Source organism: Pseudophryne corroboree, chromosome 10, assembly GCF_028390025.1.
Source record: "Pseudophryne corroboree isolate aPseCor3 chromosome 10, aPseCor3.hap2, whole genome shotgun sequence".
Classification (NCBI taxonomy): Eukaryota; Metazoa; Chordata; class Amphibia; order Anura; family Myobatrachidae; genus Pseudophryne; species Pseudophryne corroboree.
Window position 1 is genome coordinate 234,189,578 of NC_086453.1, and position 484,294 is coordinate 234,673,871.

Genomic DNA, 484,294 nt, shown 5'->3' on the forward strand with positions numbered 1-484,294 from the left:
ACACAGGCTTCCCTTAAATAGCAAAGGCAGGCCCAAGCCACACCCAACCAGTAATTGCTACAGGAAGTGCCTCAAAAAAGGCACTAATTCCTACATATAAAAGAACTGTGAGAAAAAACAGAACAGGACAAATGTCCCTAACTGTTTATCTTCCGGCGCTGATAATAATTAGTATGTTAATAGTGAAACTAAAGCAGCTGAGTAAGACAACTAGCTAGGTTGCCAACAATATGGAAAACAAAAAGAAATATATACTCCGCGCTTTATGTACACTGTATCAAATTATATCAAACTATAGTGTGCAGTCTGTCATGTAGAATAATTGACTCAGTTAAACGTCACAGATGCGTATAAATCAATTTATATTCAATAATCTTTAAAAATGACAAAATTTAAACAAACAAGCAGCATGTAGTTTGCAACAAATTGCTATTAAGTATTAACCACAGTCGGTGTAGCACACTAATTCCTACACACAAACAACTATCTTAACAAGGACCTAAACCCTATACGGGCAATAGTACTATGATGTGGCTCAAATCCTAATACCTCTACCTAGAACGTCACAAATGACTCAAAAACAAACAAAACACGGCCGCGGCCGGAAGTACCATGCGTTCCACTGGCTGTGGAACGCAACCCGACCGGAACCGGAAGTGACGGCCGGGACCAGAAGTGGCGTAATACGCGTCGAAAGAGCTCATAGTTCTGTTAAAAATCAAGTGGGAGGTGGTACAAACTTAGCAAGCCACACTCCGCCCTCTTGGTAAATACATCACCATGGTAACCAGCCACTATATATATATATATATATATATATATATATATATATATGGAAGTAATGGATACTGGCTTATTCTGTCACAAAAATATATAGTAAATATAGACATTAGTCTAGCTGGGCAGTTATTATGAGAGTGTCAAGTGCTGCAACCTCACCTGTAAAAGGGAAAAGCCTGGGGACAAACACCACACAAAACAAATACTTACAAAAATACCAGGAACTGCTTATACGGGGCAGACAAAGTCTGACCCCCAACCAAACAGCACCCGATACAACAAATGAACTACCATAACAAAAAATTAATCCTAACAATTAACTGAAAATAGAAAAAATAAAATAAAAAATATAACAAATGAAAAAAAAAATATATATAGAATGTATGTCATACATTCCTCAGATTGGAAATCCTCGGGTCCCTACCTTCCCCTAACGAAGAAAAATATTGTATGGATTGTGTTCATTTAGACCACGAGGGAACAAAGTGTCCAATTGGTATATCCAACGTGATTCACGCTGACGCAGCAATTTATCACGGTCACCACCGCGTAGAGGCATAGGAATAAAGTCAATCAGCATACACTTCAGGCTTGAGACTGAGTGGCCCATTGTTAGAAAGTGCTTAGCCACTGGCTTATCCATCTCTTTAGTGGCCAGTGCTGTACGGATGGAGTAACGATGGTTTGCCATCCTATCCCGAAAGCAACGGGATGTCATACCGACATAATATAAGCCACACGGGCAGATGATTATATATATTACATAGTCCATTTTACAATGGAGTCGATGTCAGATGTTGATTCTTTTCCCACTATGGGGGTGTGTGAAGTATGTCCCGGTCTGTAAGGATCTACATGTGGTGCAGTATGGACACCTGAAGCAACCCTTCCGTCTAGTTCGTAGGCAACACGCAGGTGCTCCACTCGGTTGCACGGTAGGTCTCATCAATAATTGATTCAAGTTTGGCCCTCGTCGGTAAGCGCACATAGGTGATTGTGCACTTAGAGCCTTAAAAGCAGGATCCGTAGAGATGATCGGCCAATGCCGCCTGATGGTCTTCTCAGAATAGATAGATTTAGTATCATATGTAGAAGTAAAGATCATTCTACCTGCGTTCTTATTTATTTGTGAGTTATCAACCTGTTGTGCATATCTATTTCTAGCCCTGGTGAGGCATCTGCAAATAGTCTTTCGTGAATAGCCTCTGTCAATGAACCTCTCTGTCATATCTTGAATCTGTGCCTCCGTATTGGTGGGAGATGTATTGAGCGTAATATCCGTATAAACTGCAAAATCGGCAAGCTGTCCTTAAGTCTATTGGGGTGGTGGCTTCGAGCGTGTAACAATGTATTCCGATCTGTCTCTTTTCGGTAGAGAGTAGATATCAACTGGTTATTTTCAAAAGAAATGGTTACATCTAGAAAATTGAGTGAAGATTGACTAATCTGATATGTGAACCGTATCGGGCTAGGTAGTGCATTCAGATACTCAACCATTGCCATGAACTCAGCCTCGGTGTCACCCCAAACAAAAAATAAATTGTCAATATATCTCCCAAAATATAGTATTTTATCCCCATACTTTGGTAGTATGAATGTATTCTCATACTGTTGCATGTAAAGATTTGCATAGGCGGGCGCCAGGTTAGACCCCATGGCTGTACCCGCTACTTGCATAAAGTAATCTTTACCATACAGAAAATAATTGTTGGTCAAGACCAGCCTAGCCAAATTTACAAGAAACTCAGTAGGGGGACCAGTATGTGGACTTGAAATCAGTGCTAGCCTCATAGCTTCCAGACCCTCATTGTGCGGTATAACCGTATATAATGACTGTACATCCATAGATGCCAGCCATACATTAGTGGGCAAAACACCCAAAGATTTAATCTTGTCCAGGAAATCTGGAGTATCACGTATGTAGCTATGCATCTGCTGGACGTATGGCTGTAGAAGCTTATCCAAGAACACTGGATTATAGACCAGTTAGTCTTACATCTATAGTGGGGAAAGTATTGGAAGGTATTCTAAGAGATAGTATTCAGAAGTTCCTTGAAGTCAATAAGGTCATTTAAAGGAATCAACATGGGTTTATGAAGGACAGATCCTGTCAAACCAACTTACTTGGCTTTTATGAAACAGTAAGCGCAAACCTAGATCAGGGTAAAGACGAGGATGTAATCTTTTTAGACTTTGCCAAAGCGTTCAATACTGTACCACACATGAGACTTATCTACAAGCTACAAGAATCAGGGCTAGGAAGCACAATATGCACTTGGGTCAAAAACTGGTTAGATAACAGGGAGCAGCGCGTTGTGGTTAATGGATATTTTTCAAGTTGGACTGAAGTGCTAAGTGGTGTGCCGCAAGGCTCAGTATTAGGACCGCTATTGTTCAATATTTTCATTAACGACCTAACAGAAGGTCTAGAGAGCATGGTGTCAATTTTTGCAGATGATACCAAATTGTGTAAGGCTATAAATACAGAGGAGGATGCCGAGTCTCTTCAGAATGACTTAGTTAAATTAGAAGCATGGGCAGCCAAATGGAGAATGCGCTTCAACACAGACAAGTGTAAGGTAATGCACTGTGGTAACAAGAACAAAAATTACACCTACCTACTAAATGGGGTAAAATTAGGGGATTCTGTACTGGAAAAGGACTTAGGTGTCCTCATAGATAGCAAGCTAAGCAGTAGTACCCAAAGTAGGACTGCAGCAAAGAAGGCTAATAAGATATTAGCATGCATAAAACGGGGTATTGATGCTAGGGACAAGAGTATTATACTCCCGTTATATAAATCACTAGTGAGGCCACACCTTGAATACTGTGTACAATTCTGGGCACCGTACTACAAAAAGGATATCCTGGAGCTTGAAAAGGTACAGAGGAGGGCGACCAAACTAATTAAGGGCATGGAGACGATGGAATACAAGGAAAGGCTTGAAAGACTAGGCATGTTTACATTGGAAAAGCGGAGACTAAGAGGGGATATGATCAACATCTACAAATATATAAGGGGACAATACACAGAGCTTGCGCGGGACCTGTTTATGGTTAGATCAACACAGAGGACTCGTGGACACTCGCTCAGGTTAGAGGAAAGGAGATTCCGCACAATACGGCGTAAAGGCTTTTTCACGGTAAGGACAATACGTGTTTGGAATTCCCTGCCCGAGGGAGTTGTAATGGCGGAATCTGTCAACACCTTTAAGAATGGGTTAGATAAATTCCTAATGGATAAGGATATCCAGGGGTATGGTGCATAGTCATGCATTATAGTTACTATAAATAGGGATAAAATGCAACGGCTGACAGCAGCATCAGTCAGAAATTTTAGTCAAATCATCATGCATAGGAGACCACAAATAGGTTGAACTCGATGGACAATTGTCTTTTTTCAACCTCAGATACTATGTTACTATGTATGTTACTGCTACTGGCTGAAGAGTCGAACCCCTGGCCGAAATGATGGGACGGCTAGGTGGGTCAACCAGAGTCTTGTGGATCTTGGGAAGTGTGTATAATATGGGGCACAAGGGGTGTTCAACCTTCAAATAAGCACTAATGCTATCATCTAACCAACCGTGCTGTGCACCCATATCTATAGCAGAATCTACCAATTTTTTAACTTTGACAACTGGGCTAGCATGCAGTTTATGATAGGTATTAGTATCGGCTAGTTGGCGGCGGATTTCACGATCATAAGCGTGCCAGTCCTGAACGACAATGGCCCCGCCCTTGTCCGCCTTTCTGATCACCAAATTATCGTTGTGCATTAAATCACGCAAAGCCTTCCGTTGTGGAGCCGTTAGATTGTCATAGCTAGGCTCACTATTTATGGTAGACATATCATGTTCAATCAATCTCAAAAAAGATTTAATACTAGCATTAGAGGTTTGAGGGTCAAAAGAACTGGGTTTGTTGAGATTAAATTCGGTATTAGGAACAGATTCCTTATCAGCAAAAAATTCTCTCAATCTGAGTTTTCTACCGAATTTATACTGATCTACTGACCAACCAAAACTATTGTGGTTAATTCTAGGCACAAAAGACAAGCCGAGTAAAAATAATTCCATTTCATCAGGCGTAAGTATGTGACTAGAAAGGTTAAACACTGCCGTATCTAACGTTTGCTCCTCCCTCTTCTTCTTGAATTTGCCCCTCCGCGTTGGGTACCTGACCCGCGATTTCGGGATGGATTGGTGGTATTCCTGGTTGTTCGCCCTAAAAAAGATGGGGTAGGCACTGAACCACTTGGGGGACGATTATCAACAAATTTACTGTCTGAATTGGACTGAGAAGTGGAGGTGTCATCAGTATATGTGGTCCTAGATCTAGGATGAGGAATATATCTCCGCTGAGGGAAATTCCTAGTTTCTCCTCTAAGCCATCTATATACCTGATTGTTAGTATAATCCGAGTTTACTACAGTAAGTTTTTTTCACTTAAAAAGCCACCAATTCTTGCTGGTAAGTGTTGATCTGGTCACCCAAATTGCTCAGCCAATCCTTGGTCTTATCACCAGATAATGTAGTTAAATGTAAAGTGTTGAAAGCGGTAATATCCTGGCGTACCTGTTTAAGCTCATTGCCCACCTCCTCGATAACCAGAAGGATGAGATCGAGTGAGCACTTGTTTAAAACACCGCACCATTTGGTGCAAAATGTTAAGTTGTTCCTACCAATAGTGGGTACGATATGTACGCGAAACCCCTTTGGAATTTTTTTATTTCAATAATAATCTGATAGAAATTGTCCGTGAAGGGTTAAATCCACTTCACGTCGTCGTAATCTTGGAATTTTGTGAAATAAATCAATTGGTGTCTCATCGGGGAGTTTGGAAAATTCGGTGTGATCGAAGAGAACTTTTTCTGCGTCATCATCGGTCAGTGAGACCAAAGTACTATGAGCAATTTGAAAAATTGCTTCATCAGCAATCTGCACGGTATCCGTGGACATGACCGGGCAAAAATGGGGGACCAGACCAAACACAAAGCTTCTAGTATGTGGTAAAACACACAATTACACTAATAAAAATGAACATCAAAATTAGCAGAAATAGCAAGGAAATAACAAACAAAACATTATACTGTAATAACCAAAAAAATGATGAGGCGACAACCGAGACAGCGCCAAGGCAAGGTCAGAGAAACCAAATGCAATTAGGGCCCGAGGAATCCAAGAAATATATTTAAAAACAAGTTACATATTTAAAATTGATATTTTTCTCACTTTTTCTTAAAAAGATCCACAACTCTTAGATGTGATTAACGGGTGGAACAAGTGAATAGGTGTCCATCAGACATAGGCCTTCCAGTGGAAAAAAGACTTCATCCAAATAGAATTATAAACTAGTGCGGGTGCTGGACCAAGGAAAACAGCCAAAGAAGACCATCCTCCATATACAAATACGGTAAAGTCCACACTCCAGACTTGATAAAATCAACGACGGGGTGCTCCACAAAGGCCCATAGGCCAGTATATAGAAATTTGGGTATGCAGGCACTCACCAGTAGATTCCAACAGGTATTTATTAATAACTCACAGAGACATAAAGACGGTGTGTCGACGTTTCGGTCATCACGTGACCTTCTTCAGGACATCATACAGGGACATCAGGAAGACAACTGTCCAGTGCATCACCATTCACCATATGTCACACAGGCTTCCCTTAAATAGCAAAGGCAGGCCCAAGCCACACCCAACCAGTAATTGCCACAGGAAGTGCCTCAAAAAAGGCACTAATTCCTACACACAAACAACTATCTTAACAAGGACCTAAACCCTATACGGGCAATAGTACTATGATGTGGCTCAAATCCTAATACCTCTACCTAGAACGTCACAAATGACTCAAAAACAAACAAAACACGGCCGCGGCCGGAAGTACCATGCGTTCCACTGGCTGTGGAACGCAACCCGACCGGAACCGGAAGTGACGGCCGGGACCAGAAGTGGCGTAATACGCGTCGAAAGAGCTCATAGTTCTGTTAAAAATCAAGTGGGAGGTGGTACAAACTTAGCAAGCCACACTCCGCCCTCTTGGTAAATACATCACCATGGTAACCAGCCACTATATATATATATATATATATATATATATATGGAAGTAATGGATACTGGCTTACTCTGTCACAAAAATATATAGTAAATATAGACATTAGTCTAGCTGGGCAGTTATTATGAGAGTGTCAAGTGCTGCAACCTCACCTGTAAAAGGGAAAAGCCTGGGGACAAACACCACACAAAACAAATACTTACAAAAATACCAGGAACTGCTTATACGGGGCAGACAAAGTCTGACCCCCAACCAAACAGCACCCGATACAACAAATGAACTACCATAACAAAAAATTAATCCTAACAATTAACTGAAAATAGAAAAAATAAAATAAAAAATATAACAAATAAAAAAAAATAAAAAAAAATATAGAATGTATGTCATACATTCCTCAGATTGGAATTCCTCGGGTCCCTACCTGCTTCTAACGAAGAAAAATATTGTATGGATTGTGTTCATTTAGACCACGAGGGAACAAAGTGTCCGATTGGTATATCCAACGTGATTCACGCTGACGCAGCAATTTATCATGGTCACCACCGCGTAGAGGCATAGGAATAAAGTAAATCAGCATACACTTCAGGCTTGAGACTGAGTGGCCCATTGTTAGAAAGTGCTTAGCCACTGGCTTATCCGTCTCTTTAGTGGCCAGTGCTGTACGGATGGAGTAACGATGGTTTGCCATCCTATCCCGAAAGCAACGGGATGTCATACCGACATAATATAAGCCACACGGGCAGATGATTATATATATTACATAGTCCATTTTACAATGGAGTCGATGTCGGATGTTGATTCTTTTCCCACTATGGGGGTGTGTGAAGTATGTCCCGGTCTGTAAGGATCTACATGTGGTGCAGTCTGGACACCTGAAGCAACCCTTCCGTCTAGTTGGTAGCCAACAAGCAGGTGCTCCACTCGGTTGCACGGTAGGTCTCATCAATAATTGATTCAAGTTTGGCCCTCGTCGGTAAGCGCACATAGGTGATTGTGCACTTAAAGCCTTAAAAGCAGGATCCGTAGAGATGATCGGCCAATGCCGCCTGATGGTCTTCTCAGAATAGATAGATTTAGTATCATATGTAGAAGTAAAGATCATTCTACCTGCGTTCTTATTTATTTGTGAGTTATCAACCTGTTGTGCATATCTATTTCTAGCCCTGGTGAGACATCTGCAAGTAGTCTTTCGTGAATAGCCTCTGTCAATGAACCTCTCTGTCATATCTTGAATCTGTGCCTCCGTATTGGTGGGAGATGTATTGTAGCGTAATATCCGTATAAACTGCAAAATCGGCAAGCTGTCCTTAAGTCTATTGGGGTGGTGGCTTCGAGCGTGTAACAATGTATTCCGATCTGTCTCTTTTCGGTAGAGAGTAGATATCAACTGGTTATTTTCAAAAGAAATGGTTACATCTAGAAAATTGAGTGAAGATTGACTAATCTGATATGTGAACCGTATCGGGCTAGGTAGTGCATTCAGATACTCAACCATTGCCATGAACTCAGCCTCGGTGTCACCCCAAACAAAAAATAAATTGTCAATATATCTCCCATAATATAGTATTTTAGCCCCATACTTTGGTAGTATGATGTATTCTCATACTGTTGCATGTAAAGATTTGCATAGGCGGGCGCCAGGTTAGACCCCATGGCTGTACCCACTACTTGCATAAAGTAATCTTCCTCCACTTCTCAGTCCAATTCAGACAGTGAATTTGTTGATAATCGTCCCCCAACAACCAGGGCGAACAACCAGGAATACCACCAATCCATCCCAAAATCGCGGGTCAGGTACCCAACGCGGAGGGGCAAATTCAAGAAGAAGAGGGAGGGGCAAACGTTAGATACGGCAGTGTTTAACCTTTCTAGTCACATACTTACGCCTGATGAAATGGAATTATTATCACTCGGCTTGTCTTTTGTGCCTAGAATTAACCACAATAGTTTTGGTTGGTCAGTAGATCAGTATAAATTCGGTAGAAAACTCAGATTGAGAGAATTTTTTGCTGATAAGGAATCTGTTCCTAATACCGAATTTAATCTCAACAAACCCAGTTCTTTTGACCCTCAAACCTCTAATGCTAGTATTAAATCTTTTTTGAGATTGATTGAACATGATATGTCTACCATAAATAGTGAGCCTAGCTATGACAATCTAACGGCTCCACAACGGAAGGCTTTGCGTGATTTAATGCACAATGATAATTTGGTGATCAGAAAGGCGGACAAGGGCGGGGCCATTGTCGTTCAGGACTGGCACGCTTATGATCGTGAAATCCGCCACCAACTAGCCGATACTAATACCTATCATAAACTGCATGCTAGCCCAGTTGTCAAAGTTAAAAAATTGGAAGATTCTGCTATAGATATGGGTGCACAGCACGGTTGGTTAGATGATAGCATTAGTGCTTATTTGAAGGTTGAACACCCCGTGTGCCCATATTATACACACTTCCCAAGATCCACAAGACACTGGGAGACCCACCTGGCCGTCCCATCATTTCGGCCAGGGGTTCGAATCTTCAGCCAGTAGCAGTGTTCTTGGATAAGCTTCTACAGCCATACGTCCAGCAGATGCATAGCTACATACGTGATACTCCAGATTTCCTGGACAAGAATAAACTTTGGGTGTTTTGCCCGCTAATGTATGGCTGGCATCTATGGACGTACAGTCATTATATACGGTTATACTGCACAATGAGGGTCTGGAAGCTATGAGGCTAGCACTGATTTCAAGTCCACATACTGGTCCCCCTACTGAGTTTCTTGTAGATTTGGCTAGGCTGGTCTTGACCAACAATTATTTTCTGTATGGTAAAGATTACTTTATGCAAGTAGTGGGTACAGCCATGGGGTCTAACCTGGCGCCCGCCTATGCAAATCTTTACATGCAACAGTATCAGAATACATTCATACTACCAAAGTATGGGGATAAAATACTATATTTTGGGAGATATATTGACGATTTATTTTTTGTTTGGGGTGACACCGAGGCTGAGTTCATGGCAATGGTTGAGTATCTGAATGCACTACCTAGCCCGATACGGTTCACATATCAGATTAGTCAATCTTCACTCAATTTTCTAGATGTAACCATTTCTTTTGAAAATAACCAGTTGATATCTACTCTCTACCGAAAAGAGACAGATCGGAATACATTGTTACACGCTCGCAGCCACCACCCCAATAGACTTAAGGACAGCTTGCCGATTTCGCAGTTTATACGGATATTACGCTACAATACATCTCCCACCAATACGGAGGCACAGATTCAAGATATGACAGAGAGGTTCATTGACAGAGGCTATTCACGAAAGACTACTTGCAGATGCCTCACCAGGGCTAGAAATAGATATGCACAACAGGTTGATAACTCACAAATAAATAAGAACGCAGGTAGAATGATCTTTACTTCTACATATGATACTAAATCTATCTATTCTGAGAAGACCATCAGGCGGCATTGGCCGATCATCTCTACGGATCCTGCTTTTAAGGCTCTAAGTGCACAATCACCTATGTGCGCTTACCGACGAGGGCCAAACTTGAATCAATTATTGATGAGACCTACCGTGCAACCGAGTGGAGCACCTGCTTGTTGGCTACCAACTAGACGGAAGGGTTGCTTCAGGTGTCCAGACTGCACCACATGTAGATCCTTACAGACCGGGACATACTTCACGCACCCCCATAGTGGGAAAAGAATCAACATCCGACATCGACTCCATTGTAAAATGGACTATGTAATATATATAATCATCTGCCCGTGTGGCTTATATTATGTCGGTATGACATCCCGTTGCTTTCGGGATAGGATGGCAAACCATCGTTACTCCATCCGTACAGCACTGGCCACTAAAGAGACGGATAGCCAGTGGCTAAGCACTTTCTAACAATGGGCCACTCAGTCTTAAGCCTGAAGTGTATGCTGATTGACTTTATTCCTATGCCTCTACGCGGTGGTGACCGTGATAAATTGCTGCATCAGCGTGAATCACGTTGGATATACCAATTGGACACTTTGTTGCCTCGTGGTCTAAATGAACACAATCCATACAATATTTTTCTTCGTTAGGGGCAAGTAGGGACCCGAGGAATTCCAATCTGAGGAATGTATGACATACATTCTATTTTTTTTTTTTTCATTTGTTATATTTTTTATTTTATTTTTTCTATTTTCAGTTAATTGTTAGGATTAATTTTTTGTTATGGTAGTTCATTTGTTGTATCGGGTGCTGTTTGGTTGGGGGTCAGACTTTGTCTGCCCCGTATAAGCAGTTCCTGGTATTTTTGTAAGTATTTGTTTTGTGTGGTGTTTGTCCCCAGGCTTTTCCCTTTTATAGGTGAGGTTGCAGCACTTGACACTCTCATAATAACTGCCCAGCTAGACTAATGTCTATATTTACTATATATTTTTGTGACAGAGTGAGCCAGTATCCATTACTTCCATATATATATATATAGGGGCTGGTTACCATGGTGATGTATTTACCAAGAGGGCGGAGTGTGGCTTGCTAGGTTTGTACCAACTCCCACTTCATTTTTAACAGAACTATGAGCTTTTTCAACGCGTATTACGCCACTTCCGGTCCCGGCCGTCACTTCCGGTTCCGGTCGGGTTGCGTTCCACAGCCAGTGGAACGCATGGTACTTCCGGCCGCGGCCGTGTTTTGTTTGTTTTTGAGTCATTTGTGACGTTCTAGGTAGAGGTATTAGGATTTGAGCCACATCATAGTACTATTGCCCGTATAGGGTTTAGGTCCTTGTTAAGATAGTTGTTTGTGTGTAGGAATTAGTGCCTTTTTTGAGGCACTTCCTGTGGCAATTACTGGTTGGGTGTGGCTTGGGCCTGCCTTTGCTATTTAAGGGAAGCCTGTGTGACATATGGTGAATGGTGATGCACTGGACAGTTGTCTTCCTGATGTCCCTGTATGATGTCCTGAAGAAGGTCACGTGATGACCGAAACGTCGACACACCGTCTTTATGTCTCTGTGAGTTATTAATAAATACCTGTTGGAATCTACTGGTGAGTGCCTGCATACCCAAATTTCTATATACTGGCCTATGGGCCTTTGTGGAGCACCCCGTCGTTGATTTTATCAAGTCTGGAGTGTGGACTTTGCCGTATTTGTATATGGAGGATGGTCTTCTTTGGCTGTTTTCCTTGGTCCAGCACCCGCACTAGTTTATAATTCTATTTGGATGAAGTCTTTTTTCCACTGGAAGGCCTATGTCTGATGGACACCTATTCACTTGTTCGACCCGTTGTAAGAATAATAAAAAGTACTGTAGGGAATATAGGGCCCGAGGGAATATGGGGCCCGATTCAGACCTGATCACTGTGCTGCAAATTACACTGTCCTGTGATCAGATAGTCACCGCCCAGGGGGAGTGAAAATTTGCCCGTGCAAGTGTGCGAATGCATGTGTTTGCTGTGCGAAAATTCCCCTCAGTCAGCAGTAGGCTGCAAAACCGTTCACATCACACTCACCATTGAATGTTTTTCCCATTCTGTGCACTGTGTGCAGTCTGTGCGTAGCTCAATACGTACTCCTCCAGTGCGAAGAAATCAGGCCGATAGGGGCTGGAGCTGACGTCACACACCCTCCCTGAAAATGCTTGGGAACGCCTGCATTTTTCCTGACACTTCCAGAAAACAGCCAGATACCACCCCCAAACGTCCTTTTCCTGTCAATCACCTTACAAATGCCTGTGCAATCTAAATTTTCATACCATCCTGATGCTGTTTGGTGACGCGCCTGCGCATTGCGGTGCATACACATGCACAGTAGTTCAATAATCATGGCAAGGGTTGCAGAGGCTGCGTGTGACATTACGCAGCCACCGAAGCGCACCCCTCAAACTGTCCAGACACAAAACGCAGCATCGACGCCCCGTTCCGGCCCCCTCCAGGTTTTACACTTTGTTCTGAAGGGAACGCAGTGTAAGACCTTACACATGCACATACCAGCGTATGCGCATGTGCAAATGTGCAGAAAACGCTTCAAAGCAATTTTTGTACATCAGCGTCAGGGTCTGAATCGGCTCCTCAGGTTCCCTGGCCAGACAGGTCCATCTGATGTGCCTGGAGATTTCAGAGATTTTAGGGGTCATTCCGAGTTGATCACTCGCTGCCGTTTTTCGCAGCGCAGCGTTCAGGTGAAAAAACGGCATTTCTGCGCATGTGTATGACCTGCAATGCGCACGCGTGACGTACGGGTACAAACCTCTTTATGGTTGTGCTGAGGTTCTAGCAAAGTTTTCCCTCGCGCTGGCAGCCACAAGAATATTGACAAGAAGGGGGCGTTACTGGGTGTCAAATGACCGTTTTCAGGGAGTGTTTGCAAAAACGCAGTTGTGTCTGAAAAAACGCAGGCGTGTCTGAAAAAACGCAGGCGTGTCAGAGAAAACGCAGGCGTGGCTGGGCGTTCGCTGGGCGGGTGTATGACATCAAATCCGGACACTAATAGGCTGAAGTGATCGTAAGCGCTGAGTAGGTTCGGGAGTTACTCTGAAACTGCACAAACTGTTTTTGTAGAGCTCGGCTGCACATGCGTTTACATTTCTGCGAAGCTAAAATACACTCCCCAGTGGGCGGCGGCATAGTGTTTGCACGGCTGCTAAAACTAGCTAGCAAGCGCGCGCTAGCTAGTTTTAGCAGCCGTGCAAACGCTATGCCGCCGCCCACAGGGGAGTGTATTTTAGCTTAGCAGAAGTGCGAACGCTTGTGTAGCCGAGCGCTGCAAAAACAGTTTGTGCAGTTTCAGAGTAGCTCTGAACCTACTCAGCGCTTTCGATCACTTCAGCCTATTCCTGTCCGGATTTGACATCATTCACCCGCCCAGCGAACACCCATCCACGCCTGCGTTTTCTCTGACATGCCTGCATTTTTGCAAACACTCCCTGAAAACGGTCAGTTGACACCCAGAAAAGCCCCCTTCCTATCAAACTTCTTGCGGCTGTCAGTGCGAAGAAAAACTTCGCTAGAACATGAGCACAACCACAAAGGGCTTTGTACCTGTACGTCACGTGTGCGCATTGTGGGGCATACGCATGCGCATAAATGCCATTTTTTCACCTGATCACTGCGCTGCGAAAATCGTCAGCAAGCGATCAACTCGGAATGACCCCCACTGTGCGTATGCACACAGCGGCTATTTACCACTGCTCTGCTAGGCAGAGCGGTGATTGACAGGAGCCTCCCAACTGTCCTACCCCCACCATGGTACAGCAGGACAGTCCCAAAAAAATGGGACTGTCCCGCAAAAATCAGGACAGTTGGGAGGTATGCATTACTTCATAAGTTCAACAGCCGTACAGCATGCCGGCCAAATTTGGACGTTTCTTTTAAGGGGCAATCATCTACAAAATATATATCTATATCATATAGAGAGGGATTGTCTATCACCACAATTGCCCACATTCTGGTGGGATCAGCTCCCTCCAAGGAAGAAGAAAACAAGGCCTGCACATTCTGCACCTGCAGTAGAGATTTAAAACTCTGCCCTTCCTGGATTGCACAGCTGCAACTGGAAAAACAAAAGTCTGGGTTTTCCAGCACTCACAGAGACAGCAGGGAATCAGAAGCAGGAGAGAAGTTTAAAAGTCCATTTCACCTAGAGTTCTGTGCACTGATGCCCATTAGGGGCCAGTGAGTAGGATGCAGTTTTATTGTATCAGTGTCTGATGACATTGGCTGTGCCAGGAGAGCATGGTGGACTGATTGCTGAGCAGAAAGAGTGCTGGGACATTTATGTTTGTTTGTTTGTTTGTTTGTTTGTTTATTTTAAGTTATATATCTGTTTGACCAGGCCCAAGCCTGTTTATGCTATGCACAGTGTCTGATGCCAGAGAAGAATTTTCACAGGAAATCCTCCCTACCGAGTCCCTATTTCAAGTACCCATTTTACATTTGGTGGCCTGTACGGAGACAAATTGGCCTGCTGAGTCGCCGTGCAACAGCCAGACTCCTCCAGCGTGGCCAAGGATTTAAAGGCATACATTCTGGATTATGTGAGTAACGGTTGGCGGACCTAAATAACCGTAGTTATATTAAAGCACTGAAGCATATATATAGCATAGAGAAATCAGCAGCACTCAAAACACTTTGTGTTTCAAAGCGTACTGAAACACATAGTTAAAGAAAAACTATTTGGAGCTTAAAACGCCGAACCTTGACAAAGGGGCATTTTAAACCCTGAAACGTTATTTATTCGTAACTATGTGTTTCAATAAACTTTGAAATGGCCTTCAGTTTTTGCACTGCTTCCATACTAGTGTTAACAATTAAGATACTGCATCTGTGGCGCTGATACCTTTCCTAGTACACATTCTTTTTCTGGTATTACTGTTTTCAGCTGCCTGGAGGAGGTCAGTATCATACACAGCATGTTTGGAACAAAGGAACGCACTAACAAAGGCAGCACTTTATGTCAAAAAATTTTCAATGAAACCACCATTCCTGAGATTGAACATAACAGCAACAATCTCGATGACATGTTCTGGAGTGTAGAAAGACTCCTAACAAAGGAAGTCAAAGCATGGTGGGATATCAGGGGCCTTGAGCACTATGTTAGCATTAACAGGATCCCCAGAGGCCTTAGGATATCGAAACAGCCTATCTTTGGCCTGGACAATCAGGAGTTTATGAAGGAGTGGGACAACACATTACACAACTGTTCAATTAACCTCATGAGAATAGCGGAAAAGAAACGCATTATCTCAGGCCTAGAAATAGAGACAAAGGAGGCTGAGAGTAAAATGGAGGCGCATAAGGACAAGGAGGATTTTAGAACTAATGAAAAAGTTCTTAATAAAAAACTGGAACGCATAGAGGAGGAAGTGATCAGGAATAAGGAAAGGAAATTTGCTAGAGACAGACAGGATTACGAGAGTAATACGGTAAAAAACTGGAGCCGGTTCAACGGAGGAGGACGACAGGAGCCCAAAGGAAACAGGGACTACTGGCAATCCATCCCCAAAAAACCGAGAGGCTCCCAGACTAACATGAGGGGAAAACAGATGAACCCCATCAGAACTACCAACAGATTCTCAACATTACAGAGATTGGACTCCAACACAGAGGAGTCTTTTTTATCACCAAGCACATCCCAGCACCACCGAGATACGACAAAGGCAACCGAAAGATGGAGAACCACCAGTACATCTCCACGGAAAAGAAGGTTCGAAGAAGAAGAGGATGCCGTGGGAGTAGAAGGGAAAAACTTGTTCAAAAGACGAAACCTACAGTAGAACCCCCAACATCAAAAGGCATCTTCAACCTCTCGAGCCATGTACTGACGAACCATGAAACCACTTTACTAAATAAAGGTCTATCTTTCGCACCCACGAAGGGTATGAACAAGTTTGATGTTTTTATAGACCTGAACAAATTCATACGGAAAATCACTCTCAAACGCCACTTCCTTAAAAAGGAAGATGCGATCATACAAAATTATGAACAATCGAAATCTGGCTTAAAACCCACTTCAAAGTTCTACCCCCTTGAATCTAAGGGACATAACGTGGGCCTGTTCTATGAACTAGTAAATAAGGATCTCTGTGATGCTACCATCACACCAATTAAGGAAAGAAACTTCACGAATAGGGAAACAGAAGCAATTAAAAGACTACAGGAAAACTAGAATATAGTCATTAAAGCGGCTGATAAAGGGGGGGGGGGGGGGTTGGTCATTATGGATAGGTATATATATATGCCTATACCATAGAAGCAAATAGACTACTGGGTGACAGATCATCATACGTTCCACAACCCAACGACCCTAAGGAGACTTTTGTGGAGGAACTCAGACTAATGCTTTTAAAGGGTTTTAGACGTGAAATAATCACCAATGAGGAATATCAGTATCTTTTAAATTCCAACCCCACTACCCCCATATTTTACTTTCTCCCAAAAATACATAAATCCCTTGAAAATCCCCCGGGAAGACTCATAGTGGCCGGGATTGATTCCCTGACCTCACACCTCTCAGAATATGTAGACATATTTTTAAGAAAATATGTGATGGAATTGCTGGCTTATCTGAAGGATACTACATCGGTTCTCAATCTGATGGAAACTCTCCAATGGAAGGATACGTATAGATGGGTCACAATAGACGTGCAATCTTTATATACTTGCATAGAACACGACAAGGGGATTGAGGCTTGCAATGACTTTCTCAGCAAGGACCTTTTAATTACAGAGGACCACAGGGTTTTTTTATGCGAAATCATGGACTTCATTTTGAAACACAATTATTTTAAGTTTTTAGATGGGTTTTAGCTCCAGATCTGTGAAACAGCGATGGGGACTATTTTCGCACCCAGCTTCACAAATCTTTTTATGGGACAATGGGAGAACAAGTATATTTTTACAAATAATCCGTACCAGCACAACATTATTTTTTATAAATGTTATATCAACGACATTTTAATTGTGTGGGAAGGAGATCAGTCGAATTTTAAAGAGTGTTTAACACACATTTCGAACAACAACATGAACCTCAGCTTCACAGCCGTAGATGATACTGAAAGAATTGAATTTCTGGACCTGGTCTTGACACACTCAGGTAATGAAATCATCACGAGCAATTTTATTAAGAAGGTAGACATGAACAGCTATGTGCATTACAGGAGTAATCACCGACAACAGTGGAAAGATAATATTCCTTTCTCCCAGTTTAATAGAATAGCACGCAACTGCAAGAGTAATGAAGACAGAGATCTACAATTGGAGGTTTACAAAGAAATATTCAGGGAAAAGGGGTACCCTGTACAACTCCTGGAAGGAGCTACGGCTAAAACTAAAGGTCTAGAAAGAAGAGAACTCCTGAAGTATAAATCCAAGAACAATAAGGAGGATACCGTTAAATTTATCACAACATACAACAGGCATGAGAATCTCATCAAGCAAACACTTAAGAAACATTGGCACATTTTACTAATGGACCCCATTTTAAAAGAGTACCTCACCAAAGAACCCAAACTGGTGTTCAGAAAATCACAGAGCCTGAAAGACCTTGTGGCACCCAGCATGTTAAGAAATCCTGAAGCAAAAAACACCATGCCGAAATGTGTGGGCAGTTTCAAATGTGGCAAATGTAACATCTGTAAGTACCTTCACCAGAATAGAAAATCATTCCACAACACCTCTACCAATAAAGAATACCGGATCAAACAGTTTATAAACTGTAATACAACATCAGTGATATACCTTCTGGAGTGTCCGTGTGGTTTGAAGTACATTGGTAAAACCAAAAGAGCCCTGAAACTTCGCATCCAAGAACACATCAGGAATGTAAAGAACAAGGTTCTCACACATGCAGTATCAAGACATTTTCACCAATGCCATAATTCGGATCCTGAGGCATTAACCTATAAAGGCATCGAACTGGTATCCCTGGGAGAAAGAGGAGGAGATCGTTCCAACCTCCTCTCTAGGAGGGAGATGTTTTGGATATATGAACTGAACACCCTTCACCCTGATGGCTTCAATGAAGGATACGAGATAGCACCCTTCTTGTAATGTAAGCCGTTCCTCATTTCATTTATCCTCCTTCATCTACCCCTTCGCCCCTTCCCCCTTGCTCTCCCTCTTCCCTATTGAAGATGTATGTCTGCCTCATTATTACAGCCATACCACGCTAGACATGCCCAACTCCGGCCGATCTTGGAAGCGAAGCAGTGTTGGGCCGGGCCAGTACCTGGGTGGGTGACCTCCAGGGAAGACAAGGTGCCTTAAAAAGATTTTACAGGAGACTTGAATTCTAGGGATACCCTATTTCAAGTTCACATACCTTCCTGCACTCTTCACTGTCACATTTATCTCTTATAGAAAGTCCCACATATTCTGGGCCTGTGACCTAACGTTCTGTTCTAACCCAGCTGCAAGTTGTAATGGAACCAATAAAGGGGATACCAGGTTCCTTTGATAACTCACTACACACATGGATATTTGAGGGTTCTCCCCATGATTTCACACCAATATTACAATCATACCGGCCTGGGGACGCCCAATGCCGTCTGATCTTGGAAGCTAAGCGAGGCCGGGCCCAGCCAGTACAAGGATGGGAGACCTCCTTGTAAGATCGGGTGTTGTAAATGCAAGGATGTTGGAGGTTGGCTCCAGATAAAAATGTGTGTATGTACCGTGTCGTAAATTGTTCCCTCGGACGTCCCTCCTTTCTCTATTCACTTAAACTAATTTGCATCTTCAGGGATCTAAGCTTCCATTGCGGACTCTGATCCCAGATGTCCGCTCATCTATATTCTATTTTTCGTCTTCACTCTCTTACTTTGTAGATCTGAGTAACATATACTCATATACATCTATTTGTGATCCCTTTTTTTTATTTTACTTACTATTTCTTCATTTATAGCCTGTATGTGCTTTGCCATTTATATTTGACTTTCTGTGTGTTCGGATAATGTGTATCCGAAGTCCCATATAATATGTATGAATACCTAATGAAAACACTTCTATACAGTGGATGTTTGAATTATAATAACCTAATCCCTGATCTCATCCTCTCATTTACATTTGACATGAAGAGAACGATTAATCAAAGAAGTGGATCTAAGCGACAAGCGCCTATCACGATAATCTCCTAAGTAATGTATTCAGACTCCTAAAACATGGCCGCCGTAAGAACTGTGGATCTCGATCTAATAAGAAATGGCCGCCGCTGGACCCGGCTGCAGCACAGACAGGAGACTAACACGCCAGCCGCGCACCTACTTCCGCCACACGGGACCAACGCATGCGCAGTATGACGAGCCGGATACCGGACGTGGGGCGGACATGACGTCGCGGCTCAGCGCATTCTTTACGATTTACTGATGTTGTACTGTACATTTCATTTTACTTCTACATGTCCCAAGATGCCTATTAATATAATTACATTTACCTGTTACATAATATGTATTTTGGATACATCTAACCACTTGTGCTAATTGATCACAGGAAGTGATGTGCACATCACTTCCTTTCAGTTTGAGTATATATACATGGTCTGTCTCTAGTTTCAAATCACCCCTTGATGAAGTCCAGATGGAACGAAACGCGTTGGATGCTGCTTTGATCTAACCTCACTCACCACAAAGTTAAGCTACTCTTTTCCTCTTTTTATCCTTTTGATTGCTATTTTTTATCTTTGTAATTTTTTATCGTTTAAGTCAAATACCTTTTTATGAGCCCTATATGTTTTTGTATCAGCTCGTATGCTTTTTTAATCAGTCCTGTTTAGTGCTTTCCATTGCAATAAATTTTTATATGTCTCTTATACTACAGCCCTGCTTCTAGTATTGTTTGGCACCATTGGTCGCTTCTTAGTACCTCACTCTTTTTCCATATATATATATATATATATATATATATATATATATATATACACAAAAGCACTAATCCATGGCACTCACCTATTCCTAGATGTGGGGTGCAACATGGTTTGTGACTACATTGTTTCAATAGTTTCAATAGAAACTAGAAATAGTTTTACAATAGTTTCAATAGAAATCACAAGGGCTCTGCACTCACTATATTAACTAACAATAATAAAAAGTGGACTTTGGTGAGACAGATGCATTGATAAATAGATGAACTAAATAAAACTCCATTATTTTATTTAAACATGTGGTCACATACCATGTTGCAGGCCAAATGAAGGAATAAGTGAGTGCCGTGGATTAGTACTCTTTCTCTCTCTCTATTTCTCTCTCTCTCTCTCTATAATACAAAAAGGGCCAGGAGCGCCTCCTAGTGCAAATAAAATATTGCCAACACCACAGTGTACATATATGATACATAAAAAGTATTTTCTCAGGATCTTTCAATGATCCACATGAAATCACCAAACATGAAGTTTCAGGATTTTTTAATACAGATCCAGAATACATAAATTATAAAATGCAAACACAAACATAGGGGGTCATTCCGAGTTGTTCGCTCGTTATTTTTTTTTCGCAACGGAGCGATTAGTCGCTAATGCGCATGCGCAATGTCCGCAGTGCGACTACGCCAAGTAAATTTGCTATGCAGTTAGGTATTTTACTCACGGCACTACAAGGTTTTTTCTTCGTTCTGGTGATCGTAATGTGATTGACAGGAAGTGGGTGTTTCTGGGCGGAAACTGGCTGTTTTATGGGTGTGTGCGAAAAAACGCTACCGTTTCTGGGAAAAACGCGGGAGTGGCTGGAGAAACGGATGAGTGTCTGGGCGTACGCTGGGTGTGTTTGTGACGTCAAACCAGGAACGACAAGCACTGAACTGATCGCAGATGCCGAGTAAGTCTGGAGCTACTCAGAAACTGCTAAGAAGTGTCTATTCGCAATTCTGCTAATCTTTCGTTCGCAATTTTAATATGCTAAGATTCACTAACAGTAGGCGGCGGCTTAGCGTGTGCAAAGCTGCTAAAAGCAGCTTGCGAGCGAACAACTCGGAATGACCCCCATAGTGTAATCCAATTTACATTAGAAACACAGGAACATTAAACAAATGCCTGTACATAAATTTAGAGATATAGGGCTAGATGCATCATCGCTTCGAAAGTGATAAAATGGTGAGTGAAAAAGTACCAGCCAATCAGGTCCTACCTGCCATGTCACAGACTGTGTTTGAAAAATGGCAGTTAGGAGCTGATTGGCTGTCACTTTTTCACTCTCCATTTTATTACTTTCCAAGCGATGATGCATCTAGCCCATAGTAGCTGATCTGAATACCAGTAGATATCACCCAATGCGTTTCATCTTGGAGGAGCTGTGTCTCATCCTTCTGACTTCCTCAGGGGTGATGGCCTTGATATATATATTGGCTCCATATTTCTTGAACTCTTTAGAATGTTTTAGTAAATGATGGCACTGATTTCACTTTGTCTTAATAATTTCAGATTAAGGGGCTGCATTATGACCATCCGCATCTGATTATGCGGATGGTGATAAGTTAGCCCCTTAATCTGATGATGAGGATGACAGGTGATAATATCGGACAAGCTCGTAATGCGATAATTGAGTTCATCGCATGGATGTATCAATTTTTCTGCTGCGGGGTACACTGGGCTCCACAAGGATGGACAATGGGGTATAGAGTAGGATCTTGATCCGAGGCACCAACAGGCTCAAAGCTTTGACTGTTCCCAGAATGCACCGCGCCGCCTCCTCTATAACCCCGCCTCCCTGCACAGGAGCTCAGTTTTGTAGTTGGTGCTGCAGTAAGCAGGCACATAACAGAGGGGCTGCTCCAGGCAGCCCTAATTAGAGCTTTTTTTGAAGAAAAAAGTGAAGACTTCAAGGGCAGCAGCGGTGGTAAATGTCTTGTGACATTCACTGCTGCAGCTCCAGCTCTCCCCAGCGGCGCTGTACACTCCCGAGCCCTGGTTGCCGGGTAACTACAGCAGGAGGCTCCGGTTTTCTTCACGTCAGGCACACACGACGGGGGCTCTCCGGGATCATGTGGCCGCGCTTTGGGAGGCGGTGAGTGGGTCCCGCTTGCGGGACCCCGTCTTTATCGTGATCCAGTGCGGTCAGTGGGAGGTGGGCTGCGTGCGCTGGCGGTGGACACTGTGGCAGTACCGGAGATCCCACTAAATCACCAGGGCATTAGTGATGAGCGGGTTCGGTTCCTCGGAATCCGAACCCCCCCCCGAACTTCACCCATTTTACACGGTTCCGAGGCGGACTAAAATCTTCCCGCCTTGCTCGGTTTACCCGAGCGCGCCCGAAAGTCATCATCCCGCTGTCGGATTCTCGCGAGATTAGTATTCTATATAAGGAGCTGCGCGTCGCCGCCATTTTCACTCGTGCATTGGAGATGATAGGGAGAGGACGTATGCAGCGTTCTCTCAGTTGTGTTCAGTGTGCTGAAAATATCTGTGCTCAGTGTGCTGCAAATATCTGTGCTCAGTGTGCTTGCAAATATCTGTGCTCAGTGTGCTGAAAATATCTACGTTCTCTGCCTGAAAAACGCTCCATATCTGTGCTCAGTGTGCTGCAAATATCTATGCTCAGTGTGCTTTATTGTGGGGACTGGGGACCACCAGTATTATATAGTAGGAGGACAGTGCAGAGTTTTGCTGACCAGTGACCACCAGTATTATACGTTCTCTGCCTGAAAAACGCTCCATTTCTGTGCTGCATTGTAGTATATAGTGGGAGGACAGTGCAGAATTTTGCTGACCAGTGACCACCAGTATTATATCAGTACGGTACAGTAGTCCACTGCTCTACCTACCTTGTGTCGTCAAGTATACTATCCATCCATACCTGTGGTGCCTTTAAGTTTTGCGCAGTATATATAGGAGGACAGTGCATCATTTTGCTGACCACCAGTATATAATATATAGCAGTACGGTACAGTGGGCCACTGCTCTACCTACCTCTGTGTCGTCAAGTATACTATCCATCCATACCTGTGGTGCATTTAAGTTTTGCGCAGTATATATAGTAGGAGGACAGTGCATAATTTTACTGACCACCAGTATATAATATATAGCAGTACGGTACAGTAGTCCACTGCTCTACCTACCTCTGTGTCGTCAAGTATACTATCCATCCATACCTGTGGTGCATTTTAGTTGTTGAGCGCCGTAGTAGGATGACAGTGCATACTTTTGCTGACCACCAGTATATAATATATAGCAGTACGGTACAGTAGTCCACTGCTCTACCTACCTCTGTGTCATCAAGTATACTATCCATCCATACCTGTGGTGCATTTAAATTTTGCGCAGAATATATAGTAGGAGGACAGTGCATAATTTTGCTGACCACCAGTATATAATATATAGCAGTACGGTACAGTAGGCCATTGCTCTACCTACCTCTGTGTCATCAAGTATACTATCCATCCATACCTGTGGTGCATTTTAGTTGTTGTGCGCAGTAGTAGGAGGACAGTGCATAATTTTGCTGACCACCAGTATATAATATATAGCAGTACGGTACAGTAGTCCACTGCTCTACCTACCTCTGTGTCGTCAAGTATACTATCCATCCATACCTGTGGTGGATTTAAGTTTTGCGCAGTATATATAGTAGGAGGACAGTGCATAATTTTGCTGACCATCAGTATATAATATATAGCAGTACGGTACAGTAGGCCACTGCTCTACCTACCTCTGTGTAATCCAGTATACTATCCATCCATACCTGTGGTGCATTTTAGTTGTTGTGCGCAGTAGTAGGAGGACAGTGCATAATTTTTCTGACCACCAGTATATAATATATAGCAGTACGGTACAGTAGGCCACTGCTCTACCTACCTCTGTGTCGTCAAGTATACTATCCATCCATACCTGTGGTGCATTTAAGTTTTGCGCAGTATATATAGTAGGAGGACAGTGCATAATTTTGCTGACCACCAGTATATAATATATAGCAGTTCGGTACAGTAGGCCACTGCTCTACCTACCTCTGTGTAATCCAGTATACTATCCATCCATACCTGTGGTGCATTTTAGTTGTTGTGCGCAGTAGTAGGAGGACAGTGCATAATTTTGCTGACCACCAGTATATAATATATAGAAGTACGGTACAGTAGGCCACTGCTCTACCTACCTCTGTGTCGTCAAGTATACTATCCATCCATACCTGTGGTGCATTTAAGTTTTGCGCAGTATATATAGTAGGAGGACAGTGCATAATTTTGCTGACCACCAGTATATAATATATAGCAGTACGGTACAGTAGGCCATTGCTATTGATATATTACTGGCATATAATTCCACACATTAAAAAATGGAGAACAAAAATGTGGAGGGTAAAAAAGGGAAAGCTCAAGATCCACTTCCACCTCATGCTGAAGCTGCTGCCACTAGTCATGGCCGAGACAATGAAATGCCATCAACGTCGTCTGCCAAGGCCGATGCCCAATGTCATAGTAGAGAGCATGTAAAATCCAAAAAACAAAAGTTCAGTAAAATGACCCAAAAATCTAAATTAAAAGCGTCTGAGGAGAAGCGTAAACTTGCCAATATGCCATTTACGACACGGAGTGGCAAGGAACTGCTGAGGCCCTCTCCTATGTTCCTCATGACTAGTGGGTCAGCTTCACATGAGGATGGAAGCACTCATCCTCCCACTAGAAAAATGAAAAGACTTAAGCTGGCAAAAGCACAGCAAACAACTGTGCGTTCTTCTAAATCGCAAATACCCAAGGAGAGTCCAATTGTGTCGGTTGCGATGCCTGACCTTCCCAACACTGGACGGCAAGAGGTGGCGCCTTCCACCATTTGCACGCCCCCTGCAAGTGTTGGAAGGAGCACCCGCAGTCCAGTTCCTGATAGTCAAATTGAAGATGTCACTGTTGAAGTACACCAGGATGAGGGTATGGGTGTTGCTGGCGCTGAGGAAGAAATTGACAAGGAGGATTCTGATGGTGAGGTAGTTTGTTTAAGTCAGGCACCCGGGGAGACACCTGTTGTCCGTGGGACGAATATGGCCATTGACATGCCTGGTCAAATTACAAATAAAATCACCTCTTCGGTGTGGAATTATTTCAACAGAAATGCGGACAATTGGTGTCAAGCCGTGTGTTGCCTTTGTCAAGCTGTAATAAGTAGGGGTAAGGACGTTAATCACTTAGGAACATCCTCCCTTATACGTCACCTGGAGCGCATTCATCAGAAGTTGTTGACAAGTTCAAAAACTTTGGGTGACAGCAGAAGCAGTCCACTGCCAACTAAATCCATTCCTCTTGTAACCAAGCTCCTGCAAACCACACCACCAACTCCCTCAGTGTCAATTTCCTCCTTAGACAGGAAAGCCAATAGTCCTGCAGGCCATGTCACTGGCAAGTCTGACCAGTCCTCTCCTAACTGGGATTCCTCCGATGCATCCTTGAGTGTAACGCCTACTGCTGCTGGCGCTGCTGTTGTTGCTGCTGGGAGTCGATCGTCATCCCAGAGGGGAAGTCGGAAGACCACGTGTACTACTTCCAGTAAGCAATTGACTGTCCAACAGTCCTTTGCGAGGAAGATGAAATATCACAGCAGTCATCCTGTTGCAAAGCGGATAACTCAGGCCTTGGCAGCCTAGGTGGTGTTAAACGTGTTTCCGGTATCCACCGTTAATTCACAGGAAACTAGAGAATTGCTTGAGGTACTGTGTCCCAGGTACCAAATACCATCTAGGTTCCATTTCTCTAGGCAGGCGATACTGAGAATGTACACAGACCTCAGAAAAAGAGTCACCAGTGTCCTAAAAAATGCAGTTGTACCCAATGTCCACTTAACCACGGACATGTGGACAAGTGGAGCAGGGCAGACTAAGGACTATATGACTGTGACAGCCCAATGTGTAGATGTATTGCCTCCAGCAGCAAGAACAGCAGCAGCGGCACCAGTAGCAGCATCTCACAAATGTCAACTCGTTCCTAGGCAGGCTGCGCTTTGTATCACCGCTTTCCATAAGAGGCACACAGCTGACAACCTCTTACGGAAACTGAGGAACATCATCACAGAATGGCTTACCCCAATTGGACTCTCCTGGGGATTTGTGACATCGGACAACGCCACCAATATTGTGCGTGCATTACATGTGGGCAAATTCCAGCACGTCCCATGTTTTGCACATACATTGAATTTGGTGGTGCAGAGTTATTTAAAAAACGACAGGGGCGTGCAAGAGATGCTGTCGGTGGACAGAAGAATTGCGGGCCACTTTTCGTCATTCAGCCACCGCGTGCCAAAAACTGGAGTACCAGCAAACACTCCTGAACCTGCTCCGATATCATCTGAAGCAAGAGGTGGTAACGAGGTGGAATTCAACCCTCTATATGCTTCAGAGGATGGAGGAGCAGCAAAAGGCCATTCATGCCTATACAGCTGCCTACGATATAGGCAAAGGAGGGGGAATGCACCTGACTCAAGCGCAGTGGAGAATGATTTCAATGTTGTGCAAGGTTCTGCAACCCTTTGAACTTGCCACACGTGAAGTCAGTTCAGACACTGCCAGCCTGAGTCAGGTCATTCCCCTCATCAGGCTTTTGCAGAAGAAGCTGGAGAGATTGAAGGAGGAGCTAAAACAGAGCGATTCCGCTAGGCATGTGGGACTTGTGGAGGGAGCCCTTAATTCGCTTAACCAGGATTCACGGGTGGTCAATCTGTTGAAATCAGAGCACTACATTTTGGCCACCGTGCTCGATCCTAGATTTAAAACCTACGTTGGATCTCTCTTTCCAGCAGACACAAGTCTGCAGAGGTTCAAAGACCTGCTGGTGAGAAAATTGTCAAGTCAAGCGAAACGTGATCCGTCAACAGCTCCTCCTTCACATTCTCCCGCAACTGGGCGCTGCGAGGAAAAGGCTAAGAATTCCGAGCCCACCCGCTGGCAGTGATGCACGGCAGTCTGGAGCGAGTGCTGACATCTGGTCCGGACTGAAGGACCTGCCAACGATTATGGACATGTCGTCTACTGTCACTGCATATGATTCTGTCACCATTGAAAGAATGGAGGAGGATTATATGAGTGACCGCATCCAAGTAGGCACGTCAGACAGTCCGTACGTATACTGGCAGGAAAAAGAGGCAATTTGGAGGCCCTTGCACAAACTGGCTTTATTTTACCTAAATTGCCCCCCCTCCAGTGTGTACTCCGAAAGAGTGTTTAGTGCAGCCGCTCAACTTGTCAGCAATCGGCGTACGAGGTTACTTCCATAAAATGTGGAGAAGATGATGTTCATCAAAATTAATTATAATCAATTCCTCCGTGGAGACATTCACCAGCAATTGCCTCCAGAAAGTACACAGGGACCTGAGATGGTGGATTCCAGTGGGGACGAATTAATAATCTGTGAGTAGAGGGATGTACACAGTGAAAGGGGTGAGGAATCGGATGATGAGGAGGAGGTGGACATCTTGCCTCTGTAGAGCCAGTTTGTGCAAGGAGAGATTGATTGCTTCTTTTTTGGTGGGGGCCCAAACCAACCAGTCATTTCAGTCACAGTCGTGTGGCAGACCCTGTCGCTGAAATGATGGGTTTGTTAAAGTGTGCATGTCCTGTTTATACAACATAAGGGTGGGTGGGAGGGCCCAAGGACAATTCCATCATGCACCTCTTTTTTTCTTTAATTTATCTTTGCGTCATGTGCGGTTTGGGGACTATTTTTTAAATCTGCCATCCTGTCTGACACTGCAGTGACACTCCTAGATGGGCCAGGTGTTTGTGTCGGCCACTTGGGTCGCTTAGCTTAGTCACACAGCGACCTTGGTGCACCTCTTTTTTTCTTTGCATCATGTGCTGTTTGGGGACTATTTTTTGAAGTGCCATCCTGTCTGACACTGCAGTGCCACTCCTAGATGGGCCAGGTGTTTGTGTCGGCCACTTGGGTCGCTTAGCTTAGTCACACAGCGACCTTGGTGCACCTCTTTTTTTCTTTGCATCATGTGCTGTTTGGGGACTATTTTTTGAAGTGCCATCCTGTCTGACACTGCAGTGCCACTCCTAGATGGGCCAGGTGTTTGTGTCGGCCACTTGGGTCGCTTAGCTTAGTCATCCAGCGACCTCATTGCACCTCTTTTTTTCTTTGCATCATGTGCTGTTTGGGGACTATTTTTTAAATCTGCCATCCTGTCTGACACTGCAGTGCCACTCCTAGATGGGCCAGGTGTTTGTGTCGGCCACTTGGGTCGCTTAGGTTAGTCACACAGCGACCTTGGTGCACCTCTTTTTTTCTTTGCATCATGTGCTGTTTGGGGACTATTTTTTGAAGTGCCATCCTGTCTGACACTGCAGTGCCACTCCTATATGGGCCAGGTGTTTGTGTCGGCCACTTGGGTCGCTTAGCTTAGTCATCCAGCGACCTCGGTGCAAATTTTAGAACTAAAAATAATATTGTGAGGTGTGAGGTGTTCAGAATAGACTGGAAATGAGTGGAAATTATGGTTATTGAGGTTAATAATACTATGGGATCAAAATGACCCCCAAATTCTATGATTTAAGCTGTTTTTGAGGGTTTTTTGTAAAAAAACACCCGAATCCAAAACACACCCGAATCCGACAAAAAAATTTCAGGGAGGTTTTGCCAAAACGCGTCCGAATCCAAAACACGGCCGCGGAACCGAATCCAAAACCAGAACACAAAACCCGAAAAATGTCCGGTGCACATCACTACAGGGCATGGGTGCAGGTCAGGTTTTCTCTCTAAACCATTTTCAGTAGCCCATAGTACCCGGTGGTTTTGCCAGCAGGGGGATAAGGCTTAGATCTGAAGCCCCTCCCCCAGCCCCAGGGCGCCATTTCCCGCAAATGTTCCCGCCCTGGAGCTGCATATCTGTCTCTCCCTCACGCCCTGTCAGTGTCTGGGCGCCATTATCTCTCAGCTTCACTGTTCCTGGGACTGCTTGGGCAAATCCTCCAGTGTAAAGCCGCCTGGTTGTCAGTGCTGTGACTTTACATGACACTTAAGTATTCTATCTGCCTTTTTAGACAGTGCTAGTTAACAAAGAGTGCATTTAGTCAGGGTTTTCTAGTACAATTACCCTGTGATATACATCTAGTTCTTACTGTGCAGTGTTATATCTATTGACTATATAGCTATATATATATATAAGCTAGTCCAGTGCAGTATTATTGTTAGTAATAACCTCTGCATTGTACAAACTGTGACTATCTGTGTGTGCATTAGATAGCTGAGTGGTGTCCATTTCGTGTCTTTCACTCAACTTGCTATCCCTATATTCTATAACCTGAGGGGGCTTGGTGCGTCAGGTTTTATATTGATATAGGATTTTCACAAAGATATACTTTAATACGTATTTTTCTCTGTGATTTAGTCACCATATCTCTCCATTATCTCTGCTAGTGCTGACTACACTGTGCAGGGGTTTAGGTAAGAGGTATTGTGCTGCTGCCAATTGTACTGTGTTACCTGATACTGCAAGTTATATCATGTCTGCTTCTGAGGGTAACGGTTCTGGGGCTGAACACACTGCCGGTGTTGCTGAAGTCACAGATCCCTATGAGGGGAATATAGCAGCTGTGGGCTCTGGTTCTGGGGGCTCCTTGCCCCCCAGTGGTACTGTGGCAACGGAGGTACATAATGACCCACGGTGGGCCCCTTTTTCCACACTTCTGCATACGCTAGTTCATAAACTAACACCCCCTATGGGACCCCCAATGCCGGTACAACCGTATGTGGTCCCTGCAGCTAACCCGCCGTGGGCGGACGATTTATCTGCTCAATTGAAGAAGTTGAACCAGTCCCTGACTACAAAAAGTCTGACCATCGCTCGCCTAAGTCCAAGGGGTCCTCTAAGCGAGCGCTTGTCTCCTCACAATCCACTGCTGTCACTGACACCTCGTCTGATGAAGACGGCACTTACACTGACCCCACAGGTTCAGACTCAGATACTGCTGATGGGGAGGGTTGTTCACATGTGGATGTTCCTGATCTTTTGGAGGCTATTAAATTAATTCTAAAGATTACGGATGATCCCGAGTCATTCGTCCCTCCTAAGAAACCAGATAGGTTCAAGCGTCAGAAGGTGGTTAAACAAGTTTTACCTCACTCTGATCACCTAGTGGATATACGTCAGGAACCCTGGGAAAACCTGGGTACGAAGTTTGTGCCTCAAAAGAAGATGCTGGCTCGCTATCCCCTCACGCCAGAGCTGTCTAAGAATTGGGAAACGCCTCCTCCAGTAGACTCACATGTGGCTAGGATGGTGGTTTCCTCAGCTCTGCCTGTCACTACCGTCACGTCTCTAAAAGAGCCTACGGATAAACGTGTGGAGGGTTGTCTTAAAGCGATTTACACCCTCACGGGTGCTGCACAAAGGCCAAATATTGCAGCAACATCGGCTGCAGAGGCTATTGAAGCTTGTGCCTTGGAGTTAGAAGCTGAAATCTCTTCTGACCATGCTAGACAATGCTTGTCATATATTGTCACAGCTTCTCGCTATATTAAAGAGGCGGCTTCTGATGCCGGTATCCTAGCAGCCAAGGCCTCTACTACGTCAGTCCTGGCTCGCCGGATATTGTGGCTGAGATCCTGTTCTGTGGATCTGGACTCTAGAAAAACCCTGGAGGTACTCCCTTTCAAGGGAGATATTCTGTTTGGGGAGGAGTTAAATAAGATAGTGGCTGACTTGGCTACTGCCAAAACTGCCTGTCTGCCAAGTACTGCTCCTTCCGTGTCAAAGGCTAAAGGTACTTCCTTTCTCCCCTTTCGTCCTTCAGGTAAAGCAAAAGGTCAGGCGTACAACAAGCAGGACCGCACTTCCAAACCTGGTAAGCCAAAGCCAAAAAGAGCCTGGGCGGCCCGTCAGCCAGCTTCCAAGGCCGATAAGCCTGCCGCATGACGGGGCGGGCCTCCCCCTGGGGGATCCCAGGGTGGGGGGCCGGCTTCTAGGGTATACCCAGGAATGGTTGAAAACCACTTCAGATGCCTGGGTACGGGAAGTCGTCACTCGAGGTTACACCATAGCCTTCAAAAACCAACCCCCTCATCGATTTTGCCAGACAGACGTCCCGTCGGACCAGACAAAGGCAAACACTCTGCATTCGGTGGTACAGACCCTCCTGGATACAGGAGTCGTAGTACAGATGCCTCTTGCGCAGAGGGGCTAGGGGTACTATTCTCCGCTGTTTCTAGTCCCAAAAAAGAATGGGTCCTCCTGGCCCATTCTCAACCTCAAGGCATTAAACAAGTTTGTGAAAGTTTCCAAGTTCCGTATGGAAACCCTTCGCTCTATAGTTCTGACTTTGGAACCTGGGGACTACATGGTCTCCCTGGACATACAGGATACTTACCTGCATATTCCTATAGCAGCGTCACATCAGCAATACCTGAGGTTTGCTATTGGCAACCTCCATTAGCAGTTTCAGGCGTTAACTTTTGGTTTAACAACGGCTTTGCGAGTGTCACAACTGAGGGCCTGAGCTGACGGGAGGCAGCCTCAGTTGTAGGGGCTGAGATGTAACGGAACCTGGGAGGTTGTATCAGACCCCTAGACATGTAAGTAACATGTAGAATAACTGCCCGAAGGCGTGACCACGACAACCAGGATAAAAGTCAATGATGTTTATTATGACAAACTCCGTAACACAGCAGCAGTAAAGGAAACATAAAAGTCAACAGAGGATAAATACAATTCCTGGGTACTACAGGGTGGCAAGGGCCACAGGCACTGGTAGAGTGAGACAGTTCTAATAATCTTCTAGTTGGAAAGTCCTTACCAGGCCTGACTGTAGCAATGGAGAGAACCCAGGATCGTACCAGCTGGTGTTCCAGGAAAGGCTGGGTTGCTGAAGATAAAACGGCTGCTGTGGATACTGGCTGGAACCAGACTGTTGTTGGTACGGAGTGGATACTGGCTGGAACCAGTTAAATAATAAACGAACTTGAGAGCGATGAAATAATAATGAAGTTTGGAGTTTGAGAGCGGTGAAATAATAATACCGGTGGAGAGTGGTAAACTGCAGAAAGGACACCGGCCCTTTAAGAGAAGCTGTACACTGCTGGAAGCTGGGCTGGAAGCAGGTGATTGATGAAGTTTGGAGTTTGAGAGCGGTGAAATAATAATACCGGTGGAGAGTGGTAAACTGCAGAAAGGACATCGGCCCTTTAAGAGAAGCTGTACACTGCTGGAAGCTGAGCTGGAAGCAGGTGATTGTTGTAACTGGAAACAGATGAATCCACAATGGATTGGAGAGTCAGGCTACACCGCAGATGGAATGCTGGTGCGGGTCTCTATAGCAGAAGTCTGGAGACAGGAGCTGGAACCTGGAAGACAACCACAGGAGAGAGACAAACTGGAACTAGGTTAGACAACCAAAGCACTGACGCCTTCCTTGCTCAGGCACAGCTTACTTATACCTGCAGCAAGGAAGGGGTTGGCTAGGCAATTATGCAAATCAACAATACAGACAGCAGATTGGTGGAAATGCTCAGATGACAAAATCCAAGATGGCTGCGCCCATGCAGACACTTGGAGGGAAGTTTGGTTTGTAATCCATGTGAGAATTGAAACAGTAATGGCGACGCCGGCCACAGGAGACAGGAGACGCCAGACTGACAAGCGCACATTTAACCATGCGGGCACAGCGGAGGCCGCGGCTAATGAAATCACCACTCTGACATTCTGCATGTGGAAACTCAGGAACAGCGGGATCCGGACCTGGAACGCTGAGCCAGCCTTAGGAGGCATCTGAAGGGTAAGTAATGGCGTCCAGATACCCGGATCGTGACAGCACCCCCCCCTTTAGGAGTGGCCCCAGGACACTTCTTAGGCTTTAAAGGAAACTTTGCGTGGAAATTTCGGACCAAGGCAGGAGCATGGACGTCTGAGGCATTGGTCCAAGTGCGTTCTTCAGGACTATAGCCCTTCCAGTCAATGAGGTATTGTAACTGACCGTAACGGAAACGTGAGTCCAAAATCTTGGCCACCTCGTACTCGACTCCCCGTTGAGTCTGAACTTTGGGAGCTGGAGGAAGTGCGGAATGAAACCGATTCAGGATCAGCGGTTTCAACAAAGAAACATGAAATGTCCTGGGTATTTTCAAGAAGGATGGTAACTGTAACCTGTAGGCAACAGGATTGATGACTTGTTCAATCTTGAAGGGTCCGATGTAGCGAGGTGCAAATTTCATGCTGGGAACTCTCAACCTCAAATTCTTCGTGGACAGCCACACACGATCACCCACCTTGAGAGCAGGAACCGCTCTACGCTTTCTATCGGCAAACTTCTTATACCTGAATGAGGCTTTAAGCAGGGCTGCGCGGACGTTCCTCCAGTTATTTGAAAACTGACGCAAGGTGACAGCCACTGCTGGAACAGAAGTTGCGGGAAGCGGTTGGAATTCTGGGACTTTAGGGTGGAATCCATAATTAATGAAGAATGGTGTAGAAGAAGATGAGGAATGGTATTGATTGTTGTGGCTGAACTCGGCCCAAGGAAGGAGTTGAACCCAGTCATCTTGAGAGGAAGACACATATATACGGAGGAAGGCCTCCAAGTCCTGATTCACCCTCTCGGTTTGACCATTGGTCTGAGGATGGTAAGCCGTGGAAAACTTTAACTTGACTTGGAGGGCTTGACACAAACTTCGCCAAAATTTGGCTACAAATTGTACTCCACGATCCGAGATGATCTCTTCAGGAAGACCGTGAAGTCGGAAGATCTCTTGTATAAACACTTGAGCCAACTTGGAAGCTGACGGAAGACCGGTGAGAGGGATGAAATGTGCCATCTTGGTGAACCGGTCAACTACCACCCAGATGGTATTAAACTTGTTGCAGATAGGTAGATCGGAAACAAAGTCCATCGACAAATGGGTCCAAGGTCGACGGGGAACAGATAATGGAACCAGTTGCCCCGCAGGCGACTGGCGGGAGACTTTGTGTTGGGCACACTTTGGACAGGAGGCAATAAATTCCATAACGTCCTTCTTCAGAGTTGGCCACCAGTAGGACCTAGAAATAAATTCAAGGGTTTTCTGAATGCCTGTATGTCCAGCAAAACGGGAAGCATGGGCCCAATGCATGAGCTTCTTCCTTAGAACTGGCTTAACAAAACTTTTCCCTGGTGGAGGCGTAGAGTCCATCCCTACCGTGGAGAATGCCAACGGATTAATAATAGGATGCTTGTCTGCAGACTCGGACTCATTTTCTTGCTCCCATGAGCGGGAAAGGGCATCGGCCTTACGATTCTGAGAACCCGGACAGAACTGGAGTTTAAAGTCAAACCTAGAGAAGAAAAGTGCCCATCTGGCCTGACGAGGATTCAGACATTGTGCGCCTTTGAGATATAAAAGATTTTTGTGGTCGGTAAGTATGGTGATTGAGTGGGAAGCTCCCTCCAACAGGTATCTCCACTCCTCCAGAGCGAGCTTGATGGCTAGCAACTCCTGATCGCCAATGGCATAGTTGCGCTCAGCTGGGGAGAACTTCCGGGAGAAGAAACTGCAAGGATGTAGATGTGCATCTTTGGCCCTCTGGGATAACACTGCTCCTACTCCAACGGAGGAGGCATCTACCTCTAAGATAAAAGGAGAGTCGGTGTCGGGCTGTTTCAGAACTGGTGCAGAGATGAACCGTTGCTTCAGAAGGTGAAAGGCCTGTGTAGCTTCCTCGGACCACTTGGACGGATTAGCACCTTTCTTGGTTAATGCAGTGATAGGCGCCACAATGGTGGAAAAGTCTCGTATAAATTTTCTATAATAATTGGCGAACCCTAAGAACCTCTGGACCCCTTTGAGGCTTAAGGGTATAGGCCAATTCTGGATTGCTTGGAGTTTCTCAGGATCCATCTCTAGTCCGGAACCGGACACAATGTAACCTAGAAACGGAATGGTTTTAACTTCAAACACACACTTCTCCAATTTACAATAGAGGTGATTGACACGGAGACGGGAAAGAACCTCTTTTACCCAGAAACGATGATCTTCGAGATTATTAGCAAAGATGAGGATGTCGTCTAGATAAACCACGACATGGCGGTACAAGATGTCCCTGAAAATCTCATTCACGAAGTGCTGGAAGACTGCTGGAGCGTTGCTCAATCCGAAGGGCATGACGAGGTACTCATAATGTCCGTCACGGGTGTTAAAGGCGGTCTTCCACTCGTCACCCTCACGGATTCGGATGAGATTATAGGCACCCCTCAAGTCCAGCTTTGTGAAAATAGTTGCACCACTAACTCTATCAAAGAGCTCGGTAATCAGGGGTAAAGGGTATCGGTTCTTGACGGTAATGTCGTTCAGACCTCTGTAGTCGATGCACGGACGCAGACCACCGTCTTTCTTCTTAACGAAGAAGAAGCCTGCGCCGGCTGGAGAAGAAGATGGTCGGATGAAACCCTTCGCCAGGTTCTCTTTGATGTACTCTTCCATGGAGTGTGTCTCAGGCAGAGACAACGGATAAGTTCGGCCTCGCGGTGGAACCTTCCCTGGAATGAGGTCGATTGGGCAGTCCCATTCTCTATGAGGAGGAAGGATATCAGCAGAGGCTTTACTGAACACGTCCGTGAAGTCTTGATATGGAGGAGGCGGAACATCAGATGACCTGGGGAAGGAAGAACAAACAGGAAGAACTTTGGCTAAACAAGTCTCAGCACAGGAGGAACCCCATGCCAGTATTTGCGTAGTCGTCCAGTCAATTGATGGGTTGTGGAGACGGAGCCATGGTAGGCCTAAAACCACTAGATGTGTGGCTCTTGGAATCACTAAAAAAGAAATATACTCAGAATGAAGAACTCCCACTCTCAGACGAACTGGAAGAGTCCTTAAGGAAATGACTGCGTCAAAAATCTTGCTGCCGTCCACGGCAGTCAAAGAGATGGACGAGGACAGTCTCTCGGTGGGTAGGGACCACCGTTTAACATAAGCTTCGGTTATGAAATTCCCAGCTGCTCCGGAATCAAGGAGGGCAATGACGTTCCTGTAACGTTGAGCAATTTGGAGCGACACTGGGAGGTTACAGTCATGAGGAGATGGAGAGGAGATCATTACTCCTAGCCGGCCCTCTCCTTGGCGAGCTAGGATCTGGAGTTTCCCGGACGTTTGGGACAGGCATTGATAGTGTGCGACGGAGCTGCACAGTAGAGACAGAGAGACTCAGAGAGACGTCTTCGGCGCTCAGCGGGAGATAGACGGGAACGACTAATTTGCATAGGCTCATCCTTGGATGGAGATGGTTGACGAGGAGGAGGAGCAGAAGATTTAGGAGTAGATGATCTTCCTCGCTCAGTTGCTCTCTCTCTGAAACGTAGATCAACTTTCGTGCAAAGAGAAATTAGCTCATCCAACTTAGAGGGCAAGTCTCTGGTAGCTAACTCATCCTTGATGCGTTCTGATAAGCCATGCCAGAATGCAGCATACAGGGCCTCGTCGTTCCATGCCAGTTCGGATGCCAGGATTTTAAACTGTATAAGATACTGTCCCACAGTACGTGTTCCCTGGCGTAAATGGAGAATCTCAGATGAAGCAGATGTTATCCGGCCTGGCTCGTCGAAGATGCGCCTGAATGTAGCTACAAAGTCAGTATAGGAGGATAGCAGGGGATCAGACTTCTCCCATAAAGGTGATGCCCAGTCAAGGGCTGAGCCACTGAGAAGGGAGATGATATAGGCAATTTTGGTACGGTCACTGAAGAAATTGCCAGGTAGAAGCTCAAAGTGGATTTCACATTGATTGAGAAATCCCCTGCAGAACCTTGGAGATCCATCAAATTTTGCTGGCGTTGGAAGATGAAGATGTGGACTGGAAATGGGTAAGGTGGGTGGGGTTACAGCTGGTGTCACTGTAGTGGACGCACCGGACGTGCCAGGTCCACGGAGGGTCGTTTGAATCCCATCCAGCCGTGTAGAGAGATCCTGGAGACAGCGGATGATGTGGCCCTGTGCAGCCTCCTGATGTTCAAGTCGGGCTGCCAGTTCTTGCATTGGCCTGGCCGGTTGATCCTGGTCTCCGGCTGGATTCATTAGGTCAGTGCTTACTGTCACAACTGAGGGCCTGAGCTGACGGGAGGCAGCCTCAGTTGTAGGGGCTGAGATGTAACGGAACCTGGGAGGTTGTATCAGACCCCTAGACATGTAAGTAACATGTAGAATAACTGCCCGAAGGCGTGACCACGACAACCAGGATAAAAGTCAATGATGTTTATTATGACAAACTCCGTAACACAGCAGCAGTAAAGGAAACATAAAAGTCAACAGAGGATAAATACAATTCCTGGGTACTACAGGGTGGCAAGGGCCACAGGCACTGGTAGAGTGAGACAGTTCTAATAATCTTCTAGTTGGAAAGTCCTTACCAGGCCTGACTGTAGCAATGGAGAGAACCCAGGATCGTACCAGCTGGTGTTCCAGGAAAGGCTGGGTTGCTGAAGATAAAACGGCTGCTGTGGATACTGGCTGGAACCAGACTGTTGTTGGTACGGAGTGGATACTGGCTGGAACCAGTTAAATAATAAACGAACTTGAGAGCGATGGAATAATAATGAAGTTTGGAGTTTGAGAGCGGTGAAATAATAATACCGGTGGAGAGTGGTAAACTGCAGAAAGGACACCGGCCCTTTAAGAGAAGCTGTACACTGCTGGAAGCTGGGCTGGAAGCAGGTGATTGATGAAGTTTGGAGTTTGAGAGCGGTGAAATAATAATACCGGTGGAGAGTGGTAAACTGCAGAAAGGACACCGGCCCTTTAAGAGAAGCTGTACACTGCTGGAAGCTGAGCTGGAAGCAGGTGATTGTTGTAACTGGAAACAGATGAATCCACAATGGATTGGAGAGTCAGGCTACACCGCAGATGGAATGCTGGTGCGGGTCTCTATAGCAGAAGTCTGGAGACAGGAGCTGGAACCTGGAAGACAACCACAGGAGAGAGACAAACTGGAACTAGGTTAGACAACCAAAGCACTGACGCCTTCCTTGCTCAGGCACAGCTTACTTATACCTGCAGCAAGGAAGGGATTGGCTAGGCAATTATGCAAATCAACAATACAGACAGCAGATTGGTGGAAATGCTCAGATGACAAAATCCAAGATGGCTGCGCCCATGCAGACACTTGGAGGGAAGTTTGGTTTGTAATCCATGTGAGAATTGAAACAGTAATGGCGACGCCGGCCACAGGAGACAGGAGACGCCAGACTGACAAGCGCACATTTAACCATGCGGGCACAGCGGAGGCCGCGGCTAATGAAATCACCACTCTGACATTCTGCATGTGGAAACTCAGGAACAGCGGGATCCGGACCTGGAACGCTGAGCCAGCCTTAGGAGGCATCTGAAGGGTAAGTAATGGCGTCCAGATACCCGGATCGTGACAGCGAGTCTTCACCAAAGTAATGGCGGTGATGATGGTGGTACTCCGCCGTCAAGGGGTCAGGATACTGCCATATCTGGACGACTTGTTAATCCTGGCACAATCCCCAGAACTTCTCCTACGTCATCTAGATATGACGGTCCAGTTTCTACAAGCCCACGGGTGGCTCATCAACTGGAAGAAATCCTCCCTGATCCCTGCTCAGAGCATGTTGCATTTGGGAGTGCTATTGGACACTCACAACCAGAGGTTGTTCTTGTGTCAGGAGAAAGTCCTGAAGCTTCAGGACAGGATTTGTTGCTTCCTTTCTTGTCCGCAAGTGTCGATACATTTGGCGATGCAGGTGCTGGGCCTCATGGTATCAGCATTCGACATGGTGGAGTATGCTCAATTCCATTCTCACCCCCTCCAGAGGCTGATTCTAGCCAAGTGGGATGGCCTGCCTCACCGGATCAGGTCTCAAATGATATCATTGACTCTGGAGGTCCGTCTGTGGCTGCTCTGGTGGCTCCAGGACCAACAATTGTGCAGGGGCCGTCCCTTCTGGATATCTAACTGGGTTCTGTTGACGACAGATGCCAGTCTAAGAGGTTGGGGTGCGGTGCTGGAGCAACAATCCCTTCAGGGTCAGTGGACCAAGGAGGAGTCCCTCCTCTCAATCAGCATTCTGGAATTGCGGGTGGTCTTCAATGCATTGAACCTAGCCCAGCATTTAATTCACAACCGTCCTGTTCAAGTGCAGTCGGACAGTGGCTTACATAAATCATCAAGGCAGCACTCGAAGCCGTCTGGCAATGAAGGAAGTCTCATGGATTCTACATTGGGCGGAACGCCATCTACCGGCCATATCGGCAATCTTCATTCCGGGAGTCCTGAATTGGAACGCGTACTTTCTCAGTCGTCAGGACATGCATGCCAGCGAGTGGGGCCTCCATCCACAAGTGTTTCAACTCCTAGTGGAAAAGTGGGGTCTTCCAGACGTAGATCTGATGGCGTCTCGACACAATCACAAGGCTCCGGTCTTCAGAGCAAGGACAAGGGATCCTCAAGCAGCATTCGTGGATGCGCTGGCGGTTCCGTGGAGGTTTCGGCTGCCGTACGTGTTCCCTCCGGTGTCACTCCTGCCCAGGTTAATTCAGAAGTTCAAGCAAGAAAAAGGAATTCGTCTTCTCATAGCTCCAGCGTGGCCCAGACGGCACTGGTTCTCAGACCTGCAGGGCCTATCGTCAGAGCGTCCAATTCTACTTCCACAACGCCCAGACCTTCTCGTTCAGGGCCCCTGTGTCTACCAGGACCTAGCCCGGCTGTCTTTGACAGCGTGGCTTTTGAAGCTTCCGTCTTGAGGGCTAAAGGGTTTTCTGAGGCGGTCATGTTGCGGGCCCGGAAACCGGCTTCTGCTCGGATTTACTATAGGGTCTGGCATTCTTACTTTGTTTGGTGCGCATCTAACAATTATGACGCTTCCAAGTATAGTACAGCCAAGTTATTGGCCTTTCTTCAGCAGGGCTTGGACTTAGGCCTGCGTCTGGCCCCCCTCAAGGTTCATATTTCTGCCTTGTCGGTGTGGTTTCAGAGAAAACTTGCGACTTTACCTGATGTTCATACTTTCACTCAGGGTGTGTTGCGTATACAACCTCCCTATGTCCCGCCTGTGGCTCCTTGGGACTTGTCGTGGTTTTGGAGGTGTTGCAGGAGCCTCCGTTTGAACCCCTTGGTTCAGCTGATCTTAAGTGGCTTTCCCTTAAGGTGGTGTTCTTGCTGGCTATTGCCTCTGCTAGAAGAGTGTCGGATTTGGGTGCCCTTTCCTGTAGTTCTCCATATCTGATTTTTCACCGTGACCGGGCGATACTTCAGACTCGTCCCGATTATTTACCGAAGGTGGTTTCCTTGTTCCACCTTAATCAGGAGATTGTGGTTCCGGCCTTTGTCTCTCCTGACTTGTCTTCCAAAGAGCGGTCTTTGGATGTGGTACGGGCTCTCCGTATCTATGTGAAGAGAACTGCTTCTATTCGAAAATCTGATTCTCTCTTTGATATTGCCGCTTCCCAGGATGCTTCCTTTGGACGCCGGGTTCTTATGCCCGCTACAGTGCGTCCCCTCCCATAAGGAACTACTTTAGGACATCCCCATTGTCCATCCTTGTGGAGCCCAGTGTACCCCGCAGCAGAAAATGAGTTTTATGGTAAGAACTTACTATTGTTAAAACTCTTTCTGCGAGGTACACTGGGCTCCACAAGGTGCCCACCCTGACACACTTAGCTTCTTTGGGTTGGTATGGCATTAGCCGCTGTTGTGAGTGTGTGGTGTATGTGGCTACTAACAGTTGTCGTCTCTTTTCCTGCTACTGCATTGGGCTGGTTAACTAAAAACTGAGCTCCTGTGCAGGGAGGCAGGGTTATAGAGGAGGCGGCGCTGTGCATTCTGGGAACAGTCAAAGCTTTGAGCCTGTTGGTGCCTCGGATGAAGATACTACTCTACACCCCATTGTCCATCCTTGTGGAGCCCAGTGTACCTCGCAGAAAGAGTTTTAACAACGGTAAGTTCTTACCATAAAACTCGTTTTACATGCAGGGACAGAGCTTGCAAGAAAGCTCTGTACCTGCGATGCCAATCTGCAGCATCATCAGGGTATTTTTTGTATAAAGTACCACGATGTCCTGCTGCTCATGCACCACCATCTGTCACTACCGCCAGGATCCACCCCTGTTGCAAACACCACCACCCCCCCACCCCCAGAGGTTTAATATTTACCAGTCCAAGTAGCTGGTGCCTATTGCTTCCAGGAGGCTGCTGGGTGCCGGATCCTGCTTCTGTGCTGTGACCCCCACACAATGATGTAACTAGAAATTTTTATCTACCAAGCCCAAAAAAATTCTCACACACCGCAGTGTCTGTGATACATTATGCCACACACCGCAATGCCTGTTATACATAATGCAGAACACCGCAATGTCCGTGATATGTTATGCCACACACCGCAATGCCCATTACACATTATGCCCCACAGTAAGGCTTCTAATTACTTTTAAATTATCTGCTCCTTGCCAGGTGTTTCATGCTCTTGGTTCAATGCTCATTGTCAGGGGATTTATGCGCTGGGTGTCATGCCTGTTGCCAGGGGGTAGTGCTTGCTGCCAGGGGTTTCATGCGCTAGGTGTCATGCTCGTTGCCAGGGATTTTATGCGCTGGGTGTCATGCTCGTTGCCAAGGTATAATGCTTGTTGCCAGGGGTGTCATGCGCTGGGTGTGTAGCCAAGGGGTTTTCATGCTTGTTGCCAAGGGTGTAATGCATGTTGCATGTGGTGAATGGCATGTTTACAACTTTATGTACAAACAATAGAACAATATATTTATTTTTCACTTTGCAGCTCAACTCACACTGCAGCAATTCAGAGAGCTTTTATATGTACGTTAATAATAAACACACAGGGGTACAGTGCACCAGAACAGTACAAACAATAGAACAATATAGTTATTTTTTACTTTGCAGCTCAATTCACACCACAGCAATTCAAAGGGCTTTTATATGTACATGAATAATAAACGTACAGGGATACAGTACACCAGAGCAAACAGTACAAACAATAGAACGATGTATGTTTTCATATATTTTTTTTACCCGCAGTTCAGATCACACTGAATGGAGTCAGATCATTTTTTTTAAATAAGTACTTGAAATGAGTACAGCGCACACAGAGAGTATAAACCTAAAATATCTTTTTCATTTTCTCTATTTTTTTAACTTTTAACTTTTTAAAAAACTTTTTTAACTTTTTGCAATTGAGAATACACAGTGTTGTGCTTATACTGTATGTTAATGCAGTGGGTAGAGTATGGCTTGCATATTCAGTGCAACACCACTGTGTGACAGAATTAGACTGGGGACTGGACACACTACAGCAGTTGTGCATTGACACAACACTTGTGAATGGACACAGCACAGACACTTCTGGATGAACACAGAACAGTCACTTAATGGACACAGACACACCACAGCCACTTTAAATGGACACAGCTCAGCCACTTGTATGGACACAGCACAGCCACTTGTGTGGAGTCTATAAACGGCAAAGCCACTTGTACAGTATGGAGTTCAGACAGAGCAGAGCCACTTGAGCCAGCAGGTCACATCGCAGCACATAGCAGCGTGCCTGAGAGCAGAGTGAAATGGCACTGAGTGACTGTCCTTATATAAATTCCAAAATCTGTGAGAATCTTATGCCAGGAGGATAATGTTTTGCCTCAATTTGGAATCAAATATACTCGGATTCCTAATATCCGAACCGCTCATCTCTAATTTTAATATCATTTCGGTTGGAAATAAGTTATATAGGCACACACCAGCAAATGACTCAAACTATGAACAACCCAGTTACTTAACCAGTGGTGTAGGTTTTTTGAAGAAAAGCAGGTACAGCCATTTTCACTGTGATACATACTGGAAGATGGAGCCAGGGAGTGTATATTTAATATGGGTAACAGTGAATAGATGCAGGAACAACTTGTGGATTGCAGGTAATCGCAGGTCTCTCTGGAGTCCTACCATGTCACATTACGGTCTAACACAGTAAAACCCAAGATGGCCCCTGCACATGCCCAGTAGAGATCTCAAAAGCCATTTTTGGATAGAGCATGAAATCCTCCTTGAGGCAACAGGAAGACTGGAGTCTGCGCAATAGTGCACTCCTCTTTCAACAACTTCATCTTTATGTACGTACTGTACGTAACCAAAATAACTGTTTATTGAACGAACAGAGAATGCAATTTGTACAATAACACTAGAGGTGCATAGTTGTGAAATATTTATATATATATATATATATACACACACACACACACACACACACACTATATATATATAAACAGGATTTTAATACCTACCGGTAAATCCTTTTCTCCTAGTCCGTAGAGGATGCTGGGGTCCACTTCAGTACCATGGGGTATAGACGGTTCCGCAGGAGCCATGGGCACTTTAAGACTTTTCTAGAGTGTGAACTGGCTCCTCCCTCTATGCCCCTCCTCCAGACCTCAGTATAGGAACTGTGCCCAGGGAGACGGACATTTTGAGGAAAGCATTTACTTTTAAATTAACGGTGAGATTCATACCAGCTCACACTTCAACAAAGCCGCACAACATGGCATTCAACAGAACACATGCCAACGGGCATGAACATTACAGCAACCGTGCTGAAAACATTTTTAACAAAATAACAACTGCAGGTAAAATATGCACTGGGCTTGGTGCCCAGCATCCTCTACGGACTTGGAGAAAAGGATTTACCGGTAGGTATGAAAGTCCTGTTTTCTCATACGTCCTAGAGGATGCTGAGGTCCACTTCAGTACCATGGGGTTATACCAAAGCTCCAGTACGGGTGGGAGAGTGCGGATGACCCTGCAGCACTGATTGACCAAACTTGAGGTCCTCATCGGCCAAGGTGTCAAACTTGTAAAACTTAGCAAACGTGTTTGCCCCTGACCAAGTAGCTGCTCGGCAAAGTTGTAAGGCTGTGAGCCCCCTGGCAGTCGCCCAGGATGAGCCCACCTTTCTAGTAGAATGGGCATTCACCGAATTCGGTATCGGCAATCCTGCTGTGGAATGAGCATGCTGAATCGTACCTCTGATCCAGCGCGCAATGGTCTGCTTAGAAGCAGGACACCCAATCTTGTTGGGAGCATACAGGACAAACAGAGCCTCTGTTTTCTGTATCCAAACTGTTCTTGCTATATAAATTTTCAAAGCTCTGACCACATCCAGAGACTTTGACGCAGCGAAGGTGTCAGAAGCCACTGGCACCACAATAGGTTGGTTTATATGGAAAGAAGAAACCACCATCAGAAGAAATTGCTGACGAGTTCTTAACTCAGCCCTATCTTCATGGAAGATCAAGTAAGGACTCTTGTGAGACAAGGCCCCTAACTCAGACACCCTCCTTGCGGATGCCAAGGCCAACAGCATGACCACTTTCCAAGTGAGAAACTTCAACTCTATCTCCTGTAGAGGTTCAAACCAATCCGATTGAAGGAACTGCAACACCACGTTAAGATCCCATGGTGCCACTGGAGGTACAAATGGAGGTTGGATGTGCAGAACCCCTTTCACGAACGTCTGAACTTCTGGAAGGGAGGCCAATTGTTTCTTAAAGAAAATTGACAAGGCCGAAATCTGGACCTTGATTGACCCCAATCATAGGCCAGCCTCCCCACCAGCCTGCAGAAAATGGAGAAAACGTCCTAACTAAAACTCTTCCGTAGGAGCCAAGACACAGTGGTAATGTTTAGACGTTACTCCTTTCCTGGCCTGAATCAGAGTGGGAATGACTTCTTTGGGAATACCCTTTCGGGCTAGGATCAACAGCCATGCCGTCAAACGTAGCCGCGGTAAGTCTTGATACACGCATGGCCCCTGCTGCAGCAGGTCTTCGCGAAGAGGAAGAGGCAGAGGATCTTCTATGAGCAACTCCTGAAGATCTGGATACCAAGCTCTCCTTGGCCAGTCTGGGACAATGAGGATCGCTCGAACCCTTATTCTTCTTATGATCTTGAGCACTTTTGGTATTAGTGGAAGTGGAAGAAAGACATACACCGACCGAAACACCCACTGGGTCACCAGTGCATCCACTGCTATTGCTTGAGGGTCTCTCGACCTGGAACAATATCTCTGAAGCTTCTTGTTGAGACGAGATGCCATCATGTCTACTTGAGGAACTCCCCAAAGACCTGACACCTCTGCGAAGACTTCTTGGTGGAGGCCCCATTCTCCTGGATGGAGATCGTGTCTGCTGAGGAAGTCTGCTTCCCAGTTGTCCACTCCCGGAATGAAAATTGCCGACAGAGCTCTTGCATGTCTTTCTGCCCAGAGGAGGATCTTTGTCACCTCTGCCATTGCCGCTCTGCTTTTCGTTACACCCTGATGGTTTATGTACGCAACTGCTGTTACATTGTCCGACTGGATCTGTACGGGTTGATCTTGAAGAAGATGCCCCACTTGTAGAAGGCTGTTGTAAATGGCTCTCAACTCCAGAACGTTTATGTGAAGACAGGTTTCCTGACTTGACCATCTTCCTTGGAGGCTTTCTCCCTGTGTGACTGCACCCCAGCCTCGGAGACTTGCATCCGTGGTTACTAAAACCCAGTCCTGAATCCCGAACCTGCGTACCTCTAGTAGGTGAGAACTGTTTAGTCACCACAGGAATGAAATTCTGGCTTTGGATGACAGGATTATCTTCCAGTGCATGTGTAGGTGGGATCCCGACCACTTGTCCAACAGGTCCCACTGGAATACTCTGGCATGGAATCGGCCAAACTATATGGCCTCGTAGCCCGCTACCATCTTTCCCAACAACCGAATGCATTGATGAATCGACACTCTTGTTGGTTTCAGAATTTGTTTGACCATTCTCTGGATTTCCAGAGCCTTTTCTACTGGAAGAAATACCCTCTGAACTTCTGTGTCCAGTATCATCCCCAGAAAGGACAATCTTGTCGTCGGTTCCAACTGTGAATTTGGAAAATTTATGATCCAACCGTGTTGTTGAAGTACTGTCAGGGATAGTGCAATGTTTTGCACCAACTTTTCCCTGGACCTCGCTTTTATCAGGAATTATATTGACTCCTTTCTGTCGAAGGAGGACCATCATCTCCGCCATCACCTTGTTCAACACCCTCGGTGCCGAGGAGAGTCCAAACGGCAACGTCTGAAATTGGTAATGACACTCCTGTATCGCGAATCTCAGATAAGGTTGATGTGAAGGATAAATGGGAACATGTAAGTAGGCATCCTTTATGTCCACTGACACCATGAAATCCCCTTCCTGCAGATTGGAAATCACTGCCCTCAGAGATTCCATCTAGAACTTGAACCTTTGCAGGTAGAGATTCAGAGATTACAGGTCTAGAATCGGTCTGACCGAGCCGTCCGGAACTACAAAGAGGCTTGAATAAAACCCTTCCCCTTGTTGTGACAAGGGAACCAGGACAATGACTTGATCCTGACATTATTTTTGTATTGCTGCTGCTACTACTTCCCTGTCTGGGAGAGAAGCTGGTAAGGCCGATTTGAAAAATCGTCATGGGGGAACGTCTTGAAACTCCAGTTTGTACCCGTGGGACACAATTTGTTAATTCCACGGGTCCAGGCCAGATTGAACCCAGAACTGACTGAAAAGTTTTAGACGTGCCCCCACCTGAGCGGACTCCCGCAAGGGAGCCCCAGCATTATGCTGAAGATTTGGCAGAAGCAGGGGTTGATTTCTGCTCCTGTGATCCTGGAGATGCTGCAGACTTTTTTCCTTTTCCCCTTCCTCTACCCGCAAAGGAAGGGGAACCTTTACCCTTTTTGTATTTATTGGGCCGAAAGGACTGCATCTGAGAGTGATGTTTCTTTTTCATCGGTGCAGGAGCATAAGGCAAGTATGTCGACTTACCTGCTGTAGCCGCAGAAACTAAAGTATCCAGCCCATCTCCAAACAAGGCGTCACCTTTATACGGGAGAGCCTCCATATTCCTTTTGAAATCTGCGTCAGCATTCCATTGGCGAATCCACAACACCCTCCTTGCTGAAACAGTCATGGTAGCGACTTTTGATCCCAAGAGCCCAATATCTTTCATGGCTTCTAGAATATACGCAGCAGCGTCTTTGATATGACCCAACATTAGAAGAATCTCGTCTCTATCTATTGTGTCAATCTCTGATGACAAGTTTTCTGACCACTTTTCAATAGCACTACTCACCCACGCACAGGCAATGGTAGGCCTGAGTAGTGTCCCATTGGCCACATAAATAGATTTTAACATAGTCTCTAACTTGCGGTCTGCCGGCTCCTTTAGGGTAGCCATGCCAGGCGCAGGGTGAATCACCTTTTTTGTTAATCGTGACAGGGCACTGTCTAAAATGGGGGGTGACTCCCACTGTGATGTTAGTGTATTAGAATGCTTAATATTTGTAGACACTCCCTTACTAATCTGTGTAAGCCTGAATCTTCAGTGATGGTCCCTGGGACCAGGGGGATGTTGGGAAGTGGGTGGTCCAGTGTGCAGTGTGCCTGGAGTTGGTGAGGGAATAAACAGCACAGCAGTAAACTCACATGTCTCTGTGTCCTGATGACTGGATTTACAAAAGTATGAACAAAACATGGTGTCAGAAGAAGTTTAACTTGGACTGCTAGTGCTCTCAGAGTGTGAAAGAATCTTGCAGAAGTCTGTGGCTGTGATACTCTGTGTCTGCAAAACCTGCTGTGTGCTCCTATCTTCAAACAGTGAGTAACCATGGATAAACTAGCTCCTCCAACCGGCATGCTGATATCTGGTAACTTGTCTGAAAACTTGAAAAGATTTAAGCAAAGGTTTAATATATATCTTGCTGCATGTGGAGCTGATTCAGAGGCTGACAAAACGAAGGCATCCATTTTCCTCCATGTGATAGGAGAGGATGTGCTGGACATTTATAATAGTTTTCAGTTTAATGAGGGGCAGAATATGGTGCTATCTTCTATAATGCAAAAGTTTGAAGATTACTTTGTGCCAAGGAAAAATGTGACATATGAAAGATATAAGTTTTTCACATGTGATCAGAAGTCTGTAGATGGATTTGATCAGTATGTTACAGAGCTGCAATCACACAGTAAAACCTGTGAGTTTGGTGATTTAAAGGATTCACTGATTTGAGATCGTATTGTCTGTGGAATACCTGATAATGGACTCAGAGAGAGATTGCTGAGAGAGCAAGACCTAACACTAGAAAAGGCAGTGACTATGTGTAGATCTGCAGAAATAACTAGATTTCAAGCCAAAAAGTTACACAAGGAAGCTGATGTGCATGTAGTGCAGAAAACAGAGCCATGAAAACCTCCATTCTCAAGAATGAAGCAGTCTAAGCCACAGTCTAATAAGGAAATGTGTAGTAGATGTGGAAATGCTCACAATCCTAAACTGTGCCCTGCTTATGGTAAAACCTGCATGAAATGTGGTAGACTTAATCACTTTGCTAAATGCTGTAAAATGAAAAGTAAAACAACCAAAGTGCATGCTGTTAAACAAACAGATGAATTCTTTGTGGATTGCATTGAACTTTGCAGTGCAGATAAGAAAGAATGGATTGTCCCTTTAACTGTGAATGAGATTGTCATTCCCTTTAAGCTTGATACTGGTGCACAGGTGAATTTAATATAATTTCAAGACTATAAGACTTTTAGAGTAAAACCTAAAATTCACCCAGCCAAAGTGAAAGTTACAGGGTACACTGGGGAGGAAATTCCTGTGAAAGGTACATGCTTAGTGACACTGAAATATAAGAGACAACAGTTTAAAACATCTCTACTGATTGTGGATAAAAATGTGCAACCGATTCTAGGATTAAGTTCCTGTGAGAAACTAAGCTTGCTAAAGAAAGTTTTTATGGTGACATCACAAGTAGAAGATGACTGCAAATCGATGTTTACAGAATACAGAGACTTGTTTGAAGGTCTAGGTTGTTTGCCTGGAGAGCATAAAATAAATATAGACACGCAAGTTTCTTCAGTGATACACCCCTGTAGAAAAGTGCTGTTTGCGCTGAGAGAAAAACTGAAACAAGTGTTACATCGCATGGAAGCCTTGGGTGTGATACAGAAAGTTGATGAGCCTACTGAATGGGTAAGCTCCTTAGTAATTGTTGAAAAGAAAAATGGACAACTCAGAATATGTCTAGACCCCAGAGATTTAAACAAAGCTATTAAACGAGAACATTTCAAACTACCAACCAGAGATGAAATCATGTCGCAATTTGCGGAAGCAAAATGGTTCAGTAAATTGGACGCATTTTCAGGATTCTGGCAAATGAAGCTAGATGAGGCCAGCTGAAAGCTTTGTACATTCAATACACCACGCTCTGTACGTATAGTATAAGATCTTGGTGCTACTTGTGCTTGCACAATACCTTTCTGCGCCCAAATACCTTGCATGTGATCTCTGAGACGGACTTGGTCACCCGATTTTAGATCAGATAAGCTTTTTGCTCGCCTGTCATGGAACAGTTTCGCCTGTTGACGTTCCTTACTCAGTCTGACCAATGCTGAGTTATGTTTATTAAGCAGTTCATCATGTATCGGGAGATATGCTCTAATCCTCCTTCCCATCAGCATTTGTGCAGGAGAAAGTCCATTCTGTAAAGGTGTACTGCGGTAGATTAAAAGACTTTTGTAGAAATCTTCTTTACCTTCTTGAGCTTTTTTCATGAGACTATTTACAGTTTTTACTGAACTTTCCACCAACCCATTTGAGCATGGATAGTGGGGACTTGACGTAGTATGGACAAATTCCCACTCATCAGCAAATTGTCTAAATTCAGCACTGGAAAACTGAGGACCATTGTCAGTGAACACTTCCATAGGAACACCATGCCTTGCAAAGATTGACTTCATGCAATTGATTACGGCTTTACTAGTAGTTGTATGTAGTGTCTTCACCTCAGGGTAGTTAGAGTAATAATCAGTCACGACAATGTATGTTTTCCCATTACAATCAAACAAATCTGCGCCAACTTTCTGGTACGGTCTCTCTGGCACTGCGTGAGGACTCAGTGGCTCGACTTGTTGTTTCGGTCTATACGTAAGACATAATTCACATGTAGCTGTAGTCTGTGCTACGTCTTGGTTCATTCTTGGCCAATACATAACTTCACGCGCTCTCCGCTTACATTTTTCTTCTCCTAAGTGGCCTTCATGTATTTTGCACAGCATAGTTTTTCTTAGTCGTGCAGGTATGACAACCTATTGCCTTTGTAAATAATACCATCGACAACTGTAAGGTCACTGCGGTACATCCAATAATCATGGATAGACAGCGGGCACGCATGTTTTTCTGCTGGCAAACCTTTCAGAATGATATCTTTCAACACTTTCATTGTGTCATCTGTCTCAGTTTCTTTCCTAATCTGTTCTTGTCTTGCAGGAGACACTGGTAGAGAAGCTACGATCAAATTAACATAGGCTTCTATCTTTTCATCCATCAGACTTTTGGAACCTTCACTTTTGTCCACAGCACGAGAAAGTGTATCAGCAATGTACATGTATTTGCCGGGACAGTACAGCAAGTGTACATCATATTTCTGTAGTCTGATAAGCATTCGTTGAATTCTCATGGGACAGTTATGTAATGATTTAGTCATGATAGCTATCAATGGCTTGTGGTCAGTTTCCACTGTAAATGTTTGACCATACACAAACTGATGAAATCGCTCACATGCATATGTGATCGCTAGAAGTTCTTTTTCTATCTGAGCATACCTTGTTTCAGCACTTGTCAGTGCTCTTGATGCATAGATTACTGGTTGCCATGTATCCTCATGTTCTTGTAACAGCACTGAGCCTAGGCCAAATTGTGAAGCATCTGCTGAAATTCTTATTCTTTTCGCAGGATCAAAGAATTTTAGCACTGGTTGCTCTGTAATGATCTGTTTCAAGTTTTGCCAACTTTCTTCTTGTTCATGTGACAACATCCACTTGTTATCTTTGTCCAACAACCATCTAAGCGAGGCTGTTCATTCAGAGAGTTGAGAAATAAACTTTCCTAAGTAAGTAATCATTCCTAGGAATCTTCTGACGTCGTCTTTGTTGTTAGGATGTTCCATGTTCACTATGGCTGATATTTTCCTTGGGTCTGGTTTTACACCTTGATCCGAGACCATGTAGCCCATAAAGGAAAGTGTATTCACGCCAAATTCACATTTGTCCTTGTTTAGCTTTAGATTCACTTTCTTGACAAGTTCCATTACTTGTCTCAATCTAGAATCATGTTCTTCCTTTGTAGATCCCCAGACAATAATGTCATCCATCATTGTTTCAACACCTGGAATATGTTCAAAAATCATGTGTATCTTTTTGTGATATACTTCTGGAGCAGACATGGTGTATTAAATGTACAAAGCTTTGAGCTGGCCTCATCTAGCTTCATTTGCCAGAATCCTGAAGATGCGTCCAATTTACTGAACCATTTTGCTCCCGCAAATTGCGACATGGTTTCATCTCTGGTTGGTAGTTTGAAATGTTCTCGTTTAATAGCTTTGTTTAAAGGAATGGAAGTAAGAAGAAATCGGGTGGATTTAAGATCTCAACCTAACCATAATGAAGACAACATGACTGAAGAATACCCTTCATCTGACATGTATGATGATCCTGATAATGGTGAACAAACCACGATTCTAAAAAGGTCCAACATGGTCGATGAAACACAGACTGTGTATGAAAGACCCAAAAGGGAAATACGCAGACCTGAGAGACTCATTGAAACGTGTTAGATGATGTTCTTAATATGACGTTGTTAATTGTTGCATTGAAGCGTACAGGGCTTATCTTTAAAGAAAAGAGGATGTGATGTTAGTGTATTAGAATGCTTAATATTTGTAGACACTCCCTTACTAATCTGTGTAAGCCTGAATCTTCAGTGATGGTCCCTGGGACCAGGGGGATGCTGGGAAGTGGGTGGTCCAGTGTGCAGTGTGCCTGGAGTTGGTGAGGAAATAAACAGCACAGCAGTGAACTCACATGTGTCTGTGTCCTGATGACTGGATTTACAAAAGTATGAACAAAGCACCCACCTTTTCCTGTCCTCTGCCGGGAAAGGATAAGCTGCCTGAATTCTTTTGGGAATCTGAAATTTCTTTTCAGGGTTTACCCAGACTCCCTCAAAGAGAGTGTTCATCTCATGAGATGGAGGAAAAGTTATGTTAATTTTCTTTTCTTTATAAAAGTAAGCCTTCTCCTGAGGTAAAGGAGGGGGCTCCGTAACTTCTAAGACCTCCTTTATAGCAACAATCATGTACTGAATGTTTTTCGCTAATTTTTGATCTATTCCCCTGGAATCACTAGTGTCGACACAGGAATCAGAGTCCGTGTCGGTATCAGTTTGTACTATTTGTGCAAATGACATTTTATGTGACCCAGAGGGGTCCCCTGTGGATGAAAAGGCAGAACTATTAAAAGTCACATCTTCCACGGATTTTCTCCAGGTTTCTGCATGAGATTCAGACTTATCCAATCTCTTACTGATATGATTCACACTATCACGTAATTCTTTCACCCATTAAGGCTTGTGGTGTGTCGGCAGCGCCACCACATTACAACTCTGTGTCCCTAAAATGGCTCCCTCAGGGGAAGAGCTCCCTGCCTCAGACATGTCACACACGTGCACAATCACACCACAGACACTCTGGGGCTTATAGGGGACAGACCCACAGTAAAATCTGTCAGAAGGACACAGAAGGGATTTGCCAGTTCACAACTTAGCGCTAATGACTAAACTACCTGTGTAACATAAAATGTCTACAAAGACCTGTAGCGCTTTTATAATGCCAAATTAACAATACAGCACCACTGTACACTGTGCTCCCCCCCCCCCCCCCCCCTTTTTGCTCCCTGATACTTGGTTCAGAAGTGGAGGAGGACCAGCATTTCTTCCCCTGCAGCTTGCTTGGAGAAAATGGCGCTGAGCAGTGTGCTGGCTGACTGAGGAGGAAGCCCCGCCCCCTGTAATGGTGCGTATCCCCTCAGAATATCTGACTAAAATATTTATACTGGCATGGATGTAGGATTGTGCCACGGCCCAATATGCTACCTTTTTGCCAGTCAGAGTAGGTTTTTATGCTGCCCAGGGCACACCCCCACCACGCCCTGTGTATGGATAGCATGTCCGCGCAGCAATCCCGCTCGCTGCGGGGTACCTTGAGCCGTCACGATGACCGGTGGTCCCTCTTGCAGATCTCCGGTAATAATACTCATGCGTCTTCTGACTTCTGGCTCTGTTAGGGGGGTGACGGCGTGCTGTGGGAGTGAGCGTATAGCCGCAGCTAGTGTTCAGTACCCTTCAGGAGCTAATGGTGTCCTGTCAGCAAGAAGCAGAGCCATGAAACTCTTTAGGAAGTTGGCTCCTACTTCTTCCCCCTAAGTCCCATGAAGCAGGGAGACCGTTGCCAGCAGTCTATATATATATATATATATACAAACTGTGGTCTTCTAGAGAGGGGTGTGCCTCAACCCACTCTCAATGCTGAAAGAACCAGGCGGCACTCCGAGGACTAGTGAAAAACGTGAATAATGAACAAGTCAATCAAACAAGTGGCATAAATCAGCCAATGTTTCAGCGCCACGCAGGGCGCTTTTCTCAAGGCTGTATGCTATTAACACAAAACAAAACCAAAACAGTGTAGAAAACGTACCTTTTGTGTGAGTGAGGTTGAGACCGCGCAATGGAGCTGCGGAAGCTGGCGTCCGGTGGGGCTTCCGGTGGGTGCGCCTATCACGTTACCAGGAAGTGAACTAGACTGGTAACTAGGTAACCGCGGGCGTCCCGGCCACCGCTGTTAACCCGCTGTTCCTGGCGGAAGGAAACTAATTCTCTGAATTTCTATTACCAGATAGATTTGCACCCTCCCCCCTGTCTGTTTGTCTGTGACCCCTCCCCCTTTCCAGCACCTGATACATAATTATTTCCAGGAATGACCGAGCAACTACCAATGTTTGTCTGCATATATAAAAGTATGCAAAGGATATATATATATATATATATATATATATATATTATATATATATATAAATACAGATATACACCCGGCACTCAAAGGGACAGCGTCACCCTACTATAACTTCCTGGGGTGCCCTCCATGAGATGATGAATCCCCAATGCATAATAGAAAGAAGAGGCGGCACTCCCAGCGTTTTAAGGTGAAAAAAATGTTTTAGTCAAGAACGACGTTTCGGATCAGGATCCTGATGACGGGGTGAGACCCCCCGAAACGTCGTTCTTGACTAAAAGATTTTTATCACCTTAAAACGCTGGGAGTGCCGCCTCTTCTTTCTATTATATATATATAAATAGGGTGTAGTATGGTATGCCGGCGGCCGGGCTCCCGGCGACCAGCATACCGGCGCCGGGAGCCCAACTGCCGGCATGCCGGCATGCTCGCTGCGCTCGCCACGCTGCGGGCACGATGGCGCGCTACGTGCGCCACGCTATTTATTCTCCCTCCAGGGGGGTTGTGGACCCACACGAGGGAGAATAACTGTCGGTATGCCGGGTGTTGGTATACTGTGCGCCGGGATCCCGACATTCGGCATACTGAAGACCACCCATATAAATATATACTGTGTGTGGGAAGACCAATCATCTCAGCCCGGGGGTCTCTGTGTGAGCCTATTGCAATCTTTCTTGACGCATATCTGCAACCGTGCATACAGGATACATTTATGCATCTAAAGGATTCTAACACATTGCTGAATAAATTTCGGTCAGTGTAACAAATTCCTTCTGACATTACACTGGCCACTATTGATGTTTCCACGAACAGGGGATGCAGGCTGTTAGACAGTAAATTACTGGTAATAAACTTTATGCAGGTCCAGACATTGATTTTTTTATGTCCCTACTAAGGTTCACCCTCTCTCACAATTTTTTCATCTTTGATAGCAAGTACATTAGGCAGCGAGTACTTACCCAGGAGCCACCCCCAGGATCTTCCATTGGCACTACAAGGAACAGCATGCCTTCCAAATACTGATCCCATTCAATGCCTCTAGCACACAAGCAGACAAACATTGGTAGTTGCTCGGTCATTCCTGGAAAAATTATGTATCAGGTGCTGGAAAGGGGGAGGGGTCACAGACAAACAGACAGGGGGGGGGGGGTTTCAAATCCCACCCCTACATTTCCCTTCAGCACACTGAAAAATTACCTGTAACCATACCTGAACCTATCTGGTAATAGAAATTCAGAGAATTAGTTTACACGTTTGCAAACACATGTTTAAGCTGCTGAGCCACTTTCAAGGCTTCTCTGATGTCAGCAGTCCTAACACTACATGATAGCAGTGCCCACATAGGGCCATGTAATTTGTCACAGTAGGCCTCATGATAAAGGAATGACCGAGCAACCACCAATGTTTGTCTGCTTGTGTGCTAGAGGCATTGAATGGGAGCAGAATTTGGAAGGCATGCTGTTCCTTGTAGTGCCAATGGGAGTCACAGAATCGATTCATGGGTGGTCCTGGGAAATAGCTGAGGTCTGGCTTGACACACGCAGACATGTCATGGTCAGTGATTGCGTCTAAAGATGCAGTTGCACTGACCTAGGTGGCCATGTTCCAATGGATATTCTGCTCCTCCATAAGGTTGGTGCATAGTCCAATGGTACGACAGGTGGTGCATCTTTGTGCACACTGCGACAGGTTAGCACTGCAGTTGGTAGGCGTCTCAGTATGAAGCCCATCGGTTACATCGCTAGCATAAAGTTGCAGTTGCGCTGCTCCAAAAGTCATGGCTGCAACTGCAGTCACCTCTGACAGAGGCCCACTATGCGGCTCTTGGTACATTAGGGAGACATTTTGGAAACATCTCCAAAAAAATTTAAGTACTTTGACACCTTTATAGAGTAGTGATACTTTAGAGGAAAAAAGATTAAGAAACTTTATTGTGGCAATATAAACAAAAACTGACAAAGGACATAAAGGATTTCATCCATACTGTAAAATACAGGTAAACAGAGGCAGTGTGTTGCATAGAGACAGTATAGATGTACATAGCAACAGGATTATAAACGATAATCTTCATAACTCTGAAAAAGAAAAGTTCTCAAACCAATGTATCAACTTTATATGAAGGATTTAGAAGTTAAACACGTTGCTGTGTACAGACCAGGGGGTTATGTAGTGAATGTGATTTATGTGCAGTATAAAATAGCGCGTAACTGGAAAGCTGTTACTACCCCTGACAAACAGGAACTATTGAACAGCATCTGGTTCATATCAAAGATGGAATTTATTACCAGTCTACAAAATAATACGGTACTAAAATTTCACTCCATATGGCTCCCTTGGTATAGGCTTCACAATACTCCTCGTCCAGGTCTTAGCTAAGGTTTTGATCCCTTCCAGTTCTCTCCTACCCCTTTCTTTATTTTGTTTTCATTTTTACCCCGACCTGTCAGGGGCCTTCAAGTTTTCATCTTTCACTGTTACCCCTCCCCTTCTACTCCTCCTTACTCTCATCTATTCTTCACGTTTATAGGGGGTAATTCAGAGTTGATAGCGGCAGCAAATGTATTAGCAGTTGGGCAAAACCATGTGCACTGCAGGTGTGGCAGATATAACATTTGCAGAGAAAGTTAGATTTGGGTGGGTTATTTTGTTTCTGTGCAGGGTAAGTACTGGCTGCTTTATTTTTACACTGCAATTTAGATTTCAATTTGAACACACCCCACCCCAAACTAACTCTCTCTGCACTTGTTATATCTGCCCCCCCCCCCCCCCCCCTGCAGTGCACATGGTTTTGCCCAACTGCTAACAAATTTGCTGCTGCAATCAATTCTGAATTATGCTCATTCTGGCTATTTCAGACCTGATCGGTGCTGTGCGTGTTCGGCTGACGGCTGTCTTTAGCTAGCGATCGCCTCTGCCTGATTGATAGGCAAAGGCGGTCACTGGGCGGGAGGGGGAGGGATGGAGGCATTAAGCCGCCGTTTAAGGAGCGCGGTCCGGCCAATGCAGGCATGGCTGGACCATGCCGGGGGCGGGCCACGGCAGCTGCGTGATGTCACATGCAGCCGCTGTGACCCGGGCAGCGACGAGTAGCTCCTGGCCAGTGCACAGGAGCTGCGCTAGCCGGGAGCTGGCCCTGTGCTGGGCGTCGCCCTACATGTCAGTGTGCCTGATCTTAGCTGTGCTAAATTTAGCACAGCTATGATCAACTCTGAATCACCCCCATAGTCTCTCTCTAAAAAATGTTTATAGTTGTCCTTCAACAAGCCTTTCAGGCACTTTTTCTCTACAAGAGCTCATGTAAGTTAGCAAAGTCTCTTTATAGATGGGCCATCATTGTTTACTTGTTAAATGCGTCTTTTTGGTCTACTTTCTGTGTTTTACACTTCCTTTTTTGTACAGAGATGTTTTATGTGATGAGATAAAATATCTATCTATCTATCTATCTATCTATCTATCTATCTATCTATCTATCTATCTATCTATCTGTCTATATATATAGATCCCCTTGATGAAGTCCTGTTGCTGACGGACGAAACGCGTTGGGACTACCTGCGGACATCTCCTTTTATGGACAGATAAGCTTCATACAAATTTCAATTCTGTACGCATGCTTTCCAGCCATTTATGGACAGATAAGCTTTATATATCTTTTTATTTTGTACGCATGTTATTCAGCTAATTTTATGTATTTTTTATGTTATTATTTGTATTAAATTTATGTATTTTTAATATGTATACTGCTCAGGCTGCCTATTGATTCCAATTGGGAATAAGCTGGTTCCCTAATTAGGCCTGTGAAATTATGCAGTGATATAATATGAAATTGTAAACAGTACACACTATGTTTGCTCATCTTTTTCATTTTACATGTATTAAGCCACAAAAGAGTGCTGCTTGAGCAAAGCTTCTCTTTTACCAGATAAGAGATCTAAGCCAATTTTTTATCATCCCCTTCCCTATACCTTCGCTTCTCTTGATATACTCATTACACTCTTGGGCGCTTGTATTCACCAATTCTTACAACAGATTATATGTGCATGCCAAGCACATTTCTACGTATTATAAGCTGCCACTCATATAATATACTGAGAAGTGTTTTTAATTTTCACATGGGTTTTATTTATATATTTATGGTATAGATATCACAAAGTTGCACCTAAGCGCCATAGTCTCTATTTATATATATAAATATATATATATGTATATATATTAGAGATGAGCGGGTTCGGTTCGTCGAGATCCGAACCTCCCCGAACTTCACGTGGTTTACACGGGTCCGAGGCAGCCTTGGTTCTTCCCGCCTAACACACAAAACCCGAACAGGGGAAAACGTCATCATCCCGCTGTCGGATTCTTGCGAGATTCGGATTCCATATAAAGAGCTGCGCGTCGCCGCCATTTTCACTTGTGCATTGTCGATTGAGCGGAGAGGATGTGGCTACGTTCTCTGCCTGAAAAGCTCAATATCTGTGCTCAGTGTGCTGCATTGTGGTGACCACCAGTATATAGTAGTAAAGTACAGTAGGCCATTGCTCCGGGTCAGACTCAATTCTAATATCCTGATCAGTGCTCAATATCTGTGCTGCATTGTGGTGACCAGTATATAGTAGTACAGTGCTGCATTGTGGTGACCACCAGTATATATTAGTACAGTACAGTAGGCCATTGCTGTATCTTGCAGCTCCGTGTCAGACTCAGTTCTAGTATCCTGATCAGTGCTCAATATCTATGCTGCATTGTGGTGACCAGTATATAGTAGTATAGTGCTGCATTGTGATGACCACCAGTATATAGTAGTACAGTACAGTAGTCTATTGCTGTATCTTGCAGCTCCGTGTCACTTCTAGTATCCTGAACAGTGCTTAATATCTGTGCTCAGTGTCAGTGCTACATTGTGGTGACTAAAAGTCCAGTGTCTTGTGCTGTGTCTTGCTGCTGTAGGGTGCTGTGGTAGTGTCCTGTCACTGTGCATAGGTCATCATCATTCCAGTCACAGTGGTATCTGGTATCTTTCTAGTGGTATCTAATTCCAGACATTACTGCCGTCTAATTCCAGATATATATATATATATGGCATATAATTCCACACATTAAAAAATGGAGTACAAAAATGTGGAGGGTAAAATAGGGAAAGATCAGGAGCCACTTCCACCTAGTACTGAAGCTGCTGCCACTAGTCATGGCAGAGACGATGAAATGCCATCAACGTCGTCTGCCAAGGCCGATGCCCAATGTCATAGTAGAGAGCATGTAAAATCCCAAAAACAAAAGTTCAGTAAAATGACCAAAAATCTAAATTAAAAGCATCTGAGGAGAAGCGTAAACTTGCTAATATGCCATTTATGACACGGAGTGGCAAGGAACGTCTAAGTCCCTCTCCTATGTTCCTCATGACTAGTGGGTCAGCTTCACATGAGGATGGAAGCACTCATCCTCCCGCTAGAAAAATGAAAAGAGTTAGGCTGGCAAAAGCACAGCAAAGAACTGTGCGTTCTTCTAAATCACAAATCCCCAAGGAGAGTCCAATTGTGTCGGTTGCGATGCCTGTCCTTCCCAACACTGGATGGGAAGAGGTGGCTGCTTAATTTTCTCCCGCCACTGGAACTGCCAGAAAAAGGATAACATTTCCAAAACCACCCGCTGGCGGTGATGCAGGGCAGTCAGGAGCAATAGCTGACATCTGGTCCGGACTGAAGGACCTGCGAACGATTACTGACATGTCGTCTACTGTCACTGCATATGATTCTGTCACCATTGAAAGAATGGTGGAGGATTATATGAGTGACAGCATCCAAGTATGAGAAAAAAGGGGACACTGTCACTAAGTGCTCAGGTGAGTGAAACTGCAATATGATTGTCAGCAGCCTCTTATAAAAGGGAATTGCCAATCCCTTAACACACAGAAGTACCAAAGAAAACCAAGTGGTGCTTAACAATCATGTAATATGACACATTTAATAAAAATAAAATACAATACAACAACCTCCCGGGGGTGTAGTACAATATTAAAACATCACAATAATATTGATAGACAATGTGATATATCTAAACATCTGGGGGTATATTTACAAAGATTCGTGTTTTGGCCGTTTTGAAGGGTGTTTGAACTCGAATGGTATCGGGTGCATTTTACTGCAACTTTTTGAATCCTGATACGATCATTCACTAAGCTGCCGAGTTTTGCACAATCGTTTTTTCCTATGTCGATGTGATTCGTAATATCAGGCAGTGTTCTACGGGAGTGATGATTAAAACACTGCCTGACAAAACACAAGGAATCCCGTCCGGATCTGTGAGATCCGTGCAGGGCTTCATTGTGTACCTTAAAAAGTTGATTAAAGTCTTAAAAATTCTGAAAAAAATTGCGTGGGGTCCTCCCTCCTAAGCACAATCAGCCTCGGGCTCTTTGAGCCGGTCCTGGTAGAAAAAATATGGGGGGAAAAATGACAGGGGTTCCCCCATATTTAATCAACCAGCACCGGGCTCTGCGCCTGGTCCTGGTTCCAAAAATACGGGGGACAAAAAGCGTAGAGGTCCCCTGTATTTTTGAAACCAGCACCGGGCTCCACTAGCCAGGTACATAATGCCACAGCCGGGGGACACTTTTATACTGGTCCCTGCGACCCTGGCATTACATACCCAACTAGTCACCCCTGGCCGGGGTACCCTGGAGGAGTGGGAACCCCTTAAATCAAGGGGTCCCTCCCCCTCCAGCCACCCAAGGGCCAGGGGTGAAGCCCGAGGCTGGGGGGGGGGACCAGTGGCCTTCCAAGGAATACAGGACATTCTATGAGGATCGATACCGCTGTGTACGTTTATCCCCCATTAGAGCCGACAACGGGAATCCAGATTGACCGCTGTGGCTTGGAGATCCCAGCCCGCAGTTTCTCATCCATACGGCTCCACTAACAGCTGCTTCTACACTGCCCAACAGCACGAACGACAGGCGGGCCACTGGTCAGTGCATTTGGCCTGACCTTTGTCATCACTCCGGCTCCAACAGTTGTCGGTCTCTGTGCAGGGGGGACACGGAGCTCTCGGATGCGGCAGCGTCTCGGTGAGGACGGCTAAACCAAGCTCTTTGTGCACCGCAGCACCGTTTTCCATTCATCGCTGAGGCTCTGGTGTTCAACATCTCCCTGGCCAACGGGACAGCACCAGGGAGCAGGCATCGAAAGCTCCTGCCCAGCGATAACAGGTGCATATATTTCCATTTATTATAACATTTGTTCATATTGGCTGAATAACGCATTTAACCCGGGCTACGGGTAAAAATCTGTGAGCACACAACTGTGAGCCATTCATTTGGAAAATATCCTGCAGCTGTACATCGTAGTGTATACATTGAACATTGTACAATCTGGGACTCCCGTGGTAACATTGGTAATTTAATCCTCATTATCTGTTTTTAACTGGTGCTATAATTAAACACCAGGGGGGTCATTACGAGTTGTTCGCTCGTTATTTATTTCTCGCAACGGAGCGATTAGTCGCTAATGCGCATGCGCAATGTCCGCAGTGCGACTGCGCCAAGTAAATTTGCTATGCAGTTAGGTTTTTTACTCACGGCATTATGAGGTTTTTTCTTCGTTCTGGTGATCGGAGTGTGATTGACAGGAAGTGGGTGTTTCTGGGCGGAAACTGGCCGTTTTATGGGTGTGTGCGAAAAAACGCTACCGTTTCTGGGAAAAACGCGGGAGTGGCTGGAGAAATGGAGGAGTGTCTGGGCGAACGCTGGGTGTGTTTGTGACGTCAAACCAGGAACGACAAGCACTGAACTGATCGCAGATGCCGAGTAAGTCTGGAGCTACTCAGAAACTGCTAAGAAGTGTCTATTCGCAATTCTGCTAATCTTTCGTTCGCAAATTTGATAAGCTAAGATTCACTCCCAGTAGGCAGCGGCTTAGCATGTGCAAAGCTGCTAAAAGCAGCTTGCGAGCGAACAACTCGGAATGACCCCCCAGATGTTTAGATATATCACATTGTCTATCAATATTATTGTGATGTTTTAATATTGTACTACACCCCCGGGAGGTTGTTGTATTGTATTTTATTTTTATTAAATGTGTCATATTACATGATTGTTAAGCGCCACTTGGTTTTCTTTGGTACAGCATCCAAGTAGGCACGTCAGACAGTCCGTACGTATACTGGCTGGAAAAAGAGGCAATTTGGAGGCCCTTGCACAGACTGGCTTTATTTTACCTAAGTTGCCCCCCTCCAGTGTGTACTCCGAAAGAGTGTTTAGTGCAGCCGGTAACCTTGTCAGCGATCGGCGTACGAGGTTACTTCCAGAAAATGTGGAGAGGATGATGTTCATCAAAATGAATTATAATCAATTCCTCTGTGGAGACATTTACCAGCAATTGCCTCCAGAAAGTACACAGGGACCTGTGACGGTGGATTCCAGTGGGGATGAATTAATACTCTGTGAGTAGGGGGATGTACACAGTGAAAGGGGTGAGGAGTCAGATGATGAGGAGGAGGTGGACATCTTACCTCTGTAGAGCCAGTTTGTGCAAGGAGAGATTGATTGCTTCTTTTTTGGTGGGGGCCAAAACCAACCAGTCACTGCAGCCACAGTCGTGTGGCAGACCCTGTCGCTGAAATTATGGGATTGTTAAAGTGTGCATGTCCTGTTTATACAACATAAGGGTGGGTGGGAGGGCCCAAGGACAATTCCATCTTGCACCTCTTTTTTATTTTATTTATCTTTGCATCATGTGATGTTTGGGGCCAATTTTTTAAAGTGTCATCCTGTCTGACACTGCAGTGCCACTCCTAGATGGGCCAGGTGTTTGTGCCGGCCACTTGGGTCGCTTAGCTTAGTCATCCAGCGACCTCGGTGCAAATTTTAGGACTAAAAATAATATTGTGAGGTGTGAGGTGTTCAGAATAGAGTGGAAATGAGTGAAAATTATGCTTATTGAGGTTAATAATACTATGGGATCAAAATTACCCCCAAATTCTATGATTTAAGCTGTTTTTGAGGGGGTTTTGAAAAAAAACACCCGAATCCAAAACACACCCGAATCCGACTAAATTTTTTAAGGGAGGCTTTGCCAAAATGCGTCCGAATCCGAAATACAGCAGCGGAACCGAATCCAAAACTAAAACACAAAACCCGAAAAATGTCCGGTGCACATCCCTAATATATATACATATATATTATTACTAAACATTTGTCTAACCAATTACTCAGTTTCTTTTGGCATATGTTTACTACCGATTAGACCGTCACTGTCATATCTGTATCTGCTTGTATTCTCAATAAAAACTTTGTGATTTAATTTTTTTTTAAATAATTGGTGTATCTACGTTGGGTGCAGAGTATGTGGTTCATACACCTCTGTGGGACCAGGGGGCCCACAACACACTCCCTGCACCCATATAATTGTACTTACTTCTCTGGATTTGTCCGGTGCTGCAGACAGAAGTCACAGTAAAAATAGAGCTGCAATTATTTCCACAGAGAGTTGTGTAGTAGTAAACTGGGAACATTGTGCCTTATAGCCAGATTAAGGGGGGGATTCAGGGCATACTGTACCCCAGGCCCCCCTTTGTCAGGGGGACCCCGGCCAGAGCTCACTGACATCACTAGCTTTCCCTCTTAAGCAGCAGCAGAACCAGCAGCCAGAATGTGAGCAGGACAGTATGCAGTGCAGGCAGAGACACAGGAATATCATGTTTCATGAACTACTGACAGAGCTTTCTGACCAGAGGAGAGATAGGAGGATGGAGAGAGCTGTAAGTGACACAGGGATACTAGCTTCTCCTCCTCCTCCCTTCCTGGGTGTCTGAGTCCTGTGTAAACAGTTATGCAACTAAACTATTTGGGTCTAGAGGCACACACAGAGAATCCGCCTGAGTCCTGTCCCAGTGTGTAAGTAGTACAGAAGCTGCTGCTATTCTTGCATGTGACAAGATAAATTATTTTAGTTTTTTATGTGTATTTTAAGGTTAAGTTGTCTCTGTTCCCCTACAAGAAAAGTTTCTAAATAGTTGTATTTCAATTAGGTGGAGCTATAAACAGTACCCAGGCATATTTAAACTATTAGTTAAAACTAATATACAACATTATTTAAATTTAATAAACACAATCTATACCTCCCACCATGATAAATTCCAGGAGGGACAAAATGCTCTCTCCCTGGACTTCCCTTTTAATTTATGATTGCAATCACCTGTTTTGAAGTACCTTTCTTATCAAATAAATAGTTCAACACAGCAAGTCCAGGTAGAGTGGGAATTCCAGGTAGAGAGCATTTTGTCCCTCCTGGAATGGGACATGTTGGGAGGTATGCACAATTTATACATCCCCACCTTCCATCGGGGCCCCTCTGTATTAAGTGCCCCGGGGACCCCCAAGGCTTAATCCGGCCCTGTGGTTCCTACACCATGTCCCTGGAAACCTGCACCTGCATATAGACTCTGGCACAAAGCCAAAGAGGAGGGGGGACGCATGAAGCCTGCACATGGGACCTGTCTTCACTTAAAATGCCTCTGTGAAAAGGTTTTACTGTTGTCTAGTCTACATACTGGTCCTTATTCAGGTGTGTTAGCAAACCAATAAGCACACTAATGGGCAAAACCATGCTGCATTGCAGCTGGGGTAGATGTAACATGTGCAGAGAGTTTTAGATTTGGGTGGGGTGTGTTCAAACTAGAGATGAGCGGGTTCGGTTCTCAGAGAACCGAACCCTACCGGACTTTGCCTTCCGAGTTCGGTTCCGAGCCCAGCTTGGGTTTTCCCGCCTGACTCGGAAACCCGAATGCGGCAAAACGTCATCATCCCTCTGTCGGATTCTTGCGGGATTTGGATTCCATATAAGGAGCCGCGCGTCGCGGCCATTTTCACTCAAGTCTCGGGGAGTGTATTGAGAGAATGTGTCCTCAGTGTTCAGTGTCTGTGTGGGGGCGGGAAAGTGGGGTGGCGAGTCTTGTGCTGTGTTGTGCTGCTCAGTCCAGTCCAGTGTAGTCACAGTGTTGGTGTCCTCTGCTGCCATATATCCAGTGTAGCTGTATAAAGTGGTGCTGTGTTGTGCTGTCCGGTCCAGTGTAGTCAGTGTATTGTTCTGCTTCAGTCCAGCCAGTCACAGTGTTGGTGTCCTCTGCTGCCATATATCCAGTGTAGCTGTATAAAGTGGTGCTGTGTTGTGCTGTACAGTCCAGTGTAGTCAGTGTATTGTGCTGCATCAGTCCAGCCAGTCACAGTGTTGGTGTCTTCTGCTGCCATATATCCAGTGTAGCTGTATAAAGTGGTGCTGTGTTGCGCTGTCCAGTCCAGTGTAGTCAGTGTACTGTGCTGCATCAGTCCAGCCAGTCACAGTGTTGGTGTCCTCTGTTGCCATATATCCAGTGTAGCTGTATAAAGTGGTGTTGTGTTGAGCTGCATCAGACCAGTGGTAGTGTCCTGTCTCATCAGTCATTCCAGTGACCAGGCAGTCACAGTGGTATACGCTGCTGCTAGATGTCCACTGCTCCCGTATAATAATAACAACAACAAGTCCCTTACAGTGTGGCTGTGTTTGTGCTGCATCAGACCAGTGGTAGTATCCTGTCTCATCAGTCATTCCAGTGACGAGGCAGTCACAGTGGTATACGCTGCTGCTATATGTCCACTGCTGCTGTATAATAATTATAACAACAACCACAAGTCCCTTACAGTGTTGTTGTGCTGCATCAGACCAGTGGTAGTGTCCTGTCTCATCAGTCATTCCAGTGACCAGGCAGTCACAATGGTATACGCTGCTGCTATATGTCCACTGCTGCCGTATAATAATAATAACAACAACAACAACAAGTCTCTTACAGTATTGTTGTGTTGTGCTGCATCAGACCAGTGGTAGTGTCCTGTCTCATCAGTCATTCCAGCGACGAGGCAGTCATAGTGGTATACGCTGCTGCAATATGTCCACTGCTGCCATATAATAATAATAATAATAATAATAATAATAATAACAACAACAAGTCCCTTACAGTTTTGCTGTGTTTGTGCTGCATCAGACCAGTGGTAGTGTTCTGTCTCATCAGTCATTCCAGTGACAGTATACGCTGCTGCTATATGGCCACTGCTGCCGTATAATAATTATAACAATAACCACAAGTACCTTACAGTGTTGTTGTGTTGTGCTGCATCAGACCAGTGGTAGTGTCCTGTCCATCAGTCATTCCAGTCATTCCTGTGCCGCATATTGTCTCATATAACTCCCAAGAAATAATGGAGAACAAAAATTTTGAGGATAAAATAGGGAAAGGTCAAGTAGGGACCACAATCTCCCGGTACCTTAAATGGGGGTCCAACGCTGACGCCACTGTTGGGAAAGCGCAGCAGAGGTTGTTCTTACTCAGGCAACTAAGGAAGTTCAACATCCCACAGAAGCTTCTGCTCCTCTTCTGCTCCGCGATTGTGGAGTCGGTACTGTGCTCCTCGATACTCGTATGGTACAGCTCCGCCAGCGCGAGGGACAGATGCAGGCTCCAAAAGGTGGTTAGAACCGCAAGAGAAGATTATCGGGGCCGACCTTCCCTCAGTCCAGGACCTGTACCTGTCCAGAGCTAAAAAGCGGGCAATGAAGATAGGAAAAGACCAGCTACACCCTGGCCACAACATGTTTAACTTGCTTCCTTCAGGCAGGCGTTAAAGGGCCATCCCTGCCAGGTCCACCAGAAGCCTCAAAAGTTTCTTTCCCCAAGCGGTCCGCCTGTTGAACTCCTGAACATTGACTGACTAGACATACATGTAACTAACTTGTGTCCCTACGGTATACCTATCTGTGTGACTTTACTTGCCCCCCCCACACCTGCTTATCTGTTACCTATTTGGCTGTTGTATAGCAAACCGAAGACAAATTCCTAGTATATGCAAGTATACCTGGCCAATAAAGCTGATTCTGATTCTGAAGAACCACTTCCTCCTAGTGCTGAAGCTGCTGCCATTAACCATGACATAGATGATGAAATGCCATCAACGTCGTCTGCCACGGCCGATGCCCAATGTGATAGTAGAGGGCATGTAAAATCCAAAAAGCCAAAGATCAGTAAAAAGAACCAAAAAAAAGAAATGTAAATCGTCTGAGCAGAACGTAAACTTGCCAATATGCCATTTACGACACGGTGTGGCAAGGAACGGCTGAGGCCCTGGCCTATGTTCATGGCTAGTGGTTCAGCTTCACATGACGATCGAAGCCCTCATCCTCCAGCTAGAAAAATTAAGAGTTAAGCTGGAAAGAGCACAGAAAAGAACTGTGCGTTCTGAGATAGTATCACAAATCCCCAAGGAGAGTCCAAGTGTGTCGGTAGTTGCGATACCTGACCTTCCCAACACTGGAAGGGAAGAGGTGGCTCCTTTCACCATTTGCACGCCCCCTGCAAGTGCTGGAAGGAGCACCCACAGTCCAGTTCCTGATATTCAAATTGAAGATGTCACTGTTGAAGTATACCAGGATGAGGATATGGGTGTTGTTGGCGCTGAGGAGGAAGTTGACGATGAGGATTCTGATGGTGATGTGGTTTGTTTAAGTCTGGCACCGGGGGAGACATTTGTTGTCCTTGGGATGAAAAAGCCCATTGTTATGCCTGGACAAACTACCAAAAAAGCCACCTCTTCGGTGTGGAATTATTTCTCCACAAATCCGGACAACAGGTGTCAAGCCATCTGTTGCCTCTGTCAATCTGTAATAAGTAGGGATAAGGATGTTAACCACCTAGAAAATCCTCCCTTATTCAGTGTCAAGTTGTGGAACTTTGGGTAAGAGCGTAAGCAGTCCACTGACATCTAAATCCCTTCTTCCTCCTGTACCCAAGCTCCTGCAAGCCACACCACCAACTCCCTTAACGTCAACTTCCTCCTCAGTCAGGAACGTCAGTAGTCCTGCAGGCCATGTCACTGTCAAGACTGAGGAGTCCTCTCCTAACCGGGATTCCTCTGTAGGATCCTTAAGTGGTATGCCTGCTGTTGCTGCCGCTGCTGTTGTTTCTGCTGGGAGTGGATCGTCATCCCAGAGGGGAAGTCGGAAGACCACTTGTACTACTTCCAGTAAGCAATTGACTGTCCAACAGTCCTTTGGGATCAAGATGAAATATGACAGCAGTCATCCTTTTGCAAAGCAGATAACTGAGGCCTTGACAGCTATGTTGGTGTTAAACGTGCGTCCGGTATCCGCCATTATTTCAGTGGGACTTAGAGAATTGTTTGAGGTACTGTGTCCCCGGTATCAAATCTCATCTAGGTTCCACTTCTCTAGACAGGCGATACCGAGAATGTACAAAGACGTCAGAAAAAGAGTCACCAGTGTCCTACAAAATGCAGTTTTATCCAGTGTCGACTTAACCATGGACATGTGGACAAGTGGAACAGGGCAGACTAAGGACTATATGACTGTAACAGCCCACTGTGTAGATGTATGGCCTCCAGCAGCAACAACAGCAGCGGCATCTCACAAACACCAACTCGTTCCTAGGCAGGCTACGCTATGTATCACCGCTTTCCTTAAGATGCACACAGCTGACAACCTCTTACGGAAACTGAGGAACAATCATCGCAGAATGGAATCTCCTGGGGATTTGTGATATCGGACAACGCCACCAATATTGTGCGTGCGTTACATCTTGGCAAATTCCAGTATGTCCAATGTTTTGCACATACAATTAATTTGGTGGTGCAGAATTTTTTAAAAATGACAGGGGTGTGCAGGAGATGCTGTCGGTGGCCCGAAAAATTGCAGGCCTGTTTTGGCATTCTGCCACTACATGCCGAAGACTGGAGTGCCAGCAAACACTCCTGAACCTGCCCTGCCATCAACTGAAGCAAGAGGTGGTAATGAGGTGGAATTCAACACTCTATATGCTTCAGAGGATGGAGGAGCAGCAAAAGGCCATTCAAGCCTATACATCCACCAACGATATAGGCAAAGGAGGGGTAATGCACCTGACTCAAGCTCAGTGGAGAATGATTTCTGTCTTGTGCAAGGTTCTCAAACACTTCGAACTTGCCACACGTGAAGTCAGTTCAGACACTGCCAGCTTGAGTCAGGTCATTCCCCTCATCAGGCTTTTGCAGAAGCAGCTGGAGAAATTGAAGGAAGAGCTAAGACGAAGTGATTCCGCAAAGTATGTGGGACTTGTGGATGGAGCCCTTCATTTACTTTGCCAGGATTCAAGGGTGGTCAATCTGTTGAAATCAGAGCACTACATTTTGGCCACCGTGCTCGATCCTAGGTTTAAAGCCTACGTTGTATCTCTCTTTCCAGCAGATACAAGTTTTCTAGAGGTGCAAAGACCTGCCAGTTAGTAAATTGTCAACTCAAGCGGAATGTGACCCATCAACAGCTCTTACTTCACTTTCTCCCGCTACTGGGGCTGGGAGGAAAAGGATAAGATTTGATAGCCCATCCACTGGCAGTGATGCAGGGCAGTCAGGAGCGAGTGCTGACATCTAGTCCGGACTGAAGGACCTGCCAACGATTACTGACATGTCTACTGTCACTGCATATGATTCTGTCACCATTGAAAGAATGGTGGAGGATTATATGAGTGACAGCATTCAAGTAGGCATGTCAGGCATGTCAGTCCGTATGTATACTGGCAGTAAAAAGAGGCAATTTGGAGGCCTTGCACAAACTGGCTTTATTTTACCTAAGTTGCCCCCCCTCCAGTGTGTACTCCGAAAGAGTGTTTAGTGCAGCCGGTAACCTTGTCAGCGATCGGCGTAGGAGGTTACTTCCACTAAATGTAGAGAAGATGATGTTCATCAAAATGAATTATAAATTCCTCCGGGAAGACCTTTACCAGTAATTGCCTCCGGAAAGTACACAGGAACCTGTGATGGTGGATTCCAGTGGGGACAAATTAATACTCTGTGAGGAGGAGGATGTACACAGTGAAAAGGGTGAGGAATCGGAGGATGGGGTCGACATCTTGCCTCTGTAGAGCCAGTTTGTGCAAGGAGAGATTGATTGCTTCTTTTTTGGTGGGTGCCCAAACAAACCAGTCATTTCAGCCACAGTCGTATGGCATAGCCTGTTGCTGAAATTATGGGTTTGTTAAAGTGTGCATGTCCTGTTTATACAACGTAAGGGTGGGTGGGAGGGCCCAAGGACAATTCCATCTTGCACCGCTTTTTCTTCTTTGCATCATGTGCTGTTTGGGGACAAGTTTTTTTAAGTGCCATCCTGTCTGTAACTGCAGTGCCACTCCTAGATGGGCCAGGTGTTTGTGCCACACACTTGTGTCGCTTAGCTTGGCCATCCAGCTACCTCATTGCACCTCTTTCTTCTTTGCATCATGTGCTGTTTGGGGGCCTATTTTTTAAATCTGCAATCCTGTCTGCCATTGCAGTGCCACTCCTAGATGGGCCAGGTGTTTGTGTCGCACACTTGTGTTGCTTAGCTTAGTCATCCAGCTACCTCATTGCACCTCTATTTCTTCTTTGCATCATGTGCTGTTTGGGGCCTATTTTTTAAATCTGCCATCCTGTCTGACACTGCAGTGCCACTCCTAGATGGGCCAGGTGTTTGTGCCGGCCACTTGGGTCGCTTAGCTTAGTCATCCAGCGACTTCGGTGCAACTTTTAGGCCTAAAAACAATATTGTGAGGTGTGAGGTGTTCAGAATAGACTGGAAATGAGTGGAAATTATTGTTATTGAGGCTAATAATACTGTAGGAGCAAAATTACCCCCAAATTCTGTGATTTTAGCTGTTTTTATAAAAAATCATCCAGATCCAAAACCAAAACCAAAACACGAAAGGGTGGTTTTGGCAAAACCAAGCCAAAAACAAACACAAAAGTGGAATTAGAACCAAAACACAAAACACGAAACGTGCCCGCCGCACATCTCTAGTATTCATACACACATACTGAATGAATGTAGTTTATGCAGAGCCTCTAATTTGCATATTAACAGATGTTCACATGCTTGCTGTCCCAGGGTGGTTGAACAGGTTCATTAACATTTCAATTGAGCAAGCAGAGGGTTAACAAATCCTGGAAAAAAATAAAAAACTTTTTATATCTGTGTGTAATTCTTACATCAAGTATTCATCTCACTATTACTATTACTCTCACTAGGCCCAATTGAAACACTATTTGCAACTGACTATGGCATGGGTTAGTTAAATTCATAGGTAGCTTTTATATGGTGTTGGATTTGTACATATATATTGTTTATTTGTGACAAAGGAAACAGATTGTTTAACAAACTGAAAGTCAGCTGTTAGCTAAGTCGATAGAGAGTGGCCTTACGTAAAATGGCCACTGCTCCTCACCCTTCCCAAGCCATGTGCATGGACAAAATGTTGGTCACACCATGCGGCCAGAATACCATGCGGCTAGCTCTTTTGTCACAAATAAATCCCAATTTATACAAGAACCGGAAGTTGCCCTAATAGACAATTCCCACTGCATGGTAACAACGCTTCCACACACGTTTCAGCGCGAACAAAGCTTTGCTGCTTTAGGCCTATGTTAGCAGTATGCGAATAGGCCTCAGCATGCTAACACAGCTATATCATACCTATACACCAACTTTTAAATGCTCTTTAAATTTACTTAACAGATAAACAATCCAATCTGAATCAAACACAATATGACTTATTGAAACTTCGTTTAGCAACAATAAAAATATGCTGTAGCATTTCAAATATTGTGCATTTTTTTGTCAAACTCACACAACAAAGAAATATATTGTCCCTTGATTCATATCAGCGCCCTACTGATAACACAAAAAAACAAACGGCATGCGGTTCAGAAGCATCTAGATGCGTCCATCCTTAGCTGGTAGGCCACAGCAGCGCTTGTACTGCGCATCATTAAGTACGTGATATCACGGACGGAGCCCACAACTGTAAATTCTGATTTATTTCTAATAAATATTTAAAATGCCAGCGTTAATATATGCTGCAGACGCAAGGCGCATCTTATTACCATATACGATAAAAGTACGCTCTACGTCGCAAACACTACATCCCTTAAGAGAAAGCAAGCACTCGCACACATAGGCTGAGGCTCAACGCGCAGAGATATATATTTGATATTAAAAGGGTATGCATACAATATAACATATGTACAGTATATCATTAGGTATAACATGTATATATATGGTTACAGAGTTACAATTACATGAGAAGCAGATACAGCCAACATACATCACCCTGTCCCATAGAACTTTCCTCCATCTCAGCAAGCATCTAACTAATGATATCTTAGAAAAACTGCCTATATCAAAACAGTGGGAGTTAACAGGTTGTTGTTTTCGGTCTCCTTCCATTGTTACAGGAGAGGGAGGTCTCTCATTCCTTGTGTGTTATTGATCAGTGTGAGGGCTTTTGTTCTAGGTTGCTGGCCCATATGTCTTCAGGAAATCCTTTGTTCACTTTAGAATTGTGGCTTCATATTCATACATTTGGTCATAACTAATCTTTGCAATGTGCTAAAATCTTCCCACAGCTATCAAATTAACACACTCATTCCCCTGATTATTTTGACACCGAGCATGACATGTTTATCTTGTTCTGTTCCAATAATACATATATATCTGATGTTATAACTCTATTATATAAATACATTATAATGTCTAGTGCTTGACATGTTTTGTCTATGTGTAATTTATGTGTTGTATGAAATATGTGTTGAATATCTTTGTGGCTTGTCTGTGTGAATGCGTATGCTACCATATATCGCTGTGCACGCTGCGTGTATGCGTACACACAGAGACCCATCTGTTTGGAGTTTGTATGTGGTGTGTATGTAATATTTTTGACTTCGACATTGGCGACTTCAATAATGTTATAGACCCTGTCCTGGATAGATTTAGTTTGTCTTCTACTAATCTTACTGTACGCCAAAGTAATTTTGTATTGCTGCTGGAAGGTTTGCGTCTGTTTGATGTATGGAGAGTATGTTACCCAGGTATATGTCAATATTCTTGTTCTTCCACCATATACTCATCCTTTTCCAGAACCGACTTAGCTTTAATTACTAAATGTTTATTTCCGAGAGTTACAAATGTCCAAGTTGACACTAGGATATTTCAGACCATTTGCCGATAGTTTTGAGTTTGGATGTGAGAGATAGCAGAGGCCAACTATTTTGGAGGTTTAATTGCTCTTGGCTGAAACAACTGGGCACTGGAGCAGAGCTGGATCAGATGTGGAATAAGTTTCTGGAGTAAAATAAGGGTTCAGCGTCCGTCCCTGTACTCTGGGATGCTTTTAAGGCATATTTACATGGAACACTGGTTAAGGCGATGGCAACCTTAGAATCTGATTATAAACATCAAGAACAGGAATTAGAGGCAGCATGCAGAACGTTAGAAATACAGTATCTAACTGTTAGTCTTAGTACTACCAAGGAGACAAGGTTGCATGCTCAAGCTGAGTTGCGTAATTACTTAATACATAAAGCTAAATATTATCTTCTTTACATACAACACACTTACTATGCAACTGGAGATAGGCTCGGAAGTTTTATGGCAAAACTGGCAGGAACTGATAGGGTCTCTAATATGATGACAGCTATACTTCCGAAAATGTGACCCATTCAAAGACTACTGAAATTGTGGAGGAGTTTATAACATTCTATAAAAGTCTATATAGTTCCAGCTTAGTATATAATAAATTCTGGATTACATAGATAAGATTTCTTTGCTTTTATTATCTGCTGAAGCAGCTGAATTTTTAGACTCTCCCCTGACACTAACTGAACTAGAAACTGCGATTAAATCATTCCCTGGAAGGAAAACCCCTGGGCTAGATGGGATTCCATTAGAACTATACAAAAAGCATTTAAGTTTTTATGGCCCCAAACTTCAAACAGGAACCTTGCCCAATTCTATGTCAGAAGCCCTAATTATTGTCCTGTTGAAACCAAAGACCAAGAAAAAGTAGAATCTTATCGCACAATTTCCCTGCTAACTACAGACATCAAAATTTTAGCTAAAATATTGGCAACTAGATTAAGTTCAGTGATCACACAACTAATTCATGAAGACCAGACGGGATTCATGCCGTGCTGGTCCATTCTACTTAATCTAAGATGCCTTTATACTCACAGTCCCCTTGCGTGGACTCCTGCTCCTCAGTTATTGTCTCTCTTGATGCTGCTAAAGCATTTGACTCGGTGGAGTGGGAGTTCTTGTGGGGGGTACTGGATAGATTTGGTATTGGACCAAAGTTTATAAGGTGGGTCAAATTACTTTATTCGGCTCCCACAGCTCTAGTCTCTGTGAGCGGACATGTGTCTTCGGCCTTTCCCCTGAAAAGAGGTACGAGACAGGGTTGTCCTCTGTCTCCAATCATCTTCGCTATTGCAACAGAGCCATTAGCTTGTATTATTCTGTCCTCCCCGTGGGTGGCGGGTTCCAGCTGGGCAGCAGGATGGACAAAATCGCTCTATTTGCAGATGACATTCTATTATTTATATCTGATTATTCAAATACTATGAATCATGTTTTGGATATTTACCTATGGTGGATATTATGGATTATCCATTAATTGGGATAAATCTTGTATCCTTCCTTTCAGAGGCTTATGTCCTGCTGACCCAGTTGGAGCTCTGCCACTTTGTTGGGTGGACTAACTTAAATATCTGGGTATTTGGGAAACCAATAAATCTTCACAATTTATCACATTAAATCTACACCCAAAATTAGATTATTTGCAATCACATATTGGAGTGTGGGGGAAACTACCACTTACTGTCACAGTTAGAATTAACCTCATCAAAATGGATGCACTACCTAAATTACTTTATATTACAACATTCCCCTATATATCTTCCTCAAAAAATATTTGATAGGATTGATGGTCTTTTGTCTTCGTTGGTTTGGTCTAATCGCGGAGCTGGAATTAAATTAGATACTTTGACAAGATCTTGTGACTCGGGTGGTCTGGCTCTTTCTAAATTCAGACTATATTACTTGGCAGCTCACTTGTCACATATGATACCCTGGGTTAATGATGCCAATGGTGTTAATTGATATCTCAACTTTTGATTAACAAACGTACTGGTCTCAGCCCAATACAGTTATTATTGAGCTGTTATGTGGCTGTTCTTGCCATGCCGCTTGTTAAGCAAGCAATCATGATATGGAAACAAGTTCATCACATGTTGCAGGGAGAGGGTTGGGATACTGACACACCTTCGACTTATACTCGTGCCTATCATGAATTTGTTTCTCAATTGGGTCAGTATGGGGGTGCTGGGGTATATGATCAATTGGTCAGTTATACTTATGGGGAACTTTTCAAACTTTTGAACAATTACATACAGACTTTTTAATTTGCCTGTGTCACACTTTTATCGATATCTCCAGTTTCGTCACGTATGCTCCTCTCAGTTTGGCACTTCACCACCCACACTCCAAACCTCTCCTGGAAATTCACTCTTAATGTCCACTAGACAATACAGAGCCATTCTGTGCTTTAGTCTGCTCTGCTCAGTGCCCATCAAACTGGAACACTCCCTTGCCTAAAATCCAAATGGGAATCTGATTTAGGACCTATCTCTTCAGATATATATCGGAGGAAGCCTTGGGAGCATCTCGTACGGCAACCACCTCTGCTTGTTTCCAACAAATACATTTATTCATCTTATATCGATTATATATCACTCCAACCCAATTATCTAGAATAGGAGGAAGAAGTGATTCTAAATGCCCAAAATGTGATTCGTTAGATGGTACCTTTTGGCATTTGCTATGGTCTTGTCCTACGGTGAGGGCCTTTTGGCAAGCAGTGATAAGGATAATTATTTCTACGGGTATACCATTGGATATTCTTAAACCTACTTTATGTATCCTTGCAGTAATTGATGAAGAAATATTAGATGCAAATTCTTGACGATATAATGTTAATCCATGTGCTCTTGCGAAAGTGTTGGTAGCACGATACTGGATGGCACATATGGGCCCTAATGTAAATTCATGGATACCCCTGGTGAATTCAGTGGTGTCACATGAAAAGTTTGTATAACATCTCCAGAAAAGGGCCTTCCTATATCTATGGAGTAACTCAGTTTAGTAAAAAGGTTAAATATAATATATAATACAGTGTACTAAGCTATATGCAACTCCAAGTTAATTTAAGTAGGGTGTCCATATTGTCCCTTTTACCTGGGATGCTCATGGATTATACAGGTTCTGTGGCTGGCTGACTTTAAGCCTACATTTCAGATGGTTTTAATCAGCCACAGAACCTGTGTAATCCATGAGTGTCCCAGGTAAAAGGGATAATCTGGTCACCCTAATTTAAAGATAGTATAGATTGAGTAGATATGTATCCATATTTCATATTAGCATTTCATCTATGATAAATGTTCACTGTTAACCACTGTTAACTACCCAATACTCTAACCTGAAAAGAATGAGATCACACCAAGGACTGTATACATATTTTCTATACATTTGTTTTTATTATGTAATTGTTTGTTTATGCATACATGATATGTTTTATACCTTCTGATGTAACAAAGCATTTGAAACCAAATAAAAATTACTGAGTTAAAAAAAATATACACTTATTTGGTATATGCCTCATATATGCCTAGAACCTGCTTCTCTCTGTTACAAGATCCATGCTGCTGCTGCTGCTGCTGCTGATGATGATGATGATACACACGATGGAGCTTGCTTATAAGCAATTAAGTAATTGAAATGTTTTTGGGGTAAACTGAAACCACTCTGCATATGTCTTCACACTAAGGGGTTAATCATATTAAATATTCTGCACTTATGGTACCGTTAGACTCACAGATTTTTGTATACAGCCCTATAGGGCTACGTACAAAAATCAGCAATTCTGGGGTAAAATCAGGCGCGACTGGGGGCGTGAATGGCGCCGTTGCTGGCATTTCTACGTAGCTGCGACGGCAACTCACTCCCTGCACGGTTACTTGGAGTGACCTGTAAGGGGGGAAATCACACTGAATCCCCACGAAGGGTGCGAGTTGCCATTGCAATTGTCATTGCAGCGGTATGTAAATGCTGAAACGGCACATGAACTTGCACCACTTGTGGCCCCTTCTAGTGCCATACTTGCACATTTTTGCTTGCAACCCTATGGGGTATCTACATTTTTCAATGTAGGCTCAAATGTCTAAAAACTCAATGGCTAACTATTGCTGCCTGTACTACACTAACTCACCCATCACTGAGCATTGCACAGATCACCATTCTTAACAGAGAGCATCAGTGACCATCATACTAAACAGAAAGCAGTGACTGCAGTTGATTGCAGGGAGCTTCAGTGACCACCATATAATGCAGAGAACATCACAGTGACCACAAGATAATGCAGATAGTATAACAATAATTGCATAAAAAAGCATTGAACATTGCAGTGTCCGCCGTATAATTTAGAGAACATCACAGCACCATCCAGATAATGCAGAGCGCTTTGCAATGACTACCATATAATACAGAGATTATTGCAGGGACTGACATATTTTGTAGAGAACATTGCAGTGACCACCATATAAAACAGACCATCTGTGACTGCCATATAATGTAGAGAACATCACCACAGTGACCACCATATGATACAGAGAACACGGCATTTATCACCATTTAATAGAGAACATTGTAGTGATCGCCATATAATACAGAGGCCATCGGTGACAGCCATATAATGCTGAGTGTCACAGCAACCACCATATAATGCAGAAAGCATCACAGTGAACGCCATATAACATAAAGAGCATTGCAGTGCCCACCATATAAAGCAGAGATTATCACTGTGACCACCATTTAATACAGAGATCATCTCAGTGACATCATAAAATACAGAGCGCATCACAGTGACCACCATATAAAACAGAGAGCATCACTGTGACTTCCAAATAATTCAGAGAGCATTGCAGAGACCACCATATAAAGCAGAGAGCATCAGTGACCACAATATATTACAGAAAAATATTGTGTTGACTACCATTTAATGCAATATCATGTTGACCACCATTTAGAGCATTATAGTAACTGTCATATAATACAGAGAGAATTACAGTGACCACCAAATAATACAGACAGCACCACAGTGAGCACTATATATAAAGCACAGAATTGCAATGACTGACATATAATAAAGATAGCCTCAGTGACCACAACATAACACAGATAACATTGCAGTGACTGACAAATAATTCAGAGAGAATTGCAGTGACCACCATATAATACAGACAGCAACCCAGTTACCACCATATAATACAGAGATTGTCACAATGCTAGCCATATAATGCAGAGAGCAATGCAGTGACTGTTATATAACACAGATACTGTAATATGAATACACCGCTCACTCACACACATACACACAATATTACCACACACATCACACACACATTAATGCACCACCTCCCCCACAAACAGTATTAACCCCCCATTCCCCATAAAAAAAACAGAAACAAAACAAACAAACAAACTCCATTGCATAAATTTATCACCCTAGATAACATAAAAGCATTATTTACAACTCCACTGGATCTTATGTGCCCAGAAGGAGTATCTGTTTTGCCTCGTCCCTGTGGAGCTCAATAGTGTACTGCAATGTGGAAGTACTGTCCCACCAAAATCAGGATGGTTGGGGGGTATGTTACTGAACTAGACATCTAAAATCTGACATGCGAATGCATGATACAGCTCACTTCTTCTTTTGTATATTATACTGTCAAACACAGTAACTGTGTGGTAACACATCGCATGGTTGTACCAAGTACAGTGGTGTGTGGCTACAGGGTGCTGATCACTAATACCCCTTTCACACCAGCCTATTTTCCGGGGATGATCCCGGCAACAACCCGGGTGTAGCGCTGGTGTGAAAGGGTCCAGGGACAGAATCCCAGGAACCATGCCCCTGCATCTCAACCCTGCTTTCTTCCAGGGTTGGTCCCGGGTTCTTCCCGGGACCCTGGCCAGTATGAACGGTGCAGGGACATGTCCTGCCTTCCCGGGTTGCCTTTGCTGATGCTAATTGGCTATTCAGGGCACTTCCTGGTGTTGTGATTTTTCAGAGGCGCGCAGAGGCATCACACAGCGTGGAGGCAGGTACTTTGCAGCTCTGTGGTACAACAGACCCCCGCAGCGCTTTTTAACCCCTGCAGCCCTGCAATGTCTTGGACAAATGAGGAGGTGAGCTTTTAAGCATTAGAGGGGAAGAGGAGATCAGGCACCAGATCACAGGTACAGGTACTGTAAAGGATGCCCAGATATACCACAACATAGCGAAGACCCTGGCCTCGCGGGGCATCATCCGTTGCCAACAACAAGTGGTGAATAAACTGAAAACACTAAAAAAACAGTTTAACCGCATCCATGACCACAACCGGAACAAAAGTGGGGCTGCAAGGCGCAACTGGATGTTTTATGAGCAATGTGCATCAGTTTTTGGCAACACTGCGCTCAGTGACCCCATCAGCCTGTCATCCTCCAGCTCTGCCACTCCCTCACCCTTTGTGGCTGCTGAGGAGAGTGAGTCCAGCATGGAAAGTACCCAATGTGGGCGAACAACATCATCCCCCATACTATTTGAAGATGATCCTATCCACCCCGATCTGGACTCATCCGCCAACCCGACTGAAGACAGTTTACCCGGCAACAGTGCGGACGCTATGACTGTCCAGGAAACAGATGTGGGCGCGGCCCTCCAGGCAAATCCCCCTGTGATGCGCACCAATAGTAAGTATTTGTCCTTGCTTACCATTACTTCTGTTCTAAACACCCGCATTCCAATAAACATGAATTCTGCACTATATGCCCCCATAACCGCCCGCCATATAGTTCCTGTCGCAGTGTGTATCTAGTGCAGGTGGGAGGATGCCACAAACACGTACGATCACATCACTGCTTTTTCTTATATGCCCTTTTTTCCTTCTTACTCCCCTTGCAGTATTTTCAGTTCCCAAACGGAAATGCAAAGTCAACAAAGTGGAGCTTGCTGCACGGGCAATGACAAAGGTGCTGGTTGAAGAACTGCGCGACATGGACAACAACATGCAGCAACAGGAGGATGCCCGCCAACTCCGTTTTATAGAGGCGGAAAGAGAGCTGCAGCAATCCTTCATAACGCAGATAATGGGACACCAAGAACGCATCTTGTGCGACTACCAAGACCGGCAATTTCAGTTCCTGGAACGCATCTTGCCTCGCATTCAGGGTACCCATATGTACCCAGCTATCCAGGCCCCTCCTGTCCCCGAGCAAAGTTATCCTCCGTATTCTAGAGGTCCCTACTATGACCCCCCTAACCCAAATCCATCTCCAGATTACAAAGTGTATAGACAATTGCCATAGGCAGTGTATGCCTAGGACTGTGTATTTAACTTTGATAGTTTGGCCCAGTTATATGCTCCCAATTTTCATGTTTGGAAGGGGGGAAGGGTGGGATTGGGTTTTTGGGGGATTTTATATTAATATGTTTGCTATGTATTCACCACGTTATCATTTTATGCCAAGCTTTACTATATATATATATGCCTGTGCATTTAACCGATTGGTTTTGTGCAATTAAAACAAAGGATAAAACAGTGCAAACTTTTTGTTCATGTAAAATTGTAAACATTATGAATTATTTTAACATCTCGTTAAGGTTGGTACAAATGGCTTCCCTAATGAGTTCGGCACTAGAGGAATGTTGACCACCAGACACCTCCAAATCTACACTAGAGGGTGTCACTTCAGGGTCCTTCACAGTCCACTCCTCTGGAAACTGTTCCTTCTGCAGTTCACATATGTTGTGAAGGACACAGGAGGCCGCTACTACATGGGGCATAAATTTGAGGTCAACATCATTCCTCTTCATGAGGCAGCGCCAACGTCCTTTCAGGCGGCCAAAGGCATTCTCCACCACCATCCGTGCCGAACTCAGAGTGTGGGTATATGCCACTTGGATGGGAGAAAGCTGCAAATGCTGGGTGTATCCCTTCATTAGCCAGTGGCGTAAAGGGTAGGCTGCATCCCCAATGATGTGGACTGGGATGTCCACCCCATCCACTGTCTTTGATTTCTGAAAAGAAATACAAGAGTATGAGTATCACTTGATTGCTGAAACAGGTATGGGGGTGAAGCAGGTGACAGCAATCTACAGGGACTCCTATTTCAATAAACCTTTTACAAAGAGAAACACTACAGGCCACACATATTCCATCACAACTGACAACCAAAAGTGAAATCTGGCAAACCCTTTAAATAAACATTGGAGGGGGTGGGGGGTGTGAATAATAAATATATATATATATATATATATATATATATATATATATTTATTTATTTATTTTACCTCTCTGGGAAAAAGCCATCCAGCCTGCTTGTCCTCCGCAATCTTGTACAAATCGGAGTTGGCAAGAACACGAGCGTCATGTGCTCGCCCAGGCCAGCCAATATATACATCAGTGAAGCTAAAAGAAATTTTTTAAAATTTTTTAGAAAAAATAAAGGCACACTGCATTTAAAAAAAAAAAAACACTGACAAATTTACTAACCAGTATTTATGGTCAACCACAGCCTGTAAGACAATGGAATGCCATCCCTTGCGGTTATAATAATCCGCCGGGTTGTCACATGGGGCAATGATGGGGATATGGGTCCCATCGATGGCACCGGCACACTGAGGGTACCCACGTTGCACAAAGCCTTTGATGGTGTCATCTAGGCGCTGCCCTTGCGGTAAGCAGATAAACCTTTTGTATAGTGTATCCAGTATAGCCTTCGTCACCTGGTGTATAACACTGCAGACAGTGGAGATCCCAACACCGAACAAACAGGAGATTGTGCGGTACTCTCCTGGCGTAGCATACCACCACAGCGCAATCACCAACCTCCTCCTTGGCAGGATGGGTGTCCGGTAGTGGGTGGTCTGCATAGTAAGTGCAGGGGTGAGTAGGTCCAGCAGGTATTGGAACGTTGGACGTGACATGCGAAAGTGGCTCATCCACTCCTCATCTTGATAAGCCTCCACAGTCTCCATGAAAACATCACCATGAGGGCGGTCTCTGGTCCACATTCTTCGCTCGGACGCGGTACTAATTCGCATAACAGAAGCCAGAGTCTCCGAAATCAGGGTTCTCCTCCTGCGCAAATCCTGGCGCCGAGTCCTGGCCCTCTCTGCCAAAAATAAAGCTCTCCGCCTCCAGGTAGAACTCTGCACTATAGAGCACAAAGTCAGAAGCTGCATCAGACTCTCACTTGCTGGGTCAAACAGCAGTAAAGCCCAAACAATCAGGAACACAGGCATACACAGTGGTACTCCGTCGGCCATGATTGCTGCAATGAGGTGAGCAGGCCTGCCCTCCCTTCCTCTCTCCCTCCCTCTCTGTAATGACCTCATATTTCTGGGCCATAAAAAGGGCCATTTCTAATGACATTCTCATAAAATGCAGGGCCATCCCGGGTTCAGTATGAAAGGTGCCGACCCGGGATGTCCCGGCTCCAAATGCTGGTATAAACGGGGCCCAACCCGGGAATGTCCCTGCATGATCCCGGGACCGAATTCCTGGGATAGACCCTGCATTTTTGGTCTGAAAGGGGTATAAATCTTCCCCCCCTCTGGATTTGCCTAAAGATTATCTGTAATTGGGCCCTGCAGATCCCTTGGGGCGCCATATAAATAAAGCATAATAATTAGAGATGAGCGGGTTCGGTTCGTCGAGATCCGAACCACCCCGAACTTCACCTATTTTACACGGGTCCGAGGCAGCCTCGGATCTTCCCGCCTTGCTCGGTTAACCCAAACGAGGCCGAACGTCATCATCCCGCTGTCGGATTCTCGCGAGATTCGTATTCCATATAAAGAGCCGCGCGTCGCCGCCATTTTCACTCGTGCATTGGAGATTGAACGGAGAGGATGTGGCTACGTTCTCTGCCTGAAAAGCTCCATACCTGTGCTCAGTGTGCTGCAAATATCTGTGCTCAGTGTGCTGCAAATATCTATGTTTTCTGCCTGAAAAGCTCCATGTCTGTGCTCAGTGTGCTGCAAATATCTGTGCTCAATATCTGCTGCATTGTTGTGTGACCAGTATATACTATATATATTATATATAGTAGTAAAGTGCAGCATTTTGGTGACCACCAGTATAGTAGTACAGTACAGTAGTCCATTGCTGTATCTTGCAGCTCCGTGTCACTGCAAGTATCCATATCTGTGCTGCATTGTTGTGAGCAGTATATATAGTAGTACAGTGCTGCATTTTGGTGACCAACAGTATATAGTAGTACAGTACAGTAGTCCATTGCTGTATCCTGCAACTCCATGTCACTGCAAGTATCCATATCTGTGCTGCATTGTTGTGAGCAGTATATATAGTAGTACAGTGCAGCATTTTGGTGACCAACAGTATATAGTAGTACAGTACAGTAGTACAGTGCTCAGTGTCAGTGCTGCATTGTGGCATACCTCCCAACTGTGCCGATTTTCGCGGGACAGTCCCGTTTTTTTGGGACTGACCTACTGTCCCACCCGCGGGCCGCAGTGTGTGTGTGTGTGGGGGGGGGGGCAGTTGGGAGGCTCTGTCTCTCGCTTAGCAGAGCAGCGGTGAAAAGACGCTGTGCGCATGCGCACAGCGTCTATTCAGTGGAGACAGGAGGAGAGGGGACATGCCAGCTGCTCACAGAGCGCTGGGCATGCCCCCTCAGTGACGAAAATGGGGCTTGCGATTGCGGGTCCTCCGTGAAGCCACGTCCCCTTTTGCACAGGTCACACCCCTTTTCTGGAAGCGCGCGCGGCTTCGCTGCGCGTGTGTCCCTCCTTGGGCCAGGACAAAGTTGGGAGGTATGTTGTGGTGACCAGTATACTACAGTACAATAGTCCAGTGCTGTTCTCGCTGCTCAGTGTCAATTCTCCGTAGTATCATCAGTGCTCAGTATAATCAGTGATTGATCAGTATAATCAATTCTCAGTATAATCAGTGCGCTGTTAGACGTGCGCCCGTTTTCCGCCATTAGTGCATTGGGATTTAGACAATTGATGAAGTTATTGTGTCCCTGGTACAAAATCCCATCTAGATTTCACTTCACTAGGCAGGAGATAGCGAGATTTTACCAATTAATATCAGTGATTTATAATTAATTATTAATTACAGTGATCTTGCCAAATGATTCCAGTGATTTTGTCATTTTCTTCCAGTGATTTGGACCAATAATACCATTGATTAGAATTTAGAACAAATTATTCCTGTGATTTTGTCATTTTCTTCCAGTGATTTGGACCAATAATACCATTTATTAGAACGAATAATTCCTGTGATTTTGTCATTTTCTTCCAGTGATTTGGACCAATAATACCATTGATTAGAACGAATAATTCCAGTGATTTTGTCATTTTCTTCCAGTGATTTGGACCAATAATACCATTGATTAGAACGAATAATTCCTGTGATATTGAGGTGTTTGTGTCGCTTAGCTTAGCCATCCAGCAACCACAGTGCACCTCTTTTTCTCTTTTCTTTGCAGCATGTGCTGTTTGGGGCCAATTTTTTAAAGTGCCATCCTGTCTGACACTGCAGTGCCACTCCTAGATGGGCCAGGTGTATGTGCCGCCCTCTTGGGTCACTTAGCTTAGCCATCCAGCGACCTCGATGCAAATTTTAGGACTAAAAATAATATTGTGAGGTGTGAGGTGTTCAGAATAAACTGGAAATGAGTGAAAATTATGGTTATTGAGGTTACTAATACTATGGGATCAAAATTACCCCCAAATTCTATGATTTAAGCTGTTTTTGAGGGGTTTTTGGCAAAAAACACCCGATTCCAAAACACACCCGAATCCAAAACACACCCGAATCCGACAAAAATTTTTAAGGGAGGTTTTGCCAAAACGCGTCCGAATCCAAAACACGGCAGCGGAACCGAATCCAAAACCAAAACACAAAACCCGAAAAATTTCCAGTGCACATCTCTAAATAATAATAATAATAATAATAATAATAATAATAATAATAATAATAATAATAGTTTACACAGATACTCCCACTGTCCTGACTTCTGTGACCAATGTTAATTTTTTACAAAAAATACATACTGTGTGTGTGTACTAGTGCATACAGTTTGTGTCCCTGCTGCTGCTGCTGCAAGCATGCAGGAGAAATGTTTAGGTGCATACAAAGGCTATAACAGCAGAGTGAACGGACACTGGGACTTCATGTTGTAGTTGTTGTTGCCCCCATACAGTATGGTTTCCAGCCAGCAGTTGCTAGGGAACAGACTGTTTAAAGGGAACGGGGGATGGGGCTGTAGACAGTGATCCACCTTGTCAAGCCAGAGTTGTGGAACACCCTTTGGTGTCCTGGCAACCAAAAGCTGCCTCTGTGACATAAAATATGACTTCCTGCATTGAACGAATCATTCACTGGCAAACAGGTAAAGCCATGTTAGTGCTTGTGGGGACAGAGTGCCAGGAGTACAGAGATTTGGGGGAGGGGGCAACTGCCGCTAAACAGCCTGCTGCTCAGTAGGATCTGCAAGAGTAAGGGGAGAAAATGAAGAGCAACAGCTTGTTTGTCTAGTCCTCCTAATATCATTCATCATTTTTTATATTACACAAATTAAGGAACACCAGAACCAAAGGAGCGTTAAGTAATCTATGTGTTTTGAGATACAGGTAGACTGTGAGCTTTTGAGGCAAGTGGAAAAAAATGCTACTGTTTATCCCACATTTTATTTCTTCCACAAAATTGTTGATTGCAAGCTCATGGAGAATATGAGGCTGCTTGACATGTTATGCAAATTTATTTTATCAGATCAAGTAGAACATACACTGACTGAATATATATATATTAGTACATAATTATACTGCAGGAGCAAATTATAAACTACTACAGCAAAAAAAAAAAGTCAATGGAAATATATTTTACTAATGAACTGTTATTGCAATAATTTTATTATAGACAGATACAAATTTAGCAAAAATACAACACGAAAACCTGTTCTATACAAATACCAACGTACATACTGGTGGTCAAATGTTTCCTTTAATATGTGTTAAACGCTTAGAAATCTGTTTATCAATTAAAATCATTGCAAATGACACAGTACATTTTCCCATGCGCTTATCTTGTGTTGTACTGCCATGCAGGTTTTTGTATGTATACATTTGTGTGACATGCATCAGTACTGATCAGATGTTATGTTCTCCTCAGTAAGAGTACTTTGTAAATGCAATAAGGAGCTAAATTCAGATGCCATCACAACTGAGTCTCATGACACAAAATATTGATGTTCGGTACTCATTAGATTGATAGCCTTCAGCCCTTTGGGGTAGGGAGGGCTACATACAGGAGGCGTCTTTGGAAAAAAGACACCTCCGCTATGCAGCATACATACTGATTTAACGCAACATTGGATCACCATTGCGCCCACCATAGCATCCCTCACCCATCTGTGTAAGGCTGGGTACCTGTGGTGGCTCCAGAGGTGAAGAATTTCAAATAGGAGAGTCACACCAACTGCCATCCCAAACTGACTCACTGGCAGTTGGTGTGACTCCCCTATTTGAATTTTGGCCTGTGCTGCAGCCCCAGCTCTGGAGCCGCCACTGCTGGGTATACACCGTAATGACTTGATGGCGGACCCGCTGTCGCGCAGATGGAGTAGACGATCCAGGCAAGACTGGTCGGCCACTCGATGTGATGGTCAGGACTCAAAGCTGGGCGGGCATTTGAATTTGGCCACCTAGGTGGGACGTCAGTACCAGTAACAAGTGTACTGGTGGTCAGCAGTGCTGCACACCTAATGTGACAGACATATTGGGTATATACATCCACCGACCAACTAACGAACGGCCAATAATTGCCTATTGTTTACCCAGCATTAGCAGTGGGAACTCACCTGCCAGGGCCAGGACGTCTGATCTGACGTTTTTGTAGAACAGTCCCCGGCGCCACTTCCCTAACTCACAAGTGTAGCTTTGAGCGATCATGTAGGACTGGTATGGAAATCATTGGGTTTACATACATCTCTGAATCAGGCCCTCTGTTAGGTGCTTTCTTTGTTGCTTGTACATTTAATGTTTCTTTTTTTTAAGTGTATTTTTACTGATGTTTGTTTTTTTGCACATGAGGAGAGTTGTGTATGTTCTATTGAACCCTAACAAATGCGTATTTCACAAGCAAAACAAATGGTTATAAACATGGTTAAAAATGGGGGTGCAAGCTGTGAGGTACGTATCTTGTACATAAACTTGTGTCACGTGCTACTTGTAGAAACATAACTTGTAGTTGTCACTTTGTATATGCCTGCAAGTGCTGACTGTAGTTCGGATGCATTTGGTGGCGGTGTGGTATGCTCGCTGAACTCGTCACGCTGCGGGCTCGTTGGCGACCTGTGGTCGCCACAGGTTCTATTCCCACTCTATGGGTGTCAAGTGGTAAAATTACCTGATGGTCGGCATGCCGACCGGCAGGATTGTGAGGGGGTGGACTGCAGGGGGAGGTTATGTGACCGTCGGTCTCCTGACCGCCGGTCACATGACTACGTCCCCATTTGCTGGTATTAGGTGCTCTATCCTGGAATGAAAAGCACTCATTATTAATATCATTAATGGGAACACCCTAGGTTATAAAAGTGAGAGCACAGCTACATAAATTACGGTTTGTTGTTTAACTTATCTCATACTGACTCACCTAAATTTAGGTTTAGTTGTTGTTTTTTTAATTAAAATTTATGGTGGAACTCTCTCTTAAAATGGTGTCACGTCTGTTGATGAAATCAACCGTGATATGAAGCAACCATTATTTTCCTTTTATTTTATGTTGTAAAAGAAAACAAACTTCTATATAAAGAAAACACAGCTCTTATAGAACAAAGTGATGACCCTGTAGCGCTTTCCGTTTTTGGTTTCCATTAATAGACCCTGAAAGAGAAATCTGATTTGTGTGAGAAAAAGGAAAACTGGTGTGTCTGTCTATAGATGTGATATCAGGAATTGACTCATTGACCTCTTTCCTGTGATCATATAACACCTTTGTTATATGTATTCCTCTCCATGGGTTCTTTTATTGTATATGTTGGTGCTAATGTCTATTTTTATAGCTAGTTGTACTTGTTTCTGCAGCTATAAAAGCTTGGCAGAATTGAGGCACATTTATGTACTTGGCCATAATAATTGCTCTTCAGCAGCATTTGTAGAATTAGACCATAACATGTATAGGGGTGGGGCTGTGTTACCGATGCCGGGATCCCGGCCGCAGAATGCCGGCGGTGGGGGGCGAGCGCAACAAAGCCCCTTGCAGGCTCGGTGGCGAGCTGCAGTCGCCACAGGTTCTATTCCCACTCTATGGGTATCGTGGACTGTCGGGATTTTCAGGGTTCGGGATGTAGTGGTCAGTATTGTGACCAGCGGTCTCCTGACCTCCGGTCACATAACTGCATCCCCATTTATAGAGGGCCTAATTCAATTCAAGGTTGATTACAAAACAGCATTGTCCTCTAATGGGCAAAACCATGTGCACTGCAGGCAGGGCTGCCATCAGAAATTGTGGGGCCCGGGACTGACAAAATAGGCGGGGCTTCCCCCACACCAGAAAAAAATAAATAAATATATATATATATATTCTAAAAATAAATAAATAAATCCTGCGAACTTATACGTGCCTCCAATAGTAGTGCCGCACCGCTTACACATAATGACCACACACATACACAGATACACACACACACATACCTCCCAACTGTCCCGATTTCGGCGGGACAGTCCCGTTTTTCACGGTCTGTCCCGCTGTCCCACCCGCGGGTCGCAGTGTCCCGCGGGTGGGGGGGCAGTTGGGAGATCCCTCCTGTCACTCGCTGCTTTGAGCAGAGCAGCGGTGAATAGATGATGTGCGCATGCGCACAGCGTCTATTCACGGCAGAGAGCGACAGGGGGCATGACCAGCAGCTCTCACAGCGCTGTTCATGCCCCCATAATGATGAAAACGTGGGCGTGGCTTGCGATTGAGGCACTTGCTGCAAGGCCACGCCCCCTTTCTGGTAGGCCACGCCTCTAAAATCGGGCACACGCCTTCGGCACGCGATAGTGTCCCTCCTCGGATGAGAGAAAAGTTGGGAGGTATGCATATACACACACACACACACACACACACACACACACACACACACACACACACACACACACACACACACACTTTCTCTCTCTTACCCACTCTCCCTAACTTACCTATCACAGGAGCTGTTGCAGAGCATTCTCCTGTGATCTGTGGTAGCAGCCAGCCTGGTCCCGTGTAGCCCCGCCCCCTCCATTCTGATAGCCCCCGCCCCTTTTCATACCCGAGTTCTGACACTGTGACAGGAGGGGGGGAGAGGATGCTGCAAACTTCAGTTGGAAACGTCCCTCCCAAAATGGCTGCCGCCTCAGAGGAGACAGTTATTAAAGATACTGGAGGAGCCTATGAGGCGGCGGCCATTTTGGGAGGGACGCTTACAATTGATGCTAGCAGCATCCTCTCCCCCTTCTGTGACTGTCAGATCTCGGGCACGAAAAGAGGGCGGGGCAAAGCAGCGGGCAGCATGAGCGGCCCGGGCCCTGTTAGAGAGGCTTGTGTCGGGACTACTGTGCCCGCAGCACCCCCTTGATGGCGGCCCTGACTGCAGGTGGGGCAGATATAATATGTGGAGGGAGAGATAGATTTGGGTGGGATGTGTTTAAACTGAAATCTAACTTGCAGTGTAAAAAATAAAGCAGCCAGTATTTACTCTGCACAGAAACAATATAATTCACCAAATCTAACTCTCTCTCTGCACATGTTATATCTGCCCCACCTGCAGTGCACATGGTTTTGTCCATTAGAGGACAATGCTGTTTTGCACTCAACCTTGAATTAGACCCAGACAGAGGTGTAGCTAGGCACTATGGTGCCCGGAGCAAGGGAATGTATTGGCGCCCCCCTCCCCTGTACTGAATTGGGGGCCTAGTCAACATGTGGGTGCATGTTACATATGAAAATAAACAAAATGGAAAAATCTTAAATTGGTGGCAGGGTCGGTTCTAGACCTTATGGAGCGCAGGGCAACAGATTCCTTTGGGTGCCCACCATGTTTAAAATAGGGCCAGTGCATGCCGAAGACTTGCAACAACAATATAGGGGCAGGGCAGTATGGATGGTGTAATGGTTAGCATTACTGCCTCAAAGCACTGAGGTCATGGGTTTGATTCCCACCATGGACCTAACTATGTGGAGTTTGTATATTCTTCCTGTGCTTTTGTGGGTTTCTTCCAGGTACTCCGGTTTCCTCCCATAATACAAAAATAATGGTAGGTTAATTGGCTCCTAACAATAACACTGATGTGTGTGTGTGTGACAGTGGGCAGAGCTCCGGCATTTGTCAGTGTCAGTGTCAGTGTCTCCTACTGTCGCCTCTGGCCTGCCCTGTTCCCTACCTAGTCTCCGAGTCAGTGTGCACCCCCTCTGCTTCTCCTCCTCCTGCTCTGCGGCTGCCAGTACAGTGGCCCACGGGAAGGAGGGGTGGCAGACGGCAGCGCGCCCTCTAACTTTTTTGGCGTTTGGAGCTTGCGCTCCACCGGAGCCACCCTCGCTACACCCCTGGATCTAGAGTATAGTATCTTGCAAAAATGTGAAGTAATTTAGGTGCCAGGGACTGTAATCTAATATACTGCTCATCACCTGATTTGTATCACTCTACATAAGAAAATTAAATGTAAACCAGTGTATGCTAAATTAAGACTGGGTGCATGTTACTGTATGTCCTATTCAGGTGGCGACTGTATAACATAGTCAAGGCAACATGATCATAATACAAATCTGTTACATTTTAAATGCTGGTTTTCAATATATGACAACCTATGCAACATACAAAGTATGCAAAGTATGGTACGGACAATGTGAATCGCATACACAGAAAACGTATTACACAACAGTCTTCATCGTCTCTCTAAACTGGAAGATAGCAAGGGAAGTCGTACTGTGCAGTTGGATAGCATTGAAAACCCTTACATTGCTGAGAACTGATTTCTGATTTGCAGCAGCAATGTACTACAGCAATTCAGCATTGCTCCAGTTTTGGAAAAGCATGTGTCCTTGATCCCTTAAATACACACTTTGAAACCTTATTCAGTTTCAGTTGCAGTATTGGTATCACATGCTGGGGGTCACCCAGTACAGGGCAAGGCTGTCCAGCATGCAAATACCCATCGCTGATTTGTGGAAGTCCCCTGCCTCAGCAGCCAAAACCCTCCACTGTTTCCCACGCCACGCCCACCCAGCACCGAGTTGATGGCCCTGCAACTCTGGGTCGCCGCCCCTTTCTGCCCCACGAACGCAGGTAGAGGCGTTAACAGCAATGCGATGCGATAGCATTACCCTGACCGCGCATGCGTAGAGCGTGACCTGCGTGTACACTATGGCCATAGTTGCCGACTTCTGGGCTGCTCTCTCCGGGAGAGAGCAGCCCGTCGGCTCAGCAGGGGGGGCGGGCAGTGAGGTGACGTGACAGGGGGGCGGACCAGAGGCGGAACGGAGGCGGGCCAGAGGCAGAACGGGGCATGGCTACTGGACCGCGTCATTTAAGCCACGCCCCCCGCTGTGTAATGCCGCGATTACCTGCATTATACAGCAGGGGGCGTGGTTACGATGACGCGATTCAACAAGAATCACGTCATCGCCTGCCCGGACCGCCCTCTTTACTCGTTAAGTGGGCGGCGGGCAGGGGGTGACCCGCGGATATCGGGAGACTTGCCTGCTCTTCCGGGGGGCCGGGAGGGTCACCCGTTTTTCGGGAGCCTCCCGGCCATTCCGGGAGGGTAGGCAAGTATGACTATGGCCTCAAAAATGGGAGAATGCGGTTGCGATGCGACCTGAATAAGGTCCTTTTGCTGCTTCTAATACCCCTTTCAGACATACTCTAAAATCCCAGGTTTTTGTGTGTGAACGTGCATCAGCCCGGGATTTCTGTATGTCTGAACGGTACCAACCCGGGAACACATTCCTGTGTCGGCGCCCCTGCTATTGACCAGGGTTTTTCCCGGGACTTTCGTCTCGGGTAAATAACCTGGGATGAGTGTGAAAGTGATATAAGTAGCAGAGAGAGTTTACCGTCAGCAGTGTTAAATTAGGCATCAAGCTCCAAAAACTTTCCATTTTGAATGGCACAAATGACAGGCTTCCCGACTTTCAGGCTGCTCCCTCCGGGATGATGAATGGCTCAATTACACAAAACATTGTGAAACAACTTTTCTGCATGTACGAGGGGGAGATTGCTAAGTACCCTTGTTTGAAGACAGATGGCGCCACTGACGTCAAACCTTTATATCATCATTTAGTGTCATCTGTCAAACAACGACTGTCAGAATTTCAGATAAATTCATAGTGTACATTTGTTTTGATAGCTGTTGGAAGTGAGCAGGTTTGAGTTTTTTCTAACTATGGAGAAAGTGCAGTACCGATCGGTGAATAGATTCTTGTTTTTGGATAGGAAGACGTGTGAGGAAATCAAAGAACAGTTGGAAACCATTTATGGGGACCTTTCACCTTCGATGACAACCATTAGAATTCAAGCGTGGTCATACATCCATTCTCGATGAAGAGGGTCCAGGTCGCCCAATTGAGGTGACTACCGATGAAATGGTCAACAAAATCCATGATATCGTATTGGTAGACCGGCGAGTGAAGATCAGAGAGATTGTTGAGATCGTAGGCATCTCATTTGAACGTGTTCAGAATATCCTACATGAACATTTGGGCATGACAAAGCTATCGGCAAGATGGGTGACGCGTTTACTCACTGTGGACAACAAGCGAAATCTAATGACCACTTCGAAGCAGTGTTTGGATCTGTTTAAGTGCAATCCGAAGGAGTTTTTGCACCATTTCGTGACTGTTGATGAAACATGGATCCATCACTACACGCCAGAAATGAAGGAACAGTCAAAACAGTGGACTTCACCTAGTGAACGTGCACCAAAGAAGGCGAAGGCGGTTCCATCGGGCGGAAAGGTCATGGCCACCGTTTTCTGGGATTCGAAAGGCATAATCTTCATTGACTATTTGGAAAAGGGAAGAACTATCACAGGGCTTTATTATGCTCAATTATTTGACAGATTCGACGACGCATTGAAGAGAAACGGCGCCACTTGGCGAAGAAAAAAGTGCTGTTCCACCACGACAATGCGCCGGCACACTCGTTCCACATCACCACAGCGAAATTGGTGGAATTGGGCTACGAATTGCTGCTGCATTCACCGTATTCTCCAGATTTGGCCCCCTGGGACTACTTCCTGTTTCCAAACATGAAAAAATGGCTCATGCGGAAAGAGATTTGCATCGAACGAGGAGGTCATTGGCGAAACTGAAGCCTTCTGTATTTTGTAGAGTTCGACAAATACTATTTTTTGGGAGGGCTTGAAATTGTTGTAATATCGTTGGGCCAAGTGTATTGAGCTAAAAGGGGACTATGCTGAAAAACAAATCAAAATTTTCCCAATAAAATATTTTTGTCTTGCCTAACACGGGTACTTATCAATCACCCCTCGTTTAACGAACACAATTCACCTTGATGAAGTGTTCCGGCACTATATTTCTTAATTGTCTCTCTTCAAACTACATTTTGCAATATCACAATGTGCACATATTTTGTGGTATCTGGTTTCTAGGTCGAAAGTCTCTAGGTCGACAGTGTCTAAGTTGACCACTATTGGTCGGCAGTAACTAGGTCGACAGGGTATCTAGGTCGACAGGGTCTCTAGGTTGACATGTTCTAGGTCGACAGGTCAAAATGTCGACATGAGTTTTTTTTCTTCAAAAAAATCTTTTTTTTTGAACTTTTTCATACCGACTGATCTACGCGGACTACGATTGGAAATAGTAACCTGCGCCGACCGCAGCGAGGCACCTTGCCCGAAGCAAGGCGAGTGGATACGGTGTACTTATTGGAGTTCCCGGTCACTCTACGGAGAAAACGACACCAAAAAAACTCTAAAACTCTCGTCGACCTTTTGACATGTCGACCTAGACCATGTCGACCTACAGACCCTGTCGACCTAGTTACTGTAGACCAATAGTGGTCGCCCTAGACCCTGTCAGCCTAGTTACTGTCGACCCTCCATACCACACCCTATTTTGCAATATTAATGAAAGTTAATTTCATACAAACTAATCGCTGTTTTCATAAACAGAATGTAATAGTTTCCAATTTGGCGAAAGTAGAGATTTTTCAGTAATGGTGTTTTACATCTTCTATTATGACCTTAAAAGATCCCTAAATGGGATCCAGGTGTGTAGCTATACCTATGGGGGAGGTGGTGAATATCCCGTGTTGGGTACGGTATCCCGGCAGTCAGGATGCTAGTAGACATAATTACCGGCCCTGGCATCCCAACTGTTTGAAATGCCGACAGGGCTGCAGGAGGCATCTAAGCCTAATCCTTTCATCCCCTTAACCCTCCCTCCCCTCAGCGTAAACCTAACCGACAGTTCCCGCAGTCTAACCCTAACCTCCCCTCCCTGCAGCCCAACTCTAACCCTTCCTCCCAACAGCCTAAACCTAACCTTACCCCCCCCCCCCCCCCCACAGCCTACACCTAACCCTCCCCCCACAGTCCAACCCTAACCTCCCCAGTATACTTCCGTTCGGTATCCCGCATGTCGGGAGGCTGGCGTTGGCATTTTGACAGGTGTCAGAATTCCAGCGCCGGCATTCTGACAGTTGGGATCCCGAGCATCGGGATCCCAACTACATCCCAAAATCCCATTAGAAATGTGAAGCATTTGGACACTTGTTAACTACTGTCATTCTGAATTTTACCAGTAATTACAAAATATTTCCACTCTTGAGTGGAGTATAGTAAATATGTATACATAGTTAAAACAAAGCTGAAAATCCTTCCCCCCAGGTAAAATCCGGCACCTCAGCTCAGTGTCAGTGAAGCCAGATGCAATCTGTGACTGCACTGACTTCACTGTGACTGGCAGTGACTTCCTATTGAAAGTCCTACCTGTCAGTCATAGACACACAAGGCAGTCCCATTGGGAGGTGTTTCCTCCCTCTGAGACTGCCAGACCGTGCTGTGATAAGAAGAGAGCTGGCTTCTTGTAGGAAGCCTCTCCCTGACTTTGGCGCAGCACAATCCAATCCGTCTTCTATGGACTGCAGCCAATTCAGTCCATAGAAGCCGGTGGTTTGTGCGTGCACATTCACATCGTGGTGTCTGCACATGCGCTGGTCCCAGCTCCTGCCATTTCCATTGCGCAGGTACCTGGTCCCGGAGCTGACCATCTCCGGGCTCGGGGCCAAGCGACAGCCCCCCAACTAATTGTGAGTAGGAGCCACTGCTGGTTTCATTATTATATTAAACTTACAATCATCAAATGAGGGTGTATAATGAATCAGTGAAAATAACACATTTGAGCGCGATGTGCGCTACATAGCGAGGTCTAATCTCACCTACTACTCCCTGTGGGAGGCTTTTTATTTATGCTGCAGGCACATCTGCTGTCCCGGCCGGCTCAGTCTCTCCTCGCTTATGCTGGGAGAAGATGTGACCATGGTCCGGGGATACCTCCTGCTGAGAATGAAGAAGCCACCCACGGGGCTCAATATGTGGGCCCCTGCCTAATAGCCATATACAGGGTCGGACTGGCCCACAGGGTACAGGGGAAACCACCAGTGGGCCCCACTGCCTTAGGGCCCATTCCTTCCTCTAGGGATCAGGTTCCAGCCTGTGCACTTGTATTATACATGGTAGATATGTTGCATTATACAATAGTGTATTTCAAGTCTCTGTAGAGGCTGGCCACTCCCCCGTTGTAGGCTGGCCACTCCCATAAATATGGGCACCTATCACTGCATTCCCCCGGTGGGCTCTTTATGCCCCAGTCTGACTCTGGCCATGTAACTAGGTGCAGGAGGAGGGTCAAACCCCAGAAGAGGCCCGGGCCCTGTAGTAACCGCAACCCCTTCACCTACTATAGCCATTCCTCCGAACTTTGCACACTGTAGCCTGGGACGTACTGAAAAGAGGGCTAGGCCTTGGGTGGGAGGGGGTGTGGTCTCTGAGGGGGCATGGCCTTGTGGCACAACCCTGTTTTTACTATTTTGGGGTGCGTGCCCAGTACTCCTTGAGCAACTGGGCAGCCCCCAGCTCACCTACCTGTGCTGTATACATACAGCGCGCATCTATTCAGGGATCACTCACTGTTTTGCAGAAGAGAACAGTGGGTGATCAACAAAGGCTCTCCCATCATCCTGCCATCTGCAGGACACTGTGGCCCGAGGGTAGGACAGCTGGACAGTGTCCGAATAGCGGGACAGTTCCGCTGGAATTGGGACAGTTGGGAGGTATGCTATAGCTATGCTGTTGCCCTAAACTTATTGTTATTCACAACATTCAAAAATAACTGTATATATGTAGAAGGTTTATGAGCTTACTTAAAATAAGTAGAGATCAAGATGTAGTTGTGGGGCAAGATTTCCCCCTACACCTCCAGGCTTTATTAAACAATAAAAAATAATTAAATCTCTCCAAGCAAGTTGATCAGAGAATCAAACTGAACGCTAAATGTTCAAAATCTACACCCCCACCTAAGTCCTAAAATTGTTTGCTGACCTGAAGGTATATTTACTAAAGTGTCGATTTTGTTTGTTTTTGTTCGATTTTATATCAATGTTAAATCGACTTTAATCGATGTTGGGCTTCCAGGGTTAAAACTAGAGATGTGCACCGGAAATTTTTGGGGTTTTGTGTTTTGGTTTTGGATTCGGTTCCGCGGCCATGTTTTGGATGCGGGCGCGTTTTGGCAAAACCTCCCTGAAATTTTTTTGTCGGATTCGGGTGTTTTTTTTCAAAAAAAACCCTCAAAAACAGCTTAAATCATAGAATTTGGGGGTAATTTTGATCCCATAGTATTATTAACCTCAATAACCATAATTTCCACTAATTTCCAGTCTATTCTGAACACCTCACACCTCACAATATTATTTTTAGTCCTAAAATTTGCACCGAGGTCGCTGGATGACTAAGCTAAGTGACCCAAGTGGCCGGCACAAACACTTGGCCCATCTAGGAGTGGCACTGCAGTGTCAGACAGGATGGCACTTAAAAAAATTGGCCCCAAACAGCACATGATGCAAAGAAAAGAGAAAAAGAGGTGCACTGTGGTCACTGGATGGCTAAGCTAAGCGACACAAACACCTCTTTGTAAGGGCTTGTATTTTAAAGTGCTGATTGGATTTGTAAGTGTGAGTTGGTAACAGCAAAAGCAAGGGCTGTAAGCCGAGTGAAAAGGAGGTGCAGTGAGCTGGAACAACTGCAACTGCTAAGTAGAGTATCAGTGCCGCAGGAGAGAGTACTACGGCTGCATAAAAGTGGAGGACCAAGAACAGCACAAATATAGATAAGTATAAGCCAGCTTAATTATTGTATAAGTGTATAAGTGAGATTGTTTGTCTTCTACTTTTTCTTTTTGCTTCTTTTTGAGAGTAACAGGGAGTTAGACCTTACAAACAATATGGGAGGGGCTGTGATTGGGGAACTCACTCAGTGCATGTCGTGCAAGATGTATGCACACCTGGAGCTACCGGCCCAGTGTGATTACATCTGCACGAGGTGTGTGCGAACGGTTGCCCTGGAAGCCCAGGTAACTGATCTAGAGCAAACCGTTACGCGACTGAGGGTGATTAGACAGAACGGTGGAGGATATGCGGGAGGGGTCACTGGTAGAAAAGGATGATGATCAGGTAGCCAGCTGGGTCACAGTTAGAAGGAAGAAAAAGAGGGGGAGGCTCGACATCTCCGAACTATCAAACCTGAACAAATTTGCACGACTGGACAAGGAATTGGAGGATGATAGTGAAGAAATGACGGTGCCGGAGGAGACTGCTCCCTCTAGCATCCAGAGGAGCGGTCCCTCTGGCGCAGTTGGGATAAAAGATAGTGAGGTACCTAGTCAGATGGTGGTGGTAGGGGATTCTATCATCAGGAAGGCAGATAGGGCAATCTGCTACCGGGACCGTGATCGCCATACAGTCTGTTGTCTCCCGGGTGCTCGGGTACGGCACATCGCGGACCGGGTAGATAGATTGTTGGGAGGGGCTGGAAAAGGCCCGGCGGTCTTGGTGCACGTTGGCACCAATGACAAAGTTAGCGGAAGGTGGGATGTCCTTAAGAAAGACTATAGGGACTTAGGAAAGAAACTTAAGGCAAGGACATCTAAGGTAATATTCTCCGAAATATTACCCGTGCCACGCGCTAGTCCAGGGAGGCAGAGGGAGATTAGGGAGGTAAATGTGTGGCTTAGGGATTGGTGCAGGAAAGAGGGGTTTGTGTTCCTGGAACACTGGGCGGACTTCTCAGTCAGGCGCCATCTCTTTTGTCGTGATGGATTGCACCTGACTGAGGAGGGGGCAGCGGTGCTGGGGGGAAGGATGGTTAGAAGGTTGGAGGAGATTTTAAACTAGGAGCCTGGGGGGAGGGTTTAGCTAGAAACTACAGGGCGTGCAGTGAGAATAGTGGGGATGGCGGTAGTAAACGAAATGGGGGAGAAGTTGGGGGGAGGGTAAGAGCAGGCGGTAAGGTTACTAACATGGGTACTAAAAGAGATTTTACCAAAGCACTAACCAATGACGATTACAGGTCATCATTGCTACATAAGGTGAAAGATGTCCCTAAACGCAAGGGAAAATTCTTATCTTAGTTGTATGTATGTAAATGCTAGAAGCATTACTGGTAAAAAGGGCGAACTAGAAATACTTGCAGCAAGCAAACAGTATGATATTATAGGCATTACTGAAACTTGGTGGGACGAATCTCATGATTGGACAGTCAATCTAGAGGGCTATACACTGTTTAGGAGAGACAGACTAAATAAAAAGGGTGGAGGGGTGTGTCTTTACGTAAAGCCGTTTTTAAAACCAGATATACGGGAAGATATTCAGGAGGGTACTGTAGACACTGTCGAGACATTATGGGTAGAAATTGCATGCGGGGAAAAAGGAATAAAAAAGTTAGTATTGGGTGTATGCTATAGGCCGCCTGGTATCAAAGTATCTGATGAGGAATTGTTACTAAAGCAAATTGAAAGAGCAGCAGGAGTAGGAGACATAGTAGTGATGGGAGATTTTAACGATCCAGAGATAAACCTGAAAAACGATTCATGTGATACTGCTAGGGGCAATATGTTTTTAAACACACTTAATGATAACTACTTAGTTCAACTAATTGAGGAACCAACTAGGTACAATGCAATCTTAGACCTGGTATTAACAAACAATGGGGATTTGGTATCAGGTATTATAGTAGGGGAACCCATAGGAAACAGCGACCACAATATGGTCACATTCAATATCAGTTTTCATAAACAGCCCTATACTGGCTCAACTAGGACTCTAAACTTTAGCAAAGCGAATTTTGAAAAGATGAGGGTATTTTTCAGGGATATTGAATGGGAAGGTTTGTTTTTAGGAAAAAATACTACGGAGAAATGGGAGGTACTAAAATTCCTGCTAGCTAAAAATACACTCAAATTTATTCCTACGAGCAGCAAAAAAAGGAATAAAAATCATAAACCGATGTGGCTTAACAAAAAGATAAAGGAACTTATGGGCAAGAAAAGGCGAGCATTTAAAAAATACACATCTGACGGGGAAGCAGAGTCATTTCAGCACTATAAGGAATGTAATAAAGTATGCAAAAAGGAAATAAGAGCGGCTAAAGTAGAAACTGAAAAACTAGTAGCAAAGAAAAGCAAAGCGAATCCCAAAAAATTATTTAAATACATTAATAGCAAGAGATTAAAGAAGGAGAGTATAGGCCCTTTAAAAGACAAGTTGGGAGTCTTAAGCAAAACTGATAATGACATAGCGGACACACTAAATTAGTTTTTTTCAACAGTATTTACTAGAGAGGACACAATTCAGGGACTAACACATAATCTCAATAATGAGAATATCCCACTGATAGGTACTTGTTTAAGCGAGGAAGTAGTCTGTGACCGATTAAAACATTTAAAGATTAATAAGTCACCAGGTCCCGATGGTATTCACCCAAGGGTTCTAATGGAGCTTCACTCTGAACTTGCAAAACCGCTATTTTTGATCTTTAAGGATTCAGTAACATCAGGTTTGGTTCGCAAAGACTGGTGTATAGCGGAAGTAGTGCCTATATTCAAAAAGGGAAGTAAAGCTGAACCAGGTAATTATAGACCAGTTAGTCTTACATCTATAGTGGGGAAAGTATTGGAAGGTATTCTAAGAGATAGTATACAGAAGTTCCTTGAAGTCAATAAGGTCATTAAAAGGAATCAACATGGGTTTATGAAGGACAGATCCTGTCAAACCAACTTACTTGGCTTTTATGAAACAGTAAGCGCAAACTTAGATCAGGGTAAAGAGGTGGATGTAATCTTTTTAGATTTTGCCAAAGCATTCGACACTGTACCACACATGAGACTTATCTACAAGCTACAAGAATCAGGGCTAGGAAGCACAATATGCACTTGGGTCAAAAACTGGTTAAATAATAGGTAGCAGCGCGTTGTGGTTAATGGATCTTTTTCAACTTGGACTGAAGTGCTAAGAGGTGTGCCGCAAGGCTCAGTATTAGGACCGCTATTGTTCAATTTCTCTGACGTCCTAAGTGGATGCTGGGGACTCCGTCAGGACCATGGGGAATAGCGGCTCCGCAGGAGACAGGGCACAAAATTTAAAAGTTTGACCACTAGGTGGTGTGCACTGGCTCCTCCCCCTATGACCCTCCTCCAAGCCTCAGTTAGGTTTTTGTGCCCGTCCGAGCAGGGTGCAATCTAGGTGGCTCTCCTAAAGAGCTGCTTAGAAAAAGTTTTGTTAGGTTTTTTATTTTCAGTGAGTCCTGCTGGCAACAGGCTCACTGCAACGAGGGACTTAGGGGAGAAGAAGTGAACTCACCTGCGTGCAGGATGGATTGGCTTCTTAGGCTACTGGACACTAGCTCCAGAGGGACGATCACAGGTACAGCCTGGATGGGTCACCGGAGCCGCGCCGCCGACCCCCTTGCAGATGCCGAAAAGAGAAGAGGTCCAGAAACCGGCGGCTGAAGACTTCTCAGTCTTCATGAGGTAGCGCACAGCACTGCAGCTGTGCGCCATTGCTCTCGGCACACTTCACACCAACGGTCACTGAGGGTGCAGGGCGCTGGGGGGGGCGCCCTGGGCAGCAATGAAAAGTACCTATTCTGGCTAAAATACATCACATATAGCCCCTGGGGCTATATGGATGTATTTAACCCCTGCCAGGTTTTCAGAAAAACCGGGAGAAGAAGCCCGCCGAAAAGGGGGCGGGGCCTATTCTCCTCAGCACACAGCGCCATTTTCCTACACAGCTCCGCTGCTAGGAAGGCTCCCAGGCTCTCCCCTGCACTGCACTACAGAAACAGGGTAAAAACAGAGAGGGGGGGGCACTTATTTGGCGATATTAATAATATTTAAGCTGCTATAAGGGGAACACACTTATTTAAGGTTGTCCCTATATATTTATAGCGCTTGGGTGTGTGCTGGCAAACTCTCCCTCTGTCTCCCCAAAGGGCTAGTGGGGTCCTGTCTTCTATCAGAGCATTCCCTGTGTGTCTGCTGTGTGTCGGTACGCGTGTGTCGACATGTATGAGGACGATGTTGGCGTGGAGGCGGAGCAATTGCCTGTAATGGTGATGTCACCCCCTAGGGAGTCGACACCGGAATGGATGGCTTTGTTTATGGAATTACGTGATAGTGTCAGCACGCTGCAAAAGTCGGTTGACGACATGAGACGGCCGGCAAACCAGTTAGTACCTGTCCAGGCGTCTCAAACACCGTCAGGGGCTGTAAAACGCCCTTTACCTCAGTCGGTCGACACAGACACGGACACCGAATCCAGTGTCGACGGTGAAGAAACAAACGTATTTTCCAGTAGGGCCACACGTTATATGATCACGGCAATGAAGGAGGCTTTGCATATCTCTGATACTGCAAGTACCACAAAAAGGGGTATTATGCGGGGTGTGAAAAAACTACCTGTAGTTTTTCCTGAATCAGAGGAGTTGAATGAAGTGTGTGATGAAGCGTGGGTTACCCCCGATAGAAAACTGCTAATTTCAAAGAAGTTATTGGCATTATACCCTTTCCCGCCAGAGGTTAGGGCGCGCTGGGAAACACCCCCTAGGGTAGATAAGGCGCTCACACGCTTATCAAAACAAGTGGCGTTACCGTCTCCAGAGACGGCCGCCCTCAAGGATCCAGCTGATAGGAGGCTGGAGAATACACTAAAAAGTATATACACACATACGGGTGTTATACTGCGACCAGCAATCGCCTCAGCCTGGATGTGCAGTGCTGGGGTGGCTTGGTCGGAGTCACTGACTGAAAATATTGATACCCTGGATAGGGACAGTATTTTATTGACTATAGAGCATTTAAAGGATGCATTTCTTTATATGCGAGATGCACAGAGAGATATTTGCACTCTGGCATCAAGAGTAAGTGCAATGTCCATATCTGCCAGAAGAAGTTTATGGACGCGACAGTGGTCAGGTGATGCGGATTCCAAACGGCATATGGAAGTATTGCCGTATAAGGGGGAGGAATTATTTGGGGTCGGTCTATCGGATTTGGTGGCCACGGCAACAGCCGGGAAATCCACTTTTTTACCTCAGGTCACCTCCCAGCAGAAAAAGACACAGTCTTTTCAGCCGCAGTCCTTTCGTTCCTATAAGAACAAGCGGGCAAAAGGACATTCATATTTGCCCCGAGGCAAAGGAAAGGGTAAGAGACTGCAGCAAGCAGCTCCTTCCCAGGAGCAGAAGCCCTCCCCGGCTTCTGCAAAGGCCTCAGCATGACGCTGGGACCTTACAAGCGGACTCAGGGGCGGTGGGGGGTCGCCTCAAGAATTTCAGCGCACAGTGGGCTCACTCGAAGGTGGACCCCTGGATCCTGCAGGTAGTATCTCAGGGTTACAGGTTGGAATTCGAGAAGTCTCCCCCTCGCCGGTTCCTAAAGTCTGCTTTGCCAACGTCTCCCTCCGACAGGGCGACGGTATTGGAAGCCATTCACAAGCTGTATTCTCAGCAGGTGATAGTCAAGGTACCCCTTTTACAACAGGGAAAGGGGTATTACTCCACGCTATTTGTGGTACCGAAGCCGGACGGCTCGGTAAGACCTATTCTAAATCTGAAATCTCTGAACCTGTATATACAAAAATTCAAGTTCAAGATGGAGTCACTCAGAGCAGTGATAGCGAATCTGGAAGAAGGGGATTTTATGGTGTCCTTGGACATCAAGGATGCTTACCTTCATGTCCCAATTTGCCCTTCACACCAAGGGTACCTCAGGTTCGTGGTACAAAACTGTCATTATCAGTTTCAGACGCTGCCGTTTGGATTGTCCACGGCACCCCGGGTCTTTACCAAGGTAATGGCCGAAATGATGATCCTTCTTCGAAGAAAAGGCGTATTAATTATCCCTTACTTGGACGATCTCCTGATAAGGGCAAGGTCCAGAGAACAGCTGGAGGTCGGAGTAGCACTAACCCAAGTAGTGCTCCAACAGCACGGGTGGATTCTGAATTTTCCAAAATCCCAACTGATCCCGACGACAAGTCTGCTGTTCCTAGGGATGATTCTGGACACTGTTCAGAAAAAGGTATTTCTTCCGGAGGAGAAAGCCAGGGAGTTATCCAAACTCGTCAGGATCCTCCTAAAACCAGGGAAAGTGTCTGTGCATCAATGCACAAGAGTCCTGGGAAAAATGGTGGCTTCTTACGAAGCGATTCCATTCGGCAGATTCCATGCACGAATTTTTCAGTGGGATCTACTGGACAAATGGTCCGGATCGCATCTGCAGATGCATCAGCGGATAAATTTGTCGACAACAAGGGTGTCTCTGCTATGGTGGTTGCAGAGTGCTCATCTGTTAGAGGGCCGCAGATTCGGCAAGGATTCTTCGCTGGGCAGAAAATCATGTGATAGCACTGTCAGCAGTGTTCATCCCGGGAGTGGACAACTGGGAAGCAGACTTCCTCAGCAGACACGATCTTCACCCGGGAGAGTGGGGACTTCATCCAGAAGTCTTCCACATGATTGTGGTCCATTGGGAAAGACCAATGGTGGACATGATGGCGTCCCGCCTCAACAAAAAACTGGACAGGTATTGCGCCAGGTCAAGAGACCCTCAGGCAATAGCTGTGGACGCTCTGGTAACACCATGGGTGTACCAGTCAGTGTATGTGTTCCCTCCTCTGCCTCTCATACCCAAGGTACTGAGAATTATACGGCAAAGGTGAGTAAGAACGATACTCGTGGCTCTGGACTGGCCAAGAAGGACTTGGTACCCGGAACTTCAGGAGATGCTCACGGAAGATCCGTGGCCTCTACCTCTAAGAAGGGACCTGCTTCAGCAGGGACCGTGTCTATTCCAAGACTTACCGCGGCTGCGTTTGACGGCATGGCGGTTGAACGCCGGATCCTAAGGGAAAAAGGCATTCCAGAAGAGGTCATCCCTACCCTGGTCAAAGCCAGGAAGGAGGTGACTGCACAACATTATCACCGCATTTGGAGAAAATATGTTGCGTGGTGTGAGGCCAGGAGGGCCCCGACGGAGGAATTTCAACTGGGTCGATTCCTACATTTCCTGCAAACAGGATTGTCTATGGGCCTCAAATTGGGGTCCATTAAGGTTCAAATTTCGGCCCTGTCGATTTTCTTCCAGAAAGAATTGGCTTCAGTTCCTGAAGTCCAGACTTTTGTAAAAGGAGTACTACATATACAGCCCCCGATTGTGCCTCCAGTGGCACCGTGGGATCTCAATGTAGTTTTGAATTTTCTCAAATCCCATTGGTTTGAGCCACTCAAATCGGTGGATTTGAAATATCTTACATGGAAAGTAACCATGCTACTGGCCCTGGCTTCGGCCAGGAGAGTGTCAGAATTGGCGGCTTTATCGTACAAAAGCCCATATCTGATTTTCCATTCGGACAGGGCAGAACTGCGGACGCGTCCTCAGTTTCTCCCTAAGGTGGTATCAGCGTTTCACCTGAACCAGCCTATTGTGGTGCCTGCGGCTACTAGCGATTTGGAGGACTCCAAGTTGCTGGACGTTGTCAGAGCATTAAAAATATATATTTCAAGGACGGCTGGAGTCAGGAAGTCTGACTCGCTGTTTATACTGTATGCACCCAACAAGCTGGGTGCTCCTGCGTCTAAGCAGACGATTGCTCGTTGGATTTGTAGCACAATTCAACTTGCACATTCTGTGGCAGGCCTGCCACAGCCTAAATCTGTCAATGCCCACTCCACAAGGAAGGTGGGCTCATCTTGGGCGGCTGCCCGAGGGGTCTCGGCATTCTGCCGAGCAGCTACGTGGTCAGGGGAGAACACGTTTGTAAAATTCTACAAATTTGATACCCTGGCTAAGGAGGACCTGGAGTTCTCTCATTCGGTGCTGCAGAGTCATCCGCACTCTCCCGCCCGTTTGGGAGCTTTGGTATAATCCCCATGGTCCTGACGGAGTCCCCAGCATCCACTTAGGACGTCAGAGAAAATAAGAATTTACTCACCGGTAATTCTATTTCTCGTAGTCCGTAGTGGATGCTGGGCGCCCATCCCAAGTGCGGATTGTCTGCAATACTTGTACATAGTTATTGTTACAAAAATCGGGTTATTATTGCTGGGAGCCTTCGTTTAAGAGGCTCTTTTCGGTTATCATACTGTTAACTGGGTTCAGATCACAAGTTGTACAGTGTGATTGGTGTGGCTGGTATGAGTCTTACCCGGGATTCAAAATCCTTCCTTATTGTGTACGCTCGTCCGGGCACAGTATCCTAACTGAGGCTTGGAGGAGGGTCATAGGGGGAGGAGCCAGTGCACACCACCTAGTGGTCAAACTTTTAAATTTTGTGCCCTGTCTCCTGCGGAGCCGCTATTCCCCATGGTCCTGACGGAGTCCCCAGCATCCACTACGGACTACGAGAAATAGAATTACCGGTGAGTAAATTCTTATTATTTTCATTAATGACCTATCAGAAGGTCTAGAGAGCATGGTGTCAATTTTTGCAGATGATACCAAATTGTGTAAAGTTATAAATGCGGAGGGGGATGCTGAGTCGCTTCAGAACGACTTAGTTAAACTAGAAGCTTGGGCAGTGAAATGGAGAATGCGCTTCAATACAGACAAGTGTAAGGTAATGCACTGTGGTAACAAGAACAAAAATAACACCTACCCACTAAATGGGGTAAAATTAGGGGATTCTGTACTGGAAAAGGACTTAGGTGTCCTCATAGATAGCAAACTAAGCAGTAGTACCCAAAGTAGGACTGCAGCAAAGAAGGCTAATAAGATATTAGCATGCATAAAACGGGGAATTGATGCTAGGGACGAGAGTATTAAACTCCCATTATATAAATCACTTGTGAGGCCACACCTTGAATACTGTGTACAATTCTGGGCACCTTACTACAAAAAGGATATCCTGGAGCTAGAAAAGGTTCAAAGGCAGGCGACCAAACTAATTAAGGGTATGGAGACGCTGGAATACGAGGAAAGGCTTGCAAGACTAGGCATGTTTACACTGGAAAAGAGGAGATTAAGAGGGGACATGATCAACATTTACAAATATATAAGGGGACAATATGCAGATCTTGCGCAGGACCTGTTTTTGGTTAGATCAACACAGAGAACTCGTGGACACTCGCTCAGGTTAGAGGAGAGGAGATTCCGCACAATACGGCGTAAAGGTTTTTTTACGGTAAGGACGATACATGTTTGGAATTCCCTGCCTGAGGGAGTTGTAATGGCCAACTCAGTCAACTCCTTTAAGAATGGGTTAGATAAATTCCTAATGGATAAGGATATCCAGGGTTACGGGGCATAGTCACGCACTATGGTTATTATAAAAAAAAAGGGGTAAAACGTAACGGCAGTCATCAACTTCAGTCAAAATTTTATACAAAATAATCGTGCAGGGGAGACCACAAATAGGTTGAACTCGATGGACAATTGTCTTTTTTCAACCTTAGATACTATGGCCCTCATTCCGAGTTGATCGCTCGCAAGGCGATTTTTGCAGAGTTACACACGCTAAGCCGCCGCCTACTGGGAGTGAATCTTAGCTTCTTAAAATTACGAACGATGTATTCGCAATATTGCGATTACAAACTACTTAGCAGTTTCAGAGTAGCTTCAGACTTACTCGGCATCTGCGATCAGTTCAGTGCTTGTCGTTCCTGGTTTGACGTCACAAACACACCCAGCGTTCGCCCAGACACTCCCCCGTTTCTCCGGCCACTCCTGCGTTTTTTCCGGAAACGGTAGCGTTTTTTCCCACACGCCCATAAAACGCCGTGTTTCCGCCCAGTAACACCCATTTCCTGTCAATCACACTACGATCGCCGGAGCGAAGAAAAAGCCGTGAGTAAAAATACTATCTTCATTGTTAAATTACTTGGCGCAGTCGCAGTGCGAATATTGCGCATGCGTACTAAGCGGAATTTCACTGCGATGCGATGAAAATTACCGAGCGAACGACTCGGAATGAGGGCCAATGTTACCTCAATATCACAGGAATTATTTGTTCTAATCAATGGTATTATTGGTCCAAATCACTGGAAGAAAATGCCAAAATCACAGGAATTATTCGTTCTAATCAATTGTATTATTGGTCCAAATCACTGGAAGAAAATGACAAAATCACAGGAATTATTTGTTCTAAATCAATGGTATTATTGGTCCAAATCACTGGAAGAAAATGACAAAATCACTGGAATTAAATGGCAGTAATGTCGGGAATTATTTCAAATGGCAGTACCACTGGACATATACGGAAGTGTCAGACAGGATGGCACTTAAAAAATTGTCCCCAAACAGCACATGATGCAAAGAAAAGAGATAAAGAGGTGCACTGTGGTCACTGGATGGCTAAGCTAAGCGACACAAATACCTCAATATCACTGGAATTATTCGTTTTAATCAATGGTATTATTGTTCCAAATCACTGGAAGAAAATGACAAAATCACTGGAATTATTCGTTCCAATCAATGGTATTATTGGTCCAAATCACTGGAAGAAAATGACAAAATCACTGGAATTATTAATTCTTATCAATGGTATTATTGGTCCAAATCACTGGAATTATTTGGCAAGATCACTGTAATTAATAATTATAAATCACTGATATTAATTGGTAAAATCTCGCTATCTCCTGCCTAGTGAAGTGGAATCTAGATGGGATTTTGTACTGGGGACACAATAACTTCATCAATTGTCTCAATCCCACTGCACTAATGGCGGAAAACGGGCACACGTCTAACAGCGCACTGATTATACTGAGAACTGATTATACTGATCACTGATGATACTACGGAGAACTGACACTGAGCAGCGAGAACAGCACTGGACTATTGTACTGTAGTATACTGGTCACCACAATGCAGCACTGACACTGAGCACAGATATTAAGCACTGATCAGGATACTAGAAGTGACACAGAGCTGCAAGATACAGCAATGGCCTACTGTACTGTACTACTATATACTGGTATTCACCACAGTGCTGCACACTGAGCACAGATATTACCAGGTGTATCTCACACATCGCTCAGTACAGATTACAGGATGTATAATCACCAGGTGTATCACACGCCGCACAGTACAGTATACAGGGTGTATAATCCCCAGGTGTATCTCACACATCGCTCAGTACAGTATATAGGGTGTATAATCATCACCAGGTGTATCACACGCCACACAGTACAGTATACAGGGTGTATAATCCCCAAGTGTATCTCACACATCGCTCAGTACAGTATACAGGGTGTATAATTATCACCAGGTGTATCACACGCTGCACAGTACAGTATACATACTGGTCACTACAATGCAGCAGATATTGAGCACTGATCAGGATACTAGAAGTGACACAGCTGCAAGATACAGCAATGGCCTACTGTACTGTACTATATGTATACTGCTGGTCACCAAAATGCTGCACTGTCCTACTATATACTGCTTACAATAATGCAGCACAGATATGAATAGTAGACTTGACACAGAGCTGCAAGATACAGCAATGGCCTACTGTACTGTACTACTATAATTATATATTGGTGGTCCCCAGTACCCACAATGTAGCACACTGAGCACAGATATTTGCAGCACACTGAGCACAGATATGGAGCGTTTTCAAGCAGAGAACGTAGATATTTGCAGCACACTGAGCACAGATATTTGCAGCACACTGAGCACAGATTACGGAGCTTTTCAGGGAGAGAACGCAGCCACGTCCTCTCCGTTCAATCTCCAATGCACGAGTGAAAAGGCGGCATTGCGCAACTCTTTATATAGAATACGAATCTCGCGAGAATCCGACAGCGGGATGATGACGTTCGGGCGCGTTCGGGTTAACCAAGCAAGGCGGGAAGATCCGAGGCTGCCTCGGAACCGTGTAAAATAGGTGAAGTTCGGGGGTGTTCGGATCTCGGAGAACCGAACCCGCTCATCTCTAGTTAAAACACACATTTACTTGCAGATGATTTTTTTATATTAATTTTTAAATGTTACCAAATCAAAGGAAGTTTGTCCTAGTCAATGTTTAATGTGCTAAGCACTTGCCTAGATTGCCTATTTGCATATCTCACCGATCTTTTGTGCCAGTGAAGTGCACGATTACATTTCATATTGCCGTCGGTTGTTGTCATTAGTATATAACAATCGGTACTAACATAATGAAGAAAGATGGCTACTAGCCAAATATAGAATTTCACCTATCTCTGCTGCATTGTGGGACATAAGGTCACTTCATAGTCTAACCCAGTGGTTCCCAAACTTTTTTGAATCACGGCGCCCTAGAGTATCAGAATTTTTATCACGGCACCCCTAGTCCAAAAGTTTCTAATTGGGAAATTTATAAAAATTATGAAATTAAGTTAATTATGTTTATATGTCATACTTAGGTTCAGTTATGTGGTGAGGGACAAGATTTGCTTCTGTTTGTACACATATTTTATGACTGGCAGCCACAAGTACTAGTTTTTCCTATTACATGGATAATAAATATTTTGAATTGGTCCTGGACCACCAACCCGAGGCACCCCTGCAAGTGTCCCGCGGCACCCCATGGTGCCACGGCACACAGTTTGGGAACCACTGGTCTAACCAGTATATGAAATTTCATCTAAGAAAACACCACAAACACTTTTTGTTGCTCTCTTCAAGTGCACGAGATCAGTTTCTGGCAAGTGCATAATGTTCCTGCAGATTAGAAAGTTATGAGCCATCGGCTGCTTTTTGTATTCATTCAATGCAGCGGCTTTTTTTTTTTTTTTTTTTTTAATAAGTAACTTGGCATGACAGTGCTCTTGTTTCCAGAGTAGGTAGATTGGATTTCATCCATTCATTGTCTTTTCTCTTGTATTCACACTTGCCCTTTTCTGGGTTTACAATGACCTGCAAAGGAGCAGAACAAGAAATCAGTGAGATTATTCCACCAAGAGAGGCACAGCGCTGCTGCCAAGGCCAGCGTGTGAAAAAATCACTTGTAGGAGGATCTGCAGCATGCTTTGGTGACCTGCAGCGCTCTGGCTGTGATTAAACTGCATATCCTATAAGTAAAGAGAGGTTAAAAAAAACAAAGACTTTGTGGATTTAACAGAGGTGTACACAGAATTCATTACAACTTACTTGAGAGCCTTCCAAAACAGGGATTTCATATAGTTCAGAGGATCTCCACCATCCTGGGTAAAGAAAAAAGAAGTCATCTCGTTTAGTGGTATATTTATGGAGATGTGTGGGCAGTCCTTGGATATTAAGAAGCGTTATCACTAGAGATGAGCGGGTTCGGTTCCTCGGAATCCGAACCCCCCCGAACTTCAGCCTTTTTACACGGGTCCGAGGCAGACTCGGATCTTCCCGCCTTGCTCGGCTAACCCGAGCGCGCCCGAACGTCATCATCCCGCTGTCGGATTCTCGCAAGGCTCGTATTCTATCGCGAGACTCGGATTCTATATAAGGAGCCGCGCGTCGCCGCCATTTTCACACGTGCATTGAGATTGATAGGGAGAGGACGTGGCTGGCGTCCTCTCCGTTTATAGTTACTGTTAGTAGTTAGTTGATCTGATTGCTGCTTAGCTTATTGTGGGGAGGATTGGGGAGAGCTGTTAGGAGGAGTACAGTCAGTGCAGAGTTTTGCTAGTTTTTTTTAATCCGTTCTCTGCCTGAAAAAAACGCTCCATACCATATCTGTGCTCAGCCTCAGTGTGCTGCATGATATATCTATGTATATCTCTGACTGTGCTGAGTGCTCACTGCTCACACAGCTGAATTGTGGGGGAGACTGGGGTGCAGTTATAGCAGGAGTACAGTGCACACTTTTGCTGCCAGTGTGACTGACCAGTGACCACCAGTATATTGTCTGCCTGAAAAAGTTAAACACTCCTGTGGTGTTTTTTTATTTATTCTATAAACGCATTCTGCTGACAGTGTCCAGCAGGTCCGTCATTCATTATATTATATAAATATTTACCTGCAGTAGTGTTATATTTTTTTTGTTCATCTCTATCATATTTATCATCTCTATATTAGCAGACGCAGTACGGTAGTCCACGGCTGTGGCTACCTCTGTGTCGTCAGTGCTCGTCCATAATTGTATACCTACCTGTGGTGGGGGTTTTTTTTCTATCTTCTTCATACTAGTAGTTTAGGAGTCTGCTGACAGTGTCCAGCAGGTCCGTCATTATATTATATATACCTGCAGTAGTGATATATATATATTTTTTATATCATTATCATCTCTATACTAGCAGACGCAGTACGGTAGTCCACGGCTGTAGCTACCTCTGTGTCGTCAGTGCTCGTCCATAATTGTATACCTACCTGTGGTGGGGTTTTTTTTTCTATCTTCTTCATACTAGTAGTTTAGGAGTCTGCTGACAGTGTCCAGCAGGTCCGTCATTATATTATATATACCTGCAGTAGTGATATATATATATTTTTTATATCATTATCATCTCTATACTAGCAGACGCAGTACGGTAGTCCACGGCTGTAGCTACCTCTGTGTCGTCAGTGCTCGTCCATAATTGTATACCTACCTGTGGTGGGGTTTTTTTTTCTATCTTCTTCATACTAGTAGTTTAGGAGTCTGCTGACAGTGTCCAGCAGGTCCGTCATTATATTATATATACCTGCAGTAGTGATATATATATATTTTTTATATCATTATCATCTCTATACTAGCAGACTCAGTACGGTAGTCCATGGCTGTAGCTACCTCTGTGTCGTCAGTCACTCGTCATCCATAAGTATACTAGTATCCATCCATCTCCATTGTTTACCTGAGGTGCCTTTTAGTTGTGCCTATTAAAATATGGAGAACAAAAATGTTGAGGTTCCAAAAATAGGGAAAGATCAAGATCCACTTCCACCTCGTGCTGAAGCTGCTGCCACTAGTCATGGCCGAGACGATGAAATTCCATCAACGTCGTCTGCCAAGGCCGATGCCCAATGTCATAGTACAGAGCATGTAAAATCCAAAACACCAAATATCAGTAAAAAAAGGACTCAAAAATCTAAAATAAAATCGTCGGAGGAGAAGCGTAAACTTGCCAATATGCCATTTACCACACGGAGTGGCAAGGAACGGCTGAGGCCCTGGCCTATGTTCATGGCTAGTGGTTCAGCTTCACATGAGGATGGAAGCACTCAGCCTCTCGCTAGAAAAATGAAAAGACTCAAGCTGGCAAAAGCACAGCAAAGAACTGTGCGTTCTTCGAAATCACAAATCCACAAGGAGAGTCCAATTGTGTCGGTTGCGATGCCTGACCTTCCCAACACTGGATGTGAAGAGCATGCGCCTTCCACCATTTGCACGCCCCCTGCAAGTGCTGGAAGGAGCACCCGCAGTCCAGTTCCTGATAGTCAGATTGAAGATGTCAGTGTTGAAGTACACCAGGATGAGGAGGATATGGGTGTTGCTGGCGCTGGGGAGGAAATTGACAAGGAGGATTCTGATGGTGAGGTGGTTTGTTTAAGTCAGGCACCCGGGGAGACACCTGTTGTCCGTGGGAGGAATATGGCCATTGACATGCCTGGTGAAAATACCAAAAAAATCAGCTCTTCGGTGTGGAAGTATTTCAACAGAAATGCGGACAACATTTGTCAAGCCGTGTGTTGTCTTTGTCAAGCTGTAATAAGTAGGGGTAAGGACGTTAACCACCTCGGAACATCCTCCCTTATACGTCACCTGCAGCGCATTCATCATAAGTCAGTGACAAGTTCAAAAACTTTGGGCAACAGCGGAAGCAGTCCACTGACCAGTAAATCCCTTCCTCTTGTAACCAAGCTCACGCAAACCACCCCACCAACTCCCTCAGTGTCAATTTCCTCCTTCCCCAGGAATGCCAATAGTCCTGCAGGCCATGTCACTGGCAATTCTGACGAGTCCTCTCCTGCCTGGGATTCCTCCGATGCATCCTTGCGTGTAACGCCTACTGCTGCTGGCGCTGCTGTTGTTGCTGCTGGGAGTCGATGGTCATCCCAGAGGGGAAGTCGTAAGACGACTTTTACTACTTCCACCAAGCAATTGACTGTCCAACAGTCCTTTGCGAGGAAGATGAAATATCACAGCAGTCATCCTGCTGCAAAGCGGATAACTGAGGCCTTGGCATCCTGGGCGGTGAGAAACGTGGTTCCGGTATCCATCATTACTGCAGAGCCAACTATAGACTTGATTGAGGTACTGTGTCCCCGGTACCAAATACCATCTAGGTTCCATTTCTCTAGGCAGGCGATACCGAAAATGTACACAGACCTCAGAAAAAGACTCACCAGTGTCCTAAAAAATGCAGTTGTACCCAATGTCCACTTAACCACGGACATGTGGACAAGTGGAGCAGGGCAGACTCAGGACTATATGACTGTGACAGCCCACTGGGTAGATGTATTGACTTCCGCCGCAAGAACAGCAGCGGCGGCACCAGTAGCAGCATCTCGCAAACGCCAACTCTTTCCTAGGCAGGCTACGCTTTGTATCACCGCTTTCCAGAATACGCACACAGCTAAAAACTAGAGATGAGCGCCTGAAATTTTTCGGGTTTTGTGTTTTGGTTTTGGGTTCGGTTCCGCGGCCGTGTTTTGGGTTCGAACGCGTTTTGGCAAAACCTCACCGAATTTTTTTTGTCGGATTCGGGTGTGTTTTGGATTCGGGTGTTTTTTTCCAAAAACACTAAAAAACAGCTTAAATCATAGAATTTGGGGGTCATTTTGATCCCAAAGTATTATTAACCTCAAAAACCATAATTTACACTCATTTTCAGTCTATTCTGAATACCTCACACCTCACAATATTATTTTTAGTCCTAAAATTTGCACCGAGGTCGCTGTGTGAGTAAGATAAGCGACCCTAGTGGCCGACACAAACACCGGGCCCATCTAGGAGTGGCACTGCAGTGTCACGCAGGATGTCCCTTCCAAAAAACCCTCCCCAAACAGCACATGACGCAAAGAAAAAAAGAGGCGCAATGAGGTAGCTGTGTGAGTAAGATTAGCGACCCTAGTGGCCGACACAAACACCGGGCCCATCTAGGAGTGGCACTGCAGTGTCACGCAGGATGGCCCTTCCAAAAAACCCTCCCCAAACAGCACATGACGCAAAGAAAAAAAGAGGCGCAATGAGGTAGCTGTGTGAGTAAGATTAGCGACCCTAGTGGCCGACACAAACACCGGGCCCATCTAGGAGTGGCACTGCAGTGTCACGCAGGATGGCCCTTCCAAAAAACCCTCCCCAAACAGCACATGACGCAAAGAAAAAAAGAGGCGCAATGAGGTAGCTGTGTGAGTAAGATTAGCGACCCTAGTGGCCGACACAAACACCGGGCCCATCTAGGAGTGGCACTGCAGTGTCACGCAGGATGGCCCTTCCAAAAAACCCTCCCCAAACAGCACATGACGCAAAGAAAAAAAGAGGCGCAATGAGGTAGCTGTGTGAGTAAGATTAGCGACCCTAGTGGCCGACACAAACACCGGGCCCATCTAGGAGTGGCACTGCAGTGTCACGCAGGATGGCCCTTCCAAAAAACCCTCCCCAAACAGCACATGACGCAAAGAAAAAAAGAGGCGCAATGAGGTAGCTGTGTGAGTAAGATTAGCGACCCTAGTGGCCGACACAAACACCGGGCCCATCTAGGAGTGGCACTGCAGTGTCACGCAGGATGTCCCTTCCAAAAAACCCTCCCCAAACAGCACATGACGCAAAGAAAAAAAGAGGCGCAATGAGGTAGCTGTGTGAGTAAGATTAGCGACCCTAGTGGCCGACACAAACACCGGGCCCATCTAGGAGTGGCACTGCAGTGTCACGCAGGATGTCCCTTCCAAAAAACCCTCCCCAAACAGCACATGACGCAAAGAAAAAAAGAGGCGCAATGAGGTAGCTGACTGTGTGAGTAAGATTAGCGACCCTAGTGGCCGACACAAACACCGGGCCCATCTAGGAGTGGCACTGCAGTGTCACGCAGGATGTCCCTTCCAAAAAACCCTCCCCAAACAGCACATGACGCAAAGAAAAAAAGAGGCGCAATGAGGTAGCTGACTGTGTGAGTAAGATTAGCGACCCTAGTGGCCGACACAAACACCGGGCCCATCTAGGAGTGGCACTGCAGTGTCACGCAGGATGTCCCTTCCAAAAAAACCCTCCCCAATCAGCACATGATGCAAAGAAAAAGAAAAGAAAAAAGAGGTGCAAGATGGAATTGTCCTTGGGCCCTCCCACCCACCCTTATGTTGTATAAACAAAACAGGACATGCACACTTTAACCAACCCATCATTTCAGTGACAGGGTCTGCCACACGACTGTGACTGATATGACGGGTTGGTTTGGACCCCCCCCAAAAAAGAAGCAATTAATCTCTCCTTGCACAAACTGGCTCTACAGAGGCAAGATGTCCACCTCATCTTCACCCTCCGATATATCACCGTGTACATCCCCCTCCTCACAGATTATCAATTCGTCCCCACTGGAATCCACCATCTCAGCTCCCTGTGTACTTTGTGGAGGCAATTGCTGCTGGTCAATGTCTCCGCGGAGGAATTGATTATAATTCATTTTAATGAACATCATCTTCTCCACATTTTCTGGATGTAACCTCGTACGCCGATTGCTGACAAGGTGAGCGGCGGCACTAAACACTCTTTCGGAGTACACACTTGTGGGAGGGCAACTTAGGTAGAATAAAGCCAGTTTGTGCAAGGGCCTCCAAATTGCCTCTTTTTCCTGCCAGTATAAGTACGGACTGTGTGACGTGCCTACTTGGATGCGGTCACTCATATAATCCTCCACCATTCTATCAATGTTGAGAGAATCATATGCAGTGACAGTAGACGACATGTCCGTAATCGTTGTCAGGTCCTTCAGTCCGGACCAGATGTCAGCATCAGCAGTCGCTCCAGACTGCCCTGCATCACCGCCAGCGGGTGGGCTCGGAATTCTGAGCCTTTTCCTCGCACCCCCAGTTGCGGGAGAATGTGAAGGAGGAGATGTTGACAGGTCGCGTTCCGCTTGACTTGACAATTTTGTCACCAGCAGGTCTTTCAACCCCAGCAGACCTGTGTCTGCCGGAAAGAGAGATCCAAGGTAGGCTTTAAATCTAGGATCGAGCACGGTGGCCAAAATGTAGTGCTCTGATTTCAACAGATTGACCACCCGTGAATCCTTGTTAAGCGAATTAAGGGCTGCATCCACAAGTCCCACATGCCTAGCGGAATCGCTCCCTTTTAGCTCCTTCTTCAATGCCTCCAGCTTCTTCTGCAAAAGCCTGATGAGGGGAATGACCTGACTCAGGCTGGCAGTGTCTGAACTGACTTCACGTGTGGCAAGTTCAAAGGGCATCAGAACCTTGCACAACGTTGAAATCATTCTCCACTGCACTTGAGACAGGTGCATTCCACCTACTATATCGTGCTCAATTGTATAGGCTTGAATGGCCTTTTGCTGCTCCTCCAACCTCTGAAGCATATAGAGGGTTGAATTCCACCTCGTTACCACTTCTTGCTTCAGATGATGGCAGGGCAGGTTCAGTAGTTTTTGGTGGTGCTCCAGTTTTCTGTACGTGGTGCCTGTACGCCGAAAGTGTCCCGCAATTCTTCTGGCCACCGACAGCATCTCTTGCACGCCCCTGTCGTTTTTTAAAAAATTCTGCACCACCAAATTCAAGGTATGTGCAAAACATGGGACGTGCTGGAATTGGCCCAGATTTAATGCACACACAATATTGCTGGCGTTGTCCGATGCCACAAATCCACAGGAGAGTCCAATTGGGGTAAGCCATTCCGCGATGATCTTCCTCAGTTGCCGTAAGAGGTTTTCAGCTGTGTGCGTATTCTGGAAAGCGGTGATACAAAGCGTAGCCTGCCTAGGAAAGAGTTGGCGTTTGCGAGATGCTGCTACTGGTGCCGCCGCTGCTGTTCTTGCGGCGGGAGTCCATACATCTACCCAGTGGGCTGTCACAGTCATATAGTCCTGACCCTGCCCTGCTCCACTTGTCCACATGTCCGTGGTTAAGTGGACATTGGGTACAGCTGCATTTTTTAGGACACTGGTGACTCTTTTTCTGAGGTCTGTGTACATTTTCGGTATCGCCTGCCTAGAGAAATGGAACCTAGATGGTATTTGGTACCGGGGACACAGTACCTCCAACAAGTCTCTAGTTGGCTCTGCAGTAATGATGGATACCGGAACCACGTTTCTCACCACCCAGGATGCCAAGGCCTCAGTTATCCGCTTTGCAGTAGGATGACTGCTGTGATATTTCATCTTCCTCGCAAAGGACTGTTGAACAGTCAATTGCTTACTGGAAGTAGTACAAGTGGGCTTACGACTTCCCCTCTGGGATGACCATCGACTCCCAGCGGCAACAACAGCAGCGCCAGCAGCAGTAGGCGTTACACGCAAGGATGCATCGGAGGAATCCCAGGCAGGAGAGGACTCGTCAGAATTGCCAGTGACATGGCCTGCAGGACTATTGGCATTCCTGGGGAAGGAGGAAATTGACACTGAGGGAGTTGGTGGGGTGGTTTGCGTGAGCTTGGTTACAAGAGGAAGGGATTTACTGGTCAGTGGACTGCTTCCGCTGTCACCCAAAGTTTTTGAACTTGTCACTGACTTATTATGAATGCGCTGCAGGTGACGTATAAGGGAGGATGTTCCGAGGTGGTTAACGTCCTTACCCCTACTTATTACAGCTTGACAAAGGGAACACACGGCTTGACACCTGTTGTCCGCATTTCTGGTGAAATACCTCCACACCGAAGAGCTGATTTTTTTGGTATTTTCACCTGGCATGTCAACGGCCATATTCCTCCCACGGACAACAGGTGTCTCCCCGGGTGCCTGACTTAAACAAACCACCTCACCATCAGAATCCTCCTGGTCAATTTCCTCCCCAGCGCCAGCAACACCCATATCCTCCTCATCCTGGTGTACTTCAACACTGACATCTTCAATCTGACTATCAGGAACTGGACTGCGGGTGCTCCTTCCAGCACTTGCAGGGGGCGTGCAAATGGTGGAAGGCGCATGCTCTTCACGTCCAGTGTTGGGAAGGTCAGGCATCGCAACCGACACAATTGGACGCTCCTTGTGGATTTGGGATTTCAAAGAACGCACAGTTCTTTGCGGTGCTTTGCCTTTTGCCAGCTTGAGTCTTTTCAGTTTTCTAGCGAGAGGCTGAGTGCTTCCATCCTCATGTGAAGCTGAACCACTAGCCATGAACATAGGCCAGGGCCTCAGCCGTTCCTTGCCACTCCGTGTGGTAAATGGCATATTGGCAAGTTTACGCTTCTCCTCCGACAATTTTATTTTAGGTTTTGGAGTCCTTTTTTTACTGATATTTGGTGTTTTGGTTTTGACATGCTCTGTACTATGCCATTGGGCATCGGCCTTGGCAGACGACGTTGCTGGCATTTCATCGTCTCGGCCATGACTAGTGGCAGCAGCTTCAGCACGAGGTGGAAGTGGATCTTGATCTTTCCCTAATTTTGGAACCTCAACATTTTTGTTCTCCATATTTTAATAGGCACAACTAAAAGGCACCTCAGGTAAACAATGGAGATGGATGGATTGGATACTAGTATACAATTATGGACGGGCTGCCGAGTGCCGACACAGAGGTAGCCACAGCCGTGAACTACCGCACTGTACTGTGTCTGCTGCTAATATATAGACTGGTTGATAAAGAGATAGTATACTCGTAACTAGTATGTATGTATAAAGAAAGAAAAAAAAACCACGGTTAGGTGGTATATACAATTATGGACGGGCTGCCGAGTGCCGACACAGAGGTAGCCACAGCCGTGAACTACCGCACTGTACTGTGTCTGCTGCTAATATATAGACTGGTTGATAAAGAGATAGTATACTCGTAACTAGTATGTATGTATAAAGAAAGAAAAAAAAACCACGGTTAGGTGGTATATACAATTATGGACGGGCTGCCGAGTGCCGACACAGAGGTAGCCACAGCCGTGAACTACCGCACTGTACTGTGTCTGCTGCTAATATATAGACTGGTTGATAAAGAGATAGTATACTCGTAACTAGTATGTATGTATAAAGAAAGAAAAAAAAACCACGGTTAGGTGGTATATACAATTATGGACGGGCTGCCGAGTGCCGACACAGAGGTAGCCACAGCCGTGAACTACCGCACTGTACTGTGTCTGCTGCTAATATATAGACTGGTTGATAAAGAGATAGTATACTCGTAACTAGTATGTATGTATAAAGAAAGAAAAAAAAACCACGGTTAGGTGGTATATACAATTATGGACGGGCTGCCGAGTGCCGACACAGAGGTAGCCACAGCCGTGAACTACCGCACTGTACTGTGTCTGCTGCTAATATATAGACTGGTTGATAAAGAGATAGTATACTCGTAACTAGTATGTATGTATAAAGAAAGAAAAAAAAACCACGGTTAGGTGGTATATACAATTATGGACGGGCTGCCGAGTGCCGACACAGAGGTAGCCACAGCCGTGAACTACCGCACTGTACTGTGTCTGCTGCTAATATAGACTGGTTGATAAAGAGATAGTATACTCGTAACTAGTATGTATGTATAAAGAAAGAAAAAAAAACCACGGTTAGGTGGTATATACAATTATGGACGGGCTGCCGAGTGCCGACACAGAGGTAGCCACAGCCGTGAACTACCGCACTGTACTGTGTCTGCTGCTAATATATAGACTGGTTGATAAAGAGATAGTATACTCGTAACTAGTATGTATGTATAAAGAAAGAAAAAAAAAACCACGGTTAGGTGGTATATACAATTATGGACGGGCTGCCGAGTGCCGACACAGAGGTAGCCACAGCCGTGAACTACCGCACTGTACTGTGTCTGCTGCTAATATATAGACTGGTTGATAAAGAGATAGTATACTCGTAACTAGTATGTATGTATAAAGAAAGAAAAAAAAACCACGGTTAGGTGGTATATACAATTATGGACGGGCTGCCGAGTGCCGACACAGAGGTAGCCACAGCCGTGAACTACCGCACTGTACTGTGTCTGCTGCTAATATATAGACTGGTTGATAAAGAGATAGTATACTCGTAACTAGTATGTATGTATAAAGAAAGAAAAAAAAACCACGGTTAGGTGGTATATACAATTATGGACGGGCTGCCGAGTGCCGACACAGAGGTAGCCACAGCCGTGAACTACCGCACTGTACTGTGTCTGCTGCTAATATATAGACTGGTTGATAAAGAGATAGTATACTCGTAACTAGTATGTATGTATAAAGAAAGAAAAAAAAACCACGGTTAGGTGGTATATACAATTATGGACGGGCTGCCGAGTGCCGACACAGAGGTAGCCACAGCCGTGAACTACCGCACTGTACTGTGTCTGCTGCTAATATAGACTGGTTGATAAAGAGATAGTATACTCGTAACTAGTATGTATGTATAAAGAAAGAAAAAAAAACCACGGTTAGGTGGTATATACAATTATGGACGGGCTGCCGAGTGCCGACACAGAGGTAGCCACAGCCGTGAACTACCGCACTGTACTGTGTCTGCTGCTAATATATAGACTGGTTGATAAAGAGATAGTATACTCGTAACTAGTATGTATGTATAAAGAAAGAAAAAAAAACCACGGTTAGGTGGTATATACAATTATGGACGGGCTGCCGAGTGCCGACACAGAGGTAGCCACAGCCGTGAACTACCGCACTGTACTGTGTCTGCTGCTAATATATAGACTGGTTGATAAAGAGATAGTATACTCGTAACTAGTATGTATGTATAAAGAAAGAAAAAAAAACCACGGTTAGGTGGTATATACAATTATGGACGGGCTGCCGAGTGCCGACACAGAGGTAGCCACAGCCGTGAACTACCGCACTGTACTGTGTCTGCTGCTAATATATAGACTGGTTGATAAAGAGATAGTAAACTCGTAACTAGTATGTATGTATAAAGAAAGAAAAAAAAACCACGGTTAGGTGGTATATACAATTATGGACGGGCTGCCGAGTGCCGACACAGAGGTAGCCACAGCCGTGAACTACCGCACTGTACTGTGTCTGCTGCTAATATATAGACTGGTTGATAAAGAGATAGTATACTCGTAACTAGTATGTATGTATAAAGAAAGAAAAAAAAACCACGGTTAGGTGGTATATACAATTATGGACGGGCTGCCGAGTGCCGACACAGAGGTAGCCACAGCCGTGAACTACCGCACTGTACTGTGTCTGCTGCTAATATAGACTGGTTGATAAAGAGATAGTATACTACTAATATTATATACTGGTGGTCAGGTCACTGGTCACTAGTCACACTGGCAGTGGCACTCCTGCAGCAAAAGTGTGCACTGTTTAATTTTAATATAATATTATGTACTCCTGGCTCCTGCTATAACCTATAACTGGCACTGCAGTAGTGCTCCCCAGTCTCCCCCACAATTATAAGCTGTGTGAGCTGAGCAGTCAGACAGATATATAATATATATAGATGATGCAGCACACTGGCCTGAGCCTGAGCAGTGCACACAGATATGGTATGTGACTGACTGAGTCACTGTGTGTATCGCTTTTTTCAGGCAGAGAACGGATATATTAAATAAACTGCACTGTGTGTCTGGTGGTCACTCACTATATAATATATTATGTACTCCTGGCTCCTGCTATAACCTATAACTGGCACTGCAGTAGTGCTCCCCAGTCTCCCCCACAATTATAAGCTGTGTGAGCTGAGCAGTCAGACAGATATATAATATTATATATAGATAATAGATGATGCAGCACACTGGCCTGAGCCTGAGCAGTGCACACAGATATGGTATGTGACTGAGTCACTGTGTGCTGTGTATCGCTTTTTTCAGGCAGAGAACGGATTATAAATAAAAGTGGTGGTCACTGGTCACTATCAGCAAAACTCTGCACTGTACACTACTGAGTACTCCTAATGCTCCCCAAAATTAGTAAATCAAGTGTCTAAACGGAGAGGACGCCAGCCACGTCCTCTCCCTATCAATCTCAATGCACGTGTGAAAATGGTGGCGACGCGCGGCTCCTTATATAGAATCCGAGTCTCGCGATAGAATCCGAGCCTCGCGAGAATCCGACAGCGTCATGATGACGTTCGGGCGCGCTCGGGTTAACCGAGCAAGGCGGGAAGATCCGAGTCGCTCGGACCCGTGAAAAAAAACATGAAGTTCTGGCGGGTTCGGATTCAGAGAAACCGAACCCGCTCATCTCTACTAAAAACCTCTTACGGCAACTGAGGAAGATCATCGCAGAATGGCTTACCCCAATTGGACTCTCCTGTGGATTTGTGGCATCGGACAACGCCAGCAATATTTTGTGTGCATTAAATATGGGCAAATTCCAGCACGTCCCATGTTTTGCACATACCTTGAATTTGGTGGTGCAGAATTTTTTTAAAAACAAGAGGGGCGTGCAAGAGATGCTGTCGGTGGCCATTCAAGCCTATACAACTGAGCACGATATAGGAGGTGGAATGCACCTGTCTCAAGCGCAGTGGAGAATGATTTCAACGTTGTGCAAGGTTCTGCAACCTTTTGAACTTGCCACACGTGAAGTCAGTTCAGACACTGCCAGCCTGAGTCAGGTCATTGCCCTCATCAGGCTTTTGCAGAAGAAGCTGGAGACATTGAAGGAGGAGCTAACACAGAGCGATTCCGCTAGGCATGTGGGACTTGTGGATGGAGCCCTTAATTCGCTTAACAAGGATTCACGGGTGGTCAATCTGTTGAAATCAGAGCACTACATTTTGGCCACCGTGCTCGATCCTAGATTTAAAACCTACCTTGGATCTCTCTTTCCGGCAGACACAAGTCTGCAGGGGTTCAAAGAACTGCTGGTGAGAAAATTGTCAAGTCAAGCGGAACGCGACCTGTCAACATCTCCTCCTTCACATTCACCCGCAACTGGGGGTGCGAGGAAAAGGCTCAGAATTCCGAGCCCACCCGCTGGCGGTGATGCAGGGCAGTCTGGAGCGACTGCTGATGCTGACATCTGGTCCGGACTGAAGGACCTGCCAACGATTACGGACATGTCGTCTACTGTCACTGCATATGATTCTCTCCCCATTGAAAGAATGGTGGAGGATTATATGAGTGACCGCATCCAAGTAGGCACGTCAGACAGTCCGTACGTATACTGGCAGGAAAAAGAGGCAATTTGGAGGCCCTTGCACAAACTGGCTTTATTCTACCTAAGTTGCCCTCCCACAAGTGTGTACTCCGAAAGAGTGTTTAGTGCCGCCGCTCACCTTGTCAGCAATCGGCGTACGAGGTTACTTCCAGAAAATGTGGAGAAGATGATGTTCATTAAAATGAATTATAATCAATTCCTCCATGGAGACATTCACCAGCAGCAATTGCCTCCACAAAGTACACAGGGAGCTGTGATGGTGGATTCCAGTGGGGACGAATTGATAATCTGTGAGGAGGGGGATGTACACGGTGATGAATCGGAGGATGATGATGAGGTGGACATCTTGCCTCTGTAGAGCCAGTTTGTGCAAGGAGAGTTTAATTGCTTCTTTTTTGGTGGGGGTCCAAACCAACCCGTCATTTCAGTCACAGTCGTGTGGCAGACCCTGTCACTGAAATGATGGGTTGGTTAAAGTGTGCATGTCCTGTTTATACAACATAAGGGTGGGTGGGAGGGCCCAAGGACAATTCCATCTTGCACCTCTTTTTTCTTTCATTTTTCTTTGCGTCATGTGCTGTTTGGGGAGTGTTTTTTGGAAGGGCCATCCTGCGTGACACTGCAGTGCCACTCCTAGATGGGCCAGGTGTTTGTGTCGGCCACTTGGGTCGCTGAGCTTAGTCACACAGCTACCTCATTGCGCCTCTTTTTTTCTTTGCGTCATGTGCTGTTTGGGGAGTGTTTTTTGGAAGGGCCATCCTGCGTGACACTGCAGTGCCACTCCTAGATGGGCCAGGTGTTTGTGTCGGCCACTAGGGTCGCTTAGCTTAGTCACACAGCTACCTCATTGCGCCTCTTTTTTTCTTTGCGTCATGTGCTGTTTGGGGAGTGTTTTTTGGAAGGGCCATCCTGCGTGACACTGCAGTGCCACTCCTAGATGGGCCAGGTGTTTGTGTCGGCCACTTGGGTCGCTGAGCTTAGTCATCCAGCGACCTCGGTGCAAATTTTAGGACTAAAAATAATATTGTGAGGTGTGAGGTGTTCAGAATAGACTGAAAATGAGTGGAAATTATGGTTATTGAGGTTAATAATACTTTGGGATCAAAATGACCCCCAAATTCTATGATTTAAGCTGTTTTTTAGGGTTTTTTGAAAAAAACACCCGAATCCGACAAAAAAAATTTGGTGAGGTTTTGCCAAAACGCGTTCGAACCCAAAACACGGCCACGGAACCGAACCCAAAACCAAAACACAAAACTCGAAAAATTTCCGGTGCACATCTCTAGTTATCACAGCATACTGTATCTCAGCAATAAGGCTTCTTCTTATGCTTCGATGTATCAATTTAAATAACTTGGACATGGGCTACGCTAAGAGCCCGCAGGGCCAGCCTTAGGCATAGGCAATTTAGGCACTTGCCTGAGGCAACCCAGCTCCAGAGGGGTGCGCCCACCATAGGCAAAACTACAGGGTGATCCGGATGTGCACAGAACTAATGCCCAGTGTCATCTGAGGTTGTCAACTGTCATGGGCCCTACACACTGGGCGATAATACTCAACGATATGAACGATCTCGTTCATTAATGAACAAGATACCGTTCATATCTTTCAGTGTGGGGCACCAGCGATGAACAATGCGCGGCCCCTCTCTTGTTCATCGCTGGTGCCCCGTTGCTTGTGCATGCAGGCCAATATGGATGATCTCGTCCATATTTGCTTGCAGTGCTATGGAGCGGAGTGACGGGGGAGTGAAGAAACTTCACTCCCCCCCCGTCACTGCCCTCCCCCCACACCACCCGGGTCGCCCGTCGGCCATATCCGCCGTCGGGCAGCTCGGCGGCGGATCTGCCAGTGTGTAGGGCCCATTAGACATTGGAGCACTTGTCCCCCTGTAGTTTATTGAGGGGATCAGTGTAGGGGGTCAGTGTGATCTGGAAAGGGGCAGTATTAGGGGTGAGTGGTGGGCAGTAAGGAGGGTCAGTGGGCAGTGTAAGTAGGCAGTATGCAAAGAGTGGGGGCAGTGAGGAAGGACAGTGAGCCGTGAGTGTGATCTGTGAGGAGGGCAATGTGAGCCGTGAAGGGGGCATTAAGCTGTTAGTTGGGACAGTATGAACGTTGAAGGGGCAGTGTGAGAGGTGAGCGGAGCAGTGAGAGCTGTACGGAGGCAGTGAGAGCTAGAATAGAGAAATGGTACCCCCAATTGCACAAAGTAGGCTGTACATAAATGTGCCAAGTGTCACCCACATTCAATAATGAGAAAACATAGAAAATATGCAAATTTCTATATTGGCACTATACTGCGGGTGGGAGAGGAAAGCTATAAACTTGGCTTGGGCCGGCTGTGGTAACCCGTCCCTGCAATCAGGTAGTGTCAGCCCACGGAGCAAGATCTGCAAAGCTTGGCTTTACAAATCTTGTTAATTATCCAAATAGAGGCCCTCATTCCGAGTCGTTCGCTCGTTCTTTTTTTTCGCATCGCAGTGAAAATCAGCTTAGAGCGCATGCGCAATGTTCGCACTGCGACTGCGCTAAGTAATTCTGCTATGAAGAAAGGATTTTTACTCACGGCTTTTTGTTCGCACCGGCGAACGTAGTGTGATTGACAGGAAATGGGTGTTACTGGGCGGAAACACGGCGTTTTATGGGCGTGTGGCTGAAAACGCTACCGTTTCCGGAAAAAACGCAGGAGTGGCCGGAGAAACGGGGGAGTGTCTGGGCGAACGCTGGGAGTGTTTGTGACGTCAAACCAGGAACGACAAGCACTGAACTGATCGCACAGGCAGAGTAAGTCTGGAGCTACTCTAAAACTGCTAAGTTTTTTTTGTTCCCAATATTGCGTAAACTTCGTTCGCACTTTTAAGATGCTAAGATACACTCCCAGTAGGCGTAGACTAAGCGTGTGTAACTCTGCTAAATTCGCCTTGCGACCGATCAACTCGGAATGAGGGCCAGAGTACTATGGGATGGCTGCTGCAAGAGCTAGTGGATAGAAACAAGCCAACGATATCTCTGATACCTCCTACTTTCTGTATTGTTACATACCAGCAGCACTTCATTCTGCCCCTAAATATGTGCAAACAGCAGTTTCTGCATATTTTTACAGCATAATTGATTTTTAAATATGAACCTTAATGTTGTAGGTTTTCTAGTTTACAAAATGGTTTGCCTTTTTGGACTAGTAACATAGTAATTGAAGTTGAATAGAGGCAAACTGCCCATCGTGTTCAACCTGTAACCTGAATACCATATTATTCCTACACATTGGGGTAGATTCAGTTGTGGGCGGGAAATAAAAAAACTCCATGATTGCTATTCAATTAGGGGACTGAAAATGTGTTGCAATGACTTCTACAGAAATCACTGCATCTTTAGGAAAAATCACTGGGACTTGCCCTGGCAGCACCCCCCACCCTCCCCTGTGGACTAATTAAGGAATTGGAAGTTTCCTGAAGTCTTCTGCAGTAGCCTTGAGTACAGAGGCGTATCTAGGGTAGGGTGAGTGGGGCACGTGCCCTGGGCGCCTTGGCAGGCCCAGGAGAGGGGGCGCCGCCGGCGTCCAGGGCATCATGCCCCACTCGCCCCCGTCAACCCTAAATGTGAGGGGAGGAGAGCGCAGCGTCTCTCCCTCCCCTCCCCGCCGCTGCCAGCACTAGCAGCGCTGCCAGCAGCGCTGCTTTGTCCGGTCTCCGGCGTTAGCCAATCAGAGCTTGTGGACCGGCTCCTGATTGGCTGCCGGTCCGCGAGCTCTGATTGGCTAGCGAACCGGCGCCAGACAGCCGCCGGAGACCTGGAGCGGCGAGGGGAAGGAGAGGCGCTGCGCTCTCCTCCCCTCACATAGCAACAAAAAGCCACCGGCCGGTAAGTGACGGGGGGGGGGGGGGGGGGTCCGGCGGCACGGGGGGGGGGGTCCAGCGGCACAATGGGGCATGTATCTGGCACCAAGTGGGGCCTGGCACTGTGGGGCATGTATCTGGCACTGTGAGGCAATGTATCTGGCACTGTGGGGCATGTAACTGGCACTGAGTGGGGCCTGGCACTGTGGGGCATGTATCTGGCACTGTGGGGCATGTATCTGGCACTGTGGGGCAATGTATCTGGCACTGTGGGGCATGTAACTGGCACCAAATGGGGCATGTAACTGGCACTGAGTGGGGCCTGGCACTGAGGGGCATGTATCTGGCACTGTGGGGCATGTAACTGGCACTGTGGGGCATGTAACTGGCACTGTGGGGCATGCCCCACTCGCCCCCGTCAACCCTAAATGTGAGGGGAGGAGAGCGCAGCGTCTCTCCCTCCCCTCACCACCGCTGCCAGCACTAGCAGCGCTGCCAGCAGCGCTGCTGTGTCCGGTCTCCGGCGTTAGCCAATCAGAGCTTGCAGACCGGCTCCTGATTGGCTGCCGGTCCGCGAGCTCTGATTGGCTAGCGAACCGGCGCCAGACAGCCGCCGGAGACCTGGAGCGGCGAGGGGAAGGAGAGGCGCTGCGCTCTCCTGCCCTCACATAGCAACAAGAAGCCACCGGCCGGTAAGTGACGGGGGGGGGGGGGTTCCGGCGGCACAGGGGGGGGGGGGGGGTCCAGCGGCACAGTGGGGCATGTATCTGGCACTGTGGGGCAATGTATCTGGCACTGTGGGGCATGTAACTGGCACCAAATGGGGCATGTAACTGGCACTGAGTGGGGCCTGGCACTGTGGGGCATGTATCTGGCACTGTTGGGCATGTAACTGGCACTGTGGGGCAATGTATCTGGCACTGTGGGGCATGTAACTGGCACCAAATGGGGCATGTAACTGGCACTGAGTGGGGCCTGGCACTGAGGGGCATGTATCTGGCACTGTGGTGCATGTAACTGGCACTGTGGGGCATGTAACTGGCACTGTGGGGCATGTACCTGGCACTGTGGGGCAATGTATCTGGCACTGTGGGGCAATGTATCTGGCACTGTGGGGCATGTATCCGGCACTGTGGGGCATTGTATCCGGCACTGTGGGGCAATGTAACTGGCACTGTGGGGCATGTATCTGGCACTGTGGGGCATGTATCTGGCACTGTGGGGCAATGTATCTGGCACTGTGGGGCATGTATCCGGCACTGTGGGGCAATGTAACTGGCACTGTGGGGCATGTATCTGGCACTGAGTGGGGCATGTATCTGGCACTGTGGGGCATGTATCTGGCACTGTGGGGCATGTATCCGGCTCTGTGGGGCAATGTAACTGGCACTGTGGGGCAATGTAACTGGCACTGTGGGGCAATGTAACTGGCACTGTGGGGCAATGTATCCGGCACTGTGGGGCAATGTATCCGGCACTGTGGGGCAATGTAACTGGCACTGTGGGCCATTTTCAGTGGCCACACCCCTTCTGGAGCGCTCGTTTTTTCGTCGCGCGCGCACATGCTTCTTTTTGTATGTTTTTTTTTTCTTTGGGGGGGGGGGGGGGGGCGCCATTTTCCATCTTGCCCTGGGCTCCGAAAACCCTAGTTACGCCTCTGCTTGAGTATGCATACCTCCCAACACTTCTGTTCCATGAATCAGGACCCTCACATGTCGTATGCCTGCGTGACCTGAAAATGGGGCATGGCCTTGGGTTGGAGGGGCGTGACCTCTGCTAAAAGGGTGTGGCCTCACAGCATGGACCCATTTTCATTGAGCAGCTGAGCAACCACCTGCTCACCCTTCTGTATTGTTTAGATGCGCACGACATCTAAATATTAACATCTAATACAGGGGTGGCCAACCAGTCAGTGACAAAGAGCCAGAAAAGATCTGTAGTCAAGGGTAAGAGCCATATCATGCGCGCGCTGAAGTCGCAAGAGCAAAAATGGGGGGGTGGCATAGTTGTCACAAAGCCACACCCCATTTTTTGCACACACCTTTCGGTTTGACGTTAGTAGGAGTATGAGCTTGTGTCATAACCCCATTTTTAGTCGTGTTGTACAGTGCCACATACAAATAAAGCCCCTGTACAGTGCCACATACATATAAAAACACCAAAAAAATAGGTGTCTCCACAGTGCCAAATACATATATGCTCCCACAGTGCCAGATACATATATGTTCCCACAGTGCCAGATACATATATTCCTCCACAGTGCCAGATACATATACTGTATGCCCCCACAGTGCCAGATACATACAGTATATGTCCCCATAGTGCCAGATATGTCCCCACTGCCAGATACACATCTCCCCAGTGCCAGATATGCCCCCAGTGCCACATACAAATGTCCCCCCCAGTGCCAGATATGCCCACAGTGCCAGATACACATGTCCCCTCAGTGCCAGAAATACCCACAGTGCCAGATACACAAGTACCCCAGTGCCAGATATGCCCCCCATGCCAAATATGCCCTCCGTGCCAGATATGCCCCCACTGCCAGATACACGTCTCCCAGTGCTAGATATGCCCCCAGTGCCAGAAACACATGTCCCCCCAGTGCCAGATATGCCCCCAGTGCCAGATACACGTCCCTCCAGTGCCAGATATGTCCTCAGTGCCAGATATGTCCCCACCACCAGAAACACCTGTCCCCTCAGTGCCAGATATTCCCCCCAGTGCCAGATACATGTCCCCCCAGTTCCAGAGATGCCCCCAGTGTAAGATACACATGTCCCCACACTGCGCCCCCCCCAAGTGCTGCTCACCGCCGCGCTGCTGCACTGCTCAGTCTGCTGCTTGTGAGGGGAGGAGAGTGCAGCGTGCGCCTCTCCTGCTCCTCAGTCTCCACTCTCCGGCGGCATTGATTCTCTCTAATTAGGCGCCGGTCCGTGAGCCAATCAGAGTTCGCAGACCGATAGCTAAGACTCCTGATTGGCTGCCGGTCCGCAAGCTCTGATTGGCTCATGGGATGGCGCTGGGCACTGCAGACTAGGGCACCGGGAGGCGACACGGAAGCTTACAAGCCGCATGCAAAGATAGAGCCGCATGCGGCTCAAGAGCCGCGGGTTGGCCACTGCTGATCTAATATCTAACATCTAAATATAACACTCCTGAGATGGCTGTATCACACCTAAACCAGACTCTAGAAATAGCCCTTGATGAAGTGGCTACAGCTACCCATCACACTCCACGTAGGCCTAGATGTCAACCGTGGCACTCTAAATTAACCAGACACCTACAAAAACTGTCACATAAAGTTGAATGCCAGTGGCGTAAATCTCGTATTCCAAGTGACTTCCTCACATATAAGACTATCTACCACTCTTATCATAATGCCCTGTACACTGCCAAACAAACATATTTCCAAACTCTCATCTCTGCTCAAGCTTCTAACCCTAAATGACTTTTTAATACATTTAAATCACTTCTCAACCCTCCCTCACCCAACCAACCAACCAACCAACCAACCAACCCTCCAGCCACTTTCAAGGCACAAGACCAAGATTTATAAGATCCAAGATCAAATGGTATGCTCTTCCTCAGCCATTGACCTACTCAATCCCCTACCTGAACCCTCTGGCACTTTCTCTTCATTTGATCCCACAAATGAAGATGAAGTATTTTCTCCTCCTGCTACTCTACTACCTCTCCTCTTGATCCTATACCATCACAAATAAGTAAGTCTCTGTCTCCTGTGCTCATCCCAACCTTAACTAACATCTGTAATCTCTCTCTCTCTCTCTACCGGTATCTTTCCTTTACTGTTCAAGCATGCAGTGATTACTCCCATTCTGAAAAAAATAAATAAAAAAATTCTAACCCTATTCTCAAACTACCGTCCGATCTCTCAGCGCCCTTGCCTGTCCAAGCTACTTGAGAAACTTGCCTACACTCACCTCACACACTTTCTTAACTTGCACAACTTATTGAACCCACATCAGTCAGGCTTTCGTTCCCAATACGCCACACTCTTCTAGATCTCTCTGCTGCTTTTTACATTGTTGACCACTCTCTTCTCATACAAACACTACAATCCCTAGGTCTTCTGGACATTCCCTTTCTTGGTTCCTATCCTACCTATCTAATTGCTCCTTCAGTGTCTGCTTCTCTGAATCCACCTCCTCTTCGCTACCTCTTTCAGTTGGAGTACCACAAGGCTTACTCTTAGGTCCTCTGATTTTCTCAATCTATACCTCATTTTTTGGTAAACTAATCAGCTCTTTCGGATTTCAGTATCTTTGTACGCAGATGATACTCAAATCTACCTATCTTCCCCAGCTTTGTCTCTGTCTGTATAGGTCCGTGTCACTGAATACCTCTTTGCTGTTTCATCGTGGATGTTATTTCACTACCTCAAATTTAATATTTCCAAAACAGAGTTAATTATATTTCCGAAATACACTGTTTTGACCTATTCAATGGGTCTGGTTTTCTTCCAACAAGTCGGGAATTCCTGACATGTCAGAAAACACGTGGATTGTCGGAATCAACTTTTAAAAAAGTCTGATGACATTGTCGAGAACTGGGACGTGGCCTGGCAGGCAATGAGTGCAGACGTACCCCATCAGAGCTCCCGACTGGCGTCCACTTAACCCGTACCGCCAGAGCCACGGGATCCTGGACCTTCCCTCACCCTACCCACCCACCACGGCCTTCTACCTGCTGAGCTGCTCGGGCTGGGGAGCGGACCACTATTACAGATGGAGAGTGGTGCTGTGTCCTGGCGGCCGTGACCGGAAGTACCGGTGCCTGCCTGCTGATCTCTTCTCCAGAGCTGCTTCTTGTCTCATGCTCTGGCTACTACTGCTCCTCTGTCACTGGGCGCTGGCTGATTTGCACCCGGTGTCTGGTGGCTGAGAGGTGTCTGTCTGTCCCTGCTTCTGGTAAGGAGCTCTGCAGGAGGTGGGTGCACTCCCCTATGGCCAACTCCAAAACCTGTCGAGTTTGGCCGAGTCAGTTGAATACTCAGATGTCGGATCCTTTCCAACGGAAATTGAATATACCCCTATGTTTCATTCACTCAATGCTATTATATAGGTGCACTCTCATCAGTGATCACAGAGTTGTATTCCATTCATTGCTGTCTACTATCATACCACACTGTATACACCCAATACCATTAAATCTTGGAAGCTAAGCAGTGTTGGGCTTGGTCAGTACTTGGATGGGAGACCACCTGGAAATACCAAGTTTAGTAGAATCACAGTAGGTACCATACTCTGTGCCCAACGCTGACAGCAGTATCACCACTTGCCTGTCTTTCTTTCCTGAATCCCTTTAAATATGATTACCCAGTAGAATTTTACTATACTATAATCATGTTGTGGTCATACCCTACACTAGGATTCATTTGGATTCACGGAGCCTCAGTAAAAATTAGAGATTTTTCGGGTTTTGTGTTTTGGTTTTGGATTCGGTTCCGCGACAGTGTTTTGGATTCGGACGCGTTTTGGCAAAGCCTCCCTTAAAAAAATTTGTCGGATTCGGGTGTGTTTTGGATTTGGGTGTTTTTTTTTTCTAAAACAGCTTAAATCATAGAATTTGGGGGTAATTTTGATCCTATAGTATTATTAACCTCAATAACCATAATTTCCACTCATTTCCAGACAATTCTGAACACCTCACACCTCACAATATTATTTTTAGTCCTAAAATTTGCACCAAGGTCGCTGGATAACTAAGGTAAGCGACCAAAGAGGGCGGCACAAACACTTAGCCCATCTAGGAGTGGCACTGCAGTGTCAGACAGGATGGAACTTATAAAAATTGGCCCCAAACATCACATGATGCAAAGATAAATAAATAAAAAAAAGAGGCGCAACATGGAATTGTGCTTGGGCCCTCCCACCCACCCTTATGTAGTATAAACAGGACATGCACACTTTAACAAACCCATCATTTCAGCGACAGGGTCTGCCACACGACTGTGGCTGAAATGACTGGTTGGTTTGGGCCCCAACCAAAAAAAGAAGCAATCAATCTCTCCTTGCTCAAACTGGCTCTACAGAGGCAAGATGTCGACCTCATCATCATCCTCCAATTCCTCACCCCTTTCACTGTGTACATCCTCCTCCTCACAGAGTATTAATTCGTCCCCACTGGAATCCACCATCTCAGGTCCCTGTGTACTTTCTGGAGGCAATTGCTGGTGAATGTCTCCATGGAGGAATTGATTATAATTCATTTTGATGAACATCATCTTCTCCACATTTTGTGGAAGTAACCTCGTACGCCGATCGCTGACAAGGTGACCGGCTGCGCGAAACACTCTTTCGGAGTACACACTTGAGGGGGGGCAACTTAGGTAAAATAAAGCCAGTTTGTGCAAGGGCCTCCAAATTGCCTCTTTTTCCTGCCAGTATACGTATGGACTGTCTGACGTGCCTACTTGGGTGCTGTCACTCATATAATCCTCCACCATTCTTTCAATGGTGACAGAATCATATGCAGTGACAGTAGACGACATGTCAGTAATCGTTGGAAGGTCCTTCAGTCCGGATCAGATGTCAGTTTTCACTCCTGACTGCCCTGCATCACCGCAAGCGGGTGGTTTTGGAAATCTGATCCTTTTCCTGGCAGCACCAGTGGCGGTAGAAAATAAAGGAGGAGCTGTTTGCGGGTCACGTTCCGCTTGACTTAACAAGTGTCTCACCAGCAGGTCTTTGAACATGTGCAGACTTGTGTCTGCCGGAAAGAGAGATACAACGTAGGCTTTAAACCTAGGATCGAGCACGGTGGCCAAAATGTAGTGTTCTGATTTCAACAGATTGACCACCCGTGAATCCTGGTTAAGCGTATGAAGGGCTCCATCCACAAGTCCCACATGCCTAGCGGAATCGCTCCGCTTTAGCTCCTCCTTCAATCTCTCCAGCTGCTTCTGCAAAAGCCTGATGAGGGTAATGAACTGACTCAGGCTGGCAGTGTCTGAACTGACTTCACGTGTGGCAAGTTCAAAGGGTTGCAGAACCTTGCACAACGTTGAAATCATTCTCTACTGCGCTTGAGTCAGGTGCATTCTCCCTCCTTTGCCTTTATCGTAGGCAGATGTATAGGCTTGAATGGCCTTTTGCTGCTCCTCCGTCCTCTGAAGCATATAGAGGGTTGAATTCTACCTCGTTACCACCTCTTGCTTCAGCTGATGGTGGGGCAGGTTCAGGAGTGTTTGCTGGTGCTCCAGTCTTCGGCACACGGTGGCTGGATTCCGAAAGTGGCCCACAATTCTTTGGGCCACCGACAGCATCTCTTGCACGCCCCTGTCGTTTTTAAAAAATTCTGCACCACCAAATTCAATGTATGTGCAAAACATGGGACGTGCTGGAATTTGCCCACATGTAATGCACGCACAATATTGGTGGCGTTGTCCGATGTTACAAATCCCCAGGAGAGTCCAATTGGGGTAAGCCAATCTGCGATGATGTTCCTCAGTTTCCGTAAGAGGTTGTCAGCTGTGTGCCGCTTATGGAAAGCGGTGATACAAAGCATTGCCTGCCAAGGAACGAGTTGGCGTTTGCGAGATGCTGCTACTGGTGCCACCGCTGCTGTTCTTGCTGCGGGAGGCAATACATCTACCCAGTGGGCTGTCACAGTCATATAGTCCTTAGTCTGCCCTGCTCCACTTGTCCACATGTCCGTGGTTAAGTGGACATTTGGTACAACTGCATTTTTTAGGACACTGGTGACTCTTTTTCTGACGTCTGTGTACATTCTCGGTATCGCCTGCCTAGAGAAGTGGAACATAGATGGTATTTGGTACCGGGGACACACTACCTCAAGAAATTCTCTAAGTCCCTGTGAGCTAACGCCGGATACCGGACGCACGTCTAACACCAACACAGCTGCCAAGGCCTGAGTTATCCGCTTTGCAACAGGATGACTGCTGTGATATTTCATCTTCCTCGCAAAGGACTGTTGGACAGTCAATTGCTTACTAGAAGTAGTACAAGTGGTCTTCCGACTTCCCCTCTGAGATGATAATCGACACCCAGCAGCAACAACAACAGCGCCAGCAGCAGTAGACGTTACACTCAAGGATCCATCGGAGGAATCCCAGTCAGGAGAGGACTCGTCAGACTTGCCAGTGACATGGCCTGCAGGACTATTGGCTTTCCTGTCTAAGGAGGAAATTGACACTGAGGGAGTTGGTGGTGTGGTTTGCAGGAGCTTGGGTACAAGAGGAAGGGATTTAGTTGTCAGTGGACTGCTTCTGCTGTCACCCAAAGTGTTTGAACTGGTCAATGACTTCTGATGAATGCGCTCCAGGTGACGTATAAGGGAGGATGTTCCTAGGTGGTTAACGTCCTTACCCCTACTTATTACAGCTTGACAAAAGCAACACACGGCTTGACACCAGTTGTCCGCATTTCTGTTGAAATAATTCCACACCGAAGAGGTCATTTTTTTTTGTATTTTGACCAGGCATGTCAATGGCCTTATTCATCCCACGGACAACAGGTGTCTCCCCGGGTGCCTGACTTAAACAAACCACCTCACCATCAGATTCCTCATTGTCAATTTCCTCCTTAGCGCCACCAACACCCATATCCTCATCCTGGTGTACTTCAACAGTGACATCTTCAATTTGACTATCAGGAACTGGACTGTGGGTGCTCCTTCCAGCACTTGCAGGGGGCGTGCAAATGGTGGAAGGAGCCACCTCTTCCCGTCCAGTGTTGGGAAGGTCAGGCATCGCAACCGACACAATTGGACTCTCCTTGGGGATTTGTGATTTAGAAGAATGCACAGTTCTTTGCTGTGCTTTTGCCAACTTAACTCTTTTCATTTTTCTAGCGGGAGGATGAGTGCTTCCATCCTCATGTGAAGCTGAACCACTAGCCATGAACGCAGGCCAGGGCCTCAGCCGTTCCTTGCCACTCCGTGTCGTAAATGGCACATTGGCAAGTTTACGCTTCTCCTCAGACGCTTTTAATTTAAAATTTTGGGTAATTTTACTGAACTTTTGCTTTTTGGATTTTACACGCTCTCTACTATGACATTGTGCATCGGCCTTGGCAGACGACGTTGATGGCATTTCATCGTCTCTGCCATGACTAGTGGCAGCAGCTTCAGCACTAGGTGGAAGTGGCTCTTGATCTTTCCCTATTTTACCCTCCACATTTTTGTTCTCCATTTTTTAATGTGTGGAATTATATGCTAGTAATATTATTATATCAATAGCAATGGCCTACTGCACTGTACTACTATATACTTCTCACAACAATGCAGCACAGATATGGATACTTGAAGTGACACGGAGCTGCAAGATACAGCAATGGCCTACTGTACTGTACAACTATATACTGTTGGTCACCAAAATGCTGCACTGTACTACTATATATACTGCTCACAACAATGCAGCACAGATATGGATACTTGCAGTGACACGGAGCTGCAAGATACAGCAATGGCCTACTGTATTGTACATCTATATACTGTTGGTCACCAAAATGCTGCACTGTACTACTATATATATACTGCTCACAACAATGCAGCACAGATATGGAATGCATACTTGAAGTGACACGGAGCTGCAAGATACAGCAATGGCCTTCTGTACTGTACAACTATATACTGTTGGTCACCAAAATTGTGCACTGTACTACTATATATACTGCTCACAACAATGCAGCACAGATATGGATACTTGCAGTGATACGGAGCTGCAAGATACAGCAATGGACTACTGTACAACTATATACTGTTGGTCACCAAAATGCTGCACTGTACTACTAATATACTGCTCACAACAATGCAGTACAGATATGAATACTTGAAGTGACACGGAGCTGCAAGATACAGCAATAGACTATTGTACTGTACAACTATATACTGTTGGTCACCAAAATGCTGCACTGTGCTACTAATATACTGCTCACAACAATGCAGCACAGATATGGATACTTGAAGTGACACGGAGCTGCAAGATACAGCAATGGACTACTGTACTACTATACTGGTGGTCACCAAAATTCTGCACTGTACTATATATATATATATATATATATCAAACGTATAACCGGCACTCACACTTCTGTTGTCATCCTGCCGAGGTGCACATTGGTAAAAAATCAACATGTAATCCAAAGGTACGGCACTCTACGGACTTATTCAACCAATTAAATGATTCAAATAGTCTTGCTTATCTTAGCAACGTTTCGGCTTTTTTATTAGCCTTTTTCAAGCAGCATTACAATCAAACAGTGCTCATAATGTTTCTTAAATACCCTTACCTCTCCACGATGTCCCGGGCTCCAAACCGCGTCTGTGCACGTCACTGCCGGCTTCCTGGTGCAGCCTGATTCTCACTCCGCGTGTGGAACACCAAGCGTTCCCATGGCAACCCGCATCTACGGCCCGTGATCTTTGTTGCCCAGGTCTCTGCACGGCGCCCACACATACAGAGGGAAAAAGTCCCCCAGGCCCACACATGCAGTGACATAACCTCATACGGGTCCATAGGAATCCGGGCATCTGAACAGGAAAAAATAAACACCCATTAGAAAAAGTGCATGACAATACATTTAAAACCATGAATAAGACATATATATAAAAACAGATGAACTCCAACTCACATAGCGGTTCTAACAGAATCTAATGCAATAAACTATGTCAATAGAGATTTCAGAGTGATGATGTAATACGGAAAATAGACAAATCATGCCTCAAACATTTGACAGCATTATTTATATGAATATATTCAAATTCAGTTGCTCATTCAATCCTCTTGGTTTGACTGTATCCAATACATAAATCCATCTGGCTTCACATTGAAGGAGCCTTTTATGTCGATCACCATGTCTACCATCATCCGGTATGTGGTCAATCACCATATGGCGTAAATTAGCCATACTATGTCTTGCTTCCCTAAAGTGCCTTGCTATAGGTTGGTCAGATCCCTTGCCACTCAGAGAGGCTCTAATAGCCGATCTATGTAGGGCCATCCGCTCTCGACAAGTGCGGATGGTTTTCCCCACATAGCAAAGTCCACAGGGACACTTGATGAGGTAAATGATGTACGAACTCGTACATGTGAGAGAGTGTCTAATCTCATACCTACGACCCATGTGAGGATGAAAGAAATATTTACCCGCTATCATGTGGCTACAAGTGGTGCAACCTGTGCATTTATGGCACCCGTTAATGCGTCCGGTTACACCATCCTTGATTCTCATTTGTTTTGTGATGTCAGAGTGTACAGTCCAATCACGGATGTTCTTCCCCCTTTGATAGCAATGTCTAATTTTGGTGTATTTAAGATCTTTGATATCATTCTGCACTATAGGCCAGAGATTCGCACTACTATCTCTAATCTTCTTGTGTGCTACTGTATATCTATGCACCCAATTAAGTGATTCCTTAGACCTGTCAACCGTACCTTTAATGAATGTACTGTCTCGTGATTTAGCCATGACCTTACTCCTGGCTAATCTCACAGTTGCATCCTTGTAGCCCCGTGACCTGAATTTCTTAGACATAATGTTTAAATTCTTTTCCAACAAGTTTTCATCACTCGTGATCCTCTTAACCCTTAGCAATTGGGAAAACGGTAAGCTGTTAATGGTAGCTTGAGGGTGAAAGCTATCAGCCCTCAACAAGGTGTTTCTGTCAGTGCTTTTAGAGTATAAATTGGTATTAATTTTATTGTCCTCATCCAGTGTGATTCTAACATCTAAGTATGTGATTTCCTCACGGCTAATGGTATAAGTAAACTTGATGGAACAATCCAAACCATTAACCCCTTCAATCAATTCTACTAGATGGGAATACGGGCCACTCCAGAACATAATGACGTCGTCAATATAGCGCTTGTAAAACACTATATTGTCACGAACCTCACGATTAAAGAACAGTTGTTTCTCCAGCACTGACATGTATGTATTGGCATATACCGGTGCCACGGGAGAACCCATGGCACAACCTGAACACTGATTATAGTATTTGCCATTAAAGTAAAAATAGTTGCGCTTAAGTACCAGTTCAAGTAATATAAGAAAAAATTCCACATCTGGACCTTCATACAATGGATTGTCCCTAATAGTGATAGCAACAGCCTCCAACCCTCCCTCGTGAGGAATATTGGTATAGAGGCTGCTGATATCCATGGTACACATCCAAGTATTACGGGGCAATTCACCCAAATCCTTCAATTTAAGCAATAAATCAGTAGTATCCTTAAGGTATGTGTCTCCCGCCTGTACACAGGGTTGCAAAAAATGGTCCAAAAATTTGGATATATTGCTATAAAGCGAATCCCTGGCTGAAACAATAGGTCTTCCAGGCGGGTTACTCATACTTTTATGGATCTTAGGCAGAGTATAAAGCAGCGGAACCCTGGGTTGATCCACCTTTAAAAAATTACATATTTCAATATCAATGATACCATCCTGCGTTGCTCTCTCCAAAATCAAATCTATTTCAGATTTATATACATCAGTGGGGTCTGTGGGTAATATCATGTAGACATTTGTCATTGCTAACTGGCTGTAAATTTCAGCACAGTACATTTCTACATTCATCAATACCACCCCTCCCCCCTTGTCCGCAGGTCTAATCACGATGTCATTGTTATTACTCAAATCTTTCAAGGCTGCCCATTCAGCTTTAGTCAGATTATTCTTATAAGGTTTAGGTGTTTTTTGATCATTCAAAACCTGTGAATCAAGCGCTCTCAGAAAACTCTGGATAGCCACATTGTTCGAAACAGGGTCAAATTGAGACTTTCTTTTGAAAATAGAACCCTCATCAGATCGTTCTCCTTTGTCCTGTTCAGAAAAAAATTCTCTAAGTCTCAATTGTCTACCCAGTCTAAACTGCTCCACCTTCCATTCAAACGCATCGAATGGTGTGGTGGGCACAAAACCTAAACCTTTACTGAGTACAGCTTTCTCAGCATCTGACAACACATGATTAGAAAGATTAAAGACAACCTCTACTTCTTCCCCTTGTTGTTCTTTTTTCCTTTTCCTCCTGCATTGGCCGCCCCTTCTCGTGTATTGCCTTTTCCTCCGTGCCCAGCACGGGTTTTCACCCCTAAAGGGGGCTTTTCTTTAGATGTTGAGGGACCATCAGCATCGGTGGAATCATCACCTGAGGATGAGGGAAAATCGCTGTAGGCGGACCGATCTCTGGTACCCCGGAATCTCTGATTTCTCTGCCATCTCCTTCCAGTGTGGTTGGTATCTTGGCTCCCTGCAAGCCACCGGTATACATTCATCTCCTCATAGTCCAGATTGACTCTATCGAATTTACGTCTCTTAAATGCTATTAATTCTTTTTTATATAGCATAACCTGTGAATTGAGTTTCTCCATCCAGTCACAGGAACGATCCTGTACGAGTTGCTCTTTAAACTCCTTTTCCGTTACTTCAATCTTACTCCTAATCAACTGTAGTTCCCTAGCAGATTCCTCCACTACCAGTGTCATTAGGTCTAGGGAACACTTATTCAATATGGCAATCCAACGGCGTACAAATTCTTTGTTGTACCGCCCTATTGTGGGGGTGTTGCGCACCCTAAAGCCTCTGGGGATCTTCTTCTCCCTCACATATTCCGATAATGTAATCCCGTGCATCAGGAAATCAATTTCTTTCTTTTTGTGTTTTAACAATGTATTGTATACATCATCATTAGAGGTAGACCCCTCTGTGTCAGCAAACCTCTCTTTAAATAAAGCAGCTTCCATTTCACTCTCAGAGAAAGAAAGAGTTTCCCCCACAGGGACATCAGTCCACGTAAAACCACTGGCTTGATCCATATTCAATAATTAGCAACTCGTTCTGAATCAGACACTTAGGCCAGACAGAGACTGTTTATAAACGCTGTTCACTTCCTCCTCCACATAGTGTTTGTAAAGGATATGATAAAAAAGACCGTGGGTGCTTCAGGTTTTCCGGGTTATCTATCAGATAGATCTGAACAAACCCCATGCAGCAAACGTATAACCGGCACTCACACTTCTGTTGTCATCCTGCCGAGGTGCACATTGGTAAAAAATCAACATGTAATCCAAAGGTACGGCACTCTACGGACTTATTCAACCAATTAAATGATTCAAATAGTCTTGCTTATCTTAGCAACGTTTCAGCTTTTTTATTAGCCTTTTTCAAGCAGCATTACAATCAAACAGTGCTCATAATGTTTCTTAAATACCCTTACCTCTCCACGATGTCCCGGGCTCCAAACCGCGTCTGTGCACGTCACTGCCGGCTTCCTGGTGCAGCCTGATTCTCACTCCGCGTGTGGAACACCAAGCGTTCCCATGGCAACCCGCATCTACGGCCCGTGATCTTTGTTGCCCAGGTCTCTGCACGGCACCCACACATACAGAGGGATCAACCCAGGGTTCCGCTGCTTTATACTCTGCCTAAGATCCATAAAAGTATGAGTAACCCGCCTGGAAGACCTATTGTTTCAGCCAGGGATTCGCTTTATAGCAATATATCCAAATTTTTGGACCATTTTTTGCAACCCTGTGTACAGGCGGGAGACACATACCTTAAGGATACTACTGATTTATTGCTTAAATTGAAGGATTTGGGTGAATTGCCCCGTAATACTTGGATGTGTACCATGGATATCAGCAGCCTCTATACCAATATTCCTCACGAGGGAGGGTTGGAGGCTGTTGCTATCACTATTAGGGACAATCCATTGTATGAAGGTCCAGATGTGGAATTTTTTCTTATATTACTTGAACTGGTACTTAAGCGCAACTATTTTTACTTTAATGGCAAATACTATAATCAGTGTTCAGGTTGTGCCATGGGTTCTCCCGTGGCACCGGTATATGCCAATACATACATGTCAGTGCTGGAGAAACAACTGTTCTTTAATCGTGAGGTTCGTGACAATATAGTGTTTTACAAGCGCTATATTGACGACGTCATTATGTTCTGGAGTGGCCCGTATTCCCATCTAGTAGAATTGATTGAAGGGGTTAATGGTTTGGATTGTTCCATCAAGTTTACTTATACCATTAGCCGTGAGGAAATCACATACTTAGATGTTAGAATCACACTGGATGAGGACAATAAAATTAATACCAATTTATACTCTAAAAGCACTGACAGAAACACCTTGTTGAGGGCTGATAGCTTTCACCCTCAAGCTACCATTAACAGCTTACCGTTTTCCCAATTGCTAAGGGTTAAGAGGATCACGAGTGATGAAAACTTGTTGGAAAAGAATTTAAACATTATGTCTAAGAAATTCAGGTCACGGGGCTACAAGGATGCAACTGTGAGATTAGCCAGGAGTAAGGTCATGGCTAAATCACGAGACAGTACATTCATTAAAGGTACGGTTGACAGGTCTAAGGAATCACTTAATTGGGTGCATAGATATACAGTAGCACACAAGAAGATTAGAGATAGTAGTGCGAATCTCTGGCCTATAGTGCAGAATGATATCAAAGATCTTAAATACACCAAAATTAGACATTGCTATCAAAGGGGGAAGAACATCCGTGATTGGACTGTACACTCTGACATCACAAAACAAATGAGAATCAAGGATGGTGTAACCGGACGCATTAACGGGTGCCATAAATGCACAGGTTGCACCACTTGTAGCCACATGATAGCGGGTAAATATTTCTTTCATCCTCACACGGGTCGTAGGTATGAGATTAGACACTCTCTCACATGTACGAGTTCGTACATCATTTACCTCATCAAGTGTCCCTGTGGACTTTGCTATGTGGGGAAAACCATCCGCACTTGTCGAGAGCGGATGGCCCTACATAGATCGGCTATTAGAGCCTCTCTGAGTGGCAAGGGATCTGACCAACCTATAGCAAGGCACTTTAGGGAAGCAAGACATAGTATGGCTAATTTACGCCATATGGTGATTGACCACATACCGGATGATGGTAGACATGGTGATCGACATAAAAGGCTCCTTCAATGTGAAGCCAGATGGATTTATGTATTGGATACAGTCAAACCAAGAGGATTGAATGAGCAACTGAATTTGAATATATTCATATAAATAATGCTGTCAAATGTTTGAGGCATGATTTGTCTATTTTCCGTATTACATCATCACTCTGAAATCTCTATTGACATAGTTTATTGCATTAGATTCTGTTAGAACCGCTATGTGAGTTGGAGTTCATCTGTTTTTATATATATGTCTTATTCATGGTTTTAAATGTATTGTCATGCACTTTTTCTAATGGGTGTTTATTTTTTCCTGTTCAGATGCCCGGATTCCTATGGACCCGTATGAGGTTATGTCACTGCATGTGTGGGCCTGGGGGACTTTTTCCCTCTGTATGTGTGGGCGCCGTGCAGAGACCTGGGCAACAAAGATCACCGGCCGTAGATGCGGGTTGCCATGGGAACGCTTGGTGTTCCACACGCGGAGTGAGAATCAGGCTGCACCAGGAAGCCGGCAGTGACGTGCACAGACGCGGTTTGGAGCCCGGGACATCGTGGAGAGGTAAGGGTATTTAAGAAACATTATGAGCACTGTTTGATTGTAATGCTGCTTGAAAAAGGCTAATAAAAAAGCCGAAACGTTGCTAAGATAAGCAAGACTATTTGAATCATTTAATTGGTTGAATAAGTCCGTAGAGTGCCGTACCTTTGGATTACATATATATATATATATATATATATATATATATAGTATATACTGGTCACACAACAATGCAGCAGATATTGAGCACTGATGATCAGGATACTGTCTAGAATTGAGTCTGACATGGAGCTACAAGATACAGCAATGGCCTACTGTACTGTACTACTATAATTATATACTGGTGGTCCCCACAATGCAGCACACTGAGCACAGATATTTGCAGCACACTGAGCACAGATACGGAGCTTTTGCAGGGAGAGAACGTAGCCACGTCCTCTCCGTTCAATCTCCAATGGACAAGTGAAAATGGCGGCGACGCGCGGCTCTTTATATGGAATACAAATCTCGCGAGAATCCGACAGCGGGATGATGACGTTCGGCCTCGTTGGGGTTAACAGAGCAAGGCGGGAAGATCCGAGGCTGCCTCGGACCCGTGTAAAATAGGTGAAGTTCGGGTGGGTTCGGATCTCAACGAACCGAACCCGCTCATCTCTAGTAAAAATCCATATCATTATGGTATAATTTGTCCTACATTACCCAAGTGTCTTTTCAGAATTGACCTATATATAAGTCCAGCACAGAATTCTATTCAAGATTGATTTGATTGCCTAGGGCAGGCATGTCCAAACTGCATCCCTTCAGCTTTTGAGAAGCTACACATCCCAGCATGCCCTGACACAGCTTTAGTATTCTCTGACAGCAAAACTGTGTCAGGGCATGCTGGGATATGTAGTTTCGCAACAGCTGGAGGGCCGCAGTTTGGACATGCCTGGCCTAGGGTACACGATAAATAGACCATACCTATAGGGCAGGTCACGTGTTCCCTATTTAAATAGGCTCAGGACTCATATCTTTTTTCTTCTCTAGATAAATGTGCTTTATATGTTTTATGTTTGTCTGTCCTGTATGCACTTCGACATGGTTTTATTGAATAATAAATAAAAGTTATATTTTATGTCCCATTAGTATTACAATATTTTCTTCTAACTAAGAGTGTGTCATGACTGTGGTTTTGTGAACCCGGTGTTAGTGAAGTCTGTGCGGGCAACTGGAGGACTGTGTGAATATTAGGCTGGTCTGTAGGAATCAGTGAGAAGAAGGAGTAATCCCTGACCGGGGATCGAACCCGGGCCTCGGCAGAGGAAGCCGTATCCTGACCACTGGATCACCAGGGACTTTGATAGCAGGATGATGAATGTATGGGTAAGACTGTACTGGATATAGTGTCACAGGAGTAGGTGCTTATGTACACAAGGTTACTGGCAAGATAGTAAGACGGACTGCTAGGAGCTTAGGAAATAAAATCCCAGAACTAAATGCAATAATGACAAGGGATGATCTAGACATTGTGGCAATTACAGAGTCATGGTACAATGAAAATCATGACTGGGACATAGCTATACCGGGATATACTTTATTTAGGAAGGACAGAATTGGAAAAATCGGAGGAGGGGTAGCAATGTATGTAAAAAATGCCATAAATACTACATTAATACAAAGTATTGAAGAAAAAACTGAGGCCCTTTGGGTGACCATAGAAACAGGGGAAAAGTTGATTATTCGTATTGGCGTGATATACAGGCCACCCGGTCAGGAAGAGGAACTTGACAAGAACCTATTGCAGGACATAACTAAAATGGCATTAAAAGGAGAGATAATAATCATGGGAGACTTTAATCTTCCTGATGTAAACTGGGAGGTGTCTGTTGCTAGTTCCACTAGAAGTAGGAACATTTTAAATTCCCTTCAGGGAGCATCCCTCCACCAATTGGTGAGGGAGCCCACTCGGAAAGACGCAATATTAGACTTAATACTTACAAATGGAGACAGATTATCGGACGTAAAAGTGGGTGAAAACCTGGGATCCAGTGATCATCAAGCAGTATGGTTCAGCATTAAGACAGAGACTGACTCATCCCATACAAAAACAAAGGTGTTGGATTTTAGGAAGGCTGATTTTGTAGGGATGGGAAAATGTGTAAGCGATTCTTTGGCAGAGTGGAGGAACTTGGAAACAGTGCAGGAGAGGTGGGAAACATTAAAATGTGCAATATTGAAGGCAACAGACCTTTGTATCAAAACTGTTAGGAAAAACACAAGGAAAAGGAAGCCAGTGTGGTTTGCAAAAGAAGTAGCAAATATTGTGAGAGCAAAAAAGATGGCTTTTAGGAAATATAAGCAGACACAAAATAATGAAGACAAAAAGATATATCTTGTTAGACAGAAGGAGACAAAGAAGCTAATCAGATGTGCAAAGGCACAAGCTGAGGAGAAAATGGCCCAGTCAGTGGGTAAAGGAGGCAAAACTTTTTTTAGGTATATAAGCGAAAGGAGAAAAACAAAAGGCGGAATTATAAAACTAAAGACGGACACTGGGAGTCTTGTTGAAGGAGACAATTTAATAGCAGATCATCTTAATGATTATTTTTGCTCAGTATTTACTACTGAAAGAGAGGGGAAGGGGCCACAGTTAAGTTGCAGGGATATTCAGGAAAATGAAACAAGTACATTTACAGAGGAGAAGGTCCTAACAGAACTCTCAAAGCTGAAAGTGGACAAATCTATGGGGCCAGATGGGATACATCCAAGGATACTAAAAGAACTTAAAGAGGTGCTGGTAGCACCATTGACAGAATTATTCAACCAGTCATTAGCTACAGGAGTAATTCCAGGGAACTGGAAAAGAGCAAACGTAGTCCCACTGCACAAAAGTGGAAGCAAGGAAGAGGCAAACAACTACAGACCAGTGAGTCTTACATCAGTAGTAGGGAAATTGATGGAAACAATCTTAAAAGAAAGAGTTGTAGATTATCTCAAATCCGGCAATTTACTGGATCCCAAACAGCATGGATTCACTGGGGGGAGATCATGTCAAACAAATCTTATTGACTTTTTTGATTGTGTGACTAAAGTGATGGATAAAGGTGGAGCCATGGATATAGCTTATCTAGACTTTAGTAAGGCTTTTGACACAGTTCCACATCGCAGACTGCTAAATAAACTTGAAAGTTTGGGATTGGATATTAGGATTATTGAATGGATAAGATCTTGGTTGAAGGATAGAAAACAGAGAGTTGTGGTAAATGGAGTGCATTCACAGGAGGGAAATGTTACCAGTGGAGTACCCCAGGGATCTGTACTTGGACCAGTGCTTTTTAATATCTTTATTGGTGACATTGCAAATGGCATTAAAGGGAAAGTATGCCTTTTTGCAGATGACACAAAGGTATGCAACAGGGTAGACACACCAGGTGGGGTAAAACAAATGATTGAGAATCTAGGTAGACTAGAGGAATGGTCAAGAGTCTGGCAATTACAGTTTAATGCCAAAAAATGCAAAATCATGCACTTGGGTCTCAAAAATCCTAAAGCTAAATACAGTATTAATGGCACTATACTGGAAACTACTGAGGAGGAAAGGGATCTAGGAGTCACTATTTCAGATGACTTAAAGGCAGGTAAGCAATGTAACAAGGCAATGAGGAAGGCTAGTCAGATGCTTGGCTGCATTGGGAGAGGAATCAGCAGCAGAAAGAAAGAAGTAATAATGCCACTGTATAGGTCATTGGTACGGCCTCATCTAGAATACTGTATTCAGTTCTGGAGGCCATATCTTCAAAAGGATATTAATACATTAGAAACTGTACAAAGGAGGGCAACTGAAATGGTGCATGGCCTACATCACAAAACATACCCAGAAAGACTAAGAAATCTCAATATGTATAGTTTGGAGCAGAGAAGGGAAAGGGGGGACATGATAGAAACTTTCAAATATATCAAGGGTTTTAACAAAGTCCAGGAGGGAAACATTCTACAAATGAAGAGAAGCAATAGGACACGAGGACATGCACTGAGACTGGAGGGGGGGAGGTTCAGGGGAAATTTGCGGAAAAATTATTTCACAGAAAGGGTAGTGGACAAGTGGAATAGCCTCCCATCAGAGGTGGTAGAGGCTAAGACAGTAGAGCAATTTAAACATGCATGGGATAGACATAATGATATCCTTACAAAGAAATAAGGATCAAATAAGGTTAGAGATAAAAATAATATAAAAAAAAAAAAAGGGGCAGACTAGATGGGCCAAGTGGTTCTTATCTGCCGACAAATTCTATGGTTACTGGTGAGACTGGGATGCAACTGTAATGCGGGCTGGTACCGGATATAACTGGAAACGCAACGGAAAGTAGAACGATGACTGTGGCTATAACTCCAGTACGAGGCTGAAGAACCCTGCGGCTGTAACGGTAGAATACTGCAGCTGTGGTATTCAGTTGAGACTGGAATACTGCGACTGTACCTTTAAGATGAAACACTGCAGCTGTGTCTTTAAGTTGAGACTGTGGAATACTGTACTGTGCCTTTAAGATGAAACACTGCAACTGTGCCTTTAAGTTGAGACTGTGGAATACCGTACTGTGCCTTTAAGATGAAACACTGCAGCTGTGCCCTTGAGACTGTGGAATACGGTACTGTGCCTTTAAGATGAAACACTGCAACTGTGCCTTTAAGTTGAGACTGGAATACTGTACTGTGCCTTTAAGATGAAACACTGCAGCTGTGCCTTTAAGTTGAGACTGGAATACTGTACTGTGCCTTTAAGATGAAACACTGCAGCTGTGCCTTTAAGTTGAGACTGTGGAATACTATAATGTGCCTTTAAGATGAAACACTGCAGCTGTGCCTTTAAGTTGAGACTATGGAATACTGTACTGTGCATTTAAGTTGAGACTCGTGGAAATACTGGATATCAATGGCAACACAAATGTAATCCAAACTGGGTAACAAAGGAACAGAGTTTTTACAGGAACTAAAATACAAGGGTTACCTTTAGGGAGCTCAGCTTCAAAGCTCACACAGAGCTGTGTGTGACACGAGGAACTGGCCCAGTTTCCAACTCAGTCTCCCGACTTATACTTCCTGGTCCTTGGTGATTGGTGAGCAGTGTCAGGTGATGCAGAGAGTCTCAGGCTGGCAGAGGATTGGACAGCTCTGGGTCAGGTGAACAGTCACTGTCATGTGAGTACTCTAGACTTCGCTGTGATGTGGAGTGAGGCCTAGCAGGCCGAGAGAACACTGAAGCCTGAACTTCTGCAAAACATAGGATGCTGGCTTTTAGGCCTAAACTTCAGATTGCTGAATTCAGACTCACACAGGAGATCACCACAGGTGGAGCTCGTTAACTATTACCTTCCAGGCAAAGAACTCAGGAAACTCATGGTGCTGACAAGCTGTTTATCTCAGTGAGGAAAAAGGCACAGGATCCGGGACAGATGGCAGGGGTAAGTCACCAAATACGAGAACTACAGTCAGGATCGTGACAAGAGTGCACCCAAACAGGAGTCTTCTTTCTCTTCCCACAGTGTATTTCTGTTATACCCACTGACTCTGGGTGCACCACCAACTAGATAGTATCCGGGAAACCCCACCCACTACTGATTAATCTTGGTTCTTTCGTATACTTCTTGCATATATTCTTAAATTGGTGCGGTGTCAGTTTCCTTTTGTTCAGTTAATTATATTTCCAGCAGCCAATAGTAGTTACTAGTTACCAACCTGATATCTCTATAACTGTTGAGAACTCGACAATCAATCTTACACCACAAGCTCGCTGTCTAGGTGTCATCCTTGACTCTGAACTGTTCTTTGTTCCCCACATTCAATCTGTCTCAAAATCATGTTACATGCATCTAAAAAACATATCCAAAATATGACCATATCTTACACAAGACACTGCAAAAACTCTAATTCATGCTCTCATTATCTCCCGCATTGATTACTGCAATAGTCTTCTTACTGGTCTTCCCAAAAAGAGACTCTCACCACTACAATCCATTCTGGATGCAGCTGTGAGGCTAATCTATCTTGCTAGATGTTCATCGTCTGCAGATCCACTATGTCAGTACCTCCATTGGATACCTGTAGTGTACTGTATTCAATATAAAGTACTTCTACTCACACACAATGCCATTAACCAAACTACACCTACAAATGGGTCCACCGTTATCTTGAGTAGTTTTCTGTGCCTAGTCACAACATGATTTATTAGCATAAACCCTTCATCTATTGTTCTCAACTGCAATACAATACAGAGAACAATACAGCAGGGGATTAAGTCATTACAGAAGGGGCTTAAGTCTAACTGGCCAGTCACAGTTAATCCTATTAACAGTCAAGATAAATGTGGACCCATCTGTATGTACATCTCTTCGCTTATCTTAAAGAACTTTGTCTCTCATCCACACTTATTACTTGCTCCCATGCACGATTTCAGGACTTTCACACACTCTGTGGAATGTCCTACCACGCACAATAAGACTCTAGTGTCCAACCCTTCACGCCTTTCCTGAAACTCACCTCTTCAGGCAAATTTAACAAATTCCGCAACCGCCCACATAACCTTCATTAGCTTTCCTATATAATTATATCCCCACTGTACAGTCCACATATATCCTCACATATTTTCTGTTTCTTCACTTTCCCTTCCTCCAGACCCTGGTTCATCATTGCAATCTGGTGGAAAACTACGCAACAGATAGCACCTATCCTTGTGTATGAATGCCAATTTCCCTATAGATTGTAAGCTTGCGAGCAGGGCCATCCTACCTCTATGACTTTGTTATTACCCAGTTTTGTTATATCATTGTGTCCAATTGTAAAGTGCAACGGAATTTGCAACGCTATATAAGAAACTGTTAATAAATAAATAAATGTGTACTGTATTTGCATGAGTGTGTGTGTGTGTGTGTGTGTGTGTAAGACCCCACTGTCCAGTGTCACACCCATGTAGCCGGTTGCTGGGAGAACTACATCTCCCAGCAGTCCTTGCACCTCCCAGCAGCAGCCCCTGGGACTCCCAGCAGCCTCCTCCCCAGTTTAAAAATCTTTGCTGCGGAGACCACTGGAGACCTCTGGATGGGTAACTTTTTTTTTTTAACTCGCAACGCTGGATTTTCAGCACTGAAAACCCTGCAACCATGTTTTTTAAATTGGATACCACAGGTATCGGGGGCGCGCACACCCACAGTAATACAAACTTGGGCACGAGGAGGTAAGCAAGGCTTTATGTTTAACATAACGACAATTATATTTAAAAAAAATTGCATTATTATGTTAAGTGCAGATTGTATTTTTAAAACTTTGTGTAGAATCCTGCTTTTTGCGAAGTAAGCACCACAAAGTATATCGATGTATATCTTTTTTTTTTTTTTCCCCTGGAAATATCTAAGTAAAAACATGCAATAAAAAATCACTCTTATCACTTTTTTGTAATAGGAACCTTAACGTACAAACATGTGCTTTGTGCCATTTTCTTTTTTTCTGTCCATCTGTAGCCACTCCTTGCCTCCAGGGAACATAAATATAGGGTATATAGACTAGAGTGCTTTACTCGGGTTCCAGTATTAAAAGAGATAACCTGCTTTAATGCATTATGATATAAAGACTCAGAGAAAGCTAATACTGCATCTCTTCAGGGTAAAAGTATAATACTACACCTGTTCAAGAGTTGGAGTTGGTCATACAAGAAAGAAAAGTCTGTTGATTGTTAGTAGAAATAGTAACTGCTAAACATTAGTTCATTATCATAAGTATAACCATAGATCAACACATAGACTGTAATGAATAAATATATATTAGTGTTCCGCTAGGATGCGGGAAGGGCAGGGCGCAGTGGTTGTGTGTTTGGCGAGCGCGTGCATGAATAGGGGGTGCGGCCAGCTGGGGAGGGTGAGCAGCCTCGCTGGCATCACTATTGGGGGCGGACTAGCCCCCCTCGATGTCACTGATGGGTGCGTACATCAGCCGTCGGGGTCACTGATGGGAACATGCCCAGCACTTATGGAGGTGCTGGGCATTCCACCAAGCTCCCCCTTTAATGTGAATAGCATTTTGCTCTTTAAAAATTGGGTAGGGCGTAGTGGCCTGCTAAAGCAGCCTAGCCTAAAAACGATATCTTCTGAGGGACATTGCTAGATTGAAATCATTCATACATCACTCCTAACATGTGATATTATATATATGGGCTAATTCAGACCTGATCGCTGCTGTGCGTTTTCGCGCAGTGGGCGATCAGGTCTGAACTGCGTATGCACCGCAATACGCAGGCGTGACGGACGGGCAGCGACGGGATGGTGCGAAAATTCCGAACGCACCGGCGATCGCAAGGAGATTGACAGGAAGAAGGACACTAATAAATTACACAGGTCCTGTGGCTGGCAGACTTCAAGCCTGCATTTCAACACCCCCCTTCCGTTACAGGCAGCATCTGAGAAGAGACTAGCCGCCCCTAGACACGTGCCTAGTTGGAAATCCACCACAGGCTGTAGCAGCCTCTCTCCCAATCTCAGCACTCAGGGGGAAATGTAGTAAAAGAGTGGAGAAGTGAGCCAGTGGAGAAGTTGCCTATGGCAACCAATCAGCTGCTCTGTATAATTTTATAATATGCTCCAGTCATAATAAATTGGGTAGTAAGAGCTGAGGGATTAAGGGGGAGATGTACTAAGCGGTGAAAAGAATGGAGAAGTAAGCTACTGGTGAAGTTGCCCATGGCAACCAATCAGCTTTGAAGTAAAATTTCTAATTTGCATACTATAAAATTATACAGAGCAGTTTCTTGGTTGCCATGGGCAACTTCTCCACTGACTCGCTTCTCTGCTCTTTTCACTGCTTAGTGCATCTCCCCCTGATGAGTCCTTTCTCTTTCTGCATGATGTCCAGCGGGGGAGGGGGGGAGCGATCGCACTCTCCACTGCCCGCCGGATCTGCCACTCTCGCTCCCCATATGCTGTGTGCACACCCGCTTTCTGGCTGCACATAAAATGTCAATTTTAACATTTTATAAGGAGGGGGCCTGGCCACACAGGGCCCAGCGGAGCTGTCGGCACCCCTGACTACATGTACCCAATTCAAGAGGACCACTAAATATAACCATAATACAAATTATATTACAATAGTAAAAGCTTAATTTGAAAAGCAAATGTTGACCAGTCTGTATATTTCATAAATAAAATGCACTGTTGTTGTTTTTTTAAACCAGTTTAATTGAACACTTTCATTTTGTACAGAGCTACAAAGCCACATAAATAAGTGTGTTCATGTTGTGAGTGACCATTATATCTGTAAGATACACATACTGTACATGTGCTTTTTCTCTACAGAGAAATGTCATTGCAGCCTATTGCATAGCCAAAATGACCGATGATCACGACTGAAATACATCCGCAATCTCACAAAATGCAGTTAAAAAACAGCCCAACTGAGTCACAGCACAGGCGGTGTGATACATCAAACCAGGTTCCAGAGCCAGCGGAAATAAAGCAACATGGAATACAAAGTATGACAAACGATACAGATGTGAAAGAAAGGACGCAACCTGCAACTGACGTTAGCAATGAAGATAGACAGGGAGATGCTCTTTCCCCAGAAAAGAGTCCTACTGAGCCCTCAAGCAAACGGAGACTGAGAAAGATCTCAACTTGTTCAAGAAAAGCAGCTTTATCAGCAAGAGGCAAAAAGAGATGTCAGTTCGGCACAGGTTCACAGGTTCTACCCAGTATGTCCAAAGGTGAAACCTCATAATATTATTACAGATAGAATATTTTGTGTATCATAAAATAGGTTACTCTGCAGATTCATAAAATGTAAATCACCAGCGCTCTGGCATAGAAATAGTGGCAATAGTATCCTAAGAATATGACTGTCTCCATAGTTTGTGCATTGATAGGAATAAACCACTAATGAGGGCACTATGGGGGTAATTCCAAGTTGATCGCAGCAGGATTTTTGTTAGCAATTGGGCAAAACCATGTGCACTGCAGGGGGGGGGCAGATATAACATGTGCAGAGAGAGTTAGATTTGGGTGGGGTGTGTTCAATCTGCAATCTAATTTGCAGTGTAAAAATAAAGCAGCCAGTATTTACCCTGCACAGAAATAAAATAACCCACCCAAATCTAACTCTTTCTGCACATGTTATATCTGCCTCCCCTGCAGTGCACATGGTTTTGCCCAATTGCTATCAAAAATCCTGCTGCGATCAACTTGGAATTACCCCCAATAAGCCAATGGACATAATACTGCCCTAATACTGCAATGTTTAAAATTGACACTGTTTGCCCATGGCCTTAATATATTGAATTATTTACCCCTTTCACATTGAGCGTCTGACCCGAGATATTGCCAGGGCAACTTGGGTCCTTGGTGTAAAAAGGTAAATGTGGGTTTTGTGCCCCGGGAGTTCAACCCTGGTCGATTCCTGGGACGGACTCAGATAAGCTGCAGTGTGAAAGTCACAACCCAGGTTATCTCAGAATCAGAATAATCTTTATTGGCAAGTATATCGGTACATAATACACAAGGAAATTGTTTCCGATAACCACAGCTCTCAGACAGATAAAAAGAAAGAGAAAAGGAAGAAAAAAAGAAAACAACAACGTGACATAAACATAGAGAAGGGAACATAACGGATTCTTGAATACATGGTTTGAGTGCGAAAATTAATAGACTGAGCAAGTGTTGAGTTGACCAAGATAGTCGCTTGGGGAAAGAAACTGTTCCTGTGTCTAGCAGTTCTCACGAGCCACAGGCTGTATCGCCTTCCAGATGGCAGCTGCCGGAACAGGTGATGAGCGGGGTTGGAGTGGTCATCGATAATCCTTTCCGGCCGTTTCCTAACCCTAGCCCGGTAGATATCCTCGTTTGCCGGGAGATTTGTCCCTATGATTTTTTTCCGCTGTCCTTACTATTCATTGTAGTCTATTCCTGTCGTGAGTTGAGGCCAAGCCAAACCACAATATTATTGAGGTGCAGAGAACAGATTGTATGGTTGCCGAGTAGAAGAGGATCAGAAGTTCCTGCGGCAGATTGAGCTTCCATAGTTGGCGTAGGAAGTACAGTCTTTGTTGTGCTTTTCCCGCAATGCGCTCTATGTTAGTCTTCTATCTCAGATCCTTGGCGATCGTGGAGCCTAAAAATCTGAAGGATTGAAGGATTCTACCACAGCTACTGTCCGCCATTGTGAGTGGAGAATGTGTAGGGGGAAGCTTCCTAAAATCAACGATCATCTCAACCGTTATCGATGTATTTAGCTGAAGATTGTTTGTACTGCACCAGGTAGTTAGCCGCTCGACCTCCCTTCTATAAGCGGACTCCTCTCCGTCCGTAATAAGTCCAATCAGCGTGGTGTCGTCGGCGAATCTAACCCAGGTTACGTTTAAAAGCTACTGATTGACTGTGTATGGAGAGGCCCACCTCAAGGGAGTGACATGCAGAGCAGACTTGGGTGCAGTGTAAAGGCGACGACCAGGGATAACCCGGGTCCAATGTGCAGTGAGAAAGTGGTGAGAAAGCAGCTGTGACACGGCTATAAACTGTGTTCACTTTACCCATATCGGACCTGAAAGGGGTAATTATTAGTCACCTTGGTAAACTCCCTGGACTGCAAGTGGTTTCTATAAGCCTCTGTGCAGGGACAGCCCTAGGAATGCTGGGATGCTAGGTCATGTCTGGCCAACCTGTGGCTTTCCAACTGTTGCTAAACTACAAGTCCCAGCATACCCACCCAAGGATCAGCTGAAAGCCAATGCTTTCGCTATCAATTCACTATCAATTCCACTAATAAGAAAAGTTTAATAGTAGATGAAAAATGAAAAAAAAAAAGAATAAAATTGAAAACTGTTAGCTATTAAAAAATGTTTTCTTCAAATAAATCTGCATTTTTTTTAATTATTTTTTTCTGCTATCACCATTTCATGTCTCCCAACCATCCTACTTTTGAATGGTCAGTCTCTATTTGGGATGACTCTACCGCTATATGACAAACAGGATGTTGGTTCCAATTTGCAGGAAGGTTGGGAGTTATCACCCACTCCTAAAACATTCTTGTGGTTTTACTTAAAACACCAACCAAATCATGGCTGTGGGGGTTATTCAGATCGGATTGCAAATTCTGCTAGAAAGCAGAATTTGCAATCCGTTCTTTTGCATGCTGGGGGCTACCCATTGCAGGGCAAGGCCACCCAGTATGCTTAATGGCGGCCACCAGCTGTGACTGCAATTTACATTGTGGTCGCAGTAATCGTGAACGACCCCATGCAGCCGCAGTTAGGCCATTTTTCCAGTCGGAGCAGCTGGGTGTGATGTCACGCAGCCACCCCGAAAACACGGCCTACCCCACCCCCATTTTCCCCAAGTCAGCCGCATAAGCGTTCACACCCGCTGCAACCTAAACGCATTTGTCAGTCATGCTCACGTAGGACGGTACCTGCGTGTGCGCACTGCCGCCAAGGACAGGGATATTGCGGTTGCATCACTTAGCGATGCAACCTGAATAAACCCCCAATGCAGGCCCCATGCTACCCGCTCAGCAAGGGGAGGCAGAGCAGGTAGGCACTAGGCTGGAGAGGCACTCTCCCTGCTCTGCATCCCTGCTGCTGCGCCGCCCTGTCCCCAGTGACAGGCAGCGGCAATGAAGTAGCCTCCACCCCAGGCTCCCCCCCTCTGGTGACAGTGTTATAGAAACACTGAAAAGTGGGCAGAACTATACGGGTGAAGGGGGTGGGGCTACATGGGGGGAGGGCAGTGACGTGCGGTGGGGTGAGGCAGAGCCTTTCCTGTCATACTAACATTTGTGCCAGAGTTTTGACTGTATAAAGTATATGAAAAATACAAAGATATGTTTGAAATATCTTCTCTGTATTATTCTAATCATTTTTATAGCTAAAACTCTGGAGTAAAAAGTCTATGGCAGTGCCTCACCTGATGACCTTTTCTGCACTTCTCAGATCAAAACTCACCAAATTTCCAGAAGTTTATACTGCTGCCCCTGTGTATATTGTCCAGATGTACCCTTTAGAGATGAGCGCCTGAAATTTTTCGGGTTTTGTGTTTTGGTTTTGGGTACGGTTCCGCGGCCGTGTTTTGGGTTCGAACGCGTTTTGGCAAAACCTCACCGAATTATTTTTGTCGGATTCGGGTGTGTTTTGGATTCGGGTGTTTTTTTCCAAAAACACTAAAAAACAGCTTAAATCATAGAATTTGGGGGTCATTTTGATCCCAAAGTATTATTAACCTCAAAAACCATAATTTACACTCATTTTCAGTCTATTCTGAATACCTCACACCTCACAATATTATTTTTAGTCCTAAAATTTGCACCGAGGTCGCTGTGTGAGTAAGATAAGCGACCCTAGTGGCCGACACAAACACCGGGCCCATCTAGGAGTGGCACTGCAGTGTCACGCAGGATGTCCCTTCCAAAAAACCCTCCCCAAACAGCACATGACGCAAAGAAAAAAAGAGGCGCAATGAGGTAGCTGTGTGAGTAAGATTAGCGACCCTAGTGGCCGACACAAACACCGGGCCCATCTAGGAGTGGCACTGCAGTGTCACGCAGGATGGCCCTTCCAAAAAACCCTTCCCCAAACAGCACATGACGCAAAGAAAAAAAGAGGCGCAATGAGGTAGCTGTGTGAGTAAGATTAGCGACCCTAGTGGCCGACACAAACACCGGGCCCATCTAGGAGTGGCACTGCAGTGTCACGCAGGATGGCCCTTCCAAAAAACCCTCCCCAAACAGCACATGACGCAAAGAAAAAAAGAGGCGCAATGAGGTAGCTGACTGTGTGAGTAAGATTAGCGACCCTAGTGGCCGACACAAACACCGGGCCCATCTAGGAGTGGCACTGCAGTGTCACGCAGGATGTCCCTTCCAAAAAACCCTCCCCAAACAGCACATGACGCAAAGAAAAAAAGAGGCGCAATGAGGTAGCTGTGTGAGTAAGATTAGCGACCCTAGTGGCCGACACAAACACCGGGCCCATCTAGGAGTGGCACTGCAGTGTCACGCAGGATGTCCCTTCCAAAAAACCCTCCCCAATCAGCACATGATGCAAAGAAAAAGAAAAGAAAAAAGAGGTGCAAGATGGAATTATCCTTGGGCCCTCCCACCCACCCTTATGTTGTATAAACAAAACAGGACATGCACACTTTAACCAACCCATCATTTCAGTGACAGGGTCTGCCACACGACTGTGACTGATATGACGGGTTGGTTTGGACCCCCCCCAAAAAAGAAGCAATTAATCTCTCCTTGCACAAACTGGCTCTACAGAGGCAAGATGTCCACCTCATCTTCACCCTCCGATATATCACCGTGTACATCCCCCTCCTCACAGATTATCAATTCGTCCCCACTGGAATCCACCATCTCAGCTCCCTGTGTACTTTGTGGAGGCAATTGCTGCTGGTCAATGTCTCCGCGGAGGAATTGATTATAATTCATTTTAATGAACATCATCTTCTCCACATTTTCTGGATGTAACCTCGTACGCCGATTGCTGACAAGGTGAGCGGCGGCACTAAACACTCTTTCGGAGTACACACTTGTGGGAGGGCAACTTAGGTAGAATAAAGCCAGTTTGTGCAAGGGCCTCCAAATTGCCTCTTTTTCCTGCCAGTATAAGTACGGACTGTGTGACGTGCCTACTTGGATGCGGTCACTCATATAATCCTCCACCATTCTATCAATGTTGAGAGAATCATATGCAGTGACAGTAGACGACATGTCCGTAATCGTTGGCAGGTCCTTCAGTCCGGACCAGATGTCAGCATCAGCAGTCGCTCCAGACTGCCCTGCATCACCGCCAGCGGGTGGGCTCGGAATTCTGAGCCTTTTCCTCGCACCCCCAGTTGCGGGAGAATGTGAAGGAGGAGATGTTGACAGGTCGCGTTCCGCTTGACTTGACAATTTTGTCACCAGCAGGTCTTTCAACCCCAGCAGACCTGTGTCTGCCGGAAAGAGAGATCCAAGGTAGGCTTTAAATCTAGGATCGAGCACGGTGGCCAAAATGTAGTGCTCTGATTTCAACAGATTGACCACCCGTGAATCCTTGTTAAGCGAATTAAGGGCTGCATCCACAAGTCCCACATGCCTAGCGGAATCGCTCCGTGTTAGCTCCTTCTTCAATGCCTCCAGCTTCTTCTGCAAAAGCCTGATGAGGGGAATGACCTGACTCAGGCTGGCAGTGTCTGAACTGACTTCACGTGTGGCAAGTTCAAAGGGCATCAGAACCTTGCACAACGTTGAAATCATTCTCCACTGCACTTGAGACAGGTGCATTCCATCTCCTATATCGTGCTCAATTGTATAGGCTTGAATGGCCTTTTGCTGCTCCTCCAACCTCTGAAGCATATAGAGGGTTGAATTCCACCTCGTTACCACTTCTTGCTTCAGATGATGGCAGGGCAGGTTCAGTAGTTTTTGGTGGTGCTCCAGTCTTCTGTACGTGGTGCCTGTACGCCGAAAGTGTCCCGCAATTTTTCTGGCCACCGACAGCATCTCTTGCACGCCCCTGTCGTTTTTTAAAAAATTCTGCACCACCAAATTCAAGGTATGTGCAAAACATGGGACGTGCTGGAATTTGCCCATATTTAATGCACACACAATATTGCTGGCGTTGTCCGATGCCACAAATCCACAGGAGAGTCCAATTGGGGTAAGCCATTCCGCGATGATCTTCCTCAGTTGCCGTAAGAGGTTTTCAGCTGTGTGCGTATTCTGGAAAGCGGTGATACAAAGCGTAGCCTGCCTAGGAAAGAGTTGGCGTTTGCGAGATGCTGCTACTGGTGCCGCCGCTGCTGTTCTTGCGGCGGGAGTCCATACATCTACCCAGTGGGCTGTCACAGTCATATAGTCCTGACCCTGCCCTGCTCCACTTGTCCACATGTCCGTGGTTAAGTGGACATTGGGTACAACTGCATTTTTTAGGAGACTGGTGAGTCTTTTTCTGACGTCCGTGTACATTCTCGGTATCGCCTGCCTAGAGAAGTGGAACCTAGATGGTATTTGGTAACGGGGGCACACTGCCTCAATAAATTGTCTAGTTCCCTGTGAACTAACGGCGGATACCGGACGCACGTCTAACACCAACATAGTTGTCAAGGACTCAGTTATCCGCTTTGCAGTAGGATGACTGCTGTGATATTTCATCTTCCTCGCAAAGGACTGTTGAACAGTCAATTGCTTACTGGAAGTAGTACAAGTGGGCTTACGACTTCCCCTCTGGGATGACCATCGACTCCCAGCGGCAACAACAGCAGCGCCAGCAGCAGTAGGCGTTACACGCAAGGATGCATCGGAGGAATCCCAGGCAGGAGAGGACTCGTCAGACTTGCCAGTGACATGGCCTGCAGGACTATTGGCATTCCTGGGGAAGGAGGAAATTGACACTGAGGGAGTTGGTGGGGTGGTTTGCGTGAGCTTGGTTACAAGAGGAAGGGATTTACTGGTCAGTGGACTGCTTCCGCTGTCACCCAAAGTTTTTGAACTTGTCACTGACTTATTATGAATGCGCTGCAGGTGACGTATAAGGGAGGATGTTCCGAGGTGGTTAACGTCCTTACCCCTACTTATTACAGCTTGACAAAGGGAACACACGGCTTGACACCTGTTGTCCGCATTTCTGGTGAAATACCTCCACACCGAAGAGCTGATTTTTTTGGTATTTTCACCTGGCATGTCAACGGCCATATTCCTCCCACGGACAACAGGTGTCTCCCCGGGTGCCTGACTTAAACAAACCACCTCACCATCAGAATCCTCCTGGTCAATTTCCTCCCCAGCGCCAGCAACACCCATATCCTCCTCATCCTGGTGTACTTCAACACTGACATCTTCAATCTGACTATCAGGAACTGGACTGCGGGTGCTCCTTCCAGCACTTGCAGGGGGCATGCAAATAGTGGAAGGCGCATGCTCTTCACGTCCAGTGTTGGGAAGGTCAGGCATCGCAAACGACACAATTGGACTCTCCTTGTGGATTTGGGATTTCAAAGAACGCACAGTTCTTTGCGGTGCTTTTGCCAGCTTGAGTCTTTTCAGTTTTCTAGCGAGAGGCTGAGTGCTTCCATCCTCATGTGAAGCTGAACCACTAGCCATGAACATAGGCCAGGGCCTCAGCCGTTCCTTGCCACTCCGTGTGGTAAATGGCATATTGGCAAGTTTACGCTTCTCCTCCGACAATTTTATTTTAGGTTTTGGAGTCCTTTTTTTTCTGATATTTGGTGTTTTGGATTTGACATGCTCTGTACTATGACATTGGGCATCGGCCTTGGCAGACGACGTTGCTGGCATTTCATCGTCTCGGCCATGACTAGTGGCAGCAGCTTCAGCACGAGGTGGAAGTGGATCTTGATCTTTCCCTAATTTTGGAACCTCAACTTTTTTGTTCTCCATATTTTATAGGCAGAACTAAAAGGCACCTCAGGTAAACAATGGAGATGGATGGATTGGATACTAGTATACAATTATGGACGGACTGCCACGGTTAGGTGGTATAAAAAAACCACGGTTAGGTGGTATATATTATAATAATAATACAATTATGGATGGACGGACTGCCTGCCGACTGCCGACACAGAGGTAGCCACAGCCGTGAACTACCGCACTGTACACTGGTTGATAAAGAGATAGTAGTATACTCGTAACAACTAGTATGACACTATGACGACGGTATAAAGAATGAAAAAAAAAACCACGGTTAGGTGGTATATATTATAATAATAATACAATTATGGATGGACGGACTGCCTGCCGACTGCCGACACAGAGGTAGCCACAGCCGTGAACTACCGCACTGTACACTGGTTGATAAAGAGATAGTAGTATACTCGTAACAACTAGTATGACACTATGACGACGGTATAAAGAATGCAAAAAAAACCACAGTTAGGTGGTATATATTATAATAATAATACAATTATGGATGGACGGACTGCCTGCCGACTGCCGACACAGAGGTAGCCACAGCCGTGAACTACCGCACTGTACACTGGTTGATAAAGAGATAGTAGTATACTCGTAACAACTAGTATGACACTATGACGGTATAAAGAATGAAAAAAAAACCACGGTTAGGTGGTATATATTATAATAATAATACAATTATGGATGGACGGACTGCCTGCCGACTGCCGACACAGAGGTAGCCACAGCCGTGAACTACCGCACTGTACACTGGTTGATAAAGAGATAGTAGTATACTCGTAATAATTAGGATGACACTATGACGGTATAAAGAATGAAAAAAAAACCACGGTTAGGTGGTAGGTATATAATAATAAATAATACAATTCTGGTCGGACGGACTGCCTGCCGTGTGCCGACACAGAGGTAGCCACAGCCGTGAACTACCGCACTGTACACTGGTTGATAAAGAGATAGTAGTATACTCGTAACAATTAGGATGACACTATGACGGTATAAAGAATGAAAAAAAAACCACGGTTAGGTGGTAGGTATATAATAATAAATAATACAATTCTGGTCGGACGGACTGCCTGCCGTGTGCCGACACAGAGGTAGCCACAGCCGTGAACTACCGCACTGTACACTGGTTGATAAAGAGATAGTAGTATACTCGTAACAATTAGGATGACACTATGACGGTATAAAGAATGAAAAAAAAACCACGGTTAGGTGGTAGGTATATAATAATAAATAATACAATTCTGGTCGGACGGACTGCCTGCCGTGTGCCGACACAGAGGTAGCCACAGCCGTGAACTACCGCACTGTACACTGGTTGATAAAGAGATAGTAGTATACTCGTAACAATTAGGATGACACTATGACGGTATAAAGAATGAAAAAAAAACCACGGTTAGGTGGTAGGTATATAATAATAAATAATACAATTCTGGTCGGACGGACTGCCTGCCGTGTGCCGACACAGAGGTAGCCACAGCCGTGAACTACCGCACTGTACACTGGTTGATAAAGAGATAGTAGTATACTCGTAACAATTAGGATGACACTATGACGGTATAAAGAATGAAAAAAAAACCACGGTTAGGTGGTAGGTATATAATAATAAATAATACAATTCTGGTCGGACGGACTGCCTGCCGTGTGCCGACACAGAGGTAGCCACAGCCGTGAACTACCGCACTGTACTGTGTCTGCTGCTAATATAGACTGGTTGATATTTAAAGAGATATTAGTAGTATACAACAATACTATACTGGTGTCCCCAGTGACAGGCAGCGGCAATGAAGTAGCCTCCACCCCAGGCTCCCCCCCTCTGGTGACAGTGTTATAGAAACACTGAAAAGTGGGCAGAACTATACGGGTGAAGGGGGTGGGGCTACATGGGGGGAGGGCAGTGACGTGCGGTGGGGTGAGGCAGAGCCTTTCCTGTCATACTAACATTTGTGCCAGAGTTTTGACTGTATAAAGTATATGAAAAATACAAAGATATGTTTGAAATATCTTCTCTGTATTATTCTAATCATTTTTATAGCTAAAACTCTGGAGTAAAAAGTCTATGGCAGTGCCTCACCTGATGACCTTTTCTGCACTTCTCAGATCAAAACTCACCAAATTTCCAGAAGTTTATACTGCTGCCCCTGTGTATATTGTCCAGATGTACCCTTTAGAGATGAGCGCCTGAAATTTTTCGGGTTTTGTGTTTTGGTTTTGGGTTCGGTTCCGCGGCCGTGTTTTGGGTTCGAACGCGTTTTGGCAAAACCTCACCGAATTATTTTTGTCGGATTCGGGTGTGTTTTGGATTCGGGTGTTTTTTTCCAAAAACACTAAAAAACAGCTTAAATCATAGAATTTGGGGGTCATTTTGATCCCAAAGTATTATTAACCTCAAAAACCATAATTTACACTCATTTTCAGTCTATTCTGAATACCTCACACCTCACAATATTATTTTTAGTCCTAAAATTTGCACCGAGGTCGCTGTGTGAGTAAGATAAGCGACCCTAGTGGCCGACACAAACACCGGGCCCATCTAGGAGTGGCACTGCAGTGTCACGCAGGATGTCCCTTCCAAAAAACCCTCCCCAAACAGCACATGACGCAAAGAAAAAAAGAGGCGCAATGAGGTAGCTGTGTGAGTAAGATTAGCGACCCTAGTGGCCGACACAAACACCGGGCCCATCTAGGAGTGGCACTGCAGTGTCACGCAGGATGGCCCTTCCAAAAAACCCTCCCCAAACAGCACATGACGCAAAGAAAAAAAGAGGCGCAATGAGGTAGCTGTGTGAGTAAGATTAGCGACCCTAGTGGCCGACACAAACACCGGGCCCATCTAGGAGTGGCACTGCAGTGTCACGCAGGATGGCCCTTCCAAAAAACCCTCCCCAAACAGCACATGACGCAAAGAAAAAAAGAGGCGCAATGAGGTAGCTGACTGTGTGAGTAAGATTAGCGACCCTAGTGGCCGACACAAACACCGGGCCCATCTAGGAGTGGCACTGCAGTGTCACGCAGGATGTCCCTTCCAAAAAACCCTCCCCAAACAGCACATGACGCAAAGAAAAAAAGAGGCGCAATGAGGTAGCTGTGTGAGTAAGATTAGCGACCCTAGTGGCCGACACAAACACCGGGCCCATCTAGGAGTGGCACTGCAGTGTCACGCAGGATGTCCCTTCCAAAAAACCCTCCCCAATCAGCACATGATGCAAAGAAAAAGAAAAGAAAAAAGAGGTGCAAGATGGAATTATCCTTGGGCCCTCCCACCCACCCTTATGTTGTATAAACAAAACAGGACATGCACACTTTAACCAACCCATCATTTCAGTGACAGGGTCTGCCACACGACTGTGACTGATATGACGGGTTGGTTTGGACCCCCCCCAAAAAAGAAGCAATTAATCTCTCCTTGCACAAACTGGCTCTACAGAGGCAAGATGTCCACCTCATCTTCACCCTCCGATATATCACCGTGTACATCCCCCTCCTCACAGATTATCAATTCGTCCCCACTGGAATCCACCATCTCAGCTCCCTGTGTACTTTGTGGAGGCAATTGCTGCTGGTCAATGTCTCCGCGGAGGAATTGATTATAATTCATTTTAATGAACATCATCTTCTCCACATTTTCTGGATGTAACCTCGTACGCCGATTGCTGACAAGGTGAGCGGCGGCACTAAACACTCTTTCGGAGTACACACTTGTGGGAGGGCAACTTAGGTAGAATAAAGCCAGTTTGTGCAAGGGCCTCCAAATTGCCTCTTTTTCCTGCCAGTATAAGTACGGACTGTGTGACGTGCCTACTTGGATGCGGTCACTCATATAATCCTCCACCATTCTATCAATGTTGAGAGAATCATATGCAGTGACAGTAGACGACATGTCCGTAATCGTTGGCAGGTCCTTCAGTCCGGACCAGATGTCAGCATCAGCAGTCGCTCCAGACTGCCCTGCATCACCGCCAGCGGGTGGGCTCGGAATTCTGAGCCTTTTCCTCGCACCCCCAGTTGCGGGAGAATGTGAAGGAGGAGATGTTGACAGGTCGCGTTCCGCTTGACTTGACAATTTTGTCACCAGCAGGTCTTTCAACCCCAGCAGACCTGTGTCTGCCGGAAAGAGAGATCCAAGGTAGGCTTTAAATCTAGGATCGAGCACGGTGGCCAAAATGTAGTGCTCTGATTTCAACAGATTGACCACCCGTGAATCCTTGTTAAGCGAATTAAGGGCTGCATCCACAAGTCCCACATGCCTAGCGGAATCGCTCCGTGTTAGCTCCTTCTTCAATGCCTCCAGCTTCTTCTGCAAAAGCCTGATGAGGGGAATGACCTGACTCAGGCTGGCAGTGTCTGAACTGACTTCACGTGTGGCAAGTTCAAAGGGCATCAGAACCTTGCACAACGTTGAAATCATTCTCCACTGCACTTGAGACAGGTGCATTCCATCTCCTATATCGTGCTCAATTGTATAGGCTTGAATGGCCTTTTGCTGCTCCTCCAACCTCTGAAGCATATAGAGGGTTGAATTCCACCTCGTTACCACTTCTTGCTTCAGATGATGGCAGGGCAGGTTCAGTAGTTTTTGGTGGTGCTCCAGTCTTCTGTACGTGGTGCCTGTACGCCGAAAGTGTCCCGCAATTTTTCTGGCCACCGACAGCATCTCTTGCACGCCCCTGTCGTTTTTTAAAAAATTCTGCACCACCAAATTCAAGGTATGTGCAAAACATGGGACGTGCTGGAATTTGCCCATATTTAATGCACACACAATATTGCTGGCGTTGTCCGATGCCACAAATCCACAGGAGAGTCCAATTGGGGTAAGCCATTCCGCGATGATCTTCCTCAGTTGCCGTAAGAGGTTTTCAGCTGTGTGCGTATTCTGGAAAGCGGTGATACAAAGCGTAGCCTGCCTAGGAAAGAGTTGGCGTTTGCGAGATGCTGCTACTGGTGCCGCCGCTGCTGTTCTTGCGGCGGGAGTCCATACATCTACCCAGTGGGCTGTCACAGTCATATAGTCCTGACCCTGCCCTGCTCCACTTGTCCACATGTCCGTGGTTAAGTGGACATTGGGTACAACTGCATTTTTTAGGAGACTGGTGAGTCTTTTTCTGACGTCCGTGTACATTCTCGGTATCGCCTGCCTAGAGAAGTGGAACCTAGATGGTATTTGGTAACGGGGGCACACTGCCTCAATAAATTGTCTAGTTCCCTGTGAACTAACGGCGGATACCGGACGCACGTCTAACACCAACATAGTTGTCAAGGACTCAGTTATCCGCTTTGCAGTAGGATGACTGCTGTGATATTTCATCTTCCTCGCAAAGGACTGTTGAACAGTCAATTGCTTACTGGAAGTAGTACAAGTGGGCTTACGACTTCCCCTCTGGGATGACCATCGACTCCCAGCGGCAACAACAGCAGCGCCAGCAGCAGTAGGCGTTACACGCAAGGATGCATCGGAGGAATCCCAGGCAGGAGAGGACTCGTCAGACTTGCCAGTGACATGGCCTGCAGGACTATTGGCATTCCTGGGGAAGGAGGAAATTGACACTGAGGGAGTTGGTGGGGTGGTTTGCGTGAGCTTGGTTACAAGAGGAAGGGATTTACTGGTCAGTGGACTGCTTCCGCTGTCACCCAAAGTTTTTGAACTTGTCACTGACTTATTATGAATGCGCTGCAGGTGACGTATAAGGGAGGATGTTCCGAGGTGGTTAACGTCCTTACCCCTACTTATTACAGCTTGACAAAGGGAACACACGGCTTGACACCTGTTGTCCGCATTTCTGGTGAAATACCTCCACACCGAAGAGCTGATTTTTTTGGTATTTTCACCTGGCATGTCAACGGCCATATTCCTCCCACGGACAACAGGTGTCTCCCCGGGTGCCTGACTTAAACAAACCACCTCACCATCAGAATCCTCCTGGTCAATTTCCTCCCCAGCGCCAGCAACACCCATATCCTCCTCATCCTGGTGTACTTCAACACTGACATCTTCAATCTGACTATCAGGAACTGGACTGCGGGTGCTCCTTCCAGCACTTGCAGGGGGCATGCAAATAGTGGAAGGCGCATGCTCTTCACGTCCAGTGTTGGGAAGGTCAGGCATCGCAAACGACACAATTGGACTCTCCTTGTGGATTTGGGATTTCAAAGAACGCACAGTTCTTTGCGGTGCTTTTGCCAGCTTGAGTCTTTTCAGTTTTCTAGCGAGAGGCTGAGTGCTTCCATCCTCATGTGAAGCTGAACCACTAGCCATGAACATAGGCCAGGGCCTCAGCCGTTCCTTGCCACTCCGTGTGGTAAATGGCATATTGGCAAGTTTACGCTTCTCCTCCGACAATTTTATTTTAGGTTTTGGAGTCCTTTTTTTTCTGATATTTGGTGTTTTGGATTTGACATGCTCTGTACTATGACATTGGGCATCGGCCTTGGCAGACGACGTTGCTGGCATTTCATCGTCTCGGCCATGACTAGTGGCAGCAGCTTCAGCACGAGGTGGAAGTGGATCTTGATCTTTCCCTAATTTTGGAACCTCAACTTTTTTGTTCTCCATATTTTATAGGCAGAACTAAAAGGCACCTCAGGTAAACAATGGAGATGGATGGATTGGATACTAGTATACAATTATGGACGGACTGCCACGGTTAGGTGGTATAAAAAAACCACGGTTAGGTGGTATATATTATAATAATAATACAATTATGGATGGACGGACTGCCTGCCGACTGCCGACACAGAGGTAGCCACAGCCGTGAACTACCGCACTGTACACTGGTTGATAAAGAGATAGTAGTATACTCGTAACAACTAGTATGACACTATGACGACGGTATAAAGAATGAAAAAAAAACCACGGTTAGGTGGTATATATTATAATAATAATACAATTATGGATGGACGGACTGCCTGCCGACTGCCGACACAGAGGTAGCCACAGCCGTGAACTACCGCACTGTACACTGGTTGATAAAGAGATAGTAGTATACTCGTAACAACTAGTATGACACTATGACGACGGTATAAAGAATGCAAAAAAAACCACAGTTAGGTGGTATATATTATAATAATAATACAATTATGGATGGACGGACTGCCTGCCGACTGCCGACACAGAGGTAGCCACAGCCGTGAACTACCGCACTGTACACTGGTTGATAAAGAGATAGTAGTATACTCGTAACAACTAGTATGACACTATGACGGTATAAAGAATGAAAAAAAAACCACGGTTAGGTGGTATATATTATAATAATAATACAATTATGGATGGACGGACTGCCTGCCGACTGCCGACACAGAGGTAGCCACAGCCGTGAACTACCGCACTGTACACTGGTTGATAAAGAGATAGTAGTATACTCGTAACAATTAGGATGACACTATGACGGTATAAAGAATGAAAAAAAAACCACGGTTAGGTGGTAGGTATATAATAATAAATAATACAATTCTGGTCGGACGGACTGCCTGCCGTGTGCCGACACAGAGGTAGCCACAGCCGTGAACTACCGCACTGTACACTGGTTGATAAAGAGATAGTAGTATACTCGTAACAATTAGGATGACACTATGACGGTATAAAGAATGAAAAAAAAACCACGGTTAGGTGGTAGGTATATAATAATAAATAATACAATTCTGGTCGGACGGACTGCCTGCCGTGTGCCGACACAGAGGTAGCCACAGCCGTGAACTACCGCACTGTACACTGGTTGATAAAGAGATAGTAGTATACTCGTAACAATTAGGATGACACTATGACGGTATAAAGAATGAAAAAAAAACCACGGTTAGGTGGTAGGTATATAATAATAAATAATACAATTCTGGTCGGACGGACTGCCTGCCGTGTGCCGACACAGAGGTAGCCACAGCCGTGAACTACCGCACTGTACACTGGTTGATAAAGAGATAGTAGTATACTCGTAACAATTAGGATGACACTATGACGGTATAAAGAATGAAAAAAAAACCACGGTTAGGTGGTAGGTATATAATAATAAATAATACAATTCTGGTCGGACGGACTGCCTGCCGTGTGCCGACACAGAGGTAGCCACAGCCGTGAACTACCGCACTGTACTGTGTCTGCTGCTAATATAGACTGGTTGATATTTAAAGAGATATTAGTAGTATACAACAATACTATACTGGTGTCCCCAGTGACAGGCAGCGGCAATGAAGTAGCCTCCACCCCAGGCTCCCCCCCTCTGGTGACAGTGTTATAGAAACACTGAAAAGTGGGCAGAACTATACGGGTGAAGGGGGTGGGGCTACATGGGGGGAGGGCAGTGACGTGCGGTGGGGTGAGGCAGAGCCTTTCCTGTCATACTAACATTTGTGCCAGAGTTTTGACTGTATAAAGTATATGAAAAATACAAAGATATGTTTGAAATATCTTCTCTGTATTATTCTAATCATTTTTATAGCTAAAACTCTGGAGTAAAAAGTCTATGGCAGTGCCTCACCTGATGACCTTTTCTGCACTTCTCAGATCAAAACTCACCAAATTTCCAGAAGTTTATACTGCTGCCCCTGTGTATATTGTCCAGATGTACCCTTTAGAGATGAGCGCCTGAAATTTTTCGGGTTTTGTGTTTTGGTTTTGGGTTCGGTTCCGCGGCCGTGTTTTGGGTTCGAACGCGTTTTGGCAAAACCTCACCGAATTATTTTTGTCGGATTCGGGTGTGTTTTGGATTCGGGTGTTTTTTTCCAAAAACACTAAAAAACAGCTTAAATCATAGAATTTGGGGGTCATTTTGATCCCAAAGTATTATTAACCTCAAAAACCATAATTTACACTCATTTTCAGTCTATTCTGAATACCTCACACCTCACAATATTATTTTTAGTCCTAAAATTTGCACCGAGGTCGCTGTGTGAGTAAGATAAGCGACCCTAGTGGCCGACACAAACACCGGGCCCATCTAGGAGTGGCACTGCAGTGTCACGCAGGATGTCCCTTCCAAAAAACCCTCCCCAAACAGCACATGACGCAAAGAAAAAAAGAGGCGCAATGAGGTAGCTGTGTGAGTAAGATTAGCGACCCTAGTGGCCGACACAAACACCGGGCCCATCTAGGAGTGGCACTGCAGTGTCACGCAGGATGGCCCTTCCAAAAAACCCTCCCCAAACAGCACATGACGCAAAGAAAAAAAGAGGCGCAATGAGGTAGCTGTGTGAGTAAGATTAGCGACCCTAGTGGCCGACACAAACACCGGGCCCATCTAGGAGTGGCACTGCAGTGTCACGCAGGATGGCCCTTCCAAAAAACCCTCCCCAAACAGCACATGACGCAAAGAAAAAAAGAGGCGCAATGAGGTAGCTGACTGTGTGAGTAAGATTAGCGACCCTAGTGGCCGACACAAACACCGGGCCCATCTAGGAGTGGCACTGCAGTGTCACGCAGGATGTCCCTTCCAAAAAACCCTCCCCAAACAGCACATGACGCAAAGAAAAAAAGAGGCGCAATGAGGTAGCTGTGTGAGTAAGATTAGCGACCCTAGTGGCCGACACAAACACCGGGCCCATCTAGGAGTGGCACTGCAGTGTCACGCAGGATGTCCCTTCCAAAAAACCCTCCCCAATCAGCACATGATGCAAAGAAAAAGAAAAGAAAAAAGAGGTGCAAGATGGAATTATCCTTGGGCCCTCCCACCCACCCTTATGTTGTATAAACAAAACAGGACATGCACACTTTAACCAACCCATCATTTCAGTGACAGGGTCTGCCACACGACTGTGACTGATATGACGGGTTGGTTTGGACCCCCCCCAAAAAAGAAGCAATTAATCTCTCCTTGCACAAACTGGCTCTACAGAGGCAAGATGTCCACCTCATCTTCACCCTCCGATATATCACCGTGTACATCCCCCTCCTCACAGATTATCAATTCGTCCCCACTGGAATCCACCATCTCAGCTCCCTGTGTACTTTGTGGAGGCAATTGCTGCTGGTCAATGTCTCCGCGGAGGAATTGATTATAATTCATTTTAATGAACATCATCTTCTCCACATTTTCTGGATGTAACCTCGTACGCCGATTGCTGACAAGGTGAGCGGCGGCACTAAACACTCTTTCGGAGTACACACTTGTGGGAGGGCAACTTAGGTAGAATAAAGCCAGTTTGTGCAAGGGCCTCCAAATTGCCTCTTTTTCCTGCCAGTATAAGTACGGACTGTGTGACGTGCCTACTTGGATGCGGTCACTCATATAATCCTCCACCATTCTATCAATGTTGAGAGAATCATATGCAGTGACAGTAGACGACATGTCCGTAATCGTTGGCAGGTCCTTCAGTCCGGACCAGATGTCAGCATCAGCAGTCGCTCCAGACTGCCCTGCATCACCGCCAGCGGGTGGGCTCGGAATTCTGAGCCTTTTCCTCGCACCCCCAGTTGCGGGAGAATGTGAAGGAGGAGATGTTGACAGGTCGCGTTCCGCTTGACTTGACAATTTTGTCACCAGCAGGTCTTTCAACCCCAGCAGACCTGTGTCTGCCGGAAAGAGAGATCCAAGGTAGGCTTTAAATCTAGGATCGAGCACGGTGGCCAAAATGTAGTGCTCTGATTTCAACAGATTGACCACCCGTGAATCCTTGTTAAGCGAATTAAGGGCTGCATCCACAAGTCCCACATGCCTAGCGGAATCGCTCCGTGTTAGCTCCTTCTTCAATGCCTCCAGCTTCTTCTGCAAAAGCCTGATGAGGGGAATGACCTGACTCAGGCTGGCAGTGTCTGAACTGACTTCACGTGTGGCAAGTTCAAAGGGCATCAGAACCTTGCACAACGTTGAAATCATTCTCCACTGCACTTGAGACAGGTGCATTCCATCTCCTATATCGTGCTCAATTGTATAGGCTTGAATGGCCTTTTGCTGCTCCTCCAACCTCTGAAGCATATAGAGGGTTGAATTCCACCTCGTTACCACTTCTTGCTTCAGATGATGGCAGGGCAGGTTCAGTAGTTTTTGGTGGTGCTCCAGTCTTCTGTACGTGGTGCCTGTACGCCGAAAGTGTCCCGCAATTTTTCTGGCCACCGACAGCATCTCTTGCACGCCCCTGTCGTTTTTTAAAAAATTCTGCACCACCAAATTCAAGGTATGTGCAAAACATGGGACGTGCTGGAATTTGCCCATATTTAATGCACACACAATATTGCTGGCGTTGTCCGATGCCACAAATCCACAGGAGAGTCCAATTGGGGTAAGCCATTCCGCGATGATCTTCCTCAGTTGCCGTAAGAGGTTTTCAGCTGTGTGCGTATTCTGGAAAGCGGTGATACAAAGCGTAGCCTGCCTAGGAAAGAGTTGGCGTTTGCGAGATGCTGCTACTGGTGCCGCCGCTGCTGTTCTTGCGGCGGGAGTCCATACATCTACCCAGTGGGCTGTCACAGTCATATAGTCCTGACCCTGCCCTGCTCCACTTGTCCACATGTCCGTGGTTAAGTGGACATTGGGTACAACTGCATTTTTTAGGAGACTGGTGAGTCTTTTTCTGACGTCCGTGTACATTCTCGGTATCGCCTGCCTAGAGAAGTGGAACCTAGATGGTATTTGGTAACGGGGGCACACTGCCTCAATAAATTGTCTAGTTCCCTGTGAACTAACGGCGGATACCGGACGCACGTCTAACACCAACATAGTTGTCAAGGACTCAGTTATCCGCTTTGCAGTAGGATGACTGCTGTGATATTTCATCTTCCTCGCAAAGGACTGTTGAACAGTCAATTGCTTACTGGAAGTAGTACAAGTGGGCTTACGACTTCCCCTCTGGGATGACCATCGACTCCCAGCGGCAACAACAGCAGCGCCAGCAGCAGTAGGCGTTACACGCAAGGATGCATCGGAGGAATCCCAGGCAGGAGAGGACTCGTCAGACTTGCCAGTGACATGGCCTGCAGGACTATTGGCATTCCTGGGGAAGGAGGAAATTGACACTGAGGGAGTTGGTGGGGTGGTTTGCGTGAGCTTGGTTACAAGAGGAAGGGATTTACTGGTCAGTGGACTGCTTCCGCTGTCACCCAAAGTTTTTGAACTTGTCACTGACTTATTATGAATGCGCTGCAGGTGACGTATAAGGGAGGATGTTCCGAGGTGGTTAACGTCCTTACCCCTACTTATTACAGCTTGACAAAGGGAACACACGGCTTGACACCTGTTGTCCGCATTTCTGGTGAAATACCTCCACACCGAAGAGCTGATTTTTTTGGTATTTTCACCTGGCATGTCAACGGCCATATTCCTCCCACGGACAACAGGTGTCTCCCCGGGTGCCTGACTTAAACAAACCACCTCACCATCAGAATCCTCCTGGTCAATTTCCTCCCCAGCGCCAGCAACACCCATATCCTCCTCATCCTGGTGTACTTCAACACTGACATCTTCAATCTGACTATCAGGAACTGGACTGCGGGTGCTCCTTCCAGCACTTGCAGGGGGCATGCAAATAGTGGAAGGCGCATGCTCTTCACGTCCAGTGTTGGGAAGGTCAGGCATCGCAAACGACACAATTGGACTCTCCTTGTGGATTTGGGATTTCAAAGAACGCACAGTTCTTTGCGGTGCTTTTGCCAGCTTGAGTCTTTTCAGTTTTCTAGCGAGAGGCTGAGTGCTTCCATCCTCATGTGAAGCTGAACCACTAGCCATGAACATAGGCCAGGGCCTCAGCCGTTCCTTGCCACTCCGTGTGGTAAATGGCATATTGGCAAGTTTACGCTTCTCCTCCGACAATTTTATTTTAGGTTTTGGAGTCCTTTTTTTTCTGATATTTGGTGTTTTGGATTTGACATGCTCTGTACTATGACATTGGGCATCGGCCTTGGCAGACGACGTTGCTGGCATTTCATCGTCTCGGCCATGACTAGTGGCAGCAGCTTCAGCACGAGGTGGAAGTGGATCTTGATCTTTCCCTAATTTTGGAACCTCAACTTTTTTGTTCTCCATATTTTATAGGCAGAACTAAAAGGCACCTCAGGTAAACAATGGAGATGGATGGATTGGATACTAGTATACAATTATGGACGGACTGCCACGGTTAGGTGGTATAAAAAAACCACGGTTAGGTGGTATATATTATAATAATAATACAATTATGGATGGACGGACTGCCTGCCGACTGCCGACACAGAGGTAGCCACAGCCGTGAACTACCGCACTGTACACTGGTTGATAAAGAGATAGTAGTATACTCGTAACAACTAGTATGACACTATGACGACGGTATAAAGAATGAAAAAAAAACCACGGTTAGGTGGTATATATTATAATAATAATACAATTATGGATGGACGGACTGCCTGCCGACTGCCGACACAGAGGTAGCCACAGCCGTGAACTACCGCACTGTACACTGGTTGATAAAGAGATAGTAGTATACTCGTAACAACTAGTATGACACTATGACGACGGTATAAAGAATGCAAAAAAAACCACAGTTAGGTGGTATATATTATAATAATAATACAATTATGGATGGACGGACTGCCTGCCGACTGCCGACACAGAGGTAGCCACAGCCGTGAACTACCGCACTGTACACTGGTTGATAAAGAGATAGTAGTATACTCGTAACAACTAGTATGACACTATGACGGTATAAAGAATGAAAAAAAAACCACGGTTAGGTGGTATATATTATAATAATAATACAATTATGGATGGACGGACTGCCTGCCGACTGCCGACACAGAGGTAGCCACAGCCGTGAACTACCGCACTGTACACTGGTTGATAAAGAGATAGTAGTATACTCGTAACAATTAGGATGACACTATGACGGTATAAAGAATGAAAAAAAAACCACGGTTAGGTGGTAGGTATATAATAATAAATAATACAATTCTGGTCGGACGGACTGCCTGCCGTGTGCCGACACAGAGGTAGCCACAGCCGTGAACTACCGCACTGTACACTGGTTGATAAAGAGATAGTAGTATACTCGTAACAATTAGGATGACACTATGACGGTATAAAGAATGAAAAAAAAACCACGGTTAGGTGGTAGGTATATAATAATAAATAATACAATTCTGGTCGGACGGACTGCCTGCCGTGTGCCGACACAGAGGTAGCCACAGCCGTGAACTACCGCACTGTACACTGGTTGATAAAGAGATAGTAGTATACTCGTAACAATTAGGATGACACTATGACGGTATAAAGAATGAAAAAAAAACCACGGTTAGGTGGTAGGTATATAATAATAAATAATACAATTCTGGTCGGACGGACTGCCTGCCGTGTGCCGACACAGAGGTAGCCACAGCCGTGAACTACCGCACTGTACACTGGTTGATAAAGAGATAGTAGTATACTCGTAACAATTAGGATGACACTATGACGGTATAAAGAATGAAAAAAAAACCACGGTTAGGTGGTAGGTATATAATAATAAATAATACAATTCTGGTCGGACGGACTGCCTGCCGTGTGCCGACACAGAGGTAGCCACAGCCGTGAACTACCGCACTGTACACTGGTTGATAAAGAGATAGTAGTATACTCGTAACAATTAGGATGACACTATGACGGTATAAAGAATGAAAAAAAAACCACGGTTAGGTGGTAGGTATATAATAATAAATAATACAATTCTGGTCGGACGGACTGCCTGCCGTGTGCCGACACAGAGGTAGCCACAGCCGTGAACTACCGCACTGTACTGTGTCTGCTGCTAATATAGACTGGTTGATATTTAAAGAGATATTAGTAGTATACAACAATACTATACTGGTGGTCAGGCACTGGTCACCACTCCTGCAGCAAAAGTGTGCACTGTTAATTAATATAATTGTACTCCTGGCTCCTGCTAACAACCTGCAGTGCTCCCCAGTCTCCCCCACAATTAATTATAAGCTTTTAATTTATACATTGATGACTGTGCAGCACACTGGGCTGAGCTGAGTGCACACAGACTGAGTCACACTGTGTGACTGACTGTGCTGTGTATCGTTTTTTTTTTCAGGCAGAGAACGGATATAGCAGAGAGAAGTGAACGGATATATTATATTAAATAAAAGTTAACTAGCAACTGCACTGGTCACTGACTGTGGTAAACTAACTCTGTCTGCGACTCTGCACAATCTCTCTCTATCTAATCTATCTATCTCTATTCTAATGGAGAGGACGCCAGACACGTCCTCTCCCTATCAATCTCAATGCACGAGTGAAAATGGCGGCGACGCGCGGCTCCTTATATAGAATCCGAGTCTCGCGATAGAATCCGAGCCTCGCGAGAATCCGACAGCGTCATGATGACGTTCGGGCGCGCTCGGGTTAACCGAGCAAGGCGGGAAGATCCGAGTCGCTCGGACCCGTGGAAAAAAAAGTGAAGTTCGTGCGGGTTCGGATTCAAAGAAACCGAACCCGCTCATCTCTAGTACCCTTTGGCTCATATATTGTGTTTAAATCTGGCTCTGGTGCTAGCCAGTGCCTCCTGAGCCATTTAGCTCACCGCACGTCCCTGGAGGAGGGGGAGGAGCTACACGGGACCAGCAGGCTGCAGTGCCACAGATGAGGACATGCTGCTCCAGATCCTGCCAACCAGACTGGGATAAGTAAGTGAAGGGTGAGTGAGTGAGTGATGATAAAGCTAATTATTTATCTTATAACATTCACTATATATTGGTAAGAGACTTAGTACGCAATGGGCGTACGGGGTACCGTAATGGTACGCACTTAGCGTAGCAGACGCTAGGCCGTGGTCGAGACGCACGAGCGGCACGTTCGCTCACGGCTTACGCTGGGTATCGAGCACGCTATAGGCGGCCTGAGCACCGTAATGCTCCGCTACTAGCGTAGCGGACGCTGTGTCCACGAGAGGAACACGAGCGGCGCAGACGCTCACAGGATGACACACAGTAAACCTTGTATGCAACACACTGAAAGGCTAAGCCTATACTGTAAACCTTGGTCTTGTAATGTTAACACAATGTAACGCTGATTAACCTCTATTATATAAAAGCTGATTGAGCGATTGAGACGCTCAGAAACCCTCTATACTAGCTAGAGAAACACAGACACCTTGCTGAGGTTCCAACACCTTTACTAACGAGGTTTAGCTATGTAAAAAAAGGAAAACAGTTAACAGCTTATACACTACAGCACTAACATAAAACACCTAAACAGAATAACTGGACATAAATATACAATAGCGTCTTAATCCTAAACAATAACAGTGAGAGAGAGAGAGAGTATGGCAAATACAGACAGAGAATAAGTTGGCCACAGAGAACTTACACACGTGGGGAATGATCGCTAGCGCAGTCCTGGAACCAGCTCTCTAGTTAGTCAATGATGAAAACCTTTGTGGAGAGAAGACTGAGCTGGCCCAGGCTGGCTGTTCTTATATACACAACATACAGTACACTACAAAGGGCCCTACAATCTCATTGTTCATTGGACACAGGAATCTGTCTTCACATTATAACGAAAGGTCATAGGTTGATTCGAACAGGTGGGCTGTGACTATTTCAAACTGCTCAGGTGGGAGGGAATCTCAGGTTTCCCGCCGCATGGATAATGAACTGCAAATACAGTAAATGTCCATAAACTTCTTATAAACATAACTATACGCAGGAGCGATTAATCTCTCTCAAACTAACACCGGAATGTTACTAATAATATACTCTTCCGTTGCATACTGTTATGATTCCCGTACTCCAGACCAGAGGAGATCTTTATGGCAGAGGTCTGAGTACTGGAAGGATATGCTGGTACGGGAGCAGGAAAGCCTAGTAACCCCTGGCGCCCTAACTCCGTTGTCTCGCCCGTGTTATCAGAAATCCCCTGCGAGACTATGGTTGCTTGAGCCCATGGCAGCCGCGTTCGAAGGGCGGATTATGTCTGCCCAACCCCGATGCCCCCTCAGGTCTTAATGGGAGACAAAGGGAAATCCGAGACAGGGTGATAACAAGGGGCCCTCTGACTAAGCAACCAGGCCAGGGGTTACAAGCTATCTAACTTAAACCAAAAGTATGTGCGGACAAACCGCCAGGGAAAAGGACAACCAAAGATCCACTGATCCGTTACTCCTATCCAGCACCGCTGGATACCAGAGTGGATTTGTGGGAGCGGAATCCTCCGCAAAAGCTCCAGAACACAATAAACTAAATAATAAATAGTAGCGGTCAAGCCGCAACACACGGCTACGCCGCGACTCACGAACACCACAGGATGTTAAAGGTGCTCGGTCGGACTCCAGGAATAGATGACAAATTCCGAGTACTGGATCACTGAGGACAGGAACAACCGGGTTGAGCAGGACTGGAAACTCTCTGTAACTGACACAGCAAACAGGAAGCTATCACCGGCGTCTGTGAGAAGTCCTGAGAGTGCTTAAATTTGGGAGCCCTCCAATCATGATCCAGACAGGGTAATCACATAATGATGCCGTGCAGCTGCATGCTGCACGGCCAGAATACACAAGCACTGATTAATTAAGACCCAGCAACGGGGAACGTGGTCTGACCGTGGCGTCCCCGTTGCTAGGGTCTGAGCGGCTCCGTGCGCCCGGCGTCTAGCGTTGCTAGGGAGCCGGCGGCTGTCTGCCTGCGGCGTCCCTAGTTGCTAGGCGCCGGGCCGCACTGACGGGCGGACCCTCGGCGCCTAACAGTACCCCCCCCCTTGAGGAGGGGTCAAGGAACCCCTAAGGCCAGGTTTCTGAGGAAATTCTCGAAAAAATGCCCTTTTGAGCCTCGGGGCATGGAGATCCTCATCCAGGACCCAAGACCTTTCTTCTGGACCATAACCTCTCCAATGTACCAAAAAATAAAGCCGACCCCGGGACAACTTGGAATCGAGAACCTTCTCCACTAAGAACTCCTGCTGACCCTGTACATCTATTGGTGATTTCCCCTGAGAGATCTTGCGAGGAAATCTACTGGACGAAACATATGGTTTTAACAAGGAGCAATGGAAGGTATTTCCGATCCGTAAAGTTTTTGGTAAACGTAACCGGAAAGCCACTGGATTGACTTTTTTGATAATATGAAATGGTCCAATAAATTTAGGACCCAATCTGGCTGAGGTTTGTCAAAGTTTAATGTTGCCAGTCGACAACCATACCCTATCTCCAACTTTAAAAGTGCACGGCCGCCGGAGCCTGTCAGAAAAAATTTTCTCCCGAAATGCCGCTTTTCTGAGAGCCAGGTGCACTTTTCTCCAAATGAGTTTGAGATGAGAGGTCAAGGTCAGTGAGGAGACAGAGGAATGTTGAAATAAGGAATTAGCTCTGGGGTGAAAACCAAAAACTGTAAAAAATGGAGATACATTGGTGGAGGAATGACAGGCATTGTTGTAAGCAAACTCTGCAAACGGAAGAAACTCAGACCAGTCATTTTGGAGTTTGGCCGAGTACAAACGCAAATATTGTTTTAATGATTGATTAACTCGCTCAGTCTGCCCGTTGGATTGGGGATGGTAGCCAGACGTTAAAGATAATTTCATCTTTAATGAGGCACAAAAAGACTTCCAAAATTGTGCAATGAATTGTGGACCCCGATCAGAAACAATATCAGTGGGTAACCCATGGAGTCTGAAAACATGGCGGAGGAACAAGACTGCCAATCCCTGGGCAGATGGCAATCGGGGAAGAGCAATGAAATGGGCCATTTTGCTAAAACGGTCCACTACCACCCATATGACTCGGCATCCGGCTGACAGAGGGAGGTCCACCACAAAATCCATGGAAATATGAGACCATGGCCTAAGAGGAACATTCAAGGGCATAAGTTGACCGATAGGCAAGGAACGGGGAACCTTATGCTGTGCACAGACCTGACAAGAAAAAACAAACTCCTTAATGTCTTTGGAAAGACCAGGCCACCATACCGAGCGGGAAACTAATTCAAAAGTTTTAGCGATCCCCGGATGCCCGGCAACCTTGCTATCATGAAACTCCGTCAAAACCGTTGCTCTCAAAAACTCGGGGACAAAAAGACGACCAGCAGGAGTATTTCCAGGAGCTTGATGTTGAAGCTGCTTTAACTGGGTAAATAAATCTTGTGTGAGACCTGCCCGAATGACTGAAGACGGAAGTATGGGAGTAACAGGACTGTTGTCTTGAACTGGAAGAAAACTGCTTGACAGGGCATCTGCCTTGGTATTCTTGGAACCTGGCCTGAAGGTGATAATGAACTTGAAACGAGTAAAAAATAAAGCCCAACGAGCTTGCCGGGCATTCAGCCGTTTAGCTGATTCAATGTATTGAAGATTTTTGTGATCAGTCAAAACTGAAATGGTATGAGTGGCTCCTTCAAGCCAATGCCTCCACTCCTCAAAAGCCCATTTAATAGCCAGTAATTCCCGGTTACCAACATCGTAGTTGGATTCAGCAGATGAGAATTTCCTGGACATAAAGGCACAAGGATGTAATTCCAGGGAATCCGGATCCTTCTGAGATAGGATAGCCCCTACTCCAACCTCCGAGGCATCAACCTCAACAATGAAAGGCAATTCTGGGTTGGGATGTCTGAGGACCGGGGCTGAGACAAAGGCTTGTTTCAAGGCCTGAAAAGATAACTCCGCTTCACGTGACCAGTTGGTAGGATCTGCTCCCTTTTTAGTCAGTGCCACAATGGGAGCAACTAGGTCAGAGAAAGAGTGAATAAATCTTCTATAGTAATTCGCAAACCCTAAAAAGCGCTGAATTGCTTTTAAATTGGTGGGTTGCGCCCAACTAAGGATGGCTTGGAGCTTCTTTGGTTCCATACAGAATCCCCGAGGGGAAATAATGTACCCTAAAAAGGATACCTCCGTGACATGAAATTCACACTTCTCCAGCTTGGCATATAGGTGATTTTCACGTAATTTTTTTAGAACCTGACGCACCTGGGTAACATGTTGTTCAATAGAGTCAGAATATATAAAAATATCGTCTAAGTAGACTACAACGAATCTTCCAAGAAATTCACGGAGCACATCGTTAATGAGATCCTGGAAAACTGCCGGAGCGTTGGACAGGCCGAATGGCATAACCAGATACTCATAGTGGCCTGATTGAGTACTGAATGCAGTTTTCCACTCATCCCCTGACTTGATTCTGATGAGGTTATATGCTCCTCTCAGGTCAATCTTAGAAAAAATCACAGCCGAACGTAGCTGATCAAAGAGGACAGAAATCAGCGGCAAAGGGTAAGTATTCTTTACTGAGATTTTATTCAAGGCTCTAAAGTCAATGCAAGGTCTGAGTGATCCATCCTTCTTCTCCACGAAGAAGAAGCCTGCACTTAAAGGGGATTTAGATGGCCTGATAAATCCTTTCCCTAGGCTTTCTTTAACATACTCATTCATGGCCACAGTTTCAGGTCCGGACAATGCATATAACCTTCCCTTAGGCAAAGTGGCACCAGGAATTAACTCGATAGCACAATCATAAGGCCTATGGGGAGGCAGAATATCCGCATTGCCCTTGGAAAATACATCAACAAAATCCTGGTATTCCACAGGAATGGGTGCGGGAATGACAGCAGCTATTCTGATGGGAAGCGTAATACATTCCTTATTACAGATGGTACCCCATTGTAAGATCTCCCCCGACTGCCAATCAATGATGGGATTATGAAAGGCCAGCCAAGGGTGACCCAGAACCACAGGAACTGCTGGGCAATGGGTAAGGAAAAACTCAATCTTTTCAGAATGCAGAGCTCCTACCGAAAGTAGAACAGGAGGTGTACAGAGAGAAATAACCCCATTGGACAAGGGACTCCCATCTAAACCATGCATGGTGATACACCTACCCAAGGCTAACTGAGGAATACCTAAGGCCTTAGCCCATGTTAAATCCATAAAGTTCCCTGCGGCTCCACTGTCCACAAAAGCCGAGACCGAGGAACAGAGGCTGCCAAAGGAAACTTTAGCTGGAACCAACAGTGAATTATTTGAGGAGATAAGCTGCAGACCAAAGTGAACCCCCTCACAACTCACTTGGTCGAGGCGTTTCCCGACTTGTTCGGACAACTACGGGCAAAATGTCCCTTACCCCCACAGTATAAACAAAGACCAGAATTTTGCCTTCTGGTTCTTTCTTCAGGAGACAGTTTGGAGAGGCCTATCTGCATGGGCTCCTCTATGTCCACAGGAATGGAAAAAACACAAGGAGAAGACCCGACAGATGCTCCTTTTTCAGCCCTCCGCTCTCTGAGACGACGATCAATCTTAATAGAGAGCTCCATGAGTTTATCGAGAGTCTCAGGAGCGGGATACTGAAGGAGACTGTCTTTTATAGACTCGGATAAGCCGAGGCGAAACTGACTGCGCAGGGCTGGGTCATTCCATCCACAGTCGTTCGACCAACGGCGAAACTCCGTACAATAAATCTCTGCGGGATTCCTACCCTGTCTGAGAGCACGCAACTGACTCTCGGTGGATGCCTCTCTATCAGGGTCGTCATACAATAGCCCTAAAGACCCCAGAAAGGCGTCTACAGACAATAAAGCCGGATCGTCTGTCTTTAAGCCAAAAGCCCAGGTCTGAGGATCCCCCTGTAGCAAAGAAATAATAATTCCTACCCGCTGAGATTCCGTACCTGAGGAGACTGGTCTTAAACGAAAATACAGTTTACAAGACTCTTTAAAATTAAAAAACTGCTTTCTATCCCCAGAAAAACGGTCAGGCAGATGCATTTTTGGTTCAGGAATGACCCTCGGGGAAGTCCGTAACAGATCTTCCTGTGACCTCACCCGAAGGGACAGATCTTGAACCATCTGAGTAAGCTCTTGAATCTGGCTAACTAAAAGATGGCCAGGATTTGGCCCAACACCGGAGGGATTCATGAGGCTGACAAATCTCCCAACAGAATAAGGGAAAAAATTAACTCCTGTTTAATTTTAAATTTTAGTTAGGCCGGTGATAATGTTATGATTCCCGTACTCCAGACCAGAGGAGATCTTTATGGCAGAGGTCTGAGTACTGGAAGGATATGCTGGTACGGGAGCAGGAAAGCCTAGTAACCCCTGGCGCCCTAACTCCGTTGTCTCGCCCGTGTTATCAGAAATCCCCTGCGAGACTATGGTTGCTTGAGCCCATGGCAGCCGCGTTCGAAGGGCGGATTATGTCTGCCCAACCCCGATGCCCCCTCAGGTCTTAATGGGAGACAAAGGGAAATCCGAGACAGGGTGATAACAAGGGGCCCTCTGACTAAGCAACCAGGCCAGGGGTTACAAGCTATCTAACTTAAACCAAAAGTATGTGCGGACAAACCGCCAGGGAAAAGGACAACCAAAGATCCACTGATCCGTTACTCCTATCCAGCACCGCTGGATACCAGAGTGGATTTGTGGGAGCGGAATCCTCCGCAAAAGCTCCAGAACACAATAAACTAAATAATAAATAGTAGCGGTCAAGCCGCAACACACGGCTACGCCGCGACTCACGAACACCACAGGATGTTAAAGGTGCTCGGTCGGACTCCAGGAATAGATGACAAATTCCGAGTACTGGATCACTGAGGACAGGAACAACCGGGTTGAGCAGGACTGGAAACTCTCTGTAACTGACACAGCAAACAGGAAGCTATCACCGGCGTCTGTGAGAAGTCCTGAGAGTGCTTAAATTTGGGAGCCCTCCAATCATGATCCAGACAGGGTAATCACATAATGATGCCGTGCAGCTGCATGCTGCACGGCCAGAATACACAAGCACTGATTAATTAAGACCCAGCAACGGGGAACGCGGTCTGACCGTGGCGTCCCCGTTGCTAGGGTCTGAGCGGCTCCGTGCGCCCGGCGTCTAGCGTTGCTAGGGAGCCGGCGGCTGTCTGCCTGCGGCGTCCCTAGTTGCTAGGCGCCGGGCCGCAATGACGGGCGGACCCTCAGCGCCTAACACATACTAAACACCACTGCTCAAAACCTGTCTGACCCTTCGTATCATGTAAAGAGGGATCTCTCTGTCCATGAACCAGTTACACTAAACAAACTTACTGATATTATTAAGGGGACCATAACCTATAAAATACACTATTTAGATTAACTATGTAACGATCGAGTCACCCGCCAGACGCACACAAACTCTACCGTAAATGCGCATACCACGCGCCTGAGCGCACGACCGTGGAGGCGCCGTCACGCAACTGCGAATATGCGCACGCACGGGAGAGAATGTGCACGTGCAGCGGGCAAGCGCATGGGGTTAGTACAAGGCATCATAGGTCGCTATATTTTTCGACTTTGACAGTCCACCCTTTGGCAGTCACCAAATAACTGCCACTTCCTAAACAGTTCAAACAGAAAAATATATGTCATCATGTATATACCTTTTTATGATTGGGTAAAGGGAGAAGAGGAGAAGGTGGGAAAAGTATGACCTAGTGAGACAGTAAAAGCATGTGTGTATGAAATCCATGTTTGAGGGGTCATGTATCATCGTGCCGTTCGTGTTCTAAATCAAGCTTCGAGGTATTGCGAAGTATACATTTGAATCCTTCTTATCCCGTATTAAGGGTCTGTGGATGGGCTGTCAAACTCTACCGAGCTCTTTTCGGCTTTTGGTTGCAACAAATGGGGGAGCACATTTAGTTGATGATACATGAATGGGGAGATTATGTGGATGCTAATATGGGAGAATCACCTGTCGACTATGTGAGATACTACCTGGAGGTTGTAGAGATGAAGATAAGAAATAATCGTTATAAATGCAGTCGTAAACTATGTGAGTTTAAATAAACAGTCGCCGATTGAGGTCTTGTCTGATGTCTTGTCTGATGTACATGTTGTCTGATGTCTCTCGGTGCTTTTGTTGTAATTGGCGAACAAAAGCTGTTCCAGTGTCCATAAAATTATAGTCTCTAAAGTATTGGGTTTCCCGTAGATAGTTAAAGTCACTAAAAGTATTGGGTGTCTGTGACACAGTTCATCAATGGTCTGTATAAAAGAGGTTGTCAAATTCTTCTTCCAAGTGGATGTCTTTGTGCCTTGGAGGAAAACAAAGGAGAAACGGGTGAAAGAAACGGACCGTGGAATCACATTTTCATCACAACATTGTCTCTATCGTTGGGTCATAAATCAAATTAGTTGTTGTTATTACAGTGTCCTCGCTCCTCAGACTCATCATTCTGGTACTACCTTTACACTTCGTTAAAGTCCGAACGCATCTAAATATCAGACCAACCAATATGACGACTCCCAGAATACACAAGAGAAATTTCCCTACATCCATTATCCTATGCTGAACCAGCTCTGTTTTGTAGGCTTGTAACTCTCTCCCAGTGTACCTGAACGTGTCGTCATACATTTCGGTGATATTGTCTAATAAGTTTGCTAGCGCAGATATATATCTATAATTTATCACTCCTCTGGCGGTACGAGTGATATCTAACGCGAGTAGGAATTGAATCCCGGTGGATTCATGGATCAGATCAGAGGCCGGATGCTCTGTCTTCTCTATCAGGTGCCGTTTAACGACGTGCTCGTAATGAGTGTGAGTATAAGGAGCTTGGGCACCGCGGTGAATGTCTTTCATTTTGATATGGGATACAGTCATTACTTCAGGCAGTACTTTTCCAATGTAACACAATCCCTCTGAGTTTGGGGCAAGGAACCTATACGCCTTTCTCCCACATATGAAATTTGAATCATCGGGGAGAACATATGGGACGGAGTATGACATAACCATGTTACAAACTTTCCATGTGAAATCTCCTAACCCTAATTCTCCCATCTGTCTAGCACACGTATCCGGTTGTACGATATGTGCATAGTATCCTGGTGATACTTCTCCAACTCGCATGGTCCTACTTCCTAGAGTGTACCTATACCGGAAGTATCTTCCACTGTTGGCTATCTGGCGTATAAGTTCTGTGTCTATGGGCATTCTGTCGGCTCTGTGTGAAAAGGTCATGTTTTGATTACTCCATGACACTTCCCAATTTCCCGGCTTTCGGGGATTGGAAATGTTAAAGCATACTAACGACCTATCCACATGATACTGGTGGAGCTTCAAACTAGGAGGACTAGAGATATTAAACCTCTTGTCCACCGGCCTCCCACCACTTAACTCAAGTACCTCTCCTACAGTTAAAGGGAATGGTACTAGTCCTGATTTGCTATGACCTTGAGGTACTTGAGAGCATACCCAACAGTCTGTCTGGTTTAACACTTTACCCACTAAGGAGTGATAGTCACTCAATGGATGCCGGTCCATGTGGATATTAAAACTGGACTGACATTTCTTGATGCACCCATCCTCAACTATATTGTCACAATGCCTACAGATGCAGTTCTCTTCAGCTAACAATCCTTCACAATTCCTTCTATTGTCAATGCTACCAGATCGTTTTCTGATACTCGCCTTTACTCTGTGATTATGTTGCTCTTGGAAATCTACGCCTCCATCCTGGTCATCAGAACCCATTCCAGATCCCTTCTCGACCTCCATGGTACTCTCACCGAAACAGACTGCTCTGGTCAACATCATGGTCAACAGGAAAATCCGGATCACAGTCTCTTGGGGCAAGTCCATCTTACAGGAGGAGAAGGAGAAATTTGTAATGGGGGTACAAAAAATAATTTGAGGGGAAAGAAAAATGTTACGATGCTTTTGTCCTCTAGTCTTGTTGTTCTTCTTGCTCTGTTGTCATCTTAAAGGTGCTGTCTCTCAGTCTTCCAAACGAACATTCCGGTGATACAATATTCCTTCCAAATCTGCGATCTTTCTGTAAGGAGCAAAAATCTTGCATTACCATTTGTCTAACTGATGTGTGACATACCATCTGTAAAGCATGAGAACATGAGAGAGAAGAGAAAAAAACAAACAAAGGAGAGAGAGAACAATTCATATATATGTTACATAAAACAACAAACAAAAAAAAACATTGTCAGATCTTCCGTTCACCATCAGGCTGTCACACCATCACATCCATTGGTATCTTTGCGCAGTCTCCCCCACCAGTATTTCCACACTCCACCCTTTTGTGCCTGGCCAGGACACACCGATGTCGGTAGGTCACACTGGGGTTAGGTAGACTTCTGCAAAGACCAAGTAGCTATGTGATGTTTGAGTTCTGCCGATGAACGTCAGAGATGGGGAAAAAGAAACATTTACAGATAAATTACAAAGTTTACCCGGCCGTTCCTGTGTCTACAAGGAACTGACCTCCCAATATCATTAACTGTAACCTCAGGTTTACTACCAGTCCTAATGATCAACTTTCCTGACTGCATATTACAGGTGCGGCCCAAACTTCTTCCTAGGTGATTCCTGATTACAATTTCGTGTATCATGACTTTGCTCATGTTTTTGTCTAGGGGGTTTATCTACCTTGTGTGTATCTTCAAAACCTACAATTTCGTGCAAAATGACCTTCCTTCTGGCAATTATAACATCTTATCACCTTTGACTTACCCACAGGGATCTGAGGCTTCTTACCTCCCTGTGCTTCCCTGTTTCTTTGGATATCATGGTCATGTCGTTGTCTAGGGGGTTGATATGACTTTTGTATATTTTTTGATCTACATTCCCTTGCAAAATGTCCCTCTTTGTGACAATGATAACAAACTATCACATTTGAATTTCTCACAGGGGTTTGGGGCTTAAGCTGGTGTGGCTTCGTTGTCAGGGCTTGTCTACTGATTGTCATTTGCTTACTGCCCTGTGACTCCAGGTGTCTTTTGATGTTCCATTCATGGTTAATAGCAGACTCTCTCAAAACAGCCACGAGACACCTCTCCAGTTAGGTAGAGAGGTCTGTACCCTTGTTCTCAACACTTCCTGTAGACCATCCATTAATACCTTAACCGCTATATCTCTATGCTGTGCATTTCTCTCAATGTCCGTGATCCCAGTGTCTCTAGCCATTACTTGCAGTGCTCGATTGAAATAATTAAAAGTACTTTCTCCTCCTCTTTGTCTTATGGAGAAGATTTTGTTCCACTCGACAACGGCTGGGAAATATACTCCTAACTGTCGGTTGATCTGCTTAATACATTCCTGATTGTGTTCCTCCGTACGAGGTACTTCTGTGTTTAACTTACAATCAGTAATAAATTTCGCAGGGTCAACACTGGAGAACAAACATGCCCTCAGCACTGTCCGCCAATCTTTGTTGGTGGGTTCTGTGGAGTTTCCTAGTTCTTTAATAAACCTCTGACATGCAACTAGATCTTTCCTAGGATCAGGGAATTCAGACATAATTGTCCTTAATTCTGTCCGGGACCAGGGACGGCGCATTGCACTGTCCCTGGCGGGAATGATTCCCTAAGCGTCAGTCTTCCCATTGGGGACTGTGATCACCCTGACAGGATTAAATTCAACCACATCATCTTGTGTTGGTTCTACAATATGAGATACATTTGTTTGTGCGTGATATATAACACCGTACGTACCTGTGGACACGACCTCACCTGACCCTCCGTTAGGGGGTTTGACTACTGCCTTTACCGATTGGGTCGCGTCCACCTGGATGTCTTGTATGATGGCTGCTGGAAAAGGTGCCGACATCGTGCTGGGCTCACTTTCTTGCTTGTAATCCTGAGGGAAGTTTAACATGGGGTGCAACTTGCACGGGTTCACAGTTGTACATTTAACAGTTTTACTTTTATCATTGTTACATTTGTTACAATTATTCTTATCATCAATATTACAGTTGCTAAGTGCACAATTATCATATACCAGTGTGCCATTCTCTGTAACCACTTTCTCTCTTGTTGCCATATTTTTCTTACCAAAGTGAGAGTCAGCTGTGTAAGCTAATCCTCCTTCTATTTCACTTTCCCGTTGCCATAACTGTAAACAATCATAATGTCGGATCCGCCTCTTCGCGGACTTAATTAGACATATCCTTTTCTTTAAATTTTGTAACACCTTGGGACTAAAACTGCCTACCCGTGGGAACTTTTCCCCGTCATGCACAGTCATTCTTTCCCATTCATTGAAAACCTTTGTGTGTGATTCATCTCGGACCTCCTGGTCTGTATCACACGTTATATACCTTGCCGACCTTATGGGCCGGTTTACTAAATCAACCTGAACCAGGGTTGATCGTCCCTTACCTGAACAACTGGCCTCCATCTTTGCAGGTGTTGCTTTCACTACCTCTGACCTTCAAATCAGGGTCTTCAGCGAACCCTTACAAAAACCAAGTTGCCCGGGGTAAGCCGACGGTGAAAGTTCGACCGAGTGCTTTCACCCACTCTTCGCCCACGTTGGCCAGTACTTCAATCACTGACTCAGAGCTGCTGTACCCAACCTAGGGCCCCTATAAACCTTTATTTACTGGGGCGTTGTGGGAGTAGGTTACCCGTCCCCAGCAAGTATCGGTTGTTAGAGAATTCCTGAGTGACCAGCGAACCTCCCTTAAAATACATTTTTTTTACACAAATCACGTTAGAATGTACAAATAGCGTTTATGACCCCTCTAGCGTACGCAAATGGTACTGGGTCAAGTTACAAACTAATGCACACAATTACATGCGGTACAATCGTACTGCACATAAGCAACTAATCTTATGTGCGGAACGACCAACGGAATCGAAAATTGTGGCTGCGAATTCCTTCAGCCAGAGCTTAATGGCCTATATGGTACCGCACCAACCCTCCTGGGGTTGTGCTTCTTGACTTTATCTTATAGCGGACTTCCTAGTCTGCTGCACCTAGACCTCCTGGTCTGTCTCTGGACCTCCTGGTCCGTGACCTCCTAATCTGCTATCTGGACCTCCTGGTCCGTGACCTCCTGGTCTGTGTCTACAGTAGACCTCCTAATCTGCTATACTCTAATGCTCTTATTTCAATATTTAACAAGGGATGCCTCCCAAGCCACCACGCGCTGTCACTTTCATGGATGTACCTCACGAGAACTCGACTTCCGGGGGTTCCAACCAAAAATGAGAAACATATATATGCACACACTCTTTCACCTCATATACTCTTTACTTTCTTTTCTGTACAGAAATTCCTTTAATTCAGTATCGCAGGCTAATCCCAGAGGAGTTGCAACTAGAGAAGGATCTTTTACGCTAAAATTTAGGACACTGAGATTAACTTGCGCTATTATCGCGTTGCTTCCGTATCGCCTACTAAAACAATACTATCGTGTGATTTGTATTATGTGGGCGTACCCATACGCTCTGTTGCGTAATATACGCTACGTGTGTAAGCCCTTGCGTCGCGTACGCTTGTCCCGCCCTTTGTTAGGGACACGTGTACACAGGCCAGACACGTCCACAGTAACACAAGTAACACGTTTCTATCAATGCAAATGATATTTAACTGTAATCATTTACCGAGCACCACACAGAACTTCCTTGTATCTTAGGCAAAGCCGTGTGCGTGTTTTACAAATTACTTCCTTACGTATTAATTTTTACTTTTAACTACCAATAGCAACAAATCTTTCTCAGCCCGTTATCAATGATAAATGGCAAACAGGAAGGCGAGATGTGAAAATACCAATGAAAATACAGGTGTGTGCTTGTGTTGCGTATGCAATGTGTACCAAACAGAAATGAAACAGTTTAAAAAAAAAAAAACAATAGCGTACTGTTCTTACCTTCCGGTTCTGGATTCCACCAGCACTCCTACAACGTAGAGATGCAGACGCTTATCTAGTCAGCACTACCGTATCCCCCACCACCAACACAGATACGAAGGGATACTACCTTCCCGCCCTTTGCTGACAGATAAAGTCTGCTTGTGTTCGCTAGAGCGGATATGTGGAGGACGGACGAGCCGCCAATTGATAAAGCTAATTATTTATCTTATAACATTCACTATATATTGGTAAGAGACTTAGTATGCAATGGGCGTATGGGGTACCGTAATGGTACGCACTTAGCGTAGCAGACGCTAGGCTGTGGTCGAGACGCACGAGCGGCACGTTCGCTCACGGCTTACGCTGGGTATCGAGCACGCTATAGGCGGCCCGAGCACCGTAATGCTACGCTACTAGCGTAGCGGATGCTGTGTCCACGAGAGGAACACGAGCGGCGCAGACGCTCACAGGATGACACACAGTAAACCTTGTATGCAACACACTGAAAGGCTAAGCCTATACTGTAAACCTTGGTCTTGTAATGTTAACACAATGTAACGCTGATTAACCTCTTTTATATAAAAGCTGATTGAGCGATTGAGACGCTCAGAAACCCTCTATACTAGCTAGAGAAACACAGACACCTTGCTGAGGTTCCAACACCTTTACTAACGAGGTTTAGCTATGTAAAAAAAGCAAAACAGTTAACAGCTTATACACTACAGCACTAACATAAAACACCTAAACAGAATAACTGGACATAAATATACAATAGCGTCTTAATCCTAAACAATAACAGTGAGAGAGAGAGAGAGTATGGCAAATACAGACAGAGAATAAGTTGGCCACAGAGAACTTACACACGTGGGGAATGATCGCTAGTGCAGTCCTGGAACCAGCTCTCTAGTTAGTCAATGATGAAAACCTTTGTGGAGAGAAGACTGAGCTGGCCCAGGCTGGCTGTTCTTATATACACAACATACAGTACACTACAAAGGGCCCTACAATCTCATTGTTCATTGGACACAGGAATCTGTCTTCACATTATAACGAAAGGTCATAGGTTGATTCGAACAGGTGGGCTGTGACTATTTCAAACTGCTCAGGTGGGAGGGAATCTCAGGTTTCCCGCCGCATGGATAATGAACTGCAAATACAGTAAATCTCCATAAACTTCTTATAAACATAACTATACGCAGGAGCGATTAATCTCTCTCAAACCAACACCGGAATGTTACTAATAATATACTCTTCCGTTGCATACTAAACACCACTGCTCAAAACCTGTCTGACCCTTCGTATCATGTAAAGAGGGATCTCTCTGTCCATGAACCAGTTACACTAAACAAACTTACTGATATTATTAAGGGGACCATAACCTATAAAATACACTATTTAGATTAACTATGTAACGATCGAGTCGCCCGCCAGACGCACACAAACTCTACCGTAAATGCGCATACCACGCGCCTGAGCGCACAACCGTGGAGGCGCCGTCACGCAACTGCGAATATGCGCACGCACGGGAGAGAATGTGCACGTGCAGCGGGCAAGCGCATGGGGTTAGTACAAGGCATAATAGGTCGCTATATTTTTCGACTTTGACAGTGAGAAAGTCTGCGTGCATGTATGTATGTATGTGTGTGTGTGTATTTATGTATGTGTACGGGGGTGTGGGGGAGGCAAAATGTTAATAAAATGCACTTCTGTGGGCATTATGTGTAAGTGGCGCTACTATTGGGGGCGTTACGTGTAAGCAGCGCTACTAATGGGATCGTTATGTATAAACTGCACTACTACTGGGGCGTTATGTGTAAGCAGCTCTACTACTGGGGCATTATGTGTAATTGGTGCTATTACCTGGGGGCGTTACATGTAAGCTGCGCTACTACTGAGGCGTTATGTGTAAGCTGCGCTACTACTGGGGTCGTTATGTATAAGCTGCACTACTACTGGGGTCATTTTGTGTAAGCGGCGCTACTAATAGGGTCTATATGTGTAAGCAGCGCTACTAATGGGGTCGTTATGTGTAAGCTGCGCTACTAATGGGGTCGTTCTGTATAAGCTGCGCTACTACTGGGACGTTATATGTAAGCAGCGGTACTACTGGGGCATTATGTGCAAGCTACGCTACTACTGGGGTCGTTATGTGTAAGCGGCGCTACTAATGGGGTCGTTATGTATAAGCTGCGCTACTACTTGGGCGTTATGTGTAAGCGGCGCTACTACTGGGGCGTTATGTGTAAGCTGCGCTACTACTGGGGCGTTATGTGTAAGCAGCGCCACTACTGGGGGCGTTTTAAATGGTACTATTGTATAGTCATGCCCCTTCCTTGTGAGACCACACCCCTTTTTCAATGTGCACTATTCCTTTGTTAAGTATGGGAGGGCGCAAATTTATAGTTTGCATGGAGGCGCCGACCACCCTAGCACCGGCCCTGCCCTTATGTTAAATATAATTTAGAAGTGATAGTGAGTGCCGTAAATATATACAAGGTGGGGATGAGGTGGGATCATTAAATATTTAATCTGTGGGGGATCATATGTAAGGGATGGGGTAATCATTAAATATATAAGGGGCTGATGTGCTGAGAGTGTGTGTGAAGTCCGTATATGTGTCTGTGTATATGGGTGTGTGTGTGTGCGTATGTATATATATATATATATATATATATATACACACACATATATGGACTTGGACAGACTTTACAGACACATATATATATATATATATATATATATTAGGATGGCTTGGGGACATATAGTACACATAATAGAATATATATATATATATATATATATATACATACATACAGGAGAGGCGGCACTCACGGCTTATAATGAAGAAAACACACAATGCCTTCTGAGACAGCTTTGTACTGTTGTTACTAGAGATGAGCGCCTGAAATTTTTCGGGTTTTGTGTTTTGGTTTTGGGTTCGGTTCCGCGGCCGTGTTTTGGGTTCGAACGCGTTTTGGCAAAACCTCACCGAATTTTTTTTGTCGGATTCGGGTGTGTTTTGGATTCGGGTGTTTTTTTCAAAAAACACTAAAAAACAGCTTAAATCATAGAATTTGGGGGTCATTTTGATCCCAAAGTATTATTAACCTCAAAACCCATAATTTACACTCATTTTCAGTCTATTCTGAATACCTCACACCTCACAATATTATTTTTAGTCCTAAAATTTGCACCGAGGTCGCTGTGTGAGTAAGATAAGCGACCCTAGTGGCCGACACAAACACCGGGCCCATCTAGGAGTGGCACTGCAGTGTCACGCAGGATGTCCCTTCCAAAAAACCCTCCCCAAACAGCACATGACGCAAAGAAAAAAAGAGGCGCAATGAGGTAGCTGTGTGAGTAAGATTAGCGACCCTAGTGGCCGACACAAACACCGGGCCCATCTAGGAGTGTCACTGCAGTGTCACGCAGGATGGCCCTTCCAAAAAACCCTCCCCAAACAGCACATGACGCAAAGAAAAAAAGAGGCGCAATGAGGTAGCTGTGTGAGTAAGATTAGCGACCCTAGTGGCCGACACAAACACCGGGCCCATCTAGGAGTGGCACTGCAGTGTCACGCAGGATGTCCCTTCCAAAAAACCCTCCCCAAACAGCACATGACGCAAAGAAAAAAAGAGGCGCAATGAGGTAGCTGACTGTGTGAGTAAGATTAGCGACCCTAGTGGCCGACACAAACACCGGGCCCATCTAGGAGTGGCACTGCAGTGTCACGCAGGATGTCCCTTCCAAAAAACCCTCCCCAATCAGCACATGATGCAAAGAAAAAGAAAAGAAAAAAGAGGTGCAAGATGGAATTGTCCTTGGGCCCTCCCACCCACCCTTATGTTGTATAAACAAAACAGGACATGCACACTTTAACCAACCCATCATTTCAGTGACAGGGTCTGCCACACGACTGTGACTGATATGACGGGTTGGTTTGGACCCCCCCCAAAAAAGAAGCAATTAATCTCTCCTTGCACAAACTGGCTCTACAGAGGCAAGATGTCCACCTCATCTTCACCCTCCGATATATCACCGTGTACATCCCCCTCCTCACAGATTATCAATTCGTCCCCACTGGAATCCACCATCTCAGCTCCCTGTGTACTTTGTGGAGGCAATTGCTGCTGGTCAATGTCTCCGCGGAGGAATTGATTATAATTCATTTTAATGAACATCATCTTCTCCACATTTTCTGGATGTAACCTCGTACGCCGATTGCTGACAAGGTGAGCGGCGGCACTAAACACTCTTTCGGAGTACACACTTGTGGGAGGGCAACTTAGGTAGAATAAAGCCAGTTTGTGCAAGGGCCTCCAAATTGCCTCTTTTTCCTGCCAGTATAAGTACGGACTGTGTGACGTGCCTACTTGGATGCGGTCACTCATATAATCCTCCACCATTCTATCAATGTTGAGAGAATCATATGCAGTGACAGTAGACGACATGTCCGTAATCGTTGTCAGGTCCTTCAGTCCGGACCAGATGTCAGCATCAGCAGTCGCTCCAGACTGGGCTCGGAATTCTGAGCCTTTTCCTCGCACCCCCAGTTGCGGGAGAATGTGAAGGAGGAGATGTTGACAGGTCGCGTTCCGCTTGACTTGACAATTTTGTCACCAGCAGGTCTTTGCACCCCAGCAGACTTGTGTCTGCCGGAAAGAGAGATCCAAGGTAGGCTTTAAATCTAGGATCGAGCACGGTGGCCAAAATGTAGTGCTCTGATTAATTGTTAAGCGAATTAAGGGCTGCATCCACAAGTCCCACATGCCTAGCGGAATCGCTCCCTTTTAGCTCCTTCTTCAATGCCTCCAGCTTCTTCTGCAAAAGCCTGATGAGGGGAATGACCTGACTCAGGCTGGCAGTGTCTGAACTGACTTCACGTGTGGCAAGTTCAAAGGGCATCAGAACCTTGCACAACGTTGAAATCATTCTCCACTGCACTTGAGACAGGTGCATTCCACCTCCTATATCGTGCTCAATTGTATAGGCTTGAATGGCCTTTTGCTGCTCCTCCAACCTCTGAAGCATATAGAGGGTTGAATTCCACCTCGTTACCACTTCTTGCTTCAGATGATGGCAGGGCAGGTTCAGTAGTTTTTGGTGGTGCTCCAGTCTTCTGTACGTGGTGCCTGTACGCCGAAAGTGTCCCGCAATTTTTCTGGCCACCGACAGCATCTCTTGCACGCCCCTGTCGTTTTTTAAAAAATTCTGCACCACCAAATTCAAGGTATGTGCAAAACATGGGACGTGCTGGAATTTGCCCATATTTAATGCACACACAATATTGCTGGCGTTGTCCGATGCCACAAATCCACAGGAGAGTCCAATTGGGGTAAGCCATTCCGCGATGATCTTCCTCAGTTGCCGTAAGAGGTTTTCAGCTGTGTGCGTATTCTGGAAACCGGTGATACAAAGCGTAGCCTGCCTAGGAAAGAGTTGGCGTTTGCGAGATGCTGCTACTGGTGCCGCCGCTGCTGTTCTTGCGGCGGGAGTCCATACATCTACCCAGTGGGCTGTCACAGTCATATAGTCCTGACCCTGCCCTGCTCCACTTGTCCACATGTCCGTGGTTAAGTGGACATTGGGTACAGCTGCATTTTTTAGGACACTGGTGACTCTTTTTCTGAGGTCTGTGTACATTTTCGGTATCGCCTGCCTAGAGAAATGGAACCTAGATGGTATTTGGTACCGGGGACACAGTACCTCCAACAAGTCTCTAGTTGGCTCTGCAGTAATGATGGATACCGGAACCACGTTTCTCACCACCCAGGATGCCAAGGCCTCAGTTATCCGCTTTGCAGTAGGATGACTGCTGTGATATTTCATCTTCCTCGCAAAGGACTGTTGAACAGTCAATTGCTTACTGGAAGTAGTACAAGTGGGCTTACGACTTCCCCTCTGGGATGACCATCGACTCCCAGCGGCAACAACAGCAGCGCCAGCAGCAGTAGGCGTTACACGCAAGGATGCATCGGAGGAATCCCAGGCAGGAGAGGACTCGTCAGAATTGCCAGTGACATGGCCTGCAGGACTATTGGCATTCCTGGGGAAGGAGGAAATTGACACTGAGGGAGTTGGTGGGGTGGTTTGCGTGAGCTTGGTTACAAGAGGAAGGGATTTACTGGTCAGTGGACTGCTTCCGCTGTCACCCAAAGTTTTTGAACTTGTCACTGACTTATTATGAATGCGCTGCAGGTGACGTATAAGGGAGGATGTTCCGAGGTGGTTAACGTCCTTACCCCTACTTATTACAGCTTGACAAAGGGAACACACGGCTTGACACCTGTTGTCCGCATTTCTGGTGAAATACCTCCACACCGAAGAGCTGATTTTTTTGGTATTTTCACCTGGCATGTCAACGGCCATATTCCTCCCACGGACAACAGGTGTCTCCCCGGGTGCCTGACTTAAACAAACCACCTCACCATCAGAATCCTCCTGGTCAATTTCCTCCCCAGCGCCAGCAACACCCATATCCTCCTCATCCTGGTGTACTTCAACACTGACATCTTCAATCTGACTATCAGGAACTGGACTGCGGGTGCTCCTTCCAGCACTTGCAGGGGGCGTGCAAATGGTGGAAGGCGCATGCTCTTCACGTCCAGTGTTGGGAAGGTCAGGCATCGCAACCGACACAATTGGACTCTCCTTGTGGATTTGGGATTTCGAAGAATGCACAGTTCTTTGCTGTGCTGCTTTTGCCAGCTTGAGTCTTTTCATTTTTCTAGCGAGAGGCTGAGTGCTTCCATCCTCATGTGAAGCTGAACCACTAGCCATGAACATAGGCCAGGGCCTCAGCCGTTCCTTGCCACTCCGTGTGGTAAATGGCATATTGGCAAGTTTACGCTTCTCCTCCGACAATTTTATTTTAGGTTTTGGAGTCCTTTTTTTTCTGATATTTGGTGTTTTGGATTTGACATGCTCTGTACTATGACATTGGGCATCGGCCTTGGCAGACGACGTTGCTGGCATTTCATCGTCTCGGCCATGACTAGTGGCAGCAGCTTCAGCACGAGGTGGAAGTGGATCTTGATCTTTCCCTAATTTTGGAACCTCAACATTTTTGTTCTCCATATTTTAATAGGCACAACTAAAAGGCACCTCAGGTAAACAATGGAGATGGATACTAGTATACAATTATGGACTGCCTGCCGACTGCAGACACAGAGGTAGCCACAGCCGTGAACTACCGTACTGTACTGTGTCTGCAGCTAATATAGACTGGTTGATAAAGAGAAGATGTCTATGTAACTATGTATGTATAAAGAAGACTGAAAAAAATCCACGGTTAGGTGGTATACAATTATGGACGGACTGCCTGCCGAGTGCAGACACAGAGGTAGCCACAGCCGTGAACTACCGTACTGTACTGTGTCTGCAGCTAATATAGACTGGTTGATAAAGAGAAGATGTCTATGTAACTATGTATGTATAAAGAAGATAGAAAAAAAACCACGGTTAGGTGGTATACAATTATGGACGGACTGCCTGCCGAGTGCAGACACAGAGGTAGCCACAGCCGTGAACTACCGTACTGTACTGTGTCTGCAGCTAATATAGACTGGTTGATAAAGAGAAGATGTCTATGTAACTATGTATGTATAAAGAAGAATGAAAAAAATCCACGGTTAGGTGGTATTACAATTATGGACGGACTGCCTGCCGAGTGCAGAGACACAGAGGTAGCCACAGCCGTGAACTACCGTACTGTGTCTGCTGCGACTGGATGATAAATGATATAAAAAATATATATATATCACTACTGCAGCCGGACAGGTATATATTATATATTATATAATGACGGACCTGCTGGACACTGTCTGTCAGCAGAATGAGTTTTATTTTTATAGAATAAAAAAAAAAAAACACACAAGTGAAGTCACACGACGAGTGTTTAACTTTTTCAGGCAATCACAATATAAGTATACTACTAACTATACTGGTGGTCAGTGTGGTCAGGTCACTGGTCAGTCACACTGGCAGTGGCACTCCTGCAGCAAAAGTGTGCACTGTTTAATTTTAATATAATATGTACTCCTGGCTCCTGCTATAACCTATAACTGGCACTGCAGTAGTGCTCCCCAGTCTCCCCCACAATTATAAGCTGTGTGAGCTGAGCAGTCAGACAGATATATATAATATTATATATAGATAATAGATGATGCAGCACACTGGCCTGAGCCTGAGCAGTGCACACAGATATGGTATGTGACTGACTGAGTCACTGTGTGTATCGCTTTTTTCAGGCAGAGAACGGATATATTAAATAAACTGCACTGTGTGTCTGGTGGTCACTCACTATATAATATATTATGTACTCCTGGCTCCTGCTATAACCTATAACTGGCACTGCAGTAGTGCTCCCCAGTCTCCCCCACAATTATAAGCTGTGTGAGCTGAGCAGTCAGACAGATATATATAATATTATATATAGATAATAGATGATGCAGCACACTGGCCTGAGCCTGAGCAGTGCACACAGATATGGTATGTGACTGACTGAGTCACTGTGTGTATCGCTTTTTTCAGGCAGAGAACGGATATATTAAATAAACTGCACTGTGTGTCTGGTGGTCACTCACTATATAATATATTATGTACTCCTGGCTCCTGCTATAACCTATAACTGGCACTGCAGTAGTGCTCCCCAGTCTCCCCCACAATTATAAGCTGTGTGAGCTGAGCAGTCAGACAGATATATATAATATTATATATAGATAATAGATGATGCAGCACACTGGCCTGAGCCTGAGCAGTGCACACAGATATGGTATGTGACTGACTGAGTCACTGTGTGTATCGCTTTTTTCAGGCAGAGAACGGATATATTAAATAAACTGCACTGTGTGTCTGGTGGTCACTCACTATATAATATATTATGTACTCCTGGCTCCTGCTATAACCTATAACTGGCACTGCAGTAGTGCTCCCCAGTCTCCCCCACAATTATAAGCTGTGTGAGCTGAGCAGTCAGACAGATATATATAATATTATATATAGATAATAGATGATGCAGCACACTGGCCTGAGCCTGAGCAGTGCACACAGATATGGTATGTGACTGACTGAGTCACTGTGTGTATCGCTTTTTTCAGGCAGAGAACGGATATATTAAATAAACTGCACTGTGTGTCTGGTGGTCACTCACTATATAATATATTATGTACTCCTGGCTCCTGCTATAACCTATAACTGGCACTGCAGTAGTGCTCCCCAGTCTCCCCCACAATTATAAGCTGTGTGAGCTGAGCAGTCAGACAGATATATATAATATTATATATAGATAATAGATGATGCAGCACACTGGCCTGAGCCTGAGCAGTGCACACAGATATGGTATGTGACTGACTGAGTCACTGTGTGTATCGCTTTTTTCAGGCAGAGAACGGATATATTAAATAAACTGCACTGTGTGTCTGGTGGTCACTCACTATATAATATATTATGTACTCCTGGCTCCTGCTATAACCTATAACTGGCACTGCAGTAGTGCTCCCCAGTCTCCCCCACAATTATAAGCTGTGTGAGCTGAGCAGTCAGACAGATATATATAATATTATATATAGATAATAGATGATGCAGCACACTGGCCTGAGCCTGAGCAGTGCACACAGATATGGTATGTGACTGACTGAGTCACTGTGTGTATCGCTTTTTTCAGGCAGAGAACGGATATATTAAATAAACTGCACTGTGTGTCTGGTGGTCACTCACTATATAATATATTATGTACTCCTGGCTCCTGCTATAACCTATAACTGGCACTGCAGTAGTGCTCCCCAGTCTCCCCCACAATTATAAGCTGTGTGAGCTGAGCAGTCAGACAGATATATATAATATTATATATAGATAATAGATGATGCAGCACACTGGCCTGAGCCTGAGCAGTGCACACAGATATGGTATGTGACTGACTGAGTCACTGTGTGTATCGCTTTTTTCAGGCAGAGAACGGATATATTAAATAAACTGCACTGTGTGTCTGGTGGTCACTCACTATATAATATATTATGTACTCCTGGCTCCTGCTATAACCTATAACTGGCACTGCAGTAGTGCTCCCCAGTCTCCCCCACAATTATAAGCTGTGTGAGCTGAGCAGTCAGACAGATATATATAATATTATATATAGATAATAGATGATGCAGCACACTGGCCTGAGCCTGAGCAGTGCACACAGATATGGTATGTGACTGACTGAGTCACTGTGTGTATCGCTTTTTTCAGGCAGAGAACGGATATATTAAATAAACTGCACTGTGTGTCTGGTGGTCACTCACTATATAATATATTATGTACTCCTGGCTCCTGCTATAACCTATAACTGGCACTGCAGTAGTGCTCCCCAGTCTCCCCCACAATTATAAGCTGTGTGAGCTGAGCAGTCAGACAGATATATATAATATTATATATAGATAATAGATGATGCAGCACACTGGCCTGAGCCTGAGCAGTGCACACAGATATGGTATGTGACTGACTGAGTCACTGTGTGTATCGCTTTTTTCAGGCAGAGAACGGATATATTAAATAAACTGCACTGTGTGTCTGGTGGTCACTCACTATATAATATATTATGTACTCCTGGCTCCTGCTATAACCTATAACTGGCACTGCAGTAGTGCTCCCCAGTCTCCCCCACAATTATAAGCTGTGTGAGCTGAGCAGTCAGACAGATATATATAATATTATATATAGATAATAGATGATGCAGCACACTGGCCTGAGCCTGAGCAGTGCACACAGATATGGTATGTGACTGACTGAGTCACTGTGTGTATCGCTTTTTTCAGGCAGAGAACGGATATATTAAATAAACTGCACTGTGTGTCTGGTGGTCACTCACTATATAATATATTATGTACTCCTGGCTCCTGCTATAACCTATAACTGGCACTGCAGTAGTGCTCCCCAGTCTCCCCCACAATTATAAGCTGTGTGAGCTGAGCAGTCAGACAGATATATATATAATATTATATATAGATAATAGATGATGCAGCACACTGGCCTGAGCCTGAGCAGTGCACACAGATATGGTATGTGACTGAGTCACTGTGTGCTGTGTATCGCTTTTTTCAGGCAGAGAACGGATTATAAAGTAAACTGCACTGTCCTCACTAGTAAACTCTCTCCACTCAGTCTCTACACTTCTACAGTAACAGTACTCCTCCTAGTCAGCTCCAGTAAATCTCTCTCAGTCTCTTATAATCTAAATGGAGAGGACGCCAGCCACGTCCTCTCCCTATCAATCTCAATGCACGTGTGAAAATGGCGGCGACGCGCGGCTCCTTATATAGAATCCGAGTCTCGCGAGAATCCGACAGCGTCATGATGACGTTCGGGCGCGCTCGGGTTAACCGAGCAAGGCGGGAAGATCTGAGTCGCTCGGACCCGTGAAAAAAAACATGAAGTTCTGGCGGGTTCGGATTCAGAGAAACCGAACCCGCTCATCTCTAGTTGTTACTTCCCCAGCCTGTGTTTTTGTACACTTCCCGGGTTGTCATGGTAACGGGTAGTGACCACGCGCGCCAAGTGTGCGATGACGTCATCACTGGGTGCCGCGACCGGGATGCCGGGACCGAGCTGCGGCTCACACGTGTGCACGGTTGGTGAGGGGACATAAGGTGAGCGTTTTTGATTGTCTGTATGTATGTATCCTGACGAAAATTCGAATGAATTGAAATGTTGATAACCCGCTGTGGTATCGTGTGTTTTCTTCATTATAAGCCGTGAGTGCCGCCTCTCCTGTATGTATATTCATGCCTTTTTGCTGTTGAGGGCACCGGGACAGTTCATTATTTGGTGAGTGCCAGTCAAGTAATTTTGAGTTTTATATATATATATCTATATATATACACTGCTCAAAAAAATAAAGGGAACACTAAAATAACACATCCTAGATCTGAATGAATGAAATATTCTTATTAAATACTTTGTTCTTTACATAGTTGAATGTGCTGACAACAAAATCACACAAAAATTATCAATGGAAATCAAATTTATTAACCCATGGAGGTCTGGATTTGGAGTCACCCTCAAAACTAAAGTGGAAAAACACACAACAGGCTGATCCAACTTTGATGTAATGTCCTTAAAACAAGTCAAAATGAGGCTCAGTAGTGTGTGTGGCCTCCACGTGCCTGTATGACCTCCCTACAACGCCTGGGCATGCTCCTGATGAGGTGGCATATGGTCTCCTGAGGGATCTCCTGTCAGACCTGGACTAAAGCATCCGCCAACTCCTGGTCAGTCTGTGATGCAACGTGGCATTGGTGGATGGAGCGAGACATGATGTCCCAGATGTGCTCAATTGGATTCAGGTCTGGGGAACGGGCGGGCCAGTCCATAGCATCAATGCCTTCGTCTTGCTGACACACTCCAGCCACATGAGGTCTAGCATTGTCTTGCATTAGGAGAAACCCAGGGCCAACCGCACCAGCATATGGTCTCACTAGCGGTCTGAGGATCTCATCTCGGTACCTAATGGCAGTCAGGCTACCTCTGGCGAGCACATGGAGGGCTGTGCGGCCCCCCCAAAGAAATGCCACCCCACTCCATTACTGACCTACTGCCAAACCGGTCATGCTGGAGGATGTTGCAGGCAGCAGAACATTCTCCTTGGCGTCTCCAGACTCTGTCACATGTGCTCAGTGAGAACCTGTTTTCATCTGTGAAGAGCACAGGGCGTAAGTGGCGAATTTGCCAATCTTGGTGTTCTCTGGCAAATGCCAAACGTCCTGCACGGTGTTGGGCTGTAAGCACAACCCCCACCTGTGGACGTTGGGCCCTCATACCACCCTCATGGAGTCTGTTTCTGATCATTTTAGTAGACACATGCACATTTGTGGCTTGCTGGAGGTCATTTTGCAGGGCTCTGGCTGTGCTCCTCCTGTTCCTCCTTGCACAAAGGCGGAGGTAGCGTTTCTGCTGCTGGGTTGTTGCCCTCCTACGGCCTCTTCCACATCTCCTGATGTACTGGCCTGTCTCCTGGTAGCGCCTCCATGCTCTGGACACTACGCTGACAGACACAGCAAACCTTCTTGCCACAGCTCGCATTGATGTGCCATCCTGGATGAGCTGCACTACCTGAGCCACTTGTGTGGGTTGTAGGGAGGTCATACAGGCACGTGGAGGCCACACACACTAATGAGCCTCATATTGACTTGTTTTAAGGACATTACATCAAAGTTGGATCAGCCTGTAGTGTGTTTTTCCACTTTAATTTTGAGGGTGACTCCAAATCCAGACCTCCATGGGTTAATAAATTTGATTTCCATTGATAATTTTTGTGTGATTTTGTTGTCAGCACATTCAACTATGCAAAGAACAAACTATTAAATAAGAATATTTCATTCATTCTGATCTAGGAATTGTTATTTTAGTGTTCCCTTTATTTTTTTGAGCAGTGTATATATATATATATATATATATATATATATGCATAAAGATGACCGCTTGCACTCTGCAGACATCCTATATTCCTATGTTTCGGCCTTGCTCCCGTTATCAATCAAAATATTGTGCCTGACGACGGATGCAAGCCCTAAATGTAGGAATAAAGGACGTTTTTAAACTGTTAACAAGTCTGCAGAGCGCAAACTGTCATCTCTATGCATGTACTAGGGCTACCAACCCTATGAGGGCACCGTAGCAAGTATACCTGTCACCGTTTGTGAGTGCCAGACTCATGGAGTGGTGTGGTACTGATGTGAGGGAGAAGCCCTCATATCTCAGGTGCCCCAGGCCCCTCAAAGACTTAATCCGGCCCTGCTTCGTTTTCTCTTCTCTGGCCCCTCTGTACGGGATGCTCCCCCTCCTGGCCTGTTTGAATTGAGACACCCAAGCCACGCAAGGAGCAGAGGTGTGCTGCAGACCAAGGAATGGCTGTACGGAGGGGTGAACGTGAGCCTGGCCAGCAATGGGGGGACCGGAGTTGGAGTAACCGGAGTGAGCGTCCTTCCTGCCCGCATGGTGTCTCTGTGAAAAATCGCAAAGGGGAAGCCAGATGACGAAGAACTAGCGGCAGATGCTGCCCGACCAGATATCATGCACAAGAACCTGCTGCTGGTGGTGCTCTTCCTGATGTTTGGCATGGAGGTCAGCTTTAAAGTTGATACAAAGATGTAATTTACCTGCTGAACCTCTGTCATCTAGTCACCATGTTGCAGTTAATACTTATAATAGTAATGCCCCCACACATCTTCCTGTCATATACCTGTTGAACCCCTGTCCTGTGTTTACGGGTTGGGGCTGATATGCCGGTGTTCGGGATGCCATCAGTCATCCCAATGGTTAGAATCCTGACGGGAAGAAAAGTATGTTTACCCTACCCCTCAACCCTCCCTTTTAGCAGCCTAATCCTAACCCCTAACCCCCCCAACACGCTGCAGCCTAACTCTAACCCTCCCCGATGGTGCCTATACCTAACCCCCCTCCCCAAGCCTAACCCACCCCACCCCGCAGCCTAACCCTCCCCAGGCTGCCTAACTCTAATTCCCCCTTTCCTGCAGCCTAAACCTAACCCCACCCCTGCCAAGCAGCCTAACCTTCCCCGGTGGTGCCTAACCCTAACCCCCCTTCCCGCAGCCTAAACCTAACCCTACCCCTTGCAACCTAAACCTTTCCTCCTCCAACCCCCCACTTTCACCCTCTGCAGCTTACTTCTCCGGGGGCCCAGCACACAGACATCCAGGATCCTGGCGGTCGGTATTCCGGCGCCGGGATTGTAATCCTATTCGGAATACCAACACCAGCATTCCGAGCTGTGTCGGATTCCAGCGTAGGTATTTTGACCACCGGGATCCTCACCGGATCCCGTGCTTACCATGGGGGTCATTCCAAGTTGTTCGCTCGGTAAATTTCTTCGCATCGCAGCGATTTCCCGCTTAGTGCGCATGCGCAATGTTCGCACTGCGACTGCGCCAAGTGAATTTGCTATGCAGTTAGGAATTTTACTCACGGCTTTTTCTTCGTTCTGGTGATCGTAATGTGATTGACAGGAAGTGGGTGTTTCTGGGCGGAAACAGGCCGTTTTATGGGCGTGTGGGAAAAAACGCTACCGTTTCTGGGAAAAACGCGGGAGTGGCTGGAGAAACGGAGGAGTGTCTGGACGAACGCTGGGTGTGTTTGTGACGTCAAACCAGGAACGACAAGCACTGAACTGATCGCACTGGCAGAGTAAGTCTCGAGCTACTCAGAAACTGCACAGAGATGTCTTTTCGCAATATTGCGAATCTTTCGTTCGCAATTTTAAGAAGCTAAGATTCACTCCCAGTAGGCGGCGGCTTAGCGTGTGTAAAGCTGCTAAAAGCAGCTTGCGAGCGAACAACTCGGAATGAGGGCCCATGTTGCTGATAATGCTAGTAATCATAATGATGCACCTATGTATGCCTATTATGTGACAGTGTGCTGGAAAGCTAGGGGCGCCAAACTCAGATTTTCTCTAACGTCCTAAGTGGATGCTGGGGACTCCGTAAGGACCATGGGGGAAGATTTTTGATCTTGGGAATTGGCTGTCTGGTGCAGCTTTTTTCCTTCTTCCCTTGTCTCTGTGCAGAAAGGAAGCGCCTTTGACCCGCTTGCTTTTCTGAAGCCGAAAGGACTGTACCTGAAAATACGGTGCTTTCTTAGGCTGTGAGGAAACCTGAGGTAAAAAAATTTCTTCCCAGCTGTTGCTGTGGATACGAGGTCCCAGAGACCATCCCCAAACAATTTCTCACCCTTATAAGGCAGAATCTCCATGTGCCTTTTAAGGCAGCATCACCTGTCCACTGCCGGGTCTCTAATACCCTCCTGGCAGAATGGACATTGCATTAATTCTGGATGCCAGCCGGCAAATATCCCTCTGTTCATCCTTCATATAAGACGACGTCTTTAATATGCTCTATGTTAGCAAAATATTATCCCTGGCTAGGGTATTAATATTATCTGACAGGGTATCAGACCACGCTGCAGCAGCACTATTTATGCTGAGGCAATTTTAGGTCTCAGTATAGTACCTGAGTGTGTATATACAGACTTCAGGATAGCCTGCTTTTTATCAGCAGGCTCCTTCAAGGTGGCCGTATCCTAAGACGGCAGTGCCACTTTTTTTTTTTTGACAAACGTGTGAGCGCCTTATCCACCTTAGGGGATATCTCCCAACGTGACCTATCCTCTGGCGGGAAAGGGTACGCCATCAGTAACTTATTAGAAATCACCAGTTTCTTATCGGGGGAACTCACGCTTCTTTACACACTTCATTCACTCATCTGATGGGGGAACAAAACACTGACTGCATTTTCTCCCCAAAAATAAAACCCCTTTTATGTGGTACTTGGGTTCATGTCAGAAATGCGTAACACATTTATCATTGCCGAGATCATGCAACGGATGTTCCTAGTGGATTGTGTATATATATCTCAACCTCGTCGACACTGGAGTCAGACTCCGTGTCGACATCTGTGTCTGCCATCTGAGGTAACGGGCGTTTTTTTTTTTGAGCCCCTGATGGCCTTTGAGACGCCTGGGCAGGCGCGGGCTGAGAAGCCGGCTGTCCCACAGCTGTTACGTCATCCAGCCTTTTATGTAAGGAGTTGACATTGTTGGTTAATACCTTCCACCTATCCATCCACTCTGGTGTCGGCCCCACAGGGGACGACATCACATTTATCTGCCTCTGCTCCGCCTCCACGTAACCTTCCTCATCCAACATGTCGACACAGCCGTACCGACACACCGCACACACACAGGGAATGCTCTGACTGAGGACAGGACCCCACAAAGTCCTTTGGGGAGACAGAGAGAGAGTATGCCAGCACACACCAGAGCGCTATATAATGCAGGGATTAACACTATAACTGAGTGATTTTTCCCCAATAGCTGCTTGTATACATAATTTGCGCCTAAATTTAGTGCCCCCCCTCTCTTTTTAACCCTTTGAGTCTGAAAACTACAGGGGAGAGCCTGGGGAGCTATCTTCCAGCTGCACTGTGAAGATAAAATGGCGCCAGTGTGCTGAGGGAGATAGCCCCGCCCCTTTTTCGACGGACTTCTCCCGCTTTTTCTGGAATACTGGCAGGGGTATTTTTACATCTATATAGCCTCTAGGACTATATATGATGTAGATTTGTCAGCCAAGGTGTCTTATATTGCCCTCAGGGCGCCCCCCCCCCAGCGCCCTGCACCCATCAGTGACCGGAGTGTGAGGTGTACATGAGGAGCAATGGCGCACAGCTGCAGTGCTGTGCGCTACCTTGGTGAAGACCGAAGTCTTCTGCCGCCGATTTTCCGGACCTCTTCACTCTTCTGGCTCTGTAAGGGGGACGGCGGCGCGGCTCCGGGAACGAACACCAAGGTCGGGTCCTGCGGTCGATCCCTCTGGAGCTAATGGTGTCCAGTAGCCTAAGAAGCCCAAACTACCACCTGTTAGGTAGGTTCGCTTCTTCTCCCCTTAGTCCCTCGCTGCAGTGAGTCTGTTGCCAGCAGATCTCACTGAAAATAAAAAACATAAATATACTTTCTTTCTAGAAGCTCAGGAGAGCCCCTAGTGTGCATCCAGCTCAGCCGGGCACAGTATCCTAACTGAAGTCTGGAGGAGGGTCTTAGTGGGAGGAGCCAGTGCACACCAGTAGTCTAAAGCTTTCTTTATAGTTGTGCCCAGTCTCCTGCGGAGCCGCTAATCCCCATGGTCCTTACGGAGTCCCCAGCATCCACTACGGACTACGAGAAATAGATTTACCGGTGAGTAAAATCTTATTATATCTTGCCCCCCCAACCTAAAAACGTTTTGACACCCCTGTTGTCTCCATATGTGCTGCAGTGACAAGAAATATGGGGGGTCATTCCGAGTTGATCGCTAGCTGCCGTTGTTCGCTGCGTAGCGATAAGTGGAAAAAAACGGGTAATCTGCGCATGCTCCGCAATGCGCATCGTATGGGTACAAAGTCCATTGTGGTTTTGCTTTGGTTCTAGCGACGATTCCAATCGCACAGACGGCCGCAAGGTGAATGAAAGAAAGAGGGCGTTTCTGGGTGTCAACTGACCGTTTTCAGAGAGTGCTTAGAAAAACGCAGGCGTGTCGGGGAAAACGCAGGAGTGGCTGGGCGTTCGCTGGGCAGGTGTGTGACATCAAAAGCCGTCCCTCCGTCGTTAGAATCAACGAACAGGATAAGTAACTACAGGGCTGGTCTCGTTTTGCACAAAAAGATTTTGCAGGCGCTCTGCTACACAAGCGTTCACACTTCTGCAAAAGCAAAAATACACTCCCCAGTGGGCGGCGACTATGCGTTTGCATGGCTGCTAAAAACTGCTAGCGAGCGATCAACTCGGAATGACCCTCATGGCCTACTAGAGTGCAGTGACGTGTGGTGAGGTAAATGGCTCAGGAGGCACTGGCTAGTACCGGACCCAGATTTACACATAATCTATGAGCCAAAGGGTTCATGTGGGCAGGGATGTATCTAGGGGTCCGGGCGCCCCTGGCAAAGTAAGGGACTGGCGCCCCCCATATTTGAAATAGGGAAGGTGCATGTGCAAAAAAGGGACATGATCTTGTGGGAAAGGGCATGACCATACAATAGTTCCCCCAATTCAAATTACGCTATACAGTAGTAACCCTTATACACATCATGCCCACACAGTAGCAGTTCCATTTACACATTATGCCCACACAGTAATTCATATAACACTGAGGAGACATCAGCAGTACCTGGCCTGGCTGAGGAGGCAATGCCACCCAAGGCCAGGTAGTATAATCAAATAGTAGTGCAAAGAAGTGCAGTGCAGCGCACTACCCAGTGGTGCAAGTAGAAAAAAAATCTTAGTTGCACTGTGTGCGCGCGCCTTCAGCGCGCTCATGCCAAAAAACTGGGTGTGTCCACAAGCCACATGGGGCGTGGCCAATGAAAATGGGGGCATGATACACATATGACCCCAATAGTGCAGTGCCAGATACACATTTGCCCCCAATGGTGCCAGATACACATATGCCCTCACAGTGCCAGATACACATATGCCCCCACAGTGCCAGATACACATATGCCCCCACAGTGCCAGATATGCCTCCACAGTGCTTGATATATCCCCACAATGCCAGATATACATATGCCCCAACAGTCCTAGATATGCCCCCATGGTGCCAGATACACATATTCCCGCACGTTGCCAGATATGCCCCCATGTTGCCAGATATGCCCCCACATTGCCAGATAGACATGCCCCCACAGTGCCAGATATGCTCCGCAGTGCCAGATATGCTTCCAGCAGCGCAACTCACCGTTGTTGATTCTGCTGCCTGGGGCTGGCACTGTCTGCTGCTGCTGTCGGGGAGAGGAGAGTGCAGCACATGCCTCTCCTGCCCTCAGTCCGGTCTCCTCCTGCGTCGGCGTCCTGTAGCTCAGACTCTGGTACTGGTCCGTGAGCCAATCAGAGCTTGCGGTCCGGCAGCGGCGGCTCCTAATTGGCTGCCGGTCCGCAAGCTCTGATTGGCTTACAAACTGGCGTTTGAGTACACGCTGCCACAGCCGTCGGACTCAAAGGGGGGGGGGGGGGGAAACGTAGGTCTACAAACTGAAGGGGCACTCCTCTTTCCATGGTGTCTGCAAAGTGGCGGACCAGTGGTAATGCGTACCGGCTGGGAATTTCTTACCGATACGCAGTACCGCCATACTTGCAGCACTGGCACTACGTAACTCTCCTATTCAAATGTACATAGCCGTAGTCCTCCCTCAGAACATAGTCATAGCCCCCACCAGAACACAGTACGTAGTTACATTATTTCCCCCCTCCCAGCACATAGTCATAGTTCCCATCCCCCTCCCAGCACATAGCCATAGTCCCCTCCCAGTAAATAGCCATAGCCCCCACCTCCCCAAGCAATAACCGTAGTCCCCCCAGCACATAGCCATAGCCCCCACCAGAACACAGCACATAGTTATTTCCCCCCTCCCAGCACAGTCATAGTCCCCATCCCCCTCTCAGCACATACCCATAGTCCTCTCCCAGTAAATAGCCACAGCCTCCCCACCTCTTCAAGCAAAAGCCATAGTCTCCACCTCTCCCAACACAGTCATACAGTAGTCCCCACCCCCCTCCCATCACATAACAATAGTTCCCTGCCAGCATAGATAGCCATAGTCCCTGCACATAGCCCCACACCTCTCCAAGCACATAGCCATAGTCCCCACCCCCCTCTCAGTACATAGCTGTAGTCTGCCCTTAGCACATACTGTAGCAGTAGTCTTCCCCACTCCTAGCACATACATAGCCTCCGCACACAGCACACAGCCCTAGTCTTCGCTCCACAACATCCCAGCAGATAGCCGTAGTGTCTGGCAATACCTGTTTTGCCGTGTTGCCTGGGACGGAGGGTGGAAGATCGCTCTGCAGGCAGGTGTCCGGCACTGCACCAAACTGCATGAAGAAACAGAAAATAAACTACAGCTCCAAGCAGCCCTTGACACTGGGAGCTCACGACAGCAAGGATTGCTGGGAGTTGTAGTTTATTTTCAGTTTCTTCCCTGTAGTGCATTGTGGTGACAGATACCGGCGCCAGCTCCTAACTGCTGAGCGATCCTCCACCCCCCCCCTCCCAGACAGCTCGGCACAGCAGGTATGGCCAGGGACTATGGCTTAAGAGATTTCACCCAATGGCCGAAGGTGGCACCGCTGGGCGGCGCCCCCTGCTTGGCTGGCGCCCCTGGAGAATGCCATCTTGGCCAATGGGTAGATACGCCCCTGCATGTGGGCATTATACACAGGTGCAGCAGTATATACTGCTGGAAATTTGGTGAGTTTTGATCAGAGATGTGTATAAACTGCCATAGACTTTTCACTCCAGAGTTTTGATATAAAAAAATAAGAATTTACTCACTGGTAATTCTATTTCTCGTAGTCCGTAGTGGATGCTGGGGACTCCGTAAGGACCATGGGGAATAGACGGGCTCCGCAGGAGACTGGGCACTCTAAAGAAAGATTAGGTACTATCTGGTGTGCACTGGCTCCTCCCTCTATGCCCCTCCTCCAGACCTCAGTTAAGGAAACTGTGCCCGGAAGAGCAGACATTACAAGGAAAGGATTTTGGAATTCAGGGTAAGACTCATACCAGCCACACCAATCACACCGTACAACTTGTGATAACCTTACCCAGTTAACAGTATGAACAACAACTGAGCATCACTCAACGGATGGCTCATAACAATAACCCTTATTAAGCAATAACTATATACACGTATTGCAGAAAGTCCGCACTTTGGACGGGCGCCCAGCATCCACTACGGACTACGAGAAATAGAATTACCGGTGAGTAAATTCTTATTTTCTCTAACGTCCTAGTGGATGCTGGGGACTCCGTAAGGACCATGGGGATTATACCAAAGCTCCCAAACGGGCGGGAGAGTGCGGATGACTCTGCAGCACCGAATGAGCAAACACAAGGTCCTCCTCAGCCAGGGTATCAAACTTGTAGAACTTTGCAAAAGTGTTTGAACCCGACCAAGTAGCCGCTCGGCAAAGCTGTAAAGCCGAGACCCCTCGGGCAGCCCCCCAAGAAGAGCCCACCTTCCTTGTGGAATGGGCTTTCACTGATTTTGGATGCGGCAATCCAGCCGCAGAATGAGCCAGCTGAATCGTGCTACAGATCCAGCGAGCAATAGTTTGCTTTGAAGCAGGAGCACCCAGCTTATTGGGTGCATACAGAATAAACAGCGAGTCAGTCTTCCTGACTCCAGCCGTTCTGGAAACATATATTTTCAAAGCCCGGACTACGTCCAGCAACTTGGAGTCCTCCAAGTCCCGAGTAGCCGCAGGCACCACAATAGGTTGGTTCAAATGAAACGATGATACCACCTTTGGGAGAAATTGGGGACGAGTCCGCAATTCTGCCCTGTCCATATGGAAGATCAGATAGGGGCTTTTACATGACAAAGCCGCCAATTCTGACACACGCCTAGCCGATGCTAAGGCCAACAGCATGACCACTTTCCACGTGAGATACTTTAGTTCCACGGTCTTAAGTGGCTGAAACCACTGGGATTTCAGGAAATCCAACACAACGTTAAGATCCCAAGGTGCCACTGGTGGCACAAAAGGGGGCTGAATATGCAGCACTCCCTTAACAAACGTCTGAACCTCAGGCAGTGAAGCCAGTTCTTTTTGAAAGAAAATGGATAGGGCCGAAATCTGGACCCTTATGGACCCTAATTTTAGGCCCATGGACACTCCTGACTGTAGGAAGTGCAGGAATCGACCCAGCTGGAATTCCTCTGTAGGGGCCGTCCTGGCCTCACACCAAGCAACATATTTTCGCCATATACGGTGATAATGCTTTGCTGTCACGTCCTTCCTAGCCTTTATCAGCGTAGGAATAACTTCATCCGGAATGCCTTTTTCCGCTAGCATCCGGCGTTCAACCGCCATGCCGTCAAACGCAGCCGCGGTAAGTCTTGGAACAGACAGGGCCCTTGTTGCAGCAGGTCCTGTCTGAGAGGCAGAGGCCATGAGTCCTCTGTGCGCATTTCTTGCAGTTCCTGGTACCAAGTCCTTCTTGGCCAATCCGGAACAATGAGTATTGTTCTCACTCCTCTTTTTATTACAATTCTCAGCACCTTTGGTATGAGAGGAAGAGGAGGAAACACATATACCGACTGGAACACCCACGGTGTCACTAGCGCGTCCACAGCTATCGCCTGAGGGTCCCTTGACCTGGCGCAATATCTTTTTAGCTTTTTGTTGAGGCGGGACGCCATCATGTCCACCTGTGGCAGTTCCCATCGATATGCAATCTGTGTGAAGACTTCTTGATGAGGTCCCCATTCTCCCGGGTGGAGGTCGTGTCTGCTGAGGAAGTCTGCTTCCCAGTTGTCCACTCCCGGAATGAACACTGCTGACAGTGCTTGCACGTGATTCTCCGCCCAACGAAGAATCTTTGTGGCTTCCGCCATTGCCACCCTGCATCTTGTGCCGCCCTGGCGGTTTACATGGGCGACCGCCGTGATGTTGTCTGACTGAATCAGCACTGGTTGGTCTCGAAGCAGGGGCTCCGCTTGACTCAGGGCATTGTATATGGCCCTTAGTTCCAGTATATTTATGTGCAGACAAGTCTCCTGACTTGACCACAGCCCTTGGAAGTTTCTTCCCTGAGTGACTGCCCCCCATCCGCGGAGGCTTGCATCCGTGGTCACCAGGACCCAATCCTGTATGCCGAACCTGCGGCCCTCGAGAAGATGAGCACTCTGCAGCCACCACAGAAGAGACACCCTGGCCCTCGGGGACAGGGTGATCAGCCGATGCATCTGAAGATGCGATCCGGACCACTTGTCCAACAGATCCCACTGAAAGATCCTCGCATGGAACCTGCCGAAGGGAATGGCTTCGTATGAGGCCACCATCTTTCCCAGGACTCGCGTGCAGTGATGCACCGACACCTGTTTTGGTTTTAGGAGGTCCCTGACAAGAGTCACTAACTCCTGGGCCTTCTCCTCCGGGAGAAACACCTTCTTCTGTTCTGTGTCCAGAATCATGCCCAGGAAGGGCAGACGCGTCGTAGGAATCAGCTGCGACTTTGGAATATTCAGAATCCAGCCGTGCTGTCGCAACACTTCCTGAGAGTGTGCTACGCTGATCAACAACTGCTCCCTGGACCTCGCCTTTATGAAGAGATCGTCCAAGTACGGGATAACTGTAACTCCTTGCTTCCGAAGGAGTACCATCATTTCCGCCATTACCTTGGTAAATATTCTCGGTGCCGTGGACAGGCCAAACGGCAACGTCTGGAACTGGTAATGACAGTCCTGAACCACAAACCTGAGGTACTCCTGGTGAGGTGGATAAATGGGGACATGCAAGTAAGCATCCTTGATGTCCAGAGATACCATAAAATCCCCCTCTTCCAGGCTTGCAATGACCGCTCTGAGCGATTCCATTTTGAACTTGAATTTTTTCATATAAATGTTCAAGGATTTTAAATTCAGAATGGGTCTTACCGAACCGTCCGGTTTCGGTACCACAAACATTGTGGAATAGTAACCCCTTCCCTGTTGAAGGAGGGGGACCATTATTATCACTTGCTGGAGGTACAGCTTGTGAATTGCCGCCAGCACTACCTCCCTTTCCGTGGGGGAAGCTGGCAAGGCTGATTTTAGGTAACGGTGAGGGGGAGTCACTTCGAATTCCAGCTTGTATCCGTGAGATACAATTTGTACAGCCCAGGGATCCACTTGCGAGCGAACCCACTGGTTGCTGAATTTTCGGAGACGCGCCCCCACCGCACCTAGCTCCGCCTGTGGAGCCCCAGCGTCATGCGGTGGACTTAGTGGAAGCCGGGAGGACTTTTGTTCCTGGGAACTAGCTGCATGGTGCAGCTTCTTTCCTCTACCCCTGCCTCTGGCAAGAAAGGATGCACCTCTGACCTTCTTGCTTCTCTGAGAACGAAAGGACTGCATTTGATAATACGGTGCTTTCTTAGGCTGTGAGGAAACCTGAGGCAAGAAATTCGACTTTCCAGCTGTCGCTGTGGACACGAGGTCCGAGAGACCGTCCCCAAACAATTCCTCACCCTTATAAGGCAAAACCTCCATGTGTTTTTTAGAATCGGCATCCCCTGTCCATTGCCGAGTCCATAAGACCCTCCTGGCAGAAATGGACATTGCATTAATTCTAGAGCCCAGCAGGCAAATGTCCCTCTGGGCATCCCGCATATATAAGACGGCGTCTTTTATATGGCCCAGGGTTAGCAAAACAGTATCCCTGTCCAGGGCATCTATGTCCTCTGACAGAGTATCTGTCCATGCTGCTACAGCGCTACACATCCAGGCTGAAGCAATAGCTGGTCTCAGTAGAGTACCAGAGTGTGTATACACTGACTTCAGGATAGCTTCCTGCTTTCTATCCGCAGGATCCTTTAGGGCGGCCGTATCCTGAGACGGCAGGGCCACCTTCTTAGATGAGCGTGTCAACGCCTTGTCTACCCTAGGGGAGGATTCCCAACGTAACCTGTCCGTTGGCGGGAAAGGGTACGCCATCAGTAATTTTTTGGAAATCACTACTTTCTTATCAGGGGAACTCCACGCTTCTTCACATAACTCATTTAATTCATGTGACGGGGGAAAAGTCACTGCCTGCTTTTTCTCCCCAAACATATACACCCTCTTGTCAGGGACAGGGTTAACCTCTGAAATGTGCAATACATCTTTCATTGCAATAATCATGTAGCGGATGGCATTGGTCATCTTAGGCTGTAAATGTGCCTCATCATCGTCGACACCGGAGTCGGACTCCGTGTCGGCATCTGTGTCAACCATCTGAGATAGTGGGCGTTTATGAGACCCTGACGGCCTCTGAGTCGCCTGGGCAGGCCCGGGTTGAGACCCCGGCTGTCCCAAGGCTGCAGCGTCATCAAACCTTTTATGCAAGGAGCTTACATTATCATTTAAGACCTTCCACATATCCATCCAATCAGGTGTCGGCCCCGACGGCGGCGACACCACATTTATCTGCACTTGCTCCGCCTCCACGTAACCCTCCTCATCAAACATGTCGACACAGCCGTACCGACACACAGCACACACACAGGGAATGCTCTGACTGAGGACAGGACCCCACAAAGGCCTTTGGGGAGACAGAGAGAGAGTATGCCAGCACACACCACAGCGCTATATAACCCAGGGATTTTCACTATAAAAAGTGATTACCCAATAGCTGCCGATTTTATGTATTTTGCGCCTAAATTTATGTGCCCCCCCTCTCTTTTTTACCCTTCTTGTACCTGGATACTGCAGGGGAGAGCCTGGGGAGCTGCTTCCAGCGGAGCTGTGAAGAGAAAATGGTGCTGGTGTGCTGAGGAAGAAGGCCCCGCCCACCCAGCGGCGGGCTTCTGTCCCGCTTTCTGTGTGAAAAAAATAAGAATTTACTTACCGATAATTCTATTTCTCGTAGTCCGTAGTGGATGCTGGGGACTCCGTAAGGACCATGGGGAATAGCGGCTCCGCAGGAGACTGGGCACAAAAGTAAAGCTTTAGAACTACCTGGTGTGCACTGGCTCCTCCCCCCATGACCCTCCTCCAAGCCTCAGTTAGGATACTGTGCCCGGACGAGCGTACACAATAAGGAAGGATTTTGAATCCCGGGTAAGACTCATACCAGCCACACCAATCACACCATATAACTTGTGATCTAAACCCAGTTAACAGCATGATAACAGAGGAGCCTCTAGAAAAGATGGCTCACTACAGCAATAACCCGATTTTTTTTGTAACAATAACTATGTACCAGTATTGCAGACAATCCGCACTTGGGATGGGCGCCCAGCATCCACTACGGACTATGAGAAATAGAATAATCGGTAAGTAAATTCTTATTTTCTCTGACGTCCTAGTGGATGCTGGGGACTCCGTAAGGACCATGGGGATTATACCAAAGCTCCCAAACGGGCGGGAGAGTGCGGATGACTCTGCAGCACCAAATGAGAGAACTCCAGGTCCTCCTCAGCCAGGGTATCAAATTTGTAGAATTTTACAAACGTATTTGCTCCTGACCAAGTAGCTGCTCGGCAAAGTTGTAAAGCCGAGACCCCTCGGGCAGCCGCCCAAGATGAGCCCACCTTCCTTGTGGAATGGGCTTTTACAGATTTTGTCTGTGGCAGGCCTGCCACAGAATGTGCAAGCTGAATTGTACTACAAATCCAACGAGCAATAGTCTGCTTAGAAGCAGGAGCACCCAGCTTGTTGGGTGCATACAGAATAAACAACGAGTCAGATTTTCTGACTCCAGCCGTCCTGGAAACCTATATTTCCAGGGCCCTGACAACGTCTAGCAACTTGGAGTCCTCCAAGTCCCTAGTAGCCGCAGGCACCACAATAGGTTGATTCAGGTGAAATGCTGAAAAACCACCTTAGGGAGAAACTGAGGACAAGTCCTCAATTCCGCCCTGTCTGAATGGAAAATCAGATGAGGGCTTTTACAGGATAAAGCCGCCAATTCTGACACGCACCTGGCCCAGGCCAGGGCCAACAGCATGACCACTTTCCATGTGAGATATTTTAACTCCACATATTTAAGTGGTTCAAACCAATGTGACTTTTGGAACCCAAAAACTACATTTAGATCCCAAGGTGCCACTGGAGGCACAAAAGGAGGCTGTATATACAGTACCCCTTTCACAAACGTCTGAACTTCAGGGACTGAAGCTAGTTCTTTTTGGAAGAAAATTGACAGGGCCGAAATTTGAACCTTAATGGACCCCCATTTCAGGCCCATAGACACTCCTGTTTGCAGGAAATGTAGGAATCGACCTAGTTGAAAATTCCTCCGTCGGGGCCTTACTGGCCTCGCACCACGCAACATATTTTCGCCAAATGCGGTGATAATGTTTTGCGGTTATATCTTTCCTGGCTTTGATCAGGATAGGAATGACTTCATCCGGAATGCCTTTCTCCTTCAGGATCCGGCGTTCAACCGCCATGCCATCAAACGCAGTCGCGGTAAGTCTTGGAACAGACAGGGTCCTTGCTGGAGCAGGTCCCTTCTTAGAGGTAGAGGCCACGGATCCTCCGTGAGCATCTCTTGAAGTTCCGGTTACCAAGTCCTTCTTGGCCAATCCGGAGCCCGAATATAGTGCTTACTCCTCTCCATCTTATAATTCTCAGTACCTTGGGTATGAGAGGCAGAGGAGGGAACACATACACTGACTGGTACACCCACTGTGTTACCAGAGCGTCTACAGCTATTGCCGGAGGGTCCCTTGACCCGGCGCAATACTTGTCGAGTTTTATAAACATGTGGAAGACTTCTGGGTGAAGTCCCACTTGCTGACAGTGCTATCACATGATTTTCCGCCCAGCGAAGAATCCTTGCAGCTTCTGCCATTGCCCTCCTGCTTCTTGTGTCACCCTGTCTGTTTACGTGGGTGACTGCCGTGATGTTGTCTGAATGGATCAACTCCGGGTGACCTTGAAGCAGAGGTCTTGCTGAGCTTAGAGCATTGTAAATGGCCCTTAGCTTCAGGATATTTATGTGAAGTGATGTCTCCAGGCTTGACCATAAGCTCTGGAAATTCCTTCCCTGTGTGACTGCTCCCCAGCCTCGCAGGCTGGCATCCGTGGTCACCAGGACCCAGTCCTGAATGTCGAATCTGCGGCCCTCTAGAAGATGAGCACTCTGCAACCACCACAGGAGAGACACCCTTGTGCTTGGTGACAGGGTTATCCGCTGATGCATCTGAAGATGCGACCCGGACCATTTGTCCAGCAGGTCCCACTGGAAAGTTCTTGCGTGGAATCTGCGTCGTAGGAAGCCACCATTTTTCCCAGAACCCTTTCATTGATGTACTGAGACTTGGCTCGGTTATAGGAGGTTCCCAACTAGCTCGGATAACTCCCTGACTTTTTCCTCCGGGAGAAACACCTTTTTCTGGACTGTGTCCAGGATCATCCCTAGGAACAGACGACGAGTCGTCGGAATCAGCTGCGATTTTGGAATATTGAGAATCCAATCGTGCTGCCGCAACACTACCTGAGATAGTGCTACACCGACCTCCAACTGTTCCCTGGATCTTACCCTTATCACGGAATCGTCCAAGTAAGGGATAACTAAAATTCCCTTCCATCGAAGGAGTATCATCATTTCGGCCATTACCTTGGTAAAGACCCGGGGTGCCGTGGACCATCCATACGGCAGCGTCTGAAACTGATAGTGACAGTTCTGTACCATAAACCTGAGGTACCCTTGGTGAGAAGGGTAAATTGGGACATGAAGGTAAGCATCCTTGATGTCCCGAGACATCATGTAGTCCCCTTCTTCCAGGTTCGCAATCACTGCTCTGAGTGACTCAATCTTGAATTTGAACCTCCGTATGTAAGTGTTCAAGATTTTAGATTTAAAATCGGTCTCACCGAGCCGTCCGGCTTCGGTACCACAACAGTGTGGAATAATACCCCGTTCCCTGTTGCAGGAGGGGTACCTTGATTATCACCTGCTGGGAATACAGCTTGTGAATGGCTTCCAAAACTGCCTCCCTGTCAGAAGGAGACATCGGTAAAGCCGACTTTAGGAAACGGCGAGGGGGAGACGTCTCGAATTCCAATTTGTACCCCTGAGATATCACCTGAAGGATCCAGGGGTCTACTTGCGAGTGAGCCCACTGCGCGCTGAAATTCATTGAGACGGGCCCCCACCGTGCCTGATTCTGCTTGTAAAGCCCCAGCGTCATACTGAGGGCTTGGCAGAGGCGGGAGAGGGCTTCTGTTCCTGGGAACTGGCTGATTTCTGCAGCCTTTTTCCTCTCCCTCTGTCACGGGGCAGAAATGAGGAACCTTTTGCCCGCTTGCCCACGAAAAGACTGCGCCTGATATACGGCGTCTTCTTATGTTGAGAGGCGACCTGGGGTACAAACGTGGATTTCCCAGCTGTTGCCGTGGCCACCAGGTCTGAAAGACCGACCCCAAATAACTCCTCCCCTTAATAAGGCAATACTTCCAAATGCCATTTGGAATCCGCATCACCTGACCACTGTCGTGTCCATAACCCTCTACTGGCAGAAATGGACAACGCACTTAGACTTGATGCCAGTCGGCAAATATTCCGCTGTGCATCACGCATATATAGAAATGCATCTTTTAAATGCTCTATAGGCAATAATATACTGTCCCTATCTTGGGTATCAATATTTTCAGTCAGGGAATCCGACCACGCCAACCCAGCACTGCACATCCAGGCTGAGGCGATTGCTGGTCGCAGTATAACACCAGTATGTGTGTAAATACATTTTAGGATACCCTCCTGCTTTCTATCAGCAGGATCCTTAAGGGCGGCCATCTCAGGAGAGGGTAGAGCCCTTGTTCTTACAAGCGTGTGAGCGCTTTATCCACCCTAGGGGGTGTTTCCCAACGCACCCTAACCTCTGGCGGGAAAGGATATAATGCCAATAACATTTTAGAAATTATCAGTTGTTATCGGGGGAAACCCACGCATCATCACACACCTCATTTAATTTCTCAGATTCAGGAAAACTACAGGTAGTTTTTCCTCACCGAACATAATACCCCTTTTTGGTGGTACTCGTATTATCAGAAATGTGTAAAACATTTTTCATTGCCTCAATCATGTAACGTGTGGCCCTACTGGAAGTCACATTTGTCTCTTCACCGTCGACACTGGAGTCAGTATCCGTGTCGGCGTCTATATCTGCCATCTGAGGTAACGGGCGCTTTAGAGCCCCTGACGGCCTATGAGACGTCTGGACAGGCACAAGCTGAGTAGCCAGCTGTCTCATGTCAACCACTGTCTTTTATACAGAGCTGACACTGTCACGTAATTCCTTCCAACAGTTCATCCACTCAGGTGTCGACCCCCTAGGGGGTGACATCACTATTACAGGCAATCTGCTCCGTCTCCACATCATTTTTCTCCTCATACATGTCGACACAAACGTACCGACACACAGCACACACACAGGGAATGCTCTGATAGAGGACAGGACCCCACTAACCCTTTGGGGAGACAGAGGGAGAGTTTGCCAGCACACACCAGAGCGCTATATATATACAGGGATAACCTTATATAAGTGTTTTTCCCCTTATAGCTGCTGTATTTTTAATACTGCGCGTAATTAGTGCCCCCCTCTCTTTTTTAACCCTTTCTGTAGTGTAGTGACTGCAGGGGAGAGCCAGGGAGCTTCCCTCCAACGGAGCTGTGAGGGAAAATGGCGCCAGTGTGCTGAGGAGATAGGCTCCGCCCCCTTCTCGGCGGCCTTATCTCCCGTTTTTCTGTGTATTCTGGCAGGGGTTAAATTCATCCATATAGCCCAGGAGCTATATGTGATGCATTTTTTGCCATCCAAGGTGTTTTTATTGCGTCTCAGGGCGCCCCCCCCTCAGCGCCCTGCACCCTCAGTGACCGGAGTGTGAAGTGTGCTGAGAGCAATGGCGCACAGCTGCAGTGCTGTGCGCTACCTTGTTGAAGACAGGACGTCTTCTGCCGCCGATTTTCCGGACCTCTTCTGTCTTCTGGCTCTGTAAGGGGGCCGGCGGCGCGGCTCTGGGACCTATCCATGGCTGGGCCTGTGATCGGTCCCTCTGGAGCTAATGTCCAGTAGCCTAAGAAGCCCAATCCACTCTGCACGCAGGTGAGTTCGCTTCTTCTCCCCTTAGTCCCTCGATGCAGTGAGCCTGTTGCCAGCAGGTCTCACTGAACATAAAAAACCTAAAACTAAACTTTTCACTAAGCAGCTCAGGAGAGCCACCTAGTGTGCACCCTTCTCGTTCGGGCACAAAAATCTAACTGAGGCTTGGAGGAGGGTCATGGGGGGAGGAGCCAGTGCACACCAGGTAGTTCTAAAGCTTTACTTTTGTGCCCAGTCTCCTGCGGAGCCGCTATTCCCCATGGTCCTTACGAAGTCCCCAGCATCCACTAGGACGTCAGAGAAATGGCGTTTTTTTTTTTACATATATACAGTGCCTGACTGTATATATGTATTTTATGCCAAAAAGGTACTTCAATTGCTGCCCAGGGCGCCCCCCCTCCCCCCCCAGCGCCCTGCACCCTACAGTGACCGGAGTGTGAAAGTGTGCTGGGAGCAATGGCGCACAGCTGCGGTGCTGTGCGCTACCTTAAATGAAGACAGGAGTCTTCTGCCACCGATTTCGCCGTCTTCAAGCTTCTGTTCTTCTGGCTCTGCGAGGGGGACGGCGGCGCGGCTCCGGGAACGGACGATCGAGGACAGATGCCTGTGTTTGAACCCTCTGGAGCTAATGGTGTCCAGTAGCCTAAGAAGCGCTACCTAGCTGCCGTGAGTAGGTTTGCTTCTCTCCCCTCAGTCCCTCGTAGCAGAGAGTCTGTTGCCAGCAGAAGCTCTCTGAAAATAAAAAACCTAACAAATACTTTCTTTTACTAGCAGGCTCAGGAGATCCCACTAGGAGCACCCAGCTCTGGCCGGGCACAGATTCTAACTGAGGTCTGGAGGAGGGGCATAGAGGGAGGAGCCAGTGCACACCAGATAGTACCTAATCTTTCTTTAGAGTGCCCAGTCTCCTGCGGAGCCCGTCTATTCCCCATGGTCCTTACGGAGTCCCCAGCATCCACCAGGACGTTAGAGAAATTAAAAATTATAAGAATAATAGAATAATACAAAGACTATGGGGGCTATGTACTAAGTCTTGGAGAAAGATAAAGTGGACAGAGATAAAGTACCAACAAACCATTTCCTGTCATTTTTCAAACCCAGCCTTTTAACATGACAATTAGGAGCTGATTGGCTGATACTTTATCTCTGTCCACTGTATCTTTCGCCAAGGCTTAGCACATAGAACCCTATATTTTTTTTTATATATTCTATTTTTCATACACTTTATAAACTCTGATGTATAAGTTAGTATGACAGGAAAGGCTCTGCCTCACCTGCCTCACCCCACTGCATGTCACAGGTCTAATTACATTTCATCTTGTGAGCCAGTGTTCCTGGAGTCTGCAAACACAGATTGCCTTGCACTCAGCACAAAAAGATGAAAACAAGGCAGCTCTGTCTATCTCCTAATATCAGACAGCAATACATTATCATAATAAATAGTGATAGGATATTATTCTAAATGAGCCAACTGTTACAATTCATTTTCTTTAAAATAATTATTAAAATATATGATTGTGAAGACATTAACAAAATATAATTCATAAACTAAACTGACTGAAATGGGAAATGTATAAACATGTATTCTAGTTATGCAGATATAAACACAATCAGATGTTCTTTAGGGATATGCTGTATGTCCCGGTTGGGCATGAATCTAATAAAGCAATTGAAGGAATAAATGTTTAACTCCTGCATTGAGAGCTAGGAGTATGATGTGGAGAAGACTATGGGGGTCATTCTGACCTGATCGCACGCTGCTGTTCATCGCAGCACATCAATCAGATCAGAAGTGCGCATGCATCGGCGCCGCAGTGTGCCGGTGCATGCCAGACAGCCGACGGCTGTCATAGCCCAGCGATCGCCTCTGCCTGATTGACAGGCAGAGGTGTTCGCTGGGCGGGAGGGGGCGGCCAGGCGGCGTTTGGCTGCCGTTTTGTGGGCGTGGTCCGGCCAATGCAGGCATGGCCAGACCGTGCGCGCGGGGGGGGGGGGGGGGGGGGCGCAGCAGCTGCGAGACGTCACACGCAGCCGCTGCGACCATAACAATGAGTAACTCCCTGCCAGCACGCAGGAGCTGCACTGGTAGGGAACTACTCTTCAAGTACCAAAGCATCGCCGATGTGCGATGCTTTTGTACTTGTGCGGTGGGGCCGGTCCTGACGTGCGGGGCATCCCCCGCATGTCAGTATGGATGATCGTAGCTGTGTGAATCACCCCCTATGTATTACCAGTTCATATCACAGTGGGGCTGATTCAGAGGAGGTCTTTGTATGCAGCAGCTGTGTGACAATATGCAGTTGCTGCAGGAGCTGTCATGTGTAAATCGATGCCTCCTGCCAGCTTCTGATACCGGCTTCTCCATCCAATGCAGCCATCAGATCATCTGCATGACGACCACTGGGCGTCTGAGAAACATTCAGGTTACTCAGGATGTCCGGTGAACTCACGCTGCTGGAGCCAGTGAAGCTGCATGTCCGAGGTCACAGCCACTGGCTTTGGCAGGGACAGAAAATGGGGCTCAGCTTTCTGAAATGCTGCCAGTCACTGCCCCCTAAACACCAGTAGTACATCAATCATGCTGCAGCGTTTGGGAGCTCCAGTGTCAGGCTCCCGGGTGCGACCCGCCTCAGGCGGTGTGAATGGGGTGTTTCTGGAAAAGCTCCTACTAGGGAGGAAGCTTTGTTATCTAACCTACTTCAAGGTTCTTTATCTATATTACTGTACTACTGAATTTAGACAATGGATGACTGAATTAAATGTAGCTGCTATAAGGCATCAGTACCAGAGAGGCCTAAACAATTAAGAGACATATACCCCTTTTACACCGGCAGCATATAACACGGGTAATTGCACATGGACGTGCATAACCCGTGTTGCTGCTCGGTGTAAAAGGGTAGAGCTGGAATAATCCGGGTCGAGTGACCCGGTATTCCAACTCGGGTAGTTTGCGGGGTTGAACACGTGTTCAACCCGGCAAACTGTTTACAGTGTAAACGGGAGCCGTATCGCACGACCCGGCTTCCCGTTTACACTCTATGTGTGGGCGCACCGGGCAGCGCTTGGAGATCATATGATCTCCAAGTGCCGCCCCTGTCACGTCACCGACAACGTCACCAACCCGGCAATACGCCGAGCTGGTGACACCGGTCTAAAAGGGGGCTGATGCAGGTCACAGCCGGGTAGCACCCGTGTCAGGGCTCCCGGCCACGACCCGCTATATTGGTCTAAAAGCGGTAATATTGACCTATATGGAGCTGGCATTAGTTCTAGAAGAATTAATGGAGCACTGAATCACCATTAACCTGTATAATACATGGAGGTACAAATACCTCCCTAAATTATTCACTATGCATGTGCCTGGGGCCCTGGACCCAGAATCTATGCAGACTGAAGAGGTACAGGGTCTCCTCTCTTCTCAAGAAAAACCCATTGAGAAGTTATGTTAATATTATGTTAGACCTGCACATTTCCTAGATGAACCTTACATTGAAAAAAATAAATAAATCTCCAATTCTTTAAATAGGAGAAAGGGATATGGATCATGAGCTCTACATAACAAAGGTCTACAGTCATTAGGTAGACCATTATTGATTGACATGCATTAGGTCGACAGGGTCAAAAGGTCAACACATGAAAAGGTCAACCTGACAAAAGGTCGAAAGTAGGAAAGGTCGTCAGGGTGAAAAGACTGACACATGAAATGGTCGACACAAAAAAGGTAACACATCATTGTTAGGAAAACATTTTGTGTTGTCTTCATATATCAAAACACGTGGAACCCCAATTAGTGTACCGCGTCCCCCAGCATAGTGAGCAAAGATGCCTAGTTCCACTACCGCTGCTCTTAGCACAGGTTACTATTCCCAATGGTAGTCCACGTGGATGGTAAAGTATGGAAAAGTTGTTTAAAATGCTAAAAAAAACAAAAAGATGTGTATCCAATCTCTGCAAAGTTTGGGTGGTGGCAAGCTGCGCTCAGCTCTTTCTAGGTATTGGATACAAAGTAGCTGCTATTGGAAATATAGGGTTGTCAGGGGTACTCCTTCCCCTAAACGATATGTACACTATAAAAAGAGAAAGATTTCCAGCGCTTCACTTTGTATGAACCCAATAAACTTTTTGTTATAAACAGATTTTATAAATATATTCCTTTTATTGTTGTCACAGATTATAAACACTTTAACAAATAAAAATTGTTTTTTTAAAAATTGTGCTTGTGATCACAAGAAAGCATTTGTTTAAATATTTGTAAAAATGCTTTGTGCAAATTTCAGTACATTTGCTTAACCCACATGGACAATACACATACACATACAGACATTTAGACACATGTATCTATTACTGGTAACTGTCAGAGGGAGTTGACACACTTTGTAGCGGTTTACTCTACTCCCCTGTATTATAAGGAATGTTTCCAGCTTCCAAATGTCAATTTTTGCTGGTTTAATTTGGTGTTAGTATTAGTATCCTAATTCACAGTCTGTTAATAGGTAAGTTCAGGAGATGTGTCCCGTGATATTTCAATATCAGTTCAAAGTCTTATTTGCTGTTCCGCAATGTAATTGATTTAGTCTGCCGGCAGACTTTGACACTCGCTTACCGCGTCGTCCTCCTCCTTGGTCCTGGGCTCCCCGTTTACGGTGTCCGGCGTCAGGTGAGGGTTTGCGGGCTCAGCGATGGTCCGTGCTCTCTACGAATAATAAAAGGAATATATTTATAAAATCTGTTTATAACAAAAAGTTTATTGGGTTCATACAAAGTGAAGCGCTGGAAATCTTTCTCTTTTTATAGTGTATCCAATCTCCCCAATGTCTTTCTTTTGTGTCATCACATAATACTACTGTATATGCAGTAAGAAACAACCCCATAACTTTTCTTCCACATCATTCTTATGACTGTCCAATAGACTTGTTCATATGGGCCCAGACTTCCTTTGGGCGCATGTATTCTTTATAAAAATTTAAACTTAAAACCCTTAAGGACTATATTTAAGATGACTTGTCTCATGGATATATACCACCAGCTGGAATGCCAATTTTCACGCTCAGGGCCTGATTATGATTTGGGAATAAAGGGGGTCATTCCGAGTTGATCACTCGCTAGCAGTTTTTAGCAGCCGTGCAAACACTATCCCGCCGCCCACTGGGAGTGTATTTTAGCTTAGCAGAAGTGCAAACGGTTGTATCGCAGAGCGCCTGCAAAAAATTTTTGTGTAGTTTAAGAGTAGCTCAAAACCTACTCAGCGCATGCGATCACTTCAGACTATTCAGTTCCGGATTTGAAGTCACACACCCGCCCAGCGTTTGGCCAGCCACGCCTGCATTTTCCTTGGCACGCCTGTGTTTTTCCGAACACTCCCTGAAAACAGTCAGTTGCCACCCAGAAACGCCTACTTCATGTCAATCACTCTGCAGCAACCAGTGCAACTGAAATGCACTAGACCCTGTGCAAAACTGCATTGTTCGTTGTGCCCATACGTTGCGCGTGCGCATTGCGCCGTATACGCAGAACTGCAGTTTTTCAGCCTGATCGTTGCGCTGCAAACAGATGCAGCAAGCGATCAACTCGGAATGACCCCCAAAGTGAGAAAAAGCAAGTACATAACTGTGCGCCTGGGCAAAATCATGTTGCTGTAGATGGGTCAGATGTAAAATGTGCAATGAGATTTATATTTGAGAAAGGCATGTCCAAACTCAAATCTAAATTGCGGTGTAAGAAAAAAGCTTGAAAAAAATGTTTGTATGTGCAACCGTTGTATTGCAACATGGGGGGTAATTCCAAGTTGATCACAGCAGGAAATTTTTTAGCAGTTGGGCAAAACCATGTGCACTGCAGGGGGGACAGATATAACATGTACAGAGAGAGTTAGATTTGGGTGTGGTGTGTTCAATCTGCAATCTAACTTGCAGTGTAAAAATAAAGCAGCCAGTATTTACCCTGCACAGAAACAAAATAACCCACCCAAATCTAACTCTCTCTGCACATTTTATATCTGCCTCCCCTGCAGTGCACATGGTTTTGCCCAACTGCTAAAAAATTTCCTGCTGCGATCAACTTGGTATTACCCCCATGGTTTGTCCAGCTACAAAGTTGTTTGCTCTTTCTTACTTTATTCCCAAATCAAAGCTTAAATATTCACTCACGGGCATATTCAATTAGCTGCAGCCATCCTATTCAATTAGTGGAGATCCCTGATGGTGGACTGAACCTAACAGCTTCATGAGCTATGAGGAACAGTCTGCGAAAAAAACAACTAAGTCAGAGGTTCTCGCAGCTTACGCAGAGTCACTGGGTTTTCGCACACTAATACCCCTTTTCCACTTACGAGCACGGGTCGCAGCCGGGAGCCTGACACGGGAGCTGCCCCCTGCTGCTACCCGTGCTCGGCCCCTTTCCCATCAGCAGTCACAACCCGGCATATGCCGGGTTGGTGACGCTTCTAGTGACGCGGCAGGGGCGGCGCAGGGAGATCACATGATCTCCCAGCGCCGCCCTTCCATACAGTGTAAACGGGAGCCGTGTCGCATCGACACGGCTCCCGTTTACACTACAACCCCACCCGGATCATTCCCGTGTCCTACCCAGGTAAATAGCCGGGTAGGATTCACGGGTCACTTGATCCGGGTTTACCCTTTTCCACTTGCAGAAAACACGGGTAAATGCGCGCCCCCGTGCATTTACCCGTGTTTTTTGAGCTAGTGGAAAAGGGGTATAATTCACTATTTTATGCAGGGATTTTAGCTGGGTAAGCCCAGCAGCTAATTGAATATGCCTGATAGTTGCATTTGAGAGGTGCCTACAAATTAATCAGAATACGTATGCATTTGTGATTAGTGGAAAACTGGTTTCCATACCTAGAACATAGGGGGTCATTCCGAGTTAATCGCACGTAGCAACTTTTTGCTGCTCGTGCGATCAACTTGACGCCGCCTATGGGGGAGTGTATTTTAGCATAGCAGGGCTGCGATCGCTTGTGCAGCCATGCTATGCTAAAAAAGTTTTGTGTAGAACAAGACCAGCCCTGCACCTACTTACCCTGTGCGACGGATCCAGCGATGAAGGTCCCGGTTGTGATGTCAAACATCCACACTCCAAACGCCTGGACACGCCTGCGTTTGCCTTACCACACCCGGGAAACGGTGAGTAGATGCCCCAATCCTCCTTCCCGCTGCCAATCTTCTTGCGATCGGACCTGCGATTGCTTTCTTTGGTCCTGGCGTCGTTGCCCGGCGACTGCCCTCGCTGGGCAACTACGTGCGTGCGCAATGCGGGCGCCACAGTTCTGACCCGTTCGCACCATAGCGAAGAACTGCTGCTGTGAATGGGTCGGAATGACCCCCATTGTTGGAACTGTAGTTAGTTAGGTCATTTGCAGTGGTTGCATTGGCGTCACTAGGGTGGTGTTGGCCGCACCCAGGTATCACCCGCTGAAGGCTGACACCAAAATGCTGGTTCCTTGTCAGTGACAGGATCCGGGTCCTACACTGTAACATTACGTGCAGCACCCGGTTCCTATGTAGGAGCTGGCACTGCAGCCACAGCTGTCTCCGGGGATAGTCCGCATCTCCTGGACCCTCAGAGTGACAAAAATGGGGGTTGGTATGCAAACACATGACCCTCCAGTTAAGCCACACCCTTCCCTCAAAGCCACACCCCCTTTAGACTGCTTAGAGATGCAACAGGTGTCATCGGAGTAACATCGGAGGCCCTGGACATGTGGTTTATTTATACCCCTTTCACATCGCCAAAATAACCAGGTATATTGCCGGGTCGACCCGGGTGGAGGTGCGATTTGAAAGGGCCAGGTTGAAATATTCCAAAAATGAGTAAACCGGTATTAAGGAGGGTTTTACACAAGTTATTCCCGTGTCAGGTGCGGTGTGAACAAGTTAGCTAGGTTGATGCGATTTGGGTCCCGTTCACACTATGGAGAAGGTGGCACACGCTGTTTCCGCCCCCGATGACATCAGCACCACCCCCTGATGGCAACCTGACCCGGCATATTCAACAGTATTCCAAGTCATTTTATGTTAGATTATCTGATCTCTAGATGATATGCTTGTTTATTCATGGAACCTTGGTGAATACTGTGGCCATATCAGGAGAGTGAAAGAACATTTGGGCCTGGTTCAGAGGTGGACACAGTTGAGAGAACGCATGCACATCCAGGAATAAATCCTTACTATGCACACGCACAAAAACATATGGTATACGTATTTGCATACAACAACGCTAATGAGACAGCTTCTGCGAACCATGGATGGTTAAGGGTGGAGAATGGTAGGTGACCTATTGTCTTTGCAAAAAGAGTAACTGTCATGGGTGTGATTCAGTATGCGGCTGCGATCTCATTCACCACAATGGCCACATTCTAAGAAAGTGAGCTTGTGAGCAGGGCCTTTCTAGTTTCTACCTCTGTGACTGTTGTTATGACCAGTGGCAGATACAGTGGTGGGGCTGAAGCACGGTCCAAAATTCAAATAGGGGAACCACACCAACTGCCACCCGAAACCCTGCCAAATATCACTGGCAGTTGGTGTGGCTCCCCTATTTGGATTTTGTACTATGCTGCAGCCCTACCTCTAACCTCCAAAGGAAACTACCCAGTTTTGTTTTATCACTATTGTTTTCAAATGTAAAGCGCAATGGAATTTGCTGTGCTATGTAAGAAACTGTTCATAATAATAATAATAATAATAATAATATTACAAGGGAGACACTGCTCTAGACAGGGACTGCTCTAGGAATCAATGTTGTAACCGATGGTACATCGATGGTGAAGATATTTGATCCACCAGCGAACTTAAGCATTGCTCGAATAAGCAAAGTGGGTGTCACAGGGTTGTCTCAGTCCATGGCATGGAAGTACACAAGATGAACCCTGTATCCAAAAGCGATAGCGCAACTGGCAGGTTTAGAGCAACTGTGAGAAATTAATGGCTACTAAGTAACATAGTTAATGAGGTTGAAAAGAGGCAAAATGCCCATTGGGTTCAACCTGTATTGTGTATTAGCTGAGTTCATTACAATGTCCCTGCTGAAGTAATGTTTTATGTCTAGTTAACAACTATAAATCATGTTCTTCCTAGATTATCAATGTCAATATTTTAAATGCTATAACCTTGGATATCTTTTTCAGTCAGAAATGTATCCAATCCGTTATTAAATACACTTACAGAGTCCGCCATTACCACCTTCTCTGCCCGGGAATTCCAAATTCTTATTGCCCTAACAGTGAAGAACCCTTCCCTGCATTGCGTATGTAATTTTCTCTCCTCCAGCCTCAGCGGGTGCTCTCGTGTCCTATAGAGAGTTCTTTTGAAAACAATTCCTCTGATAACTCTTTGTAATTGTTATGCACACCAGTGCCAGCAGGAAAGTACTGGTGTCAGAACTGTTATGCACTCCAGTGTCTGCAGGAATGTACTGGTGTTTGAACTGTTATGCAAAACAGATGGACTCACAGACAAACTGGGGGATATGACATAACGTACACAGAAGGTGATAGGGTAACAAAATACACACAAAGTGAACAGAGAAGCCCAGAGGCTGAGGAACTGGGTATCTCCCTTGTATTAGAACTGCTAAGATGGAAAAAGCAAGATGTTGTGTTTTAATACGTAGAGTACCCGAAATGCTGTTGCTAAGGGCAACAGCAAAACCCTAAAGGGTTACCAACGGGTGTGGCAGTAAACTCCTTGGTCAGAGATGGAATGATAGACACAAGGAGAATCTCCACAATCCAAATTCTCACTTGCAGTGCACAGGTTTTAGCTTACTGCCACTAAACTGACCCCTGACACCTAGCACAGTGACACAGGATTAGACAGGCAAGTCTTAGAATACAGCCGCAAACTTGCTAAGTTCACAGGGTAGTAACAGAACCCCAGCAAGCTAAACGACTGACTCCAGTCTTACTGCTAGGTCTGGATTGGCAGAGTGTAATACCAAATTCCCAGGCCTATTTGCAGTAAGCAACAAACAAATACAAAGCTACACAGTACTGGCTAACGTTCATGAACTGACTAACCAACAAAGATTCAGCAGCATCTGCTTACCCTGAAAAGAGGCTTTATAAAGCAGGTGCTGTCCACGCCCCACTCAGACCTCACAGACTGTGAGCACAAAAACCAGCACCGGATCCCCTGCCGTGCACAGAGCCTATAACCACTGCACAGCAAAAGACCCGAACCGGAGTATCAGCTGCGCTCAGGTTACTCCACTAGCACTTGTCTCCCGGTTGCCATGACGACGTGGCAGCACAGGGCAGGAGACCCTAACAGTACCCCCCCTCTGACGAGGGGTCAAAGAACCCCTACCACCGGGTTTATCGGGGAACTGCGAGAAGAAAGAGCGTATCAGTCTGGGGGCATGAAGATCACAACTGCGCACCCACGACCGCTCCTCCGGGCCATACCCCTTCCAGTGCACCAAAAATGACAGCCGACCCCGAACCACCTTGGAGTCAAGAATCCTTTCAACAACAAACTCCCTCTGGCCACGTATCAGAAGAGGGGAAGGTCTTCCACTGGTAGAAGGATTACTAATCGCCCGTTTTAAAAGGGAACAATGAAATGTTTTATTGATACCCAAAGAACGGGGCAGATCTAACTGAAATGCCACCGGATTGATAACCCTGGTGATCTTATAAGGGCCGATGAACCGGGGCCCTAACTTATGAGATGGCTGTCTCAACTTCAAATTCTTGGTAGACAACCAGACGAAGTCTCCTAATTTGAAGCTGCAGGGTCTTTTCCGCTTATCAAAAACCCTTTTGGTCACTAATGACACAGACACAAGGGCTTTCTTCACTTTCCGCCAAATGCCTCTAAGGACCGAAACCACAGAGGAACCACCAGGCGTGGAGTCCACGGGGTCAAAAGAATTGGCCTTAGGATGATGCCCATACACACAAAGGAAGGGAGAGATCCCTGTAGCAGAGTGAGCCGCGTTGTTATAGGCAAACTCCGCCATGGACAGATGAGCAACATCCGCCCCTTTCTTAGTGAGTGCCACCAAGGGCGCCACTATAGACGAAAATCCAGCGATAAATCGTCTATAAAAATTCGCAAAGCCCAGGAAACGCTGAAGCGCCTTCAAACTAGTGGGCTGCACCCAATCCAGGACTGCCTGTACCTTGGAACCCTCCATTTGGAAACCTTCTGGGGAGATAATATATCCTAGAAATGCGATTTGCTGAACTTCAAATTCGCACTTCTCCAGCTTTGCCCCAAGCCGGTGGTCTCTGAGTTTCTGGAGGACTAAGCGTACATGCTTCCGATGTTCCTCCAGGGAATGGGAGAAGATTAGGATGTCATCTAAGTATACAACTAAGAATCTATCCAAATATTCCCTGAGCACATCATTCATGAAATCCTGGAAGACTGCCGGGGCATTACAGAGCCCAAAAGGCATCACCAAATATTCATAATGCCCTGAGTGGGTATTAAAGGCAGTCTTCCATTCATCCCCCTCTCTTATTCGGATTAGATTGTACGCACCGCGTAGGTCAATCTTAGAAAAAATGGTGGCAGTACGAAGCTGGTCAAACAAGACCGAAATGAGAGGCAGTGGGTATGAGTTTTTAATCGTGATACGGTTCAATTCCCTGAAGTCGATGCAGGGTCGCAACGAACCGTCCTTTTTACCCACGAAGAAGAACCCCGACCCAACTGGAGACTGTGAAGGTCTGATAAATCCCTTAGCCAAGTTCTCCTGAATGTACTCTGCCATAGCCTGAGTCTCAGGACGTGACAGGGAGTACAACCTGCTCTTGGGAAGCTTAGCATTTGGCAACAAATCAATGGCACAGTCATAGGGGCGATGGGGAGGTAGTACCTCTGCAACTTTTTTGGAGAACACGTCCGCAAAATCTGCATAACACCCTGGCAATCCTGGCAAACTTAGCTGCGAGAGCCTGACTGGAAGGCTCAAGCAACTCCTGAAACAATCAGTACCCCAACTAAGAATCTCCCCAGAGACCCAGTCAAATTGAGGATTGTGGGCCCTTAACCAGGGTAACCCCAACACCAATGGGGCAAAAGTACAGACAGTCACATAAAAGGACAATTTTTCAGAGTGTGTGGCTCCAATAAACAAAGAAATCTGGCTAGTGCAAGAGGTAATTTTACCTTGGAATAATGGTTCCCCGTTTAACCCACAAATCTCAATTTCCGATGCCAAGGGTACTAAGGGAACAGAGTGTTTCAGGGCGAATTGGCGGTCCATAAAAACCCCGTCGGCCCCACTGTCCACAAAGGCCTCAGTCTTGACAGTTTGACCGAGGATCTTCAAGGTCACCGGAATGATAAAAGTCTTCTTGGGAAATTCTGACTTCTGGCCTGACAGGATATTTCCCATCACCCTCAGGCCCTGAAGTTTTCCGGCTTTTCTGGGCATGATACTACCACATGACCTTTATTCCCACAGTACAAACACAACCCCTGCTGTCTCCTCCGCGTCTTCTCACGCGAGGAGAGGCGGGTAGCCCCAATCTGCATAGGCTCCTCAGAAAATTCCTCAGAGTCTGAGGTTCCCTTGGGAAGGAAGGAAATCTCAGTCTCCCTTTCAAGCCTACGCTCTCTCAGCCGTCTATCCACCCGGATGGATAACTGCATGAGCTGATCCAAGCTATCAGGCAAGGGATATTGTACCAGTTGGTCCTTTATCTGGTTAGAAAGACCTCTTCGGTACTGGTGTCTCAGGGCTGGGTCATTCCACTGGGTATCATGGGCCAACCTCCGAAACTCCGTACAGTAAACCTCAACTGGCCTGCGCCCTTGCTTAAGGATCGAAATCTGAGCCTCGGCTGAGGCCGTCTTGTCAGGGTCATCATACAACATGCCCAGTGCCGTAAAAAAAGCATCAACACTTTTAAGCGACGGACAGTCAGGCTGCAACCCATATGCCCAGACCTGTGGGTCTCCTTGTAGCAAGGAAATCACTATGCCCACCCGCTGAATCTCCGACCCAGAAGACTGAGGCCTAAGCCGGAAGTATAGCTTGCAGCTCTCCTTGAAACAAAAGAACTGCGAGCGATCTCCAGAAAAACGATCCGGGAGATTTACTTTCGGCTCCTTAACCCCTGCAGGTGCTGCTGCTGCGGGAGCTCCGCCAGCAGCCTGGGAGGTGTGCATTTTAATGGACAAATCATTAAATTGTCGAGTCAGGACCTGCACCTGATCGACCACCTGTTGCAACGTATTTTGAGGGGTATGCTCCATATTCCCACAAAATTTCAACAGGAGTATTAGGCTGCTGAATATGTTATGCACACCAGTGCCAGCAGGAAAGTACTGGTGTCAGAACTGTTATGCACTCCAGTGTCTGCAGGAATGTACTGGTGTTTGAACTGTTATGCAAAACAGATGGACTCACAGACAAACTGGGGGATATGACATAACGTACACAGAAGGTGATAGGGTAACAAAATACACACAAAGTGAACAGAGAAGCCCAGAGGCTGAGGAACTGGGTATCTCCCTTGTATTAGAACTGCTAAGATGGAAAAAGCAAGATGTTGTGTTTTAATACGTAGAGTACCCGAAATGCTGTTGCTAAGGGCAACAGCAAAACCCTAAAGGGTTACCAACGGGTGTGGCAGTAAACTCCTTGGTCAGAGATGGAATGATAGACACAAGGAGAATCTCCACAATCCAAATTCTCACTTGCAGTGCACAGGTTTTAGCTTACTGCCACTAAACTGACCCCTGACACCTAGCACAGTGACACAGGATTAGACAGGCAAGTCTTAGAATACAGCCGCAAACTTGCTAAGTTCACAGGGTAGTAACAGAACCCCAGCAAGCTAAACGACTGACTCCAGTCTTACTGCTAGGTCTGGATTGGCAGAGTGTAATACCAAATTCCCAGGCCTATTTGCAGTAAGCAACAAACAAATACAAAGCTACACAGTACTGGCTAACGTTCATGAACTGACTAACCAACAAAGATTCAGCAGCATCTGCTTACCCTGAAAAGAGGCCTTATAAAGCAGGTGCTGTCCACGCCCCACTCAGACCTCACAGACTGTGAGCACAAAAACCAGCACCGGATCCCCTGCCGTGCACAGAGCCTATAACCACTGCACAGCAAAAGACCCGAACCGGAGTATCAGCTGCGCTCAGGTTACTCCACTAGCACTTGTCTCCCGGTTGCCATGACGACGTGGCAGCACAGGGCAGGAGACCCTAACAGTAATGTCCCTTTACATATTTGAAGATATTAACGATGTCTCCTCTTAGACGTCTCTTTTCCAGTGTATACATATTCAACCTAGTAAACCTTTCTCCGTAATCCAGTCCCTCTAGCCCTTTAATCAATTTAGTAGCTCGCCTTTGAACCCTTTCAAGTTCACAGATATCTTTTTAATAATGTGGTGACCAAAATTGAACACAATATTCCAGGTGCGGACGTACCAATGATTTTTTATTGTGGCAGGATTACATCCTCATCCCTTGTCTCAGTTTCCCGTTTTATGCATGCTAGCACTTTACTTGCCTTCTTTGCTGCATTTTGACATTGTATACGGTTATTAAGACCATTATCAATGAGTACCCCCAAATCTTTTTCCAATACTGTTATCCATAGATTTTCCCCATTTAATGTGTAGGATGCAAGTTTGTTTTTAGTCCCAAAGTGCATAACTGCATTTTTCTATATTGAACCTCATTTTCCATTTAGACGCCCAGATTTCAAGTTTAGATAAGTCATTCTGTAGAGACTCCACATCTATTTCCGAATTAATTACCCTACCCAGTTTAGTATAATCTGCAAAGATTGACACTGTGCATTCCAGGCCTATTTCTAGGTCATTGATAAATATGTTGAGCAGTAGTGGCCCGAGTACGGACCCTTGCAGTATTCCACTGACAACTGGTGCCCAGCTGGAGGACATCCCATTGACCACTACTTGCTATACCCTGTTATCCAGCAAGTTACTTATCCTTGTACAAATAGAACCCTCGGGTGAAGTCCATCTGGGCCAGGTGATTTATTAATCTTAATTTTGCTTAGTCTCTCCTGGACTCATTTCTTCACTTAAACAAGTATCTAGCCACGAATCATCACTGTCACTATCGTTATGCACTACTACCACCATCAGTTCTACTCTAGTGAACACTGATGAAAAATATTTGTTCAGTATTTCCGCTTTTATTTTGTTATCATTTATCAATACTCCAAATTCATCTTTTATTGGACCTACATTTTCCTTCTTTAACCTTTTACTGTTTATGTATTAAAAAAAACTTTTTAGGATTTTAAATACATAGCGATTTGCTTTTCATTTTCAATTTTAGCTGCTCTTATTACTTTTTTGCATCTTTTATTGCATTCTTTGTAGTACTGGAATGACTCCTCCTTTCCATTAGATTTAAATGCTTTGAAAGCATGCTTCTTTTTATCCATTTGTTCCTTATTAAGTCACATCGGTTTGAGTTTATTACTCCAATGTTTACTGCCGATGGGAATGAATTTGTGAATATTGCTATCTAGCAACCCTTTTAAAGCATCCCACATTTACGTAGTGTTTTTGCCATGAAAAAAAACTTCCCAGCCAATGTCATTTAGTGCACACTGAAGTTAGCTTTCTAAAGTTAAATGTTTTGGTTGATCCCTTATAGCTATGCTTCTTGAATGTTGAATGTGATCATATCATGATCACTGTTACCCAGTGGGTGTAGGCTGTAGGTGATGTGCAAGAGAATAGGGCTGTGAGAACAGGAGGGAGGAATACCCTGCTCATAGGAGCATACAGTCTAAGGTCAAGGACAAACAGATGACATGAATAGTGAGCTAGTGAATGGGTACCTGAGGGCAGGAAGTTAGCGAGGTACAGTAGAGATAGCTGTGACAGGAGGGCGGAGTGAGCTGCAGATGTGTCCAGTTACATTGTGGCTGCAATGCACACAAGTCATGGCATAGCGGGTCGCATGCATGTGCATGCTTCCCTTATGCATTCTCTTCTATGGGGCTGCCGGGCGATGCGTTTGCACGCATGTGCATTGCGGTCCCACTACAGCACGCTTCTATAGGCAGCAAAGCTGTAGCAGGACACTTATGTACATGGTGACATATTTATGTTGTGGAAGGGTATGGTTTCGTGGGTTTTCATTGACCGTTTGAAGGTATGCAAAGAGGCAAATGAGGGAGCTTGTTCCAGTGTAGGGGAGAAGAACAAAAGAAATCTTGTTTTCGGGAATGAGATGCAGTAACAAGGGTAGAGGTAAGGTGATGATCATTGGCCAACCGGAGAGGTTGGGAGGGAGTATGCGGGGAGATGAGGTTGGAGATGTATGGAGAGGGCCTTGTATGTGAGGGTGAGGAGTTTGAAGTGGATTCTGTAGGGGAAGGGGAGCCAGCGCCAATTTTGGCAGAGGGGAGTGGTGGATGTGCAGTGTCGGACTGGGGGATGAAGGGCCCACTGGGGGGATGCAGTGGTAAGGACCCATGTTTGGGGGTGTGGCCAGTCTGCATAGGGAGTGTGGCCAGCCACCACAGAGGTTCAGCTAACCATTAGCGAGTACACGGTCTGGTCCCCTTGATAAATGCCTGTTAATGTACTAGATTAATAACAGCAATGCACTGTAGAAAATCAACCTTAGTCCTGTGTCGTATAAGGTAACATATGCATAATGTATAATTCAAGTGCACAGTCTGGAATCTGTTTCCTAAAGGAGGTGGTGCCCCAGGCTTTGGGTCTCACCGGTGGTTTCTCCTGTGGGCCAGTCCAACCCTGTGGATGTGGAGAAGCGGGAGAGGAAGATATGTCTAGCTGCAGCATTGAGAACAGATCAGAAGGGAGCAAGATGGGAGCGGGGGAGGTCATTAAGGAGAAGGTTGCAGTTGTTGTGCCGAAAAATGATTCATTGATGAATTTATAATAAGTTTATTAGCATCCTGGGAGAGGAACGGTCTAATGTGAGTAATATGTTGGAGCTGGAACTGACAGGATTGAGCAAGAGATTGAATGTTGGGGGTAAAGGTTAGGGAGGATTCAAGAGTGACACCCAAGCAGTGGAGATGTGGAACAGGGGACATTATGGTGTTGTCAACAGTGATAGAGAGATCAGTGGAGGAGAGACTATGGATGTGGGGAAGATATTGATTTTGGTTTTTGCCATGTTGAGCTTCAAAGAGTGCTTGTAAATCCAGGAGGAGATGGCAGAGAGGCAGCTGGATAACCAAGAGAGAAGGGAAGGGGAGAGGCCAGGAGGAGAGATGTATAGTTGGCATAGAGATGATATTAGAGGAGGAAGGAACTGATGAGTTCACCCAGGGCAGAGGTATACCTAGAAAAGAGCAGAGGGATGAGGACAGAACCCTGAGGGTATTAATGGGAAGGAGGATAGAGGTGGAGCCGGAGGCAGAGACAGAGAAGGAATGGTTGGTGAGGTAAAAGGTGAACCAGATGTGAATGGTGCTAGAGAGACCAATGGTCTGAAGGGTGCAGAGCAGGAGAGTCAACTTAGCAACAAGATCAATGGTACCTTATTTTTCACCCACTTCAATTTTGTGGTTACTTGCAGGCCTGGTTCCCAAAACAATAAATCTGATGCAGGTTGAAGTAGTCATTAGGTCGACATTCACAATGTTGACAATCATAATGTCCACGTGACAACTTCTACAGTTAGGATGTTGACATTGAAATGTCGACAGGCAACATGTGAAAATCCTCTGAATGTTGACATGTTCACGATGTTCACATCGAAATATTGATATCCAAAAATCCAAACACTTTTAGAATATCAGCATTAGGGTTAGGCTACATGACGGAAGGATTAGTGTTAGGTACTGGGGGAGGTTAGGGCTAGGTTAGGTTGGGGTTGGGCACTAAAGGGAGGATTAGGGTTGGGGTAGAAATTAGGTCTAGAGATGGGAAAAAATAATCACCACTCCACCTGTGACTGCCGGGACCTTGAAGCTGCAACTACCATTGGAAGCATCAGGATCGGTGTGTTGACATTGCGTCATGTCAACATTCCCGCACTGTCCCCACAGTGAATGTCGATATGGTGAATGCTGATATGCTAAGCATATCAGCATGCAGCATGTCAACATTTCAACCATGTTGACATGGCGAATGTTGATGTTTTATATTACACCCCTCACTTGCCAATTTGAGACCCATTTCAAGTGGATCTACTTAAGTTATTTTACTATCTAATACAGTGTTAGTAGTCCTTACACCTCAGACTTTGAGAAAATGCATAGCTGGGACTGCTGGAAAGATAAAGGCCTCTGTTAGAAGTAGATTGTCAGCTTCAAGGGGCCAAAACTTGGAAGAAAACCTCACAGCTTTTTGTTCCAAATCAGGTTCTGCAAACAAGTGTCTTACAGCAATATCCTGACTCCCATACTGCCAGTCATCCTGGAATCAATAAACTTTGGAGTTAAGCCCTGTACACACGGGGAGAGATGTGTGCTGAACGATCTAGCACAGACTGCTCAGCACACATCTCTCCCCCGCTCATTACACAGCGCAATGTTTGCAGACCCCCCCTTTACTGTAGTGTTCTGACAGTTTAGGCCTTTGGTGGTCATCTGCTAATCAGCATGCCAGAGACTGGTCAACTTGTACTTAACACAAGCCTTCTAACTCCCATCCAGCAAGACTTATTATAATTACTGCGTGAACTAAAAAGCATTCCTTCTTTGCATACTGCTTGTCTGTGTCTCAACATTTTACAGAACCTTTGTACCTGTATTCCAACATTAAATATACTCTGCAGTAGCACCTGTCTGTGTGGATCTTGCTAATAAAGCATTTGTCACCTCTGACACCACCTCTGACCAGCATAATGTCCTTTGTAACAGAGCTCCAGCATTAGAGATCTTCCTGAAATCAGATTACGATAGTCCATCTACTATAATAATGTGACGGTGGTGCAGTTCTTACAGTGGGGATGCGGTCAATTTACCTACAATCAAAATCCCGATGGTCAAAATCCCGACAGCCATTGACCGACAGTCAAAATCCCGACAAGGTCAAAATACCAACATGGTCAAAATACTGACATTTAAAATACTGACAAGGTCAAAATACCGACATTTAAAATGTCAGCAGGTCAAAAAGTCGACATTAGTTTTTCATGATTTTTCAATTGAAACTGACTTGTTCAAACTTTACCATCCCAGTGGACCTGGGGGGGAATATAATAGTGTGCCCAAAGCATGGCAAGCGCAGCGAGCCATGCGAGGGGACGCGGTACACTTATACGGTGTCCATGTCGACCTATGTCGACATACACACCAAAATAATAATAATGGAAAACTCATGTCGACTTTTTTTTTACCCGTCGACATTTTAAATGTCGGTATTTTGACCTTGTCGGTATTTTAAATGTCGGTATTTTGACCTTGTCGGGATTTTGATAGTCGGTCAATTGTTGTCGGGATTTTTTGACCGCTAAGAATTCGATTGTAGGTATTTCATACTAAAACCCTTACAGAGTGCTCTTTGATCTGGCTTTACGTAATGAGGGGATCAGGGGGACGATGCAAATTGGCTGACATTGGGGTTTATGCAGATGGGGGGGGGGGGGATATGCAGGAAGCTATTGGGTATATGCAATAGGCTATGTGCAATTGTGGATATTTCCATACTAGTGAATATGTGTATTGCGCAATGAAGAATCCTGGCAGGGATGTGTTTTGTGCAAAGTTTATGGCAATGGAGTCTGTGCTTTGAAAATCCTGTACAGTGGGGTGGTCTCCTCTACCCTAAAGGCAACATGTATTAAATCCCAGAGCAAAACCACTGACAAAATGCAGTTGAGTCAATTTACCAATAAGTATCTGCCAATTGCAGGTCAGTACATAGTGAATGCCAATGGAGCCTGTTGGGGGAATACTCAGTCTGTCATGAGTTCTGCTAACATTGACATCTTTTTTTTTGGGTTGTGATATTTTTACTTCCTGTGGTGTCATTTGGTAATATTCCAGCTCTGCAAGCATTATTCACACAACACTTACCTCCCAACTTTGTCTTGTGTGGAGAAGGGACACACGCGCGGCGAAGCCGAAAAGGGGGGCGGCCTATAAAAGGGGGCGTGGCTTCGAGGGAGGACCCACGATCGCGAGCCACGCCCCCGTTTTAATCACTGAGGAGGCATGCCCAGCGCTCTGTAAGCCGCTGGCATGCCCACTCTCCCTCTGACTCCAGTGAGCGTCTATTCACCGCTGCTCTGCTAAGCAGGGCAGCGAGAGACAGAGCCTCCCAACTGCCCCCCCCCCCCCCCCCCCCCCACCGCGGGACACTGCGGCCCGTGGGTGGGACAGCGGGACAGTCCCCAAAAAACGGGACTGTCCCGCGAAAATCGGGACAGTTGGGAGGTATGCAGTACTGAATAGTATTTTAAATGCCATCCAATGGCTTATCTACAATGGGCACAGGGTGTGCAGGACACAAAGGCTATTGAGTCAACAGGGCTCTGCATAACATGCTGCGTACCAAGGGCTGGGCCTCACGTGTGGCTGCCAGTATTGATGGTCGGGTCCTCCATGAGCAAAGCAGAGCAGAAGATCAGGGAACCCTTGCTGAGTCCAGGAATACTAGCTGCTCGGATAGATCCTCTGACTTGTCTAAGGCCAGAATATGGGGCAAAAGCTGAGGAGATGCTGGGGAGTGAGTGAGACTGAGTGAGGCTAAATAGTATTTAGGGGGAGATGTGCTAAGCCTTGAGCCTTGGAGAATAATAACGTGGAGAGAGATAAAGTACTAGCCAATCAGCTCCTAACTGCCATGTTACAGGCTGTCTACAGAAAAGACGAAAGGGAAAGAACTATCTTTTGGGGGCACAGAATCCTTTTGTACTGTATATATATCTACAGACATAACGTTTATTATTTCACGTTAAATGTCACCTAGAGCATAAGCTAATGGGCTCAGGGTGACTGACATAATAGAACGCACAAAATAAACACAGTGTCAAACACAATCTCAAAAACAAGCAAAATAGATTGGCTAAATGTTTGTAATATTGGACAAATGTCACAAACAGTAAATATAATTAGGATGGGCAAAATTGTGAACAACATGCAATCGGTCACAAACAGTAAGTTAATATAGAAGTAACTGAAATTCTAATTAAAAAGTAATGTAATCACATACGTCCACCTCTATTACAATATGACTACAATAATCTGTTACATTGTTTTAACTAAAAATGTTGGTGTAGAGTTTATACTTGTCTCTGTTTTTTCGCAATCTCAAAACCATTCAAAATAGATATAGGGATATACACTTGGCGCTGTGACCTACAATGTGAAAAGCCGATAGTCTCGGGACACTGATCCCAGTTGTCCCAAGAGTTAAAGAAAACCAAACAAGAAATGAGACAGCGCTATTTCACGTTGTATACAGAAAATAACTTTTACTTTATATTTTGCACAGAGTACATATAAAAATTTTTACACATATACATAACACACTATGACACCGGCCAGTATCAATAAATCTAAAATATATACTGTATTAAGAACAATTCCACATTAAGAAAAAATCATCCAATTATGGGGGTCATTCCGAGTTGTTCGCTCGCAAGCTGCTTTTAGCAGCATTGCACACGCTAAGCCACCGCCTACTGGGAGTGAATCTTAGCTTCTTAAAATTGCGAACGAAAGATTCGCATTATTGCGAAAATACATCTCTGTGCAGTTTCTGAGTAGCTCGAGGCTTACTCGGCATTTGCGATCAGTTCAGTGCTTGTCGTTCCTGGTTTGACGTCACAAACACACCCAGCGTTCGCCCAGACACTCCTCCGTTTCTCCAGCCACTCCCGCGTTTTTCCCAGAAACGGTAGCGTTTTTTCACACACTCCCATAAAACGGCCAGTTTCCGCCCAGAAACACCCACTTCCTGTCAATCACATTACGATCACCAGAACGAAGAAAAAACCGTGAGTAAAATTCCTAACTGCATAGCAAATTTACTTGGCGCAGTCGCAGTGCGGACATTGCGCATGCGCACTAAGCGGAAAATCGCTGCGATGCGAAAAAATTTACCGAGCGAACAACTCGGAATGACCACCTATATCCTCTCCCCTCACATATATGTTACAGGCTGTGTTTGAAAAATGACAGGAGCTGATTGGTTAGTACTTTGGGCTAGATGTACTAAGCCTTGAAAAGTGATACATTTCACGGTGATAAAGTACCAGCGAACCAGCTCCTAACTGTGATTTTTCAACTGTGACATGGCAGCAGTGGTGCAAGTAGAAAAAATGTCTCACGGGTACTGTGTGCGCGCGTGCCAAAAAATGGGTGTGGCCAAATGCCACATGGGGCGTGGTCAATGAAAATGGGAGCGTGATACACATATGGGGGGAGGGGCAGATACAAATATGACCCCAATAGTGCCAGATACACGTTGCCCCACAGTGCCAGATATATATTGCCCCACAGTGCCAGATATACATTGCCCCACAGTGCCAGATATACATTGCCTCACTGTGCCAGATACACAAATGCCCCCAGAGTGCCAGATACACATTGCCTCACAGTGCCAGATACACATTGCCCCACAGTGCCAGATACACAAATGCCCCCACTGTATCAGATATACATTGCCCCCCAGTGCCAGATACAGAAATGCACCCACAGTGCCAGATACACATGTCCCCCCATTGTCAGATATGCCCCCAGTTCCAGATACACATGTCCCCCCATTGTCAGATATGCCCCCAGTTCCAGATACACATGTCCCCCCATTGCCAGATAGGCCCCCAGTGAAAGATATCCCCCAGTGCCAGATATGCCCCCAGTGCCAGATACACATATTCCCGCAGTGCAACATATGCCCCCAGAGCCAGATACACATGCCCCCGCAGTGCCACATATGCCCCCCAGTGCCAGATACACATGTCCCCCCCTTTGCCAGATATGCCCCCATTGCCAGATATACCCCAGTGCCAGATATGCCCCCAGTGCCAGGTATACATGAAGCTCGCCCCCCCTGCTGCTCACCGCTGCTGCTGCTGTCTTGTGTGTGTGAGGGGAGGAGAGCGCAGCCTGCGCCTCTCCTTCCCCTCAGTGTACGGCGGGTGCGGGTGGCTCAGTTCAATTCAGCGCCGATCCGTGAGCCAATTAAAGCTGCCGGTCCGTGAGCTCTGATTGGCTCACGGGCGGCGCTGAATTAAACGAAGACACTGAGGGGCAGGAGAGGCGCAGGCTGCGCTCTCCTCCCCTCACATCAGCGGTGGTGCAGCGGTGAGCGGCGGGAAGCGGCAGTGAGCAGCAGAGGGAGGGATAGACGGGGAGCGGCGAGGAGCGGCGGCCCGTCGGTGTGGGTACGGCGTACCCACGGCTAAATTCTTAAGGGTATGCCGTACCCACTCGTACCCGCACACTTGCACCACTGCATGGCAGTTAGGAGCTGACTGGCTGGTCATTTATCACCGTGAAATGTATCACTTTTCATGGCTTAGTACATCTCCCCCTCTATGTCTCTCCACTTTATCTCTCTCCAAGGCTTAGTAAATAGACCCCATGGTCACTTTCTCCGTATGTACGGGTTGTGGTAAAGGGGGCACATGCACAGAACTAGCACATGGCTCCCCTCATTTCCTAGAATGCCCCTAATGCTTTCAATTGTTAACACTTTACTAGGAAGTGTCATCCTGCACAGTCTCTTTTAGTCTCCCAAATCATATACATTACTAAGGGGTATATTTACTCAGGGGTGTAGCGAGGGTGGCTCCGGTGTAGCGAGGGTGGCTCCGGTGGAGCGCCAGCTCCGGGCGCTGGAAAAAGTTAGAGGGCGCGTCACCTGCCCACCCCCTCCTTCTGTCCGCTATACCGAGAGCCGCTGTACAGGCAGCTGCAGAGCAGGAGAAGAAGCAAAGGGGGTGAACACTCAGCGCGCACTGTTCCCAATGGCGTTTCTATAATGGGTGCAGTGTGTGCGGTGCACACGGGCCCCTGAGTCCAGAGGGGGCCCCCACCGCACACACTGCACCCATTTGTAAAATACTTACCCCTCCGAAGTCCAGCACCGGCAACCGCAGCACCGCTAGAACACAGTGAAAATTGCCCAGCGGCCATTTTCACGGCGTTCTGCGCATGCGCAGTAGAGAGATCTCAGGGAAAATGGCCGCCGCGCCCTTTTTCCCGGAGATCTGCGCATGCGCAGTAGAGTCTGAGCCCTCTAGTGCTCAGACTCTACAGCGCTCCGGGCAGAGAGGAGGGGGCCCGACAGAGGAGGCTGAACACGGGCCTCCTCCTCTCTTAAAACGCCCCTGACTGTTCCTGTTTTAAACATGTGGGGTGCCCAAAGGAAACTGTCGCCCTAAGCTCCACAAGGTCTAGAACCAGCCCTGTCACCAATTTAGAATTTTTCTATATTTTTTCTTTTCAAATATAACATGCCTCCAATTCAATACAGAGGAGGGGGCGCCGAAACATACCCTTGTTCCAGGCACCATGGCACCTAGCTACACCTCTGTATTTACTAAAGGCCAGTTTTCCTCAATTCAAATAATCTAAATTGGTGTTATGTCTCTGTGGCTAAAATGCACATTTACTAACATTTAAAAATCAATATAAAACCTAATCTGTTAGTAAATGTGCTTTTTAGCCCCTCAAACACAACATAATTTCGTTTGATTAAATAAAAACTGACCTTTAGTAAATATCCCCCTAAGTGTTGCCTAGATTTAATTTCTGAGGACAACTCAGCAAGAAACACATAGGGGGGCATTTATAAAAAAATCGCATTGATCTAATCGTAATATTAGCACCCAAGATCGCATTGCAGGATGCAATTCTTGTGGCAGGATGTACAGTGTGAAAGAACACTGCAGGAACAGGGGCTCCGAAAGGACCCCGTACCTGCAATGTTCTCTGAGTGCTGCCGGGGCTCCTGCGCATGCACGGCCCTGCTGACCACACTTGTGCGTGGTCATTGGTAGGGAGGGTTCCGGAAGTTGGTAAATATGGCAGCATTGCTTCCCCCATACAAACCTATAGAGTATGCGGCTGCCGGCGGGAATGGAGGGTCCCTCTGTCACACATTCGGGGGATACTAAATATTTACAGTTACCTCCTGAAAGTAGGTGTATTTGGGGAATAAGCCACCAATATTTATTGATAAATGGGTTCCATAGTATTATGCAACAGTGAGCTCTAATCAACCTTAACCTTGACAGTAACCTTATCCTGCTAAGCACTCAGATAAGGAAAGTTAGAGGTCAAAATGGGTGTTCAGGCTAGATTATGGTGTCTCTACTGCATTCAAAAAATACAACTATTTCTAACCATGTGTAAATCAGAATGCGCTTTTAAAGGCGGGTACACATAAAAATGATGTGCTTCCTGGCAGGCAACAGGACCAATATAACAATACTGTATATCAGTCAGCCCTACAGACTGAACGATATATTGCACGCCCGCACGATACAGTATATCGTTCATAGCCATATTCACCTGCATGCTGTCATTACCAGGATCGTCCTATTGGGTGTGTATGATTGGGGGTACACACTAGATGACAGGGACGATATATAGCTTTGATCCGCCTCAGAACGATTTATCTTCTAATGCAGTAATCTCAAACCCGTAGCTCGCCGTAGTTTTTTCGGTAGCTCACAGAGTGCACGGGCTTGGGCAGTCACTGGCACTCCTCCTCCCTTCCTTTTTAATATGGTGCCAGCCGTCAGCCAATCAGAGCTCGTGGACCGGTAGTGGCGGCACCTAATTGGCTGCCGGCCCGCGAGTTTTGATTGGCTCACTTACTGGCACCATATTTTAAATGCCTGCCGCCGCCGGAGACTCTGTCAGCCTCACCGCAGCCGCTCTCCGGACTTCACAGGAGAGGAGCTCTCCTCCCCTTCCGTCCCTCATACAGGAGGAGCAGCACCGGTGGCAGTAGAAGAAGCCAGCAAGTGTTAGCACTGTGTGGGGCACTGTATCGGACACTGCGAGGGGGCATTTTATCTGGCGCTGCGGGGGGCATTTTAAATGGCACTGCGGGGGGAATTGTATCTGGCACTGGTGGGGGCATTGTATCTGGCACTGCTGGGGGGCATTATTTGTGTATCTGGCGCTGCTGGGGGCTTTATTGTGTATCTGGCACTGCTGGGAGGCATTATTTGTATATCTGGCACTGCTGAGGGGCATTATTTGTATATCTGGCACTGCTGAGGGGCATTATTTGTGTATCTGGCACTGCTGTGGGGCATTATTTGTGTATCTGGCACCATGTGGGGGGGCATTACTTGTAGTTGTGAGGCCACACCCACTTTTGTGAGGCCACACCTACTTTCACAGGAACGCACTCGCATTGGGGGGAGGGGGTAGCTCCTTCAGAGGTTTTATTTTCCGAAAGTAGCTCACACCCCAATTAAGGTTGGAGACCACTGGTCTAATGTGTACCCAGACTTAGTTTGGGGGCTTCAGAATGAATAAGTTCTTAGAAGAGATAAATGTGTAGCAATGCTGAAGAAAATCCCTCTGCATCATTATAATGTTTAATGATCGCAGTAAACAACAACACCAAGCAGTGGAATAGTTAATATGCATTCTATTGCTCTGTGCTGAGGGAGCTATTAAAACTGGAGAGATAATAATGAAAACATCACTATCTAGTGAAGTGTTAAAGGAGAATGCCAGGAAAAGAAACCAGTTAATCAGCTTTTCAGCAAGTAAAGCTCGTTATTTCTAAGTCCTCTGATTAAAAACAAGGGGAAAAAAAGCTTGATCTTCCTCATTATGCAGCAAGGTGAGTCATCCCAGAGACCACTGGAGCCAGCTTTGCAATGCCCTAGATATGTCTATTTTTAGCCAGTGTTGCATTTCATTCACATTTCCTGTTGGTAGCTCGTCAGCCTTGTCATTTTAAATAGTCTCCTAGGGCTTTTTTTTTTTAGTCGTGTGAGTTGCACAATAAATATGATTGATGTTCTAGTCAAAGGTACAAAAACATTTAAAAAATGAAGGTTACAAAACACATTTAAGGGCGTTGAAAATAATTCTAGTAAAAGTGTCCTTTGTGTGATTTTCGGTATCCGGACTCCAGGTCGAAAACAAAAAGGTCGACACACCTTAGGTCGAGCGCAAATTGGTCGAAACACCTTAGGTCGACATGGACAAAATGTCGACAGGAACAAGGTCGACATGGAAAAAGGTCGACATGGAAAAAGGTCGACATGGAAAAAGGTCGACATGAGTTTTTTTTTCTCGAACCTTTTCATACTTAACGATCCACGTGGACTACGATTGGAACGGTAATCTGTGCCGAGCGAAGCGAAGGCACCACGAGCCATGCGAGGGGACGCGGTGCACTAATTGGGGTTCCCGGTCACTCTACGAAGAAAACGACACCAAAAAAACATAAAAAACTCATGTCGACCTTTTTCCATGTCGACCTTGTTCCTGTCGACCTTTTGTCCATGTCGACCTAAGGTGTGTCGACAAATTGGCGTCGACCTAAGGTGTGTCGACCTTTTTTGTTGTCGACCCTGAGTCCCAGACCCGTGATTTTCAACACCAGTCAGAAAAGATCAACTGAGCAACCTAGTCATGGAATCTCTACCTACAGTACAGGTGGGTACACAGCGGGATATGTGTGCTGAGCGATCTATCACAGACCGCTCAGTACACATCTCTCTCCCCGCTCAGCACTCAGCGCGATTTGTGCTGAGCAGAGGGGAGGCCGCTCACTTCACACAGTGGTGAAGTGAGCGACCTGACTAGATTGTGCCTGCATGAAGGCACAATCTAGAACCGGCAATAGTGATGCGCGGGGGCTGCGCACAGCTATCGCTATGGGGCATACACACTAGAGATGAGCGCCGGAAATTTTTCGGGTTTTGTGTTTTGGTTTTGGGTTCGGTTCCGCGGCCGTGTTTTGGGTTCGACCGCGTTTTGGCAAAACCTCACCGAATTTTTTTTGTCGGATTCGGGTGTGTTTTGGATTCGGGTGTTTTTTTCAAAAAACCCTAAAAAACAGCTTAAATCATAGAATTTGGGGGTAATTTTGATCCCAAAGTATTATTAACCTCAAAAAACATAATTTACACTCATTTTCAGCCTATTCTGAACACATCACACCTCACAATATTATTTTTAGTCCTAAAATTTGCACCGAGGTCGCTGTGTGAGTAAGATAAGCGACCCTAGTGGCCGACACAAACACCGGGCCCATCTAGGAGTGGCACTGCAGTGTCACGCAGGATGGCCCTTCCAAAAAACCCTCCCCAAACAGCACATGACGCAAAGAAAAAAAGAGGCGCAATGAGGTAGCTGACTGTGTGAGTAAGATTAGCGACCCTAGTGGCCGACACAAACACCGGGCACATCTAGGAGTGGCACTGCAGTGTCACGCAGGATGTCCCTTCCAAAAAACCCTCCCCAAACAGCACATGACGCAAAGAAAAAAAGAGGCGCAATGAGGTAGCTGACTGTGTGAGTAAGATTAGCGACCCTAGTGGCCGACACAAACACCGGGCCCATCTAGGAGTGGCACTGCAGTGTCACGCAGGATGTCCCTTCCAAAAAACCCTCCCCAAACAGCACATGACGCAAAGAAAAAAAGAGGCGCAATGAGGTAGCTGACTGTGTGAGTAAGATTAGCGACCCTAGTGGCCGACACAAACACCGGGCCCATCTAGGAGTGGCACTGCAGTGTCACGCAGGATGTCCCTTCCAAAAAACCCTCCCCAATCAGCACATGATGCAAAGAAAAAGAAAAGAAAAAAGAGGTGCAAGATGGAATTATCCTTGGGCCCTCCCACCCACCCTTATGTTGTATAAACAAAACAGGACATGCACACTTTAACCAACCCATCATTTCAGTGACAGGGTCTGCCACACGACTGTGACTGATATGACGGGTTGGTTTGGACCCCCCCCAAAAAAGAAGCAATTAATCTCTCCTTGCACAAACTGGCTCTACAGAGGCAAGATGTCCACCTCATCTTCACCCTCCGATATATCACCGTGTACATCCCCCTCCTCACAGATTATCAATTCGTCCCCACTGGAATCCACCATCTCAGCTCCCTGTGTACTTTGTGGAGGCAATTGCTGCTGGTCAATGTCTCCGCGGAGGAATTGATTATAATTCATTTTAATGAACATCATCTTCTCCACATTTTCTGGATGTAACCTCGTACGCCGATTGCTGACAAGGTGAGCGGCGGCACTAAACACTCTTTCGGAGTACACACTTGTGGGAGGGCAACTTAGGTAGAATAAAGCCAGTTTGTGCAAGGGCCTCCAAATTGCCTCTTTTTCCTGCCAGTATAAGTACGGACTGTGTGACGTGCCTACTTGGATGCGGTCACTCATATAATCCTCCACCATTCTATCAATGTTGAGAGAATCATATGCAGTGACAGTAGACGACATGTCCGTAATCGTTGTCAGGTCCTTCAGTCCGGACCAGATGTCAGCATCAGCAGTCGCTCCAGACTGCCCTGCATCACCGCCAGCGGGTGGGCTCGGAATTCTGAGCCTTTTCCTCGCACCCCCAGTTGCGGGAGAATGTGAAGGAGGAGATGTTGACAGGTCGCGTTCCGCTTGACTTGACAATTTTGTCACCAGCAGGTCTTTCAACCCCAGCAGACCTGTGTCTGCCGGAAAGAGAGATCCAAGGTAGGCTTTAAATCTAGGATCGAGCACGGTGGCCAAAATGTAGTGCTCTGATTTCAACAGATTGACCACCCGTGAATCCTTGTTAAGCGAATTAAGGGCTGCATCCACAAGTCCCACATGCCTAGCGGAATCGCTCCGTGTTAGCTCCTTCTTCAATGCCTCCAGCTTCTTCTGCAAAAGCCTGATGAGGGGAATGACCTGACTCAGGCTGGCAGTGTCTGAACTGACTTCACGTGTGGCAAGTTCAAAGGGCATCAGAACCTTGCACAACGTTGAAATCATTCTCCACTGCACTTGAGACAGGTGCATTCCATCTCCTATATCGTGCTCAATTGTATAGGCTTGAATGGCCTTTTGCTGCTCCTCCAACCTCTGAAGCATATAGAGGGTTGAATTCCACCTCGTTACCACTTCTTGCTTCAGATGATGGCAGGGCAGGTTCAGTAGTTTTTGGTGGTGCTCCAGTCTTCTGTACGTGGTGCCTGTACGCCGAAAGTGTCCCGCAATTTTTCTGGCCACCGACAGCATCTCTTGCACGCCCCTGTCGTTTTTTAAAAAATTCTGCACCACCAAATTCAAGGTATGTGCAAAACATGGGACGTGCTGGAATTTGCCCATATTTAATGCACACACAATATTGCTGGCGTTGTCCGATGCCACAAATCCACAGGAGAGTCCAATTGGGGTAAGCCATTCCGCGATGATCTTCCTCAGTTGCCGTAAGAGGTTTTCAGCTGTGTGCGTATTCTGGAAAGCGGTGATACAAAGCGTAGCCTGCCTAGGAAAGAGTTGGCGTTTGCGAGATGCTGCTACTGGTGCCGCCGCTGCTGTTCTTGCGGCGGGAGTCCATACATCTACCCAGTGGGCTGTCACAGTCATATAGTCCTGACCCTGCCCTGCTCCACTTGTCCACATGTCCGTGGTTAAGTGGACATTGGGTACAACTGCATTTTTTAGGACACTGGTGAGTCTTTTTCTGACGTCCGTGTACATTCTCGGTATCGCCTGCCTAGAGAAGTGGAACCTAGATGGTATTTGGTAACGGGGGCACACTGCCTCAATAAATTGTCTAGTTCCCTGTGAACTAACGGCGGATACCGGACGCACGTCTAACACCAACATAGTTGTCAAGGACTCAGTTATCCGCTTTGCAGTAGGATGACTGCTGTGATATTTCATCTTCCTCGCAAAGGACTGTTGAACAGTCAATTGCTTACTGGAAGTAGTACAAGTGGGCTTACGACTTCCCCTCTGGGATGACCATCGACTCCCAGCGGCAACAACAGCAGCGCCAGCAGCAGTAGGCGTTACACGCAAGGATGCATCGGAGGAATCCCAGGCAGGAAAGGACTCGTCAGACTTGCCAGTGACATGGCCTGCAGGACTATTGGCATTCCTGGGGAAGGAGGAAATTGACACTGAGGGAGTTGGTGGGGTGGTTTGCGTGAGCTTGGTTACAAGAGGAAGGGATTTACTGGTCAGTGGACTGCTTCCGCTGTCACCCAAAGTTTTTGAATTTGTCACTGACTTATTATGAATGCGCTGCAGGTGACGTATAAGGGAGGATGTTCCGAGGTGGTTAACGTCCTTACCCCTACTTATTACAGCTTGACAAAGGGAACACACGGCTTGACACCTGTTGTCCGCATTTCTGGTGAAATACCTCCACACCGAAGAGCTGATTTTTTTGGTATTTTCACCTGGCATGTCAACGGCCATATTCCTCCCACGGACAACAGGTGTCTCCCCGGGTGCCTGACTTAAACAAACCACCTCACCATCAGAATCCTCCTGGTCAATTTCCTCCCCAGCGCCAGCAACACCCATATCCTCCTCATCCTGGTGTACTTCAACACTGACATCTTCAATCTGACTATCAGGAACTGGACTGCGGGTGCTCCTTCCAGCACTTGCAGGGGGCATGCAAATAGTGGAAGGCGCATGCTCTTCACGTCCAGTGTTGGGAAGGTCAGGCATCGCAAACGACACAATTGGACTCTCCTTGTGGATTTGGGATTTCAAAGAACGCACAGTTCTTTGCGGTGCTTTTGCCAGCTTGAGTCTTTTCAGTTTTCTAGCGAGAGGCTGAGTGCTTCCATCCTCATGTGAAGCTGAACCACTAGCCATGAACATAGGCCAGGGCCTCAGCCGTTCCTTGCCACTCCGTGTGGTAAATGGCATATTGGCAAGTTTACGCTTCTCCTCCGACAATTTTATTTTAGGTTTTGGAGTCCTTTTTTTTCTGATATTTGGTGTTTTGGATTTGACATGCTCTGTACTATGACATTGGGCATCGGCCTTGGCAGACGACGTTGCTGGCATTTCATCGTCTCGGCCATGACTAGTGGCAGCAGCTTCAGCACGAGGTGGAAGTGGATCTTGATCTTTCCCTAATTTTGGAACCTCAACTTTTTTGTTCTCCATATTTTATAGGCAGAACTAAAAGGCACCTCAGGTAAACAATGGAGATGGATGGATTGGATACTAGTATACAATTATGGACGGACTGCCACGGTTAGGTGGTATAAAAAAACCACGGTTAGGTGGTATATATTATAATAATAATACAATTATGGATGGACGGACTGCCTGCCGACTGCCGACACAGAGGTAGCCACAGCCGTGAACTACCGCACTGTACACTGGTTGATAAAGAGATAGTAGTATACTCGTAACAACTAGTATGACACTATGACGACGGTATAAAGAATGGAAAAAAAACCACGGTTAGGTGGTATATATTATAATAATAATACAATTATGGATGGACGGACTGCCTGCCGACTGCCGACACAGAGGTAGCCACAGCCGTGAACTACCGCACTGTACACTGGTTGATAAAGAGATAGTAGTATACTCGTAACAACTAGTATGACACTATGACGACGGTATAAAGAATGGAAAAAAAACCACGGTTAGGTGGTATATATTATAATAATAATACAATTATGGATGGACGGACTGCCTGCCGACTGCCGACACAGAGGTAGCCACAGCCGTGAACTACCGCACTGTACACTGGTTGATAAAGAGATAGTAGTATACTCGTAACAACTAGTATGACACTATGACGACGGTATAAAGAATGAAAAAAAAACCACGGTTAGGTGGTATATATTATAATAATAATACAATTATGGATGGACGGACTGCCTGCCGACTGCCGACACAGAGGTAGCCACAGCCGTGAACTACCGCACTGTACACTGGTTGATAAAGAGATAGTAGTATACTCGTAACAACTAGTATGACACTATGACGACGGTATAAAGAATGAAAAAAAAACCACGGTTAGGTGGTATATATTATAATAATAATACAATTATGGATGGACGGACTGCCTGCCGACTGCCGACACAGAGGTAGCCACAGCCGTGAACTACCGCACTGTACACTGGTTGATAAAGAGATAGTAGTATACTCGTAACAATTAGGATGACACTATGACGGTATAAAGAATGAAAAAAAAAACCACGGTTAGGTGGTAGGTATATAATAATAAATAATACAATTCTGGTCGGACGGACTGCCTGCCGTGTGCCGACACAGAGGTAGCCACAGCCGTGAACTACCGCACTGTACACTGGTTGATAAAGAGATAGTAGTATACTCGTAACAATTAGGATGACACTATGACGGTATAAAGAATGAAAAAAAAAACCACGGTTAGGTGGTAGGTATATAATAATAAATAATACAATTCTGGTCGGACGGACTGCCTGCCGTGTGCCGACACAGAGGTAGCCACAGCCGTGAACTACCGCACTGTACACTGGTTGATAAAGAGATAGTAGTATACTCGTAACAATTAGGATGACACTATGACGGTATAAAGAATGAAAAAAAAAACCACGGTTAGGTGGTAGGTATATAATAATAAATAATACAATTCTGGTCGGACGGACTGCCTGCCGTGTGCCGACACAGAGGTAGCCACAGCCGTGAACTACCGCACTGTACACTGGTTGATAAAGAGATAGTAGTATACTCGTAACAATTAGGATGACACTATGACGGTATAAAGAATGAAAAAAAAAACCACGGTTAGGTGGTAGGTATATAATAATAAATAATACAATTCTGGTCGGACGGACTGCCTGCCGTGTGCCGACACAGAGGTAGCCACAGCCGTGAACTACCGCACTGTACACTGGTTGATAAAGAGATAGTAGTATACTCGTAACAATTAGGATGACACTATGACGGTATAAAGAATGAAAAAAAAAACCACGGTTAGGTGGTAGGTATATAATAATAAATAATACAATTCTGGTCGGACGGACTGCCTGCCGTGTGCCGACACAGAGGTAGCCACAGCCGTGAACTACCGCACTGTACACTGGTTGATAAAGAGATAGTAGTATACTCGTAACAATTAGGATGACACTATGACGGTATAAAGAATGAAAAAAAAACCACGGTTAGGTGGTAGGTATATAATAATAAATAATACAATTCTGGTCGGACGGACTGCCTGCCGTGTGCCGACACAGAGGTAGCCACAGCCGTGAACTACCGCACTGTACACTGGTTGATAAAGAGATAGTAGTATACTCGTAACAATTAGGATGACACTATGACGGTATAAAGAATGAAAAAAAAAACCACGGTTAGGTGGTAGGTATATAATAATAAATAATACAATTCTGGTCGGACGGACTGCCTGCCGTGTGCCGACACAGAGGTAGCCACAGCCGTGAACTACCGCACTGTACACTGGTTGATAAAGAGATAGTAGTATACTCGTAACAATTAGGATGACACTATGACGGTATAAAGAATGAAAAAAAAAACCACGGTTAGGTGGTAGGTATATAATAATAAATAATACAATTCTGGTCGGACGGACTGCCTGCCGTGTGCCGACACAGAGGTAGCCACAGCCGTGAACTACCGCACTGTACACTGGTTGATAAAGAGATAGTAGTATACTCGTAACAATTAGGATGACACTATGACGGTATAAAGAATGAAAAAAAAACCACGGTTAGGTGGTAGGTATATAATAATAAATAATACAATTCTGGTCGGACGGACTGCCTGCCGTGTGCCGACACAGAGGTAGCCACAGCCGTGAACTACCGCACTGTACTGTGTCTGCTGCTAATATAGACTGGTTGATATTTAAAGAGATATTAGTAGTATACAACAATACTATACTGGTGGTCAGGCACTGGTCACCACTCCTGCAGCAAAAGTGTGCACTGTTAATTAATATAATTGTACTCCTGGCTCCTGCTAACAACCTGCAGTGCTCCCCAGTCTCCCCCACAATTAATTATAAGCTTTTAATTTATACATTGATGACTGTGCAGCACACTGGGCTGAGCTGAGTGCACACAGACTGAGTCACACTGTGTGACTGACTGTGCTGTGTATCGTTTTTTTTTTCAGGCAGAGAACGGATATAGCAGAGAGAAGTGAACGGATATATTATATTAAATAAAAGTTAACTAGCAACTGCACTGGTCACTGACTGTGGTAAACTAACTCTGTCTGCGACTCTGCACAATCTCTCTCTCTCTATCTAATCTATCTCTATTCTAATGGAGAGGACGCCAGACACGTCCTCTCCCTATCAATCTCAATGCACGAGTGAAAATGGCGGCGACGCGCGGCTCCTTATATAGAATCCGAGTCTCGCGATAGAATCCGAGCCTCGCGAGAATCCGACAGCGTCATGATGACGTTCGGGCGCGCTCGGGTTAACCGAGCAAGGCGGGAAGATCCGAGTCGCTCGGACCCGTGAAAAAAAACATGAAGTTCGGGCGGGTTCGGATTCCGAGGAACCGAACCCGCTCATCTCTAATACACACGGAACGATGTATGCTTCTTTAAACCTCATATAGTCTGAGGATTGTCCGTAACATAAACCATAACATCTTAACACTTAATTATAATAAATAAAGACACGGAGACTTGAATTTGGCAGAAAATGTTAGCTATTTATTTAAGTGAACGATTAACTGTGAATAATTAAACTAAAGTATGGTGGCCAGAAAGAACGGCTAAACAACCCTATCCCATAAACAAACTATCTCATAAAAAACTGATGTAAACCTTCCAACAAACAATAGGTATCCGCTCAACCTCCATCCTGACTACCCACCCGTGAAGGTGATGAGGCTGCCACCCGAGAAGGCGGTCCAGCAGATGTAAAACCAGTCAGCGAAGGAGAGCGCACCTAAAAATCAAACACCAAACGACCGCCAATCCACTCTTTAATACAACAAATGTTAACTTGCCGTTCTTTCCCGCCACAACCAAACCGTGACAACCCACATCACGAAAATAGCCAACGCAACAGCATAAAACAAACACCACCAGTAGGGAGGGAGGGTGGGACGACAAAAGCAGAAGAGGCTGACCCAGCCCCTTTCCCAGGCTTAAGAACCCATTCCACCTACCCCCAACATTCATTCCTATTGGCTAACCATAAAACTCCCATAATGCCTTACCGTCCTGCCCCCAGACTAGCTGAGGTTTATCCCACTCCTCTCCTATTCTGTCAATTCGTTCTCCTAAACCTCATATAGTCTGAGGATTGTCCGTAACATAAACCATAACATCTTAACACTTAATTATAATAAATAAAGACACAGAGACTTGAATTTGGCAGAAAATGTTAGCTATTTATTTAAGTGAACCATTAACTGTGAATAATTACACTAAAGTATGGTGGCCAGAAAGAACGGCTAAACAACCCTATCCCATAAACAAACTATCTCATAAAAAACTGATGTAAACCTTCCAACAAACAATAGGTATCCGCTCAACCTCCATCCTGACTACCCACCCGTGAAGGTGATGAGGCTGCCACCCAAGAAGGCGGTCCAGCAGATGTAAAACCAGTCAGCGAAGGAGAGCGCACCTAAAAATCAAACACCAAACGACCTCCAATCCACTCTTTAATACAACAAATGTTAACTTGCCGTTCTTTCCCGCCAGCAGCGAAGTTCTGTTCCACAGAAACTACGCACCGCCACCATACCCCTAACCTACCGAACCAACCACTGAAAACAGATCCTCCAGAAATATAGATAGTCCCTGTCCTATCAAGTGCACCCCATCAAGTCTAAACAAGTAGAAGTACCGGAACTTGATCCGCTGGTGCCAAACTACCGCACCGCCATGGGCCACCACAAACTTAGCAACCGCGGCATTCACCTTCCGGCGAGCCACATCGATCGCCCGACAATCCCCCACTCCACGCTAACACAACCGCACTATACAAGACCAGATAAGCCTACAGCCTGGCCAAGCGCCCGTAATCACTTGCAAATCCTGAATAATGGCCAATCGAAGATTCACCGCCTTCCTCTTACCCAGGTCGTTCCCTCCTAAGTGAATCACCAACAGTTTGGGGATGCCAAACCGCCGAACCTGCTCCATAAGCCTCGCTTTCAGGTCATGCCAAAGCATACCCCGAACACCTATCCACCGTACGTCATCCGATCCAACAAAGCAAGGAGCCCCTTCCGCAGCCAGAAATTCGGCTGCCCAATAAACATAGGAATGACCAATCACCCACACACCACACACATCCTCCCGTCAACCTATAAGGGGAAAAACAGATAACCAAATGTGAATATGTGAGGTAAAACCAAACCCAGCCCAGAACAGTAACCAACTACCAAAACGAGGATCTGTCAAAAAGAAAAATTGAATAGAGGACTATAACTTTCCTCTTGGACAAGCTTTAGGCCAATCGAAGCAACAGAAAGAAACAAAAGGAAAAGCAAAATAATAAAAAGGGGGGGGGGGTTAGAGTTGGGGGGAGGGAGGGTGTGTGTGTAGGGAAACACAGGATAACTCGGCTGGAGGTGAAACGTAAAAACCTGCTGAGGAACTTGTAATTAGATGCCAATTAGCCGAATTGAATGAATTAAGCCAAATCAGTTCGTCAGTTCAGGTAAAAAATCGCGAAGCACTCCAGACCCCCACTGCCAGCAGTGGCGAGTAGCTAGCCATCCGAGTAGGGAGGACAGGGGAGACAAACAATACAGCATGAACACACTGAACTGAACACACAATGCAGTAAACGAACAACATGTTAGTAGAAACAAACTCGCTTACGCAACAACGGGCCGAATGTAATGCTTATAAGCCGCCGACTTCCAGCGGCCCAAAGCCTTAATTTCGTCCACAGCGCGCCCTGCAGATGCTGCGGAAGTGGCGGCCCCGATTCTAAAGGAATGTGAAAGTCCCTAGGTGAGAGGCTCAAACTGGACAGGCAGCGCAACATCATCCATGTAAATTGGTACTTCGTCAATGGCGACCCATCGTAATGCAGCAGCCAAGACCCCTCAGACGAGGGCCTGACCTCCGCATACCGACCAGCCAATGCCACCGGACAACAGTCCCCACCACCCGATGGTGCCAAAGTGATCCAATGACCTCTACACATCTGATCAGTCTTGGAGCGGCGCAGCCTGCACAGCACGGACCCCACACCCACGACAACATCCGCGCGCCGCATCATGGCCTCGGACTTCTTAGAAGCCGCAACCAGCTCAGAAACCCTGAACGCGCCATGGAAAGCCATGGAAAAAGTCAGCCGAAACAGGAGCGCTTCAAAACGGGAGTCCGCCATCCCCGCCACCGCCCCTAAGAGGGAAGAGAGCAGGGACGCATCAATAGGGCGTCGGCCATCAGGAGGCACCGGTGCCGAGCGCGCCCAACCTCTAAGCGCCCTCGCCAGCAAGAAACCCTTCGTAAAATCCGGCATACCCTTCAATTTAGAATAAAAGGATATCCCGGCGAGGTATCGAGACTGATAAAGCCGGTTATCTTTACAGGAATGAATGCTATACCTTAAACACACAGTAAATACACTTTAAACCTTTAGCCACTGCGGCCGTTATACTTAATATACACTCTACGCACCTTTTACGCTATTAGCGTACAGAGTCCCGTACAGTGTACGGACTTTGCGTACACACGCCGCGCTGACGGTACAAAGTACTTACAGCGCGTACACACCCAGAGATACACTTTAAACCTTCTACAGCAATGCAATGATAACACACTTTTAACCATAGCAGGGCAATGAGGACACAACACCAATTGTGATTTTACCGCTGGGTTCCGACACCACAGTGGATTATTTCTGAAAGGGGGTTTACAATACAAATTATACACTACAATACAATACAATATAATATAACAGAATAATGGCTACAGTCAATGTACATACGTGAGTATATTCGCGTGCGCTTCCCGGTCCGGTCCTCCGTCATCAAATAGATAACGTTGTGAGTCTTGTGTCAGGCCGGGCTGCAGCAGGCTTTATTTATACAATCCTTCCAAAAGCAATACAATGGATACTGTAATCCCTTTGTCCATTGGACACAGAGATGCACTTTTACAGTACAGGAGAGGTCATAGGTTGATTTGAATAGGTGGGCGATGTCTTTCCCAACTGCTCTTGTGGGTGGTCTCCTCTGGATTCCCGCCGCATACATAATATACAGTAAATACAATTTATATCTATATTCTGCTTCTGCACATAACTATCCGCAGGAACATGCGATCTTCCGCAGACCAACACCGGAATGTTACCCTTAAAATACCCTACAGCTGGATACCAAACACCACCTTATAAACTCCTGTCCCCTCTTATCCTGTAAAGGTGAATCCCTTTGTTCTGCAACCATTTAAACAGCTATAACTTTCTCATGTGGTGCAAGGAGACTGGGTACATTGTGCGCTATTTGGATTAAATATGTAATGTGTTCTGATGGCCCTCCATGCGTTCACAAACTCTGCTGTAAATACCCATACCACGCACCGATGCGCAGGACCGCGGGAGTGACCATACGCAAATTGCGAGTATGTGCACGCACGACAGAACAAATGCACATGCAGTGGGCATGTGTGTGTAGTTTGTACGTGATGTGTGTTCTGCAATATTTTTCGACTTTGACAAGACACCACGGCCCTCGATCTCCCCGTTACGAAGAGTTGCCAAACAAAGTCTAGAAACAAGCTCTGACCCCTCTTACCGCTAGGCCCTTGGTCACGGGAAAAGTCTTCCCACTCCTTCCAGGCCCGACGGTATCCAGCGAGAGTGGACGGAGCCAAAGACAGCTCTGCTAGCCCTTCCAATCTGCAATGATGACCTGCCAAACATAAGAAGGGCAGGGCAAACCTACCGAATCAGCCTCCGGGGCCAACAAACGGAACCTATCCCACTGCCCCCTGGACAATGCATCTGCGATCCCATTATCTACCCCGGGGACGTGTTGCGCCCGAAACAGAATATTGCAGCGCATACAGGTTAGCACGAGCCGCGACAACACCCGAAGGACCCGGAGGGCCGTAGCTCTTTGGTTGTTAACCGCGTGCACGACCCCTAAGTTATCGCAGCGGAAGAGAATACTGCGATCGCGAAGTCGCTCTCCCCAAACCTCCAAGGCTACCATGATGGGAAAAAGCTCCAGCAACAACAGGTCGCCGGTCAGCCCCTCCCTCGACCAAGACTCGGGCCAAGAGGCCGCGCACCAAGCCCCGTCCAGATAACAACCGAACCCCGATGAGCCCGCCGCATCCGTAAACAACTGCAGGTCGAAACTGTCAACGAGCCGGGCCATCCAGATCAGCACACCATTGAGATCCGCCAGAAACGAAACCCACATAGCGAGGTCCCGCCTAATCTCCGCCGAGAAATGGACAAAATGGTGCGGCCTGGATACCCCAGCCGTGGACCGTTCCAACTTCCGACAAAAAACCCTGCCCATGGAAATCACCCGACAGGCAAAGTTCAACAGACCTAGGAGGGGTTGAGCCTCCCGCAACGTCACCTTACGCCGTTCCGAGCACTGCGCAATGGACTCCCGAAGCTTCGCAACCTTGTCCTGAGGCAGCTGGCAAGCCCCCGCGACCGTATCGATCTCGATACCTAAAAAGGACAAACAGGAGAGGGGCCTCGGCCACAGGGACGCCAAAATGCCCCAACAAGGCACGCAGCGAGTACAGCAGGAAACCACAGCGAGGAGAACCCTCGGGCCCCATGCACAAAAAATCATCCAGGTAATGTGCAATCCCGCTACCTCCGCAAGAAAACTCCACACACTAATGTAAAAAGGTGCTGAACTTTTCGAAAAAGACACACGAAACGGAACACCCCATAGGCAGACACTTGTCTACAAAGTATTCCTCCCTGACGCGGAAACCCATGAATCGAAACGACTCCGGGTGCAAAGGGAGCAAGCAAAAAGCCGATTCAACATCCAGTTTAGCCATGAGGGCCCCGGGGCCACAGCCCCGGACCATGCCCAGAGCATCCTCAAAGGACTGATACACCACCGAACAATATTCCGGCGAAATTGCATCGTTCACCGAGGACCCAGATGGATAAGACAGATGCTGAATGAGCCGGAACTTACCCGGAGCCTTTTTGGGCACGAACCCCACTGGGGAAATAATCAAATCCTCGACAGGCGGCAGCGCAAAGAGGCCCGCCATTCTCCCCAGGCGAACCTCCTGCTCAACCTTTTCCCGAAGCACGTCGGGGAAATCCCGAGCAGACTGCAGGTTCCTGGCGGCCCGAACTTAAACCTCCCCCACCACTGGTAAACGAGAACCCGACGCAAAACCCTCCCGCAGAAATCTTGCGTCGTCTGTGTTTGGGTACCACCCCAACCATTTTAGCATGGCCCCCAAACGAAACCGGGGTCGGCGCCCTAACTAGCGGCAAGCCCCCCAGTAGTTTTTCCGGCTAAGCCCGCGGCCGCCCTGGCACCCGGTCACCCCGCGCGGAAGCAATGTGGGATCCGTTACATCGTAAGCAAAGGTGGCGAAAACGACACCGTTGCCCAAGGGGGCACGTGGCATTGTTGAACGCGAAACACTTCCCCTTCGCCGTCACCTGCTGCGGAGAACGGGCCGCGGTCCAAGGGCGACGTGGCGGAGCCTCCACCGCGGCCCGAAACTGACTCGCCACCGCGGCCTGCGCCACCGACGCCTCCTTAGTCACCAGCTTCATATCCTGCGCTCGCGTGACCCGAAGCCATACCTCCACATCTTTGCATCCGAAGTCAATGATGTGCAGGCAATCGTGCTTCTGACGGAACTGCTTGTCATAATGCAGCCACGAATCGTCCTTAGACTGACGCTGCATGTCATGCACGAGGTGAATATACCTGATGACGTTCATGTGTTCACCAGGGCGATCCTCCAAGTAGCACGCCGCGAAGACACAGAAACCCGCCAACCAGTTGTCATACGAGCGGAAGGCCTCCGCCCCTCGCAAGCGCTTCCTTACCTTCCCTCTTGGTATCCTCCGCTAACGTAAAAAGGTCGACGTATTCCCCCTGTCTAATCTTCCTCCTGCAACTCTCACGCAACCCTCGCAGACTGCCGTGTACTCGCAGCGCACCACGCCCGGCAAATTACGCCTCCTCCTTTCCCGACGAGAACTACTACTACTCTTCCGAGACCGCTTATTCCGGTGCCGCACCTCACGTCGCGCGTACTTGATAGCCCGCTTCCTAGCCTTCGCGGTGCTACTAACCGCAGACTGGCACGATGAAGAAGAAGATCTACTTGATGTACTACCGTACGAGGAAGAAGGGGATCCCAGCGACATAGCAACTGTATCGTCGTCCCACTCACCGGCAGGCCCGCTTCCGGAAGGCGAAACGCCCTGATCGCCATCCGGATCCGCACCTGAAAAAGAAGGGACAACCGCTCCTGGAGCCGAAGCCCCCCCCCGGCGGGAATGAAAGCAGACGCCCCTGCGGGCGATGGGGTAGCGCTACCCAGCAACGCAGCGGCGGAGCCCAGACTGCGACACGCCTGTAGAAACTGAGTCATGGTGGGACCAGAAGCACCCGGGAGAACGGCCGCGTCGATCGAAGCGGGAACCATAGAAACGCCTCCCGGGGACAAAGTCGACAAAAATGGTGCAAACGCCGCCGTCATGGCCGACATTGCCGCCGCAACGGCGGAGGGATGCGGTGCCGCAGCCGTAGCTCCAGTGGTCCCCCCCGGTCCCCGGGTCCGAAGAAGGGATGGCTCCAACCGCGTCGTCACGCCGCCCAGGCCGGCCCCGCCTGGGACCGGCGCAAGCCTCCCTAAGAACCCCCGTTCTATCCTGCGGTGAACCACGAGCCACAGCGCCACCCCGGCCCCCACTGGCCTCGCCCCCCGGGAGAAACCGCTGACCCCCGCCTCCAGACATCACCCCCCCTCTGGCCCCATGCCGACACCACCAAATGCCCCCGGGAGCCCCCCCCGCTAGAGCGGGGAGAGCGCCCAGGGAGTCCAGCAGCCTCACGGGCGCGCGCGCACGCCCGCGAAACGGAACCCGCCTGGCGTAAGGGACGGCCAGTGTAAGAGCCACTGGCCCCATCCCTACATGCAGTCCCCTCATTCTCTGGGGAGCCGCCGGTGACTCTCAGCGGCAGAGGGCGCAGGGAACGTGCGCACGCGCGTCCCCGCGCCGCAGCAGCCGGCGGGGGATTCACACCAGCGGGCACCCCGGCCGGCTACCCCCGTCGGCCGCCCGATCCAGTCCGCCGCCGGCCTGTCCCTTGCCAGCCGCCGCCGCCACGCAGGAGGGATCCCCCAGCGCCGCACGCGCCCGTGGACGGGTGCCCGCAGCAGCGCCAGCAGGCTCAGCCCCGGCCGTGAGCAAAGTGCTCCGGCCCGGGGCACCGGACGCCGGCTCCCGAGCAGGAGCCGCATCAATGTAGCGGGCAGGGGGGCCAGAGGAGCGGCGGGGACGGGGCATGGCAGGCCACAAGTTAATCCAAGGTAATGGGGACAGAGGGGCACAGTATAAAGCACACTGTCACAGCAGCAGCACACCTAAATTCAACAATGGCAAGCAGCACAGCAAGGAGACAAAGGGGGGAAGAGCACTCACCCTCACCAGGACAAAAGCAGAAGAGACTGACCCAGCCCCTTTCCCAGGCTTAAGAACCCATTCCACCTACCCCCAACATTCATTCCTATTGGCTAACCATAAAACTCCCATAATGCCTTACCATCCGGCCCACAGACTAGCTGAGGTTTATCCCACTCCTCTCCTATTCTGTTAATTTTGAAATTAAGCAAAAATCACTCCGTGTGTACCCCCTTAACATGGGGGTGATTCAGAGATGGATGCATATCGCTGCATATGCAGCCAGATCTGCGTTCATCTCCTCACATGCTGGGGGCCGCCCAGCACATGGGAAGGCCGTCCAGCATGTGTGAGGAACCACCTCCCGATGCATACGTAATTTGATTACGGATGCATCAAACTAAGGTTGGCCTCTGGCAGCGCAGCCTGGCTGCCAGCCGACGTTTTTTTAATTGGAGCGGTTGTGTGTGACGTCACGCAGCTCCCCCGAAAACAGTCACAGCACGACCCCGTTTGTGTGCGTGTGCGCAGACCAGATGCTGCATCATAGTTACCGACATTCTGGCTGCTCTCTGCGGGAGAGAGCAGCCAGGTTGGCTCACAGGGCGGGCAGGGGAGGCTGTGACGAAGAGGAGGGGGTGGGCCGGAGGCGGGACGGAGGTGGAGCAAGGGCGGGCGGGGGGCGGATCAAGGGCGGGGTCACAATGACACCTCATTTAAGCCACGCCCCCACTCTGTAATGCCGCGATCACCGGCATTACACTGCAGGGGGCGTGGCTATGATGACGCGATTCAGCAAGAATCGCGTCATCGACTGCCCGGACCGCCCACTTTACACACTAAGTGGGCGGACGGGCAGGGGGGACCCCGCGAATCGGGAGACTTGCCTGCTCTTCCGGGGGGCCGGGAGGGTCACCTGATTTTCGGGAGCCTCCCGGCCATTCCGGGAGAGTAGGCAAGTATGTGCTGCATTCATCTCTGAATCAGCCCCCATGTAATTACATTATCTTGAAGTGTAGCTGCTGTACTCCTACTGGAGATACACTACTTGAAAAATGTAAGTAAGTAAATATGTAATGGGATTAATGGTGATAATCGTTCTTACCCTTCGCAGAAAATGCAATGAATAAATGTTAAAGCTATTTTATGACATCACCCAGGGTGAATGACTTGTCCTGCATTTCTTCCATTGTTATAAATGTTTCATTTATTAGTTGTCTGTCCCCAAATCACTATATGTACTCCTATTGTATACATCGGAATATACGTCCCATAAGTTGAGGCTACTGTGTTATACTTTGAAGTTCTTTAATGCTTGTCATTATGTTCTGTGTGTCACGTTTAGTAGTTTTTATCTTTTTTCTGTTTTGTGTTTTTATTTTTACATTTGCACTAAGCCTCTTCCCTTACTTGCACCATTTGCCCGTTATAAATTGGTTGAGGTGCTTGCCTTTATTCTGTTGTAGCACTGATCCCAAAACTCGCCTTATACCTTGACAAATTCCTTATGGCATCAGTGGGTTTTGCTGTTTCTTTTTGATTTATTTGGCCTTTGACAATTTTCTACTAACCCCTGAATGTTCTCCTTTATGTGGAACACTGGATCACTAGCACGTCTTGATTAACATTGTTCCAAAGTGACTATGATGCATTTTTGTCAATGTTGCTCTTGTGTAGACCCTGAGGAGTCACTGTCATGTCACTCAGAGGTACAGTATGGTACATTTCAGGGCTTAATGTGGTCCTGGAAAGGTGGTGGAACCCCCTCCCTTTGGTGGAATCCAGTGCTAGGGTTTTCGGCACCTTGCTGGCTGGAAAACAATGGGTGTGGTCTTACAAGGAAGGGTGTGGTCACATAATAGTACCTCCAATTCAAATTATGTCACTCAGTAGAACAATTTATTCACATTACACCACAGTTAGTGCCCCTGATTCATATTACACCACACAGTAGTGCCCCTTATTCACGTTACGACACACAGTAGTGCCCCTTATTCACATTACATCATTCAGTGGTGTCCCTTATATACAATGCCCACAATAGTTGTGCTCCTTACACATAATGCCCACAATAGTAATGCCCCATACACATAATGCCCACAGTAGTGCACTTATACACATAATCCCAACAGTAGTAGTGCCCCTTATATGAATAATGCCCACAGCAGTGCCCCTATACACATCTCTGCCTCTGTCACTCCAGCAGCTCACTGACAGGGTCCCTCCAGCAGCTCCATGTCCTGTGTCCCTCCAGGAGAATCCCTGCCTCTCTGTGTCCCTCCAGCAGATTCCCTGCCTCTCTGTGTCCCTCCATCCCCATTTCACCTTGTCTTCAGCATGCGCAGAGCTTGCTCCTCTTTGTGGCTCTTCTTTACTTCAGTGGCGGCGATGGCATGACACCACACGTGCCAGAGAAGGAAGCCACTGGGACCTGAGGAGGGGATGAACGCCCTGCGACAGACACAGCATGCGTGAGTACTAAGAGAGACGGGCTACAGGCAGAGGACAATGGAGCTGCCAGGAACTGAGGAAGGGGTAGGTAGCTGCAACTCGTTAGTGACACTAGTGCCATCCGCATCATCGATTGACAAGGGTGGTGGGGCAGGCTTTTCTGTTGGAATTACTGTGCAAGGCCATGGAGGAGGTAGAACTAGTTCCACCTGCCATTACAGGTGGTGGAACTCACCCGTTCCCCCACACTTTAACCCCTGGTGCATTTACCGCTGACAACAAAGTTTCTTGACATTACTTTACAACCATCCTTCAAGCATTATCTGCATTATTTTCTTGAGCCCCTCATCCTCAGTTGTTACCTGTCATATGGCTTTCCAAGTGACATCTGTTACTGTAAGGTGTGTTACCGTACTTGTTCCTCCAGATCTGTTTCCTCAGGTCATCCTTTATGGCTAGGAATGCTCCCTATAATTGGCTATGAATCTCTTTGAAAAGTTTAAAGTGTTAGTCTGGTTACACATCAGAACGATGATTAGCTGGTCGATCCGACAATGCAGGGGGCGGCAACGCAATCTAATATGCCATGCTGTATTCGGCAGCATGACATCGTTAGCATATCTTTTTGTTGGCCGTGCATCACGACCGACCAGAAGATAATGCATGCATCTAGCCTCAGTACGTCATGCAGCGCAAGATACCCATCATGAGTGAACTGACAAGTCCCGTGCAACTCTGCTAGTGTTAGGTAGTTTTTTTTTTGCCAAAATTGCGGCTTAGATGCAACGCGATATGACTAGGATGCAACAGAAACTCTGCTGATTAATTTAATATGTGACACTTGTATGTAATGAGGATGATATGTCAGCTGGCAGTATAACGACAGCGGCATCCCACCTGCCGGTATACTGGCAGCGAGTCCCCTCCGCTTAGGTCCGCTTAGGGCCCGGTGGCAGTTTCTGATCCCACTCGGTTGCTGGCGTGGACCCACCAACCGAGTGGGAATTACGGGCGGGTGTCAGCATTTCAACTGCCGTTAGTATGTCAGCTGTTGGGATTTCGGCGCCGGGCTTCCGAAGGCAGGGAACCCAACAGCCGGCATTATAACTGCAACCACTTGTATATTGTGTAGAGATGTGCGCTGACCACTATGTTTTGGTTTTGGATCTGTATTTGGTTTTGCAAAAACCGACTTTGTGTGTTTTGGTTTTGAATCTGTATTTTTAAAAATAATAATAAAAACAGCTAAAATCACAGAATATGGGCCTATTTTTGTTCCTACAGTATTATTAACCTCAATGACATTCATTTCCACTAATTTCAGTCAATTTTGACCACCTCACAGCTCACAATATTGTTCACCAACATGGGCCAAAGGCTGGCTGGCAGCAGAGCAGCGGCACAAACGTGTCCAAATTAAAAATGTTTTGCAAATTAGTAATGTATTAGCAATAACCTATCAAAGCAACCCTCTGTGCGGGTGTGCCAGTGGTGTCAGCAGTGCGGGGAAGCCGATTGTGTCCTCTGTGCAGGGATGCCGGTGGTGTCGGCAGTGCGGGGGTGCCAGCAGTGTGGGGGTGGCGGCAGTGTTCTCTGTGTGGGGGTGCCGGTGGTGTCCTAGGTGTGGGGATGGGGCAGTGACGGCAGTGCGGGGGGTACTAGCGGTGTCCTCTGTGCAGGGGTGTCGGTACTCATATCGCCCCAGATCCCCTATGTTTGGGCGAGTCCAGTTCTCAGAGAACATTCCATATCACTGACAAATGCTCCAGATTCTTTCTAACAGTAGGGCCCCTCGCCCTTTCCTAAATACACTCCTTAGTTCCATTGTCTACATCGTTTGCAGTAGTTTCTTCCATCTCATCAGATTTTCTGAACTGTATCTGTATCTAGGTATCTAGGTTCACTAGATCAAAGTGTTTAAAATTTTGGGCTGTCAATGCATGGAAAGAATTGGGTACAGGATCCCGACAGTCAGAATACCGACAGTGGCATGCCAACAGTCAAAATCCCGACACCTTTTGGTAAGTACTTTGGGGTCTATTTACTTACTTTGGATGGCCTAACTGTAACCCAAAATCCTAACTCTAACATTGACCCTAATACTTACCTTCGGGATTGGGAGCGCAGGGATTCTGCAGGCGGCATTGTGAGCGCTATCAGGATTCCGATGCCAGTATTTTAACTGCTGGCATCCTGATTGTTGGGATGCTAACTACATCCCGTATGGAAAACACCACTCCTCATAGCATGTACTGTATTTTTACGTGAATACTCAACAGGGGGAAATTTAGGACTTACTAGTAGGTTCAAACCATCAGATTTTTTACCGAGTGGATGCTCCGGCCAAGGCAAATCTATTCATATTATTATGATATTGTACAACAATTATTATTAATTACGTGTGTGTGTGTGGGGGGGGGGGGATTATATAAAAATTATAAGGGAATATTAAAATGATTATTAAAAAGTGGGCACCAGTTATGATTATTTATTATGAAGGGGACACACGGTCCAGGGCAGAGCCGTAACTAGACTTTGTTGTGCCCTGTGCCAGAGAGAGACTTGGCGCCCCCCATTTTACAGTAGGGACATAAGGGGCATGTCTCGTGGGGAAGGGGCATGACAAGATTGATCCCAGAGAAAGCCCATGCTAAGTGTGTATATATATATATCTCCAATGGGGGAGCCCCGCACTCTCATCAAATGTTCATCTTTGGGGTGCTTTACACAAATAATCTCCTAAATGGGTAATTGTGATGTATATAGATTCTAGCAAGTAGGCACTCTCCAGTCTATAAATTGTGCTTGAGGAAGATTTATTATATCATACTCACAATGATACAAATGCAAGGCTTCATTACATGCATGTAGACAGAGGTGTATCTAGGTGCCATGGTGCCCGGAGCAAGGGTATGTTTCTGCGCCCCCTCCCATGTACGGAATTGGGTGCATGTTACATTTGAAAATAAATAATATTAAAAAATCCTAAATATTTGACATGGCCGGTTCAAGACCTTGTGGAGCTCAGGGCGAAAGTTTCCTTTGGGCACCCCCATGTATAAAACAGGGACAGTGCGTGCCAAAGGCACACAACAAAAATTTTGGGCGAGGCTTAATAGGTAAGGGGCGTGGCCACAGAATAGTACCATTTCAGATTACAGTATTGTCCATTATTCACATTACACCATACAGTAGTGTCCATTATTTACATTATACAACACAGTAGAGCCCCTTATACTTGTTACACAACACAGTAGAGCCGCTTATACATGTTATGCCACTGTAGAGTTGCTTATATATGTTACACTACAGTAGAGCCGCTTATACAAGTTACTCCGCAGCTTCTAATGCATAGAGAGGTGCTTGTCACAACTGAGGGCCTGAGCTGACGGGAGGCAGCCTCAGTTGTAGGGGCTGAGATGTAACGGAACCTGGGAGGTTGTATCAGACCCCTAGACATGTAAGTAACATGTAGAATAACTGCCCGAAGGCGTGACCACGACAACCAGGATAAAAGTCAATGATGTTTATTATGACAAACTCCGTAACACAGCAGCAGTAAAGGAAACATAAAAGTCAACAGAGGATAAATACAATTCCTGGGTACTACAGGGTGGCAAGGGCCACAGGCACTGGTAGAGTGAGACAGTTCTTATAATCTTCTAGTGGGAAAGTCCTTACCAGACCTGACTGTAGCAATGGAGAGAACCCAGGATCGTACCAGCTGGTGTTCCAGGAAAGGCTGGGTTGCTGAAGATAAAACGGCTGCTGTGGATACTGGCTGGAACCAGACTGTTGTTGGTACGGAGTGGATACTGGCTGGAACCAGTTAAATAATAAACGAACTTGAGAGCGATGAAATAATAATGAAGTTTGGAGTTTAAGAGCGGTGAAATAATAATACCGGTGGAGAGTGGTAAACTGCAGAAAGGACACCGGCCCTTTAAGAGAAGCTGTACACTGCTGGAAGCTGGGCTGGAAGCAGGTGATTGATGAAGTTTGGAGTTTGAGAGCGGTGAAATAATAATACCGGTGGAGAGTGGTAAACTGCAGAAAGGACACCGGCCCTTTAAGAGAAGCTGTACACTGCTGGAAGCTGGGCTGGAAGCAGGTGATTGATGAAGTTTGGAGTTTGAGAGCGGTGAAATAATAATAAAAACAAAGGGTAGAGGACTGCGCTGTCGTGCTATCCTGATCTGTTCAAGCTGCTAGGGAGCAAACAATGAGGATTTCCACTATCCCCACAAAGATACTGATAAACGAAAAAAGAGACGTCTCCCAGCGCTAAAAATAATCAGGTTTGGAGTTGATTAGATATCACTAATTATAATCAACTCCAAACCTGATTATTTTTAGTGCTGGGAGACGTCTCTTTTTTCGGTGAAATAATAATACCGGTGGAGAGTGGTAAACTGCAGAAAGGACACCGGCCCTTTAAGAGAAGCTGTACACTGCTGGAAGCTGGGCTGGAAGCAGGTGATTGTTGTAACTGGAAACAGGTGAGTCCAGAATGGATCGGAGAGTCAGGCTACACCGCAGATGGAATGCTGGTGCGGGTCTCTATAGCAGAAGTGTGGAGACAGGAGCTGGAACCTGGAAGACAACCACAGGAGAGAGACAAACTGGAACTAGGTTAGACAACCAAAGCACTGATGCCTTCCTTGCTCAGGCACAGCTTACTTATACCTGCAGCAAGGAAGGGGTTGGCTAGGCAATTATGCAAATCAACAATACAGACAGCAGATTGGTGGAAATGCTCAGATGACAAAATCCAAGATGGCTGCGCCCATGCAGACACTTGGAGGGAAGTTTGGTTTGTAATCCATGTGAGAATTGAAACAGTAATGGCGACGCCGGCCACAGGAGACAGGAGACGCCAGACTGACAAGCGCACATTTAACCACGCGGGCACAGCGGAGGCCGCGGCTGATGAAATCACCACTCTGACATTCTGCATGTGGAAACTCAGGAACAGCTGGATCCGGTCCTGGAACGCTGAGCCAGCCTTAGGAGGCATCTGAAGGGTAAGTAATGGCGTCCAGATACCCGGATCGTGACAGCACCCCCCCCCCCTTTAGGAGTGGCCCCAGGACACTTCTTAGGCTTTAAAGGAAACTTTGCGTGGAAATTTCGGACCAAGGCAGGAGCATGGACGTCTGAGGCATTGGTCCAAGAGCGTTCTTCAGGACCATAGCCCTTCCAGTCAATGAGGTATTGTAACTGACCGTAACGGAAACGTGAGTCCAAAATCTTGGCCACCTCGTACTCGACTCCCCGTTGAGTCTGAACTTTGGGAGCTGGAGGAAGTGCGGAATGAAACCGATTCAGGATCAGCGGTTTCAACAAAGAAACATGAAATGTCCTGGGTATTTTCAAGAAGGATGGTAACTGTAACCTGTAGGCAACAGGATTGATGACTTGTTCAATCTTGAAGGGTCCGATGTAGCGAGGTGCAAATTTCATGCTGGGAACTCTCAACCTCAAATTCTTCGTGGACAGCCACACACGATCACCCACCTTGAGAGCAGGAACCGCTCTACGCTTTCTATCGGCAAACTTCTTATACCTGAATGAGGCTTTAAGCAGGGCTGCGCGGACGTTCCTCCAGTTATTTGAAAACTGACGCAAGGTGACATCCACTGCTGGAACAGAAGTTGCGGGAAGCGGTTGGAATTCTGGGACTTTAGGGTGGAATCCATAATTAATGAAGAATGGTGTAGAAGAAGATGAGGAATGGTATTGATTGTTGTGGCTGAACTCGGCCCAAGGAAGGAGTTGAACCCAGTCATCTTGAGAGGAAGACACATATATACGGAGGAAGGCCTCCAAGTCCTGATTCACCCTCTCGGTTTGACCATTGGTCTGAGGATGGTAAGCCGTGGAAAACTTTAACTTGACTTGGAGGGCTTGACACAAACTTCGCCAAAATTTGGCTACAAATTGTACTCCACGATCCGAGATGATCTCTTCAGGAAGACCGTGAAGTCGGAAGATCTCTTGTATAAACACTTGAGCCAACTTGGAAGCTGACGGAAGACCGGTGAGAGGGATGAAATGTGCCATCTTGGTGAACCGGTCAACTACCACCCAGATGGTATTAAACTTGTTGCAGATAGGTAGATCGGAAACAAAGTCCATCGACAAATGGGTCCAAGGTCGACGGGGAACAGATAATGGAACCAGTTGCCCCGCAGGCGACTGGCGGGAGACTTTGTGTTGGGCACACTTTGGGCAGGAGGCAATAAATTCCATAACGTCCTTCTTCAGAGTTGGCCACCAGTAGGACCTAGAAATAAATTCAAGGGTTTTCTGAATGCCTGTATGTCCAGCAAAACGGGAAGCATGGGCCCAATGCATGAGCTTCTTCCTTAGAACTGGCTTAACAAAACTTTTCCCTGGTGGAGGCGTAGAGTCCATCCCTACCGTGGAGAATGCCAACGGATTAATAATAGGATGCTTGTCTGCAGACTCGGACTCATTTTCTTGCTCCCATGAGCGGGAAAGGGCATCGGCCTTACGATTCTGAGAACCCGGACAGAACTGGAGTTTAAAGTCAAACCTAGAGAAGAAAAGTGCCCATCTGGCCTGACGAGGATTCAGACATTGTGCGCCTTTGAGATATAAAAGATTTTTGTTGTCGGTAAGAATGGTGATTGAGTGGGAAGCTCCCTCCAACAGGTATCTCCACTCCTCCAGAGCGAGCTTGATGGCTAGCAACTCCTGATCGCCAATGGCATAGTTGCGCTCAGCTGGGGAGAACTTCCGGGAGAAGAAACTGCAAGGATGTAGATGTCCATCTTTGGCCCTCTGGGATAACACTGCTCCTACTCCAACGGAGGAGGCATCTACCTCTAAGATAAAAGGAGAGTCGGTGTCGGGCTGTTTCAGAACTGGTGCAGAGATGAACCGTTGCTTCAGAAGGTGAAAGGCCTGTGTAGCTTCCTCGGACCACTTGGACGGATTAGCACCTTTCTTGGTTAATGCAGTGATAGGCGCCACAATGGTGGAAAAGTCTCGTATAAATTTTCTATAATAATTGGCGAACCCTAAGAACCTCTGGACCCCTTTGAGGCTTAAGGGTATAGGCCAATTCTGGATTGCTTGGAGTTTCTCAGGATCCATCTCTAGTCCGGAACCGGACACAATGTAACCTAGAAACGGAATGGTTTTAACTTCAAACACACACTTCTCCAATTTACAATAGAGGTGATTGACACGGAGACGGGAAAGAACCTCTTTTACCCAGAAACGATGATCTTCGAGATTATTAGCAAAGATGAGGATGTCGTCTAGATAAACCAAGACATGGCGGTACAAGATGTCCCTGAAAATCTCATTCACGAAGTGCTGGAAGACTGCTGGAGCATTGCTCAATCCGAAGGGCATGACGAGGTACTCATAATGTCCGTCACGGGTGTTAAAGGCGGTCTTCCACTCGTCACCCTCACGGATTCGGATGAGATTGTAGGCACCCCTCAAGTCCAGCTTTGTGAAAATAGTTGCACCACTAACTCTATCAAAGAGCTCGGTAATCAGGGGTAAAGGGTATCGGTTCTTGACGGTAATGTCGTTCAGACCTCTGTAGTCGATGCACGGACGCAGACCACCGTCTTTCTTCTTAACGAAGAAGAAGCCTGCGCCGGCTGGAGAAGAAGATGGTCGGATGAAACCCTTCGCCAGGTTCTCTTTGATGTACTCTTCCATGGAGTGTGTCTCAGGCAGAGACAACGGATAAGTTCGGCCTCGCGGTGGAACCTTCCCTGGAATGAGGTCGATTGGGCAGTCCCATTCTCTATGAGGAGGAAGGATATCAGCAGAGGCTTTACTGAACACGTCCGTGAAGTCTTGATATGGAGGAGGCGGAACATCAGATGACCTGGGGAAGGAAGAACAAACAGGAAGAACTTTGGCTAAACAAGTCTCAGCACAGGAGGGACCCCATGCCAGTATTTGCGTAGTCGTCCAGTCAATTGATGGGTTGTGGAGACGGAGCCATGGAAGGCCTAAAACCACTGGATGTGTGGCTCTTGGAATCACTAAAAAAGAAATATACTCAGAATGAAGAACTCCCACTCTCAGACGAACTGGAAGAGTCCTTAAGGAAATGACTGCGTCAAAAATCTTGCTGCCATCCACGGCAGTCAAAGAGATGGACGAGGACAGTCTCTCGGTGGGTAGGGACCACCGTTTAACATAAGCTTCGGTTATGAAATTCCCAGCTGCTCCGGAATCAAGGAGGGCAATGACGTTCCTGTAACGTTGAGCAATTTGGAGCGACACTGGGAGGTTACAGTCATGAGGAGATGGAGAGGAGATCATTACTCCTAGCCGGCCCTCTCCTTGGCGAGCTAGGATCTGGAGTTTCCCGGACGTTTGGGACAGGCATTGATAGTGTGCGACGGAGCTGCACAGTAGAGACAGAGAGACTCAGAGAGACGTCTTCGGCGCTCAGCGGGAGATAGACGAGAACGACTAATTTGCATAGGCTCATCCTTAGATGGAGATGGTTGACGAGGAGGAGGAGCAGAAGATTTAGGAGTAGATGATCTTCCTCGCTCAGTTGCTCTCTCTCTGAAACGTAGATCAACCTTCGTGCAAAGAGAAATTAGCTCATCCAACTTAGAGGGCAAGTCTCTGGTAGCTAACTCATCCTGGATGCGTTCTGATAAGCCATGCCAGAATGCAGCATACAGGGCCTCGTCGTTCCATGCCAGTTCGGATGCCAGGATTTTAAACTGTATAAGATACTGTCCCACAGTACGTGTTCCCTGGCGTAAACGGAGAATCTCAGATGAAGCAGATGTTATCCGGCCTGGCTCGTCGAAGATGCGCCTGAATGTAGCTACAAAGTCAGTATAGGAGGATAGCAGGGGATCAGACTTCTCCCATAAAGGTGATGCCCAGTCAAGGGCTGAGCCACTGAGAAGGGAGATGATATAGGCAATTTTGGTACGGTCACTGAAGAAATTGCCAGGTAGAAGCTCAAAGTGGATTTCACATTGATTGAGAAATCCCCTGCAGAACCTTGGAGATCCATCAAATTTTGCTGGCGTTGGAAGATGAAGATGTGGACTGGAAATGGGTAAGGTGGGTGGGGTTACAGCTGGTGTCACTGTAGTGGACGCACCGGACGTGCCAGGTCCACGGAGGGTCGTTTGAATCCCATCCAGCCGTGTAGAGAGATCCTGGAGACAGCGGATGATGTGGCCCTGTGCAGCCTCCTGATGTTCAAGTCGGGCTGCCAGTTCTTGCATTGGCCTGGCCGCTTGATCCTGGTCTCCGGCTGGATTCATTAGGTCAGTGCTTACTGTCACAACTGAGGGCCTGAGCTGACGGGAGGCAGCCTCAGTTGTAGGGGCTGAGATGTAACGGAACCTGGGAGGTTGTATCAGACCCCTAGACATGTAAGTAACATGTAGAATAACTGCCCGAAGGCGTGACCACGACAACCAGGATAAAAGTCAATGATGTTTATTATGACAAACTCCGTAACACAGCAGCAGTAAAGGAAACATAAAAGTCAACAGAGGATAAATACAATTCCTGGGTACTACAGGGTGGCAAGGGCCACAGGCACTGGCAGAGTGAGACAGTTCTTATAATCTTCTAGTGGGAAAGTCCTTACCAGACCTGACTGTAGCAATGGAGAGAACCCAGGATCGTACCAGCTGGTGTTCCAGGAAAGGCTGGGTTGCTGAAGATAAAACGGCTGCTGTGGATACTGGCTGGAACCAGACTGTTGTTGGTACGGAGTGGATACTGGCTGGAACCAGTTAAATAATAAACGAACTTGAGAGCGATGAAATATTAATGAAGTTTGGAGTTTAAGAGCGGTGAAATAATAATACCGGTGGAGAGTGGTAAACTGCAGAAAGGACACCGGCCCTTTAAGAGAAGCTGTACACTGCTGGAAGCTGGGCTGGAAGCAGGTGATTGATGAAGTTTGGAGTTTGAGAGCGGTGAAATAATAATACCGGTGGAGAGTGGTAAACTGCAGAAAGGACACCGGCCCTTTAAGAGAAGCTGTACACTGCTGGAAGCTGGGCTGGAAGCAGGTGATTGATGAAGTTTGGAGTTTGAGAGCGGTGAAATAATAATACCGGTGGAGAGTGGTAAACTGCAGAAAGGACACCGGCCCTTTAAGAGAAGCTGTACACTGCTGGAAGCTGGGCTGGAAGCAGGTGATTGTTGTAACTGGAAACAGGTGAGTCCAGAATGGATCGGAGAGTCAGGCTACACCGCAGATGGAATGCTGGTGCGGGTCTCTATAGCAGAAGTCTGGAGACAGGAGCTGGAACCTGGAAGACAACCACAGGAGAGAGACAAACTGGAACTAGGTTAGACAACCAAAGCACTGACGCCTTCCTTGCTCAGGCACAGCTTACTTATACCTGCAGCAAGGAAGGGATTGGCTAGGTAATTATGCAAATCAACAATACAGACAGCAGATTGGTGGAAATGCTCAGATGACAAAATCCAAGATGGCTGCGCCCATGCAGACACTTGGAGGGAAGTTTGGTTTGTAATCCATGTGAGAATTGAAACAGTAATGGCGACGCCGGCCACAGGAGACAGGAGACGCCAGACTGACAAGCGCACATTTAACCACGCGGGCACAGCGGAGGCCGCGGCTGATGAAATCACCACTCTGACATTCTGCATGTGGAAACTCAGGAACAGCGGGATCCGGTCCTGGAACGCTGAGCCAGCCTTAGGAGGCATCTGAAGGGTAAGTAATGGCGTCCAGATACCCGGATCGTGACAGTGCTACAGCAACAGCTGGTGCAGAGAGAGGTGCTGCAGCATCTATGTAGAGAGAGGTGCTGTAGCAGCCAGGTGCACAAAGGGGTACTGCAACAGCTGAGGCAGAAAGAGATGCTGCAGCAGCCGAGGCAGAGAGGGGTGTAGCATGACTACTGCACAGCTACAATACAAGCAGACAGACATATAAAGAAGGCGGTAGAGCTCCGGCATGTGCTGGCTGTCAGTGTCTACAGCTGTCACCTCTGGCCTGCCCTGTTTCCTACCTATTCTCCGTATTAGAGTCAGTGTGCGCCCCTATGCGTCTCATCCTCGTACTCTGCTGCTGTCTGTATAGCGGCCCGCTGTAAAGTGGCCTGTGGTGGTGGTGGGGGCAGGCAGCAGCGCGCCTCTAACCTGACTGGCGCCCGGAGCTCGCGCTCCACTGGAGCCACCCTCGCTACACCCCTGCATGTAGACAGAACAACAGCGACGTTTCGGTCCATCCGGACCTTTGTCAAGCATGTCACCAATACAAGCCACCAACGTAACATTACAGCAGAGTTATTGCAGAGTTATTGCAGTATCCTTGTGAGTATGATATAATAAATCTTCCTCAAGCACAATTTATGGACTGGAGAGTGCCTACTTGCTAGAATCTATATCCATCTATATATATTGGGAGGGGGGGGGGGTCAAGGCACAGGACTGCACTGCCCTGTATTGGGCTAGGGCCGTGGACGGAGTGGAAGCACGGGGATGGGACTACACGACACTCACTGCCAGGCAGCCCAGCAGCATGGAGGAGAGGGAGAGAGGGAGAGAGGACATTGAGCTACTAAAGTACATGCAGTCAGCGTACCCTGTCTGTAATATGGGGGGTGAGGGGGATACTTTATAGTCTGTCTGTATGTGTGTCTGTGACTGAATGTATGTATGTGTGACTATGTATGTATGTATGTGTGTGACTATGTATGTATGAATGTATGTTTGTGTGTGTGTATAAGTATCTACTGTATTTATGTATTAGTGTGTGACTATGTATGTGAATAAGTGTGTAACTATGTACAGTATGTATGGGACTGTATTTGTATATACTGCATGTGTGACTGGACTGTATATCATATGTACTGTATGTGTTTTGTGTGTGACTATGTATGTAAGTGTATATGTCTGTGCCTATGGGCAGGATCAGATATACTAATGGCAAATGTGGTTTGACAGCATTCCTCATATAAAATTAGGAATATATTTATTAGCACTGGTCCACATTTCCACTTTCTATTTGCATTCCCCATATGCCCTTTATAGACTGTTTTCTATAGGGGTATGACTGTGTGGCGTAACGTGAATAAGAGACACTACTGTGCGTTGTAATGTGAGTAATGGACACTACTGTGCGGTGTAATGTGATACTGGGCGGGATGTACTAAGCGGAAAATGCGGTAAACTCTCTGTTTACCGCATTTTCCTGATGTACTAACCGCCGGCCGGCAGGACAGCGCCGCGGGCGTACGTCCATAGAAGCCTATGGGCTTCTCTCCGCGTCGCTGTGTGAGGGATCCGATCGGATCCCTCCCAGCATGCCCTGCGGCCGCCCCCGTCACCCCGCGCATGCGCAGACTGACTCCAGAAGCCGAATCCCGGAAGTCAGGCTGCCGCTGCGCATCGCGGAGGACAGCTCTTATCGGAAGAGCTGTCCTCCGCAATGCTGATCGCATATGTTAGTACATATGCGATTAGCATCGTGGCGCAGGGCGGCGATGTACATTAGTACATCCCGCCCTCTGTGTGGTATAATTTGAATTAGTACTATTGTGTGGCCAAGCCCCTTCCCCACAAGGCCACATTAATTTTTTGACACGCCACCCTTATTTCAAATATATGTGTGTGTGTCGGGGGGGCAGACACTTTGCCAGGGGCGCTCGGACCCCTAGATACACCCCTGTATACATGGGTTATTTCCTCCGCCCTAGGTGTTACTAAGCACAGGGATGCCCCTGAGTGGGTTGGATACAACTGGTGCTGCTAATTGTCCTCCCGCATGTGCCAAAGAGCGTGCTGCCCCCGGACTCTGGCAGGACTGCCAGTCCCTCCTCAATGATAGGAGCCAGGGGCTGAATATCACAGTACAGCACATGGCTCCATATCACTGCACATGAGCTGGCATGTGGTGTCATCACCTGGAAGGGTGACACCCAGGTGTGGTCCACACCCCCCTTGTGACATCTCTGCCAACTGTCATAGCACTCACTCTGCATCAGTCTTGCTGAATCTTGGTGCCATGGACATTTAGTACACCCCCATAAAACTTTACTAAGCTTTATCAGTGTGTAATATAAGTAGAGTACTAAGGAAACAAGAGATTGGATAAAGGGGCTGGGGGTAGTGTCAGTGGTTATTTTCTTCTGCTTTGATGCTTATGGGGCCCACACACGGTACAATTATCGCATGCTATTTGATCTTTTTAGTTCAAATAGCATCGCACCTAGGGGGTCATTCCGAGTTGATCGCTAGCTGCAGTTGTTCGCTGCTTCGATCAGTGAAAAAAACGGCTAATCTGCGAATGCGTATGAACCGCAATGCGCACAAGCGACGTACAGGTACAAAGAGCATTGTGGTTTTGCACAGGTTCTAGGAAAGCTTTCAGTCGCACGGCCGAACGCAGGAAGATTGACATGAAGTGGGCGTTTCTGGGTGTCATCCGACCGTTTTCAGGGAGTGCTTAGAAAAACACAGGCGTGTCAGGGAAAACGCAGGCATGGCTGGGCGAACGCTGGGCGGGTGTGTGACGTCAAATGCCATCCCTCCGTCGTTAGAATCAACGCACATGAAAAGTAACTACAGGGCATGTCTTGTTATTCACAAAATGATTTTGCAGTCGCTCTGCTGCACAAGCGTTCACACTTCTGCAAAGCGAAAATACACTCCCCGGTGGGCGGCGACAATGCTGCTAAAAGTAACTCGGAATGACCCCCCTAGTTCAAATTGCACCGTGTGTATCGGGGGTCATTGCACGTTGATCGTAGCTGTGCTAAATTTAGCACAGCTATGATCATACACACTGACATGCAGGGGGACGCCCAGCACAGGGCTGCCCCGCATGTCAGTGCCGCCTCCCCCCCCCCCCCGCAGAAGTGCAAAGGCATCGCACAGCGGCGATGTCTTTGCACTTCAAGAGTAGCTCCCGACCAGCGCAGCTTTAGCATGCTGGCTGGGAGCTAATCATCGCTCCCCGGCCCGCAGCGGCTGCGTGTGACCCCCCGTTCAGTCCGGCCACGCCTGCGTTGGCCAGACTGCGCCCATGAAACGGTGGCCAAACGCCGCCTTTCCGCCCCCCCCCCCCCCCCCCCCAGCGACCGCCTCTGCCTGTCAATCAGGCAGAGGCGATCGTAGCGGCCCGATGGCCTTCGCCGCTGTGTCTCCGTCTCAAAAACATTTTTTGGGGTCATCAGGGGGGGTTTCCAGGTACTCGGAAACCCCCCTCCCTGCGTGTGCCACTGATTGTAGTGTATTCAAAATCGGATGTAGTTCAAATAGCATACCCCACTTAGTCCAAATCGCATAGCACAGATTGTATAGGCCCAAATCTCACCTAGCACAAATAGCACTCTGTGTGGGCCCCATAATTGTTAGTGGTAGGACCACTAAACAGTTGGCAGCGGTGATTTTCATCTCACCCCCTTGAATTTTACCTGAATCACACAGAATATTTATTTCTCTTACGTCGTAGAGGATGCTGGGGACTCCGTAAGGACCATGGGGTATAGACGGCTCCGCAGGAGACATGGGCACTGTAAAGCTTTAGAATGGGTGTGCACTGGCTCCTCCCTCTATGCCCCTCCTCCAGACCTCAGTTAGTTCCTGTGCCCAGTGGAGACTGGATGCACTGCAGGGGAGCTCTCCTGAGTTTCTCTGAAAAAGCTTTTGTTAGGTTTATTATTTTCAGGGAACACTGCTGGCAACAGGCTCCCTGCATCGTGGGACTGAGGGGAGAGAAGCAGACCTACTTAACTAATAGGCTCTGCTTCTTAGGCTACTGGACACCATTAGCTCCAGAGGGAGTCGGAAAACAGGTCCACCCTGTAGTTCCTCCCAGAGCCACGCCGCCGTCCTCCACACAGAGCCGGAAGATAGAAGCCGGGTGAGTATAAGAAGAAAGAAGACTTCAAATGCGGCAGAAGACTTCAGATCTTCATGAGGTAACACGCAGTGGTAACGCTGCGCGCCATTGCTCCCAGCTCACACACACAGGTACCACAGTAAGGGTGCAGGGCGCAGGGGGGGGCGCCCTGGGCAGCATTAATATATCTCACATAACACTGGCAAAGTACTTATATACACTATAAAGGATATATTTTTCAGAATCCCCCGCCAGTATAAAGATTCTAGAGCGGGAACGAAGCCCGCGGTTGGGGGGCGGAGCTTGTTTCCTCCAGCACTAACCAGCGCCATTTCTTCTTCTCAGCATACAGAGAAGCGGCCCCGGACTCTCCCCTGCTGTTAGTTAATACAGAGGGTCAAAACGAGGGGGGGGGGTGCACATTTATTGGCGCAAATATGTGGTGTTTTACACTTGTAATAAAAAGCGCTGACAGACTGGGTTTTTTTTGTCTCAGTATACAGTGGCGCTGGGTGTGTGCTGGCATACTCTCTCTCTGTCTCTCCTAAGGGCCTTATGGTGGGTCAGTCCCCATTATATTAGGTATCCCTGTGTGTGTGGGGATGTCAGTACGTCTGTGTCGACATGTCCGAGGTGGAAGGCTCATATAGGGAGGTGGCAGAGCAGATGATTGTGGTGTCTCCGTCGGCGCTGCCGACACCTGATTGAATGAATATGTGGAATGTTTTAAATGCTAATGTGACTTTATTACAAAGTTTGGACAAAGCTGAGTCCAAGGATTAAAGCAGGGAGTCAATCCATAGCTTTTACTGTGTCACAGGGCCCTTCGGGGTCGCAGAACCGTCCCTTTTCACAGGTAGTAGACACCAATACCGACACGGATTCTGACTCCAGTGTCGACGGTGATGATGCTAAGTTGCACCCAAGGGTGGACAAGTGTATTCAATATATGATTGTAGCAATTAAAGATGTTTTGCATATCACTGAGGACCTTTCTGTCTCTGACACAAAGGTCGGCATGTTTAAGGGAAAGAATCCTGAGGTAACTATTCCCCCATCTCGCGTGCTGATCGCCCTGTTTGAAAAGGTTGGGAAACTCCAGATAAGAAACTGCAGATTCCCAAGAAAATATTATGGCGTAACCTTTCCACCCAGGACAGGTTACGGTGGGAATACTCGCCCACGGTGGACAAGGTATTTACGCGCTTGTCGAAAAAAGGGGGGCGCTACCTTCCCCTGATACGGCAGCCCTTAAGAGTCCTGCTGATCGCAGACAGGAAACTACCTTAAAATCAATTTATACATACGGGTGCCATACTAAGGCCGGCAGTAGTGTCGGCATAGGTGGGTTGCGCAGTTGCAGCGCGGGCAGATAACTTGTCATCTGACATTGATACCCTAGAAAAAGATACCATTTTGGTGACCTTGGGTCACATTAAAGAGGCAGCATAAGATATGAGAGAAGCTGCGAGTGATATTGGGCTGTTGGGTTCAAGAGCCAATGTCATGGAGATCTCTGTTAGACGGTCCCTGAGGACCTGCCAAGGGACAGGTATGCTGTTTCAAAAAAAAAAAAAAACAGACTTTGCCTTACAAAGGTGAAGTTTTATTTGGGGAGGGCCTCGCGGATCTGGTAACCACAGCGACCGCGGGTAAATCTACTCTTTTGCCTTATGTTCCCCCACAGGAAAAGAAAACACGGCAATATCAAATGCAGTCCCTTCGGTCGCATAAGTTCAGAAAGGGTCGGGGCTCTTCCTTCCTCGCCAGAGGTGGAGGTAGAGGGAAAAGAACACCAACTACGGCTATTTCCCAGAGACAAGAGTCCACCCCGTCCTCTACAAAATCCACTACATGACGCGGGGGCTCCGCTGAGGGAGTCCGCGCCGGTGGGGGCACGTCTTCGACTCTTCAGACAAGTCTGGGTTCAGTCGGACTTGGATCCTTGGGCGGTAAAAATTGTATCCCAGGGATGCAAATTAGAATTCGAAGATGTGCCTCCTCACTGATTTTTCAAATCGGTCTTGCCAGTTTCCTCCTCAGAGAGGGAAACAGTGGCAGCTACCATACAGAAACTGTATCATCAGTATGTGATTATCAAGGTTCCCCTTCTACAGGGGAAGGGGTTTTATTCAAGTTTTTTTTGTGGTCCCGAAACCGGATGGCTCGGTCAGGCCCATTCTGAATCTAAAATCCCTGAACTTATATCTGAAAAGGTTCAAATTCGAGATGGAATCTCTCCGGGCAGTGATCTCCAGCCTGGAAGGGGAGGTTTTTATGGTGTCACTTGACATAAAGGATGCATACCTTCATGTCCCCATTTATCCTCCTCCTCAGGCGTACCTAAGATTCGCTGTACAGGATTGTTATTCCCACGTCCGACAAGTTAATGGCGGACATGATGGTGTTCCTGCGTAAGCAAGGCATCACATTTATCCCATACTTGGACGATCTCCTGGTAAAGGCGAGTTCAAGGGGAAAATTATTACAAAGCGTATATCTCTCCCTGAGAATACTACAACAACACGGCGGAATCCTAAATCTACCAACGTCACAGTTGGTTCCAACAACTCGACTGCCGTTTTTGGACATGATTCTGGACACAGAAAAACAAAAGGTCTTTCTCCCACAGGAAAAAGCCCAAGTACTCCAGAACATGGTCAGAGACTAAATGCACTCATTTATTAGGAAGGATGGTGGCAGCCTACGAGGCCATTCCACACGGACCTTTCGGTGGGATCATCTAGACAAGTGGTCAGGGTCCCACCGTCACATACATCGGAGCCCGGTCCCCCCGGGCCAGTCTCTCTCCCTCTCTCTCTCTCTCTCCCCTGTGGTGGCTCCAGAGTGCTCACCTTCTAGAGGGTCGCAGGTTCGGCATTCAAGATTAGGTTCTTGTGACTACGGACGCGAGCCTCCGAGGATGGGGAGCAGTCACACAGGGAAACAATGTTCAAAAAATATGGTCAGGCCAAGAGGCTTACCCACACATCAATGTGCTGAAATTGAGGGCCATTTGCAACAGCCTCAAACAAGCGGAGAATTTTCTTCGCAATCCTGCCTGTTCTGATCCAGTCAGACAACGTTGCAGCAGTGACGCAGGTGAACCGCCAGGGCGGGACAAAAAGCAGAGCAGAAATGGCAGAAGCCACCAGGATTCTTCACGGGGCGAAAAAGCATGTAAGCGCTCTGTCAGAGGTCTTCATTACAAAGGACACAATCTCCATCTAAGAGAGTGGGGACTTCATCAGGAAGTCTTTACAATGGTGAAAAGTCGTGGAGGACTTCCTCATATAGACATAAGGGCATCACGCCTCAACAGGAAGATTCGGACGTATTGTTCCAGGTCGAGGGACCCTCAGGCAGCGGCGGTGGACGCCCTGGTGACACCGTGGGTGTTCAGTCGGTCTATGTGCTCCCTCCACTTCCTCTCATCTCAAAAATATTGAGAATCATATTACAAACAAGAGTGCAGACGATACTCATTGTTCCAGATTGGCCTCGAAGGGCCTGGTATGCAGATCTTCAGGGACTGCTCTCAGAAGATCCGTGGCCCCTTCTTCACAGGGAGAACCTGCGACTACAGGGGCCGTACGTGTTCCAAAACTTACCGCTGTTACGTTTGAACTAGGACGTTTTCTCCATGTTCTACAGACAGGAGTGGATATGGGCCTAAAGTTAGGCTCAATTAAGGTGCAGATTTCTGCCTTATCGATATTCTTTCAGAAGGAATTGGCTTCTCTCACAGAAATCCAGACTTTGGTAAAAAGAGCGTTACACATCCAACCTCTTTTTGTGCCCCCAGTGGCACCATGGGACCTTAACGTGGGGTTGAGTTTCCTTAAGTCACAATAGTTTTAACCGCTTCAAACAGTTAAATTGAAGTTTCTCACTTGGAGAATGGTCATGTTATTGGCCTTGGCATCTGCGAGGCGGCTGTCCGAGTTGGCGGCCTTGTCTCACAAGAGCCCCTATCTGATTTTCCATGCGGATCGAGCAGGGTTGAGGACTCGTCCTCAAGGTCTGCCTAAAGTGGTTTTGTTATTGCATGTAAACCAACCTATTGTAGTGTCTGTGGCTATGGGTGACTAGGAGAATTCCAGGCCCTTGTTGTAGTCAGGGCCTTAAAGTTTTATTTAGCCAGAACGGCTATAGTTAGGAAAACAGATGCACTGTTTGTCCTGTAGGCAGCCAACAAGGTTGGCGCTCCTGCTTCTAAGCAGACTATTGCTAGCTGGATCGGTAACACGATTCAGCAGGTTAATTTACGGCTGATTTTCCGGTACCAAATTCAGAAAAGGCCCATTCCACTAGGCGTCTCGGCATTACAATTGTGCTGAGCAGCTACTTTGTCGGGTTCAACCATTTTAAAAAAATTCTATAAGTTTGATACCCTGGCTGATGAGGACCTCGTGTTTGCTCAGTCGGTGCTGCAGAGTCATCCGCACTCTCCCGCCCGTTCTGGAGCTTTGGTATAAACCCCATGGTTCTTACGGAGTCCCCAGCATCCTCTAGGACGTAAGAGAAAATAAGATTTTAAACCTACCGGTAAATCTTTTTCTACTAGTCCGTAGAGGATGCTGGGCGCCCGTCCCAGTGCTGAAACATTCTGCAAGACTTGTATATAGTTATTGCATATTTAAGGGTTAAGTTACAGTTGAGATCGGCCTATGGCTGATGCTGTTGTTATTCATACTGTTAACTGGTTATTGTATACCACGTTGTACGGTGTGTATGGTGTGGGCTGGTGTGTATCTAGCCCTTAGATAACAAAATCCTTTTTCTCGTACTGTTAGTCTCCTCTGGGCACAGTCCTAACTGAGGTCTGGAGGAGGGGCATAGAGGGAGGAGCCAGTGCACACCCATTCTAAAGCTTTACAGTGCCCATGTCTCCTGCGGAGCCGTCTATACCCCATGGTCCTTACGGAGTCCCCAGTATCCTCTACGGACTAGGAGAAAAAGATTTACCGGTAGGTTTAAAATCTTATTTTTACTCTGTCTGCTAGCAGACACAACATGAACAGAGATTAATTTTTCCTCTTACTATGCTGCAATGGATTGGGCTACCAATGTACCGCAGCAAAATTACCTTCAATATGTACTTGCTGGGACATTTCATCGCATGAGTCACAATTTGCCATGGTAACTGGTCCTGCTGTTTCAGTTAAAGAATAGAAAATAGAATTCAAAGTAAAAGAAGAGCGCCAATAAAAGGTCTTTAATCCTTATTTTTATTTTGGTTTTAGGGTCGTCTGCTAAAAATATTTAAGGATGAATATATAAATATTCATTTTATAGGATTTCACTTTTCTTAGCTAGCGCTTGTTAGTCTGTTTGCTAAAGTCACCGTCGCAGTTATTACTTCCCAAAGCCATCCAGTCTATGCTGTTTATGTGTGACAATCTGTTGTAATAACTTGGGAAAAAGCATACAGTATGTGCGACATCATAAAATCCATTATGATGTAAGTAAATATGACAAAGGACAGGCAAAGAAAACTCTCTTTAGCTTGCACAAAGGTACAACACAAACCTATATCCAGCATTAATTTTCCCTCTACTAGGCGCAATTAAAAAAACACACTCTGCCTATATGAAAAATTACAGGATCAGCCAGGGAAGAGGAGTCTCCTATTTTCAGACAGGCAACGTGTTCTCTGCTGATAGTGATAACAAGCTAAAAGTAGGTGAAGCATGCACACACAGGAGGATCACTGGTAACCACTGGAAAGATGACAGGGCACCTGTTGCATATCCAAATTGCTGTAACCCATGTAAGCAACCCAAATCTGTGAAATTATCCTTTAAATTAAATACAATTTTTAAAGTTACAGTCTGCTTAATAGAATTTAAAAATAGCAAAAACAATTATGGGGACTATATGTATAATATGGCACCTGCAAATGCATGCTGTGCATCATGGGAGATGATATCATGCCGAGGTGACTCACTTCCTGTTTGTCTCCTGTTACTTCCACTTGCTGTCTGGCTCATGCTGAGTAAAGACCTGTATTACACTGATGCTGCAAGTATCGTCATGATTTTGTTGTTACACATCTACATTGTGTGAGAACTGGGGTGCACAAGGTCTCAGGAGAATAGATCCGCTGATATTTGATGAAAACGCGGCTGACTAACAGGCACTGCAGTGCTTCCTGGGTATGACCAACTACCTGTCTAAATTTGTTCCGCAATACAGTGAAACCACGGCACCTTTGCGGCAGCTACTCCACCAGGACTCAGAATGGTGCTGGCTGGATGCACACACGGCTGCTGTTGATCGATTGAAGACCATGCTGACAAATCCACCGGTCCTGCAATACTTCATTGTGCATGATCCGGTAGTCCTCTCTGCCGGCGCTTCACAGAGTGGTCTAGGGGCTGTGTGTCTCCAACACCGTAGACCGGTGGCTTTGCTTCCAGGGCTCTCACTGACACTGAAACCAGGTATGCACAAATTGAGAAAGAACTGTTGGCACTGGTGTTCGCCTGCAACCGTTTCCATGACTTCATCTATGGCTGTCCTGTCACGGTGGAATCCGACCATCAGCCTCTCATCACCATACTGAAGAAGCCCATCCACTCTGCTTTTTCCTATATTCAGGGCATGATGCTCAAGCTGCAGCGGTACAACCTGGATGTCATATATAAGCGAGGCAAAGAAATGTACGTTGCTGATGCTCTGTCTCGAGCCTTCCTTTCGACTACTGACATGAACGCTGCTGAGGATGACTATGAGGTCATGGCTGTGGAGGTGCTCCCTACCAAGCAGCTGGAAGAGCTGTGTGCTGCTACACTTGCAGATGATCTTTGCCAGCGTTTCTCTGCTGTAATTTTCAACGGCTGGCCATCCAAGGAACTGCCGCACTGCCTTCGCTCCTTCTACTGTATGAGAGATGAGCTCACTGTGTCTGATGGTGTCATCCTGCCGGGTCATCGCTTCATGATTCCGGCTGCCCTTCAGACGTTCTACACCCAGCAGATGCACCAGGGCCATCCCGGCCTGGAGGATACCAAGCATAGGACCCGTGAATCCACATTCTGGCCCTCCATGTACAGTGACATTGACCGTGCTGTCTCGTTTTGTGCACCCTGTAATGCCTTGCGTCCACACTTGCTACGGGAGCCCATGCTGCTCCATGACATTCCTGATCTTCCGTGGTCCATTCTTGCGGCTGATCTATTCGAATGGAGGGGGAAGGAGTACCTGGTTCTAGTTGACTCCTATTCAGGATGGTTCGAGATAAACTACTTGCCCAGAACCACAAGTCAAATGGTCATTGCAAAGCTGAAGAGACACTTTGCAGCACATGGTACCCCACAGCAGCTGATCACTGATACTGCCATGCAATTCAAGAGTAGGGACTTCAAGGGCTTTGCGAATACATGGGACTTCTAGCACATCACTAGTAGTCCACACTACCCACAGTCAAATGGATTGGCTGAACGAGCAGTCCGCTCTGCAAAGCACCTAATGGAGAAGTGTGCACGAGATGGCTCGGACATATACTTAGCACTGTTAAATTTGAGAAACACACCCCGAGATGGACTTCCATCCCCTGCACAGTGCCTATTTGCACGGCGCACCCGCACAGGCATCCCAATGGCAAAGCAGCTCCTGCAACCCAGAGTAGAACCACAGGTATGGGAGAACATCAGCAAGCACATAATGGCTGCCTAAGCTTCTTATGACAGATCAGCACATCGCCTGCCACCACTGTCTCCAGGCCAGCTTGTCCGCATGCAAACCGAGCACGGAATTGAAAGAATGGCAGTGGTTCAGCGTCCTGCAGGTCATCCAAATAGCTACGTGGTACAGTCTGATAATGCCCTCTATGAACGCAACCTCCGCCATCTGTTAAGTGTACCTGAAGAAAGCTCTACACAGCCTGACTCATCAGTTTCTACCACAACTTCAACCAATGTCAGTGATGATTCGCATTGCATGGACAGTCCTTCCTCAGAGACCACTTCTGAAGTAATAGAGCCCTCTGGTGTCACAGTGGACATGCCTATAGGTTCCCAGTGTACCATTACCAGATCGGGCCGTGTGTCCAAACCTAACCCAAATTTCCAAGACTTTATTGTATCATGTCTTTTCTTTTATTCATGCCTAACATTGTCACATTGTTGCATCCTTCCAGTTTGAAAGGGGGGATGTAAATGCATGCTGTGCATCATGGGAGATGATAACAAGCTAAAAGCAGGTGAAGCATGCACACACAGGAGGATCACTGGTAACCACTGGAACGATGACAGGGCACCTGTTGCATATCCAAATTGCTGTAACCCATGTAAACAACCCAAATCTGTGAAATTATCCTTTAAATTAAATACAATTTTTAAAGTTACAGTCTGCTTTATACAATTTAAAAATAGCAAAAACAATTATGGGGACTATTTGTATAATATGGCACCTGCAAATGCATGCTGTGCATCATGGGAGATGATGTCATGCCGAGGTGACTCACTTCCTGTTTGTCTCCTGTTACTTACACTTGCTGTCTGGCTCATGCTGAGTAAAGACCTGTATTACACTGATGCTGCAAGTGTCCTCATGATTTTGTTGTTACACATCTGCAGCACCTTCTCTTTTTCCCTATCTAACTTCATTTGTCACTTCCCCCCTCTCTTTCTCCCCCTGACACCCCCCTCCCCTTTTACTATTTTTCTATTACCCTCTTTCTTTCTCTCTTGATTCTTTGTATCTCTTGCCTCCTCTGTTTTTTAGCGCATCCTCTGACATGCTCTCTTTCCTCCTCTTGCTTTTTTTTTCTAGGTCTGTATCTCTGTTTCTCTCATGCCCCCCTGTGCCTGCATCTATGTTTCTGTCCTGCCCCTCTGTACCTGAATCTCTTTCTCTTCTGTCCCCCTGTGTCTGCATATCTGTATTTCTCCTACGCCTCTGTGCCTGCATCTCTGTTTCCCTCCAGCCCCTCTATGTCAGCATCTCTGTTTCTCTCCTGCCCCTCTGTGTCTGTATCTCTGTTTCTCTCCTGCACCTCTGTGTCTGCATCTCTGTGTCCCTCTTTCACTCCTGCCCCACTGTGTCTGCGTCTCTATTTCTCTCCTGCCCCTCTGTGTCTGCATCTGGTTCTCTCCTGCCCCACTGTGACTGCATCTCTATTTCTCTCCTGCCCCTCTGTGTCTGCGTCTCTGTTTCTCTCCTGCACCTCTGTGTCTGTTTCTCTCCTGTCCTTCTGTTTCTGCATCTCTGTTTCGCTCCTGCCCCTCTGTGTCTGCATCTCTGTTTCTCTCCTGCCCCTCTGTGTCTCTGTTTCTCTCCTGGCCCTCTGTGTTTGTGTCTCTGTTTCGCTACTGCCCCTCTGTGTCTTCATCTCTGTTTCTCTCATGCCCCTCTGTGTCTATGTCTCTGTTTCGCTCCTGCCCCTCTGTGTCTCTGTTTCTCTCCTGGCCCTCTGTGTATCTGTTTCTCTCCTGCCCCTCTGTGTCTGTGTTTGTTTCTCTCCTACCCCTCTGTGTCTGTCTCAGTTTCTCTCCTGCCCCTCTGTGTCTATGTCTCTGTTTCGCTCCTGCCCCTCTGTGTCTTCATCTCTGTTTCTCTCCTGCCCCTCTGTGTCTATGTCTCTATTTCGCTCCTGCCCCTCTGTGTCTTCATCTCTGTTTCTCTCCTGCCCCTCTGTGTCTGTATCTCTGTTTCTCTCCTGGCCCTCTGTGTATCTGTTTCTCTCCTGCCCCTCTGTGCCTGTTTCTCTGTTTCTCTCATGCCCCTCTGTGTCTATGTCTCTGTTTCGCTTTTGCCCCACTGTGTCTCTGTTTCTCTCCTGGCCCTCTGTGTATCGGTTTCAATCCTGCCCCTCTGTGTCTGTTTCTCTCCTGGCCCTCTGTGTATCTGTTTCTCTCCTACCCCTCTGTGTCTGTGACTCAGTTTCTCTCCTGCCCCTCTGTGTCTATGTCTCTGTTTCGCTCCTGCCCCTCTGTGTCTTCATCTCTGTTTCTCTCCTGCCCCTCTGTGTCTGTATCTCTGTTTCTCTCCTGTGCCCATGTTGTTTGTGCTTCTATCCTCTCTCTCTCTCTCTCTCTCTCTCACTTTACACTTCAGTATATCCTCCTCTGCTGGCCCATCTTCAGTCCTTCCAGTTGTCTTGCCTGATGGTTGCACCGACATACTGATATAGAAAGTCGCTGCAAGCAGTTATCTTAGTATTAAGAAAATCGTCCACAGATTATCATAAGATGCAGTCACGGCAATAGACACAGCAATGGGCGTGTCTGTGTACGGCTCTTAATCAGGCTCATTGTGCATGTCACTGCGTCGGTCCATGTGTGTGTGATTATTTTTTAATAGTTTGTGTGGGGGGGGGCAGGGTTGGTGGGTACTTTACTTACAGTGTATGGATGTGTTTTAGGTAAGTCTCAGCAGTTGGTGTATATGTGCACATTAGGTCCAGTGTGCACACATTCACCACTGTGATGACATCATTTTAGCAGTAGTTTTATTTAGATTACCCTTAGCAGTACATTTTTTTCAGCTTTGCTGTTGACCTCAAGACATCCTCACTTGCTCTTCTCTGTATGTGTCCTGTGCATCCCTATGTGCCCTTTTCCTTTCTTCTATACTATTGTTTTGGTTATAAGGTTGCATTTCAGGAGTGTCTGTGTTGTCATGATGAGTTAGTATGGGAAATACCAGAAGTGTTTGGAGACTGTAGATGTCAGTTATACCAGAAAGTCTCCGGAAGTGACATCTCTGACACTGCTGGGAGGGGTCAGAGGTCATACTAACTGTCACTAACTGCCAACGTGATTACATAATTATCAGCAGTTGATATTAAGATGTAGCTGGGCATTAATTAATGTATTGAGGTACTGTAGACACTTGAACATGGAGTGGGTGGGAGGGCTACAATACTGTCTAGGGCCCTATTTTGTTTTAACTTGACTCATAAATCAACAATGATAAATCTGGCATCCATTTTATCTACAAAAGTTAAGTAAAAAAAGTTACTGTACGTGATGTAGAGAAGCTGTTACCCTTGGTAAGAGAAAATGTATAAATAAATGTATAAATATCTTGCCAAACATTAAAATGTTCTGTACTTGCTAGTTTATAGTGGTACCATCTAGACTCTGCCAACCTATCCTTTGATAATCAAAAGCAAGTGGTGAGTGGGAACTGCTGACAACCCTTAAGACTAGGGTTTCCACCTCATCCCTTTAATCCTGGAGACCTGTGATTTACACAGGTTTTGTGGCTGATTAAAACCAGGTGGAATGTAGGCTTGAATTTAATCAGCAACAGAACCTGTTTTATTCATAGGTCTCCAGGATTAAAGGGATGAGGTGGCAACTCTACTTAAGACTCATACTGGAAACACTGAGTCCTTATTATCCTCTTGCTTACCATATTCTTCCCTTGTAGAAGCCTCAACATCGTCCACCAGCTGTGAACGTTGTGAACCAGGTGGGAAGCATGCGTGCAGAAGAGGATAGGTAGACTGGTGGGGATACAGGAGAGCTATAAAAGGACAATGCGGTAGGTGGAGAGCAGTGCACATAAGGAATACTGGAAAGCTGTATAGAAAAGGCGCACCCCCTGTGTCTATAGCATAATGTCAGCTATGGAATCCATGTAGCGCCCATATAATAACCCATGTAATTATCAGGTACCAAAACTATCTCTTATGTTGGCCATACATCAGGACGACCCATCGTTAAACAATCGATTGTGTGCTTCACAATAGAAAAAATTACAGGGAAATGCCACTCAAAATCGTACGATGCATCATATGTGCCTAAAACATGTTACGATGTGCATACGATTACAACCGATAATATGGGCTGCATATATGATCAGAGGATGCGACATTCATCGCATCATAATCGTAACCAAAACATGCACGATGTGCACATGATGCATCACGATATCGACTTAGCCAGTGCCGGCGGAACCCACTCAGCAAGGGCATGCATTGCAGGTAGGCGCTGACCAGGAGAGGCACTCTCCCCGCTCTGCTGCCCTGCTGCTGGGTCCACTGTTACTGCCGGCTGCTGCTTCATATCATGGCGCGGTCCCCCTCTCACACACTGCTCTCCCCGGCTGCAGCCAGTGCCGCAGGCGGACCATGTGCAACATCAAAGGACACAGGAAGGGGGGAAGAGACTGGCCACAGAGGATCCATGATGAGGTGTCATTCACACCCCTGGTCTGGACTCTGCTGGAGCTGAGACTGCAGGTGACAATACCACTGGCCCTGCGGATGTATAAGTGCTGTGGATTCTAGCCTATTGTTTATATATATATATATATGCACCACCAACCCACCACCAACCTACCAACTTCATTTCCATTACAGTGGGATATCCTGTATATATATATATATATATATATATATATATATATTTTTTTTTTTCTTTTTTTTTTTGCAGGTATAAGTGGATTGCCTGCACTCGGTATACAAACATGCACAGCACAGTATCTATCTGTCCATATCTATACAGTATACACATATATATATTTTTATATATATAATAAGAATTTACTTACCGATAATTCTATTTCTCGTAGTCCGTAGTGGATGCTGGGGACTCCGTAAGGACCATGGGGAATAGCGGCTCCGCAGGAGACTGGGCACAAAAGTAAAGCTTTAGAACTACCTGGTGTGCACTGGCTCCTCCCCCTATGACCCTCCTCCAAGCCTCAGTTAGGATACTGTGCCCGGACGAGCGTACACAATAAGGAAGGATTTTGAATCCCGGGTAAGACTCATACCAGCCACACCAATCACACCATATAACTTGTGATCTAAACCCAGTTAACAGCATGATAACAGAGGAGCCTCTAGAAAAGATGGCTCACTACAGCAATAACCCGATTTTTTGGTAACAATAACTATGTACCAGTATTGCAGACAATCCGCACTTGGGATGGGCGCCCAGCATCCACTACGGACTACGAGAAATAGAATTATCGGTAAGTAAATTCTTATTTTCTCTAACGTCCTAAGTGGATGCTGGGGACTCCGTAAGGACCATGGGGATTATACCAAAGCTCCCAAACGGGCGGGAGAGTGCGGATGACTCTGCAGCACCAAATGAGAGAACTCCCGGTCATCCTCAGCCAGGGTATCAAATTTGTAGAATTTTACAAACGTATTTGCTCCTGACCAAGTAGCTGCTCGGCAAAGTTGTAAAGCCGAGACCCCTCGGGCAGCCGCCCAAGATGAGCCCACCTTCCTTGTGGAATGGGCTTTCACAGATTTTGGCTGTGGCAGGCCTGCCACAGAATGTGCAAGCTGAATTGTACTACAAATCCAACGAGCAATAGTCTGCTTAGAAGCAGGAGCACCCAGCTTGTTGGGTGCATACAGAATAAACAACGAGTCAGATTTTCTGACTCCAGCCGTCCTGGAAACCTATATTTCTCTGACGTCCTAGTGGATGCTGGGGACTCCGTCAGGACCATGGGGAATAGCGGCTCCGCAGGAGACAGGGCACAAAAGTAAAAGCTTTAGGATCAGGTGGTGTGCACTGGCTCCTCCCCCTATGACCCTCCTCCAAGCCTCAGTTAGATTTTTGTGCCCGGCCGAGAAGGGTGCAATCTAGGTGGCTCTCCTAAAGAGCTGCTTAGAGTAAAAGTTTTGTTAGGTTTTTTATTTTCAGTGAGTCCTGCTGGCAACAGGCTCACTGCATCGAGGGATTTAGGGGAGAGAAGTGAACTCACCTGCGTGCAGGATGGATTGGCTTCTTAGGCTACTGGACACCATTAGCTCCAGAGGGAGTCGGAACACAGGTCTCACCCTGGGGTTCGTCCCGGAGCCGCGCCGCCGACCCCCTTGCAGATGCCGAAAAGTGAAGAGGTCCAGAAACAGGCGGCAGAAGACTTTTCAGTCTTCATAAGGTAGCGCACAGCACTGCAGCTGTGCGCCATTGTTGTCAGCACACTTCATAGCAGCGGTCACTGAGGGTGCAGGGCGCTGGGGGGGGCGCCCTGGGCAGCAATGATAGTACCTTATTCTGGCTAAAAATACATCACATATAGCCCCTGGGGGCTATATGGATGTATTTAACCCCTGCCAGGTCTCAGAAAAACGGGAGAAGAAGCCCGCCGAAAAGGGGGCGGGGCCTATTCTCCTCCGCACACAGCGCCATTTTCCCTCACAGAAATGCTGGTGGGAAGGCTCCCAGGCTCTCCCCTGCACTGCACTACAGAAACAGGGTTAAAACAGAGAGGGGGGGCACTTATTTGGCGATATGACTATATATATTAAAATGCTATAAGGGAAAAACACTTATATAAAGGTTGTCCCTGTATAATTATAGCGTTTTTGGTGTGTGCTGGCAAACTCTCCCTCTGTCTCCCCAAAGGGCTAGTGGGGTCCTGTCCTCTATCAGAGCATTCCCTGTGTGTGTGCTGTGTGTCGGTACGTGTGTGTCGACATGTATGAGGACGATGTTGGTGAGGAGGCGGAGCAATTGCCTGTAATGGTGATGTCACTCTCTAGGGAGTCGACACCGGAATGGATGGCTTATTTAATGAATTACGTGATAATGTCAACACGCTGCAAGGTCGGTTGACGACATGAGACGGCCGGCAAACCAATTAGTACCTGTCCAGGCGTCTCAAACACCGTCAGGGGCGTTAAAACGTCCTTTTACCTCAGTCGGTCGACACAGACACAGACACGGACACTGACTCCAGTGTCGACGGTGAAGAAACAAACGTATTTTCCTTTAGGGCCACACGTTACTTGTTAAGGGCAATGAAGGAGGTGTTACATATTTCTGATACTACAAGTACCACAAAAAAGGGTATTATGTGGAGTGTGAAAAAACTACCTGTAGTTTTTCCTGAATCAGATAAATTAAATGAAGTGTGTGATGATGCGTGGGTTTCCCCCGATAGAAAATTATTGGCGGTATACCCTTTCCCGCCAGAAGTTAGGGCGCGTTGGGAAACACCCCTTAGGGTGGATAAGGCGCTCACACGCTTATCAAAACAAGTGGCGGTACCGTCTCCAGATAGGGCCGCCCTCAAGGAGCCAGCTGATAGGAGGCTGGAAAATATCCTAAAAAGTATATACACACATACTGGTGTTATACTGCGACCAGCGATCGCCTCAGCCTGGATGTGCAGCGCTGGGTTGGCTTGGTCGGATTCCCTGACTGAAAATATTGATACCCTTGACAGGGACAGTATTTTATTGACTATAGAGCATTTAAAGGATGCATTTCTATATATGCGAGATGCACAGAGGGATATTTGCACTCTGGCATCAAGAGTAAGTGCGATGTCCATATCTGCCAGAAGTTGTTTATGGACACGACAGTGGTCAGGTGATGCAGATTCCAAACGGCACATGGAAGTATTGCCGTATAAAGGAGAAAAAGACAACGTCTTTTCAGCCTCAGTCCTTTCGTCCCCATAAGGGCAAGCGGGCAAAAGGCCATTCATATCTGCCATGGGATAGAGGAAAGGGAAGAAGACTGCAGCAGGCAGCCCATTCCCAGAAACAGAAGCCCTCCACCGCTTCTGCCAAGTCCTCAGCATGACGCTGGGGCCGTACAAGCGGACTCAGGTGCGGTGGGGGGGGTCGTCTCAAGAGTTTCAGCACGCAGTGGGCTCACTCGCAAGTGGACCCCTGGATCCTACAAGTAGTATCCCAGGGGTACAGATTGGAAATTCGAGACGTCTCCCCCTCGCAGGTTCCTGAAGTCTGCTTTACCAACGTCTCCCTCCGACAGGGAGGCAGTAGTGGAAACAATTCACAAGCTGTATTCCCAGCAGGTGATAATCAAAGTACCCCTCCTACAACAAGGAAAGGGGTATTATTCCACACTATATTGTGGTACTGAAGCCAGACGGCTCGGTGAGACCTATTCTAAATCTGAAATAATTGAACACTTACATACAAAGGTTCAAATCAAGATGGAGTCACTCAGAGCAGTGATAGCGAACCAGGAAGAAGGGGACTATATGGTGTCCCGGGACATCAGGGATGCTTACCTCCATGTCCCAATTTGCCCTTCTCACCAAGGGTACCTCAGGTTCGTGGTACAGAACTGTCACTATCAGTTTCAGACGCTGCCGGTTGGATTGTCCACGGCACCCCGGGTCCTTACCAAGGTAATGGCCGAAATGATGATTCTTCTTCAAAGAAAATGGACGATCTCCTGATAGGGGCAAGGTCCAGAGAACAGTTGGAGGTCGGAGTAGCACTATCTCAAGTAGTTCTACTACAGCACTGGTGGATTCTAAATATTCCAAAACCGCAGCTGTTTCCGACGACACGTCTGCTGTTCCTAGGGATGATTCTGGACACAGTCCAGAAAAAGGTGTTTCTCCCGGAGAAGAAAGCCAGGGAGTTATCCGAGCTAGTCAGGAACCTCCTAAAACCAGGAAAAGTGTCAGTGCATCATTGCACAAGGGTCCTGGGAAAAATGGTGGCTTCTTACGAAGCGATTCCATTCGGTAGAGATCTGCTGGAAAAGTGGGATCTGCTGGAAAAATGGTCCGGATCGCATCTTCAGATGCATCAGCGGATAACCCTGTCTCCAAGGACAAGGGTGTTTCTTCTGCGGTGGCTGCAGAGTGCTCATCTACTAAAGGGCCGCAGATTCGGCATTCAGGACTGGGTCCTGGTGACCACGGATGCCAGCCTGAGAGGCTGGGGAGCAGTCACACAGGGAAAAAATTTCCAGGGAGTGTGATCAAGTCTGGAGACTTCTCTCCACATAAATATACTGGAGCTAAGGGCAATTTACAATGTTCTAAGCTTAGCAAGACCTCTGCTTCAAGGTCAGCCGGTATTGATCCAGTGGGACAACATCACGGCAGTCGCCCACGTAAACAGACAGGGCGGCACAAGAAGCAGGAGGGCAATGGCAGAAACTGCAAGGATTCTTCGCTGGGCGAAAAATCATGTGATAGCACTGTCAGCAGTGTTCATTCCGGGAGTGGACAACTGGGAAGCAGACTTCCTCAGCAGGCACGACCTCCACCCGGGAGAGTGGGGACTTCATCGGGAAGTATTCCACATGATTGTGAACCGTTGGGAAAGACCAAAGGTGGACATGATGGCGTCCCGCCTGAACAAAAAACTGGACAGGTATTGCGCCAGGTCAAGAGACCCTCAAGCAATATCTGTGGACGTTCTGGTAACACCGTGGGTGTACCAGTCGGTGTATGTGTTCCCTCCTCTGCTTCTCATAACCAAGGTACTGAGAATTATAAGACATAGAGGAGTAAGAACTATACTCGTGGCTCCGGATTGGCCAAGAAGGACGTGGCACCCGGAACTTCAAGAAATGCTCACAGAGGACTCATGGCCTCTGCCGCTAAGAAGGGACTTGCTTCAGCAAGTACCAGGTCTGTTCCAAGACTTACCGCGGCTGCGTTTGACGGCATGGCGGTGGAACGCCAGATCCTAAGGGAAAAAGGCATTCCGGAAGAGGTCATTCCTACCCTGGTCAAAGCCAGGAAGGAGGTGACCGCAAAACATTATCACCACATGTGGCGAAAATATGTTGCGTGGTGTGAGGCCAGGAAGGCCCACGAAGAAATTTCAACTCGGTCGATTCCTGCATTTCCTGCAAACAGGAGTGTCTATGGGCCTCAAATTGGGGTCCATTAAGGTTCAAATTTCGGCCCTGTCAATTTTCTTCCAGAAAGAATTGGCTTCAGTTCCTGAAGTCCAGAAGTTTGTCAAGGGAGTATTGCATATACAACCCCCTTTTTGTGCCTCCAGTGGCACTGTGGGATCTCAACGTAGTTCTGGGATTCCTCAAATCACATTTTAAACCGCTCAAATCTGTGGATTTGAAATATCTCACATGAAAAGTGACCATGCTGTTGGCCCTGGCCTCGGCCAGGCGAGTGTCAGAATTGGCGGCTTTGTCTCACAAAAGCCATATCTGATTGTCCATTCGGACAGGGCAGAGCTGCGGACTCGTCCCCAGTTTCTTCCTAAGGTGGTGTCAGCGTTTCACCTGAACCAGCTTATTGTGGTACCTGCGGCTACTCGGGACTTGGAGGACTCCAAGTTGCTAGATGTTGTCAGGGCCCTGAAAATATAGGTTTCCAGGACGGCTGGAGTCAGGAAAACTGACTCGCTGTTATCCTGTATGCACCCAACCAACTGGGTGCTCTTGCTTCTAAGCAGACGATTGCTCGTTGGATTTGTAGCACATTTTTAACTTGCACATTCTGTGGCAGGCCTGCCACAGCCTAAATCTGTCAAGGCCCATTCCACAAGGAAGGTGGGCTCATCCTGGGCGGCTGCCCGAGGGGTCTCGGCATTACAACTCTGCCGAGCAGCTACGTGGTCGGGGGAGAACACGTTTGTAAAATTCTACAAATTTTGATACCCTGGCTAAAGAGGACCTGGAGTTCTCTCATTCGGTGCTGCAGAGTCATCCGCACTCTCCCGCCCGTTTGGGAGCTTTGGTATAATCCCCATGGTCCTGACGGAGTCCCCAGCATCCACTAGGACGTCAGAGAAAATAAGATTTTACTTACCGATAAATCTATTTCTCGTAGTCCGTAGTGGATGCTGGGCGCCCATCCCAAGTGCGGATTGTCTGCAATACTTGTACATAGTTATTGTTACAAAAATCGGGTTATTATTGTTGTGAGCCATCTTTTCAGAGGCTCCGCTGTTATCATGCTGTTAACTGGGTTCAGATCACAGGTTGTACAGTGTGATTGGTGTGGCTGGTATGAGTCTTACCCGGGATTCAAAATCCTTCCTTATTGTGTACGCTCGTCCGGGCACAGTATCCTAACTGAGGCTTGGAGGAGGGTCATAGGGGGAGGAGCCAGTGCACACCACCTGATCCTAAAGCTTTTACTTTTGTGCCCTGTCTCCTGCGGAGCCGCTATTCCCCATGGTCCTGACGGAGTCCCCAGCATCCACTACGGACTACGAGAAATAGATTTATCGGTAAGTAAAATCTTATTTTCCAGGGCCCTGACAACGTCTAGCAACTTGGAGTCCTCCAAGTCCCTAGTAGCCGCAGGCACCACAATAGGTTGATTCAGGTGAAACGCTGAAAACCACCTTAGGGAGAAACTGAGGACAAGTCCTCAATTCCGCCCTGTCCGAATGGAAAATCAGATGAGGGCTTTTACAGGATAAAGCCGCCAATTCTGACACGCACCTGGCCCAGGCCAGGGCCAACAGCATGACCACTTTCCATGTGAGATATTTTAACTCCACATATAATTAAGTGGTTCAAACCAATGTGACTTTTGGAACCCCAAAACTACATTTAGATCCCAAAGTGCCACTGGAGGCACAAAAGGAGGCTGTATATACAGTACCCCTTTCACAAACGTCTGAACTTCAGGGACTGAAGCTAGTTCTTTTTGGAAGAAAATTGACAGGGCCGAAATTTGAACCTTAATGGACCCCCATTTCAGGCCCATAGACACTCCTGTTTGCAGGAAATGTAGGAATCGACCTAGTTGAAAATTCCTCCGTCGGGCCCTTACTGGCCTCGCACCACGCAACATATTTTCGCCAAATGCGGTGATAATGTTTTGCGGTTATATCTTTCCTGGCTTTGATCAGGATAGGGATGACTTCATCCGGAATGCCTTTTTCCTTAAGGATCCGGCGTTCAACCGCCCTGCCGTTAAACGCAGTCGCGGTAAGTCTTGGAACAGACAGGGTCCTTGCTGGAGCAGGTCCCTTCTTAGAGGTAGAGGCCACGGATCCTCCGTGAGCATCTCTTGAAGTTCCGGTTACCAAGTCCTTCTTGGCCAATCCGGAGCCACAAATATAGTGCTTACTCCTCTCCATCTTATAATTCTCAGTACCTTGGTTATGAGAGGCAGAGGAGGGAACACATACACTGACTGGTACACCCACTGTGTTACCAGAGCGTCTACAGCTATTGCCTGAGGGTCCCTTGACCTGGCGCAATACTTGTCGAGTTTTATAAACATGTGGAAGACTTCTGGGTGAAGTCCCCACTCTCCCGGGTGGAGGTCGTGTCTGCTGAGGAAGTCTGCTTCCCAGTTGTCCACTCCCGGAATGAATACTGCTGACAGTGCTATCACATGATTTTCCGCCCAGCGAAGAATCCTTGCAGCTTCTGCCATTGCCCTTCTGCTTCTTGTGTCACCCTGTCTGTTTACGTGGGTGACTGCCGTGATGTTGTCCGAATGGATCAACTCCGGGTGACCTTGAAGCAAAGGTCTTGCTGAGCTTAGAGCATTGTAAATGGCTCTTAGCTTCAGGATATTTATGTGAAGTGATGTCTCCAGGCTTGACCATAAGCTCTGGAAATTCCTTCCCTGTGTGACTGCTCCCCAGCCTCGCAGGCTGGCATCCGTGGTCACCAGGACCCAGTCCTGAATGTGCGGCCCTCTAGAAGATGAGCACTCTGCAACCACCACAGGAGAGACACCATTGTGCTTCGTGACAGGGTTATCCGCTGATGCATCTGAAGATGCGACCCAGACCATTTGTCCAGCAGGTCCCACTGGAAAGTTCTTGCGTGGAATCTGCCGCATGGGATTGCTTCATAGGAAGCCACCATTTTTTCCAGAACCATCTCATTGATGTACTGAGACTTGGCTCGGTTATAGGAGGTTCCCGACTAGCTCGGATAACTCCCTGACTTTCTCCTCCGGGAGAAACACCTTTTTCTGAACTGTGTCCAGGATCATCCCTAAGAAACAGAAGACGAGTCGTCGGAATCAGCTGCGATTTTGGAATATTGAGAATCCAATCATGCTGCCGCAACACTACCTGAGATAGTGCTACACCGACCTCCAACTGTTCCCTGGATCTTACCCTTATCAGGGAATCGTCCAAGTAAGGGATAACTAAAATTCCCTTCCTTCGAAGGAGTATCATCATTTCGGCCATTACCTTGGTAAAGACCTGGGGTGCCGTGGACCATCCATACGGCAGCGTCTGAAACTGATAGTGACAGTTCTGTACCATAAACCTGAGGTACCCTTGGTGAGAAGGGTAAATTGGGACATGAAGGTAAGCATCCTTGATGTACCGAGACATCATGTAGTCCTCTTCTTCCAGGTTCGCAATCACTGCTCTGAGTGACTCAATCTTGAATTTGAACCTCTGTATGTAAGTGTTCTAAAACTAAACTTTTCACTAAGCAGCTCAGGAGAGCCACCTAGTGTGCACCCTTCTCGTTCGGGCACAAAAATCTAACTGAGGCTTGGAGGAGGGTCATAGGGGGAGGAGCCAGTGCACACCAGGTAGTTCTAAAGCTTTACTTTTGTGCCCAGTCTCCTGCGGAGCCGCTATTCCCCATGGTCCTTACGGAGTCCCCAGCATCCACTTAGGACGTTAGAGAAATATAAATGTCATACGTCCTAGAGGATGCTGGGGTCCACTTCATGACCATGGGGTATAGACGGTTCCGCAGGAACCATGGGCACTCTTAATACTTTTCAATGGGCTCCTCCCTCTATGCCCATCCTCCAGGCCTCAGTTTTAGAAATGTGCCCAGGTAGACTGGATGCACTCTGTGGAGCTCTACTGAGTTTCTCTGAAAAGACTTATGTTAGGTTTTTTATTTTCAGGGAGAACTGCTGGCAACAGACTCCCTGCTTCATGGGACTGAGGGGGCAGAAGTAGGAACCAACTCTTCATGGCTCTGCTTCTGGCTGACCGGACACCATTAGCTCCTGAAGGGAACTGAACGCTAGCCGTGCCTAGATGCTCACTCCCCCAGCACACCGTCACCTCCCTCACAGAGCCAGAAGTCAGGTGAGTATTCTATCAAGAAAAGTGACGGCTGATGTACAGCGCGGCTGGCGGGAGCGCAGCGCGCCATTGCTGCCCACACACACAGGCACTGCAGGGTGCAGGGCACGAGGGGGGGGGGTGCGCCCTGGGCAGCAAAAACACCTCTATAAACTGGCAAAAATAAGAATTTACTCACCGGTAATTCTATTTCTCGTAGTCCGTAGTGGATGCTGGGAACTCCGTAAGGACCATGGGGAATAGACGGGCTCCGCAGGAGACTGGGCACTCTAAAGAAAAGATTAGGTACTATCTGGTGTGCACTGGCTCCTCCCTCTATGCCCCTCCTCCAGACCTCAGTTAGGGAAACTGTGCCCGGACGAGCTGACATTACAAGGAAAGGAAATTTGAATCCAGGGTAAGACTCATACCCGCCACACCAATCACACCGTACAACTTGTGATAACCTTACCCAGTTAACAGTATGAACAACAACTGAGCCTCACTCAACGGATGGCTCATAACAATAACCCTTATTTAAGCAATAACTATATACACGTATTGCAGAAAGTCCGCACTTGGGACGGGCGCCCAGCATCCACTACGGACTACGAGAAATAGAATTACCGGTGAGTAAATTCTTATTTTCTCTGACGTCCTAGTGGATGCTGGGAACTCCGTAAGGACCATGGGGATTATACCAAAGCTCCCAAACGGGCGGGAGAGTGCGGATGACTCTGCAGCACCGAATGAGCAAACACAAGGTCCTCCTCAGCCAGGGTATCAAACTTGTAGAACTTTGCAAATGTGTTTGAACCCGACCAAGTAGCCGCTCGGCAAAGCTGTAAAGCCGAGACCCCTCGGGCAGCCGCCCAAGAAGAGCCCACCTTCCTTGTGGAATGGGCTTTTACTGATTTTGGATGCGGCAATCCAGCCGCAGAATGAGCTAGCTGAATCGTGCTACAGATCCAGTGCGCAATAGTTTGCTTTGAAGCAGGAGCACCCAGCTTGTTGGGTGCATGCAGGATAAACAGCGAGTCAGTCTTCCTGACTCCAGCCGTTCTGGAAACATATATTTTCAAAGCCCTGACTACATCTAGTAACTTGGAGTCCTCCAAGACCCGAGTAGCCGCAGGCACCACAATAGGTTGGTTCAAATGAAACGATGATACCACCTTTGGGAGAAATTGAGGACGAGTCCTCAATTCTGCCCTGTCCATATGGAAGATCAGATATGGGCTTTTACATGACAAAGCCGCCAATTCCGACACACGCCTAGCCGATGCTAAGGCCAACAGCATGACCACTTTCCACGTGAGATACTTTAGTTCCACGGTCCTAAGTGGCTCAAACCAGTGGGATTTCAGGAAATCCAACACAACGTTAAGATCCCACGGTGCCACTGGTGGCACAAAAGGGGGCTGAATATGCAGCACTCCCTTAACAAACGTCTGAACCTCAGGCAGTGAAGCCGGTTCTTTTTGAAAGAAAATGGATAGGGCCGAAATCTGGACCTTTATGGACCCCAATTTTTAGGCCCATAGTCACCCCTGACTGTAGGAAGTGCAGGAATCGACCCAGCTGGAATTCCTCTGTAGGGGTCTTCCTGGCCTCACACCAAGCAACATATTTTCGCCATATACGGTGATAATGCTTTGCTGTCACGTCTTTCCTAGCCTTTATCAGCGTAGGAATAACTTAATCCGGAATGCCTTTTTCAGCTAGGATCCAGCGTTCAACCGCCATGCCGTCAAACGCAGCCGCGGTAAGTCTTGGAACAGACAGGGCCCTTGTTTCAGCAGGTCCTGTCTGAGAGGCAGAGGCCATGGGTCCTCTGTGCGCATTTCTTGCAGTTCCGGGTACCAAGTCCTTCTTGGCCAATCCGGAACAATGAGTATTGTTCTTATGCCTCTCTTTCTTACTGTTCTCAGTACCTTGGGTATGAGAGGAAGAGGAGGAAACACATATACCGGTGTCACTTGGGCATCCACAGCTATCGCCTGAGGGTCCCTTGACCTGACGCAATATCTTTTTAGCTTTTTGTTGAGGCGGGACGCCATCATGTCCACCTGTGGCAGTTCCCATCGCTTTGCGATCTGTGTGAAGACTTCTTGATGAAGTCCCCACTCTCCCGGGTGGAGGTCGTGTCTGCTGAGGAAGTCTGCTTCCCAGTTGTCCACTCCCGGAATGAACACTGCTGACAGTGCTTGCACGTGATTCTCCGCCCACCGAAGAATCTTTGTGGCTTCCGCCATTGCCATCCTGCTTCTTGTGCCGCCCTGGCGGTTTACATGGGCGACCGCCGTGATGTTGTCTGACTGAATCAGTACTGGCCGGTTTAGAAGCAGGGGCTCTGCTTGACTCAGGGCGTTGTAAATGGCCCTTAGTTCCAGTATATTTATGTGTAGAGAAGTCTCCAGACTTGACCACAGCCCTTGGAAGTTTCTTCCCTGAGTGACTGCCCCCCACCCTCGGAGGCTTGCATCCGTGGTCACCAGGACCCAGTCCTGTATGCCGAACCTGCGGCCCTCGAGAAGGTGAGCACTCTGCAGCCACCACAGAAGAGACACCCTGGCCCTTGGGGACAGGGTGATCAGCCGATGCATCTGAAGATGCGATCCGGACCACTTGTCCAACAGATCCCACTGAAAGATCCTCGCATGGAACCTGCCGAAGGGAATGGCTTCGTATGAAGCCACCATCTTTCCCAGGACTCGCGTGCAGTGATGCACCGATACCTGTTTTGGTTTCAGGAGGTCCCTGACCAGAGATGCTAAGTCCTGGGCCTTCTCCACCGGGAGAAACACCTTCTTCTGTTCTGTGTCCAGAATCATGCCCAGGAAAAGCAGACGCGTCGTAGGAATCAGCTGCGACTTTGGAACATTCAGAATCCAGCCGTGCTGTTGCAACACTTCCTGAGAGAGTGCTACGCTGATCAACAACTGCTCCCTGGACCTCGCTTTTATGAGGAGATCGTCCAAGTACGGGATAATTATAACTCCCTTCTGCCGAAGGAGTATCATCATTTCGGCCGTTACCTTGGTAAATATTCTCAGTGCCGTGGACAGGCCAAACGGCAACGTCTGGAACTGGTAATGAGAGTCCTGTACCACAAACCTGAGGTACTCCTGGTGAGGCGGGTAAATGGGGACATGCAAGTAAGCATCTTTGATGTCCAGCGACACCATAAAATCCCCCTCTTCCAGGCTTGCAATAACCGCTCTGAGCGATTCCATTTTGAACTTGAATTTCTTTATATAAGTGTTCAAGGATTTTAAATTCAGAATGGGTCTCACCGAACCGTCCGGTTTCGGTACCACAAACATTGTGGAATAGTAACCCCTTCCCTGTTGAAGGAGGGGGACCCTGACAATCACTTGCTGGAGGTACAGCTTGTGAATTGCCGCCAGTACTACCTCCCTTTCCATGGGGGAAGCTGGCAAGGCTGATTTGAGGTAACGGCGGGGGGGAGTCGCTTCAAATTCCAGCTTGTATCCCTGAGATACAATTTGTATAGCCCAGAGATCCACCTGTGAGCGAACCCACTGGTTGTTGAAGTTTCGGAGACGCGCCCCCACCGCACCTGGCTCCGCCTGTGGAGCCCCAACGTCATGCGGTGGACTTAGTGGAAGCTAGAGATGAGCGCCGGAAATTTTTCGGGTTTTGTGTTTTGGTTTTGGGTTCGGTTCCGCGGCCGTGTTTTGGGTTCGACCGCGTTTTGGCAAAACCTCACCGAATTTTTTTTGTCGGATTCGGGTGTGTTTTGGATTCGGGTGTTTTTTTCAAAAAACCCTAAAAAACAGCTTAAATCGTAGAATTTGGGGGTCATTTTGATCCCAAAGTATTATTAACCTCAAAAACCATAATTTCCACTCATTTTCAGTCTATTCTGAATACCTCACACCTCACAATATTATTTTTAGTCCTAAAATTTGCACCGAGGTCGCTGTGTGAGTAAGATAAGCGACCCTAGTGGCCGACACAAACACCGGGCCCATCTAGGAGTGGCACTGCAGTGTCACGCAGGATGTCCCTTCCAAAAAACCCTCCCCAAACAGCACATGACGCAAAGAAAAAAAGAGGCGCAATGAGGTAGCTGACTGTGTGAGTAAGATAAGCGACCCTAGTGGCCGACACAAACACCGGGCCCATCTAGGAGTGGCACTGCAGTGTCACGCAGGATGGCCCTTCCAAAAAACCCTCCCCAAACAGCACATGACGCAAAGAAAAAAAGAGGCGCAATGAGGTAGCTGACTGTGTGAGTAAGATAAGCGACCCTAGTGGCCGACACAAACACCGGGCCCATCTAGGAGTGGCACTGCAGTGTCACGCAGGATGTCCCTTCCAAAAAACCCTCCCCAAACAGCACATGACGCAAAGAAAAAAAGAGGCGCAATGAGGTAGCTGACTGTGTGAGTAAGATAAGCGACCCTAGTGGCCGACACAAACACCGGGCCCATCTAGGAGTGGCACTGCAGTGTCACGCAGGATGGCCCTTCCAAAAAACCCTCCCCAAACAGCACATGACGCAAAGAAAAAAAGAGGCGCAATGAGGTAGCTGACTGTGTGAGTAAGATAAGCGACCCTAGTGGCCGACACAAACACCGGGCCCATCTAGGAGTGGCACTGCAGTGTCACGCAGGATGTCCCTTCCAAAAAACCCTCCCCAAACAGCACATGACGCAAAGAAAAAAAGAGGCGCAATGAGGTAGCTGACTGTGTGAGTAAGATAAGCGACCCTAGTGGCCGACACAAACACCGGGCCCATCTAGGAGTGGCACTGCAGTGTCACGCAGGATGTCCCTTCCAAAAAACCCTCCCCAAACAGCACATGACGCAAAGAAAAAAAGAGGCGCAATGAGGTAGCTGACTGTGTGAGTAAGATAAGCGACCCTAGTGGCCGACACAAACACCGGGCCCATCTAGGAGTGGCACTGCAGTGTCACGCAGGATGGCCCTTCCAAAAAACCCTCCCCAAACAGCACATGACGCAAAGAAAAAAAGAGGCGCAATGAGGTAGCTGACTGTGTGAGTAAGATAAGCGACCCTAGTGGCCGACACAAACACCGGGCCCATCTAGGAGTGGCACTGCAGTGTCACGCAGGATGGCCCTTCCAAAAAACCCTCCCCAAACAGCACATGACGCAAAGAAAAAAAGAGGCGCAATGAGGTAGCTGACTGTGTGAGTAAGATAAGCGACCCTAGTGGCCGACACAAACACCGGGCCCATCTAGGAGTGGCACTGCAGTGTCACGCAGGATGGCCCTTCCAAAAAACCCTCCCCAAACAGCACATGACGCAAAGAAAAATAAAAGAAAAAAGAGGTGCAAGATGGAATTGTCCTTGGGCCCTCCCACCCACCCTTATGTTGTATAAACAGGACATGCACACTTTAACCAACCCATCATTTCAGTGACAGGGTCTGCCACACGACTGTGACTGATATGACGGGTTGGTTTGGACCCCCCCCCCCAAAAAAAAGAAGCAATAAATCTCTCCTTGCACAAACTGGCTCTACAGAGGCAAGATGTCCACCTCATCATCATCCTCCGATATATCACCGTGTACATCCCCCTCCTCACAGATTATCAATTCGTCCCCACTGGAATCCACCATCTCAGCTCCCTGTGTACTTTGTGGAGGCAATTGCTGCTGGTCAATGTCTCCGCGGAGGAATTGATTATAATTCATTTTAATGAACATCATCTTCTCCACATTTTCTGGATGTAACCTCGTACGCCGATTGCTGACAAGGTGAGCGGCGGCACTAAACACTCTTTCAGAGTACACACTTGTGGGAGGGCAACTTAGGTAGAATAAAGCCAGTTTGTGCAAGGGCCTCCAAATTGCCTCTTTTTCCTGCCAGTATAAGTACGGACTGTGTGACGTGCCTACTTGGATGCGGTCACTCATATAATCCTCCACCATTCTTTCAATGGTGAGAGAATCATATGCAGTGACAGTAGACGACATGTCCGTAATCGTTGTCAGGTCCTTCAGTCCGGACCAGATGTCAGCATCAGCAGTCGCTCCAGACTGCCCTGCATCACCGCCAGCGGGTGGGCTCGGAATTCTGAGCCTTTTCCTCGCACCCCTAGTTGCGGGAGAATGTGAAGGAGGAGATGTTGTTGACAGGTCGCGTTCCGCTTGACTTGACAATTTTCTCACCAGCAGGTCTTTCAACCCCAGCAGACTTGTGTCTGCCGGAAAGAGAGATCCAAGGTAGGCTTTAAATCTAGGATCGAGCACGGTGGCCAAAATGTAGTGCTCTGATTTCAACAGATTGACCACCCGTGAATCCTTGTTAAGCGAATTAAGGGCTCCATCCACAAGTCCCACATGCCTAGCGGAATCGCTCCGTGTTAGCTCCTCCTTCAATGTCTCCAGCTTCTTCTGCAAAAGCCTGATGAGGGGAATGACCTGACTCAGGCTGGCAGTGTCTGAACTGACTTCACGTGTGGCAAGTTCAAAGGGCATCAGAACCTTGCACAACGTTGAAATCATTCTCCACTGCGCTTGAGACAGGTGCATTCCACCTCCTATATCGTGCTCAATTGTATAGGCTTGAATGGCCTTTTGCTGCTCCTCCAACCTCTGAAGCATATAGAGGGTTGAATTCCACCTCGTTACCACTTCTTGCTTCAGATGATGGCAGGGCAGGTTCAGTAGTTTTTGGTGGTGCTCCAGTCTTCTGTACGTGGTGCCTGTACGCCGAAAGTGTCCCGCAATTCTTCTGGCCACCGACAGCTTCTCTTGCACGCCCCTGTCGTTTTTTAAAAAATTCTGCACCACCAAATTCAAGGTATGTGCAAAACATGGGACGTGCTGGAATTTGCCCATATTTAATGCACACACAATATTGCTGGCATTGTCCGATGCCACAAATCCACAGGAGAGTCCAATTGGGGTAAGCCATTCCGCGATGATCTTCCTCAGTTGCCGTAAGAGGTTTTCAGCTGTGTGCGTATTCTGGAAAGCGGTGATACAAAGCGTAGCCTGCCTAGGAAAGAGTTGGCGTTTGCGAGATGCTGCTACTGGTGCCGCCGCTGCTGTTCTTGCGGCGGGAGTCCATACATCTACCCAGTGGGCTGTCACAGTCATATAGTCCTGACCCTGCCCTGCTCCACTTGTCCACATGTCCGTGGTTAAGTGGACATTGGGTACAACTGCATTTTTTAGGACACTGGTGAGTCTTTTTCTGACGTCCGTGTACATTCTCGGTATCGCCTGCCTAGAGAAGTGGAACCTAGATGGTATTTGGTAACGGGGGCACACTGCCTCAATAAATTGTCTAGTTCCCTGTGAACTAACGGCGGATACCGGACGCATGTCTAACACCAACATAGTTGTCAAGGCCTCAGTTATCCGCTTTGCAGCAGGATGACTGCTGTGATATTTCATCTTCCTCGCAAAGGACTGTTGGACAGTCAATTGCTTACTGGAAGTAGTACAAGTGGGCTTACGACTTCCCCTCTGGGATGACCATCGACTCCCAGCAGCAACAACAGCAGCGCCAGCAGCAGTAGGCGATACACGCAAGGATGCATCGGAGGAATCCCAGGCAGGAGAGGACTCGTCAGAATTGCCAGTGACATGGCCTGCAGGACTATTGGCATTCCTGGGGAAGGAGGAAATTGACACTGAGGGAGTTGGTGGTGTGGTTTGCGTGAGCTTGGTTACAAGAGGAAGGGATTTACTGGTCAGTGGACTGCTTCCGCTGTCGGCCAAAGTTTTTGAACTTGTCACTGACTTATTATGAATGCGCTGCAGGTGACGTATAAGGGAGGATGTTCCGAGGTGGTTAACGTCCTTACCCCTACTTATTACAGCTTGACAAAGGGAACACACGGCTTGACAAATGTTGTCCGCATTTCTGGTGAAATACTTCCACACCGAAGAGCTGATTTTTTTGGTATTTTCACCAGGCATGTCAACGGCCATATTCCTCCCACGGACAACAGGTGTCTCTCCGGGTGCCTGACTTAAACAAACCACCTCACCATCAGAATCCTCCTGGTCAATTTCCTCCCCAGCGCCAGCAACACCCATATCCTCCTCATCCTGGTGTACTTCAACACTGACATCTTCAATCTGACTATCAGGAACTGGACTGCGGGTGCTCCTTCCAGCACTTGCAGGGGGCGTGCAAATGGTGGAAGGCGCATGCTCTTCACGTCCAGTGTTGGGAAGGTCAGGCATCGCAACCGACACAATTGGACTCTCCTTGTGGATTTGGGATTTCGAAGAACGCACAGTTCTTTGCGGTGCTACTGCTTTTGCCAGCTTGAGTCTTTTCATTTTTCTAGCGAGAGGCTGAGTGCTTCCATCCTCATGTGAAGCTGAACCACTAGCCATGAACATAGGCCAGGGCCTCAGCCGTTCCTTGCCACTCCGTGTGGTAAATGGCATATTGGCAAGTTTACGCTTCTCCTCCGACAATTTTATTTTAGGTTTTGGAGTCCTTTTTTTACTGATATTTGGTGTTTTGGATTTGACATGCTCTGTACTATGCCATTGGGCATCGGCCTTGGCAGACGACGTTGCTGGCATTTCATCGTCTCGGCCATGACTAGTGGCAGCAGCTTCAGCACGAGGTGGAAGTGGATCTTGATCTTTCCCTAATTTTGGAACCTCAACATTTTTGTTCTCCATATTTTAATAGGCACAACTAAAAGGCACCTCAGGTAAACAATGGAGATGGATGGATACTAGTATACAATTATGGACGGACTGCCGAGTGCCGACACAGAGGTAGCTACAGCCGTGGACTACCGTACTGTACTGTGTCTGCTGCTAATATAGACTGGTTGATAATGAGATGTAGTATGTATAAAGAAGAAAGAAAAAAAAAACCACGGGTAGGTGGTATACAATTATGGACGGACTGCCGAGTGCCGACACAGAGGTAGCTACAGCCGTGGACTACCGTACTGTACTGTGTCTGCTGCTAATATAGACTGGATGATAATGAGATGTAGTATGTATAAAGAAGAAAGGAAAAAAAAAACCACGGGTAGGTGGTATACAATTATGGACGGACTGCCGAGTGCCGACACAGAGGTAGCTACAGCCGTGGACTACCGTACTGTACTGTGTCTGCTGCTAATATAGACTGGATGATAATGAGATGTAGTATGTATAAAGAAGAAAGAAAAAAAAAACACGGGTAGGTGGTATACAATTATGGACGGACTGCCGAGTGCCGACACAGAGGTAGCTACAGCCGTGGACTACCGTACTGTACTGTGTCTGCTGCTAATATAGACTGGATGATAATGAGATGTAGTATGTATAAAGAAGAAAGAAAAAAAAAACCACGGGTAGGTGGTATACAATTATGGACGGACTGCCGAGTGCCGACACAGAGGTAGCTACAGCCGTGGACTACCGTACTGTACTGTGTCTGCTGCTAATATAGACTGGATGATAATGAGATGTAGTATGTATAAAGAAGAAAGAAAAAAAAAATCACGGGTAGGTGGTATACAATTATGGACGGACTGCCGAGTGCCGACACAGAGGTAGCTACAGCCGTGGACTACCGTACTGTACTGTGTCTGCTGCTAATATAGACTGGATGATAATGAGATGTAGTATGTATAAAGAAGAAAGAAAAAAAAAACCACGGGTAGGTGGTATACAATTATGGACGGACTGCCGAGTGCCGACACAGAGGTAGCTACAGCCGTGGACTACCGTACTGTACTGTGTCTGCTGCTAATATAGACTGGATGATAATGAGATGTAGTATGTATAAAGAAGAAAGAAAAAAAAAACCACGGGTAGGTGGTATACAATTATGGATGGACTGCCGAGTGCCGACACAGAGGTAGCTACAGCCGTGAACTACCGTACTGTGTCTGCTGCGACTGGATGATAAATAATGATATAAAAAATATATATATATCACTACTGCAGCCGGACAGGTATATATTATATAATGACGGACCTGCTGGACACTGTCTGTCAGCAGAATGAGTTTTTTATTTTATAGAATAAAAAAACACCACACAAGTCACACGACGTGTGTTTAACTTTTACAGGCAGACAGTCAATCACAATACAATATAGTATACTATACTGGTGGTCAGGTCACTGGTCAGTCACACTGGCAGTGGCACTCCTGCAGAAAAAAAGTGTGCACTGTTTAATTTTAATATGTACTCCTGGCTCCTGCTATAACCTAACTGCTCCCCAGTCTCCCCCACAATTAAGATGTGTGAGCACAGTCAGATATTATACATAGATGATGCAGCACACTGGGCTGAGCACAGATATGGTATGTGACTGAGTCACTGTGTATCGTTTTTTCAGGCAGAGAACGGATTATATTAAATAATATAAAACTGCACTGGTGGTCACTGGTCAGTCACTAGTATAACTAACTAATACTATCAGCAAAATTCTGCACTCTCTGTCTGAGTACTCCTCCTAAGCTCCAGTAAATGAAGTGTCACTGTCTCACTCTCACTCTCCTATCTATTTCTTCTCTAAACGGAGAGGACGCCAGCCACGTCCTCTCACTATCAATCTCAATGCACGTGTAAAATGGCGGCGACGCGCGGCTCCTTATATAGAATCCGAGTCTCGCGATAGAATCCGAGCCTCGCGAGAATCCGACAGCGTCATGATGACGTTCGGGCGCGCTCGGGTTAACCGAGCAAGGCGGGAAGATCCGAGTCGCTCGGATCCGTGTAAAAAATCATGAAGTTCGGGCGGGTTCGGATTCCGAGGAACCGAACCCGCTCATCTCTAGTGGAAGCAGGGGAGGACTTTTGTTCCTGGGAACTGGCTGCATGGTGCAGCTTCTTACCTCTACCCCTGCCTCTGGCAAGAAAGGATGCGCCCCTGACCCTCTTGCCTTTTTGGGAACGAAAGGACTGCATTTGATAATACGGTGCTTTCTTAGGCTGTGAGGAAACCTGAGGCAAGAAAGTCGACTTTCCAGCTGTCGCTGTAGACACGAGGTCCGACAGACCGTCCCCAAACAATTCCTCACCCTTATAAGGCAAAACCTCCATGTGTTTTTTTAGAATCAGCATCTCCTGTCCATTGCCGAGTCCATAAGACCCTCCTGGCAGAAATGGACATAGCATTAATTCTAGAGCCCAGCAGGCAAATGTCCCTCTGAGCATCCCGCATATATAAGACGACGTCTTTGATATGGCCCAGGGTTAGCAAAACAGTATCTCTGTCGAGGGAATCTATGTCGTCTAACAGAGTATCTGTCCACGCTGCTACAGCACTACACATCCAGGCTGAAGCAATAGCAGGTCTCAGTAGAGTACCAGAGTGTGTATACACTGACTTCAGGATAGCTTCCTGCTTTCTATCCGCAGGCTCCTTTAGGGCGGCCGTATCCTGAGACGGCAGGGCCACCTTTTTAGATAAGCGTGTCAGTGCCTTGTCCACCCTAGGGGATGTTTCCCAACGTAACCTGTCCGTTGGCGGGAAAGGGTACGCCATCAGTAACCTCTTAGAAATCACTAATTTCTTATCAGGGGAACTCCACGCTTCTTCACACAATTCATTTAATTCATCAGATGGGGGAAAAGTCACTGGCTGCTTTTTCTCCCCAAACATATAAACCCTCTTGGTATTAACAGGGTTAATCTCAGAAATGTGTAATACATCTTTCATTGCAATAATCATGTATCGGATGGCCTTGGTCATTTTAGACTGTAAATGTGCCTCACCATCGTCGACACTGGAGTCGGACTCCGTGTCGACGTCTGTGTCAACCATCTGAGATAGAGGGCGTTTATGAGCCCCTGACGGTTTCTGAGTCGCCTGGGCAGGCGCGGGCTGAGACCCCGGCTGTCCCAAGGCTGCAGCGTCATCAAACCTTTTATCTAAGGAGTTTACATTGTCATATAAGACCTTCCACATATCCATCCAATCAGGTGTCGGCCCCGACGGGGGCGACACCACACTTATCTGCCCTTGCTCCGCCTCCACGTAACCTTCCTCATCAAACATGTCGACACAGCCGTACTGACACACCGCACACACACAGGGAATGCTCAGACTGAGGACAGGACCCCACAAAGTCCTTTGGGGAGACAGAGAGAGAGTATGCCAGCACACACCACAGCGCTATATAACACAGGGATTCTCACTGATAATAAGTGATTTACCCAATAGCTGCTTTATATGTCTTATTTGCGCCTAAATTTATGTGCCCCCCTCAGTGGCGGAACTAGCAAGCGGTGGGCCCAGGTGCGACAAAATGCTTTGCCCCCCCCCCCCCCCCCCATCCCATCCAAGTCCACCCCCTCACCCCTTGAGAGGATCTGGTGAGGGGGACCTGCTCAGGGCCAGAGAAATGGATACCTAGCAACAGTGCCGTAACTAGACATTTTAGCACTGTGTGCAAGAAAAGGCATCGGAGCCCCACCCCTGCATGCAAAACAGGGGCAGTGCGCGCCGTAGGCGCGCGCAAAAATACATAGTGGCGTGGCTTCGCGGGGAAGGGTTGTGGCCACAAAATAATACCAATTCCTAAAATGGTGCACAGTAGTCTCCATTCTTCAAATTACGCCGCACAGTAGCACCACTACACCAGGTAGAGACCCTTTTACACCTTACAGCGAACAGATTCCTCTTTTTACACATTACGGCAGACAGCGTCCCCTTTTTACACATTACGGCAGACAGCGTCCCCCTTTTTATACATTACGGCAGACAGCGTCCCCTTTTTACACATAACGGCAGACAGCGTGCCCTTGTTACACATAGCGGCAGACAGCTCGCACTTTTTACACATAACGGCAGACAGCGTGCCCTTGTTACACATTACGGCAGACAGCGTGCCCTTGTTACACATTACGGCAGACAGCGTGCCCTTGTTACACATTACGGCAGACAGCGTGCCCTTGTTACACATTACGGCAGACAGCGTGCCCTTGTTACACATTACGGCAGACAGCGTGCCCTTGTTACACATTACGGCAGACAGCGTGCCCTTGTTACACATTACGGCAGGCAGCGTGCCCTTGTTACACATTACGGCAGGCAGATTCCCCCTTTTTACACGTTGCGGCAGGCAGTTCCCCGTTTTTACACATTGCGGCAGGCAGATTCCCCATTTTTACACATTACGGCAGGCAGATTCTCCCTTTTTACACATAGCGGCAGGCAGATTCCCCATTTTTACACATTGCGGCAGGCAGATTCCCCATTTTTACACATTGCGGCAGGCAGTCCCCCCTTTTTACACATTGCGGCAGGCAGTCCCCCATTTTTACACATAGCGGCAGGCAGTCCACCCTTTTTACACATTGCGGTAGGCAGTCCCCCATTTTTACACATAGCAGCAGGCAGTCCCAACAAATAAAGAAAGAAAGAAAGAGACAGAAAGAAATAAAGAAAGAAAGAAAGAGACAAAGAAAGAAAGAAATAAAGAGAAAGAAAGAAAGTAGAATCATACTTACCCTCTCCGCTGGCTCAGGCTTCTCGTGCAGCTTGACGATTCCCGGGCAGTAGACGAGGTGGAGGAGGGAGCCGCAGCAGCGCTGTGTTATTGGTTGAGGCGCTGCTGCCCCCCTGCTTCACTATAGGCTGTTCTCGGAAGACAGCCTATAGTGAAGCAGAGGGGCAGCAGCAGCAGCGCCTCCACCAGTAACAAAGCGCTGCTGCGGCTCCCTCCTTCACCTCCGTCCTCCTCCTTCCCCTGTCCGTGCCGCTGCTCTTCTCCTCTGTGGGCGGCTGTGCGCTGCGGGCAGCGGTTGCCCGCAGCGCACAGCGGCTTGTAATGAGTCAGTTTGACTCATTACATGCTTGGGCCCCTGGACAGAGGCGGGCCCCAGTGCAACGCACTGCTTGCCCTGCCGGTAGTTCCGCCTCTGCCCCCCCCCTCTTTTTAACCCGTCTTGTACCTGGATACTGCAGGGGAGAGCCTGGGGAGCTGCTTCCAGCGGAGCTGTGAAGAGAAAATGGCGCTGGTGTGCTGAGGAAGAAGGCCCCGCCCCCTCAGTGGCTGGCTTCTGTTCCGCTTTCTGTGTGAAAAAATGGCGGGGGTTTTTACATATATACAGTGCCAGACTGTATATATGTATTTTTATGCCAAAAGGTACTTCAATTGCAGCCCAGCCCCCCCCCCCCCCCCCCCCAAGCGCCCTGCACCCTACAGTGACCGGAGTGTGTAAGTGTGCTGGGAGCAATGGCGCACAGCTGCGGTGCTGTGCGCTACCTTAATGAAGACAGGAGTCTTCAGCCGCCGATTTCATCGTCTTCAAGCTTCTGTTCTTCTGGCTCTGCGAGGGGGACGGCGGCGCGGCTCCGGGAACGGACAATCGAGGACAGGTGCCTGTGTTCGAACCCTCTGGAGCTAATGGTGTCCAGTAGCCTAAGAAGCACAAGCTAGCTGCACGCAGGTAGGTTTGCTTCTCTCCCCTTAGTCCCACGTAGCAGTGAGTCTGTTGCCAGCAGAAGCTCACTGAAAATAAAAAACCTAATAAATACTTTCTTTACTAGTAAGCTCAGGAGAGCCCACTAGGAGCACCCAGCTCTGGCCGGGCACAGATTCTAACTGAGGTCTGGAGGAGGGGCATAGAGGGAGGAGCCAGTGCACACCAGATAGTACCTAATCTTTTCTTTAGAGTGCCCAGTCTCCTGCGGAGCCCGTCTATTCCCCATGGTCCTTACGGAGTTCCCAGCATCCACTAGGACGTCAGAGAAAAGGGGCATAAGATGCCCAGGCACAGCCCCACCCCCGCAAGTATAAATATCATGAAAAGTTTCTGAGGTAGAAAGGGCGGAGCTTCTTCCTCAGGCAGCCAGCACACTGCTCAGTGCCATGTTCTCTCTCCTCAGGCTGCAGAGAAATCGCTGGTCCTCCTTCACTTCTGACTACAAGTATCAGGGTGCAAAACGGGGGGGGGGGGGGCACAAGCGAATTTGGTGCTTTACAAGTGTGTTTTGCTGTGTAAAAAGCGCTGCATGTCAGTGGGCATTCTGTGTTTACAGGCATTAGATACTGGCGCTGGGGTTGTGAACTGGCTGCTCCTAAACTGTGTCCCTCTGACAGATTTTACTGTGGGTCTGTAACCTATAAGTCCCAGTGTGTCTGTGTGTGTGTTGTACACGTGTGTAAGACATGTCAGAGGCAGGGAGTTCCTCCCCAGAGGAAGCTATTTTAGGGACACAGAAGTGTAATGTGGTGGCGCTGCCGGCACACCAAGAGCCTGCATGGGTGAAAGAAATACGCGATAGTATGCATCATATCAACAGGAGATTAGATACGTCTGAATCTCATGCTTAGTGCTGGAGAAAATCTGTGGAGGATGTGATTTTTCAGGGCTCTGTTCTTCCATCTGCATGCGACCCCTCTGGGTCACATAAGAGACCATTTGCGAATATTGTGAATACTGATACCGACACGGACACTGATTCTTGTGTCGACGATTGTGTCTCCAGAGAAATAGATCATAAATTGGCAAAAAATATACAATATATGATTGTGGCTATAAGGGAAGTTCTGGAAGTCACGGAAGCCACTCCTGTACCTCAGGAGAAGGCTTATTTCTATAAAGAAAAGAAATCTAAGGTCACTTTCCCTCCTTCCCACGAGCTTAATACACTCTTTGAAAGGATGTGGGTGAATCCCGAAAAGAAATTTTGTATTCCCAAGAGAATTCAGATAGCTTATCCTTTCCCGGTGGAGGACAGGAAAAAATGGGAGTCACCCCCTGTGTTAGACAGTGCACTGTCCAGGTTGACAAAGAAGGTAATTCTCCCTGCACCTGGCATGGCTTCACTAAAAGAGCCGGCAGACTGAAAGATGGAAACTACATTGAAATCCATTTATGTTGCCAATGGTACGCTGCTCAGGCCCACAATTGCTTGCGCGTGGGTGAGTTGCGCTATTGAAAAATGGTCAGAAAGCGTGTCATCAGAAATTGACACGATTGATAAAGATGAGATACTCCTTAAGTTAGGGAATATCAAAGACGCTGCCGCATACATGCTAGAAGCGATGAAAGATATTGGACTCTTGAGTTCACAATCCGCTACCATGGCAGTATCAGCTCGGCGGGCGTTGTGGATTTGCCAGTGGAACGCGGATGCAGATTCCAAAAGAAATATGGAGGCTCTCCCATATAAAGGTGAGGCCTTATTTGGTGATGGACTGTATGCGTTAGTCTCGGCGGCTACCCCAGGTAAGTCAACATTTTTGCCCTCTGCGCCTGCACCGGCAAAAAAGACATATCACCCGCACATGCAGTCCTTTCGGCCCAATAAATACAAAAAAGCGAGATGTTCCCCCTTCTTTGCGGGTAGGAGAAGGGGAAAGGGAAAGAAGTCCACAGCAGCTTCAGGTTCCCAGGAGCAGAAGTCTACCCCTACTTCTGCCAAATCTTCAGCATGACACCGGGGCTCCTTTGCGGGAGGCCGCTCGGGTGGGGGCATGTCTCAAACTGTTCAGCCAAGGTTGGATTCTGTCTGGCCTGGATCCCTGGGTGTTGCAAATAGTGTCCCAGGGATACAAGCTGGAGTTTCAAGACGTTCCCCCATGCCGATTTTTCAAATCGACCTTGCCAGCTTCTCTTCCAGAAAGAGAAGCAGTAACAGCGGCAATCCAAAAATTATGTCAGGATCAGGTCATAGTCCTGGTACCTTTGTCACAACAAGGGGAGGGGTTTTATTCAAGCCTTTTTGTAGTTCCGAAGCCGGACGGCTCGGTCAGACCGATCCTAAACCTGAAAAAATCTGAATCTCTACTTGAAACGATTCAAGTTCAAAATGGAATCACTGAGGGCAGTGATTTCCAGTCTGGAGGAGGGGGACTACATGGTGTCTATAGACATAAAAGATGCTTACCTGCATGTTCCCATTTATCCTCCTCACCAGGCTTATCAGAGATTCGCCGTTCAGGATTGCCATTACCAATTCCAGATGTTACCTTTCGGTCTCTCCACGGCGCCGACGGTATTCACCAAGGTGATGGCGGAGATGATAGTTCTCCTGCGTCAAAAAGGAGTCAATATAATTCCTTATCTAGACGATCTCCTGATAAAGGCGAGATCCAGGGAGCAGTTGTTACAAAACATCACACTCTCCCTGTCAATACTCCAACAACACGGTTGGATCATAAATTATCGAAAGTCACAGTTGGAACCGATTGTCTTTTCTCGGAATGATTCTGGACACAGAAGTTCAGAGTATTTCTTCGAGTGTGTCGATCCATCAGTGCATTCGGTTGTTGGGGAAGATGGTGGCGTCCTACGAGGCCATACAGTTTGGCAGGTTCCATGCCATGGTATTCCAGTGGGACCTGTTGGACAAGTGGTCGGGATCCCACCTACACATACACCGGAAGATAATCTTGTCATCAAAGGCCAGGATTTCGCTCCTGTGGTGGCTACACAGTTCTCACCTACTAGAGGGACGCAGGTTCAGAATTCAGGACTGGCTCTTGGTAACCACGGATGCAAGTCTCCGAGGCTGGGGAGCTGTCACTCAGGGAGAAAGCTTCCAGGGAAAATGGTTAAGTCAGGATGCCTGCCTTCACATAAACGTGCTGGAATTGAGAGCCATTTACAACAGCCTTCAACAAGCGGTACATCTTCTTCAGGATCATCCCGTGCAGATCCAGTCGGACAATGTAACAGCAGTCGCGTACATAAACAGGCAGGGCGAAACGAAAAGCAGAGTGGCAATGGCAGAAGTGACGAAGATCCTCCTCTGGGCAGAAAGACATGTAAAGGCTCTGTCGGTAATTTTCATTCCGGGAGTAGACAACTGGGAAGCAGACTTCCTCAGCAGACACGATCTCCATCCAGGTGAGTGGGGCCTACACCAAGAAGTCTTCACAGAGGTGACAAGTCTTTGGGGAGTTCCTCAAGTAGACATGATGGCATCTCGTCTCAACAAGAAGCTTCAGAAATATTGTTCCAGGTCGAGAGACCCTCAAGCAATAGCAATGGATGCGCTGGTGGCCCAGTGGGTGTTCCGGTCGGTGTATGTCTTCCCTCCACTTCCGCTGATACCAAAAGTGCTCAGGATCATAAGAAGAACAAGAGTTTGAGCAATCTTCATTGGCCCAGACTGGCCAAGGAGGGCTTGGTACCCAGATCTTCAGGAGTTGCTCATAGAAGATCCTTGTCCTCTTCGCGAGGACCTGCTGCAGCAGGGGCCGTGCGTGTATCAAGACTTACCGCGGCTACGTTTGACGGCATGGCTGTTGAGCGCTGGATCCTAGCCCGAAAGGGTGTTCCCAAGGAAGTCATCCCCACCCTTATTCAGGCCAGGAAAGGAGTAACGTCGAAACATTACCACCGTATTTGGAGAAAATATGTGTCTTGGTGTGAATCCAAGAAGGCTCCTACAGAAGAGTTTGAGTTGGGACGTTTTCTCCATTTTCTGCAGGCTGGTGTGGAGGCGGGCCTACGATTGGGATCAATCAAGGTCCAGATTTCGGCCTTGTCAGTGTTCTTCCAAAAACAATTGTCCTCTCTTCCAGAGGTTCAGAACTTCATGAAAGGGGTTCTGCACATCCAGCCTCCATTTGTCCCTCCAGTGGCACCATGGGACCTTAACGTGGTGTTGCATTTCCTTCAATCAGATTGGTTTGAGCCTCTACAAGAGATAGAGTTGAAGTTTCTCACTTGGAAAGTGGTGATGCTTTTGGCATTGGCATCCGCGCGGCGGGTGTCTGAATTGGGGGCCTTGCCTCACAAGAGCCCTTACCTGATCTTCCATGAAGATAGGGCAGAGTTGAGGACTCGTCAACATTTTCTTCCGAAGGTGGTTTCATCTTTCCACATAAACCAACCTATTGTGGTGCCAGTAGTTACTGACACGTTCACTGAGTCAAAGTCTCTAGATGTGGTTAGGGCTTTGAAGATTTATGTCGCTAGAACAGCTCGAATACGGAAAACATAGTCTTTGTTTGTCCTGTATGCTCCCAACAAGATTGGGTGTCCTGCTTCCAAGCAGACTATTGCGCATTGGATCAGAAGTACGATTCAGCACGCTCATACTATGGCTGGATTGCTATTACCGACGTCGGTGAAGGCCCATTCCACTAGGAAGGTGGGCTCATCCTGGGCGGCTGCCCGGGTGGGTCTCGGCATTGCACCTTTGCCGAGCAGCTACCTGGTCAGGGTCAAACACATTTGCTAAATTCTACAAGTTTGACACCTTGGCCGATGAAGACCTCAAGTTCGGTCAATAGGTGCTGCAGGGTCATCCGCACTCTGCCGCCCGTACTGGAGCTTTGGTATAAACCCCATGGTCATGAAGTGGACCCCAGCATCCTCTAGGATGTATGAGAAAACAGGAGTTTGATACCTACCGGTAAATCCTTTTCTCCTAGTCCGTAGAGGATGCTGGGCACCCGTCCCAGTGCGTACTTTGGCCCTCATTCCGAGTTGATCGCTCGTTATTTTTCATCGCATCGCAGTGAAATTTCGCTTAGTGCGCATGCGCAATAGTCGCACTGCGACTGCGCCAAGTAACTTTGCTATGAAGATAGGATTTTTACTCACGGCATTTTCTTCGCTCCGGCGATCGTAGTGTGATTGACAGGAAATGGGTGTTACTGGGCGGAAACACAGCGTTTTAGGGGCGTGTGGATGAAAACGCTACCGTTTCCGGAAAAAACGCAGGAGTGGCCGGAGAAACGGGGGAGTGTCTGAGCGAACGCTGGGTGTGTTTCTGACGTCAATCCAGGAACGACAAGCACTGAACTGATCGCACAGGCAGAGTAAGTGTGGAGCTACTCTAAAACTGCTAAGTAGTTTTTGATCGCAATAATGCGAATACATCGGTCGCAATTTTAGGATGCTAAGATACACTCCCAGTAGGCGTAGGCTTAGCGTGTGTAACTCTGCTAAATTTGCCTTGCGACCGATCAACTCGGAATGAGGGCCTTTACCTGCAGTTTTGTTATTAGAATTACACAAGTTGTGTTATATTAGTTTCAGCATGTTGCTGTAATTGGTTCATGCCTGTTGGCGTGTGTTCTGTTGAATGCCATGTTGTGCGGCATGGTTGAGGTGTGAGCTGGTATGTATCTCACCACTAGTTTAAAGTAAATCCTTTCCTCAAAATGTCCGTCTCCCTGGGCACAGTTCCTATAACTGAGGTCTGGAGGAGGGGCATAGAGGGAGGAGCCAGTTCATACCCATTGAAAAGTCTTAAGAGTGCCCATGGCTCCTGCGGAACCGTCTATACCCCATGGTCATGAAGTGGACCCCAGCATCCTCTACGGACTAGGAGAAACGGATTTACCGGTAGGTATCAAAATCCTGTTTTATATATATATATATATATATACACACACACACACACACACACACACACACACACACATATATATATATATATATATATATGATAGAGAATGAGGGTGGCACTCAAGCAGGCTGTTGCATGTGTAGAAAATCAGTTTTATTGATCCGACATGTTTCGGGGACTAGCCCCATCCTCAGGGCCTTAACGTTAAGGCCCTGAGGACGGGGCTAGTCCCCGAAACATGTCGGATCAATAAAACTGATTTTCTACACATGCAACAGCCTGCTTGAGTGCCACCCTCATTCTCTATCATATTCATTGAGGACTCTGCCTCCGGGAGGGCACCGCAGCACTACAAACAGGTTACAAGAGGAGTGCCGGGATCTTCCATATCTATATATATATATATATATATAGCTAAGCTGCACCTCTAGAAGAACCCTCTGTTAGTACGGGTTCAACAAATGAAATAGAACAAATGGGGATCTGAGGGCGCTAGACTGATACCAGTAATGTGTACAGTAATACCACCATAAGTGCTATAAATTCAAAGGCATTTTAACATAAAACAACACTTTTTAAATTGTTAAAATGTCCATTAAAACATTCCAAGCTGTGTGCTGATACATCAAAAAACATCCATATATTGTAGGCGTACTGTAAGAGACATCCGATGATCACTGTGTAATCAAATATTCATGGAGAAATCAGGAATTTGCACTCTGTTATTGGCTCATGTAGATAGAGATGGAATTCATAGAAATCCAACGCGTTTCGTCAAAATGACTTCCTCAGGGGTAAATCCCAAGCTGTAATGGAGTAAGCAAAGGTATGGGTGATTTTAGGTAAATATCTCTTCCTGTAAGGATGAATCTATTTTTGAGGTTCATTCTAGAAGAATTTAGGCTAAAAGTGTCCCAATCAGGGACCGGATGGAATCCATCCAGTATTCCATACAATTAGGAATGCATATATAAACTGAGTGGAGTGTTCCGCCTTGGAGGTACAGTCTCAAAGATGCACACAATGATGAAACTAGAACAATTACTTGGCAACCAGGCACAGGTGCTTCCTCCAACAGCAGAGAATGTGTAGTCTGGCGTGGGGTGGCTGCTCTGTCTGCTGTATCTGAAAGGGATGCTCTGGTGTATCAGTCCAGGCGGAGTGCTCTGTCTGCTGTATCTGAAAGGGGTGCTCTGTCTGCTGTATCTGAAAGGTGTGGTCTGCTGTATCAGTCCAGGCGGAGTGCTCTGTCTGCTGTATCTGAAAGGGGTGCTCTGTCTGCTATATCTGAAAGGGGTGGTCTGCTGTATCAGTCCAGGCGGGTAGCTCTGTCTGCTGTATCTGAAAGGGGTGCTCTGTCTGCTGTATCTGAAAGGGGTGGTCTGCTGTATCAGTCCAGGCGGAGTGCTCTGTCTGCTGTATCTGAAAGGGGTGCTCTGTCTGCTATATCTGAAAGGGGTGGTCTGCTGTATCAGTCCAGGCGGAGTGCTCTGTCTGCTGTATCTGAAAGGGGTGCTCTGTCTGCTATATCTGAAAGGGGTGGTCTGCTCTATCAGTCCAGGTGGGTAGCTCTGTCTGCTGTATCTGAAAGGGGTGCTCTGTCTGCTGTATCTGAAAGGGGTGGTCTGCTGTATCAGTCCAGGCGGGTAGCTCTGTCTGCTGTATCTGAAAGGGGTGCTCTGTCTGCTATATCTGAAAGGGGTGGTCTGCTGTATCAGTCCAGGCGGGTAGCTCTGTCTGCCGTTTCTGAAAAAGGGGTGCTCTGTCTGCTATATCTGAAAGGGGTGGTCTGCTGTATCAGTCCAGGCGGGTAGCTCTGTCTGCTGTATCTGAAAGGGGTGCTCTGTCTGCTATATCTGAAAGGGGTGGTCTGCTGTATCAGTCCAGGCGGGTAGCTCTGTCTGCTGTATCTGAAAGGGGTGCTCTGTCTGCTATATCTGAAAGGGGTGGTCTGCTGTATCAGTCCAGGCGGGTAGCTCTGTCTGCCGTTTCTGAAAAAGGGGTGCTCTGTCTGCTGTTTCTGAAAAAGGGGTGCTCTGTCTGCTGTATCTGAAAAAGTGGTGTTCTGTCTACTGTATCTGAAAAGGGGTGCTCTGTCTGCTGTATCTGAAAAAGGGGTGTTCTGTCTGCTGAAAAAGAGGTGCTATCTGAAAGGAGTTATCTGTGCGTCCTTCCAGGGGCTCATCCCCAATGTAAAATTAAAATAATAAAAGCTAAAAAAAAAAGCCTAAAAATGAAATTATAAAAATAATTTTTGTTTGTGCTGTACCCCAGTGTACTATACAATTTTTATTTTATTTTCATAAGTACTGTGATACCGGTCAGACCGCAGTATATTATTTACAACTCATACACGTATTGTGCAACAATGTTGGTGAAGGTCAGCCGCAGTGTTTGATCACTATTTCTGACATACACACGTATTGTGGGAGGCTGTGGGTGAAGGTGGTACCACAGTAATATATTTTATTTCCTACTTATACACGTATTGTTAGACACTGTTGATGGTCAACCGCAGTGTTCGAACACTATTTCTGATGCACACACGTATTGTGTGATGCTGTGGGTGAAGGTGGTACTACAGTTATATATTTTATTTCCTACTCATACACATATTGTGCAACACTGTTGGTGAAGTATAACTGCAGTGTTCCATTGCTATTTCTGACTCATACACATATTGTGCGACACTGTTAGTGAAATTAAACTGTAGTGTTTGATTACTATTTCTGACTCATACTTGTATTCTTCGACACTGAAGGTGGTACCTTTTTTGTAGAAATTGTGGTGTGTGCTGTACCCCACTTCATTCGTGTTTGTGGATAGATAAGGAGGGCGAACAATTGAGAGGAGAGCAAGAAGCACATACTACTAGTGGTGCAGGTGCTGCCACCAGTCATGATGATATAAGTCCATCAGTATCATCTACTAAGACAGATGCGGAGAGGCATAGAGGGCGTAAGTCAGGGCATGTAAAATCATTTAATTTTACAATGGTAAGGAAAAAAAAATTCAAAAGGAAAGTTAGCTGCAGAGGCAGTTAGACAAACTGCATTCAGAATCAGAACCATCAGACATTCTTGAGGAACGTCAGCTATGTGTGAGTCGGACATTTCTCACACTGTCCTCATAGAGAAGCCTCTTTCACCTCCTTCCACCTATCTTTTAAACCATCTGCACATGTAGGCAGCAGTACAAGTAAAGAGGGTGATGATGAGGACATAATAGAAATTGAGGATTTGTGTGTGTGTAAGTGAAACAGGATGAGGGGATATGTGTGTACTACTACTATCTGACAGTGAGGATGTTGAGGATGTTGATGATGTTGTTTGTGTAAGTCAGCCACCAGTGGCTGCAGTCGTTTGACCGTAATAAAAAGAAATTTATTGCGATGCCTGGGCATAAGACCAAATATCCACCTCTGGGGTGTGGAATTATTTTTAACCCAATCCTGGCAATGTTTGTAAAATCGTCTGCTTTATTTGTGAGGCCTAAGTTAGTAGAGGTAGGTATGTTAGCCATTTAGGCACCTCCTCTATTTACGTCATTTGCGGTGAAGACATGAAATTTATTGTACAAGATTATAATGTAATTAACATCTCATCATCAACATCCTCAGAGTCATTACTTATCAGTGGTAATACTTCTAAAAAATAGTTTTGTGGGGGTCCAAACAAACTAGAGATGAGCGGGTTCAGTTCTCAGAGAACCAACCCCCATGAACTTCACTATCCGAGCCCGGCTCGGGTTTTCCCGCCTGACTTGGAAACCAGAATGAGGCAAAACGTCATCATCCCGCCATTTTCACTCCGGCATTGGAGAGTTTAGCGAGAGGACGTGTCTCTGTCCTCAGTGTCTGTGCGGGAGGGAAAGTGGGGTGGCGATTCCAGTGCTGTCTTGTGCTGCTCAGTCCAGTGTAGTGTCTTATGCTGCATCAGTCCAGTTACATTGGTGGTGTCTTCTGCTGCCAAATGTCCAGTGTTGCTGTATAAATCCAGTGCAGTGGTGCTGTGTTGTCCTGCATCAGTCCAGTGGTAGTGTCTTCTGCTGCATTAGTCCAGTCACAGTGGTGGTGTCCTCTGCTGCCATAATTCCAGTGCTGCTATGTAAGTCCAGTCCAGTGGTGCTGTGTTGTGCTGCATCAGTCCAGTGGTGGTGTCTTGTGCTGCATCAGTCCAGTCACAGTGGTGGTGTCCTCTGCTACCATATGTCCAGTGCTGCTGCATAAGTTTAGTCCAGTGGTGCTGTGTTGTGCTGCATCAGTCCAGTGGTGGTGTCTTGTGCTGCATCAGTCCAGTCACAGTGGTGGTGTCCTCTGCTGCCGAGGGAGCTTCTCTCAAGCAATTGGTGAGGGAGCCCACTCGCAAAGACTCATTAATAGATTTAATTCTTACAAATGGTGACAGGATATCAGACATATATGTGGGTGGGCACCTGGGATCCAGTGATCATCAAGCAGTATGGTTTAGTATAAAGACAGGTTCCAACTCCTGTCACACAAAAACAAAGGTGTTGGATTTTAGAAATGCTGACTTTGCAAAAATGAGGAGATGTTTAAGTGATTAATTGGTGGACTGAAGGAACTTGGAAAGAGTGCAGGAGAGGTGGGAAAAACTAAAAAGTGCAATACTAAGGGCAACAGACCTTCGTATCAAAAGGGTTAGGAAAAGCACCAGGAAAAGGAAGCCAATGTGGTTCACAAAATAAGTATCAACTAGTATGAAAGCAAAAAAGATGGCTTTTACGAAATACAAACAGACTCAAAATAATAACGACAAAGAGGTGTATCTTGACAGACAGAAGGATGCTAAGAAAATGATCAGATGTGCAAAGGCAGAAGCTGAAAAGAAAAAGGCACAGTCAGTAGATAAAGGGGGCAAAACTTTTTTAACTATATAAGTGAAAGGAGAAAATCAAATGGAGGAATAATAAGACTTAAGACAGAGAGTGAACATTTGGTGGAGGGAGACAAGGCAATAGCAGATCACCTAAATAATTATTTTTGCTCAGGATTTACTACAGAAGGAGAAGGGAAGGGGCCACAGTTAAGTTGCAAGGACATTCATAAAAATAAGGTAGATAAAAGTACATTTACAGAGGAGAAGGTCCTAACAGAACTTTCAAAACTAAAAGTGGATAAATCAATGGGGCCAGATGGGATACACCCAAGGATACTAAAAGAGCTAACAGATGTGCTGGTGACACCTTTAACAGAATTATTTAACCAGTCACTAAATGCAGGTGCCATTCCAGAGGACTGGAAAAGAGTAAATGTAGTTCCACTTCACAAAAGTGGAAGCAAGGAAGAAGCAAGTAACTACAGACCAGTAAGCCTTACATCAGTAGCAGGGAAAGTAATGGAAAAACTATTAAAAGAAAGAGTTGTGGAATATCTTAAATCAAACAACTTACAGGATCCAAAGCAGCATGGATTTACTGGTGGGAGATCATGCCAAACAAATCTTAATTGACTTTTTTGACTCTGTGATGAAAAATAATAGATCAAGGGGGAGCTGTACATGTAGCATATCTAGACTAGTAAGGCATTTGACACTGTCCTACATAGCAGACTGCTAAATAAACTTGAAAACACAGGGGTGGATTATAAAACAGTTAAATGGTTGCAGGTTAGGCAACAGACAGTTGTAGTAAATGGAATGCAATCTATGGAGGGAATTGTTACCAGTGGAGTACCCCATGGATCTGTACTTGGACCAGTTCTCTTTAATATCTTTGTTGGTGACATTGCAAATGGTATTAAAGGGAAAGTATGCCTTTTTGCAGATGATACAAAGATATGCAACAGGGTAGACACACCGGGAGGGGTAAAACAAATGATTGATGACATAGGTAGGCTTGAGAAATTGTCAAGAACGTGGCAAGTACAGTTTAATGCTAAAAAAGGGATTTAGGAGTCACTATTTCAAGTGACTTAAAGGCAGGAAAGCAATGCAACAAAGCAATGAGAAAGGCAAGTCAGACGCTTGGTTGCATAGAGAGAGGAATCAGTAGCAGGAAAAAAGAAGTAATAATGCCACTGTATAGGTCATTGTTATGGCCCCCATCTGGAATACTGTGTACTTGCCACGTTCTTGATCACAGTGGTGGTGTCCTCTGCTGCCATATGTCCAGTGCTGCTGTATAAGTCCAGTCCATTGCAGCGGTGCTGTGTTGTCCTGCATCAGTCCAGTGGTGGTGTCCCTGTGCTGATGTATAAGTCCAGTAGTACTGCTGTATATGTCCAATAATACTGCCGTATATGTCCAGTGATACTGCCGTATAATTCCAGTGGTTGCCGTATAAGTCAAGTGGTACTGTCGTATAATTCCAGTGGTACTGGCGTATAAGTCCAGTGGTACTGCCGTATAAATCCAGTCCAATGGTACTGTCATATAATTCCAGTGATACTGCCATATAAGTCCAGTCCAGTGAAACTCCCGTATAAGTCCAGTGGTACTGCCGTATAAATCCATTCCAGTGGTACTGCCATATAAGTCCAGTGGTACTGTCCTGTGCTGTATATTATTTACTCCATTTAAAGGGGTTATTAATATGTAATCCAAATAATTTTTACAGGGTTTGCCCTGTGTGGTGTAGGGATACGCTGTCCTGTGCCGCATATTGGCCCTCATTCCGAGTTGTTCGCTCGTTATTTTCCTTCGCATCGGTGCGATTTTCCGCTAACTGCGCATGCGCAATGTTCGCACTGCGGCTGCGTCAAGTAAATTTGCTAAGAAGTTTGGTATTTTACTCACGGCATTACAAGGTTTTTTCTTCGTACTGGTGATCGGAGTGTGATTGACAGGAAGTGGGTGTTTCTGGGCAGAAACTGGACGTTTTATGGGTGTGTGTGAAAAAACGCTGACGTTTCTGGGAAAAACGCGGGAGTGGCTGGAGAAACGGGGGAGTGCCTGGGTGAATGCTGGGTGTGTTTGTGACGTCAAACCAGGAACGAAACTGACTGAACTGATCGCAGTGGCAGAGTAAGTCTCGAGCTACTCAGAAACTGCTAAGAATTTTCTATTCGCAATTTTGCGAATCTTTCGTTCTCAATTCTGTTATGCTAAGATTCACTTCCAGAGGGCGGCGGCTTAGCGTGTGCACTACTGCAAAAAGCGGCTAGCGAGCGAACAACTCGGAATGAGGGCCTTTGTGTTATATAACTCCAGAAAAATAATGGAGAACAAAAATTTGGAGGATAAAATAGGGAAAGATCAAGAACCACTTCCTCCTATTGATGAAGCTGCTACCACTAGTCATGACATAGATCAGGCCTGGCCAACCTATGGCTCTCCAGATGTAGTGAAACTACACATCCCAGCATGCCCAGCCACAGTTTTAGCATTCCCTAATAGCAAAACTGTGGCAAGGCATGATGGGACTTGTAGTTTCACAACAGCTGGAGAGCCACAGGTTGGCCAGGCCTGACATAGATGATGAAATGCCATCAACGTCGTCTGCCAAGGCCGGTGCCCAATGTGATAGTATAGGGCATATAAAATCCAAAAAGCCAAAGTTCAGTAAAAAGACCGAAAAAAAGAAATTTAAATGATCTGAGGAGAAATGTAAACTTGCCAATATGCCATTTACGCAGAGCCGGCCCTAACCAATATGATGCCCTAGGCAAGATTTTGGCTGGTGCCCCCTAGCACCACCGCTGGTTCTGCCTCTGACCATGCACCTCTTTCCCAGCACCATCACCCCTCACCCATAGCAGTCCTTGTACCCCCTATATATATATATTTTTTTTTTAATGGTGAGCTTTGCAGTCAGATTTACTAGAACCATTACGGAAACAAGGTACAGTTACCCCCTATATTTTAAATAGGAACAGTTCGCACATTTGACGCACAGCCCAAAAAGGGGCATCTTCTTGCTGGCAAGGGGCATGGCCACACAATAGTAACCCCAATTCCAATTACGCCACACAGTGCTGCAACTTTATTCACATTTGATCTTGCGATAGTATCCATAATTCAGATTACATCACACAGTAGTATCACTTTACCTTATAAACGTTACTCCTCACAGTAGAGCCCCTTATTCACATTACATCACACTGAATTGCTCCTTATTCACATTACACCACACCTTATTGCTCTTTATTCACATTAGACGACACAGTAGTGCCCTTTCTATTTGCAACGCCACATAGTAGAGCACCTTATACACATAATGCCACACATTAGTAATGCATTTATACACAATTCTACACAGTAATGCCCCTTACACATATGAGACACTTTAATGTCCTTATAAACATAATGCACCTTACACATTATGACAACCTTTATTAATGCCCTTTTACACATAATGTCCCTTACACATATGCCGCACATTATTAATGCCCTTATACACATAATGACACACATAGTGCCCCCTACACATTTGCTGCACATTATTAGTGCCCTATACACATAATGACACACATACAGTAGTACCCTGTTACACATATGCCGCACATTATTAATGCCCTTATACACATAATGACACACATAGTGGCCCTTTACACATATGTTGCACATTATTAATGCATTTTTACATGACACACATAATGCTCCTTACACATATTCCGAACACTACTGCACAACCAACCCACTCACATGCACACAGCACTCACACTACCACTAACACTGTGACCTCTGCCTCTGCTTGGATACAGATGTGTCCTCATAAATCTTGCATCAATGCTAACGTTGGGCACTTTTTTTTAAAGAAAATGCCTCTTATTTGCATTGGTATGTGGCTAGGATGCACAAGCAGCTTCTGCTGATTAAAATGATATGCAGCATGCCAATATACTGTGTGAGACTGTGGCTGTATCTGCACATAAAATGCTACATACAGAATATAGGCATGCTGCATATCATTTTAATCAGCAGAAGCTGCTGATGCCCCTAGGCATATCAAATGCCCTAGGCAATTGCCTAGTTTGCCTATGCCTATGGCCAGCTCTGCATTTACGACACAGAGTGGCAAGGAACGGCTAAGGCCCTGGCCTCATGACTAGTGGTTCAGCTTCACATGACGATGGAAGCCTTCATCCTCCCGCTAGAAAAATGATAAGAGTTAAGCTGGCAAAAGCACTGTAAAGAACTGTGCGTTCTAAGATGGTATTACAAATCCCCAAGGAGAGTACAAGTGTGTCGGCGGTTGCGATGCCTGACCTTCCCAACACTGAACGGGAGAAGGTGGCTCCTTCCACCATTTGCACGCCCTCTGCAAGTGCTGGAAGTAGCACCCACAGTCCAGTTTCTGATATTCAAATTGAAGATGTCACTGTTGAAGTACACCAGGATGAGGATATGGGTGTTGCTGGCGCTGAGTTGACGATGAGGATTCTGATGGTAATGTGGTTTGTTTAAATCAGGCACCGGGGGAGGCAGTTGTTGTCCGTGGGATGAATAAGCCCATTGTATGCCTGGGCAAAATACCAAAAAAGCCACCTCTTCGGTGTGGAATTATTTCTCCACAAATCCGGACAACAGGTGTCAAGCCATGTGTTGCCTCTGTCAATCTGTAATAAATAGAGGTAAGGACATTAATCACCTAGGAACATCCTCCCTTATACGTCAAATGATGCGCTTTCATCAGAAGTCATTGTCAAGTTCAGAAACTTTGGGTAAGAGCGTAAACAGTCCACTGACATCTAAATCCCTTCTTCCTCTTGTACCCAAGCTCCTGCAAGCCACACCACCAACTCCCTCAACGTCCTCCTCAGTCAGGAACGTCAGTAGTCCTGTAAGCCTTGTCACTAGCAAGACTGAGAAGTCCTCTCCTAACTGGAATTCCTCCGGAGGATCCTTGAGTGGTACGCCTACTGCAGCTTTTGCTGCGACTGCTGTTGTTGCTGCTGGGAGTCGATCGTCATCCCAGAGAGGAAGTCAGAAGACCACTTGTACTACTTCAACTAAGCAATTGACTGTCCAACAGTCCTTTGCGAGGAAGATGAAATATGACAGCGGTCATCCTGTTGCAAAGTGAATAACTGAGTCCTTGACAGCTATGTTGGTGTTAGACGTGCATCCGGTATCCGCCATTAGTTCAGTGGGACTTAGAGAACTGATGGAGGTAGTGTGTCCCCGGTACCAAATCCCATCTAGATTCCACTTCACTAGGCAGTCGATACCGAGAATGTACAGAGACGTCACAAAAAGTGTCCTCAGTGTCCTAAAAAATGCAGTTGTACCCACTGTCCACTTAACCATGGACATGTGGACAAGTGGAACAGGGCAGACTAAGGACTATATGACTGTGACAGCCCACTGGGTAGATGTATTTCCTCCCACAGCAACAACAGCAGCAGTACCAGTAGCAGCATATCGCAAACGCCAACTCGTTCCTAGGCTATGTATCACCACTTTCCGTAAGAGGCACACCACTGACAACCTCTTATGAAAACTGAGGGACATCATCGCACAATGGCTTACCACACTTAGACTCTCCTGGGGATTTGTGATATCGGACATTACCACCAATATTGTGCGTGCATTACATCTGGGCAAATTCCAGCACATCCCATGTTTTGCATACAATTAATTTGGTGGTGCAGAATTTTTTGAAAAATGACAGGGTCGTGCAGGAGATGCTGTCGGTGGCCCGAAAAATTGCGGGCCACTTTCGACATTCAGCCACTGCGTGCCAAAGTCTGGAGCGCCAGCAAACACTCCTAAACCTGCTCTGCCATCAACTGAAGCAAGAGGTGGTAACGAGGTGGAATTCAACACTCTATATGCTTCAGAGGATGGAGGAGCAGCAAATGGCCTTTCAAGCCTATACATCCACCTACAATATAGGCAAAGGAGGGGAAATGCACCTGACTCAAGCGCAGTGTAGAATGATTCTAGGTTTACAGTCTACGTTGTATCTCCCTTTCTGGCAGACAAGAGTCTGCAGAGGTTCATAGACCTGCTGGTGAGAAAATTGTCAACTCAAGCGGAACGTGACCCATCAACAGTTCCTCCTTCATTTTCTCCCGCAACTGGGGCTGCGAGGAAAAGGATAAGATTTCCTAGCCCACCCGCTGGCGGTAATGGAGGGCAGTCAGGAGCGAGTGCTGACATCTGGTCCAGACTGAAGGACCTGCCAACGATTACTGACATGTCTACTGTCACTGCAAATGATTCTGTCACCACTGAAAGAATGGTGGAGGATTACATGAGTGACAGCATCCAAGTAGGCATGTCAGACGGACTGTATGTATACTGGCAGGAAAAAGAGGCAATTTGGATGCCCTTGCAGAAACTGGCTTTATTTTACCTAAGTTGCCCCCCCCTCCAGTGTGTACTCTGAAAGAGTGTTTAGTGCAGCCGGCAACCTTGTCAGCGATCGGCATAGGAGGTTACTTCCACAAAATGTGGAGAAGATGATGTTCATCAAAATGAGTTATAAATTCCTCCAGGAAGACCTTGACCAGCAATTGCCTCCAGAAAGTACACAGGGACCTGTGATGGTGGATTCCAGTGGGGACGAATTAATACTCTGTGAGGAGGAGGATGTACACACTGAAAGGGGTGAGGAATCGGAGAATGAGGATGAGGTCGACATCTTGCCTCTGTAGAGCCAGTTTGTGCAAGGAGAGATTGATTGCTTCTTTTTTGGTGGGGGCCCAAACAAACCACTAATTTCAACCACAGTCATGTGGCTGACCCTGTTGCTGAAATAATTGGTTTGTTAAAGTGTGCATGTCCTGTTTATACAACATAAGGGTGGGTGGGAGGGCCCAAGGACAATTCCATCTTGCACCATCCTGTCTGACACTGCAGTACAAGTCCAGGGGTACTGCCGTATAAGTCCAGGGGTACTGCCGTATAAGTCCAGTCCAGTGGTGCTGTCTTGTGCTGCATCAGTCCAGTGGTGGTGTCCTGTGCTGTATATTATTTACTCCAAATAAAAGGGTTATATACATTACTTATATACATTACTTGCTAGGTCACCCCCCCAATTTCCATACCGTCCATACGCATTCAGAACCCAGCCAACCTGATCCCCATCTCCCCTGTCCCTTCCCTTCTCCTGTGCACTCTGGAATGCTAGATCAATCTGTAACAAGCTGCCAACTATCCACGACCTCTGCATCTCCCACTCTTTTAACCTTTTCGCCATCACTGAAACCTGGCTCTCCCCCTCTGACACCACCTCCCCTGCTGCCCTCTCCTACGGAAGCCTCTCCTTCACCTACACAGTCAGACCTGATGGCCGCCAGGGTGGGGGCGTGGGTATCCTTCTCTCCCCAAACTGCACCTTTCGTGTCATCTCACCTGAGCCCGCCCTCACTTTCTCCATCTTTGAGTTCCACACTATCCGCCTCTTCTACCCCATTCACTTCCCCGGGCCACTGTTCACCTTTCCTTGACAACTTTGCTGCCTGGCTTCCCCACTTTCTCTCCTCCGACCTCCCCTCTATCATCCTCGGTGACTTTAACATCCATATCGACATCACTAATGCAGCTTCCACTAATCTTCTTGCCCTTTCCACCTCCTTTGGACTTTCTCAATGGTCCTCCACCCCTACTCACAATCTCGGCCACTCCCTCGAGCTTGTCTTCACCCTCTGATGTGATCTCTCTGATTTCTCAAACTCTTCCTTCCCTCTCTCTGACCATGGTGGTCAGAGAGAGGGAAGGAAGAGTTTGAGAAATCAGAGAGATCACATCACCCTCTCATCTTCCCCTCTCCTCTCCACGCTCAGACCCACCATGACCAGATGCAATCTCGGGTCTCTCAACCCCGCTTATCCTATCCTCCCTTGAGACCTTCCTCTCTCCTCTTTCCACTATGACTTGTCCCAACCAGGCAGCCTCCTACTATAACTCTTCCCTTACCGCTGCTCTTGACTCTGTGGCCCCCCGTCTCCTCTGTCCCCTTCCGCCGCTCCAAACCCCAACCCTGGCACACCAAACTAATACGATTCCTACAAAGATGTTCACGCTCTGCAGAATGCTCCTGGAGGAGATCTCACTCTCTGGCAGACTTCCTCCATTTCAAATATATTCTCTCCTCCTACAGCTTTGCTCTTTCTCTCGCCAAGCAATCCTTTTTCCAAGCACTCATCTCTTCTCAGTCCTCCAGTCCATGCCGTCTCTTTGAAACTTTCAACACTCTCCTTCGCCCCCCTCCTCCTCCCCTCCCCTCCTCCCTCACTGCCACTGACTTTGCCTCCTTCTTCATCTCCAAAATTGAGGATATCCATAATGACATCTCCCGTCACCCCTCTGCTGTCCCCCTGCCCCCATCATCCCTCCCCTCCATCTATTCTACCCTGTCCTGCTTCCGTACCACCTCAGACAAGAAAGTCCACTCCCTCATCTTATCCTCCCCCCCGCAACCTGCCCATTGGACCCCCTCCCCTCCTGTCTTCTCCGCTCCCTCCACCCCACTGCCTGCTGCCGCCTTGCTCACCTCTTTAACCTATCCCACTCTGCCGGCATCTTTCCCTCATCATTCAAACATACTCTGGTCTCCCCTATTCTCAAAAAATACAACCTCGACCCTTCATTACTCACTAGCTACTGCCCCATCTCTCTTCTCCCATTCGCCTCCAAACTACTTGAATGACTGGTCTACAGCTGTCTCACAAGCTACCTCTCTGACAACTCCATCCTTTATCCACTACAATCTGGCTTTTGCCCACTCCACTCCACCGAGACTGCCCTGGTGAAAGTCACCAATGACCTGCTTTCGGACAAATCCAAGGGCCACTTCTCTCTGCTCATCCTTCTGGACCTCTCTGCTGCCTTTGACACCGTGGATTACCCTCTCCTCCTCCGCACACTCCAAAACGTTGGCCTCTCTAGCACTGTCCTTGACTGGTTTACCTCTTACCTCACTAACCGCTCCTTCTTTGTGTCTGCCTCCGGAACCATCTCACACCCTTCCATCCTTCCTGTTGGTGTCCCTCAGGGTTCTGTCCTTGGCCCCCTACTGTTCTCCCTGTACACCTCTTCCCTTGTTGCGCTCATTAACTCCTTTGACCTTCAATACCACCTCTATGCTGATGACACACAACTCTACCTCTCATCTCCTGATCTGTTTCCCTCTGTCCTCTCTCAGGTCTCCAGCTGCCTCTCTACCATCTCCTCCTGGATGTCTTAGCACTCTCTGAAGCTCAACATGGACAAAACTGAACTCCTCTTTCCCCCAGCCAGAGCAACACCCCCAAAAAATATCTCTATCACTGTTGACAACACAATCATCTCCCCCGTTCCCCATCTCCGCTGCCTGGGTGTCACTCTTTACTCCTCCCTCTCCTTTGCAACCCACATCCAAGCTCTGGCGTAATCCTGTCGGTTCCAGCTACACAACATTGCTCGCATCAGGCCATTTCTCTCCCAGAGTGCAACTAAACTTATCATCCACTCACTGGTCATCTCATGACTCGACTACTGCAATGTTCTCCTCACTGGCCTCGCTTGCTCCCATCTCGCTCCCCTCCAATCTGTCCTCAACTTCGTAGCTAGACTCATCTTCCTCTACTGCCGCTCCACATCTGCCACTCCCCTTCGACAAAATCTACACTGGCTCCCATTCCCCTGCAGAATCTTCTTCAAACTCCTCACCCTCACATACAAGGCCATCTCTAATTCAACTGCTCCCTACATTTCCAACCTCCTCTCCCTTCATACTCCCTCCCGCCCACTATGGTTGGCTGATGACCATCGCCTCTCCTCTGCCCTGGTCACTGCTTCCCATGCACAAGTTCAAGATTTTGCCCGTGCTGCACCCCTTCAGTGGAACACGCTCCCCCGCTCCATTAGACTCTCCCCGACCTTGCAAAGCTTCAAACGGGCACTGACAACCCACCTATTTATCAAAGCGTACCCCTCCGATGCATAACCTAGTCCTTAGGCTGCTCCTCCATCCCCCTGCCCCATGCCTTGAACATCTTTGGTTTACTTGCATACGGCCATCAGGCCTCCTCCCGCTTGCTTGCACCTCATGTCATCTGTCTGTCTACCCTCCCCACTAGATTGTTAGCTCTTCAGAGCAGTGCCCTCTTTCCTCTTATTGTCAAAGCTTTCTTCTCGACACATTTCACTCGCAGCTCTCTCCTACTCAGCGACCATCTTTACCTGCTTTCTCTCCTACTGGTAAAGGCTCATCTCTATCTATGGCCGCCAGCCCCAAGTAGTACAATGATTACTCCCTCGGTACTCACTTCTAAGCTGTATTATGTTTTGAGAATTGTGGTGCTCTTTGTTACCTGTATTCTATTTTTGTTATTTATTTACTGTAATGCTAAGTTCATACTAAGTTCATACTAAGTTCAGTGTGCTGAGGAGATAGGCTCCGCCCCTTTTTCGCGGACTTTTCTCCTGCTTTTTTATGGATTCTGGCAGGGGTTAAATGCATCCATATAGCCCAGGAGCTATATGTGATGCATTTTTTTTGCCATCCAAGGTGTTTTTATTGCGTCTCAGGGCGCCCCCCCCAGCGCCCTGCACCCTCAGTGACCGAAGTGTGAAGTGTGCTGAGAGCAATGGCGCACAGCTGCAGTGCTGTGCGCTACCTTGTTGAAGACAGGACGTCTTCTGCCGCCGATTTTCCGGACCTCTTCTGCCTTCTGGCTCTGAAAGGGGGCCGGCGGCGCGGCTCTGGGACCCATCCAAGCTGGGCCTGTGATCGTCCCTCTGGAGCTAATGTCCAGTAGCCTAAGAAGCCCAATCCACTCTGCACGCAGGTGAGTTCGCTTCTTCTCCCCTTAGTCCCTCGATGCAGTGAGCCTGTTGCCAGCAGGTCTCACTGAAAATAAAAAACCTAATCTAAAACTTTCACTAAGAAGCTCAGGAGAGCCCCTAGTGTGCACCCTTCTCGTTCGGGCACAGAGATCTAACTGAGGCTTGGAGGAGGGTCATAGGGGGAGGAGCCAGTGCACACCAGATAGTCCTAAAGCTTTCTTTAGATGTGCCCAGTCTCCTGCGGAGCCGCTATTCCCCATGGTCCTTACGGAGTCCCCAGCATCCACTACGGACTATGAGAAATAGAATTATCGGTAAGTAAATTCTTATTATTTATTTACTGTAATGCTAAGTTCATACTTGCCTACCTGACCCTCTCCATGAGGGAGAAAATGCTCTGTTCCTGGACTTTCCTGGTAATGTATGATTGCCATCACCTGTGGTGAAACACCTTTCTTATCAATTAACTAGCTCACCACAGGTGATGGCAATCATACAGGAAAATCCAGGAACAGAGCATTTTCTCCCTCATGGAGAGGGTCAGGTAGGCAAGTATGGCTAAGTTTTGTCTCCCTGTACTGTCTTTTGTACGGCGCTGAGAAACACTTGTGGCGCCCTATAAATAAAATGTAATAATAATAATAAATATTATTATCCAAATAATTTTTACAGGGTTTGCCCTGTGTGGTATAGGGATACGCTCGCCTGTGCTGCATATTATTATAATAGCTCCAAATAAAAGGGTTATTATCCAAATTAATTTTACAGGCTTTGCCGTGTGTGTGTGTGTGTGTGTGTGTGGTTTAGGGGTACGCTCTCTTGTGCCACCAATATTGTGCGTTTATTACATCTGGGCAAATTCCAGCACGTCCCATGTTGTTTGTCCCGCACACTTGTGTCGCTTAGCTTAGTCATACAGCTACCTCATTGCACCTCTCTTTATTCTTTGCATGATGTGCTGTTTGGGGCCTAGTTTTTTTAAGTGCTATCATTTCTGCCACTGCAGTGCCACTCCTAGATGGGCCAGGTGTTTTTGCCGCACACTTGTGTCACTTAGCTTAGTCATACTCATTGCACCTGTTTTTCTTCTTTGCATGATGTGCTGTTTGGGGCCAAGGTTATTTTTAAGTGCCATCCTGTCTGACACTGCAGTGCCACTCCTAGATGGGCCAGGTGTTTGTGCCTCACACTTGTGTCACTTAGCTAAGTCATACAGCTACCTTGGTGCAACCTTTTGGCCTAAAAACAATATTGTGAGGTGTTCAGAATAGACTGGAAATGAGTGGAAATGAATGTGATTTTAGCTGTTTTTATGTTTTTGTTTTTTTTAAATCATCCGGATCCAAAACCAAAACACGAAAGCGTGGTTTTGTCAAAACCAATAAACCAATCCAGATCCAAAACACCAGCATGGAACCAGAACCAAAACCAAAACACAAAAAGTGCCCACCGCACATCTCTAAAACAAACTAATAATTTCATCCACAAGTGAAAGTCTCGTCGCTGAAATGATTGATTTGTTAAACTGTGCATGTCCTGTTAAATATATAGAACATAAGGGTGGGTGGGAGGGCCCAAGGACAATTCCATCTTGCACCTCTTTTCTTTGCATTATGTGCTGTTTGGAGCATTGCTGTGACGACAAACATTTGTATAGTTTATTAAACTGCCAACTTGTCTGCCACTGCAGTGCCATTCTGTTTCCTAGATGTGTAATGTTGGAAGTTTAAGTACCACATGTTTGTGCCACCCACTGCTGTCGCTTTGCTTAGTTATCCAGCTACCTCAGTGCAACCTTTTGGCCTAAAATTGCTGAAAACAATGTTGTGAGCTGTGAGGTGGTCAAAATAGACTGGAAATTAGTGTAAATGGATGTTATTGAGGTTAATAATACTGTAGGATCAAAAACAGGACCTAATTCTGTGATTTTAGCTGTTTTTATGATTTTTGTTAAAAAAATACAGATCCAAAACCAAAACCTGCAAGGGCGATTTTGGCAAAACCAAACACAGATCCAAAATACGAAGGCGATACAGATCCAAAACCCATGTCGGGGGCTGGTGCACATCCCTACTAGGAAGTGGTCAGAATACGGGAGGGATGCTCACTCTCCCGGTAACAGTTGCGATAACCTTTGACACTCTGAAGCTGAAACCCCGATGTCAGGAACTAATAAGCCACTAGTTAGTCAATGTGATGTCATTTGCACTGTACTGCGCTATTGTCCATTTTTGATAAAGTTTGAAGATTTTAATTACTGTATGTACCTATTGAAAAATTGTTCATGATTCCTTGTGCATTGTGCAGAACAAAAACACAAAAACGAAATGCATTTTTAAAAAGACGAAAAATATATTGGTCTAGATGTATCTTCCCTTCTGTTAGGTCCGCAGCAAACAACAATAAAAATATTAATGCCACTTTTGTTAAGCTCTGTCATTGCTATACATCATTACTGGTATCCATAGGGACTGCAAAGTACATTATATAATAAAAAGACAACTAGATAAATATAGGTTGTAGGTGTCCATAAAGCATTCTTCCCACGGTAACTTCAACACAGTGACTGCATTATGCTCAGAATGCAACAATTATTGTCATTGTTGTGATAGCCAGTATTTGTCTGCTGCTGACATGAGGTTCATGTCTCAGGATGAATATGTCAGTGGCTGGCACAGAGAGATACTACACATGGTTGATAAATTGCTTCGCAGGAGAGTTTTAGTCTCTGCACAAATTATTGGATCGCACAGCTTGACATTTATCTTATCATTTGTTTTACCATGAGCAGTTGGATGTGAGTCCTCCGAGACAGAACCCTTAGAGGCAGCTAAAATGGAAACATCCACAGTTATCCAAAAGATTTCCTCTGAATCATGTCATCCAACAGAGAAGAGACTAGAAGACCCTCGAGGGCCCGGATCCTACTTTTACATTGGTGGTAACAATGGGGCACAATTGTAAGTACTTTATCTTATGTAGCCTATATAGGGAATCACTGATGAGAAAAATAATGTTGGAGTTGAAATTAACAGTTAACCATGTAAAAATGTTACAGTGAACTCATTTATTTAAAGTATTTATGAAGTGACGTGTAAAATACAATAATTTTATTCTGCACTTTTTTTTAAAATTAATTTATTGCTTCAAAGTTTCATACAGTAGTTTTCATGTGCTTCATACAAAGATAGAAACTTGAATGTGCAGTGTTGCCAGCAGTGGTGCAAGTATGCGGGTACGCTCAGGTACGGAGTACCCTTAAGAATTTGGCAGCGGGTATGCAGTACCCACTACCACACACACTTTGTCATTACCACAATTATAATGTGCCACAAAGCAACAAGACCATGGTGCTTGGCAGCATGATGGCTCCTCCCACTTTGTCAGGGTTACTGGGAGTGCGACAGTGGCTGTATTTTCCTGTTATAATGGAGGCATTACTATATATTTTTATTAAATTGGGGGCATTACTATATATTTCTATTACACTGGAGGTATCACTATATATTTCTAATATACTGGAGGCATTACTATATATTTTTAGCCTTGCCTCCAGATTTTTTAAGAAAAAAGGGCTGTGTCGTGTGGCCACGCTGCTAGTGTCATGTAGCCACACCCACTAGCAGCATGTGGCCACGCCCCCTCAACACATGACCACGCCCATTTTTCGACACTCAGTACCACTAAGAAAATATTTCTACTTGCACCACTGGTTGCCAGTGCAAGCATGAAAGTTTATGTGCCTTAAATCTAACATTTTTGAGCAGCTATGTGAACAAGTAAGGCGGGTACACATTAGGTGACGGGGAATTGTCGGCGATGGACGTCTACATTGTTGAACGATATACAGTAGCGTTCAACGATATAGTGCGTACACACTGAACGTTATTGTTCAACGATAACGTTCAGTAAGGTCATCACCGGCATTCCCGGACATGCAGCTCGGCTTGACACTGCATGTCAGCTCATTATTGGTGATCACTGAATGGCGTGTGGGAGCGCGCATCGTTCATTGGTCACCAATATTGCCCCCATACACACTGGACGATATAAGCCTAAAAATAAACGATAACGACATTTATGTCGTTATCATTAATTTTTTAGGCTAAAATCGCCTAGTGTGTACCCCCCTTTATGCTGGGCACACACTGAATAATACTTCATTCATACAGCCAACAACCAATATATTGTCCCGACCATCTTGTAGTGTGTACACAAAGTGCTGATTATCTGTGAATGACATCTTTCAAATATACTGTATATTGGCCATGCTGCGTGGCAGAGGCGATATATCTTGCAGATATATTGTTCACATCTGCTTGTGTGCGCACACAACCCCACGACCAACCCGTATGCTGGTCACAGGAACCAGTGAAAATTACATCATAACTGGTTCTTCTGGCCAGACACATCGTACAGCCGATTGGTAAGTGCATATGCACAATATCAATTTTTGCATAACCCTCACCAAATTGTTAGATTGGTCAGTTAGCCGATACATCGTTCTAGTGTTACCCCATACTGGAAACATTGTGATTGGGATTTGTCATTTATGTTGGTTATCTACAGTAGAAGAAAGACAACAAGCCAATGTATCTCACATTTTCTGAGTATAGCAGTTCAAATACAAAAGACAAAGATACAGCACCAGGAGTATGTTTAAGCATGTGGACTAACATGTATAGTAACCATTTGTCTGGTGTGGTTGTATCTGATGCGACCAGTCGAAAATGCCAACTATGCAGCTGCTGGAAGATAATCTTCCAGCAGCAGCTACTCCAAGAAGGGCCTCCTGGTGTCCCGTCCCATTTGCTTCCCTATTTACCTCCACCAGTGACAGCCGTGCAGCCAATCACTGCTGATTGGCCGGGGAAATGTAGAGGAAGCAGCTCGAGGTGGCCTGCGCAGGGTGGCAGGGTGCCATTTGCTCCCCCGACTGGTACAGGTTTAGGGATTCATCACAGCCGCCTGCTTCCTGGCAGCTCTATTTTATGACTTGTAACCCCCTAACTGCCAGCAAGGAGAGAGGAGCTAACAGAAAATGGTTGCCCCTATAGCAAGCTACTAAAAGATGGCCGCTGCTGACCAATGGGGAGCCAGGTTTCCTTTCGGTGATAAAGAGTAGGGGAGAGGGGTGGGGCATATCAGGGGAGTCTGTGTTTGGACTCCTGCTGCTGATTGATGCTGCTGTCTTGGGAGAGAGACATTTCATCCTACTGGGTCCACCAGATCTGAGCAGCCCATGAGGTGTAATGAGACACACTGGCAAAAGGTAAGATTCAGCACTGAGCACACCCTAGTAATGGGTAGCACCTGCCCACCATACTACTGGGAACATCAAAGTACTGTGCCAGCACTTGGCACACCATAATACTGGGCAGCATAGGGCACACTACAGTGCTAGGTAGCATTGGGCACACAATAGCACTTGGCACATCATAGTACTGTGCCAGCACTGGGCACACCATGGTACTGGGTAGCACTGGCCCACCATAGTAATGGGCAGCATAGAACACACCATAGTACTAGGTAGCACTGGGCACATCATAGTACTGTACCAGCACTGGGCACACAATAGAACTGGGTAGCACTGACCACCATAGTAATGGGCAGCAGCAGGCACCCCATAATACTAGGCAGCACTAGGCATACCATACTACTGAGCACATCATAGTACTGTGCCAGAACTGGGCACACCACAGTGCTGGGTAGCATTGGCCCACCATAGTAATGGGCAGCATTGGGCACACCGCAGTGCTAGGAAGCACTAGGCATACCATAGCAGTGGGCATATCATAGTACTGTGCCAGCACTGGGCACACCATAGAACTGGGTATCTCTGGCCCACCATAGTAATGGCCAGCAATTGGCACATCATAGTACTGGGCTGCACTGAACACACCAAACTACTGGGCACATCACTGTACTGTGCCATCACTGGGCACACCCTAGTACTGGGTACACAATAGTACATACTGTTAAGAATTGGGCACAACTAAGGCCCTCATTCCGAGTTGTTCGCTCGTTATTTTCCTTCGCATCGGTGCGATTTTCCGCTAACTGCGCATGCGCAATGTTCGCACTGCGGCTGCGCCAAGTAAATTTGCTAAGAAGTTAGGTATTTTACTCACGGCATTACGAGGTTTTTTCATCGTTCTGGTGATCGTAGTGTGATTGACAGGAAGTGGGTGTTTCTGGGCGGAAACTGGCCGTTTTATGGGTGTGTGTCAAAAAACGCTGCCGTTTACGGGAAAAACGCGGGAGTGGCTGGAGAAACGGGGGAGTGTCTTGGCGAACGCTGGGTGTGTTTGTGACGTCAAACCAGGAACGACAAGCACTGAACTGATCGCACTGGAAGAGTAAGTCTAGAGCTACTCAGAAACTGCAAAGAAAAATCTTTTCGCAATATTGCGAATACTTCGTTCGCAATTCAGCTAAGCTAAGATTCACTCTCAGAGGGTGGCGGCTTAGCGTGTGCACTGCTGCGAAAAGCAGCTAGCGAGTGAAGTGTCCAGTGCAGCAGCATAAACCCTGGGTTTCCTGTGGGAAGAATGGCCCACTGCTGCAATCTATATTTGCTACGCACCCGCTGCGATGTAGGTTAGTAGCTGGGCTCCACTGCATTCTGGAGCCCTGGATCCCACACTGTGTATAGAAAGAGACGTCATCACGTCTCGCCCACAGTCAGCAAGCAAGGAGTTGTTAAGTGAGCCCACAGATTTATTGGCAGCCAGGTGAGTGAGACTAAGTCGGGTGCGCCGACTGTGCACTTGCTGCATGCTTTTATGAGGGTCCTATCTCATGAGCTAGCTGACCAGCAACAGATGCTGCAGGCACTGATAACTTGCAACTACCAGTTTGCAGGGTTGTGTTTTATGTTTTCCTGTGGGGGCCTGTGTCTCTTAATTTTTTTCCTGTAATGTGCATATCTTTTCCTATTGGGGCCAATGTGTTTGTTGGTTTTCTCTGACGTCCTAGTGGATGCTGGGAACTCCGTAAGGACCATGGGGAATAGCGGCTCCGCAGGAGACTGGGCACAAAAGTAAAGCTTTAGGACTACCTGGTGTGCACTGGCTCCTCCCCCCATGACCCTCCTCCAAGCCTCAGTTAGATTTTTGTGCCCGGCCGAGAAGGGTGCACACTAGGGGCTCTCCTGAGCTTCTTAGTGAAAGTTTAGTTTTAGTTTTTTTATTTTCAGTGAGACCTGCTGGCAACAGGCTCACTGCATCGAGGGACTAAGGGGAGAAGAAGCGAACCTGCCTGCTTGCAGCCAGCTTGGGCTTCTTAGGCTACTGGACACCATTAGCTCCAGAGGGACCGAACACAGGCCCAGCCTCGGAGCTCGGTCCCAGAGCTGCGCCGCCGGCCCCCTTACAGAGCCAGAAGCAAGAAGAGGTCCGGAAAAATCGGTGGTAGAAGACATCAGTCTTCAACAAGGTAGCGCACAGCACTGTAGCTGTGCGCCATTGTTACTCAGCCACACTTCACACTTCGGTCACTGAGGGTGCAGGGCGCTAGGGGGGGGGCGCCCTGAGCAGCAATGTAAACACCTTGGCTGGCATAAATACACCACATATAACCCCCAGGGCTATATGGATGTATTTTAACCCCTGCCAGAACTCACCAAAAAGCGTGAGAAAAGGCCGCCGAGAAGGGGGCGGAGCCTATCTCCTCAGCACACTGGCGCCATTTTCCATCACAGCTCCGCTGGAAGGACGTCTCCCTGACTCTCCCCTGCAGTCCTGCACTACAGAAAAGGGTAAAAAAGAGAGGGGGGCACTAATTTGGCGCAGTTTAAATACTAACAGCAGCTATAAAGGGAAAAGCACATTTTATAGTGGTATTCCTGTCTATATATAGCGCTCTGGTGTGTGCTGGCATACTCTCCCTCTGTCTCCCCAAAGGGCTAGTGGGGTCCTGTCCTCTATCAGAGCATTCCCTGTATGTGTGTGGTGTGTCGGTACGATTGTGTCGACATGTTTGAGGAGGAAAATGAGATGGAGGCGGAGCAATTGCCTATTATAGAGTTGTCACCCCCTAGGGAGTCGACACCTGAGTGGATGAGCTTATGGAAGGAATTGCGTGACAGTGTCAGCTCTTTACGACAGACAGTTGACGACATGAGACAGCCGGCTACTCAGCTTGTGCCTGTCCAGGGGTCTCAAACGCCATTAGGGGCTTTAAAACGCCCGTTACCTCAAATGGCAGACACAGACACGGATACTGACTCCAGTGTCGATGATGAGGAGACAAACGTGACTTCCACTAGGGCCACACGTTACATGATTGAAGCAATGAAAAATGTATTGCATATCTCTAAGGCGTGGGTTTCCCCCGATAAAAAACTGATAATTCCTAAAAGGTTATTGGCATCGTACCCTTTCCCGCCAGAGGATAGGGCACGTTGGGAAACACCCCCTAGGGTGGATAAAGCGCTCACACGCTTGTCTAAACAGGTAGCACTACCCTCTCCTGATACGGCCGCCCTAAAGGAACCTGCCGATAGAAAGCTGGAGAATATCCTAAAATGTATATACACTCACATGGGTGTTATACTGCGACCAGCAATCGCCTCAGCCTGGATGTGCAGTGCGGGCCTGGCGTGGTCGGATTCCCTGACTGAAAATATTGATACCCTAGATAGGGACAGTACATTACTGACTATAGAGCATTTGAAGGATGCATTTCTATATATGCGTGACGCACAGAGGGATATTTGCCGACTGGCATCAAGAGTTAGCGCGCTGTCCATTTCTGCAAGAAGAGGTTTATGGACGCGGCAGTGGTCAGGTGATGCGGATTCTAAAAGGCACATGGAAGTATTGCCTTATAAGGGGGAGGAGTTATTTGGGGTAGGTCTATCAGACCTGGTAGCCACGGCAACTGCTGGAAAATCCACATTTTTACCCCAGGTAGCTTCTCAACCTAAGAAGACGCCGTATTATCAGGCGCAGTCCTTTCGGCCCCATAAGGGCAAGCGGGCAAAAGGCGCCTCATTTCTGCCCCGTGGCAGAGGGAGAGGAAAAAGGCTGCAACAAACAGCCAGTTCCCAGGAACAAAAGCCCTCTCCCGCCTCCGCAAAGTCCTCAGCATGACGCTGGGGCTTTACAAGCGGACTCAGGCACGGTGGGGGCCCGTCTCAAGAAGTTCAGTGCGCAGTGGGCCCACTCGCAAGTGGACCCCTGGATCCTTCAGGTGGTATCTCAGGGGTACAAATTGGAATTCGAGACGTCTCCCCCTCGCCGTTTTCTAAAGTCTGCTTTACCGACGTCTCCCTCAGACAGGGAGGCAGTATTGGAAGCCATTCACAAGCTATATTCCCAGCAGGTGATAATCAAGGTACCCCTCCTACAACAGGGAAAGGGGTACTATTCCACACTATTTGTGGTACCGAAGCCGGACGGCTCGGTGAGACCAATTTTAAACCTAAAATCCTTGAACACTTACATACAAAGGTTCAAATTCAAGATGGAGTCACTCAGGGCAGTGATTGCAAACCTGGAAGAAGGGGACTATATGGTGTCTCTGGACATCAAAGATGCTTACCTACATGTCCCAATTTACCCTTCTCACCAAGGGTACCTCAGGTTTGTGGTACAGAACTGTCACTATCAGTTTCAGACGCTGCCGTTTGGATTGTCCACGGCACCCCGGGTCTTTACCAAGGTAATGGCCGAAATGAAGATACTCCTTCGAAGGAAGGGAGTTTTAGTTATCCCTTACTTGGACGATCTCCTGATAAGGGCAAGATCCAGGGAACAGTTGGAAGTCGGAGTAGCACTATCTCAGATAGTGCTGCGCCAGCACGGTTGGATTCTCAATATTACAAAATCGCAGCTGATCCCGACGACACGACTTCTATTCCTAGGGATGATCCTGGACACAGTCCAGAAAAAGGTGTTTCTCCCGGAGGAGAAAGCCAGGGAGTTATCCGAACTAGTCAGAAATCTCCTAAAACCAGGCCAAGTCTCAGTGCATCAATGCACAAGGGTCCTGGGAAAGATGGTGGCTTCTTACGAAGCAATCCCATTCGGCAGATTCCACGCAAGAACCTTCCAGTGGGATCTGCTAGACAAATGGTCCGGGTCGCATCTTCAGATGCATCAGCGGATAATCTTGTCACCAAGGACAAGGGTGTCTCTCCTGTGGTGGTTGCAGAGTGCTCATCTTCTAGAGGGCCGCAGATTCGGCATTCAGGACTGGGTCCTGGTGACCACGGATGCCAGCCTGAGAGGCTGGGGAGCAGTCACACAGGGAAGAAATTTCCAGGGCTTGTGGTCAAGCCTGGAGACATCACTTCACATAAATATCCTGGAGCTAAGGGCCATCTACAATGCTCTAAGCCTAGCAAGACCTCTGCTTCAAGGTCAGCCGGTGCTGATCCAGTCAGACAACATCACGGCAGTCGCCCACGTAAACAGACAGGGCGGCACAAGAAGCAGGAGGGCAATGGCAGAAGTTGCAAGGATTCTTCGCTGGGCGGAAAATCATGTGATAGCACTGTCAGCAGTGTTCATTCCGGGAGTGGACAACTGGGAAGCAGACTTCCTCAGCAGACACGACCTCCACCCGGGAGAGTGGGGACTTCACCCAGAAGTCTTCCACATGATTGTGAACCGTTGGGAAAAACCAAAGGTGGACATGATGGCGTCCCGCCTCAACAAAAAACTAGACAGGTATTGCGCCAGGTCAAGGGACCCTCAGGCAATAGCTGTGGACGCTCTGGTAACACCGTGGGTGTACCAGTCAGTGTATGTGTTCCCTCCTCTGCCTCTCATACCCAAGGTACTGAGAATCATAAGAAGGAGAGGAGTAAGGACTATACTCGTGGCTCCGGATTGGCCAAGAAGGTCTTGGTACCCGGAACTTCAAGAGATGCTCACAGAGGACCCGTGGCCTCTACCTCTAAGAAAGGACCTGCTCCAGCAGGGACCCTGTCTGTTCCAAGACTTACCGCGGCTGCGTTTGACGGCATGGCGGTTGAACGCCGGATCCTGAAGGAAAAAGGCATTCCGGATGAAGTCATCCCTACCCTGATCAAAGCCAGGAAGGATGTAACCGTATAGCATTATCACCGTATTTGGCGTAAATATGTTGCGTGGTGCGAGGCCAGGAAGGCCCCTACAGAGGAATTTCAACTGGGTCGTTTCCTGCATTTCCTGCAAACAGGACTGTCTATGGGCCTAAAATTAGGGTCCATTAAGGTTCAAATTTCGGCCCTGTCGATTTTCTTCCAGAAAGAACTGGCTTCAGTTCCTGAAGTTCAGACGTTTGTCAAGGGGGTACTGCATATACAGCCTCCTTTTGTGCCTCCAGTGGCACCTTGGGATCTCAATGTAGTTTTGGGGTTCCTAAAATCACATTGGTTTGAACCACTCACCACTGTGGACTTAAAATATCTCACATGGAAAGTGGTAATGCTGTTGGCCCTGGCTTCAGCCAGGCGTGTCTCAGAATTGGCGGCTTTATCCTATAAAAGCCCTTACCTAATTTTTCATACGGTCAGGGTAGAATTGAGGACTCGTCCTCAATTTCTCCCTAAGGTGGTTTCAGCGTTTCACTTGAACCAGCCTATTGTGGTACCTGCGGCTACTAGGGACTTGGAGGACTCCAAGTTGCTGGACGTAGTCAGGGCCCTGAAAATATATGTTTCCAGGACGGCTGGAGTCAGAAAATCTGACTCGCTGTTTATCCTGTATGCACCCAACAAGCTGGGTGCTCCTGCTTCTAAGCAGACTATTGCTCGTTGGATTTGTAGTACAATTCAGCTTGCACATTCTGTGGCAGGCCTGCCACAGCCAAAATCTGTAAAAGCCCATTCCACAAGGAAGGTGGGCTCATCTTGGGCGGCTGCCCGAGGGGTCTCGGCTTTACAACTTTGCCGAGCAGCTACTTGGTCAGGGGCAAACACGTTTGCTAAATTCTACAAATTTGATACCCTGGCTGAGGAGGACCTGGAGTTCTCTCATTCGGTGCTGCAGAGTCATCCGCACTCTCCCGCCCGTTTGGGAGCTTTGGTATAATCCCCATGGTCCTTACGGAGTTCCCAGCATCCACTAGGACGTCAGAGAAAATAAGAATTTACTTACCGATAATTCTATTTCTCGTAGTCCGTAGTGGATGCTGGGCGCCCATCCCAAGTGCGGATTGTCTGCAATACTTGTACATAGTTATTGTTACAAAAATCGGGTTATTATTGTTGTGAGCCATCTTTTCAGAGGCTCCTCTGTTATCATGCTGTTAACTGGGTTCAGATCACAGGTTGTACGGTGTGATTGGTGTGGCTGGTATGAGTCTTACCCGGGATTCAAAATCCTTCCTTATTGTGTACGCTCGTCCGGGCACAGTATCCTAACTGAGGCTTGGAGGAGGGTCATGGGGGGAGGAGCCAGTGCACACCAGGTAGTCCTAAAGCTTTACTTTTGTGCCCAGTCTCCTGCGGAGCCGCTATTCCCCATGGTCCTTACGGAGTTCCCAGCATCCACTACGGACTACGAGAAATAGAATTATCGGTAAGTAAATTCTTATTTTCTTACTGTGGTGGCCATGTGTTTTATATTTTCCTGCGGAGGCCAATGTGTTTTAGATTTTCCTGTGGCGGCCATTGTGTTTTATATTTTTCTGTGGAGACCAATGTATTTTTTTTCTTGTGTAATGTCTTTCGTTTGCACAAGCGTCTGAGTTCCACATATATCCCAATGGTGTTCATACAGAGTCACAAGTCAGACACACTTGCCAAAAAGTGTATTAGAAATCGGATTCGGTCTCTAGGTCGACAGTAACTAGGTCGACACTATCTAGGTTGCCCACTATTGGTCGACAGTAACTAGGTCGACAGGGTCTCTAGGTCGACATGTTCTAGGTCGACAGCTCAAAAGGTCGACAGGAGTTTTTTTCACAATTTTTTTCTTTTTTTTTTAACCTTTTGTAACCTGTGCCGAGTGCACTAATTGGGGTTCCCGGTCACTGTATGAAGAAAACGACACAAAAAACCCTATATAAAACTCATGTCGACCTTTTGACCTAGAAACCCTGTCGACCTAGTTACTGTCGACCAATAGTGATCAACCTAGACACTGTCGACCTAGTTACTACCTACCTTCCATACCACACCCTTCAGACCTGAATTAGCAAATTTGTTTGCTAATGGGCAAAACCATGTGCACTGCAGATGGGGCAGATGTAACATGTGCAGAGAGAGTTAGATTTGGGTGGGGTGTGTTCAAAATGAAATCTAAATTGCAGTGTAAAAATAAAGCAGCCAGTATTTACATGGAGAAACAGAATCTAGTACAGGTACCTGGCATATGCTCTGGACCACCACTCTGTCCCGCCCCACTACCCTCTGTCCACTGCATGTAGCATGTAGCCAACTTTACCATTATTTGCTTTCTCCTTTTCGGGTGGTTGAGTGTACCTGCTCAGTTTAAAAAAGAAATAGCTTTCTCAAATGTGCTATATATAAATAACTATTAGACAAAAGTAATACAGAACTTACAGTACATTAAAACTTTCCATTAGGAATATAGCAGGTGTCACTAAGCAACATATTTCTGTCATGAGCTTTTGAGTTATTAAAATCATCATAAGGGAAAATTACCGTATGTGTGTGTATCCTATGTCTATTTATAACTCCAAGGTCTGTGGTAATCATCTGCCCTCACTGTAATGGTGTGTACACACGGTGAGATATTTTCTTACGATTTTGACTATATAGTCAAAATTGTAAGAAAAGTTAGTGCAGATCGTAAGGTGAAAATCGCCTTGCGATCCCGATGCAATGCCGATGCACAGTTCCGCGCGGTCGGCATCGCAAGCCTAGATAGACTGTGCAGGCAAGTCAATTTTGATTATCTCATAGAAAAGATAGTCAAATTGACACTTAGCCAAATCGCACATACAGTAGTCAGTATCGCAAGCACAGTCATTATGTGCTTGCGATTCTGACCTAGCCCCTGTCGCATAGTGAGAATCGGGGTTAGCCCGAATCTCACCGTGTGTATGCACCTTAAAAGAGATATGCATTTCGGTTCTTCAGAAGTCCGAATCCATCTAAATTTTGAGCATACGAATTGAACCGAGTCCCAGTTTTGAGGATATCTGATCCAAACCAAGTACTCGTTCAGATCTTCTCACGATTCAGAATTTGGATTTTAAACCCAAATTGTGGGTTTTGGATTGTAAAAAATAACATGATTTTAGCTGGTTTTATCCATTTTCAGGAAATCCAAAACCCAAGATTAAAATGTTAAATTTGAATTTAAACTAGTGATGAGCGGGTTCGGATCCTCGGGATCCGAACCCCCCCGAACTTCACCCATTTTACACAGGTCCGAGGCAGACTCGGATCCTCCCGCCTTGCTCGGTTAACCCGAGCGCGCCCGAACGTCATCATCCCGCGGTCGGATTCTCGCGAGATTCGTATTCTATATAAAGAGCCGCGCGTCGCCGCCATTTTTCACTCGTGCATTGGAGATGATCGTGAGAGGACGTGGCTGGCGTCCTCTCAGTTTCTATGTTCAGTGGGCTGCAAATTGTGCTGCAAATATCTGTGCTCAGTGTGCTGCAATTATCTGTGCTCAGTGTGCTGCAAATGCAAATATCTATGTTCTCTGCCTGAAAAACGCTCCATATCTGACTGTGCTCAGTGTGCTGCAAATATCTGTGCTCAGTGTGCTAATTGCTTTATTGTGGGGACTGGGGACCAGCAGTATTATATAGTAGGAGGACAGTGCAGAGTTTTGCTGACCAGTGACTACCAGTATTATACGTTCTCTGCCTGAAAAACGCTCCATATCTGTGCTGCATTGTAGTATATAGTAGGAGGACAGTGCAGAATTTTACTGACCACCAGTATAACTATATATATATAGCAGTATGGTACAGTAGTCCACTGCTCTACCTACCTCTGTGTCGTCAAGTATACTATCCATCCATACCTGTGGTGCATTTCAGTTTTGCACAGTTTGCTGACCACCAGTATATACTATATAGCAGTACGGTACAGAAGGCCACTGCTCTACCTACCTCTGTGTCGTCAAGTATACTATCCATCCATCCATACCTGTGGTGCATTTCAGTTTTGCACAGTTTGCTGACCACCAGTATAACTATATATATAGCAGTACGGTACAGTAGTCCACTGCTCTACCTACCTCTGTGTCGTCAAGTATACTATCCATCCATACCTGTGGTGCATTTCAGTTTTGCACAGTTTGCTGACCACCAGTATATACTATATAGCAGTACGGTACAGAAGGCCACTGCTCTACCTACCTCTGTGTCGTCAAGTATACTATCCATACATACCTGTGGTGCATTTCAGTTTTGCACAGTTTGCTGACCACCAGTATATAATATATAGCAGTACGGTACAGTAGGCCACTGCTCTACCTACCTCTGTGTCGTCAAGTATACTATCCATCCATACCTGTGGTGCATTTCAGTTTTGCACAGTTTGCTGACTACCAGTATAACTATATATATAGCAGTATGGTACAGTAGTCCACTGCTCTACCTACCTCTGTGTCGTCAAGTATACTATCCATCCATACCTGTGGTGCATTTCAGTTTTGCACAGTTTGCTGACCACCAGTATATACTATATAGCAGTACGGTACAGAAGGCCACTGCTCTACCTACCTCTGTGTCGTCAAGTATACTATCCATACATACCTGTGGTGCATTTCAGTTTTGCACAGTTTGCTGACCACCAGTATATAATATATAGCAGTACGGTACAGTAGGCCACTGCTCTACCTACCTCTGTGTCGTCAAGTATACTATCCATCCATACCTGTGGTGCATTTCAGTTTTGCACAGTTTGCTGACCACCAGTATATACTATATAGCAGTACGGTACAGTAGGCCACTGCTCTACCTACCTCTGTGTCGTCAAGTATACTATCCATCCATATCTGTGGTGCATTTCAGTTTTGCACAGTTTGCTGACCACCAGTATATACTATATAGCAGTACGGTACAGTAGGCCACTGCTCTACCTACCTCTGTGTCGTCAAGTATACTATCCATCCATACCTGTGGTGCATTTCAGTTTTGCACAGTTTGCTGACCACCAGTATATAATATATAGCAGTACGGTACAGTAGGCCACTGCTCTACCTACCTCTGTGTCGTCAAGTATACTATCCATACATACCTGTGGTGCATTTCAGTTTTGCACAGTTTGCTGACCACCAGTATATAATATATAGCAGTACGGTACAGTAGGCCACTGCTCTACCTACCTCTGTGTCGTCAAGTATACTATCCATCCATACCTGTGGTGCATTTCAGTTGTGCGCAGTATATATAGTAGTAGGCCATTGCTATTGATATATTACTGGCATATAATTCCACACATTAAAAAATGGAGAACAAAAATGTGGAGGGTAAAATAGGGAAAGATCACGATCCACTTCCACCTCGTGCTGAAGCTGCAGCCACTAGTCATGGCCGAGACGATGAAATGCCATCAACGTCGTCTGCCAAGGCCGATGCCCAATGTCATAGTAGAGAGCATGTAAAATCCAAAAAAATCAAGCTCAGTAAAATGACCCAAAAATCTAAATCAAAATCGTCTGAGGAGAAGCGTAAACTTGCCAATGTGCCATTTACGACACGGAGTGGCAAGGAACGGCTGAGAGCCTGGCCTATGATCAAGGCTAGTGGTTCAGCTTCACATGAGGATGGAAGCACTCATCCTCCTGCTAGAAAACTTAAAAGAGTTAAGATGGCAAAAGCACAGCAAAGAACTGTGCGTTCTTCTAAATCACAAATCCCCAAGGAGAGTCCAATTGTGTCGGTTGCGATGCCTGCACCTCTTTTTTCTTTCATTTTTCTTTGCATCATGTGCTGTTTGGGAACTATTTTTGGAAGTGCCATCCTGTCTGACACTGCAGTGCCACTCCTAGATGGGCCAGGTGTTTGTGTCGGCCACTTGGGTCGCTTAGCTTAGTCACACAGCTACCTCATTGCGCCTCTTTTTTTCTTTGCATCATGTGCTGTTTGGGGACTATTTTTTTGAAGTGCCATCCTGTCTGACACTGCAGTGCCACTCCTAGATGGGCCAGGTGTTTGTGTCGGCCACTTGTGTCGCTTAGCTTAGTCACACAGCTACCTCACTGCGCCTCTTTTTTTCTTTGCATCATGTGCTGTTTGGGGACTATTTTTTTGAAGTGCCATCCTGTCTGACACTGCAGTGCCACTCCTAGCTGGGCCAGGTGTTTGTGTCGGCCACTTGGGTCGCTTAGCTTAGTCACACAGCTACCTCATTGCGCCTCTTTTTTTCTTTGCATCATGTGCTGTTTGGGGACTATTTTTTTGAAGTGCCATCCTGTCTGACACTGCAGTGCCACTCCTAGATGGGCCAGGTGTTTGTGTCGGCCACTTGGGTCGCTTAGCTTAGTCATCCAGCGACCTCGGTGCAAATTTTAGGACTAAAAATAATATTGTGAGGTGATCAGAATAGACTGAAAATGAGTGGAAATTATGGCTATTGAGGTTAATAATACTAAGGGATCAAAATGACCCCCAAATTCTATGATTTAAGCTGTTTTTGAGGGTTTTTGTAAAAAAAACTCCCGAATCCAAAACACACCTGAGTCCGACAAAAAAAATTCAGGGAGCTTTTGCCAAAACGCGTCAGAATCCAAAACACGGCCACGGAACCGAATCCAAAACCAAAACACAAAACCTGAAAAATTTCCGGTGCACATCACTAATTTAAACATGAGGGTGGTTTTGCAAAACCTAAACACAAGTCTGAAATTAGAACCGAAACCAAAAACGACACTCCGCACACATCTCTAAAAAGAAGTAAATACTAAATACTCTGGATATTAAATACAAGAGGGTATCATGTGCATAGAAACACAAGCCACCAAAGCACTTTTTTGGGTTGTTGAGATAGCCAGCCTGCATCTCAGGAGTCTATGTAGCAGATTTATGGCCACCCTGAAGGGTACTGAAGTAAGAGGCCAGCCCTTGCAAGTTCCTCTGGTCACAGTGGATAGCATGGTACTTAGTTAAGGGGTTCTTATATCACTATGCTCTAACCTTAAGGTGTGTACATATAGCGCGATACGCCGTATGCCCGACATTGAATATTCGTCGGGGCCATAGCCCTGCCCCGCCGGTATAGTCAATGTTGGGCTGCCTGCACAGTCTATTTTTTCTTGCGATGCCGATCCAGCGGGACCGCATCAGCATCGCAAGCTGTGTACACACTGTGCTGATTGCACTAACTTTCCATACAAATTTGACTACTGTATATAGGGGGTCATTCCGAGTTGTTCGCTCGTTGCCGATTTTCGCTATGCTGCGATTAGTTGCAAATTGCGCATGCACAAGGCACGCAGGGCGCATGCGCTTAGTTATTTAACACAAAACTTAGCTGTTTTGCTGTGGCTTCTGCGGCGCTTTTCAGTCGCACTGGTGTTCGGTAAATGATTGACAGGAAAGGGGCGTTTCTGGGCAGCAACTCAGCGTTTTCCCGGCGTTTGCAAAAAAACGCAGGCATGTCAGAGAAAAACGCGGGAGTGTCTGGAGAAACGGGGGAGCGGCTGGCCGAACGCAGGGCGTGTTTGTGACGTCAAACCAGGAACTAAATGGACTGAGCTGATCGCAATCTGTGAGTAGGTCCGGAGCTACTCAGAAACTGCAAAGAATTATTTAGTAGCAATTCTGCTACTCTTTCGTTCGCAATTCTGCTATGCTAAGATACACTCCCAGAGGGCGGCGGCCTAGCGTGTGCAATGCTGCTAAAAGCAGCTAGCGAGTGAACAACTCGGAATAAGGGCCATAGTCAAAATCGGAAGCAAAGTTAAGTGCATATCGCACTATGTGTATGCACCTTTATACTTGTACATAGGCACAGTATACCAATTTTCTTTTCCCTCAAGATAGGTGTTTATAATATAGTCATGTCCAATGCTATTGTCATATTGGTGTGGGGAGCATGCAGTAGTTCCAACACTGGGGAGTGGCTTAGGCAAGACCAGACTGCATTGCATGATATAAATGGATATACTGTATATAAATAAATCTGGCCAATAGCATACTGTTCCTGGCAATTGCGTTCTAATGTTGGCTTATATACATTGTGGACTGCAGATTAATGATCTTTCTTACAATGACATGGAAAGTTTTTGTGCTCAAACTACTAGCACTCAACAGTGACTCAAACATGTCCTAAAGCACATTAGCAATTCACGTTCACTGTAAATGTCTGACTGTTGGCTCACAAAGCCCTACAAAATCACTGGTGAATCATTTGGCAAATAAGCCCACTCAGTTTGATCTACAAATGTTCAAATGTTTCCAATGTCTCTGTAACCTGTATAACAGGTCAAGGCAAACATGCATTTTCTCAAAGGCAGTTTATATTTGTGTGCTATATTTACTTAAGTTTTAATCACATTTTCGAACCAGCATGCTTTAGTAGGTAACTGTCTTTGTGTCAAAGTCTCCCAACTGTAAAGAAAGCAATAAAAAAATCACAATTAAAATCATGTGAGTGAACGTAGGACTCCCTCTACTGGCTTCTACTGGAAAATCTATTGCTGTTTCCAAGGTGTATTGATTGTACTGTTGTACTTCTATACTGAGCGATGAGCTTGTGCTCAGTGACAGATTGTTCAAGATAGTTTCTCTGACGTCCTAAGTGGATGCTGGAACTCCGTAAGGACCATGGGGAATAGCGGCTCCGCAGGAGACTGGGCACAACTAAAAGAAAGCTTTAGACTACTGGTGTGCACTGGCTCCTCCCTCTATGACCCTCCTCCAGACTTCAGTTAGAATCTTGTGCCCGGCTGAGCTGGATGCACACTAGGGGCTCTCCTGAGCTCCTAGAAAGAAAGTATATTTAGTTTTTTTATTTTACAGTGAGATCTGCTGGCAACAGACTCACTGCAACGAGGGACTAAGGGGAGAAGAAGCGAACCTACCTAACTTGTGGTAGCTTGGGCTTCTTAGGCTACTGGACACCATTAGCTCCAGAGGGATCGACCACAGGACCCGACCTCGCTGTTCGGTCCCGGACCGCGCCGCCGGCCCCCTTACAGAGCCAGAAGCAAGAAGTGTTCCTGAAAATCGGCGGCAGAAGACTTCTGTCTTCAACAAGGTAGCGCACAGCACTGCAGCTGTGCGCCATTGCTCCTCATGCACACCTCACACTCCGGTCACTGATGGGTGCAGGGCGCTGGGGGGGGCGCCCTGAGGGCAATATAAGACACCTTGGCTGGCAAATCTACACCATATATAGTCAGGAAGGCTATATAGGTGTAAAAATACCCCTGCCAGAATTCCAGAAAAAGCGTGAGAAGTCCGCCGGAAAAGGGGCGGGGCCATCTCCCTCAGCACACTGGCGCCATTTTTCCCTCACAGCTCCGCTGGAAGGACGCTCCCTGGCTCTCCCCTGCAGTGTCAAGCTACATAAGGGTAAAAAAGAGAGGGGGGGGCACTAAATTTAGGCGCAGTATATATAATATAAGCAGCTATAAGGGAAAAACACTCATTTATAGTGGGATCCCTGTGTTATATAGCGCTCTGGTGTGTGCTGGCATACTCTCTCTCTGTCGCCCCAAAGGGCTTTGTGGGGTCCTGTCCTCTGTCAGAGCATTCCCTGTGTGTATGCGGTGTGTCGGTACGATTGTGTCGACATGTTTGATGAGGAGGCTTATGTGGAGGCGGAGCAGATGCCGATAAATGTGATGTCACCCCCTGCGGGGTCGACACCTGAGTGGATGGTGCCGTGGAAGGAATTACGCGACAGTGTCGACTCCTTGCATTAAAGGTTTGACGACATACCAAATGTGGGACAGCCGGCTTCTCAGCCTGTGCCTGCCCAGGCGTCTCAAAAGCCATCAGGGGCTCTAAAACGCCCGCTACCTCAGATGGCAGACACAGATGTCGACACGGATACTGACTCCAGTGTCGACGACGATGAGACTAATGTAACTTCCAGTAGGGCCACATGTTACATGATTGAGGCAATGAAAAATGTGTTGCACATTTCTGATGTTACCCCCGGTACCACAAAAAAGGGTATTATGGGGGTCATTCCGAGTTGTTCGCTTGGTAAATTTTTTCGCATCGCAGCGATTTTCCGCTTAGTGCGCATGCGCAATGTCCGCAGTGCGACTGCGCAAAGTAAATTTGCAATGCAGTTAGGTTTTTTACTCACGGTTTTTTCTTCGTTCTGGTGATCGTAATGTGATTGACAGGAAGTGGGTGTTTCTGGGCGGAAACTGGACGTTTTATGGGTGTGTGCGAAAAAACGCTACAGTTTCTGGGAAAAACGCGGGAGTGGCTGGAGAAACGGAGGAGTGTCTGGGCGAACGCTGGGTGTGTTTATGACGTCAAACCAGGAACGACAAGCACTGAACTGATCGCAGATGCCGAGTAAGTCTCGAGCTACTCAGAAACTGCACAGAGATGTCTTTTCGCTATATTGCGAATCTTTCGTTCGCAATTTTAAGAAGCTAAGATTCACTCCCAGTAGGCGGCGGCTTAGCGTGTGTAAAGCTGCTAAAAGCAGCTTGCGAGCGAACAACTTGGAATGACCCCCTATGTTTGGAGAGAAAAAACTACCAGTAGCTTTTCCTCCATCTGAGGAGTTAAATGAAGTGTGTGAAGAAGCGTGGGCTTCCCCTGATAAGAAACTGGTAATTTCTAAGAGGTTACTAATGGCGTACCCTTTCCCGCCAGAGGATAGGTCACGTTGGGAAACATCCCCTAGGGTGGATAAAGCGCTCACACGCTTATCAAAGAAGGTGGCACTACCGTCTCCGGCCGCCCTGAAGGAATCTGCTGATAGAAAGCAGGAGGCTATCCTGAAGTCTATATATACACACACAGGTGTTATACTGAGACCAGCTATTGCTTCAGCATGGATGTGCAGTGCTGCAGCTGCGTGGTCAGATTCCCTGTCGGAAAATATTGATACCCTAGACAGGGACACTATATTGCTAACCGTAGAGCATATTAAAGACGCACTTTTATACATGAGGGATGCACAGAGGGATATTTGCCGGCTGGCATCTAAAATAAGTGCAATGTCCATTTCTGCCAGGAGAGGGTTATGGACTCGGCAGTGGACAGGAGATGCAGATTCTAAAAGGCACATGGAAGTTCTGCCTTATAAGGGTGAGGAGTTGTTCGGGGATGGTCTCTCGGACCTCGTTTCCACAGCAACAGCTGGGAAGTCTACATTTTTACCCCATGTTCCCTCACAGCCAAAGAAAGCACCGTATTATCAGGTACAGTCCTTTCGGCCCAATAGGGGCAAGCGGGTTAAGGGCGCGTCCTTTCTGCCCAGAGGCAGAGGTAGAGGGAAAAAGCTGCATCATACAGCCAGTTCCCAGGAGCAATAGTCCTCCCTCGCTTCCTCTAAGTCCACAGCATGACGCTGGGGCTCCACAGGCGGAGCCAGGTACGGTGGGGGCCCGTCTCAAATATTTCAGCAATCAGTGGGCTCGCTCACGGGTGGATCCCTGGATCTTTCAAGTAGTATCTCAGGGGTACAAGCTGGAATTCGAGACGTCTCCCCCCCGCCGTTTCCTCAAATCTGCCTTACCAACCACTCCCTCAGGCAGGGAGGCAGTGTTACAGGCAATTCACAAGCTGTATTCACAACAGGTGATAGTAAAGGTGCCCCTACTTCAACAAGGACGGGGTTACTATTCCACAATGTTTGTGGTACCGAAACCGGACGGTTCGGTGAGACCCATTTTAAATTTGAAATCCTTGAACACATATATAAAAAAATTCAAGTTCAAGATGGAATCGCTCAGGGCGGTTATTGCAAGCCTGGACGAGGGGGATTACATGGTATCACTGGACATCAAGGATGCTTACCTGCATGTCCCCATTTACCATCCTCACCAGGAGTACCTCAGATTTGTGGTACAGGATTGTCATTACCAATTCCAGACGTTGCCGTTCGGTCTATCCACGGCTCCGAGGGTCTTTACCAAGGTAATGGCCGAAATGATGATACTCCTTCGAAAGAAGGGAGTTTGAATTATCCCGTACTTGGACGATCTCCTGATAAAGGCGAGGTCCAGGGAGCAGTTGTTGGTCGGGGTAGCACTATCTCGGGAGGTGCTACAACAGCACGGCTGGATTCTGAATATTCCAAAGTCACAGCTGGTCCCTACGACACGTCTACTGTTCCTGGGGATGGTTCTGGACACAGAACAGAAAAAAGTGTTTCTCCCGGAGGAGAAGGCCAAGGAGCTGTCATCTCTAGTCAGTGGCCTCCTAAAACCAAAACAGGTGTCGGTGCATCACTGCACGCGGATCCTGGGAAAGATGGTAGCTTCCTACGAAGCAATTCCATTCGGCAGGTTCCATGCAAGAACCTTTCAGTGGGACCTGTTGGACAAGTGGTCCGGATCGCATCTTCAGATGCATCGGCTGATAACCCTGTCTCCAAGGACAAGGGTGTCTCTGCTGTGGTGGCTGCAGAGTGCTCATCTTCAAGAGGGCCGCAGATTCGGCATACAGGACTGGGTCCTGGTGACCACGGATGCCAGCCTTCGAGGCTGGGGGGCAGTCACACAGGGAAGAAACTTCCAAGGACTATGGTCAAGTCAGGAGGCTTCCCTGCACATAAATATTCTGGAACTGAGGGCCATTTACAATGCCCTAAATCAGGCAAAACCCCTGCTTCAAAACCAGCCGGTACTGATCCAGTCAGACAACATCACGGCGGTCGCCCATGTAAACCGACAGGGCGGCACAAGAAGCAGGACGGCGATGGCAGAAACCACAAGGATTTTCCGATGGGCGGAAAATCACGTGTTAGCACTGTCAGCAGTGTTCATTCCGGGAGTGGACAACTGGGAAGCAGACTTCCTCAGCAGGCACGACCTCCACCCGGGAGAGTGGGGACTTCATCCAGAAGTCTTCCAACTGATTGTAAACCGTTGGGAAAGGCCACAGGTGGACATGATGGCGTCCCACCTAAACAAAAAGCTAGAAAAGTATTGCGCCAGGTCAAGAGACCCGCAGGCGATAGCTGTGGACGCTCTAGTGACACCGTGGGTGTACCGGTCAGTTTATGTGTTCCCTCCTCTTCCTCTCATACCAAAGGTACTGAGGATAATAAGGAGAAGAGGAGTAAGAACTATACTCATTGTTCCGGATTGGCCAAGAAGAGCTTGGTACCCGGAACTTCAAGAAATGATCTCAGAGGACCCATGGCCTCTGCCGCTCAGACAGGACCTGCTGCAGCAGGGGCCCTGTCTGTTCCAAGACTTACCGCGGCTGCGTTTGACGGCATGGCGGAATCCTGAAGGAAAAGGGCATTACGGAGGAAGTCATTCCTACGCTGATTAAAGCTAGGAAAGAAGTAACTGCAAACCATTATCACCGCATATGGCGAAAATATGTTGCGTGGTGTGAGGCCAGGAAGGCCCCAACGGAAGAATTTCAGCTGGGCCGTTTCCTGCACTTTCTACAGTCAGGGGTGACTATGGGCCTAAAATTGGGTTCCATTAAGGTCCAGATTTCGGCTCTATCGATTTTCTTCCAGAGAGAACTGGCTTCACTACCTGAAGTTCAAACTTTTGTTAAGGGAGTGCTGCATATTCAGCCCCCTTTTGTGCCTCCAGTGGCACCTTGGGATCTCAACGTGGTGTTGGATTTCCTAAAGTAACATTGGTTTGAGCCACTTAAGACCGTGGAATTGAAATATCTCACGTGGAAAGTGGTCATGTTGTTGGCCTTGGCTTCGGCCAGGCGTGTATCAGAATTGGTGGCTTTGTCATGTAAAAGCCCTTATCTGATTTTCCATATGGATAGGGCAGAATTGAGGACTCCCCCCATTTTCTCCCTAAGGTGGTGTCAGCCTTTCATCTGAACCAACCTATCGTGGTGCCTGCGGCTACTAAAGACTTGGTGGATTCCAAGTTGTTGGATGTAGTCAGGGCCCTGAAAATTTATGTTTCCAGGACAGCTGGAGTCAGAAAGACTGACTCGCTATTTATCCTGTATGCGCCCAACAAGTTGGGTGCACCTGCTTCAAAGCAGACTATTGCTCCCTGGATCTGTAGTACGATTCAGCTTGCACATTCTGCGGCTGGACTGCCGCATCCTAAATCAGTAAAAGCCCATTCCACGAGGAAGGTGGGCTCTTCTTGGGCGGCTGCCCGAGGGGTCTCGGCTCTACAACTTTGCAGAGCAGCTACTTGGTCGGGGTCAAACACATTTGCTAAATTCTACAAGTTTGACACCCTGGCTGAGGAGGACCTAGAGTTTGCCCATTCGGTGCTGCAGAATCATCCGCGCTCTCCCGCCCGTTTGGGAGCTTTGGTATAATCCCCATGGTCCTTACGGAGTCCCAGCATCCACTTAGGACGTCAGAGAAAATAAGAATTTACTCACCGGTAATTCTATTTCTCGTAGTCCGTAGTGGATGCTGGGCGCCCATCCCAAGTGCGGATTGTCTGCAATACTTGTATATAGTTATTGTTTAACTAAAGGGTTATTGTTGAGCCATCTGTTGAGAGGCTCAGTTGTTATCATACTGTTAACTGGGTATTGTATCACGAGTTATACGGTGTGATTGGTGTGGCTGGTATGAGTCTTACCCGGGATTCAAAATCCTTCCTTATTGTGTCAGCTCTTCCGGGCACAGTATCCTAACTGAAGTCTGGAGTAGGGTCATAGTGGGAGGAGCCAGTGCACACCAGTAGTCTAAAGCTTTCTTTTAGTTGTGCCCAGTCTCCTGCGGAGCCGCTATTCCCCATGGTCCTTACGGAGTCCCAGCATCCACTACGGACTACGAGAAATAGAATTACCGGTGAGTAATTTCTTATTATTTTTATTGTGAACCAGTAGGTACTTAAACTCAGTTTTCAAACTCATAAATCATTACTTGTATGCAGATTTTTTATTTTAAATAAAATAAAAAAAATGTTGTTTGCATAAGTATTCAAACCATACTTGTCAACCTTTCTGTCTTCTCTCTGGGAGAAGCCCAGAGAAGATAAGCTGCTGGCCACTTCAGGAGGCAGGGACGGCTTCTTACCTCATTAGACCCTGCCCCCATCACGGGGAAATGTTGCACTTTGCAGGTCTGCAAGGAGGGACAGGGCTAAAATGACACATTTTGCATAATTTAGCCACACATCCTCCATCCAGCATCGGGTTTCCTATGATTATTTCCCCATCTTGACCACTTCACTAGGAATCGGACAGGATGCTGGAGATCCGAATCCCGGGGGTGCAGGTGACTGCCCAAAAAATGAGGAGTCTCCCACAACTGTTGGGAGAGAAAGCAAGTATGAGTCAACCCCTGCATCTTTCCTGCAACACCACATGTTTTAAATGTGTCCAGGAAAGTTTCTACTATGTTTATACATTGTTTGGAATTGTTTTTTTGCCCATTAGTCTGTGCAAATTTTATCCAGGTTGTTCAGGTTGGTTGGATAACAATTGTGCAGGAGGCAATTTTCAAAAAGTGCCACAGATTTCAGTTAGCTTGATATCTGGACTTTGACTTGGCCATTAGAGAACATTCACTTTTTTGCCGTTCACTCCTGCCAGTGTTGTGTTGGCCTTGTGCTTGGGATCACTTTCCTACTGAAAGGTGGATTAGCTCCAAAGCTTTGGCTTTTTTTTTTAGCAGACTGAAGCAGATTGTCTTGCAGTATTTCCCTATATTTTGCACCATCCACCAGTCAATAGTTTTCTTGAGATGACCAGTTCCCACTGAGGAAAAGCATCCCTGCAACATGATGCTGTCACACCTATACTTCACTGTTGGGGTGTTGTTTGCAGATGAATGGGCAGTGTTAGGTGTGCGCCAAACAGAAGGGGAGATTTAACAAATCTTTAAGAGAGATAAAGTGGAAAAGTTGTCCATAGCAACAAATCAGCTACTATCAGCACAGTCTATAAAATGACAGAAGCTGATTGATTGCTATGGGGAGCTTCTTTGCTTTAGCTCTCTCAAAGGTTTTATACATCTCCCACATAGAGTTTTCAATTGGGGCCAACTATTTTTGTCTCTTAAGGGGGGTACACACGGAGAGATCCGTGCTTAAAATCTAAGCAATCTTGCTAGATTGCTTAGATTTTAAGCACGGATCTGCCGTGTGTATGCCCTCCAGCAATAGCGATGCGCGGCCCCGCGCATCGCTATCGCCGATGCTAGATTGAGCTGCATGCAGGCTCAATCTAGCGGGTCGCTCACTTCACCGTTGTGTGAAGTGAGCGGCCCCCCCGTCGGCTTTCCCCCTCGCTCAGCACATCGCGCTGTGCTGAGCGGGGTGAGAGATGTGTGCTGAGCGGTCTGTGTTAAGATCGCTCAGCACACATCTCTCCCGTGAGTACCCCCCTTTATGACCACAAATCCCTAGGCCACATTATAGCTGGAAAACTCCAGATATGCTTTGATGTAGTTTCTCATCAATATTGATATCTCTCTAGACACCCTCCTTCACAGGCCAGTCTCAGACAGTCTCTATAGCTCACTCAAAATTATAGTTGGGCTTCTCTGGGTCTTCTTTTATAAGATTCCTTCTTGCTCTGATGCCGAGTTTCAAAGGGATGGTCTTGTCTAGCTAGTGCTCTATGGTCTTCATTTTCACAGCTTTCCTTCAGATTTATAGTACCAGGTGAGGCAAAAAAAGCCTCCCATGTTTTAAAGGTTAATAAAAAAAGTTATGGTAAATTCTATTCAAAATTTTAGTGTATAATCTTAAAGTGCATAGAATACAGTTTATTTTAAATTGGTTTGGAATATGACATTATCCAGATAGTGGCCTTCATGCATGATACACATTTGATTTGAGAAGTTTTGCATATTTCCGGCATCTCAATTTCTTGATGAAGCTCACTTTCATTTGTCTGGCTACATTAACAAGCAGAAATTTCATAACTGGGCAGCATACAATTCTCTACACACCCAACGGGGTCACCTGAAACAAACATCGACCAAGAGCCATTAATGAACTGAAGGCTGCTATACACCAACAAATGACAATATCATATTCAAAACCAATTGCAAATAAACTGTATTCCATGCACTTTTAGATTATGTACTAAAATTTTGAAAAGCATTTACCAATCCTTTTGTTGACCTTTAAAATCTGGGAGTTTTTTTTTGTTTGCCTCATCCTGTACAACCAATGGTATTTGAATTAGGAGGTCTTATCTATAAAAGCTGACCTTTTTTAATCATTCACAGGTAGAGGCTAATTGAAATCCGGTTATGTTATTATTTTTTATTTGTGTAAACTTGGAGCTTCTACTGCACATGTGTTGAACATTTATGCAAGTATTATTATGATGATGATTTTTATTACTATTATTATTATTATTATTTTAAAAACTGCATGCAAATAAGGAATTATAAATTTGAAAATATACTTTAAAAAAATAGGATTTTAATTACCTACCAGTAAATCCTTTCTCGTAGTCCATAGAGGATACTGGGGTCCACTTAGTACCATGGGGTATAGACGGGTCCACTAGGAGCCATGGGCACCTTAAGAATTTTATAGTGTGGGCTGGCTCCTCCCTCTATGCCCCTCCTACCAGACTCACACAACAAGAGGAAAGCCAAGCTAACCAAACTTGAAACAGGAACAGCAACGGCTGAACCAACATTACTTAACCAAGTAACAGTGCAGGAAGAACGAAGCACTGGGCGGGCGCCCAGTATCTTCTACGGATTCCGAGAAAAGGATTTACCGGTACGTAATTAAAATCCTATTTTCCTCTTACGTCCTAGAGGATACTGGGGTCCATTTAGTACCATGGGGATGTACCAAAGCTCCCAAACCGGGTGGGAGAGTCCTGAGGTTCCTGCAGAACTGATTGACCAAACTGAAGGTTCTCAGAGGCCAAAGTAACGAACTTGTAGAACTTAGCAAACGTGTTCGAACCTGACCAAGTAGCTGCTTGGCAGAACTGTAAAGCCGAGACACCCCGGGCAGCCACCCAGGAAGAACTCACCGACCTAGTAGAGTGGGCCTGTACAGATTTTGGACACAGCAAACTTGCCGTGGAATAAGCATGCTGGATACAAAGGGGGTAATTCCAAGTTGATCGCAGCAGGATTTTTGATAGCAATTGGGCAAAACCATGTGCACTGCAGGGGAGGCAGATATAACATGTGCAGAAAGAGTTAGATTTGGGTGGGTTATTTTATTTCTGTGCAGGGTAAATACTGGCTGCTTTATTTTTACACTGCAATTTAGATTGCAGATTGAACTCACCACACCCAAATCTAACTCTCTCTGCACATGTTATATCTGCCTCCCCTGGTTTTGCCCAATTGCTAACAAAAATCCTGCTGCGATCAACTTGGAATTACCCCCAAAGTCTGATCCAGTGTGCAATTGTCTGCTTTGAAGCAGGACACCCAATCTTATTGGGATCATAAAGAACAAACAGCGAGTCAGTCTTTCTGTGATGAGCTGTTCTGTTCACATACACCTTCAAAGCCCTCACAACATCCAAAGACTTTGAAGTAGCAGAGGTGTCGGTGACAACCGGAACCACAATAGGTACAGTAGGTTGATGTGAAATGCGGACACTACATTAGGAAGAAATTGCTGATGAGTTCTGAGTTCAGCTCTGTCCTCAAGGAAAATGAAATAGGGACTTTTGTGAGACAAAGCTCTCAGCTCTGACACACGTCTTGCTGAAGCCAAGGCCAACAGTGTGACGGTCTTCCACGCAAGATATTTTATGTCCACCTCCTGTAAATGCTAAAACCAGTCTGATTGGAGGAACTGAGGTACCACATTGAGATCCCAAGGTGCCGTGGGAGGCACAAAGGGAGGTTGGATGTGCAGAACATCTTTCAAGAACGTCTGGACCTCAGGGAGAGAAGCCAATTGTTTCTGAAAGAAAATGGACAAGGCCAACATCTCGACTTTTATGGAGCGCAGACCCAGGCCCCCCTCCACGCCTGCCTGCAGAAAAAGCAGGAAACGTCCCAGATGAAATTCCACCGCAGAATAATTTCTGCTCTCACACCAAGAGACGGATTTCTTCCAATATGATGGTAATGCTTAGACGTTACCCCCTTCCTGGCTTGGATGATAGTCGGGATAACCTTGTTAGGGATCCCTCTCCTGGCTAGAATCAGCCATTCAACTTCCATGCCATCAAACGTAGCCGCGGTAAGTCCTTATGGACGAACAAGCCCTGTTGCAGAATATCCTCGGATCTTCGAGGAGCATCTCCAGAAGGTCTGCGTACCAGGCCCTTCTTGGCCAGTCCGTAGCAATGAGTATTGCTTGAACCTTTTCCCTTTTTATTCGTTTTAGAATTCCTGAGATCAGAGGAAGTGGAGGAAACACATACACCACCTGATAAACCCATGGAGTTGTCAGGGCGTCTATCGCCACCTCCAGAATTTTGGACTCCGTGTCCAGTATCATTCCCAGGAATGGGAGCCTCTGTGTTGGCTCTAGGTGAGATTTCGGAAGGTTCAGAATCCACCCCTGATCCTGGAGGAGTTTGGTTGAAAGAGCAATTCTGTCCAGCAACCTTTCCCTAGACGGCGCCTTTATCCGGAGATCGTCCAGATACGGAATTATGTCCACTCCCTGTAGAAACATCATATCTGCCCTCACCTTGGTGAACACCCTTGGTGCCGTGGAGAAACCAAATGGCAGGGCCAGGAACTGGTAGTGACAGTAGTGCAGTACAAACCGGCGATAAGCCAGATGAGGCGGCCAGATCGGAATATGAAGGTACGCATCCTTGAGATCCAGAGATACTAGGAATTCCCCCTCCTCCAGACCTGAGATCACAGCTCTCAGAGACTCCACCTTGAATTTGAACACTCGTAAGTACGGGTTCAAAGACTTGAGGTTCAGAAGTGGTCTTACTGAACCGTCCGGCCTCTGTACTATGAACAAGTTGGAATAATATCCCTTTTCAGTAGATGAGGTGGAACTAGAACAATGACCTGAGTCTGTACCAGTTTTTGGATGGCATACTGTAAAGTTATACTTGTCTCTTGTGAAACTGGCAAGCCTGATTTGAAGAATCTGTGATGTGGGAGCCTTTGGAACTCCAGTCTGTAGCCCTGGGAAATAAGATCTCTGACCCAGGAATCCTGGTACGAATTTGACCAGATCTGACTGAAGAATTGTAGTTAGGCTCCCACTGGACAGCCCTCCATGCCTTGTGGTCCACCGTCATGCTGAAGAATTTGGGGAAGCAGAGTCTGAGCTCTGTTCCTGAGCACCTGCTGTGATTTACCTCTTGCGCTGCTGGAGGATGTAGAAGCACCTCTGGATTTGCCCTTGAACTTGGCCGTCCGAAAGGACTGAAACTTATAAGCTAAATAAGTCTTCTTGGTGAAGGGAGCTGCAGAAGGAAGATACGTAGACTTACCCGCAGTAGCTGTGGAGATCCATTTGTCTGATTCATCTCCAAACAAGGCCTCTCCTGTGAATGGTAGGCCTTCCACGCTATTCCTGGAGTCCGTGTCAGCAGTCCACTGGTGTAGCCACAAGCCCCTGCATGCCAACACTGCCATAGTGGTGGTGCGTGCGTTAAGCAAGCCTATTACCTTTATGGCTTCCACCAAGTTTGCAGAGTCCTGTATATGCTGCAGGAGTAAGACAACATCCCCCCTAGATAAGGAATCTAACCCCTCAATTAGATTACCTGAGCATTGAGCAATGGCTTTAGTGATCCACGCACATGCAATAGTGGGTCTTTGGGCCACCCCAGCAGCTGTGTACAATGATTTGAGTGTAGTCTCAATTTTACGCTCAGCCGTGTCTTTCAGGGAGGCTGCACCAGGAACAGGCAATACAATTTTACGTGACACCCTAGAGACTGATGCGTCCACTATCGGTGGATTTTCCCATTTTTTTCTGTCCTCCAGAGGAAAAGGAACATATGAGAGCAACCTTTTAGGGATCTGAAACTTCTTATCAGGATTGGCCCATGGTTCTTGAAACAGGGTATTCAATTCCTTTGACACAGGAAAAGTAACCGAGGACTTCTTTTATACATTAAAATAAGATACCTCACACTCCTCTGACACCTTAACAGGAATCTGCAGAACATCTCTGATAGCCTCTATAAGAGCCTCTACTCCCTGTGACAGAGCTGCAACTCTGAGTCCACCTCCCCCTCCTCCATGTCTGACCTACCAGCGTCAGAGTCAGACTGCAGGATATGGGCCAGAGATTGCTTTTGCGGACAAATGGGAGGGGAGTGAGACGCTGTTTTGGGGACTGAGTCTCTGTTCATAAACTCATCCACAGTCTGTTTTAAGTATTGCGTCTCTTTCTCATTGCGGGACAATTTTGTAGAAAGAGTTTAGATATTTCCCTTAAGATAATTAACCCATTCCGGTTCAGCCCCGCTAGTCTGTGAACCCTGAGTACCCAGTAGTGAGCCCCCCGGTGAAGAGGAACACTCCGCTGTACACGAAACACATTCTTTGCCTGACATAATGTGACAGCACACACAAACACACACACACACACACACACACACACACACACACACATACACACACAGGAAAAGGTTAAGCACAATTAACCCACAAAGAGCCCTTCAGGGAGACACAGAGTTGTTTGGAGCCAGCCCCCACCGCGCCCTTATCGCTAATGCCAAGCTTAGCCGAGTCGCAGACTTAGTGCCCTGATAGGGGACTTAGGGGTCTATTTACTAAGCCTTGGCTGGAGATAAAGTGGACAGAGATAAAGTACCAGCCAATCGGCTCCTAACTGCTATGCCACAGACTGTGTTTGAAAAAAGACAGTTAGGAGCCGATTGGCTGGTACTTTATCTCCAGCAAATTTATCTCCATCCAAGGCTTAGTAAATAGACACCTTAGTACACTAATAGTCGCTGCCCTCCTACTATGACCCCCTGGTACCACTGAGATAATCTGGAGTCACACTGGAGGAGCTGCGCGTCCCTGTCCTGTCAGCGTCTGTGTCCGCTGCAGAGGGAAAATGGCGCTGGTGAGCTGCTGGGTCCTCTCATTGTGAAGCCCTGCCCCTTCAATGGCGCGCGGTCTTCCTGCTTTTTTTATACTGGCTGAGGAATCTGGTGCTTAAAATGGAGAAAACCGTTTTATGGCTGTTGTGCCAGTATGGGTACTGTGTGCAGTGTACGGTACGCAGATGTATACTGTGTCCGGAAACACATTCCGCCCCGTGTAGAAGCCGTGCCTCTCCGTACCCTCATGCCGCCATAATGGCCGGCGCCCTGCTAGCCAGGACACCGGCTTAGTACTCACCACTCTTTATTCTTCTGGCTCTGTTAGGGGTGGCGGCGTGCTGCGGGAATGTACGCTCGCCGTGGTGGGGCTTGCGAATAGTTCCCTAAGGAGCTCAGTGTCCAGTCTGCGGGGAACGGGACCATTAACCCTTCAAGAGGTTGGGCCGTCCCCCCCTCCTAAGTCCCATGAAGCAGGCAGGCTGGTGCCAACCAGCCTTGCCTGAAAAATAACAAACATAGAAAATAAATGCAGAAAACTCTTCAGGAGCTTCCAGAGACGTGACCGACTCCTCCAGGCACAGTTTCTAAACTGAGTCTGGTAGGAGGGGCATAGAGGGAGGAGCCAGCCCACACTATCAAATTCTTAAAGTGCCCATGGCTCCTAGTTGACCCGTCTATACCCCATGGTACTAAATGGACCCCAGTATCCTCTAGAACATAAGAGAAATATACTTTAAAATATACTGTACTGCTCTGTGGTAAAAATTCTGTCTGGAACAATCTGTGTGCAGTTTCGGACTGGGTCATGAAGGGCCCTCTGGGGAAATGCAGTGGTAGGGGCCCATGCTTAAAGGTGGCGGCCAGTTACTATGTTACTATGTTCGAGACCAACTCGCACAGAGGCTCGGACAGCCATTAGAGACCATGTAACTGACCCACTAATAGAGTAACAATATTTCATTTGAGTGTACTGTCTGGAACCTGACATTAGAGGAATTGGCGCCCACCGGGGAATTCCCCTGGACCCCTGTGGGCCAGTCCAACACTGTCTGTGTGTCCAGAGCAGGCGCAAGCCGCTCAGCAAAGGGATGCAGTCAGGGAGGCGCCAGGATTGGAGAGGCAATTTCCCTGCGCTGCATCCCTGTACTGAGCTGATGTCTCCCTGCAGCTGCTGCTGCGCCTGTCACACTCTATGACAGGCAGCGGCGCCGGCAGCATGAAGCCTCCTTTACCCACCCCTGTGTCCATGCAGTGTGCTGACCTAAAAGGGGGCAGAGCTACATGAAACTGGGGGGCAGAGCTACACCGGACCAGGCTGAACAGGACGATGATCTGCTCTAGCTCCGGCATCCCAGACTTCCTTAGGTAAGAGGATGGAAAGAGAGTGAGTGAGTGAAAGTATGTGTGTGTATGTGTAATATATGTGTGACTGTGTATGTGTGTAATGTATGTACAGTATGTATGTATATGTGTGTGTGTGTGTGTGTGTGTGTAATATATGTGTGACTGTGTATGTGTGTAATGTATGTACAGTATGTATGTATGTGTGTGTGTAATATATGTGTGACTGTGTATGTGTGTAATGTATGTACAGTATGTATCTGTGTGTGTGTGACTGTGCAGCATAAATAATGTGTGTAAGCGTCACTGCTACAGGGGGTGTTGCATGTGTAAGCATCGCTGGTACAGGAGGCGTTACGTGTGTAAGCGTCACTGCTACAGGGGCATTACGTGTGTAAGCGTCACTGCTACAGAGGGCGTTACGTGTGTAAGTATCACTACTACAGGGTGCGTTACGTGTGTAAGCGTCACTGCTACAGAGGGCGTTACGTGTGTAAGTGTCACTGCTATAGGGGGCATTGCGTGTGTAAGCGTCACTGGTACAGGGTGCATTGCATCATTGGTACAGCGGGCGTTACGTGTGTAAGCATCACTGGTACAGGGGTGTTACGTGTGTAATCGTCACTGGTACAGGAGGCGTTACATGTGTAAGCGTCACTGCTACAGGGGGCGTTACGTGTGTAAGCATCACTGGTACAGGGGGCGTTACGTGTGTAAGCGTCACTGGTACAGGGGGCGTTACGTGTGTAAGCATCACTGGTACAGGGGTGTTACGTGTGTAATCGTCACTGGTACAGGGGGCATTACGTGTGTAAGCATCACTGGTACAGGGGGCGTTACGTGTGTAAGCATCACTGGTACAGGGGGCGTTACGTGTGTAAGCGGCACTGGTACAGGGGGCATTACGTGTGTAAGTGTCACTGGTACAGAGGGTGTTACGTGTGTAAGCATCACTGGTACAGGGGGCATTACGTGTGTAAGCATCACTGGTACAGGGGGCATTACGAGTGTAAGCGTCACTGGTACAGGGGGCGTTACCTGTGTAAGCATCACTGGTACAGGGGGCGTTACGTGTGTAAGCGTCACTGGTACAGGGGGCGTTACGTGTGTAAGCGTCACTGGTACAGGGGGCGTTACCTGTGTAAGCATCACTGGTACAGGGGGCATTACGTGTGTAAGCGTCACTGGTACAGGGGGCGTTGTGTATAAGCGGCACTACTACAGGGAGCATTATGTGTATGCGTGTCACTGCTACAGGGGGCGTTATGTGCGCTGTCCCTTTATAAAGTATAGGAGGGCGCAAATTTATAGTTTGCAGGAGGGCGCCAAACCAGTGGCGGAACTAGAGAATGGTGGGCCCAGGTGCAACAATATGCATTGGGCCCCCTCCCATATTAAAAACAGGGAAATGGCGTCGCCCAAAATACGGTGTTTTATCTCACTAACAAGGGGTGTCGCCACACAGTAGTACTCCCAATTCACAGTAGAGAGCCTTATACACAGTACGCCACACAGTAGAGAAGCTTATACACAGTACACCACACAGCAGAGAGCCTTATACACGTTGCGCCACACAGTAGAGCGCCTTATACACGTTGCGCCACACAGTAGAGAAGCTTATACACGGTACGTCACACAGTAGAGAGCCTTATACAGGGTTCGCCACACAGTAGAGAGCCTTACACAGGGTGCACCACACAGTAGAGATCCTTATACAGGGTGCGCCACACAGTAGAGAAGCTTATACATGTTACAACACATAGGGGGGTATTCAGTTATTGCCGGATTTTTCATCCAGTCTAAAAATCGTCAATTATTGGTAATTTTTAGGGCGAATGACATTTCCCCTATTCAATGCATGTGCAGGATTTTTCAACTGGTCAAAAAATCCAGCACTAACGAAAAACACGTGGATCTGTGAATTTCCTGGTGAGCCATGTGTTTTGACGAATTTGCAGGCATTTTCGCCCGGTTTTTGGGTCTGTTTTCTCCCATGCCAATTCGACAAAAAAAGTGAAACGTCGTGGGTGAAAAGGGATTCAAAAATGGGCGAAAAACCCGCAATTAAATACCCATGGTCGAATTATACCGTTTTTCGGCTAGCCGAAATTGAATACCCCACATAATAGAGAAGCTTATACACGTTATGCCACACAGTAGAGAGGCTTATACATGGTACACCACACAGTAGAGAGGCTTAAACATGGTACGCTACACAGTAGAGAGGCTTATACACGTTGCGCCACACAGTAGAGAGGCTTATACACGGTGCGCCACACAGTAGAGAGCCTTATACACGGTACGCCACACAGTAGAGAGCCTTATACATGGTACGCCACACAGTAGAGAGGCTTATACACGGTACGCCACACAGTAGAGAGCCTTATACACGGTACGCCACACAGTAGAGAGCCTTATACATGGTACGCCACACAGTAGAGAGGCTTATACACGGTACGCCACACAGTAGAGAGCCTTATACATGGTACGCCACACAGTAGAGAGGCTTATACACGGTACGCCACACAGTAGAGAGGCTTATACACGGTACGCCACACAGTAGAGAGCCTTATACACGGTACGCCACACAGTAGAGAGCCAGAGAGCCTTATACATGGTACGCCACACAGTAGAGAGCCTTATACACGGTACGCCACACAGTGGAGAGCCTTATACATGGTACGCCACACAGTAGAGAGGCTTATACACGGTACGCCACACAGTAGAGAGCCTTATACATGGTACGCCACACAGTAGAGCGACGCACACGTCAACATTTACAACCAGGAATGTGAGACAGATACAGATGAAGACAGCCTTATCGTTGCAGCGATGTGCTGGAACTGGCGTACACATCACAGCAAGCTGCAGTGAAAGCCGTACTGTGGCTACTCGCTGCCTCCGTTCACTCCATAGATGTCTATGGCTTGCATGCGTACACACACACGAGCTTCATAGACATGGGCACACTAGTCGCGCCATCCATGCCGTGATGCGAACTCATCGCGGGTTGGATGAGTGTGGCTACATCTATAGATATGGATATACACACACACATAGTAAAACATACGCAAAGCAAGACACATATACACAGACACATCCACAGAAAACACACACAACACATAAATACAGCTAAACACACATAGCAAAATACATATACAGTATATACACAGAAACACACACACCCATAGCTAAACACACACACACACACACACACACACACACACACACACACACACACACACACACACAGCTAAACAGACATAGCAAAATACACATACAGTATATACAGACACACACACACACACACACACACACACACACACACACACACACACACACACAGCTAGACATAGCAAAATACATATACAGTATATATAGAAACACACACGCACACAGCAAAACAGACATAGGAAAATACATAGAGTATACACTGAAACACACACACACCCACAGCTAAACACACACATTGCCAGCAAAACACAAACTCTTTACTTTACATATGTTTTCATTTTCCACAAGTTGCACACTTTCCACCTCCCAGGCTAGCTCTGGCTCCGGCAGGGGCTGAGTGCACTGACGTGACGTGACGTCTCATCAGTCCTCACTCTTCTGTACACACACACTGCTGCCGTGACTCCCCTCTCCCTCCCTCTCCCCCCCTGTCCAGTATGCAGTGACTCAGTCCAGGAAGCTGAGAGCTGCAGCCGAGATGAAGGGTGATGTGATCACTGATCACCCTTCTCACATCACTGGTGCCGGGGACCGCAAACAGGCTTCCTCAGTTAGGAGTCTAGGACCCGCAGCAGTAGCTCAGCGGTAGCAGCGTGTAATGAGTCAGTCTGACTCATTATACTGCTGCCGGCTATGGGCCCCTTCACAGCGCTGGGCCCCAGTGCACTGCACCGCTTGCACTGCCGCAAGTTCCGCCTCTGTGAGGAAGCCTGTTTGCGGTCCCCGGCACCAGTGATGTGAGAAGGGTGATCACATCACCCTTCATCTCGGCTGCAGCTCTCAGCTTCCTGGACTGAGTCACTGCATACTGGACAGGGGGGGAGAGGGAGGGAGAGGGGAGTCACGGCAGCAGTGTGTGTGTACAGAAGAGTGAGGACTGAGGAGACGTCACGTCACGTCAGTGCACTCAGCCCCTGCACAGTGAGGAGCCTTGCCGGAGCCAGAGCTAGCCTGGGAGGTGGAAAGTGTGCAACTTGTGGAAAATGAAAACATATGTAAAGTAAAGAGTTTGTGTTTTGCTGGCAATGTGTGTGTTTAGCTGTGGGTGTGTGTGTGTTTCAGTGTATACTCTATATGTATTTTCCTATGTCTGTTTTGCTGTGTGCGTGTGTGTTTCTATATATACTGTATATGTATTTTGCTATGTCTAGCTGTCTGTGTGTGTGTGTGTGTGTGTGTGTGTGTGTGTGTGTGTCTGTATATACTGTATGTGTATTTTGCTATGTCTGTTTAGCTGTGTGTGTGTGTGTGTGTTTAGCTATGGGTGTGTGTGTTTCTGTGTATATACTGTATATGTATTTTGCTATGTGTGTTTAGCTGTATTTATGTGTTGTGTGTGTGTGTGTGTGTTTTCTGTGGATGTGTCTGTGTATATGTGTCTTGCTTTGCGTATGTTTTACTATGTGTGTGTGTGTATATTCATATCTATAGATGTAGCCACACTCATCCAACCCGCGATGAGTTCGCATCACGGCATGGATGGCGCGACTAGTGTGCCCATGTCTATGAAGCGCGTGTGTGTGTACGCATGCAAGCCATAGACATCTATGGAGTGAACGGAGGCAGCGACTAGCCACAGCACGGCGTTCACTGCAGCTTGCTGTGATGCGTACGCCAGTTCCAACACATCGCGGCAACGATAAGGCTGTCTTCATCTGTATCTGTCTCACATTCCTGGTTGTAAATGTTGACGTGTGCGTCGCTCTACTGTGTGGCGTACCATGTATAAGGCTCTCTACTGTGTGGCGTACCGTGTATAAGCCTCTCTACTGTGTGGCGTACCATGTATAAGGCTCTCCACTGTGTGGCGTACCGTGTATAAGGCTCTCTACTGTGTGGCGTACCATGTATAAGGCTCTCTGGCTCTCTACTGTGTGGCGTACCGTGTATAAGGCTCTCTACTGTGTGGCGTACCGTGTATAAGCCTCTCTACTGTGTGGCGTACCGTGTATAAGCCTCTCTACTGTGTGGCGTACCGTGTATAAGGCTCTCTACTGTGTGGCGTACCGTGTATAAGCCTCTCTACTGTGTGGCGTACCGTGTATAAGCCTCTCTACTGTGTGGCGTACCGTGTATAAGCCTCTCTACTGTGTGGCGTACCGTGTATAAGCCTCTCTACTGTGTGGCGTACCGTGTATAAGCCTCTCTACTGTGTGGCGTACCATGTTTAAGGCTCTCTACTGTGTGGCGTACCGTGTATACGGCTCTCTACTGTGTGGCGTACCGTGTATAAGCCTCTCTACTGTGTGGCGTACCATGTATAAGGCTCTCTACTGTGTGGAGTACCGTGTATAAGCCTCTCTACTGTGTGGCGTACCGTGTATAAGCCTCTCTACTGTGTGGCGTACCATGTATAAGCCTCTCTACTGTGTGACGTACCATGTATAAGCCTCTCTACTGTGTGGCGTACCATGTATAAGGCTCTCTACTGTGTGGCGTACCGTGTATAAGCCTCTCTACTGTGTGGCGTACCGTGTATAAGCCTCTCTACTGTGTGGCGTACCATGTATAAGGCTCTCTACTGTGTGGCGTACCGTGTAAAAGCCTCTCTACTGTGTGGTGTACCATGTATAAGCCTCTCTACTGTGTGGCGTACCGTGTATAAGCCTCTCTACTGTGTGGCGTACCATGTATAAGGCTCTCTACTGTGTGGCGTACCGTGTAAAAGCCTCTCTACTGTGTGGTGTACCATGTATAAGCCTCTCTACTGTGTGGCGCAACGTGTATAAGCCTCTCTACTGTGTGGTGTACCATGTATAAGCCTCTCTACTGTGTGGCGTACCATGTATACGGCTCTCTACTGTGTGGTGTACCATGTATAAGGCTCTCTACTGTGTGGCGTACCGTGTATACGGCTCTCTACTGTGTGGTGTACCATGTATAAGCCTCTCTACTGTGTGGCGCAACGTGTATAAGCCTCTCTACTGTGTGGCGTACCATTTATACGGCTCTCTACTGTGTGGTGTACCATGTATAAGGCTCTCTACTGTGTGGCGTACCGTGTATACGGCTCTACTGTGTGGCGTACCATGTATAAGGCTCTCTACTGTGTGGCGTACCGTGTATAAGGCTCTCTCCTGTGTGGCGCACCGTGTATAAGCCTCTCTACAGTGTGGCGCAACGTGTATAAGCCTCTCTACTGTGTAGCGTACCATGTATAAGCCTCTCTACTGTGTGGTGTACCATGTATAAGCCTCTCTACTGTGTGGTGTACCATGTATAAGCCTCTCTACTGTGTAGCGTACCATGTATAAGCCTCTCTACTGTGTGGCGCAACGTGTATAAGCATCTCTACTGTGTAGCGTACCATGTTTAAGCCTCTCTACTGTGTGGTGTACCATGTATAAGCCTCTCTACTGTGTGGCATAACGTGTATAAGCTTCTCTATTATGTGGGGTATTCAATTTCGGCTTGCCGAAAAAACTGTATAATTCGACCATGGGTATTTAATTGCGGGTTTTTCGCTCATTTTTGAATCCCTTTTCACCCACGATGTTTCACTTTTTTTGTCGAATTGGCATGGGAGAAAACAGACCCAAAAACCGGGCGAAAATGCCTGCAAATTCGTCAAAACACATGGCTCACCAGGAAATTCACAGAGCCACGTGTTTTTCGTTAGTGCTGGATTTTTTGACCAGTTGAAAAATCCTGCACATGCATTGAATAGGGGAAATGTCATTCGCCCTAAAAATTACCAATAATTGACAATTTTTAGACTGGATGAAAAATCCGGCAATAACTGAATACCCCCCTATGTGTTGTAACATGTATAAGCTTCTCTACTGTGTGGCGCACCCTGTATAAGGATCTCTACTGTGTGGCGCACCCTGTGTAAGGCTCTCTACTGTGTTGCGAACCCTGTATAAGGCTCTCTACTGTGTGACGTACCGTGTATAAGCTTCTCTACTTTGTGGCGCAACGTGTATAAGGCGCTCTACTGTGTGGCGCAACGTGTATAAGGCGCTCTACTGTGTGGCGCAACGTGTATAAGGCTCTCTGCTGTGTGGTGTACGGTGTATAAGCTTCTCTACTGTGTGACGTACCGTGTATAAGCTTCTCTACTGTGTGGTGTACCATGTATAAGCCTCTCTACTGTGTGGCGCAACGTGTATAAGGCGCTCTACTGTGTGGCGCAACGTGTATAAGGCGCTCTACTGTGTGGCGCAACGTGTATAAGGCTCTCTGTTGTGTGGTGTACTGTGTATAAGCTTCTCTACTGTGTGGCGTACTGTGTATAAGGCTCTCTACTGTGAATTGGGAGTACTACTGTGTGGCGACACCCCTTGTTAGTGAGATAAAACACCGTATTTTGGGCGACGCCATTTCCCTGTTTTTAATATGGGAGGGGGCCCAATGCATATTGTTGCACCTGGGCCCACCATTCTCTAGTTCCGCCACTGCTTCCTCAGTTAGGAGTCTAGGACCCGCAGCAGTAGCTCAGCGGTAGCAGCGTGTAATGAGTCAGTCTGACTCATTATACTGCTGCCGGCTATGGGCCCCTTCACAGCGCTGGGCCCCAGTGCACTGCACTGCTTGCACTGCCGCAAGTTCCGCCTCTGCGCCAAACACCCTAGCACGGGCCCTCTGTGTGTCATTTGTAATGCAGCCAATTATTTTAACTTTGTAGGTGGTTTGAATACTTTTATTCTTTTGCAAGCCATTGTGTTGATATCTATAAACTATATAAGTTTACAAACTTATTTTATGATTTCAGAAGTTTCTGTCTAGCGCCAAACTTTATAATACCATCAATCCTCCAGCAGTGAAATTGTTTTAGTGCTTTATGGTGTTTGTAGCTGTACATACATAGTGAGCTGTTTTTTAGGATCATGCCATCTACACGTCTTCATTTTTTATTAATGGATTTTAACTCTGTATGAAACCCTGACAGGCATGATGAACTCGATATTAATATGTTTTTGAATAACTGAGTCTTTAAGTTTATTTTACCATGTCAAAAAAACTTATTTTATTGGAAAAGGGACTTCTGTGTAGGTTAACCAAAGCATGGGCACTTAGGACCTCATTCAAAGTTGTACGTAAACCAAATGGTTTACATACAAATCCAATGGTGTGGGGTTTGCGCATGCAAAAGACTCATCGCTAGACCCATACGCAGAATAACGCTCACAGCCCTCTGTCAGCCACAGCATAATTGACATGCTGCAGCATTTGGGGGGGGGTGAGGAGGGTCCAGTGTCTGTGTCGTCAGATGCAGACTTACTGGACCTGGGTGTCTGGATCAGCTTCAGCTTACGCAGGCTGACTGGTGCCTGAAACATTCCGAAACGTGACTGGTGGTCACTATGTTATTCTGAGGCTGCATCCTAAGACACAGCACTTGGCTCTCGTCCTTTCCCTACAGCGTCTCCTGCTGCATTTGATTGTTAATTGCACAGAATTGCAGAGCCGCTTCCTTAGACATGCATGATTAAGGGAAACAATAGAGCGAAGAACAGCAGGGCAAGAAAGAGTTACAGGTATACAACTTCATACACTACATATAAAGCAAACAGGTCAGCAATCTGGGAGTTTATAAAAGTAAACAATGGAGGTATAATTCTAGACACTTAATGTTACCTTCACTCAAGGGAATAGTCTCAATGGAGAAAATGGAGGTTTGATGTGCTAGAAATAAATATTTTACCTACAGGGATTTCAAAGGACTCTGAGCATCATTCTTGTTTACTTTAGTGTCTATTGCAAGATCTACTGCAGTAAATGGATTTATTTTTCAACTGATTAAATGCAGGCTCAAAAGCTAACTGATCAACATGGCATTCTGTTCCACAAAAGGGGTGTGGCCTCTGTGGGGGATGTGACCTAGTGTAAAAGGGGTGTGGCTTCACTGCATGACCCTAATGTTTGCCTTTTGGGGGCTTGTCCAGCTCTCCCTGAGCAGAAGGCCAGGCCCCGGCTCACCTCCCTGCTCTGTATAGATGCACGCACACGGCATCTATACAGTGATCACTGGCTGCTTTGCAGATCAGAACAGTGGTGATCACAGGCACTCCCAACTGCCCTCACCCGTGGGACACTGTGGCCCTTGGGTGGGACAACGGGACAGTGTCCGTTTAGCGGGATTGTCCCTTTGGAATCTGGATAGTTGGGAGGTATGGATATGTACAGTAATTCTGCAATAGCCAAATATTACCCACCTGTAAGTTAAATGGGGGATTTCACCTTTCAATAGCTTTAATCTTTAGACTGGCACATGCCCAGAGCTGGCCCTAACCAACATGATGCCCTAGGCAAGATTTTGTCTGGTGCCCCCTAGCACCACTGCTATTTCCACCTCTGACCCTGTACCCCTTTTCTAGCACCATCACCCCTCACCCATAGCAGTCCTCATTTTGGTGTTCCTATCCCCTATATTTAAAATAAGAACAGTGTGCACATTCGGCGCAAAGTCCAAAGAGGGGTGTGTTTTTGCTGGCAAGGGGCATGGTCACACAATAGTACCCTCAATTCAAATTATGCCACACAGTGGTGCAACTTTATTCACATTTTATTAAGCAATAGTGTCCCTTACTCACGTTACATCACACAGCATTACCACTTTACAATATATACATTACACAATATGCCCTTTATTCACATTACACCACACTGAATTGATCTTTATTCACATTACACCACATCATATTGCTCTTTATTCACATTAGACCACACAGTAGTGCCCTTTCTATACATTATGCCACACAGTAGAGCACTTTATACACACAATGCCACACATTAGTAATGCATTTATACACATAATACCACACGGTAATGCCCCCTCACACATATGACACACATTATTAATGTCCTTACACATTCTGCCATCCTCTATGAATGCCCTTATACACATAATGTCCCTTACACATTTGCTGCACATTATTAATGCATTTATACACATGACACGCATAAAGCCTCTTATGCCGAACACTATTGCACAATCAACCTACCTGCACACAGCACTTACATAGCCGCTAACACTGTGACCTCTGCCTCTGCTTGGATACAGATGTGTCCTCATACATCTTGCCTCAATACACCATGCAGCAGGAGATGCCTTGTGTGAGTCAGCTGGCAGCTCTGCTAACGTCAGGCACCTTTCTTTTTATGAAATTGCATCTTATTTGCATTTCTGTATAGCTAGGATGCACAAGCAGCTTCTGCTGAATAAAATGATATGCGGCATGCCTATATACTGTGTGCGACTGTGGCTCTATCTGCATACGAAATGCTACACATAGAATATAAGCATGCCGCATATAGGGGGTGATTCCGAGTTGTTCGCTCGCTAGCTGCTTTTAGCAGCATTGCACACGTTAAGCCGCCGCCTACTGGGAGTGTATCTTAGCATAGCAGAATTGCGAACGAAAGCTTAGCTAATTTTCTCGTAATGATTACCCCGCAGTTTCTGAGTAGCTCCAGACTTACTCAGCCATTGCGACCAGCTCAGTCTTTTTCGTTCCTGGTTTGATGTCACAAACACACCCAGCGTTCGCCCAGCCACTCCCCCGTTTATCCAGCCACTCCCGCGTTTTGGAACTCGAACGCCTGCTTTTTTCCGCACACTCCCATAAAACGTCCAGTTTCCGCCCAGAAACACCCACTTCCTGTCAATCACACTACGATCACCACAGCGATGAAAAAGCTTTGTAATGCCGTGAGTAAAATACCTAACTTTTGTGTAAAATAACTAAGCGCATGCGCTCTGCGAACATTGCGCATGCGCAGTTAGCGGATAATCGCAGTATAGAGAAAATCGGCAACGAGCGAACAACTCGGAATCACCCCCATAATTTTAATCAGTAGAAGCTGCTGGTGCCCCTAGACATGCCAAATGCCCTAGGCAGTTGCCTAGTTTGCCTATACCTAGGGCCGGCTCTACACATGCCTCTCTCCCTACTGCAATTTTTCCTAACGGTATAATTTGCATGTCATTCTTCTGTGTTTTTCACCAAATCCTTTACATTAATCAGCTTGATTTTTATTTGTTGACCTTGAACACCCCACAGAACAGTGTAACCAGTGTGTAGAGCTGAGTGATGTCCAAAGGAACCAAAACTAAGTACAACTGTTTGGCTGATAAAAAGACTTTGGGGGGGAGGGGGGGGGATTGAAAAGCATGGCGGGAAGCTAAAGCAAAGCATTGTGCAGTAGTTGCAGGAGAACATGTACAAGACTGTGAATTAATGATGTATAAAGGCTCAAAACTGGTTAAGAACTTGATATAATTCATGCCCACTTTTTTTTTTTTAAATGTCACCTACATATTATGGGCAGTAGTATGTTTTTATATATTACCATATTATATAATATACCTCCCAACTGTCCTGATTTAGGGCTCACAGAACAGCATAACGTACATAATGAAAATAGGGCATTGTAGCAGAAATAAAAGTACATTTTCTAGGTGGCACTTAATACATTAAGAATTTGTTTTTTATTTTTAAAAAATACAATAATATCAGACCTCCCGGGAGTCCATAACAATAAAACATATAGAATGCACTTCAATAAAAATACATATAGAATAATATGTACTATCATTCGGGATTCAAGGATTTTAATATCCATATGTGAGTGAATTGCATACCTAGAATTTTTTATTTTTGTGTTTGACTTTTTAATTATGATGCATTATTGTACCACTTACTAAACATTTCATGTGGTGCCTGGTTTATACAAATGTGCAGACAGCCAAATGTTACATTGAGTTTTAGCCAGGCTTATTGATGTGACACATATATCTAATATTTTTATTTTTGTTGTATATGTATTTTTATTGAGTACATTCTATATGTTATATTTTTATGGACTCCCGGGAGGTCTGATATTATTGTATGTTTTAAAAATAAAAGTCAAATTCTTAGTGTATTATTAAGCGCCACCTAGAATATTTTCTTTTGTTGCATGCTTCTGTTTGGGGTTGGCATACTCCAACTCTGGGTGGCTGCTGATATACAGAATTGCAATTAACACTACCCACCCTAGTGCCAGAGACCATTTGTTGTGTCTTTGATTATAGCAGAAATTGCAGACAGAGATAGGGAACAATTTTATAAATTCAATATCAAAAATGATACTGTTATTGCATATATGTTAATGACATCACAATATAATTAGGCTTTTGTTCAGGCTGTATTATTCATTTTAGACTTTTCAAAAAAACAATGTTTGACAGGCACACACTACTTTATGTAGATTTTGCTTATTTAGGGGCCTATTTAGTGATTTTGGTGTAGTCCTGAAAAATTAACAACCCCTATCATTGCATATCGCTGGAATGTTTTATGTTTTTTCAGGGCTATTTAGTAAGGAATGCATGCCCGGACAGTTATCTTGATAAAGTCCTTGGATAATCCTATTGTGACTTCATTAATCACCATCACTTTCTGTCTCCTGATGGGAAATTTGCTTATTGGAATTGGAGCTAAGGATTGCCGTCAGCTGGGTGAAGCTAATCCATATATGGGGTCTATTCATGAAGCAATGCAAAGAGTGGAGAAGTGAGCCAGTGGAGAAGTTGCCCATGGCAACCAATCAGCTTTTAAGTAACATTTGTCAAGCTCATTCTATAAAATTATACGTAGCAGCTGAAGATTGGTTGCAATCTTCTTCACTGACTCACTTCTTTACTCTGTACACTGCTTCATAAATAGACCCCTATTGATACACCCCACTGCATTACCAACAGCGCTGCATAGGGGCGTAGCCAGAACTTTGTGGGCCCCATAGCAACATTTTGAAGGGGCCTCCATCCCAATGCTTCTAGAGATACACTTCTCTGCAGAAGTTGTTAATTTTATGCCCTATAATAGTGCCCTAGCTCATTTTCTGGGGTGTAGTATGGTATGCCGGCGGCCGGGCTCCCGGCGACCAGCATACCGGCGCCGGGAGCCCAACCGCCGGCATACCGACAGTGTGGCGAGCGCAAAGGAGCCCCTTCTGGGCTCGCCACGCTGTGGGCTATTTTATTCTCCCTCCAGGGGGGTCGTGGACCCCCACGAGGGAGAATATCTGTCGGTATGCCGGGTGTCGGGATCCCGGCGCCGGTATACTGTGCGCCGGGATCCCGACATTCGGCATACTGAAGACCACCCCATTTTCTGAACCATAGTAAAGCCTTATTTAATGTTATGCCCCAGAGCTGTCAGTACACATTATGCCGCACAGTACCCTCAATTCACATTATGATATATAGTGCTCCCCGTTCATATTGTGCCACATTACAGTGCCCAGGTTTATATTATATAAAATTAAAATGCCCTCCAGTTCATTTTATACCACACTACAATGAGCAGGTCCAGGGGCATACCTAGATATATTGCAGGCCCCAAGGAAAAAGTTTGAAAGGACCCCTATGTACCACCCAATGGCGTAAAAAGTATATAACACATGTAACTTTGACAGGGAAGGTGGGCCCCTCTCAGCTCTGGGCCCCATAGTAGCTGCACTGCCTGCACCTATGGTAGCTACGCCCTTGGCGCTGCAACCACGAGAGCTAGCTGCTGCCGCTGTGGTCTCTCAAGACCCGGACTTGCAGCTATATATTCAGCGCTGACAATACAAGCTTCTGGCTACATCACATGGGGAGACCCGCTGTTCAATGCATCGGCATAACAAGCACAGCTAGAGCCCGGACATTACTCACCTCTGCTACCATCCCTGCATGCAGGAAACTTTAATAATTTGTAGTGACTTCAATAATAATTATTAACAAAGAGTTACGTGCTCATATTAACATTTATTACCCATTTATTACCCAGACCATGAGGCTATGCCATAGTTGTTATCACAGTGATTTTATCTATAAGACTTTGGTCATCACTAAAATAGACATAATCTACCTTAGGATTTATCAGTCTGAAATACTGGAGAGTTTAATCTTTCCCACATATTTTATATCTATTTCATATGTGAAATAATGTACCAATGGAAACAGCAGCTCCGACTTAATAGTTTATCTGATTACATATTTTATGTATAAGTAATATAATGTTTTATATGTTTTTTTGTCTTGTACAATAAATTGTTCATGGATTTTCAGAGAAGCCAATTGTATAAGTTTATATATGAACAGGTGGCTTTGTTACTGGTCACAGTAATTGACCTACTAGCGCTGTCATTTCCGCATGCCCGGCCAGTGGCTCCAATAATAGGCTATCACAGTGAAGATAACATGGTGAAGTGATAGCAGCTAATGCTCATGAGCGGCCAATGGGCCGGGTATGTACAACTCTACACAGCTGGGGAGGGATCCTAAGATCTATTACAGAATACCTTATCCAAATAATGGCTTTCGGGGGCAAGTTCAGAAAGGCTTACCTATTGGACCCTGAGATATTGGAAAACACTGAGGCTACTTAAACTGAGAACAAGATCACTGATAGCTGTGATGACTTCCCCCTATGGCTCACCACTACCTGATCCTATAAGCTACAGTAAGCTGCCCTAAACCTCTCCCCGCATTCATCACTCCCTGTCTTTGGTGTCACTGCAATGTGTTGTATTCATATGATGTGTCATCATTGTGCATTGTATTTATGCAGCAGTATTGATTCCTTGTTATGCCCTAGAATGGGTGTGTGTGTGTGTGGGGGGGGGGGGGGGGGGAATAAAAGTATAATAAATAGGTCCCTTGGACTTAACTGTGGAATAGCAGACAGTCAGGGCCTGATTAACCAATAGGCTGATTAGACTGCAGGGGGCGCAATAAATTGCGCAGGGATAAGAGCGCATCCTGATGCCGCTAGAGTTGGGGCTGAGCAAGGTCTTATGAGATCTCTCCTGGGAGCTGTGGGAGCAGTGGTGCCTGCTGGGATTGCCAGTGTCACCAAGGCAGGGCCGCTGGGAAGAGGGGATCCTGTCTCCTCAGCGGCTGGCTCCGCCTCTGAGGCTGTGATCAGCAGTGCAAGTGGGCGTACCCTTAAGAATTTAGTCGTGGGTACGCCGTACCTACCGCCGCCGGGCCGCCGCTCATTGCACTCACCAACTAGGACACGTGGGCACTCGCTGAGGCTGGAGGAGAGAAAATTCCGTATGAAAAGGGTTCTTCACTGTTGGGGCAATAAGGATTTGAAATTCCCTGCCAGGGAAGGTGGTAATGTCGGACTCTGTAAATGCATTTAAAAAAGGATTGGATACATTTCTGATTGAAATTAATATCCAAGGTTATAACATTTAAAATATTGACGTTGTTAATCCGGATGTAGCATGATTTATAGTTGTTAACTAGTCATAAAACATTACTTCAGCAGGTACATTATAACCAACTCAAAACAGGTTGAACACGATGGGCATTTTGCCTCTATTCAACCTCAATTACTATGTTACTAGACGCTACCGTTACCGCTGCCGCCAACGCCGCCGAGCACCTCCCCTTGGGGCGGCGGGAGCACACAGGACCCTGTGGGTTGACGTGCGGTGCTCCTAATGCGGCTCCTCCCTGAGTGACCCTGGACCTGCAAGTTGCCACTGCGCTAGACTCCTCCCCTCACACAGACAATAGACAAAGGCAGCAGCACTCTGGGGGCATTTGTGTATCTGGCACTGTGGGGGCATATGTATATCTGGCACTGTGGGACAACGTATATCTGGCACTGTGGGACAATGTAAATCTGGCACTCTGGGGGCATTTGTGTATCTGGCACTGTGGGGCAATGTGTATCTGGCACTGTGAGGCAATGTATATCTGGCACTCTGGGGGCATTTGTGTATCTGGCACTGTGAGGCAATGTTTATCTTGCACTCTGGGGGCATTTGTGTATCTGGTACTGTGGGGCAATGTGTATCTGGCACTGTGAGACAATGTTTATCTTGCACTCTGGGGGCATTTGTGTACCTGGCACTGTGGGGCAATGTGTATCTGGCACTGTGGGGCAATGTGTATTTGGTATTGTGGGGCAATGTGTATCTGGCACTGTGAGGCAATGTATATCTGGCACTGTGTTGCAATGTATATCTGGCACTGTGGGGCAATGTGTATCTGGCACTATTGGGGTCATATGTGTATCTGCCCCCCCATATGTGTATCACGCCCCCATTTTCATTGGCCATGCCCCATGTGGCATTTGGCCACACCCATTGTTTTGGGCACGCACACAGTACATGTAAGACATTTTTTCTACTTGCACACTGGCTGTGATTGATGCCACTGTTGCCAACACTTCTAGGGTGGTAAGTGACAATATGAACGGAGCTGAGGCTCAAGCTGGTTACAGATTTTTAGTTGAACGTGAGCAAAAAAAATTGTGGTAGGGAAGGGGGGGGGGGGCACTTCTGTATTAGCCTAGGGCAGCTGGAACCCTTAATCAGGCCCTGCAGACAGTTAACAAATCTTTACTTCTAGGGTAAGTGCGTATTGCCTTAACAAAGGCTGGCAGCGCATCCAGGACAACAAGAGAGATGACTACAAGTTGAAATGGTGTGAGACCAAGAGCCCAGCCACTTATTGTGCCTTCCGAGACGGTAAGAGAATCTGCTTCATGAGGCCAAACACAACATTGCTAACCATGAACTTGAGCATTATAAATGTATTTTATACTCCTTTTAATTAATTTTATTTCACCTTTGAAAGACTCACTGAAATGGATTCCCCTTCATACAGCAGACAATAAAGCTCCCCCATAGTGTTACCCTTTGTAACCACTAATTACAGCTCAGAAGAATGTGACTACAAGTGTGCCATTACTGTGTGCGTGTCCCCCTCCCCCCCAGTTCTGTTAACACCAGTGGTGGTTTCTGCCTGTCTGGGGTAGAAGGGCTGCTGCTGCCTGGAGAGGAGGAGAGCCCAGTCCCTGTCAGCTGGATCCCGGTACCTGCGCAATGGATCTGGCAGATGCCAGGAATTACACATGCGCACAAGCAGCAGACCAATGGCGCATGCTTGAAACACTGGCTTCTATAGCCTGCATTGGCTGCAGCCCATAGAAGCTGGATTGGGCTGCACAAAAGGCAGGGAGTGGCTTCCCACAGGAAGCCCTCTCTCTGCTAATCGCAGCCCGGTCTGGCAGTTCCCAGAGGGAGGAAACACCTCCAAATGGGACTGCCTGTAGTGTCTGTGACTGACAGGTAGAACTTCCAATAGAAAGTCACTGCCAGTCACGGTGAAACCTGTGCAATCACGGACTGCATCTGACTCACTGACACTGAGCTGAGGTGGTGGATTTTACTGGGGGGTAGCAGCTCTGCAGCTCATGGTAAAATCTGCCACTGGTTAACACCGTCTTATAAGTACAAAAGGCAAAAAGCTAACTACATTAAAGGAAGTTCAGATAACTGCTCCTTACGGGATTTATTAATTATCCGTTCATTTCTACAGAAGTAGGTGAAAATGTTAATTTCTCTGACGTCCTAGTGGATGCTGGGGACTCCGTCAGGACCATGGGGATATAGCGGCTCCGCAGGAGACAGGGCACAATAATAAAAGCTTTAGGATCAGGTGGTGTGCACTGGCTCCTCCCCCTATGACCCTCCTCCAAGCCTCAGTTAGATTTTTGTGCCCGACGAGAAGGGTGCAATCTAGGTGGCTCTCCTGAGCTGCTTAGAATAAAAGTTTAAGTTAGGTTTTTTATTTTCAGTGAGTCCTGCTGGCAACAGGCTCACTGCTACGAGGGACTTAGGGGAGAGAAGAAAACTCACCTGCGTGCAGGATGGATTTGCTTCTTAGGCTACTGGACACCATTAGCTCCAGAGGGAGTCGGAACACAGGTCTCACCCTGGGGTTCGTCCCGGAGCCGTGCCGCCGACCCCCCTTGCAGATGCCGAAGTTGAAGAGGTCCAGAGGTCCAGAAATAGGCGGCAGAAGACTTTCAGTCTTCATAAGGTAGCGCACAGCACTGCAGCTGTGCGCCATTGTTGTCAGCACACTTCACCAACAGTCACCAACTGTCACTGAGGGTGCAGGGCGCTGGGGGGGGGCGCCCTGGGCAGCAATGTATAATACCTTTTTATGGCTAAAATACATCACATATAGCCCTTGAGGCTATATGGATGTATTTAACCCCTGCCAGATCTCACAAACTCCGGGAGAAGAGCCCGCCGAAAAGGGGGCGGGGCCTATTCTCCTCAGCACACGGCGCCATTTTCCTGCTCTGCTCTGCTGTGAGGAAGGCTCCCAGGCTCTCCCCTGCACTGCACTACAGAAACAGGGTTAAAACAGAGAGGGGGGGCACTTATTTGGCGATATGATTACATATATAAAAATGCTATAAGGGAAAACACTTGTATAAGGGGTTGTCCCTGTATAATTATAGCGTTTTTGGTGTATGCTGGCAAACTCTCCCTCTGTCTCCCCAAAGGGCTAGTGGGGTCCTGTCCTCTGTTAGAGCATTCCCTGTGTGTGTGCTGTGTGTCGGTACGTGTGTGTCGACATGTAGGAGGACGATGTTGGTGAGGAGGCGGAGCAAATTGCCTGTATTGGTGATGTCACTCTCTAGGGCAGTGTTTCCCAACCTCGGTCCTCAAGGCACACTAACAGTCCTGGTTTTAGTGATATCCAGGCTTGAACACAGGTGACTTAATTAGTTCCTCAGTTATTTTGATTTAACCATCTGTGCTGAAGCCTGGATATCCCTAAAACCTGCACTGTTGGTGTGCCTTGAGGACCGTGGTTGGGAATGCCTGCTCTAGGGAGTCGACACTGGAATGGATGGCTTATTTAGGAATTACGTGATAATGTCAACACGCTGTAAGGTCGGTTGACGACATGAGACGGCCGGCAAACAAATTAGTACCTGTCCAGGCGTCTCAGACACCGTCAGGGGCTTGTAAAAACGCCCATTTACCTCAGTCGGTCGACACAGACACAGACACGGACACTGACTCCAGTGTCGACGGTGAAGAAACAAACGTATTTTCCTTTAGGGCCACACGTTTCATGTTAAGGGCAATGAAGGAGGTGTTACATATTTCTGATACTACAAGTACCACAAATAAGGGTATTATGTAGGGTGTGAATAAACTACTTGTAGTTTTTCCTGAATCAGATAAATTAAATGAAGTGTGTGATGATACGTGGGTTTCCTCCGATAGAAAATTATTGGCGGTATACCCTTTCCCGCCAGAAGTTAGGGCGAGTTGGGAAACACACCTTAGGGTGAATAAGGCGCTCACACGCTTATAAAAACAAGTGGCGTTACCGTCTCCAGATACGGCAGCCCTCAAGGAGCCAGCTGATAGGAAGCTGAAAAATATCCTAAAAGTATATACACATATACTGGTGTTATACTACGACCAGCAATCGCCTCAGCCTGGATGTGCAGCGCTGAGGGGGCTTGGTCGGATTTCCTGACTGAAAATATTGATACCCTTGACAGGGACAAGATTTTATTGACTATAGAGCATTTTAAGGATGCATTTCTATATATGCGAGATGCGCAGAGGGATATTTGCATTCTGGCATCAAGAGTAAATGTGATGTCCATATCTGCCAGACGACAGTGGTCAGGTGATGCAGATTCCAGACGGAACATGGAAATTGCCGTATAAAGGGGCGGTCCATCGGACCTGGTGGCCATGGCAACAGCTGATAAATCCACCTTTTGTTACCCCAAGTCACATCTCAGCAGAAAAGGACACAGTCTTTTCAGTCTCAGTCCTTTCGTCCCCATAAGGGCAGGCGGGCAAAAGGGCCAGTCATATCTGCCCAGGGGTAGAGGAAAGGGAAGAAGACTGCAGCAGGCAGCCCATTCCCAGGAACAGAAGCCCTCCACAGCTTCTGCCAAGTCCGCAGCATGACGCTGGGGCCGTACAAGCGGACTCAGGTGCGGTAGGGGGTCATCTCAAGAGTTTCAGCACGCAGTGGGCTCACTCACAAGTGGACTCCTGGATCCTACACGTAGTATCCCAGGTGTACATTGGAAATTCGAGACGTCTCCCCCTCACAAGTTCCTGAAGTCTGCTTTACCAACGTCTCCCTCCGACAGGGAGGCAGTATTGGGAACAATTCACAGGCTGTATTCCCAGCAGGTGATAATCAAAGTACCCCTTCTACAACAAGGGAAGGGGTATTATTCCACACTATATTGTGGTACTGAAGCCAGACGGCTAGGTGAGATCTGAAATATTTGAACACTTACATACAAGCGTTCAAATCAAGATGGAGTCACTCAGAGCAGTGATAGCGAACCAGGAAGAAGGGGACGATATGGTGTCACTGGATATCAGGGACGCTTACCTACATGTCCAAATTTGCCCTTCTCACCAAGGGTACCTCAGGTTCGTGGTACAGAACTGTCACTATCAGTTCAGACGCTGCCGTTTGGATTGTCCACGGCACCCCGGGTCTTTACCAAGGTAATGGCCGAAATGATGATTCTTCTTAAAAGAAATATGGACGCTTTCCTGATAAGGGCAAGGTCCAGAGAACAGTTGGAGGTCGGAGTAGCACTTAAGTAGTTCTACGACAGCACGAGTGGATTCTAAATATTCCAAAATCGCAGTTTTTTCCGACGACACGTCTACTGTTCCTAGGGATGATTCTGGACACAGTCCAGAAAAGGATGTTTTCTCCCGGAGAAGAAAGCCAGGGAGTTATCCGAGCTAGTCAGGAACCTACTAAAACCAGGAAAAGTATCAGTGCATCATTGCACAAGGATCCTGTGAAAAATGGTGGTTTCTTACAAAGCGATCCCATTCGGTAGATTTCACGCAAGAACCTTTACGTGGGATCTGCTGGAAAAATGGTCCGGATCGCATCTTCAGATGCATCAGCGGATAACCCTGTCTCCAAGGACAAGGGTGTTTCTTCTGCGGTGGCTGCAGAGTGCTCATCTATGAAAGGGCCGCAGATTCGGCATTCAGGACTGGGTCCTGGTGACCACGGATGCCAGCCTGAGTAGCTGGGGAGCAGTCACACAAGGAAAAAATTTCCAGAGAGTGTGATCGAGTCTGGAGACTTCTCTTCACATAAATATACTGGAGCTAAGGGCAATTTACAATGCTCTAAGCTTAGCAAGACCTCTGCTTCAAGGTCAGCCGGTATTGATCCAGTGGGACAACATCACGGCAGTCGCCCACGTAAACAGACAGGGCGGCACAAGAAGCAGGAGGGAAATGGCAGAAACTGCAAGGATTCTTCGCTGGGCGAAAAATCATGTGATAACACTCTCAGCAGTGTTCATTCCGGGAGTGGAAAACTGGGAAGCAGACTTCCTCAGCAGGCATGACCTCCACCCGGGAAAGTGGGGACTTCATCGGGAAGTCTTCCACATGATTGTAAACCGTTGTGAAAAACCAAAGGTGGACATGATGGCGTCCCGCCTGAACAAAAAACTAGATATTGCGCCAGGTCAAGGGACCCTCAGGCAATAGCGGTGGACGCTCTGGTAACACTGTGGATGTACCAGTCAGAGTATGTGTTCCCTCCTATGCCTCTCATACAAAAAGTACTGAGAATCATAAGAGGGAGATGAGTAAGAATGATACTCGTGGTTCCGGATTGGCCAAGAAGAACTTGGTACCCGAAACTTCAAGAGATGTTCACGGAAGACCCGTGGCCTCTACCTTTAAGAAAGGACCTGCTCCAGCAGGGGCCTTGTCTGTTCCAAGACTTACCGCGGCCGCGTTTGATGGCATGGCGGTTGAACGCCGGATCCTGAAAGGGCATTCCAGATGAAGTCATCCCTACCCTGGTCGAAGACAGGAAGGATGTAACCGCAAAACATTTTCACCGCATTTGGCGAAGATATGTTGCGTGGTGTGAGGCCAAGAAGGCCCCTACAGAGGAATTCCAACTGGGTCGTTTCCTACGTTTCCTGAAAACAGGACTGTCTATGGGCCTAAAATTGGGGTCCATTAAGGTTCAAATTTCGGCCCTGTCGAATTTCTTCCAGAAAGAACTGGCTTTAGTGCCTGACGTTCAGATGTTTGTAAAAGGGGTACTGCATATACAGCCTCCTTTTGTGCCCCAGTGGCACCTTGGGATCTCAATGTTGTTTTGAGTTTCCTAAAGTCACATTGGTTTGAACCACTCACCACTGTGGACTTAAAATATCTCACATGGAAGGTGACGATGCTATTAGCCCTGGCTTCAGCCAGGCGTGTGTCAGAATTGGCGGCTTTATCATATATAAAGCCCTTACTTAATTTTTCATTCTGCCCTGAATTGAGGACTCGTCCTCAATTTCTCCTTAAGGTGTTTTCTGTTTTTCACATGAACCAACCTATTGTGGTACCTGCGGGTACTAGAGACTTGGAGGACTCCAAGTTACTTGACGTTGTCAGGGCCCTGAAAAATATGTTTCCAGGAAGGCTGGAGTCAGAAAATCTGACTCGCTGTTTAGCCTGTATGCACCCAACAAGATGGGTGCTCCTGCTTCTAAGCAGACGATTGCTCGCTGGATTTGTAATACAATTCAGTTTACACATTCTGTGGCAGGCCTGCCACAGCCAAAATCGGTAAAAGCCGAGGGGTCTCGGCTTTACAACTTTGCCGAGCAGTTACTTGGTCAGGGGAAAACACGTTTGCTAAATTCTACAAATTTGATACCCTGGCTGAGGAGGACATGGAGTTCTCTCATTCGGTGCTGCAGGGTCATCCGCACTCTCCCGCCCGTTTGGGAGCTTTGGTATAATCCCCATGGTCCTGACGGAGTCCCCAGCATCCACTAGGACGTCAGAGAAAATAAGATTTTACTTACCGATAAATCTATTTCTCGTAGTCCGTAGTGGATGCTGGGCGCCCATCCCAAGTGCGGATTGTCTGCAATACTTGTACATAGTTATTGTTACAAAAATCGGGTTATTCTTGTTGTGAGCCATCTTTTCAGAGGCTCCTTCGTTGTTATCATACTGTTAACTGGGTTCAGATCACAGGTTGTACGGTGTGATTGGTGTGGCTGGTATGAGTCTTACCCGGGATTCAATATCCTTCCTTATTATGCACGCTCGTCCGGGCACAGTATCCTAACTGAGGCTTGGAGGAGGGTCATAGGGGGTCATGCACACCACCTGATCCTAAAGCTTTTATTATTGTGCCCTGTCTCCTGCGGAGCCGCTATATCCCCATGGTCCTGACGGAGTCCCCAGCATCCACTACGGACTACGAGAAATAGATTTATCGGTAAGTAAAATCTTATTTTTCACATACTTTTGTAGAAATTGCCGTTCTTCATAAAATCTCCTGCTTACTTTTCAGTCCCGATCTGACCCGCTGTCCCCATAAAAAAGCATGGGGACCTAAATTCATCCAGCTCCGAAAATACTTAAGTTTTGGAGCTTGTCTGCAGGAACCTTCACCATCTTCACATGGCACTGATTCCCAGAACCCCTGCTCCTTTCCCATGAGGAGTCCTGGGTTGCAAAGAGGAATTCTTTGGATCCCTCCGCCCCTGTTCAGCTCTTCCACCAGAATTTGCACATGTGTGAACCCAAGTTCATGTTGGGCATTAGCGCTGCAGAGTCAGACTCGGTAACGTTAAGTCATTGCTACTGAAGTAGCGGTGATAGGGATCACAGGGACAGGTGATCTTTGGATCAGCTGTCTCTGCACTTGAGCAATGTTGAATTGCTCCAGTTATTTTTTTATCCACCGCTGCTACTCGCGGTGAGTTGGATATTTAATTTTCGTGGGCTAGTTAATGAATAGGCCCCTATTAAGTTTAAACAAAAAACGCGTTTCAGAATGTTACCAGATACAAAGGGGTAAATTTACTAAGATGGGAGTTCTATTTAAGATGGGATGTTGCCCATATCAACCAATCAGATTCCAGGTATTATCTTCTAGAACAGGGATGGAGAACCTTCGGCCCTCCAGCTGTTGTTGAACTACACATACCAGCATGCCTTGCTACAGTTTTACTATTTGGCCATGCTAAAACTGTTGCAGGGCATGCTGGGATGTGCAGTTCAACAACAGCTAGAGGGCCGAAGGTTTCCCATCCCTGTTCTAGAAGGTGCTAGATAAATGAGAGGCAGAATCTGATTGGTTGCTATGGGCAACATCCCATCTTAAATAAATCTTCCATCTTCGTAAATTTACCCCCAAAAGTTTCTCTGTTTGCCAAAACAGTAGCATTGGGAGTAGGCATAGTTACAGTTTCTGAATAATCATTTTACTTTTACTACATTTATTTTGTCAAATTCCCATTTTACATTGTTCAAAGGACAAGGAAAATGTTGTTTTGCTTAATTATGCTTCTTTCAGATCGCAAATGCCGGATCCTACCCGGTAAGAGAAACGTGTCCTTACCGGGTGGGATCGGCATTTGCTCTCCTCTGCTGGCTTTCCGACCCGGCAATATACCGGGTCGGTTGCCATAGCAGCGGAGGGCGCAGCAGCAGCAGGGGCGGGGGTGGAGGCGGCGCTGGGAGATAAGCTCATCTCCTGCGCCGCCTCTCCCTATGCTGTGAATGGGAGCCGTGTCGCATCGAAACGGCTCCCATTCACACTGCGCCTGACCCGGTATTCAACCCGGTAATAACCCTTCTTTTTAACCGGGTTGAATTACCGGGTCAGGCAACCCGCTAATTCGGCAAAGGCGCTTTCACATCGCACACTGACCCGTTTCGACACGGCAATATGCCGTGTCGATACCGGGTTATTTGTGCGATGTGAAAGGGGTATTATTATTAAGCACTGTAATTTTTTTGTGCTAAACTATTTATTCTAGGAAGTAAAATGGGTACGCGTGGTAGGATTTCCATGACATAATGGCGTAAAATATTCAAAATAGAGTATAGATTGTAAGCTTGCGAGCAGGGCCTTCCTAACTCTATGGGGTATATTCAATTAGCAGTGATAACTGACTTTTTACGTGAAAAGTCCGGTTTTCGGGTGAAAAAACTGACTTTTCACGTGAAACGCAATTACAGGCTATTCAATTATCCTGGAAAATTTATCGGTGATCATTTTTTCACTAATTTCACTTCACCTTCTCTGAAGCAGGTGAAAAGTTGGGAAAAGTCACTATTTTAAGGTAAAAATGTTTGGATATGGGCCCTCATTCCGAGTTGTTCGCTCGGTATTTTTCATCGCATCGCAATGAAAATCCGCTTAGTACGCATGCGCAATGTTCGCACTGCGACTGCTCCAAGTAACTTTGCTATGTTGAAAGTAATTTTACTCACGGCTTTTTCATCGCTCCGGCGATCGTAATGTGATTGACAGGAAATGGGTGTTACTGGGCGGAAACACGGCGTTTCAGGGGCGTGTGGCTGAAAACGCTACCGTTTCCGGAAAAAACGCAGGAGTGGCCGGAGAAACGGTGGGAGTGCCTGGGCGAACGCTGGGTGTGTTTGTGACGTCAACCAGGAACGACAAGCACTGAACTGATCGCACAGGCAGAGTAAGTCTGAAGCTACTCTGAAACTGCTAAGTAGTTAGTAATCGCAATATTGCGAATACATCGGTCGCAATTTTAAGAAGCTAAGATTCACTCCCAGTAGGCGGCGGCTTAGCGTGTGTAACTCTGCTAAATTCGCCTTGCGACCGATCAACTCGGAATGAGGGCCATGGTACAGAACTCCTGGGACACCACCCTTAATGACTAATTAGGCACGTTGAAGTTTTTAATTATTTTTAATTGGCCAATAATGACATGTCATTTTTGGGGTGAAAAAGTAAAAAGTGATGGAAATTGGGGTTCAAGGTATGGGACAGGTATATTGGGTGCTTTATGAGTGGGACAGGTGTTTTTTATTCTTGCAGATGGCAGCAATCGGTCTGTTTCCACTTTTTTTTAAAGTACCCTAAAATGACCCAAATATATACTTATACCCATTTTCATGTACCCCAAATTTAATGAGAGCATTTATTTTGCTCAAAAAAACTTGCTTTCTATAATTTTTTTGCATTTAAAAAAAAATGCATATAACAGCCATTTCACACAATTTAAGTCCCCAAAAACTCTATAATGTGATCTCTAACACACTTCTCTTCTGTTTTCCTATGTTAGTTTAGCATTTTTTGGGGTACAGGCTGATTTCCCCATTTTCACCTGCACTTTTCACTGCAAGAATTTTCACGTAAAACCCGGTCGGAATTGAATAGGTCGAAAAACGGAGCGTTTTCGCGGCAATTTTCGGCCGATTGCCACGAAAAATTTTCGGGCGAAAAATTGCGGCGAATTTGCGGATAATTGAATACCCTAGTATGTCTGTCTGTTTTTGCCCAGTTTTGTTCTATTACTGTTCTAATTGTAAAGCGCAACGGAATATGCTACGCTATATAAGAAACTGTTAATAATAATAATGTTAACTTTATTTATTATTTTTTAAGGTGAACAACTGCTGTATCAGATACCCAACAACAAAGTGCTCACCAGCAAAATTGGCCTTCTAAGCAGCCTGAGGGAATATGAAAGGGTCATGCAAAAAATCAACAAGACCAGGTGAGCACTGAATTCCCCCTGTAATATATAGCACATTGCAGCTCCCAGCTTCAGGCTATATGTAATACTGAGGTAAGAATCCTCCGGGGAAGACTGGCTAATATATGCCACTGTCATAAATATGTGAATGCTGCTACTTGTCTGGTTTCCTCCCCCAGTCAGGTTTTGGAATGTCCCTTTCTGAATGTCCTTTATGAGTGTTGTTTGGATTTTAGTGATTTTGATGCAATCATAGAGCTATTATCACATGAACAGCACATTATAAATAGAACACATTGCTTTTCAGTAGTGTATAGTACACTGTTGTGTTCTGAAGTCTGTGTTACAGGGGCACTATTTTCTTTAATAATAAAATGGAAATAATACTTCATCGTACTATTATCCCTGGTCCTACTTCTTTTCAACTATGTAACTATACTAAAGGTGGATGACAGTCCTATGGGCATGGTAGAAACAGACAGCAACGGTTAATGGGGGTAATTCCAAGTTGACCGCAGCAGGAATTTTGTTAGCAGTTGGGCAAAACCATGTGCACTGCAGGGGAGGCAGATATAACATGTGCAGAGAGAGTTAGATTTGGGTGGGTTATTTTGTTTCTGTGCAGGGTAAATACTGGCTGCTTTATTTTTACACTGCAAATTAGATTGCAGATTGAACACACCACACCCAAATCTAACTCTCTCTGCACATGTTATATCTGCCCCCCCCCCCCCCCCCCCCCCCCTGCAGTGCACATGGTTTTTCCCAACTGCTAACAAAATTCCTGCTGCGATCAACTTGGAATTACCCCCAATGTTAAGTGCTGACATAAACTTTCTAATGTTTAATGAACAGTGGTTCCCTGGCCTTGGGCTTCATCCACTTGTAGACACATTCAGACACTACTGTAGGGAACCTATTGCATGTGATTGTCTAGCGTCTATAAATCCCAAACCCTAAGACACCAACTACACTTGCATCTGTGGATTGGAGAGTGTAAAAAGTGCACAAAGACAAGCACATCTTTCTGCTTCACTCCTCTATGAGGAAGGTAATATAACTGCTTGCAATAAGTAACTTTGATGCAATATGCACCTTGGTTAGTTTCAACATGGCCGCATTTACAGAGAAGCAGCAGTGTGCATAGGCAGAGGGCAGGAGATGGGTGGAAGAAAGTGGATCATAGTGAAGTAGAGGAGGACCAGTGTTACTTCTGGAACAGCGCAGAAACAAGATTTAGGTTTATGGAGCAAGATGATTGAGTTATTTTCAAGTACTTTACATATACATTTTAAGTCTGCAAAAGGACTTCAGTTTTGCACAAACTCAGAGCAAAAACTTACTATTACTGTAACCCCTTTTGCACCCCTGTGTTGCACTTTGGCAGAGTGGTTCATTTTCATGTGGACTCCAAGCAATCTAGTAATACACTACCCACTCTTATAATATTAGTTTAGATCAGTGGTTCCCAAACTCGGTCTTCAAGGATCCCTAACGTCTAGGTTTTAAGTATATCCATGGTTGGTCACAGGTGGCTTAATTAGCACCTCAGTCACTTTGATTTAACCATATTTGCTGAGCCATGGATATCTTTAAAACCTGGACTGTTAAGGGTCCTTGAGGACCGAGTTTGGGAACCACTGGTTTAGATGATTGAGTGGGGCTGCACTAAATGGATTGGACTTTGATGGGAACTTAAGCTCTTACGTATCTATGGAATATGCTATCCACTCATTGAGGTGGACGCAAAGTCAGAGAGCACAGATTACCCGTGCCCCTTGAAGTGTCCTGGTTAGACCAATTATTTGTATTTGTGCATGAAACGTCAGTTTGCAGTGCGCAGTACACATACTTTGTAAATGGCCACCAGTGAACAGAAAATACTAACATTTTTAAGGTATTGTGATTGTCCCCCTTCACTATATATGTGATATACAATATAAATGTATCCTTGACAGTAGAATGCTGAAAATGGCAGATTTCTTTCCTGAGACGTTCCGCTTGGATGCGAAGGAAGAGGCAGAAGTGTTCTTTTCCACCTATGAAGGTAACACACATGAGCTTCATTTTATTTTATTTGATACACTTGACCAGCTGTTTACTTTTAGCTGGTCCTCTTTTTAGCACAGCACATGGGTATTAGTATGTCACGTGCTTTCTTCTAAATTTATTATAATAGACCCAAAGTTGGAACTTTTCCATTAGAAGTCCATGCCTAACATACAGTATGTTTGTAAAATGCACTTTCTAGCAGACTGTATGTAATGATATGTACTGTAGATAGGAATTGTTTATGGGTGGGAGATTATGTGTGTGCTTCTGTATATGGGTGGGGTATGCGTTGCCGTCGCTGGGGATTCTGGTGGTCAGCACACTGACCGCGGGATCCCGACAGCAGAATGCCGGCGGGGAGTCGAGCGTAATGACGGGCTCGTGGTGGGAATAGTCCCTGCTAGTCGGCATGCCGACTGTCGGGATTTAGGGGGTTCAGGATGTAGCCGTCTTTATTGTGACCATGACATAACTACATCCCATGTATATATGTGTACCTGATGTCATCTGCCAGACATGTTTTTTTTTTTAATAAAAGCATTTTTGCGACCTTGTATTTTAAAATAGCTTATGGGGTATATGCAATTGCGGTCGAATTCCCGAAATTGTCGAATTTCGGGAATTTTTCGCCCAAAAAAAAAAATTAGACAATGCAATTCAGTACTTTCCGACAAAAAAACGGACTTTCAAAATTCGACTTTGTGAAATTCGACTTTTGACAAATTCGACTTTTTTGCAATGATACACATGCTGCAATTCGACCAAAGTCTATTCAATGGAAGTTTGGAAATTCGACAACAGTGCTTTTAGACAGTAAATTCGTCATTTTCAATCCGCAACACTTTGGAGGGTGAAACTAATAAAAAAAAAATTAAAACATGTTTTTTTTTTTTTTTTTTTTTCTTGGTAATATCATATCTATTTATATTAGAAGGGATTAGGTACTTGGTTTGTCTTTTTTGGAGGCACAAGTATTATTTATATATTTTTAAAAATATTTTTTTTTATTTTTTTTTGGATGGAATGGTAAAATCCCTGAAAAAAATGGCGTGGGGTCCCCCCTCCAAAGCATAACCAGCCTCGGGCTCTTCGAGCTGGTCCTGGTTCTAAAAATGCGGGGAAAAAATTGACAGGGGTTCCCCCATATTTTTAAAACCAGCACCGGGCTCTGCGCCTGATGCTGGTGCAAAAAATACGGGGGACAAAAAGAGTAGGGGTCCCCCGTATATTTCACACCAGCATCGGGCTCCACTAGCTGGACAGATAATGCCACAGCCGGGGGTCACTTTTATACAGCGCCCTGCGGCCGTGGCATTAAATATCCAACTAGTCACCCCTGGCCGGGGTACCCTGGGGGAGTGGGGACCCCTTCAATCAAGGGGTCGTCCCCCCAGCCACCCAAGGGCCAGGGGTGAAGCCCGAGGCTGTCCCCCCCACCCAAGGGCTGCGGATGGGAGGCTGATAGCCTTGAGAAAAATGACAAGAATATTGTTTTTTCCAGTAGTACTACAAGTCCCAGCAAGCCTCCCCCGCAAGCTGGTACTTGGAGAACCACAAGTACCAGCATGCGGGAGAAAAACGGGCCCGCTGGTACCTGTAGTACTACTGAAAAAAAAATACCCAAATAAAAACAGGACACACACACCGTGACTTGTACAACTTTATTACATACTGCCGACACACACATACTTACCTATGTTGACACGAAGCAGTCGGTCCTCTTCTCCAAGTAGAATCCACTGATACCTGAAAATAAAAGATAATTATACTCACCTTCCAGCGTCCAGAGATACATCCACGTCCAGAAAATAATTCAGGTACTTGGCAAAAAAACAAAACGCAAATACCCGTGCCAGCGGACTGAAAGGGGTCCCATATTCACACATGAGACACCTTTCCCCGAATGCAGAGACCTCTATGTGACAGCTGTCATAGAAAGGTCTCTTCAGCCAATGAGCGAGTGCAACGTCCTTGCACTCTGCTGATTGGCTCTGTGCGCGTCTGAGCTGACAGCGCATCGCAAAGCCTCTCCATTACTTTCAATGGTGGGAACTTTGCGGCTAGCGGTGGGGTCACCCGCCGGTCAGCGGCTGACCGCAGGTAACCCCCCCGCTGACGGCAAAGTTCCCACCATTGAATATAATGGAGAGGCTTTGCGATGCGCTGTCACAGCACAGACAGCGCACAGCCAATCAGGTGAGCGCCACGTAGTAGCACTTCCTGATTGGCTGAAGGGACCTCTGACAGGAGTCACGTGGGGTCCCGGCACATTCGGGGAAAGGTGTCTCATGTGGGAATATGGGACCCCTTTCAGTCCGCAGGATCGGGTCATTGCGTTTTGTTTTTTTGCCAAGTACCTGGATTATTTTCTGGACGTGGATGTATCTCTGGACGCTGGAAGGTGAGTATAATTATCTTTTATTTTCAGGTATCCGTGGATTCTACTTGGAGAAGAGGACCGACTGCTTCGTGTCAACATAGGTAAGTATGTGTGTGTCGGCAGTATGTAATAAAGTTGTACAAGTCACGGTGTGTGTGTCCTGTTTTTATTTGGGTATTTTTTTTCCAGTAGTACTACAGGTACCAGCGGGCCCGTTTTTCTCCCGCATGCTGGTACTTGTGGTTCTCCAAGTACCAGCTTGCGGGGGAGGCTTGCTGGGACTTGTAGTACTACTGGAAAAAACAATATTCTTGTCATTTTTCTCAAGGCTATCAGCCTCCCATCCGCAGCCCTTGGATGGGGGGGACAGCCTCGGGCTTCACCCCTGGCCCTCGGGTGGCTGGGGGGGGACCCCTTGATTGAAGGGGTCCCCACTCCCCCAGGGTACCCCGGCCAGGGGTGACTAGTTGGATATTTAATGCCACGGCCGCAGGGCGCTGTATAAAAGTGACCCCCGGCTGTGGCATTATCTGTCCAGCTAGTGGAGCCCGATGCTGGTGTGAAAAATACGGGGGACCCCTACTCTTTTTGTCCCCCGTATTTTTTGCACCAGCATCAGGCGCAGAGCCCGGTGCTGGTTTTAAAAATACGGGGGATCCTCTGTCAAATTTTTCCCGCATTTTTAGAACCAGGACCAGCTCGAAGAGCCCGAGGCTGGTTATGCTTTGGAGGGGGGACCCCACGCCATTTTTTCTTGTTTTTTCCCGTTTTTTAAAATCGCGGCAAAATCCGGCAAATCGGCCGTTTTTCGCCCGCGGGAATGTCGAATCCGTTTTTCATTGAATATGGTGAATTCCGGCAGCCACCTGCCGGAATTCACCTGTCAAATTGTGTCGAATTAAAAAACGGCGATAATTTGCCGCGATTCGCTGTGAATTGCATATACCCCTATGTCTGGCAGTTGTCATGGTCTTGGTGTCTAAACATATGCATCCTCTTCAAGCTCTTCTCTAGGTATAGTTAGCTTTTCCTGTTAGTTTATTAATTCATTTGTTAGTTACTTTTGAAGTAAGTTACAAATTTAAACTTCTCTCTCCCCCTCTTTACACAATAAACCAGTGGTTCCCACTGTCAGTACTCAAGGCACCCTAAGGGCCCTAAGGGGTATATTTTACTAAAGGTTGATTTTTTTTTTTAAATATATTTATTGGGTTTTTTCCACAAAAGACATAGAAAAACAATGCAGTGCAGTACAATACAAAGTGCAGATAAAATATATGCCTGGTACAGATAGGCAACAGAGGGTAAGACTAAGCATTGAGAGCCACCACTGACGCCGTGGGTAAATTTAAACAGCGTGGGAAACCGTGGCAATGCAGCTTCACACCATCAGTAGTACATATTGTCAAAAGTCCAGATCCAAAGTGCACTATACAGTATAAAATCTGCACACTAATACATTAATACATACTAACGAAATTAATAATACAGCAACAGAGAAAGAAAGAAAAAGAACAGAACAACAGAGACATGGATATGAATTAATAGGGGGGAGGAGGGGGGGGGGGGGGTTGTAGATGCTAAAGCCTGTGAAGCACGGCACACACATAAGTAGCGAAGGGACCATCCCGCTCCGTGCCAATGGGAAGGGAACGAGTGTCACCTAGGGGCCAGAAGGGGATTATCACCAATAGGAATACATAATTTGCGATAAGTATCCCAACTAAGTGAGTCAAATATTTTTAGAACGTGGAGTTGTTGGGGAGATGGCAGAGAGTCAATATACGGTCCCCACTTCTTGTAGAAACGCAGAGCATTACGGTCAAGGTCTGGGAGAGTAGATTGACGCTCAAAATATAACGTAGTAGTAAGAAGGGACTTGAGGTTAGCAAGAGAGGGGGAAGTTCTATATATCCAATGGTTTAAAATCAATTTCTTTCCCAAAGTCAGCAAAACATACAGAAACGGGACATAATGAGCTTGAGAGGGGGGTAAACACCAGGCTGTAGTGTTAAGGCCAAGGAGCGCTGCTGGGTCCAGAGGGAGCACAATCTGGAAAGTAGATCTTACATACCACAGTATCTTATTCCAGAACCTTTTAATCTTTGGACAGTGCCAGAAATTGTGCATAAAAAGGGCATTTGGTGCTTTACACTTGATACAGTGTCCAGAGTCTATAGAGACCATATATTTATGCTGTCCTGGGGCAATATAAGCCCGATGTAAGAATTTAAAGTGGATTTCCTGAAGCTGAGCAGAATGCAGGGCTTTCAGGATAGAGGGGAGGGGGTAAAGGAAGCAGTTCACCTTCGGATCCCAGGACCACTCACTTGACCATTTAGATGACATAGGGGGCCAGAGAACATCAGGCTTGCTAGGTAACATATCCTGGTACAATCAGCTGACTTTGTATGAAAGAGTCGGTAATGTGACCAATAAGTGGGACAGAGGGTCCATCCTCCGCTCGTGCACAGGAGGGATGGGGAGAGATTGTACAAAATGACGAACCTGGAGAAACATAAAGAAATCAGATGAGGGCACACTGTGTCTTTCGGCTAATTCCGCGAATGACAGCATAAGTCCACCCGGGTCAAATACGTCACGAATAAGGGCAATGCCCCTAGACTTCCACACAAGGAATTTGGTGTTGTCAAAAGGTGGAGTGAAACAGGGGTTTCCGCAGAAAGGAATAAAAGGGAAATATTCTAGGTTTCAGTGTAGAGCTTTGTTGATGGCTCCCCAAGAGCGGTAAGTATCCCAAAAAAGAATATTAGAACGTGCCAGAGATGGGAGGAGGGGTTTTGGGGTGTGTAGCAGCGCTCTGAGATTGTAGGGATACACAAGATCTTGCTCTACATCATAATTAACATATGAGGAGGTGCCTAATAGCCAATCTGAGATATTTCTAAAATTCACAGCCCGGAAGAATGCTAAGAGGTCAGGGACAGCCTGCCCACCCTTAGCGCGAGGGAGCTTAAGCTTAGGAAGGGAGATCCGAGATCTCTTATGGTTCCAAAGGAATTTAGAAAACAGTTTATCATATAACAATACATCTTTGCTAGGGGGCTGGATAGGGATCATCTGGAGGAGATAAGAGATTTTAGGGAACACAATGCTCTTCAGGATGGCTACTCTCCCTAATAAAGAGACAGGTAGAGAGGACCAGGTGGACAGCAACTGTGAGACCCTGTATAGTTGGCTGAATATAAATCTGAGATATTCACTGGAAAATATATACCCAAATATTTAAGTTTCGTAGTATTCATCTGGAATTGAGCAAGGACAGGTGAGGAGGTGCGCGTACAAGCAGCCGGAGTGAGGGGGAAGAGTTCAGACTTGGAAGCATTAACACGATACCCTGCAAAGGTACCAAACTCAGTAATGACTTGCATAATTGGTGGGATAGAAGTTTCAGGATTTGAAATAAAGAGGAGCATATCATCCGCGAATAAACTCACAAGAAGCTCATGGTCATGGACCAGAACTCCAGAGTATCCGGGAAGGTGGCGCAACTTAATAGCCAGGGGTTCTATGGCGATGGCAAATAAAAGTGGGGAGAGGGGGCAGCCCTGTCTGGTGCCCCTGTGAAGGGGAATGGGTGCAGATAAGTAGCCATTACACATAATACGGGAAGAGGAGGGGGAATATAAATTTCGGAGCATGCTGATCAGTTCCAGCGGAAACCCAAACCTCTCCAGCGTGGTATGCAGGTGATCCCAAGTAACAAGGTCAAACGCCTTCTCCGCGTCCAATGAAAGCACGTATTGGGGGTCCGGGTCTCCGCTGGAATGCAACCAGCTAGCCGCTACAAGAACTTTACGAATATTATTAGTGGAATGCCTACCCGAGATGAAACCGGTTTGATCCGGGTGAATAATTGAGGGAAGCACTCCCTTTAATCTGTCAGCAATAATTTTTGTAAAAAGTTTATAGTCAACATTGAGGAGTGATATGGGGCGGTAGGAGCCGGGGAGATGGGGATCTCTCCCGGGCTTGGGAAGAAGACGGATCAGAGCATCATTAAAGTATAAAGGGAGTGAGTGAGAGGTTAGGATTGCATTAAACACCAGAACCAAAATATCCAGCAGCTTAGGCTGGATCATTTTATAGAATTCGCCAGAGAACCCATCAGGTCCAGGGGCTTTTAAGGGTTTTAAATGTTTGATAGCAGCCTCCACCTCCCGAGCAGTAATTGGGGAGCAGAAGCCCTCAGCAACCGAAGGCAGGATTTGGGGTAGGGAGACAGAATGCCAGAAAGAAGTTTTAGTGGGGACATCAACAGGGGAATGGGCATAAATATCCATGTAAAATTCTGAGAGGAGTTGCGCCATGTCTACAGACTTAGTAGCCAACGAGCCATCACCGCATTTAAGCAACTGGATCACAGAGGAAGGCACAAATCCCCGCAGAAGATTAGAAAGGAGACGGCCTGTTTTATTGCCAAATCTGTAAAAATGGTGGTTTTTGTGAAAGGTATGGCGATCTCCCATTAGTGCTAATACAGTGTTAAATTGGGATTTACATTCTAAGTATGTTTTCTTTGAGGCAGGAGAGGGGGACTGTTTAAAATGTTGGTAAGCATCCGTTAAGCATCGCTGCGACATTTTAAATTCAGAAAGAAACTGCTTCTTTCTTGAGGAAACATATTCCACAAGCCTACCCCGGAGAACCGCCTTGGCGGTCTGCCAAAACAGTAAAGGATCAGTCTCAAAAGTGCTTGCATTATCCAGTCTGAACTCCTCCCAAAACGCCTCCAACCTATTTCGAAACTGCAATGAGGAGCTGCAAAAACATGAGATCCATATGCATTTTATTTAAATAAAGCAGTATTTTCTTCCGTTTGATGGGAGAGTGAATACCCCCCACGTTCCACGTACCCACTTTAATGGCAGACATAAGACATATGACTGGGGGCAATCACAAATGAAAACATACTACAATCCCACAGGTAATGGAGAGTAGAGAAAGACACAGGAGGGAGGGAGGGAAGGGGTAGACAAAAAGACAATATAGACATAGAAACGAGAAAAAGAAACAAGACCCACAATGAGAATGTGACTTCACGGTAAGTCCACTGGGGTAGTAACCGTATACAGCGAGGAGGACATTGCTCCTAGCCAATACCACTATATAGAGCAGCATAAGGGAGGGGGGGGGATGGGAGGAGAAGGGAGGGGGAGATGAGGGCATGGAGGTGAGGGCCCAGATAATATCAAACAGGTGGAGGTTGAACCCAAAACAGGTAGCATGGACATATAACTTCACAAGAACAAACATGTACACCAGGGAACGTATAACAGAGAATGCACTTATGTTACTCCAGAGGTACATATACATCACCTTTAGGACCAGCGTGGATGTGGTGAACAAGTCCAAATAAACCAACAGACGATCACATAGTCCACAAGGTTAGGGAAAGAAGAATATGCGGCAACAGAGCAACCAGGGGAGAGGAGAGTTCAAGATCAGATTCAGGAGAGCACAGCTATTTCATCGATGGGTCAGAGGTGGCGGCTTCTGAAAGATAAGCAGCAGCATCCTCCGGGGTATGAAAGTCCTTAAAGGATGTGCCGTCAAAGATCCTCAGGCGCGCATGGTAGAGCAGTGCGAACTTTCGGCCCTCCTGGACCAATTTAGAGCATACAGGTGAGAATGCCTTGCGTAGTCTGGTGAGCTCCGGAGAAAAATCCTGGAAGAGTAACAATTTGGCATCTTCCCAAACAAGATCCCATACATGACGAGAAGCCGACCAAAGAGCCTCTTTATGGAGAAAGTTGAGACACCGTAACAATACAGCACGCGGTCGTGTTGAAGTGGAGGAGGGGCGGGTGGGGCCCGTTCTATGTGCACGTTCCACCACTAGGTCCGAGCAAACATCTGGTATTCCAAGAAGATCAGGAAGAGTATGTCGGAGGAAATGATAAAGAGCCTGTCCCTTAACCGACTCTGGAAGTCCGATAAGCCGAAGGTTATTGCGAAGCGACCTATTTTCCAGGTCGTCGATCTTTGCCCATACCAGGTTTTCAGATTTCTGCAGTTTAGCAGAGATATCAGAAAGTTCGGCGATTTGTTGGAAATTCTCACCAGCAGTATGTTCCACTTGTAGGACATGTTTAGACAGCTGTTTGTATTGGCTTTTGATATCCAGGACAGCCTGCTGTAATGCAGCAGCATGCAACTGTGTTTGTTCCTGGTATAAAGGCTGGACTGTTTCTTTTACCGCCCTGACAATATCAGCATAGGATAACGGGTGCCCGGGTACATCTAAGGGCGGTGGGCCCGCAGCCGTGGAGCCCACCAGGGCGGGAGAGCTGGAGGGGGGAAGGGCTGCAGGAGCAGCCGCTGAGCGGGCTCCGGCGTCCATGGAGGCCGCGGCGGCCATTTTAGAAGCTGAGCCGCGGACCTCAGACCTGGCGCGGGAGTTCTTTCCCTGCATCACGGAGGCCAGGAAACGGTCCATACAGGGTGGCCGGAGCTGCAGGGGGTGAGCGGGTATGGCAAGCTGCTCAATGGACGCCCAGAACGGGCGGTGTGAGGCTGTTAGTGGCGGCAGGCACCGGAGCTACACGAGCTGCGTGTCACTCCATGCAACGCCGGAACCGGCAGTCAAAGGTTGATTTTAATCGATTTTGATTGGTTCAGATTGATTAAAATCAATCATAATCGATGTTAGGCTTCCAGGGTTAAAACACACATTTACTAACAGATAATTGTTTTATAATCGACTTTTAGTAAATACTGTATACCCATATTTGCCTACTCTCCCGGAATGGCCGGGATGCTCCCAAAAATCGGGTAGCTCCCCTGGCCCCCTGCAAGAATAGGCAAGTCTCCCGATTATTGCAGGCCCCCCCGGACCCGGCCACCCACTTTGCGAATGAAGTGGGCGGTCCGGGCAGCCGATGACGCGATTCTCGTTGAATTGCATCATCGTAGCCACGCCACCTGCTGTATAATGCCGGTAATCTCGGCATTATAGGGCAGGGTATGTGGCTACAATGACATCGTTGCAACCGCCACGGCCCCATGCCTCCCATTTACATAGTCCCACCCTCATCCCACCTCCTGTGATGCAACATTAACTCGCCCCGCTCCCCTTCTGTGCCGGCATGGCTGCTCTCTCCTGGAGTCGGAGACGGCAACTATGAATATACCCCTAATATACCAGGTTTAAAGGATATCCATGCTTAAGCACAGGTGACTCAATTAGTACCTCGGTCAGTTTGATTATACAGTCTATGCAGAAGCATGGATACCCTTAAAACCTGGACTGTTAGGGTGCCATGAGGACCATGTTTGGGAAAACCCTGCAGTAAACATTAAACAAGCAAACACAACAGGGAGGCCAGGAGCCTATAAATATATAAAAGAGTGATTTTTTTATTTTTTTTATTTTATCATTTTCTAGAGGGCCAAACATGGATCTGCAAACCTACAGGGCTGAATCAAGGCCGTGGTATCTATTTGCTGAAAAACCAAGAACAGATCAATACCCTTCGCTGCCAAATGCAGTCCATGGCGGATATGACTGCATCTAGGAAGGTGCTGTCTCCAGCAAAATGTCCACAGGCACGGATAGTGCAAAGGTACCCTGTCAGCTTCTGATATATTGCAGCTTATAGAAATACTTTTCCTTCAGTGGATGGTTTTCTTTGCTTACCGTTACATACCTCCCAACATGACCCTCTCCAGGAGGGACACAATGCTCTGCTCCTGGACTTTTCTCTTAATGTATGATTGCCATCACCTGTGCTGAAACACCTTTCTTATCCATTAACCTGTTCAACACAGGTGCCGGCAATCATAAATGAAGAGAAAAGTCCAGGAGCAGAGCATTGTGTCCCTCCTGGAGAGGGTCATGTTGGGAGGTATGCCGTTACATATGTTTTAATGCTGACCTGTCATCTTCACATAACCTTTACAAGTACTGTATATGCCCCAAAAGTTCCTCATTTAGTAGTAAAGTCTCTCGCTCTGATCTAACAACTTTAGAATGGTAATGGAGTATTGGGCTTGTGACTGGGGGGCATCAGGATGTATCTAACTGTGCCATTATTTCTTGATGGGCCATATTGGTAGATTTAATATGAATATCATCTTCAACATGTTTTGTGAAATTACTTAATCACACACATCCTACATAGGGAAAGCCACAAAATAGTCCCTGTTGTGGGTCAAGATATTATGGCTTAGATCGTGGGTCTTCAACCTGTGGCCCTCCAGCTGCTGTGAAACTACATGTCCCAGCATGCCCTGCCACAGTTTTGCTATTAAGGTATGCTAAAACTGAGGCAGGGCATGCTGGGATGTGTAGTTCCACAGCAGCTGGAGGGCCGCAGGTTGAAGACCCATGGCTTAGATCATGGGTCTTCATCCTCAGCCCACAGCAGCTGGAGGGGTCGAGGTTGAAGACCCATGGCTGAGATGAATGTTACATAAGTACTCCCCCACAATAATCTATTGTTTGGTATCATTGTGTTCAAACTTACCTGGACAGGAAGAGTTACCTATTTCAGAAGTGGTCAAATTTTGATCATTTTGACACCTATAATCAGAGACTGGTGATTGTTCCCTATTTGATGACCAACAAAAGTTTGCATAGTGATTTGCATTGGCTTTTGTATGAGTGCAGTATTAAGGAAAGATGCTTAGATCAAACCCCAGCACCTGTACCACACACCTGACAAATAACTACATTATTTGCATCTTCTCTCACTGTTTTTTTAATTCCTCCTAATTCATTTGATGTACAAAAGCACATCCCGAATCCTGACCTTGTGCTGCCTCCCTGTACCAATAACTTGGAAGCTAAGACCACACACACGGGTGCTAGTACAAAAGCAGCCGTGTTTACTGATAGTATTTACTAGGTTCTAGTAGCTCAGTCACAGGAGCTCATTGTAGACTAGATTCTAATGTCTGACCTGTTTACATGCCTTTTACTAGTATATGTGTAATAAAAAGCAGTGGATATAAGCCCTAAAGAAGATTTTGTAGGTGAGGTGCTGTGTGTACCACTGGAATACAGAGGCTATACACCTTTGAAAAAGCTGCAGGGTTTATGCAGCGAAACGCGTCAGGTATTCACCCGTTGGAACAGGACATCTCTGAATTGGACCCGAACCAGCCCATTCTGCCGACCAGTTATCCGGAGGAGCCTGAGAGAGGCACCAGCCTATTCCCGCATTGCATGAGGTACTCTACATCTAAGAGACAATACACTAACCCTCTAGCGGTATATGGAAATCTTTTATGGACTCTCTTCAGCAACATTAAAAGGTACCCTCCATACCGGATCATAACTGGACACCATATTGATGGGCAAAATATGGAACGGATTCTAGAGAACAATTTCCACTAATCCTGTACCAGCATTTTGGGTAAACTCCAACCTTTGCATATCATTGGCAAATTTAATTTTTTTTGCATATATTTGGCACATTATCTTGCACAGAATTCCTGCTTTTTAAAGAATTTATGTTTTATAATACATTTTTATATTTACCTATTGAGTGTTTACACTGTTCTTTCCTCCACTAGCGCAGCCTCCATTCTTTTTTGTATTCTCTCCTGGGAGTGACTCCCCTGTAATATTGGCTGCTGCTTAGCAAACCATCTCGTCTCACAGCGCCCGAATACCCTTGGGTATATTTTACCTTATTTTTGCATCCCTCCTGGAGAGGGTCATGTTGGGAGGTATGCCGTTACATATGTTTTAATGCTGACCTGTCATCTTCACATAACCTTTACAAGTACTGTATATGCCCCAAAAGTTCCTCATTTAGTAGTAAAGTCTCTCGCTCTGATCTAACAACTTTAGAATGGTAATGGAGTATTGGGCTTGTGACTGGGGGGCATCAGGATGTATCTAACTGTGCCATTATTTCTTGATGGGCCATATTGGTAGATTTAATATGAATATCATCTTCAACATGTTTTGTGAAATTACTTAATCACACACATCCTACATAGGGAAAGCCACAAAATAGTCCCTGTTGTGGGTCAAGATATTATGGCTTAGATCGTGGGTCTTCAACCTGTGGCCCTCCAGCTGCTGTGAAACTACATGTCCCAGCATGCCCTGCCACAGTTTTGCTATTAAGGTATGCTAAAACTGAGGCAGGGCATGCTGGGATGTGTAGTTCCACAGCAGCTGGAGGGCCGCAGGTTGAAGACCCATGGCTTAGATCAGCGGTGGCCAACCTGTGGCTCTTGAGCCACATGTGGCTCTTTCTTTCTTCAAATGTGGCTCCTAACACACAAAGTCACATGACCACAACAGATCCGATAACCACTGCTCTCCAGAAAAACACGTAGCAGCACTACGGGGACTTAGAACTGAGGGAGCCAAATACTAGAGATGAGACACCCACCAGCCAACAGAGGACACATAAGGGGTTGCTGCAGTGGCATGAATTGGGGGAAGCTGAAGTGACACATGAGGGTGCTGGCTGAAGTGACAGCAGGGTGCTGGCTGAAGTGACAAGAGGGTGCTGGTTGGAGTGACAAGAGGGGGCTGGTTGGAGTGACACATGGGGGAGCTGAAGTGTATTATGTGAATCTGGATCTTTTATATATATATTATGTGGATCTGGCTTTTACAATTATTTTATGTGGAAGTGGCTTTTGTTCAATGTATTTTATGTTGTATCTGGCTTTTTCAATGTATTTTATACCAGGGGCGTGGCCTAGAAGGCACAAGGCCACACCCCATTTTTGCATGTGCGCTTTCGGCTCGAAGTCGGCTCTTTGACGCACCTAACACATTTTTTGGGGCTCTTTGTCTCTGACTGGTTGGCCACCCCTGGCTTAGATCATGGGTCTTCATCCTCAGCCCACAGCAGCTGGAGGGGTCGAGGTTGAAGACCCATGGCTGAGATGAATGTTACATAAGTACTCCCCCACAATAATCTATTGTTTGGTATCATTGTGTTCAAACTTACCTGGACAGGAAGAGTTACCTATTTCAGAAGTGGTCAAATTTTGATCATTTTGACACCTATAATCAGAGACTGGTGATTGTTCCCTATTTGATGACCAACAAAAGTTTGCATAGTGATTTGCATTGGCTTTTGTATGAGTGCAGTATTAAGGAAAGATGCTTAGATCAAACCCCAGCACCTGTACCACACACCTGACAAATAACTACATTATTTGCATCTTCTCTCACTGTTTTTTTAATTCCTCCTAATTCATTTGATGTACAAAAGCACATCCCGAATCCTGACCTTGTGCTGCCTCCCTGTACCAATAACTTGGAAGCTAAGACCACACACACGGGTGCTAGTACAAAAGCAGCCGTGTTTACTGATAGTATTTACTAGGTTCTAGTAGCTCAGTCACAGGAGCTCATTGTAGACTAGATTCTAATGTCTGACCTGTTTACATGCCTTTTACTAGTATATGTGTAATAAAAACCACTGGATATAAGCCCTAAAGAAGATTTTGTAGGTGAGGTGCTGTGTGTACCACTGGAATACAGAGGCTGAGAGATGGCTCAGGCAGTTACAGGTACTCTCATTGCCTGCAACTAGAGGGCACAGCAGGTAATTAGTGATGAGTGATCAATTTGGCAGTGGGATGGAAGGGCCCAGTGGAGGTCAGGTCAGGTCAGGTCAGGTCAGGTCCCCCCCCCCTTGTCTGGCAGCAGCAGCTCTCCTCCTCAGCCCAGTACATGCTGCTGTGTGCTGGGCTGCAGTGTGACCAGGGAGGCGCTTAAAGTACTACATTTTCTGTATTTTTTTTGTAAGGGTGCATGGACACGCATCCTGTGATTAGACCACAACCCCTAAAAAGTACCGGAGCACAGCCAGGCTCCCTACTGCCCTGAGTGGGGACAGTAACATGTATCTCTCTTTGAGCTGATATTCTCAATAGGAGTTCTGGTGGCAGTCTAATTGTATATGGGAAATATATCTCATCCTTGGAGGAATCCACGGGGTATATGAATATTGTAAAGGAACCAAAAACCTGGTTTTTCCCTTTAAATTATTGCCGTTTTAAATCTACTGGCTTAATCGCCACTATCGTCATTTGCCTGAAATCACACCCTATTACATATACACCTTTATACGGTTCGCATTTGAATGTTTTTGCATTTTTTTATTTTTTTTTAATGGGGAGACACTTCACATTGAATCACATTGGTATATGCCTCACAGTGTTGCATAGGATGTTTCTTATTGTGTTTGCTTTCAGTTTAGCTTCACCTTGTTGCATTTGTTTACAAAGTTGGGCCAAATATTGGAGGACTTTTCTGTGCATGTTATTGTTAGCACCACTGAAGTTTTACTGCATCGCAAACTGAAGTGATGTTCTTGATGCTTATAATAATATTACTATTTTTCTGGCACCCAGTTTTGCAAAAATTAGCTTGGGAGTGCCCACTTACTGTACTTACGTTGAAACCTTACAGTAGCTCTGTCTGTCTAAGACTAACACAGTCTATCTAGCGTTCATAGATATAACATTGAAACCTTAGAAACTTGAGACATGCTTTGTTTTTCTGCAATTTTATACAGCTGTGTCTGTTGTTGATCAAGGCTACTGTATGAAAATTGAAAATACATACATGTTTTATGTCTCTGTTATAAGGATGCTTTTAAATAAGATTAATAGACTGAGGTTTTGGAATTGCCTTTCCTATTACAACAGCTCCCTCTGGTGTTCATACTACAGTTACATTTGTTGGACAATTTATCAAGTTGTCTGAACACATTCGTTACACAATTCTGCTATGTGCCATTTCCACAAAATACTGTATGTACCAATCATGCCTATTATAGTTCTTCTTATCACTGCCCTTACTATACAATCAGCTGGAAAGCAGGGGCAGAGCTTACTTTAAAACATACAAAACACTTTTTTCTAGCCCATTGCCTTGGGTAATCAACATATAAGACTTATCATTTATCAACCATTAAGCAGTGGAGAAAACATTCCACTTTTCTCTGACGTCCTAAGTGGATGCTGGGACTCCGTAAGGACCATGGGGATTAGCGGCTCAGCAGGAGACTGGGCACAACTAAAGAAAGCTTTAGGACTACCTGGTGTGCACTGGCTCCTCCCACTAAGACCCTCCTCCAGACCTCAATTAGATTCTTGTGCCCGGCTGAGCTGGATGCACACTAGGGGCTCTCCTGAGCTCCTAGAAAGAAAGTATATTTAGGTTTTTTATTTTACAGTGAGATCTGCTGGCAACAGACTCACTGCAGCGAGGGACTAAGGGGAGAAGAAGCGAACCTACCTAACAGGTGGTAGTTTGGGCTTCTTAGGCTACTGGACACCATTAGCTCCAGAGGGATCGACCGCAGGACCCGACCTTGGTGTTCGTTCCCGGAGCCGCGCCGCCGTCCCCATTACAGAGCCAGAAGCATGAAGAGTCCGGAAAATCGGCGGCAGAAGACTTCGGTCTTCACCAAGGTAGCGCACAGCACTGCAGCTGTGCGCCATTGCTCCTCATGTACACCTCACAATCCGGTCACTGATGGATGCAGGGCGCTGGGGGGGGGCGCCCTGAGGGCAATATATGACACCTTGGCTGGCAAATCTACATCATATATAGTCCTAGAGGCTATATAGATGTAAAATTACCCCTGCCAGTATTCCAGAAAAAGCGGGAGAAAGTCCGCCGAAAAAGGGGCGGGGCTTCTCCCTCAGCACACTGGCGCCATTTTCTCTTCACAGTGCAGCTGGAAGACAGCTCCCCAGGCTCTCCCCTGTAGTTTTCAGGCTCAAAGGGTTAAAAAGAGAGGGGGGGCACTAAATTTAGGCGCAATATATGTATACAAGCAGCTATTTGGGGAAAAATCACTCAGTTATAGTGTTAATCCCTGCATTATATAGCGCTCTGGTGTGTGCTGGCATACTCTCTCTCTGTCTCCCCAAAGGACTTTGTGGGGTCCTGTCCTCAGTCAGAGCATTCCCTGTGTGTGTGCGGTGTGTCGGTACGGCTGTGTCGACATGTTGGATGAGGAAGGTTACATGGAGGCGGAGCAGAGGCCGATAAATGGGATGTCGCCCCCTGTGGGGCCGACACCAGAGTGGATGGATAGGTGAAAGGTATTAACCGACAGTGTCAACTCCTTACATAAAAGGCTGGATGACGTAACAGCTGTGGGACAGCCGGCTTCTCAGTCCGCGCCTGCCCAGGCGTCTCAAAGGCCATCAGGGGCTCAAAAAACGCCCGTTACCTCAGATGGCAGACACAGATGTCGACACGGAGTCTGACTCCAGTGTCGACGAGGTTGAGACATATACACAATCCACTAGGAACATCCGTTACATGATCTCGGCAATGAAAAATGTGTTACACATTTTCTGACATGAACCCAAGTACCACATAAAAGGGGTTTTATTTTTGGGGAGAAAAAGCAGCCAGTGTTTTGTTCCCCCATCAGATGAATGAATGAAGTGTGTAAAGAAGCGTGGTTTCCCCCGATAAGAAACTGGTAATTTCTAAAAAGTTACTGATGGCGTACCCTTTCCCGCCAGAGGTTAGGTCACGTTGGGAGATATCCCTTAGGGTGGATAAGGCGCTCACACGTTTGTCAAAAGGTGGCACTGCCGTCTTAGGATACGGCCACCTTGAAGGAACCTGCTGATAAAAAGCAGGAGGCGATCCTGAAGTCTGTATTTACACACTCAGGTTATATACTGAAACCTGCAATTGCCTCAGCATAAATAGTGCTGCTGCAGCATGGTCTGATACCCTGTCAGATAATATTAATACGCTAAGACAGGGATAATATTTTGCTAACATTGAGCATATTTAAGACGTTGTCTTATATATAAAGGATGCACAGAGGGATATTTGCCGGCTGGCATCCAGAATTAATGCAATGTCCATTCTGCCAGGAGGGTATTAGAAACCCGGCAGTGGACAGGTGATGCTGCCTGTAAAAGGCACATGGAGTTTCTGCCTTATAAGGGTGAGGAATTGTTTGGGGATGGTCTCTGGGACCTCGTATCCACAGCAACAGCTGGGAATAATTTTTTTTTACCTCAGGTTTCCTCACAGCCTAAGAAAGCACCGTATTTTCAGGTACAGTCCTTTCGGCTTCAGAAAAGCAAGCGGGTCAAGGGCGCTTCCTTTCTGCACAGAGACAAGGGAAGAAGGAAAAAAGCTGCACCAGCAGCCAGTTCCCAGGATCAAAAATCTTCCCCCGCTTCCTCTGAGTCCACCGCATGACGCTGGGGCTCCACAGGTGGAGACAGGTGCGGTAGGGGCGCGTCTCTGGAACTTCAGGGACCAGTGGGCTTGCCCACAGGTGGATCTCTAGGTTCTGAAAATAGTATCACAGGGATACAGGCTGGAGTTCGAGGCGACTCCCCCTCGCCGTTACCTCACATCAGCCTTGCCTGCTGCCCTCGGAGAAAGGTAGTACTGGCGTCAATTCACAAGCTGTACTTCCAGCAGGTGAAATCAAGGTACCCCTCCTTCAACAAGGCCGGGGTTACTATTCCAAAATGTTGTGGTACCGAAACCAGATGGTTCGGTGAGACCCATTCTAAAATGGAAAGCCTTGAACACTTATATACGAAGGTTCAAGTTCAAAATGGAATCGCTCAGGGCGATTATTGCAAGCCTGGAGAATTTCATGGTATCACTGGACATCAAGGATGATTACCTGCATGTCCCTATTTACCCTCTTCACCAGGAGTACCTCAATATTGTGGTACAGGATTGTCATTACCAATTCCAGACGTTGCCGTTGGTCTGTCCCCGGCACCGAGGTATTTACCAAGGTAATGGCCGAAATAATTATCCCGTACTTGGACGATCTCCTTATAAAGGCGAGGTCCAGGGAGCAGTTGTTCGTCGGAGTAGCACTATCTCGGGAAGTGCTATAACAGCACGGCTGGTTTCTGGATATTCCAAAGTCGCAGCTGGTTCCTACGACGCGTCTACTGTTCCTGGGTATGGTTCTGGACACAGAACAGGATAAAAAGGTTTTCTCCCGGAGGAGAAGTCCAAGGAGTTGTTGTCTCTAGACAGAGACCTCCTAATACGTATACAGGTGTCGATGCATCAATGCACGCGAGCCCTGGGAAAGATGGTAGCTTCTTACGAAGAAATTCCATTCGCCAAGTCCCATGCAAGGATTTTCCAGTGGGATCTGTTGGACAAGTGGTCCGAGTCGCATCTTCAGATGCATCGGCGGATAACCCTGTCTCCAAGGGTCAGTGTGTCGCTGTTGTGGTGGCTGCAGAGTGCTCATCTTCGAGGGGGCCGCAGATTCGGCATACAGGACTGGGTCCTGGTGACCACGGATGCCAGCCTTCGAGGCTGGGGGGCAGTCACACAGGGAAGGAACTTCCAAGGCTATGGAAAAGTCAGGAGACTTCCCTACACATAAATATTCTGGAACTGAGAGCCATTTACAATGCCCTAAGTCAGGCTAGACCCCTGCTTCAACACGGGCCGGTGCTGATCCAGTCAGACAACATCACGGCGGTCGCTCATGTAAACCGACAGGGCGGCACAGGAAGCAGGATGGCGGTGGCAGAAGCCACAAGGATTCTCCGATGGGCTGAAAATCATGTGTTAGCACTGTCAGCAGTGTTCATTCCCGGAGTGGACAACTGAGAAGCAGACTTTCTCAGAAGACACGACCTCCACCCGGGAGAGTGGGGACTTCATCCAGAAGTCTTCCAAATGATTGTACACCGTTGGGAAAGGCCACAGGTGGACATGATGGCGTCCCGCCTCAACTAACAGTTAAAAAGATATTGCGCCAGGTCAAGGACCCTCAGGCGATAGCTGTGGACGCTCTGGTAACACCGTGGGTGTACCAGTCGGTGTATGTGTTCCCTTCTCTGCCTCTCTTACCCAGGGTAATGAGAATAATCAGAAGGAGAGAAGTAAGAACTATACTCATTGTTCCGGGTTGGCCAAGAAGAGCTTGGTAACCAGAACTCCAAGAAATAATCTCAGAGGACCCATGCCTCTGCCGCTCAGACAGGACCTGCTGCAGCAGGGGGCCTGTCTGTTTCAAGACGTACCGCGGCTGCGTTGACGGCATGTCGGTTGAACGCCGGATCCTGAAGGAAAAGGGAATTCCGGAGGAAGTTATCCCTACGCTATTTAAAGCTAGGAAAGAAGTGAACGCAACCCATTATCACCGCATATGGCGAAAATATGTTGCGTACTGTGAGGCCAGGAAGGCCCCAAAGGAGAAATTTCAGCTAGGTCGATTTCTGCACTTCCTACAGTCAGAGGTGACTATGGGCCTAAAATTGGGTTCCATTAGGGTCCAGATTTCGGCTCTATCGATTTTCTTCCAAAATTGAACTGGCTTCACTGCCTGAGGTTCAGACTTTTGTTAAGGGAGTGCTGCATAGTCAGCCCCCGTTTGTGCCTCCAGTGGCACCATGGGATCTCAACGTGGTGTTGGATTTCCTGAAGTCGCATTGGGTTGAGCCACTTAAATCCGTGGAGCTATAATACCTCACGTAGAAAGTGGTCATTCTGTGGGCCTTGGCGTCGGCCAGGCGTGTATCAGAATTGGCGGCTTTGTCATACAAAAGCCTTTATCTGTTTTTTATATGGATAAGGCGGAATTGAGGACTCGTTCCCAATTCCTTCCTAAGGTGGTATCAGTTTTTCATGTGAACCAACCTATTGTGGTGCCTGCGGCTACTTGGGACTTGGAGGATTCCAAGTTACTGGATGTAGTCAGGGCCCTGAAAAGTATATGTTTCCAGGACAGCTGGAGTCAGGAAAACTGACTCGCTATTTCTCCTGTATGCACCCAACAAGCTGGGTGCTCCTGCTTCTAAGCAGACGGTTGCTCGCTGGATCTGTAGCACGATTCAACTTGCACATTCTGCGGCTGGACTGCCGCACCCTAAATCTGTAAAAGCCCATTCCACGAGGAAAGGGGCTCTTCTTGGGCGGCTGCCCGAGGGGTCTCGGCTTTACAATTTTGCCGAGCTGTTACTTGGTCGGGTTCAAACACTTTTGCAAGAGTCTACAAGTTTGATACCCTGGCTGAGGAGGACCTAGAGTTTGCTCATTCGGTGCTGCAGAGTCATCCGCACTCTCCCGCCCGTTTGGGAGCTTTGGTATAAACCCCATGGTCCTTACGGAGTCCCAGCATCCACTTAGGACGTCAGAGAAAATAAGATTTTACTCACCGGTAAATCTATTTCTCGTAGTCCGTAGTGGATGCTGGGCGCCCATCCCAAGCGCGGATTGTCTGCAATACTTGTATATAGTTATTGCCTAACTAAAGGGTTATTGTTGAGCCATCTGTTGAGAGGCTCAGTTATATTTCATACTGTTAACTGGGTATAGTATCACGAGTTATACGGTGTGATTGGTGTGGCTGGTATGAGTCTTACCCGGGATTCAAAATCCTTCCTTATTGTGTCAGCTCTTCCGGGCACAGTATCCTAACTGAGGTCTGGAGGAGGGTCTTAGTGGGAGGAGCCAGTGCACACCAGGTAGTCCTAAAGCTTTCTTTAGTTGTGCCCAGTCTCCTGCGGAGCCGCTAATCCCCATGGTCCTTACGGAGTCCCAGCATCCACTACGGACTACGAGAAATAGATTTACCGGTGAGTAAAATCTTATTTTTGCTGCTTTTGGTGCAAACTATAATAATAATAATAATAATAATAATAATCAGAATTCTGTTTTCATAGCGCTTTTCTCCAAAAGGAATAAAAGTGATTTTCATTTGCAGGACAAAAAAACATAATACAAAAGGAGGCAGCCATCTTGGGCTCATTATAATAGTTACAAAGAGTTACAAAATATGAAATACAAAATGCAAGATACCGACATAATCGCCAGTTTCAAGGATTGTCCGTCCTACCCATAAAAATACCAGGCAGAGCAGTCATCTTGGGTGCACTACAAAGATTACATTAATAACATACCTCCCAACTTCTTGGGCAGACAAGGAGGGACAATAACGGGCACCCGAAATTGGGGGTGGGGCCTTGTGGTAAGGGGCATGGCATCAATGGTAAGGGGGCGTGTCCTCACATCATGCGCCGCCATCACAAGTCACACCCCCATTTTTGTCACTATGGGGGCATGGACAGTGCTCGAGCCGCTGGCCATGCCCCCTCTCCCTCTCTTGTCGTAAAATAGATAATGTGCGGATGCATCTATTCACCGCTGCTCTGATCAGAGCAGCGAGTGACAGGGGGGGATCTCCCAACTGCGCCTCCCACCCGCGGGACACTGCGGCCCTCAAGTGGGACAGCGGGACAGACCGTGAAAAACTGGACTGTCCCGCCAAAATCAGGACAGTTGGGAGGAATGCATTAAGCATGATAAGTGATACGTGGACACAGAGATATACACGAGACCATTTTTGCTGGATTTGGATTTGGCTGTGATTTTTTTGTCCAGTTTTGGATTTGGATTGGGATCTGGATTTGCCAAACTGCTGTGATTTGCATTTTTTCAAAAATTTACCAAAAAAGTTAAAATTACAAATTTGGGCCTTTTTTGTTCCTACAGTATTATTAGCCTCAATAACATCAATGTCCTGTCATTTCCAGTCAATTTTTACCACCTCTCAGCTCACAATATTGTTTTCACCAATATTGGCTAAAGGCTGCAGTAAGCTCGCTGGTTACAAAGCGACCGAGCAGTGGCACAACACACAGCATTTTATAGCACCTATAACAACTATGAAACATCGCCACAGCATACTGGGGTACAGTGCACAGAACAGTGCAAACAATAGATCTACAGATATTTTTTTTTTTTTTTTGAACTTGCAGCTCGATTCAAACTGTGGAGTCACAGGGCTTTGCACAAAGTGCACTAAAGTAAAGCGCACCAAACAGTACAAACAAGAGAAATATATATATATATATATATATATATATATATATATATCTTTATTTCTTCTTCTATTTTTGAATTTGCAGCCCAGTTCAAACTGTAGTGTAAAGCGCACCAAACAGTACAAACAATAGAAGTACAGTGTATATATATATATATATATATATATATATTTTTTTTTTTTTTTTCTATTTTTGAACTTGCAGCTCGGTTCAAACCGCGTGGAATCACAAGGCTTACAGAACAACGCACTAAGGCAAAGCACACAAAACAGTAGATTTTACAGCAGAGTACAGCACAGCATACAGCAGTGCCATGAATGGCTGTCAGTTAGTGCCCTTTTAGAGTGCAGTTAATGACTGTGACACTCTGCACCTAGTTTATTCCCTTTTTCCTGCCCAGACCCATGAACCCCATGATGCAGTCTAGTTTATTTCATTCCCTTACATTTTAACAGGCCATCGTCAGGTGAGAAGATGCCACCACTGCCACTGCAGCCTCCTCTGATGTAAATGCCGCTGCTGAGTGCACTAGCCTGCGCTCAGACTGCCTCCCTGAATGTACACTGCAGGATGACAACCGCTACCCACAAACCCGCAGTGGCCGGCCTTGAAGTAACATGACGTCACGCATCATGACGTTGTGATGTCTCCCATGCAGGCTCTGCCCCCGCCACTTCCAGACTTGTGCATGCACAGTCCAGATTTTCACGGAGGGACACTGAAAAATTGGGAGGACTAGCAAGATTTGCAGGGCAACAGAAAACTCAATAAAAAAAACATGAGCCTCCCGATGAATGCGGGAGGGTAGGCAAGCCTGCACAATCCTGGGATGGCGTGACAGTCCCCAGAAATTGGGACTGTTCTACCGGAATCTTCTTGAGAGCTATCTAATTAATTCACCCTATTTTAAACCTAAATAGGTAGGATTGGGATTCGTGGCCCAGAAGAACTTTAGGTCACATGGAAGTTCTGGATTTTTCTTTTCCCACTTATGAGGGTCCTAAACAAGAGACCAAATAGTTTTGAGATTGCCCTCACACTGATGGTCCATCCTGCACCTAGGTAAGTGGTGCATAAAGCCTACCATGGGCCTATGATGCAACTTGAAGCATAGGCCATACTCCATTGCAAATGAAGCAGTCGTGGAGGTTAGTACAGGTAGATGGTGGAAAGTTATATGCACCCTTATCATTGTGATCCCATAGCCGCTCAGCAGAACCAGTGTTCAAATTTATGTACTCAGTGCCGCTTTATAGAGGTGCACTATAAATTAAGATATAAAAGGAGATTTCTGTTTATATGTGTCAAATCATATATTCTAAATTTCTAACATTTATTTTTGCTAGCAGGAGCAACCACTCCCACGTAGAGTACAAGGCAGGTGGAAGTACTCCCTGCTCTCTCCATGGTGTGACAAGACCAGGGAAGATCTCTGTCCCCTGCCTGGCTCAGTGAGATGCTTTCCACTTTAAATACAATGGATGCCATGCCATAGCCTGGAGTCAGTTGTTATGAGAAGAAGGGCTTAGAAGTTGAAAAGGGAGAGAGGAAGGAAGAATAGAATAAAAGCAAACATAAATAAAAAAGCAGCATAAATAAAAATTAAATAGACAAATTATAACTTGAGGAATGAAGTTAATGTTCTCCTTGACGGGCATATTTAATTTATTTATCCATATTATTTTCACTAGAATAATGTGAAAAAGGGGGTTTTCACACCCTTTTCACATTATTTTAGTATCACCTAATTTACAAAAGGACAATTGGAGGAGAATTGGCAAAATTATCCATATCCGATCCTAAAAACGCATATCCAGTTACAAGAATGGGAAATGCGATCTGCTTACTTCAAATATACAAATAAAAGGGTTTAGTGTAGTTTTTCACACACACACACACACACACACACACACACACACACACACACACACACCTCCAAAAGCCCTTTCCGTTTATACTAAAATACTTTGAAGAGTGTGAAAATAATTTTGTGTGCCAGTTAGACTATATTCAGTCTAAGTTGTGTAAAACTGAGGTGGTTGCATGTTAACACATGTTGCAAAAATTATTTTAATAGTATCAATTAAAATAATATGGGTGCTTGCATTACAGATATATACCAAACCCTTTGCTTCTGGAAGGAAAGAAGTTTGACATTCGTTCCTACCTGCTCATAGCTTCTACTGTGCCCTATTTTGTATTCTTTCGCCATGGCTATGTCCGTCTGACCTGTAACACCTATGATCTAAAATCTGATGATCTCACAGGTCACCTGACCAACCAGGTATGTGGTATGCTCTAATGTCAGGTTATTGCCCTTTCCTTTAGTATAATGCACATTGTATGCCATGTAACTACCTGAGTTGATCTTGCATGTATGTGTATGTCATGTTCGTAAAATACCTTACTTTAACATGCTATGGGGCAATTTACCTAAATACCAAATATACAGTTCTGATTTTATTTCATATTCATTCAAATTGGAGGGTGTGGAGGACTGCAGAGGCATGATGGCCTGACAGCTGTGTCCTGTTATGCTTGTATCTGTTTCCTCTCCTGAAGCCTTCTGACACGCTATATGGCAGTGCAAGGGCAAGTAACCCTCAGCCTCTCTCACATGTGTTTCATACAGTGACTATGCACTGTATAACTTGATAATGTATAAAGGAAACAATCTTTCAGTGCTGGCTCTCTGGAGTTGCCAGGAGGCATCTGACCTCCTGATCACCTTGCCAGGCTGCCCGTGTCATATCTGGAAATATAATGTGTATTATAATGTGTATATAATATACAGTATACAGTACTTAGATGAAGTCTAACACACACTATCACAGAGTTTCTAGAAAAACTGGAAAAAAGATCCATCTTTCATGAATGTAAAAAGTGCAGCCATTGCCCACATTCAGTGCAGGCTGAATTATGTGAGTTATTATTATTAAGTTATGTATAACATACATATTACGCAGACAATATTGTATTATCCACATCTGTCCTTACCCCACCGGAGCTTACAATCTATGTCAGGGTTAACTTTGTCAGAAACCAATTGGGTTACCTGGGGGGAAATGTATTAGACACTTATTTTGAAAAAATTGCCAGCTCCTGGTAAGTTTTAAGGCGCAGTGATAGATGGCAACGAGAGGAAAAGTGAACAGCAATCTGCCATAATCACTCTCACTGGATGCAAGCGGCCCTCCTGATTTCTGCAATATCAAATATACAACTCATCAGTTGTAACAGTCTACATCTTGTAAATTCACACCATGCCATTTACGGCTTCCAGTAGCTTTGGGCATTACTGTACCTCACAGAAGGCTGATTCTGCTTGTAGCATATGGATGTGGGAGAAGAATCAGTATACCGTAACTGGCTGATAAATGTACAATACCAGCTGCTTCTTAGTGTCATCTAGTCAACCCCAGTGAAGTCATACAATATTCAAGAATAAAACTACAGCCACACTGAAACATTTACATACAATTCTTTACATATTGGCAATAAATATGATATTTGCATTTCCTCTTAAGCAGCCTTAAAACACTAGATTTACAGACTCCAACATATAGTTTCTGTACAGCATATCACTATACAACTGTATTTTACACAACCTTTAAAATGTATTCTTCTTTTAGTTTGAAAATTTTAACAATGACAATTTGTAAAGATCATCTGGGTTTCTTCTTTATGTTTATGATGTCTTTTAAGTATGTCAACAGTATTTTGTGCAAATTGTCTTTTTCTTTACTCGATTAACTTATTTTGGCCATTAAAAAGTCTTGTCTAAAAATGAGCTTTGGGTCTGACATGAGAAATAATAGTTTCATCTGGAGTCTCATTGGAGTGAGATGATGATGATGATGATGATGATATAACATTTTTGGTTGTCAGCAGTGGTGCAAGTAGAAAAAATGTCTTAGTGGTACTGTGTGCGCGCCAAAAAATGGGTGAGGTCACATGCTACACGGGATGTGACCAATGAAAATGGGGGCATGATACACATATGGGGGGCCAGATACACATGTGACCCAAGTAGTGCCAGATACACATATGTCCCCACAGTGCCAAATATGCCCCCACAGTGCCAAATATGCCCCCACAGTGTCAGATACACATATGCTCCCACAGTGCCAGATACGCCAAGACCATACCAGATACACATATGCCCACAGCAGTGCCAGATATGCTTCTACAGTGCCAGATATGCCCCCACAGTGCCAGATACAAATATGCCCCCAGAGTGCCATATACAAATATACCCCCACAGTGCCAGATACACATATTCCCCACAGTGCCAGATACACAAATGCCCCCACAGTGCCAGATACACAAATGCCCCCACAGTGCCAGATACTCTAATGCCCCCACAGTGACGGATACACATATGCCCCCACAGTGACAGATATGCCCTCCAGTGCCAGATACACATATGTCCCCATGCCAGATAGATACGCCCCCCAGTGCCAGATATTTATATGCCCCCACAGTGCCAGATAGATACGCCCCCACAGTTCCAGATAAACATATGCCCCCACAGTGCCAGATACGCCACCACTGTGGCAGATACACATATGCCCCCATCAGTGCCAGATACACATATGCCCCACAGTGCAAGATACACATATGCCCCACAGTGTCAGATACACATGTGCTCCACAGTGCATAGCCCACCTCCCCTCTCCCTTCCCCTGCTGCTCACCCGCTGATGCTGTGTCAGGGGAGGAGAGGAGAGCGTAGCGCGGTTCCTTAGTGCTCAGTTCAACTCCAGTCTCCAGCGGCAGTGTGTATCTTCTCAAATGAGGCGCCGGTTCGTTAGCCAACCAGAGCTCACGGACCGGCAGCCAATCAGGAGCCGCAGCTGCTGGTCAGCGAGCTCTGATTGGCTAACGTACCGGTGCCTCAGTTGAGAAGATACACGCCACCACCGGAGACCTGAGCAGTGAGCACTGAGGGACCACACTGCGCTCTCCTCCCCTGACACAGCAGCGGCTGCAAGCTTGGCGGTCGGCCAGGCGGTACTGCGTACCGACTGGCAATTTCTTACCGGTACGCAGTACCGCCCCGTACCGCCATACTTGCAATACTAGTTGTCAGACCATGATGTGTTTGTAAATTCTCATGTCGGTAAAGATAGTAATACAGGGTGAGGCAAATAAAATCCCAGATTTTAAAATCCAACAACAAAACAAGCATGGTAAATGCTATGCAAAATTTGAGTACATAATCTAAAAGTTCATAGAATACAGTTTATTTGCAATTGGTTTGAATATAATATTGTCATTTCTTCGCGTGTAGCAGCCTTCAGTTCTTGGTCGATGTTTGTAGAACTCAGCTGTCAGATGGCCTCGTTGGCTATGTAGAGGCCCTTCACGAAGCTGATGAAGATTGCAGGGGCACATTGGCCATATTGCTCACCAGGAAGATTCCTGGTAGGCCGACGTGTCTGTGTGGCCTGTTTTGTCACATACCCTCCTCACATGACAGATAGCCCACTTCACTCAGTACACTGCATTGTCCCCATTAATTCTGTTATCCCATCTCTGCAGTACAGCTACTCTGCCATCCAGTTATGTGCCATGGCTACATGTTATTTTATACCTTTTGTGCTGCCCATGTCTGGCAACTTGAAAATACACTGTGTTCCATGCACTTTTAGATTATGTACTAACATTTTTAATGACATTTACTATGCCTTTTTAGTTAACCTTTAAAGTCTGGGAGTTTTTTGGCATACATGCAGTATTGTCATGTTCGTGGCCATGTATTGCTGAGTAGGGATAATGACACTATAGAGTAATGCTGGTGTTCTGGAATAACCTTCCAGTTAACAGCTGGCAGAGCATGCTGGGGATTGTAGTTTCCCAACACCTGGTGAGCCACAGGTTGTCCAGGCCTGCTTTTGAGTGTAACGTAGATGAATTATGGTATTATTCACAGTTTATGTCACTTTGGGAAGGGTAATGGCCAGTGGCGTAACTACTGCCCCCGCAGTCCTCGCGGTGGCTTGGGGGCGAGGGGCTGCGGGGGCACCACTGACTTTGCACAGATTGACATGTGGACGAGCGTCCGCATGTCAATCTGCGGTCTCCTTCCCTCCGCTGCTGTAAGGAGGGACACGGAGCGCACAGCGCGCGCCTCTCCTGTGTCCCTCCCTGGCTCTCCGGCCGGTCTAATAAAGGAAGTGCCGTTCGTGAGCTCTGATTGGCTCACGAACTGGCACTTCCTTTATTAGACCGGCCGGAGAGCCAGGAGGGACACGGGAGAGGTGCGCGCTGTGCGCTCCGTGTCCCTCTAACACAAAGGGGGGGGGGGCAGGCACTGTGGGGGAATATATGGCACTGGGGGCATATTCCTGGCACTGTGGGGGAATATCTGGCACTGGGGGCATATACCTGGCACTGTGGGGGAATATACCTGGCACTGTGGGGGAATATCTGGCACTGGGGGCATATACCTGGCACTGCGGGGGAATATTTGGCACTGGGGGGAGCAGGCACTGAGGGGACATATGTGGCACTGTGGGGGAATATCTGGCACTGGGGGCATATACCTGCCACTGTGGGGAGCAGGCACTGAGGGGGCATATGTGGCACTGTTGGGGAATATTTGGCACTGGGGGGAGCAGGCACTGAGGGGGCATATGTGGCACTGTGGGGGAATATCTGGCACTGGGGGCATATACCTGGCACTGTGGGGGAATATATGGCACTGGGGGGAGCAGGCACTGAGGGGGCATATGTGGCACTGGGGGGGGGGTATATTTGGCACTGGGGGCATGTACCTGGCACTGTGGGGGAATATCTGGCACTGGGGGCATATACCTGGCACTGTGGGGGAATATCTGGCACTGGGGGGAGCAGGTACTGAGGGGGCATATGTGGCACTGGGGGGGTATATTTGGCACTGGGGGCATGTACCTGGCACTTTGGGGGAATATCTGGCACTGGGGGCATATACCTGGCACTGTGGGGGAATATCTGGCACTGGGGGCATATGTGGCACTGGGAGCACGGCCCTAGCAACAAGCACTACCCCCTAGCAACGAGCATGACACCCAGTGCATGAAACCCCTGGCAACGAGCATGACACCTAGTGCATGAAACCCCTGGCAACGAGCATGACACCCTGAGCATGAAAACCCCTGGCACCGTGCATGGAACCAAGAGCATGAAACCCCTGGCAACGAGCAGGTAATTTAAAAGTAATTAGAAGCCTTACTGTAGAACTTAATGTGTAATGGGCATTACGGTGTGTGGCATAATGTATCACGGACATTGCGGTGTGTGTCATAATGTGTCAGGCATTACGGTGTGTTGTATACTATATCACGGGCATTGTGGTATGTGGTATAATCAGAGCCGGATTAAGACCATGGGGGGCCCGGGGTACTTAAGACAGTGGGGCCCTTATTCAAAGGGGGGGGGGGGTGTATATATATATATATATATATATATATATACACACACACACACACACACCACACATATATATATATATTCACACACATATATATATATATTCACACACATATATATATATATATATATATATCTATATACATACACCCACACGTGTGTGTGTGCAGTATATATATATATATATATATTATATACACACACATTTATATATACACATATATATATATAATAAGAATTTACTTACCGATAATTCTATTTCTCGGAGTCCGTAGTGGATGCTGGGGTTCCTGAAAGGACCATGGGGAATAGCGGCTCCGCAGGAGACAGGGCACAAAAAGTAAAGCTTTACGATCAGGTGGTGTGTACTGGCTCCTCCCCCTATGACCCCCCTCCAAGCCTCAGTTAGGATACTGTGCCCGGACGAGCGTACACAATAAGGAAGGATTTATGAATCCCGGGTAAGACTCATACCAGCCACACCAATCACACCGTACAACCTGTGATCTAAACCCAGTTAACAGTATGATAACAGAGGAGCCTCTGAAAGATGGCTCCCTACAACAATAACCCGATTTAGGTAACAATAACTATGTACAATTATTGCAGATAATCCGCACTTGGGATGGGCGCCCAGCATCCACTACGGACTCCGAGAAATAGAATTATCGGTAAGTAAATTCTTATTTTCTCTATCGTCCTAGTGGATGCTGGGGTTCCTGAAAGGACCATGGGGATTATACCAAAGCTCCCAAACGGGCGGGAGAGTGCGGATGACTCTGCAGCACCGAATGAGAGAACTCCAGGTCCTCCTTAGCCAGGGTATCAAATTTGTAGAATTTTACAAACGTGTTCTCCCCCGACCACGTAGCCGCTCGGCAGAGTTGTAATACCGAGACCCCTCGGGCAGCCGCCCAAGAAGAACCCACCTTCCTTGTGGAGTGGGCTTTTACCGATTTTGGCTGTGGCAGGCCTGCCACAGAATGTGCAAGCTGAATCGTACTACAAATCCAGCGAGCAATAGTCTGCTTAGACGCAGGAGCGCCCAACTTGTTGGGAGCATATAGTATAAACAGTGAGTCAGATTTCCTGACTCCAGCTGTCCTTGAAATGTATATTTTTAAAGCTCTGACAACGTCCAACAACTTGGAGTCCTCCAAGTCGCTTGTAGCCGCAGGCACTACAATAGGCTGGTTCAGATGAAATGCTGACACCACCTTAGGGAGAAAATGTGGACGAGTCCGCAGTTCTGCCCTGTCCGAATGGAAAATCAGATATGGGCTTTTGTAAGATAAAGCTGCCAGTTCTGACACTCTCCTGGCCGAAGCCAGGGCTAGTAGCATGGTCACTTTCCATGTGAGATATTTCAAATCCACATTTTTTAGTGGTTCAAACCAATGAGATTTGAGAAAGTCCAAAACAACATTGAGATCCCACGGTGCCACTGGAGGCACCACAGGGGGCTGTATATGCAGTACTCCCTTAACAAAGGTCTGGACTTCAGGAACTGAAGCCAATTCTTTCTGGAAGAAAATCGACAGGGCCGAAATTTGAACCTTAATAGATCCCAATTTGAGACCCATAGACAATCCTGATTGCAGGAAATGTAGGAATCGACCCAGTTGAAATTCCTCCGTCGGAGCACTCCGATCCTCGCACCACGCAACATATTTTCGCCAAATGCGGTGATAATGTTGCGCGGTTACTTCCTTCCTTGCTTTAATCAAGGTAGGAATGACTTCTTCCGGCATGCCTTTTTCCTTTAGGATCCGGCGTTCAACCGCCATGCCGTCAAACGCAGCCGCGGTAAGTCTTGAAACAGACAGGGACCCTGCTGAAGCAAGTCCCTTCTCAGAGGTAGAGGCCACGGATCCTCCGTGATCATCTCTTGAAGTTCCGGGTACCAAGTCCTTCTTGGCCAATCCGGAACCACTAGTATCGTTCTTACGCCTCTTTGCCGTATAATTCTCAATACTTTTGGTATGAGAGGCAGAGGAGGAAACACATACACCGACTGGTACACCCAAGGCGTTACCAGCGCGTCCACAGCTATTGCCTGCGGGTCTCTTGACCTGGCGCAATACCTGTCCAGTTTTTTGTTGAGGCGAGACGCCATCATGTCCACCATTGGTCTTTCCCAACGGGTTACAAGCATGTGGAAAACTTCTGGATGAAGTCCCCACTCTCCCGGGTGAAGGTCGTGTCTGCTGAGGAAGTCTGCTTCCCAGTTGTCCACTCCCGGGATGAACACTGCTGACAGTGCTATCACATGATTCTCTGCCCAGCGAAGAATCCTTGCAGCTTCTGCCATTGCACTCCTGCTTCTTGTGCCGCCCTGTCTGTTTACATGGGCGACTGCCGTGATGTTGTCCGACTGTATCAACACCGGTTTTCCCTGAAGCAGAGGTTCTGCCTGGCTTAGAGCATTGTAGATTGCTCTTAGTTCCAGAATGTTTATGTGAAGAGACGTTTCCAGGCTCGACCACACGCCCTGGAAGTTTCTTCCTTGTGTGACTGCTCCCCAGCCTCTCAGGCTGGCGTCCGTGGTCACCAGGATCCAATCCTGTATGCCGAATCTGCGGCCCTCCAATAGATGAGCACTCTGTAACCACCACAGAAGAGATACCCTTGTCCTTGGAGACAGGGTTATCCGCTGGTGCATCTGAAGATGCGACCCTGACCATTTGTCCAGCAGATCCCTCTGGAAAATTCTTGCGTGGAATCTGCCGAATGGAATTGCTTCGTAAGAAGCCACCATTTTTCCCAGGACTCTTGTGCATTGATGTACAGACACCTTTCCTGGTTTTAGGAGGTTCCTGACAAGTTCGGATAACTCCTTGGCTTTTTCCTCCGGGAGAAAAACCTTTTTCTGAACCGTGTCCAGAATCATCCCTAGGAACAGCAGACGTGTTGTCGGAATTAACTGGGATTTTGGAATATTCAGAATCCACCCGTGCTGCTTTAGCACTTCTTGAGACAGTGCTAATCCCATCTCTAGCTGTTCTCTGGACCTTGCCCTTATTAGGAGATCGTCCAAGTATGGGATAATTAATACGCCTTTTCTTCGAAGAAGAATCATCATCTCGGCCATTACCTTGGTAAAGACCCGAGGTGCCGTGGACAATCCAAACGGCAGCGTCTGAAACTGATAGTGACAGTTCTGTACGACGAACCTGAGGTACCCCTGGTGTGAGGGGTAAATTGGAACGTGGAGATACGCATCCTTGATGTCCAAGGATACCATAAAGTCCCCTTCTTCCAGGTTCGCTATCACTGCTCTGAGTGACTCCATCTTGAACTTGAACTTTTTTATGTACAGGTTCAAGGATTTCAGATTTAGAATAGGTCTTACCGAGCCATCCGGCTTCGGTACCACAAATAGAGTGGAATAATACCCCTTTCCTTGTTGTAAAAGAGGTACCTTGACAATCACCTGCTGAGAGTACAGCTTGTGAATGGCTTCCAAGACCGTCACCCTGTCGGAGGGGGACGTTGGTAAAGCAGACTTCAGGAAACGGCGAGGTGGATCCGTCTCTAGTTCCAACCTGTACCCCTGAGATATTATCTGCAGGATCCAGGGATCTACCTGCGAGTGAGCCCACTGCGCGCTGAAATTCTTGAGACGACCGCCCACCGCCCCCGAGTCCGCTTGGGAAGCCCCAGCGTCATGCTGAGGCTTTTGTAGAAGCGGGGGAGGGCTTCTGTTCCTGGGAAGGAGCTGCCTGTTGCAGTCTCTTCCCCCTTCCTCTGCCTCGTGGCAGATATGAATATCCCTTTGCTCTCTTGTTTTTAAAGGAACGAAAGGGCTGCGGTTGAAAAGTCGGTGTCTTTTTCTGTTGGGGAGTGACTTGAGGTAAAAAGGTGGATTTCCCGGCTGTAGCCGTGGCCACCAAATCCGATAGACCAACACCAAATAACTCCTCCCCTTTATACGGCAAAACTTCCATATGCCGTTTTGAGTCCGCATCACCTGACCACTGTCGCGTCCATAAACTTCTTCTGGCCGAAATGGACATAGCACTTACCCGTGATGCCAGTGTGCAAATATCCCTCTGTGCATCACGCATATAAAGAAATGCATCCTTTATTTGCTCTAAAGACAGTAAAACATTGTCCCTATCCAGGGTATCAATATTTTCAATCAGGGACTCTGACCAAGCTACCCCAGCACTGCACATCCAGGCTGTCGCTATAGCTGGTCGTAGTATAACACCTGTATGTGTGTATATACTTTTTTGGATATTTTCCATCCTCCTATCTGCTGGATCTTTAAGTGCGGCCGTCTCAGGAGAGGGTAACGCCACTTGTTTTGATAAGCGTGTGAGCGCCTTGTCCACCCTAGGAGGTGTTTCCCAGCGCGCCCTAACCTCTGGCGGGAAAGGGTATAAAGCCAATAACTTCTTTGAAATTAGCAGTTTTTTATCTGGGGCAACCCACGCTTCATCACACACCTCATTTAATTCATCTGATTCAGGAAAAACTATAGGTAGTTTTTTCACACCCCACATAATACCCTGTTTTGTGGTACCTGTAGTATCAGCAATATGTAACGCCTCCTTCATTGCCAAAATCATATAACGTGTGGCCCTACTGGAAAATACGGTTGATTCGTCACCGTCGCCACTGGAATCAGTGCCTGTGTCTGGGTCCGTGTCGACCGACTGAGGTAACGGGCGTTTTACAGCCCCTGACGGTGTTTGAGGCGCCTGGACAGGTGCTAATTGATTGTCCGGCCGTCTCATGTCGTCAAACGACTGCTTTAGCGTGTTGACACTATCCCGTAATTCCATAAATAAAGCCATCCATTCTGGTGTCGACTCCCTAGGGGGTGACATCCCCATATTTGGCAATTGCTCCGCCTCCACACCAATATCGTCCTCATACATGTCGACACACACGTACCGACACACAGCAGACACACAGGGAATGCTCTTAAAGAAGACAGGACCCCACTAGCCCTTTGGGGAGACAGAGGGAGAGTTTGCCAGCACACACCAAAAGCGCTATATATGACAGGGATAGCCTTATAATAAGTGCTCCCTGTATAGCTGCTTTAATATATATATTTTTGCCACAATTTTGCCCCCCCTCTCTTGTTTTACCCTGTTTCTGTAGTGCAGTGCAGGGGAGAGCCTGGGAGCCTTCCTGACCAGCGGAGCTGTGTGAGGAAAATGGCGCTGTGTGCTGAGGAGATAGGCCCCGCCCCTTTTTCGGCGGGCTCGTCTCCCGCTCTTTAACGGATTCTGGCAGGGGTTAAATATCTCCATATAGCCCCCGGAGGCTATATGTGAGGTATTTTTTGCCAAAAAATAGGTTTTTCATTGCCTCCCAGGGCGCCCCCCTCCCAGCGCCCTGCACCCTCAGTGACTGCCGTGTGAAGTGTGCTGAGAGGAAATGGCGCACAGCTGCAGTGCTGTGCGCTACCTTAAGAAGACTGAGGAGTCTTCTGCCGCCGATTCTGGACCTTCTTCTCGTTTCAGCATCTGCAAGGGGGCCGGCGGCGAGGCTCCGGTGACCATCCAGGCTGTACCTGTGATCGTCCCTCTGGAGCTAATGTCCAGTAGCCAAAGAAGCCAATCCATCCTGCACGCAGGTGAGTTCACTTCTTCTCCCCTAAGTCCCTCGTTGCAGTGATCCTGTTGCCAGCAGGACTCACTGTAAAATAAAAAACCTAAGCTAAACTTTTCTAAGCAGCTCTTTAGGAGAGCCACCTAGATTGCACCCTTCTCGGCCGGGCACAAAAATCTAACTGAGGCTTGGAGGGGGGTCATAGGGGGAGGAGCCAGTACACACCACCTGATCGTAAAGCTTTACTTTTTGTGCCCTGTCTCCTGCGGAGCCGCTATTCCCCATGGTACTTTCAGGAACCCCAGCATCCACTAGGACGATAGAGAAATATATATTATATACACACACACACATATTTATATATACACATATATATATATATATTTATATATATATTAAAACCCAGTACATAATGTAAATTACGCAGCCTTACGTTTTTTTTAGGAGTTTGAGAGCTGGCTAGCCTGGCTGAGAAAGGGTGCTGGGCTGGCTGCTGCCTCCACGGAGTCCTCACGCGGCTGTCCTCCCTACTCCTTCCCTGCAGCCTGCGCGCCCAGCGGCAGCCAATGTCTGAGCCGCAGGCTGCTGCTGCTCCTCACGTTATTGGACAGCTGAGCCGTCGCTCAGCTGTCCTTCCATCACAGCCTGTGAAGCCGCCGCCGGGAGCCAGAGCCGCCAGGGACAGGACAGCCCTGCCGCTGCGTGTGTCGCCGGTTCCCGGGAGCGCAGCGCAATACCGCAGATCGGATCTCTGTTCCGATCTGCGGCGGCGACGGGGGGCCCCTTCAAAAAAGGGGGCCTGGGGTACTTATCCCCGGGACCCCCCTCTTAATCCGGCTCTGGGTATAATGTCTCAGGATCATTGTGGTGTGTGTCATACTGTGTCACAGACATTGTATGTGCTATAATGTATCAGGGGCATTGCAGTGTGTAGCATAATGTATAACGGGCATTGCAATTCCTGTCATAATGTGTCACAGGCATTACAGTGTGTGGCATAATGTGTCGGGGGCATTACAGTGTGTGCATATTGTGTCATGTGCATTATTGTGTGTGGCATAATGGCTAAGGCCATTGCAGTATGTGGAATAATGTATACTGGGCATTACTATAAGGAGGAAAATTGAAAAATAATGTAAGGGGCATGAATCAGGATTATTTTTCTTTCCTGTGGTGGCTAACATCTGGGCGTGCAGGTTGCAAAACTGGGGTATAAGGTGCAGGTTGCAGAACTGGGGTATAAGGTAGTCTTTTCCTGCAAAGCCACGCCCCTTTACGTGAAGCCATGCCCATTTCAACGAAGCCACACACCCTTTTTGGTGGCGCGCGCATATTTGTCCCTTTACTAGTGCCAATTATGGGGGGTATGGGGGGCACCGAAGAATTTTTTGGCTTGGGGGAGAAAAATTTCTAGTTACGCCACTGGTAATGGCTTAAAAAGTCAATGAATTGTTGGTGTACCTCTAGGTTATGAAGTGTAACAGAATTATGTCCAGTGGTTACGGTGTATGTTAGTGGCTTATATCTTATTATAGTGTGACAGAACTGTAGAATTATCATGTGCATTGGTCATGTTATGTTGAATGGATGTATTGTCCTAATTTTGTACATAGTAAAATAGGATAATATTATTATGATCAGGTCCACTGATCACGTCATGTTTGGTTAGGAGTATGCGCCTATGGCTGTATAGATGTGATAAATATGCCATTCAGGTATTGTTGGATAGATTTAGTGGCCTACTGTACTGTATATCATTGTTGAATGAGTAATAAACATGTACAGTACATTGGTCGTGCCATTTAGTGTAGATGTAATAGTCAGTATTTTACACAGAACATAAACAGATTTACCTGTCCATCACCAAAGAGGGTCTGGAAATGTTGCACTATTTAGCGTGTGTGTGATTACACTATTATATGTTGCATTGTGCCAGACTACACTGTAAACTGAGTAAGGCAATTTCAATCATTGTATCCAGGGCTTGTTACAATGTTTTATTTAATGTATGCTTACTGTTTGTTAGGGTAGACTGTTGTAGCAAAGTTGTGTACAGTAAATGTGTAACTTTATTTTGGAACTCATTTTTGCTTATTAGTACATGCAGAAGAAAAACCCACTTTATAATGAGTTGAAAGAGGAAACAGTCTGGGGAATGGAAAGATTCAACACCTACGTCAATGAGTTGTTTGCTCCAGTGAAAGGTCTACCCCAAGACTGGGTGCTGAATGTCTTTACGGTGAGACAAAAGAAAATGTTAGCAACGTGTGTGTAACGTAACTCTAGTATAAATACATATCTCCCAACTTCAGGTAAACTACCTGGTTTATGGTTGGCTCAAATTTGAAATGCCACAGCTGTCAATCCATGCCATGCTGCCATCTACTGCCAGGCGCCCTCTCTGTACGGGCCCAGGACAGAAGTCCCAGCAGTGCCCCCCTGATGGCAACCCTGCATCTAGCCTCAATACACCATGCAATGCAAGATGCCTGGCATGAGTGAGCCGACCGGTCCTCTGCAACTCTGCTAATGTCAGGCATCTTCTTTTGACAAAAATGCATCTTAGAGGAGACTATGCTGATTAATGTGATATATGACACTTCTACATTGTGTGTGACGGAGTCTGTATGCAGAGCATAGCTTGTATTGTAAAATAACTGTGGCTACTAAATTGTAGCATTTCGTATGCAGATTCAGAAACTCTGTCGCACACAGATATACAAGTGTCACATATCAAATTGATCAGCACAGTCTTCTTGAGCATCCTAGTCCTAGGCTTTTTGGAGCGACTGTAAGTGCACCCTTGGGGCTTACCACAGGCAGTAATTGAATAGCTCCGGGCTCTTACTCCAGAAATCAAAAGCCTACAGTAGCTTCAGTCTGTAATTGAATATGCTTCTTAAGACCCCCCCATAAAGAACAATGTGTACAGACGATGCTACCAACGATCCAAAGGTTTACGTATTGGATGCTCCCTACATACCGGGCAATCCTGTGCCCGACCACCCGCAAGAAGGTTAATCAATACAGATGCACTTGTTAGCAGAGAGTGAGCTTAGTACACAGAGAACTCATGATACTGGTGAGCTGTTTATCCCAGCCAGCAGAACACATGCAGGTTACAGGACAGATGGCAGAGGTAAGTCACCAAATGATATGATTTTAGTCAGGATTGTGACACAGTGCTGCATATATTAAATGTCATACCCCTCTGCTAGTGCATGTAGGAAGCGCTGTAGAGATGCCGGTCATTAATCTTATGTTGTGTCATTGTCATCCTGTATCTGACAGAGGAGGATGCAGCAGATAATTATACATAGCTTCCTGAGTGTGAAATCAAAGCTGGAGTGCCGACGGGGGTACTTCGACCTTATTGGTTGTGACTTCCTGATCGATGAAGATTTCAAGGTATTGCATAAATACAAACTGTATCCCAGATTTCCTTTCAGTCTTTCATGTAGGAAAATAATAAGCACAGAATAGCTTAAAATGAATGAACAATGCAAAAAATAAATAATGGTCAACTGGTCAAACATACTGTACAGTGCCTTCCTAAAATATTCACACACTTGAAATGGGATGCGGTTACATTGCTGGCAGTCGGGATCCCGGCGGTCAGGATAGCGACGCTGGAATCCCGACCACTGACAATGCCTACATCCAGAATCCCGGCTAACAGGGGCTATTCCCACTTGTGTGTGTCCATGACACCCATAGAGTGGGAATAGAAATATCCAATAAATAGCAGCGCTTAAAATAGGAATGATTGGATTGATACTACTCAAAAATATAACAATTTATTACACCAAAACAAACAATTTCATAATAAAATTCTGTATTCATAAATAGTGCCAGGAAAATAATAATAATACAAAGCTCAATAAACACCTTCTCCGCTCCCTTATGGAAATGTATTTGATCAGACCATTTGGTGTCTGTTCCTGTTAATTACCCCTGGTATGTCCACATGTCTCTGTTGGATGTATATAAACAAAGCACAGGCCGGCAGAATCAGAATAGTTACCAGCAGGGCCGCCATCTGGGGGGTGCTGAGGGCACAGTTGTCCCGGCCCAGCCTCTCTGACAGAGAGAGGAGGACCCGGGATGCTCATGCAGCTGCCTGCCGCCGTCCCTGCCGTTTCGCGGTCGTCACCGCTATTCTGCCGCTGTCCTCCGACCCTTCAGCAGCTCTGTATTGAAAACTTACCTCCCAAAATGGCCGCCGCCACAGGAGACAGTTATTCAAGATACTAGAGGAGCCCTCTAGTATCTTGAATAACTGTCTTCTCTGTGGCGGTGGCCATTTTGAGAGGGACGTTTTCAATACAGCTGCAGGAGGACAGAGCAGAGCAGCAGAACAGCGGGGATGGAGACGGGCAGGCAGAGGCATTAGCATCCCGAGCACATGTACGTATGTATGTATGTATGCATGCATGCATGTGTGTGTATATAATACACACACACGCACACACACAGACACACACACAAACGTGTTAACTGGTGCTATTCTACAGTGGGGGGGCCCTGCCTATTTTGTCAGTCCCGGGCCCTGCAATTTCTGATGGCAGCCCTGGTTACCACGCACGACGTACTATTATAACGAACGATGCAGTTTCACACAGGGTCTAGCGAAGCTTCTCAGTCGCACTGCTGGCCGCAGAGTGATTGACAGGAAGTGGGCGTTTCTAGGTGTCAACTGACCGTTTTCAGGGAGTGTTCTGAAAAACGCAGGTGTGCCAGCAAAATTGCAGGCGTGGCTGGGCGAATGCAGGGCGTGTTTGTGATGTCAAAAAAGGAACTGAACAGTCTGAAGTGATCGCAAGCGCTGAGTAGGTCTGAAGCTACTCAGAAACTGCACAAAATTATTTTGTAGCCACTCTGCAATCCTTTCGTTCACACTTCTGCTAAGCTAAAATACACTCCCAGTGGGCGGCGGCATAGCGTTTGCACGGCTGCTAAAAACTGCTTGAGAGCGATCAACTCGGAATGACCCCCATATATCACAAAAGTGCTATTGCAATTAATAAAGCTTCTAATTTCCAAATAATTTTTTGGGTCATTATCAGATTTGGACTTTTTGTCTTGTACATAGTTACATGTTAGGCACTTTCTTCCCCCGCATTTAAAAAACCCTTTTGTCTTAGATGGGAGCCAGGAAAGGTTGCCCGTATGTTGTACTATTTTGCATTCATTTTTTTTTAGAAAACTGGGTGCTAACAGATTTTTTAAAGATGTGTTCTTTTTGAAGATGAAGAAAGGTTCTGAGGGTATGGTATCTAGTATCTACTTGTAAATGATCCTGTTTCAAAATATTGTTATTCTATTTAATAATTTGTTTAATTTCTGGACAGTGGCTATTGTATGTGGATATAAAGGATGTTTGTCTTTCTGCCTGTTGTGGTGGTTTTTCTTTTTGAATTAGTAACTCTTTTCTATCAATTTCCAAGACTTCCTTAAATGCAGACTTCAAGAGTGTTTTTGGATATCCCCTTTCTTCGAAAGAACTCATCATTCCTTCAGCTTGTTTTTCCAAATCTTTTACATCTGAACAATTTCTTTTTAGGCGGATTAATTACCCTTTTGGGATGTTTTGTTTCCAAGGTGGATAGTGTGCACTTTTGTAGTGCAAATATGCATTTGTGCCCACCTCCTTAACATAAATCATAGTAGTAATGTTATTATCTTTAGTTATTAGGGTCAAATCCAGAAAGTTCTTCTTAGTGGGGTGAAAAGAGTGAGTAAACTGTAAATTATAAGAATTGTGATTAAGGTGATCTACAAAAATGTGTGCCAATTGAATATCCCCATCCCAAATAATAAATAGGTCATCAATATAACGGCCATAGAGGACCAGGTTTGCGCCAAAGTCTCCACATGTCTCCAACAGAGACATGTGGACATACCAGGGGTAATTAACAGGAACAGACACCAAATGGTCTGATTAAATGCATTTCCATAAGGGAGCGGAGAAGGTGTTTACTGAGCTTTTTTATTATTATTTTTTTCCCTGGCACTCTTTGTGAATACAGAATTTTATTATGAGATTGTATGTATTGGTGTAATAAATTGTTATATTTTGAAGTAGTATCAATCCAATCATTCCTATTTTAAGCGCTGCTATTTATTGGATATTTTTGCTTATACAAGAGTGACTTTACCTGTTTTTTTGTGGTAGCTGCTTGCTGTAGCAACAACATATTTAGCGCCTGTTCCACCTTGCTAATAGTGGGAATAGAACCTGTGGCGAGTGCAGCGAGGTCGCAAGGGCGCTCGCGCCCCTGCCGGTATTCTGGCAGCTGGGATCCCGGCGTCGGTATGCTGACTGCCGGCCGCCGGCATACCATACCCAACGCCTTGAAATAGTGTACAAGTATACAGAGAGATGCATTTCATATATAATATGGTCTGTGTGAGTATATACATATATATTCATAAGATGTTCGCTTATAGTCAAGATGATACTGTATGCATCAACAGTTGCCGAGTTGCTACAACTATGACAAGACCCGGGTGACCTAGCTTCAGCCCCTATGGGGGGAATTCAATCAGCCCCCCCCCACCCCACCCCAAAAAAAGGGCTTTTAATGTGATTTATTTGACCAATCAGGCAAATCAATAAACCCCTTTTCCTTAAAAAAAAATGTCCAGTTTTCAGGTGAAAACATATAGGAGATGGGAAAAGTTCCCCCCTCAATGTTGTCTGGAGATGTGGGGGTATGGTTGCAAAAGGTCATTTTTCATAGATTCTTATTGATTTTAAATACATGAACATCAATATTAAGTTTCAGGGGCTATAACACACATGTACTAAAATTAAAGCATTCATATAAAATATCATCAGTTAGTACTACTAACATGATATTTTATATGAATGTTTAAATGTTAGTACATGTGTGTTTTAGCCACAGAAACACAACTTTGATTTAGATCGATTTAAAATCGATATTATAATAACAATATTAATAATAATAATAATGTCACGGACTGAGCTTGTTATGATTCCGGACTTGGGTCTTGATGTCGCTGGACGGATATAATTCCTGCTCATATATGAGAAGAGGTACTAAAACTAGGACAGAGTGGTTGGCGGTGAGACCCAGACCACCTGCCGGTGGTTTTCACCAGAGACTCCTGCAAGGGAGTTTGGACTTTGCGGCATCCGATGGGCAAGTTGTGGCCCCCTGGCTGGGTCACTCAGTGCTAGCAGAGGAACTTGAAGTAGAGAAGCAGGAACATAGGGGCAGCTGGGATGACAGTGGAAAACTGTGAATGAATGAGAACAACTTGAGCTGATAATAAACGGTGTACCAGGGGTCTCTGGAAACATCGTCTGGACCTGATGGGCAAAACTGAAGGACTGCGATTATCGGCTGGAACCGATGGTCTGCGATTATTGGCTGGAACTGATGGTCTGTTGTTATCGGCTGGAACTGAAAGAGCCAGATGTGCTAGATGGAATTGCACAGAAATCACACTGATGATCACACACAGAAGTGCTATTTCCTCATGCAGCAACTACAAGGGCTGTGAATGCAATGCAGTGGCACTGGCAGCTAGAGACATCCTGGCCTACCCCTTTTATCCCCCCTGGCCAGCGAGGATTGGCTGCAGAAGTCAGCTGATTCACTGTCAGTTCAGGATTGGCAGTGATCCGGCTAGCTGACCCTGGGCAACACAGCGGCACCCTGTTCCCGAGCATACGGAGAATGCTAGACCACAGCACCCCAGGCATGTCCCTGCTCTTCCTGACTGTGCTACTCCCAGGACTCCCTACTAAACCGCTGACCGCCGGGAGTCTGCAGACCCGCCGTTGCGACATAGTTACAGCATCCGGAGCGGTGAGTAGCAGAAGCCCTGTTTAGCCTGCCTGGCCGCCTGTGACAAATAATAATAATAATAATAAAAATAATAATGAATTTGAAATATCTAAGAAAATGGACCTTTAGTAAATATGCCCTGTGGTCTCCTTGCTTCTTTTGTCCTTTATTATAACAGACAATGTGGAAGAATCAAAGCAGTTTGTTCTACTGAGCGTCTCCCATCAGGAGAAAACACTTGCTACATTCTTCCCTTAAAAACAAGTGCATTTATGCAAGAATAAGCTTCTTACTTCACAATGCAGCATTTACATTGGATCAGTACATTTTACAGCTTAGTAAATGAACCTTAAAGTTTATTTTTGTATTTACCAATACATATAAGGGGTAATTCAGAGTTGATCGCAGCATCAAATTTATTAGCAGTTGGGCAAAACCATGTGCACTGCAGGGGGGCAGATATAACGTGCAGGGAGAGTTAGATTTGGGTGGGGTGTGTTCAAACCGAGATCTAAATTGCAGTGTAAAAATAAAGCAGTCAGTATTTACCCTGCACAGAAACAAAATAACCCTCCCAAATCTAACTCTCTCTGCACGTTATATCTGCCCCACCTGCAGTACACATGGTTTTGCCCAACTGCTAACAAATTAGCTGCTGCCATCAACTGTGAATTACCCCCATAGTCTTGTTATCTGGCTAATGGTCTGGTTTAGAAGAGGTAAGCATGTCTGGGCTCAACATAGTCCATTAACACTTTTACTAGTAGGAGCATATGCTCCTGATAAAGCTGGATGTCCTGTAGCCAGCGAAACGCGTAGAGCCTGAATCTGATAGCCGACACCACACCAGCGATCTTGGATTTCTGATATCGACCTTTGGCATTTATTGGACACTGCACTCCACCACCTGGATTATCAGCTTAAACTCCTACTATCTGGACTCCCCTTTGGCCATAAATGGACAATTCCTAAGGCTGACAGCACATCAAGGGATGATTCCAACTGTTCTGGTAATATCCAGTGTTTATTGCTGACTGTTATTATTTGTAGAGATGAGCGCCGGAAATTTTTCGGGTTTTGTGTTTTGGTTTTGGGTTCGGTTCCGCGGCCGTGTTTTGGGTTCGACCGCGTTTTGGCAAAACCTCACCGAATTTTTTTTGTCGGATTCGGGTGTGTTTTGGATTCGGGTGTTTTTTTCAAAAAACCCTAAAAAACAGCTTAAATCATAGAATTTGGGGGTCATTTTGATCCCAAAGTATTATTAACCTCAAAAACCATAATTTACACTCATTTTCAGTCTATTCTGAATACCTCACACCTCACAATATTATTTTTAGTCCTAAAATTTGCACCGAGGTCGCTGTGTGAGTAAGATAAGCGACCCTAGTGGCCGACACAAACACCGGGCCCATCTAGGAGTGGCACTGCAGTGTCACGCAGGATGGCCCTTCCAAAAAACCCTCCCCAAACAGCACATGACGCAAAGAAAAAAAGAGGCGCAATGAGGTAGCTGACTGTGTGAGTAAGATAAGCGACCCTACCCTAGTGGCCGACACAAACACCGGGCCCATCTAGGAGTGGCACTGCAGTGTCACGCAGGATGGCCCTTCCAAAAAACCCTACCCAAAAAGCACATGACGCAAAGAAAAAAAGAGGCGCAATGAGGTAGCTGACTGTGTGAGTAAGATAAGCGACCCTAGTGGCCGACACAAACACCGGGCCCATCTAGGAGTGGCACTGCAGTGTCACGCAGGATGGCCCTTCCAAAAAACCCTCCCCAAACAGCACATGACGCAAAGAAAAATAAAAGAAAAAAGAGGTGCAAGATGGAATTGTCCTTGGGCCCTCCCACCCACCCTTATGTTGTATAAACAGGACATGCACACTTTAACCAACCCATCATTTCAGTGACAGGGTCTGCCACACGACTGTGACTGAAATGACGGGTTGGTTTGGACCCCCCCCAAAAAAGAAGCAATTAATCTCTCCTTGCACAAACTGGCTCTACAGAGGCAAGATGTCCACCTCATCATCATCCTCTGATATATCACCGTGTACATCCCCCTCCTCACAGATTATCAATTCGTCCCCACTGGAATCCACCATCTCAGCTCCCTGTGTACTTTGTGGAGGCAATTGCTGCTGGTCAATGTCTCCGCGGAGGAATTGATTATAATTCATTTTAATGAACATCATCTTCTCCACATTTTCTGGATGTAACCTCGTACGCCGATTGCTGACAAGGTGAGCGGCGGCACTAAACACTCTTTCGGAGTACATACTTGTGGGAGGGCAACTTAGGTAGAATAAAGCCAGTTTGTGCAAGGGCCTCCAAATTGCCTCTTTTTCCTGCCAGTATAAGTACGGACTGTGTGACGTGCCTACTTGGATGCGGTCACTCATATAATCCTCCACCATTCTTTCAATGTTGAGAGAATCATATGCAGTGACAGTAGACGACATGTCCGTAATCGTTGTCAGGTCCTTCAGTCCGGACCAGATGTCAGCATCAGCAGTCGCTCCAGACTGCCCTGCATCACCGCCAGCGGGTGGGCTCGGAATTCTGAGCCTTTTCCTCGCACCCCCAGTTGCGGGAGAATGTGAAGGAGGAGATGTTGACAGGTCGCGTTCCGCTTGACTTGACAATTTTCTCACCAGCAGGTCTTTCAACCCCAGCAGACTTGTGTCTGCCGGAAAGAGAGATCCAAGGTAGGCTTTAAATCTAGGATCGAGCACGGTGGCCAAAATGTAGTGCTCTGATTTCAACAGATTGACCACCCGTGAATCCTTGTTAAGCGAATTAAGGGCTCCATCCACAAGTCCCACATGCCTAGCGGAATCGCTCCGTGTTAGCTCCTCCTTCAATGTCTCCAGCTACTTCTGCAAAAGCCTGATGAGGGGAATGACCTGACTCAGGCTGGCAGTGTCTGAACTGACTTCACGTGTGGCAAGTTCAAAGGGCATCAGAACCTTGCACAACGTTGAAATCATTCTCCACTGCGCTTGAGACAGGTGCATTCCACCTCCTATATCGTGCTCAATTGTATAGGCTTGAATGGCCTTTTGCTGCTCCTCCAACCTCTGAAGCATATAGAGGGTTGAATTCCACCTCGTTACCACTTCTTGCTTCAGATGATGGCAGGGCAGGTTCAGTAGTTTTTGGTGGTGCTCCAGTCTTCTGTACGTGGTGCCTGTACGCCGAAAGTGTCCCGCAATTCTTCTGGCCACCGACAGCATCTCTTGCACGCCCCTGTCGTTTTTTAAAAAATTCTGCACCACCAAATTCAAGGTATGTGCAAAACATGGGACGTGCTGGAATTTGCCCATATTTAATGCACACACAATATTGCTGGCGTTGTCCGATGCCACAAATCCACAGGAGAGTCCAATTGGGGTAAGCCATTCCGCGATGATCTTCCTCAGTTGCCGTAAGAGGTTTTCAGCTGTGTGCGTATTCTGGAAAGCGGTGATACAAAGCGTAGCCTGCCTAGGAAAGAGTTGGCGTTTGCGAGATGCTGCTACTGGTGCCGCCGCTGCTGTTCTTGCGGCGGGAGTCCATACATCTACCCAGTGGGCTGTCAGTCATATAGTCCTGACCCTGCCCTGCTCCACTTGTCCACAGGTCCGTGGTTAAGTGGACATTGGGTACAACTGCATTTTTTAGGACACTGGTGAGTCTTTTTCTGACGTCCGTGTACATTCTCGGTATCGCCTGCATAGAGAAGTGGAACCTAGATGGTATTTGGTAACAGGGGCACACTGCCTCAATAAATTGTCTAGTTCCCTGTGAACTAACGGCGGATACCGGACACACGTCTAACACCAACATAGTTGTCAAGGCCTCAGTTATCCGCTTTGCAGCAGGATGACTGCTGTGATATTTCATCTTCCTCGCAAAGGACTGTTGAACAGTCAATTGCTTACTGGAAGTAGTACAAGTGGGCTTACGACTTCCCCTCTGGGATGACCATCGACTCCCAGCAGCAACAACAGCAGCGCCAGCAGCAGTAGGCGTTACACGCAAGGATGCATCGGAGGTATCCCAGGCAGGAGAGGACTCGTCAGAATTGCCAGTGACATGGCCTGCAGGACTATTGGCATTCCTGGGGAAGGAGGAAATTGACACTGAGGGAGTTGGTGGGGTGGTTTGCGTGAGCTTGGTTACAAGAGGAAGGGATTTACTGGTCAGTGGACTGCTTCCGCTGTCGCCCAAAGTTTTTGAACTTGTCACTGACTTATTATGAATGCGCTGCAGGTGACGTATAAGGGAGGATGTTCCGAGGTGGTTAACGTCCTTACCCCTACTTATTACAGCTTGACAAAGGCAACACACGGCTTGACACCTGTTGTCCGCATTTCTGTTGAAATACTTCCACACCGAAGAGCTGATTTTTTTGGTATTTTCACCAGGCATGTCAGTGGCCATATTCGTCCCACGGACAACAGGTGTCTCCCCGGGTGCCTGACTTAAACAAACCACCTCACCATCAGAATCCTCCTGGTCAATTTCCTCCCCAGCGCCAGCAACACCCATATCCTCCTCATCCTGGTGTACTTCAACACTGACATCTTCAATCTGACTATCAGGAACTGGACTGCGGGTGCTCCTTCCAGCACTTGCAGGGGGCGTGCAAATGGTGGAAGGCGCATGCTCTTCACGTCCAGTGTTGGGAAGGTCAGGCATCGCAACCGACACAATTGGACTCTCCTTGTGGATTTGGGATTTCGAAGAACGCACAGTTCTTTGCGGTGCTTTTGCCAGCTTGAGTCTTTTCAGTTTTCTAGCGAGAGGCTGAGTGCTTCCATCCTCATGTGAAGCTGAACCACTAGCCATGAACATAGGCCAGGGCCTCAGCCGTTCCTTGCCACTCCGTGTGGTAAATGGCATATTGGCAAGTTTACGCTTCTCCTCCGACAATTTTATTTTAGGTTTTGGAGTCCTTTTTTTACTGATATTTGGTGTTTTGGATTTGACAAGCTCTGTACTATGACATTGGGCATCGGCCTTGGCAGACGACGTTGCTGGCATTTCATCGTCTCGGCCATGACTAGTGGCAGCAGCTTCAGCACGAGGTGGAAGTGGATCTTGATCTTTCCCTAATTTTGGAACCTCAACATTTTTGTTCTCCATATTTTAATAGGCACAACTAAAAGGCACCTCAGGTAAACAATGGAGATGGATGGATACTAGTATACAATTATGGATGGACTGCCGAGTGCCGACACAGAGGTAGCTACAGCCGTGGACTATTGTACTGTACTGTGTCTGCTGCTAATATAGACTGGATGATAATGAGATGTAGTATGTATGTATAAAGAAGAAAGAAAAAAAAACCACGGGTAGGTGGTATACAATTATGGATGGACTGCCGAGTGCCGACACAGAGGTAGCTACAGCCGTGGACTACCGTACTGTGTCTGCTGCTAATATAGACTGGTTGATAATGAGATGTAGTATGTATAAAGAAGAAAGAAAAAAAAAACCACGGGTAGGTGGTATACAATTATGGACGGACTGCCGAGTGCCGACACAGAGGTAGCTACAGCCGTGGACTACCGTACTGTACTGTGTCTGCTGCTAATATAGACTGGATGATAATGAGATGTAGTATGTATAAAGAAGAAAGAAAAAAAAAACCACGGGTAGGTGGTATACAATTATGGACGGACTGCCGAGTGCCGACACAGAGGTAGCTACAGCCGTGGACTACCGTACTGTACTGTGTCTGCTGCTAATATAGACTGGATGATAATGAGATGTAGTATGTATAAAGAAGAAAGAAAAAAAAACCACGGGTAGGTGGTATACAATTATGGATGGACTGCCGAGTGCCGACACAGAGGTAGCTACAGCCGTGGACTACCGTACTGTGTCTGCTGCTAATATAGACTGGTTGATAATAAGATGTAGTATGTATAAAGAAGAAAGAAAAAAAAAACCACGGGTAGGTGGTATACAATTATGGACGGACTGCCGAGTGCCGACACAGAGGTAGCTACAGCCGTGGACTACCGTACTGTACTGTGTCTGCTGCTAATATAGACTGGATGATAATGAGATGTATGTATAAAGAAGAAAGAAAAAAAAAACCACGGTTAGGTGGTATACAATTATGGACGGACTGCCGAGTGCCGACACAGAGGTAGCTACAGCCGTGGACTACCGTACTGTGTCTGCTGCTAATATAGACTGGTTGATAATGAGATGTAGTATGTATAAAGAAGAAAGAAAAAAAAAAACCACGGGTAGGTGGTATACAATTATGGACGGACTGCCGAGTGCCGACACAGAGGTAGCTACAGCCGTGGACTACCGTACTGTACTGTGTCTGCTGCTAATATAGACTGGATGATAATGAGATGTAGTATGTATAAAGAAGAAAGAAAAAAAAAACCACGGGTAGGTGGTATACAATTATGGATGGACTGCCGAGTGCCGACACAGAGGTAGCTACAGCCGTGAACTACCGTACTGTGTCTGCTGCGACTGGATGATAAATAATGATATAAAATATATATATATATATATCACTACTGCAGCCGGACAGGTATATATTATATAATGACGGACCTGCTGGACACTGTCTGTCAGCAGAATGAGTTTTTTATTTTATAGAATAAAAAAACACCACACAAGTCACACGACGTGTGTTTAACTTTTACAGGCAGACATTCACAATACAATATAGTATACTATATACTGGTGGTCAGGTCACTGGTCAGTCACACTGGCAGTGGCACTCCTGCAGAAAAAAAGTGTGCACTGTTTAATTTTAATATGTACTCCTGGCTCCTGCTATAACCTAACTGCTCCCCAGTCTCCCCCACAATTAAGCTGTGTGAGCACAGTCAGATATTATACATAGATGATGCAGCAGCACACTGGGCTGAGCACAGATATGGTATGTGACTGAGTCACTGTGTATCGTTTTTTCAGGCAGAGAACGGATTATATTAAATAATATAAAACTGCACTGGTGGTCACTGGTCAGTCACTAGTATAACTAACTAATACTATCAGCAAAATTCTGCACTCTCTGTCTGAGTACTAGTCCTAAGCTCCAGTAAATGAAGTGTCACTGTCTCACTCTGTCACTAGTATAACTAACTAATACTATCAGCAAAATTCTGCACTCTCTGTCTGAGTACTCCTCCTAAGCTCCAGTAAATGAAGTGTCACTGTCTCACTCTCACTCTCCTATCTATTTCTTCTCTAAACGGAGAGGACGCCAGCCACGTCCTCTCACTATCAATCTCAATGCACGTGTAAAATGGCGGCGACGCGCGGCTCCTTATATAGAATCCGAGTCTCGCGATAGAATCCGAGCCTCGCGAGAATCCGACAGCGTCATGATGACGTTCGGGCGCGCTCGGGTTAACCGAGCAAGGCGGGAAGATCCGAGTCGCTCGGATCCGTGTAAAAAAAGCTGAAGTTCGGGCGGGTTCGGATTCCGAGGAACCGAACCCGCTCATCTCTAATTATTTGGTGGAGGTCCTAGCCTATGAGGACTCATTTACAGGAACCTCTGTCTTTTGTGGATCGGCTGAATTCAAAAATATTTCAATTGGTTGGCAGCTTAATTCAAACCATTTCTATGGTATTGTTTACATTTTATTAGCTTTTATCTATATGCATACCCTTTTATATATATTTTTTGAATGTTCATTGGTAAATAAATTGTTTATTTTTTAATTTAACAAAATGTCCAAATTATTTATATCCGCACAGCCAGCGCCGGTCTCTGTATTGTTTCTGTTGTATCTATTTAAGGGAATTTGACCATCCCTATACCAGTGGCTGCTGACAGCGCACTTGTATATAGCTATACAATTTGTTATTTCAGCGACTGTTATTTCAGCGACAGGGTCTGCCACATGACTGTGGTTGAAATTATTGCTTTGTTTGGGCTCCCACCATAAAAGAAGCAATTAATCTCTCCTTGCACAAACTGGCATATACGGAAGTATCAGAAAGGTTGACAAAAAAATAGTCCCCAAACAGCACATGATGCAAAGAAGAAAAAGAGGTGCAAGATGGAATTGTCCTTGGGCCCTCCCACCCACCCTTATGTTGTATAAACAGGACATGCACATTTTAACAAACCAATCATTTCAGCGACAGGGTCTGCCACACGACTGTGACTGAAATGACTGGTTTGTTTGGGCCCCCACCAAAAAAGAAGCAATCAATCTCTCCTTGCACAAACTGGCTCTACAGAGGCAAGATGTCGTCCTCATCCTCCAATTCCTCAACCCTTTCAGTGTTTACATCCTCACAGAGTATTAATTCGTCCCCACTGGAATCCACCATCACAACTCCCTGTGTACTTTCTTGAGGCAATTGCTGGTAAAGGTCTTCCTGGAGGAATTTATAATTCATTTTGATGAACATCATCTTCTCCACATTTTGTGGAAGTGACCTCCTACATCAAATCGCTGACAAGGTTACCGGCTGCACTAAACACTCTTTTGGAGTACACACTGGAGGGCAACTTAGGTAAAATAAAGACAGTTTGTGCAAGGGCTTCCAAATTGCCTTTTTTCCTGCCAGTATACATACGGACTGTCTGACATGCCTACAGTATACAAGATAGGGCCAGTGTAATTTTATTTTAACAACAGCACCCCTGTGTTTGGGCTAGTGTACTTTTATTTTAACAACAGCATTCCTGTATTTCTCTAACGTCCTAAGTGGATGCTGGGGACTCCGTAAGGACCATGGGGAATAGCGGCTCCGCAGGAGACTGGGCACATCTAAAGAAAGCTTTAGGACTATCTGGTGTGCACTGGCTCCTCCCCCTATGACCCTCCTCCAAGCCTCAGTTAGATCTCTGTGCCCGAACGAGAAGGGTGCACACTAGGGGCTCTCCTGAGCTTCTTAGTGAAAGTTTTAGTTTAGGTTTTTTATTTTCAGTGAGACCTGCTGGCAACAGGCTCACTGCATCGAGGGACTAAGGGGAGAAGAAGCGAACTCACCTGCGTGCAGAGTGGATTGGGCTTCTTAGGCTACTGGACATTAGCTCCAGAGGGACGATCACAGGCCCAGCCATGGATGGGTCCCAGAGCCGCGCCGCCGGCCCCCTTACAGAGCCAGAAGACAGAAGAGGTCCGGAAAATCGGCGGAAGAAGACATCCTGTCTTCACCAAGGTAGCGCACAGCACTGCAGCTGTGCGCCATTGCTCCTCAGCACACTTCACACTTCGGTCACTGAGGGTGCAGGGCGCTAGGGGGGGGCGCCCTGAGCAGCAATAAAAACACCTTGGCTGGCAAAAATACATCACATATAGCCCCCAGGGCTATATGGATGAATTTTAACCCCTGCCAGAATCCATAAAAAAGCAGGAGAAAAGTCCGCGAAAAAGGGGCGGAGCCTATCTCCTCAGCACACTGGCGCCATTTTCCCTCACAGCTCAGTTGGAGGGAAGCTCCCCTGGCTCTCCCCTGCAGTTACTACACTACAGAAAGGGTTAAAAAAGAGAGGGGGGCACTAATTAGGCGCAGTATTAACAATACAGCAGCTATAAGGGGAAAAACACTTATATAAGGTTATCCCTGTATATATATAGCGCTTTGGTGTGTGCTGGCAAACTCTCCCTCTGTCTCCCCAAAGGGCTAGTGGGGTCCTGTCCTCTATCAGAGCATTCCCTGTGTGTGTGCTGTATTTCGGTACGTTTGTGTCGACATGTATGAGGAGAAAAATGATGTGGAGACGGAGCAGATTGCCTGTAATAGTGATGTCACCCCCTAGGGGGTCGACACCTGAGTGGATGAACTGTTGGAAGGAATTACGTGACAGTGTCAGCTCTGTATAAAAGACAGTGGTTGACATGAGACAGCCGGCTACTCAGCTTGTGCCTGTCCAGACGTCTCATAGGCCGTCAGGGGCTCTAAAGCGCCCGTTACCTCAGATGGCAGATATAGACGCCGACACGGATACTGACTCCAGTGTCGACGGTGAAGAGACAAATGTGACTTCCAGTAGGGCCACACGTTACATGATTGAGGCAATGAAAAATGTTTTACACATTTCTGATAATACGAGTACCACCAAAAAGGGGTATTATGTTCGGTGAGGAAAAACTACCTGTAGTTTTCCTGAATCTGAGAAATTAAATGAGGTGTGTGATGATGCGTGGTTTCCCCCCGATAACAACTGATAAATTTCTAAAATGTTATTGGCATTATATCCTTTCCCGCCAGAGGTTAGGGTGCGTTGGGAAACACCCCCTAGGGTGGATAAAGCGCTCACACGCTTGTAAGGGCTCTACCCTCTCCTGAGATGGCCGCCCTTAAGGATCCTGCTGATAGAAAGCAGGAGGGTATCCTAAAATGTATTTACACACATACTGGTGTTATACTGCGACCAGCAATCGCCTCAGCCTGGATGTGCAGTGCTGGGTTGGCGTGGTCGGATTCCCTGACTGAAAATATTGATACCCTAGATAGGGACAGTATATTTTTGCCTATAGAGCATTTAAAAGATGCATTTATATATATGCGTGATGCACAGCGGAATATTTGCCGACTGGCATCAAGTCTAAGTGCGTTGTCCATTTCTACCAGTAGAGGGTTATGGACACGTCAGTGGTCAGGTGATGCGTATTCCAAACGGCATTTGGAAGTATTGCCTTAATAAGGGGAGGAGTTATTTGGGGTCGGTCTTTCAGACCTGGTGGCCACGGCAACAGCTGGGAAATCCACGTTTGTACCCCAGGTCGCCTCTCAACATGAGAAGACGCCGTATTATCAGGCGCAGTCTTTTCGTGGACAAGCGGGCAAAATGTTCCTCATTTCTGCCCCGTGACAGAGGGAGAGGAAAAAGGCTGCAGAAATCAGCCAGTTCCCAGGAACAGAAACCCTCTCCCGCCTCTGCCAAGCCCTCAGTATGACGCTGGGGCTTTACAAGCAGAATCAGGCACGGTGGGGGGCCCGTCTCAATGAATTTCAGCGCGCAGTGGGCTCACTCGCAAGTAGACCCCTGGATCCTTCAGGTGATATCTCAGGGGTACAAATTAGAATTCGAGACGTCTCCCCCTCGCCGTTTTCCTAAAGTCGGCTTTACCGATGTCTCCTTCTGACAGGGAGGCAGTTTTGGAAGCCATTCACAAGCTGTATTCCCAGCAGGTGATAATCAAGGTACCCCTCCTGCAACAGGGAACGGGGTATTATTCCACACTGTTGTGGTACCGAAGCCGGACGGCTCGGTGAGACCGATTCTAAATCTAAAATCTTTGAACACTTACATACAGAGGTTCAAATTCAAGATTGAGTCACTCAGAGCAGTGATTGCGAACCTGGAAGAAGGGGACTACATGATGTCTCGGGACATCAAGGATGCTTACCTTCATGTCAAAATTTACCCTTCTCACCAAGGGTACCTCAGGTTTATGGTACAGAACTGTCACTATCAGTTCAGACGCTGCCGTATGGATGGTCCACGGCACCCCGGGTCTTTACCAAGGTAATGGCCGAAATGATGATATTCCTTCGAAGGAAGGGAATTTTAGTTATCCCTTACTTGGACTATTCCCTGATAAGGGTAAGATCCAGGGAACAGTTGGAGGTCGGTGTAGCACTATCTCAGGTAGTGTTGCGGCAGCACGATTGGATTCTCAATATTCCAAAATCGCAGCTGGTTCCGACGACTTGTCTTCTGTTCCTAGGGATGATCCTGGACACAGTCCAGAAAAAGGTGTTTCTCCCGGAGGGGAAAGACAGGGAGTTATCCGAGCTAGTCAGGAACCTCCTAAAACCGAGCCAAGTCTCAGTGCATCAATGCACAAGGGTTCTGGGTAAAATGGTGGCTTCCTACGAAGCAATCCCATTCGGCAGATTCCACGCAAGAACTTTCCAGTGGGACCTGCTGGACAAATGGTCCGGGTCGCATCTTCAGATGCATCAGCGGATAACCCTGTCACCAAGGACAAGGGTGTCCCTCCTGTGGTGGTTGCAGAGTGCTCATCTTCTAGAGGGCCGCAGATTCGGCATTCAGGACTGGGTCCTGGTGACCACGAATGCCAGCCTGCGAGGCTGGGGAGCAGTCACACAGGGAAGGAATATCCAGGGCTTATGGTCAAGCCTGGAGACATCACTTCACATAAATATCCTGAAGCTAAGGGCCATTTACAATGCTCTAAGCTTAGCAAGACCTCTGCTTCAAGGTCAGCCGGTGTTGATCCAGTCGGACAACATCACGGCAGTCACCCACGTAAACAGACAGGGTGGCACAAGAAGCAGGAGGGCAATGGCAGAAGCTGCAAGGATTCTTCGCTGGGCGGAAAATCATGTGATAGCACTGTCAGCAGTATTCATTCCGGGAGTGGACAACTGGGAAGCAGACTTCCTCAGCACGACCTCCACCCGGGAGAGTGGGGACTTCACCCAGAAGTCTTCCACATGATTATAAACCGTTGGGAAAAACTCGACAGGTATTGCGCCAGGTCAAGGGACCCTCAGGCAATAGGTGTAGACGCTCTGGTAACACCGTGGGTGTACCAGTCAGTGTATGTGTTCCCTCCTCTGCCTCTCATACCCGAGGTACTGAGATTGATAAGATGGAGAGGAGTAAGCACTATATTCGTGGCTCCGGATTGGCCAAGAAGGACTTGGTAACCGGAACTTCAAAAGATGCTCACGGAGGATCCTTGGCCTCTACCTCTAAGAAGGGACCTGCTCCAACAAGGACCCTGTCTGTTCCAAGACTTACCGCGGCTGCGTTTGACGGCATGGCGGTTGAACGCCGGATCCTGAAGGAAAAAAGGCATTCCGGATGAAGTCATCCCTATCCTGATCAAAGCCAGGAAGGATGTAATCGCAAAACATTATCACCGCATTTGGCGAAAATATGTTGCGTGGTGCGAGGCCAGTAAGGCCCGACGGAGGAAATTCAACTGGGTCGATTCCTACATTTCCTGCAAACAGGAGTGTCTATGGGCCTGAAATTGGGGTCCATTAAGGTTCAAATTTCGGCCCTGTCAATTTTCTTCCAAAAAGAACTAGCTTCAGTCCCTGAAGTTCAGACGTTTGTAAAAGGGGTACTGCATATACAGCCTCCTTTTGTGCCTCCAGTGGCACTTTGGGATCTCAATGTAGTTTTTTGGGTTCCAAAAGTCACATTGGTTTGAACCACTTAAATCTGTGGAGTTAAAATATCTCACATGGAAAGTGGTCATGCTGTTGGCCCTGGCCTGGGCCAGGCGCGTGTCAGAATTGGCGGCTTTATCCTGTAAAAGCCCTTATCTGATTTTCCATTCGGGCAGGGCGGAATTGAGGACTCGTCCTCAGTTTCTCCCTAAGGTGGTTTCAGCGTTTCACCTGAACCAACCTATTGTGGTGCCTGCGGCTACTAGGGACTTGGAGGACTCCAAGTTGCTAGACGTTGTCAGGGCCCTGAAAATATATGTTTCCAGGACGGCTGGAGTCAGAAAATCTGACTCGCTGTTTATCCTGTATGCACCCAACAAGCTGGGTGCTCCTGCTTCTAAGCAGACTATTGCTCGTTGGATTTGTAGTACAATTCAGCTTGCACATTCTGTGGCAGGCCTGCCACAGCCAAAAATCTGTAAATGCCCACTCCACAAGGAAGGTGGGCTCATCTTGGGCGGCTGCCCGAGGGGTCTCGGCTTTACAACTTTGCCGAGCAGCTACTTGGTCAGGAGCAAATACGTTTGTAAAATTCTACAAAATTGATACCCTGGCTGAGGAGGACCTGGAGTTCTCTCAATTGGTGCTGCAGAGTCATCCGCACTCTCCCGCCCGTTTGGGAGCTTTGGTATAATCCCCATGGTCCTTACGGAGTCCCCAGCATCCACTTAGGACGTTAGAGAAAATAAGAATTTACTTACCGATAATTCTATTTCTCGTAGTCCGTAGTGGATGCTGGGCGCCCATCCCAAGTGCGGATTGTCTGCAATACTGGTACATAGTTATTGTTACCAAAAAATCGGGTTATTGCTGTAGTGAGCCATCTTTTCTAGAGGCTCCTCTGTTATCATGCTGTTAACTGGGTTCAGATCACAAGTTGTACAGTGTGATTGGTGTGGCTGGTATGAGTCTTACCCGGGATTCAAAATCCTTCCTTATTGTGTACGCTTGTCCGGGCACAGTATCCTAACTGAGGCTTGGAGGAGGGTCATAGGGGGAGGAGCCAGTGCACACCAGATAGTCCTAAAGCTTTCTTTAGATGTGCCCAGTCTCCTGCGGAGCCGCTATTCCCCATGGTCCTTACGGAGTCCCCAGCATCCACTACGGACTACGAGAAATAGAATTATCGGTAAGTAAATTCTTATTTTTCCCAGCATACAGGACAGGGCTAGCACCCCTGTATTTTAACAGCACCCCTGTAATTTTAAAGTATACAAGACAGGGTCAGTGTCATTTTATTTTAACAAAAGCACCCCTGTATTTGGGCCAGTTTACTTTTATTTTAACAACAGCACCCAAGTATGTTTACAGCATACAGGACAGGGACAGTTTACTTTTACTTTAACAGCACCCCTGTAATTTTACAGCATACAGGACAGGGCCAGTGTACTTTTATTTTAACATCAGCACCCCTGTATTTTTACAGCATACAGGACAGGGCCAGCACCCCTGTATTTGAACACCCCTGTAATTGTACAGTATACAAGACAGGGCCAGTGTACATTTATTTTCACAGCACCCCTGAATTTTTACAGCATACAAGACTGGGCCAGCACCCCTCTATTTTAACAACATCCCTGTAATTGTACAGCATACAATACAGGGCCAGTGTACATTTATTTTCACAGCACCCGTGAATTTTTACAGCATACAAGACAGGGCCAGTGTACATTTATATTCACAGCACCCATGTAATTTTCAGCATACAGGACAGGGCCAGCACCTCTGTATTTTCACAGCACCCCTGTAGTTTTAGAGCATACAGGACAATGTCCCTGTACAGCAGTGACAAGACAGCAACACCCATGTACAGCTGCAGCACCCCTAACAGCACATGATAGTGACACCAGTGACAGGACAGCACCACTAACAGCACAGGGACAGCGCCCCTAGAGAGCACACACTGATCCCAACCGACGCCACCATCCACAGAGTGAAAATGGCAGCACCACGCGGCACTTTATATGGAATCCAAAACCCACAAAAATCCGACAGCTGGATGATGACGTTTTGTCTCATTCTGGGATCCGAGTCTGGCAGGAAGTCCTGAGCCGTGCTCAGTTCCTGGCGCGGATCCTGAAGGTTTTTTTTTTTGGAGGGGGGGCGCCGGGTATTTCCCCTGTAAGGCTGTGGGCCAGTCTGAACTCGGACCTACCTAGAAGCAATCAGGAGCATAGAATATTTGAACACAACTCATGTATGTCTATTTGTTGGCAAGCAGGAAGGACTAAGGGCCTGATTCAGAGATGGACTGAAAAGCAAAGCCGCTTGTAAGCAACTTTGCATTTCCATCCGATTAGAAGGAGGTACTTGCAGGAGACCTCACAGTCGAAGAGATGAATCCTGCATGTAGCTGCATTCCCAGCAGTGCGACTGATGTCGCAAACTGGGATCCAACATTGTGACCATCAGCGGCGATGTACGCAGATGACTAGCTGAGTAAGCCTCAGTTTATGCAGCTGACCAATGGAAGGGGGGTCTGCGAGGCATGAAGTCTGAGTAGTGACATGCAGACGCTTGGCTCTCACCTTTCAGAAAATGGGGACTCCCCCCCCGCCCCACCATCTTAATGCCACTACCTGTCAATCAGGCAGTGGCAGAGGGGAACTACGGGCAACATTGTAAGGCCTGTTCTGCGTACTGCAGCACTCTTGCATCTATATCTAAATCAGGCCCTAAGATAACACGTACCCAATGTAAACATTAACCACAGAGAATGGTTATCCAAAGGTTCCTGTGAATCTGATACAGAAAGATTGTGGCATGAAACACCCCTATGTGAAACTTCACACATTCAGTTTGTTTTCCCAGGTTTGGCTACTAGAGATGAACTGCAATCCTGCCCTGCACACCAACTGTGAGGTGCTAAAAGAAGTCATTCCAAGTGTGGTCAATGAAACTCTTGGTATGTTTCTGATGTATGATATTAAGGGATCTATTTATGATGGAGTAGTTGGAGCTTTCTTCAATTTATTAAATGGTTCCTGCTGTAAAAATCATAGCTTTCTCCGGCTATTCTAACATTTTGTCCAGGTAATGTGGTGCCGTTCTGAGTGGGCCAGGAATTCTCTCTCTGGTTAGAAAATGTTTCTCTATCTCAGGCTGGAGAAGTCTACTTACCTCTGCAGCTGTTTTTATCCCCCCACTCAAAGACAGCAATACTTTCTAATGGTGGGTGGGTGAGCTGACAAAGGGGTAGGGGTGAAAAATTGGAAACCGAAAGGTTGCAAACATCGATGTTCTCAATGGAAATACTTTTTCCATTGAATTGCACTTAATTGATGGTTGCCAGCCATCGGAAGCTGCTTTCCGATACCCCTGTGCCTGTTATACACATCAACAGGTTACAAGATATTTCCATGCAATACCTATTATGTGAGCAAGTGCCTGCTGTTCAATGTGCATGCTGAATATAAATTAGAGGCTGGACACATACAGTACAGTAAGCTCTTCCTGCGTCTTATAGCTGGCCTTGAGGAGAGGTATTTTCACTGAAAATTGTCAGGCTGGACAGCAATGATAAATTCAGGAGGAAAGAGGTGTTCTCTCATCTACAGAAATACTGTTCCTGCAAAGCCCCCATTAAATCCACGGGGTCAAGGGGTGGGTGTTGCTACTGCATCATGAATGTAGAAACGAAAAGCCAGGGAAATTGTAGATTTCTCTGCAATTTACAATTTTCTAAATATGAAAAAAAAGAAAAAGCAACTATTTAATATATAGGGGCGTGGTTTCATGGGGAAGAGGTGTGGCCACAGAATAGTACCAATTCACATTACACCTCACAGTAGCATCAGTTACTCACATTATACCGCACAGTAGCATCCGCTACTCACATTACACCGCACAGTAGCCTCCGGTACATTACACCGCACAGTAGCCTCCGGTACATTACACCGCACAGTAGCCTCCAGTACATTACACCGCACAATAGCCTTCAGTACATTACACAGCACAGTAGCCTCCGTTACATTACACCACACAGTAGCCTCCGGTACATTACACCGCACAGTAGCCTCCGGTACATTACACCGCACAGTAGCCTCCGTTACATTACACCGCACAGTAGCCTCCGTTACATTACACCGCACAGTAGCCTCCGGTACATTACACCGCACAGTAGCCTCCGGTACATTACACCGCACAGTAGCCTCTGTTACATTACACAGCACAGTAGCCTCCGGTACATTACACAGCACAGTAGCGTCCGTTACATTCACAGCACAGTAGCATCCGTTACATTACACAGCACAGTAGCCTCCAGTACATTACACCGCACAGTAGCCTCCGGTACATTACACCGCACAGTAGCCTCCGGTACATTACACCGCACAGTAGCCTTCAGTACATTACACCGCACAGTAGCCTCCGTTACATTACACAGCACAGTAGCCTCCGGTACATTACACCGCACAGTAGCCTCCGGAACATTACACCGCACAGTAGCCTCCGGTACATTACACCGCACAGTAGCCTCCGTTACATTACACCGCACAGTAGCCTCCGTTACATTACACAGCACAGTAGCGTCCGTTACATTCACAGCACAGTAGCATCCGTTACATTACACAGCACAGTAGCCTCCAGTACATTACACCGCACAGTAGCCTCCGGTACATTACACCGCACAGTAGCCTCCGGTACATTACACCGCACAGTAGCCTCCGGTACATTACACAGCACAGTAGCCTCCATTACATTACACCACACAGTAGCCTCCGGTACATTACACCGCACAGTAGCCTCCGGTACATTACACCGCACAGTAGCCTCCGGTACATTACACCGCACAGTAGCCTCCGTTACATTACACAGCACAGTAGCATCCGTTACATTCACAGCACAGTAGCCTCCGGTACATTACACCACACAGTAGCCTCCGTTACATTACACAGCACAGTAGCATCCGTTACATTCACAGCACAGTAGCCTCCGGTACATTACACCGCACAGTAGCCTCCGTTACATTACACAGCACAGTAGCATCCGTTACATTCACAGCACAGTAGCGTCCGTTACATTACACAGCACAGTAGCATCTGTTAGCTTACATGTTACACTACAGTAGAGCTTATTTTACACATAATGCCCCTAATACAAATTACACAGTGCCCACCCCTCGAACTGCCACTGACTGGATAAACTAGACTTATTTATAAATGGCTATTAATAAAAACACTGGGGTGAGGGGAGAGAGAGGGGGGAGAGGGGAGAGAAAGAAGAGAGAGAGAGAGTGAAAGGGGGGGAGAGAGAAGGGGGAGAGGGAGAGAGAGAGAAGGGAAATAGAGAGTGAAAGGAGAGAGAAGGGGGGAGGGAGAGAGACAGAGAGAGATAGAGAAGGGGGGGAGAGAGAGGGGGGGGGAGAGAAGAAAAGAGAGAGAGAGAGAGAGAGAAGGGGGGGTGAGAGAGAGGGGAGAGAGAGACCTTCTCTGACATGGTCCCAGCTCCCTGCCCCGTGTCCCTCCTGCAGCTCTTTGCCATTGTGTCTTACAGCAGGTCATCTCCCTATGTTCCCTTCCCACTGACCCCTCTAACCTTCGTCTTGTGTGAGCCACAGGACTGGAGGGCCGGGTGGATGAGGACCGTCACCATGGAGCCGCTCTGAGCCACTGGGATCTGGGGAGCAGGCAAGCAGAGGAGAATCATGGAGCTGCTGGGATCTGGCGGGCAGCCGCGCGCTGTACAGTGAGTGAAGGTGACTCACTCACTGTCAGCAGCGGTGCCCTCCATTGTCTGGCACTCTACGAGGCTGCGTAATCGGCGTATGCGTCGGTCCGGCGCTGGATGGGTGCCAAGGTGCCGCTGCGATCGCACTCACACTGAGACAAGAAGGGAACATTCGGGGATGGTAACGGGAAGTGGCAGAAAAGACGCAGGCGTGTCATGGCCATTTTCTAAGCACGTGTATCTGACTTCAGATTCAATCATGTATGTACAAAAACACGATGCTTCCACCCAGTGGCGGAACTAGCAAGCGGTGGGCCCAGGTGCGACAAAATGCTTTGGGCCTCCCCCCCCCCCCCCCCCATCCCATCCAAGTCCACCCCCTCACCCCTTGAGAGGATCTGGTGAGGGGGACCTGCTCAGGGCCAGAGAAATGGATACCTAGCAACAGTGCCGTAACTAGACATTTTAGCACTGTGTGCAAGAAACGGCATCGGAGCCCCACCCCTGCATGCAAAACAGGGGCAGTGCGCGCCGTAGGCGCGCGCAAAAATACATAGTGGCGTGGCTTCGCGGGGAAGGGGTGTGGCCACAAAATAATACCAATTCCTAAAACGGTGCACAGTAGTCTCCATTCTTCAAATTACGCCGCACAGTAGCACCACTACACCAGGTAGAGACCCTTTTACACCTTACAGCGAACAGATTCCTCTTTTTACACATTACGGCAGACAGCGTCCCCTTTTTACACATTACGGCAGACAGCGTCCCCCTTTTTATACATTACGGCAAACAGCGTCCCCTTTTTACACATAACGGCAGACAGCGTGCCCTTGTTACACATAGCGGCAGACAGCGTGCCCTTGTTAAACATAGCGGCAGACAGCGTACACTTTTTACACATAACGGCAGACAGCGTCCCCCTTTTTACACATTACGGCAGACAGCGTCCCCTTTTTACACATTACGGCAGACAGCGTACACTTTTTACACATTACGGCAGACAACGTCCACTTTTTACACATTACGGCAGACAACGTACACTTTTTACACATAGCGGCAGACAGCGTGCCCTTGTTACACATTACGGCAGACAACGTACACTTTTTACACATTACGGCAGACAGCGTACACTTTTTACACATAGCGGCAGACAGCGTGCCCTTGTTACACATTACGGCAGACAGCGTGCCCTTGTTACACATTACGGCAGGCAGATTCCCCCTTTTTACACGTTGCGGCAGGCAGTCCCCCATTTTTACACATTGCGGCAGGTAGATTCCCCATTTTTACACATTACGGCAGGCAGATTCTCCCTTTTTACACATAGCGGCAGGCAGATTCCCCATTTTTACACATTGCGGCAGGCAGTCCCCCATTTTTACACATTGCGGTAGGCAGTCCCCCATTTTTACACATAGCGGCAGGCAGTCCACCCTTTTTACACATTGCGGTAGGCAGTCCCCCATTTTTACACATAGCGGCAGGCAGTCCCAACAAATAAAGAAAGAAAGAGACAGAAAGAAATAAATAAAGAAAGAGACAGAAAGAAAGAAAGAAAGAAAGAAAGAAAGAAAGAAAGAAAGAAAGAAAGAAAGAGAAAGAAAGAAAGAAAGAAAGAAAGAAAGAGAAAGAAAGAAAGAAAGTAGAATCATACTTACCCTCTCCGCTGGCTCAGGCTCCTCGTGCAGCTTGACGATTCCCGGGCAGTAGACGAGGTGGAGGAGGGAGCCGCAGCAGCGCTGTGTTATTGGTGGAGGCGCTGCTGCTGGTGCCCCCCTGCTTCACTATAGGCTGTTCTCGGAAGACAGCCTATAATGAAGCAGAGGGGCAGCAGCAGCAGCGCCTCCTCCAGTAACAAAGCGCTGCTGCGGCTCCCTCCTTCACCTCCGTCCTCCTCCTTCCCCCGTCCGTGCCGCTGCTCTTCTCCTCTGTGGGCGGCTGTGCGCTGCGGGCAGCGGTTGCCCGCAGCGCACAGCGGCATGTAATGAGTCAGTTTGACTCATTACATGCTTGGGCCCCTGGACAGAGGCGGGCCCCAGTGCAACGCACTGCTTGCCCTGCCGGTAGTTCCGCCTCTGCTTCCACCACTACTGCCGTGTCTGATCTCCGTAGCCACAGCGTAGCCCAGCAGTCAGTCAGTGTTCCTCTTTACTGCGTGTAGGCTGCATATATGTATGCAGTTGCAAATGAGTTTGCGATGGCTCTGGTGGGTGCCTACATGCCAGTAACTCGGGGGGGGGGGGGGGATAGGGGGGGTCACGCGCCCCGGACACTGGAAGGAGGGGGAGATAGTGAGGCTGTTTGCCGGTGCCAAAATTATGTGAGGGCACCACACAGTGTGCCTGCAGACTCCAAAATAACAGCAGCTGTCGGTACCTGACAGCCTATCGGGTGCCGGCTCCAGGGACGCTTTCTGATTCTGGCTGCCGCGTCGTGACGTCACACGCATCGAGGGAGAGAGGACGGAGACAGGAGTCAGGCCGGCGGCATTGAACCCATGCACATAGAGTACGGGACTGATGAGGGTGCGCTGGCTGCAGTCAGAGACAGTGAATGAGTCACTGTAACTCATGCTGCAGCATTCCGCACTCGATTCTACATGCTCCTCTGACAGGGAGGAGGTCCTTCACGGAGACTGCCTGCCTCCAGCAGCCCTGAGCACACAGACCTCCACCATGCCTGGGAACACAGTGCAGCGTCAACTCATAACGAGGGGGAGCTGGAGCTGACCTGTGACAGACAGACTGGGGATTTAGAAGGTATATTTCTCTGCCTGGCAGACAGCTCCCCCTGTACAACATGTGTGTGTGTCAGTGTGCATCTGGTCCCTATACAGTGTGTGCGCGTGTCAGTGTGCATCTGGTCTGTATACAGTGTGTTTGTCAGTGTGCATCTGGTCCCTATACAGTGTGTGTGTGTGTGTGTGTGTGTCAGTGTGCATCTGGTCCCTATACAGTGTGTGTGCGTGTCAGTGTGCATCTGGTCTGTATACAGTGTGTTTGTCAGTATGCATCTGGTCCCTATACAGTGTGTGTGCGTGTCAGTGTGCATCTGGTCTGTATACAGTGTGTGTGTGTGTGTGTGTGCATCTGGTCCCTATACAGTGTGTGTGTGTGTGTGTGTGTGTCAGTGTGCATCTGGTCCCTATACAGTGTGTGTGCGTGTCAGTGTGCATCTGGTCTGTATACAGTGCGTGTGTGTGTGTGTGTGTGTGCATCTGGTCCCTATACAGTGTGTGTGCGTGTCAGTGTGCATCTGGTCTGTATACAGTGTGTGTGTGTGTGTGTGTGTGTGCATCTGGTCCCTATACAGTGTGTGTGTGCGTGTGTGTGTCAGTGTGCATCTGGTCCCTATACAGTGTGTGTGCGTGTCAGTGTGCATCTGGTCTGTATACAGTGCGTGTGTGTGTGCATCTGGTCCCTATACAGTGTGTGTGTGCGTGTGTGTGTCAGTGTGCATCTGGTCCTTATACAGTGTGTGTTTGTCAGTGTGCATCTGGTCTGTATATGTGTGTGTGTGTGTGTGTGTGTGTGTGTGTGTGTGTGTGTGCGTTGTGTGTGTGTGCGTGTGTGTGTGTTAGTGTGCATCTGGTCCATATACAGTGTGTTTGTGTGCATCTGGTCCCTATGCAGTATTTTTGTGTGCATCTGGTCACTATGCAGTGTGTGTGTGTGCATCTGGTCCCTATACAGTGTGTGCGTGGGTGTGTCAGTATGCATCTGGTAGTACGGATAGTGTAATGGTTAGCATTACTGCCTCACAGCACTGAGGTCATGGGTTCGATTCCCACCATGGCCCTAACTGTGTGGAGTTTGTATATTCTCCCCGTACTTGCGTGGTTTTCCTCCGGGTACTCTGGTTTCCTCCCACGATCCAAAAATATAATGGTAGGTTAATTGGCTCTCAACAAACTTAACCCTAGTGTGAATGTGTCTGTGTGTACATGTGATAGGGAAGATTGTAAGCTCCACTGGATCAGGGACTGATGTGAATGGCCAAATATTCTCTGTAAAGCGCTGCGGAATATGTGTGCGCTATATAAATAACTGGTAATAAATAAATAAATAAATCTGGTCCATATACAGTGTGTGTGTGGGCATCTGGTCCCTATACAGTGTGTGTGTGTGTGTGTGTGTGTGTGTGTGTGTGTGTGTGTGTCTCAGTGTGCATCTGGTTCCTATACAGTGTATGTGTGTGTGTGTGTGTCAATGTGCTCATGTCAGTGTGCAATGTGCTGTGACACAGACTGGAGATTTAGAAGGTATATTTCTCTGCCCGGCAGTCAGCTCCCCCTGTACAACGTGTGTGTGTGTCAGTGTGCATCTGGTCCCTATACAGAGTGTGCATGTGTGTGTATCTGGTCCATATAGTGTGTGTGCGTGTCAGTGAGCATCTGGTCTATATACAGTGTGTGTGTGTGTGTGTGTGTGTGCATCTGGTCCCTATACAGTGTGTGTGTGTGTGTGTGTGTGTGTGTGTGTGTGTGTGTCAGTGTGCATCTGGTCCTTATACAGTGTGTGCATGTCAGTGTGCATCTGGTCTGTATACAGTGTGTGTGTGCGCATCTGGTCCCTATACAGTGTGTGTGTGTGTGTGTGTGTGTGTGTGTGTGTGTGTCTGTGTGCATCTGGTCCATATACAGTGTGTTTGTGTGCATCTGGTCCCTATACAGTGTGTGTGTGTTTGTGTGTGCATCTGGTCCCTATGCAGTGTGTGTGTGTGTGTGTGCGCATCTGGTCCCTATACAGTGTGTGTGTGTTTGTGTGTGCATCTGGTCCCTATACAGTGTGTGTGTGTGCATCTGGTCCCTATACAGTGTGTGTGTGTCAGTGTGCATCTGGTTTCTATACAGTGTGTGTGTATGTCAATGTGCTCATATACAATCTGTTTTTGTGTCAGTCTGCTCCTGGTTTGTGTGTGAGTGTCAGTGTTCCCCCTGGGACCTGCACTATATGTGTGTCAGTGTGCCCCCTATACAATCTATGTAATGTGTATACGCGGCTCCTCTGTGGTGTAATGTGTATAAGTGGCTCCTCTGTGGTGTAACGCGTATAAGTGTCTCCTCTGTGGTGTAACGCGTATAAGCGGCTGTACTGTGGTGTAACGTGTATAAGCGGCTGTACTGTGGTGTAACGTGTATAAGCGGCTGTACTGTGGTGTTACGTGTATAAGTGACTGTACTGTGGTGTAACGCGTATAAATGTCTCCTCTGTGGTGTAACGCGTATAAGTGGCAGTACTGTGGTGTTACGTGTATAAGCGGCTGTACTGTGGTTTGACGCGTATAAGTGTCTCCTCTGTGGTGTAACGCGTATATAAGCGTCTCCTCTGTTGTGTAACGCGTATAAGTGTCTCCTCTGTTGTGTAACGCGTATAAGTGTCTCCTCTGTGGTGTAACGCGTATAAGCGTCTCCTCTGTTGTGTAACACGTATAAGTGTCTCCTCTATGGTGTAGCGCGAATAAGCGTCTCCTCGGTTGTGTAACGTGTATAAGTGTCTCCTCTGTGGTGATACGTGTATAAGCGTCTCCTCTGTTGTGTAACGTATATAAGCGTCTCCTCTGTTGTGTAACGCGTATAAGTGTCTCCTCTGTGGTGAAACGTGTATAAGCTGCTGTACTGTGGTGTTACGTGTATAAGCAGCTGTACTGTGGTGTAACGCGTATAAGCGTCTCCTCTGTGGTGTAACGCGTATAAGCGTCTCCTCTGTGGTGTAACGCGTATAAGCGTCTCCTCTGTTGTGTAACACGTATAAGCGTCTCCTCTGTTGTGTAACGCGTATAAGTGTCTCCTCTGTGGTGTAACGCGTGTAAGCGTCTCCTCTGTTGTGTAACACGTATAAGTGTCTCCTCTATGGTGTAGCGCGAATAAGCGTCTCCTCTGTTGTGTAACGCGTATAAGTGTCTCCTCTGTGGTGATATGTGTATAAGCGTCTCCTCTGTTGTGTAATGCATATAAGCGTCTCCTCTGTTGTGTAACGCGTATAAGTGTCTCCTCTGTGGTGTAACGTGTATAAGCTGCTGTACTGTGGTGTTACGTGTATAAGCGGCTGTACTGTGGTGTAACGCGTATAAGTGTCTCCTCTGTGGTGTAAAGCGTATAAGCGTCTCCTCTGTTGTGTAACGCGTATAAGTGTCTACTCTGTGGTGATACGTGTATAAGCGGCTGTACTGTGATGTAATGTGTATAAGTGGCTCCTCTGTGGTGTAACGTGTATAAGCGGCTGTACTGTGGTGATACGTGTATAAGCGGCTGTACTGTGATGTAGCGTGTATAAGCGGCTGTACTGTGGTGTAACGCGTATAAGTGTCTCCTCTGTGGTGTAACGCGTATAAGCGTCTCCTCTGTGGTGTAACGCGTATAAGTGTCTCCTCTGTGGTGATACGTGTATAAGCGGCTGTACTGTGATGTAATGTGTATAAGTGGCTCTTCTGTGGTGTAACGTGTATAAGCGGCTGTACTGTGGTGATACGTGTATAAGCGGCTGTACTGTGATGTAACGTGTATAAGTGGCTCCTCTGTAGTTTAACGTGTGTGATTTTATTATATATATATATATATATATATATATATATATAATTGTAATTTCATTATTATTGTAAAAAAAAAAATGAATGTGAGGGGGGAATGGGGGGCGCACACTTACTGTCTTGCCCGGGTGAGAGAAATCCTAGTTTCGGCCCTGGGCCTATCTTTACTTTTCTGGTCGGCAGCGTCACTTGCGATGATTTGCAAATTCGCAGCCTGAGAATTGGCAGCTGTGTAGGCCAGTGCGTACAAACATGAATTAGGCCCAATGTTATGGCATTTTCCTTGTGATGTTAGTTTTCATTTTATTCATAAACTATAAAGAAATCTGTGTACTGTGTTCTTCAGTCGTTGATCTACCTGGCTCACAGGCCTTTATCTGAATCCACAAACCTAGCTGATAAGGCTAAAACTCTCTATGTGTTTGTGAGAATCATAAAAAAGTGTTTTTCAGTAATCCTATAGGCTTACAAAGTTCACACAATTGTAAGCTTTCATGTCACACAAGTCCCCTGCTTTTATGCATCTGTTCATCTGTTCTTCTGTTTTTGCAGATTTGGCTCTTGAAATCTTCAACAAAAGCTTTAAAGGCCAACGCATTATGCCACTGAATACTCAGAGCGGGTTTGTACTGTTATACAATGGGGAGAATAATGAGCAGACCGTAAAATTCAATTGGCCTAGAAGCATCAGCCCTGTTAAGATGGACAAAACATTGCCATCTGAGAGCCTTAATGGACCTGCGAAAAATGTGGAAAAGTCACATAAATCGCTTAGAGCTTCTAAAGACAGCGGCAGTCTCATTATAGCTAAACCACCCATCTCCAGGTCTCCGCAGAGAGCAACCTTAGCAGTGTCCCCTGTTAATATGACCGGACTTTATGATGGCTTTACTCTCCGTTCAGTCAAACACAAATCCAGAAATGAGACCACTTCTAAGAGTTTTGATGTAACTCAACATAACTTTGTAACAGAGATGGGACAAACAAAAGGCAAAATTGAACAGCCAAGTCCTGTAGCCAAAATCTCCTTTTCAGGTCCTCAGAAATTTCGGGTCATTGCCAATAAAAAAACCCAGTACACCAAAAGGAGCTCATCCTGTGCACCAATATACACCATTGCTGTAATTGGCCCAAGCCACAAATCTCAGATCTTAAACACAGGTTCCAGCCCTGGGCATAAGGTATCCAGTGAAATGAATCGTCCTGAAGATACGCAGAACATTGAACAGGGATATTTGAAATCTCTTGAGGAAATAAGTTCCATAGAAATATTATAAAATCAGATTTCCTGCTGCGAAACAGGTTCCAGAATTGTGGTATTCTCTCATTCTCAGGCCTCACATTAACTCTATTAAAGTTCAGGAAAATCAAATAAAGAAATTACAACTGTGATGCTCTAAAAAAAAAGTCTGGTAATCCAGAAGTGTATCCAGACTTATTTAGGTTAAAGCTGTTTTGTGTTACAGAAATATTTTATAAGTGTTTTGTATTTTTCAGTCTATTTGTGTTGTACACGGTGCTGTGGTCAAAGCAGTAGTATAAATCCACTTAAGTTCTGTATTTTTATAAATAAGAATTATATTTTCTATACATAAATATTTAAATAATTGTACAAACAGAATTCTGCAATAATTGGTGCTTTTAATGTGTTTAACACAAAGAAGCTATACTGTAATTTAGTTTGCTGTTTACCCAATATTACCATGTTTACAGTTAAAACACACAATTTAATCTATTTATGTTTTTTTGGTTGTAGATTGCAAGTAATACATAAATAATAACACATTATTTGTCATGAGAAGATTAATTGGTATATTGGAAAGTACTGCTTATGGCTTACAACCAGTGCTATTTATGTAGGAAAATAGATTCAGGACTGTGGGTGGAGCAGAGGTGGGCGGTGATGTGAGCATAGGTACCAAAGGCGCAGGGCATCAATTTGTGCATAAGCTTTTTTTTTCTCAAACATAATACCCCGAGTAGTGCCATATATACACATAATGCCCCCAGTAGTGCCAGATACACATAATGCCCCCTGTAGTGCCAGATACACATAATGGCCCCAGTAGGGCCAATTACACAATACCCCCAGTAGTTCCAGTTACACAGTGCCCCAAGCAGTGCCAGTTACACAATGCCCCCAGCATTACCAGATACACAATGCTTCCAGCCCAGTAACACAATGCCCCTAGTAGCACCAGTTACACAAAGCCCCCAGTAGTGCCAGATACACAATGCCCCCAGTAGTGTCAGATACACAATGCCCCCAGCAGCAGTGGTGTAACTATAGAGGGTGCAGGGGATGCAGCTGCTATGGGGCCCAGTGGCTTGGGGGGGCCTAAAAGCAATCCCACTGCACCCTGTAAAAAAAATATTTTTCTTTCTTGCTTTTATTTGTAATCACTGCTGCCGCACTGGGTTCAGAGCCCTGCAGTGCACTTACAGGGAGGGAAGAAAGAGGTGAAGCTGCTTGTTTTGCAGAATCAGGAAGCATGGCTGCACCAGCAGAAATTGCGCCGGTGGTGCACCGCTGTCGAATGTGGCACTGATTGTGCTTATAAGCACAATCAGTGCGCATCCATCAGCTTCTGCTGGTGCAGCCACGATTCAGGATATTGTAGAACATGCGTGTTTGCCTGCTGCCTCCCTCCTAAGTCCCTGTAAGTACACTGCTGGGCTCCGAACCAGTGAATACAAATAAAAAACATAAATAATTCTTTTTTTAATAATAAATAATAATAAGATTTTACTTACCGATAAATCTATTTCTCGGAGTCCGTAGTGGATGCTGGGGTTCCTGAAAGGACCATGGGGAATAGCGGCTCCGCAGGAGACAGGGCACAAAAAGTAAAGCTTTTCCGATCAGGTGGTGTGCACTGGCTCCTCCCCCTATGACCCTCCTCCAGACTCCAGTTAGGTACTGTGCCCGGACGAGCGTACACAATAAGGGAGGATTTTGAATCCCGGGTAAGACTCATACCAGCCACACCAATCACACCGTACAACTTGTGATCTAAACCCAGTTAACAGTATGATAACAGCGGAGCCTCTGAAAGATGGCTTCCTTTAACAATAACCCGAATTAGTTAACAATAACTATGTACAACTTATGCAGATAATCCGCACTTGGGATGGGCGCCCAGCATCCACTACGGACTCCGAGAAATAGATTTATCGGTAAGTAAAATCTTATTTTCTCTATCGTCCTAGTGGATGCTGGGGTTCCTGAAAGGACCATGGGGATTATACCAAAGCTCCCAAACGGGCGGGAGAGTGCGGATGACTCTGCAGCACCGAATGAGAGAACTCCAGGTCCTCCTTAGCCAGAGTATCAAATTTGTAAAATTTTACAAACGTGTTCTCCCCTGACCACGTAGCTGCTCGGCAAAGTTGTAATGCCGAGACCCCTCGGGCAGCCGCCCAAGATGAGCCCACCTTCCTTGTGGAGTGGGCCTTTACAGATTTAGGCTGTGGCAAGCCTGCCACAGAATGTGCAAGTTGGATTGTGCTACAGATCCAACGAGCAATCGTCTGCTTAGACGCAGGAGCACCCATCTTGTTGGGTGCATACAATATAAACAACGAGTCAGATTTTCTGACTCCAGCTGTCCTTGCAATATATATTTTTAATGCTCTGACAACGTCCAGTAACTTGGAGTCCTCCAAGTCACTTGTAGCCGCAGGCACTACAATAGGCTGGTTCAGATGAAATGCTGACACCACCTTAGGGAGAAAATGCGGACGAGTCCGCAGTTCTGCCCTGTCCGAATGGAAAATCAGATATGGGCTTTTGTAAGATAAAGCTGCCAATTCTGACACTCTCCTGGCAGAAGCCAGGGCTAGAAGCATGGTCACTTTCCATGTGAGATATTTCAAATCCACCTTTTTTAGTGGTTCAAACCAATGAGATTTTAGGAAGTCCAAAACCACATTTAGATCCCACGGTGCCACTGGAGGCACCACAGGAGGCTGTATATGCAGCACTCCCTTAACAAAGGTCTGGACTTCAGGGACTGAAGCCAATTCTTTTTGAAAGAAAATCGACAGGGCCGAAATTTGAACCTTAATAGATCCCAATTTGAGACCCATTGACAATCCTGATTGCAGGAAATGTAGGAATCGACCCAGTTGAAATTCCTCCGTCGGAGCACTCCGATCTTCGCACCACGCAACATATTTTCGCCAAATTCGGTGATAATGTTGCACGGTTACTTCCTTCCTTGCTTTAATCAAAGTAGGAATGACTTCTTCCGGCATGCCTCTTTCCTTTAGGATCCGGCGTTCAACCGCCATGCCGTCAAACGCAGCCGCGGTAAGTCTTGAAACAGACAGGGACCCTGCTGAAGCAAGTCCCTCCTTAGAGGTAGAGGCCACGGATCTTCCGTGATCATCTCTTGAAGTTCCGGGTACCAAGTCCTCCTTGGCCAATCCGGAACCACTAGTATCGTTCTTACGCCTCTTTGCCGTATAATTCTCAATACTTTTGGTATGAGAGGCAGAGGAGGAAACACATACACCGACTGGTACACCCAAGGCGTTACCAGCGCGTCCACAGCTATTGCCTGCGGATCTCTTGACCTGGCGCAATACCTGTCCAGTTTTTTGTTGAGGCGAGACGCCATCATGTCCACCATTGGTCTTTCCCAACGGGTTACCAGCATGTGGAAGACTTCTGGATGAAGTCCCCACTCTCCCGGGTGAAGATCGTGTCTGCTGAGGAAGTCTGCTTCCCAGTTGTCCACTCCCGGGATGAACACTGCTGACAGTGCTATCACATGATTCTCTGCCCAGCGAAGAATCCTTGCAGCTTCTGCCATTGCCCTCCTGCTTCTTGTGCCGCCCTGTCTGTTCACATGGGCGACTGCCGTGATGTTGTCCGACTGGATCAATACCGGTTTTCCCTGAAGCAGAGGTTCTGCCTGGTTTAGAGCATTGTATATTGCTCTTAGTTCCAGAATGTTTATGTGAAGAGACGTTTCCAGGCTCGTCCATACTCCCTGGAAGTTTCTTCCTTGTGTGACTGCTCCCCAGCCTCTCAGGCTGGCGTCCGTGGTCACCAGGATCCAATCCTGTATGCCGAATCTGCGGCCCTCCAATAGATGAGCACTCTGCAACCACCACAGAAGAGACACCCTTGTCCTTGGAGACAGGGTTATCCGTAGGTGCATCTGAAGATGCGACCCTGACCATTTGTCCAACAGATCCCTTTGGAAAATTCTTGCGTGGAATCTGCCGAATGGAATCGCTTCGTAAGAAGCCACCATTTTTCCCAGGACTCTTGTGCATTGATGTACAGACACCTTTCCTGGTTTTAGGAGGTTCCTGACAAGCTCGGATAACTCCTTGGCTTTTTCCTCCGGGAGAAAAACCTTTTTCTGAACCGTGTCCAGAATCATCCCTAGGAACAGCAGACGAGTTGTCGGCATTAACTGGGATTTTGGAATATTCAGAATCCACCCGTGCTGTTTTAGCACTTCTTGAGACAGTGCTAATCCCATCTCTAGCTGTTCTCTGGACCTCGCCCTTATTAGGAGATCGTCCAAGTATGGGATAATTAATACGCCTTTTCTTCGAAGAAGAATCATCATCTCGGCCATTACCTTTGTAAAGATCCGAGGTGCCGTGGACAATCCGAACGGCAGCGTCTGAAACTGATAGTGACAGTTTTGTACAACGAACCTGAGGTACCCCTGGTGTGAGGGGTAAATTGGAACGTGGAGATACGCATCCTTGATGTCCAAGGATACCATAAAGTCCCCCTCTTCCAGGTTCGCTATCACTGCTCTGAGTGACTCCATTTTGAACTTGAACTTCTTTATGTACAGGTTCAAGGACTTCAGATTTAGAATAGGCCTTACCGAGCCATCCGGCTTCGGTACCACAAAAAGAGTGGAATAATACCCCTTCCCTTGTTGCAGAAGAGGTACCTTGACTATCACCTGCTGAGAGTACAGCTTGTGAATGGCTTCCAACACCGTCTCCCTTTCGGAGGGGGACGTTGGTAAAGCAGACCTCAGGAAACGGCGAGGTGGATCTGTCTCTAATTCCAACCTGTATCCCTGAGATATTATCTGCAGGATCCAGGGATCTACTTGCGAGTGAGCCCACTGCGCGCTGTAATTTTTGAGACGACCGCCCACCGTCCCCGAGTCCGCTTGAGAAGCCCCAGCGTCATGCTGAGGCTTTTGTAGAAGCCGGGGAGGGCTTCTGATCCTGGGAAGGAGCTGCGTGTTGCTGTCTCTTCCCTCGACCTTTGCCTCGTGGCAAATATGAATAGCCCTTTGCTCTCTTATTTTTAAAGGAACGAAAGGGCTGCGGTTGAAAAGTCGGTGCCTTTTTCTGTTGGGGAGTGACTTGAGGTAGAAAGGTGGATTTCCCGGCTGTAGCCGTGGCCACCAAATCTGATAGACCGACTCCAAATAACTCCTCCCCCTTATACGGCAAAACTTCCATATGCCGTTTTGAATCCGCATCGCCTGTCCACTGTCGCGTCCATAAAGCTCTTCTGGCCGAAATGGACATAGCACTTACCCGTGATGCCAGTGTGCATATATCCCTCTGTGCATCACGCATATAAAGAAATGCATCCTTTATTTGTTCTAACGACAGTAAAATATTGTCCCTGTCCAGGGTATCAATATTTTCAATCAGGGATTCTGACCAAACTACCCCCGCACTGCCCATCCAGGCAGTTGCTACAGCTGGTCGTAGTATAACACCTGCATGTGTGTATATACTTTTTTGGATATTTTCCATCCTCCTATCTGATGGATCTTTAAGTGCGGCCGTCTCAGGAGAGGGTAACGCCACTTGTTTAGATAAGCGTGTTAGCGCCTTGTCCACCCTAGGAGGTGTTTCCCAGCGCTCCCTAACCTCTGGCGGGAAAGGGTATAATGCCAATAATTTCTTTGAAATTATCAGCTTTTTATCAGGGGCAACCCACGCTTCATTACACACGTCATTTAGTTCTTCTGATTCAGGAAAAACTATAGGTAGTTTTTTCATACCCCACATAATACCCTGTTTAGTGGTACCTGTAGTATCAGCTAAATGTAACGCCTCCTTCATTGCCAAAATCATATAACGTGTGGCCCTACTGGAAAATACGGTTGATTCGTCACCGTCACCACTGGAGTCATCGCCTGTGTCTGGGTCTGTGTCGACCGACTGAGGCAAAGGGCGTTTCACAGCCCCTGACGGTGTTTGAGTCGCCTGGACAGGCACTAATTGATTGTCCGGCCGTCTCATGTCGTCAAACGACTGCTTTAGCGTGTTGACACTATCCCGTAGTTCCATAAATAAAGGCATCCATTCTGGTGTCGACCCCCTAGGAGGTGACATCCCCATATTTGGCAATTGCTCCGCCTCCACACCAATATCGTCCTCATACATGTCGACACACACGTACCGACACACAGCAGACACACAGGGAATGCTCCTAATGAAGACAGGACCCACTAGCCCTTTGGGGAGACAGAGGGAGAGTTTGCCAGCACACACCAAAAGCGCTATATATATATCAGGGATAGCCTTATAATAAGTGCTCCCCTATAGCTGCTTTGTTATATAAAAATATCGCCATAAATTTGCCCCCCCTCTCTGTTTTACCCTGTTTCTGTAGTGCAGTGCAGGGGAGAGACCTGGGAGCCGTCCTGACCAGCGGAGCTGTGAGAGGAAATGGCGCCGTGTGCTGAGGAGATAGGCCCCGCCCCTTTTCCGGCGGGCTCGTCTCCCGCTATTTTGAGAAATCAGGCAGGGGTTAAATATCTCCATATAGCCTCTAGGGCTATATGTGAGGTATTTTTAGCCTTTATAGGTACTCATTTTGCCTCCCAGGGCGCCCCCCTCCCAGCGCCCTGCACCCTCAGTGACTGCCGTGTGAAGTGTGCTGAGAGGAAAATGGCGCACAGCTGCAGTGCTGTGCGCTACCTTTAGAAGACTGCAGGAGTCTTCAGCCGCCGATTCTGGACCTCTTCTGTCTTCAGCATCTGCAAGGGGGCCGGCGGCGCGGCTCCGGTGACCATCCAGGCTGTACCTGTGATCGTCCCTCTGGAGCTTGATGTCCAGTAGCCAAGAAGCCAATCCATCCTGCACGCAGGTGAGTTGACTCCTTCTCCCCTCAGTCCCTCGCTGCAGTGATCCTGTTGCCAGCAGGAATCACTGTAACATAAAAAACCTAGCTAAACTTTCTCTAAGCAGCTCTTTAGGAGAGCCACCTAGATTGCACCCTTCTCGGCCGGGCACAAAAATCTAACTGGAGTCTGGAGGAGGGTCATAGGGGGAGGAGCCAGTGCACACCACCTGATCGGAAAAGCTTTACTTTTTGTGCCCTGTCTCCTGCGGAGCCGCTATTCCCCATGGTCCTTTCAGGAACCCCAGCATCCACTAGGACGATAGAGAAAATAAATTATAGAGGGTACAATGGGAATGCATTTGTCGCCCCCACAAGCCACAAAGCCCTATAACAGCTGCATCCCCTGCACTCTGTATAGTTAAGGGGTCCGGCTATGTCTGTCCGTCTGTGTACCGTATCATCCATCCATCTATGCCCTCCCCTGTGCATCTGTCTATGCCACCTCCTCTAACTCGCTCCTCTCTCTCTTTCTCTATCACTCCCTCTGACACTCTTTTTCTCTCACTCCCCTCTCTCTCCTGCCCCTAAGGGACATTGTAGTGACAATGCTGGGAGATTGGGATGGGCCCTTTTTAGATTTTGCTATGGGGCCTACAAAGTTCTAGTTATGCCGCTGCCCAGCAGTGCCAGTTACACAATGCCCCCAGCACTGCCAGTTACACAGTGCTCTCTCAGTAATGCCAAATACACAATACCCAGAGTATAGTGCTGACCTCTGCTGCTGCTGCGTCCGCTGCTGCTATCGCATCTTGTGTCTGAAGGGAGGAGAGCGCAGTGCATGTCTCTCCTGCCCCTCACTGTGTCCCGTCTCCAGCGGCCATTTAAAATATGGCGCCTGCTTGTGAGCCAGTTAAAGCTTGCGGGCCGGCAGCCAATCAGGAGCTGCTGCTGCTGGTCCACAAACTTCGATTGGCTAACCGAGTGACATTTTAAATGGCTGCCAGAGGCAGGGGTACAGTGAGGGACAGAAGAGACGCGCGCTGCGCTCTCCTCCCCTCAGACATGGGAAATGGTGACAGCAGCAGTGATAGCAGGGCAGGCTGCAGACATTCCGGAATGTCATTCCTAATGACGTCATTTTAGAAAAGACCTTCAGGAACGGTGTTCTGGACCAAAAATAGCCTTGCTTACAACATTTTCATATGAATACCCTAGGGAATGGATCTGTTCAAACCTAATCCTGGCATACAGTACCCACACTATGTTAATGTCCAACTGGACCATACCATCTTCCTGGCAAAACACAACTTTGTCTACCCTTACCATTTTCATTTCCACATGGGCCATACAATTCTCATTGCTATGTACACACCACTAAACCCTGCCATATTAATTTCTACATAGCATTTTTCTAGCTAGGCCATACCCAAGTCCACTCATACCATATTATTATTTTCTACCTGGGCCATACCTTTTTTCCCTAATTTACCAGCAAACCACACCCTGGTCCATTCACACCATATATTTCCACAGGATCCAACATTCCACACTTTGGTTCACCAATGCCATATGCCGTATATGTATAGTTCCTGAATTATTGCATAAATGCACCTCCATGAAAGCGTCTCTGGTGCTGACTGAAATAGTAGATAACTTTTTAGAGAATACAACCATTAGTGTAATCTGTGTTCAGTTTCCAGTGGCGGTTTATGGATTTTGGAATTTCAGCCAAAAGTCAAGGGTGGCCCAATGCCTTTACCCAATCAAATATTGAGTTACATGTAAAATAAAGTTCATCCAGTAAGATCGTTTCAAAATTAAAAATCTGTAGTTATATTCCATAGTTCAGGCCAAGTTAAACAATTGTCCTGGAGAATGATTCTCTTGATGATGGATTCTTTGTACAATGCAATGTTTCACAGTTTCACATAATAAAAGTATAGAAAAATAAAGTAAAAATGTATCATAGGTAAAAACAAAAAATACAGCATAAAATAAAATAAAAAAGTTTCTTTTTGACTCAGATCTGCTTCCTCAGGCACTTGAAATGGCCAAGAAAGTGGATTGTATTTGTGACATGCATTGCAACAACATGGATGAGAAATAGAAAGCATTTTTAATTTGTAGGTTCTACAGGTTTCGGTAACACTTGACCTCTTGCAGCTTTCTTGCACCAAAGCAGATTGCAGCCTGCTCTTGGACACTTGATGGACTTTAGAATATACTTGACTGCTGTGAGCATACACTCTAACCGCCTCTCAATATGCCTAATGTTAGGAGGCGTCTACTTCTCTCTTCTCAGAATGTCATTGCTCTCCAAAGAACATAATAATTGGGGTTGATGTACTAAGTCTTAGAGAGAGATAAAATGGATGGAGATAATGTACAGTCCTCTTTATCTCTCTCCTAGGCTTAGTACATAGACCATAGAAGCTTACAGTCATGCCATTGTCTGCCTCCTTCTATCTCTCCTTTTGTGCTCACTCTCCCTCTGCATATTCTCCTCTCCACCATACTGTGGTACAGCAGTTAAAATGGCCACCTCTTCTGCTGTGATACAGCAGGAATGTCTCTATGGCTCAGACATCTAGATGTACACAACACAAAAAAGGGGTCTGTCTCAAGTGAGTGTTGCGGTGGATTTCTGCGGGCTCAGGCTTGGACTGGCCCACAGGAGTAGAGGGGAAACCACCGGTGGGCCCCACTGCCTGGGGGCCCACCAGCTGCTTTAAGGATCAGGTTCCAGACTGTGCACTTGAATTATACATCATACATATGTCACCTTATACTGGACTATGGTGTATTTTCTACAGTGCATTGCTGTTATGAATCTGTTATTAATCTGGTACATTATCATGCATGCAGCAGCTAAATTCACTGTATATATTTATGAAGGGGCCCAGATGTTGCACTCACTAATGGTTAGTCAAACCAATGATGTGGCAGGCCACACCCCCTCTGCGGACTGGCCACACCGCTAAACATGGGCCCCTACCACTGCATTCCCACGGTGGGCCCTACATGCCCCAGTCTGACACTGTGCGGGCTTACAGTGGGCCGGAAGAAGTCCAGTGGAGCATTAACCCCTTTGGAGGCCACTGAACTTAGGGTGTTAATTCAGACCTGATCGCAGCAGCAAATTTGTTAGCAAATGGGCAAAACCATGGGGGTCATTCCGACCTGAACGCACGCTAGCTATTTTTTGCAGCGCTGAGATCAGGTCAAAACTTGGCAAAACTGCGCATGCGTATGCACTGCAATGTACAGGCGCATCATACGGGTACAAAGCGGATCGGTGCTGGGCGATGGATTTAACGAAGAATCCATTCACACAGCCGATCGCAAGAAAATTGAAAGGAAGAAGGCGTTTATGGGTGTCAACTGACTGTTTTCAGGGAGTGGTTGGAAAAACGCAGGCGTGTCCAACCGTTTGCAGGACCGGACAGGCTGAAGTGATCGCAGCGGCTGAGTAAGTTCAGACCTACTCAGAAACTGCACAAACTGTTTTTGTACCGCTCGGCTGCACACTTGCAAAGCGAAAATACACTCTCCCATAGGTGGCGACTATATGATCGCAGCGCTGCAAAAAATAGCTAGCGAGCGATCAACTCGGAATGACCCCCTATGTGCACTGCAGGGAGGGCACATATAACATGTGCAGAGAGAGTTAGATTTGGGTGGGGTGTGTTCAAACTGAAATTTAAATTACAGTGTAAAAACAAAGTAGCCAGTATTTACCCTGCACAGAAACAATATAACCCACCCAAATCTAACTCTCTCTGCACACGTTATATATGCCCCACCTGCAGTGCACATGGGGGGTAATTCTGAGTTGATCGCAGCAGGAACTTTGTTAGTAGTTGGGCAAAACCATGTGCACTGCAGGGGAGGCAGATATAACATGTGCAGAGAGAGTTAGATTTGGGTGGGTTATATTGTTTCTGTGCAGGGTAAATACTGGCTGCTTTATTTTTATACTGCAATTTAGATTGTAGATTGAACACACCACACCCAAATCTAACTCTCTCTGCACATGTTATATCTTCCTCCCCTGCAGTGCACATGGGTGGTCATTCCGAGTTGTTAGCTCGTTGCCGTTTTTCGCAATGGAGCGATTAGGTAGAAAATGCGCATGCGCATGGTACGCAGCGCACATGCGCTTAGTTATTTAACACAAAACTTAGTAGATTTACACAAGCTTGAGCAACGTTTTTTCAACGCTCGAGTGATCGTAGTGGGATTGACAGGAAGTGGGTGTTTCTGGGAGGCAACATGGCGTTTTCAGGGAGTGTGCTAAAAAACGCAGGCGTGCCAGGTAAAAACGCAGGAGTGGCTGTAGAAACGGGGGAGTAGCTGGCCGAACGCAGGGCGTGACTGTGACGTCAAACCACGAACTAAACGGACCGAGCTGATCGCAATCTAGGAGTAGGTCTAGAGTAGGGAGGACAATCCCGGGGCATTTTTTCAATCCCGGGATTCGGGATTGAAAAATGCTCAATCCCGGGATTCCCGGGATTGCAGTAGGGATCAGTGTAGGGAGCAGGGAAAGTATATGTGGAGGGCAGCAAGGCAGGGTGGATGTAGGGAGCAAGGGAGGGTGGGTGTAGGGAGCATGTAAGGAACAGGAAGGGAGGGTGGGTGTAGGGAGCAGCAGGAGAGTGGGTGTAGGGAGCAACGGGAGGGTGGGTGTAGGGAGCAGC

At 46.7% G+C, this 484,294-nt stretch overlaps 1 protein-coding gene, 1 long non-coding RNA gene and 1 pseudogene across 11 annotated transcripts; 2 read left to right on the forward strand and 1 right to left on the reverse strand.

Annotated features, from left to right (window-relative positions):
* Positions 1–85,317: 85,317 nt before the first annotated feature.
* TTLL10 (tubulin tyrosine ligase like 10) lies at positions 85,318–474,256 on the forward strand. 10 transcript variants are annotated; one of them, XM_063943155.1, is made up of 12 exons: positions 85,321–85,440; positions 153,314–153,720; positions 343,120–343,288; positions 391,186–391,304; positions 401,056–401,167; positions 403,105–403,193; positions 412,987–413,164; positions 427,497–427,668; positions 440,463–440,603; positions 441,656–441,772; positions 462,137–462,230; positions 472,073–474,256. In XM_063943155.1, the coding sequence occupies exons 2-12, from the start codon at positions 153,354–153,356 to the stop codon at positions 472,795–472,797; spliced, it is 2,283 nt and encodes a 760-aa protein (XP_063799225.1). In that variant the 5' UTR covers positions 85,321–85,440; positions 153,314–153,353; the 3' UTR covers positions 472,798–474,256. The 10 variants fall into 10 exon arrangements, with proteins under 10 accessions (XP_063799234.1, XP_063799225.1, XP_063799227.1 ...); XM_063943157.1 differs by having other exon boundaries at positions 403,108–403,193; XM_063943156.1 differs by lacking the exon at positions 85,321–85,440 and adding an exon at positions 143,800–144,017.
* On the forward strand, positions 132,663–132,781 carry LOC134968151 (5S ribosomal RNA; annotated as a pseudogene).
* On the reverse strand, positions 427,436–442,541 carry LOC134966427 (uncharacterized). Its single transcript, XR_010188646.1, has 2 exons — positions 442,389–442,541; positions 427,436–428,136 (listed from the first exon to the last, which is right to left on the reverse strand). It is a non-coding gene; the product is annotated as an uncharacterized LOC134966427 (long non-coding RNA).
* Positions 474,257–484,294: the final 10,038 nt, after the last annotated feature.

Bases quoted from the DNA above. Each gene is read 5' to 3' on its own strand.
- TTLL10 (XM_063943155.1), top strand. From the start codon at position 153,354: ATGATCACGACTGAAATACATCCGCAATCTCACAAAATGCAGTTAAAA. The intron at 391,305-401,055 runs GTAAGAGAATCT...TTATTTTTTAAG, and splicing joins TTATTGTGCCTTCCGAGACG to GTGAACAACTGCTGTATCAG. The intron at 413,165-427,496 runs GTACCCTGTCAG...CTTGCATTACAG, and splicing joins CAGGCACGGATAGTGCAAAG to ATATATACCAAACCCTTTGC.